Source organism: Balearica regulorum, chromosome 2, assembly GCF_011004875.1.
Source record: "Balearica regulorum gibbericeps isolate bBalReg1 chromosome 2, bBalReg1.pri, whole genome shotgun sequence".
In the NCBI taxonomy this organism is placed as follows: Eukaryota; Metazoa; Chordata; class Aves; order Gruiformes; family Gruidae; genus Balearica; species Balearica regulorum.
This window is the reverse complement of record NC_046185.1, coordinates 76,511,899-77,007,517: the sequence shown is the minus strand read 5'-3', so window position 1 is coordinate 77,007,517 and position 495,619 is coordinate 76,511,899. Positions and strand designations below refer to the sequence as shown.

The window sequence follows — 495,619 nt, the reverse complement described above, 5'->3', positions numbered from 1 at the left end:
AAAGGGAAAAAAAAAAAAAAAAAAAAAAAAAAAAAAAAAAAAAAAAGACCAAGGAAGTTTCCACTGCAGAAGCAAATAACTGTGCTGATCTAGTCAGTGTCATAAGCATTTACAGCCGTGCTGTTCAGTCTTTATTGCACTGCTACAAAAAGGCAATTAAGAAAGTGTCTGGAATCCCGGGGCACATGAATGTTCCTCTGGCATACGAACATTTAATTTGTAGTAGGTTAGAGAAAGGATTTTTTTGAAAGAATGGAGGAGGGAAAAAATGAATTATCTGGGGGGAAAAGTCTGGCAAGAAGATTTCTCTGTATTGGAAAATTTGGTATGTTGTTAGTGTGCCAGAGAATAAAAATAGCTGTTTAAATCAAAGAACCAAAATGACTGCTCCTCGGGAATCCTGAAGCAAAGTAAAAGGCAGACATCTAGTAGAGAGAACTAGCTTAGATACATGACCAGCTCATCAATGTTCTTCCTTAAAGCATGGATCATTTGGGAAAATTGACAGTAGAAATAATTCAGCCTTACTGGCAAATTTACTTCCCAGGATAATCTGGACAGAATGTCTGTCAATGAAATCCAAGATAAAGTTTTAATTGCATTTCATTCTGCAAAATGAATGCCACAAAACATGAGTCATCCTTGCAATGTCTTCCATCCCGCGCCTTATCTGGCTCCTATGTCTTTACTTCTCCTCTTTCTAAAGCTTTCCAGGAAAAGGTAAGCAGGGAGGGAAAGGTCAATCTGCAACACCGGATGTTATTTCTAGTGTAAAATGGAATGTATTTGGTATGGAGATTACTGAATGTCAGTAAATACAGATGGCATTATGGCATTTTAAAGTCTTGTTACAGGCAGAAGTCAAATTTGGAACTATCTTTTCACTAACTTGAATGTACAAGTATGATAGAAAATGGACATAAGTTGTTTCCAACAAAAAGTTCTGTGTTTTCGTAGCGTTGGCTTAGCCTTACAATGCTAGTATTGCATATATAGTGTTCTCAGCTGTCACTGTTTACCCATTTTAGTTCTTGTGACCTAGAAATGAAAGCTATCCTAATAAAGAAGGAAGCTTTATTTATTTGTTTGTTTGTTTATTTTCTGCTCCATCAGTGAGCTACTCCAAAGAAAAATCACCACAGTTCTGCATCAGGGAACACAACTTTTTCTTACTATAAACCTGTACTGTAATACTTTAGGCCCATTTCTGATTTTGTCTTAATCAAGAGCAAGTTAGGAATTTAGGGAAGTTACATCTGTGTAAGACTAACATAAATGAGGGAATGATCAGACACTGTTCCCTAGTTTTTCCTGATAAGGCCCCAAAGTAAAGGCCCCAAAATGTGAATGTAGCTGTCCAAATAAACTTAGTTTTATTTCTCCTAAGTGCCAGACGTTTGCAGATCGCACTGAATTTATGCAGAGAGCACCTCTATAAATCAGACTGCTTTTGTTTAGATTGCTAAATGAACACCATCCGCTTGGGATTCGGAAATGAGTGCTGCATATTCTGGCCTGAGACATTAATGGATTTGCCAACCTGATAGAAAAAATGGCAAAACTCTGGAGGAAGTTAAACTGCATGGAAAACTCTGATGTCAATGTGATTCACTCATTCTAAGTAATAATTGTAAGTTTTCTACATTTGCATTTAGCTGCGGTTTTGTTTGATAAATTTTGTGTTAAATCTGTGTTTCGGTGTAAGTCATATTTGTGATACCAAGAGAATAGCTTATTTTAAAATACTTCAATGAAAACACCGTGTAATTCTCAGTAAGACTGAAAACTTCTTAATTTTGCCTCTACTAGATGAATAAGTAACTGGTAGTGCCATTTCAAGTTGCTATGTGTGGCCACTTGAAGGACTAGATTCCTGTGGTAGGCATGAACCCTGTTTCACACCAGGAGACATTTCATGGTGAGGTGGTTTCCATCGTTACCAGGCAACAAAAGACCTCTCTGCTCCTTCAATGGCTGTGTTCGGTCTGTACCGTACTTGATAAATCTCTTTTCATGAAAGAATTCACTACTTTAACTGCTGTCTTGCCCTTTATGGTTTCTACGTACTGATCTTCTGGAGAATGACCTCTGGTTTTACTGTGGTTTGTTGGCTAGGACTTCAGAAACTTGGAGAAACAGGAGCAATTGGAGTCTTTTAAGTTTACCGCCACATAGGGATGATAGAAGAGAATGACCATGGTTTCCCATGGAGCTGAAAGGCAGGCAAGTGCCTTTAAAAAGTCTGCCTTGTCAGTTGAACCAGTTCACAAGATGGATCCCCAACAGTATCGAAGTCTGTTAAAGAAGATGTGCATGCCTGTTGTGAGAGGTCCTGAGTACAGACATGGCTTTGCCAGCTTTGAAGAGAAAAACAGTAATTCTTTCCTTAAATTCAATCCATTCACCCCTCCAGAAGGGTCAAATTACCCTTTATTTCCACACCAGGATGATGTGCCTTTAGTGGATCCCTGCTCAGGTTTTGTGAGTCCAGGAGCAGATGCTGTCCTGCAGCCCAATATTGGAAGAGCTATTGAATCCCTGGTAGACTACAGTGATGTAAACCTCACCAGCGCGTCCCCATCACAGGAAAGAGAGGCCAGACTGCTCACAGGAGTCAGATGATCCTCCTGGAGGAAACCAACCAGAACAGAAGATGGACCTCCAGGACTGTGTCAGCTGCTTCTGTCAGGGCACGACTCAGAGGTAAAGCAAACTACTATTTTTATTTCTTAATCACCAAAGAAGTTGGTGATGCTTAACAAATAAATACAACTAGTTCCTGAACTCCATCCCCCAAGGTCCTGAAAGAACAACCTTGTAAAATATATTTGTCCAGAATATTTCAATTGAATATAATAACCGCAGTAGAGTGTTTGTATGATTCACTGTCCCTGCTGTAGCAAAGAGGTACCAGTCAGCAAATTCTAATGAGCATTCTAATGCTAAAAAAAAAAATAAAATCTTTGAAGGTAAATAATGTTTTTAAAAAAATGTATTTAGGTAAATTGTGAAGTTAGTCACAATTACAATAGTCCTAATTAGCACCTGTTTTAAAGTAAACCAAAATAACAAATCACTTCAGAGTCAGGAAATCCCCTGGATATTTCTTCTAGTATTTCCTGACAAGTTGCAGTGCAGCACATTTAAAGACCTATTCCAGTGTCTAGTTGATCAGAGAACAGAAGTTCTTTAGGACTGCCATCACATGTTGGTCGAAGTACACATTACCCTCTTATTTTATGTCAATGTGTTACACATAAAGTTGGGTCTGATCATTTCGTATTGATTACAGCATCAAAATAGAAATTCACTGTTTTTAAAATGAAACAAAGTTGGGTTGGTGGTTAATATTCAGACTTTTCTGATGAAAATTCTGGAATGCAGAAATATCTACCCACGGCTTCTAAAAGCAGACATAATTAGCAGTAAGCAATATGGTTAAATTTTTATGAAGATTAGGCCAATTCCAATGATTTTCATAGTGAAATGCTCATTACAGCTAGAACAAAATTTTATGAGCACTCAGGCAAGTTGCTTATAGATGGGGGAGGCATTTCTTAGAACATGGTAAATAAATGTAAATAAGCTCCTTTTTCCATATTACTATGCAGAGATAACACTCTCACTTCACAGTTAGCTATACTTTATCTGTGTTATTGTCACCATAAAGTCTCTACGTGCTATAAATTCAGGCAGTGGTTTTGGTTCCTTGTTTCTGTCTTCGAACTTTGCATCTTAAATCACTTTAAGCTTACTGCAGTCATATAACAGAACTGAAAAGAGCCCAAGAAACCGCAAGAGATAAAAAAAATATACTCCATAATTTTCATTTTTTTCCTGGCTCATCCCATATAATTTTCACTCTTATTTCTTAGTTACTGTGTTCTCCATTCACATATGAAATTAGACCTCAGACATCAATCAGAACTGATCAGCTGTTTTTTTCTGCAAGCCTCTGGAAAAGTGATGGGGAAAGAAGATTTGAGATATGCAATTCTATCTGACCATTAATTTTTCCAATGCAGAGAAAAGCAAGCAGAGACAGAGACAGAGATACTCTGGCAGATAGAGACACACTTGAACACAGACAAAATCTGAAACTGAATGTCATCAAGTCAGTCACCCACATTACAGTCAAGAAAGTGGTCCGAAATGGAGAGTAGTTCCAGAAAGCAGACAGAAACTATCTAGTGGCTTTCTGGTGATTTTTCATTGGGTAAAGTTCACAATTAGAGAGAAATACTGACTCCACTGAAGCTGTAAGAAAAAGTCAAACTTAACTCAGGGGCAAATCTTGAAACAGATATAGTCCTGCATAAATTTCTTAAGGAAAGCTGTGCAAATGTTTTTCCAAATCTAGTATTCATTTACAAGTTTTCCTGTGATGCTGAGGTATTAACTATTAATGTGTAAATATAGATATAAAAAGTAGTTGAGTTTTAAGCCACTATTTTTAATGAGACTGCATAAACAAATTCTAGATTTCAGCTGTATGATTCAGAGAGCCAGCTACCAACCCCCAGGCACATGATGTAATGAAACTTGCTAATCCTTCTAAATATCAGTCCTGAGACATTCCACAGCTAAGTTGTTTTGGGAAGTTGTGCTGAAAGAGAGATCAGTCAGTCATTTTGCAAGCAAATTCTGCAGTCACTTTCTCCACTGTGTTGGGGATGAATGGAAAAAAAACAACAACAGAGGCAGAAGCAGCCTTTGAGACAGATGAGCTGAGGTATATAAAACAGCTGCGATAGACAGGAGGTTCTCTGTTGTGAGATGTAATGTTATGGCTTTGGCAGTCAACAGTGCTACTTTGAACTTCCCCAGGAGCCTTTTGCATCTACTGAGCAAAGCAAGTTTATTGAACAGTGAGGCTCTGAGATAGTAAAGCAAAGGTGACAAGCTGACAAAGAAGGTTGTTCTAAGACTGGAGAATCAGAGACTGCCAGAGAAGGGAGACAGCTGAAAAGCTATTCTTCGTGTATTCTCAGTCAGTATAGGGAAGGTGCTCAGTCCTAGAAGACAAGGTCTTTAGGAAGTTGACAGTGTTTGCCTGTAGAATCCCCTTCTCTCACTCACATGACAACAGAATGTCATAACCTTTTCTCTGTGGTCTCAAGTTTCTTTGCCGTGTTCTCAGTCTTTGACCGTGAAGGTATATTTGTAACTGGAAACCTGGTGATGAAACCCTCATACCCAGTTTGTCATCACTATACTATTTTGGCTTAACACAGAGATGGCCATAGAGATTGCAGAAGGAACCAGGGTATTTGACAGGTGCGATAAGGAGCAGAGATGACATCTTGCCACTACTGGAAGCTGACACATCTGTAGATATAGTTTTCTTCAAAAACAGGGAAATGGGAAAGACTATAGGGTTTACCTGTAGACTTGATAGTAACCCTTTTCTATAGGAAATAAGTAGTTAACTCATGCTGCTACTAGAGTGGCCATATTTGGATTTGTCCAAAAGCCCAACTAGTCCAGTATTCCATCCAAGTCTGTGGATAATTAACAAAGAATGTCATCATACTTCCTCTGTATATTTTCCTATAATGTAATGATTTGTGAACCAGGGATTCATGACCAGGAGATGGTGTTTTTGTAATCAGTAGACATAGATTCATAGATTTGTCTTCATGAATATATCAATTTGCTTTTTGAACCCATCACTTAACTTCCAACCCTCTATTTCCAGGTATTTGTGAATATTTAAAGCAACAAAATTCCAAGCCCAGATGGGTTACCTCCAGATCTCTCTACCAGTGACCTCCATCCACCTGGAAAATTGGTCATTTACCCCTTCCCTCCTTCTTTGATCTTCTAATCAATTATTTATCTGTCTGAAGAACTTATCTTTATTCCACTGTTACTTTAGGAGGGTCTGTTGAAGAATTTTATACAGAACTTGTTGAAATAATTGTGGTTGCATTATACTCATTTCCAATGGCCTTTGTATAGGAAGAGTTCCCTTCCCAGTGCTTCCTCTCCTGAAGCAAGAAGCATTTTCTCCAGAGTAATCATTAGTCTGGAGAAGTAATCATCCAGTAGTAATCCAGGATTAAGCAGTACATTGAGTGTGAAGCATATCAAAGTAGGATTCCAGCCTCTCCTACCTTTCAAATAATGATAGAAAATGACTGCAGGCAATGCTGGTGCAGTCCCAGTTTGTAACATAGGTACTCAGTGAGATGAAACCTTTTATCTGCCTGCAGAAAGAGAATGAAGAAAGGTAGGTTAGAGGCAACAAAATGTAAAGCAAAGAGCAAAAAAATGTGCAACTTGAAAAACATCAAATTAGCAACTCAAGGACAATCATAAATATGTACATAGCAGGAGGAATGAACAAGAGGAGTTGGAGACATGAGCACCCGTGCAGGGCTATGATGTTATTGGCATCATGGAGACATGGTGGGATAGCTCCTATGACTGGAGTGTTGGGATGGAAGGGTACAGGCTCTTTAGGAAGGACAGGCAGAGGAGACAAGGAGGGCGTGTCACCCTCTATGTCAATGACAAGCTGGAGTGCATGGAGCTCCACCTGGGGATGGATGAGGAGCTGACTGAGAGCTTATGGGTCAGGATTAAAAGGAGGGCAGGGACAGGGGACACTATAGCAGGGGTCTGCTACAGGCCACCTGACCAGGAAGACCGGGCAGATGAGGCCCTCTATAGACAGATAGGAGCAGCCTCCTGTTCACAAGCTCTGGTCCTCAAGGGAGACTTCAGCCACCCCAATATCTGTTGGAGGGACAACAGGGAATAAGCAGTCCAGGAGGTTCCTGGAATGCATCAATGATAACTTCCTTCTCCAAGTGATAGAGGAGCCAACAAGGGGACGTGCCATGCTGGACCTAGTTCTGAAGAAACAATATGGGGCTGGTGGGGAATGTGAAGCTCAAGGGCAGCCTTGGCTGCAGTGACCATGAAATGGTGGAGTTCAAGATCCTCAGGGCAGTGAGGAGGGCACATAGCAAGCTCACTACCCTGGACTTGAGGAGAGCTGACTGGCCTCTTCATGGGATAAAGCTCTGGAGGGAAGAGGGGCCCAAGAAAGCTGGTTAGTATTCAGGCTCAGGAGTGATGCATCCCAACAAGGAGTAAGTCAAGCAAGCACACCAGGAGGCCTGAGTGGATGAATCAGGAGCTCCTGGGCAAAGTCAAACACAAAAAGGAAGCCGACAGAGGCTGGAAGCAAGGGCAGGTAGCCTGGGAGGAATACAGGTAAATTGTCTGAGCAGCCAGGGATCAAGTTAGGAAAGCTAAAGCTCTGATAGAATTAAATCTGGCCAGGGACATCAAGGGCAACAAGAAAAGCAGGTATGTCAGTGATAAAAGGAAGACTAGGGAAAATGTGGGCCCCCTCTGGAAGGAAATGGGAGCCCTGGTTACCTGAGATATGGAGAAGGGTGAGGTACTGAATGAATTTTTGCCTCAGTCTTTACCAGCAAGTGCTGTAGCCACACAGCCTAAGTCACTGAAGGCAAAGGCAGGGACTGGGAGAATGAAGAACCGCCCACTGTAGGAGACAAACAGGTTTTAGACCATCTAAGGAACCTTAAGTTGCACAAGTCCATGGGGCCTGATGACATGCATCTGCAGGTCCTGAGGGAACTGGCAGATGAAGTTGCTAAGCCACTCTTCATCATATTTGAGAAGCTGTGGCAGTCCAGTGAAGTTCCCACTGAATGGAAAAGGGGAAACATAACCTCCATTTTTAAAAAGGGAAGAAAGGAATACCTGGGGAACTACAGGCCCAGGTCTACTGACTCTCCTCTGTGCCTGGCAAGATCATGGAGCAGATCCTCCTGGAAACTATGCTCAGGCACATGGAAAACAAGGAGATGACTGGTGACAGTCAACATGGCTTCATTAAGGGCAAATTGTACCTGACAAATCTAGCGGCATTCTACAACAGGGTTACAGCATTGGTAGATAAGGGAAGAGCAACTGACGTCATCTACCTGGACTTGTGCAAAGCATTTGACACTGTCCTGCATAACATCCTTGTCTCTCAGTTGGACAGACATGGATTTGATGGATGGACCACTCAGTGGATAAGGAATTGGCTGGGTGGTCGCACCCAAAGAGTTGCAGTCAACAGTTAAATGTCCAAGTAGAGACCAGTGACAAGTGGCATTCCTCAGGGGCTGGTATTGGGACCAGCACTGCTTAAGATCTTTGTTGGTGATATGGACAGTGGGATTGAGTGCACCCTCAGCAAGTTTGTCGATGACATCAAGCTGTGTAGAGCAGTTGACATGCTGGAGGGAAGGGATGCTGCCCACAAGGACCTTGACAGGCTTGAGAGATGGTCCCATGTGAACCGCATGAAGTTCAGCAAGGCCAAGTGCAAGGTCCTACACATGGTTCAGGGCAATCCCAAGCACAGCTACAGGCCAGGCAGAGAATGGATTGAGAGCAGCCCTGAGGAGAAGGACTTGGGGGTGTTGGTTGATGACAAGCTCAACATGAGCCGGCAGTGTGTGCTGGCAGCCCAGAAAGCCAACCGTGTCCTGGTCTGCATCAAAAGAAGCGTGACCAGCAGGTCAAGGGAGGTGATTCTGCCCCTCTACCTTGCTCTTGTGAGACCCCACCTGGAGTACTGCGTCCAGCTCTGGGGCCCCCAACGTAAGAAGGACATGGAGCTATTGGAGCAAGTCCAGAGGAGGACCATGAAGATGCCATTCTATTTGGCAGCAGCTCACTTGGTTATCAGCATGCGTGTACTTGCTCACCAGTCACTACATACATGACTCTACAGTAACTTCAGGATATGGCTTCTCAGTGGGTAAGCCTGATTTACGGGACCTGGTCAGGGAGGGTTCAGATTATTGGAATATGAAGTTGAGAGGACAAAGGAGAGAGAGAAATGTCTTTAGGAAGTCAGTCACATACTGCTGATGGAATATCTTGTTTATTGCTTTCAGGGTTGGCAAAGATTATGTAACTGCAGAAATGCAATATGCCATTACTAGTTGGAGTTGCATTAACAAGTTTTTATTATTACGTTTGCTAACTTGGATACTTTCCTTTATACAGTGAGTACTGTACATGACAACATGTGAAGTAGGCCAAACCATAACAATGAATGCTGTGATATTATTTATCACTTACTTTCATCTTCCATGTAATTTAATGTATTTTTGTGGAAGTTTGTAACTCAGAATAGTAACAGGTAACTGAAAATTGGTGCATCGATTTTTATGGGAAGTCATGAGTTGTTTTCATCCAGTTTAAAAAAGTAAATATTGCTGCATATTGATTAACACAATAGGAAGCCCTTTCTTTCAGACTGGATAACCTCAGTGAAAGTTGCTCCTGCTCTACCTGACCAAAACCATATTTTTGCATATTGTATGGATCCCAGTCTGAAGGCAAGTGTCTGTTGCTCTTCTTATAATGACAGAAAACATATGTAAATAATTTTGGTTTTAGTCTGCTTTCCATTTAACAGACTTTTGGCAGTGATTACAGTAGTATAGTGAAATCTGACTTTTTCATTTCTTCATCTAATTACATTGAAATAAGAGCTATATTTTGGGTAGCTTTATGTTAGCATGACCAGATTTTAATGGTGACCATCATTCCAATAATTTTAATTTTTTGTGTTGTTACAAAATTGTTACAGTGGGATAATCCCCTCTTTTGACTGTCTGGTTATGCTGTGTCCAATGCACCCTGGGATGTGGTTTACCCTCTTGACTGCCAGAGTACACTGCTGACTCATACTGCGCCTGCTGTCAGCCAGCACCCCCAGATCCTGTTCTGCAGGGCTGCTCTCCAGCCACTCCTCTCCCAGTTTATATTTGTGCATGACATTACTCCATCCTAAATGCAGAATCCAACATTTTGACTTGATAAATTTCATCCCATTAATCATTGCCAAATGTTCCAATCTATCTAGATCCCTCTGCAAGGCTTTTTGTCCCTCAAGAGAGTCAACAGCACCTCCCAGTTTGGTATCATCAGCAAACTTGCTAATGGTGCATTCAAGTCCTACATCAAGATCGTTGATAAATATATTGAACAGAACTGGCCCTAGAATTGAACCCTGAGGAACACAGTTTGTAGCAATGAACATCATACAAGTACACCAGGCATATGTGAGGGACTGCAAAGTGTGTTTGCTATGACATTTTATAAATAATATAACAAATGGAAATCTACATTCCTGAGGAATAGAGAGGCAAGGACATTCTGTTAGTTTTTAAACTTGTATTTACGATATTGAATTTTCCTTCCTGAGTAAGACTCCTTAGAAATAGATCCATTCTTGATCTCCAGTGCTGGCTGGTGAAGTATATGAAAATGCATGTTTCACATTCTGATGCAAAAGAAAATAAATTAGGAAAATGCAGATACATACAGTTCATTCTTTAAACAAGCAATCATAGTATCGTATATGTTGATGGCATTGCTTTCTGCCATGTATTTGATTTTATTTTAGGAATCAAGTGATCCTTCTGCAAGGTGGAGAGAAGAAAAATCAAGGGACTATTTCTACAAATCAAATACTCAAAAGTGAGACACCAGATTTTGCTTGTGCTTTGCTTCATGTTTTCATCTTCTTTTTATTGCTATGCACCTTTAGATAGCAGGACACATAAGACTACAAACAATTTTTTTATCACTTGGAACTTCTGGTGTTTTAACAGCATTTAGCATATGATTCGTCTTATGAACTTCAGTTATCTAAAAGCTTGCATCCAGTCTGTGCCTTTCATCTCCACTTCCTCTATAGGCAGTGAAGAGAAACTGGAGTTTCCAAAAGGGCATTCTGTACATCTGTCTTCAACGCCTGTGACAGGCATGATATGACTAGTGTCTAATCTCTATTTATGTCTTGTCTCACTTAACTGATTATTCAAATTCAGACAAAATAAAACCCATAATCACTGTAAGCTTATTGTAAGATAAACTACCTCTTTCAATTAAGTTTTAAAGAAGATAAGCCTGTGAAACTGTACCATAACTACTTGTTCCCAACAAGCAACATACAATTCCAAGCTTTCTATTTTCCTTTAAACTAGAAATATGCACCTTTGTTATTTTCTACATCCTTCTTTGTCACATAATTCCTTAATATCTAACTACCGATGTCATTCACTGATGGTTATATGGGAACTTTATTCTTTTCTTTTTTACTGTTGATCTAGAGCTTATGAAGAAGTAAGTTCCTTGGGATAATATATTACCTTCCAAAATCCAGCCTCCAGAATCAACAGTGGAAGTGTCGGCTGATCCTGTTTCCCAGTGTTTAACAAAAAGGAGATACAATCCTGAACCTGAAATAAGCCAAGTCAGTGAACAATTTCTTGCCACCTCGTTTTAGGTTTTGCTAATGAAATGTAGCCTAAATTTTGTGTAGGTCATACACATAAACCCACAGCAATGTTTTCAAATAAAAACAGTCCCAAGTGAACATTTAAGGTCATCAGCACACTCCAGTAATTGCCTCAAATGATTTCATACTTTTTCCCTCTCCCTCCCCTGTAAATTGCTACAGAAGAAGATATGCATACACAGTACCAAAAGAGAGGATAAGGATATTTATGAAAAATTGGGATAGGAATGATGCTGTAGCATAACAAATCTCACATTGTTACTTGTGATTATTAATTGTAGTTATTATTTTTACTAAACTAAAATTCAGTCCTGCAATTTGTTCTGATTGCTACGTAAGAATCTATTAAGCCAAATTAATTAGGTAATGTTGCCTTACAAGAAACATCTAATTATGATTTTAGGTTGTTGGAGGCTTCTGGGGCAGATTTCAGACAAGATCTTTTACCTCTCCACAGAGACCTGTTGTTTTCTAAGCTTAATTTTTTGGGAATATTGGGGTCCTCTGAACACTTCCTTTATGAAGTCTGTGCACAGTTAATTATTTCAGAAGACTAAATTCTGAAGCATTCTACAATTAGAGAAGTTAAAATATTCAATCAATAACTATATGGAAAGTATACTCTAAAATGCTTCTCCTGTGAGAAAGTTAAATATAAAAAGCAGAACAGACGAAATATGTAAAGTGAATGTCCTGACTGCATACATCTGATGTTCACATCGAGACATGACATTTATGAAAACACCACAATAATCATACACATGTACAAACTGAAGGTTTTATCTGCTCTCTGTAGAATCCAAAACAATCTTATAGTGGAGCATTTTAGATGAGCCCTGTAAAGGGTGACAGGAGCTTCAGAAGGGCTCAGATAAGAGCCAAGTAGAGAGGGGGATAGAAAGGTTGGTCAAACAACATAGGAAAGCTAGAATTGCCTCCTTTCCAGATCATGCACCAGCAGGTTTGCTCAGGCAAACTCAATGGACAGGTGTTCTACTGGGCACAGTCAGGGATACAATGGGAGAGACAGGTACCTCTGCAGGGTGGAAGGCAGCTAGAAAACACTATCATTACGGTTTCTTGAATGTTGCTCTTTCAAAGGAATATAGACATGGCCAGTGAGAGCAGCTTGGATGGACAGACCAAGAGAGAAATTCAGACCTGATGTTAAATTCTCCCGTGTTCTCAATAACTGAATGAGAGAAGTGTTACAAGTAGAGAAGCAGTTCATTTCTAAAGAAAACTTGCTTATACTATCCTAGGAAATTGACTGAAGTCCCAGTATCTGAGGATGAAGATTAAAATACAAGATTCTGCCTGCTGAACTGGGTCATTTAGCATATATGCCAATCTAATAATTTACCACAGTCTTTTACCAAATTCAAATGAGCATTGCATCATTCCAAGAGCAAAACTTTGACTTGTCACCACCTCTCTTTTGAGACCTCATAAATATTCTATCAGAATATTCTGTCTGGCGAAAAAAAGGTGATTGATCTATTTTGTCTTTAACAGTGTAAGCCGAAGCTCTCGAACCTGTCATACCCCTTTGTATACGTAAGTACAATGTCCCTGGTTTGTTTCTACTTTCTACATTTTTGATTAAGCCCAAGCAATCCATCTCTCATTTTCTGAAGCAAGACTTGTAGATGGCCTATGTTATCTAATCTTAAGGTGTTTTCTGGTGCCAAGGGAGAGTGTGCACTAAGTCTCCTCTGCTTGCAGGTGACTCCAGCCTTTTACCTGTAAACTAGAAAGCAGATGATGGTAAACTAGAAATCAGGATTCTTCTCTTTGTAAGAATATCCCAATCTGATCATGGGCATAGCCAAAAGGACATGAGATGACACATTTCTCTCCTATTTCCATTCTTCCCAAGCCTCCTCTCTGCACATATGTACTAGAGCGGTCATTTGTTATGTGCTGCAAGTTCAGCAGATGATTGTTTTCATCTTGGGACATGCCAAGCACACAGGGCAGTTCATCTCCATGTTTTTTCTTGTGGACAGTTTTAATAAATAACTAGAATTTTGGAGCATGCAGTATATGGTTCAGCTGCTTCCACCAGCTGTCTTATGAATAATGTACATATCTTTGATTTCCTTTCTATCCAAACAGTGGCTGTGTTGGTGCAGTAAATTTTGAAGACATTGACAATGCCGATGTAGACTTAATCCAACTTAACCATGTGCGAACTTCAAAGCCTCGCTACACAAGCACTGCACCGTATGTTTCTCTTATTAGCATAATTTTGATACTGCCTCTTGAATTCTTGTTACTCGGAAAAGAGGAAAAAACAATTAAAGATCTGGTCTTGGTCCAAAAGAATGAAAAAAATTGGGGGGAAATGCTGCTCCTTATTCTTTTTAATAACTTGAATGAGCTCTGTTAACACAGGAAGCACAGTGGGCTTTCAGATTCAAGGTTGAACTTGGAAGAGTCCTTTTTAATAACTGAGTCAGTAGTAAATGGCCTGCAGTGGTAACTGCCTACAGTGGTCAGAGTAAGTCTGTAGGGACCATACAGCCTAGATATACAAAATTAGTCAAGGAAACCTATACCAAATGAGCAGAGAGATGTCTACTGAGATGATGGTATAACAGATTTTATCCATCTATTTGTGTTATGGTGAGCTTAAATGCAACCTGTTTTGAATGAATTTGTCATAGAACATAAGGCCTGATTCTTTATTGTATCACATTAGTGTTATAGTTTCAGGGAAATTATGCTCCTAAAATAAACTACCCATCAAACAATGTCACATGCATTCCTACCCAACAGACCTGTTTGTTAACACTAAAAAATAGGAAGCGTTTAAAGTATGAAAGTATTGCCATGTTAAAAATGTGTGATTTTTAACTTTAGTCACTAGATGGCCTTTGAGTTTGCAAAAGTTCCATGAATGCTATTAGGAACATCTTATTTTTAGCTAGATCACGAACTTTGAAATTCAAAGGTTTTCACTTAAAGCCTTTCCTAAAGTTGTCTTTAGTAGCTTGAGCTGGTATTAAGCATTTCTGTGCAAAATTTTCAGAAAGTAAAATGGTAAAAGTAACGATTTAATGGTAGGAAGTTAGAATGATAAAAGAGGAGACTGTTCTGTTTACTTAATCAGATTTTCTCTTTGCATAGCCCTTTCATTTCTGTCCTTTCAGTGGTCTTGCACAGTCCACATTTGTGAGGAAGCAACAGAAGGGAAGCAGAGGGAGAGAAGCTGTAAAAATACTGCCCTCTGTTCTGAAGAAAAGGCGTAGTGCTGGGCCTTACATATGGCAGAGTATGTGCTAAACATTCCTAGTTGCTGGGAGCTTGTCTTGGAAGTAGCTGGAACTTCTGAGCTCCACCTTAGGTTCATTTCTCTGTCTTACTTCAGTTTCAGGGAGAATGCATATCCTTTTGCGATGCATCACATGCTGTCACACTCGTGGGGAATGGCGTATCATTCTTCATACAGCCTTACTCATTAAAGCAGTAGACTCACAGGCAAAATGAGGTGCTAAGCTTTTAAAATGGTCAAATTTGATCCATATTACTGCAACCAAACATAGTAATACCAAGCTTTTACATACATAATGCATCATTCTGATTGTTTTATCTCACCTCCTGCATCTGATTTTGCACAGCCTTCATCTAACTTTTAACTTCTGCTTGAATTAGAACATAAAATAGTATAAAATTATTATTGAGAAATGTGCTTTTCAAATACAGCACACATAGCATAGAACATAGTGCTGAACAGAGATTTCTGAGTTTATAGGGAAGTTAGCAGAGCTATTAACCCTTAGTTCTGCCATGTCATACTGCTGTTGCTGTAGAGCTTTGAAGAATAGAAGCTGATGTGTATACTGTGCTGCAAACAGACAGACATCCTGTCTGGAGCTCTTTGCAGTGTATGGTATCATGGTGGATTTATAAGTTTAAGCAGCAGGTTCTGTATTACCTTCTCTAGTATTCTCCATGTCATTTTCCTCTTTGTTAGTGAGTGAGGCTATGGCTTTTGTTGATTTCTGGCAACCAGGAAACCATGATCTCTGAGATCTAAAAGATTCTTACATCTCAAAGCTGTGAAAAACTCAATTCCACCTGAAAAATTCTATTAAGTTCTTCATAAAGTATATTTATTCTTTGTCTATGATTGTCAGGCATCAAGATTGCTATGATTTTAAGCAGAGGAAAGAAGGCAGTCAGAAAGAAGACATAAAAGTGATCCCAATAATATTTTTTTTTCACTTTGTGTGTTTGCCAGTAGTTCTGGAAAGATGTATAAAGGTATTAAGGCTGCTAGACTCCCACCAAAATCCTTGAGAAGTCAGATATAAGCTTTTGATTTAGAAGCCTAAATATGCTTTAAGTCTGTAAAATGTAAAAATCCCTTTGCAGATAGTCACTTTCACTCTCCATGGACTAGAACTTTCTGCCTCTAGCACTAGAGCAACAGCATCGGTGCTCAGGCATTACTCTGGAGTGAGACACTATTCTTCCCCAGACCATGCAAGAAAGTGAGTGCCATCCAAATTAGCAAAGCTGAAACTAGCTAAGAGTCATCTGTCATGTAATTTTGCAGAGACAAACAGGAAGAGTGGTGAACCTGGGCATGTTTTGTATGTTACCCTTGCACCCACCCTCTCTTCCTTTTGGCAGAACAGGAAACCATCTTCTGTTTTTCTTCTTTTTTCTTAAGGAATTAGAAAAAAGATAAAAGTCATAACTTATGCTGTAGTTGAGCCTAAAAGCTCCTAGTATAAGATCAGTGTTGTGAAAAGCTGCTGTGCTTATACCTAGCACTCTAGATAATACTCTGAAGTCCTTACTGTGCAATTTGGAAGTTTTACAGATGAGAATCCAGGTGCAGTGGGATTAAGTTGTTTTCCAAATCCCATTGGGAATCTGTAGCACAGTTAGGAATGTGCCTTTTTTTTTTTTTTTTAACCAAACTCTATTGAAGTCATGCTTTGCTGAAAGTTGGTTTTAGAAAATAATAAGTAGCGCAAAATGGTGGCCATAGTTCTTAAAAGTTAGTTTAAGACACAAGTGAAGACTTAGGAATCTAAATCACTTTTTATCCAATTTTTCTCTGTTGTTCAGACATGGAATAGCTGTGGGAGCCTTCACTACATGTAAAAAGCCATGTCATAAGTGTTGTGACTCATCTAAAAGTGATAAATTTATGAATCTGAACTTATTAATCAAAACTATGTTTGTGATCTGGTGGCAGTCTGGGATGAGAAGTGGGCATTTCCCAAAGGGAGCTGTGGAAGTGCTTTTCTCAGGTTAGACTCTTCATCTTCACACTTGACCAAAGGTCCTGAATGGTAATTCAGTTCCTCTCATTCTCTTCCAGGCTTTCATTAAAGCCTGTCTTGGGGGAAAGGAGACAAGTACATCATCTCTTGAGGTCTGTTCCAGCCCTGGAATGTAGCATCATTCTTAATATCCTTGGTTTGTGTATGCACGCCCAAATTTGCTTTAGGATGGACTTGTTCCTCTTTTTCATCCTTGGTTATGTTGCAATATATGCCTAAAAGCTGGAATCTTCTATCATTTTCTTCCCAAGGGCAACATACAAATCTTTAAAAAAAAAGGACCCAGTCAAAACATTAGGAAGTTGTTGTGAAAGAGCACTCTGAAAATCTCGTTCTAATGCCATCTTATTTCACTAACAGATCTCCAAGAATCTTTTATAAAACTTTTCATGATCTCATTTTACAGCTCAGTGCTCCATGGAATGGACATTGTCAGAGTACTGGAGTTGTAGGCTTGAAACTTGCCTTTTTAGGCCACTAAATAGCGAGGTTCCAGACTGAATGCTTTGATGGTTTTTTTTTTTCTATTTTCATTGTTTGATTTTTGTGTGATTTTGTTACACACAACAAGTGTCCAGTGGCTTAAATGACTTTTGTTATATTTTTAAATTTACCAATTTTTTTGTTCATAGTTGTTTTTTTTTTTCTTGTGGGTTCATTTTTCCTACTTTCTTTACTTGTCTACCTAGTTTAAACTCTCTTCTTATATTTGCTTTTTTTCTTTCAAACTCATGAAGTGTAAATTCCATTGGAATCAGTGAGTTGAAGGTATCTGCTTAAAAAGATTTCCTGAACAGGGATAGAATTAAGTATCTTTTCATATATTGTGCAGATCTGAGACCTCTCTGATTAGTTTGAGCAGACTTTGGAGCCTGAATTGATTATGTCTGTTTTCCTTGGTTATTTTTTCTTTGTTTCTTACTGAATCAATTATTAATTATTAGTTTATAATTTTTATTTATTTATTTGTGGAAGATAAATACTGCATTTGGGTTTACATGTCACATAACTAACCATATACTAGGCAGGGAAGCAACTGAGAGCTAAAGAGTATGCTTTGTGCAGGCAGCCAGGCTTTCAAAAATAGCTCAGCAACCACACATGAAAACAAGATTTCTGAAAGAGCTCACATTCTGAGTGCACGTTGATTGCTAAGCTCCTCTGAAATTCTGGCCACAAACACCACAATGAAACTTTAGGTGCTGAACACTTCTAAAAATCTAATCCGCTGTGTGTAACTGGGGTACATTAAGGGGCCTGGCTTCCATCCAGCTGCTGCCTTCCCCAGATGCCAAGGGACATCCCCATCAGCTGTCCTGCCTTCCCCACAAGCGAAGGGACGCCCACAACCTTGCGGAAGGCGGCCTGGCCCACTACCGCCCAGGCCCTTACTTCAGACCATCACCAGCATCAGCCCCACCGGCTGACCTGAGGGTGCACCACCACTAGCAGCTGCCCTGCGTGTGGGATTTGGCCTGCTGAGCACAAGGCACCGGCCCTCCCACCGTGTCGTCCCCTTCTCCTGTCCACGCCTCACCCATCAGCGAGGTCTTGACAGACTAGAGAACTGGGCAAAGAGGAACCATATGAAATTCGATACGGGCAAACGTAGGGTCCTGCACCTAGGGAAGAACAACCCCAGGCACCGGTACAGGTTAGGGGTTGACCTGCTGGGAAGCAGCACTGCAGAGAAGGACCTGGGAGTCCTGGTGGACAACAAGGTCTGCATGAGCCAGCAGTGTGCCCTCGTGGCCAAGAAGGCCAATGGTATCCTGGGGTGCATTAAGAAGAGCGTGGCCAGCAGGTCGAGGGAGGTTATCCTCCCCCTCTATTCTGCCCTGGTGAGGCCACATCTGGTGTTCTGTATCCAGTTCTGGGCTCCCCAGTTCAAGAAAGACAGGGAACTACTGGAGAGAGTCCAGTGGAGGGCCACAAAGACCATTACGGGACGGCGCATCTCTTGTGTGAGGAAAGGCTGAGAGAGCTGGGTCTGTTTAGCCTGGAGAAGAGAAGACTGAGAGGGGATCTCATCAACGCCTACAAATACCTGAAGAGTGGATGTCTAGAGGAAGGGGCCAGACTCTTCTCGATGGTGACCAGAGTGACAGGACAGGGGGCAATGGGCACAAACTGGAACACAGGAAGTTCCATCTCAACATGAGAAAAACCCTCTTTACTCTGAGGGTGACTGAGCACTGGAACAGGCTGCCCAGAGAGGTTGTGGAGTCTCTTTCTCTGGAGATATTCCAAACTTGCCTGGATGTGATCCTGTGCAACCTGCTCTAAGTGATCCTGCTCCAGCAGGGCGTTTGGACTAGACGATCTGCAGAGGTCCCTTCCAACCCCTGCCGCTCTCTGAATCTGTGAATTGGGAGACCGTGGGAGCCTGTGTCACGGGCCTTGCTGAAGTCAGAGTAAATGGCAGGCACTGCTCTCCCCTTGTCCCACTAGGACAGCCACCTCCTCAGAGCAAGGCTCACGTTGGTGCCAGCACAACTTGTCCTTGGTGAAGCTGTGCTGGGTGTTCCCAGATGTCACCTAGTCCGTCGTGTGCCTCCAACTGGCCTTCTGGCAGATGACTGAGAAGGGCAAGAGCTTCTTCCTGGAAGCCTGCCGGAAAGCTCTGGGAGAGCTCTTTCTCGGAATGGGTAGGCAAAAGCGGTGAGCAGCTTTGTCCTTCATACTAGTGAACAGAGCAAGGGTGCACCTCAGACTGAACCCACCCCCACCTACAGGTCCCAAGGACCTCCCTCAGCAGCCTCCGGCAGGCTCCTCGCGTCGCGCTGGCACGGCAACTCGATGGAAGCCAGGCCCTCTCCTCCCCTCTGCCTGGGGTTCTACGCAGAAGAGATGATGGCACCTCTCCACGCTCCAGGGGCAGGGCCGGGTGACGGCAAAGGAAAGAAGGGCTCACACCACACTTGGCAATCCACAACTGCTTTATGGGGTGCTGGCAGACCTTGCGCAGCCCGGCTGGGCCTCCCTTTCTCATGCCGCCGGCGGGACGTCCGGATGCTTTGGCCTCTCTCAGCCACTGTCGAGCACGGGGGGGCTGTGCCACTTGCAGGGCGCCAGGTCGGTGGGGGTCACTGGAATGACCTCCGACCTTCCTGGAATGTTGTTGCCACCGGGCACAAGATGAGGAGGGGGCTGGAGCCCAGGGCTCACGAGGGGAGGTGGAGGGCAGTCCCTGTGCCCAAGGGGCAGCCTTTCTCTGGGGCAAGCACGATGGCAGGTGGGAGCCAGCCCCTGGAAAGGGGTCCTCAGCCCTCACGACCCTCCTTCTTCACTCACATTTGGGCATCTTTCAGGCCACGGGGCCCCCACACCCAAAACGGCCATATTTGGCCGCACGCATCAGCCACGCTCACAATCGACATCACAGTGGCAGCCTGCTGCTCGGCACCTATAAAAAGAGGGGCCCCTGCAGCTGGCCCACAGTGTGCCGAGCTTCGAGGCCCTCAGATGCCAAGCATGCTTGGAAAGAAGAGGAGCCGGAGCAGCGAGGCGGATGGCTGCCCACCTCGCAGTGGGACGCCGCAGAGCCGCTTCCCGCAACCGCAGGGGAGCAATGCACCTCCCAGGAGGAGGAGGCGGAGGCAGCGGAGGAGGAGGAGGAGGAACAACCAAATCGCACCTCCTGCCACAAGCGCAATGGACCTCACTTCTCTGATCAAGGGCATGCAGGACATGGCTGTAGGCCCAGCAGGGAACGCCACCGGGCCCAAGCGTGTCTGCCTGCCAGGCAGCACCCGGAGCAGCGAGGCGGGCAGCTGCCCACCAGGGAACACTGTCCAGCCAAAGCGGGTCTGCCAGCCAGGGACCAGCCGGAGCAGCAAGGCAGGTGGCTGCCCACCGCGGAAGACCATCCAGACGAAGCGGGTCTGCCAGCCAGGGAGCAGCCGGAGCAGTGAGGCGGGTGCCTGCCCACCACGGAACGCTGTCAAGCGAAAGCAGGCCTGCCTGCCAGGGAGCAGCTGGGGCAGCGAGGCGGGTGGCTGCCCACCGCAGAACGCCACCCAGACCAAGCGGGTCTGCCTGCCAGGGAGCAGCCGGGGCAGCGAGGCAGGTGGCTGCCCACCTCTGCGCGGGACGGGACAGAGATGGTTCCCGCAACTGCCACACAGGAAGGTGCCTCCCAGGAGCCTGAAGATGGCGCAGCAGCGGAGGAGGAACATCACCGCTCGTGCCAGGAGAGCCATCGACCGCGCTCGTGCCACCCGTGTCAGCCAGCGCACGGCTGCGGCCACGCAGGGCGGCAGCCTGGAGCGCTGGCGTGCCTACCTGCTGAGGCATATTTTGGGGACCGGGCGTGACAACCCACCAAAAGGCAAGGTGGAGCCCATGGAGGTGGATCCACCTCAATAACATCCATGGCAGTGGGTCCACCTGCCTCGGGTCACCTGGCAGTACCCCAACCATCCAGGCTCCTTTGCGTCAGACCGTGCCAACAGCGTCGCAGGAGCACCCGGGCAGATCCCTACCGGCGGCTCAGCCTCCACACCTTCATGGCTGGACAATAAACGACAACAAAAGATTAAAACCCCTTTTGTCCTCTCTTATTTGGCACTGCATCTGCACTCCTGTGTCCCCTCCCGGCCTCTGTCTTGGAGTAGGAGGCTCTTTCGGGAAACTTTCCTCTTCCGCGCCCACCTTGGTGCTTTGGCGGTGCCGTACATGCTGGGGTTTTTAGGCTGTAACAGCAAAAACTTGATACTAGTGTTTGAAATGGAGTAAAATCATCATCACAACGGCATGGAACCCTAGGAATTTCTTGTTCCCAAATTATCGGTCTCGCTTCTGTGCCAGGTAAAATTACAGAGGCCATTCCAGGAGTTACTGACAAACACTTGAGAGACAATGCAGTCATTGGTCATAGCCGACACGGGTTCACAAGGGGAAAGTCCTGTTTAACTGAAGACAAACTCTACAGACATCCCGCAGGCTCACCTGCAACATCTCCCACCAAGAAACAGTTCTTTTGTTGACTGTCAAGGGTTGTGTGGGCCCTTCTTTTCCCACCCACCCCCCCCCCACCACCCCTCCGGAAGAGGTGCCATCTCTCCTGCACCAAGCCCCAAGGGGGAAGAGAGGAGAGGGCCTGGCTTCCATCGAGCTGCTGCCTTCCCCAGATGCCAAGGGACATCCCCATCAGCTGTCCTGCCTTCCCCACATGCGAAGGGACGCCCACAACCTTGCGGAAGGCGGCCTGGCCCACTACCGCCCAGGCCCTTACTTCAGACCATCACCAGCATCAGCCCCACCGCTGACCTGAGGGTGCACCACCACTAGCAGCTGCCCTGCGCGTGGGATTTGGCCTGCTGAGCACAAGGCACCGGCCCTCCCACCGTGTCGTCCCCTTCTCCTGTCCACGCCTCACCCATCAGCGAGGTCTTGACAGACTAGAGAACTGGGCAAAGAGGAACCATATGAAATTCGATACGGGCAAACGTAGGGTCCTGCACCTAGGGAAGAACAACCCCAGGCACCGGTACAGGTTAGGGGTTGACCTGCTGGGAAGCAGCACTGCAGAGAAGGACCTGGGAGTCCTGGTGGACAACAAGGTCTGCATGAGCCAGCAGTGTGCCCTCGTGGCCAAGAAGGCCAATGGTATCCTGGGGTGCATTAAGAAGAGCGTGGCCAGCAGGTCGAGGGAGGTTATCCTCCCCCTCTATTCTGCCCTGGTGAGGCCACATCTGGTGTTCTGTATCCAGTTCTGGGCTCCCCAGTTCAAGAAAGACAGGGAACTACTGGAGAGAGTCCAGTGGAGGGCCACAAAGACCATTACGGGACGGCGCATCTCTTGTGTGAGGAAAGGCTGAGAGAGCTGGGTCTGTTTAGCCTGGAGAAGAGAAGACTGAGAGGGGATCTCATCAACGCCTACAAATACCTGAAGAGTGGATGTCTAGAGGAAGGGGCCAGACTCTTCTCGATGGTGACCAGAGTGACAGGACAGGGGGCAATGGGCACAAACTGGAACACAGGAAGTTCCATCTCAACATGAGAAAAACCCTCTTTACTCTGAGGGTGACTGAGCACTGGAACAGGCTGCCCAGAGAGGTTGTGGAGTCTCTTTCTCTGGAGATATTCCAAACTTGCCTGGATGTGATCCTGTGCAACCTGCTCTAAGTGATCCTGCTCCAGCAGGGCGTTTGGACTAGACGATCTGCAGAGGTCCCTTCCAACCCCTGCCGCTCTCTGAATCTGTGAATTGGGAGACCGTGGGAGCCTGTGTCACGGGCCTTGCTGAAGTCAGAGTAAATGGCAGGCACTGCTCTCCCCTTGTCCCACTAGGACAGCCACCTCCTCAGAGCAAGGCTCACGTTGGTGCCAGCACAACTTGTCCTTGGTGAAGCTGTGCTGGGTGTTCCCAGATGTCACCTAGTCCGTCGTGTGCCTCCAACTGGCCTTCTGGCAGATGTCTGAGAAGGGCAAGAGCTTCTTCCTGGAAGCCTGCCGGAAAGCTCTGGGAGAGCTCTTTCTCGGAATGGGTAGGCAAAAGCGGTGAGCAGCTTTGTCCTTCATACTAGTGAACAGAGCAAGGGTGCACCTCAGACTGAACCCACCCCCACCTACAGGTCCCAAGGACCTCCCTCAGCAGCCTCCGGCAGGCTCCTCACGTCGCGCTGGCACGGCAACTCGATGGAAGCCAGGCCCTCTCCTCCCCTCTGCCTGGGGTTCTACGCAGAAGAGATGATGGCACCTCTCCACGCTCCAGGGGCAGGGCCGGGTGACGGCAAAGGAAAGAAGGGCTCACACCACACTTGGCAATCCACAACTGCTTTATGGGGTGCTGGCAGACCTTGCGCAGCCCGGCTGGGCCTCCCTTTCTCATGCCGCCGGCGGGACGTCCGGATGCTTTGGCCTCTCTCAGCCACTGTCGAGCACGGGGGGGCTGTGCCACTTGCAGGGCGCCAGGTCGGTGGGGGTCACTGGAATGACCTCCGACCTTCCTGGAATGTTGTTGCCACCGGGCACAAGATGAGGAGGGGGCTGGAGCCCAGGGCTCACGAGGGGAGGTGGAGGGCAGTCCCTGTGCCCAAGGGGCAGCCTTTCTCTGGGGCAAGCACGATGGCAGGTGGGAGCCAGCCCCTGGAAAGGGGTCCTCAGCCCTCACGACCCTCCTTCTTCACTCACATTTGGGCATCTTTCAGGCCACGGGGCCCCCACACCCAAAACGGCCATATTTGGCCGCACGCATCAGCCACGCTCACAATCGACATCACAGTGGCAGCCTGCTGCTCGGCACCTATAAAAAGAGGGGCCCCTGCAGCTGGCCCACAGTGTGCCGAGCTTCGAGGCCCTCAGATGCCAAGCATGCTTGGAAAGAAGAGGAGCCGGAGCAGCGAGGCGGATGGCTGCCCACCTCGCAGTGGGACGCCGCAGAGCCGCTTCCCGCAACCGCAGGGGAGCAATGCACCTCCCAGGAGGAGGAGGCGGAGGCAGCGGAGGAGGAGGAGGAGGAACAACCAAATCGCACCTCCTGCCACAAGCGCAATGGACCTCACTTCTCTGATCAAGGGCATGCAGGACATGGCTGTAGGCCCAGCAGGGAACGCCACCGGGCCCAAGCGTGTCTGCCTGCCAGGCAGCACCCGGAGCAGCGAGGCGGGCAGCTGCCCACCAGGGAACACTGTCCAGCCAAAGCGGGTCTGCCAGCCAGGGACCAGCCGGAGCAGCAAGGCAGGTGGCTGCCCACCGCGGAAGACCATCCAGACGAAGCGGGTCTGCCAGCCAGGGAGCAGCCGGAGCAGTGAGGCGGGTGCCTGCCCACCACGGAACGCTGTCAAGCGAAAGCAGGCCTGCCTGCCAGGGAGCAGCTGGGGCAGCGAGGCGGGTGGCTGCCCACCGCAGAACGCCACCCAGACCAAGCGGGTCTGCCTGCCAGGGAGCAGCCGGGGCAGCGAGGCAGGTGGCTGCCCACCTCTGCGCGGGACGGGACAGAGATGGTTCCCGCAACTGCCACACAGGAAGGTGCCTCCCAGGAGCCTGAAGATGGCGCAGCAGCGGAGGAGGAACATCACCGCTCGTGCCAGGAGAGCCATCGACCGCGCTCGTGCCACCCGTGTCAGCCAGCACACGGCTGCGGCCACGCAGGGCGGCAGCCTGGAGCGCTGGCGTGCCTACCTGCTGAGGCATATTTTGGGGACCGGGCGTGACAACCCACCAAAAGGCAAGGTGGAGCCCATGGAGGTGGATCCACCTCAATAACATCCATGGCAGTGGGTCCACCTGCCTCGGGTCACCTGGCAGTACCCCAACCATCCAGGCTCCTTTGCGTCAGACCGTGCCAACAGCGTCGCAGGAGCACCCGGGCAGATCCCTACCGGCGGCTCAGCCTCCGCACCTTCATGGCTGGACAATAAACGACAACAAAAGATTAAAACCCCTTTTGTCCTCTCTTATTTGGCACTGCATCTGCACTCCTGTGTCCCCTCCCGGCCTCTGTCTTGGAGTAGGAGGCTCTTTCGGGAAACTTTCCTCTTCCGCGCCCACCTTGGTGCTTTGGCGGTGCCGTACATGCCGGGGTTTTTAGGCTGTAACAGCAAAAACTTGATACTAGTGTTTGAAATGGAGTAAAATCATCATCACAACGGCATGGAACCCTAGGAATTTCTTGTTCCCAAATTATCGGTCTCGCTTCTGTGCCAGGTAAAATTACAGAGGCCATTCCAGGAGTTACTGACAAACACTTGAGAGACAATGCAGTCATTGGTCATAGCCGACACGGGTTCACAAGGGGAAAGTCCTGTTTAACTGAAGACAAACTCTACAGACATCCCGCAGGCTCACCTGCAACATCTCCCACCAAGAAACAGTTCTTTTGTTGACTGTCAAGGGTTGTGTGGGCCCTTCTTTTCCCACCCACCCCCCCCCCACCACCCCTCCGGAAGAGGTGCCATCTCTCCTGCACCAAGCCCCAAGGGGGAAGAGAGGAGAGGGCCTGGCTTCCATCCAGCTGCTGCCTTCCCCAGATGCCAAGGGACATCCCCATCAGCTGTCCTGCCTTCCCCACATGCGAAGGGACGCCCACAACCTTGCGGAAGGCGGCCTGGCCCACTACCGCCCAGGCCCTTACTTCAGACCATCACCAGCATCAGCCCCACCGGCTGACCTGAGGGTGCACCACCACTAGCAGCTGCCCTGCGCGTGGGATTTGGCCTGCTGAGCACAAGGCACCGGCCCTCCCACCGTGTCGTCCCCTTCTCCTGTCCACGCCTCACCCATCAGCGAGGTCTTGACAGACTAGAGAACTGGGCAAAGAGGAACCATATGAAATTCGATACGGGCAAACGTAGGGTCCTGCACCTAGGGAAGAACAACCCCAGGCACCGGTACAGGTTAGGGGTTGACCTGCTGGGAAGCAGCACTGCAGAGAAGGACCTGGGAGTCCTGGTGGACAACAAGGTCTGCATGAGCCAGCAGTGTGCCCTCGTGGCCAAGAAGGCCAATGGTATCCTGGGGTGCATTAAGAAGAGCGTGGCCAGCAGGTCGAGGGAGGTTATCCTCCCCCTCTATTCTGCCCTGGTGAGGCCACATCTGGTGTTCTGTATCCAGTTCTGGGCTCCCCAGTTCAAGAAAGACAGGGAACTACTGGAGAGAGTCCAGTGGAGGGCCACAAAGACCATTACGGGACGGCGCATCTCTTGTGTGAGGAAAGGCTGAGAGAGCTGGGTCTGTTTAGCCTGGAGAAGAGAAGACTGAGAGGGGATCTCATCAACGCCTACAAATACCTGAAGAGTGGATGTCTAGAGGAAGGGGCCAGACTCTTCTCGATGGTGACCAGAGTGACAGGACAGGGGGCAATGGGCACAAACTGGAACACAGGAAGTTCCATCTCAACATGAGAAAAACCCTCTTTACTCTGAGGGTGACTGAGCACTGGAACAGGCTGCCCAGAGAGGTTGTAGAGTCTCTTTCTCTGGAGATACTCAAAATCCTGTGCAACCTGCTCTAGGTGATCCTGCTCTAGCAGCGGTGTTGTACTAGATGATCCTCAGAGGTCCCTTCCAATTCCTACCATTCTATGATTCTGTGGACTGCTGCTCCATCCAAATTTATATCAAGTAAAAGGAGGATGGTCCAAATTCTGAGGAAACTGTACTTTCAGCTCCCCTGGGCTACACAGGGGAAGGAAACTTCGCAGCACAGCTACAGTGACTTCCAGGAAGGCTTAGACTGCTAAATTCTCTGGGCATTTTTGAGAAGCTCCATCTTATTATTAAGTGAAAATAAGTAATGACCCAATTCATTCTTTTTTGTTATTAACAACTACTTTGAAAAAAATCTCTTTCTTATTCAGAAGTGCATTTTGAACCTAATAATTTTGAAAACCATACAGAAACCAATTTTACTGCATCATATGGATTCCCATCATAATCATCTGCTGTTCTCTTTTTCTTAAACATCTTTATAGGTATGTAATTTTGTATAATTCTCCTCCACCCCTACTCACCAGCTTTTTCCTTTGTTGACTTCTTCCCCAGTCAGCTGCTGAAACAAGGTTATGCTCTGTGTGGTATTTTAGCTCTGCAGGTGTTTTAAGGTTCAATGGAAAAAAAGCCTCCCACGCTGGTGATGGGGATTTCCTCTGTGGCATTCATGGGCCGGGCTTTGGTAAAAGCTCAGTCTGACAGACACAAATAACTGTCTTCCTTGGCATTGTTAGAATTCCCTTACACCCTCACTGAGTTAGTAGTATGTAGTGTACTAATAGTGTAGCACACTTAGTGCATTCCAGCAACAGTTCATACCAACCTAGCGTTATATCTGCTTTGTGCTTTTCTCTTTTGTGTGTCTTTTCTATTATAGCACAGCAACTTCCTGATTTCTCACTGTGGTACTTACTGTAACCTACCTCTTAAAATTTGACAAAAGGAGTTAGGACAGAGATTATGTTTTCTTGTTCCACATTAAAAGCCTCTGCCTCCAGAATTAAGTAAAAATCTGGCAGTCATTAATATTTTAAAACTTGCTACTCATAATTCATCAGCTCTGATAACACTCAGTAGAGGGCAGTGCTTACACAATACATATGCATTCTAACAAAGTGTTACTTACTTAGCAGCATTTTTGAAGCTTCAACAAATGCATTGCTATAACACTGGTAAAGTAGATTATGGTACTCATTTTTGACAGATGGAAAACTGAGGAGGCTGAAGTGACTTGTCCAAGGCTGCAGAGGTTGTCTGTGTCAGACAGAGGACAGGATCTGACCAAAATCCATTTCTGGAAGCAGTTGATTGAAATGGGAACTTAATACATACAGTTTCTAGGAAGACAAAGTCCTAAGTGTTTCAGGTCCTGCAGTTCTTGCACAAAGCTATTCTCTGAAACTACCCTTTATTCTTGGTTTCTCAAGCACATTGGGCAAAATGCAACTATCACATCAGTATATCTGTAGTGACTTCAGTCATATTTCTTCAGTGTAGTCAGCTTCTAACTGACTGTGTGCATGCATCCCTTATCATTTCAAATTACCAGAGAAACCTCACAGGCCACAATTAGCTGGGGACAGGACCCTCTGCTGCCTTGCACCTTGCATAGTTATTTTCATGGGCTGCCTAAGCTTTCCCACAATGTAGCTTTTCTTCAGAAACTGACAGCTTGTCCACCATGTATGCATTTCTAGTGATTTTCCAGTTTGAGTCATTTGGGGGGTTTGCTGAAATAGCCTACTTTGACATTTTCCAAATGAGATTTTATTGCTGCCTTGAAATGCTTTCTTGTTTCTGAAAAATATTACCCCCTACTAAAAAGGGGGGAAGATTTGAAAAAGTTGAAAGCAGAATAAAACTGTTTGAAATTGTAGAAACAAAATGTTCCAGTTTAACATGATGCAGAGTATTTCTGAGGAATTACCTTTTCGATGTTTTGAACCTTTTAGAAACTCCAAATCCATTTGTAAATACCCATTCCCTATCCTGCTTTGATGGCTAGGGAGAAGGGTATGAAACACAACCCAGAATGCTCTGTTCAAAAATCCTGTTGGTCCCTTTCTTCGCTCTGTATGGATCACCTTGTTTTGACTTCACAAGTTCTCTCAGGTACATTCTTTCCCAACACAAGAGGCTGTATGCATTGAGTTTCCTGACATAGGATCACATCTGAGGCATTTTTACTGCTGGTTATTCTGCTTGGCAAACAGGATCATGGAGTAAAAGAAAGGCCACAAATGTGTGACATGTCAGTCTTCCTGGAAGGGGATTTGAGGTGGAAGCCGGTTGCCAGTCTTAAGTACTGTGAGACCTGAGAGGCCTGTTTTATAATTGCAGTAACCAGAAGAGCTAGTTAATGACTTAATCTGGTGATTTAGTTCTATGAGATTTATACAACAGTGTTTTTAAGAAAGAGAAAGATGTTAGGAACATCTAGTGCAAGGTAAGAATCGACCAGATTGCTTTCACTAGACAGAATTTTTGCACAAAAAAACCTTTGATACCTCAGTCACTCAAGCTGAAGTGCTAGATCCAAGGTTTTCAAGAATTACAAATTATTTGGGGGAATCTTTATTTTGCTCCAATTAAAACAGCTGACATGGAATTAACACAGCAAACCTGGGCATCCAGTGCTCTGGAGACACCCTAGAGCATCACTTCCAGCTGCTGCTTCAGAACAGTATGGGTCTCCTGTGGATCCTGTGCTGTAGGGGGTTATCTCAGATACCTTAAGGCATCTCAAATAGCTCTAAATGCCGGTATGGGTTGCCAACCAAATTAAATCCATGCTGTTTTTCCTGAACACTACCAGGAAATAAAAATCTTCAGAGACATCCTGAGATGGACATATAGAACAGTGGCACATCGAAGCAGAGGCACTCAGAATCACTACATTCCACTTGAAAAATCTTAGAACTTGCACAGATTCAACTGTCAACACTGTATGTTTCTTACTGTTGGGACTAAGAACTGCTAGCATGATAACAAGGAAGTGTATGAACAAGAGAGATGTCATGGTTACAGAAAGAAAGCTTGATGACGACAGCATAACCACAGAGTTCTGTATGTTGCCCAGTGGTAGCCTGTAACTTAGTTGTTTTCTTTAGCAGCAACAATCTGGTTTAGCAGCTCATCAGAGAAAACACAGAAGAGCTAGACAGCATGATCCAAAAAAAAAAAAAAAACCAACAAAACAAACCACGCAAACACAAACGGGTATTTTTTAACCTCAGTTTCTCCTGCTTTATCATATACATAACCGCAGCAGATTTTTGCATCTTCTTTGCAGGTTCCCAGGAGAGCAGCTGCTTTACTGTAGTGTAAGCTTTCTTACTGTCCTGGTACATTTAGCTTCTCTCTGCCCATTGTTCTTCTCTTTCAGAGCTATGTCCTTCCCACATGTTATGAATATACCAACTTCTGTCAATCCTTTCTAACAGACAGTCTCAAACAAATCTTTATCTTGGGTCACATCTCAGGTTTGATTTTTGGGTCACGTTTAGCCATTTATGATGCTTTTCTCTTTTCTTCTAGTTTTGCAAGTTTTAAAGGTCAGAAGATTTTATCAATCAGTGCATAATGTATTCTAATATCTCTGCAGTTGTATAGTTATTATGTGAGTTAACTCCAAATAGGCTTATAAAATGCTGCAAGTTAATATGGGGCTTCTTGTTGTGATCTTCTCTGTGACACTCATACAATTTCAAGGAAGTCACTAGAATTTCTTTATTACATGTGAGAGATGTATCTTGGTATGTAGCACATCTCCAGGGTAATAAAACCCTGTTGACAGTCTGACTAATTCCTTCAAAGTGATATCACATTTTCAAGTTTAGCTGAATGCATGTGCTTATGCTCGCACTCACCAAATGTCCATTGTGTCCCTCAGTGTGATCCCTGTGTATGCAGATGAAATTTTCTACAGAGTTACCTAATCTGCATGTAACCTAACAATTTTCTACTTGGACATGAAAAAACAAATTTGTCTGCAAGACATTTTAACCAATTCTAAAAATATGTTCTACTGCTGTACTAGATTTTCAGGCCTACTTGTTACCCCTGCATGGCTGCTATCAAGACAGAGAGCAGATTTATTACTTGCTTAGCCAACTACTTGGCGATTCCCTGTAGGTAACAGCTTCCCGAGTGGTACAAAACTGCTATACTGATTCTACAAAGCCAAATTCCCTGGACAGTCATGCACTGGAGCATAGCCCAGGGAGTGTAGCAGTGTATGAATGTGTGGGTTAGTGCAAGGCTACTCCAAAATAAGACAAAAAACTAGATGGTCTTTCTGCTAACCGTGGGTACAAAGATTACAACATATACCGCCATGCTCCTGTGGCAAGTATAGTTCAACCACAGTCCTTTGTTATAACTGTGGTAGGTAGATACAGCATTTTCTCCTTACCTCTGCTATTCTGGTGAGCAATTTCAGAGCTAAGTTTCCCAGACACAAATCAAAGAATTTTCTGATAAACCACATTTCACAGGTATATCCAGTTTTGCATCCTGTACTGAACTTAGTTGTTGAGAAGTAGCTGATCAGCTGTACTGAAACTAATAGCTCGATGCACTTTATATTTAAAGGAACTGTTTATTTTTACCCAGAGTACAGGGGAACCAAAAAATACCTCAGAGATTAGAATCACAGAATCATAGAATGGTTTAAGTTGGAAGGGACATTGAACATCATCTAGTTCAAACCCCCCTGCCATGGGCAGGGACACCCTCCACTACACCAGGATGCCCAAAGCCTCATCCAACACTTCCAGGGATGGGGCATCCACGACTTATCTTGGCAACCTGTTCCAGTGTCTCACCACCCTCACAGTGAAGAAATTTTTCCTTATATCTAATCTAAATCTATCATCTTTTAGTTTAAAGCCATTACCCCTTGTCATATCACTACTTTCCCTTGTAAACAGTCCCTCTCCAGATTTCCTGTAGGCCCCTTCAGGTATTGGAAGGCTGCAGTAAGGTGTCCCTGGAGCCTTCTCTTCTCTAGGCTGAACAACTCCAACTCGCTCAGCCTGTCTTCATAGGAGAGGTGCTCCAGTCCTCTGATCAGCTTCGTGGCCCTCCTCTGGACTCGTTCCAACAGCTCCATGTCCTTCTCATGTTGAGAGCCCCAGAGCTGGATGCAGTACTCCACGTGGGGCCTCAGGAGAGCAGAGTAGAGGAGGAGAATCACCTCCCTTGACCTGCTTGTGACGCTTCTTTTGATGCAGCCCAGGACATGGTTGACTTTCTGGACTGTAAGCGCGCATTGCTGGCTTATGCTGAGTTTGTCATCAACCAACACCCCCAAGTCCTTCTCCTCAGGGCTGCTCTCAATCCATTCTCCGCCTGGCCTGTAGTTGTGCTTGGGATTGCCCCGACCCATATGTAGGACCTTGCACTTGGCCTTGCTGAACTTCATGTAGTTTGCACAGGCCCACCTCTAAAGCCTGTCAAGGTCCCTCTGGATGGCATCCCTTCCCTCCGGCGTATCTGCCACACCACCCAGCTTGGTGTCGTCGGCAAACTTGCTCAGAGTGCACTCGATCCCACTGTCCATGTCACCAAGAAAGATGTTAAGCAGTGCTGGTCCCAATACCAGCCCCTGAGGAACGCCACTTGTCACTGGTCTCCACTTGGACATTGAGCCATTGACTGCGACTCTTTGGGTATGACCACCCAGACAATTCTTTATCCACCAAGTGGGTCCATCCATCAAATCCATGCCTCTCCAATTTAGAGACAAGGATGTCGTGTGGGACAGTGTCCAATGCTTTGCACAAGTCCAGGTAGATGACGTGAGTTGCTTTTGCCTTATCCACCAATGCTGTAACCCTGTCATAGAATGCCGCTAGATTTGTCAGGCACGATTTGCCCTTAGTGAAGCCATATTGGCTGTCACCAATCACCTCTTTATTTTCCATGTACCTGAGCGTAATTTCCAGGAGGATTATTTTAAAAGAGGCAATGTTATCATTCATGAGATCTGAAGACCCATAAAGGACTAATGGAGGCAAGGTTTACAGTCCCAAGGATTTAGTTGATTCAGTAGATGAAACAGCTTGTCATTAGCTCTTTACCTCCATGTATATGGGCAGTCTGGATATACGTATAATTCAACCGTGTCTTATTTTGAGCTGTCAATACAGAACAGTAATGATGATACTCTCTGAAAAACTTTGTGCTGCAAAAAATTGGGATTTTACATTGTTTTATTTTTAATCTTCATGGATTATCTCTCTGAATTCATGTTAGTACCTTCTTTTTTCTTTTTCTTCAATTTTGTCCATCTCTGCTTCATCTTGCAGCAATTGCTATAAAATTTTCTTGTTTGCTACCTCAGAGAAGTAGAATTGTTTCCTCTGTCTCTTTAAGGAACTTTCTTTTTGAATTTCACATTAAAACTTAGCATCATAATTAATAAAAGGCTTTAGTTTTCCAAGATGTGGCACATACTGTCTCAGTCCACTGGTGTATTCAAGCAAGAATTTAAGTCAATGTCTCTAAGCGGTGTTAATAATATTACATATACATGTAAATACATTCTTAATAAATTCTAGGAGAAATTTAGAGAACTTTAGAGAAATTTAGAGAAATTTTGAGAATCATTTGGGAAATCATTTGTGGTTTAAGCCACAAGAAATCACACCTGTTGGCATAGCCTGCTACCTAAATTCCATGTTTGAAGCTGGAACCTAATTATGAGCTAAATCTGTATTACATTTTTAAAGAATATTTCCTTGCTTTTTGTGCTCTGTGTGAACCCCATGATCCCATTTTTCCTTTGAGATTAAATGTTGCTTGTAATCATGAATATCATACCGATATTCAATCTAAACAACAGGGGGAAAAATAAAAAAAATAAAAGGCACTAAAGAACTCATTTTTGCTATGTCTAACCAAAGATTTTGGGTCACATCATCAGCTAGATTGTGATAAAGTTGTTTCGCCGATCTTAAAGAAGCTATGCCAGTTCATACATTCTAAGGACTACTCATTATATTATGAAGACTTTTTACCCCATTCATTTTTGACAAACAATAGCTATTTTAGAACTGATCTGTTAGTCATATTTCAAGCCTATAGTCATTTAATTTACCCTTTCTCTAACCCCCACCCCCCTTTAACTTTTTCCTTCACTCCAAATATCCCTGGATACACTGGCAAGGTTCATTGGTCAGCAACCCACCCGGCAAATTCTAATCTTCCATCAACAACTCCATCAATAATTGCACGACTGCATGGGTAGGTATGAGGTATATTTCTCAGCTCGTTCAGAAAGATTACAGGGAAAATCCTAATTGTATTTATTTAGTTAAAGAACAATTAAATGTTAAGAATGTCATTCTGTTGGCTTAAAAATACAGAACTGCTGGGGTTGGATCCCACTGCATTATTGTCATGCTAACCTGAAATCCTTTTGAGGTTTCAGAATTCTTCTGGAATATTGTAAGGTATGTACTGGGAAGGTGCCTTAACACTGAGGTAAATCATGATTTCTAAATGTGGGTTACTTCTACACTGAATTGTTTTTTCTTTAGCTACAGTCGCTAAGTCATGGCTTAAGTGACTTTTTTTTTTGATTGATTGATCTGTGTGTGTTTTGAAAGAGGCTCATGAATGTCAAAGTTAAAAATTCCCAAAAGCAAACTGTGTGTTCCAAATTTTTGTTGGCAGACTTATGAAATGGGTATTTGCTATACAAAAATAGTTGTTAAAAAAGGGTGGGTTTACTTAGAAGGCAGTGAGAGGAAAAATCATGCCATGCCCCCACACCAATGAAGCCCAGGACCCTGCGACTATGAAATCATCATAGCCCCACATGGCTATTGTGGCTACCTCGTGAAGTGAATTAATAATCTTTATTCTCTCTTGCTCTTCCATACAAGGCTTGTTAAAACTATAGGCCAATATAAATATTTAGGTGTCTAACTCTTGTTGGTTACACTTCAGAACAGCTGAAAAACCCTTTTCCTTTTCTTAGTGCAAAGAGCTTCTTACATTGGCAAAGGACCAACCTGGCCTTTCACCCAGTAGCTTCAGAATAGCTTAATAACTATTTGTTACCCCTCTCTTCTTTATGATTATGTGCTTTAGATTTTGATTTCTTGTTATCCATAATGATCTAGGACATGGTGACACTATACCAAATTTCCACATTTTCCTGAGAAATTTATCTTCCATTAAACTGTTTAATTGTCCTTAGGATTCTGTTCACAACACATCACACTTCTTTTTCAGCACTGCCAATGAAAAGTATCCAAAAAAGGCTTGAGGAGCTTTAGGGAGCTGCCTGGCTTTTAAAGAATTCACCTTGTCAAGTGTTTCATCATTGTGCAAAAGGCACTGACTTACATTTCTGCTGCCCTCCATCCATTCACCTCTGGTCTTTTTCTTTTGTGGTTATACTTAGAAAATAAGCAGTCACCTGTAGTCACAGTTTGCTGTTGACAGGGAATGAAAAGACGCAAGAGAGTCCTGAGTCTCTATCGGCTAATAAAGCTGAACTTGGAGCAGCCTGATGCAAGACTAACTTGCTTGTAAACGTCACAGACAAATACAAAGGCAAATGCACCTTAGCAAAGATCATTGACAGACTTCAGACAGATACCAGATTTCAAGAGCAAAAAGGTGCCACCGTGATCTAAGAAAGGAAAACACATCTGATGATACTTGCTTTTACTTTCCACAGGTGTTACTGTGGGTGTAGTTCATAGTGGATGAATTTTCTTAGTTTTAGCGGATAGCAAGAACGATAGCAGAATTAACATTCTGTGCTAATGGTGACTTTCCAGAACCAGGATGGAATCCCCTGACATTTTTGAAGAAGGGTGTGTAGGAAACAGATAGCAAGGATAATCATACCCCGACATTGTAGACAAGGTTTTACCACCCTTTTTCTGAGCCGAGTGGTATGCTCCCCTGGGGGCAGAACCACTAGTTGCAAAATTGTAGGAATCTTGTTTTACTTTCTTTGGGGCTACTTGTGGAAGAAGTGTTCACTGACTCCTTAAGATGGCGGATCGTAGCCCTCTATGAAACCGCTATGTAAAACGATTAGGGATGCTGACAATCTCCCCCCAGCATTAGTTAGTGATGCCCATAAAAAAGAGATGTTTAACATTTGATTCCTTCCCTTTGTAAAATAAATTATAAAAGTGCTGCTGCTGATTTTAGTGGTCACAGGTCAAGCTAGACTGTAGTGGAGAGGTGAAGAGAAGAGAGGTTGTTCCTGGAATTTGGGGTCAAATTACCCCAGTTCACCGCCACATGCTTTTCACGTAGGACATGACCTCATTCTTACTGTTTTTAAAATGGTGACCCCTTTTATTCTCTCTGTGATCACTCTCAAGCCATGACTGTAGTAATTCCTCAGAAAGTAGCAAGCGATTGCATGTGGTGGATATTTTTATAGCTGCTTTATTTGACATGTCTACAATATACGGTCAGTCTCCTAAAGACAATTATGGGTATCAGAGGGAGTCGCTTGTCTACTGCTAACATGGTCTAATAAATGTTCCTGTCAAAAGTATCAGCAATATCAGATAGACCAGGCCGCATGCAGCCACTTCTGCACTGTATTTCTGTCACATGGAGCTTCCACAGTATGTGGGGCAAAATCCTTTATGCCTGTTTTAAGCATTCTGAACTCAACAGGATTGTACAGGATATAGAACAGAAGAAATATGGTTTCTTCATCAAATATGAATAGTATTTTTATATGTCAAGCTTTACTGATGTATTTTTATTGTATTTTTAATTCCAGGTAAGCCCAAGGTAAAGTCTGAAAATTAGATGTCAAAGTCCTTTAGTGTAATTAAACTTTGGCAGCATTGTTTAGCTTTTCAATAGGAAGAAATGTTTTGTGTTGTTTTGTGTTTTCTTTTGTGTTTAAATGAACTGTCCATTGCTACCCAGAAAACAAAAATCCATCTGCACCATGAGTTTTATGGAAATCTGTTTGCCTTACCATATTTAATATAAGATAGTGCTGGATTTAGTTTGATTTTAGAGAGATGGATTGTACCTTTTCTCAAGTTGCTTTGGAGATTTCAAAAGGGATCTTTACATCAGAAGAAAAAATTTTTTGTTTGGAGAGTGAGTGAACATAAGACTCTGTGGTCAATTCTGTGTCAGCTCTGCTTTTGCTTAGGTGTTTTGCAGCAGAGGGGCTACACCAACTTAGGTTGTAGGTATAAGATTATTCATAGTGCCTCTTCCTATAAAAGATTAGAATACCAGAAGTCTAGCATAAATTGTTCCCTCCCAGACAGTCCCTGGCATATTTTCTAATCCCCATCCCCATATTCTGTACCAGGAGGACTGGGCATCTAAAGCAGGCATGCCATGGTGCCAGCAAAGTGTTTTTTCTGGGCTTGAAAGCCAAACCTCCAGCATGCCCAGAGTTAGCCCTGCAGGCACCACAGGGCCTTATGTGCTGGAATGCATTCAGCACGTTCATGGCAGCTCTCCACAGTGTGCAGGTTAGTTGTGAAGCAGCTGTGTGTGTGTCCAAAAAAGGCTGAAGAGCAGCACGAGGCACAACATACCTTTCTTAGAGCTGCTGTAGGGATCTGTCTTTCAGCATGTTACATACATTCAGAAAGTAAGATTTAAAACTCTTAGGAAGATTTGCCACCATTGTTCTTAAGGGGGCTGATTTTAATACTATGGAATAGTGCAAATTATTAATATTCTCTGAGGCCAATGGGTATAACAGTTTATGAAGAATGCAGTGAGAGGGAAGAAGAGGGAATGTTTAGCAATATGCAATCACTTTTTGAAAGTCTTTTTTCTCTGTCTTTTTGTGACTGCAGATACATAGCAAAACATGGAAGCTTGTCTCAGTATAATCACCAGGGACCTTTTTCCCAAATGGTGACTCCAGTTAGTCCCCAGAATTCTTTCAACAAGAGAGAACGAGAAACTATTACAGTTTAGAAAGTGTCAATCCTTTTTACCTGCATAACTGAGAGCCTCAGTGTCTGACAGTGAGGAGGAAGGAAATGTGTGAAGATGTGTGGATACTTTAAATACGGAACAAAAATAAAATAACATAGAAGTGGGTGTTTGTGGTAGTCCTTATTACAATATTCTCATATTTATGACTTGCTAGCGTTGACAGTTAAAACCATATTAAAAACAAGAGGAGTCGTAAGTCAAAGGCTTGAAACTTGCTCTCTGTACTGGATTGCCTTGTTAAATAAGGTAGAAAATGATGCTGTAGCTGTTCCGTCCATTGGCATAAACATTTTGTGCATATATATAAACAAACATACACATGCAGACACACATATGTAAATGTATTATTAACTAAGAAATCATTACAGAGCAGCAGCCCTTCTCACGAGCTGTCCTAAGCGTGCCTTGTAAAGATGGTTAAATGTCACAGAGTGAGATTTTAATCTTTATGCTGACCCTGTGTGTAGTAGTGAATAAAAGGAGCCAGGTTATGTTCTCTGGTCTGGAGGCTAATTAAGACTGTGTGGCTTGCACCCATGCCTAAATTCTCTTATGCTTAAACTGAAAACAGTTAAATAGGGAAGATGGAGGGACAGTAATTAAGCCTTTATCTTGGCACTGTTTTATTTTCTGGTGTTGGTGGAGGCATCACAAGGAAGTTGCATCCCTGAGAAGGAGAAGACCAAATGAGAATTTATAGTTCAGGGAATTCTACCGTGCTCCAGGGGCCAAAATAGTCCAAATAGTTTATTCTAAGTTGGACAGCATGTCAGCTTGCTCAGAAGTTTCTGTCCTGAGGTCTCTGGTGAGTTGTGTTACCCAAATCATCTATATTGTTGCTCTGTTACCTCTCCTGCTTGCTTTTCTCCAGTAGGCTTTTGAAGTACATATATGTGTAACATGTTTGTAAGAAATAGCTTTCCCATATCCAGTTAAGGGCTTTCTGTGAAAGATTATAAAATGCACCGATGGCAAAAGGCCTTTTCAAGAGCAGACTGAAGTTTCATTGGAAATACTGAAAGGTATGGAACATAAACCACAGAACCAGGAGACAGCAAACCCACAGAAAGAACGAACATCCCTCAACAAAGGGGTTAGATCTGCAGCAACAATAATTGGAATTGAGCATCCAAATCCCTGGTGCTGCTGTGCAAATCTGAGTCATACAGGATATACAAGCCCCTAGGGAATGTGAGATGACAGCTAAGCAAGACAAGCACTGACACTAAGATATACCACTTCTCCTAATAAGACTGTAGAAGATTGCTTACCCTAAAATGGAGTAGAAATATTCCAGTTCTTGAAACGTCTGACCTAACACAGAAATTATAACACTTTTAGCTCTCTATATTTTTATAATGCACAAAACACTGATACCTGGTTTTTTAAAAGAGATACTCTCACCTAATCAGTTTCTCTGTATGTATTAATTTAGAAGTTACATGTACACATGCAAAATTAAAGCTTATGTACAGGTACAGAAGGATGCAAACTGCCTTTCCCTTTTGTGCTTGCCCATTTTGGAGCTGCACATGTGTACAAGTCAGTGAATATTTTAGATTAAAAGATAGTCTCTTTTGCAAATTTGGCTTATTATGTCCCATTGGATTATTATGTACCATATAAAAATATTTGCAAATTTGTTACTGGTTACAAAGGCTGTTTTTATATGCTTGAGAAGGATTCCAATTAAATCTTTCTGAGCCCCAACCCTGCAGTGCAGAGAGAGTGATCTGACTTTGGGTAAGAATGCAGGAACTGTCTTTGTGCAATGCAATGCAGCGTCACAGGCTATATCTTGAACAGAAACTTAAATTCCATTCAAACTAGCAGATGAAAACTGATTACATTTTAAACCAGCGGTGGCTGGGAACATTGACTGCAAAGACAGATGCCATCGCTTGAGTAAGTTCAGATTGGATGCCTTATGTATAAAAACATTTTACACATGGCATAATTAAAGCACAATAATCTAAGGGGATGGGAGCTATTATTAAAATGGGGGAGGTTCTCAGCTAGATAACTCAGCATAGTTTTCTCTGACTTTACAGATCAGTTAAGAACCAGAATCTCTACATCTAATGAGTGAGAGCTGTGTGTTAGAAATCCTCTGGATAAATCAAAACTGTAAAAAATATTGTAAGGATGAGTTACACTTCTCCATAGCCCTAGATCAAGCTGAGGAAATTTATTAAAAAAATAAACAGTGGGAAGGAAAGGTATTTTTAAAAGTCAGTTTCTAGTTACTTTCAATTTCTCTGAAAACTTGAACAAAGAGCAACATGCTCTTGGGCTTAAAGAGCAAATGGAAGGGAAATGCTTGTATCCAAACTATAAAGTCCCTCATTTCACTTAAAATAAACTAATTAAAACAACAAATTGTATGTTTAAAAACTGGTTTTCCCATTAAGAAGTTCTTATGATTTTAACACATCTATATTTTAATACTAAAATTATAAGATAGTATTCCTTGAAACCTCAAGGATGGAAAACTTTCATGTATTGAAAAAGAAGAAGTAAAAATTAAAAAATTTGCACGTGACACATTCAATACAAGGCCTATTCCTGTTTCTACTGGCTGCAGTAGCATTGCTTTTGGTAGTAAAGACAGAAAGGGACTTGCCATCATGTCAATCCTATAAATAGCAGCACTTGATTTAATCTGAACCCTTCTAGATTCATATGATTCATGGTATGGTGAACTGGTTATTGCTATTTTAAATTTTCTGACTCTTCCATGCTATCCTAAAGGGAAACAAAAAACCCCCTAAAATATCCTTTCACTTGATACTGTGGCATATGACACAAAGGATGTGAAAGAGGGTTGCTGTTAAAGAATCTCAGTTTTACCTCCAGTTGGAAACCAGTGAACAAATTCTTTAGTTCATGGGCCAACTTTTGCTTTCCATCTGTTAAACGCCTTGCTGAATCATAGGTGTTGTTAATCTATACACAGTGTTCATAAGGCAGTCAAATTTCAAGTCACTAAAAATCATTTTTGGACCTGTTCCTTTGAGTTATGGCATCAACACGTAGATGAACAGGAACAGAGTTGGCTTCCGGTGTGTAGTAAAACCACTAAAAAACAATGCTGCCGTGAGAGAAATGGTTTCCTGGGTAGAATTTAGTTGGTTTTCCTTCTATAGTCTTCTAAAGGCTTCTGAAAATCTAGTCTTCTAAAGCAGAGCATTTACACCATGCAAAAGTCACTACATTTGCAGCTTGTTTCATAGAATTTCTCTTGATAACCAGCAGGCTTTGAAAGTTAAGTGATTTGAAGTCATTTTGTGTAAAGTAGTTGTTAGCATAGTTAATATGATCACTTCAATGTACGCAGTAAATAAACATGTCTTAAACTATTCTATTTCTTTCTAAATATCTCCAAATAATATCTATATATTTTTGTATGCATAGCTACTAAACCCCTTCAAATACATTTTTGCATTGCATTGAATGGATTGATCATAAAGAAACATTTTGACATGGAAAAATAGGCTACAACAGAACAATTATCATAACTCTAGCTAAAGTTCATATTTTTTAAGACTAGATTCTTTTCCCTCTTGCTCCTTTCAGAAATATGCGTTTTAAAAAATTGGTTTCCTTTGGTTTGTTTATTATTTTATTCCTAATGCTTCTCATCTGCCGTCTAGTAAAGGTCATAGAAATATTAATGTACTTCCAAAGCAAGAGGACCAAAAAGCTTTGCTTTCAACATAGCTTAGAGTATGGGGATGCAAATTGCAAAAAATCAGTGGCCTGTATCTTCTCACAGAATTATTTAGTAATGAATATACCAAGTGAAAGAGAAATGTCTGTTGGGTAAACAATACACATAAACAACTTCATGGTAGGAAAATAATACGATATAAGAGACTGTGGCGATCCTAGCCTGAAATCTTGAAAATGACTGGAGAAAATAAGGTACTTACAGAGAAGACAGAAACCAAAAGCATATAATAACTGGAAACTTTGTTTTGTTTCACTGTAGATGGAAGCATTTTTTTATTTAATAAAATACAATTAAAAATTGAAAAACATCATGACCAAGTAGACAATTTATTTATTTTGAGAGATAAAGTATGATTTACTTGGAGAAGTTTGGCAGAGCAGAAGAGAAAACAAAGTTTAAGTGGGGTATTCCCTCCACTGGTGTCTAAAAGCTCCTTGTTTCAGGTCTCAGCATCTCTCAGCCACTGCTGTCTTTCCTCTCCCTCCAGATATGCAGGACTCAAGATCCTTGTCTCATGCTTTAGGACAGGGCCCTGTGTTTTCCCCTGTGTGCGGGAATACAAAGCAACCCTGCAAAGTGTGTATCGAGCCATCGCAGAGGAGATTGCTCCCAAAATACTGACCTATCTTGTGCTGAGGCAGGACAACTGCTTATCAGCTCATCCATGCTCCGTTTGTACTGGGAAAATATACTTGCTGACTTTGTGGTAAGGAGTGAGGACACCCTTTCCCTTGCAAATACTGTTGCATGACATTTCTTGATGGTAAGAAGACAAGACTGTGCCTTGTATCTCCTCTGAAAAACAGCAGTTCTGAAATCGGTCTGAGGAAATGTGTCTCGGTAGAGGCTGAGAAGGAAAACAGCCACCCAAATCATCCCTTCATTTACTAAATTTGATTTTCATTGCAAGTTTCTCAGAGAAATAGGAATCAGACATAAGTGTAGTTGTTTATGGGACCTGAGAAAGCCATTGCTGGTGCTGTGTGCTCATTGCTTAGTCTAGTAATGAGCGTATGTAGTATGTTTATGACATATATATATGTAGGCCCTAAAAGTCAAAGGTCTGTAGGCACCCACGTTCTACTTACTTGTGGTTTCATTTGCCTGTGTGTGCAAATTTGGTGCATCACTAACTCAGCAGCTGGGTAACACTACAGCACCGTAAGTGGTGTTCCTTTTACCATGGCTTATACTGCAGGCCTCTGACAGTGTCCTATCTCTGCTACCATTAAAAAGATAATAATCAGGTTTCATCTTTAGATAAAAAAGCATTGTATGGCTCCTTGTTGTCACTCTGCATGAAACAAGTCTGTATGTGTAAATGATACGTACGCTCATTATTTTAGGATTGTGCCGTGAATTTCTTCAGCATTCTCACAATTGGAATACAAAATTAAATTTCCAGGACTTCCTAATAAAGATCTAAACCACACAAGTAGCAGTATGAAGGAATTCAACGGAAATGTTCACATGAATAGGATTACATTTGTGCAGCTTCCCTCATCTTTGATGTGGCCCTTTGATTCAAGAAATTATCCCTATGTAACACAGTACTTACAGACAAAGCTGAGCACAAGCACATTGCCTGCTCTCAATTTTAGAACAGCACACACCTTGCTGAATCCTGTGGTGTAAACCTTCTCGTTTATATCAATGACCACTAAAAATCTGTAGGTCACTCACTTAACACCACTTAAACTAGTTAACTCTTTGTTACTGATAGGAAGTCTAACAAAATGCAAATATTGCAGTTTTTCAGTAAAGCAAAAGTATCTATTAAATCCGGACATTTCCTTCAACAAGAACATTTGAGTTTTCAGTGAGACCACTACTTAAAAAGAAAGAAATGCTTAGACTTTCTCTTTATAAACTGAACTAAGTTTCTTACAGGAGCTCTATGCTTTATGAAGAAAGAATGCCCATTGTATTCTGCACAGAGTAAAAGTAAAACTCTCAGCTGATAAAATTACTTTCAGCTTTCTATCATGTTCAGTTCACCAGTGACTGCCAATCAATTCAGGATGAAAAGCCTACCCAAGATCAGAAAGAAGTCCAGTCCAGTTAACCAGGCACAAACCGGAGAGTTCGGACTTTCCAACTTACCTACATCATGCTCTTGATTCTCTTTACCTTCACCGCCTCCACTCACACACACACTTCCAGTGTGGGGATAAGAGTGCCTTGCTTTGTAAAGAAGAAAGAAAATCAAAGAGGAAAAGGGATAGACAAAAACCGAAGTGCTCTTACTATTACTCTGTATTGAAATTAATGCGAGCTAATTTCTTTTCCTGCAGGCTCCACGTTGCTCTTGCTATTTCTCCCTTTGTCTAATTCCAGCCCTAACCTGAAGAGCTGTTAGTGTGAAATCTCACAGAACTTCCTAGGCTCATTTCCATATTTTTTTGCTGACAGCCTTGCATAGGACAATTAAATAATTTGGGCAAGCATTCACCCCAATCAAAATATTTTCCAGTTAATTAGCAGATCAGATATCAGTGAAAAAAAGCATATAATTGTATTAGCCACCATCAGTTTGACACAGTAAATATGCTAGTATGTACACATCTCAAATAATGATACAGTCAGCAGGCTGTAAATCAAACTAATTTACACTTAAAATAATTAGAGAATAAAGGAAAAATGACTGGAATGACTGAAGATTTCCTAGTAGGCAACCACATCACAAATGTAAATGATTAAAAAGAAAAGTCTTAATGACAGCCTTGATAAAGGTGCTTAAATGCAAGTTAACTCAAACTATTCATCTTATCAGTAAAGTGGACAAGCTCCAAGAAAAAAAAAAAAAGCCAAAGTATCCACTGACTTCAGTGCTATGTAAATCAGGCTGCAGCTTTCTATTGGCTAAGGATTAGGTGTGTGAAGGGCAATACGTGTCTAAAGCAGAAGTCAGGTGGCATTTAATTATTCAAATATCAAAAACTGTGATTAATTCTCCCCACAATATACATCAAGCTGCACAACTGCCAGCACATCCTGAAGTTGACCCTTTGGCCTTAAAGTTCCCTAGGTGCTGAGGCTGTGTTCACAATGGTGAATCAGAACATGTCAAGGGCCACTTGATGGCACTTGGGTCAAGGAACAGCCAATATCCATACTGTTAACGAGACTCCAAAACAAGGAAGCCACAGTAAGAAGAAATGGTAACTCCTGCCAATTTCCAAATTTATGTTTGAGATCGTTTTGGGTGGGTGGAGAAGAATGCTGTTCATCATGAACCAAAAATATGCCAGATGCCACACTAAAAATCTAATAGTGTAGCTGGTACACTTGTACAGCCAGGAACAGTCCCCAGTGGTGTTTAATTTGCTCACATAGACACAGCTGCAGAAATTTGTTTCAGAGCTTGCACAGAATTACCTGACACAGCGCATACCTAAGCCAGCTCAAGTTCCAGAAACCAACAACAATAAAGAAACAGTTTCCCCAAGCAGCCTGTCCCCTGGGATTTAGGACATGTCCTTGGGAAGAAGAGATATGGGTAGGATTCACAACTGCAATGGGAATAAGATGGCCATAAGCCTTGGAAAAGAATCATGGAGTCACAGAAAAATGTATTTTGGAGTGGAGCTCTGGAGGTCGTCTATATAAGCACACTCTTCAAAAGGAGGCCAACGGTGAAGGCAAAGCATGTTGCTCAGGGTCTTGCCCAGCTGGATTATGAAAAATCTCTGAGAATGGAGACTCCACAACCTCTCTGGGCAACACATTCCGCTGCTTCCCAACTCTTCCTGTGAGCATCTTTTCCACATATTGTCTTTGTTACAGTTTGTGACCATTACCTCACGTCACTTGGCATTGCACCTCATATGAACATCTGGCTCTGTCATTTCTGTAACCTTTCTTTGGTTAGTTGAAGACTGCAATTCCACCCTCCCACCTGACTCCTTTTCTTCAGGCTAAAATAACCCATTTCCCTAACCCTTAGATAAGTGCTCCAGCCCCACCATCTCTGTGGCCCTCCAATTTGTCAGTAGTAACCTGCCCTGTCTCCAGGCAGCTTATGGTTTGTCTGGCCTTGTTGAATCCGTTAAGCCAGGAGATTGATGAACTTCCATACCACATAAAGGAGATGTGAGAAAGAAGGAGGAAAGAAGGGAGAGTAGCTTCCTCAGGTTTTTTTTTAATTAGAAAGTCTCTTGCAGACTTTTTTATTTTGTTGTAAATGCTATACTCCTCAGTAAACATTAGGGGTTTGTATGTGTGTGCATGTCTGTGTATGTATACATATGTGGTGTGTGTTTACATGTATGGATACATATCATAGAATCATAGAATCACAGAATCACGGAATGGTTTGGGCTGGAAGGGACCTTAAACATCATCCAGCTCCAACCCCCCCTGCCATGGGCAGGGACACCCTCCACTAGACCAGGATGCCCAAAGCCCCATCCAACCTGGCCTTGAACACTTCCAGGGAAGTGGCATCCACAACTTCTCTGGGCAGCCTGTTCCAGTGCCTCACCACCCTCACAGTAAATAATTTCTTCCTTATATCTAATCTAAATCTACCATCCTTCAGCTTAAGGCCATTACCCCTTGTCCAGTCACTCCATGCCCTTATAAACAGTCCCTCACCATCTTTCCTGTAGGCCCCTTCAGGTACTGGAAGGCTGCTAGAAGGTCTCCCCAGAGCCTTCTCTTCTCCAGGCTGAACAACCCCAACTGTCTCAGCTTGTCTTTGTAGAAGAGATGCTCCAGCCCTCTAATCATCTTTGTGGCCCTCCTCTGGACTCACTCCAACAGCTTCATGTCCTTCTTATGTCGGGGAGACACACATATGTGTGTGTCTCCCACTGGGTGGGTTAAAGTGGCTACACACCAAATGTTTCAGACAGCCCAGCTGCAGGTTTTCACCTGCATCTGCAGCTCCTGCCCCTTTCCCACATTCCCTTTGTCTAAATTAGGGATGTGGTTTCCCCTAGGATGTGGGGAGACCTCAAAATTTGACCCTGCGCTACCTTTAGGGCACTTAGGGTCTTTTCCTGGTTTGGCCCAGAGTGACTACTCATTATAAGAGAATGTACTTACATAGTCATTTTTGCACTGCCCTGGGAGCAGTATGTTACCTTGCAACCCTAAACCCCCCTCCCTAGAGGCAGTTCTGTAGCACAATGCTATTTTTCAGCCCAGGACAGGGTATCAATTGACTTGCAACAACTAACCTGCTTCCATACACTGCTCGCTGGCAGCGTGCTATGAATTTCCTTTATATCAGCTGCACCTCTCTCTAATTTACCTTTCAAGTGGGCTAATGAAATGCAGTGCTCCAGTCCAGCCTATTAAAAAAAAAAAAAAAAAAAAAGGCAAAACACCACCCCAATTCTGGAGTACTGAATAGCAGAGAAGAATCATCTAATATGACAGAGACAGGCTCCCATCATATTTGTAAAACTTTCCCAGAAAGGAAATCCTGTCAACTTTCAAAAGTTCCTCATCTATCCAGACATTTCAGTTAGAGCTGTGTTTTTGTGTATAATAAATTGCTTCTAGTTGGCTGAAAATCATTTTTTAGCTCTTATCTCTGTGATCAGTTACCTCTGCTGTTCTTTAATGGCCTTCACCTCATTATGCAACTAGTCATTAAAAGCTTAGTATCCAGTACAATGGTAGCTTATGTAAAGTGATCTATGAGAGCTTTATATAGGCTTACCAGCCGCAGCCTTAATTTTACTCATTCGTCTTAATTTTTTGTAATCATTTTTTGTAAAGAGGGTATAATGTCAGGCATGCTTCCCTGCTACTGACAGATCCAATCTAGCAGATAATTACCATAAGGAAATTGATGCTTTAGTGTGCAGGGGAGAATTTAATTTACTCAGACATCCTACAGTACAATGCATTCCAAAAGATATGAGGATTTAAGTTTTTAAGAAATTAAATTTCACTATTTAACATGATTACTTATGTTGAACATCATTAACTAGCTTTTTTTTTAACTGTTTGATATAATTACAAGAACAGTTATTTGGTCTAAAATCCAAAGTCGTCTTTAAATAAGGGTTAAGGATCCATGAAGTACAAAAAAGAAGGTTGCATTCTTTCTCTCCCCCTGTCCAACACCAGCCTTCCAGCAACAGCATTAAAAAGTCTATAGAGATTAACTGAGCCAATGCATGAACTATAGAGCTTTTTCCAATGATGTTTTAATAGATCCTTTGTTATCAGCCTATACCACCTCAATTCCATCGGTCAGGAAGGCCTCTTTAGTCCTATTCACAAATACAAATTGCTTATAATGTTTCAAAAATGATAGAACCATGAAGGAGTTGCTGAGATCCCAATTAAGCAAGCTGATTAACTTATGTTTAATTTGGGACATTGGATTACTTCAAGAGAAAAACATGGGATTTAAATTTAGATTAATTCAACTAATCTCTATAAAAATGTTTATTCTCTATGACAAAGCATTCTTTCTAACCTACAGCATATATACCTTGCAAGCACAGAGCACAACCAGGAAGGCTCAAAAGGTTAGGTCTTTTAGAAAATAAAATTTTAAAATCCTGAAAAGCCTTCCTCTATGAAGTCCAAAAGCTTTACTTTGATCACTGAACTTCCTTATTAATAATACTTCACCCGGAGAATTAGAGCAACAGAATTTTGTAAGCCGGTTCTTTTTCGTTTGTTTGAATTTTTTGCTAAACGTTTTAAGACAACTTTTCCTTCTTTCCATTTGTCATGAGGTTGTACATTCAGAGAACAAAAACTGCAAAACTGTCAAGACTGTATGACAAGTATCTGCGAGTTGCAGGATCTATCAATAGAATTTGCATAGCATCTGCAGCTACCTCATCCTCGTAACTGTTGCACAGAGCTAATGCTGATTTAAAATATTCTCGTAGGATGTATTTTTCATTCTGCATTAAAGTGCCCTCTCTGAGGACAGGAAGCCCCTATCACATGACACTCAAGAAATGACTGGCTGACACCCCATTAGGAGCACAGTCGGGACACGGGGGGGTCTTTACTTTAGACTGGAACTGGAGAAAGCCCATGGGCTCCTGACCACCCATGGTCTGATAAGCATTTCTAGATGGTAAATAGGACTTCTGATCAGACAGTGTTTTCTCTTTTTTCTTAGTATTTAAATAAAATACATTAAAAACAAAGAAATTATTTCAGTAGGGATAGAATAAGGCCAACCGTTGGTGCCTCAGATAATCTACTCAAAAATAGCTTCTGTCTGTCTTTTCTTAAAACAGCTTTGTCAAAGGCACACTTCTCATATTTGCAGAAGAGAAACTAAAAAACTGTAAATAGAAGGGAATTATATGACTCAGTATTATTTCTAAAATAAAAGGTAAAGCTATGCCATTTTTAGTTACAGGCATAGATACATGATGTAAAATGGAAAGAGCATAATGTCAGCAATGACATCAGTGCTCACTTCGAAGCAGTTGTTTTTTAGAAGAACTGCACTTGTAAGAATGCCCCAAAATGCAGAAAAGGGCCAGTCAATAACAGCGGAATATGACGATGTGCTCTTACACAGTCTGAAGGGACTGTACGACACTGAAGTCAACATCTCTCCCAGGTCACGGCTTACCTGGGGGAGACAGCTAACAGGGATGAAGGAAGTGAGAGGGGGAGTCAGTGGCGATAGCAGACATTGCCTGCTGCGGCGCTCTGCTCAGGTTATTTCTCTTCCAAATGAGTCAATCCACTTACATTGGAAAATATGTTCTCTTCAGTTTTTAACCATGATCAAGTTTCTGCTAGCAAAATTCTTCCACAGAATTTCTTAGGAAATTAAAACAGACAGAAAAGCAATAGCTTAAAAGGAATTATTTCACTTTCTGAAGCTTGCCAAAAGTCCACCAGCTTACTTACATAAAAATCCCTTGCTCCGAGAAGAGATCCTGCCTGATACATATTTGCCTGAACACTGAGCTTGGCTTGTCTGTCTTTCAGAAAGGGGAGCCTTAGTAGCTGAGGAGATGAGCGGTTGGCAGAGGTACATTTATCATCTGTGCAAACACACCAAGGCTTCTCTCCCACAGGTGTTTGCAGTCTATAAGAAATCCCAGTCCTAAAACTTTCAAAATAAATAGAAGAAAAACTATGAAATTAAATTGGCCCCCAATCAGTATCCCTACTTGTACTTTCTGAATCATTTTCTACCTTAGACAGTCTGGACAGGAACTTGGCCTAGTGCGCGACATCCCAGCTGTGTCTTTGCTGGGCGCTGCATCGCCTGCTCTCAAATGTGATTCTCTATAGGCACCTTACAAATTTACATTTAAAGTATTTGTATGGAGCACAGTGCACACATATACATACTTATACACAATTTTACTATATGTATGTATAAACGTATCTATAAAAGTATACATAGTGTACAAAATATAGACTTATTCACTATATATGTATAAAAAAGTATATAAACATGCACTTCAGCTGTTTACTAAGGCATGCACAGATGCATGTTGCTCTCAAGTCTAACCCAGCAGCCTTCAAGCCTAGGAAATATTCTGCTCTTTTACAAGACTCTTTACAATGATTTTTTCTTTCATCTTACACCATCCCCAGAGCTGTGAAAAAGTGATGAGATTTTTTTATTCTGTTTTTGTTTGTGTTTTTTTTTTTAACACAGATCAGTGTGTTTTCTTTTTCCCTTATACTCAGAAGACAGTTTTACCTCACATTTCCAAAAAGTTGTAGCTTCACAGAGAGGCCAGGCGTGGAAATTTTTAACCTGAAGGGTGAAAGTTTGAGCGAGCGGTTTAGGTGGGTGACCGAGAAGAGTGGGTTAGAGTGGAAATTATTGCACAACATTAACAGTGACACGTAGGGGGATACCATGCCTGTAATAGACTGGTTTATTAATGAGAATATGTAACAGGGTATACTGTACCCTTTCAACATCTAACAAAACCCCTAATTTCCACTGAAGGATATTTAGAGACCATTTTTTAAAGCAGTCGGTGCCCTGTCTTCTTTCTTCCTTCTTTTTTTTTGGGGGGGGGGGGGCTAAAAAAGTGAGCTGTTTGATATCATGTTTTTTAGTCAGAGAAGGAAAGATGACATTCCCTACACCTACGTGGAGCCAGGACCAGACTCACAGGAATTTTCCTGGAAAAGCTGAGTCTGAGGCCTCTCTGCCTGAGGTCTTTGGGCTCCTGGTGTTCAGAAAACATCAGGACATCGTTCACAAAACAATCCAACAAAGTGAAAATCTGTGGCCCAGGATACGCTTTGGCTAGAGGCACGTGAGACAGAGCCTGTCACTGCACACTGCGGGCAGCCGGGGGCACGTCCAGAGGGAGTGCCATTTTGGGTGGAACGTGGATTTGAAAAGCAGATTTGGAAACTATGAGAAAGAGAGTTGCTTCTCACTCAGGGGAGAAGGCCAGACAGCTTCTCGTCTTGCTTCTTTATAAGCAGACAGTAAATACATTGGCTCTAGGATAAGCTTCCTCCCTTGGTAGAAATGACAGGCTTGCCTCTTGCCTTTCTGCTATGCCGCAGCCATACAACTCACCCTGCAGGGCCCTGGCTCCTGGGGAGGTATTGTGACAAGTGCGCAGCCACGACGATGGCATTTCACCACTGCCACCTCCAGGGCAGTACTACGAGTGGGGCACTGTGAGACTGCCTGGGCTCTCCGGCTGCCCTGTGGAGCAGCCATTTTGCACTAATTACAAATCCGGTGCTGATATTTACCTCTCGGGGGAATCCCTGTAAAATGATGTCAGGGCCTCAAGAGCACTAATGAGTCTCATCTGGGGCCTTCACCCACCCCTGTGCCCACAGGCCAGGGCTCCATTGCAGGCACCCAGCCTGCCTGCGCTGCTGCCCCACAGTGAGCTCAGGCCTGTGGGGCCTGGCCTCCCTCTGTACTAGGCCTCAGCAGGGCTGCCCCTCGGAGGTCTGTGCCCGGCTATGTCAGGCAGAGCCACCACCAGGACCTGGGTGGCCTCGTCCTCCACAGCTGTGCAAAGCCAAGGCACAGGTTGGGGGGCAGCAGGTGAGTCCCTGCTGGTCCTTGCTCAGGTGTGGAGGCACAGGAAAGCAGGGGGTGGGAGGCTTCATCCCAAGCAGTGCTGATCTTCAAGCTGTCCAAAGGTACATGCTTTATATTGTTTTTTTAAAGTATGGAGCTGTGAAAAGGTTGTTTAAAACTTAATATTAAGTTAGTCTTAAAAAACCGCCACAAAATTGCCCAATAACAGATTTTTCCTTAAGGCTTTCTTTGAGTTAAATCCATTTCAATTCTGATTTTCTTGTTATTAAATAAATAAGTTTGTGGCTTTTGAATTAATAATTGTTTTATTATAGCTGATGCTGTCTAATATAATAGAGGATGGGTTGGGTGGGGATTTTTTCAGCTGTTAACCCAGTGTTTTTTCTGGAGCCTTCCACATCAGTCGTGCCAGGGAAGCGCAGGGCAGCAACGCCATTTTCCGAAGAAGTGGCAGTCTCTGCCCCCATTCTACTAATACTTATGCATGTGCTTACCTTCATCACATTAGAAATTTGTTAATTGCAATAATGTTGCTCATTTCAGTAAATATGTACATAAGCAGGCCTAGCAAATGGCTAGATAATGCTGTTTTCTGACATTTTTACTTTGCTGGAGAGGAAGAGGTGAGGGAGAGGGGTAGCCCCAATGAGGCTGCAGGGTTGCCTGAGGGAAGAGAGCTTTCCCAAGTGCTGGGGAAGCTCGAGATTGGGACCTATTGCTTTTTTTCCTCCATGACGTTATCAGCACAGCCAGGCTGACAAGCCTTCCCATGCCATACGGTTGCTCTAGGAAAAACCCCCGGAGTGGAAAATTCAGATGTGCCCCACATTTGACATAGCCTTCATCTCTGAATCATAATTACTTGTCTGCAAATTCCCTGCTCAAGAAAGAAGCAGTAAGAGAAGATTGAGGTTTGAGGAAGGACAGGAAATGAGAACATTGACAGTGTGGGAAATATTGCAACTGAAGCGGCGAACCTTGACAACTTTGAGAAAAGGGAGATGCGGTTGGAAATTATAGTGACTGGAGGAAGAAGTGGAGATGAGGATAAAATGGCTGGTGACAGCAGGGGAATGCTAAAGAGAAGGGGTGTAGAGGTGCACATGAGTTAAGGGGCAGAGAACAAATATCTGTTTGTCAAAGAAAAGCAGCAAGTGCCTGGGTGTGTAAACAGGTAGGAAAAGATAGGTGTATGGGGGTTATTAGGTAAAAGTTTCTTTCTACTAAAGGCAAAGCCAAAATTCCCATGGCTTTATAAATAGATGGGTTTGAGTTTGGAGAAAAAATAAGAAGAGCTATGGAGAAACTTTGCTAATAATGAATTCATTGATAACCGTTGAGTGCAGAGTTGCGTAAATACTAACCTCCTGAAAATTCCACACACATTATCTAGAGACAACGCAACTGAAAAATTTAAGAGTCCCTCCCCAGCACTCCCCAAACCAAAACAGAAAAAAAACCCCCCACCAACAAACCAACCTCACTAAGCTGTCTGAAATGTCATGAAGCTGGACACAGGAATCAGTTTGGAGTTTTGTCTTGTTTTCGACTTTGGACATTAGCCTCAAGAGGTTGAGGAAAAAGAATATCATACATCTAGGAAGTGAAACTGGAAGAGACTCTGCTTCTGTCCCAGTAGCCACCATACTGTTCGGTATGAACATCTATAGTAACTTGTATGCTTACTGTTCTGAACTCTGCCAGCTGATATGAGCAGTGGGTAATTTGATTACTCCCTTGCTATTTTTAAGTACTGTTCTTCATGAATCAAAACAAAGGCTATTAGGCACTAAGTAGTCTTTTCCTCCAGGCATGCACTGTAGTTAGGAGCTGGAAGAAGAATTGTTCAGATAAACTGTATGACTAAGATTTGGATGTGAGGTAGACTTACATTGTTGTGGCCTAAAGCCTTACCTCTTCTTCTTCCAAAGACATGACTTTAAAATGATGATGATGATAAAAAAAGCCTCCTCAAGGGAGATCTGTCCTTATCTAGCATTCTTATGTCCAGTTAAATATTCTGATCTATTTGTGCTAGAACTTGATTTAATTGCAATGTGACCAACCAGCAGAAAGGCTGTTGCTGACTTCAGTGGGCTTGGAACAGGCCCGTTTGCTGGCAGGTAGATCAGGTACTTGAATCATGTCTGCACTGAAATCAGAGCCAAAGGTATAATATCACACTATGATACCAATTGATAAAGAAGACTGCCCAGCTAGTGTCTCACTAAAGTCACAGAATTCAGGCAGTGAAATCGCTGGAGAAGTCAGTCTGCTGCAAGCTGTGCAAGTAGGTGCTGTGGTTTGATATTGAGTGGGTGAAAAAGAATCAAACTAGTGGATTGGTAGCTAGGTGCTAGAGAGTGGACAGCTGCTTAGGATAGTTCTTCCATGGAAAACTCAGTTATTTTTTAATGTAAATCCATCTCTATAGCCAAATAAAGGAAAATATAAAAAAATGTACTAAAATTCTCCTTGCTTTCTATTTCTCCTACTACTTCCCTTTTATATGGGAATTCATTCACACTTACTTTCACTTTCTTCCTCTTCTACAAGCCATTTAATGTCCCAATGATCTGTTCTTAGATGTCTTATTTTCAAAGACATTTCCCGGAAGTGAAGAAATTAAAATGAATCATCATAGTCTTCAGTTTGCAGATACCAAAAAGCACATGGAAAGTTTTCTTGTGGGTACTCAAGGCAATAGTTTAGAGCTTGATAAGAAAGGACCTAGTAAATGAATGTTTAATCATTTTATATTTAGTAGCCATTGAGATTTCTCCCCAGCTTTGAGACAGAGGCTCCACATTGGGGAGACATCTTTTGACCCACTAATATTTCCTTAGTCCATTGAAAATGGAACATGGGATTAAGACAGCTTTGGACAGAAATTGATTTATGGTCTGATCTATGGTCTGATCAATAAGGGACTTTCACCAGAGAAGCAGGTTCAAGTCCTCACAGATGAAGAAAACTTCCACATTCTGAAAGAGTCTCGTAAGCATTTAGTTACAAGTAAAGTTGCTCACCTTCTGCAGAGATGCTTGGCTTAGATCCCTGATTCACAGCTAGGTAGTGTATTCTCAGGGCAGGGGGAGAGGTTTCTCTGTGTAGGAAAAATGCCTCGTGGTCTCCCAGCTGGGGCTGTAGCTGCACTCCCCTCCTTGGCAGTTTTTGCTTGCTCTGGACAGCTGCTGATCCTTGTGGGATCCCATGCTTGAGCACTTAACTTCTCTGCGTGTATTGTGTAGGGATTTTGTGTGCCCAAGTCAGAGCAGTAAGCTCTGCAAGGTGAATGTTTCAGCGCTTTTGTTCTGCAAATCTAGTATGTCCTAATGCTCCATCTAGGGTTAGAAGTGCTTTCTCATATCCGATAATTTTTAGAGAGATCCTGATTCCTTCCTGGGGGCTTTCAAACAAAAATTAGACTACAGATGTATGATAAATGTCCCAGATAGTGACTCATTCCAGTTAGGTACACAATGAGGAGCAGCATGCAGTTTTAAATATAAGTCATTATTATCTAGAAATGAATATTTTTAGTTTCAGGTTGACTAGCATAAGGGCATCTGTGTTTCATTCTAGAGCAAAAAGAATCAAAGGAATATAAAAGAACAAGAAAAAATTATTTAGCAATAACTTATTTGTGTTCATTTGACTATGAAAAAATTACATATTCATGCAAAGCACAAATGCCCACGGCCACCCAGCTTCACAGCTGACCAAAACTGGCAGGTCTTCCCATGAAGCTGTTTTGATAAGCACCTTGCCTTCACATGGGATGCAAGAAGGGACCATATGTGATTGAGCTGGTTTGCATCCCTCTGCACCAGAGTGCCAAAGAAAGCCTACAACTAAGCAGTTCCCTTCACATCAGATGAATCCTAGGTTGGAGTGGAGCCAGCAAAGTAGCTCTGTTGTGCTGTCTGTCCGGTGAAAAAGGGCCTGTGGCCAGAGAAGTGCTGTATAAAAAAGATTTCTTCCTACCAGCAAAATCAGTCAAGCCCAGAGCAAGTGGTACGGACTCTGTGCACTGCACTTGGGACATGCCGTGCGTGATCACAGGTCTAGCTCTGCCTTGATTCAGCCAAGCTCGAGTATACAATGCCACTGTAACCAGGTCAGCAAAACATCAATCAACGTGGACTGTACAGATCTGCCTGGAGTCCCAGGGGCAGCCAGAGCAAGCCTGCGCTGGAGGCTGTGCTGTTGTTGTAGCACTGCTAGGCTGAAGCTGTCTTGGTTAGGTCAGTCCATACTAGAGGGCTGTATCTCCATCTGCAAATACAACCATGCCCTGTGAGCTGTTAGAGGGGCTGACGAGCTCCCTCATACCAGCAGATCTGGCTCAATGTCAGTTGCTCCTCCCAGCCATACCCTAGCATGATCCCACCAAAGGCCAGAGCCTGCACGGCAAAATCTCAGGTGTGCTGGAAACATATTGCTGTGTTGGAATGAAGTGTACTCTTTGTGTTTTATTATCTTAATTTCCGTGTTGAAAAAATTAAAATTTTTGTTTTATCTCTGAGATTTGACTTTCTTCTTTGTCATTGTGTTTGTTCTTGGTAAATCATAGGAATAGAAGCTCTTGACGATGAACTTGTCCTTCCTAGTATTTAAATAAAAGTTTCTTCAAACTGCCTCTCTTTTTAAGATCAACTTGACATAAGTTCAGAGCTCATAGTGAACAGTGTAGTGTTTTCCCTCTGTATATATTGAACAGGAGAGAATGAGGAAAAGCATAGCTAAAAGGGTTGCTGGGACTTTTATCAGAACCCTGTTTAAATTTTAACAGTAGAAATCTTTCAAAATCCTGCTACGTACTGAGATTCTCACTACTTCCTCCTTTCAAACAGCCTCATATATTTCCAGAAAAATCTTTCCCACCTATTTTACACATACACTTCCTATTACAAACCAAAAAGAATGCGGCACAGATTTCTTCTTGATAAGTGTGTGGACAGGCAAGTTGCTTGGCCTCTCTTTTCAGGGAAATCTCTGCCTTTGTTTAAAAGCACATGTTCTCTGAGGAGATAGTAATTTACATTTTCAGGGTGCCATCTGCACTTTATCTTGTAATTCCAGGAAGGGATGAGGTACACTTAAATGTTTGTGTTAAACTTTCACAAAACTTTAACATACAAGAGTGTCATGCTGTTCTGTCAGTGAAAATTTGAGATTTTTCCACCTACAGAAACTGATTATACTGCTTTTTATCCTAGGAGTCTGTAATCAAGATTGATGGTTTTTTTCCTCTTGTAGATAAGTATTAATGTTAACCAGAAGTAGAACCAAGCAAAGAAATAGATTCATATCTTGGCACTCAGAGTACTTGATCTGAATCTAACAGATTCAAACCCTTTGTGGTCAAGCCTTTGTCCTTGGTTAGACTTACGTTTCATCCAGAGTTTCTTGGTGCTCTGTATTATGATAAAAGTGTGATAAGAACCTCTGCCTCTGATACTGACCTACCTCTGCAAAGCAGATGTTTAAAATAGTTACTGTCAAAGCACATGATTTGGGGAGGGGGGGGAAACAAAGAATGGAATCTTATCAGTTGAGAATTTGATTTCTTTTATTTAAAGAAGGCTTTGCCGTTGTTGAACCTATATATACATATATAAATGCAATTTCACAATGCTTCAGACAACAAATTCATTGGCTTTAATGCATTGAAAAAATGTGATTTAATTCAAAGGGTTTTTCAGTTTATGAAATGAAATCATATTTCCCTCTTCTGTGTGTTTTAATGTCCACCCTTTGCAGCACAGAAACAGTTTTTAATATTGTGATTTTCCTATCATTAGCTCTTTCACTCAAAAAAACTACTGTATGTGAGAACACTTACTGTAAAATAGAGGTTACCGAGCATCATCATATTCAAGAATTAGGCATGCCTATATAACAAATGTCTTTTAGTGATGTGATGATCATTACTGTTGCAGTGGAGGAAATTACTATATTCCTTACTCAAAACATTCCTACGAAGTCAAGCATGACTATCAAGTGTACATTTATTAGTGCAAAAGAAGCCTACAAAATGTAGGTGTTCCCCTTACATCAGCTTATATCCTGTTGACAACTCAAATGACACTAGGCTCATTTATTAGTTTCTAGTGGTTTAACTGACAACTTTTGGTCTCATAAAATGTACTATAAATACTATCTGTAGCACAGCTTTGCTGTTCAGTGGTACACCAAGTGTTCAGATGGTTGAGAATGCTGTTTCCCAATGGGAAATGTGGCGTTTGGCAATCGTTTATTCCAGTTTCCTTTGAGGATATAAAGGAAAGGTTTTACCAAAGTAACCCCTGAGTAAAAAACAAGCAACAAAATGATTAATACCAAAGCACTGGACTATGGAATGAATGCTGAAATGCAAACTTTATTATACCTTAAAAGTAGATAGAGTGATTGCATACTTCTACCTCTATAGGGAAATACATGTTTGTTCTTTCCACACACGAGGTTGGTGGGAAAATTGCATGGGATTGATTTCATGAGTTTGGAAATGAGCCCTGGTGTTGAGAATGACTTCACAGCCCCAACTCTGAACTCACTTGGCAGCGTGGATGTAGGAACCTCTTGCTCCCAGTGAAGTCAGTCCTGCCAGTGGTTTCAACACAAAGAGGGTTTGGCTCTGAAAGGACAAGTTGTGATATAATGAAGTCCCACCGTGGGGTGAAAAAACCTGGATTTGTTTTCATCTGGAACAGGGCAGCTTGAAGAGAGGAAGGAAAAAACAGCCTATGCACTTATTTCTCTTGGTTCCTCTAGATCTGCTCCTACCTTGTCAGGAAAAGCAAGAAAATGAAGACAGACTGTAAAGTGCAGGTTTAATGTACTTTAAATGTAAGATTAGCCAATGTCAGATTAACACATTTGCTGAACTTTTATCTCACTTTTCCAGTACCTAAGTTTACAATGTTCCTCATCTGAAGAGAGTTTATAGTTGATCTTTTTTTTCTTCTTAGCCTCCTTCTTAAGGACATGAGAGTTATGGGGCTGTGCTTTTACACTACCTTAGGTAGCAGGCAGACTGGTTGGTGACTTTCAGTTAAATTTGATGTGATGTAGGGATCACAAATATATTAAGTTCCTACCAGCCTTTCCAGAAAATTCATGTCTGTATAGAGAAAAGAGCCTGAACTGAGAGAAAGCAGAGAGAAGTTGGCCCCTGCCTAGCCTAATGACAGAGAGCAGGTGACCAGCCACTGTGTGCGCATCGCTGGGCTGCTGACACGCGTGTCACCTGGAGGCAGCCACCAAGCATACCATCTCCCTCTCGGCTAAGTGTGCAAGGGATGTGGGAAGAGAGCAGGGGGAGGGGAGAGTGCCAGAGAGGCACACAGGAAGGACAAGGCAGCATATGAGGGGCTGGGGGTTTTAGGTGCAGGGCATGTGAAGAATGGGGTATTTCATTTCGGAGGAAACAATGCTTCATACTTAAAGAACTTTTTTTTTTTTTTTTTTTTTTAATCTAAACTAAACATTCTGTTTCTTTTTCACAGTTTCACAGTTTCTTTTTTTACAAAACCTTTCCCTGCCCACAATCATTAACCAAGCCTGGGACAATATGGAGTTAGCAATTTGGGTGGGCTGTACATTTTCTTCAGGAAGATTTTAACCATCACTTAGAAAAATGAATTAAAACTCTCATGTGAAGGTACGGATGCAATGAACTGAAACAGTTAAATGCTGATCTCAGAATAAGACATGAGACCACAAAACCATTTTTTTCAGCCTCAGAATAATAGCCTCCCTGCTGAAACAAACAGAAAATGTGTTGCCTGTGCCGATAAGAGAACCTTAGAGTACCTTTGAAACTGTGATTCAGCACACTGAAGTTACTACTGTTTTACAAGAAGGTGCTGACTCATTTACTAATTGCATGTCAATGGCAAAACAAACAGTCACTCTTTTTGACACTCAGTCAAAAAGTGTCACTCTTTTTCTCCAGAAAATTTTAGACATTACTGTCAGTAGTGATCATGAGCAAAGAAGGGCCAGAAATGGCTTTTGGGGAGGCGGATGATTCTATGCTGTCCAAAGCTGACTGTCATGTGTCGGGAATTACAGACAAGTTTCAGTAACAAATCTGATCCCTGGTAACAAGAGAGGTACTTCTTGGGTTCTAGATGCTTGGTGTCTTGTAGCGTGATGAGGAAGGCCTTAATTTGAAGGGGATTGATCAAACTTTGAATGTTGTCCTGAGGAACCATTGGAAACAGAGAAGGCAGTCAGAGACAGGTTCAAAATTATTCTTTCTGCTGTTTCATGCTTTTTAAGGCAAACTGACAGTTTAGATCAATGACCAGCTTTTTCTTTTTTTTAGTTTTTTTCCTTCACAGCAGCAAAGAGATAATATCTGTCCCTGCGGAGATCTGAATTCAGTAAATGTCTATAACAATATATTTGTTAAGGCTTTATGTCAGGCGCTAATACTGTTCCATCAAAAACAACATGCTAACAGAGAATTATTTTTTTCAGATTTCCTAACAGTGGATGCACTAAAAATCAAGAAAATGCCAGTTAAGCAGTTGTTAGTATCTGGACAGTCAGTCTCAGTTGATGTAAAATTCAGAATTGTACTCTGATTTTATCCAGGACAAGTGATAATGCAATTCCAGCATATGGCATACTGCAAACCTCCAGTTACTTCCACACATGCCCAAATTAACTCCAGCTTCAGTAATGTGAGATGTCATATGGAAACATGGGCTTACCTGAAAGTTTTGGGCTCAGTGTTTAAATTTGAAGGCAGTGCTCCACCACCTGTGCTTTGCTTCCTGATTTCACACCTGTTCAGTAACTTTGAAGCCCTCCTGTGGCTTTCTTGTCTTTTACTAGAGAATTTAGTAGAATGGATGCCAGAGCAGCACTGTAGAGAGATGCTGGCTACACATTTCTGGGTTTGTAGAGTTGGTAAGGGCATGTCTCGAAACCGACATTGTGTCCGTGTAAGACATCTGCAATTCAGTTCATGTACAAGGATGTGGCCCTAACTAGCTCCAAAAATGCTTTGGGGAGAGATGAGCTTGCTTTTATAAATAACTCTTTTGGCTGAAATGCTTCAGGAATTTGAAAGTAGATACAGGTTAAACTGGTATTGATATAACCTTCTCAAATCTCTCAAGATGGGAATAGATGGTGAAAATGCCCCATGCTCCTTCTCCAAGAATTATATATTTACATCAAAACCACTTCTCTTTCTTGTAAATTAAACCAAGGCAGGGCAGGCATGGAAACCATGAGCAATGACCAATTTGCAAACGTCGCTCTTATTCTTCCTCTAGACCAACGTATGTACCTCACACCCAGGGAAACTGTCTCCTCAGCAGACCTGGGCAGTGGATTCAAAGTGCTTGCTCTGCATCTCTCAGAGTAGGACCCAAACTTGCATTTTCTGTATTCTAGCTGAGCAATGTATTTAATATGTGTAAAATGATCCTACTACTGCCACTTGTTCTTTTGTACAGGACTCACTGCACAAAGAGCTGGTGACCTAGAAGTAATATAAATCCCACCATGGCTTGGCAGGAGTGAAGTGCTTAGCTCCTCAGAGGAATTGGGACTCTAGCAGTTGTATGGTGTGCCTGGAGATCGGGGTTTTGCCTGGAAGAAACAAAAGTACCTGTAGGGTTAGGCACATGATGAGTGAAATGGATACCAGTAGCGCATACATGCTGCATTCATGTGACCTAGAGCCTCTTGTGAATCTAGCCCAAAGCTTTCCTACGTTGCCCTGCCAAAGTGCCTCAAGTCTAACCAATTAAGAGATGAGAAGCTAGGTCACTTTTTATGCTTTTTGCTTACGGTTCCCTGAAGGGTTAATTAGGATATAGCAATAATAGCTCCTTGGTCTATTTACAGAACTTTTCATCAATAGATCCCAACATTAGTTTTAGGGAAACTAAGGCAAAAAGCAGATATTTGCCTGAATTCACACATCTAGTGAGGCTTAACACTAAAGGCAGCTCTGCTTTGTGTATTGACTTTTCTTTCCATGTGCCCCCAAAGTCTGACTTTGGAACTCAGCACTTAAAATTTGCCTGTATCGCACATTCCTGAAGACTTGTACTAGCTAAAAATGAGAAATACCACAAAATATTGCAGGAAAAAAAATAATCTCCTTTTAAATTGGAAGGAACTTGGACAGCAAATTAATTGGAGCAGGATTTTAATCCAAAATACAAAAATGCATGCTTTCCCATGAGTATGTATGTGAAATGTAATTGTAGTTTAGAGAATCATAGAATCATAGTTTGGGTTGGAAGAAACCTTAAAGATCGTCTAGTTCCAACCCCCCTGCCATGAGCAGGGACAACCTCCACTGGACCAGGTTGCCCAAAGCCCCATCCAACCTGGCCTTGAACACTGCCAGGGAGGGGGCATAGTTGTATAATTGCATGGCATTACACAGCCACATGATACAGTATATAATCACCTAATCCACTACAGGAAATAAGGAGGGGACAGTCTCCATTTGAAGTATTTCACACTCAGGCATTTGGTAATGCAGACGTAGCAGTGCATGCACTTTCCTCTGCATTAGATTTTCATGGGGGCTATTAAGAGACAAGACAATGGGGAATCATAGCCCTCCTCCATGTGCTCAGGGGTCACAGAAACATTAATCTAGTATTAAATCTGTAGCATTGTGACTTAATTTTTTTTTTTTGGGGGGGGGGGGTTAAGGTTGATTTGGAGGTGCATCAATGTTCTCTTTCCATAATTTATTTTGAGAAAATTTATTAAGTACTGATATTCGAATCTGACCTGTAGCTAATTCCTCAGGTGTATGGCTATAATGAAGCTTATTGCATCATGCCCTTGGTCTTCTCTTTCTATGGCAAATTTACTTTTTTTTTTCTTCTTTGCCCATCATGTAGCATTTCAATATTGTTACTTTAAATACATGAGTCTGTTGTGATTCTTACGATGCTTTAAATTCTGCTAGTTGCCAGGAATTGCTCTGAACAGCAGCTAAAACCTGATTTTTTTTTGTCTGTGCCTTGAAAACAGTTACAATCCTGTGGCTTCTGCACATTGTTTTTATCGTATAAATACCTAAAGGTACAGTGTATTTTCTCCTCTAGTGATCTGCTACCTGGCCTTTTCATTCTGTCTTCCTATGAAAAGCTTCTGCTTCCACTTCCTCCTGAAGATGCTTCCACCTCATGTCCCTGGCACGTAGTTTCCCGCTATGCCTTGTAGCATTTGATCCAGCACAGGAGGCAATAAAGCTGCTGTAGGAACAGGAGAAGCTGCTGCCAGCTTCCCAGCTGTGGAGGATCCCTGTGGAGAGGGGGATTATTTGGGGAGAAACCACAAACACTCGGGGCTCCCTCTGTGCTGCATAAGCAGTACCAAACGATGTGGCTGGATTGAGAACCCAGCTGAATTTTATCTTTTTCAAGGAATGTCTGTTTGAAGAATAATGTGATGGTGATTCAGAATGTACATCACCCTATTGAGATGCTTTGGCTGATGTCTCACTGCTGAGTTTTGCTTTCCCTACTGTTTCATATGGTCTCTATGTGACACGTTTACACAGGCAAAAATGAGGTGTTTTTCACAAAGAGTTTCCAGAGCAAGGGTAATGGGGGGTTTTGTTTCCTGGAGATTATTTTATAGTTGATGTGACTCAACTCTGATAAGATCAGCTTATAAGAGGGTAGCTGAGCATGATTTCTAGTTGTGTATTTTTTGTTTGTTTGTTTGTTTGTTTGTTTGTTTAAAAGGTCTGGTTTTGACCTACAATGCTATTTTATGGCTTGCATTTGTTCCTAAAGAAGCCAGACTGCAATTGCAGTCAACAGGTGAAGGGTTAGATTTTACAGGATGAGTCTTCACAATCTGTATTGCCTTGTCTTTGTCACACAGCTCACTGAGTTGATGCTGCCAATGTGCTCATATACACACTGTATCTATGCTTCAGAGAAAGACTGTGTCTGAATGTCTCTGGCCTGCAGGCCACTGGATAGGTTTGTGTTTTCTACCTCAAGAAAAAGAGTTGTGTTCAGAGACAAGGGTGTAGTCTCAAGCTGCATAGGACTAGTAGCTTGGTACTCTCAAAATCCAGGCTAGGGCTCCTTCTTCCTCAGTGTTGCTTCACGTAAGGCTGTATGTATGAAGTAAGGGGGTTAAAGATCTGTGTGTAACACTGAGAGGAGGACTCAGACTGGGCAAAGATTCAGTGAAGTTAGTGCAGAACTCCGTCTATGTTTCAATAGGAGCACTTTCAGGCTGAGAGCACCATCAACACCAAATTTTGCCAGTAATGCTGCATTAGTTAAGGCTGAGAAACTAACCGCAGCGCTGCCACGTATATATGAGATGGGATGCTGTAAGCAACCACCACAATTCTTTTGCTGGCAATGTATGTGGTGTTTGAGGAAGGCAGTTTAGGAGTGCTAGCCTAAGGGCTCTGTCAGCAGAGACTGTTTGTAGTGCAGCCGGAGGATTTACAAAATGATCAAAATTATTTTTGAGAAAGTGGTTAAAAAAAGGAAATGTGGATTTCTGTTGCTGAAAGAAAATATTTATGTGCAAAATGTCCATTTCTGGTGAATATTTGGAGTGTGGAGTAGGTGGGAGAGAATGGCTGAAAAAGGAAAAACACAACATATGAAAAATTCCAAATTTTGAGATCTGTTATTGAAAAGTTTTTGGTTTATGGTGACATGGTTTGGGGTTTATTATTAGTTCCTTGGGAGGAAAACAGTTTTCCCAGTAAGGTCTATAGTTGAGTGGTACTGTCAGAATTGGTACTAGTTATATGATATGTATAGTAAATTATGTTTAAGATAAGGTCTAAAAAGCAACTTCAAATTTAGAGCAATATGTAGTTTTTGTATAACTACCTTTTCCCTTTGGAGATAATAAAACATTGCATTCATAATTAAAAGACCATTCAGAGATGCATAATGGTTCAAGTTTAAGAGTCGCTGAGTAGATGAGGGTATACTCTGAAGTGTTTATAGTAAAACTGTTGGCGCTTAGGAAGAGCAACGTTTTCTGAGGCAAGTCTGAATGTGTTCCCTACCCAGCAGAGTGCAATGCTCAATGTTCTCTTCTCCCACCTGCTGCCCACCCAGATTACATGGGAAATGTTTGTGCACCTTACTATATATAGTCAAGACTTTATTCTCTCCTGCAGAGGTCAGTGGGAGGTGCTGAAACTAAGATGGGGGAGAAAATGAGCTGTGTGGGAGTGAGCTGGTGCATCCTGAAGCTGGGAGGCACTGGGAAGAGATGGGTCAGCTTCGGCGATCGCATCCAGCAAACCTGTGGGAGTGTAAGGCAAAGAGATGGTGCAAAAATAAAAGTCGCTAATACTTGTGTGGAGGTGGAGTGGGGCGTTTGCTTTAAATGACAAGCTTGAGCTGTATGAATGAAGCTGCAGGGGAAAGGTGGAACTGAAACATGCAGGTTACAGGAAATTGTGAATGTGCTTGCAGCTCCCCTTTGTGAGCTGGCAGAGCATGTGCTGGGACAATCTCCATATGGGTTGTGCAGGAACGACATAGAAAGAGTCATATATTCCAGTAGCCATATGTAATAGGAAAGTTCCCATAGCTGAAAGATTTGTCATGACTGGCTTAATCTGTCATTTGTAATAGGCGTTATCATTATAATCTATATAGTTGACTAGACAATATTCCTCAGCTCTGAGAACTTTCCTCCCCTCAAGCTGAAATCTGGTAATGGAGAAAGGCACAAGTTTCAAGGGATTTTTTTTTTTTAAACAGATTTTTTTTCTTTGGGGTTTTCTTGGTTTTTTTTTAACAAAGCATTTTTTTTTTTAAATTGAAAGTTTTGACCTGCATTAATGATTAATTCTTACTTGCACTGAGATCTAGCATGAAGGGCTGAGTGCTTCACAAACAGGTGCAAAGAAGGAGTCCCTGATCTGAGCATCTCTCAGCCTTTGAGGCTCAGGGACAAATAGTGCATCTATCTTGGGGGAAAATGAGTGGGGTGTTAATATTGTTTTAAATAAGGAGTTTAAATTAATGGCATATTAAACAGTGAAACTGCAGGGGAAAGCTAACACAGCTTTGAGTGGGAACTGCAATTTATTCTCCCTGTAAATGATAAGTTTGATGGTTACCCATGACCACTGAACAAGGATTAAAGCAACTTCTACATAAGTTGGCATTTGCTTTTAAAAAATAAATTCTTTTTCTTAGGTAGATGAGATTACTTCTATGAGGAACAAATGTGCATCATCTTAATTTTGCAATGGGAAAATGCTTCTAGTCACAGAAGAAAAGCTAAGTGAGGAATTTGACACAGGTGTTCTTATGTGAAAAAACTCTTTGCTGGTTTCTCTTAGAATTCAAAGATCATCTGTGAGTTTATATATGAACCAGGCTCCACTGGGCTGGGTAGTACCCACTTCCAGCTCAAGGAATCTTAAGCAGCTTTAGGATGTCAAACAAGCAAAATTTATGTATCATTCATATTTCAGAAGAATACACGTGACTAGTATATTCATTGGGTGAATTTTTCATTCAAACTCAATGAATGAAAAAAGAGTTGGTGTATTGGACAAAACACTGTGGTTTGGAATTAGAAAAGAAAAAAGGAAAAATAGGGTGGGAAAGAGGAACTATTTTATTAGGCTGCAACTTGCATTCTTTATTTGGTATCTATTTCATTATCTCCTATTTCCTCACGATAGTGTAATGTCCTCTCTTTTCCTGTTACCCAAGCACTTTGCAGAACATGTGTTGCATGCCTATTGGCAATCATGGACAATTTGACATTCTCAGCTTCTTTTTACATGACTTGGCATCAGTTCTTTTTCAAAATACCCACTACCACCAACAGAATACATCTCCTCCTTCCCATTGCTGCATTAGACATTGAAGATAGACACTGTAGATGTTTCCTGCAACAAATATAAAGGGTACAGTCCATTCGTGTGCACTTGCACTGATCTATCGTTCTTGGCTGTTACCCTTTTGGAAGTCAGGGAGTACTCTTGGTGGTCCTGGCGGCATGGGACTGCCTGTGCCTTTCCAGGTGTTATGAGGAAGCAACCATGTTCCTACCTCTTCCCAGGGTGGGTTTTAAACAGCAGATTTAGACAAGATGTAAAGTCTCTGAAATCACTGTGGGTGTCTCACAGTGTTTCATGGGCAGTCTGGACAGGTTCTTTATGTGAGACCAAAACATGTGTTCCCTAGGTCATGTCAGGCATATTTCTACATGTAAACATAAAACTGAGCCAACATCTGTTCTTAAACCTGTTGAGATGAGTTCCTCTTCACCCTGGAGACCCAATTACCTCCCAACCACAGGTCCAGGTCCACCCCTGCCAGGCAGCAGACAGCTGCCTCCACAGACACAGATCTTGGAAATATCACCAGCTCTGAACTGCTCTGACTTTTCTCTCCCAGCTGGTCCTTGGTTGCGCTGTCTATCCTGGGCCCTCAGTGAGAGACAGAGATCATAGAATCATAGAATCATAGAATGGTTAGGGTTGGAAGGGACCTCAAAGATCATCTAGTTCCAACCCCCCTGCCATGGGCAGGGACATCCTCCACTAGAGCACGTTGCCCAAAGCCTCATCCAACCTGGCCTTGAACACTTCCAGGGATGGGGCCTCCACAACCTCTCTGGGCGACGTGTTCCAGTGCCTCATCAGCCTCACAGGAAAGAATTTCTTTCTAACATCTAATCTAAATCTGTCCTTCTTCAGCTTAAACCCATTACCCCTTGTCCTGTCACTACACTCCCTGATAAACAGTCCCTCACCATCTTTCCTGTAGGCCCCTTCAGGTACTGGAAAGCTGCAATTAGATCTCCCCGGAGCCGCCTTTTCTCCAGGCTGAACAACCCCAACTCTCTCGGCCTGTCCTCATAGGAGAGGTGCTCCAGCCCTCTGATCAGCTTCGTGGCCCTCCTCTGGACTCACTCCAACAGCTCCATGTCTCTCCTGTACTGGGGCCCCCAGAGCTGGACGCAGTACTCCAGGTGGGGTCTCACAAGAGCGGAGTAGAGGGGCAGGATCAAATCCCTTAACCTGCTGGTCACCCCTCTTTTGATGCGTTGTCGCAAGATAATACACCCACTCTCCTTTTCCACACTGTTTCTTCACTGGGAAAGCATGCCCTGCTCAGAGCATCTGTCATCACTGCTGGCTTGGCTTGACTTGACCTTACCCCTGCATCATAGCATTTTTGTTTCAAATGTGGGTATTGTAGCTGTGTGAATCCACACCACAAGTACTCTTTACAACATTTCTCATACGTAATGACATGACTGAATCATCACTTCTGAGGTCAAAGACAGGACCACTGAAACTGTTACCTGAATGTGTCCCTTCCCTATCTTTTTTTCAGAATGTCACCAAGCAGATGCTTAGTATCTCATCCTCTCATCTCAATTTGTCATCTTCTTTGACGTAACAGGGAAGATACAAGTATCTTATCATCAGAAGCCATCAGTGACTTCTTTTCAATAATCAGTGGGTTTGGGTCAATGCAGGTCCATAGTCAACATCAATATTTTCTCACTGCTGAAAGTTTTCTGAGTTTGGTGACACATTTTCTTGTCAGGTTTGACAGTGTATTCTGCAGGGACTCCTGTGCAGGCCCCGAAGTGGTTAGATTTCCTTTGTTGCTTCCACTTCTGTCTTATGTCTGGGCATTTTTATTTCCTTTTTTCATTATTTGTTCCACAATGTATATACTGGATTGGGATTGTCATGCATGTGTTCTTTGCTGGTATCCATCTGACCTGCTACCAGGGCTTCTTTTCTTGTCTGCACTGAACTAGTAGCTATTAGGATTTGTTTTGCAACTTCTTGATCAGTAAAGATGAACTTGTTACCTGGAGTTTCTCTACAGTAAGGCTTGTCTCTTGTTTGCCTCTTCATTTTAAGAGGAGTCTTTCTGGTGTCACCAACGATGCTGAGTGGGGATCTGTGTGAATGCTAGCATCCTCAGGTATCTAACATAAGTATCTATAGTCTGCTTTTTTTACTTTGGTTTTCAGGTTAAAATAACAAACCCAAAATCCTGTATTTCTCAGATGTCTAATTCTGACAGTGGTCACTGTAGTGGTCAAAGACAGCTACCAGGATTTCCTGCTTTTCAGGCACCAATCCTGGCAGCATTCACTACAAAACTGCTATGGTGGTTATCTAATTAACAGCTAGTAAGCCCTGAGCTGCTGAAGACCATACTTCCTGTAAAAAATGTTTTAAAGAATTAATATGTGGCTATCAGATATTACTGTGCAGAGCAAGAAGCTGATGTACCCATAGTCAGAGAAAAATGATATTTTATCTGTAATGTATAGAGCATGTATTAATCAGCAGTGGTTCCTGAATTGCTAGTAGGCAATTTAAATACAATTTCATATGCAATATTCTACTAAATCCCCTAAATTCTCCCTCTTTTAAGCTACTTTCAGGGAGGAGCTGCAGATACACTTACTTGTGTAAGTCCATACTCTTATTTTGTTTATGTAGATATTAATACATACCTTCTCATTTATGTTTCTTATTAAAGGAAGCGATTAGATGTGAGAAACACTTTCATGAGAATGTGGATAATGACTTATGATCTTGACTTTTTCAAGCAGAATCCTAGGGAAAAAAACTTGTTATATTCCATAGATGATATCATATTACATATCAGTTAAACTAGCAAACTCCTCTTTAAAGTTCTTTACATGCATATGCTTTTTTATATTAAACACCATCTTGGATATAAAAGTTGTAAAGAAACAATTTTTTTGCCTTACAATTGTAGAGTTTTTAGGAATCCTCTTGCAATCTTGCCACACATGAAATCTGCAGCGTTTCAAGGCACATACCTTAGCAGAGGGAGATTAATGTCATGACGCTAAGGGTGATAGAAATGACCCTCTAAAAGTATGTCAAGCCCTTGCAGCCAGCATGGCTTTCATGAGTGAATCCTCCATTGGTTCCTAAAGCAGCAAGTGTGTGTGAGTTTGGGATGATCTGGTCTAAGAATAGAGACTGAAGAACAAGAAATTCCTATTCATCCGAGTTTTCTATCTCATCTGGAACATCTAGTGCTTCAGAGGGGGGGAAATACTATGGCTACAAGGGGGTGGAGGAGGAGGGCTCTAGCTGCCTACGCTTTTCCCCATAAAAGTACACCAGCCGAGTGCAATGATAGGAACGCAGGAGACCTGAATAAAAGAAACTCTCTTGTCCCTTTTGAACTGTGTAAGCATGGATCTTTGGCTAGAGCAGCTATTGTATTGAACAGTGAGCAGCTGCTGCTGATATGCAACTGAGAACTGAAGTCTATTTAGAGAAATAATTGCTTTAGTTTCCAAGATGCTCCTGGAAATAAGATCTAAATTTCTCATTATAGTCTTATCTGGCAAAATACAGTATGTTCTAAATAATAATTAAAATTCTTAAATTAAAAATTCTTAAAGAAAGCGAGTTAGTCTTCCAGGGTTGTAATGGAGAAAAAAGTAGGAACAAACAATCCTCTTGTAAAGGGAAGAACACTAATTGTGTCCTGTTCTCTCATCGGAGTGAGAAATGGAACACCTGCGCTCATCCTCTCTGGAGTAGTGCTTTGGACTATATTTTTCACCTGGAGTATTTTTCCTTCGAAAGAAAAAAGAAAAAGCCAAAACCAAAGAGAAAGAATCTGGATACTTTTATTTTTCCAGCCCATCTCACAGGATATGATGAAGAGAGCTTTATTGTCTAAATTTATTCCAGATTAACTAGTGCATTTGAGTAATTCTTTTTTACATTGACCCTTCCTAGATTGCTTTCAAGGGATAGTGCTTTTAAAATGCACCCAAAATTACAAGTAACTTTTAAAAGTGTAGGCAGCTAGCATATTTATTGCGTTTTGCTGTTAAGTGCCCTTGTACCTTTCTTATACTGATGATCTTCATGATACTTTTAAAGAATGGCAGAACTGACAGTGCACGTGGTGGAGGAACGCAGGTAAGTCCCTAAATACGCAAAAAATCGTTCATATAAATATTGGCTTAGAGTCACTTCCTAAATACTATCTAATACTGGGAATCAGGACATTGGTTAAGGGGTTGCTAATTCTGAGAATTCATCTCCTGCATTTTGTAGTTAAGAATTTCTTCCCTTTTTTTTCACTTCACAACAAAGATTGTAACACTTGCAATCTCCCTTTTAAGTGTGACAGCAGGACTAATAATCTTCTCTAAGGTAGTTCAGTTGAAAAACAAACTCTCCTTACAGGGCACCCAAGTTCTGAACCAAACATGTATTAAATCATTTGCATATCAAATAAAAATAAATGGATTCAAATTTTAGGGCTTCACCTCCTACCTTTTTGTTTTCTTTTTCCTTCCCTGCTCCTGCTAGCCCTGGTGGGTAGGAACTGAGAACTGCAGGATTAAATTATCAACAACAAAAGTCTTATTTCCAGAATTTTAATTTTGTTTGCACAGCTATCCTTTTAAAAGTATTTTTAAAAGAAAATCCTACAGTGACTTCCTGACAATCCTATCTTTCACTGAGTGTTCACCTGACTTTTGCCAGCACGGATCATTCACAGGTCTCATGGCTCTCAGCTGAAATGAAGCCTTGCAAATTAATTTTAAAAACACTGTTTTTGACAAGTGAGATAATAAATGTTTGGCCTTTATCTCTTAATCCACTGGTTTACACCATGCAAAGATGTGAGTATCAAGGGAGAGAGCCAACTGGGCTTCTGCCTCATGAAGCGTAATCGTTCCCTTTGCTGTTTATCACACAAGAGTAGCAAGAACCACTGTACCACCTTCCTCTATGCGGTGAGCCTCCTGATGTGCTACCAGATGAACACTGGTGCTGCCAGGGGCCTTTGGGGGCTCCTGTACCATAAAGGCTAACTGTGGAGCAAGTGTTAACATCTGCTGTTCAAATTCAAACATTGCTCTGAGATTCCTTTGAGTGTAAGGGGACTAATCCTGTAACCTTGTTTCAAATGAATCATATATTCTGAAGGCAAGAAAAATGCAGATAATCTCCACGTAGACTAGGTAAGGTAAATATATGCCTTACTAACGGCATTGGAAAAATAGCTTCCCACTACAATGCATCCTGTTCCTGTGGCACTGTGTTGAGAAAGGACAGTGACTATTCCTCTTTAGTAATACAGCATCATTGTTGAGTGTCAGTATAGCTGAAAGTCTCCTGTGCCTGAACAAGCTGAAAAGGAAAAATGTGCAGACAGTTGTGGGGCATTTGTCCTGAACAGGGAAAATCAAAGGAAAACAGGGTCTTAAACTAGTGAGAGGAAGGTAACCTACTGGCTCCCTGATCTCTGGTTAGGTTGAAAATATGTTCGCTTACCAGGCGTTAAACTGTTCTGTAATTTTTTATTATTCTCCACCCCGCCCCGTTTTGGAACTGTTGGACCATACTGCAGGGGTGCCTGCAGGAATGGTGAGATATGTCAGCTAACAGTGAAAAGGGTGGTGGTCAGCATCTTGTAGATTTGGGCCCTTCTACCGAGACTTTAATGATTGGACGCAGAGAGCAGGTGGAAACTACTTTCATCACAACCTGACTCAGGGTGCTGACTGCTTTGAGTGATGCTGACAGGGGGCAGAAAGCTATAAATCCACCCTGTGCCTCACAACCTTAGTAGCAAAATTGCATCAGTTTACCTGTGAGCTGAGAAAGTCTCAAGAGCAGTTAATGTATAAGCAAACTGATCTCTAATTACCCTAAGAACTACTTTCAGAGCATTTTTATGGTTACAAAAATGTAACAGCAGTATTACATAAGCAGAATAACAATAGTACATCTCTAAATGGTTGCAGACTGCCTCTTTTGACAGCTGTGGTAGAAAATGGATCACTGGATGGTCATGAAATGAATATTTTCCCTAATCAGAATGGAGAGCTTTATTACCCTTATAATTACTTGTTTAGCAGTCACTTATTAATTTTTTTTTTTAGTCCATGAGTAATAAAATAGGCCTGTTTATTAAATAACATTTTAATTAGGAATCATTTTTAACATGTGCCAAGCTCTTAATGTTTTCTCCTATGCAATTACTTAGATAAATGCTTGTATTTCTGATAACTCCATTGACACCATCAGCCAAACTAAGCCTTCCCTGATATACAGCTCATTTGAAATAACAGGTTCCAGATGCCCTAGCTTCCCCAAACAGCTAATTTTTAACATATTGCAATAGAATATTGCTTATTTTACTAAATAGCTTCTACATACACCTGCTAGATACAGTGTATTTACAGCTCATTTGAATTCAAATGTACTATTTTTGCTCAGCTAAATTTCTTATTGACTGCACTGGAAAGCTTGTATTTAAACATTTTTTTAGGAAATTTCTCATTTTCATTAAAACACACCTCAGAGGCAATGCTGACAAATTGTTTTGCAAATGTCTACGTATTATTTAGCCATGCATAAAACTTGTTTAAAACATTATGAATGTTGATGTAATGTCGAGTAAATATTTTAAGTGTTGATCTCAAAATGAAATAGTCATGATTGTTCTGATGAAATGAAAATGTCTGTCTTTTTTCTCTTTCACAAAAGCTGAACTTTTTTTTTTTTTTTTTTTTTTTTTTTGGCTTTTGCTCCTGTTCTTTGAATGAGGATCATCATCATCAGAGTTCCTGCTTGTTTACACACGAGATATTGGCACAGTTTCTTCTCTTGTCCTGAGACTGAAACTCTTGCTCAGGTCAAGCAGAGAAATGGCTGCCTTTTCACTAACATGGAACATGAGTAGATCAAACACCTTGTGCTTGTTTGTGCAAGTAAAGCCCTATTTGACCGGGTAGTACGCCTAATTTTGATATAGGTATTAGGCTAATGATATATGCATTCTGATAATAGCATGAGACCTACAGATTCCTTGCACAGTGCCAGCTGATTTTAATAAGCCTTTGCTGATTTATGCTCACCAACAATTTTGCTCTCTAAATACCTAGTTTCCACATGCTTATCTATTGCTTCCCTGGCTCTTCTGTACAGGTTTGAGGCTAAAACTGGCCACCAGAGATAGCAATACAAATTGTCTTATGAGACTCAGTTTCAAACACGGGCTTGTATTTCTGTCCTTTGTAATTTTTAGGAGTTTCAACCTTGTGTCCCAGAACTGTCTGGAATACTAGCCATTCAAAAGTCAATGCAATTTCACCAGGACAATTTAGCCACTGTGAGGCATCCCTATATAAGGGATGCTATGTGTTCCCTGCTTTTCCATTAAAACCTTTTCTTTGGGTTTATTCTAGTATATGATAGTTACCGTTGTCAGTAAACATTGGATGCATAAATCCTTGTTTATAAGTTTAAACCCAGTTTTGAAGGAAGATTGAAGTGGGCTAAGGGTTCAAGCTGACTGTAAAATGAGAAGCGGATTCTGTTCTGAAATGAACACTTCCATTCACACACAGGAAAAAAGGAAAGAAAAGAAGAACTTGTCCTTTCCTGTGGAAAATGTCAACAGTATTTTTCACCAGATGACATTATCAGAGATAAGAACATAAATCTGTGAAAGATGTACATTTAATTTTTTTTATTTATGGATTTTGGAGGGCTTTAAAGAGAGCAGTCAGCTCACATGTATACCTCAATATACAAATGAGGTATGCCACATGTATACCTCAAATTCTATACCTCAGTCACTATGAGAACAGGACTTAAAAAAAAAAAAAGTTAAAAAAAAAGGAGTAGTCCATGATCACTTCTCCAGGTAGCAAAGAGACTTTGGAGAACAAAGCTTCCCAAAAATGTAAGAACCAGGTGAATTTGACTGAGGACTGGTCTGTAGACCCAACTGATGGCTTGTCTGCACGTACAAAAATGGAGGGGTTTTCCCCTTATTCCTGCAGCTTGTTTCTTCTCTGCTTTTACTTGGTTTGAGTTCTAGCCAGTCTTGGGTGGTCAATCTCACCATCCCATATGACCTTACTCAAGCTGATTACAGCTGTTTACCGTACCTGGCAACAGAAGATCTGGACCCAGTAAAATTACCTTTGATTCTCCACAAAAGGATAATCCTTTGACTGGTGTCACTTACAAGTGAAGCCTTGATTATATTGATATTTCTGTGTAGTTTGTCCCAGTTTATCTCATGCTGAAGGACAGTGGAATTGAATGCACAGTTTTCTTGTGGTTGGAAATGGGATTTGAAATTCGTATCTGGATCCCGGGCCTTCTTTGGCCTCGTTGGAAATTCTCTCCAACACAAAGATGTCACAGTGTTGAATTAAAATGACAATTCAGAAGTTCCCTAGACTGCTGCCAGATAAGGCAAATATTATGTCTGTGTCGTGCTGCCTAATTCCCAGAAGTAAGGAAAACACCATCATGTTCTGGTATCATCAGGGATCTTTGGAGGTTTTCTAAGTTGTTTCAGAGGTTAATCAACCTTAGCTTTAGGGGAGAGCTGTAGTGTCACTTGAGTGCACAAGCCACAGAGGACTTGGGCAGTGTTGCTAAACTTCTCAGAACAGGATCCACCCAGGTCAGTGCATGAGAGGGAAGCACCTCAGCTCAGCTCTGCTCATGTTGACGAGCTTATGGTCCTTCTCTTAATCAGTCACATATATAACTCTAGTCTGCTGGGAAACAGAAGCTGGTACTTGATAGTCACAGCTCTGAAATCTCCTTTGGTATTTTAGTTTTACCCTTTGGTAGTTTAGTTTTACCCTACAATGTCTGCTTTTTTCTGACAAAACAGAGCAGAAGTTCCTCCTCTCACCCTGCTTCCTGCTCTCCCCACACAAAGTTTTATCTGATAGTCCTGATTACAGATATAGGAGACCTGGCTTCAGATTCCCCATCTGCCTGTAGGAAGGAGCCTATGTCTGCCATAAGAGAACATTGCCAGTTGATTGAACTGCTGAAGTATTGACCATTCGGGGTAATGCTGTCTCTGTCTTGCCTGTTAGATCCTAACAGCTTTATACAAGCTAGGTCCTGTAACTGAGTGCTCTTCATGACTTCACAGGAGTGACTGGGAGTTGCTGCATTTAAAAACCACCAGGGTGCACAAGTAAATCTGAGTTTGCTCAGGCAGAGATGTATATGTGGATGCACAATCTGTGTGCATGGTCTAACTGCTGGCTTGTGGGGTAAAAGCAGGGTGCTGACTTCACTGGGGAAACACAATCTGAGGGGCTGCCAGGTTAAGGTGGCAGATGAGTCTTGATTTGAGACTCTGGATTGTTCTACCAAGATACCTAAGCATATAACAGCAACATAAATGTCAGTTTAAGACCTTTTGTGCATCAGCTTCCTTGACAGTTGGATCTGAGGCTTGGACCCTGCCTGTGTCTGAGCTTCTTCCTCTCTGAAAAAGCCTTCTGATGTGAAGATTGCCTTATCATGACAACCTCAACTTGACTGAGTGTTTGGAAACGTTGTTTAGACAAGATAAGTTTCCTTTTTACAAGAAAAAAAAAAAAAAAATAGAAGAAAAATGAGGAACACTGGTACACTAAGGATTAATAGAAGCTTTTCTACTTAATCAGTTTTAAAGTCTAAGAGGCTGCTACCATGTCTAGCTGTTCTGGTTTCAAGGAGAGAGGCAAACAATGCTTGTCAAACTTGACTCCGAAAAGACACTAGCTTTTTCTATGGTGGTACCCCTCAGTTCCATTGCACTGGCTTGTCCTATTTTAAATCTGTAATGAAAGAAAAATTCTAAAGCTGGTAATCATGTGCCTTCCTTGTATAAAAACACATCTTGTTTTTATCATCAGTAACCTGTACTACACAAGAGCTCTGACACATACATTTCAGGATAGATTAGGAATTGCCTGCTGCATTTACATAACATTAAAATCACTGTCTAGATACACAAAATAAAATGAATACCTTCCTGATTCTCTAGTATGGGCTTGCATGAAAACGATTTTACCTTGCTTTTTTTTTTTTTTCATGAATGCAACAGCCCCTCTCTTTATTTAGTATGTTGGAAGAGAAGGATTTGATAGCTGAGTGAGGGGACACCTATGTAATTCATTTTTTCTGGCAGACTTGGGCAGCATGCTTACTTGCATTTAAAAACAAAAAATGGGGGAAAAAGTGTGGCAAAAAAGCGTAGGGAGTGTGTGACAGCCCAGCCCTATCTGAGTCCCCATCATTCCTTGCAGCTTGCCGGAAGCCAACCACTCGTCTTTACCAAACCGCAGGCTCATGTGGGTAATGATATGATTTCCTCTGTCTTGTGTTTTGTGTGTGTGTTCTTCAAGAAAAGTAACCCCCCAAAACAACTTTACACACCCAGTTAATCAAGACAGTACTGGCTTCTCTCATCCTACTGAAGTGATTCTTGCAGTGCTGGGACAAGCAGCTCAAGGCTTCATTTTCTGTCCCAACAGAGTGTTCACCATCATTCATGTTTTTCTTGATTGCTTTGGGCTTTATCCTTCATCTCATTACTAAATAGTGCCCTCACCAACTGAAAAAAGAAGGTGGAGTTCATAAAATTCTGGTTTCAGGTTTAGTATAAAATCTTTAGTATTTCACTTTCTTGGGAAAAATCATTTGATATTGCAAGAAAAAATGCAAAATCAAGACTTTTTTGTTGCATTTATTGTCACTGTTCTCTATTGAGGACCTTTAAAATGCTGTCTGTATGTCTATAAATGTTGGAAATAATAGATGTTTTACCAAGAGAAGTCAGGCTACACTAATGTTGGAGGTATCCATATACCATTTTCATATGATTGGAAATACCATACAGTTTATTCTTCAAACAGCCATCTTGTAGTCCACATAAAGCCTTTCCCACTACATTGTAACTATAAATTTCAGTGCTTCTATGACTATTAAAACCAGGCTGTTGGTTTCAACTTTAAGAAACAGTAATTCTGGTTCCCACAAGGCCATAGGTAAGAACTTTGAAACAGTGAAGGAAAGGGTAGAATCAGGAGCTGTTCTCAGAGAGGAGGAGCAAAGATTATTGTTTGAAAAATAATTTGCTGGATGGTGGAGGCAAGTTTCAGAGGCCCACTGAATGTCAGGGCTTACACTGGGATAGGCATTGAGAGATTATAGACCAGAAAGGACTTAAAACCGCCCCCAGATTCCTTCCTTTTTTAAGTGATAGAATGAAAAGCAGATGAAGGTATCTAGGAAAAGATTTAATTTGGTTAAAGGGGCAGGCAAGCATAATGATCTCTGTAGCCATAACTCTGAATGAACATGACTGCAGCTAGATGATATTTGTCATGATTAGAAGAAAGAATATTGCAGTAATCAAGATACAAGAGGGTGAGAACTTGGAGTTAGCTGTTATAACTATTGGATGTATAGCTGAGATCATTTTTAGAGATGTTCTGAAATAGTTTTCAAGTATTAGCAATAGTCTGAATGTGAAAAACATGAGAGAGTTCTGAGTTGAGGATGAGGTTTTTGGGTGACAGTCTGAGTCAAGAGGCAGGATGCTGATTTGGTGTACTATGATTCAGAAGGAGGTTGCAGTCAGAACTCGAGGGAGGGGACTGACACCTGTTTTGGTACTGTTGAATTTGAGCTTAGAGAAATATTCACAAAGACATGTTAGAGAAGGCTAAAACTTCAATTTGGATAGAAAATGACAGAAACCAGACAGAAAAGTCTGGTTGATAAGAATGTCAATAATCAACATGGAATTGTTAGCTGAAATTGTAATTGCAAAAACACATTGCATCCTCTTATTTTGGAGGGGGAGGAGGTGGAAAGAGGTGTAGGACAGAACCCAGAAGTCTTCCAGGAAAAATGGTTAAAGAACAAGAGAGAGTCTTCCAAAAAGTGTCATGGAGCTGGAAGGACAACCAAAATCAGCACTGTTTTTAAAGTCATCAAGAAAAGAAGTTTATGTGAAAGGATGTAGACCCAGGACAATAAGGAAAAGAATAAGCAAGATCTGGCTCTGAAAATTGGCTGGAAAGTGATCATTAGAGATTTTGACCAGAAACAGCTGGGGGCAGTGGGGAGAATATCACTGTATCCTTGCCCCATACTGATAACACTTCCACAAGGCATCTGGGTTTGGCCACTGTGTAAAACAGAATATTGGGTTAGATGGTCCTCTGGTCTGACCAAGTTCAACTGCTGTTAATTTTGATGGAGTAAAAGGTGCAGAAACTAGATTAGACACTCTAGGGTGGAAATGGAATACAGGAAATCTTATCGGTGCTTGCAGACATTACACTCAATGCATTCAGATATGAAGGGGAAATGTAGGAGGTAACTGGACAGGCAAGGGAAGTCACGGGTGGGAGAGACTGCTGCAGAATTGGCATGGGAACAGGGGAGATGGGTTATACAGAAAAGTAATGAAAGGAGTGAGAATGGGTGTGAGGGAGACTGAGTGATGATGAGGTGGATGGGGTTACTGGGGAAACTGGGAGAATTAAGGGAAAATAATTGCAAAATTCCTGTGCCTGTGGGAGTGGTGAAGGAAAGTTGCAGGACATTGAAGTAGTGCTATTGGGTGTGTGGAGATCATACTGGGCCAATTTGCAATTGTTACACCTTTGCCAAGTAAAGTGCAATGAAAATAATCTGTTAGTTTTCACCCTTTTTATTAAGAATAATGAAATCAATCATGCGATATAAGGAATGTTATGTACTTACAACTTGCAGTGGTTTGGTCAAACAGCCGTACACAGAGGGGACCCATTGCTGCAGTGGCCTCTGAACAGGTAAAGAAAGTGCGATTCCTTCAATGCTTTCCCACTGACCCTGGGGAATGCCGGATGGGTTCCTCTTCTTACGCCCCTGCAGCAGCAGCAGCAGGAGCAGCAGCAGCCAACTTTCCCTCCACTCAGTCTCTACCTCCCTGGTCAGTGGGAGACTGGGCGTGTAGTTTGCTTAGTCCTGCGCAATCTCACTCAGAGCTCAGAAATCCAGGATGTAAAAGGGATTGACAAGTGTTGGAAGGTGTGTATTATATTTAGCTATTCCACGGGAAAAAAAATATTTTGGGGGACTATTTTCCCCAAAATGGCCTAAGTGATTTAGGAAGCCTGTGCCACTGTACACGGGCCTTTAGACAGTCTGAAAATTCTGTCCTGGCAAAAATTTGCAACCTAATGGTAGACTAGTCCTAACGTAAGTACCCTAATTTACTGCATAGCAGTCAATCAAAACTATGTAAAATCCATTAAGATCTCAGCTCAGTTGGGGAATACAAATTTCAATGTAGTAGCATAAATGTATCAGGTGAACTGGAAGGTGTTTTCACCTGGTAGTACTGGAAATTGCAAATCAAGGTTTTCCCTCAAAAGCCAAACTCAGCAGACAACTTCTGAATTCGGTTATGTATTACTGCAGTGGGAGAGAAATGAGAACCCTAATTGCAGTTCTTTAGAGGGTAAAAGTAGTTTTTTATTATTTTACTTAGTTATGCATTTATTCATAAGATATATTACAAGGTGTGTATGTTCATGAATCTTTTCACTTCTCCTGCCTTAACGTAGTTAATGATCTTAAGTTACTTTATTTCTGTAAAGCATCTCTGTTCTTAAATTTTCAAAATATAGCAATGCTTCTGATATTTATTTCTTTTCCTAATCCTTCATGGAAAAAAAAAAAAAAAAGGAGCTGCCAGAATAACCGTAAAGAGTTTTTGTTTGGTTGGTTGGTTTTGTATATTTAAATAGTATTCTTAACTTTCTTTCCCTGTGCATTTTTTCCATGAAATATTACCATTTTCAGACTGAGATCTACTAGGCCAAATTCTCACTCAGTATAGATCAGACTAGCACTTTTGCAGCTGGCTAGTTTGCCTTACTGAAGTGTGGAATTTATTTATGTGATGGAGTTTGGGAGCGGCGAGTTTGAGAGGTTTTGGTTTTGTTACTAATAATAACCTGTAGCAGCAACCACAAGAACAACAAAGTGGCAGGAGAAGCTTTTGTAGGTAAAGGGTTTTCTGCATGTATTTAGAATAAAGAAGAAAAAAAGATGAAAATTCCCAGATTCTGAAAATGCTGAGGTTCTGAAATAATGGTCAAATTCTTATTTTCTTTTTTATTTCAAAGTCAGGCTATCAGTTGCAACTGAACAATAGTTAGATGCAGAGCTGAAGATATATAATCACAAAACAAGTCCCAGGATTCCCTGGGTGTTTGTAACAGTTGTTTAAACATACAGACAAAGAAATAGTCCAAGAAGTTAAAAATAACCAAAAAAGCAGAGAGATGTATGTGGAATATTGACTGCTTCAGGTGAGTTCAGCAAGCACCATTGTTCTCTGATTAGAAATCTGGGTCATATATGTGGATGTTTATTATATTAGCTCAGCAGATGTGAGTGATAGTATTTTCTGAACCTCATATACAGCATTCTACATATTCAGTCTGACTTTTTTTTAAAACCCTGAGCCCCACATGCTGTTGGAGGTAAGCAAGAAAAATGTTCTCATTTACTGTATACCCACTTTTATCCAATTATGAGCCAAACTTTTCCTCTATGTAAGAATAAGTACTTATTGATTTAAGAAGAAACAGGCGTATTGATCCAAAGGGAAAATACACTGTACATGTTGATCAATACTTACTTTGCAGGAAAAAACATCCTGATACTCACTTCAAGGCATCAATATATACATATTACTGCATGTTTGTGTCATTAAGGTAAAACTGGGCTAGATTTCCATCTAACAATATAAACTCTCTTAATGATTATTTTTCTAGTCAAATATTAGTCTCTAAAGAGAAGAAGGAGTTAGAGGACCAGAAAAAGAATAATTGTTCACATCCCTTGAGATAAATAATACTTTTCATTAAACTCAGCTGATGCCTATCAAGAGCCGCTAGACTGATTATATAAGCAATGAGAAGTTCTCCAAATTCCTCCTAAAAGTATTTACCTGTAGCAAGGTAAAATTGGAAATTTAAGCATACATTTCTGAAGATATTCAGGTGCCTAGCTTGGAATTAGTTTTGATGCCAGTGAACTTGTATGAAGAAGGAGCTGTTTCCTTTTAATTTCTAAAGACAGACTGCATCTGAGTTCCCATAATACCTTTAAAAATTCTGCACAATCCAGGCATTACTGGCTTCTCTCTTTCAGCCTCGCCACAGGCAGGGGTTTCTTCTTGCTGGAATTCATTTGACATAGAGCTAATCATAAATTATACAAAGATAAACTCATATAGTGTAATGGGGCAGTCGTGGTATGCATTTTTTTCTCTGACATTTCTTTTCTGTCCCATAATAGCTCTAACACTGGGTTAATCATTTTTATTTAAATGTTTTCTTTATGGCTAATTTCACCCTAATACCACCTGTCTCCATCTTGAGTCTCCTGAGACGCTCGCTGTGAAGGACACGCCCAGGGAAGGGGCAGGCATGGGACAAAGAGAAGCTGTGACAGCTACACAGTTAATATCTATTCTTGACATGGTCAACTTCATAAGAAAAATGTATAGTACATGTTGCTTCAGACCAGAATAAATACATGGCTCTCCCTTCAAAATACCATTATTGTCTCCTCCTCTAAAGAATATGCCTGAAAGCTGTGGGTCCTTTCTGCATGACTTTGCCCAGGTGGGGCCATTCCTAAGACTGCCCATAGCTGAAATTCATGTTTAAATTATCATCATCTCATGTTTCAGTTACCGCTCACCTTGTGTCTCACCCTTGTCAAAGACAAGCCTATCCTGTCCTGTCCTGTTCATGTCCATTCAAAATGCTGGAAACATCATTGCCTAGCACCTGGTTTGGGAGTTTGTATCTGCTCCCGGCTCCCCATCCTCAGTTTAGTCTAAGATTTTCTTTGCTTATCATACTTCTTCTGGGAAGCTCTTGTATCCCCAACCACTCTTCACAGCCTACTCATTCTCTTTTCAAATTGGCACTTTCTCTGGTTACTTGTGGGGATGGGAAGGATGTGTCTGTATGTACCATCCCAGCTACTTCATTTTCTCCCTTGAACCTTTTTATAGCTGTTATCCCTACAAAAATTGATAACAACTACAATGATGTTGCTCTTCAAGCCCCAGCCTATTGATTTGCCTAATAATATCTCACCATTTCCTTGCGTTCCCTGAGCTGTGTGTAGCTGTTGGTTATCCATTGTCTGATTAGATATAGGTCATGAATAGTTTGCACACTGAGACACATGATGGAGTCCTAGTCCCTGAGCGGCATCTGCTTGTTTTCAAGTAATGCAAATGATAAAAATAATCTGAAGTATGGCCTATGGTTGTAAAAGACTGCTAACCTGCCAAATGGGCATGCCTGCACTCAGATGAAGGGAAGAGGTACGATGTTCCCTACCTATGCTGTGCATCATTGGAGTAAGCAGCTCTACAGTGGGAGTCAGACAGCCGTACTAATATCTTCAGGCTAGCATCAGTGTAGCTATCATCTGCCTTCCAGCTCATTGGGGTTTTTATGGCAAGGCTTTGGTAGGGGAGGAAGCTGCAAGGGTGCCTTCTGTGAGCTGCCCCATGTCAGACAGAGCTAGTTCCAGGCAGCTCTATGATGGACCTGCTGCTAGCCAAAGCTGAGTCCATCAGCAATGCTGGTGGCATCTCTGTGATAACATATTCAGGAAGGGGTAGAAAATGCTGCTCAGCAGCTGTGAGCAAATGTGAGAGAAACAGCCCTGCAGACACCAAGATCAGTGAAAAGGAAAAGGAGGAGGTGCTCCAGGTGCCAGAGCAGAGATGCCCATGGAGAAGACCATGGTGAAGCAGGTTGTTCCCTGAAGCCCATGGAGGACCTCAGTGGAGCAGATATCCACCCTACAGTCCATGGAGGACCCTATGCCACAGCAGGTGGATATGCCCTGAAGGAAGCTGCACCTCGTGGAAAGCTCATGCTAGAGCAGGTTCCTGGCAGGAACTGCAGCCCGCGGAGAGGATTCCATGCTGGAGCAGGTTTTCTGGCAGGACCTGCCCATGGGGGATCCAAGCTGGAGCAATCCGTTCCTGAAAGACTGCAGCACATAGGAAGGATCCACGCTGGAGAAGTTCTTGAAGAACTGCAGCCCATGGGAAGGACCCACAATGGAGCAGTTCATGAAGGACTGTCTCCTGTGGGAGGGACCCCTCACTGGAGCAGGGAAAGAGTGCAAGGAGAAAGGAGCGACTGAGATAAAGTGTTATGAACTGACAACCCCCATTCCCCATTCCTCTGTGCTGCTTAGGGAGGAGGAGGTAGAAGACTCAGGAGTGAATCTGAGCCTGGGAAGAAGGGGGGTGGAGGGATGGTGGGGCGTTTTTTTGTTTTGTTTGTTTATTTATTTATTTATTTATTTATATCCTGTTCTGCTATTAATTGGCAATAGAGTAAATTCATTTCCCCAAGTTGAGTCTATTATTTTGTCTGTCATGGTAGGTGGTGAGTGATCTCTGTGTCCTTATCTTGACCCATAAGCTTTTCCATCATACTTTGTCCTCCTGTCCTGCTGAGGCGAGGGAGTGAGGGAGCAGCTTGGTGGGCAGCTGGCAACCAGCCAAGGTTAATCCACCACAAGCTCACAACTGGCTTGTCATCTGGCCAGCTCAAAGTGAAGGCCGAGAAGCTTGAGTCTGCCCTGTAGACATGTCCTTAGAATGAATTCCTTCATCACACGTCCAGAAATTTTCAAAATGTTTATGGTGTCCTCTGAATACCCTTGTGAAATAAAGAAGTGTTAACATTGCCATTTTCTCCAGAGAACTATGATACAAGGAGACTGAATGGTTCACCCAAAACTGTACAGCAAACACTCTCCAAGCCTCTTGCTTGTAAACTGCAGCACTAAGCTCCAGAGCTTGCTTTATTTCCCCCTTGGATTCCTTAACAGAACGTTTAACTGCTATTAAACAAAAAAAGTTTCCAACAAGTGATAGAGATCACAACGGCACTGTGACCACAACGGCACTCTGACCACATACCTGTCATCATTAACTATAAATAAGATAATCCAGAAAGGAGATGTACACTCTCAGCTATATTGAAATACTTTGGAATAGGAAGGCACAAAGATAAGGAATATGGTTTACTTAAAATGGGTTCGTTTCTCCATACTCAGGATATTTGGCACATGTGCGCAGCAAGTTTCAGAAGTTATAATTCATCACTAACTATATACCGTGTATTTATTGTAAAGCTGAATTGAATTCTTTTAATAGACATGTTCAGTAAAAGCAAATCTCTCACAGAATGAATACTAGATTCACTAGAATGTGGATATTCTTGCTGCTTTTCTGGAAACAACATTATATGATTCACATAATCAAATAAAACAATTGAATGTTGAACAACCATGCAATGCAAGTGTTCAGAGATCTTCACTGAATAATTATCAGTAATAAATTAGCTGCTCATTGCAGAGGTGTTGAACTAGATGACCTTTAAAGGTCCCTTCCAACCCAAACTATTCTATCATTCTATGAACTTGGAAAAATCAGTATTTGTTATTGAAGCTTTTGCAAGCAGAGATGTTGGGTCAATCCTTCAAGGATTAGCAGTACTATTAGTAGTTTACTCTTTCTGAAAATCAGGAGTATCATGCTTCTGAATCTTTCTAATCTAACTTCATTAGAGCTTTGTGATTTGAAAAAAATAGCCAAGAGACTTGTAAGAGATGGATTTAAAAGAAAATGAAAAAGCAAACCTCTATGACCAACACATTGGTTCATTAAAACAACTTTCCATTCTTTCCTGCTTCTTAGTAGAGAGCATTCAAATGGCACCAGCCTTGTTTCATTTCACCTTTGCCAGAAAATCAGACAGATATCTACTTTCAGGTTTTTTAATCTGTCCATATGAATTTTTAGAGAGTAATCATAAGAGTAGTTGAGGAAGAGGATGAACTATTCATTTGTCAGCCAATTATCATTCTGAATTTCTAATGTCTTCCTTATGTTATGAAGTCAACATTAAGGCCATACAAGAATGGACCTATATCTTTTTCCTATTTCCAGCTACCTTCTCAGGTAGGATTAATTTTGGCAGTAGTCTCTATTTCTGACTAGGCTCAGGGACATCTTCAGCTCTGCCTGGGTAGATTAGGTCCTAACCACTGTGATCTTCACCCTGTAGACAGACAGCCATAGCACCTCCATGATATATGTGCAAATAAAAAAATAATAATTTAAATTCTTTGAACCTCAGATGCAATGGATAGCACGAAGGAAGTGTGATAATCCGTCTTAGTTCAGGTTCTTTTGTATACATGGAAAAGTTTTACCCCTCTTTTCCAAAAGGAAAATTACTTGAGAAATTTTAACTGAAGTACAGCTTTAGCTATACTTAACGAATTCACAAGTTTGGAAGGGATCAGTAACGGGAGAACTAACATGTTAGGACATTTCTCTTTTTAAATTTATATGTAGATTTAGTGATCTCTGAAAAGCAAATCATTGCCTTTTTCTAATCACAGACTCTTGAGATCCTCCTGTCCAACCCCCCAGCTCAAGCAGGGTCAGCCAGAGCTAGTTGCCCAGGACCACGTTCAGCTGGGTTTTGAATATCTCTACAGATGGAGACTCCAGTGGGTAAACCAGTTCCAGTGTTTGAACACCCTCACAGTAAAAGAAGTGCTTTCTTGTGTTCAGGTGAAATCTTCTGTGCCTGTTGTCTCTTGTCCTATCAGTGAGGAACACTGAGGAGAGCCTGGCTCACTCATCATTCCCTCCCATCACATATTTAGACACATTGATAAGGTTCCTCTGAGCCTTCCCTTCTCCAGGCTGAACAGTCCCAGCTCTCCCAGATTTTCCTCAGAGGAGAGATGCTCCAGTCCCTTCGTCGTCTTTGTTGCTCTGTGCTGTATTCAGCGTATTTTCCCTCATGTCTGATCAAAGAGTTCTGGAAACCTTATGGATATTTATTAGTACAGAAATGATTGCAGTCCTGTTCTGAGGCATTTTAAGTAAGAGAAATATCAATTAATTTTAAATTTCTAACTGTCTAAAGCATTTCTATTATCACTTCTAATGTTGGAAATCTGGAGTAACTATTGGACTTCAGTAGCTGTCTCTAGATGTAACTGGAAGTTGAATTTTGTGTATTTTCTATGTAAAACTAGCTAACAGAAGAGAAACATAAACTAGACCTATCATTTAAAATAGCTGAAGTAGCAAAACTTTTTTTCTATAAGCCATAGGGGGCATTTCAGAACAGAGAGCCAGAATTTTGGTTTCAGTTACATTAGACTAAATCCTACATACCATGTTTTTATATGCAGAGTAATTGCTGGGCAGTCTTCGAAGCAAGAAGTGTGATTGCTGCAACTCTTTAGTTGTACCCTAGCTGAGGCTGCTATTGCTGACAGTAGCACCTTAGTCTTCTCTAGTCAGAACTTTCTTTTTGTAGAAGGAAATTGTGTCCTTCCCTTCTCCCCGACACACAGGTATTACTGTACGTAACCAAGTCCAAGACTGATTAGCCTGTAATGAAGAAAGTTCCATTTTGCGATAGGCTAGGCAATTCACATTGCCCGAGAAGACAGCAAATTCCTTGGAACAGCTTGTGGTAAAGTGACACCTACTAACTAGCACCTCTGTGCACTACCTAAATGTAACTAGTAATCATTACAGTGTGTCTGCCCTATGAAATGGAGTGGTGGTGTGGCTGGTTCCTGTCTCCACTGAACTTGTCCTGTAGGCAGACACACTGGCCAGTTGTTCTGCCAGCAGGTTCTTCAGGTTACCAGAGCCGTCTGAGCAAAAATGCCAGAGATCAGCTAGCAGAACAAGGAGATAACAGGCTGGATCATAGAAACATAGAATAATTTTGATTGGAAAAGATCTTTAAGATCATCAAGTCCAAAAAAGGCCTTTAAGATCATCAAGTCCAACCGTTAACCTAGCACTGCCAAGTCCACCACTAAACCGTGTCCCTAAGCACCACATCTACATGTCTCTTAAATACTTCCAGGGATGGTGACTCAACCACTTCCCTGGGCAGCATGTTCCAATGCTTGATAACCCTTTCCATGTGAGAGCTCCTGGATTTGACCTGGGTCCGTGACTATGAGCAGCAAGTTTTAGAAGGGACACTTTCAGGCAGTGATGTGATACAATGTGTGGCACTGATGATGTCTTTGGTAAGCCCCTTCCTAAGTGTTTTGTGCATGTGTGTTTGTGTGTGTGTGTGTACACCCATAACCAGAGTGTTTAATTCCACTAAAATCATAAATACATATAAACTCGAGATGTTCCTTGCTGAATGGCAAATGTCATTCAACTTCGTGGTTCCACTTCAGTCAGTCAGTCACTGTTCATACAATATGTACGTGGCCTTGATGTCAAAAAATGTCTGCAGTCATATTCAGCTTATTACCTTCCCTTACTGTAAAATATTCTTCTACCTTTAGGAAAAACAAACAAACAAACAAACAAAAACAAAAACAAACAAACAAACAAACAAAAAAAAAACCAAACAAAAAAACCCCACCACCCCACCAAAACCCCCTCTCTTTGCATTTACTATTCCTAAAATGGAAAGAAGTTAACAAAGACTCTGATAACAAACTGTTAATTTTTTTCTCCTTTCACCTACATACAGATTAAAATCTCACATATCTGATCAGCTGTCATCCACATTTCCTTGCTTTATTCCAACAATTATTTATCTTGTGTTTGTGAATGTGTCCATAAGGCACTAAGAGTTTCTCTGGCTCTAGATAAGAAGCTCACAAAGAAACAATTGAGAGGCTGAGGTATAGAAAACAACAAGGGTGGTGTTTCTAATTGTATGCAGATGACTCAGAAAAGGTAGTATGGTAGGAGTCAGTGGAAAATACGCAGATTGGAGAGAGCGAGGGACTTGCAGTTGAGTACAGGGAGGTTGGTCAGGGAAGAAAAGTTATGTGGGGAAAAAACCCTAGAGGCAATTGCCTGAAATGCTTGTATGTAAATGGGAAAATGAGAACGATGGGAGAGATCAAGTAAAGGACAGTGGGAAGCCAATGCAAGATAAGTTAGGAGAGAGGTGAATAATAAATATGTTGCAACAGTGGCTGAGGACTCAGTACAGCAATGCAAACAGGAAAATGGCATGAACAGATGATTGATGGAAAAGAAAGAAGATTTTGGTTGTGATATGTTGTATTTATATGTTAGTAGCACAGGTGTTATTTCCCACGATGTGTAAGGAGAGGAAACCATGGACCTTCGAGATGCTTTTGAGGTAAAAGCATTAGAGCTTTGCTAAAAGGTGACAGAGTTCTTTTCTGAAGTTAAAAAATCTGAGAATACAGTTTAATGGATCAAAAATGATGAACAAAGGAAGATCTATTAAATGTTAGACATTACATGGAATGGGAACAGCTATCTGTATTTCCTATGTGATATTCAAATAGCTGCTGATTAACTGTTTGCTGTGAGATCCATGACATTTTCTTAAGCACTTCTGACACTGCAAAATATGAAGAGACATCTGAGAGCAAAATAGGACTGTCGGGTGTTTCTTGAGGTGGGAGGACAAGGTACGATAAGGATTGTGAAACAAAGATGGCCACACTTAGTATTATAATAGAAATCATGATTTGGTGGAGATTTCTGGCTGTACAAAACAACATCTATTCCCCTTTTGTGCCTCTGGAAATTTACCACACTTCAGGTGATAAATCCTCGCCATCCTCATCTTTATCAGAAGTTCCATTTTCCAAACTGCACGAGAACTACTCACCCAACAAGTTCACAGTCCTGCAAGTAAACTTTCTGGACACTGCCCTGGCCATTCTCTGAAGAATTAGGACTACAACATAAATCTTGTGGTGGAAGGGCAAGAGCAGCACGTGCCTGCCACACTCCACCTGTTGTAGACAATATGCATGCTCTATGCTTAAAACTTTTTTGTTGATTCTCAGTTTGCAAAACTTTTCTGTTGTATTCGGTATTTAATGATCATCATCAGCCTGGAAATGGACTGGAGCAGCGTCAGTGGGGCACACTGTCTGTTTTCAGGATTCTGGTTGGTGAGACTGCTATAGGAAAGCAATAAATGGGAAAAGGTAACACACGGCAGTAGAAACATTGTAGCTCCTGCAATAACAATTGCTATTTGTATTTAAGAATGAATCTGAAAGAAATCATTCACTATGCAGCCTTATTAGATGCTTCCCACAATATACCTGATAGCAATGGAACAGTTTCTTTAGTAGATTTAGTCTGAGATAAGATTCAGCAGGCAATGAATTAGACAACTGTAAGTCCACTTAGGTTTTTTTTATACAATGTTCTACATTATATCCTTTACAACCTACTTTGGCCACAGTAATGTCAGTAGAAATACTGCAAGAAAAGGATTGTAGAATCTGGCTCCTCAGGCAAGTGCCTAAGTGTATATCTGAAGCTATACCTTAACAGATCTGCTGGAACTAGCTCTAGCCTTGGTAAGCATCACTGGGATGGTGGAGCTGTCCTCAGACTACCCACTGCTGCTATCCAAGCAAGAAACTTGCTGCACGTGAAAGCAGGCTGCCAGCAGCGAGCTCAGTGCTGCCGTGACTATACCGCTAGTAATTCTCAAGGGCGTCAGCCATAAAAGGATCTTCACAACGTCTTCTGGGTCCTGAGAGCTCCTATGAGCTGTTAACAAACTTCAGCGCAGCGACTTGCAGAAGACCCTGAACATCTCACAAGATTTAACTTCAGCAGGCTCAGCTCATGCACATCCAGCAACTTGATTCTGACCTTAAAACTCTTATCAAATGTTTAATGAGAAATCGTGGCTTGCACAGTGTGAAAGCTGTCTTTAAAACTACATGCCAAATCAGCTCCCACGGTAGGCTGGAGCACGCTTGGAGCTGCTGGCCTGTGGGCCCTGCGGCAGCTGGAGCACAGGAGAGCAGCAAACAGCTCCTGAAAGCACCAATCCTCGGTGGAGTGTCTGTCCTTTTACTTCAAAATATCCGGACACACGTATCTGTGGGAAGTTGCTGCATTCCCTTGAGTTCACCAGCTTCTGCTTTTCAAGAGGGTGGTTGGTGAAGCTCTCCCTGCCTGCATTTCCCAGTCTCACCGAGGCAGAGCTCTTTGGGATTTCCTGGAGAAAGGTACTAACTGCTAAGTGTATGGTGGTGCCTTTTGTGGATCTTTGTGTGCATCTTTCTTTTTCTTTCTTTCTTTCTTTCTTTCTTTCTTTCTTTCTTTCTTTCTTTCTTTCTTTCTTTCTTTCTTTCTTTCTCTCTTTCTTTCTAATGCGGGGATGTGATTCTACTGATCAAATGCTCTCATTTCCCTGTATGCAAACCTGCTGCAAACCTGCTGCAAGATGTGGGGGTATTCTGTAATAAATAGGAGGAGAATTTGGCTCTGGGTTTCAACCCTATCAGATCCATAAAGTCTGCTTATAAGTTGTACTAGAAGGAGAGTTCTGCATCCCTGTAAAGACACAGCGAGAAAAATAAAAAAAAAAAAAGTGAGAAGCGCTAGGTATACCTGGTTCATCTTGAGCATACCCAGATATTATCCCAGCCTGTGAAGCACACAGCAATCACCTCTGCAGAGGGAAGGAGTGCCTGAAATAAATCCTCAGGTACAGTCTTGCCATTTCTGTTCTAAAAGAAGCCCAGGTCAGCATTGGAGACCTCATTTTGTTGTACAGTATAAACTTTTAGTAAGTAGTAGACGGTTTCTGTTCGGAAGACCTTACATGTAAGGCAATGCTTACATTTCCAATGTTTACATGCTTGCTTAACTTTGCATCTCTGAATTGTGCCTTTTAAGTCAATTAAATTACTCACATACATAATGTTATGCCTAAATTTTTTTGTAATATGAGAGCCCAGGTAAAGATAGGATGTGAGAAAGGAAGTAGTATTATCCTCAACTTCAAGAATGCACTGAAGCACAGCAAAAATGAGATCCTGATCCTCCACAGAGTGTATATGCACTTAATTCTTAAGCATACAAGTAATTTCCGTCAGGTTCACTGTGCCCTCTGGACTGAAGAGTAAGGTCTGGATTTCAGCGATTGACTCTGCCACCGATTTTATGTAAGTTACTTAAGTTCTCATCCTGCGGCGTTAAATTCAAGTGCTTAAAAAGCGTGGGACACGTTTTGCATGGGATGCGAATGACCGGGCTGAGATAAAGGAGGACGCTCTGACCCCTTTAACCTCAGCTCCGAGGCGTTACAGGTGGATGCCCGCAACTGACGGCATGTGACATCCAGCCGTACCGCTGTGACTGGGTGCTGCCCGCCCTACTGGGAGACCTCAAAGCCCCAGCCCCGCATGAGCCCGGAGCCGGGAGCGCCCGGCGGGGCGGCGCGGAGCCCGGCCCCTCTCCCGCGCCTCCACCTCGGCGCAGCCTGCGGGGCGCCCGCTAAAACACCTCGCCAGGTAAAACCCCTCTGCGGGGGGGGGGGGCCGGCGGCCGCTCCGCCGCCCGCCCGGTGGCGGCACCCGCGGGGCGGGGGCGCCGGCGTGCGCGGGTGCGGAGCGGGGGCGGCCGCGCGGGGTGGAAGGCGGGCGAGAGCGGCGGGGGAGGGACCGGGCGCGGAGCCGCCGCCCGCGGGGCAGCACCGGCACATGGAGCGGCGCCGCGCCGCGCCGCCACAGCTGCCGCCCGCCCCGGCCCCCGCCCCGGCCCCGGCCCCGGTGTAGCAGGTACCGCGGGGCGGGGGGGGGGGGTCCCGGGCGGGTACCTGCCCCAGCCCCCGGGGGCGGGCGGGGGGTCAGCCCCGAGCGGCTGCGGCGCGGGGGTGAGGAGGGGCCGCGCGGAGCCGGCGCTGCCGGGGAGAAGTTGCCGGGAGCGTAAAGTGGGAGACTGCGGAGCCCAACAGGCAGGTCCTCCCATCCAACCCCATCCCACCTCATCCCTTTCTTCCCCTCCTCCCGTCCCACCCGCTTTTTCTTTTTCTTTTTTCTTTTTGCTTTTTCTTGCTTCTTCTTTTTTTTTTTTTTTTTTTTTTTTTTTTTTAAATTTGAAATATTGCGCCGTAGTTTGGGTGTAATCCAGGCGGTTTGGAGCGCTTCCTTAAAATTTCAGAGATGAGTGGCCGTAAGGAGCCGGCCGAGAAGGGGTGTTCGTTGATTCAAAGGGGAGGGAAGCGGCGGGGCGGTGGAAACGTTGTCCCCACGCCGGAGCGGGTGCGGACCGCTCTGTTTTCGGCTCCTCCAGTCAGCTACAGCACTTCGGTTCATTCAAAGCCCGAGTTCAAATTGCTTGCGCCTGTAATTTGCAGAGGGAAGGCAGGTATGGAGGTTGTAAAAGCCATTAGGAACTTGTAAAATTAGCAGCCCCTGCGCGCTTTGAGGGGAACGGCGTTAGAGAGAAGTTGCTGACTTCCGAATAGCGGTGCCACCAGAAGTTTTTCTTATTGCGGTACAGCCTGTCGCAGCTGGAGGTTTTCTTTCACCCTGCTCCGCAAAGTTACCCTCTTTGTGAAGGGACGGGTTTGCTCTGTAGTCGTTATTAAAGAAGATGCGCGTAGTTAGAAACTGTGTGTGTGAAGAAACGACTTCCCACTGCCGCAGTCGATTCTAAGGAAACTTTTAATTTTGTGCTTCAAGAAACCTGATTACTTCTTGGATTACTTTTCTACCTTGGTCTAGAAGGTATGGTAATGCTGCCAGATGTTGTGCAAAGCATTCTGCTTCCAAAATTGTTAAAAGTTAATAATACTGTGTCAGAAAAAAAATGTAGCTTATGATTGCAAATTATCTCAAAAAAGTGATGTTTTGTTGAATGCAAGAATTTTCAGACCAGTATGGCCACTGGCTTAAGCTATGTAAATTATTGTAGAGGAATATAATGTTGTTTCTTTTTTTCTTTTTCTCTTTTATTTCCTTCCTTTTTTTCTTTTTTTGTTTTTTTCCTTGCACTGAGTCTACTCACACGTATAAGTGCAAGTAGTGTTTTCAAAGGACTTTGTGTGGGGATCAAAAGCTAGAATGAGAGCTTCCTGACTAGGTATTTTTCTTTTCAATAGCTAGATGCTACCAAGGTTACATCCAAAGAAAACCCCAAATTAACTAAATGAGGTATCTAGTCCTGATTATATTTCATGTATTCACCTTAGCAACTCATTTGCTGGATTGTAATAGTCTAGTTTTAAAATTGGAAGCTGTAACGCATTGTAAGGGCCAAATCCTTTAAAAGACGCACTCTTTTAGCTTCAGTTGACTGCTCCCATCAGTTGTAACTCACATGCATAGTGGAGTACCATGTAGTATGACTCTCTGTTAAACTTTATAAATAATCATTGAAAGGTAAAGAAAAAGCATATTAATTTATTGCGTTTAGAAAGAAGTACTAAAATTCCTTCCAAATACTTGGAAAGACTTTATCTGAATCAACTAAGCAGGGACACATTCTGGGTGGCTTGCAGCACTGCTCTCTCGCCTTGCTAGTGGATTGCATAGTTTAAGGTGTTCAGAGACTTAATGAAATAGAAAAATTAAAGATGGCATGGCTTTCTTATATGCAAATGTAGTCACTTCTGAATTTTCCAAATTTTTGCCCTTAGGTAACTTTGTTTATTCTTCTCTTCTCTAATGAGGAAAATTGTAAGTCAAAAAAGTGAGAATGGATTTGCTCATGTTACCGTGAAAATGCCTAGAATTCTTCTTTATGGGTTAATATAACAATAGCATACAGTAGTTCATACTATGTCCCTTTTCCAAAAGGGGTCATCGCTCGCATGCAGAAGCTTCTTTCTAATATTGAAGTGCTCTGCTTTGATTTTTAACTCATAAATATTTGTTTTAAAACTGAATAAAAATACAGGATATAATGCTTAGACTGCCATATATTCCCCCCCGCCTCCCAAAGATACCTCAGTTCTCAGCAAAGCACTATCAAGTTTAGTTTGATGGTCATATGCCTTACTGCTTTATCAAAGCCTTTGAAACTGCTGCATATGCACATGAGAAACTAAGTGTAGACCAAGTGCAAGACCAAGAACTCTTAAAATGATAGCTGTCCTTCGCAGAACTGCGTGGGGGAAGTGTCCAAAATACTGCAGAGCTCTGCACTTTCCTAAGTTCATGTTTCTGTTATCCCAGACTTGCTTCCAACCTTAAAGATTTTCTCACAAATTTTAATATTGGTGACTATCTATGTGCTCCTTTTTGTTTGTTCTTTTTTTTTTTTTTTTGAGTAAAGCCTAAACTCAGAACTTGATACACTGCAAGTCAAAACACCCCATAAGAAATAGAAATCATATCCCCAATAATAAAGTAAATTTAAGATAAAAAGCCAAGGAGAAGGCAGGTTTATCCACTGAGTGAGAAGACCGACCAGACTGAAATCAATGGAAGTCCAATACTGGACATTCTCAAGAGCCAGGATTTCCAACCTAATGCACCAATACCTGCAAGAGTCCACTGCCTCCTGGGTACAGCTTCCAGGGGAAGCAACAGGAAAGCAGAGGCGTAATGTGGAATTCTACAGACTGTCCTAATTCAGTCAGGAAGGACTGGTGGATCCCAGTAATTAAACAGAGATCACTAATTTCTCTGGCCCAATGAAGCGATGGGCAGACAGGGCAGAAGACTCTTCGCTCTTTGCCCTTCATGCTCCCAGTAACTGGAGCAGGTTAGGTGCTGATGCTGTGTGTATCATTTACCCCAGCTGAGTATTTCTCAGGGTGGCTACCTAACTCCAAGTGAGCAAAGTGACTTGATGTATTTTTAGTAGGTCCCATGCTCAGGAGTTGGAGTAGAGAGAAAAGGTTGTCTTACACCTGTGACTTTCCACCTCGGCTCCCGGCTGCCAGTGCTCATCCCGGCAAAGGTCTGGTTGCGTGTTTTGTTACATAAGCATGAATGACATCTTTGTCATTTCTGTTAGATGCAGTGCACAATGCAAAAAATGCAATAGTCTCCATCTTGGCGTTATTGTAGCAGTTTTCCTTTCCCTTGTGGACCTTAATACCAAAAACCTAGTTTGCTTGCCACTTCCACTGCATAGCAATGCAGAAATGTAAGTGGAGAATCAATCCACAGAGTTTTACAACAATGCAAAACTTGTTTCTCATCATTAAAATCGGATAACTCCAAAAGGAAGCCAAAAACATTTCCAGACGTATTTTATTTGAATTTAGGTACTTTTTACACTAACGCCACAATCTTGCAGAAACAAGGAAATGGGTCCAGTCTGTATTTCAGCAACAGAAAACAAGGGCATAATGAATCGTATGCTGTTCTGGCAAATCATTTTTGGCAACTTTTTCTTAAAAAGTCCAGAGGATATCAAAAGTCATGGATCACAGCCTAATTGTGTGGCTCTTTGTCAGGAAAAGCTTCCACTGAGGACTTGTGGGATTTTTTTTTCCTGTTTTATGTGCAAAAAGAGTGGGTCCATAGTGAATTTTATTGTTTTTGAGTCAAGATTCACATATGTACTTGATTATATTTTGACCAGTCATTACTTTCTACTATTATTAAAAGTAATAGAATTAGACCAAAGAAAACATAATAAAGTAGTAAAATGTAGCGTAGCAATAAGGGGATCTTTGGAAAAAGTTGTCATCCTTGTGAGTGTAAGGTGGGATGTGCTGATGGCACTGTAGTGGGCTCCCCCGGAATTCCCCTCCCAAGCAACAAACCCCACTTTTCTAGGAAGTATAAAATCACACAGAAAGAAAGGTTTGGGAACAATTTTTTCTTCTCAGAATCCTTCCCTTAAAAAAAAAAAATAAGAAAGGGGAGGGGAGGAGGCTGCACTGCTGGACAAACGCCATTGGGTTAAGTGCAGTTGCTAGATACCTTCAGAAGGATACCGGGAATACATTACGTCAGTTGAGGAGTGGAAGGTAAGGGCTCTCATCAGTTTTCTTGGGACTATGATTCTTTGGGAAGCATTTTTAAGTGCTTGCAACTCAATGCAAGAGTCAAAAGAGGAAAGACCTATTCCTCACTGGTATTTTTTTCTGTAATCCAAAGATTGGGTTTTTTCCCCTGCTGGAGGGGAACAGCATTTAGAGATGAGTGTGAACTGCATCTGAGGCAAGATAGGCAGCCTCGGTCTTGTCAGCTTTATGGCAACTTATAAACAGGAGGCTATTTTAAATGCATTCCACTCATCCAAAGTAGCTGCAGGAGTTTTACCTATTTTATCTAGTGGCTATCCAGCAAAACCAACTGGCTTCTGCTGGGAAACTCCCTGCTTCCAAGGTCAACTGTGGTTTGTTGTCTATACATAAACATAACTACAACTTGGAGTCCACAAGAGTGTTGTTTGCTCCCTAAATTTAAATGGAATTTTGTTAGCCCCCAGGGGTATGTTGTGATGCGTCTTTATTAAAAGCCCTGCCTTACCCTTCTTATTTAAGACACACCTTCCTCCATGCTTTAAGTTAGTGAACGAGACAAGATTGCAGGGTTTCTTTTGCACTGAGCGGGTCACTACCAACGCAGTGTGGTGACTGCAAAAGTAGATTCTAGTCCTGAAAAGATACATGCATGTTCTTAGCTTTATTTGTACCATTGCAGATTCATGGGGATAGATAGGACAGTGCAGGTTTGGGACCTGCATGGCATGCTCATACTTCTTGTATAAATGCCTCAAAAGGCCATGCAGACTGCAGTTATTGAAGAGCAGTCACACTGAAATTGTCGTATTTTTTTTAAGCAATGGGAACTGTCTGCTTCTTTAGCTTATTTTGAAGTGTATTTCATGTGAAAGATTCACATTTCTTCTTCTGATCCCAGTTGCTCTAGCTTTCTCAGTAAAAGAGAAACTTGCTCTGTAAGACAGATCTGATTCCCCGCTGCATTGCTTCATTTTTCCGCTTGTGTCAACTCACTGAGAACAGTGGAGCAATTGCAATATAAAGCTGGAATTGTCCATAGTGGATCGGGTCCAAAATATTTCCAAAAGCAGAGTGAGTTAACTGAAATATTTAGTGTGGAGAAACTTGCTAATTCATTTCAAATATAGTAATTTTAGGAGTTATTTTTAGGTTTATTTGCAGGGGCGGGGGGGAGGAATCACACAGATATCTAATATGCTTATTCGGGCTGATAATGTCCTTTAATAATCCGTAGCAGCTTGAACAGTTTAAAGGGAAATTAGGAAGCAATTCTGTGATCATGAAGCAGAGTTACTGAAACCTCCTATAATTTGGACAAATAGACTACTGATATTTTGTTGGGGGTACTTGGCAATAGCAATTCTAGACATAAAGGGATCCTTTTCTGTTTTCTCTGTTGCATATGTAGATATGCTGTGTGCGGGCCATCCTATGCTTTTTAAATCATATATATATGTGTGTGTGTATATATATATATATGGATACAAGAAGTACAGTTTTGCATCTGCTGCTTGCCTTCTCTCAAGTGAGAGTCCTGGAAGAATATCGAAGAGCTCGGTTTGGCCACTTGAGACTGTGCTGTGTTCTTAGATTGAGTGCCTTAATTTACACACCTCACCTTTTTTTAGTCAGTTTATTTATATGATGGAAATGTGTGCATTTTCTTTGTCATGGTGAATTTATTCCACTTTTCTGCTTGATTTTTAGTGAAGAAAGGTGACAGAGTTTAATGAGTTAATAAAATGTGGCCTTAATTAGGAAAATTACCTTCATATTTTTCTCATATTGTGGAAACATTTTGTAATGACACTGGTTGCAATTCAAAAACTTGAAGGAAGAACCTTTTTCATATTTGCAATGATATCAAGTCCAGTAATTTGCATACAAAGTCAATGAAAGAATAGATTATTTTTTTATTATTATTATCTCCTTTAATGATGAATCTAGTTCAAACACAGTAGAATGCTAAGAAGAGTGCATATGGAAAACACATAAATGCATACAAGATGCACTTTTTATCATTTGTCAGTGCTTTGAAAAAGAATTCCAAAAGAACTGAGAATTATGTAGGATCTGTGAGACAACTTTTTTACGCCCTCACAATTGTTCACTAACACGGAAATTAATTTTACATGTGCCAGACATATAAATGTTTCACATCTGCACTGTTAGCAGAGTTCTTTTCTTAATCTTGTGTGTTGAATTACAGTGCTTCCTTCATTTTGCAGGCAGGAGCTCTCCATTGAAATTTGACTGTATGCTCATAATTGTATTGTCAATTCATGTAGTTAACCAGAATTTACACTAGGCAGGAATAGAGAAATGACTGAATAAACTAAACATCTCCTTAGACTTTGTTGAAAATGCTGAATGTGGAATTAATGTAGAGGGAGAGAAATTGATCCACTTAGTTTTAACCTTTTTTCTGTTTTAATGCAGTCCTTTAAAAGACCTGGAGGTTTTTTTTAAAAAAAAAAAACAAAAAAACCAAAAACCAAACCAAAAACCAGAAATGGAAGGACACTGAAGTGGTTATTATGACTCTCAGTTTTTAGTTTTCAGAAAGGACCACCCCTCATCTTTGTAGTTATTATTTACATTGAGCTGTGTGATGAGGCGGAAATTAAAAATAGAATTAAAATGGTTCTAAAGTAGAGTCATTCACAGAGATTGTGAAGTCTGGCATATTAAATTACAATAATAAAGCTAATTATCAGCTGCTTGCTGAGACATTGGACACTTTTAATTAAAAATAGTTTTTAGGATTCTAGCAATTTTCTTCAAGTATTTCCACTGGTTGTGCAATACATACTACCTTTTATTCGTATTTAACAGCCTTCCTGTTGTGTGTTCAGTCGTATGTAGCGCATTTGTATGCAAAGTTAAAAGTCTATTAAAAAAAAATAGGTCTTTTGTTTAAAAGGAAACTAAATGTTAAATACTTTACAGGAGTGTCTATTCATCTTGTCTCTTGGTTGTTGGTTCAAACTCATGGACTTCAGTGGATGCAAGAGGCTGGGTTCAGCTAGGTCAATACCCTCTGGTGCAATTAGACATTCAGCTGTGTTATCATTCTGCAAGTAGATGTAACTCCCAACTTAAAACCAAAAAGACTGATGACACATATATGATGATACATATCACTCCTAACCTGTTGTTAATGTGCAAATTCTCCTGTCAGGTACGTTAAGGGCTATAGGTGTTCAACTGTACTTCAGGCTGAAGCCTGGTTTTGCTCAATTTATTTATTAAACTCCTCTTTATACGTCGTGGGTGGCCGAATCTAGGACCCATTTTAGGAGCTTTGCTTCAATTCAAGTTGCAAAGTGGGTTGGGGTTTTATGTTTTTTTGGTTGTTGGTTTGGATTTTTAGTTTGCTGAAGCTGCAGCCTATGTGATGAGGAGCCAATGAGACATGTCAAAAACCACAGGAGGAGAACACAGAAGAGCACCCTGTTAGGGCCGGCTGCCCCAATGGCCTGAGCGAGTGGTCCCTTGGCCTGCTGAGGGGCTGCTTGCACAAGCGAGGGTTGCGAAATCAGCCCTTTCCCCGTGAGGGCTGTGGAAGCAAGGCTGGGGTTTGCCTCTGTGCCTTGTTGGTTTTATCACAGTTAACGCAGAGCTGCTACCGCTGAGGAAAGCGTGTTCCCCTCTCTTTTTATGTTTGCAAAAGCACCTGCAGAACACCAGGTCCCTTGTAGAAGGTTTCTTCCTCGCCCCCAGGCTTCGTGAGTGCTCATATTTTCTGCTTTGAGGTTTTGTGGAAAAGTGTACCTGCCCCCGCAGGGTGTACTCAAGACAGAAGTGTTCTTTCAGGGACCTTTCTGTCTGCACAGCAAGGCTGCACCTACAAATAGTCAGGAAACATGCAGCTGGACGTGGTGTACATTTGTGGACTCCTTGCAGCACCAGAGTTAGAGCTAGCTGTAGGTGGAAGGCCAGCTTTGAGTTTAGGTGTGCTGGTGGTCTAAGTCCAACATGGCTCCACAAATGTCACAATTTGTGATTTCATTTCCACACCATAAGTGAGGTCCCATAGTGCTGAGGGTGAAGCACATGTTGTCTCAGAGAAGTCAGTACATATGCGGCTTGGGAAACAAAGAAGAAAACAAAATAGCTAGTCTTTGGCATTGGATTAGGTCATTCCATTGAATTATATCAGTGGCCCAATCTTGTGATCTTTTAACATCCTAAGAGAGCAGGGTTTGTAGAAGGACTGACATGCTTACACGTTTGTTTGAATTGATCAAACGCTGTATAAATGCTAAGCCTTCATTTTCTTGACAAGGAGGTTTACTTTTGAATTTGCATTGTAAAACAGGAGATGAAATAATAAACCAAGACTTGCAAATAATTAATTTGCTGTATTCTGAAAGATCAGAAAATCTTGACCTTGCAATGACTTCCTCCTATTTACACCCGGAATCCTAAAAGGTCCCAAAATCCACTTCTGGTTGTAATTGAAACTAGGTGTAAATGGAGCAGTAACTCAGTGATTCACGGGGTGTATTTTGATACATACTTAAGACATAGCACAAGTTATATTGTAGAGAGAGTTGGAAGCAGGGAAATCAGTCACATTTAAATTTTCTTTGGGCTCAAGACCAAATCTAGACAAATGCTGAGTAACTTTACTCCAAAATTTTTGTGTGAGCATGGTCAGTTAGGTGCTTTCTTATTTAAAACAAAATCAACATAGCTTTTCAGGTTTTTTGTGTTTTGATTATTAATCAGCTTAAGATTGAAACATTCAATTCTTTTTCCAAAGCATTATGCTATCTTCATCTGTGAATCTGGTATTTGGAGTTTGAAGAGGAAAACGTACAGGTTAGAGTTCTGTGTCTGAAAAGACTTGAAGAAATAGTTTCACCTATTTTGAAAGGAGCTATTTGGATTCCTAAACAGAAGAAATATCTAATATCACCTAGGTGCTGATCCCTTTCCTGCTATAAATGAGAGCTACACACGTTCAGCATTTGAGAGCAAGATTGCTTCGGTCAGCTACCCACCCAGCTTTTGATTTCTAACTTCAGGCTCCTAAATTAGCTGCTAACCTAAATAGATGTGACTGCATTGAAGACAGTGAAGTCATAAACACTTCTTATGTTAGTGATAAATTCGATTCTGTAGATACAACTTACAATGAAAAATGGCAAAACAATTCTTTTTTCTTGCCAAAACAAACAGTTATTTAGAGTCTCATGTCATAAACAGTTCTAAAAAAAAAAAAAAAAAAAGTGGTATTTTAGATAAATCTTTGTAAAGATCTATTAATTTACAAATTGATATCAAGTAGATACTTTGGTGCAAATCCTAGTATCTGAACATAGGGCTCTCTTGCTTTCTGGGAAGTCAGTGACAATGTTTCTGTTGATTCTGGAGCAGAGGAGGAAAGGGGAGGAAAAACAGGGCATAGTTTCCTATTCATAGATTTACCATACCAAAGGCAAAGAGGTAAATTCTCCTCTTAGCATGTAAAATTTAGCCCAAGACATGTTATTCCCAAGTCCATTGTGAAAAACCTTTTAACGGTCACAGAGGCAAACCCAACACATTGCTGTCATTGCAGAATTGGGGGTGGGGGGTGTCCTGTCATGTATTCTTTGCTGATGCAGACCCTAAGCTGAACTGGGATTTCATTAGTATTTACCAGATACCACAGGACGCTATAGTGTTAGAGTACAATTTTCCCCTGGGAGGGATTCAAAACATCCTTTGGGATTTTTAAAAGTTCCTTTTTTTTTCTCTTTTATCAATTTCCATAGTGCTTGTGGATCTTAATCTACATCTAGGAACCATGCTTAATTGTTCTAAATAATCATTAGAGGAAAAAAATCTTTCCCTCATCACTTTTCCGCCAGCTCTATTTTCTCTCCATGCTTCATCCTTGGGAAATGGATCAGTTCTGATGAATATCCTAAAATCACCTAATTCAAGGATAAACCCTGAAGTCATCTCTTTGAGAATTGAGGGCATCTGTTTCAGGACAGGCAGTCATCCAACTTCACAGAAAGCAAGCCTAGGAGTATTCCACTAAAAAACCCCAAAAAACAAGCCCCCCCCCAAAAGAAAACCAAACTGTAGTCCAGTTCACGTCCATTTAAAAGAAGAAAAAAAAAAATCTGTACTCTAGTTTACCTCTCCGTTTAAGAATTGGGAAGTGTTTTCAAACTGAATTCTGCCTCGTGGCAGGAAGGAGTACAGCTGAGAAGTGTGCTGCTTAAGTTGCAGAAATGCTGAATGTAAGGCTTGTCATGCCAAAGGCAGGTAAATTCAGGAACACAAAAATAGAAGAAATTTCCTCCTTTGCCACCTCCTCCCCTTCTCACTCCCAGTCCTGTTGAAGCCCTAGCAATAGGGAGAAGGCAGGTGCAGTTGGAATAAAGTGCCTTTCACGAGTATGGCTCCCTTCTGGTGGGTATTTTCTTGGGATGTTTTCTTTGGTTGATTGGCGTTCACTGTACTCTGTGGAAAAATATGTAGTAATCAACTGATTAATATTAGCCAGGTGACCCTGGAAGGCAGTAATAGATGCACAGACATTTCTTTTTTTATTCCTTTGTGTTCAGTCATGCTTGCAGGAGAAATAAGGGACTATACCGAGCACTTGTACCATACCACCTGCCATAAATACACCATGTTTCCAGTAACTGAGCAGGCTACCATTATAGGGTTTTCCCTCCTGCAAGAGAAGCTGCATTTCCCACTGACTATTTCATTAAAAACGGACCTATTGAAAGCTCTTCAGTCCCATAGGAACTGATGCAAATTGTTGAGTGGTAGGTGGCTTTTTGCGTTTTGCATGGCTGTAGTCATTTCTGAGAATTATATATAGACATTAAACAAATTGCTTGTCTGGAATTAAAGTTTGAGAGCAGAATAAAGCGAGACAGAGCTTTATTGGATATTAAGCAGTGCTACGGTACATGTGCAACAGGCAGAATGCTCTGCAAGAATACCAAACTTTTTTTTTTGCAAACTGCATAGACCAGAGTCTGTTCCCCAACCTATCCCTCTGCAGTCCTGCAGTTTACAGGCTCTCTTTTTGCAAGTTGAGCATGGACCTGGTGAGGGAAGCCACCTTTTGCAAGGGCGGGGGGGGCGGTGTTGGGCAGCGGGGGTGGGCAGCAGTATATTGGATCTCAGATGTACTGAGGGCATTCAGAAGCAAGTAAGGAGATCATAAAACTTATGAAATTAATAAATATGACCATGGCTATTCGCTTTCCCACTGCAGCTTATTGGGTAGCAGTTTCAAGATTTTTTGGGGGGGAGGGGGAAAAAATTATCGAAGTTGGGCTAAAAAGGTTAGGATTAGGTTTGAATCCTTTCTGTAGGAACTCAAGCCACATCCTCCTCTACTTCCAACCCTCAAGAAAATGCATCTTCTTTAGTTCCAGGAAATGGGGTTGTTGAGGCAGGTATCTCGGCAGCAAAGACCCAGCTCCTCTGCTTGGCAGGATGTGAAGCCAGCCACACCAGCTAAAGATGTGACCTAGCATACCATGGCTGAACAAAGAGCTTGTAGGCTTTTTGTCCCATCCCCACCTGAAGCTACCTCAGCCGCCCACGCCATACTTCAAGGTGGGGACCAGGTTGTGCTGGTACTACCTGCTCCAGCAGCACATCTATTATCCAAGGGGCAACCAGCTGTCTGCAACCGGTGCTCGAGCCCTGGGGCCTGCAGGGTTCCCTTCCGACTGAAAACCTGAATTTTATTTCTACCCCACTAACCCTCCACACGCTTCTCCCTGGTGCTTGTGGTCACTGTTTGCTGGCTCCTCAGAAGATGGTGTGTCGCAAGCGGAGGGCAGGAGCTTCCCGGTATCGCTCACCACGCCGTGGAGCCAGCCATCTGTCAGCAAAACAGGAAGGCATGGGTTCCCTTTCCCTCCTGGGCTCGTTTCGCTATTTTCGGGAGCTGTACTTCTCCCCCGCGCAGCGTCGGGCTGGTCTAAAGGAAGGGCTCCCGGGCGAGCGAGGGGCCGAAGCCTGAAGCTGCTGCTCTGCCCATCTGCCGCGGCTGGAGGTGTATTCATTATTAATGGAGGTAGTGGCGGTTGCTGCTCAGATATGCAGCCCTGCCTGGGTAAATGAGACATTCTTCAGCAAATTGCTTCGTTTTTTGATTGCTGATTGTACGCGTGTCACCAAGCTGACTCAAGGTTCATCGATGCATGCTCAGTAAATTAGAAAGAACATAACTATGGATCAACCAAGAGAATGAATTCTGTGCCTACAATGACCCAGGGCCATTTAATTTTCTGCTTAATTTTGTTGCAGTCAGTTTGCATTTTGGGTTATTATGCAGTAGGAAATTAACAATAAATAACAAATTTGGTCCTCCTGTGCTTGTAATGATATTTTTATAAATCTTTGTAATGCTGTTTTTAAAAGGATCAAGGTCTGTGCCAGTCTGATACTCCAGCAAGTATGCAGGGAGGAAATAAAGAGAAAAATACATTATTCTTCCCAGATAATCTTATAGTTAAATAGCAAAGGGGTTTTTTTTTTTTTCTTTCCCCTTCTTTCTCCTTCTGTGTGTGTGTGGGGTTGGTGGTTTTTTTTTTTTTTCTTTTTATGTGTGTGTTATTTTGCATTAACTTAAGGCTCTTCCTCTCTTCTCAGATAACTTGAGGAAAATGGAAACAGATGAGGCTCAAGATATGTCCCAGGTTTCAGGTGAGGTCCTTAACGAATACTCCTACAAAGAAAATCCTAAATTTTTGCTCATCTTTCTAGCACAGTACAATGTTTTTCTTGTTGTCAATAAAATTGCTTTGGATGTTTTTTAAAACCAGAGAGGGAATTGAGATATAATTAATTATATCACTTGATATCAAGCCCAACAGTGCATGGATTTTTTAAAAGGAACTGGGTAAATAAAGAAGTCGAGGGAATATAGAAGCGTAGATGTAATTTTGCATTAAACCTGTGGTAGTGTATCCCTGAAGCATGGTCAGGTGCACATTTACACTCTTTCTTCTGGGGGCAAAATTCTGATTGTTACAAAATAAATATAGAACAAACAAGGTTCACCAGGTGGGAGGGGGCAAATACTAATTAAAAGCAAACAAACTGTATTTACCACATAGGGTTATTTGAGTTTTTCCAGAGCATTCAGTTTTACTTATAAACATTTTTAAAAAGAAAAAGACTCATTGACATGAGACTTCATGCTTGTAACTGTTTTTGTCCAACATGATAATATTTAAAAAAAAATAAATTAAACAGCAGAGAAGTTAGGTTTCTAAAATTTGCCCTGTAGTGACACGGATAGGATATTGCAGTCTTACTCCATGTTGATATTCCCATGGAGGGGTTTTATTCTTAACTTCCTTGCAAATTGGTTCCTTAAAAAATTGGCTTAGCAAGATAATACGTATTCATACCGTTGTGCCTCTGCAGTTGAAAACGAACAAGTTATTCTCTTTCCTAGTTTCCCTAATATGTTGGCAGCTGCAACGGTTAATGGCTTTCAGTTTTCACTTTTAGTGTTCAGCCTGGAGCACGACAGCCCGTCACCGAGGCCGCTCCCGGCAGGCACCTGGGTGTGCGGCTCTAGGGCACTGCCGGCTCAGGACATGGAGGCCAGCTATAGGAGACCATGAAGGTCTGGGTACAGTTTGTGTGGCTAGGTCACTGGGTTTTCCTGAAATATATGAACACAATTTTCTTTCTCTTCCCCCCCCCCCCGCTTCTAAAAATTGGAGGAGTTGAGGGGTTTTCTCAAAAATTGGAACTCAGAACTTTTAGTGTCAGCTGAAAGTTGAAAATCAAAGACATTTTCCATCTGAAAGAACAACAACAGAATAATTCTTCATGCCAACAGAAGATTTTCAGTTATGTTTAATATAGGGAAGTTACTCCTAGTGAGCCCTGTGGAGGCACTTGCGCTCTCCTCCTCAGGTAACAATTTTAAAATTGTAACTGGATATACTTACACATCAGTGTTTTGTTGCATGCTGAAAGAATTTGTAAATGAAATAAAACCTGTCCTATACATGCCACGCGTGGCCCTAGCAGAAAAAGCAGTGGGGTTTTACACCTTTACGCAGATAGAGCGCTGTGGACCTGCTCGGAGAAGTGAGAAGCGCCCTGATTCAAGCCCAGCTCCTCTGCCCGCTGCTACTTGCATGAGCTCCTGGGAGCAGGAGCACTGACCTCCTCTTCCTCTGCAGCAGCACAGGCTCCCCTGGATACTCACACCTAACCTTTGTGGTATTTTTCACCACGGCATTAATCTCCTACCTCTTACCAGGGCATTTGTTTTTTTCCCCCCCCCCCCCCCCCTCTTCTTTTGGCATGGGAAGGAGCAGTGTAGGAGATGCTACTTGATTGAAGGAATGGATTAGAAGGTCACACATTTTGCATTCCTTATGGACTGCCTCTCCCCTCGACAGGAAAGATATTCAAGAAACTTTGCCATTTTGAATGTTTGTGTGTATGTACATATATACATAATATAGGGTTATCTGTGTATATAATTTGTAGCTCCTAAAGTTGTCCAGGATTTGAACCACTGTAGTACTCTCTGGTGCCCTTAAGCTTTTCTAGCAAATCATGCTGATGAGAATAGTACTCTTCTGTGATGAGAGAGGTTTCTCTTACAGAAAAAGAAAAAAAAATCAGTGTAAGAGGAATTTTACCTCTGACAAGAGGTAGACCTACATAAACAGATTACAGAAAAAAAAAAAAATCTGCTTTGAACTCTTCCTGCTGTTCCTGTCACTGAGCATCTGGTACTTTCTGTGAGCAGAGGCTGAGTTGTATTGGGTTGTTAGCTGGATTTGTGAGCAACTAGCCAAAGAAAGAACTTGTGACTTTATTTTCATTTATGATCTGAGTTGTGTGTGAACTCAGCCTTCTGGAAACAGGAGTTTGTCAGATTAGGTTCCACAGATATTGGCTCTTCATAAGCTCTTACTAGACCTCAAAAGTTGAGGATCTGAAGGTACTGGGATGTTACCTGCTTCTTTCTCATAGGCTGGTGAATCCAGAAAGGAGTTTTCCTGCTCTCCTCCTCCTCCTGGGGTTCTGTGTGCTTCTAGGATGCTTCCTTGTATGATGAGGGAGCTCTACTGTATATTGGGAAGCAGTTAGATGATTGCACAGTTTCAGGAGTGTGAGATTGTCTTGTCAGCTGAAAAACACTTTTATTTATTTCTCCTACCCTGTGAGTAATCCTTGTCAGGTGCAGTTTACTCCCTGAGCCTCTGGAATTAGGTGACTTGGTTCACTAGCACACTTGGTTGTGTGCTTTAAAAAAATAAATTAAGAAATAAAATTAGTTCAGAGGGTTTCTTTGGGGGTTTTGTTTTGTTTTTTAACCCAGAAATAAAATAGGTCTTTAGAAACAGTATTCTCAGCTCAAAAGCAGTGCTTTGCAGCCATGTGCTTTATGCAGCTGTAGCTGACTCAGGTGTGGCAGGGGTGAGACAGGCCAAGAGAGTGCAAAAACTTAGTGTGAGCGAGCCAAACCCTGTGTGCGCACAGGCATTCCCGCTTCTGGGAATCCAGGCATGGCTAACTCCTAGAGGAACTGAAATACCGTGTGACTAGCGCAGAGTTCACACTTTTTATTTTTCTCCTGAAAGTGATATTTCATGAGGCAAGCAGTTGCAGTTCTGAAATGAGGAGAGAGCTGACATACATTTAACCAAACAGTATCCGGCACCCATACAAGAGAGTCAGAAAACATAGATAATATCTCACTTAACAAGCAGTATTTTTCCTGCCTTTTTTTTTTTTTTTTTTTTCTTTCTCAGTTCTAGGGCCTAACAGTTAAGGAAGGTGAAAAAACAGTACAAATGTTTCCACATCTAACGTAAAAAGATCCCCCTAGCACCGACCAGGCTGTGCCACTCTCTGCAAAAGCAGGAAGAAGAGTTTTGCATTTGATGTTATTGCTAGGTCCTGGGAAGGTGGAAATGAATCTATCTTGAGCTGGTATCTCATACCTGAGAGCCTGGCTGCTATCCCAGAGCATCACATCACCTTCTCATCACCAGAGATTTGAGGTTCCACTAGTGAAAAGGGAACTTGAATTGGGTTGTGATTCTCATCCAGAAAAATGTGTATGTTGCTTTTCTTGCATAACTTCTCCAGTGATTCCAGTGTTTCCATAGGAAACCACCCACAGGTATTAAATACACCCAACATTAGTTTCTGAAAGGATAGAGAATGAGATTTCTGTAAGAAATCCTGCCCTGGCTTTCTTTTTAACAGTCGTAGCTCCAGCAGGACCATCCTGAATTGCTCATTCAGCATGAATTGAATTGCTCTCAGAACTGAATGGAAATGTTAAAGCAACACCAGGCTATGGACTTTGGTAGGAATAAAGGATGGATAAAACCTTACTGGGCTGGGCACTTTTTTCCCTTTCTCTCTTTCCTCAAGTCTTTATTTCTAGGGTAGAGATGAGGAAACTCAAGCAGAGAGAAGTTGAGGGTCTTACCAGGCACAGTTGATAGGTTAGGCACCTCTCTGACACTTTTCATACAGAAATGACAGTGTTTGGAAATCTGAGACCATCTTTCAGAGCTTCAGGATGAATTGCGGGAAAGTATGATACAGCCTGCAATTGAAATTATCTCCATTTATGACTTAACCAAGGGCACAATGAATCAGTGGCAGTGCCAGAAACAGAACTTCAACTCTACAGCTCCCTTGTCTTTTTCGTTTTATAAGTCAGGCGGCTCTTTATATAAATGAAAATGAGAAAAAAAAAAGAAAAAAAAAAAGGGCATCTCCCACCCGAAGATTAGATTGCATTGTTTATGCTGCACTTCTTATTTTTAAACAAAAATATAAAATGGGAATGGAATAAATCTATGGTACTTTGCTCTGTTATATGACATTTTAATAATTTACCCCAGTACTTGCCACTAGGTGGTTTTTTTAGCTCCATCCTTTCAACCAGTTACTGTTCTGGACATGCCTGTTAGAAATTAAATGGGAAACTCTTCCCTCCGTTTCCCCAACCCCTTTCCATTTCTAAATTCATTGGCAAAAGGATGTTAGTGAGATTGCATATCTGTAAAATTACCATGCATTAGTGAACTTATCATGGTGTAACAATTTAGATGTAGTTAAGGCATGAAATATAAATATCATGCTCTAGAATCCAAGACACAGACCTCAACAAATATATCTATTTTAAATCCACTATTTTTACCCTGCCTTTTTGCATGCAGGGATTTCTCGATCATGTGTAACAGGAAGAAATCTAATGATATGAAATGAGTCATTAAAGCCAAGTTTACTAAGTTTTCTTAACTGCAGTCTCCTGCAAAGAGGGAAGCATGCCAGATCTCCGGTTTATGCCCCACCAAGTCTGTGAGGCTTGTCTGATTCATGCCACCTAGGCAAACGGCTATTAATTTAACAAGTAGAAGATTGATATCTGTTTAGTGAACCAAACAGTTCACCATGAACTGCAAAAGTACTGATCTACTAAAAGGTTTCTATTCCAAAAGACTGCTTTGACTTATCTTCAAAGCATCCTACTCAGCCTGCTTATAGTAGGATGCCTAATTACACACTAGGAAAGTTTTGATTTTGTTCACTGTTATCTCATAGGTCAGATGTTATGTATTTATATTAGTTTGTAGACAAAAAAGCCTTCAGGTTTTTAGGGTAAGTGTTCTTCTGAATCTAGACTAAGTCAAAGCATCAACTTCCATCGTTGTAACTGGGAGCACAATTTGAACCTTGGAAGATGCAGGTGGCCTTTAATTAGTGTTACTTTTTAACACATTTCCTTAACCTCCATGTAGTGTCAAGAGAGCTGATTCTGACCAGACCATCTCTTGCCCTCCAATTAAACTTCTGGGTTTTTGTTTTTGTTTTGTTGGGGGGGGGGGGGGAAGTGTTGAAAAAGCTGAAATATTTCAGCTGTGTCTCCTCACCCGTGCATCCTCTCTGTAAGCTCAGTTTAGCAGAATGGGACTTGCACTGGAAAGTTTCTGGCAGTTCTTTAAGTTCCTTACATCCCATGAAAATAGCACAGAAAACTACAGGAATAACTAAATAAGGAGCTAAACAGTGAATGGCAAAAACTGTTTTAATGAGCTTACTTCCTGCTTTTACTCTCTTCTGCTGTAAAATTCATAGTCCTTCTTTTCCATTTACGCAATCCACCTTCACTTTTGCACTCGCATCCAGGGGGTGTGATTTTGCCCATTTAAGAATACCCCGCAGACGCTGGACATGGGAGGGACCTTGTGAAATCACCTAGTCGGCCCCTCTGCCAGTGCAGGACTGTTCCTTCGCTACCCTCGAGTCCTCTGGCTGTGGTTTTTGATGGTTTTTAAATGGTTCACCTGATGCTGCTCCCACCACTTCTGCTCAGAGATTATTCCACAGTCTGATAGACGCATCATGAAGAAATGCAGTCACCCAGTCATTTTGTTTATTTAAATCTAGATGTGTTGGTTACCAACAACCCAAACCAGCTAATTAGGAAGATGACTTAAACCTACCTGTCATTTTTCCCCCCATCATGATCAGTATAGATCAGAAAGCACGATGCTTTGTTCCATCCAGGAGGTTGGGAGGAAATGGTTTTCTTCTTTCATGTCCAATCCATAACTGGCCTCACCAGACTGTTGTCACTTAAGTAAGCTATATTTGTTTTATTTTTTCCTTTTCTGATAAGAGATTTCAGAATTAGTTAATGTTGGCATGTTAATGAGGGAATTCTCATTAGAAAAAAACCCACTAATTTGCTAGGCCTTTGTGCCATGAAATTACTGCCCTTGCTGGGGTGCTGATTGCCACAGGATGTCTAATAGATTGCATCAGTGTAAATTGGTAACATCTCCAATTTGGAGACAAAGGTCTTATGTGAACATTACTGAGTTCAAATCCTGCTCTGGGCCTATTCTGTTCTTTGCTATTAATGCAAAGACCAGCCTTTTACTGATAGTTGATGAAACTAATCACTTAGATAATTCTTTTGGTAGTTGTTTCGAAGGCATGCTTTTGTTACAGATGTGTGAAATCATTTTAAAAGAAGCTCTGCGAGACAGGGATGGTACTGTGGGCAGGACACATACGCTGTGACTGAGAGCTAAACCAAGAAACCTCACCATTTCTGGAAGTGCAATACTTAGCAAGAGAGTTATTTTCCTTATTGTATTGCATTCAGCACTAAAACAATTCCATAATACTTATAACACACTAAAGCACCAGACTGTTTTCTTCTGCAAAACCTTGTGCACATGAGATAGTGAGGTTGGTTGTCTCTTTACAAATAAGAGACTATAAACCCCTTGAAGTCATCCTTTGACTGACCTCTGCTAATTGTACATGTTTTAGGAAGTCCCAGGAGCTACTGAATTACTTGTAGGCAGAAGGACCAGCCAAAGCTTGATCTGTGGGTATTAGTGAAGCTTGCTGAAGATGTAGTTGAATTTTTAGTTGGAGATAAAATTTTCTTTTTTGGGTAGTTCTGTTAGAGCCCCAGAATGCTTATGGGTTAGACTATTTTCGTTGAAGCAAATCCAGATGTGCTCTCAAGGAGCATTTGTGGAAGCAAGAAGAGTTTTTACAAAGATGACCATCTGATAACCTTTGTAATCTGTCAGTCTATGCTGGCGAACCTGGATCTTCTGAGCATAGCACCTGAGAAATATCCATGTGCATTGCAGATATCCAAAAGGATACACAGTTATTAGACTCCAGTAAATTTGGAAGAGACATTGGCCATGCATTCTTTTCACAATTATAATTCCCCTGTATTCAAAAGAAGCTTTCTCTGCAGGACAGCAGGTTTTGGTCCTAAGAATGTCATGCTTTAGTACTGTTTAGGGTTTTTTGTTAAGTTTTATTTGGTTTGTGGTTCCTCTTATGATATTATTTGAAAATGAGGCTACTCTGATGACTCACTGATGTTACTTTCTTCACTACTAGGAAAGGAAAGTCCTCCAATTAGTGATGTCCCTGATGATGCAGATGAACCTATGCCTGTACCGGAGGACCTTTCAACTAGTACTGGAGGACAACAGAGTGCTAAGAATGACAGAGTCTTGGGTAAGATGACTAGTCCACTCTGATAAGAAATATTAGTACATAATATGATATGCCAGTAATGTTAAGGTACTATATAGCAAGCTGGTACGTAAGCAGGTCCTGTGCCTTTTCATCTTGCTCAGCACAGGATTACAGAGGTGCTTACTGGGGTTTTTGTGCAACCTTCTCTTTGGGAAAGGCGTTTTGAAGGACAGCAAGCCTTCTCATTCACAGAGAAGTTATAAAGATCCTACTGTTTATCTTATTTCTAAAGCATGACTGATTGCATGAAATTCTCCACAGGAAAGATGGTTTTCAGTCTGTGTAGGAAATGGAATTAAATATGTGGTTCCAGGTCAAAATTACCTGGACTCAGATTTGATAAAAATTCAGTAAAGTCTCAGGTATTATTAATTTGAATGCTGTCTTGAATGTTATCTGCTATTCAGATTTCTCCAGAAATGCCATATTAGAACACACAGAGTGTTCGTATGTTTCAGATTCCAATATCTGATCTTCATTTACCCTTGTTTTTTTTAAACTGGGAGAACTTTAGGAAACACTTAAATTTTGTTCTTCTAGCTAAAAGTCCACAAGTGATAAAGTCTGTTGGATTAAAATAAATTATTGTCCAGAGACGATTTTGCAAAATGCTGATTCTCCTTAGGGATCCCAGACTCAACACCAAGGACTAGCAATGCTGCTGACTGCTGCATGCATCAGCTCACATGTAGTCCACTAAAAAGGACTAGATGATATTACTTGAGCATGATGCTTGTTTACTAGTAGGGGGAAAAAAAAAAAAAAAAGGACAATGACTGCCAGAGTGCTGTGATCAATATCCTATACAATAAAAATATTTCAGGAGAGGAGTGACTATCAAAATATGTGTGTTTATCCACAAATAAAAGTATTGCTCATCACTTTTACATTCCTATTTTAAGAATGAGGGTCAAGGTGGAAGATTGTTTACACAAAGATTGCAAGTGCCTTTGCATGTTTATTGTCTAAGGAAGTCCAATAAAGGTGGAAAGGGAGGCACAGAAGGCAAAATAAGCAAGTCAAGGTAATACAGCAGGATGGTGTCAGCATTAGGGACAGAACCTACTCCCAAACTTCAGCACTAGCTAGTAGAGAATGCAGCATCTTATGCATCTTCATGTTATTTAACACTTGATCCCCTCTTACCAAAAATGTGAGCGTAAAGTTCAGCTCCTACATGCATACTGACATACCTTACGAACAAATTCATTTTAAAAAATGTTTTTTAATAATATGGTCACTTCCCTAGTGCTTTGTTTCTCAGTCCAAAGGTCTTTAGCCAAAATCTTGCTTTTACAGCTTGTGTGTCACCTCAGTAAATTGAGTTAAGCCTCCTTTCTCCCACAGTAACTAAACCTTACAAAATATTTAAGCCTTGATTTAAAAAAAATAATAATTTTTAAAAAATCCCTTGTTCAAACCCAAATAAACACACACGATTTTTGATTGCATTTAATTTACTTCACCTCGCAAATATCATACAGAACCAGCAAAGATGAAATTTATATTTGCTGATGATGTAATGATTCTCCCAATAGTTCAATTGCATATCAATATAAACTTATATTAAAAGTTACTGTAATAAATGAAGGAGAAAATGTTTTCTTTGGTGTCCTAAATATGATCAGTTCCATCTGTTGTTCTCATTAGTTTTACTTTGTGCACTCAGCAATAAATTAGATTTTCCATGTCCTGACTTCAACATTTTTTCTACAGCCACTTTCTCTACCCATAACTCTTTGGTTTCGAAGGGTCACATCTTGTAGTGAGACATTTACCATAGTCAACAGAAACAAAGACAATTCACAGTACTCTCTTTCATGGATGATCTTAACTGTAGGTATCAACTCCTGCGTTTGCAATGTTTGTCTTTTCTGTAAACCTGCATACACTCTCACCTCTTCTCCTGCTACTTTTTCTAGCCCTAAAGTAACTTTTTGAAAGCAGTATACTGAAAAAACTAATTCTCCTTTTTTACAGAAAGGGTCTGAACACATGCTCCAAACATATCAGGAGCCGTATGATTGCTATGCACATTCTGGATCATTGTCAAAAGAAAATCTGTTAGAGATAAGCCAATGCCTTAGGAGTGGTGTTTGGCCTATACGATCCCATATATGTTTTAGGGATGAAGGGGACTGTCTTTCCAAGTAGGCAGCGGCACGGCAGTGTAGACAGTGCAGTGCTGTCATCTCTAAGTCCTAAGATCTGTTTCTCACCTCTATTTATCACCACACTTAGGTAGAAAAGGATGATCTGAAAACGTAGTTTGAAGAATGATAGATAGGTGGGAGAGAGTTGTAAAGACCCACTGATATTATATATTTCTTGTAGCTGGGAGACAGACTGTGGCCTATGATAACTGACAGGCGATGCACATGAGCACATATGACCAGGCAACAATTTTTCTCTCTGTGACTTTCCTAATGTCCCATCTGCTCCCTTTGTCAAACAGGAATCCCCTGTGCACTTTGCTGGTTTTCAACATATGATTTACAGTGCATTCCACTTAATCTCTAACGCCCTGAGAGATCAGCATGCACTGAGGAAGGGTAGTTTGAGTCAGACATTTATGGAAGAGGACCACTAGGCTCTGGAGGACTTTTTTGTACATGTAGTGTTATAGAGGTAACAACAGAAATTGCAGGGGTTTTTAATGAAAAAAATCTTACTAAAATTAGGTGAGAAATCTGTTTTTAATTTTAATCAGCCTGTGAGATAGAAATGTTCAAATGACCGTTTGCTTACTCAGATTTGTAGTAACGCTTCATGAAACCTTTAACCCTTGGAGTCAAAAGTTTAATTACCTTTTTCATCAATTTAGCATTTTAAAGGTCAAAGATTAGGGGAAATAAGCTATTTTTAGAAAAGAAAGATAGGCTCTAGCTCCTCTGCGTGTTTTCAAAAATCTCCTTTCTTGCTTCTTCCAACCGTAGACTGAGAATTGAACGTGGTGCTATAGATATGATAGAGAGAACCATTTGAAACATCTCTCCCGCTCTGAGAATGAAGGTCTAGTAGACTTCAGAAGTTAAAGTACTCAATTAACTAGCCAGATTTTATTGGGTGCCTTCAGATTTTGAGTGTCTCACTTAAAATGACTAGAGAGGGTGCAAATTTCATAAGGGAGGTGACAGAGGTTCACGAAATGTATGTTTTGACTTGTGACCCCCGACAGAAGCACCCAAGACATAGGTTGCTTCTGACCAATGCAAAAAATGATAAGCAGATGTGAAAAGGTCATTTGTGGAAGTAAAGTCATCAACAGTTTCTAGTGATAACGCCAAGCAGCACAGCAAAGCAGAAACATATTAAAAGTTGTGTTCTGGTCACTGCTATGTCTCTTCATTTCCTTGATGAGCTTGCTATATTTTTAATGTTGTAACTCTCAGAATGCCACCATGTGTTGAGCAGCTTTCTCCTGCAAACTTCATTTCTGCTGCTCTGTCCACTAGATCTTCTTCCTTCCTTGACCTCTTCTTCACCCCAAATTTCCTTCTCAGGCTGATCTGGCACCTATGACTTTTTTTTTATTTTTTTACTCTGTTCACCCACCTGCTCTACATTTAGGTTTTTCTAGAAAACACAGGGATCCTTTTCAGATAAGCAAAAAGCTAGATTTTCATAGCTCTTTAAGGCACTAGGGACTCTGTTTTTCTCTCTCTCCTAAATATCCTTTTGAAATTTGGATTTAAGTTATTTAGAAATATGCATCCCTCTGAAATTCCATTCCATTAAGAGTTAGTGCTTTGTAGCCTATTTTGGACAGGCAGCCCTATTTCCCATGCTAACCTACAACATAGGAGCTGATTTGAAATATCTTCTGCTGATTCTTACTGCCTCTATTCAAGTTTTAGGTTAAATGTTGCGTGCACCTTTTGTGGATAATCAGTACTGAACATCCTGTATGTGGTAGACGGTTGCAATTTTGGGCTGTTTCTGCCCTGGGACTGTATCCTAAATCAACCCACGTGTGGGAAGCTGTAGGTCAGACCCCACGTCATGCAGAAAAAGCCATTTGCTGCAGTGGTATCATTTGCCTAGAAAGGCAAGCAGTATCTTCTGTTATCCATCACTGCCCATACTGCACCTGGCCATCGATGGGTAAGAACCAAAAAGCCATCTCACAGCGTTCCTGGCCTCAGAAAGAGGCTGTGGGCTCACCATTTCTGCACAGGCAGCTGTCTGATGCTGAAGATGACCATTTGGATTTCCAACACAGAAGTCAAGGGTTTCTCACCGAAAAAGATTATCAGATGGACCTGGAATATATAATGCATACAGATATTCTTCTGTATATAAGAATATATTCTTCTTCTATATATATACATATATATGTATACAGAGAGGATGAGGTGGGCAGAATTAATCTCACAAAATTGGCTTGAAACTGTTGGAGAGCTGACAGAAGATGCCCAAAGTAACAAGTCAAAGTGATCCTAGACATCAATAGAAGACAGATGAGATTTATATGAAGCTAGAAACTTTCTATTTCTTTAAAATACAGGACACTAGTATGGGAGGAGACGTTAAAAGGAAAGAGCTTTTTGAAATTTTTCTCCTCCAGTGAGAACTGTCAAGTGACTGATGTTACCTCCCTCCCACAACCCAGCTATTGAAGCAGAAGCCTGCATAGCTGCAGAGCCTCGGTGCCTGGCATCACCGAGAACCTTCGCATCTTGGGGTCTTCCCTGCCGGCCACAGGCATTCAGAGGTGGTAACCTGCATGAGCAGCTAGTTACTGGTGCAGGCGAGTGTCCTCACTCTGAGCTGCTTCGGTGCTTTATTTCCTTAAAAGGAGCTCAGCCATTTGAGAACACGGACACAGGCATTGCTGAGGGGCCACCAGGCCAACCACAACAGCTTGCCATTACATCAATCTGCTGCAACTCACACATAGCTGGGTGGAGGCAGAGTGAAAATGTGGAAAGGCTGCAGATGGAGGGGAGAAGGGAGAAAAGCCAAAAGGGGAAGTGCCCCACCCCAGCTTGCAAAATCAGTCCTGTTGCTTGAGACAGGTCCAGCTCACAGCTGCCCCAGCACTTCTGTAGGGCAGGGAAAGGGGCTGAGGAAAAAGGCTGCCAGAGCTAAACATCTTTGCGTGCTCCTCCTGTAGGGGTTCAGTGGCTGTGAAGGCAGCGTGTTGTGCATGAGTAATGAATTGCACGTGTGGCATGTGTGCACGTGGAGACATAATCATTCAGAGAACTACAGTAACTTGGAGGGCTGTGCAATGTGTTTTACTTGCTCAGGTTTCAGATGGACACCTCTGTTGCTCAAAGGTATGAAAGTGTGTAGGAGCTGATGAGCCTTTGTAAATAATTGCTGATAATTGCTGTCTCACCTGATGTAGTCCTACTGGCTCTGAAAGCAGAGAGAAAATTTGTTTCAAGATACTTCGGAGGGCTTTAAGAATTGTCTTTAACCCTCCACAATGAAATGGCTTGAAAGTCCAACTGAGGAGGCTTCTCAAGGAATTGAAAAACTTGTAACTAAAATATTTTAGGAACTTTTAGAAATAGGGAAGTTGGGAATCTCCCCTCTTATTTGGTCCAAAGCCCCTATTTCTAGCCCCGAAGTCCCAGTCCCCAGTATGGACTGGTATTGCATGCTCTGAGCCCCTGCCAGTATGACTTACCTGCTTTTAAGGGTAACGTGGGAGATATTTTTATCAGGATTATTCTCATTTTGTATGCAAAACTCTCCTGGGAATTTGTATGGAAAAGGATGGGGGTGGTTTAGTGGGAGAAGACGTGACAAATTTCATGAATGACCTTATATATCCTGTATGGGATATATGGTATATACCAACCTTCAAAGGTATGTTTTACATGTGCATAGTGTGAAACAGCATGCTAGAGTGAGGTGCAGAAGGCCCAGGTATACAGGACCACTGGGAAGCTGTGGAATTATTCACACCGTCAGAGACAAGTTCTGCTCAATGTAATGACTTAGGACTTAGCAAAAATGTGCACGAATTTTCACAAGGCCAGTGGAAAACGACCCTCTTACTGAAGGCAAATTCCTTTATCGACTTTAAAAATGCTTGCTGCAAGTAATGGAGGGTGAACATTTTCAAAACGCCAATTTGCAAGTAGTTTCTCGAAGGGAGGGCGAGCCGGTCTGGAAAGGAGAGGTGCTGCAGTGCCAGCATAGGCTGTGCTCTATTAGCACAGTTACCTCAGCTTGTGCAAAGCTGGGGCAGAGCCACTGTGTAAGCAGGCATGTAAAAATTTGTGTTCTGATGCAATAAGAGTGTGTGATAAAATTAAATCCTTGAGAACAGAATTGATCCTAAAAGAGAATTGTACTTTTCCAGTGATTTTTATTTAGTTCTGCGAGGAGTTTTTCCAGTCCTGGCTCGTGTGGTAGAAGTATGGTTTCTGTTGCCACTGTGTGGCAACCTGACGTTGCAGTGGGTGGTGAAGCTATGGGGTTTTTCCCCTTATTTCTCCAAAGCTGCGTAGCTCGTGGAGCTGTGGCTAATTCAATGAGTGCCTGCTGGGTACTGCTGTGCTTTCAGAAAGGAGCATCAGTGCAAAAGCCAGGGAAAGCCCAGGAGCCGTGCAAGTTTTGTTTTTTCAGGGCTGGAAAGCGGCGAGCGTTGCTTCAACTGGAGAGATGCAGTGTGTTTAGCTGTGTGGCTTTTAGGTACGGATACTGAGCCTGCTGATCTAATCTGCAGTTAGAGGAAGTTGTCTTTATCTGAGCAGAAGAGATGGGCCTCAGAGATAAGCCCCATTCTAGCTCAGGAGTTAAAATTATCTAGCAGGATCTCAGCCGTGGCTGCAGCACGACACAGAAATACAGGGCTCTGGCTGGAAGGGGGGCATATTTTAAGCCGGGGAGGACCACGATAACTGCAGCTTGATAAACCTCAGGCTATTTTAAGGGAATGATTCTGCATCAAAAGGTTGGATGGACCTCCCAACACCAGCTGTCCCTCTAGTCTGTATTGTTTCTTGCTTGCTCTTTGTTGTAGGCTTGCTTTTTTCTCGTTCAACCCGAGTACTCTTCAGGATTGTACCCTGAGTAAAAAGCTTAACCTCTGGACTAAGGCTCAGTATAGGGACTGCCTGCCTCCACAGAGGCACCGTTTTGGAACAAGCTGCTGTTTTGATTTTGTTTAGCCTCTCCTCACGCTCCTGTAATTGCAACAGCCGCTGTGGTGCTCCCTGGGAGGAGACTGTTTCTGGCTGCAGAGGACCTGCAGTGATGCTCTCCCCTCAGGTGCGAGCTGCCCAGGTTTTGTCCCACAGCAAAATGTGCAAACACAGTGCCACTGTGGCTGCATCCTTGCATTACAGATTTGCAGGGAAGGATTTACAGCATGGCGGTGCCACCACAGGTTTCTCCAGCGCAGGTTTCTCCAGTGTAGAACAAGCCCTTTATGGTAAAGACCGGGGGATGGAAGGAGCTGTAGTCCTAAAGTCAGGAGCAAACACCACTTATTGCAGCAGGACAGAGATCTGCCCCCAAACCTTTCTCGCTGAGATCACTATGTGAGGTTTCTTGAAGCCCCAAAAGATGGTGTCTGTGGAAAAAGCTTTGCCCCACGTGCAGTAGGTAGGTATGCCACAGCAGCCAGTGCAGGTTCACACTCGGCGTGTCGTTTATGGTGAAAAAGTGTGACCACAACAAGCTGTTAACTTGTGACGGTGGTGCAGCCAGCACCTCAGGATTTCGGCCTCCAGAGACAGCTTGTGGGAAACTCCAGCCTACCTCAGCTAGCTGCCTCCCTGAACAAGCGAGCGAGCAGAGCAGCAGACCAAAAGCAGGTTAGACCTGCAGCCTGCAAGGTGAGATGCTTTCTGTGCCAGTGAGTGAACTCCGTGTTGTAAAGGTGCACGTGCAGGGAACGTAATCCCTAGTAAAGCAACCCATTTGGTGTGTGCTTCTCTTTCTTTGTTTTTTACACACTTTTAAGTTATGAATAGTGCCTAGTTCTTATACCCACTGCAGTTTAGGGACATGTTTCCCCGAAGCATTTAGGTGTCTTAGTTTATAGGCATAAGAAGAGATCCCAAGAAGGTTCCTAATCTATCATTCCACCATCAGCCGTAGCAACATCCCAGGCACCGAATGGGATTTTTGCAAGTGAATAACTCCTACTCCATTGATGTAAATAATATTTCAACCCTAACATGCCAAAATCCATACCTAAAAATGGGATTAAGAACCCCATTGAAGGTTGGCAAAGAACTAGTAAATGCAGAGCAAGCACAGAATTACTCTCAATTTCCAACCAAAACAGGGCTGATCCAAAAAGAAAAGTTAAGGTCCATGTTTTGCTCTTTGGTTTTCACCTTCCATTTCCCCCATTTCTCCTCCCCTAAAGACAGTCCAAAATTATCTCATTTGCGAAGTGTAATAAATACAGCAAAAGTGGAGAAATGTGACAGAACGAATTGACTTCCACTCTTCCAAGCCACATATCAGAGTTTAAAGACAAAACAAAACAAAACAAAAAAACAAACAAAAAACCAGAAGAGACTGAAGAGTAAGGAGAACTTTCACACAAGCCAGTTGTTGGTTTTGTTTTTTTTTTTTTTACCCTGGAAATGTTGCTTCTGAGGAAGTGGCTCTTACCAGAGTTTTCAGTAACTTCTAGATTATTTTATGGAACAACGTAAGAACTCGCCTGCTTCCTGACCCCTCCTTTAAAAAAAAAAATAAAAATTGAGAGCTTTAAAGGGAATTACTAATTCCTTCATAAAACAGACAGTATCTGCACATGATTTTGCCCTCCCTGCTGATTAAGTAACGTAACAGAAATGTTTAATGCAATGGAAAGGTGGGTTTTAACTAAAGTTGGCGACACTTTCAGCTTGTGTTGCAATTAATAGAAGAGGAAATATTCATTCTCCATATTTCATCATTTAAAAGCATCCTGTATTTGTAAGAAGCTGTGATCAGCCAACATCCCCGCTATGGATTTGAACTTCCCAAATCTTTGGTGGTTTTTGTGTTTTGGTTTTTGCCTAAGCTCAGAGCTTTGCATTCTGATTTTTAATGATGGCTTAGGGGTTTTTTTGGAGGGCGATCAGTCCCTTCACATTCACAGTACTGTGCACTTCAGTATTATATGGACTAAGCTACTGAGCCTGTTTTTTCCTGCTGTAAATACGTGTTGCAACGCTCGGAAGTGGTGGCAGTGGTTGGTGCTGAAGCGGGATGGTTTCATTAGCACCGACATGGTGACTGCCAGCTAGGGAACTCTGCAGCCCTTGTGCTGCATCTGGGTTTCAGAAATACTTTTCTGGATTTTTCCATATAAGAATTTATTTTCAGAGGAGAACAAAGCACACACATACAGAACTCACTATGAAATATTTGCCTTATTGCGGGGTGAACTGAGACCCACTGCTTGGTTTTTGTGCCCAGATTTGCAAAGGGAAAGAAACACCTATGTGACCGAGGGAAGTGTCGAATTGTCCGTGACCCATCCCTACCCCGACCCCCAGCTGGCTGTATGCACAATTCGGGCTGTGCACGTCTCTGTCTCTCCTGAGCAGAGCAGAGCACCCCTCCTGGATTCCCCAGGTTGAAGCCATGAGGGAAGAGGTGAGAACATCCCTTCTGCACTGACATGGCCCCTTCCTTTCCGAGTCAGGGTTTATCCTTTTTCCTCCCAGAATCCAAATCATTTTGTAAGCGGCATCTCCTGTCGCTGGACGCTGGAGGGGGAGGTGCGGAAGCCCTGACGGCCAGCGTGGTCACTGGGACTTCGTCTGCTGCAGGTGCAGACCTACAACAATTTATCTTGAAGTCAAATGGGAACTAGGCTTTTCTGGGGAGGAGTTGAGCTTCCTGCCCATTTGTCCACATAATGGCAAGTAGAAATAAAAATGAGAAATTATAATTGTGGTAGCAAAAGACTTCAGTGGCTTTGGAGCCCAACACATGTAAAAGACGAGGAAGGAATAATGGTAATGAGGCATTACCTCCGGTGTAGCAACACATTTGTTTAATCTTACCACCACATTGCTAGTAGATCCTAGTAAAATTGGTATCTTTTCATGGGCTTATTGTGGTGTTAAGTAAGTGGAATATTTTTTTCTCCTTGAAAAACAAACTAGAGAAGTCTGATATTGTTTATTCTGTAATTACACATTAATGAGTCTGTACTTTCACTATTCAATGTAACCATTGCTAATAAGCTCCTTCCGGTGTGCCATGAAAGCGATGGATTTATACAATGCATGATTTAGCCCTTGGGGTTAAGGAGACGATGCAAAAATATTTTTCATTTCTAAAACTTCTTCTAATTCATTTCTTCTCTTTAATACTCCCTTTGAAGTTTGAAATGGCAATATATTTTCCAGCCAACAGGAACCATTTATTCCATTTTCTCTCTTTTGCACATGCAAATGCACACACATACACACATGTATGTACAAGTGTGTGTCTGTCAGTACACATAAGGTTATATGCCTGCAAAGTCAAATGCCTCTGTGTGTATGTCTGTGTAAAAAAACCCTAAAAACCAGCACATGTATGCAGAAGAGCATTTATCTTGAAAGCTGAGCTTTTCATTCTTTTTAAGAGAGGAAAAAAAAAGACCTATCAAACATACACTCTGCAAAATAAACTCACGTCAAAAATATTTTTTTCAAACCTAAAAGAGGAAAAAGTTAGTTCCTGCTAATTTGTCTGTATCCCTATAAGAAACCTAAGCGTAAATTCCATTTGGGAAGTGGGCAGCAGCTGAGGAAGATGGGCTTGTACCCGTTGTGGCTTTTGCAGTCTGTGTCGAGCTGCCGGGCTGAGGTGGCTGTGAAGGCAGACGAGGTCATGGTACAGGAGGGACCACCAAGGAGTTCGTGAAGAAAGGGGGAGCTGGGGAAAGGAGAGAGAGAGACGCGTGCCCCCTCTCAATCCTTCCCGTGGAGTTCCCTGCCCGAGGTGATGCCTGGGAGAAGCTCTCCTGCCTGCCACTGCTGGCTCAGAGTGAAGGGGGACCTGGGCTCCCGGGATCCTCCCCTGCAGTTCATAAGTGCTGTTCCTTCCTACGTTCAGCTGGTTTATTTGCTTAATTTCTTACAGTATTAGTCAGGTAAGGTCTGTAATGGAGAGTGAGGGATATGACAATGAAATGTTTTTATCCAGAAGATTCATTTACAGTCCTATACCAAATTTAGGATGGCACAGTGAAGCTTTGGGGCACGTCTGGTCCTCACAGCAGAAGGATAGATGGCTGACTATTGAAATAATCTAATGGAAAATGCAGATATAATATCTTGTATCTCTCATTTGAGATACAGCTTTCCACTAAAAGCTGATGCATGCCTAACTCGATAACTTTCTTAGAGATGTTTCAGTAGCTGACTGAGCTAATGAATACAACAGCCTGATTAAAAGAACCACTGTAAGAGATGTAGTGATGAACCATTCTGCTCTCCCATCCCAGAAAGCAACAGTGATATTCCAGGAATCTCCTTATGCATGCCTCGGGGAGCTACAGCTGAGTGCAAAATATAACTCCTCACAACAGCCAGGCTTGTTGAGCAAAATGCAGTCACCGGCCTTCCTGTGTGAGGACTGGTTGTTTGCCGTGCAATGATGGGTTTTTTTCACCCCTTTTTTACCCTCAGTGAGACAGAGCACAAATAGTTATATTAGTTGCATACTTCCTGAGAACACAGTGATCCACGCGTTCTGGGCTGCGGGTTGTGTTTTTCACGTTCAGGCATAAGATGGGAGTTCATCAGATAGCAATGGGGAGCTCTAGCAAATAGCACATTTGCATCAGCAGAAACAAATTTCACAAGACTTGCTGGGAAGGTTTGCCACAGCATGCCACGGTCCTGCACTACTACGAGCTGCTGCACATTCATTCGATAAAAAAGATGACAACAGAAAATGAAACTTTTAACGTTCTCTTCTATGAACGCTTGAGAAGCACGTTACCCCGAAGGTGTGAGCCTGTGGCTCACATCAGCTTCGCTGGGACTCCGTGGTGCCTTTGAGGGAAAGGAATTTGAAGCTGTGGATGAGCCATGCTTCGTTTGGTGGCAAGGAGAGCTCTTGGCACTGCTCTGATGCAAGTGACAATCCTGATGTCTAACAGTTTCCAAGAGTCCAAAGGCCTGCCAGTAGGACACTGGGATCACTGGGATCTGGGTGCCTTATGTGCTCAGAGATATTCAGCCAGCATGATTTTGTCTTTTTGTGTTAGACAAGGCAGAAGCAACTTTCCTTGAGATGCTCTCCTCCAAATGAACAAAGCATCATTTTTCAGTCCCGTATTTTTGTCTCTGGTTGCTGACCAGTTTACCAGGTAAAGGTTAATTTTCTGAAGACCAAGTCTGCATGCTTGCTGCAGCCTCTGACAAACTTGCCTGGCCACGACCTGGTTCAGCCTGTATAACCCAATAGCCCAGACTGTATGTCCAGATCTATGAGATCCTAGACAGTGAAGTTAGCAGGATTTCATTTGCTTTCTTGACCTCACACTATCCTCCAACAGTGCAGCACAGCCACGGCACAGATATCAAAATCTGCCTTAGCTAATAAGAAATAGCAACTTCTGTAGAGCTGCTTTGCATTTTAATGGGGAAGATTTTTTACACTTTTCATTTGCCTCACTCTTAGTCCAGCCACACTGGGTGTTAGTATGAAATTTAGGTGCATTATGAATCCTGGATCAAATAGTACTGATGCACCCTTTCTGGCTTGGTAGCAACAAGGAGTTGCAACTTGGTAGTTCATGGAAAAGAAGGTGGTTTCCTAACGTGTAATAGCACATTAGGACACATATTTAGGTGTTTCTACACTTGTAATCCTTCACATTTGGTAAAAATGCAATGCAATGTCTGTGCCTTTGCAGTATTTGAAAAGCACTTTAAACGTAAACTGAGCAGATGCTTTAAAAAGTGACAGAAGGATTCCTCCAAGTATAAGGCACTTACAATATCTAGGACACGCGACTAGGAGCAGAGAGGAAGTTTGACAGAAACTTTGCCTGCTAGACACTTTCAAATATTCCATAAGTGCTGAGAGGGCAGGAAATGTCAATGCTGATGGCCTGAACAGATCATGAACCCCTATGGGAGGCCAAGTTCTGATCACTCTCTGAATGCCTGGCGCCAGTTTTCACAGCACAGATCTTGTTCTAGTTGCGTGTAATTGCGTGTCCTCTGTCCATATTAGCTCTTACCGTTTCTGTAAGACTGGGAAGGGGATTGAATTAAGCTTCAGGTGTTTCTACTGCAATTTCTCTCTAATTGTTTTGTTGGTTTTTATCTATGAATTTGTGTTGTGGCACAGGGTTCCTGGAAAAGGAACAGAGCTCTGTTGCTCTAGACACTGCACAAACACCAACAGCACGCCCCAAAGAGCTTACAATCTAATTAAGGCTATATATATACACATGATTGATTAACAATTCCTAGCCAAGGTAAGTGTGAGGTAGGGCACAATGAGATGTAATCAATTGTGCTGTGGAATCTAAATCATAAATAGTATTCTGGAGACCAGAGAGCAAATTTGTTTTTCTAATAGCTGCAGCAAAATAGTCTCGCGTGTTCTTCCAGGCTGCAGTGGGATTGGTTTGGTTCAAAGTACTCAGCTTTGTTTTAAACAATGTGTCTCTTTAGCTTGAAAAGCGAGATTGAAAAATATAAACCAGGTAAACATAAATAAATGAAGGATTTGGTGATGGCACACGAGGGAATAAAATAAATATTGGCAGCGAATGAATAAATAATTTTGGGAATCAGGAAATAATTAATTTCCTGACTTCTAACTAGTCTAGATCTTAGTACAGAGGAGCAATTCACTGTGTTGCCTGGACTTTTGGAAAAAGGGGAGGGCTGATTTCCAGCTCCATGCCTGATTTGTGCAGGCGGGAGTCCCGCAGGGGTCATGCCAGTGCAATGAGTGGAATCCCAGCCTGGTGCTGGCATGACGGAGCAGTGAGTGAGGCTGGTCCTGGGAGAGCGGGCAGCTAAGAGTCAAGTTGGGATATAAGCCCAAATTTCAGGGGGTCAAATCCATACTCTTGACCAGGCTTTTCTTTTTGCTGAGATGTTTCTGAAGATCTTTTGCATTACAAAAAAAAAAAAAAAAAAAAAAATTACTCTAGCAATTTGGTTTTGGAGTGAGATTTCACACCTCATAACTGAACATGTATGAGAAGTGCTACAAAGCTGAACTGGAGATGACACAGTTTTCAGTATTTAGTCATTTCCTACAAAAAAGTTACAGGCTGCGCTCCTCTCATGTTTCCTTTCTCAGACCACGGATAGCTTCTGCCATGCTGCCTGCAGTGTGGCGGGAAATTAAAAACTGGTTTGGTTTTTTTAAACAGCTTATGCTTTTTTTTTTTTTTCTTGAGGTAGTTGCCTTTGCGATTTTACATCTCTCTTGGAACAGAGTGGTAGCATGGGAAGAGGCCAGCTGAGGAAAAATATCATTCCTTTCCTGCTTCTGCATCATTAGTCTGAGAAAGAAAAAGCCTACTTTTTGACCTTGAGCAATTCCAGATAAGGGAGAGATGGCTGAGGGCTCCAGGCACTTGACATCCAGTACTTTATGGGTGTAACTGATGTTTATTAGGCTGGACAATAATTCTACCTTTGCATAATTCTGTAGGACACATCACAGATTATGGGTAGCATTTTCACAAATACTGAAGTGATGCAGCCTCTCAAGCTACAGCTGCTGCCTGCCCCATGGTCCCTAGTCACCTTCTGTGGGACACTTGCCACGAGGTTGACCAGTGCATGGCCAGATTTCAGCCTCATGTGTTTGTACACTTCAGAGGCATGTACCCAAATGCAGGAATCACTCTAGACAGCAACATAGCTTTTGAGTTTCCCCATTAAGAAAAAAAAAGTCTTATCCGCATCAAAAAAGAATCGAAAAATGTGCAGATAGGGAAGTAATGGCACATGATGGATTAAGTGTCTTTCCCATGGCCACACAGGAAGTCTGTGGCTGAGCTAGGAATTAAACCTAGATTTCCTCAGTCTACATCCAGTGCCCTGTCCCTCTTTGAGGCCATAAAATTTTGTTTGTTATCAAATTCTCTATAGGCTGAAGCAGAAAGCTACTGTTTGTGAGGAAGAGAATTATTAAAAAATAAGTACTATTCATAATTGGTGAGAAACTGAGAATAGCTCTGGACCAAGTCTTGCCCATTTCTATTGCTATTTAATGTTCTCTTTTTTCCAAGTTTACATCAGCATAAAAATCCCCTTTCAGTATTGCTCCTTAACCAAGCAAACTACTCATGCCTTTCCTTATGGTTAGGACTGCAGTAGAGGCCAGTCCTTAGTTGTTTCCAGCTGTCCTGGTTTAACAGTAAGTAGCATTATGACTGGATTGACAGGCAAATGACCATGTTGCTGCCTGTTTTGCCTGACATTTCTCATCCAAAATTAAATAGAAAAATTGCGTCCATTTGCTCAGGAGAACATCCATAGCAAAGTTCTCTCTTACAATACTCGTTTGACTTGACATAGCATTGTTTCTTGAACAGCCGAATGACTGGGTTTTGTCTTTGGAAATGCTGAACTGAATCAAGAGGGGCTCCACTGAAATTAAAACCAGACCAGAATTAGTAAAGCCAGAAGGTGGTGGGTCATGCCCCTCAAACCCAAAATATGCACCAGCCCTTCTCTGTAACAGGTAGAACATGACAAGCTAGGCAAAACCTTCACAATGGTCATAGTCCCTCTCACATACGTGTACGGGGGTTTTACACAGCTCGGTCACCCTGCCGTCCCTAGAAAAATAATGCAGTGTATAAACTATGGCGCTGTGAACTAGAGGTATTGGTGCTGTATCTGCAGGGAAGTGGAAGAGCAGAGCTGCAGGGTGGGACACGTGGTGCAGGTCTCCAACAGCTGTGATGTCTAAGGGGCTGCTGCCGTTCGCATGAGGGAGGACACTGCTGTCTCCTTCCTAGGCAGGTGAAGTCATCTCTCCTCTGTCCTGCACGTCTCAAAATACATTAACTTTAGCTGAAGAACTAAACACTGATCGAGTGGCCCAGAAGATATTTCCTAATTCACAGATAAATGGTAGGGAAAATAGCTGAGCCTGTTGATATTCTCTCTGCAAGAGTGTTTCAAAGTGAAGCCTCACTAATACCCATTTCTTATCACCTCGTGACAGCCTCCTTTGTGGGGGAATAGCCACAAATGGTTTTGAACAAGCTCTTCCAACAGGGTAGCTTTCATGCAGCGATGAACAAATAATTATACCACAGTACACCTTTGTGTAACACTCCTGTCTTCATTTACATGCGGGATTTCACCACTATCTTCCTGAGAAACTACCAAAGTCAGTTAGCCACCGGATAAGATAAAGACTGGAGCTTAACTCAAAATGGATGCATAACTATTAGAGTTGTGATATTTATAGGGGGTCATTTCTGAAGTTTTTACTTTCTACTCAGCCCTTTACAGACAAATTCTTGCTGAAAAGTCCCTGACAAATGGGAGAGTGTAAAAAGCTGGGTCCCGTTCTGTTCTTAAAGAGGTTCATGTTCTGGTTTGTATCTCTTTTGCCTGCAAATGGAGAAGAGAGAATTCTTCATGTCGATTTCAAACGCTTCCTGCTCCGGCCAAGTTTCGTTCTGAACGAGCGGGACAGAACGGTACATGATCTCAATGGAAGGACTTCCTAAGCTGTCTGCTCCATCCGCTGGCAGCCGAGCAGGATTGCCCAGTTAGGCAATCCCTATTCTGCTTTAGCCAATTTCCTTCTGTACTCTTCCATCACTCTGTCCTCCGTGGCTGCCTTCAGCAAATAAGACCATTGCCTAATCGAGCCTTCTCACCCTAAGGCTAGGCATTTTGAGGCCTTTTCTTCATGTTTGATTTCCCTCTTTTCTTTCTGAGAGCGATTTGAGGAGTGCCTCATCTTGGTTGATACGAAAATAAGGAGGAGGTGATGGTCAGTTCAGGTTTAGTGAAGTCCAGCTGCACGCAGAGCAGTACAGTTTGGTAACTGTCTTAAAGTAGGTGGGAAGGGGAATACAGGTCAAGTGGGCGAAAGTCTGAGAAGGAATAGTAATCTAGAAGATTGCTGCAGAGGCAGAAAAGGCTAAGCCTATATATTTTTTGATTGCTTTAAATTTTTTTCTGCTAAGCCACTAAGTACAATTCCTGGTCTGTGCTTCCCTTTCTGTCACTTCTCCATAATTCTTAGCATTTCAGTTGGGCTGCTGTCTCTCAGCTGCTTCCTCTTTTCCTGCTTTCCTATATTTCATTATTTGCCCTTCTTCCTCTTTGAGTACTTTTACAACAGAGTGAGGAGGATGTGGAAACCCAGTTACAGTATGACACACAAACTGCAGTGTCACAACTGCAGCTCTTGGTTTCACCTCTGGGAGTGTGCAGAAGCAGGTCAGGGTGGAGAGGCAGGAGTGGGGGGCCGAGGGAAAGAAGGGAGAGATTTATAAATAGGGAAGAGAAATGACAGGAAGTCACAAGGTTTCCAGCTTGGGAACTCGGGATAATGGCTGTCTACATAGTTTAAGATAATCCCAATCTGAATCATCACTGTGTCCTTAAATGCAAAGGAGAGATGGCAGTCTGTGCCAGTCTCAGGGTCTCCCACAATACTGCTGCCGCAGAGAAGATACAGCTCTGGCGTGTTGCTGAATTTGCCTGTAGAGACATAAGGGCTGAGCAGACGTCTAGGCCTGTGCTGTGCACAGCCCACAGCACTGCCCTTTCAACAACAAAAAAAGAAAAAAAAAAAACCCAAGAAAACCTAAAAAGGAAAAATCATTCTTAGTGCCCATATCTGTATGTGAAGTAGACCTTTAGAAGATGCCATCGATGAAAATAAGGAGGTGCTGTAGCTTTCTTGAGCTATCAGGCAGCTGGGAAAAGTCGCTCCCACAGCCTTTGCTCCAGCTACTTCCTAGGGCACCCATTAATTAGAGGTGGTTCTTTTGTCTTCGTCTTTCTCCTTTTCTCTTTTTTCTCTTTTCTTTTCTTTTCTTTTCTTTTATTTTCTTTTCTTTTCTTTTCTTTTCTTTTCTTTTCTTTTCTTTTCTTTTCTTTTCTTTTCTTTTCTTTTCTTTTCTTTTCTTTTCTTTTCTTTTTTCTTTTTTCTTTTCTTTTTTCTTTCTCTTTTCCATCTCTTGTCTTCTCTTTTTTTTTCTTTTGTTTAGGTTCTCCTAGAAGCCTTTCAACTTAGTTGATTTAAATTTGCATCATAGCAACTGGTGTAGGACTTGCTCCAAACTTCTAGGCCATGACAGATGCTAAGGAGATAAACAACTGTGGGTTGGGAGGAAATGGGTAATATGTCCAGACTGCTCTGTGTGTTTGTGGAAGGAGTTAGAGGAACAGTAGATAGAGGTTTCCTGTTAAGCCGGACAAGGGGGAAGCTGTGATGTTTCTCAGCTATGGCTGCGATTGGACTCAAGTTCAACAGCATTCTCAGTTTGGGTTTGCTGTTTCTCCACCCCCCCCATGAGAAGCTCAGGTTGTCTGAAAAATCTGAATGCCACTAAAAGTCAAGGAGACTTAAGCTCCCAAATCGTTTATGTACTTCAGAATTGCTCTCCACTGCTGCACAGTTGCTTGCAGTCTGTGGGATGCTGCAGTGGAACAAGGGTTTGATAGTCTCCCTCCGCTGCAGATTGGGAAGCAATGCCTGAACCGGCTCTAAGCTTTGAAACCAAAATATGCCAATACATGTCATTTTGTTAACTGCTTCTCCACTGATCAACTTACAGGCTATGACAAACAGAGTTTGTGAGGAGCTATCAAATGCCTGCCTGCATGTGCATGCTAAACGTAGGGTGGTCCTGATTTTCAGAGGTGACTGGATGGCCAGAATTCAGATATAGAGCTTGAGACAGTGGTCTGATTTTTCAGTGATCTGTTCTGGTAGTCTGATCCAGGCAGATCTATTTTCTGATAATCTAGTTTCATTAGTGTCTGAAGTTGGAGAGTCCCAAAACATTAGTTGCTTTTGTAAAAATCTTTTGTTGATGGACAAATATTAAAATAATTGGTAGTCATATTGAAATGAGTGGAAGAGTTTAGAGAAATTCAAGCAGTATTTGAATACTGGTTAAACCATTTTAGATTATTCTGTTCTATACCTCAGCCAGAAATGGAGGCCTTAATGGAAGACTTTCTGTATGTAGGTTTCTCCTGTTCATAATAGTCAGTTTTGGGCTATTTATAACAACTTAGTCTAGAGTGGTGCTATTGGAGACCATTTAATTCAACAACTATTATTTTGAAAGCCTTTTCCCTTGAAGCTCTGCCAGCTACATGTCAGCTTGGATGCTTTGTTTATCTATCCATGTTAAGAAAACGGTTGTGTTTTGATGTAAGATAGTGATACTCAGCATGGTGATTGTGACTGTTTGAAGATTGTGATCTTGACCGCGTTTCCAGTGAGTTTCAAATGTCAGATTACTCGTTCAAGAGAGCGGTAAAATAATTTTAAAACACCCTTTTACATTCACCAGCCTTAAGCATTGCTGAAGATCTGTTCAGGGTTTGAGGAAGCTGCACATGAGTGGATTGCCATATTGGCCTTTCTCCTCTGGAGGCATGATGATACCTGCACCAGAAACCCAACTACACCTCAGCTTGGAGTTCCCTTCTGCGGCATGGTTCCTTTCTGATTTTGGAGATACTCTTCAGGACAGAAATAGGGACTCCTAAATTCAATAGTTTTAAATCACAGTTGATGTGTGCTTGCAGAGCAGAGCTAGAAAGTTCAGCTAGGACGCTGTTCCTGATGTAGGATCTTTCACATATAGCAAATTTACATATAGCAAATGAACTTCTGTCATATTTTTCCCATCTTTCTGAGAAACTGGGAAGTTTTTAAAAATCTCTCCTTCTTTTTAAGTCAGCTGTTGAAGCAAGCTAGTGAAATGTAGGGTTTTCCTCTTACCGTTGTGTTCAAAGGCCAAGGAAACAGTATACAACTTCACAATTGTTGGATGCCTCACAGAACAGGCATCCAACGTCAGGCATGACTTCTCATAGCGCTAATACGGTTAAGGTTGCATTCTCTTCAGGGAAAGGAAGGAGGGCTTGTTTTTCCTGAGGTAAAAGCAAGGAGACAGCAGACATGAAAAATGGCTAAGGAAGTGAGGAAAGACAAGAAGTCTTTTAAAAATGTGGACTGCACTGAGTTTGCAGACTTTCAGAATGATCCAGATCTCTGGGAGTCTCCCAGCATTGTTTGGGGTTTCTCACCATTTTAGCACAGAGGATTAATTGCCTGAGGGGGACTCCAGGTTCCTGTAGCAAAGCGTTGGCTGCAATACATGGTGGGAAAGAATTAATTTTGCCCTGATATTTTTCTCCTCAGGAATTACCTCGTATGTCTGCATTCAGATAATTTCTGTAGGATTTGTGTAGAACAATTTATGCCTCTTCCCCAGAAGATGTAGATTAGGATTTCCTTTCACTGGACTGTTGAGCACGCTGTAATCAGGTAAACATCAGCTTACATTGCAAAACCTTCTGGCAAAATTTCTACAACCCAAAAAGAAAAAAATTCAATAGCTCGGATGGATACTTCTAGAAAAATAACTGAGCACTCAGGATTAACATGATCTAAAGTAGGCTACCTCAGGATTACCTTCTTTGCACAGTCCTGAGAGAGATCATCTACTTTATCACTCATAAAGCGATGACTACATTTGATCTGCTTTAGTCTGAAATAAAGTTTCAGTATCCCTTGGGGGTTTTTTCCCCTGTCCGGTGAGGGGGACACAGAAGACACTGTTCTGCAATTTTTTTATGAGGCAGCAAAATAAGAAAATTGTCATAAAGCATTCCCTCTCAAGTACTGAAATAGCAAGGTTCCTCTCCATTTCATCCTCTGACCTCTTCTCGAAAGAGGAGACTGACAGTACACAGCCCTGGCACAGCACCCATAGGCACCTCCCCAAACCTAAACACAGCTGCTTGGTCTGATTTTAGATCTACTGACCCTTTGACAGCTGGGGAACTATCAACACTTGCATAAAATAGCCCTCAAGACATCATCACAGTAGCTAAACAGTCCCTGGTAAAAGTCCCTGCATCCGTCTCGTTGGCAGCGAAGGCCCAGCACATTAAATGTTCACTTGGACTTGCAAGAGCCTGATCCGGAGCCAGGGCAGCTCTGTGCCATGCCGGGGACAAAATTAAAGACGTGTAAGCAGCTCACTGAGCTGGAGCATGAAAAGGGGAAGGTTTGCAAGGGCTAACTTTGCATTCAGGGCAAGGAAAATTTAGGTGCTCTGAAGCAATATACAAAACAGTTCATGTCCCTGCCTGTCCCTGTGCCTCCCCACGCTGGCTGCACAGCGAGCCCAGGAGCTGCGTCCTCTCCTTCCTACCGCAGATCGGAGGGCATTTCGTTGCTCCCAAGCGGTAGCTTGCTTCTGCGGGGTAACGACTGCCATCTTCAGCTGGTACAGGTGTGACTGATACCCGCTGTAAGTGTTCAGATTTCACAAGGTTTTCTCTTGGTCAGGCAGGTTTAAATTCCCCTGTCTAACTACAGTTCACACCATTTGTACGTATCTGATCACCTTAAATGTGTAGCTGTGCTTTACTCACTGTATTTCTGCATTTGTTAAGCCCTTTGCTTTGGCTAGGGATCCCCACAGTAACCGCTGGGTTTGCAGCAGGGTAAGGACATCTTCCAGCCATGACAGCATGGCTTCATGCAAGAACCTGCCTGTCTCTCCCATCTGTGAGGAGCTTCTTTGGTCTCCCCATTAAATCTCAGCGCAGTCGCTCCTCTTCTCCAAAACACTAATCTTTGCGGGTGCACGCTCTTTTCTCCCAGGCTGCCGCATGCGACTGCCATTAGCTACAATTTTGTTGCATTAGTTGAGGACAGGTTAACACCCATTAATTTCACCAAAGAGTGCTTTGTGGAAGGATTAGAGAGGGGGGATGCCTTATAAATGCTGTGCGAGGAAGAGCATAAGCCTCAACGTTTATGCCTATAGCATTTGTAGAGAACGCAGCTTCACAGGCGCCAGACTCGGCACGTAAGCACGTGCGTCCACACAGATATACCTGTGTGAGCCAGGGATGTTTTCATATATGGTAGTGTTTTTACCTCACTGTTGTGTATTGTTACTTGAGGTTACTTTGCTTTTTAAAAATTTCTTGCTAAATGCCCTTTTGCTACTTCCTCATCCTTTAATGCCTACATTAAAAAAAATCTTCTGGAAGCAGAAGAGACAAAGACACTGAGGATGAGAAGCTCTGTTCTTGCCATCATTTGTCAGCAAGCCTTTCCTTCCAGTCTGAAAATCTTCCCAGCTTACTTCTCAAAACAGAAAAGTGTCAGTAAAGTCTGTTACCAGCAAGCCTGCAGCAGTTCCCTTAGCTTCTCCATCATGCAGCCAGTAAAAGACGCAGAGCACTTTGTATAGAGGAAGCATGGGTTACACAGACATGTGGAACTTGAGAAATAGGTTTAGCATGGCTTTTCTTGATAATGCTCTTTCTCTCACCTTTAAAATTTAGTTTTACTGGTAATTCAGATGATGAACATCAAGGAGCCAGGTAGTTAACAGTCCTTTGAAAAAAACAATGTGAATCCAGTACAAAATGTACACAAGACAATATATATGAACTAGATCAACCCCTTGGCTCGGTTACAGATCGTTTCCTGCTGAAACACAAATTCAGAAAGATACTTGAAAAGCACCTAGCTTCCAGTGCGTGAGTAGATTTCAGGGGCATTACTTGAATCTGTCTTTAACCTGTCCATCTTTACTGGTGCATTAGAGGATTCCCACAGGTAACTAACAGGAGGTTACTGGGTGTCTGCACCACGGAGCAAAAGCCACTTTTTGTACTGAGAGAGGACACAACCTTTTTTCATTTTGTTCACTTGTTTGCATTCCCTACAGTTTGATCTCATTGCAGTCCCCCGGAAAAACCATGCTGATGTGTTTTGCAGTGCAGTGAGCGCAGCTCTGCGCCGCTGAAGCGGAGCCATGCGTGGGGCAGGCACGCTGGGCACCTCCCCGCGGGCAGCAGCCCGGCACTGGGAGGAAATGGCAGCGGCGGGTGATGGCATGGGTGGAGCTCCTCACACCGGTTGTCCCGTGGGAGATAGCTTATCTGGGGACGCCTGTGTTTCTGGAATAATATACATTTGATTGAAAGCCAAAATTAGAGTAGGGAAGAAATTGGCTGCCAAGGGCTGATTGGCGTTTGGAGTCAAAGGAGGGGCAGCACGGACCCCGCGGGGAGGATCTCCTTATCCGTCGGCACCAGTCTGCTCTACCTGCAGGTGTACCCAGAAGAGCTACTGCTCTGCTTTCTGTTATTTTTGTTTCCCTTTAAAAAGCCAGCTGAGAGCCTCTCATTAAGAGCCCTTCATTTTTTATCTGTTGCCCCCCCCTTCGCCACGTTGCAGCCTGTGGTAAAGACTTCAGCTCTCTCGAGCAAAACGATAAGGTGCCGGCACCACGTTGCTGAGCCTCAGACCTTCGCCTCCCGCGGTGCTAGTGGTCTCTCTGTCCTGTGACCTGGTGAATGCTGGGTCCTCTTTTAACAGAAGCCCGACATAACAGCTTGTGCAACGTGGGCTGCATACAGCCTCTTTTATTTATTGACGTGTTTCCTTTTGTTCGTAGCAATGAAGTCGCATTGTAGGCTCTAACTTTTTAGGCAATTCTGAGCTGCCTCTAACTGTCAGCATTTTACACAAGCAGACACCACAAATGCGTGATTAACTGGGCTATGCATGTAGAAAATGCATGATTAACTGGGCTATGCATGTGCTACGTGTAGAAAGGAGAGGGCAAACCAGTCATTTTTAAGAGCACTCGGATGCATCTGCTTTTTCTGTAGCTAAATACTAGTTAGTTTGAATCAGTGCCACCTATGTGGCACTATGTTGTGTTGCATCTTCTGAATTTTACTGAAGAAGGGCTGAGGCCATTGCATAACTAATCATGGGTGCTCTGCCCAGACCTTTTGTTGGCCTTTTCTACACCTACACGATTCTTCATGTCACTTCAGATACTCATAAAGGAAAGATACTATTAATGGAAACATAATGTAAGTTAAAGAACTGGTCTTTGTTGTTGTCAAGCCTAGCCAGTCAATACTGGCTCCTTAAATATTCTGCGGACAAACAACTTGCTTGGGTGCCTTACGTTTCTGAGAATGGCATCCTCCACCCGCAGTGCTCCTATGTGGTGACAACAGAGCTGATGCCATAGTACATTACCATGATGTAAAAAGAGAAGGGGGAAGGTTTGGATTTCAGGTCATAGCCAAGTGCTAGAATTTGGTGCACTGTAATAAAACAGAATAGCTGTTATGTCTTACATCAGAAATAACAGCTGGAATTGCTGGCAATATTATGTTTTCTGGTTTTTGCACCTATGTAAACAGGAAGAGATCCTGGCTGCTTTTGTTGACGCATGTTGGCATGCTGAGATGTTTTAATTTGGCCTGATAGGCCTTTTTCATCTTATTCTGTCTTTTTAGCAACATTTTCTATAATTCTTTAGAAAGTATGGTGTTAAAGGTTTTCTCCTCCTCACTGTAAGAGTGCTAATCCGCTGTTCAAATCATCTGGGTAGTGTGGCAGCTTCATGTCACCGCCACTTGAATAGTTTTGGTGCCTTCATGAACAACTCTTGTTGGACTTTAAAGCTACCATTTAAACATCAACTAACATCAACAAAATACTTCTGACTTGTCTTGGAATAACAAATGAGCCATTTAAATAAAAAATTACATGCACCCAAATTATTCGAAGCAACTTGAAGAGAGGTCTTTTTTTTTTGTAGCTGTTGGCTGCAAAGTACAAGCAAGTCATTACATAGACCAAAAATCATATTATCATGGTTATTTTCAAAGAAAGGCTAAAGGATAACTTTTTAAAGGCAGGTGTATGCCACAAGATGCAGTTAAGTACCTTCTGGGATAAAAGTACTAAAGATGCTCAAATCCATTAAAAATTAAAGGAAGTTAGGGAACTCTATTGTTAAAATGCCCCAGAAGCTTTAGTGTGATTTATCTTTCTCTGTTACTCTCTAAATTCCTTTGATAGCCAGGTCTTATGCTTTTTACTTCTTTAAAAATCCCACTGGAGAATATTATGAGTTGGGAGGTGAATGCCAGCTTCCAGATGGGATTTTGGCCCAGGTACTTAAGCCTGTGCTGGTGCCAAAGTCTCACAAAACTGGGAGGATTTTACATCTGGGAGGAAGTCCCATAGGTATAAGAGAAGGTAAATTGGCAATGGATTGAAAACAAATTACTAATTCTTCATATGCCTTTTTTTCCAGCTGCCTATTTCTCTGTCCTTTAAAACCCACCCTCCACATCCTCTTTCCTGGGAGGTCTGTTTGGTTTCTCCTTTCTCCCTGCTACCAGCTCCTGACTCTGCAGAACGCCTCCCTTCCCTCTCCACATTGCTCAACTCTTTCCAGGGAAGTGTGACTTTGTCTCCCCACCCTCCGTCCTGCCTTCCCAACTGTCCCAGCCTGAGTCTTATGCTGAGCCAGCTATACTGCTTTTCAGTGATAAATCATGTCGTCACCCCTTTCCCTTTTGACCTGTCAATTCTTTTTTTTCCTTTTTTTTTTTTTCCCCAAGACTTGCATAAACCACCTTTAACTGTAGAATACAGAACAGTCTTTGTAATATAAATTTCAAATGCTTTTCAGAAAATACTGAGTGAAGCTCCCAGTAAATATCAGAGAGCACAAGAGACCCACCCAGTGCCCGGCTTTTGGGTAATTTTTCCACGCTATGGGTAGATAACAAGTAAAGGGGGCAGAGCTATCAGTTCAGTGACACTGGTGCACTCCACACGCCTTGCACAAAAAAAGGGTTTGGATTAAACTCCTCTGAATTGCACTAATGTGTACAGAGTAAAATACAGAGCCTTTTAAGGTCATCTGCAACCAAACTGAAGTAAATTAATTAATGAGTACTGTCTTAATGGTGTTAGAAGAGCCAATGAGAAATTATTACCGTGAATTATTGTGAGGCTAATTAATGTCTGCATGTATGCGTACATAGATATGGATGTGCACAGAAATTAATTCTATAAAGACTATAGCAAGTATGTGTTTAAGAAACCTGTACAAAAGCTGTGTTCTTGATCAGTGGGTCTGAAAAGTCCAGTTCCCAGTATTTGTCACATCATCACTGCTCCAAGAGTGATTTTCCCCACTGTAGCAAGGGAGGGACAGGAACCTCACTCACAAAAGAAATAGAAAACACTGTTGATTTTTATTTTCTGTCTAAGTCTCCAGATAAAAAGTTGTATAGCCTGCCTTCCCATTTCTCATTCAGATTTAATAAAAATCCTTAGTATTTCTACTGGAGTGATTTCTCTCTCCTGTTTTTTCCTCTACATCTACATCTACAATTTCCCTAGTTTTCATTAGGAAAATAGATTTGCAAAAAGTGCTAAGTTTGAACATGAAGAGATTTTGTTTGTCAATTAGACCTATAAATTCTCCGTGAGGACCTGGAGGTGAGGTGGATGGCCTCACCGTCCACCAGCTATCACTGGCAAAGGGAGCCCCACACCTGAACCGAGCCCCTGCCGTGAGCTGCGCTGCCGAATGGACGCCGTGTGGGAGCATCCTGGATGCTCGACCCCGTCTGTGTGGGGACAGTCATTGAGCAGCACAGCAACACGGCAGTCCAGGGGCATAGCTGCAGAGAGCTTTAGAGAAGATTGACTAGATCAATATCCCTGTCACTGCTTATGTCAAGTGATGAACTCCATCATTACTTGTATCAGCGTGCCCCATGGCATGTTAATTTGCACTTGGCTACTCATGATAAGCAGGGTATAGTGTGTTTGTGCAGCTACTTTTGTGTGGATATATTATTAGGACAAGCCTTAGAAATACAAATATGCCAGTATACACAATAATACATATATATATAAAATTGAATTCCCTCTTCTTCCATTGCATAAGACCAGCAGGTGTGAGAAGAAAACAATGCAATTTCACTCTTTATAACCGCAGTGAATAGAAACAAGGACGTATAAAGAAGAGATCTCTCTCACACAAAGAGGGCATGTTGGCAAAAAAAAAGTCCTGAGAGGAAGCTTGCACTGTAGGGGCCCGCGGTTTGGCTGGGGGGGCAGGAGAAGGCTGGGTTAGGTGCTCTGCTCCCGTTGACCCTTTTGAGACACGTTAGCAGAAGTTCCTCGTGACTTCAGCAGGAGTTAACCTGCGAGCAAGGGGAATACCCAGGAGAGGTTATGCATTTAGAAAATATGATAAAACTTGTTGGATGCTTTGGAAGAAAAGGGCATTTTTGCAAATGCGAATTGTTCTGGGCAGGTCAGGATTCCCCTGCCAGCTGTCCTGCTGCCTGTTCCTGCTTCATCCTAAACTGCTTGTGTTGCTTCTGTGATGATAGTTCTGTCTTTCTCCTAGGTATTTCTCTTATAGCAATAATGCCATCTTCTTTTACATTTACTGCTAGCAGTACCACAAACCAGCATCCTGTTTGCCTTCTTTATTGCAGCTGCATACGGGGCAGAAGGCTTTAGGGACTTTCATGCAATAATTCCCAAATCTTTTTCCCGTAAGTATACTGCAAACTCAGCTCACTACAGAGCATTTCCATCTAGTTCCTACTTTTATAATTTTTGTTTGTGTCATTTCGCTTCTCAGTAATGTACATTTGTCTGCATATGCTACCAAAGAGCTTAAGTAGTCTGATCTTTTTGCTTTGTTCACATGTATTTTGTTTTAACTTAACATAAAGCCTATTTCAAAAGCCACCTTCTCCAAATCTCTGGCAGGCAAGGAGCTTGTAATTGTTATGTATAAATATATTTACATTCAAATTATTATTCTTATAATTAAGAGGAAAAAATTGGTGTGTGAATTATGGAAAAATTGTCATATGCACAAGCTAAATAGTGCTATTGCTTCCATTTGCTGTGGTGAAAACAGCAGTCCAGTAAATATGCAGAATAGTGTAGATCACTTCTGTTTAGCTAGTCATAACATCTTTGTAAATCACTGTTTGGTCATTGATTATATTTTTTGCATATCTCTAAATTATTCCCCTTTTTAGGGCATACATTTTAAAGAAAAAACTGCTATTTATGATGTGTGTTTATTCTGTCTTGCATATGATTTCTATTAAAAATGCAATATTGGAAAAATCATTAAAATGCCTAGATTGGTAGACTTTATAAAAGGTGTCCAGTCAGGCAGTGCTCAGAAATGTGAACACCTTTACACTCAATGCGTCTCCCAGTAGGATTTTGAGGCAGATGATACTCTTGTCAGTCACATCCGTGCAATCCTCCTGGGATGCCTGGGAGGTTGCAGGGTGTAGCAGAGAAGAGTTTGTCAAACCTTTCAATTTCAAATGAATGTCAAGGTCTTTCATCTCTTGAGGTAATTATTGCCCATAGCTTAATTATGTCATTGCTACACCATCACTTATGAATAAGCTACCATGAAACTACTGTTCCACAAAAGGACAAGTCCTGGTCTTTACTGTGTGAAACAGACCCTTGGTGTACTCAGCCAGCCACTAAAGTAAATGCTCTCCTTTTTGGGGTGGGCTGGGGTGAAGAAGAGGTTTTTCACTGAAAGGAAAGTAAGATTGGGGGCAATGAAATGGGCTTTTTCAGCCTAATGAAGAACTGTTTTTTCACCAAAATCATCAAATTAGAAAAGAGGTAAAATAACTGTAAAGATTTTTTATTCTATGCAAAAGTCATACAGTCCTGTGGAGAGAACAGGAATGAATACTGACATTAACTGATCTGAATCTTGGCCCTTTTTCATAACATTTCGGTTTCCCGTGTTCATATCAGATCAAATCTACCACTTTACGTGTTATCACATGTAGTGAGGCTATGCCCAATTTACACCTGAATTATTCTTCTAGGTGCAATCAGTTGTCACCTATGGGATTATAACACAAAGGACTTAGCCAATAAAGTCAAGACAGTTCTCTCACCCACCTTTGTTGATTTGACTGTTTTTTAATAATAGCTCACGGCTGTAGAGATCCTCTCCTCTTACTCAGTGATCCTAATCCTGCTGTCCTAAAAACACAATTATCACTCCTATAATTTCCTGTAATGCCAGTTCTTGCTCTTAAATTCTTTCTTCTATCCTTCCCCACTGTGGTTTCTTTATCAATGTTTGTACTCTTTGCTTTCCCATTGTCCTTGCTTACGCCATAGAACTGCAAACCAAGTATTTGGATTCAGTACAACCCTCAGGATCTTCCTGCCAAGTGGAGAATGTTGTATTTTCAGTTAATTTTCATCCATTGTCTTTGATGAGTTACTTTCACAATTGTTTTGGACAAATCCATGTGAAGTGGATTCATTTTAAGTTTCATTCCAATTAGCCTGAATTGTCAAAATGAATATTACAAACACAGAAAATCTCGGAGTGACCTAGGAATAGACTTGCAATGTTGTTTGAGTTCCCAGCTCCCTGGATGCTTCGTATTTGTCTTACTGATATTCACTGTTCATTGCTCCATGTGTTACAATTTTATTAGATTGCCCATGGAAATGTAGTCGTGTTTGTAGCTTTTGTTATTTAGGTATATTGTACATGCTGTTTAGAAGTTATCTCCTTTGATGTGATTGTTTCTCTGCCACCATATTTATTCTGTAACAAAACTGAGTGGCATCCTGTATTGTTTTTTTCAGCCGGTAATATTAAAATAGAGACTCAGAGTGATGAAGAGAATGGGCGTGCCTGTGAAATGAATGGGGAAGAATGTGCGGAGGATTTACGAATGCTTGATACCTCGGGAGAGAAAATGAATGGCTCACACAATGGCCCAGGCAGCAAGGCTATGTCAGGAGTTGGAGGCATTCGACTTCCTAACGGAAAGCTAAAATGTGATATCTGTGGGATAATTTGCATCGGTCCCAATGTGCTCATGGTTCACAAACGAAGCCACACTGGTAAGGCCTGCCATAGTTTTTCCTTTAGTTGACAAGAACTGGCCACATATTAGGAACTATTATTTTCTGTATCATGCACATGTTCCCTCTTGTAAGATAATGCAGCATCAGTGGGCATTTGGAACTCGGTTATTTTGTTACGCCATTTCGGACAGCACAGGAATTGAGATTTCCTCTTGATGGAAGTCCATCCACTGGGCTAGAAATTGTGCAGTTTGTTTGGTTTAAAGCTACATGAAAAATTCAGATTTTAAAAAAAAAAAAAAAGAAATCTAGTTTAATTTCTAAGAAATTTCTAAGAATTGCTGAAGAAAAAAATGTTTGTGGCTAACTCTGAAATCAACCCAGTTCTAATGTTTCCAACAATGCAACAAAGCTCATTATGGATCAGTGATTATGAAAGTGATTGGCAAAATAAATGTTAAGGGAACTGTACTGCCAGTCTTAGTAAAAAAAAGTAATTAGCAATTTTATGTCAAATGTTTCATGAAGTAAAACCAAGTATTGTCGCTGGTCAAATCTGGACCAAAGGGTTTCCTCTGGGACACTGAAAGAATTGCGTAAAGATGTTGTGCGCCATAGGGATGGCTTTTTATTATACAGTGCCATGAATCTTCTTGCCTCAATTTTCTAATTCTAAATAGTCTCAAAGAGTGCAAAAAATGAAGAGGCTGAAACAAATGAAGAAGTAAAGACCAGGGTGAGTCTCATCTAACCTGATATAAGTTGTCTAAAAATTAGGCTTCCAATCTAAACTCTAAGGTCATCCATAGTCAAAGGAGAAGAACTGAACTGTACTGTTGTGCTACATAAGTTACTTTGAAAATAAATAAATGAAGTATTTGGCATTTTTGCATGAATATTCAAATGAGAGGGAATTTTTAAATATTTTTAAGGTAAGAACGACCTGCCCGATGGTTAGATTTCACTGAAATAGTCAGGCTAGTGAACACATAGATAGTTTTTTCTTCCTCATCCCCCCAATCATGCTCAAATGATTTCCCCAAAATTACTAAGGAGTGAGATTAACAAAGTGTTTTCAGAGTTTAATGGAGGGGATCCATTAAAAGACCCCGAGTGTCATCCATCCCCGCGCAGTACTAGTGTCTGTCCTTGTAAGCGCGGCTGTTCGAGCCATGGAAGGATGTGATCTGTGAGCGTACCGTGGGTTAGCCACATTCAGAAGTGGTGATAGTTGGCACTACTGTTACATTGCCTACTTCGAAGTACTCTGCAGTTCAATATGATAAATCCCTCTGTCAGGGAAGAGCAGATAATTATCTTTATTGGAAAAGCCACAACTAGTTCTCAGAAGAGAGGCTGCAGCCTACTTCCTAGATATACTAAAGTGCTTGATGGTGGATTGTTTTCTTCTTTTTTTTTTTTTGGGGGGGGGGGGTAATTGAATGTTAATGTCCTTTAAAAGTTGATAAAATGTATATGGAAAATGACTTGGACATGAGGCCTTTTAAACAGACCCATTGGCTTGAAGGGGATGCTGAAGTAGTTGAAATAAAATGTTGCACCTTAAAATTCATTTAGAGGTAGACGTCTTTGTGCTTGTTTAAGGAGGCTGCTGTTTTACTAAAAGTACGCTCTTGCTGCTTTGGCAGAGTTGTTTTGGGTCAGAGGCGGTGTCTGCACCGTGGGGACACACCTGATTTTGGGTGGGCGATGAGCAGAGCTGCCTTTGCTTCTCGTGCGCTGGCTGGCACCCAGCGGGCCGAGCCCCCGGGGGATGAGCTGGGCTGCCTGCTACCTGCTCGCTGCTTCCCCCGCACAGACCTCTGCGCAAAGGCTGGCACTCCAAAACTTCTTCGCCCTTTGCAGAGCCCCCCTCTTGCCAACGGGACACTCCTTTTAGCCAGGGAACGTAGTTAAAACCTACAGTGGAATCACCCCATGAGCTGCATTTCACTCAGCAGGACCGCCTCTTCTTTGACGCTTAATAAAACTGAAGGGTGTGAAGTTGCACCCCGAGTCCTTCCATGGAAAGAAAGACTTTGCGTTCCCTCCTGCCTCGTCCGCAGCTCCTCTCCTGGGCAGCCTCTTTGGGAGAGCAGAGGCGGTTTCGTGGAGGCTGGCGAGGGAGTGGAGGCTCGGAGCTGGTAGTTTAAATAAAGGGGACGTCATGGGGAAACAGCAGTGACTGCTTTTCCTTTCAGCTGCACTGTGAAAATTAAAGTAGAAATGGGATATACGATTACAGACATTTAACTGACTACGCTGAAGCCCATTTCAATACATGCCCGGTGAAGGAATAAGACTCGCAAATGAATTACTTTGCTGCTAATTCATGTAAAACCTGCATATGCAGTGAGGTTTCCTTAAATAAATATTTGATAAGTGAACAAAACTCTAGCACACTAAAGTGCCAAAATAAAATGACTGCCTGACCTGATAAAAGGCATAATTACTTTTAATGAATACACCTGCCAAGTGCAGATATGCAGAGCAGCACCTGGTATTTCTGCCCCTCCTGTCTGCAAGCAGCTGTACAGCGCTGACAGCTTCCTCGCGCCTTACCTGTTGCTCCCATCTGCGGAGCAAATCCCACTCGCGGATGCCCAGATCTCTCTCCTCACTCTCGTGCCCCAAGGCTTTCAGTATGTTGGTTTTCTCCAGCTTGCTGTTGTCTTGTTTGGTGTTTAGGAAAAAGGACATCTAGAAAGGAGAAAGAAAACCCCTCCTGCTCCCTGGTGCTGAGACCTCAGGGTATAGATTCAGACTTCGCTTGCTCAGTGCGCGCATATATGTGCGCATGTGTGCAGGTGTATATATGTGCATATATATGCGTGTATGCGTAGGCATATCTATTCCCTCCTTGTATGTACACTCCTTTAACTTAAGACCCCAGTTAGTTCACTTATATCTTGGTAGTTGGGTCTGAATCTGTCAAATTTATTTAGAAAACTAATGCCCATTGAAGAATAAGCATTAAAAAAAAAAAAAAGAGAGAGAGAGAGAAGAAAGAGAGCTATGTACATCTATGAGTATTAGGTGATTTTTGTCATTATATTATTTAAGAAATGAGGATAAATATTCTTCACTGAATAAGTGGTCCAGGGCCTGTGCTCCCACTAAGGCTTGCAAATCACTGCAGCGGTGGTTGATTCAATTCAGGGTCCCATTGTGGTTTTTACTCCTGGGCCCATATTCATTCACAGCTACACACCGTACAGTGAAATCCACCCAGGATAGTCACGTGCTGTTCAGGACTGGCGAGAAAATAACACACAAAGCTGACTATTTAAACAAAGGATGCTTTATTTTATTGTTCTTTCCATCCTGTCCCTTCCCCATGTTTGGGGGATAGCGTCACACCCCGTAACCTTCCACCAGCGACCATCTCCATCCTATCAGGACTGAGAGCTTTGCTGGGCTCATCCCCACCCCAGTAGTTGCAGCATGGGTGACCAAGGGCTGGCCAAGATACACATAGTTGCAGGGTCTTTTGGTGGTGGTGTCGTTTCCCTTGTACAGCAACATGAGTGCAGGTTCCCTTACATTTGATCCCACTGTAAGTTTTGTGGAGATACTTGGTATGCAGTGGCCTTGTTTGAAGTGCCCCATCCGTCTGTCTTCTCCACCCAGTGCAAGATCTCACCCTGTAATTGTGAGAGCTGTAGGCTGGAGATACATTTCATTCTTACTTTGCTTTACATTTAATTCGTGGAGTACTTTGATGATCCTCGTTTTCTCCTCTTACGCTCCTCTGAGTAAAAATAACCAAAATGAATGCTAGAAAAGCTGTTTAGTAAGAATTAACCATTTCTTCTGAATTTGTGTCCCCCTTGACAAACTGACTTCTTCGTTACTGTTTCAGTCCATTTCTGAAAAATACCTTCCACGCAGAGTAACTGCCCCAAAGATTAAGAGGTAAAGCAGACAGACTCTTACCCGTTTTCTTTTTCCCCTGACAAGTCCTGTGCATGGCTTATGAAGTACATTGCAAAATCCTGTAAGGCTAATCCTGGCATTTTTGTGGGCCACCCCAGTTGAACCGGTTGCAGATATAGTTCAGATGAATACAGTTTCTTGATGGACAAAGAAAGTGAGCTCTTTTGGGACTATGCTGACCTGCTTGAAGATGTTTGACCAATAGAAATGTCTTGCTGTAAAGTAGATTAATTTTACAGTTTGCCGAATGCTAAAGCTGCCAGCCCTGATGGTAGATTTTGCAGATTTTTGGGTTGGGACTGTGCTGCTGTCTAATTGATTTTCAGCTGTTCTACAGCATTACCCCAAAATAAAAAAATATCATGCTGCACATACCATGCGCACGTATGGACATACAAGTTGGTCCTAGATGTGCAAAAATGGTACATAATGGTTAAGTATGAGAGAAGAAATAAATTGGGTTTATTTTTTCATATTTTAACTTCAGCACTGAAATTTTAAATTCAATATTATTGTTATATAAAGAATATCAAAACTAAGAACAGGTCATCTCTGGGCGGTTTCTAATATTGTGAATGTGTTATAATTGTTATAGCAAATTACATTTATGCCCAAGAGAAACAGAATTCAGGAAATGAGTTTCAAAGGCTGGTTTGACTTAGTCGAGGGCTATGGAGACACGGGCATGCAGGAGCGGTTCCCGTTGATGGACGGCTGTCATGTGTGAATTTTCCTTTACTCCTATCTGGTACAACTGGAAACATTTTTTATTTCCCACTGAAAAGGCCTCATCTCTCTTAAGACACAAAAAATAGCTAAGCGAATAAATGAGCATGTTGATTTTAAACAGCACTACAAAAGCAAACCACAGCCATATTAATTTTTGCAAAGGCTAGTTGATTCACTTCCTTGATAACGGGCACCAGTTTCGACAAATCAATGCTGGGTCTCTTCGAGTTTTATCCTGTGTCCATCCGAAGTGTAGACCGGCAGAGCCCGTTTGTGCAGCTCCTCTGTTCGCACCTTACCTAGGGAAGGGTTGGGACTTCGGCATGGAAGTACAGGGCTTCCTTTGCACTGTCTTAACTTACGTGATTTTTAGTCTCTGTCTTTCTCTCTCTTTCTCTGTCTCTTTCCTGATTTGGCTGCTTAGGGACAGACAGGTAATGGAGAAGAAATTGAAAGGGAAAATACAGGGAAAATGTAAATGAAAAGAAGTTATTATAACTGTTATAATGAAGTGCCTTTCATTTAAATATAAGAATGTAACGCTGAAATGAACTTGTGATCCTGAAATGCATTTTTAATGAGTTTCCTTTTTATTTTGCTGCTTCAGTGGCATATTTTAAAGACCCTTTGAAAAAAGCCACATTAAAAACCCCACCAAATGCCACAACATGCAAAATTGGATATTGGTTTATTCCAAAACTGCTGATCAGGAAGAGTGGCTCTTCAACACAAAATGTTGCAGTCACTTTATTTAAATGAGTTTGAATTTGCATTGTGATGTGCCATTCTGATTTAGAAAAAAAAAATTAGATTTTCAGATCAAATTGACCCAGCCAGTGAAGCATTAAGAAACTGGCAGGTTTAGTCTGAAAGCCTCATGTTATATCAAACCTGCAGCCGGTGGAAGTCACAGAGCAGCAGTGAGAAAACAACTTTCTCACTGAAATCTTTCTCCTGTTACCACATAGGATTTTTTGTTCTCACATATTTCCTCCTTCTCCCCATAGGAGAACGCCCTTTCCAGTGCAATCAGTGTGGAGCCTCCTTTACACAGAAGGGCAACCTTCTGCGCCACATAAAGTTGCACTCGGGTGAAAAGCCCTTCAAGTGTCACCTGTGTAACTACGCCTGCCGCCGCAGGGATGCCCTCACGGGACACCTGAGGACTCACTCGGGTAAGTGAAGGTGCGGGGCCGCCCGGGGCTGCTCGTCACAGCGCCTGTTGAGGAGATGGGGACATTTGTGGCCACCAAGCCTGAGAGGTCTTCTCACCCTGGGGAGGCGAGTCACCCCATGTTGGGGTTCACCCAGCTGGGAGCCGGCCGCCGTGTTTTAGCAGCAAAGAAACGACTAAACTCATCTCATGCTCATGATCCTTCACCAGAAGAACTGGGTTTTTTTCCCCCGTACTTCTTGACTGATTAAAAGTTTCTGTACTAGGGTTTCATCTTACAAGCCTCATGTGAGTAATCCATTTCATGGAACTATGAACGTGAATTAAAGCTGATGAATGTTTTAGGGTTTGGATGGCATTTATCCGCATATAGAGGTAATATAAGGTCTAAACACAGTAGGTTTTAAGTCACGAAGTCTCAGAAACCTCCGGTCTGGTAGTCATTCTCCACCTAAAGAGTGGATACCACCTACAGCATTTAGCAGCAGTTAGTTGTTGCACCTTGTTATTGCAAGTACTTTGAAAGAGATAGGGTGGGGGGGAGGGAGAGAGTGGGAGAGAGAAAGATAATAATCTTCAAAAAAACCAGGAGTCTGCGAGAGTTTTCAGTGTTTTGTCTCAACAGTAACATGGAGATCCGGATAAATATTTTTTAATAGCAGCGCTTTTCCATTACCACAAACCTCTCATTGTTTGACAGAAGGCATAGTCACATACCTTCTCTGAAGCAAAACCAATTTAGCACCTTTAAAGTGCCTTTAAAAGCAGAGTGTTGTCTCATGTAGTTTCCCAAACTAAGCTGGAAATGCATGTAGTTATTTGGATAGGAGACCTCCAAAACACATTGCTGGAACTGAGACTGGTAACTTTACTTGCGTAAGTTGGCTTTGGGACCAAGTTCTGGGTAGCAGAAGGGGAGCTCTCAAAGAGACAATTTTGTGTTGCACAAAACTTAAGGAAATTCTTCTCTAGCACATATATTTAATAATAAGATCCCTAGCGTTTGTCCCAGATGTCCAAAATAGCTTCTACTTCTCCTGTTCTGGCCCGATTCAGGAAAGCACATCTTTAAAAAACTATTTTGTCTCCCTCTCCCTTACTGTTACTGATTTTCATGGCTGCACAATTTTAAACATAATTTTTCATATATGCATGAAATTAGACCTAGACACTTTTGGCAAACTCTGAGGATTCTATAGCTAAAGCGACAATGAATAAACTGTAGATTGTGATTAGTTCCTGCAACTGGTAAACTGACGTCAATACATTATAAAACAAGTTGGATGTCTGAGTCTGATTTTCACCTGAGAATTTGTCAATAAAATTCAAAAGTTAAGCTGTGTAACCATGTAAAATTGTGAAATCACATATAAGGTGACATTCTTATCATGCTAAGACAGAAAATTCATGTCCAGAAGTCCATGAAACCGTGTTACTGCAAAATTCCTGGAAATAGCTACATCTCCATTGGTGTAATACAGAGAAACATTTGGCGTGCCATTTCTCTTGAATTTCCAGAAGCAGAAAACATGTGAAATCTAACATTGTCCTAGAGGGGTTGAGCTGGTTCTGGTTACATCAGAAGTGACATCCAGCCGTGGGCAGGTGTCTCCACCTACGCCACCAGCTGCCCTGTTGTCAGCCTCTGTGGGAGCTGGCACTAAGGCAGCTACGCTCAGGCCCTTGAAGGTGCGTCCGTTTATAATTTTTGTAGATGCTGGTTTTGAAAATTCAATGTCGCGGTCCTTATCTGACGTGAATCATCTGAACTCAGCTTGCAGCACCCATAGAAGTGGACTGTTGATGTAAAGATATACAACTAGTTTTCCATTAGTTTGTGGGGGCGTTTTAACTGACAAAATCTTTCTTCAGTTCACCACAGCATGGGCTTATTTTTGGGGTGGGCTTTTTTCCTGTTGTTCTTACCATTATTAATATGCTGTTGGGTACCTCACCTGAATCTCTCAATTAATTGTGTTTTCTCCAGTTGGCAAACCCCATAAGTGTGGATACTGTGGTCGCAGCTACAAGCAGCGCAGCTCTTTGGAAGAACATAAAGAACGCTGTCATAACTACCTGCAAACCATGAATATCTCAAGCAGCCTTTATTCAGGTAATAAACGTGTCCACCTGGGGATTAACACTGTCCTGTCACATACGCAGAAAAAGGAATGCAAAAGGAACATCTTTTGCATTGGGGACGCACACCCCCTCCCCTATATGTATGACATTGCATCTGGATTTATTTTATATTTGGCTGTTGTCTCATTTTGTTTAGCTCAAATAAAAAGCCAAAGTAAAACTCAGGCATGTAGCAAAACACTTGCAAGACCTGGAAAATTTCGGTTCATCATCTCAAGGCAGTACGACTATGTCATCTCACCACCTTTCCCTTTTGCTTGGAGTTCTGTATCTCAGTACTCTTGTGGAGGTATTCTTAATAAAGACTTAATATCAGTGTTCTAGGTAGGGCTGCAGAGTCTTCTGCATTGCACATCTCCTGGCCTTCCCAGGCACAGCTTCAGGGGCTTATTTGACCACTGGGACCAACTCATCTAACAAAGACGAACCATCTGTCTTTGATCTCACTCTTCCAAGCAAGAGCACATGAAGCCAGAGGTGTTTGATTTAGCCAGTTTGACTGAGACAGTCCAGAAAGGCTAATTTGTTGACACCCTTCTTCCCATCCTCCCCTTTAAAAGAAAACTGGGGGGGGAAGTGAGGGGCTGTTGTGCTTCCCATGAGAGACCCGTCTTATGATGACAGTAAAGTCCATTTCTTGGAGCATATAAAACCTCAAACTATGCCCAGAAATAGAGCAAGCAGATATTGGGGGTTGGCTTTTTTTGTTTGTTTGTTTGTTTGTTTTTAACAAAGATCCTAAAGATCTATATGGGATTGATTGCAGTAAATAGCCATACACAATCCTCTTACACGTGCAGTTTTAGGTAGAGAGTATAAGATCCAGCTTCTGTGGTGGAGTTTAAGCCCATCCAGTAAGTTACATTTCTTGCATACCTTTTTGATCCTGTCAGTATACGTTGTTTGGTTTGTCAAATGACAAAAATGGAAGGTTCTCTCTCACCTATTTGTAATGAAGCCTCATGTAATATTTTATATCTGGACAGAACCTGCATATGTTTTTACATGCTATCAAATCATGTAAAGTATATGCACATAATGATAGCAGTGAATACAGCTGAGATGCTTCTGGCAGACAGCATGTTAGAGCAGCGCACCTTCTAATTTTATTGAGGGGCTAGAGAATGTATAAATAGGAAAGCTCAACGTAATATACAGTAGGCAGCAATACCTATTCCTCAAAGAGGTGATAGGATTTAGAAGCAAATATTCTGTCTTGGGATTTGAATATTCAGTGTCTGGCACATGGATTTGAATGCCTGCACACAGAACGTGAAAATGTGCGGGAATGAGTAGCTGAACTACTACTAAAGTCTTAGTAAGCAAAAATGTCCAGATGAACCTCGCATAAGGAATCATAAACTTCAATAGGAAATAATACAGATGGACCTTTGTTTATAGCAAATCACGACAGGAGAGTTTACACTAGCTTAGGACTAAATATCTAATATCTTATTGGGATGGAAACGGGGGGAATTCAGGAATGCTTGGAAGAATTACTTCTTCCTTGCATATACTGAAAATATCATATAAATCCGTATTTGATATAATAGGAGTGCTTTTGCAAATTAGAAAAAAAATAAAGGAATAACTTCTGGGTTTAGACCTTGCATCCTGCCAAAAAAAATCACTCTTATCATAAAAAAAATTAGTACTCAGTTAATAAATAAATTCCTTACGCTTTTACAAATAAAACTTTTCTGCATTTTTCCTAGTTTTTTTTCATCTAAACCGCAAACATACCATTTTGCTGTGTTTACATTATTTATTTCCCTTATAAAGGGAATGAGAGAGTGTACTTCTTGGATTTTTTTTAGTGCATTCTACATTATATCTGGAAAGGCAAGTAGTTATACTATCACTGTTCTTATATTTCATGGTGTGATATGGAGCTATTAGAGTTGTAATTCAGACCTTTTTTTTTTTCCCCAGACTTAAAAAATTTGGTACAAAAATCTGCTAGGGCATCTAATTTGACATTCTGCTACAGTGGGATCATTTTTTACAGCATTTTTAAAATACTTTGTGCTGTATACATAGAAAAAAATTCAGTTGAAAGGACCTAAACTGATAACAACTTTCCATCAGCTTGTAAATCTAACAAATATACTTTGGAAAGTGCTTGAATAAAGGAAAGATCCAGCAAAGAGAGTAAGGAGGGGAACAAGAGATTGCATTTATATTTTAACTTTTGTCTGCTTTCTTTAAGAGAAGGAGATTCAGCATGACATTACAAACCTGCCAAATTGAATGGCAAAATTCTTATTTTAGAGGACTAGAATCTCATTGTCCCTGTGCAGTTCTTCTCCTAGAGATATTAATTGGGGTTTTGCATTTACATTGACTGGAAGTGTGCTGAAGTCTTACCAGGTCTATATAAAATAACAACAGAAATAGTTTATGAAGTTTAAAAAGGGTCAATTACAATTTTTTTCGCCACTTGTGGATTTTCATTTGGAAAGATAATTTTTTTATTTTTTTTTCAGTCCACAGACACCAAATTATAGAAAAATAGTTATCAGGTTGGTGGCAAATTTCAGGGGGTGTCCATTGCAAAGGCTGCAAATTAGTACATAGTTCAATTTGGCCAGTTTGGGAATGGGTTAATAGCAGTTTTAAAAGTTGCAATATTAAAAGTTTGCAAGTTGAATACATAACTTACCCTCTCTTGAAATGATTAGAAATTGAATGTTGTTATATCCTAAACAGATACTTCGTGATCATTTCAACTTTTAATTAAAAAATACATCTTTTGTTCCCCTGTTGAATGGGCTGCTTTGAGACATTCTCTGTAAATCTCTGCCTGAAGTGGTACCTGGAAGCCTTAGCCAGCACGAGATGCTAGTGTGTGCATCTTTGATGATTAGACACCGTCAATGCCCTTTACTATCCTGCATCTGCATGACCAAATTCCGCTCATATCTTGTGTTGGTCACAGTCTTTAGCATCTTGTGGGGCTGGGGCATAATTTCATGAGACTCCCTGTCACTGTCACAGTCACCGTCACCGTCACAGAGTTTGTGCTGCTGCAGCAGGGACTCAAGAACCAGAGGTATACTCCTCTGCTTGGTATTGCTCTTTCCAGTGATCCACCAAACCCTGATTTTGCATCTTTCAGGAACAATGAAACTTTCACAAACATCTTATGGCAGTGATATATTGCCAAAATAACATTGCATAGGAACAGTGTGTTCTCAAGAACTGAGAAACACCCAGGTACCAGAGTGATGGGTTCTGTGAACCAGTAAATCCAGTGATAAAACAAATTCTCAGCAGGCACAGAAGGCAAAATGTAGCAGAGCGGTGCACCTAATTGAAATAGCTTGTAGAATCAAAGTCTAAAAATCATCTTTTGCTTCTCCCTTTAGTAGCAACTCACAAGTTCAGGAAAAATATCGATATCCTAGTAACAGGTAAAAGTAAAATTAACCCCTTTCTCTCCTGTCTCTGACTCCTCTTGCTAAAAAAAGGAAAAAAACCCCAAACCATTTGCGCTGTGATCTCGTTGCATATCACCTCTCCTTTAGATGTTGGAAATCAGAAACACCTTTCCGTACATTTTTCACAGTCATTGTTTTGACAGTGTATTCTCGTACATCCCTTCTGTTTCTGCAGGGAAGTACAGAAGTGAAATGTAGTGAAAGAGAGTCTCCCTTTCCTAGAGCCTCACAGCTAAGATCCTTTCTAATTTTTCAGTGTCTCAGCAGTACCAGGAGGCTGGGAAGCATGTTTGAGTGTTGGAAATCAGCACTCCGCTATAGATGTGACTTTAGCAACTAAGGTTAAAAAGGTTTAAAGTCTAAAATTGCATCAAGGAAGTATAGCAATATTTACTAGGAGAAAAGGGGGGGAAGGGCTGGTGTAGCTTGCAAACGCATCTTCCACTGCCGGAGTTGAGAAGTTTGCCCGTTGTTCCTGCTCAAGAAGCAATGACCCTACAGGTGGTTCCCCTGGGACACGTGCAGAGGGACGGGTGGGGGTGGCAGCAGGAGGGTGAGAAGATGAACTTGTTTCATGTCCAGTATAATGTTAGGATATAACTGATTCACAGAAATGCAGAGTGGCTGTAGCACAAGGGCGGAATGATTACATCACGTACAAGCAGAGGCAGTTGCAATCTTATTTTTGTATCCTAAACGAGGGAAACATGAACATGTACATAGATTAATCAGTGTGAGGGACTTCACTACCAAGAGTCAGAATCGTCCTGTGTCTGCAGTGGTGAGCTCCTCCTTCCAGCTGGTTGGGAGCTAAAAGACATTAGCTGAGAAACAATAACCTGAAGACAATAGTTCCATTAAAATGGAACAAGTGTGCCTAACCCTTCTGATGTCATTTGATTTCAGTCATAAAAGAGGAAACTAACCAGAGTGAAATGGCTGAAGACCTGTGCAAGATAGGGTCAGAAAGATCCCTCGTGCTGGATAGACTAGCAAGTAACGTCGCCAAACGTAAGAGCTCTATGCCTCAGAAATTTGTTGGTAAGAGTTAAACGTTTGCTGTCTCCTAAAAAATAAAACAAAACAAACCTCAAAAAGCATCTCACAGGATTTTTACTTTTGCTTTATGATTTTACTTGTTTTACTAAATTAGCAATATCTATCTCTGTAGAAGCAGATACAGCAATGTGTTGGGGGAAAACAAACAAACAAAACCAAACTTCTCCAGCACATATTTCTGCATGTTTAATTTTCCACATCTGGAGATCGATTTTAAGTCTTTTTCCTGTCTTTTTCTAATGCTTACGAACCAGATCATTATAAGATCTGGGCAGGCTTTTGAAGTTGCCGTAACAAGCTGAAGATAGGAATAAAAGTTTCCTATTGGGAAAGCATTTGACCACACATTCAGGGTTACTTTATTAACTTCTTGGATGACATCTAGATCTGGGCAGACTGGTGTTTGTGGAAGCATTTGTGAAGAGTTGAGCATAGGCTGGATAATATTCTTCATCCCTTCATAAAGCCTGTATACATTTACAGCCCAAAATGGTCATGGAAATAAATAAACCTAGGTCTGAGAATAATACCTAAATGAAAAGATATTTGAGTACATTCTCAAAATGATGCAAAAACTTCATGCCCGTTTGTACCTAGCAGTTCTTGTCTTAACAATGAAAAAATTAGGCTACACCTATATTGTTCTGTTTGATAGGCCTGTACCAAGTAGTGGTTACATCAGTTTTGTAATACTGAGACCCACAGGCAATATTTTGTCAGCTATGTAGAGTTAGTCTTAAATGGATAAAAACATGGGAGATCGGAGGACAGCACATACTTGTATCATCTCATTAGATTCTTTTATAATTCTCTGCACATTAATTTATAATATTATTCTATAGGAAACAATCAGAAAAAATTGAAGTCTTTGAACAAAAACACACATTAAGAAGGTCTTCAGTCAAAAGTCAAGGCAAAAAAAGACCAGTTTGTGGGACAGAAATTTCAAATACACCTTCTTCAATGAGGACACAAACTGAAAGGATAGTTAGTATTTCTGAGACAAGGAAAGGGGAATCTCAGCTACGTCAGGAGGTGCAACAAAAGGTTTGAAATGAAAGTCCAAGATTGTCTTCGAGTCCAAAGGCAACAATTCCAGGAGGTGGTCAAGGATAAGAAATGCTTATGCTTATAAAAGGACAAAAGTTGTAGTAGAGGTAGTTACCAAAAAGTATATCAACTATGTGAGGCAAACCTGATTCATTTAGACACTCTAGTAACTGATTGCATTAGGCAAAATACTAATTCTGGGAAAGCTCCAGGAAGACCAGAAGTGTTAAAATTGAAAAGACATTAGCAAGTATCCTATATGTGATGTATTCGTGGGTGTGGACTAGCTTTTTTGTTCTCCTTTTCTCTCTTCACCCTGAGAAACAGTAAAGACAGCCACTTGAACTACGAGTTTTAGGAGGGCAGAGTTTCCTGTCAGTTAGTTATTCAGGGTGCGGTGTAGGAAGACAACCTACTGACAAACAGATATTTATGGAAATTTGTTAACCTTCAAACTTTTCTGACAATAAAATGCCCCCAAATTCTTTCCTTTCCCATCCTCACCTGCTGCTTCATGTAATAGGTGCATTCCTGATTAACACAAGGTTGGGCTGGCTGGTTAGGAGAGCTTTTGGGTAATAAAACATGTTTATTGCCTGTGGATTACCATGTCATCCCAATCCCCGTACTGAATTCCAGGGAGAAAGAGCAAATGACATCCTTCGCATAAGGGAAACACTGCCTGCTACTTCACTCGATTTTCTCAAGGCTAAATTCATTATCTTTCAAAAGCGAGATTGTTCACCAAACTAAGCCAGTTATCTGTAAAATTCTCTCTGTATTCCAAACTGGAATAGCTCCCAGACCCAAAAGCAGAACTGGGCCATCCAAACTAGAGAGTGAGAACTGCAGGTGAGGTTGACATGTATTTATCATGTTGAAACAATAGGCAGCAAAGAAAAGAGAGGGGTTAAAAACAAAAACAAAAACAACAAAAAAAAAGAAAAAAATGCCCACATGCCCTGAGTGCATTTTTACTATTTAGGTACCTACTGCAGAACCCTGAGCTTGAAGTGCATAAAACCATTAGGAGTTTAATTTACTTATGCTCTAATAGCCACAGAAATGAGCTATTATTTTTAATGAGTGCAAGTATTACCTGCATTGCCCAGATATAGAAATGATACCTGCCTACCTCAGGTTTGTGTCTGTTTCAGACACTTGGCTTGGAAACAAATTTTTCTTATGAGTACTCAGTCCAACTACCAACTAGTTATGCTAGATAAAGCAAATACTACCCAAGAAACAGCTATTAAAATCATGCCTTCTGGATGCCCAAAATTTTGTGTATAATGACAACCAGCCCCACTTTTCAGTGGTATACAGTGTCCATGGAATATAAACAGTTTTGACCTCTTTTTTTCCTCCTTGAGTCTCGGGTATACATTCATATTAGGAGAGTTTTTCTATATTTAATTCAAGAGCCTTTCACAGCACCTACTTTGAATCTTAAGCCTCAAACTCTGCCTGAAAACTATAGCAGCATTAGAAAGGGTAAATCTGGAAGAAAAAAAGAATGCACCCCAGTAGAGCGGTGCTCAAATTGGCAGAATAACAGGGAAAGGAAACAAGAAGAAGTAGAAGCTTGTGCAGTGCAGCCCGAAGGTGTCTGTACCCTCCATCCCTCATAGGAACTTACGCAATGCTCAGAGTGTTTCTTTCTCTGCTCGTGCGAAACCACGTCTTGTGGGAAACGTAGACAGCAGGACTTTCTGCGCTTCAGCTCTGTCACTGCAATAGTGTCACGCTGGAGGTTTTCTGGGCTCTTCGCTGACTTTGAATAGTCAATTTGAGTAGAAACTGGGCGGGAAATTGTTGATAAATTGATCTGCACATCTTCTGGTAAATTTTCCATGCTCCTATTAGCATTTCTTTTAGATTAATTAGGACTTTCCAAGGCCTACGAGTATATGTCATGTTGATCGGGAAATGGTGACAGCACCTCATAGAGATATTTGTGGCTTTCAATGAATTTCCCAAAATCTGCAGAGCTAGAAAATCCGTCACAAGTGTAAACAATGTGTTGCTGGTAGTCCTTAGGAACCTGTAGGAATTTTTCAGCCCTTTGCATTTGCACAAATTTATTAGGAGCCTGATGATTACGTTGATGGTTTACACTGTTTGAGAAGACTGTTCAGGTTCATAAAATAGTTTTAAATAGTTTCTCCCACTCCCAGCTTTTACCTTCTATGTTTTGCTTAATCCTATCTGTCCAGAAATTTTGAGAAATTGTAGTGAAACTCAGCGTGCAATTCTAGGGTAGCCAGCTAAGAGATACATTAGCGCAGTCTGATTTAAAAAAAAATTAAGTGTCCCGCACCCCACCGCCCCCTTACTTTTGGCATCTCAAATCAGAGTTGAAGTTACAGGTAACATGTAATCTTGCTCTGTATGGGGCTTTTTACCTCCTAGGAAAGATGTATTCCAACTACAAATGCACTGAAATTTTTTCCTTGGTCCTTGACTGCTCCTGTAGATGATAGCTTTTTGACACAAATTTTCTAGGAACATGAGTAGGTTCTGGTAATGTGTCTAACTTATGGCTTATTTAAAAAAACAAGGTGTGGGGGGAAGTGGCAATATGAAAAGTTAAGGTTTTGTTGATTTTTCTCCGAAATGACAAATGACCACATTTCTGATGTGGGTTATTTGTAAGAAACTGAAGGTCTAAGACTAAACCATGTGATTTCCAGTCTCAAATTGTAATGTTTTAGGGAAAAATATTGATAACGTGCTTCGTGCTCTGAAGCACGAAGGCCAGACTCACTGTAACTGTGCTGGTACGCTGTCTTCTCTAAAGACAAAGGCAAAGCCTCAGCTCACTGTAGGATGCAAATGAGGGAGTTCAGTTAGAATGGAGAAAGAGAAGATGAAGGGCTTGATCTGTAGCTCCCATGAGTCCCCATATAATTATTTCCAGAATCCGTTTTCATCCATTTGCTTGCCCAAAGACCTCAAGTTATTCTGCAGGTTAAAAAAACCCCACCAAACAACCATTTTTCTGACCAGCAATATTAGAGAACTGTGAATACCTCATGTGAATTTCAGAGGTGGATTTGATCAACTCTTTTCTCCCGTGTTGCTGTTCTATTGACCCATGATGTTCGGTTCCTTAAGTATGTAGAAATCAACCCTCTAACTCCTGGCTCTTCTTCACCGCAGGTGAGAAGTGTCTGCCCGATCTTCCATACGATGCCACCACCAACTATGAGAAGGAGAACGAGATAATGCAGACGCACGTTATAGACCAGGCCATTAATAACGCCATCAGTTACCTGGGGGCAGAGTCCTTACGTCCCCTTGTCCAGACACCTCCAGGTGGTTCTGAGGTGGTGCCCGTCATCAGCCCCATGTATCAGCTCCACAAACCTCTCGGGGACAATCAGGCTCGCTCCAACCACACAGCTCAGGACAGCGCAGTGGAAAACTTGTTGCTGCTTTCCAAAGCGAAATCTGTCTCCTCCGAACGGGATGCCTCTCCCAGCAACAGCTGCCAAGACTCAACAGATACAGAGAGCAATAACGAGGAGCGCAGTGGTTTAATTTACCTGACAAACCACATAGGTCCCCATGCAAGAAATGGCATCTCTATAAAAGAAGAAAGCAGGCAATACGACGTCCTGAGGGCAGGTACTGACAATTCGCAGGATGCTTTCAAAGTGATCAGCAGCAATGGGGAGCAAGTGAAAGTTTATAAGTGCGAACACTGTCGAGTCCTTTTCTTGGATCACGTGATGTATACGATCCATATGGGCTGCCACGGGTTCCGTGATCCTTTTGAATGCAACATGTGTGGCTACCATAGCCAGGACAGGTACGAATTCTCCTCCCACATAACTCGAGGGGAGCACCGCTTCCACATGAGTTAAAACTCCTCCAGCACCGATCTAGCCTCAAGAGCTGCGTTACTTGGAGCTGCACGAGCCACGAGAGCAACAAAGCACAAGTCAGCTGGACAGTAAAAGTAACAGGAGAATCAAACGTTCAGATATCTTCTCCCACAAGAAAAGATTTTCCTTTTGGTAGCATGCATTGTAACTCAGTTTTCTAAAATGAGTACTAAAGTTTTTACTGAAAATGTTTGATCACCAAAAACCTTTAGTAATATAAGTAGGAGCTTTTGTAGTCACATAGCTGAAAGCCCTTCCCTTAACTGATGCTTCTTGCAAACCTCCCTTGCCAACACTGTTAACCACGCGCAGGATGCACCACGCGGACGAGGACGCGACAGGCAGGAGTGGCCGAGCTTTCTCTCTTAACACCCTGAGCGTAGGGCTCTTACACCAGATGTATGGTTTTTGACTTCCTGGTATTAGTTGACTCTTTGGGGAAAATTCAACAACTCGACTAAAGATGGAGGGGCCCATCTCAGATGACTTCACAGACAGCTGGGGTGGGACGGGATCCCCCAGCCAGAGGGCCCTGAATTGCTTTGGCGGTACAAAGTAGAACGTTTCCATCTGCAAGGGTGCTGCTGGTACTGACATCACAGCATGCCTTGTTTGTGTCACTAGGCAGGCAAGCAGGTATGTGAAAGGTAGAAGAAACACCCTTGTAATATACTCTGTGAAGTATGAATTGCATTTAATGTATAGAAAAAGGGTATTGTTGGGTCTTCTTTGAATAAATGTTTTCTCTCCCTATCCAATAAAACCCCACTTTTTGTTAAGCAACCCCTCCTCTCGCTGCATAAACAAGTTACAATATATTTAATTTTTCTTTCTTTCTTTTTTTTTAAGTTTTAGTTATTTGGAAAAGTATGATGTGCAGTTGAGAAAAGCACTAGCTAGAAATATGTGTGGGGAAAGTCTCCTTATGCACATTTTTCATCTTTTTAGACTGCCTGGAAAATATCCAAATGTTCTTCTCTTATATAAAAAAAAAAAAAAAATCCCATTTTACCTGCATAGAAGATGTCCTCTTGTAGATTTTGTGGCTCTACTCATAAGTGTTGCACTTAATTATTTCTAAAGCACTGAGCTGAATTAAACCAGCCAGTCGAAATTTGTAGCCTTCTCTCTTTTTCCTGGCACTTGCTGTTTAATGAGGGACCAAGCCCCGCAAAGGTGCCGAGAACCCTAGCTTCCTATTCAACAAATCATTTCACCAAGTGCTTTAAGTTACTTTTACTTCAGTGGAACTAATCTTAAGGTTAAAAAAAAAAAAATAGTGTTTTGCTGAATGGAGATCAGGGACTGCAGCACTTTGCGGAGTGCAGTAAAATCCACCAAGAGCTTACTCCATGGCAGGTTCTGCGGCAGATACTGTAATTTCAGTTAGAATAAAAACTTCTATGATTGATAGATTTTAACCCTGAATACAAATGATAATAAAAAAATATATTTTTAAAAAATTTTCTTCTAAACTTCCTCTTCCAAATAGTTCATTCCTCTCCCTGAACACCCTTGTACTTTAAGATTAGGCAAAAAAGAAATTTTTGCAGCTGCATAAAAATCTGTCATCAGTGCTGTGATACTTCCTGGGCAACATTTGTAAAAAAAAAAAAAATCGTATTAACTTAATGTATAAATACTTCCACTCTGCATAATAAATGAGTATTCTCCAATAAACACGATCATGTAACTGACAAGACTGGCAGTCTTGTCATACAGTTACACGTTCTCCATTCGTAAGTGCACGCAAGCACATATATTTATTATAAAAGAAAATCAGTGGAACCATTAATGCTTGTTCCTAGGCCAATTTGGCCTGATATGTGTAGCTATATTTGATGTACATTTCCTATATATACATACTATTACAGGCACGCAGAGTTCCTTCTTCTGCTTTCACTTTTGCAGGTGTAAGTCAGGAGCAACAACGCCGAAGTCAGAGGAAAGATACGGATGAAATAATGAATTGCACATACATGCTTTTACAGTATCTCATGTCTTAGCTTTTCATGCCAGCCGTAAGAGGCTTACTTCACGTGGCACGTGGGCGCAGCGGTGTTTCTACGCTGGGAGTGCGGGCGCGCACGCCTGTTTAGCAGCTTTGTCACCAGGTCTGAGCTGCGTGTGCACGTCCGTAGGCTGGCGCGTGTACCCACCTCCGCGAGAGCAGATCAGCGGTACGTGCTAGGCAGGCTAGGACATACAGGATGGCCAATGACCCCCCAAAAGATGAGTCGTGTAAACTGTAAGGTGATCCCCTCTACGCCCGCATTGTAGCTCAGTTACCTTAGGAAAGGTTTTTGCTGGTTACCCCCAGCCCGAGGCACGGCCGGGGTGGGCACAAGGAGTCCTCCACCGCCGTCACCCCCCGCCTACGGTTTTGTCCTCAACGCCTGCTGCGCGCGTAGCTTCACGGCAGACTGTACGCGGCAACGAGGCGCTACCAAATATTTTGTATAGGAATGACCTGAAGAGGACCTTCAAGGGGGGGAGCTTACGGTGATGAGTTTCCTTTATTTATTTATTTTTAAATAAAGTTGAAATGGGTTCCCTTTTTCATAGCTGGTAGGGATGCAATTCAGCTGTTCTTACCCCTCTCCACTTTCGACTGATACCAACCAAGAAGGGACAAAGTAATTTCCCAGCCCTGCTGCAACGTCCTGTGTAAAGTCAGATGTTGGCTGTACAGAAACGTTCTGCCCTTATTGCTCTTATACCTCTTTCCTACTGCTCTTAGATTTAGGCCACTTATATACATCATGCCGTAATTTTTTTTTAACCCTTTATTTTAAGACACCCCAAGCTATAAAGGGGAGGGGGACAGAAGCTTGCTCAGGTGGTTTTGTTTCTTCGCTTTTACTAAAATCCAACACAAATAAAGCCACGTTCACTAACCAGGTACACAAGCACAGCTCCAGTGGAGTTTAAGGCTGTCTTGAACTTAGTTTTTAAATGTGATTTCTGATAGCTGGGTAGGTTCACTGCCTTTGCAACATCCCTGTGCACGCATGCACGTGGATGAGTTTCTGTGTCGCTTTTCTTGTCGACAACATGCACATGCCCTATCTGTGGTTTTGTGTATCGTTAATATTTTATATGCATACGTATGTGTATATAGATCTAACATGGTTCATATGACGTGATGATGCACCGTCAGTCACGGTGGGTTTGTTTCCTGGGTCTGGAGTTTTCTTATTTATACTATAAGAGAATATGTTGATGTTGTATATTAAACAGTATAGTAGTATAAGTAAGTATATTAAGACACGGTGTATCAGAGGGCATAGTCTAAAGGCAGGAGCAAGCAGCATTCTCTGTTCATGAAGGAGCTTTTTTAGGTTTGCTTTTTTTCAGTGGTTTTTTTTCTTTTTTGCACAAAATCATCTTCAATTTGTTTGGAAACAAGTGTTTCAGTAACTTTATTTATGAACATATGTAAGGATGGCATGAAAATAGGATGTTGTGTGTGTGTACATCAAAACAAACTGTGCCCTCAGAAAAATAGTTTAGTGTAATATGCCTTTTTCTCTGTTTTTTGGTTTGTTTTTTTTTTTTGCTATGGTGCAATACCCTGATATGGTTTAGCTGAACCCTAAAATGAGTATAATATGGTGAATGGCTTTAAGTTTATATCTGTTTTTAAAAAGAAAAAAATAGTCGCTTCCCAGCCCTTCTCCCAGACACCGCCTTTTCTTAATAGAAAAGTTGTATTTACACACTTTTTTCCCCTGTGATTTTATATTGTAACTTCATTTTTCTTTGAGAATATTGTATTTAAAAAACCCAAGCAAATTTCATAAAAATTGGAAATGTTATTAAATTATGTCTGCAAAGTGAGATGTATCTTTTAAGACAAGAGAACATGGTAAAAAAAAAAAACCCACAAAACCAAACCCAGAACATTTCTGTCACTCTCTGAGCGGGTGAAGAAATCATTCGGTACAGCCGGAGGCCCCGTGTGCGTGGGGTGCCCTGTGCGTGTGTGTGTGTGTGTGTGTGTGTATGGGCGTGGGGTGCTGACTGTGTACACGTGGGGTGCTGTGCGTGCGTGTGCGTGCGCGTGGGGTGCTGACCGTGTGCGCGCGTGGGCAACGTATGGCGAGAGTCGGGCAGGCGGCTCCGCGGGCAGCGAGGGAGCACCGAGCATCGTGCTGCCGCACCTGTCCCCCGCATCACGGTGAGTCCGTCCTTGCGACCCCTCTTCCGTGGCCAAAAAAAAGTCAGGCTGCGCCAGTCACCGTGCGCTCACCAGGTACGTGCAGCAGCCTTGCTAAGCCGGCTCCGGCTGAAGATCGAGTCCTAAACTGGCTGCGTCCCGTCCAGGGTGTCCCTGGCCCCAAAGCTCACGCAGCTCCTTTCAGCGGCTGCGTTTGAGAAGTTTGCTTCCCTTCCAGGCCTCTCCTCTCGCCCTTCCCTCCCACCAGCCAGCCGAAGTCATTACAGAACACAATTACTTCTGCATGTAGAGTCATGGTAATTCAAAATAAAACACTGAGAAATTATTTCTACTATTTGCCATAACAGAGGTGATTTCTCTGCGGGTGTCCCCGTCTCCTTCAGATTCCAGCACAGTAAATTTCACATCACATATTTAATGCAAACAAGAATCAGTGCTTTGCTTAGAAAAAGCACCATTTATAAAGTTTTAGAAATATTTCCATTTGTAAAACTGTATTATTATGAACAAAATGAGATTAAAAAAAAAAACCCCTCCAAACTCTAACAGTATTGCAATCAATTCTTTTACAGGTTCTCAAAATCTAGATTTTCCTTAAGTTCTTGTGATAGGTTTTCATCATAAACTGACTACTTTTCTAGAAGAAGGAACCCTTTAACGTCCTAATCCTTCTTTTCACCATCATACCTAGTTCTCAGTAATTGAAATTATCTACAAATTTCTGTTTCAGAGGGTGACTCTCCTGCAAAGTAAATATGGTCTGTTAAATAATAATAATAATCTTCATCATCATCATCATCAGCAGCAGCAGCAGCACAAAAATAGACCAATTGTAACATTGTTAATCAATGTTATTAAATCCTTGGACATAAGTAGAGACATCCACAGATATAAATGAAATTTTGTGTAGCTAAAAAATCTATTCTGGGTATCTATTACATTTCAAAGACTTTCTTTCAAATCCTCATATTTATATCTTTTTACTGCTCCCATAGTTTCATTAAATTACATCAGAAACTGCTGTAGGTGCCAAGATATGAACTGTTGTACTGACACAGACATACGACTACCGGGGGTATTTTCAGCCTCGAGTCTCCAAACAGGATTCCCAATAAGCAGCTAAACACCAAAACGGCGTTAAGATGCGCCCAGCAACCAACATTTCCTAGTCAGTTTTTAAAATCAAGAAATACACTAAGATATACAAGATTCTTTGAGTGGATACCAAAATGAGAACTCGGAGCCAGACCTGGAGTGCACAGATCTGATAATGTAACAATTTCCTGTATTTTTTTTGGGGGGGGAGCAACAGACGGGCAACACATGACGGGGGGATGGGATCAGGATCATTCAACATCTTATTTGGGGAAAAAGGGTTAGACCTGCCCCTGACTTTACCAATGGACTGAGGATACTGCACTGGTTTTGTCAGCTGGTGAGATGGTCAAAAATAAAGGAGAAGCTTTCACTGAAAGCGTCAAGTTTCAGCAGCAGCAGCAACAATTTAAAAGCTGAAAATGTTGCAACTGGAAAATCAAAATGTTTGATTTCTGAAAAAAACTTTTCCTGCCTGTGCTGTGGGTCAGAGCTGCAGGGCAGCCAGGGCATCACCATCATGAAACACAGCCTGCTGCTTATCTGGAAGGAAAATGATGCATGAGAACAAATTCTGGTCTGAATGCATCATGAAAGACAAAAAATCTCTCAGACCTGGCCTGTGGAAGGCAACAGAAGTCTTAACCTTAGTGGAAGGTCCATTATCCCAGTTTTCTGGTTTTAATTTTCGATGCATCTTTTTTTTTTTTTTTTTGGCTACACAGACTTTGAATTTTCAGGGCTGCTGAACATGCAATTCTCATGAAAGTCACTGGTCGCCGCAGACAGGCAGCATTTCTGAAATCCTGCTGTAATTGCCGGAAGATGGGTATTCAGAAAACAGGAGGGCCAAAAAATTTGTAGAGTTTCACTTAAAATGGGATAGAATGGAGTGAGAAATCCAGAGCTGGGCTTCAGACAGCAGGAGTTCATCACATTTAAACAAAAAAAAAAAGGACGCAGCGAGCATGGCCGAAACCCGGCTCCTGCTAAATTAACTGATCCCTGTTAACTGCAGCGAGACTTTTGCTGCATTTAGCATTGCAATTTTTTTTTAATTATTTTTTTTTTTCTTTGAAAAGGCTTTAAAGCCTGTCCCAGGACACGGAACAATTCCCGGTTTTATCTGTCCCAACCACACATATGAAACATGTGAGTGATAGAGGGCAGCTGGTGCTGTTGCTGCCGCCGGTGGCGGCTGCAAATCACACAAACCAACGCCTTCCTGTCCCTTGGGAGAGAAGTGAAGGTTCTGGTTTATAAGCAGTTAGAGAAGAAGAAGAAGAAGAAGAAAAAAAAAAAAAGAAAAGAAAAAAAAAAAAATCTACACCTTGCAGCAGACAGTGAGCCTGGGGCTGGCAGGGTGAGGAAGTTAATCAGCACCGAGCAGGCTGTTCGGGATGAGGCCAAACAGATGGCTCGTCTCTGAAACGGCAAAACGGGAAGCAGATGTGGCCACCGCTTCTCCCCATGCATAACTGGGAACCAGCCGGTTGGTGAGGAAATTTGCATAACAAGGATAATTTGGTATCAAAACTGTCCCTAGAAGTGATCTGAATGGATCTGGGCGCAGTTGACAGTTTTCACTTCTTGTTTCCCACTCAATGTTCAACCAGATTAAATTTTAATTTTGACCCTACTGTTTGCCGGAGGTTGCTCTCAGCTCTCTTCTAGGGAAACCTATAATGCAGGCAGGGGGGGACCCAGCGGGTCTCTGCTGAAGCTTTCGGGGCCGAAACCCTGATCTCAGTCAGTTAAAATTTTAGTGACTAATTTCAGCAGGCTTTGGTTTCCAAATTAAAGCCTATAAACTTCACACCATCTTATGCACAGCCATCAAAACCGAGCCTGAACTAATATCCTCTATTTGTGCGTACCGAAATTCATAGAGCCTGGACGCGGATACGCTACAAGCCTGAGCCAGAGCCCTTTGCAAGCCCCTTCCTACCCAGAGCAGAGCCAAGAGCCCCGGCGGAGCCCGGCATCTCTCCCTGCTGCCCTGGGGGAGCGGGGGGGTCTGGTCCCCCGACTGCAAAGCCTCACCCGCCTGTCGGAGCCTTTCTACCTGCCAGCGCTGCACCAAAACACTTTACCCAAAAAAAGAAAAAAAAAGGGAAAATAACATGAATATTGAGGGGGCAGTTTAACGCGTGGATATGATGTACTGCAAGTAGAGGAGGGGTTTCTTTTTTTTCTCTTCCTCCCTATTTTGTTTCAAAGGACGTAGCAATGTCTATTTGACTCCAGTTTTTACTTTACAGCGTTCCTGTTCTATTGAGAAGGACTAAATATACTGCAGCCTTCACACATGATAGAAATTAAAACAGAGACCCAAGGAGCTCTTAACATTCAGGGACGTTCAAATCTGGATTCAAACACTCCGGTTTTGTTTCACTGATAGTTGTAGAGTACAAAACAGTACCTTTATCATCTTAGGGACATTCCTGTGTGTAGCCATGGGAGAGAATAGAGGCTCATTCTCGACTGTGTTGGAGAAAAAGAAGAGGGAGTAAATACTTGCTGAAAACACATATTTGCGGGCACTAACAGAAGCATTGTTATATGAATTTTACTTTTTCTAGCACAGCACACATGTGATTTACCCCCCCACCTCAGAAGTCCTACTCTGAAACATTCACAAACTCACTATTTTTGCATTGCATCCAGTCACTTAGTTCTAGACTAGCTATATATATAGTATTTTATTTGCATAGTCTAGCAAACGCACATGGGAAATGCTCTTAACACACACATGTATGTAGGGGGTTTTTTGGACTCATTAAATATTGGTACAAATTAGAATGATTACTTCTGCTTTGGAAACATCTGTCTCGCTATCCCGCTGCAAATGTAAGCTGGCTGAGACACAAACCAGTTTTATAAGGTCTAACGCTGATATTACGATAGTACCCGACAGGAGAACGTCTACTGCAGTAACCGGAGTAAACCTGAATAAGTGAAAATAATGAGGCTGCTGAGGAACACGCAGCACGAACGGACCCTGCGGTTCCTGCACGTACGGCACGCTGCTTCTCCCCAGGTCACAACTGCGTTGCATTTGACTGACCTTTAGACAAAGATCGGATCCTGAGCAGCTGAAAGAGTAGAAATACACAAGGAGAAAAGCTGGGGGGGGGTTGGAAGACAATGAAATGCAAGTGTTAATAGAGTAAGAAGTCTAAAATTAAGGCTTCTCAACAAAATTCCAAATCCCAAACCAGGAGAAGGACACTAGAGGCGTCTGAGTTGTGTTAAATAGTTCTTGATAGCCGAATCATCATTTGGTCATTGGAGGTAGGGGCAAATGGACCAGAAGTGATAGGAAGACCAGAAGGGAAATGAAGGGTGGTAGAAGATTGGGTGGAAAAATTAACACGTCGAGTTCAGCAGTGAAAAAATTACTCTCTACCACAAGGGTTATTACCACAGAATTAAGAAAAACCAAAACCTGTGTGTTTCAGGGGAAAAAAAAATTCTTCTGCCATTCTTAACAGTTGCATGTGTTTTATACTATGGAAGAGTTGGCCTCTTCTCTTGATTATCCTTAAATGTAAAATCAGTTTGTGAAATAAAACTATTTTTTGTTTGGATTTTAGCAACTTCCCCCCTGCCTCCCCAAATCCAGACAGCCAGTGCAGGTGTTGTCACTGTACATTCATACTTCCTTTTTTTCTTCAATACCTGACAAAGCAGAGAATCACATAGTGTAAATCCTTTTTAACAATCCTTTTCATGTTGTCATTAATGTTAAAAAAAAAAAATTGTTTTTTTCTTAATATTCCAGTCTCTGGAGACACACAGTTCTAGAGAATATGCTTTTTTGTCTCAAATACAGGAGGTGTGTAGCTCTTGACTGGGGGGGGGGGGGCGGGGAGGAGACTACAATAAGTGGAATTCTCTTTAATTACTCTGAGCCAAAACCGAATATAATTTCATCCTATAATCTTTAAATTCATTCTATAGTTTCCAAAATCCAAGACACAATTTCTGAACAGCTAGTAAACAACAGCACTACTGTGAAACTATTACATCCTTTTCCCTTCCCTGAAAGGGAAATTGTAGCAGAAAAAAGTCTAAATTCCTTATGCAAGATCACGCAATGAGTTTTTGACAAAATCAGGATTGGTAGCCAGGTCTTCTACCACTTGCTTATTCTCCAGCCACAGGCTCGACTTCCTCTTCAGCGGGTAGTAAATTCAGGAATCCGTGTTTGCAAACCTTTGCACTAACTCCTAAGAGCTGTAAAAATGCTGCAAGTCTAAGAATTCAAGTCAGGCTTTAGATTACATCAAAGAGTGTGTGTGTGTATTTTATATATATATATATATGTACACTATATGTGTGTCTAATTAAAAAATATTTAATAATTTATATATTTTTAACCAACAGTTGCCAGTTTTCCTTCAACTTCTTAATATACATAATATTTTGGTCAAACATACAAAGATACATAATGCTTTCCACAATCAGTTGTTGAAGCTAGAGAGCTTTGGCCTTGCAAATGTCTTTAAATGATGCAGGAAAGGAAAAGAGCGTTGGGAAAGGGGCCTCTGCCTGATGCACGGCACTGCAGATCCTCTCTCAGTTTTCTTATGGACACACGATGAGCTGCTCAAATAACTGTTTTATGGTGACCAATCGATTTAACAAATTGGGATGCTTTTCTAAGCCTTAAATCACAATGCAAAATCACTATATTTTCCCCTCTCGACTATCTCAGGAAAAATTAAAAACAAAACAACCCCCCCCCCCCCCGCAACAGGACAATAGCCACGTGAAAATACTGTGCTCCAAAGAAAAAGAAACCTCTGATGGCTTTAGTTAGCAGGCTAATTTACAACAGAAAACAGAAAGCTCACTGGAAACTGCACAAATACCAAGGTGCAAAATAGAAACTTCAGATAAGCTGTGGAAAGAGGGTGGGATTTCCAGAAAATAGGGAAGGACTTGTTACACCCTCCTTGTCAAATTTTGCAGGATCACCACAGCTTCTCTGGAGAAACAGTACGTGCAGATGGGGAAAGCTGAGAGCTTTCCTTTTGGTTCTGCTTCTCCCAAATAAACCGCTTGCCTAATTTCCTTTGCAATCAGAGAAATACTCGACTCAAAACCCCATCCTTTCCACATCTTACTGTGCTGGCTACATTTGCCACCGAGCCTCTGTCACTTAGATAATTTTATTTTATGTATATATAATAATTATATCAAAGCCTGACTTCTTCTCAAGACCTAGGTTGCATCAAGCTCAAGCGGCCGGGGCAGCGAGAAGAGGGAGGCTGGCGCCATTCAGCATCTCTCGGCGGAGCCTCTCCAGAAGGTGTGCAGGGACGGAGGGACAAGTCCCTTCCCTGCCTCACGCCACGCCAGCACGGGAAGTTACAGAGCCCATCTTCCTCAGTGTTTCCTGAGGTCATCCTTGGAGCTTTTTCCTCCAGAGAAGCAGAATAAACACTTTGTCATAAGCGAGCTAGCAGGGTCTCGCTTTCTAAGCTCTCCCATCGCAACTGCCTCCTGACAACGCGTCACCCCGCGCCCTTCCCTGGGGACGTGCCCTGCTGAAGCCCCATCGGCTCCTCAAGGTCCGAGCTGCAGCTCGGGCACGGGACTGCGCAGGAGGAACGCAGGGAGCCCCCCAGCCCTGGCCCGTAGCCGTCAGGCAACCGTCTCAGGGGCGTTCACCCGCCGCCAGTCTTAGCCAGGCACCTCCAGGCACCCCATTTCCTCACGGGGGGATGTATTCAGCCCCACAGCGCAGCTTGGTGAGTTTGCTAGCCTGGAGCTAGAGAGGAAATACCTGGAAGAAACAAATGCACAGAGGTTTGGTGGCAGTGGAGAGGGGAATGTAAATCTACACGATGCAAAAAAAAATATTTTGGGGGCAGTAAAATACGAAAAATTATTTCTTCAGAAAATTGCACATTGCTCATTCTTGGCTTCTTTAGACTAAGCCTGCCCCTGCATCAGGAAAACACTGGGAGGAATGAAGGCAGATATAAAAAACACTGGCTTTTGCAGTTAGCTTTCTAAAAAGTTTTATGGATAAGGAAAAAAAAAAGAAGGAATAGTACAAATGCCATGTACAATCAGCATACAAAAAGTGGGCCTGGAAACAGCGCCTGCAAAGATGCATGTTTCAGAGAAGGGATTTATTTTTTTTTTTTAAAGTAGCCTCATATTAGTTTCAATTTTAACTATGTATCAGGAGAAAATAAAATAGGGATTTTGTATTGACTTATGGAAGTCTTGAAAAACTACATAACAAATTCCCAGACCCCACAGAGTACCTTAGCCCACTTCACACACAAAAATTAAGTGCAGGATCCAAGGTTGCCCCTTTCTCCATTGAACAGGCAGGACAGCTGTGTTACACGGTACAGCAGCAGCACCCCAGGCACCAACAGGAGACGCCTCCAGCAGTCACCCCGAGCAAGATTTCAGTAGCAGCATGTTCAGACCCATAGGAAAGAAGAAGAGAGAGATGTTATCACCATTTCCTCTCTCTTCCCTCAGACGACTGGTCTTTAAGGCGAACGCTCCCTTCAAAAAAAAAAAAGGGAATTGCAGCAGCGTACGGCTTTCCCCCCGACCACCCATGCCGCCGCGCTGTGCCGATGCCTTTCCAGGGATTTGCTGAGCGGCGCTACCGTGTTAAAGGCCGAATCTGTAGTCCAGTAATTTGTTGGTTCAACACAAGGCATGGCTGAAACAAGCCGCCTGACTCAAAGAGCGTACGCTTCCTGTTGTTGGCAGAAAGCGAGACTTTGCACTGTTCCCCCTTGCTTCCTTTAAAAACAGTGCCAGGAATTGATGTAAATTGGCTGCAGAGCATCTGACCCACAAAGCAGGGAAGTGAGAAACTGTAGGACTCGGGAAGATAGAGCAATATTAGCCACCTATATCTAAATATATATATGGTTTTTTAATGTACTTGATCAATGATCATGGATGGCATCAGCGATTTTCACTTGAAATGCGCTCGAGAGACTGAAGTCATCAGCAGCTCCGGAGAATTCTTTCTCCAGAGAAATCAGTCGAGTGGTCTCTTCAGTCACAAAAACTATCTACAATGCCCACCAGAAACGGGCATGCCTCACGCTGCCCACAGCACTCAGTCGAACATTAGCAGAGGGACTGCCCAGACCGTTAACTAATTCCCCAGCACGTAGGAGTTCTGTCTTCTGGGACTTCTGTCGACTGGGTCAGGAGAAGGTCCCTGCAGCGCTGGGGTGCCAGATGTTCCACCCTATTACAACAGCACTAATGATTTTTACTTGCAGGGCAACACGAAGAGAGCAACAAATGCCATTTGCTATCAACCAAAACTCAAATGAATTGAGACTGTTGAATTAATTGGACTCAGCTCCTGGTACCTACCTGTTACATACCTACAATTCAATGCATTTTCAGCCTGGGAGACTGCTCATATCTGCTCATTTACTCTGCTATTACAATTCCTAAGATCAAGGATCAGTTTCAACATAAATGCACTGTATCGGGATTTTCACCTCTTTTCCCAACCCCAGTGTAATATTACAGCCTGAGACACGAGGTAGAATTAATCTTTAAAAAGCCTATCTTTGTTAAATAGGGAGTTCTAGAGATGTCTGGCTGGTTCTCACAGCTCCCCCCCAAAAAACTTCTTCTTAAAAATCAAAGTCCACCCAACAAATCAACAATAATCCTTAATAAAATGCCAGCAACAAGTCATTAATACTGGATGATTTTAAGTGACAAAACAAGGAAACGTAACTTTGACTACCCTTGGACTTTCCTTAAGAAACTGGGTGGACTTCTTTGGGAAAAGATCTCCATCTGGTGGCAAGCTATGAAAAAGATCAAGTCAACGCTACAGAGGTGTTGCTTTCCTTGAAAAGACTGCTGTTACCAGAAATGGAGTGGATTTGCTGTGGGTAATTTTTTCTCCATAAATTCCTAAAGCTTAAATAGGATAGACTGAGCAAGGCATCTTTTAGTCTTGCTAAGTCTGTCCTAAATGAATGTCTAACAGAAGCATTTGAGCTCATCTGGCTCACGTATCCCGTCCTTCCTGCTGACAGCACTGTGGGCGAGCCATCCCCAGCCCGTGGATGATGAGAAGCAGCAGGACCATCGGCACCTGCAGCTGCAGGCAGATGCGTGCCGGATATTAGGACTCAACTACAGACAATGGCCATATCCCTCTACAGCGATATAAATAAGGGGGTACTCCTTTTCCATTGCTGTAAGGGCAATAACTCTTAAAAGACTTTTTTTTTTTTTTTTTTTAATGGGGACTATGTTGTACAGAAAAAAGGTAACCTCCCCTGGTATAAATTACCCCTAATCTGTGGTCACTAGTGAAGGGGGTCGTACTGTCGTAACTATTCGGGGAGTTGTACTACCATAACTATTTTTAAAAGCACATAAGAAATAGTTTTCATGAATGAAACTACAAGGAGCAGTCCCCAGCATGCTCAAGTTTGTCTCTTCTGAGACATCTACAGACAAAGAGTTAGCATATATTTTTAGCAGATGACAGCAAAAGTTTCTGAAAATTTGATCTTGAGTTCTCTTGCATTTCTTCGGTGCAAAACTTCTGGTTTTGGAATGACTTCTGATATCACAATGTTTTAATTATCACATTTAATTTTTTTCAGTCAACTGTAAGACTCACTGTCATATGACAGTAAGGCACCACATTAAAGCAGGGTGACACCTTTCAAATTTATTATTAAAAATCATTCAAAAAAATCACAAGGAATGTTCAGACAATAACAGACTAATCACAGAACCTGGGAACCAATTACCTATCATCTCCTCCCTTGCCACTACAAGTGTATTTTCTATTTTTTCCTTCTCTCCCGTTGTAGCTATACCAGCCCAGACTATCTGTGACCTTCTTGAAAGTGGAGTTTTTTTTCTTTTTTTCTAATTTTATGTCATGACTGCTGAATGTGTACTTTTATACAACCTAGATGGTCTTTAAAAGCAATGCATTAGCAGATCTGCTGTTTAGTTTCATATGTCCAGGTGTTTCCACTTCACAAAGCCCACTGAGAATTTCAGGATGCACTATTCCAGTTCCAAAACCAGGCAAACTAATCTGAAATGGGAATTTTCTGTTGACACAACTTAAGGAAAGCCTCAGCTCCTGGAAGTTTTTCTCATGTGGCTTTGGTGAAAAGCCTCAGAACAGCCCAGCTGTATTCCTAGCTTGGATGTTTGGTTATGCTGTGTACGCTGGCAGCCAAAGGAAAGCGCGCCATCTTCAGAAGTACGACAGAACACAAGATGCCACCCTACCCACAAAGTCTACAAACTAACTCAACTCAAGTATCTTACCTTCTGTCAGTCTCTTGTAAGTCTTGCATGATATTTTCTGAAGACAGAAATTATTAAATTATTGTAATAGCAATGAATAGTTAATTGTAAAATAATATTCCAAGTGCAGTTATAGACAAAGAGCAAGGCCGTATCAAGGAAGATTTCACATGGGTCTTCTCTGCAGCAGTGTCAATGTTTTCATTAGTGACTTAAGTGATGGAAGAGAGAGGCTCCAATGCATAACTTTGCTGTCAAAACCAAGATGGGAAACCACAGTAACTTCAGAACAACTTTGCTGAAGATGACCTGCAAACTGAAAAGAAAAAACAAGCATCCTATCCCAGTGAAAAGTTCACCTATCTTCCTCCCTGGCATCCACGTTCAGTCTTCTACTCTGCTCCAGTTTCATTCCTTACCACTGATGAGCACTGGCCACTTCGGGGTATCACAACGCAGGAGAGATATGAACCCACAGAAGTGATCAGAAGTCTAACCAACAGGACATTATTAAAAAGAGTGGAAGAGTGACATTTATTTAGTCTAGGTAGCATTGTCATGCCAAATGACAACAGAGCTCGACTGTTTTAAGTACCTGCTGCAAAAGGGATGATAAACATTTCCCCATGTCTGAGCAATAAGGACAGGATAAAGCACAAAATGTTTATAGCGACAGATGCAGCATTAGGGAAGAATTTTGACCATCTTTGATCTTGCTAAAGAAGAATCCAGGGAAGAAAGCCATTTTACTCATGGTTAACATCAAATATTTATCAGATTGTGTTTGCACAGCAGCATATACTGTATGCAGGAAGTCCTGAGTGTGATCATATCATCACTGGGATGGGTATGAATGTTCAATACTAAAAATGGTTTATGTCCAAAAAGAGACCAAGGTTTTTATAAGTACTGAACATTTTAAAGAACAAACTAGGCAAAACATGCACCAGGAATCACAAAAATTAATTCACCCTGCATTAAGTGAGAATTTGATGATTTCTTAAGAGTCCTTTCCAGACCCATAACTTTGTGATAAAGCCATTTTGGCTTCACACATTTGAGCTAAGATTATATGCAGGATTATATGCAGTTTCTGACCTAAGAGGACAAAAACAAGTACCAGAGATCGATTAGTACTGCAAATGCTTGTAGCCACAGCACCATACATGACTGGCTTTCTGTAGGCAAGATAAAGAATGGTAATAAAATATTAAAAAGTAGGGCTAAGAAATCTCGTCTTTGGGAACTTTATGTCAGTATCTTCACTAAGCACTGCAGTTAGGTGAATTGTTCTGCTGAAGGCATTTATGTTGGGTGTAGATGTGAAGGGGTTTTTTTTTTGGGGGGGGGGGGGGGGAACAGGGGAGGCCTCCATGGGAAGAGGCCAGGGGCTGTCCCATGCCACACACAGCTGGTTCCAATGGACCCATGGTGGAGCAGATATCCCATGGACAGCCCACACCAGAGCGTATGGATACTCCTGAAGAAACGTGGCCCATGGAGTGCCCACACCAGAGCAGAGGGAAAAGGTGAAGGGGAAGAAGCTGCAGCGAGAAAATGCTAGGTACCAACCATAACCTTCACCTCATTCTGCCCTGTGTCAGCAGGGTGGGAGAGCTGGGAGCAAAGTCGAGTCTGGGACAGCAAGGAGGAAAGGTGGGGTTTCAATGTTCGTCTTTTTTTGTTTCTTACAACCCCTATCTATTTTAATCAGGATTAAAACATTTTTCCCCAAGCTGAGCAGTTTTGCCTGCAATGGTAACTGGTGAGCGATCTCCCAGCCTTTATCTCCACCAACAATCTCTCTCATCCCGTTTTCTCCTCCCCGTCCCACTGAGGAGGGGGAGCGAGTGAAGGGTTGGGTGGGGAGCTGGTTGTTAGCCAAGGTTAACCCATGGGAGTATCTCTTTAGGTAAGAAAACTACTCACGAGCCTTCTTTCAAAACTCTACCAAGCCAGGGCTTTCATTTAAATTTCAAGGGAATGTGCGCTCATGAGTTTGAAGACAAGTCCAAGCACTGTTTGTATATCTACAGTTCAAAGCATCTTCTAGGTCTTAGTAAGTGCTCACCATGACCAAGCCCCCACTGCCATCAAAATAATAATTTTACTAGGAAAAGTGCTTTTTTGATTATTTGTTTGGTGGGGTTTTTTCCAATAATGTGTTGGCTTGGCTTGGGAGTAGTTCCACAGTTTCTATTAGAAAAACAGAAATTGCCTTATTTCAACGGGACAATCTTACTGTTGCTTTTAGAGGCCAGTCTGGGTTTCATCCACTTGCCATTAGCAGGTGATGATCATTGCTGCTTCATCAGCTTCTTACCTCCTTGTGTTGGCACAGTTTTCTATAAATGAAAATTCATCTGGTGATTTCATACTGCTCTGAGACAATTTTGCTAACTTAAATACAAGATGCACTGAGAAAATGAAGAGTCTGAATTGCCTTGATTATTAATAAGACCTCACCTTTCCAGGACTGCAATTATTTACCTTTATTTAACAGAAACTAAGAGATTGTGCACCAAATGTTACTGAACCACAAAACCAGAGGAAAGTCCCTGCATTTCTTCTTACAAGGTTCAGCCAGCCAAAAAGAATAAATAATGAAGTACATAGGTTTCTGCATACACTAAACAGATCCATTAAAGTAGATTTATCTGCACCATTTCCCTTAAATTACAATCATGCCCTACTTCTGTGCAATTTTCTGTATTTTGTGAAATTATGTGGCCAGCGATCTAATCTCTTGTTTGGCGGCAGCGTTATAGCAGGTTATGAAATACATATTGGGCTAATACTGGAAGTCCTGCTGACTTGGGAGTCCTGCAGCAAAGCCTGAGTATTGCTCGATGGCTGAAGAGACAGTCATATTACCTGCATCATCACTAAAAACCCCCAAACAAACCCAAAATACTTTACCTAATGTTGTCTTTCACTATGTGTTTTCTAAAACAAAAGCATGTTCATGTAATTAAACGTTAAGTAGGAGGAAGAATACTCCTTCCTGGTGCTGTAGTTCTACCTTTTATCTCGTTCACAAGTTCTACTTTGCAGAAGACAAACATAGCGGCACAGCATTTCTCTCCCCGTCCTTCTCATGTTAGGAGGCATTTTATTCTCCATCACCATGTGCATTCTCACCGGTCCTGTCAGTACAGCCATTTCCACTAAAACATGAATATTCAGCTACATAGATGAGCACAGATGCTCACAGAGCATACCAGAATAAATCCCAGCATAAATAAGGCAATTATTTAATCATACATAAGGGTTTTATTACCCTTGAGCAACCCTTAGGTTTTACTAAACAATTAAAATTCTCTGGGGTCTTCATTCACTTGCCTGAGGAAAGATTTTAAGGAACATGTTTTCATTAGGGTTGGAGAGATGTTTGGAGAGAGCAAAAATCTTACCTACTACATGTTTATAGCTCTCCAACACTAAACTTGTAAGAGCAGATTTAATCTCACAATCTTTACCCAAGTGGCACCACCAGTTTGGACCACATCACACATTTATTCTTACAAAATAATCTAATTACTTTCACTATTTCAAAAACTAAGATAAATTTATTGAATTTTTACATGTCTGAAAAAGAATTTCTAATACATACTATGCTTTACTAAAAATTTAGGTAAGACTAGAACTGACTTTTTCAATGGTTAAATCAGGATGAGCTCTAAGAAATCCCAAGTCTTCCAATTATTCTGAACTCAAGGTTCAGTATAGTCCCATAGCCCCTGTAGTTCCCAAATGGCTTTAAAAAAATGCTAGCTAAACAGCGTTTATCCATTTTTAGAAAAATCTAAGTATGGCTAGCTTTTAAGATCTGCATTTTCCCCAGTAGGAGAAAAAGTGCTTCAGAGAAATTGAAAATAAAGCACGGACACCACTGCAGCCAGCTCTGCCCCAAAGGAAAGCTCTCAATTTATTTTCCATTCAGGGGCAGCTCTGTCCAGCCTGGGTGAGGACAGGTTATGTCAACAAAAAGCTGTGCATTTCTTTCAGAGCTCAGGTAAGAACACCGAATACAAGCTAGCGAGGGATTTTAGCAGATTTTTTAAGGAGGAACCTAGTTGATGTTGGGACACAGGATTTCCCCTTCCTGGCCACTACGGTCCAATCGGGTGCACACTCGGACTGAGGCCTTTCCCATCTTAGTTTGATGGATGCAGCTGCTGCTGGTTCTGTTTGTGGGTCCAGCCAGGAGTGAGGCTGGCCCCTAACCCAAACGGCAGGCACACACAAACACACACAAACGAGAACACAGAGCGAGCAGTCCCTTTACACTGCAAGTGCACTCACATAAATCATACAACACAGCCCCATCTTGTCCCTCATCCCCAGCTGAACAGGATGGAAGTTCACCAGCGAGACAGGCAGGCCCTCGCATTCTCCAGCTTCACGAGAACACCGTGCTCATGGAGCCTTCAAACATCACCATGGGATTTCAGTTCATCTAAAACCCATGCCCAGACCTGAGCCCCCTTACCCTGCCGCTGGCTCACTCCTTGGCTCTCTCCAGGTGCTGGTTTCCTCCTACTTGCCAGTTAGTCCAGCTTGAAGTTCGCTAGTGAGTTGTGTTTGTGAAGCTTGCACATGCACTGGGATCTCTGCAGCACCCAGCCCTGAACACACTGGCAAGCCCATGGCTGGCCCTCAGATCCCACAGCCCCTGCGACCCACGCCCCCAGCGGCAGGAGCCCAGACGTCCTGATAACACACGGACACAGCACAGAAACCAAGGTCAAGCAGAAGATTGTCAGAAAAAGGATTTAATAAGAAGCTGTGATGTGGCGCAGGGCTGTCAGACAAGAGCACTGCTTACATGAGACCCTTCCCTTTTATCCACCCTCCTAATCTTTCCACAGCCACCCTGACTCCTTCCTTCCTCTGCACCTGCCTCTTCCCAAACAATGCGCCCCTAACTACTTTTCCCCATCAGTCCCAGTTTTGCTACATCCCTACCCAAAACTGGTATTTCAGATGACGTGACCTGGGTACCCTCAACCTAGCATGGCGTTACTGATACAGCACAGTGGGCCCCAATACTCCCTTCAAATATACGTGAGGTTTGACCATCTTCCCCTTAAACATCAGTGAAATTCATCCATCTTTCTCAGCAGCCATCTGTCATTTTTGTCAGCTTCTCACTCTGTTACTTGTGTTCAGCCATTTCTCCTATTATGACCAGCACCTTCTCACAGTCTTTTCAGCGGGCTAAACCTCAGGCCAGGGCCCAGACATCTGCATGCATAACATAAGATGATTTATTTCAAAGACAGAAACAAAAAGAACTGCAGACACCCTAAATTATCATGGGTTTAATATGTGACAGCACTAAAGAAATGTTTCAGTGAAACAGTTATGATGCAATTATCTACCGCAGCCAAATGTCTGGTTCCAGGTTTCATACAGCTCTAGGTCCTTCGAGGAGACGCTGGGCCGCACGGTTCTGAAGGCACTCTCAAAGTCCAGAAACGCGATAGGCCGTACTTGGTCTGGCATGATGGTTGCGATGTCGGTGGACTGAAGACTGCGGATAGGGCCCAGAGAAGCTTCTCGACAGAGCTGTGTCATGTCTGCCCCAGAAAATCCATTTGATTTCTTAACTATGAGCTCCATTTCCTCTTCATTTAGAGAGCAGTGCTCCTTTGACATTAGACGAGTAACAATCTGTCTCCTAGCTGAGGCTTCTGGAAGAGGAATGTACAGTCTCTTCACCAGTCTCCTCCGGGCAGCTTCATCGATTTCTTGGGGTCGATTTGTTGCTCCAACCACTAGAATACGATCTTCAGAGGAGGTTGTTGCCCCATCTAACTGGACCAGAAATTCAGTTTTTATTCTTCTCGATGACTCGTGCTCCCCATCTCCACGTTGAGACAACAGAGAATCGATTTCATCAATGAAAATCACTGCTGGCTGTTGACATCGTGCCACAGCGAACAGTGCACGGACCATCTTTTCTCCCTCACCTACCCACTTGGAAGTCAGAGAAGAGGCACTGATGCTAAAAAAAGTCGCTCCAGACTGGCATGCGATGCACTTGCCTATAAGAGTCTTGCCAGTCCCGGGGGGACCAAAGAGAAGAATTCCTCTAGGAGGACCACGTAACCCAGTGAAGATGTCTGGCCTCAGCATAGGCCAGACTACTATTTCTTTTATGGTAGCTTTAGCAAATTCAACTCCGGCAATGTCATCCCAGTTGACAGGAGGCCCATGGTCCATGATCTCGTGCATAATGAGTTCAACCATTTTTGGTTCTATATTTTTCAGTCGTTCATCCACAGGCAGCAATGGATCTGTTGGTCCTCTTGCATGAGGTTTACATGGTGCTCCTCCGTTTTCGTTTCCATCTTGCTTTGGAACTGGAGGAACAAACTTGCCAAATGGACCGCGCGATCTGCCTGCACCCAGTGATTTTTTTACACCTCCATGTGACGAGATTGGTGCACGCTGGGGTAGGTTTTGATATTTCTTTTGCTGATCCACCCACAGCTGTTCCTTTGCAGTTCTAAAACCAGGTACACTGCTCTCTTCATTTCTGTTTTTATTCCCTGAAAAACTACTGCTTTCTGTACTAATGGAAGCCTGGCACGGAGCAAGACTAGGAATCACTGTGCTGCCCTCATCAGCCAGACCATAAAACGCTTTTCTTTTTCCAGAACTCGCGGACCATGCAGGTGTAGCTGATTGATTGGAAAGAGACAAATTTTGTCCATCACGACAGTTACTCGACATTTGCAGAGAACTACTACTTGTCGCTTCTTTACTTCCAAATAGTGGAGTTGCCTGGAAACCTGTATGAACCTGTTCGTTTAAAGAGGCTGAAGAGGCAGGAAATATATCTGAAGTTTTGGTCACAGGAGGCACGCGGCATTGAAGAGACTTTGAAGATGAGGGATGCTCAATGAGATCTGGTCCCCGACTTGCACGTTTTGCTGAGCCAACGCAGAGCTCAGTCCCTCCGGCACTGCTGCAGATACTGAGTTTAGGAAGACCTGGAGCGGCAGAGGCACTGACCCCTTTATCAGCTAGTACACAGGCATCTGCTGGTGCCATCTGAGCGCTCTGGACATTTTTGCCAGCCTGCATCCTCTCTTGCACACACTTTAATTCAAATACATTATCTGTTGTCAAGGCAGATTGCCACTTGTCACTGTCATTTTGCTGACACTTTGCCAAAGTCAAAATGTTTTCAGCATAGTTATTCAAGCCGGTCTCTATGTTGTCAGAGTCAATAATTGCAGAGTATTTCTCCGCGTATTTTTTAAACAGGTTGGCAGCACAGACCTGAGAGATCTCAGAGTTTGCCCATGCATACTGAATACGAAGGATTTTGGCACGGTATTCATCTGCCTTCTGTCCGGGTGTGCAGGTGCCAGAGGTAATAGCAAAGTAACTTTTCTGCCAGTCACTCAGGTGCACGGTGCTGTGCGTGGGGGTTTCCATCACTGACGCTGAAACAAACATAAAATTCCTGCTGTTATAAAATGCATTTCTCAGCTATTTGCTTTGTCTGCTTTCCCCCTTTCCTAAATACAGATACATGAAAACATACATTATTTTCATTGAGATAAATAGTGTCGTAGAACTTGCAAGCTACTTAACCACTTCACCATTTCCAAAAAGCAACCAGCTTTGTGGTATAAAGCCATTTAGATTGAGGTTCTCTTTTCTTCCTTGTTGAAAGAAAGAAAACAAGAAGGAAAAAAAATAAATAAGAGAGACTTTGCTTCTAACCAGAGGTCTCCTGGGGAGGTAAGTAGACTGCAAAGAACAGTAACAGATGGTCAAACAAAAATTGGCCTTGTTAAATGAAATAACCACTCCTTTCACTCTTATTTGAGAGAATACGGCACAGTGCAGAGACGGACAGATTATACATCACTGTCAGAATGATGAAATTTATTACAGTGATGGTAATAAAAATGAAACAATGAAGCTAATAAGTAAAACTATATGCAAAGTCTGTGAAGGGAGGTAAAAGTGGAATGAATAAGCCTGAATTTAGTAAACTTTCAGATTATGAAAATATTTACAGATCCATAGCAAATGTTCAAAAGTATTTATTCCATTTAGAACATACTAAAATCTCCCCATTTTACATTTTAGAGAAACAAAGATCTTGTGTGTTTAAAGCGATCCTTGTTTCTCAGGCTTAGAAAGCAGAATTTAAATTCCTTCAGCGATTTTTTAGTTAAAGAAATAGGAAAGATGACATTTGGCTAGGAAGGAGCATTTTGCCAAGCTTGAAAAGATATGCTCACATTTATGATGTTTTTTCAGTTGGACTAGATGATTGCTATAGATCCAACTGAAATATTCAATTCTATTCCATTTTCAAATAAGTCTTTCTCTGCAATGTATCACGTGTAGAAGTATTTCTGATAATGTCAAGAATTCATGATTTCAGAAGAGACAAAGGCACAAGCGAAATTAGAGGAATCCACCACGGCCTCAACAGGGTCTGCAGAAAGCTCCCAATACACAGTAATACCAATCTTCTTATCTGTCCATAGAGGACACACATCTAATATATGACATAACCAAAATACATCAAATTCTAATTTCTCTTTTTTTTTTTTTTTAATTCAGTATGTACCGTGATGTTCCAGCCAGAGAATACTTAAACTAAAAACTGTTAAAGTGGAGGTCCATATATTCTGCACCCCTTCCAAGAGAGTACGAGTCAACTTGCAATCTTCTTCTGAATCAGCTACAGACTATGTATGCGTGCCGATCAATGTACAGGTGTAATGTACACACAAGACGGGGGAGACAGACCTGAAGGAATACAGGGTGTGGGAGGTCCTCTCTATTTACTTTCAAAAAGTCTTCCATCGGTGTAAGACAACAGAGAGCATAATACGATTATGGCAGGAGGGGTTACACACATCATGAACAGTAAGGAGATAAATTACTTTGGTTTGGATTTTTTTTTTACTTCGGCCCAACTTTGTAGAGCTGTTTAGAAAAGTGAAAACATCTTTTACCTGCAAATTCAGTGCCTTTACATGGAAGCCAATTTAAAAAAAAAAAAAAAAAAAACACAAAAATAAGATTTCCTCTGAAAAATTACTATCAACTTTTGCACTGTGAGAAATCTAACTTGCACCTACCAAATGAGGTGCAAATCCCCACCATAACCCATCCGCAGCTGAGTGATAGGTGAATAGGAGATGGAGGGGTGCAGCCTTTTATTTCATTTCTCTGAACAAACACTAAACAACATACTAATTGACTGTCGCTGTGCACATAACTTTTTTGTAACTGTTGAATCAAAAACATCTTATGAAACATAAAAGCTAAGCTCAGAAAAAGTTTAGTGGCAGGCATTTGCTCCCATGAAATATCTCCATAGATTTACATCATTCACAATATAAAATCTCAAGTTTGCTACCACTTCCTAAAGATTTAGTAGTCATCTTCACAGCACTGAGGGAAGGTCATACTAAGTGAACAGTGGTACCTAGTTTACAATTTCAGTTTGATTTTTCTTCTTAAGTATTTTCTAAAATCATATTCTCTCCCTATTCTTATACCCATTAGCTGTCCTCATAGTCTTACTATTTTTCCCCAAGACATAGCCAAATGCGTACGTGGACAGTCAGTCCTCCTTCAACAGCCAAAACTGTTCCTAGATGTTGTGGGCATCATACTTTAATGTAAGTGTCTAAAGTTGGGGGTTTATCAAAGCATCGACAATAATGAATTTCTGACATGCAAGTGTTCAGCATCAGCAAAGAGGGGTAAGTAACTACCTGACAAGCCACGTGGTGGATGTCATTACATTCACACCTGAATTTATCATAGAATCATAGAATGGTTTGGGTTGGAAGGGACCTCAAAGATCATCTAGTTCTACCCCCCCCTGCCACGGGCAGGGACACCCTCCACTAGACCAGGTTGCCCAAAGCCCCAGCCAACCTGGCCTTGAACACTGCCAGGGTGGGGGCAGCCACAGCTTCTCCGGGCAACCTGTTCCAGTGCCTCACCACTCTCACGGTAAAGAATTTCTTCCTTATATCTAATGTAAATCTACCCTCAAGGCCATTACCGCTTGTCCTATCATACATATATATATATGTATGATATGTGCATATATATATATCATTCAAAACACGGGGAGAGCTTACTTGCCTACAGGCAAGTAAACCAGAAGAGAAGCACGCTAGCTGCGCCGGCAAGGCTTAGCCCTCTCCGCTGCTGCGGAGCACAGACTGGCCGGTACCGTCCAGCCGGCAAGAAGCCAGGACGGGGCCTCTCAGCTCAGGAGCCCTCCCAGCCACAGCTTCAAGCAGATCAACCCCCCTCACCACACCAGGGGAGGGGAAGCCGAGACTAGAGCCCCGAGGCTTCCCCAGCGGCCTTCGTCCCTCCACACCAGGACGAAGGAACCCCCCCACCTCGGAACCGGCGGGGTTCGGGGGGGCCGCCCGTGCGGGTTCAGCCGCGCGAGAGCAGCGAGGGCCTCATCCCTGAGGGGAGGGGGGCGCCAACGGTCGCCAACCGCCTCCAACGGCCAGGCCCCTGCAGCGGAGGCCGGGAGAGAGAGGAGGGGCGAGGAGAGTGAGGCACCCGCGCGGGAGCTGGGGGCAGAGCGGGTCCCGCAGCGCGGCCGCGGCAGCCGCGCAACTCCCCCCCCCGCCCTTTGCTTCTCCCCCCTCACCACGCACGCACCACTCACAGCCGCTCCAGCCGCCCCAGCGGATCCCGCGCCCGCTCTGCCCTAGGCCCCGCCCGCTCCCGCCCACCAATCAGATAACAGCGCCCTGGGAGGCGCAGCCAATCAAAGATCGGAAGGGAGGGCCGAGTGGAAGTGGGGAAGTTTCGCTGCGTCGACGTCATCCGCTCGGGTTTACCAGAGCTCTGGGAGAGATGGAAAGTGAGAGGGCGGGCGGGCGAAGCCCGCACACGGGTATTCCTGCTTCCTATTGGCTGAGCCTGAGACGTACGCCCTCCAATGGACGCGGGATCCGCGCCTTGGGAGGCGGGCCGGCCGTGCCCCGGCCGCAGCGCGCGGCGTGGTGCGTTGCGTGTCACGGGCCCCGGGTGGCGGTAACCGTCATGGCGGCCCCGGGCTCTCGCCCCCGGGCTGGCAGTGAGCGCGCGGCGTTTTCCGTTACCGTTGCTTGCCCAGAAGGGTTCTTGATCTCTGGCGTGCCTGCACGCGCTTCGGATAAACTTGTGCGATAAAGGTTTGGTTCTTCAGCTGAGCGTTAGAGCAGCGGGGAAGGAAGAGGCCGGGGACTTTGGAATTTGTATGATGTCTGTCGCCTCTCCGGGCCGTTTTCGATAGCAGCAGCAGATGTGAACACGACGATGACCTGTTGCCGTGAGGCAGAGGAGGCGTGCCCTGCCGTTTCCGCACCTGTCGCACTCGATGGCTGACCGCCCACCAGCACACCCCCCGGGAGATGTGCCCAAACGCGGGCCCCGGCTCACCCGGGGAACGCTGTAGCTGAGGGGCTGCACCGGGACGGGCCCAACGCGGGCTGCGCCGGCCGGTTACGGCCAGTTCGCGTGTGCTGTCCGTCACCGACACCAGCGCCAGAGGCACGCGGTGCAGCTGCCGCCCTCGGTGGGGGTCCGCGTGGCAGCGATGGGCGGCAGCGATGGGCGCCCGACCTCCACGGCCGCCCGTTCCCTCTCCCACTGCGGCACAGGCCGCAAGGCCGGCACGGCCGCTGTGGCGGGGTCAGAAGCCAGCGCTGTCTGACATCCTCGGAAACCCCGGGTGCCGAACGGGCTTTTTTGGGAGGGCAGCTCTGCGGACGGCCTCAGCAGCAGTAGCTGGGCTCTCCGCGGAGGGACGAGGTGAATAGCGTCATTCCTTACAGGGCAAAACATGGTGGGCCCGGGTGGATTTACCCGATGAACTGAATCTGGTCGTGGAGTCCCTACCTGGATCACACCAACCCACGTTCAAATTAGCACACCAACCTAGATGCAAATTAGCACACTGTGCTGCAGTTACACCTCTGGTATTAACATAGTCACTTCTGTGTGGGTGAACATTTAATTTCCCATGAGAAACATTTCTTACAGTTACTGTCAAGTTTTTGTTATACATCAAGCTTGTTAATACCATTAGTGCAGACAGCATATTAAACTGTCTACGCGACTATGCAAGCTATCATCTAAGACCAAATTGGGCTAACATTCATAGTTTGTAACACTGCTGCCATCAAATTTCCCCCCCAAGGCGTGCCTGCCTGATTTTTCCCTTGGGCTGCGCGGGGACACGGAGTGAAGGAGCCCATGATGGCAAAAAGCTGAAGCGGGGCAGCTGGCTCCAGTGGCAGCTGCAGGAACTTTACGGAAGGGTCGGCATCGACCCCGGTTATGGCCGGGCGTTTTTCAGAGTCGTGTTGCTGAGGAGGAAACTTCCCGCAGAAACTCTCATTAGCAAAGTAATTTGTTCGAAGGACACATTGAGGAAAAAGTCACTGGTGGTGAAAAGCAGGGCACTGACACAACCTGAGTGGGTAAGTTGGACCCCTTACAACGCATCTGGCATGAATAAAATGGGAAAAGCTTGGTTATTAGCAAAGATGGACAATAGTCATAGTTTTGTTTCCGTTTATTAATGCTGCCACTTAAAACCTACATGTCTGTTTAATAGGCTTTGGATACAGATTTTAAAGGAACTCGACAGCTCACAGATTATAATGAAAAAGCACTAAACATCTGATTATTTTTCCATTTAGGTCATACAGACTTTACATACACTACATAGATATTATTATTTAATGTGCCCCCACCACCCTGGTCTTCAGGGTTCTCAGTTTTGTTTCTCATTTGTTCCTGTTTTTGAGCAATTCAAGTTTACGCATGTCTCAAGGTTTAGACTGCTGTTGTAAGGCAACTGCAATGTGAGTACTACTCATCAAATATGGTATCCTTACAGGAGACAACAGCAACAACAACAACAAGAACAAAACAGTGATCATGAACAGAATCTTGTATGTAAAGGCAAGATAAAATTAGAAAATGAATAATTATAATGCAGTTCAGAGTATAATATATTAGCAATACTTTCATAAATACGTATCTTTTCAATATTTCACCATTAAAATAAAATATATTTGTAATCTGTTATTAAAAATGTAAGTAGTGTACTAGCTCTCTACTAGTTTAAAAAAAAATGTGTATGGTTACTGAAAAGTTACTTTTCCCCCTCCTTCTCTAGTAGCCGCACTGTCTCCCTTGAGATGTGGATATTCTACTAAAGTACAATTCTGAGATTTTGTAATTATTTTTAACATCGAACAATATTAATCGGCACAGACTGTATTAGCTTTTGCACACAAGGCACGTTAAATCCAGGTTCACATAGTAACTATCCATAAATACAGTTATTTCTCACTTACAGGTATGTTGCAAAGCTACAGAACAGAAACAGCAGTTGTGTTCTTCTTTCAAAAATGTTCTTTTCAACACTTTTGTTCTTGAGTTGATTACATAGCCCAGATTTCATTTTCAGATCACCTAACATTAATACTCTACGAAGCAATTATCACATGGGGAAAAGACAGTATGAGAGTGAATACGAAGAAGGCCTTCACCAATTACATATTCAAATCATCCCAGAATTTCACAAATCTAGAACTGTGAACTTCAGATTTCTATATTGGGCTGGCCATGCAGAAATGTAATTCCATGGGTCTTGTCACTGCTGTTTATTAGAAGATTTACTTATGTCACTTCTTTAAAAACAAAGTAACTTTTACTGCATTTGTAATATTTTAAATTAACCCTTATCCTAAATTCTTTGCCAAAAGGAGTTTCAGTATCTGGACAACAGCATCTTCTAAAACTGATACCCTATATGCTGAAAAATGTTTAATTGAATGTCAGTTTTGGCAACATTTTCCCACAGATGTCTAGAGGGACCCAAGTCTAATTCTGGGCTGTTGGTAACATTTCATCTCTCCTGGGTCTGGACGTGCATCCTGCTCGTGTCCCTGTTCTACAGTAGTTTGAGGCTCGCACAGGCGTGCATCATCCACCTCTGCTCTGGTTTCCATGGAGAGGATTTCCACCAAAATCCTCTTATGTTCATTCTGGTGTTGCCTTACCTTAGGCATTTCTTTTCCAATACTTATTAGTCAGATTTTAATTTCAATTGTAGTCACATAAGCCCAAAACAACTCCATTTCATTTCTGTGGAGTTATCCTGGATTTACTCTATGATAGCTTTGATCAGAATCTAATATCTTTTTTTTTTTTTTTTTTTTTTTCCCCTGGACAGACCTGCTTATGTATTTCACATACAAAATACTGGTCTGTCTCATAGAGAAGGTGTAATTCTTCTCTGGCTCCTAGATTCGAGTGTTTTCATAATGTAAAAGCTGTAAAATTGTATCAGTGTGGACCATATTTGCTATGGATGAACATTGTTTCCCAAGTCGTGAGAACTGATTAACATTGTTTTAAAAAAACTAATAACAGAGAAAGGAAACAACTACCAGCATTTTCAGCTCTCCTCCATCTACCAATCTATTGCATTGTGCTACTACAGAAAAACCTGATTTCATATTGGTTCTGCTAAAGAGAATGATGCTATCAACATTTCTGATACTGTAGCTGAGAGTAGTGTCTTGAGGAATGGCTCAGTCACCTGCTTGAATATTAGTTGTTTTTGCCAGATTAATTTGTCATCCCTTGCTTCATCTGTTCTCTGTGCAATCAACTCCTGAAGGAAATAGTAATCAGCTTTTCCATCTGGGTGGATAACACAGCCTCTGGCTAGCCTTACAGAGGGGCAGTATGTCATTGCCTCCCCTAGTCACATAGCTCGACCTGCTGGAAATGCAGAGCTTGGTCAGTTTTTCCTAAGTGTCAAGATTCGCGTGCATCTTTTACGTACCACTTGCACACACATTAATACTGATCCTTCCCCAGTTTGCATCACAGAAGGAGGTGATTAGAAATCACCAGAAAAATCCACCTGGTCCATAGTCAGCTTCTTTAATCCCTTCTGGAAAGGCAGTGGGTAGGAGCAGACTGTGTGCCAAATTAACTGTCCCGGTGCGTGTCTCATGATCTACTTGCAACTTCCCAAATGTAGGAAGTGTACTTGCAAGGGATGGAGGAAGAAAGCTGAATAATTGTGCAAGTTGTTCAAGATGCTTTAGAAGTTAATATAAGCAGTAAAAGGAAGAAGTTATTATGAGCCATAAAAGGAAAATATTAAAACAAATGCAAATGTAGAAATTAATTTTCCAGATTCTTTTGGAGTAGCTATTTATTTTGTTCTTATTTACATAGAAAGACCTGAATGGAATTTATGTCTTCAAAATGGCAGAAATATCTTTAAAGTCAGATATTGTTTCGGACTTTCATTTTGCTTCTTTGCTGTACCTGCCTTCGACGGGATGACATCCCAATGGTTTATGTCAAGTACACATTACTTGACTTCCTCTGAAGGTTAATTGTTTTCCAACATTTTGATATTCCATGCATCACTGTTAATGGCAGAAAACCACTGATGGGGGCACCACAGCGTATTTTGGGGGTTTGTTCTCTTAATTTCTATTTTTATTGTAATTTGTTAGTTTGTTAGCTAATTTGAGAAACAAAGAGTAACATTTTTGCCATCACATTTCTTAGCACATTTTGTCAAAGATTTATTACACAATGAAGTAAGCGGAATGGTAGCCATAAAAAGAAATCACAACTCTATTTCACAGAACATAGCTTACAGATTATTTTCAAGTAATCTCTGCTTATAATAACTTGGTTAAAAATATAGAATACCAGGTAGCACATGGCTTTTGAGAAAATTCTTAAGAAGGAGCATTTAAGAGGCCCCATAATGAATGATCAAAATGAAAGCAAATAGCGAGCATAACCTATTTACTGAGATTTGGCAAAACAGCTGTTTTAAAAGCAAACCCTTTAGAAAAAAATATAGAACCTGCCATGAGGATGGTTAGTGTTCATTTAATGCTTACTCCCCCCAATCTGGCTACGTAATGAAGGAAGTCTTAAAGTCCTAACTTAATTTACCAAATTACTACAGCGAGCGTGTCATGACATGATACTGCCCCAAATCATGACAACACGTGTATGCCTGTTTAAATAGGACCTGAGCAGTGTTATAACCAGGTTACTGAACTTCCCCCAACTTGAACTCTTTCTGAAGTTATAGTAATATTAAATTAAGTGGTTATAACACCTTACAGATTCATCTGTGAAGAAAGGAGCGCTAGAGGTTAAGGGGGGCAGCGGAGAGAGCACTTTAACACTTCCATTTCCATTGCCTGGTTCAATAAATACTCTTGATTACAAACTGGTAAGAAATGACAGCTCGAGCCCCCATGGCTATGAGCCATGGCAAGGTGAAACTACAGTACAGAGAAGGAATGCCTAAGGTTACAACACAACTTGCTGGAAAGGATTTTGCTGCTGCAGCTGGGCTATATAACAACAGGGTTTGTATTTTTTTCCTTCATAATTTGACTTTCCCACCTGCCCCTAAAATAAAACTTGGCAACACAGAGAAAGCCAGTTAATTACCTCCTCCTCACTGCTACTTCACTGCTGTTACTGCCTGTGGTGGTTTTGCTCCCATGTTTTCAGAAGATCAGTTGCCAGCTGTGAGATGTGCTGCCAGGCAAACTCGATGTGGGTGGATTCCACTGTGCGGGAACAAATAGCAAAACGTAGCACAAACTTCTCTCGCAGGTGGCACGGGACCAGATGAATCTTCTTGGCCTCATTTATGCTTTTAAGAAGTGCCTTATTTAGTTCATTTGAGCCCTGAAATCATTGGAATTCAACGAATATGGTGATGAATTTCAGAAGCAAGTTTGGAATATGTAAATCCCATCAAGCAGCCAAGCCCACCAGTAACACGCAGCCACTTTCTCATCTCTCAGTGCTTTGCCATCAAAGAATTATAAAAAGATGACAGCACAAGAGATCATTTTTCAGCCACAAAGAGATTTATGGATTAACTAGGGTTTAGAAGCAGTGTTTGCACGGGGCATTAGCTGACTGCGTTTTTGTGACCTAAGGTTGTGAGCTATGTAGCTTCATATAAAAACATTCATTATTGCATCCATTTCATTACAGTTTTCTTATATCTAATCAAACAAATGTGGGAGGAAGTTTTGCAATGAGCTATCCTAACATATGTAAAACAAACCTTTCAGTCTTAAGCATGGCTGCTGTGAGAGAGTCTTTTGAATATGAGACGATGGAAATCTTACCCTTAATTAAGAAATAGCTACGGTAGTTTATCCCTGGCATAAGTAAGTTTCATACTATCAGTAGAAACCCTAAAAAAAGCATTTGTCTCAAGTTCTGTAGGAAGAATCCTACAGAGTGGGTTTTTTTGGGGGGATTTTAGCAATGTGGTAAACTGACCCTCCCACTGGAAGTAACCAGTGTTCTGCATTCTGGAAAACAAAGATATAAAGATCTTGCAGAAGGTCAGAGGGACTCTACATGCATGCAGTATTGAATTTTACCTCCTTCGAGTGTACTTCATTCTCCTTGTGCTCAAACAGCAAATGTGAGGCTTTCCCTTAGAGCAGCTGTATGCTCTTAATATCAAATCTCAAAAAAATAGGACTGCGTGGAGGAGTACTGGTTCTTTTGCAGGTTCAGCTAATGTTGAGTCAATGCTTTTCCTAGTTCATGTCTGTCAGCATTTGAGCAGTAAAAGATGTCATCAGATTTTTCAAAACACAGTAGTAACTCGCTTTAAATGGAAATGATGAAAGATGGGATCCCAAAATCTTGGGATTTAGCAACACAGGATGAGGTGGTAGCTGCATATCTTTGACAGTCTTTGTTACCTAAATTAAAGGAACCCGTCTGTCTAACTTTTATATCAGCAGGCCAAGAGATGGCTTCAGCTTTGCTGGGCAGTTTGCAGTAATAGCTTAGGATTTATCATGTTGATCTTGAGTGCTATAATTGTATTCTTTGGGGAAGTATGTTAGCTATTGTACAGCCTTTACTCTTTCTGTTACACTGCTGGTAACACAGAATTGCAAGACATGCTAAAAGCATCAGCTCTTTTACCGCAGTGTTCCCTTACTGAACACTGACTGTGGTAGAAGAGTCACAAATGGACAAATCCGTCTGTTCAGCAGCAGTTTTGTTCCTGTAGTGGCATAGGCCTTCTTGGAAACATCCCCATCAGAAAACATGTTCTCTCAAATCTGCGCAGTTGTGACTTGCCTGCTTAGCCTTTTCCACATAAAAACAAAGCATAAGGCAGACCCTGTTTCCCATTGGTGCGGAGGATAAATGTATTATTCTCATGTTTTCTGGATCATATTAGAGCTGAAACCAAGTCAAAACCTTGTTCTGACTTAGCACAAGTTGTTAGGGAATTTGGATGAGAGCCTGAAATTCATGGCTTAGCCTTAGTCTTCTAGGAGATATTTATGCAACTTGAACGCTCCTAAGAAAAGGACCAGCTTTGGTGTTTTGCAAGTCCATTGCACCCACTATGGGTCAATCACTGGTGCCAATGTTATACTGCTTTCTTATCAAAGGTAATCCTTCATTAAAATGATGATCCTTGACTCTAATATGAAATGCACAGCACTAACTTTTGGGCAGTACAAATGGTTATATGATGTTAAATTGATGCCCTTGGCAGGGGTGATGGGAGGGAGGAGAAAGATTTATGTATCTTTCTTCTGTTCTATTCTCACAGCTGCACCTAGGGGCTGCTGAGACACTCAGGTGTCACGTCAAATTGAAGTTAGTAGTGACTAATCCTCTCCCAGAGCTTTGAGAAGCCAGCAGCCAGCTCTGATTGACTCTGTCAGCTTCAATAAGACAGTATTCTCACCCCCTTGGAGAAATAACTAGCTTGACTTGTATTCATCTGCAGACATGACAAGAACGCCAAAATTTAACCCTATGGCATGATACATTTGATGAAATAGCTTTAATATGAAAGTCATAGATTATTAGTCCATCTGCTGAACAGTGTGAAAGGCAAAAAATTAAAAGTTATAGCTAAGCAAAAAAAAAAAGGGGGGGGGGAATTTCTTAAGAACAAAGGAAGGAAAAATATTTCATACATTTACAGCTGTGCAGCATTGCAGTTCAAGTCCCCTGTCCCTTAGTCCTACTGTAACTACATAAAAGTTACAAGTATCCTACTTCTAAGATGCATTTTAATACAAATTACAGAAATCGCAGGAAGATTTTTGAAAGAGTGATTTAAAAAGCAAATAAAGCTGCAAAAGTAAGTATGAAACTCTCTTCCTTTAAAAGCTCGTTAGTTTTGTTTTCTTTTTTTTGACAGGGAAGGCAAGGAATGAAAACACTGCTATTTCAACATTGGTTTTCAGCAGAATCACGCCTTTATTCTACAGTTTGTCCAAAAGTTTCTTAGCTAGGTGTCCACTATTTACATCCTATTGTAAAATTGTCTTTCCCTGTATATCTGATTTCTTCCTCTGGAGCATCAGGGACAGGAGATCAGATGTAAATGAACCACTGATCTGATCAAAAGTGACAATCCCTGTGTTGCTATGCTCTATTTCACCAGGACTGTGCTTTTAAAGTAAATGTAGAGCACTGACTCACAGCTGTCTCTGGATCTGCACAACTAGTGTTTTCTTGTTCCATGTGAGAGAGCAGACTACACCCAACATTGTGTTATTGAGCAATAAAAGCCGCAATAAAAGCCACAGCACCTATTCCTCAAAATCTTTTAAAAGTTCTTGTTAGGAAAAAAATTATATTCATGTTTCCATTTGCTGGAAAAACTCCACATTCTGTAATCTATCTGGTTAGATAGAATAGATGATAGCAACAGATCAATTTTTTTCTTTTATTTTCAACAAAATAAATTTTAAAAAAAAACCATTTTCCTATTCTAAAGGAATTCACCATTACCTTGTTGTTAAAGATTTGTTAGCTCCTTCAGCCAATTGCATCAAACTCGGGTAACTGGGGCAACTGAATGACTCAGAAAAGGATTTGTGAAAAGTAGTAATATCACACTACCCAGGAGGAGCCAGGATGTGCTTGTGAGCCTTCAGACAAGCTAAAAGCTGATTTAGGTATCATGTGAACTAGAAAGCACCAGTGCTGTTATTATTATTGCTTGGTGTTCAGATTCAGTGTCACAATCCAGCCCTTTACAGAGGCTTTAGTTGCAAGCTCCTCTATTAAATGAGTTCTTTACCTAAAACAAGACATTGATCCCCTTGCAATGTCTGATTAAACAAGAGAACCCTCCCAACTACTGCAGCTCTTATGCCCTGAGTGCAGAGTGAGTTTTCTAATTTCTGTCGGGCAAGGTCTCTATGTCAATGAACTTGGCACTTACAGAGATTTTGGGGAATGAAAGGCCAAGAGGGACAAAAGAGTCATGTTCAGCAAAAAAAAGGAGACCATGGCCAAGGGCAGTTGGGAAGCTGGCCTCCTGTCCAACCTGTTCTTGCTCCAATTTGCCCAGTCTGACTATAGGATTTTATAAATGAAAATGTATTCTTTAAAGAAAACAACCAAAAAAGTTTACTATTCTAATCTTCATCCATGATAGTATAAATATATATATAATTCTATAATAAATATACACACATATAAATTTAAATTGACAAGAAACATCTAATACACACACGCACACAGACACGTCATATATAAATGTGAAGGAAAATATATTAACACAGTCATCTTCATCAAAGCCCATCAAACATAGAGTGTAACAGTAATTGTATATGACCGGGTAGACTAAGACCGTTTGTTTACACTGACTATACATTTCCAAACCCTAATATGCTTGAATTTCTCTTAAGCATTTGATTAAGTTTTTAAAAAATTGTCTTAAGCTTCTTTCTTTAATCTGCTTTAATCTACACAAACTTAAAAAAATAATTAAGTATATTAACTACAAAAACTATATTCTATTGCAGGTTATTATATTGCTATAAAACATGACAGAAGAAATAGGAGGTCTTAGCTGTCTTTCTTACCTTCAGCCGAAAACAGACTAGTCCCAAGACTACCTCAGCACAGATCTCAAATCTTTCATCCTGAAGGACTAAATGTTCAAATTGATGCGACAGCCTGACATGCTGAGAAGAGAAAAATATTATCTGTGTTGTATAAATTTGATTCATCAAGAGAAAAGATGCACTAAATTGTTTCTATCCCTAATCTTTTTTCTCAGTTCCTTCTTCTGATATGTGAGAATATTCACATATTGCCATCTGTTTATGTTAACTTACATCCCATTGATGACTTTCAGAGACCATATTGAGCCATTGCTGTATTAGCCACTCAGTCTATCTTAGGCAGTACTGCTCTGTTTCTTAATGAAACATTTCAGCACAGTTTTATAACTGTCATGATACCAGATTAATAGTAAATAATTGTAATAATTTTTCTTTAGGATTTCTACCACTCTCAGTTTTGGTTGAGAATAGCTAAAGAGTTGAAAACTAATTGTGGGGAAAGGGGGAGATGCATAGATGTATAGAGAGAAAATGATCACAATTCCAGTGCAAAAAAAGCTGGAAAGATACACTTTTTAGAAGAGTTCATTTAATAGGAGAACACCTATGAAGAAGGGCAGAGCTTGCTCACTCTTCTGACCTGGGTGCTCAGATTCACTTGAAAAGAAGGGTGATGGCAGTGTAATCAAGAAAACGGATAGCAAACCTCAGCCAACCTCTTTAAAAGTTACTGGGGAAAAAAGAGTGATATTGGACACCAAGCCAGAGCAATTATTTTCAAGCGTAGGAAAGCAGTGCTCTTCCAAAATCAAACAAATAGGAAAAATACCAACAGGCATACTAACAACCAGCTGGGTAGTCTTAACATCAGTCAGTGATGCTTGCATACTCATATCACATTTTGCTTTCTCCCAAAGAGAAAATGAATTCAAAAGCACTTGGAAAAAAAGAACCCATATGCTCATCAGGTAACTGCAGTACCTTATCCAGTCCCCCTCGCACTGGCTATCACCAGTTTAGTGCTCACTGCCCCCCCCCCAAAAAAAAATGACAGCAGCAACCAGCTATTAGAATTACAGTTTGTCTTCATGCAGTAGTCAGTCGGCCCCAAAAATTATCAGCATCTAAAATGATGTTTAAAAGTTCCTTAGCTTTTATGTATTTATGATTACAAATATTTTAATAAAAATAAACGGCTAACTCCATGCCTTTTCCTTCCTTTGCACTTTGCCTTTTTGTAAGTTCAAGGACAGATATCAAACAAGAATGAAACATTTCACTTTGGGCCAGGGTTAGATGTGGAATGTTTCATCTCACAGGAACTTCGTCCAAAAGGGCAAGAAAAGGCAAAACAGAAATTACAGAAAAGAGAAGGGAAAAAAAAAAAAAGCACATTTTGCAATCTTAATCATAGCTTTCTGGTGTTTGTTTATTTCTTAAAATAGAAAAAACATTGTTTATATTGAATCAAAGCATTGATTCAAAGCCTTCATATTGGGCATTCTAGTACCTTATGCAACCAGCCAATCTTACTGTTGTTACCACTTCCTCTCTGCTGTTTGTTACATCCATTTATCGTCTCCCTCTAAAATTAGAATGAAAGCTCTTTGAGTCAGGAATGAGACCAATAAAATGCCCAATCCTCTCCAAGGCATTTGAATGTTCTGCTAATATAAACAGCATGAGTTTACAGCTATGAAAATTGACCAGAAGTATGTGTATATGTACAGGTACTTATATGCGTAAGGGAATGGAAAACATATGTGAAATATGCACACGTGTTGTAATGATCTTTTACTGTCTCCTCCTATCTTCATGTTCTATAGTCTTAACCAAACTGATGTCTTTTACACAGCTCCACAAAATTTCACACTGCATATACTAGGCTTTGGAAATCAAAGACATTAAAAAAAAATCATGTTTAATGAGATGAGAATTTCACAGCTGTTCAGCTGAATGTAATCACCAACTAAATGGATTTACCTGGGTAAGAATTGAATAAAACAAACATTTAAGATTTGGCTTACTGCAAGTAGTTTGTACAAGAAAACTCTAGACCCATGCTGTACATGGCATTTATGTCTATTTATGTCTATTTATTTGTGTCTCACTCTTTGCACTAAAGGATTTTTCAGGAATTTGAAAGAAATAAAATCAAGAGAAAATAGAGAATATTCAGTAAAACACAAATCAAAATTCTGGAAGTATTTTGTATTCATGTTTGGATGCAAGTACTTTTATCCATAGTGAGTCTTAACAAGGCGCAATAATTTGTAAAGCCACTGGGGGGCACCAAATGTTTTAGATTTTACTGACCTGGCAGGGGAGAAAGTGGAGATTTGACTGAGGTTTCACCTGTGTAGCTTTGCTTAACACAAGTACTCAAATCACTGCACCTTTGAACTTATTATCCTGAATTGCTTTTACAAAAATTGTGGCAACCAAACATAATTAAACCAAGTAAAGTTAAACAGTACTAAGTCTGAAAGTTCAAACTCTAAAACTGAATGGCTTTTAGATATGACACCAGCCTCTGTGAGTCCCAGAGCTGTACCCACAGTCTGGGTACAGGGCACGGCAATAACTCACAGGACAGCGCACATGGCTTTAGTGCTTTAACTTTTCAAGACAGGCAGGTAAACTGTGAAAACAAAGTCCTGTTTGGAGAACCACAGGCACTGAAACTAAGGATAGGAAAGAAGGAGAGGTAAAAAGTGACTGGCTGTTCTCAGTTTTCTGGTGAATGTGTACCTACCAAGCCTGACCTATGGATATTTTAACCCTCCAAATGCTTTTGATTTTGACATTTGTGTCATGCTGTGTCCCTAGCACCATTAACTTTAAGCTGACGTTCAAATATTATTTAACCTTTAAAATTATTTTATTTAATGCTGTTATATAATTTCACAAAAAAAGTGGATGTACACAAACCAACTGACATACTGTTTCTAGCAATACTGTTTTGACAACCCCTTTATCATGTGGGTTCCTAAAGCAGAATCACATGGACTGCATTAGTGGACTGAAAATTCTTGGTATGTAGGAATGGAATACCAGTCCTTCTCTTCACAGTGAAGTGTAGCAGATTGAAGAAAAGAAGTTTGCCAGGAAATTTTATGTATCGCTATCTATCTCAGGTAAATAACCATTGCTTTTCTGCAGTGAGAAGGGAAAAAAGAAAGGAATCTAATTCATTGGTTATTCAAGATTAAGGGAAATGTCTTACATAATCACTAATGGGAGCAGTAAACTTGTGTCCTGGTTTCAGCTGGGATAGAGTTGATTTTCTTCCTAGTAGCTGGTATAGTGCTGTGGTTTGGATTTAGGATGAGAATAATGTTGATAACACACTGATGTTTTCGTTGTTGCTGAGCAGTCAAGGACTTCTCAGCTTCTCACACTGCCCTGCCAACGAGGAGGCTGGGGGTGCACAAGAAGCTGGGAGGGGACACAGCCAGGACAGCTGACCCAAACTGGCCAAAGGGATATTCCATACCATATGACATCATGCTCTGTATATAAACTGGGGAGAGTTGGCTGGGGGGTGCCGTGGCTCAGGAGCTAGCTGGGCAGCAGTCAGCGGCTGGTGAACAATTGTGCTGTGCATCACTTGTTTTGTATATCTTTTATCATTATTATTATTATCATTATGATTGTCATTATTTTCCTTTTCTGTCCTATTAAACTGTTTTTATCTCAACCCATGAGTTTTACTTTTTTTCGATTCTCGCCCTCATCCCCCTGGGCTGGGGTAGTGAGCAAACAGCTGTGTGGTTGTTTTAGCTGCTGGCCGGGTTAAACCATGACAGTCCTTTTGGCACTCAATATGGGGCATGAAGCATTTGAGATAACAACAAATCTGACCAGAGCATGTTAAAACAAATTTGTTATAAGCATCCATTATTTTATTTTAATAGTTGCTGGTCACAATGTTGTATTATTTGTTCTCTGTTTGCCTAGCTTGCTGTATATATTCCCTACGGTGCTGTTTATCATCTCTGCAAGATGGATCAAGGTTACTGTTTTGTGGTACTGTGTAACACTGGGTTACAGTACGATAAAATTGCTGTTTGTGAGACTAATCTGTTGTTTGTACTCGGCATTGCTATCATCTCCATACATCAGGAGCCATCTCACGGGAACTTAATAATTACACTCTTTACCTTTTCTCCTCAGAGAGCCAATCTATGGGGCAGACAAGGGGGGACCCTTTCCCTCGCTCCTTCTCCTTTACCTTCCCCTTCTCCTCCAGGCCAGTTACAACAGCTTTTGAGAATTTTGAATATATTTGTGATGTTCAAACCACCATGTTCCTATTGCTATGTCTCCTGAATGTGTTTCAGGTCTTGTTTAGGATTAAAGAACTATTTAAGAATACCACCCAGAGATCTGCTCCAGGGCTGGATAGTCATGGGTGACATGGCAGGTGGGAGAGTATGGGCAGGTATCCAGAGAACTTCTCACCTCCAGTGGTTTGGAACTTCACTCCCGAACAACTACAGGACCCTGATAAAGTGGTAGAATATTTGACAGGAAAATGCTGTGGCTATTCCGAAGAGGCACAACTTACTGCACTGTGCTGGGCCCTGGCCAGCATCTACCAAACACTGCTCGACAGTAGGCAACACCCTCAGGTGGGAAAAAAGGAAAACAAACAAACAGGCACTGCAGCTTCTCCAACCCCTGTGACAGACACTGCAGCTGAACATGACAACCAACCCATGCTGGTATCAGTTGCCACTATACACAAGAAGTGAGTAACAAATACGATGAGCAGGACTAGAAGGGCCCTGCCTCCAGCCAGGTGGAGGAGAGGGAAAACCCGCTTTATTGGACTCCATGGTTCTGGCACATCAGACCCAGAGGAGTACAAGGCTCCAGTGGACACCGGCACACAGTGTACCCTAATGCCATCAAGGCATGAGGGGGCAGAACCCATCTGTATTTCTGGAGTGACAGGGGGATCCCAACAGCTAATTGTGAGCTTAACTGGGAATGACTGGGAAAAGCACCCCATTGTGACTGGCCCAGAGGCTCCATGCATCTTTGGCATAGACTGTCTCAGGAGAGGGTATTTCAAGGACCCAAAAGGGTACTGGTGGGCTTTTGGCATAGCTGCCTTGGAGACGGAGGAAATTAAACAGCTGCCTACCTTGCCTGGTCTGTCAGAGGACCCTTCTGTTGTGGGGTTGCTGAGGGTCGAAGAACAACAGGTGCTGATTGCTACCACAATGCTGCACTAATGGCAATATCACACCAACTGAGACTCCCTGGTTCCCATCCACAAGCTGATTCATTGACTGGAGAGCCAGGGAATGATCAGCAGAACCCACTCACCCTTTAACAGTCCCATATGGCCAGTGCGAAAGTCCAATGGCGAGTGGAGGCTGACAGTGGACTGTCGTGGCCTGAATGAAGTCACGCTGCCACTGAGTGCTGCCGTGCCGGATATGCTGGAACTTCAATATGAACTGGAGTCAAAGGCAGCCAAGCGGTACGCCACAATTGATATGGCAAATGCATTTTTCTCAATCCCTTTGGCAGCAGAGTGCAGGCCACAGTTTGCTTTCACTGGGAGGTGCGTCCACTACACCTGGAATCAACTGCCCCAGGGGTGGAAACACAGCCCCACCATTTGCCATGGGCTGATCCAGACTGCACTGGAATGGGGTGAAGCTCTGGAGCACCTGTAATACATTGACGGCATCATCGTATGGGGCAACACAGCAGCAGAAGTCTCTGAGAAAGGGATGAAAATAGTCCAGGTCCTTCTGAAAGCCAGTTCTGCTATAAAACAAAGCAAGGTCAAGGAACCTGCACAGGAGATCCAGTTTTTAGGAATAAAATGGCAAGATGGGCGTCGTCAGATCTTAATGGATGTGATCAACAAAATAACAGCTATGTCTCCACCAACTAACAAAAAGGAAACAGAAGCTTTCTTAGGTGTTGGGGGTTTCTGGAGGATGCATGTTTCAAACTACAGTCTCTCTATCAGGTGACCCAGAAAAAGAACGATTTCAAAGGGGGCCCTGAGCAACAACAAGCTTTTGAATAAATTAAACAGGAAATAGTTCATGCCGTAGCTCTTGGGCCAGTCTGGGCAGGGCCAAATGTAAGAAATGTGCTGTACACCGCAGCCGGGGAGAACAGCCCTACCTGGAGTGTCTGACAGAAAGCACCAGGGGATACTCAAGGTCGACCACTAGGGTTTTGGGGTCGGGGATACAGAGGACCTGAGGCCCGCTACACTCCAACGGAGAAAGAGATATTGGCAGCATATGAAGGGGTTCAAGCTACTTTTTTCAATTCTCTCCCCCATCCCACTGAGGATGGGGAGTGAGTGAATGGCTGTGTGGTTGTTTTAGCTGCCTGCTGGGTTAAGTCACAACAACTTGTGAGGCATTAAGATGTGCTCCCCATTTTTAAAAAATCTATATTTGTGTAAGTATATGTGCGAATACAAGTATAAATAAATATAAATATAAATATAAAGTATAAATATAAATACTCCTGCATTTAAACTGTACTTTTTGGGGGGGCAAAGCCTTCAAGAACTAAAATGGTTTTTGACTGAAGGGAGCTTTTCTGAAGCATCAGAGTACATTAATATGTATATGCAAATAAACATACCTGCCTAGCTTTGATCACTTCATACATTTCCTCCTATATATTTCACCTTTCTGCATGCCTTAGCTCACAACCCACTACACTCTGAAGGAAAATGCTGTCAAAAGAGTCTTCTCAACAGCCACTTGGACTGTGGCACTCCCCAGTTGAAATGCTATCTCTGGCATTGCTGTTCTGTACAGTTCCAGTTTCTTGTTCTCTGCTGTTAATTTTTAGTGGAATTCATTATCCTCAGCGAAGGAAGGATTTCTTCTGGTCCTATGGAGGATTGATCTGAATCCGAATATTTGTGGGGATCACATACAAAACCAGTAACTGCTAAATTTCTCAAGTTACTTCTGAGCTCTTTGTGAGGACTTAAACCAACAGAGGAATAATATAGGGTCAAGCAGTTTGCAAATGGGCCATTTAGAAATGGGCCATTTGGGTTTCACATTTATACTGACTCTGAGTGTTTGGAATCAGTCCAGAAGACTGTTATTGTTGTTGGTTTTTCCCTCTTTGTACATCTCCTCTGTGGCTTTGAGACTTACCTCCAAAAGTTGTGTTTTTCTCTCCCCACATCCTAGAGATTGTCCTCCCCTTTACCACTGCTTTAAAACCTATACTTTGCAATAGGTTAATATTATATGTTGTTTGGGAAAGAAATGTATAACTGGAAGGTTTGGAAAACAAAAGATGTTACTGTATCTAACTCCAAGTCACACATTCTCATCTCCCAGGAATATTTTAGTTCCTAAATGCCTTCCTCAGTCCAGGGAAATGCCAGGTTGCAGTAGTTATCTAGTCATTTTGATGCAGACCTTAAGGCTGCAAACATAACAAACATCTTTTTCTTAAAATATAGCAATAAAAGAGAAGGAAAAAAAAGAATAAAGAAAGAAAAAAAGAAAGAAAAAGAGACAAATAGTTTTGTGGCAGTTTACATCCAGAAAAAAAAAGAAAAGTTTTTGAAGAGATAGTTGCAGATATCTTTGGTCTTCCATATAGAAGCTTGCTAATCACACAGCAAATAGTGTGGCTTCTTAAGCAGTGTTTTTTCCCTCTATGTTATGTCAGAAGCTCATCACTTGAAAATCTCAAATCACTTTGTAAGTAACACCTGGCTGCACAAAAGAAGCCTAACCAGAAGTCTATAAACCCTGGATGAATCTTCCTACAGTTTTCTATGACTTAGGACCTAAAGTGTCTTTTTTTTTTTTTTTTCTTTTTTCTTTTTTCTAGGTGATCACAGCATCTATATTGGGATTTGTATAAACTCAGAAAGGAATTGAAGTCCTGGCTCCCAAATCTCCCAATAAAGCCCAGCCCTGCATCTGAACAGGCATGCCTTAGCTGCTGTTGTATAGCATGAACAGGAATGACATGCCCTACACACAGATATGTTGACGTATGAAAACTACATGGTGTACGACTGCATGCTGCATTCCAAATGCAGGCATCTCCTTCCCCAGGTTCCAGCCCAAGGGGCTGTTTCAAACCTCTGCTGTTCCGTGTGCCTGGCCCTTTCCCTGGGGCAACCCCTTAATAACACAACAGCAAGCACTTCTTCCCACTTCCCCAGCTCCAGCCACCCTGCTCTCCACTTGAAGGCTGCAATACCTGCTTCTGCCGCTGTTCCTATGTCTCTTCTCATTCCACTTATGTCCACCCTATGATCCACTGTAATAAATGCAGCTTCAGAAATAATTCTAGCAACTTCAAATACAGCTAGAAGTCCCAAGTACACAAGACACAGTACCAGCTATTCCCTTCAAGGACTGCCTTTGCCAGCAATGGGAATATAAAAGCTGTTCTTTCTTTGCAAGATGCTATGACGTCTTTAAAAGAAAGCAACTTTTCAAGGCCAAGCACTGGCACAAGCCATGTTAAAGTGAAGCCGACAAGTGAAGTTGAGTTCCAAATCACTTTTTGTTTGGAAACTTGTCTACAGGTTTGAAAATATAAACCAGTGTCGGGCTGGTTTACATACTTCATTACTACACTACAAAAAGAAAAGTCATCACATAAATCCAGAACCAAGGATAATTCCTGAGAAGAGAGGAAAATGTGCAAGATATGAAACACATTTAAAAATGTTATTTTGCGGCTACTGATAGAACATGCCTGCAAACTCGCAAGAGATATCTTAAATACTGCTAGAGGAGGGAGCAAATGAAATGCAATTATTTCTTGAAATGTAAGTTCAACAGAGAACTGCTGGAGATAGAATTGACTTTTTTTTTAAAGCTGCTTTGGAACACACTGAATTTAATCATCACTCATCTGGGGGGGGAATGGTGAGGAGAGACTAACTTAATGGTTCCAGTTTGACAGATGTATACAGTGACCCAAATTCTGCACTTAATTACCCCTCTTGGCCTTTCAAAGTTGCAAACATAAGGTCATAACTTATTTTTCTCTGCATACCAGGGAACAGTTTAGTACTTAACGAAACCTTAAACATACACACTCAATTCAACAAGCCCTTGGAAATCCAGCTGTCTGAATTACCTTTACAAGTAAGGGAACATATTGGAGTTTTACTTTGGAGTCAGTATCTTTAAGAAAAGATTGTTTTGCTTAGCCTTCCTGAACTATGTAATTGCAGAAAGTATTAAAAAATGGTCTTCAGGTATGATTATAGCAAGACAAACACTTTTTGGCTGGACAGTCAAGGAAATGTCTGGGAGAAAGAGACAACTTGTTGAATGTAAATACTGACCTGTGGAAATCAGCCTGATAAGAGGTCATGTCATTAATACCAGGTTTCCAACCCTCTATTTTCCCAGTGAGAGATTTAGCCCTACTTAAAAACTTGGCATCATATTATAATAATTGCAGTCTCCAGAAATTTAACCTGAGAGAAACCCACTAGAAAGTGAAATGGTATCCTAGTAAAGTGATAACAAACCTTGTTTCAATTTTTCATCAGAAAGGTATGTGTCAGATTGCCACAAGGATGACAAAACATCAGGCTTGCCACTGTTGTCTAAATTTATTTCTGAAAGCCTCATGAAGGATAAAAATCCCATTCAGATATCTGTATAGTCAGTTGAAAATTATAATGTGATCAAAATGAGAAGTAAAGTGGGTACCCTCCATCCCAGAACCTTTTCAAATCGGAAGAGACTTACTCATGCAGCAATTTTACAACAGCGGAAAAAGCCTTTCTTAGGAATTAATCTGTTTAGTACCACAACAGACAGGAATGTGTGTCTGCAGAGAGTTTGGTATACTAGACCAGACTCTTAGCTAATGGATGTTTTTGTAAATATTTAAAGCCAAGTCATGGATCTCCCCTCACTAGCAGTTTCCCTAAACTTCATAAAGATGAAAGGTATGCTTGAATTTGACTTTACTGCTACAGAGGAAGTATATATATAATTTAGACTGGCGCCAGGTGTGGGTTTTAGTGATAAAAACTCCCTTCTTTTTACATCAACAATAAACTTAGTACTTATTCATAACAATGTTAAACTGTAAATTGTACACATCCTTTTTTTTAAAAAAAAGGTGGATTTTAAACAGGAAACAAAGAAACAGCAGAGGTAGACAAGCCAAATAAGTTACGGTATCATAAATGCAGCCCAATGACCTTAATCATAATCTAAATTTGCTATCAATGCATGCACAGTAATAAAAAAAAGAAGTCATGAATAACATGTTTCCCCCCAATAAAACCATTAAAGTGCTCTGCCTTAAATTCAGAGGGAACTATGGCCCCACATTGCAGAAATTCCAAATTCCTAGACTTGTCTTCTCTAAAGATTAACACAAAACAGATGACAGTTTCGATCCTGCCATGATATGAAGTTGTGATACTACGTGGGGCAAACAAGCAGTACCCATATTGAACCCAGGTGCCCAGAACCTGTTGTCTGTGCTCTCTATTGTATATAGAAGTCATGTAGAGTAGATAGGTAGGAAGCTCATTTTCCCTTGCCGTCCCACCCCAGGTTACCCAAGAAAGCAAATTCTAGTCACCTTGCGGATGTGCTCCTGTAGTCCCGTGACCCCGTACATCCTCAGCACGAACCAGAGCTTCAGGGATCGGAACCTCCTTCCCAGGGGGATTTGCCAGTGCTGCAAGCCAGGAAGAGGGGAGGACACCCATGTTAGAAGTCTTCATTGCAGTGATACTGCAGAAATCGTGCATTCTGCAGTGATTTTGAAGCGTACTGCATTGCCACATTCTACAGGCAGTTGCTAGAGGTGGGTCAAATGATAACAGAAATGTCTATTTCTGGTTAATGCCCTGATGTAACATTTTCAAAGGAAAATTGGAAAAGGAAATTGGTGTCAGAATGGAAGGGTCACAAGGCAAATAAAATTTTCTTTGTCCATCCTGAATTCTCTTTGGAGGCTTTGGAAAAATAAGTATCTTAGAAGCTCATGTACGCTGGCTTGCTTACAGTGTGGGGCTAGCATCTGCAATGACAGGCCCATTTTCCATTTGAAAACAACAGGGTTTCTATTGGTTAAAGGTTAAGACACAAGTGCATTTAAAAAAAAAGTATTATTCACTATGTTAAGGAAAAGATATCTTTAGGACATGTCTTTCTACTGCCTAAATCTTGAGATATTACGCATGCAAGATGATTTATGCTTGTAAACATTTTTTTTTTAAAAAAAAAAGAGTTAAAAGTTTCAGCTTGAGGAATGTTAAAAATTTAGCAAGATAAGAAACATAAGGTTTTGAGGTTTATGATAGTAATAGAAAATAAAAGTCCTTGAAATATCAGTGCATACAAGTAATAGTATTAATTATTACATTGATGCTATACTTACCCGATAATCTGTTACAAGGCCTGGAAGTTAAAGAAAAAATGTTTACATTGTTTCATCACAACAGCCAAAACCTACAATCATTGTAATGCTATTGAAAAAGCTGTATCTTAGCTATCCTTTATGTGTGCTACAAACTTCAGCATCATCAGTGCTGTCAACAGGACCACCAAATACCTAGTAGGATACTTGACAGCATGCTAAACGAAGGTGCTCGTAGTAACCTAGCTTCATTCCTTACCTAGTCAGACTATACCACTAACAAATTAAACAGTTTTCAGGAGAAGGAACACAATTTTCCTTTCTGTTATACTTCAGATGCTCTGGAGATGATGGACAGTTTGCAGAATCCCCAAACTCACTTCATCACTTACTCTCTGCTTCTAACTGCCTTTTATATTCATTCATATATTTGTTGCTAATTCTTCAGCATGTCTAATAAATTACTCCAAAATTTGATCTCTTCCTGTTTGGAGAATAGTATTCTGTGGGTTTTTATGGCTTTTCATTTGATGTAGTGAAAGCCCCTTACAAACACAGATTGACCAAGCCGAAAAGCAGTCCAGGGAGGCAAGTAGAGGGCGTTATTAGTTATCTTTTATATGAGTGCACAGAGTCAAGATGCATCTACTTTTTCTTTGAATCAGGTAATTACACTGATTTCACAGTAAACTGTAACACAAAGCCAGATTATATTAGGAAAAACTTCTTCACCGAAAGGGCTGTCAAGCACTGGAACAGGCTGCCCAGGGAAGTGGTTGTGTCACCATCCCTGGAGGTATTTAAAAGACACGTAGATGTGGTGCTTAGGGACATGGTTTAGTGGTGGACTTGGCACTAAACCGTTAGGTTTACGGTTGGACTTGATCTTAAAGATCCAACCTAAACGGTTCTATGATTCTATGATTACTTGCAGTAAGTCAGTCGGTGACAAAAATAAAACTGACCTAAAATCTAAAGCACTTCTTTAGGAAAGTGTGCAAGCATCTGCTTAGCTTTCTTATTCTGCTTTATTATTCTGTAGTGGAGTATAAACTCCTTAGAAAAGTAGGTACTTAAATTCCAAGGAAAAGTGCTAAATGCTCCTGGAATTATGAACTGAAAGGTATTGTATAGAACTGTAGCTTCTGAATTTGATCAGTTCACATAATTTATGTAATTCTCAGCCTTTGTATTTTCTGAGGGTAAAAAGACTGTATTTCCTGTGTTAGCTCTCTTGCTAATGTTCTCTCATCTATGCAGCCAAAACATAAGAAAAAAACATGGTCCTTCCTCCCTGCAACATATAACCATTTGGTTCTTTAACCTGTTACTAGGTTATTTTCCAGATTAAAAAAAACCCAAACCAACAACAAAAAACCACAACAAAACAAAACAAACCCAAAACCCCACAACAACCAACAATCGTTAACCTGTTCTTGGACTTCATGAAATTAACATGGTTGTCTCAGGTTGATAATGAGGTAACTTGATAACATTTATGTTCTTCTGCCTCGTAGCAGCCATTTTTATTTGATAGCTGCAAGACTGGTAGCAAAGAGAGTAAAGCAACTGGTGATAGATAAATAATCCTACGCTCCTGTAAGGGGCTATGTCTAATGATCCACAACAACGCCTTTCACAAGCTGTGAAGCAGAATGCAATCAATGATTAGTCCTTGATTACAAGCCTTAGTCTTACATCTGTATTTAACCAGGAGGAATTGCATTGTGGGAGTATATGTGGTATTCACAACAGAGCAGAAAGCTGCATTCTTCTAACACTGCCGTTAGGATCTGACCTATATCCTGGGTTGCCAGGCAAGTTAGTGTAATCTTCCTGGTGTGATGATGCAAATCACATAAAATTATAATTAATGACAAAATAAAGACTTTCCCCTTAGGGTCACACATAATTGCCATATGGTTATTAAGAGTAATTGCTCACAGATTGATATATTTTTCCGCTCATTTAAATTCTTGAGTGAGAGATGAGCAAATTCAAAAACACTACTTTATTTGCCTTGTAAACCATGATGGGAATTCTCAGACCTGAGAAAGTAAGACCCTCCATTAGACAAGTCCTATTTCCAGGAGTGCTGACATCCCATAAAGCACACAGGGATCAATAGGAACTGTAACAGCCTAGCACCTTTGCAAATGTAACTGTTTTTATTGAAGACATAAACGTGGATTGGATTTAACAGTTTAACTAGAGGCATTTGCACTTGAAAAGTGTTGTTCTGCTATTTGGAAAATTGATATCAAATGGGAATAAAGCACAGAAAAAATTAGGATCGCTGGATTGCTAGTAATCGGCTGATCAATTTGGAATCATTATGTCCAGATCACATAATCTACTATCACAGCTTCTGAAGGCAAGATGAAGGCTGAACAATTTCTTATCCAACTGGGGAGATAAAGTTTTCAGGTCAACTAGATGGCCTCACTGAAAGCACCTAGTTTTAAGAAAGGTTTGATTTTCTTCTGATGTTATTTAACCTGGGGAAAACCTAAGGTTATTTTATCAGCACTGTCTGTTTTCACAAGGACGTATTTTCACTTTAGTTAAGGTTGTATTATTTCTCCTCAAGATAAGCATTTTTCATGTGTGTTAAGTAAAAGCTAGTGATGGAAGTATATTTGCTATAACTAGCATTTTTCATTAAAAAAGGCAAAAAAACAGTATGTATTTTTTCTTAGCAATTCTAGCCTTTGGAGGGTGAACTCTAGCTCCTGAGTTACTACATTTTCCTGTTTATAGCACTGTTCTATATTTGCATTGCTTGGAAAAGTAGAAAAGGAATAAAATACAAAATTTCTGCCAGTTCAGGATAAAGGCATGGGAATCCATTTTTCCTAGGATTTTTTAGTGAATGGTGGAATTCTGAATAGTATTAATTTAAATGTCAATGAGTTCATAGCCATAACAGAGAGAAAAGTACTCAGGATACAGTTCTGAACACAGATCACCACCAGCAATTCCAGGAAAAAACACAAGCTAGAGTAAATGGTAAGAACATCCACATGTGATTCAGCCTCTTGAGAAAGCAATGAGGGAACTTGCACCACATGTTGACACTGCACTGCTGTGACCTTGTTCACAATTAATCAGTTGTTAACCAAATGTGTAAAAACAGGCTTCAGGATGGCAAATGCTACTCTGCAGTTGCTAGGTATGTGCAAGGAGGAGCACTAATCCATTAAGGAACTTTGTACAGGGCCTGTGATTTGTAAGTTCTTTGTGAGCATTTTGTACAAGGCTGATAGATAGCCCGCACTTACCTCGTCCTCTCTAATCAATGTAAGAACACGAGAGCAAGAAGATAATGTCCCAGATAGCTCTCATTCAAAACAGCACAGATATCAGACACAGCTCACCTTTTCTTTGTGGTTTCAGCGGGTTTTTGCTCCTGACATGCGTATTTGGAAATTTGAATCAGAGCTTGAATGTATAGGTAAGAAAAAAGGTCACAGACTTTAGAAACCCTAAAACCAAATTTGATCTAGAAAGCATTCTGGGAAAAGATGTGTTGGGGAAGACAGGTTAAGGGACTTAATATACAGCACCCACTATGTTTATCTGACTACCAAAAGATCCTTAAGAATTTTCTCAACACTCCTACAAAGAGTCAGTGGTAAATCTGGAGCTGGGGAAATCCCAATGCAAAAATATAAATATAATGCTTTATAAAATGGCTTTATATCAATTGCTTTTTTATACCAACTAAAATCTCACTAAATATGTGTTTGCATTTTAATAAGCTTAACTCCTTGGGGCACTTTGAAAATGGATATAGGCTCCTAAAAAACTTAAGTGGTTTTAAGAATTTCAGGTTTCATTTTAAATCCTTTTCTCCATTAAATATCAGTGTGTAAACAAAATAATAATCTCATTTAATTATAAAATTACCAGACTCCTGATGGTGATGCTGCAGGTAAAGAGGTTCTAATTTAAAGGCACCTGTTAAATCTGATCTTTTTTTCACCCTGCATAAAAAAAAAAACAAAAACAAAAAAAGAAAGAAAATTGAGAAACTTAAGAATTAAAATTTAAGGGATTAAATTTCCACAAGAAGTGAAGGCAAATGGAATGTGTTTAAACTGGCGCATTTCCTGAGCACAGCCGGTGCCATTTTCAGTGCTTTTTCACAGCCATATCAGTACTGTACTTACAAGTAGTTAAGTGTAAGGCTCAGCAGGAACGGGCAGCATGACTGCACGACTGCATATTTAAAAACAGACAAGAAACAGACACAGAGGATCTTTTTATGGTGATAGACACTCACACCAGAATGTGAGACTAGTGAAGCAATGTTAATGTTTGCAGTCAACAGAAGTTGCCTTGAAATTACTGCAGTACAAAGCTGTGTGGGAAGAGCTGTGGCTTCCTAGACACCACGCACAGCCGCGCTGAGGCTCGGTGGATGCTGGCCGCTGTCTCTCCCTGCAGTGATGGCAGCAGCAGCCGCTGGTAGGGCGAGCCACCCCGTCCGGACTCAGGCTTCCCGCTTGTGCCACCCTGCCCTTAGCTGGATCCAATATGCAATTACTGGCAGACGTACTACACACAATGTAAAACTGAGAAGCATACTTTACTATTGCCAGCTAGTGGGTGGTGTAACTGGACTGAGGTTCAAAAGCCAATCTGTCCCTTTTAGAGAGAATAAGCTACATTTTACCAGTGGGTAATAACAAGATTTTGCTTGTTTATTCTTCACTCTATGTGTAAGATTGACTCACCTCTACAAACGATGGGGTTTACAGAGGCAGAAAAAGAAGAAACCAGAAATCAAAAAGGGAGAGACTGCTACATAATTATATTAGGCCTATAAATATTTCACAAAGCAAGCAATAATTATGTCAACATGGGGGCAATCTAACTAACAAAAGTCCAAAGCCTTTATGATTTTCTGTGCATCTGTTTTTTCTGGGTTTTAATGTTTTAATGTAAAATTCTAAGTAAAAATCTAATTTCAAATATGTTAGTGTGTATGTATCATGCGCAGGCCAGTACATGCTCCCAGTTTCATCCACATCTAGGCTATGCTCTAAAACATCTTATTCAAACAAAAAAAAAGCCCTTCTCTCACTTTAACAGTCAGGAGAGTACCAAGGTTAACAAAATACTTGCCTTCAGGTGTGGAAAGTATCTAGCTGAAGATATGTAAGCTTATGCACATGAAAAATAGTAAAAGAGATTCAGAATACTCTCAATAAAAACAATTAATAATCTATTTGTGTGTTGAAAATATCCTGCGGACAGAAGGAAGAAACTATTATCTGAAAGCAGGTATAATTAGGGTAGATATTGTGAACAAACCTTAAGTTGTTGTATTGTAGTTTATTTGATATGTTTGATTACTTTAATATATTTGTGTTTCAGTAGCTCATTCGATACGTAACTAACCCAAGTTACGAGGAATATCATTAGTTGCCTTGTGAGAGCTTCATTCCTTTTCCTGTAATATGCCGTGCTAAACAATGGAACACATAACTATTCTGCAGGAACACCTGGTCACTTAGAAGCTATAAAAATGCTGTCATCTTGCACTTGCTTAGTGATGTTACTGCTTTTTTTAAAAGATGGTGTCTGTTCCATCTGGGGACTTACGGGTCTTAATCTGGCAACCATGAAAAACTATCTAAAAGGATTACTAAAATAAGTCGAAAGCCTGGACATCAATGTATATGAACCAGTTGAGTTGCACCTTTATACACCACGTCTGTATTTCACCCTGTGTATTTAAACTTCTTTACAGTAAGTGCTTGTGTGGTCTGGTAATGGACAAATGTGATGTTCTTAACTTTCTTTGTAAATACCCCTGGTTGACTGAAGGATCATGAATATATATTTCAAAAATGATAAACTGGAATTCTTTTAAGGCTTGATGTTATGCTAACAGGCCTACTAAGATCTAGCTTGAGTGGCACAGATTCACATGTTAAGTACTCATAATACAAAATGCACAGCAAAAGTCCTGGTGAATAAAGTAGTGAAAATCTGTGGAAAGTAACTGACTTGGATTGCACATCTGCAGCTTTTAACAGCCTCACTCTATTCAGCCCATTTTAAATGAGAGATACAATAACCAAAAAGGTGACTTTATATCATAGACCAACAGGAAAATGTCACTTCCATCTACAGATAAGCATTACCTGTAAACACCTTCCTTCCAAATACTAAAACAATCTTCCCAACAAAAAGTTAACGCTTACACCCTGAAAAGAGTAATAGAAAAACAAAAATACCAAGACTTTGCAAGTTCATTTTCACTCTCTCTGAAAGAAGACACTTCTTCCTATTTTATAATATTCCAGAGAACCAATTAAACAAGTCAGGCAAAACTGACTGGTAGTTCCAAGGCAAAGTCTCTAAAGGTCCCTAACATTTGAATATGGAAAATACACCCCTCTTGGAGTGGCTATATTAAATTCCTTTTTATAGGAAATTGACTGCTCTTTTCCCTACGTCAAGAACTCTGAGAATATTTTACAAAAGGCTTATAATGAAATTGCCCTCAAATCCCAAATGACATCAGTGCTACATATTGCACTGAGTAGTTAAATAATTACATTACAGATCTAATGGCTAGATTATTTTAATCAACTTGCAGAGAAAAGAAATGGGAGTGTTTATTGGGGAGGAGCCCAGGTGATTTAAAAGCCTGTCCATCACTGGAACTCAGCTTAATTTGATTCTGAAATGGTGTTCACTGTTTATTGAACTCTTTCCATATTATTACAATATCATAGTTAATACTTCCCATGGATCTTAAGACGACTACGTATCCTTCACAGTTACTTTTTCTCACCAGGTTCCTTCATCCTTTATTATTACATTTCACCTTTTCAGGCAGCGTTACAGTTGATAAGAGAGGTGAATTTTGGACAGGGACCTTAGAAGTAGATGGATGATGGATTTGGCTTCAAGTCAAAGATTTTAACTTTAAATGTATACTTCATTCTTTATTAAGTGAATAACACCTATATAGAGATGCTTTGCTGAATTGAAGCCTGGATGGCTATAGTTGTGAAGCTTTTTCACTTTGAGTAAGGAGACATGTTGCAAGGTCTCTTGAGATTCCTTGTAATGGAACCTACCTACCTATGAAAACATGCATTTTATGCAATAGCTTATCTAAAAAAAGCTAAAATTGCCTGAGATGGGAACGTAAACTGACAGACAGTGTGACTGCATATACTTTGGTTTCCTGGAAAGCCAGATAAAACACTTTTAACATAGTTCCACAGGGTTTTCAGGGAAAGCAGAATTAATGAGAAATTAAACTGGTAGGGACTAGACTCTGGCCTCTAATTATTCTAGAAACTTTACAAAGAATGATGGTGTATTTTCTCATTTCTGAGTGGTTATTTTGTTAACAATGTCTTTGAATGATGAGAAAAAGATGGGAAAAACTAGCAAAGGAGTTCCATCATCTTCCTATTTCCCTATACAGAGGGAGACAGCTAGTTATGTGGTACTTATAAACTGGAGTGTTGGGTTAATCGCTGCCACTACTGATGAATCAGGATCAAAATGTAAGCCATTTATTCTAAGGGAAAGAAAAAAAACCATAATGACTTGGAATATTTGAAGTCCCTGTGAGCCAAAGGTTAACCAAAGGAAATGGAGTGATTACTGCCTCACATTTATTCATCTTTTGAATAAGGTGACCTTTTTCTGGATGATGTTTTAAAGTTGTCTTTTTAACCCTAAATTTTTCCTTCTTTTTTCATTTTTGCAAATTTTGTTCTATTATGACTGAAATTAATGTTTTCAGTTATTTTGATAAATAGTCTGAATAGCTGTTTTGCTAATAAGAATCATTAGTCATGATGCTGGTAGACACTAGGTTCTGGAAATTCCAGTTTGGGACACAATAGGTTCATCTATTATGGGACGGTATTATTACTGCTATCATACTTTGCTTTGTTTCAAAGTATGTCTACTTGGTTTCTACTTTGGCATCTTTTTATATTAAAAAAAGTCATCTGGGGAAATTGAAAATCAGTACAAAATTGCATAAATAGTCCTTTTTGAAAACAGTTGCTTTTGAACAGCCAAATCCCAAGCATTTTTAGAAAGCCTTTCAAAAGAATCAGGGCTCAAACAAAAAGAAATTTTATGGAAAAGAAGAAAAAAGCTATGTTTAGCCTGGTGTTCGTTGCATTAACATCCTTAAATGAAGTTTTTTCATTTATGTTTTAAACAGTCCCAAAGTGGTGCAAATATGAATCTGCAAACTTTTCAGGATTTCTCTCTCTGGAACATAGTGCAGAGCTCAGGCCTATTTCTAAATTTGACTTTTTTTGAAACTTGGATTAAATGAAAGAGTGAATTTTGTAAATAATTTACAAGAGTTAAAGCTATCCAGAACTCCTCATTTCAGTAGAGAAATGTAAATACCTGTCTACTGCTAGAAAGGCAGACTAATTTAACATGTGATTTTTGTCTCTTGTAATGTTTTCTTTTACTGTAATACTTACCACATAGCAGAGCAGTCAAAATTCACCAGGAGCCATTTGTGAGGATTAAAATTAAATGAATCTGCAAACTGAGAATGGATAAATAAAAAACAGAATTATGAAAGAGAAAAGGATCCATGTGTTCATGATACAACTTTGCCAAATTGTCTGAATACACCTAACTATGAGTGAATTCCTGAATTGCAGATAATGTGCATGCTGATGTCACCTTACTTAATAACTATTGTAGTTAAATCTTCATTTATTTTGGGGATGGAATTCAGGTTAGGTGTGCAGCTAGGCTATTGGTATTATCAACATTTTGAGCATTTGCTAACAATTATTTTTTTAGATACATATGTTATGGAAAGCATATATCTCAGTGTAAAGTTAAAAAAATCTGCATACTCAGGAACATCCACTGTGCTTCATATCCCAGTTTCCAATAACAATTCACTAAGCTTTCTATTTCCAAGAATATTAAACATATAAACACGAAATTCAAACATAGAGGCAAATGATATATTTAGTTCAGAATCTGCATATCACATTCATTCATAAAATTACAACTGGCCAGGAAATTACTTTTTTTTTTTTTACTGCCAGGGTATTTTCTTTTAGTAGAAGTCATTTTTTCATCTAAGTCAAAAGAAAAACCAACACAGAATAAGCATTCACAGCACGTGTTTATATAAAACATGTAACAGGCCCGTTTTACTTGACATATGTTTAGGCGTGGCGTCAGAGGAAACCCAGGTAGGTAAGATGGACATCATGTGGGAAAGGCTTCGCTTGTGTTTTGTGTGGTAACAAAGGCAGAAGCTATCAGCCTTAAAACAGAGGCGGGGGCCTGGCAGCACCAGGGGCTAACTACTCCATATAGCTCTTTTTGGTTCTCATTTGCTTCTCATAACCTTCCCTGTCACTTGTAAGCAATTAACAATTGCTCTCATAAGAGGAGATTGTCTCTCTCTGTCTATCTATCTATGCATCTATCTAGCTATCTCCCTGTACTATGTAAGGTAAGAAACGTATTCATGGTTGATAAATATTTACTCTTATGACAAATGCTGGCCCAGACAAGGTATGCTGTTTCATTTCCTTCAGGAACCAATAACAATAATTTAAAAAATATTCCCCCACAGGAAATTACAACAAGCTTCATTTGCTGATAAAAAAGAGACTGAAAGAAATGCTTTATTTGTTAGGGGGGTTTCCCTCCTCTTCTTCATTAGTCACTACCTATCAGTGCTGTGTTTAAACTTCTGGCTTTACCAAACAGTAATATTTTCTCCACTGACATGGAAGACAAGGACTTATCTCACTGTCTGAGGGGAGCAGCAGGAAATTGAAGTATTCTTATCTAAGCAACTGAATGCCAAGTAGCTGAGCGAGGCAGGGGAAAAGGAACAGGAGTGCTGTTGGAGGAATATTTCATTTAGCTCTCTTGGTTATTAAACCCTGTCTGTTTAAGATACAGCTACTGGTTGCATCCTATATGACTTTCAGGATGTAAGCTAAAACTCAGACATAATGAGCTTGTTAATTTGTTGAATGTCTTTTTTTTTTTTTTCTTCTTTGTTTGTGTAATGTAGAATTAGGGTGTTACAAACATGCTTTTTTGGATATTTGTAAAAAAAGTTCCTCTTTTCTATTTTGTAAGACACTTTGTTGATTCACTACTACTTCCTATTCTGAATGACAAAGTTTTAGTGTGGTAACTCACATACTCCCAGAATAAAACAGTAAAAATTATATAAACAAAAGTGATGTAATAGAATATACAGCGATTTGTAGTGCAAAGTGAAGTGTAGCGTACTCAGAGATTCTAGAAGAGCCACTAATGTTGGATGCATAAAAAATACACATATTCTATGGGAGAGCAAGGTTTTAGCGGCTGCTAGGGGAAGAAACACTTCATTCACCTCCACTCCATTTAAAAGATGCCTGAATTCAGGGCAGATGAATGCACTCCCAGCATAGGCTGCATCAATATGCATCCAGATATTTTCCTTCTTACCTAAAAAAAAAAAAAAAAAAGTAACTGAAGGGGAAATAAATTAAACATCAGATTAAAAAGCTCTATTAATTTGCATGAAACCAAGTGCCTGAGAGCTTTTTCTTTGATGTTATTATTTTTCCAATTTAAAATTAAATTAAGAGATTAAATGTTTCTACCATCTGGGTTTCCGTTAATACATAAAGATGTATACATAACATATTCTTCTTCCTCCCCACTTCTACTGGAACAGACTCCTTACATGTCTAGGTTTATCTTATTAATATTAAGCAGCATAAAATACTAAATAATTTTGATTTAAGAACCATTATAAAGTACACTTTTAAAAAATTTATCTGGAGATGTAGTTATTTCTATGGTAATAAAACTATCTACTTTTTAGCAAGAGGAGCTAGCGTTTTAGCTGTGCTTCCCACTTCTAACTCATGAATCACAAACACACATTTCTAAACAGTATTCTTTACATATTGATATATGTGCATGCTTATGAACTATGTGCAGCAAACTTTATTTCAAAGAATGAGACACTTGTGCAGGAGCAAGCATTGAAAGGTTAAGAAAGTGCTAGCTTTGATTAGTCACTGAATGGTTTCTGCAGAAATATTTTAGCATGAGCCTCATGTATTCTTTGTAATGTAGTATTCACGCTCTGCTATAGATCACTTGTATTAATGCACATGGTAACAATTCTGGTCTATGAGTTGATGACAGAAGCCCATGTAACATCTTTACATTGGTCACTACGTAGTTCTGATGGGTATTTCCACATACAGACGTATATCCATTCAGACCTGCAGTTGGGCACCAAGTTCATGCTGGAGTTTGCATTCTTGTGAACTACATTTTCTTCTTGCATAAATGGCTGGGAAAAGCTAATAAAATATTATTCGTAACATCCACGACTTTTAGGTTTATTTGAAAACATGTTCAAAGTTCAACTGATTATTTCTTTTTAAATATACTTAGTTTGAGATGCTGCCTTTATTTCATAGGACTACTGCTCATGTATATTAAGAAAATTCACCTGCACGCAGAGTGATTTGAGTAGTGTGTAATCCTTCTGCTGGTCTCTACGGCACAAGCAGGAAATCGCTGAGAGCAACTGGTGAAACACACATGATTGGTTGCTATACCTAAAAGTATCAGTGTCGCTATTTTATTAGGTCAAGTCTGTAGGAATAACCTGAATAGCAAAATAATCTCTAGCTGCTAAGCAGACTACTAGAAACCTTTCCAGAAAGGAGGAGTGGGAGAAACTGAGTGTCTGGGGCTTGTGCCGAAGGAGAGGAAACCTCACAGAGCAAGTCACCACCACATAAACACCAAATATTTTAGGCCCCACCTGAATAAATTAACAGAACATCAAATCTAGCTGTTTTTCCTATAAGGCTGCTTCCAATTGCTTATAGTTATATATTTCCTGTTCTAAATGTACGCTTGAATAGATATGATGCACTTCTGTTGCATTTTCATCAGCCAACAAGAGTGTGCTTTTGACCAAGCCTTGCTGCAGATCAAAGCTTGACGCAACAGACCGTAACACAGAAATGCTTATGAAGAGTCCATGACTTGGTCATTGTATTAAACACCCTGGTACTTATCCTGTTTTCTTGCAAGAGGAAGGAAATTGGGGAAGGGAGAGGAAGGATTAAGGAGCATGCATGTAGATTTTTGGTGCATATTTCCCAGCCTTTTCTAGTCTTTAGAACCAGACAGAAACAAAAAGCTTGGTGCAGAGGAGAATTAGAATTCAGCTTTTCTCTTATCTTCACCACTGCTCTAGATGCACTTGCAGGTAGAAGGGCTTAAAGAAACATGTTAAAATCTGAAGCACTTACAGTATTTTTTAACAGTGTTCCAAAATATGGCCCCTCCCAAAAAAAACCCCAAAAACCACCTTGAGGCAATGGCATCTGTACTCTTTAACAGTCTGAGAATGCAAGCTTGCTGCTTGACCTAATATTAGAAAGTAAACTGTAACTGAAGGTCTCATCTATAAGCAGCCCTATTGAATTTGGACACTGACACTGCGTAATGACCTGGAAATGACTTAGCACAGCTGAAACTGGTATCTGCAATTTTAGAAAGTAGCAGCAAAGACTTACAAATAGGACCCAGTTCTAACAGTTTGTCAAAGGAGCAGCAAGGTGTGGTTCCAAGTGTTGCACAGAACTGCAGAGCCAAAAAGACAAAGGCAAAAAAGAAAATTGAGTGTTACAGCAAAGAAAATTATCAAATGAAAAAAAACTGTCTGCAAAGGCAACAATAAACAGAGAGAATAGATGATATAGGGCAAAATAAATTTATTTTAGCCAATACCTATCCTTCAGTAGAACTTTTGAGAATCTAATTTTTTTTCCAAAGCTCCCGTAAGCGTCCTTTGAGACAGATGCATAAAATCAAATGTTAATATAAAATTGACTGGTAAGTAATGTAATATAGTCCCAGTATTATATTAATGCTATATTTTATATATCTTCTATGTGTTCCACATGCTTATCGTGGTCCAATACTAGCCTCACATACGCAATTATGATTAACTTATTTGCAGTTTATGGTATATAAGCAAGCTCTGAACTTTAGCAACTTAAAAGTGCTGGAATTCCTGTTGACAGAATGTATCATAAAATGTTAATGCCTGAATTAAAGAACCACAGTTCTGTAACAGAGAATTGTAACTGATTTGTGCTCAACGGATCTGCAGCCTGGGACCTGTTCGCTAGTAGCATATGTTCACTACTAGATTTGCAAGACTTTTTTCCAGAGAAACTTTTCCTCCCAAATTCATCCTAAAATGTTGGAATTATTCTTCCTTCATTCTCTTAATGTCTCGTTTAATGTATCCAGCTGCATGACCAGTGGGCCAAAAGCTGAAGGTTCACAGTAGAAAAATAACATAACTAGGTGATAATGAGCTATGGCAATTTACTGGGAATATGCACAACTACCAAGTGCATATAAGTGCTTCCAGTGGTTCCTTCTCTACATTGGACTTCTCTGGCTCTTCCAACATGCCAAGTAATATTTTCTATTTCTCGAGCGTCTGCTTAGTTTGTGCAATACAGTAGGTCGTCTGCTATACTAGAGAATGTCCTCATTAAGAGCAGCATGCGTTGTTGTCATTGCTGCCCTAGCTGTGGAGCCGTGGCAGGGTGGGGACAAGCTGCCCGTGCCCAGCTGAGAGGTGCAGCTGGTGGCTTGAGTGTGGGGGACGGGACGGGCTCTTGGCCTGTTCGGTTACAGTCATCGTGATGTGAGCAAGCACTTCTGTAGCAAAGGATTTTGCTCATCTTTACATTACCTGATGTGGCCTTATATGCTTACAGCTTTTACTCACTCTGTCTAGCACAAGAAGCTTTCTACTTCTGAGAAAAATAATTTCATGTTATTATGCCAGTAGCAGATTTTTTGCCAAAATCCTATAGTCTGTTTTAGCCTAATATCACCTCTCAATTGCCAAGCTTATGCTCTTTTCTGTTCTTCTAGCTTGGACATTTGCATGCTGTCTCTCCTGCTTTTCACTGATATCTTGTTAATTCTAGGAGTTCTCACTACCCAAAAGTTAAACGATGCCAGCTTTTTCAGGAGGGTCTTTTTTCCCTTCTTTTTTAAAAGGTGATACACATTTGCACTAAGTATTTGTGCTCTAATTAAACAGACTGCTTGATGGCTACCAATATTTTACCCTTTTATTTGTTCCCTTCAACTCTCATCCTCATCCATAACTTGTCACCCGCTTTCAAGCTAGAGATTTAATTGACTTTTTCACTTCTACCAGCTATTGAATATTGGAGACTGCTACAGTTCATCTACGTCACATCTTGAAGCAGGTCCTGTACACACTTCTGGACTAAGAGTTTGTTTTCCCTCTGGGGGTTCCCTAACTAGTCCTCCCAATAACTTATGAAGTTTTAACATGTTTATTTATATTTGCTTTTCACATTTCCCATCAAGCATTTTTTTCTTCTTTTCATTCTATGAGATAAAGTGGCAACAGCACACTAGAAAGGCCTGACGTCTTGGAAAAAATAATCTGATTATGAGACAAAGAGTTGGATAAAAGTGATGGGATTTTCATTTGCAAGTTCCAAGTTTTTTAGAGAATTCACGCAAAGTGAGAGATGGTTGTTTTACTATTTATTAAACTAGATTTTTCAAAATCTCTAGGAAATCCCACGCTAACATAAACATCCAGTAAAAAGGGTAGGTGGATATGTATTCAAAAAACCAGAAATTTTAAATGATACATCCCAAGAATATTGAGCTAATTCGATAATCTATTGCTAAAGAGGTAAAACTTCTCATTTAAATACACTTTTGAACATTTCTGCATCCATATTATACCGTATACATCAGAGATATTTTAAATTGTTGTAGGGAGCTGAATTTTTCTGTTTAATGGAAGGTACTCAGTACTTAATTCATATAAATTTATGTACACTCTTAGAGAAAGTCATATCCTGCTTTTAAATAGGGTAGACCTGATTAAATGTAGTCATATAAAACCCTGAAAACATTTTATCCCTGACAGCGCACATGTTCCCCCAGCTTCACAATTACAGCAATATTAATAACTATAATCATGTTTCATTGCACCTATAAAAAGTATTGGCTATGGGAAAAGTTATTATTAGAATAAGAAAGGAAAAATTCAGTATTTTTTCCATATCAAGCTAGTAAGAACCTGAGTTTGAAACAAGTACAGTTCTGAAAATTAGAAGCACATTGAATATATAGTTAATAACATTTTGCTGCTAACACATTTTTCCCTCAAAATAATCTAATCTTTATCTATACTGGGCCTTCCCATATTCCTGAGACACATAAGAAGAACAGAATAATTACAGTGCCTTGAGGTACGTTTATGACTTCTCTGGAAGTTTAATCATCCTTTGAGGGAGGTTGCTTTAAAAAGATCGCTGGATGTTTTTTTAAAAAGGAATAAGTTTGTTCCCTATATTTTACTAAGAGGGCATGCATGTAGGGAGTGAAAATATATTTATTGCATTATTGTCTACCTAAGATGTTCCCTCGATCAGGAGAAACCTGCATGTCATCTTTGGCTGAATTACAGATCTACAAATTGGGTCACAAGAAATGGAGGATATCGTGATAAAAATTCTACTTTTTCTATACACATATATAATAGGGGTTAACCCATTGGCTTGGAAAATACCCAAATAAAGAGTGCACTATAGACTTAGCTCTGCTTTTATACATGTATTTTATGATAACATGGTGTGGACTATCTGACAAGATTAGAGTGAAATTATCTTGGCTAGTCCAGCAGTTAAAGTAATGATGGAGATTTCACAACAGAAAGTTACACATTATTGTTATTAGCAGTTTACTGCAGTTAAAGTATTCTCCTTCTAATCAGGATAAGGAGTATGTTGCTTCAATTAGAGGTTGTATGAGTTCAAACATATGTTTAGTTGTTTAAATAATGGCTTATTCTGTAAAGTATACCTGTTTCTAAAAAAAAATAAAAAATTGTTGTCCTCTCTGCAGGTGTCTAAGCCTCAAAGCTACCTGTTTTCATTCTCAGAAACCACTTAAAGCAACAGCATCTGCTCTTGTCAGGACTCTCATTACCCTGCCTCAGTCTCAATGAATCTAACTCAATTTGTAACCTGTATAACACCGGCAAAATCACATTTGTGCAAAGGGTGGGGGACAGGCTGCATCACAGAAATGGGACTGATGGCTCAGTGTAGCCTGCAGGCCTTATCCTTTTCAGGCTGTGCACTTTAAATTGGACTCAGCCCTGGTTGTGAATACAAAGCAGCTAAAATGCTTGCATCAGTCATCTCATGTATTACTTTCCTGAAATCAAGAGCTATGTCAGGTAACATGCATGAACCTTTATGATGCCTGAGAGCAATGACTCTCAATCTTTCCAACTGGAAGACCTCCTACAGCTTTTGAAAAAGATGTGGACACATTTTGCACAGTTTCACCACAAAGCTTTTCATTTGTAATTAACTAAAATGAGGCAGAACTTTCAATGTTCTCTTATTATTTTTATTTTCTCCTTCTCAGTTTTTTGCCAGCTTGCACTCATGAGAATGTCTGTGGCTTGAAGAAAACTGCAACAGGTTACTAAACCACCATTCGGAATTTTATGAAAAAGCAATCTTTCAGAAACTGTGGGTTAAGAAACATCACCCTAGGCATCGGTACATTTCTCAAGAATACTTTTTGCAAACGGGAATCTGTGGTCTAAGTGTTAAACATCTATTGAAAAGACAGCTCCTCTGTCAGTCTAATTCCGATTTATTGTTTCCCGACTGAGTCCGGATACAAACAGCCTGCTTCTTAATATCCTGCAGATCATCATTTAGAAGAGTCATTTCAGCTAGAATCAGAGAGATTTCATGCTGAGCCTTTGTTCAGCAGCAAGGTGATCATGTTATAGCAGCTTTATACTGGATGAGGTTATTGAAGTATATTGTACTATATGTACGCCAGCTGCAATATATCAGTGTTGATTTATGAAAGACAGCATAAAGCTCACAGACCACTTACACACAAGACTTGAATGCAGTGGACCCTACATCTGAATCTAGCAGTGCTTAACCTAGTGGTCTGCACATTTGAGCACCCTGGTCAACATTCACCCAACATAGAAGCTTGTCTCAAGCTGGGAGCATAGGGCCCAACTGAGAAAGGCATTTACGCACGTGCTTAACCACTGGTTAGTGTTTATCATTAATGAAATGGACGTGACTTCAGCACATGCTTTAAAGCTCCCCCTTAACTGGTGGCCAGACGAAGGGCTGCATATCAGCCACACTTAGAAATTGCACCTTGGTAAATCATGGCAACTTTAGTGCCTCAACACCTGACATGGTTCAGTGCTTTGTTTGCAAAGTCTGCTTGCTTTACTATATGAAAATATCTCTGTTTCAATTTCTGCAAAAGTATTTTGAAAGAGACAAATTAACACAAGTCTGAACTTAGAAATAAAAAAAAGGAAATAAAAGTAGGGGTCTGGGTACACTAATTGGCAATAGCCTTTACTGAACAAAATAGTATACATAACGTATTACTAGTGCTAAAAGATAAAAGATATCGATGGTGGATGGTCTCATTTTAAAGACAATGCCCCTCCCCAAAAAAGGCTGACTGCCAAATCCTATGTACGTGAAAAGCAAACCTTTAATTACCAGATTGCTGTAATGAGACAACCTGTTTCACGTCAAGCAAAATGCACCCCTGATTCTCCACTCACCTCTATAAGCAAAGCGCTTCTATCGAGTTCAGTATAATGATTCCTCATTTATTCATTAAATATAGGAGGAGAATCATGCCTACAAGGCATTGTAATTTGCTTGTATTTTCTTTTTAAATCCCCCACTAAATTTTTATTTTTTTTTTTTTTTTTTTTCTGATAAGGGAGACTGCATCAGCTTGGATGTAACCAGGATCTCTTCATTAGGAATGATATCTCTGCTGTCTCTTCAGGCAGAATTTCTTCTGTTAAACTTTTTGCTTTGATGTTGAATCACTCCCCTTAGTGAAGGATCAGTGAATACAGGGAGACAAGGAATAAAGTGGAGTAAGGTGTTTCCTTGGCAATGCGCATATCTTTGTCACCAGAACAAAATAAAATAGCACCAAATTACTCAAGAACAAAATAAATGGAAAGGCTTTTGAAATCTGCAAGCCAGAAAAGGGAGCACTAACACAGTGCATGGACTGCTGCTCAGCATGACAGAGAATTAACACACCTTTTGAGTTAAGAGGCCAACCATAAGGATAATGAGATCTAGTTTAATCTAAGCTGACATGTTTTATGTATACAAATAAATGGAAGACCTGGCACAGGCCATATTAACTCAGGCAGAGCCTCTACTGTCTTTGAAAGCCTGTTTTGCACAGCTAAGCAAACAGAGGAAGAAAAACAACAGTTAATTCACCCTTTGTAAAGGTGTAACTGAATGCATAAACCAGAATTTTTTATTTCTTCTTGCCACACATAGAAAAATTAATAAGGAATGAATATTTATGAGGGGCAAGTTGCATTTTTTTTTTGTTAATGGACAAAAGATGAGGAAAAACACATTAAATTTGTAATTAGTGTGGACAGAGATGTGATATAGTGCTGTACTTGTAATTTTTTAAAATTAACAGTAAGATAAACAAGTAGAATCTTATATAAGATATTATGAGCTAGTACCACATAACAGAGAAATAAAACATTCCTTATGGCACATTTCTACTTCAATAGGTGCAGCCCACAGGAGAAAGTTCATTTAGGCAGCCTTATAGATGCTTTGTTTCTCAGTCATAGTCTTATTATATTGCAAAGCAATTGATGAGATGTGCTTGGTCATCCCAAGGACACTCGTTAGTTCTAGGCAGGCTAGAAATTAGCAGCATTCTGCACACATGGAAAAAACTTTTCCCCCTAGTCATCCTCATACTACATAAAAACAGACACTAAAGTTTAATAACAAGAAGAGTAAAAAGATTACATTTTCAAAAGAGCTTGGTGAAATTTAAGCTTCTTTGTCCTGTTTGGCACTTATCCATGATTATAAACAAGCTTAATCTGCTAATTCTTCTGAAAACAGCTAATAGAATTTTAAGTCACATATTAGCCCTTTTCAAAATGTTACCACATGAAAGAAAACAAAAAAAATCATCCTCAGACATGACTTTTCAGGGAAAAAAAGGGACATATTTTTGACTCTATTAAAAAAATTCCATTTTTAATGCTCTCGGTTTTCCTCCAATTTTTCTTCAGTGGAGGCCAACAAAAACATATTATTGGTAGCATATTATATCCCTTTACAGATCTATACAGATCATGGTCTATATCAAGTTTTGTAGAGGCATAATGCTTGGAAATGAGCAAAATTTTTTGATGGTGTACAAAACCACAGCAGAGGTTACTTACTCCATGAAAAAAAACAAATGGTAAACTCTTGCTTTAACTTGAAATAATAAGATGGTGTTCTGAACTGATAGGAGGAGTAGATCTGATGAATAAGCAAATATTCTTTTCAATGAGGTACTTATCATGTTAGAAACAAACTTTAGAACAGTATCCAATCTAACACTGTTTTGTGTCAAAAATTGGGGGATTATGAGCTTTATCTACTGAGATACGAACATTTGCTTTTGTTGGACTGCTGTGGAAGCAGGAATCTCTGGAAAGGAAAGTGGACAGATAACAAGAAATTATGTCAACTTTAAAATTCCACAGCCAGACTGCCTATAGCTCACCTGTTAGAGATAAGTCACATACTCACAAATACCTGTCTGACAACATCTGATCTTGCTGATATTTGGGGTACGTTATAGAGGTTGATTTCTTTGCTAAAGTAGTGAGGAGGAGAAACTATTTTTTCTTGAAAATACTTAAGTGTGAGATACAATCATTTAATTTATTGCCTTTAAACTTGTTTTATGTGTGAGCTAGAACTTGAAAAATAAAAGTATACTTTTGTGAAAGAGGCAGTTCAGAATTCAAATGTTAGGAGATTATAACATTGCAGGATTACATGCAACTACAAAATTCACCTGCATTTATTCAACTGTCTAATATAAGTTGAAGTCCTTTTAAAGCATCATTTTTGCTGAGAAGTGCAACCAGCTGCTCAAATGAGTTGCTTATACTGCACAGAAAGGTGTGTGAAGAACACTCACGGAACCTGTCCTAATATTCTAGCTAGGCTGCCTGTCAATCCCTCTGTTAGGGATGAGATCATCTACTCATGTCAAAAATAGCTTTTCAGAAGCAATAAATCTACTGATTAATTAAAATCCAGTACTCACAAAGAATGGGATAAGACCAGAAGCTTTGTCTTCATCCAAAACTTTCTTTAAGGCTGAACCACAAACACTAAATGTATCATCTGAAGAAACATTTTTAATCTTCACACCACCAATTAACGCAGCCCTTTCCACTGATGAATGAGCCTAGAAGTAAATGGGCAAGTTTTAAGACAGATATAGCTTTTATTGGAATGTAAGAAGTTCATTTGAATTTGAAAACAAAAAATAATTTCTTTCAAGTAAAGCAGTACTTGAGATCCTGTGACCGTTACTGGTATGTAACAGATATGTACCTCTCCCTCTTTCATATAGATAGACAGATGGACATAGCTACATACATATATATACATACACACACACAAATACACTAATAGAAACCCTGAAGTATTCTTGAAACCATTGCCATGGCATCATTCAGACAAGAGTTCAATTAACCTTAGTGAGAGCTTTAATTAACATGTTCACAATTAGGTTGGATTGATTAAGAGCTTCAGGATTTGGCTCCAAATCAACCAAAAGACATGCGGATAATCAGCTTGCCTGATAATGATTCAGTTGCTCACTAGCATATTTTTATGGCATACAGCTTTGCTGAACCCTAAAAAAATATACATCATGGTATAGTATAGACTGAGATATTTTCTTACAATTTTTTTAGATTACCTACTGAATAAATTGTGGTTCAATCGTTCATTCATTTTGGTAGGCAATTAAGGATCATTCCCAATATGATATTTTATGTATAACCCATTTTATTTGAATTCCTCTTAAATAATATTTTTAGAATATAAAGTACATCTCAGTAAATAAAAACAAAGATATCACTATGGAATTCTTATAAAATTCTGAAGTACAATACTATAACTCTATGACCAGTAAAAGGTATGTTTAGCCACAAAATACTCTCCTTTAGAGCATGACTAAAACAAAAAAAAGCTGTTTGACCTCCTATCTTCTACAATTTCATTAATCACCATTAATTTGGAAAAGAAAAAATCCTCACCTTTTCATGTTGTGACTATTCTCATTCATAATCTCCATCCTACCCTTGTTGGTTCTTGCTAGTGCCTACAAGAGCACTTGCTAATTCAATTCTAATTTAGCATATAATCATGGAAAAGATTAAACCAAAACGTAGGTTAAACAAGACCAGGTGAAGACAAAGTTTCTGCCTTTCAACTTCAGACATCCTTGGAATGATGCGTTTTGAAGGCAGACTGACTATTAACTTGTATCTCAGCAGTACCTCTTGTTCAAGTCCTTTGGCAAACTAATTAGGCACCAGCTTGAGAGTATATGGAAGTCTAGACTTGAAATATAACTAACTGCTTTTGATGTGAAAAAAAAATGTGTGTACCATAGCAATACTATACTTCATTCAAGTGTACAATGGAAAGAGGTATTTTATAACAGATTTATACAAGAATTGAAATAAATGAACTATAACAATACACTGAGGTTGTTAGCCAGTCAGAACCGCAGAATTCCTTCAAGTCTCCAAAATTGTAGTAAGGCTATCTCATAACTACAGCCATTCACAATCTTAAGGTTAAAACTGCCAAGATGCTTTTGCATTATAACAAATCTTTAGTGACTCGCTGCTGCATAGAATTCCTAGTCCTCAGCAAAGTAGTTGGGAATCTCCCACCATCCTTGAGGAGAGCAAGAAACCAAACAGAAATCAGTGAAATGAGTGGGCAGCTGCTTAAAGTAGCCAAAGAAACATGGCAAAAAAAAAAAAGTTGATGAAGAAATGGCCTGAGAAAATTTGAGAATATTGAAAAACTACCCTGACTCCGTCCTGGTCCCAAACAGTCAGGTTTTTACTGTCAGGCGTAGCTGGATGCTTCTCTTAGCTCCGAGGTCTTACATGATGTCCCTTGCAAGAGGAACCTCAGCCAGGTTAGCTGGCACTAAAACAGACAGGGATCCTTTTCTGTTGTCTCCAAATCCCCAAGTTGTTATTAGGGAAAGCTTTGTTGTCAGTATTCATTGACACAAAGCAAAATTATTTCAGTGGGATAAAGATTTTCCCCATATGCCAACAAATTAAAATGATCTCCCAAGATATACGAGATCTGAGTTCAGCTTTCTGCTCTGTGTCTCCTTACCGTCCAACTTTTCACCTCCCTCCTAATGCATCCTTCCAGTGTTGTGTTCTGTCAGTGCATGGTTTTCTCTCCCACAGAATGGTTTAGGCTTAGTTTCTTTTGTGGATTATTGCCTATGAGTCACACAGGTCTGCTCTTAATGCAGAAGGACCGGTGAGCTCTGGAACAATCTGCTTTGAAAGGTCAGCAATATCTTAAGGCAAATCCTTCTGCAAGCATAAGATCCTCTGACCTTCAGTAAGCAGGAAGGCCTGTCAGTCCTCATTTCAGGTCAGCTGCTTACATGTGACAAAAAATGAAAACAAGTAAAAGGCTTTGTGCATCACTGGGTCAGAGTTTGAGCTCTGGGACTGGCAGTCTGTGCAACACCAACCTTAGGGTCCCAGGCCAAAAAGGGACAAATATCCTTTGTGCCTTTTGAAAACAGTTATTCTTCCTCCTATTTTATTGTCCTGATTCTTCTCACCCTGCAAGTGTGGTCCCTCTTCCCACCAGCAAAGAGCAAGTGTACTTTTAACTTGTTCTCTAGTGCTTTTTACCATGCACATAGTAGTAAATCCAGGTAAGCCTGGCCATCTTGTTACGCAGAATCAGAGATTACTTTAAACAAAACACCAAGTTTCTTCTTTCTCATTGACATTTAGATAAGAAAATGTCACAGCTATTGAAAGAAACTGCTTGGCCCTTCAGTAGCATTAGTGTGTCAGAAAGGTAGGAGCAGCAGAACTCACAAGACTAAAATTTGCTTTCATTAACAGTAAAAGCCTCTCATGATCCTGGCCTGCTGAGAATTTAGCCTAACTCAGTCTGCGAAATACCACTCACAGTCAGAAATTGAGGATTATGTTTTCTGTTTTCTTAGAAGATTTCTTAGCTGGATTGATACATGGAGATCTTAGGAGGTTTTTTCTTTTAAAAACATGATAATGTTTTGGGCTTCTTCAAGTACTGTGACCAATTTTCTTTATATTCATGCACTAGGTTTGTCTGTGTGCACGTACCTGCACCCATGCATGCATACAGGGGGAGGATGTATGTGTGTTTGTTTGCACATGTGTATGTAGGAGGAAAATAATGTGCACACGTGGACACACAAGCCTAGATGTGACAAAAGATAGTCTAGACTTAACACAACTGAAATTACCGCCTTACTCCAGTATCTTTATTTAGTTCAGATGAGCTCTTTTTGTAAAGAAGCAATACTTATGTGACACTGACCACCAGATATTTGTTCTTTGTATAATGGTAGCACACATGAGATTCCACTCCATTTTTGATGTACAATAAGATTCAAACAAGCAAAACCAAATAGTCACCAATCCAAAGAGTTTATACTTAACTCACCTGCTTATTGAGATGGCTGAAATTGCTAAGTATAGGCCCCATGTTTCCATGTTTTCGACAGGTACTCACCTGATCAGAAGCATAGGCCACCAGCCTACCCATGATGTCTGCTTCTGTTAGCTCAGGCTTTTCTGACTGCACCCGTCTGATAGTTTTTGTTCTTGCAGCAAGCAGTGAAATCAGGGTGGCCTCGCTTGCACTCCCCTATGGGACAAATTGAAGGCAGGTTCAAAAGGAAGACATTCCAGAAGAAGAAAAGCAACGTTTTCTTCTGTAGGAATTTGCAAAGCTGTTAACAGAAACTGCATATGAGAAACTGTGCAATCTCATGGTTTTAAGAATATGTGTGACAGCAAGGGAGGAATCCTGTTTCATCTTGGTTTCCTCCTTCCTGACGCCTTTGTCTGCTCTCTTTAACCTCTACACTTGTGCAGTTTAGGCACCAGCCTTGCAATCAGTGCTAGAAAGCTGGAATCACAGATTTAAACGCATGTGAGAAGGCTCTCGAACCAGGCACCAATCGTTTGTTAACCAATAACTACAGCAGAGTAGCTATTGATTTCTGTTACTCTGGATTTCCGCACATTTAATTTCCATTAGAATCTGACTGTCAATTCTCATATCTATCAAACAACATGCATAATTATAATGCTTATTTAATATCTAGCATTACCCTGGGCAAGTCAATTATTGTGTCTAAAAGAGAAAAAACAAAAGCAAAAAAGCTATGATTCAATATAGCTAACTGCATTTCAAAGTATTAGTTATGTACATTTTCTTCATCAAAAACACACAGAGGAAAGGAACAGTCACACAGTATTTCTAAATTGCACTTTGACTCACAAAACATTAGTTTAAATTGTATCTTGGATACTCTATGACAACAGAGAAGGGATTTTTTTTGTATCAATCGATCTGTAAATTTCACAAAAGAATACAAGTACCTGCAAATTCTTTTTATGATTTTCTTTTAGAACAGGCAGATGAAACATGCTCTAAACTACTTTTTTAAACTGTAAGTAACAGTTTGTAAACACATGTTCATTCATTTCAATGGTTTTGGGTGTCCATACACAAGATCAAGTTTTTAGGTACTTTCAAAGTTGAACAACTGTTGTGTGAATCTTTCTCTGCCAAGCACATAACCATGCAATTAATACAGTTGCTTATATTAATAAATATGTCTCAGAAATATCCCCAGTGCCAACAAGCTAATTTTGGAGTGTTGTTTCTTATCCTGTACCAAAATTCTATCCTCCCTCTGTTGAAGACCTGTGTATACTTAGTAATTGCAACAAATGTTTAAGTATTTGGGAAGTCTTGTTTCTCCCCTGCAAATGGGCCTGATTCTACAGAGTTTGTACATGAGAATGATCCCAGTGAACTCAGACTTTCTCCTAATACTGAAGTTAGCTGAGTCATTCATGTGAGACAAAGCTGCCTTCTACGCATCAACATCTCTACAGTGAGTGAACTCAATCCAGCTGAAATTCAACAGCCTCATGAACAGAGTAAGCAGGAAAAAGGACAGTCCCTAAACATGTACTAAATATATTGCCATGACAAATATATTTTATCTGCCTTGCAGATGGTGTGGGATTTTAGGAATGTAGACCCCAGGGTCTGCATCAGAGCACAAAAATGAGCTGGAGACAGTTTTGTGCATTTCTCATAGCTGCTGCTGCTGCATACAGCATTATGGCAACTGAGACAAATATTACAGATACAGAATGGTATAGGAAAACAAATATCCCTCTTGGGTCAAGTAAGATAGAACTTCCATGTGGAGGCAAGTGGTGAAGGAAATTCTGTCCATTAATTAGAGAAAACATAATTTGGCAATCTCCCCATTTAATATTATTCTGCATATGGTCTGTAGTCAGATACTCAGAATACTCATCAGAATAGCTGAACACTGAGAAATCATGCCTGTTCATAGTTCTTAAAACTCATGATGCAAGAGCTTGTGCACACAATTATCTTCTTACACATAAAGAACTTTCAAGATCTGATTCATCTTATTTTATCTGTCTAAAAAGTTATATATCTGAGATAAAATAATTGTTCAGGGTCCCTTAGTATTCAGTGGAGAGAGGCAAGCATATCCAGAAAGCAATAATTCCATCTACTTTAGGCAAATATTCTGGACTGAGATAAATGGTTCCTCTAAAGGTACCGTCCTGTATGTTCAACTTTACGTGACAAAATGTGTGATGAATCTCACACAGTGTAAGTTGCCTGATAAGAAACTTCTGTCATCATGTCTTTGTTAGCAAAATTATTTCTGCCATACTCAATACAGTATTATCTAAGTAACAGTGAAAAAATACCTGTGCTTCCTGACAGTTCTGTGAGCTAGAATACAATAACTCATGTCCTGAGTGTCCAGATGTGAGGAATGTTTTACAGTCAAGAACATCTCCTATTTTCTGAGAAACTTTTTTTTCGCTATTTTGTTTTTACAAGCAGTAGATAACCTTCTAAAGAACCTTGCATAATGGGCATGTACTGTCCGACAACGTTGCCTGAAATACCCTTTCCAGCAATTCAGCAGATGAGAATACTTTTCATTTGTGCAAACCACTGCCACTTATTGTGATGCTCATACAGTTTTTTTCTGGTAAGTTGTATGTCCTCATAATGAAGTTGGGCAACATAAAGCCTGTGTGCAAGACCTAATTACATCTCACATTGGGCAAGTCACTGAAAATAACCTTTCTAAACCTGAGTTCTTCACAGTTAATGTTAGCTATAGCACCCTTGCATTTAATATGTGGGAAATAATACTAAAAGTATTACTTTTATTAAAATACATATTTAAGAGTGTCTTGGTTTCAACAGGGATAGAGTTAATTTTCTTTCTGACAGCTGGTGTCGTGCCGTGTTTTGGATTTAGGATGAGAATAATGTTGATAACACACTGATGTTTTAGTTGTTGCTGAGCAGTCAAGGACTTGTCAGCTTCTCATACTGGCCTGCCAACGAGAAGGTGGGAGGTGCCCAAGAAGCTGGGAGGGGACACGGCCAGGACAGCTGACCCAAACTGGCCAAAGGGATATTTCATACCATATGACGTGACGCTCCATATATAACTGGGAGGTTGGCCAAGGGGTGAGGCAGCTCGGGGTCTTGCTGAGCATCTGAGCATCGATGTCAGGTGGTGAGAAATTGTGCTGTTCATCACTTGTTTATTATGATTATTATTATTATTATCATCATCATCATAATCATCACCTTCCTTTTCTGTTCTATTAAACTGTCTATCTCAACCCACGAGTTTTATTTTTTTTTCATTTTCAGTTCTCTCCCCTATCCCACTGGGAGGCGGGGAGTAAGTGAATGGCTGTGTAGTTATTTTAGCTGCCGGCTGGGTTAAACCGTGGCAAAAGAGATACCTGACAATCTTTCAAATATATGTGGAGAAAATGGCCTTTCTTATCTTCTTTTTTTTTCATAATGATAAGGCCCTGTAAAACTGTTAGTGTCTTTCCAGAACATGTAAGGAATGCACATATTAAAGAAATGTGCACAAACGTGTAAAAGAAAATGACTATAGGAAATTCCGAAGGTTAAGGCATTAATTTGAGATCTGAAAATTTAAGCCACCACTATTCTGGAGACTGCCTGGCTGGGCAAGCAAATGTCTTAGGCTCAAGATTAGTCTCAGCCTTCTGAGGAGTGCCATAAGATGTCCTGGCATCCTGGCTGTTCATCCAGGCTGGTGCGTAGTCAATGCATACAACAGTTCTTGTATAAATTTCCTTACACAAAAACAAGGATGAACAGAAAAGGGCCTGTTGCCCAGCTGAATCTTGCCTCCTGATATAGAGCTGGGATATAGCCTAAAGGCACCTAATTCCAGCAACTTGGAAAAGCTTTTGGATGTCTCATGATAGGCATACGCTTTTTCACCTTGCATCAGTTTCCATCAGTCACCTCTTTTATACTGAAATTTACAGTGTTTGCAGAACCTGGTTTGTAAGGCTCCTCTATTCACTTCGCACCAAAGTCTTGTGCTAAATATTTCTGAGGGAAAAAATCCTTGGTTCTTGAACTACTTGGCTAACTGACAAGAAAGATAAATCAGCAGTGTTCTTTGTCTGGCCAAAGACAGGCTGAGTTTCATTTTGTTTCACTCTTAAAATACCTTTTTTTTTTTCCAGAGCAAGAAAACTCTTTAAAATTCAAAGTAGGTACACTTTTCAGCAGTTTATCTAGAATGAACAGCAGGATACAAGCTTCAGAAAGAAAGTTGCTTTCTCACTTATTTTTAAAAGCTGTTTTTTTCCTCCTCTTGAATGCTGTATTCTGCATTAAGTGAAGGATGATGATACCTTTCCTTTTACCGCAAGCAAACAAAGGTTGCCATGGCAAGCAGGCTCAAGAGGCGGAAGAAATATCAGCAAGAGCTGATGTTCATGTCCACCAGAGCTCTGAACTGAAATTTTCTTTCATCTTTTGCCATTTTCAAGTGTCGTCTTGTACACAACAAAGTGCTTCATATTGACATAGACTTTCAAATGTAATTAAGAGCCAATTTTCACAGGCTCAGTTTTACCCAATACCACAATAATTACTTGGTATTTACCAAGAGAATGACTGGCGCTTTCACACGTTCATGTTGTCTTTGCCTCATGCTCTCTTATTTGTATCATTATTGTTTCAAGAGCAAGACAAGAAGATCTGCAGCACAAATGACTTCATTGCAAGCAGGAACACAGAGCACTTTCGATTCTTGAAACTGACTGGTTTCTGATGAAAATTATGGGCAATCCAGCATTGTCAGCCTAGAAGGGCAATATTTCCTGCTGATAATCATCAGGCATAATTGCTTGCTTTCACTCATACAAAATAAATACTGTTGAGATGCATGACGAAAGCTTGATTTCTTGAGCATAACCCCCTCCCTAGTAATCGTAATGAAAAAGATCGTAACAGAGCAAGGAGATGAGTAGAGTCATTCTGGAAATACACTGGTGTAGGTGCAGCTCGATCTAGCAGAATCGTAGCAGTTGGGTTAAATGCATATTTGCCAGGGAAGATGTTGGGAAGAATTCATTAGAATATGCTGTAGGCATTTGTAGCTGAGATCAAAGAAAGAAGCCCCTACTTCTAGCATGTAATTCAGAGGTATTTTAGAAGCCTATCTTAGGATAAAATGGATTGTGCCTGGCCTCCAATGACCAGACTCCAGAGATTGTCAAAGAAGCACAGAACAGTTATATAAATTCAGTCTTTTTCATAGTAGAGATAGCTGTGACCGGAGTCTGTGTTTGCAGAAAGACCATGCACTAGTGGAGCGATGGCTGACAAACAATATAGCTTTATCATGCATGCAAGTTTGCCCATTGATGATATATTCATTATCATACAGATACTCTGTTCAGACATTATAGGCTTTCATTAAGCAGTCACTGTCAATGTTTGTGGGGTTTGTTCTATTTTGGATACTGCATTGTGGTCTGAAAACTGTATTATTTACTGATAGAACCATTTAGGTTCAAATTTTAAGCAGCTCAATTTTATTTTAATGGTATGATATTTCATTTTGTTATATAAGGAAAGCTTGTTAAAATAATTTCAACTTCTTTGACAAAGACTGATAGACTTTCTACTGCATTCTGTTATTTTTATTTATAGAAGATTCTCTCCTGTGTTCTTATCCTTTTCTTGATCTCTAGCACTTTTTTTCTGAAAAAAAGGAAGGCTATTCTGGAAACTGACTGAAGTAAAACAATTGAGTATGTCTAAGGTGGACCTCGTGCAAGCCTTTGTAACCACTTTTCATGATGCTGTACTGAAAATCCTCAGATATATTTCTATTTGAGAACTTTGTTTCTATTTTTGGCCATGAAACATTGCTGCACATTGTTGGTAAGTATGAGCTCACTTCACTTGATCAACAAATTAAAGTTTCCATCCTACACGATTTTTCAACATTATGATTTGAATTTTAAGCCCAAATTGTGCTGTTAGGTTGAACCGCTAACAATTCTTCACAGATTTATTTGGTCTGGCTGGAGTTAATTGTCGCTATAGCAGCCCTCACAGCGCTGTGCTGTGTATTGCCAGCCAGCAAGGTGTTGGTAACACACAGGTGTTTTGGCTATTAATGGGCAGGGCTGGCACAGCACCAGGGCTGTCTCTGTCCAACATTTCCTTCCCCCTCACCACTAGGCTGGGGGTGGGCAAGATCTTGGGAGAGGACACAGCCAGGACAGCTGACCCAGACGGACCAAAGAGATATTCCATACCATAATGATGTCTGCTCAGCAATAAAAGCTCAGAGAAAGGAGGAGGAAGGGGGGTATTTGTTATTTATGACCTTTGTCTTCCAGAGGCCTGCTTCCTGGGAAGAGGCTGGACATTGCCTGCTGATGGGAAGTAGAAAATAAGTCTTTTGGTTTTGGTTTTTTTCCTTTGCTTCCCTGCATGACCTTTGCTTTTGCTTTATTAAACTGCCTTTATGTTGACTCATGAGGTTTTTTCCATCTCCTTTTCTCCCTCCTGTCCTGCTGAGGTGGTGAGTGATAGAGCGGCTTGGTGGGCATCTGGTGTTCAGCCAAGGTCAACCCACCACAACAGAGAAGAGTGTTTCAGAATTCAACTGCTCTGAAAACAAAAGGATTACTTTCATGAATGATTCTACCCACCTGTGGGGTGAAATCTGAAAGGAACCCATGTAGCAGAAAAAATATTTCTTTCCTTTATTAGTGTTTTGGTATGAAAGTTTTACAAAATCATAAAGTCCTCAAACTCACCCAGTATTCTTTTTTCGTATCCCCTCTTACCTGAATGACTCCTCCACCTTGGCCATCCTTCCCAGCTAAAAACTCTGCAGGTAAATTAATCATCTTCCCTAGCCAATCCAGCATGACAGTCTCCAGCTCTGTGCAAGCAGGACTTGCGGCCTGTGTTGAAAAATAGAACAGAGGGAATAACATCACTAGACCATGAGGAGAAATAGGATCCACCAGAGCAAGAATAACTCTCTCTCTCTGTGTGTCTTTTGATTATAGAGGAAGAGACTGCTGACTAACTTCACCAGCTAAATTAGGGACCTGAAGATCATTTTGTGCATGTTGTTTCTAGTACTTACTAAAAAAATGTCAAACTAGGCCTCACGTAGAACCATGACTATCAAATGTCAAAGCTACCAACCTCATTTGAGAAGAACCAATCTCATATGAATGTGGAGTTTTTTTAACACAATTTTCCATTCATCCAGATGATAAAAGAAATAGCAACACCCGGTGATAGGCAACAGTGATATTACTTAATGAATTACCAGTGAGTTTGCACTGCTACCACTAACTTTAAATGATGGTGATTTTTCAAGGGGAAAACTTCTAACAGGAAATAGCCTTTTATTACGGGAGTCATTTAGAGTGCCTAAGTGAAAACACTTAATTGGTCAACGAAATTTACCTATAAAAATTGTCCTGTGACTTCACTGCTCTTAATCAATAATTTCGTTGAAGAATGTTACTGAAATGCTTAAAATCTTGGCAAGGTGAAGCACCATTACCACACAGGAGTACATACCCCAGTAAACTTACCCAAGAGAAGCCCACACATCCTATTCCACCACACAACATATCTGCAAGAAGAGCTGGGAAGGAAGAGGCTGCAGGGAAGTAGGCAAAAAAGTATGGACTGTGCCAGTGAGTCACCTGTATTTAGGGGAAAATGGTCACTTTTAATGAATGCAGGAAGCGGAAACAAATTGTCACAAAGTCAGAAAAGATTGGAGGTTGGGACCAGTCGACAATTCTCTGCTACCTGTCTGTAACACAGGATCCCCTTTTTTAGAAAAGCTTACCTTGGTTTTTCTCAATTTTTTATCTATCTATCTTTTACTCAAATTAGAAATAAATTCTTGCCCTCACCTCCCAACAGTTCCAAAATCAGAGTTCTCCAATTGTCTACCTAGAAGACAAGAATTGCATGGGCAGTGGCAGCGTGAGTTTTTGTGCAGGGCACTCTTCTTGAGCCTCTGCTTTCAGGGACTCTGGTAGTTTGTTCTTTCATCTCTGTCATGTGACTGACTTAGCAAGAGTGTCTTCAGTGCAGCAGAGGTTCACAGAACTCTCTTGCCCACTCTCTGGAGTTATTTGCTAACATTCAGGCACTGAATCTGGCCAAATAGCTCCTCACCACAAAATGAAACAATCTATTCCAGTATCCAACGACTGCTGTAGAAAATTAAACTATCATGTCCCTATAACAAGTGGGGATTTATGTACAGTTCCACTTTATATGTACTAATATGAGAGAACAACAAAACAACTGAACAAATTGTAGTCAATATTCTTGCAGCAGCAATATTTAGAACTATCTTATGCAATGTCTAAGCAATTTTTAAAGATCTGTGAGATACTTGATAGTGCTCCACAACTCCAATCTAATAAAATTTGAAAACAGGAAATGTACTGCCACACTGCAATGTTCAGTCAAAATAATGTGATATGATATGTTTGGCAAAAACAGCTTTCACATGCAAGATAAAAGGCAAATTTTAGGAAAAAGTTCTTCTAGAAGATTAGATGGAATATAAGCAAGAATTCAACAGAATGCGTGTAAGATCTTTCCTTGACTGGAAATCCAGAGGCTGCTGAGATATTGAAGCCTAGCCTTTTCTTATGCCGGTTCTTTTCTTCTTTTTTTTTTTTTTAATGCTGGAGTTCTGTTACTGCTGGAGGATGGTAAGAGCATCCTGAGAGCATCACTTGCTGAGCTCAGTGTTTCCTTGCTGTTTTGTTCCACATTCCTACCTCTAATAAATTTTACTTTTCACACTCCCCTCTCTCCCAGTCTGTGACAAGGTTTCTGGTTCTGGAGCTAACTCAGGGATCACTGTACCGCACTGTTCTGCATGCTGCAAATTTATTTCCTCTTTTCCTTTTATTTCCTCTTCTAACCTTCTTCACGTGAAGAACCAGCTCTACTTTAAGGGACATGCTTCATGCTAAGGGGAAACTGTCTTAAATCTTGTATACACAATGAATCAGATATCACTTCTTCTGCTGTAGTATAATATATATAGTATTTCAGATGACCCTATCTCTTTCATATGAAACCAGCTCATATCCACAACCTGGTATGCTCAAGATTTCACTTTTACTGGTCGCTAGGTCCAAACCTGCTCAAGTCAAGTATCCAAAGACAAGCCACTGTGAACAGTTTTAGCTGTATCTCTTATATCTGGTCAGGATCTCTTTCTTCAACAAAGTTTTAGAGCACTTGCAGCAAACACCTTCACAAACAGAAAAGAAATGGGATGGGACTTGGTTCTTCACAGGAAAACAATAAATAGATAAAAAAATACGCAATAAACAGCGGTCCCTGATAGGACCCACGTGCACAGGCTTTCACTGATGTCCATAATGAGCCAGGGCTACCACTGTTCATCTCCCCAGCTCTAATCCTCTGTGATCTATAAGACTTGTGACATTCATCTTGGGTTAATCAAGTTAAACTGCCTACTTGTTGGGAGCCATTTGTTTGATGAAACACAGCAGATTCCAGTTGCACTACTCACACAAAGAGAAAAAGCCAAAAGCCCTAGGGCAAATGCAGCTGTAGTTCTTCCTCCTGCCTCCCCTTCCCCCTTTGCTTGAAGCAGCTGTAAAATTCATTTCTTTTGCTATGTTGGAACAGACACAGTCAAATATTGCAGAGTGTGACATAATTGATGCTTGTTTTTTCAGTCTTCTGCTGATAAACAATGATACACAAGTGTCTTGGGTTCAGTAATTACCACTCTAATGCTTCTCAGAGACATTTTATTTCCCAGATTTCTTCTAAGGATGTCTTTTGTTCCTTGGCTTGCTTAGTCTAAGCAAGAGTCTTCCTTTACCACACCCTAAGGATAGGTACTTCAGCTGAAAGTTCATAGATTAATGGATCCAATGTGAGGAAAATTAGCATCTTCAGTACTGCTATTTGCAGTTACAACTAAACTTGATCATTTTTGGCTCTGAAAAAAGAGGAGATATACTTCAGGAGAACAGAGGAGGCTGATAAGAGAAATGTGACTCCCACTGATATTTCTACATGCAGACTCCTCCCACCTTGGCCTCCTGCTGTGGAAATCAGAGTTCAGCAGTTGTTCTCTCAGTCCCTGTGTTAATATTATGAACTTAGCACCATTATGGACATTATCATTTAGTGGACTGCCCTTTGAAGGTCTACATCCAATTTCACAAGAAGTCTCCATAATGAAGTTTTACCACTCATGAATGCTTGTTATCCTGTAGGGTAAAGACAGCAATAGATACTGCATTATTGCTTTACACAATTAATTGATCCTTGCTCCTCTGAAGGAACACTATTTTCACATTTTCATTCATCCAATAAGTAGCAAAAATCTGAACACAAGTAGCACAGTAAAGTTATCAACATTATGGGCAAAACAAGGTTTTATGACCTCTGTCATACTACTTATTTTCTCTGAGGAAGCCCAGTTTCTCATTTATGAAATGGAGATGTCATTCCCCAGTGAAATACTGGAAAAGTTCTATAGCTGAAAACCACTAGAACTAGCACATAATAACGAAGTGCTGAGAGGACAGCATTATAGGGGGAAGCTCTCATATCTTTTCTGGGAAATCAGAACAAGTGGGTGCCTCTCTGAGGCACCTGTATGCTATGGCATGACACGTGGGAAGCAAACAGAAGTTTGAAGGCCGTGTGCAGTTATAGGGCTGTCATCACATTGAGATGTGGTGGGATAGCTTGCATGACTGAAGTGCTGCAGTAGATGAGGACAGGCTCTTTATGAAGGACAGACCAGGAAGGTGAGGCAGGGGAATGGTCCTTTATGCAAGAGAGCAGCAGGAATGCGTGGGGCTCTGACTAGGGATGGACAATTAGCCAGTCAAGAGCTTATGAATAGGACTGGTGGAGATTTCAAGATGAGCAACATTCAGGTGGGTGTCTGCTACAGACCACCTGATCAGGAAGAAGTACATGAGTATAGCATTCAGACAGCTGGAAGAAACCTCATGTTCACAGGTCATAGTCCTCACAGGGGACTCCAACCAAGCTGATATCTGCTGGACATACAACACAGCAGGGCACAACCAGTCCAGGAGATTTCTGGAGTGCATTGATGATGATTTCCTAACACAGGTGATGGAGGAACTGATGAGGAGAGACACTGTGGGACCAGATACTAACAAACTTACTTATATTAGGAAAAATTTCTTCACTGAAAGGGTTATCAAGCATTAAGACACATAGATGTGGTGCTTAGGAACATGGTTTAGTGGTTGGACTTGGCAGTGCTAGGTTAATGGTTGGACTCGATGGTCATAAAGGTCTTTTCCAACCAAAACGATTCTATGATTCTATTCTATTCTAAACAAGAAAGAACTGGTCAGGGTTCTGAAAGCCAGAGGCAGTCTTGACTGCAGTCACTGTGAGATGGTGGAGTTCAGGATCACAAGAGCAGGAAGAAAGGCACAAAGCAGGACCATAACCTTAGGCTTCAAGAGAGTGGAATTTGGCCTATTATGGGACCTGCTTGGAAGAATCCCATAGGAGACAGACATAGAGAGAAGAGTGGTCCAGGAGAACTGGTTGATTTTCAAGGATCACGTCCTCCAAATTCAACAATGGTCCACCCCACATGTAAGAAGTCAAGCAAGAGTGGCAGGAAGCCTTCACAGATCAACAATTATCTCCTGAAAATACTCAAATGTAAAAAGGAAGCATATAAGAAAAGTAAGGAGGGTAAAGTGACCCAGGAGAGAAGGGCTATAAAGACACTGTCTGAGTATGTTGGGACAGATTTAGGAAAGCTAAAGCCATCTAGAGTTGAATCTGGTGAGGGATGTGAAGGGCAAGAAGAAAGACTTCTGCAGGTTCATCAGCATTGAAAGGAAAGTAAGGTAAATGTAGGCCTGCTGTCAAATGGGCTTGGGGACTTGATGACAAAGGACAGGGAAAAGGCTGAGGTGCTCAATGTCTTTTTCACCTCAGTCTTTACTGGTGAATTTCCCTTCAGGAATTCCAGGCTTCTGAGACATATGGGAAAGCCTTGAGGAAGGAAGATCTCACCTGGAGGAGGATCAGGTTAGGAAACATTTAAATTAACTGGACATACATGAGTCAATGGAGCCTAATGAGATGCACTCACAAATGCTGCAGGAGCTAGACAATGTCATTGAGATCCCTCTCAAATATCTTTGAAAGGTTATGGCAAATAGGGAATGTTCCTGAGGACTGGGAAAAAGGAAATGTCACTCTTATCTTCAAGAAGGGCTAGAAGGAGGATCTGGGAAATTACAGGCCTCACCTCATTCCCAGGGAAGATGACAGAACCTTGAAGCTATTTTCAAACATATTAAGGACAAGAAGGCAATTTGCGCTAGGCAGCAAAGATTTATGAAGGGGAAATCATGCCTAAGCAACCTGACAGCCTTCTATAAGATGTCTGGCTTGAGGGACAAGGGCAGAGCACAGGATATCACTAAGATTTTCAATACTGTCTCCCATAACATCCTTACTGACACAATGATGAAATATGGACTAGATAAATGGACAGTGAAGTGGAGTGAAAACTGGCTAAATTGCCAGACTCATAGGGTTGTGATTAGTGGCATAAAGTCCAGCTGGAGGCCAGCAGTGTACCCCAGGAATAAATACCATGGCCAGTATTGTTTAACATCTCCATTAATGACCTGGACAGAGGTTAATGGGACAGAGTGCACTCTCAGCAGTTTTGCAAATGATTTAAAATTGGGAGGAGTGTTTGATATACTGTATGGTCATGCTGCAATTCAAAGGGACCTCAACAGGCTGCAGAAATGAGCCAACAGGAATCTCATGAACTTCAACAGAGAAATACAAAGTCCTGTACCTGTGGAGGAATAACCCCCTGCACCAGTACAGGCCAGGGACTGACTGGCTGGAAGCAGCTCTGCAGAAATGGACCTGGGGGTCATGGTGTACAAGCTGAACATAAGCCAGCAATGTGCCCTTACAGCAAACAAGGCCAACAGCATCCTGGGCCACATTATGAAAACTGTTGCCAGCAGGTCAAAAGAGCTGATCCTTCCCTTCTACTCAGCACTAGTGAGGCCACACCTGGAATGCTGTGTCCAGTTCTGGGTTCTCCAGTACAAGAAAGACATGGACATATTGGAGTGATTGCAGTGAAGGGCTGTGGAGATGACTGATGGATTGGAGCATCTGTCATACAATGAGAGGCTGAGAGAACTGGGACTGTTCAGCCTGCAGAAAGCTCAGGGGGTATCTTGTGTACAAACACTTCACAGGAGGGTGTAAAGGAGTTTAAACTAGCTTCTTCTCAGTGGTATCCAGTGAAAAGACAGGAAGAAATGTGTAAAAATTGAAATACAGAAAATTCCACTTAAACATAAGAAAAAGCTTTTTTACTGTGAAGGTGGTCAAACTTTGGAACAGGACAACAGAGAGATTGTGAAGATATCATCCTTGGAGATATTCAACACCCAATTGGACATGGTTATGAGCAACCTGCTCTGACTCCGCTTTGAGCAGTGGAGGTGGACTAAATAATCTCTAGAGGTGCCATCCAACTTCTACTATACTATGACTGTGATGTGCTCATGTGAGTCTTCAGTATTTAGTATAAACAACACAGGCAGAATCAGAGTTACTATAAGAACTGGGATTTATGTACTTGTGCTCTTTGTGTCACAACACTAGAGGACAATTTTGGATAGAACATTTCTTCTTCAGAATGTATCACTTTGTAAAAGTAAATTTATTTGCAGGGCATGTAAATATCAAGAAAAAAATCAATTTAGCTAAGAGGAATCATGACATGTTGATGACTTAATTGAAATTGAGTGTCTTACTTTCTATTCTCAAATGATTCATCTCTAATTTTTTAATAGTATATTATTTTGTTGAATGTTCCCAAGTGTTTTCTGTTCTACTTCACAGATGAAAAAAATTGGTTAATGTTTTCCTCCAATGAGAACGGAAAGGTAATTGTATCTATGAGCAGCAATGAAAGTATTTGCATACGTTGGACATAATTATCTTATCTAATCTGCACCGATTTAATTCTATTGGATTTAAGACATCATCCACAAATCTTTGAGAAGAGTGGAGAGATTTCCGTTGACTTCAGTGGAGCTTTTGCCTGTGAAAGGACAGCAGGGTTGGCTCCAAGGGAAACAAGATAAGGCCAGATTGAATATCAAATATTTACATTGGTCAATGAAAAAGAATTGGTATTATAGTACACTGTCTAAACACATTTGCAGAGCAGTGGTTCCATGTCCAGTCACATAACAATCGTATCGCCTAGCTACATCCAGAGAAGCAACCCAAAGTGGTATTGCAAAGACCCAAAGGAGAGATTCCTCATTGACATTTACTAATAATCTTCAAGCTACTTACAAGCCTTAGGAGACAACCATATATTTAAAATTAAAAAGGTATACCATGAGTGGAAAAACAAGAAAGATTTAGAACTGGAAAATGCCAGATGCTTTGTTTTGCATTGTTTGTCCAACACTGATCTATCCAAGAACTAATATTTAAGTAGTAGCCATCTGCCTTAAAAGGTACTAGAAGAAGCTGACATTTAGGAGAGTAAGTCAACAGAACCAGTATTGGGGAGAATCTTTTCTAGTCAACTCTGTAATAAAAAGAAATCTCCTAAGAGAATTTTAACATTTAAAGATCAGCTGGAAGGAACACTTTAAGCACAGCAGAGTAATAAAAATCCCATTTTATAAAATATTTACTATGCTTTGCAAGTAGCAAAAATATCACATGAACTTGAAAGTTATGAAGCTTTGCCTTAGCCAGTTCAAGGGAGGAAAGGAGATTATTTCCAAAAGCAAGCCTTTTGTGAAGCAAAAGAATGATCTGATTATTTCTAGCAAGAACAGAAAACATTAGTTGTGTAACATGTTAGATGATTGTATTTAACTATGGATGTAAAGCAGACTCCTGCCTTCTAAAAGCTAATCAGTGTGGGTACTTATGTTCGTAAGATCTAGCTGCACAGACTTCAATTCACATTTTCCTTAAAGTCTTTGAAAACCTAAATGCAGTATTGAACATTACACTACAGATCCATTTTTCTTACCCCTGGCATAATGATCTTCTCAATGTCTTTAAAGACATCCTCAAAGCTCTCAGGATCTTGGGGTGCACAGTCTGGAATGAGGGGCCTTAGATATCCTGGTTCCACATCTGGGAAGACCTGTCTTTTATCTATCTTCTCCAGGTAATCTGCAATATAGTCCACCATCTCCTTCCCTCTCTTGCGGAACTCTGCAGCATCCATGGGTATCAGTGTTTAAGACTTATTATCAGAAAAATCCTAAAAAAAAAAAAAAAAAAAAAAGAAAGAAAGAAGTCACTTTTGAAAGAATATATTACTAGTTTTAAACCTGTTATTCAGATTATTTATAGGATGACTCATACGGCCTTTTTGAAAAGACCAGACGCTCTTTTATTTCTGCATAGTAGGCCAATGCCCACACACTGTTGCATTCTGCTCCACTCCAATATTAGCTGGACATTGTATAGAAGTAAATCACACTGTTAAATCTTTGATGTCTAGGTCATGATGTAGATTAGATTAATACAGATAGGCTGTGTCTTTAGCACATAAGAGCAGTAGAAGCACATCGATGAAGATTCAGAAATCGCAGATTTAATCTCTACTGGTTGCCACAAGGACATGTCACTGTCATGTAGTACATAATCAATTCTCTCCTGCCTTATAAAGAAGAGGTCTAAGGAAATAGCATGCTGTGCATCTCTATTATAATCTGTAATAACAAGCTGTAATGATCACAGTGATCACAGTGATCCACTGTGCTGCCCTGTCATTTTATCTACTTCTTGCCTCCTGTCTTGCCTCAAGATGTAGCTTCTTTACTCTTACTGTAAATGCACATGCTGTGCCATTTACAAAACCTTATTTCTTACCAAGGTTTCAATTAGAATTCACTTAGAGTAGATCTGTATTGTATTTTTCAAGAGGATACAAGGAAGGTCTGTCTGGGGCTGTCCCTGCTTCGAAGATGTTGGTCTGGAGGTCTAGGTGTGCTTTGAGCTAGGCAGAGGCTGTGTGAGCACACCCAGGGCAATGTATGGCTCGGCTAACATGAGCTGGAGTTTGCCTGCAAAGTGCTGTGCAAACTTAAATTCATATTGCTAGAGTGCCTGCTCCTGCCATCCTGGCCTGCCCAACTTTTGTACTGAATGTGGTTGTGCATTTTGTGTGCTCAGTGAATACAAGGTTGAGACCACAGTACCTAAAAAGCGTCCAAGAGTCTTTATGCACTCAGATCGAGTGAATGACACTGTTCTTTGGGATCTAGTAAGAAAATTGGCAAGTAAAACAAGGATACTCACTGCTGGTGTAAAGAATTACTATGCTTAGTTTGCATACCTTCAAATCTTCACTTCATATGGAAATAATTATATTAAGCACCATGCAAATATTATGTAATTAAGAGGCAATTTCTTAGATATCAGTTATTTGTGCTAAGGATTCATATCTGAGGACATAATTTTGAGAAAAGAGAGACCCTTCTGGGCTTTATTATATTTGAATTAGTACTGTCACATTACAAAAGAAAGACATCATTGATAAACATCGTCCTGGAGACATCTCTGCTGCTACAAATAGAGGATCTGGGATTTGTGTGGAGCAGCTGCTGCTGCTATTTAAGAAAGCAGGGTGCTGCTGTAGGTTATGAACCACTTGGGAAAGCAAGGATCTGCACAGTAGGGACTTCTAGCCCCCTAGAGACTAGCTGTTCTTGTTGCTATTTTGTTAGAGTTATATTACTCTCTTTAACCATCACACAAGTGTTCATTTGGCTCGCTCTTTGCCTTTCTGAAAGGGGAATTAGAACCTTTCTCAGATCTTGCTACTAAGTTGCCGGAAACACATTACCAGTAGTCATTACGGTCCTCAGAGGATTCTGGTGGGCAGTTTTGTGTGTCATCTCCCCTTTGAAAGACTGTATTTAAGCAAGCAGCTTTGTTTCCACTCCTTTACAATCAGGATGATTCCATTTCTTCAATACCCCCAAATCTTATGTGCATTTTCATTTAATGTATCTTTGATCATTTAATAAACTTTGATCTTTAATAAACTTTCTAAATAAGTCAGCATGAACTGCAGCAATCTATATGCATCTCTGTGGCAGCAATCTAATTACACCCCAAGGTTCAATTCTTTGGGCTAGATATTTTTGCCAGAAGATATCTAAACATTATACTGTTTCACTTCTTTTTCAAAGTATCTCTAACTTAACTTATGCTGTCATTATTTCTTTTATGCTACTTCACTCATAAGTTCATTGCTATAGCATGCTCTAAAGAACTTGCATGTGGTAATCTGTTATTTTTTTCTCTAGTTTCAGAGATGAAAGCTGTGAAGATAGGAATTTAACCCATGACTTCTAAATTAGTGAGAGTTGTCTGAGACTGAACTGACTCAGAATTTGAGGATTTGGTGTTTCTAGCATTACTGTTTGTCACCACTGACTTACTTACAATTATTCCTATGGACTTTTACACACAGATCAGTTCAGCTGAGGATCTCATTCAGTGTCTGTGGATCCAATGAACTGTCAGTATGATGTCAGAACAGGTAAGAGTATCACTATACTACTCTTTAGCCTTACTTTGTATCAATCAAATATAGGGCACCATTTAATATAGAAGCTTCTGTGGATTACTTGGTCTTTTCCCAAAATATAAATCAAATGGCATAAATTAAATAGCATCGTGTGTAAGCTCAAAACAGCTCACAGACAAAAATAAATTTACTTTATCATATTACCACAACATACATACTATGTTGTATGGCTTGTGACCATTTTTCTACCACCTAGGTTTTTTTGGATCTGAAATTTCTTTCTATTCCGAGTAATATTTGCATCATCTTGTTCTTATGTAGTATGCTGATATAATTTATTGTCATTTTTATTATTAGCAGTTTGGACAAAGTTCTTTTTGGATATCAGGATAAGCAAATAAAATTCAGATCTAAACATCAGATACACATTCTGCGGTTTCAGCCTATGACCATAGAACTGAAATTTATCACCTCATTTTGACAAAATACACACTTTAGATAATCAGATTTTACTTGTTGCTTGCTAACTATTGTTCTTCCTAAAACCTGGAGGTCTGCTGGCTCATCCTAACATTGTTTTGCCTGCACTACTTCTGCATAAATCACTGTCATAATAGCATTCTCAAAATTCAGGATAAAGAATTAAATTACAGGGGAAATCCACTGTTTTGCATGTGAGAAGTAATTGAACCAGGAAGCTTAAGCATAAAGAATGGTAGGGTGAACCATCCATCCCAAATTTGCCATACTTGCTGCAGTGTTATAAATTGATATAAACTAGTATCTAGTTAACCTCTAATGAACTTTGAGTTCAATTTGATCCAGTGAAATACATTAATCTGCTTCAACCTGAAGCAAAGTATTTCATTCTTTTTTCCCCAAAGAAAATACTGAGAAATTAAAATCTATCTAAACATCTATGTATTTTTATGTATCCATGCATCTTCTCTCCTAAAAGTCCTTGCCTGAAATTTTCTTATAATCTACTGTAATACCCATATCTCACCGGGAACTGTGAAGGCATACTCCTTGCAGGAACACAGTGGTCATTTAAATTTTCCTTTTCACCTCCTATTTTGTATCATCTGTTCTGTGAGTGACAAGACCCACTTACACTCTCATCCCTATTTTTATTCTCTTCCTCAACCATTTATTATTAATCTCACTTCATCTACTTGAAAGTATTACTTGCTATGGAAGCCACATCCAGGAGACTGAATATCTGACAATTGTAATGCTTACCAGTTAGTACTATAAAAATGCAAATTACTTTATGTCTCTACCAGTACAGAATATTTCTCTCTTCTACCTCTCACATGCATGTACAACCCATGTACAATGCAACAACACAATGCATAGAGAGACACCTTCCCTCTATGCCAGTATTTTTTAAAAATATAGAAGGTGATTGTCTAAGAAGCAAAATATCTCAGACAACTCATCCCTTAGGATCTAGAATGAAAACACTGTTTGAGACCATCCATATTTTCTGAAGGGCTGAGCGTTACAATCTGTGTGTACTTGAAATATCCACTTGAGTCAAAGAGACTTAAACTGCAAAATAATACAGGCTGAGTTTCCGAAACTAAATGGAAATTTCAGAGAAACTGAGCCTCTCTCCAAAGTATTTAATAGTGGTCTATTTTCTTGAAGGCCCACAAAGAGCGATAAAGGCTCCAGAGATCCCACACCTCCCGGGATGAATTTCAGCATATTTGATATCTGCCAGCTGAACTCCAAGTGAGGAGAGCACACTTTCTCAGGAGGCACCATGCCTAGTTATCAGCTTCTACCACTTTGTAAGCACAGTCTGTATTCAAATTCATTAACAGCTTCACTACATTATGTCTGAGCGCTTTTATTCCCAGCAAGAATCAATGGATATTGTCACTACTGCACACTTCTTCAGATCAAGTTCTACTTACTGGGGAAGATGATTGAGTTTTGCTCTTAACTTCAGGTAAAAACAAGAACAATCATGTTAAACCTTAAAAGTTATGAATGTATCTATTGTTATTATTAATATATATTTATAATTATTATCAATAATAATCATATATAAGCTCTTTGCTCTTTAATTTTGCTGGAATTTGTCACAAGTATGCTACACAATCTAAAGTTGACATCCTTCACTGCTTTGTTTAAACTACTCCTTCCACCTCAACGCACTGAAATTAGAACACGGCAACATTTTCTTTTAGTGAAGTTACCAAAAACTGTTGTTAATCTTTAGATTGTAGACTCAATATAATGTTAATTTGATAACCATTTTCTATGAAACTAAACCATACAAATGAGCAGTTTGCATACAATTAGGTATTAAATACATTTATAGATATATTATTATGTAGATAACATTCAGCTTATTCAATATTTCTCTTTAAAAGTATTATTTATAATTTTAGAATCTGTTTTTTGCATTAATTAAATATAAAGGTAAAAGATATCTAAATACTACCATGAAATTTATGAGGAATAAAAAGAGAAAAAAGAGGAAAAAAGGATGAAAGAGGAAAAAGATGCAAAAGAGAACAAATGAGGTGAGCGGTATAGTTGACATATTATAATTTTATGAGTGCCTGTTCTCCAGTTCATCAAAGTAAAATAAAAAACAGCTAACATAATAAAATCTTTTAGCAGCTCCTGTTATTAAATACAGAAAGGAAGAATGCATAGATGCATTAATAGCACCTTAAATGATAGCTGCATTGGCTCAAAAAAAGTAATAACTGTATATCTTTCCAGTAGATGAGACAAGTGCACTTTCTATTCTGCCACTGATTGTTGCAGAATATAATGTAATTTAAAGGCTTGTGGTGCTACAGTGACACCATTGAAGCCATGAGGACTTTCTGCTATTTAAACCAACAAGGTGAAGGTTTTTGCAGCTGTTGCTACTGTTAAGCTAAACTCCTACTATTGCAACAGGAGTACTGCCTCAATAAGGATGTCAGGATTAATTTTATTTCAGCATGAGTAAAAAGGAACTGGATCTGCTTTGTATTTCTACCTTTGCACAAGCCAAGTGTTAGGTATATATATGTTACAGGCCCTACATTTCATTTAAAAATTTCATTTTCCAGTTAGAAGTTGCTGATTTTATTCATTGCTGTCACTGGCACAGGGTCTGCAACTTAGTGATTTTCCCTTCCGAGGTCTTGTAGTGATGGGAAAGGGTTATTTCTGGGGAAAACCTTGCCCTTAAAAGATAATGCTTTGAATTTATCTTGAAAATTTTATCATTCAAAATATTTGGCAGAGAATTTCTCAAGGTCTGCTTGGTTGCTCAGAACTGTTGCACTTGGAAAGACAAGATATAAACTTTTGGAAACATAGGATTCTGCATAAACATACAGAAACAGTTATAGTTGACATACATCATCCATAAAACCAAGCAAACACAATATGAGAGGTGCACACCACATTGTGCAAACTTAGGTTAAAAATAAATGCTTTTTGAGCATCCTGGATTGTCCCTAAAATAACACAGGGTGGCTGTCTGTTAGCCGAGATCCCACTCTATAGTAACCAATTGTTGCATTAATCCAAACATACCTACTTGAATTCAATAACCACAAAGCTTTAAGGACAAAGAATGTTACTTACAGTGAGTTGGTAAGGTTTTCCCTTCTCCTCTCTCTTTCTCACTGTCTTTCTTTGCTCCTCTGTGACAGCTATAAAGCGCAGAGGATGCAGTTGCCAGCATATATAGGCAGAGTATCCACATCCCCTCAGCCTATCACAGCCAACTGCTTTGCATTGAACATGCAGCAGCAGCATCTCCCCCTCCTCCCACACCTCCTCCAAAATATACTTAGCAAAAAAAAGCTACCCGAAAGGCAGAATGATCTGACTGAGAAACAGCCATTGCCTATGTTAACTGTGAAGTGGGGTGTGTTTCCTTCCACGAACTCCATTAACAAGTCTGACCGTGAGCGTCTGATCACATGCTCTCGGTCTGTGATACACACGCCGGGACATTTCCTCTGTGGCTGTTGCTGTAAAAGCAAGTGCTTTGAACTACTTCTGTGAAACATTATTTTCAGGAAAGAAACACAGATACAGTTTAAATACCACTCAAGTGACTGCAAGCTCTGAACAGGTTTACGTGTGAGATGAATATCCTCAGATATGCTGTATCTAACTTTTTCCAGTTTCTCTCTTTCATCATATGCACACTTAAAAGCAATAGTAAATGTTCAAGATTTGTTTCCCTATTCTAAAAGAAAAGTTTTATGGGAAGTTCTCTTTCCTACATGAATCCAGGTAACTGCCTGTCATTTTTATTTAGTTCAAGTTTGTTTTAAAAAATACTATCAGGATTTCATAGTCCTGAACAGTTTATAGCTAGGTACTAGCAGGAGATCTGGGACAGCTGCTGCTCCCAGACTGGTCTCTAGTGCATGGAAGTCTTACAGCCAACCTTTTTGTGAAGGAGGGAAAAGTTCTGGTTGTCATATATTTTAAAACTGTCATGGCTGTGTTTGCTGTTATAATGATATGAAGTCAATTATAACTCTGCTACAATTCTGAAATAGCCTATTAAAAATAAAAGCAAGACCTAAAATCCACAGATAGGCTTGAGGGCTTCATTGCGCTTGTTGTGCTAGATGTTACTCTGTGATCTGACTTGCACTTTCCACTCTTGGGTTGTGCCTGCTGTAATGATCAGTCCATAACCTTGAAAGCACTAAGAAATCCCAGGGTCGGTTGCAGCTGGCTCTCAGTTGTTTTCCACCGCAAACCATCTCCTGAGTGCCCATGGTTACAGCTTGGACAAATTGGGACCCCATAAGAAAAAAAGTGGTTTGGAGGTTTTTCCTATTTTTTCTTTCTCCCTGAATTCGACTGAAAATGTTAAAAATTCAAAATATGTTTTAAGGGTGTAAGATATGCAGAAACTGAAGATGTCTCCAGTAAACATAAAGATAACTCAAATCTAACTTCAATGTTTCATCCAAATGGCTTGCAAAAGGTAAATAACTTTCAAAGGAAATTAAAAATGGAAACTAAAATTAAGATTGGAGTATCAAAATGCTAGTTTAATCAGAGTGTTGAAATACCATCTCAAAGTCATCTGATGTGTTTTTTTTTACTTTTCTGCTGTACCTGTAACTTACCTTAAAAGTTGCTGTGACCACCAACAATTGTATTTTCTATTAAAATCATATTTTTTTAATTCCTCAGGAAGAGAAAGGGAATAGAGTGTGAGAGGTATAATAGCCAAGGTGGAAAAAGGGAATTAAATGTCCTTCTAAAAAGCATATCCTGTGTCTTACTATAATTCTATTAATTCTTCTGGCTTGTACTGCGTTTCCTAATTCTTCTCATCAACAAATCTTTGCTTGACAGAATCTTTCTGTGGTGGACAAAAGCAAGATCGTAAAGTTTTCTGTAACAGGTGCTGACTAAGTCAGACCTGCTGTTCCAGACCCTACAGTGTGCTGGTGCTTTCACAGAGAATAACTGCTCTTACTACTAAAACACAATCAATATAGATCTCTCCTTTACTGCCAAACTGTTCCAAATTTCAAGATACCAGTGTGTGAGAAATAGCAGATGATCCTAAAAAGTTTAAAGGCCAGGCCTTGTTGGTAAGCAACCAACAGATCTTATTATTCACAGATAACATGAGACAGGCTTCAACATGATTTTGCACATGGAGGTATGTCACCCTGATGATGATATATAATGGTTCTGTGCCCAATTTATTAACCATTGTTGAACTCTTTGGTTTGCAAACAAGGTAGGAGAGATAACGTGTTTGAACAGGAGGCTCCAGCACAGCACTGGAGAACGATGCAATGTGTTATCAGTTATTTTGCAGCCCCATTGCCAGACCGTGTGCACAGACATGGATCCGTTAAACAGTTTGTACCCACTTTCCAATAGTTTTCAGCTCTTCCATCATTATATAATGCAGATTAGAAATTAAAAGGAAGTTTTCCAAGCCTTTAGTCAAGTTAAGATTAGATGGCTTTACTCCCAACTTTATTTTTCCTTCACCTGAACAGCATCTCATGCCAGCCTCCCGGTATGGCTCTAGTTGCTAAATTGGGTCAAGATGTGTTTGTGCTGTAGTTCACTGCGCCTAACATTATTTGAGCAAACCTGTTCTAAGGTACAATATGAAGGGCTTTAAATTGTCTCAGATATCATCAATATCTTTGATATTGAGAATATTTCTTGAAACAATTAATTAGGAATCATACTAGCACAATGTTTGTGCCTGTTTTCAACGTTTGGTGTCAAGGGAACAGTCAGTGTTGCCTAAGCATAAGAAAAACCACTGGTTTGTTGCCTAGAATTTGGTTTACTCCTTATCCATAGTTTAGGGATGCTATTTGGAAGTTACAGGCCTTTTTTCCTGCTTTGCTCGCTGTTGCTCCTTCAGAAAGAAACTCTAGTAGAACCCTGTCTTTGTCTGTCTTTTTTCTCCTCAATATATTCTTCCATGAATGTAATAATATCAGTAATGGAAAAGAAAATTATCTAGAAAAAGGAAAATGAAAGAAAAAACTCTAAGAATCACTCAGATATACTGGAATGAAAAGTCCTTATATGTTCCATAAACAAGCTCCAAATCTGCATGAGCCATAAAGATGAGACAAGACAGAAGAGAATATTTTAGCAGAAATGTGCAACTAACAATTTTCTGGGTAAAACAGAGGATGCATTTCCTCTAGAAGAGAGTAACAATTAAATGAAGCCTTCAGACACAAATAGATGGATTGCTTGCATCATACGAGGATAAAAACTAAGTCTCCTGCAGAACATAAGTAGACTTTGTAACAGATTAGCCAGGAGATGAATCTCAGACAGAACTGACAAACTGGGAAAGTATCTGTCTTATCTTTCATGAATATTTTATACATGACTTGTTTTCCCTGTTCAGTTCCGTATTGCTGTCTGTGTGAACATGTGAAGGTAAACCAAAGAAGGAGAAAAAGGAACTGCTAACGAAGTGAACATGGACACAGACTCAAACACACTGCTTCGCTTTGGAGGAGTTAACATACCACTTGCGGGTTGGAGGCAGCCTAAGCACTTTACTCTTATGGAAGCAAGCCTACAGAAAAGAGAGAGGTTGTGATGAACTGGAAAAGTGTCAATAGAAAAACTGACAGGCTGTGAAGAGTCACAGAGACAGTGAGAGCAGGTTGCAATCACAGTAGGCAGGCTCTTCCAATACAGAGATAGGAATAGCTTCTGCTGTGAGCTAAGATGTGCTTACCTAGCGGTGCTGGCACTGCTGGGGCACTCATCCAGCATTATATTGCTCACAGAAAGAATTTGGTCAAACATTGACCACTGTGAGCCTCAGAGAAGCTGTGGCTCATAGATGAACTGCTATCAGGGCTTAAATGTACTATTAAGACCTCATGTCAGAAAAGCAAATTATAGCAGTTTATAAATGGACTAGTCCACTGTGTGGGTGAAAAGACAGACCTAGGTGAGGCATGAGGAACAAGATGGCTTGAGATACAGAGGGAACATTATGCAGTGCTTGTTCTTATGTAAGTGATTTGTTTTGATCATTGTTTACAAAGATCTCAAAGATCACATAACGCTTGGTCCAGAAGACATTTTGTCACTGGCTGTGATTAATGCATTGTCATAAGGACCATGCATTACCATGCACTGCTTGCAATAAGCTTGGAAGACCATTTGTGTCCAATATAAGCCTTGAGTCATTCTTTATGGGATGAGAACAACATTGGAGTGTCCTCAGTAAGACCATGTTGGTGCTCACTTGTCTGACATTACAGCAAGTACTATGGCAAGGGATCACACTGGTGTTTCTTGCCCTTCCTCCCTGACAGCTTTGTTGCAAAGGTGTCTTTGACTCCCTTTCAATCCGTGCTAATGTGATTTTTATCATAGTTACTGCTACTATGAAGAAAATTAACTCTATACCAGCCAAAACCAGCACACTCTCTCAGAGATGGCAGTGATATATATATGTACACACTTCAACCGCTCGAGCACAATGTGTGGTTTTTGCTTAGGAAGATGCATTTACACTAAGATGAGAGGCTTTCCATTGAAGCCATATGACCAGTATGCCCCGCTCCTGACTGCTGATAATATGGTTAGCATAACCAACGCTATTTCTAACAAATGGCCACATATCACCTCCTCTCTTCCCCTTTTTGACACTGTGGTTGTCACCAACATGTGACAACCTCTGTTATGGAACCACCAGATCCGCTGTCAGCATTGTGACAAGACTATTTGCCCACCGAGTATTGTGGCCAGGATGTGGTGACATCTGTTACGGAACAGGGAAGTGTAACAGCACATGAGATATTGTCTATAAAATCAAGCAGCTGCAAGTCTTGCTGCTGGACAGCAAAACCTGTGATCCCCCAGTGGTCTGGGACACATCCACCACTGTCTTCTTCCTCTGAAGACTGAAGGAGTGACTCATGTTCTTTTGGATAAAGTCTCAGTCCAGATTATGATTATTGTGTCATGCACTGATTATTAAGAATTTGACCCAATCTGCAGAGGGTCCAGTTGACCAAAAGTCCAGATAGCTAAAGGCTCTAGATAGTAAGAAAGCTACACAGTTTAGGAGAAATTTTCCTTAACTGAAAGTATGATAACTAATAAAAACTTTGTGCAACAATAAGCTACACTAAATGCTAGAAATTGTAGATAACAATAAGCTATGCTGGTAATTAAATATTTTATATAATAATAAAGCTCTAATTGTAACTACAACCCTGTGGCCAGTCCTCATTCTACCAAGGATCCCTAAAAGAACCTGCCTGTCCCTGTAGCATTGGGTGACAGAGCCACCAAGTGTTCACAGGCTCCATCCTGCCAACTGTGTTAGAAGGGAAAATCATCTCCAGCTAGGAGGTAAAACAGCCAGCCAGGAAAGATAACAGCTTAAGCTGCTGCAGGTAGCTTCACAACAGCGCAGCCAGCTGTATCCCCACTCAGAACTGCCTGCCATCCGTTCTCCTTATGATACTGTTCACTTCCACACCTCAGATAGATAATCACAGCTTCCACATTATCGTTAGGAGAGACAGGTTCTCATTGAGACAGGATTTATATGTGACTGAAGGAGATGATAGGCAGTTAAATAAGAACGATAGTCCTGTGCATTCATTACCTTTGTGCTCAGAGACCTTAGTTCAAGTTTTTGTTTCCAAGTACAGATGCAAGTCTTTGCCATACACTGTACAATTCTGGGTAAGTCCTCAGGGGAAGCTTCCATAAAATATTTCACTAGGAAGGGTTGTTCTCTTCCAGATTATTTTTCTGTGTTACCAAATTTGGCTCCAACTCCATTTGGAATCCAAATGGCCTAAATCTAGGCCAGGTTTAAAGAGCCAGCACCTCCCCACCCATAGTCTGGCAGTTTGTTTCTGGTCAGAGGCACAGATTTTGAACTTCTCTGTGCTGAGGTCAAATGCTGCCAGTCTAGAAGCAACCTGCCTTTACAGCACTCTAACATTCTGCATAGGTCTCTGAAAGACAGTTTAGGAAACTCTTGGGAGTTTTGAGATTTCCTTCCCCCCCCCAACTCTCTAAAAATCTCTCTCTTTTATTTAGGAGCAATCTTGATTTACATAGTCTTAAGGGACATCTCTTCTAGCTCTACCACCAGGCTAACTTTTGTCAGCATGAAGTGGTTCAGAAATGTAATTTTTCACTCTTCTTCAGTGTTCAGACAGGAAAGAATAGATAGAAAGTATGCTGAGGGAAGGAGAATCACTACCATGGTTTATGTTACATACATTGCAACATATAATGGAGCAAAATGCCTTACCTGCCTATAGCTTCCACTGAATTCTAGGGGATAATATTTTCAGTTTCCCTTTATCAACGAGACACCAGTCTAAACCTATTCCTTTTGCCCACTGAAGAAACAATTAAAAAAACCCTGCTCTGTGTCTACTTTCTCTGACTTATGAATGATTTACAAGCAGTCAATATTTTACATTGGTCGCTAATTCTGTTTCTTAATATGTGTGTTTGACATGTAAAATCACACTAACCTTTCATCAAAATTATGATTTATTTACGGTATCTTACACAATAATAACCTCCTATACCCCAGGTCAGTAGTCTACTTGTTGTGTAACTGCAGTCTTCAAGAAAAATAATTAGAGTAATTATTCTACTACATTAAAAAATCAAGCTTAGCTCAAGATGCTTCAACTGCAAGTGCAATGCACATCAAGCATATTCCAAGCCTGCAACATTGCTAAGCTAAAGGAAACAACTCAATGCAATGTTAAACAAGGGATGAATTACATGACCTCCCTACGGAGGAAGACATTTCCTATTCACAGAAAAAAAACCATGAGAAATAGTGTTGTATATTCAATGGGTACTTACAAAAAATGGTTAGTTTCTACCAGTCCCGGGATAGCAAGCTGTCACAAAAAGCCTGACAGTATTTCTGGATCCTCAAGACAATACACTTCTTTTCAGCTCTTCAGCTTACAGCTCTGCTGGCTGCTATTGCTGCTACCCAGGAAGACAAGCTGTAAAACTGTGATGGCAAGGTGACCAGAAGCATCCTCAACTAGCATGTAGAAGACAACTGGGGAATAAGGGATCCAGAACATGTGTTAAGACTCAAAACATTCGCTATGGCTCTGCCTGTTGAATTTGGAACAGAGATAGGAGGAGCTGTGGGTTTTCTTACAATGAAGCTATATTCACATCCTCATCAGGCATCTAAGTGTAATTATTTTTTTCCCAGAAAAATGGGCTGAATATTGGGATTGAACTGGGAGCACAGAGGCACTGTGCAGTGAAGCAGAGAATAACGTACAAATTACAACAGAGGACACAACTTTGTGTGCTCACAGCTCAGCTACACTCCATCATCTAGTCCTACCCATTTCATATGTATATGTATGTTCATCCTGTTAAATACCTATTGACCATGCCATTTATATTCATACTATCTCCTATTTGGTTGAACAGATAACCTTCCTGAAGCTTTTCGAATAAATGAATGGTGCTTCTAGGTCTACATTTGTTCTGTTTTCCTTCCGGTTTCCTTTTACAGATACTTTTCTTGAGCAAAAGGATGTTTTATGCTGCTTTGGATACAACAAATTTTGATGCATCATCTTAGTAATTTCACTACTTATCAGAGGCTTCTGTTGTTAAAGTAACTACCAGTAGTCTGTAGGAACTGTATTTTTTTCCAGAAAAACCAATCCTCTTCTGAAAACAACTGCTGGATTCATTTCTAACATGGAGTAGTGCTGAGCAGTAGAAACTGCAAAAAGATGACAAATAAATACCTGGTGGCAAGGTCAGCTATATTAGATGTGATACTCTTTGTAATGTAATACTGTTGTAATAACATGATGTAACAACATTCAAAGCTTCAGAATAACAATCATCACCCTTCTTCACACAAATTTTTGCATTTTATGTACCAAACATATGTACACTAAGAATAAATACTTAAAAGCAATGTGCAGCAAATAGCCTCCATCACAAGTTCTTTTTAAGAATGAGGTTGTGGAGGCTACCCTTCATGCTAGGAAGAAGCAAGACAAACAGGTGTGTGAATATTCCTTTCCTAGTGAATCAGCACAAACAAGCCAATAGGTCTGCCACAGAACCTGCAGAATATCGAGATTATTTTAAGTTTCAAAAACAGTGAAACATCAGAGTTAGGGATGATTTTCCAAATAAAAAGGTAACTAAAATGTGTTTTTTAACAGCCATTTTCAACAGCAGGATAAATAAGAACAAGTGAGAAAGAAGGTGCTAACAGACAGTACTTACTGATCTGTATTTTTTTTTTTTTAATTTTGTAAGATTAATAACAGTGGCTTCCCTTCCACCTTTAATACCTAAATCCTTCTGCTGGCTATGAAATTTTGCCCAAATGTATGGATCCTTAAAATGACTACTCATAAAGGGATATTACGTCAAAGAAAAAGTTGTAAAAGTTGTAGGAACAAAGACTGAGATTTTTTCTTTTTTTTTTTTTTTTAAACCTTTTAACCTTGGAAGAAAACGTGTGAGGAAGCCACAGTAGTAGGAAATGAGTAGTTCACCACTCAATCTTAAAGTCATTTAAGGACTGGTATGCAGTTAAGTAATTACTAGGGTGAACAGAACAACATTGAACATGGTAACAAATTACTATAATAGTAAAAAAAAAAAAGGTTTTTTTTAAAAAAGGATTAAATGGGAAAAAAATATGTTTGTATCTCAGATTCTTGGATAGTGCTAGATAGAAACTCACCCAAAGCCAGGAGCGTACTCATTAGGGTGTACAGTAGAAATATGCATCAATAACCTTGAAAAAGAGGAGGTAGAGGTAGGTGTAAGAGCAACCCAGGGTATGGATTCACACGAAAGTTGTGTGCTGTGGGCAGATATTCTTGAGATCAGTCTTATAAAAAGCGAAGTTGCTGATGCAGCTACAGAGAATACTTACACTTGCATATAATAATACTAATGCATTGTTTTTGTGCCTGTGTGATTTATCTTTCATTAGCACAAAACACATTTGTAAGGCTCTGGGTTTTATTTTTTGAGTTTAAACTTTGCATCATAATAAATGTTATTTTCAGTAGCCTAGCACAATAAGGCACCTATCCTGGCAGGTGTGGCAGGCCCCAGAACTCTGGTCCTGAAATATTCAGGAATCAACACCTATGTACCTGGTCTCCAGGTATCTAAGACAACGGTACAATATGGGCCCATTTAAAAGCTGGCAAGGCAGGCACATGAGGGGATGAGTTGTTGTGCCAAAAAAAAATTTCTGGCATGTGTAAAGCAACAGAAAACAGGAGAGAGAGCGTGAGGCACCTGTCATGTTAGCAACCAGCAAATAAAGGACTTCTGAGAGCCTGGAAACATCTTTTAACAGGAGCTTAACATATACCAGCATGTGTTTACATACCCATCTGAGCAAAGACTGTACAGTATTATCCTCAACAAACATGACAAGGAAGGTATCACTAAATAATTAAATAAGTTCTAGGACATGATAAAAAGGAGGATTCTAGGGACAGATGCCAACATTAAATAAAAATTTCCTTGGAGGAAAAAAGAATACTGAAGAAAAAAGATTATGCCAGAAGAAAAATGATCAAAATGTTAAAAAACAGAAAGAAAGGAAAAACATGGGAGTATGTGTAATGTGTGCATCCAGTTAGAGCCGGCTGTTTTTTCTGCTGGCTCAGGCCACATGGCCAGTGGGGAAACCACTCAGGACTGCGTGAGGCCCCTGCTGCTAGCTGGTGACTGCCAGGGATCCCTGTAATTGCACTCTGGTTGGGGTGTGAAATGTTTTCTGTGTGAGCATCCACATTCCTTAAAGCTATGCTTATGCTGTTATTGTTTACAAAGCTTTCCAAATGCTTTCTGTTACTTAATTGGTGAGTTTGAATTAATCAGTGGAACTGGTTCATTAAGGTGAATGAATACAAAAAAATTTATTTTATTTCAGAACTTATATGTCTAGGTAATGATAATTCTGTATCTACATTTGTTATGAAGTTTGACTGTATAGCCCATTTTATCATTGGTCCTTAATGCTAAATAGCATACAGAGATTTCCAAGCTATTTCTTTACAATCAAATTTTTCCTCTGCATCTACGTTGTAACATTAAATTTTGTTTACACATTATTTTGGAAACTTACTGATATGAGGGTTTTTTCCCCACACATTTAGATCATCAGTAGGATGTTTTTAATTATTAACCTTTTAATATTTAATATTAAAGACATTGTTAACAACTTCCTTTTTTCTACCTTTCATGACGGATGTTTCAAAAAGATGTTTTATAGCCATCATTTCTTTCTTTCCAAAGATTCATTCTTTTGTTCCCTGGGTGTTTCGACTTCCTGTGCAAATTCTGTAAAATTAGCCGGTCTTTTATGCTTAGGCAGAAAATGTTATCATCTTACGGAACATCATGAATAGGTGTCAATAGCCGTAAGCAAATGATACACAAAATATTCCTCTTTCTCTCCCACAACTTCTCTTAGATATTAGTTTATCTTTTATTACAGTGCAGACTCACTCATCATTCCCCTCTCAGACCTGTCATTAGCCATCACTACAGCGAGTATTTCCTCTGGTCCATTCTTTCTATGTCCCATCTCAATCACAGTTTCTGCTGATGAGGTCTGGTAGACTCTACCTCAGCTGCCTAAAATACATGAAAGCTGCATTACCTGGGGGCTTTTGTATTTGTTAGTAGGCATGTGAAAGCTTGCAGTGAAAGGACATCATCCCACCATCCCATCCCCCTCCCCCTTTTTTTTTTTTCCTATTAAAAATGCAGCCACATGAACTGGGGAGGAGAGCTAGGAATGTCATATGTTGAATAGTCAGTGCAGAGTCTCAGGAAGCTCAATAACATTAATTCTGAAGTAACATAGCATACAGAGGGAGGGTGGAATTAAGCCTCCAAAAATCTTAAGGTCCAAACTAATGGACTTAGTCCAAGCAACCTTGGTGGCACTGTTGAATGAAAACCTGTTTAATAAGTAGCATGATCAAGAATAGCAAGAAGTTTGGATCCAATAAGAACAAGTTGGTGAATTATAGGAAAAATATTCTAGTGACTTTTGATCAATTGTTGGAACAGTTCTGGAATATTCAATATTCTCTCAGATTTTCACTTTCAAAAAGACTTCACTGCCCTCCTGGAGTTTAAGAGAAGATTCTCTTCAAAGGCACTTACCCCCTCCTCTAGGGAAGATTCAAATGAATGGGCCTGGTTAGTTTTGGAAACAGAACATGAGGAAAGCCAAGGAAAGGATAAGGCAAAGAAAGAGTAAAGGGAGAAGATAAAGAACTTCTTTATGTTTTTCAAATTTCAAAAGCCCAAGAGGGACTACTCAGTGAAATTAAAAGATAGCAGATTAAAAACAGACAGAAGGAAATGCTTTTTCACATGATGTGTGGTTAAAACTGCTGAAAATATAATTATCACAGGAAGCACTGCAGTCAAGAACTCAGCAAGATTCTGATGGGTTTGCAGATGTATGAGGATATCAAACATATCAAGAGCAATTTAAAACTGCTGGAAGGCACATGTATTTCTTCAGGGAAAACTGTCCAAGCATTTTAAAACTGCACAAAGAAATGTGCTAATCAATCAGACTGAGATGGAAAGAAAAAGGTCTCTGCAAGATAATGCACCCACAGGAAGCCATTAAAGAAATGTCACCTCCTCCTAAATCCTTTGGATTCATTCTCTCTCCCTCCCTTTAAAGGAACAGCACAGAAAGGGGCAATTTGAGCCTCACTGAAAGACCAGCTCCTTTATGGTTCTGTCTGAGATGAAAAGGTCTCTGCCAGGCATCTCCCCAGCATGCTGACATTTCAGCAGGCTCCAGCCTGTCCAGTGTATCTGGAAATGTATATTCACCTTGAAATTCGTATACTTAATTCGTATACTAGTAGCTGGATTGTTTCTAATTTTCTGAGTTCAGTTTGTTTTTAAAAGCAGAAAAGCAGAAATCACCATATGTAGTATTTCTGTAATTTGCCATCTCGCTTTTTTACACGACTAAGTAGTCATAGTAATGGTGCTTGCTTCCTGGTACTTCATGTTAACTGTACCTGCACTGTCATGTGTCAGAGAAAAGAAAATCTAAAGACTGTGATTTTTTTTCATCTAAATGAAACAGTTTGTCAACAGCACAACTGAATGCAAAGGAGGGCAAAACATAAGGAGGTGTTATAAGCAAATTAACAGTAGTATTACTCTGACACTGAATTTATAGCCTTCCTAAACAACATACTCCAGTGTTGTGTTTGGGTTTTTTGTTTTGTTTTGTTTTTCCTAGGATTTCATTTCCATTGATCTTAGCCTGTTACTTTGCATTCTGTCCACCAAGCTGGAAGAGATTATTCCTTTCCTCTTTGTAGTATCTTTCTACGCATTTTAAGATGCTACTGTATCCCTTGAACTCCAAATTACATGACAGTATTGCTAACACCAGTGCTTGACGTTACCCTAGCAATCAGACAGTAGATGGTACTTGGTATATAAGAAAAAGAATTTTCTGAAGCATAAGGAATGTCACAAACCCAAGTTTGGCAAGACTGGCTTGAAACTCTGAAATGCTAATAATAACCGTCACTTTGGGTTATACGTATTCCATGCAGAGTTACTGCTATTACGGCTTCAATTGCTTCCAGTACTAAGATCAGAAGAGCCCCGTGTCCTCACTCCTTATACCCCTTTCAGTGACTGAAACCTTTCCACCTTACCTTTGTTCAAGCCACTTTAAAACCTTCCTAACCTCTCTGCTTCATACCCAGTCTTGTAAAGTGTCGTGGGTTGACCCTGGCTACGGGCCAGGTGCCCACCAGAGCCGCTCTATCACTCCCCTCCTTCTCTAGACAGGGGAGAAAAAGTACAACAAAAAACTTATGGGTCGAGATAAGGACAGGGAGAGATCACTCACTAATTATCCTCACGAGCAAAACAGAGTAGAGAAATGAGAAATAAAATTAAATCTTAAAACACCTCCCCCCACCCCTCCCATCTTCCCGGGCTCAACTTCACTCCCAGCTTCAACCTCCGCCCCCTTCAGCTGCACAGGGGGACGGGGAGTGGGGGTTACGGTCAGTTCATCACATGTTGTCTCTGCCGCTTCTTCATCCTCAGGGGGGAGGACTCCTTTCATCGTTCCCCTGCTCCAACATGGAGTCCCTCTCACGGGCAACAGTCCTTCACGAATTGCTCCAGGGTGGGTCTCTCCCACGGGGTGCAGACCTTCAGGACCAGACTGCTCCAGCGTGGGTCCCCCACGGGGTCACAAGTCCTGCCAGCAAACCTGCTCCAGTGTGGGCTCCTCTCTCCACGGGGCCACAGGTCCTGCCAGGAGCTTGCTCCAGCGTGGGCTTCCCACGGGGTCACAGCCTCCTTCAGGTGCCTCCACCTGCTCTGGTGTGGGGTCCTCCATGGGCTGCAGGTGGAATCTCTACACCCCCTCATCCTTCCTCCATGGGCTGCAGGGGGACAGCCTGCTTCACCATGGTCTTCACCACGGGCTGCAGGGGGATCTCTGCTCCAGCGCCTGGAGCACCTCCTGCCCCTCCTTCTGCACTGACCTTGGTGTCTGCAGAGTTTCTTACATCTTCTCGCTCCTCTTTCCGGCTGCAAAAGCTCTCTCTAACTGTTTTTTTTTTTCCTTCTTAACTATGTTATCACAGAGGCGCTGATGGGCTCGGCCTTGGCCAGGGGCGGTTCCATCTTGGAGCCGGCTGGCATTGGCTCTGTCAGACACAGGGGAAGCTTCTAGCAGCTTCTCACAGAAGCCACCCCTGTAGCCCACCCCCCCCGCTACCAAAACCTTGCCATACAAACCCAACACATAAACATAGGGTGTATGTAGCAGACTAGGAGATACATCCTCTATAGAGACTGTTTCATAGGTTACACAGTGCTGGAATCACATCTTTGCCTTCGGTTCACCCCATGTTCCTACATCCAGACTTACAGCTTATTTACTGATGGAGAATCAATGGAAAAAAAATATCATGTGCTGCCATTAATCCTCACATCAGTCATCATCTTCTTAGAGAGAGAATCTCTCTAATTGTCTGCCTTTGAAACTGCAAGGAATAAAATCAGTAATAAAGTAATACATTTGACATAGTACAAGAATAACAACATTCAACTATATTTGACTGCCTATAAACCATCCAATTCCTCTGAAAACATACAACCAGGAAGTGGAAAACTAAAATCTATTACACCTTCACAAAACTCAGCAAACTTTCCCAGAATTTTAAAAACAAATGTTCCTTTCAAAAGCAAGAGGGAGAAAATGGTATAGTGTTATTTAATAGTAAACTGTAAGAGCAAATTTTTTTGTGTACAATGCTCTTGCCAGCTGTCTGACAAAGAAACTAATACTAAAATCCCAATTTACCTTTCAGGTAATGACTATTTACCATAATATCTCTTCTCCTGTTTATTTGCTTGTTTGTGAATAGATGGAGATACAATCTGCACAGGATCAAGAAAGAAGGTGAAAAAAGTACAACAAAACAGCTGTTGCATTCAAAACATTTTCTACAGGAAAGAGATTTTTGCCGAGAGATAAAACGCATAACCAGCATTTGTTAGATGGGAGGGTCATTGAAGGAACACTGGAGACCTGTGACCATGCAGAGGCAACGGACTTAGTTCAGCTGAAGAACAGGATTGTGATTAGGACATGCTGGAAGTAAGCTGAATTTGTTGTACAGGTTGGACTAATTTTTCTTGACTTACAAATGATGGTATTACGAAGTACTGTTGGCCATATATTTTTGCTGATTATGCAATACATTATCTGTGATCAAAAAATAATTATTATTTCTCATGCCTCAGAAGAATGAAGCAGCCACTTTTTGACGTATAATGGAAGGAACAGGGTAAGAAACATGTACTAAAGGGAAAGACTGAAGCAAGAGGGAAATTTCCCAGGGACGTGTATCAATTGACCATCCAAAGAAACTCTCTGACAACTTTAAACAAACTTTAGCTATTTTCTTTCCATTACACTGTAACAACTCACCATCTCAAATGCCATTACCCATCCCCTCACCTACTTGTCTTGGCTCTGCACACTTCCCGTGAAACAGAAGCCAGCTGTCTGGCAAAGGGGGAAGGCAAAATACATCTCAAGTTTTCTGCACTTTCACAAGATTAATTTGCCAGCTTGCAGCCACCTTTGAAAACTCTCCTGTTCCGTCTCCTTACTCCCAAACATGAGGTTTCAGCAACCTCTTTGTTAACAGACCTTTTCTATTACCTTCTAAACAGATAAAAAGATGAAACTTCCACCTATCCCAGTCCTGCTATTTCACTCTACTAACTTCACAGTATGGGACAGATAGGAGAGATGACAGTCTCTGTTTTACCAGGGAAGCAACAGCTTTACCCCATTATGTGTGCAGAAAGGACATGGCCGCATAATTAAAAATCCACAGTCCACCCCCTTGATCTCAGTAAAACCCCTATTCTTGCAACAGACATTCCAGTTTCCTCACTTTGCTTTTAGTCTTCGTTACTGGTGGGGGGATGCACACTTTGAATGTCAGACTTCCAGGATGTGCTTCCCTCATGTGTCATTCTCCTGAGGAAACCTTTCAGCAGGCATCACAGCTATATTAGAAACTTGTTTTTCATCACACTTTCATTAGGGTATCTATTCTTTCTTTTCCTTTTATTTACCATGGATGTAAATTATGTAACATAAATGGTAAATGATAAAATTGTCATTTTATTCCCCTTTCTTTTTCCAACTGTATCTCTATGAACAGCCATTCCAATTTCATCATCTCCTTGCTCTCTGACCCCTACTAGTGTTGAAATAATTTTTGCTGTTCTACATTTAACCACACATATAATTTTAATGTCAATGTATGGGGATCACTCCAGTTCATGTGCCACAAACAGGACCTTTACAGGCGGACAAGCCCAATGTGATGCATTTACAATGAAACCAAGCTCCAGGAACAGGAAAACTGAATTTTCAAATGTATAAGAACCTTTTTTCTGACCAAATTTGAAAAGGTTAATAAAATTCCCTTGTCAGCAGGGATTCAGCTCCTAGATTGCCCACTATGCCATCATTCAGAGGTATTGCCTTACCTCCAGACTGCTTCACTTTACCAGTGCCCTCAAGTCAATTTTTAGAAGCCGTTAAGAAGAGATTCTCTTAAAAATGTTTTGAATTGCAAAGTTTTGATTTTAAAATACTTCATGAACTCTTGACTATTTTTAAAAAAATTGGCTTAAGCACATGTCAATTAAAATAGAATTACATTTAGCATATTATGCTGCATTTCTAAATGCTCACTAGCTTAATACTAACAAATTATGCTAACTTTTCAGATCAGATTATTTGGTGAAAGTACAGAGGTAACTTCACTTTCAGACATTCATGAGTTTATCCTCACCTGTTTGGAGATTTCACTCCTTTTCCAGGTAGTTTGGAAACAGGTATTTTCTGTAGTTCCCTTATACTCTCCTGCCCTGTGAAGAAGAAGTCGTGAGAAGCAGCTAAGGAATTTTAATCTCAAGAAAATTGTAGGTCTTTTCCAGTAACTATCTGGTCTTCATTGCTACTGCGCTTGTCCTGTACTTTTTTGTTAATCATTAACTATGTGTAGCATTAGCTTTATCAGTTATTCTTTATCAACAAGGGAAAAAAAGGAAACTTGTGAATTCATTCAGTGGCAGTTCACAGGCATTAGGATGGGAAGGACATGGGACTTTTCACTGACTCACAGAGCCTAAGGTGAAAATACACTGGGTGTCAGCAAGACGTGGAATAGAGAGAATCAACAACCCCAGTAGATAATGCCTCTGCCGAATTGAAGCCAGGGAATTATGTTGATAAAAATATCTACACACCTGAGATGTCTGGCAGTTCACCCTAGAAAACAAGTGGGACAATTAAGGGCACACCAAAGCCAGACCCCACAGGAGCCTGGCTGTCAGTGGCTCCCATGTCCTGGCCAGCTGTGCCGGCCACCCCTGGCACTGCCGAAGGGCGAAATCCTCATGCTCACAAACCGGAGGCATGCTCCCCTTCACAGGGGTCAGGATGTGATGGGAGGGGATAGGCACCCTGCTGCCTTTGAGGTCAGCCTTGCCCCCAATGGTGCTGCCAGCCATTAGTCAGTGCCACCATTTGCAGCTAGTGCCCCACAGGAGGCTGGCGAACCTGGCCTTCACTTAGAGCTGTTTTACTGCTCTTTCACAGGAGACAAGGATCGAGGTGCTGCCCTGCTTGGTTGCTGCCATAAAACAAAGCACACCAAAGAAAGAAAGAGAAAGAAATAACCTCGTATATTTAACACAGGACTGTGAGATCCCACCCACTCGGGCTCCATCGTGGGGGCCCATCCGTGGCCACCCTCTGCTGGCCTGGTCTGGCCTGGCCTGGCTGATGGAGGTGGTGGAGGAGGAGAGTTAGGGGGGACGGGGGACGGGGACCCTCCCTGCCTGCAGCTCTCCAGCATGCAAAACCTGGCTTCCTTCAGCTCTGGAATGAGGCAAAGTCCAGGCTGAATTTCAGCTAGCCTGCACTGATGTATCATAGAATCATAGAATCGTTTTGGTTGGAAAAGACCTTTAAGATCATCAAGTCCAATCGCAAACCTAACATTGCCAAGACCACCACTAAATCATGTCCCTAAGCACCACAGCTACATGTCTTTTAAACATCTCCAGGGATGGTGACTCAACCACTTAGCTGGGCAGCCTGTTCCAGTGCTTGATAACCCTTTTGGTGAAGAAATTTTTTCCTAATATCCAGTCTAAACCTCCCCTGATGCAACTTGAGGCCATTTCCTCTTGTCCTATGGCTTGTTACTTGGGAGAAGAGACCAACACTCACCTGGCTACAACCTCCTTTCAGGTAGTTACAGAGAGCGATAAGGTCTCCCCTCAGCCTTCTTCTGGCTAAACAACCCCGGTTCCCTCAGCTGCTCCTCATAAGACTTGTGCTCTAGACCCTTCACCAGCTTTGTTGCCCTTCTCTGGACACGCTCCAGCACCTCAATGTCCTTCTTGTAGTGAGGAGCCCAAAACTGAACACAGTACTCACTCAAGGTGCAGCCTCACCAGTGCCGAGTACAGGGGGACAATCACATCCCTAGTCCTGCTGGCCACACTATTTCTGATACAAGCCAGGATGCTGTTGGCCACCTTGGCCATCTGGGCACACTGCTGGCTCATATTCAGCTGGCTGTTGACCAACACTCCCAGGTCCTTTTATGCTGGGCAGCTTTCCAGCCACTCTTCCCTAAGCCTATAGCATTGCATGGGGTTGTTGTGACCCAAGTGCAGGACCCAGCACTTAGACTTGTTGAATCTCATACAATTGGCCTTGGACCATTGATCCAGACTGTCCAGATCCCTTTGTAGAACCTTCCTACCCTCAAGCAGATCAATACTCCTACACAACCTGGTGTCATCTGCAAAGTTACTGAGGGTGCACTCAATCCCCTCATCCAGATCAAGATATTGAAGAGAACTGGCCCCAGTACTGACCCTGGGGAGCATCGCTTGTGACCGGCCACCAGCTGGATTTAACTCCATTCACCACAACTCCTTGGGCCCAGCCATCCAGCCACTTTTTTACCCAGCAAAGTGTATGCCCATCCCAGCCATGAGAAGCCAGTTTTTCCAGGGGAATGCTGTGGGAAATGGTGTCAAAGGCTTTACTGAAGTCCAGGTAGACAACATCCTCAGCCTTTCCCTCATCCACTAAGTGGGTCACCTTGTCATAGAAGGAGATGAGGCTGGTCAAGCAGGACCTGCCTTTCATAAACCCATGCTGACTGGGCCTGATCACCTGGTTTTCCTGTACATGCCATGTGATGGCACTCAGGATGATCTGCTCCATACCCTTCCTCAGCGCCGAGGTCAGACTGACAGGTCTGTAGTTTCCCGGATCCTCCTTCAGGCCCTTCTTGCTGATGGGTGTCGCATTTGCTAACCTTCAGTCAGCTGGAACCTCCCCAGCTAGCCAGTACTGCTGATAAATGATGGAAAGTGGCTTGGTGAGCACTTCTGCCAGCTCCCTCAGTACTCTCATGTGGATCTCATCCTGCCCCATAGACGTGTGTGTCTAAGTGGTGTAGCAGGTCATTAACCATTTCCCCTTGGATTATGGGGGCTTCATTCTGCTCCCCATTCCAGTTCAGGGGACTGGGTACCTGGACAACAACTGGTCTTACTACTAAAGACTGAGGCAAAGAAGGCTTTAAGTACCTCAGCCTTTTCCTCATCTTTTTGTCACTGTGCTTCCACCTGCATCCAATAAAGGATGGAGATTGTCCTTAGCCCTCCTTTTCTTGTTAATATATCTATTGAAACATTTTTTAAATTTTATTTTATAGAAACAGATAGATACATGTCAGACATAGCTATCTACCTACCTACCTATTTATTTACTTCTTTTTCCTCTTGGAAGACCGATTTTTTTTTTATCCTGACTCACTCCAGGATTTAAACGGGCCAGAAACAGATACCAGGACTTAGCAAAATAGGATTTCATCATCACAAGCTCCATTTTGTTGGAGGATGTCCTTCCTCTAGAGGGGTTCAGAGCCCCTCACAGGGCAGCAGCTGCCTCAGGGCCTGGGTGAGCCGCTCGCTGGGGCCCACGGTGCCCAGCCGCCCTTTGATGTGTGCTGCTGGGAGGCCATTAGAGAACTGGCTCTGGAACGTAACCGGGGTGAGCACCAGCATGTGCTGTTTCCCTTCTCTCCCTGCCTGAGCCGCGGTGGATGGCCGGGGAAAGCCTCACAGGCCATTCTGGGCCCCCTCGGGCCTGGCCTGCCCGCCCCGGCACAGCCCTCTGTCTCCTGCTGCACCACACATTTCAGGGAGGAAAAACGCCAGGCTTCAGCCGTTGTGTGCCCCTTTCTGTTCCTCAGCTCCTACACAGCGGGAGGAAAAGCCCGGAGATACCCATTTGTGTGCAACTTTTAGGATACCTGCTCCTGACTTGCAAATGAGCAGTATCTATTCCCAGCGTAGTGCTCATTTTAGAAGACAAGGCATAAGCTCGGCTCACTCCTTGTCATTTATCACCCTGTTTTGGGGCCGAATGAAGGCAGACACTACCCTTGTACAGCTTCAGGGCCCCGATGGGCTCTGCTCTGCTGTAGCAGATGAACCAGGCAGCCCCGCACCCCCAGCAAACCCTCCCGGCAGCAGGTTGAGGCAGGGGACAGCTGTTACAGACCCTGGCGGCATCGCCTTCTGGGGTGGTAGGGAGAAAATTCAATGCTTACATGCCTGTTTCTCGAAGGGCAGCCTTAATTCAGTCAAAGGGAGCCTGCAGTTGATTGTAGCACGTGCTCTCTTGGTCTTTCCTCAGCTATTAGTGCTACTTCCCATTGTTTCCGTGTGAGCTGGCCCTCATGTGGACACATGTAGTGGATCAGATCAAAAATCTCTCCAGCCAAACACCTTATCTAATACTTAGTAGTGGACACGTAGGGAAGAAAGAGTACAAATATGGACTATCAAGTAATTCTTCCCCTAAGGACTGCTCCTGGCACTTGGTGACGTGGCCCATGGGCTTCTGCAGCAAAAGATGGTATTATTGTAGTTAACGTCCATCCACTGAGTTTTCTCCATCATGATGTTTAAGCCCTTCTGCCACATGCTACGTTTTGTGGTGGAGAACACTAGGTCTTACATGAGCAGTCTACAAAGAAGTATTTCTGGTTTTCCTGAACTGGGCCCCTACACATTTCAGGTGATGCTCTGCTACTTCTGTATTGAAAGAGAGAGTAATTAAATGTTTTGTATTCTGCTCAGCTGCCTAGGTTTTTCTGTAAGTAAAAGTCTGTTATACTACCCTCCTCAGTCTTTGCTTTCTAGTCAGCTAGACTATATTTGATTTTTCCTCTGACCATCCTGTTTGCTCTTCCTTGTATCTCTTCCATTTCTACTGCATCGTAATCCTCCCTTCCTGCTCCTGTCCTAGGAGTTCCTGCTCCCTTATCCTTTTGAGGACAGCAGATTCTAGGATTTTGTTTGTGAAGATGTGCATACAAGCAAGAGGATGCAGTGCCTTCTCAGGTACGCTCTTAAGTGCTCCATTTTCTAGAGCAGGTCAAATGCTTGTTCCAGCATTTGACTGTAAATATTTTGAGGCAAACTTTTTAAGCCTTCAGTGATTTTCATCCTTGTTTAGTCAGCTGTTTTCACAAACCGCATAGTCTTTTTGGGACAATAAAATTGTACATTTTCAGTACTGAACTTAGCCATTTGCTTTAACCATTCTCATCATTGTTGGCAGAACCATACTTTTACCCTCCTTTTCTCTTGATGGAAGTTGGACAGACTGTTTTGGAGAATGGGCAGGTTGCAGAGAACATCAGTTCCATGGCTATTTCTCTGCTTGAGAACCCAAAATGCCAATCCTCACACCTCTGGAGAATGTGTTTCAAAGGGCAAATGAAACACAAGTCTTTACGTAGAAGTGTCTTCACAAGTCTGAAGGAAGAGGAAGGGAAACTCACTCTAAGGGACTGGGGACCAGCACTCGAGCATCACACTACTGTCTTCACTGTGTTTCTAGTCACACCCAAACCATCACTTGGACAGTACTGCCCAGGAGTAATTATCTTCTCCACTCCATTTCCCGTCCCTCCCAGTCCAGCTCTTCTGAGCTCTTTTCTTAAAAGAGTTACACCTCTGACTGCAGCTGAGCTGAGCTTCAGAGCCCATAAACCCAGGCTGTACTTTGACTCAGAGCTGGCAGCTCTGTTTATAATTTCAACTTCCTGCTCCCCAGTTGTGGCACCAGAATCTTGCAGCCAACAGATGGAAAACACCTGATTATAGCAAAGCATACACAAACCTGGGTAACCAACAAGTGTCGTAAGACCCTGTTAATCACAGCTCAGAACCAATCTTTCTTGCTATAACATCTGCTAGTATCTGTGCAAAATGATGAGCAATTAGAGCAGAATGTCTTCGGGCTAAGAGTTTGCAATGTGAGTGTTACACAAACTAATTTATTTTGAAGTCTCAGATGTGACTAATCACAGTATCTAATGAAAATCATATAGCTCTTGGACATAGTTGCGGTTATATTAGGTTTTTGAATACTAATTAAATTGTGCTCCAAGTTAAGGAAGGAAGACGTAAGATTTAGGATGCAGAAGCAACCCAAATTAAGGCAACGTGGATATTTCAAAGGAAGATCTTTCTTTTCTCCATCTGCTGATATTGTTACTGAAGTTTCCAAGATGTTAGACAAACAATGCAGGAGACACAAAGCAATATACAAGCTGGACATTAACAAACCAGATTAAAGTATCACTAAATCAGCAATAACAAACCCAAAGTCATCTAAAGTTCAACTTACTTAAAGGGAAATGGCTCATCTGGTGATGTTTTTCTCATCTGGTTTTGCGGGTACAGGCTGAAGCAGCGATTTGGGGCTAAAATAAAGTTCATTTTAGGGTTCTGTGTATCAAGATAAAAGTGCTGCAGCCACATGCTGTAAAACACTAGTCTGATACAAATTTGCTCATAGGTTCAAATGCATTTAAGCTGTTTTGCCGGGTGAACTTCATGCTAGAAAGCTTCTTGTGGGATCAAATGTCTGATTATGTCTGTTGTCCTGCAACTAATGTAAAAGCAGCATAAACCATCTATCAGGTAATTAATTCAAATCTGTACTATATACCCTTTTTTGACCCAGGCTGCTTTTGTACTGGTGACGTTCTGACAGCACACATACCTGCTGTTAACATCTGGGGCCAGATTTCAGAGGTATCATTTTGCACCTGCCACAGCTGTGGGCAGTTTGGACCAACACGTAGACAATACTGCCCTGCCACTGGGCAGGCTTACCAACAACTCTTTACCATGCTGCCTTTTCTTCCATGCCATCTTCTTGTCTGTTCCAAACATAATATATACAATAAAGTAAGGTGGGGTTTTGAGGTTGATTTTTTTTTGTTTGCTTTTTACAGGTTTGTTTATAATTATAGTCCTTGACTTTTAATGATTACAGAAGGGACCAGTTTCAAAGTTAGCACAGCTTCCTTTAGCTAAGGAAGAAATAGGCATCTTTAAACCTTTTGTAAGCAAGCAGTCCCCTTTGTTCAACTTGGTGAAAGAGGAAGTTGCTGCATGCAGGATAGTGAACTATAAGCACTTTAAGTTTAACATACATCTCCAGATAGAAAAAGTTTTGGGACTATTAAACCCCAAAATAAGTACTCTGCCTTTATGTGCTGATGAATGAATTTCATAATGCTAACATATAACTCATGCCCCAATGCAATACAAACTCACGTGAAGATGTAACATACAGAAGGCAGAGTGTGACTAAGGCTTGAAGTGGAATGCATTTGATGGCTTCTATGGATTAGCAAGGCAGAAACAGGAAAGGATTGTGTCCAAAAAAAAGGTGAAACATTTCCAACCTTCTATTATTCCATCTACCAGAAGAACCACCTATCTTCCTGCCCCCCTCCGCCCAATGGCTTTTTTAAGCAAAAACATACTTTGTGCAGATGCACTTTTCCACCCAAATGCTGATGGACCACTCAAATACAAGCATTACTGGGGTAAATAATTGTTTTCTGAAAGTACTATTAAAATGTTTTCTGATCCAACAGCTATCAGGCCAATAAAGTGCTTTATGCAGAGTGTACATTTTTGGCGAGTTATAGCTTTGTTTTATGACCCAAAAGATGCTCATGGTGTATTTCCTGATTTGATTCTAGCATCCTTCCCAAATGAATATTGTAAATATCATAGTAGAATATCCACAATAATTTTCCTCAAACAAAAGGGGTGAAAAAGTTCTTTTTGTAAATAAAGGACAGTCTGTCCTCATAGGAACCATAAGACAGAACAGCCAGAATAAAGATATCTTGGGTATTCTGTTTTCCTGTTAACTCTTCTTAAAGGCTGTTTAATATAACCCACCCTAAATAACCCAGAATTAAGGCAAGAGATACATGGTGTAGAGATATATCCAAAAGAAGACATTCATTCCAATATAAAATGAATAGCATTGTATTAACGTTTATTTCTAATTACAAGAAACAGAATATCAGTCCCTTATTTGTACAAAAATACCTGAAAGATTACAATTAGGTTCACAAGCCAAAAAGCTATTTACAGTATGAAGCAAAGCATATTGAATAAAGGTTTTGTCTCTTAAGTTAATACCTTTTGCATTCCCTGAAACTTTAAACTTTATTCCATTTTACAGTCACTAAATCTTGCATTGTGACAATATAATTTAGGATAAGCAAGTCTTGCCACTGGAAAGGTGCATTGATTGGTCAAACTGTCAGGTATTTAGTGCAGAAAAGATAAGACAAAACATCTAAACTGAGGCACGTGTTTCTTCAAGATTAATTAACAAATAAAAAGTTTTTTGTACTTTAACACCTATCGTAACATAACTTAACTAGTAACCTCATTACCAAAATGGTTTGGCATTTTCCTTCTCAACATATTCAAGATTGCTACATGAAGTATTTATTTAGAAAATAAAATCACAGGCAAAAAGATAAAAATTCAACAGGCTCCAAAACAACCCTGAGCATCCCCTTTACATTCATGTCATTTAAATACAAAAATAAGAGTCAAATGTCCTTCAGTCCTTGGTATTCTGAGCTGGCAGCCAGCTGAATCTGTTGGAAAACTAAGGTGATATTGACTGTTTTCCACCAGAAAGAAGACAAAGCAGTGATCTGCTTAAGTAAGATTGTTGCCACTTTGAAGGTGGTCACTTTCTCAAAACAGCTCACTTTAGCTGGGAAAAGTACAAAAGACTAAGTCAACCATCTACATACAAAAATCATGATTCATAGTCAAACTTTTATTCTCAATTTAAATAAGATGCAAGGTTTTTTTTATAAATATGAAACACTGCAAATACTATCCGCCTACTGGGAAAAATGCATGGTTGTCACTAAGCTATGTAAACAGAAAAACTTAAAACTACAGCATAAATGGTCTTATTAAACTGGTAATGTAGTCAATACAAGTATCGTTTTTCTCCTAATAGGGGCCAAATAGAAGCATGCAAAGTGAAGTCAGACTTAAGTTAGCTGAATTTCAAGGTTTTAAAATACATTGTCTAGAAAGCAGGAACACTCATTTCACTATGTACAATTGAAAAAAAAAAAAAAGGCTTCTACTGAAAACAAAATCAAGTTTCTTCATTTTTAATATCTAGACATTAAATGGAAAAAAAAAATACTAAATGTGTTCTGTAAACTAAAATACAGTGTTTCTATACCATTGACATAGTTATAAGCTGATATGGACGACTCAGGCAGGTTATGGTTTGTCTTAAGCTATTCTCAACACTACATGAAGACCTAAAGGTGTAGGATTGGTTTTCCTTCTTTACCCTTTCCGATGGCTAGGATTTCAAACCCAGTGGCAAATATTAGTAAGGATGAACTAGCCTGCGTAAATCATTTACCATCTCAAGAATGCTCCGTTCTGCACTACGCTCTGCAAGTTCCCAGGGTGGAATACTTCTCACTGTGGCACGAAGCACTGGGAAGTTAATCCAGAAACAGTTCCTGCACCAACTGCCTTGCTGAAAGAATGGTATTTGCAATCGGAGGATCAAGGTGGGACTCATCTGACTTTAATACTGATTTATCATCAGAAAGAGTTATTGTGTAAACATTAAATAACTGATTTAAACATTAACAATAAAGTAGTTCTGATGACAAACCAGCACCGGAGCAGGATACACGCTTGTCTGCCAGAGTTACTGGTGTGCTTTAGCGTGCATGACGCAGAGATGACCAGTTACCTCGGCGGATGATATTGGCCGCAGCTAGTTCACAATCAAATGTGCTTCCATTCCCAGTCTGTTCTTTCTCACCATGGAAACTTTCATGGCCCTACAGACAGCAGAAGGGGGTACAGTTCTTTTCATGCCCTATTCCCCAGGAGAGCTTTGTGTCACTGTAGCTTTACTATATAGAAAGAGCTCTTTGAAACAGTCTGAAAATTCAAGGAGCTATAAAGCTAAAAACACTGGTTTTTTTTTTTTTTTTTTTTTTTTTTTATTATTATTTTGTCATACTAAGACTACCTGCAGAATAATCTTCTCACAAAAAATGGTGGTTTCAAATACAAGTGTAGTCATTCAGTCCTATTCTATTCAGTAACAGTAAGTTTCCTCAGGAAAACAGTCAAAAGGCTGTAAAAAACAAACCACCACTCCAATAATAAAAATTTGTGCATAGAATCTAATACAGTCTTTGCATGACTGGATGCCACTAATATGCCATCAACATACTACAGCCATAATGCTACAAGTCAACAGTTTTAAGAGTACGTATATGGTGGTATGTTCTTTTAGAATTGTATCCTCATTGCTTCTTCAAAGACATCTGCAGATCATCGAACCTCAGGTCTCCAGAGAAGTTTTGAGACACACGCGCGCACACACACACACACTTCTTGATTTTCTTCTAGATCCTTTTAGGCTGAAGCATTCCATACATTTTAGGGTGCAGATTAATACCCAACTCCTGCATGAATTTTAAAAGCCACATCAGCTCCTAATATAGGCTGCATACAATATCCGAAACAAAGTAGGAGTGCAAAAAAAGTGATCAATACAAAAAGTAAACACACTAGTCTTAATTGTCAAGATTATTCCAGGGCAAGAGTTCTTTTCAAAGATTTCTCTTCACACTTGTTCCTGTTAAGTGGCCCAGCCAAGATAGTTTCCAGTTTTGTTTCAAATTTACTCATGGTTTTACATACCCTCCCCCCATTTTTGGGATGCTGGGACACTCAGCAGCAATCACTCTTAGGTGTTAGACAAACCAGCAATCTTGGTCTGTTGGCACCTGTCGAATCCATCCCTTTCAGAGTCCCAAGGTGCATAATATTTTTATTTATTTTTACCAACTTACAAATCTGCCAATTCCCCAGTGTCAACGTTCTCTTACAATTACTCTTCTAGCAAATCCAGTCTTCAGTGAGAGTCAGATTTGAGGTCATAAGGCCACTCGGATGCAGTGGTGTTTGAGTTTGCAGGGCAAGACTCCTTTGTTTAGTTGATAGAATTCAACAAGCTGGATTAGATCACTGAATTTGGTGTTCCCATCATCCAGGCTGAAAAATATCTGTCCATCATCTTCACACTGGGGAAAGAAAATGTCCTTTTCAAGTTAGACTGCATATGAAGAGATGCAAGCATGGCAAAACATGAAGAGTACAAGTATGTGATACAAGATCAAAGAACCTACTACCCAGAGATCTTAATGAAACCACGTACAGCACTAGAAATGAACCCAATTTGAACATTAACCCAACTTGAAATGTTTTGTTTATGGAAGCGAAAGCTCGTGGGCACAGTAATTGAAAGTTGTAGAGACAGCATTGGTCTTCATTACATAAAACAAAAATACCCCTAAAATATTTGTTAGCTGTTTGTAAAATTGGCAGGCAAAGCAAGTGAAGAGGGTTTGGACCAATAAAGAGGTCTACATGATCTTAAACTTCTGATGCTCTTTCTGATCAAGATAAAAATCAAATAGGTTCTTGACATCTCAGTATAACATTATTTTAAGCTCAACGTTATTGGATAACCTCCAGAACAAAACTTTTCCAAGTTTCCATAAATTATTCTACGTTTGCCTAAGCGATAGGGAGACAACTGCTGCTATTGTTGCTGTCAATCACAGAGAACAATTTCTATGCATTACTTCTATACCTAAATGACTTACACTAGTTTTCCAGGCAATGTTAATAAAGAATTTTAATCAGCCATTTGACAATTCTAAAGAATACTTGCTAATATACTTGTTAATGGAAACATCCCTGTTAATTACATCAGTAATTAGTAAGAGGTCTCTTCAGATGTTGGCAAAGCTTTATGAATTATTTTTTTTTTGTGATCAGTATCAAAAATAATCTACTCACCGGCAAAATTTGAAAATGCTTTATTTTTTGATGATGGCACAGCGTAAGTACAAATGCCTTTGGATTGCTTTGGCTGTCCCGGAGAAGAAATAGTCTAGGAGAGAACATTTTTAAGTACACATTGACTACCACAATTCATTTCTTCATAAATAATCAGAACTATTAAGTCATTTTGTGCTATTGCCTAACTCTTCTTTAGTTGCATTAACAGGCAATTTGCTTTCAATTTTTACACCATGGCTATGCAACACTAATAGATGAAGAAACAAGAAGCGAAAGATATATGCAGTAGTTCTTTCCCTATGAATGAATGTATGAGGCTTTTTTTTAAAAGGTCTCTCTAACGGAGCTTTCCATTACTGTTATGTACTCTCATGAAGAAAATGTTCTCATTTAACTCCAAAGCAAATCTGTATTTCTGTAGATTGGAAAGTAATACACGAGAATCTGTTCCCACTCTCCAGTATCTTGCATCAGTTTACAGAAATCCGGTGTTAGCAAAATTATGTTTAAATGGCTGCGATTGCACAGAAACAGCTCAATACTTTCTTAAAATGACTTATCAGTTAGGTAGCATCCACATTATCAAAATGGGGCAAACACACACTGATTTTTTCCTTTAAAACAGTCACAGGATTTTCCCTCAGTATCACTGGAAAAGAAGATACGTTAGGAGTATGGCTAGCAACATCACACACTATGTAATTGTCACTTTTAAGTTGACCCACAAAACTGAAGTCCTAACTCAAATGGTTAAATACATACTTAGAAGAGGAGAAAAAAAATCTAGTAAAAAAAATGTTTCCTCCCCTTGGCATTTATGAACTAAGGAAGGAGAACCTCTCCATGCCACAGGAAACAAGAATATACCTTTGGCATAAGGCTCACAGTGCTAATCACTAGTGGATTTGTGAGATGGCCAAGCACAGTACCAGGGCAGGCTTCAAGCCCTCTTAATTGCTAACCACTAAGCCAGGAACACACTTTTCCAAGGCTGAGTTGCAAGAACTGCTTGTAGTCTTACGAACCCAAAAGAACTTACTCCAGCTCCTCAGAACCAATTGAGAAATGTCAATACCACAAAAACGCACCATCATAACCAGGGTCAGTCCCATACTCAGAGACAGGCATGTCTTGCCACCACCGGAAACCATGCATGGTATTTGAGCATTCCTTTCTAGTCCTAGCAAAACCAGATGTGTGGAAAAGGGACCAAAGACTTAACACATTAGAATCCATCTCGGGCAGAAAGATCTTCCCTGCCCTGTTCATGCAGGTATGTCTGTGTTATCTTTCACCTAGCCGTTTCAGACAATGCACGGTATCATAAGCTGGTGGCACAAAGCAAAGATCAGCATAACTGATCCTACAAGTGTTTATTACCCAACCTCTGGCAAGCAACAGGCTGTTCACACAAACAGCGACTATAACAACAGATGCATCCTCAACAATAGCTTCCAGAAACAGTCACTTGATAGCAGTATCAGCTGCATACATACATTGCTGAACATCTTACATGAGCCATCAGAAGACTGTTAACCTTCTACCTTCTTTTGTTCAACAGCACACAGAGCAGGAAAACACAGACAAGGCTTTTCTGTCCTGAAAACCATGATCCTTAGATCTCAGAGCACATAGGTAACATGGTTCTTTTGCCACTGCTGACTGACCTTGCTATAGCCACATTAATCAATCTTCACCTTCCACAGTGAGTAAGCTAGCTAGGCACAAATTTAACACCGCCTCAAAGGCATTAACACATTTATGAAAACCCCAAGAAGGGTGGGCCACTAAATTCCTAAGGCAACAAATCAAAATAAGCCCAAGACTGTAAAGAAGATCTGTAGTGTGAGAGAACCAGAAACCGAGCAAGTCAGTGGTGCTCCTTTGCTTTCTCAGCCTCTCTTCTCTGTTTGACCTGCTAAGCTAAAACCCAATAGCCTTAGCCCAGCAAAAAATCCCTAAACAATAAAAAACACTGTTTGATGAATATGTATATGCACTAGCAATTTCTATTTCTCTAATGTATTTCTTCTTCACAAAGATTAGTGATGCTCCTCAATCTGAAAATGACAAAGAAAGGTTTGAATTTGACTGTCTCCTGAGAAGCCAACACGGAAGTTTCTATCTTTAATTAACACAGACAGCAGTGAGATTAGTGAACTGAAGGCAACCATGCTCTTCCAACCCTACAAATAAAGGACTGCTGAAAGCAGTTTAAGCAACTTCCCTTAAATAACCATAACTACAAATAAATAAGGGAAACACGAGATGCTTAGAACATACTTAAATCTCAACTACAGACATTTTAGAGAGCGCTGGAACAGGTACTTTCATTTCTTTGCTCTAGAACAGAAGTAAATAGTGAGAAATCATCATTAACTGCTCTGATTCATGTAAAAGAGCACAAATGGCTGACTATACATTTGCAGGCAAATGGCTAGGTACAGTTTTGCCTGAAAAATATATCCTCAATGCAGATTACAGGGATCGATTATTTTCAAATTCTAACATTCTCTAAAACTTGATTGCCTCTGTTGGAAAAAATAAAAAAGTATTCTTAATATTCTATTTTTCAAATTAAGAATTAGAACTCACTCCTATAAACACATACTCTGACTTTTTGAAATCCAGGCAGGTTATAATGGGACTACTCAAGAATCAGGTTACTCAGAAATGCTCACAAACCTGTAAACCCTTACAGCAGAAGTTGTGCTCTTGTCTATAACGCTTACCATCAGATCATAAATACTAAGCAACGGGAATACCTACCCATCTACAAGCCCTTGTTGCTTAATAATCCTGTGAGATTCTTCTCTAGAGATTCTGCCGTGAAACCAGTGCTGTGTCCTGTGAATAACTGGAGGTGAGAGGGAAAAGAGGAAAAGAGAGGATGGTTAAAAACAGTAACATGTGCAACAGTTTTTTCCACACATTAATTATTTAAACATTTTAAAAGTGGGTATAGTTTTGTTACAGAATATAAAATATCTTTCATCGATCTATGTAAAATATGAATCAATATGAAAAAAAATGCACCAGCTGATGCATCTACTTAATATACCAAGTTGATAGGCATTATCTCTATGTAATTTCAGATTTGCAGATGTACGATTAGGTTAACGAGAGAAATCTCTTATAATGTTGCCTTTTCATAGCTTCTTGAAAATGTTGGGACTAAACAATTTTCAGAATACAATGTATAAACTAACGAGCTAGAACCAAGTCCCTCTCAAAGAACGAAAAGCGCTTTAGGTTGTGCTTTCAAGGGTGGACTTACCCCAAATATTTTTATGTTTATTGTTTTATTGTTTTTCAAATGGTATATTTAAATTCTGGTCAACAGAGTAGAAACACAGAATAGAAACAGTACAGCTGTGTTTCCTCTAAGAACTCCAGGATATTAATACGCAAGTTCCTATTATTTTAATAAACTTACAACCTCAAAGAGATGTTCAGGACTCACATTACAGGCATCTGTATTTTACATTATTCAGTTATTATGGAATAAATGCTGTTTTGAAGACTCTCATTTTTACTCTTTAAAGATTAACACATCACTCATTGACTTTCCTTGTCTACAACGAAGAATTGACTTCTGGATTGTTTTAAATTGAAACATTTATGGAAACATTTATTCTCTATTCTACAAAATCTGTGTTTCAAAAGATTAATATTGAAGAAAAGCTTGAGCGCACCTTCAAAGGAAAACAAGTTCCTTCTACTACGTCTGTATGGGTAAGCATATTAAGGACACAGAAGCTACTGATAAACATAGACATTGTATTTGACATCGAGGCATTAATATTACACGACTGCTCTCTTTCTCTGTATGAAATATAACTTTTATTTACTCACAGAGGCCTCTGATACTATGCTTACAAACCAACAGAATTTACCTGTACTCAGTGTGGAAGGATGGAGTGGACTTTGGCTACCCAAGATGTTCATTCTTGTGCTACGTTTCTATAGAGAAAATGAATTACTGTTAAATCCACACTAAAGCCTCAACAGAAGAGAATTAGTGCACATGCAATACAGATTTAATTTACAGGAAACTGGGGGCTGGGCAAGTTTAATGCAAGGATGAGGAAAAGAAATGCAACTTTGAAGGGGGCTAATCTACAAGCAGCAGCAGCTCATTTCAGTTGGCTCAAAACACAAGCCAGATGTTAATGATGAAAGCTCAGTATCTAAAAAAAAAAAGGAAAAAAAAAAAGACAGAAAAAAGAAAAGTCTGATATGTTTCTCCTCAGGCAAAACACCAGGCACTCAGTAAATCAAGCAGTATTTCCCTCCCATACATAAAGCACCGGCTAGTGCTTCAGTAATGACTCCTGTTCCCTAAGAGACGAGCATGTGGGAAAACTTGTACTGCGGCTGTCTGTCCACAAGACACTATAAACAAGTTACATCAGTTTTCATTGCAAGAGGTCCTGCCTCTTGTATATTCTGCAATTAAACTTACTGGGAGCAAGCCATTAGTCAGAGCCCCAGCCTCTTCCATGTGGGGAAGCATTTAATTTGACATATTCCTCCTCAGAGACTGGTTTTGCAAACTGGCAGTAAAGTTCTGGTGGGTCTGCTTTCCCCCTCAACTTTCCTCTGGACACTAGGGGGACAGAGAAGCAGTGGTAGAAGGTTGTTGTGAATGTGACAGTTTTGCTAAAGATGGATATTGACTTTCAGATCTGCATGCTTGCAGTGTGATTGCTTCAGGTCGGAGCTAAGCTATACTGTGACCAGCACTGCACTAACATCATAGCACACTCTGTGTTTTGGCTCTCAACAGACACTTACTAATGACAAAAATAGAAAAGAAGAGAAGATAGCTACCCTCCAAGCATGTCCTTCTTCCAAGGCAGCACTCTGTGCTTCAGCAGGATTTTCAATAACTCTTCCTATTTGCCCCGAAAAATCCATTGCTACTAGTGAGTTTTCAGATACACTTCTCTGAAAAGGAATTTTCACTTGTTTCAAAAAACAGGGAAAGAAAAAACCGGCTTGAGAGTTTCATTTCAAAATGTTTTGGTTTCACAAGACTGTCCAAAGTTACCCTTCAACAGCACAGAAAATACCTCTCTTTTTTTTTTTTTCACCTTCCAAAAGGTTTGCAGACAGAAAAATAGATGGCTTTTCTTTTTAGGCCGTAAGGGAGGGAGAGGATTCAAAGGCTGAGAATAAAATCTGTATTGCTCAAGTTGCCCGCTTGCCCTATTACTATACTCCAGTCATTTTCAGGGCCAGTTGGGATCCAAATATAGGATCTTCACTTTTAAATAGCTAACAGTCAGCTCTTGGCCCAACATATTTTAGGAAATTTACGTGTTAGTTTTGCCAGACCTAAGCTGGCTTCTGCAGAGACAGCCAGATGTCTCTGTACTGTACATCTCAAAGTGCCTGACGTATCCAAGATTTTTTTTTTCAATCATGTGGATCATGTAAGCCTAAGATAATGGAGAGCCAACCACGTAAACTGTATTCATGTGAAACGCGAACTTTACATTGATTTGCTACACAATGCTGAATTTACATTTCTTAGAATAAAATTTTCCACTTTTAAAATGCAAAAGCAAATGTACCTTTTCCAACATCTTACATTAAATGAGGTGAAGTTCATTACTTACTACTGGAGTGGAAAAGTGTGGAAGCATGGCTTTTCTTTGCTGGGGAATTCTGTAATTCTGATACAGTAGCATTCCATACTGCCAACAGAAATGCAAGAACATTATTATTCAAATATATACACTAGGAAAAAAACCTGCAGTGATTTCATAATACCACTAACACTGGAGCAAGGTGCCACCAGTTTATTATTTTCATGATCTGAAGCTGTCCCAAAGCAATTTGCATTGAGTAATAGTGATTGGCAGATGGCAACTGAGCAGTAAATACGCACAACAAGCTTTATTTAAAAGACAGCACTTTTACAAGCATGAGTGAAATACACAGGTAATTTCTGCCACTCTCAGCTAACACCATGTTTTCCTTTTCACTACAGGTCAGAACACACATACTAACTCCCCCTCTTTTTACCCTCTAGTAATGTGAACTTAAAAAAAAAATTCTGCATAAGACATTCAAACTCAGTTTTCATAATGATAAAAAATAAGAATCTTTCTGATTCACTAGTTCTTTTAATAAATTTCAGGACAAAATAACACTTTTGCTACTTTTCCTTATAAAAATAAGGTGATTGAATTCCAGTCATGCTCCTCGTTGAACATGAGAAATTTTAGCAACACTAGTAGCTAGGATGCTAAGAAAACACCTACTCAGTGCCTTCCCTAGAGGCACAGTGCTGAAGTATAACATCACCACTTACTGAATGTTCTAATTGAAATGGTATATATAATTTTGTAAACAGGGTGATATAGGACTATGGAAAGTTAAATCAGTAGGTAAATAAAAAGGACGGTCATGGCCGCAGCCTCGGGGCACAGCCTTATTTTTCCCTGACTATACACCTTTAATGATCTTTCAGTGTTCCTTGAAAACAAACCCCCTTTTTTTCCCCCTAGTGTTAACTGCCTAAGGGTGAATGTTATATGCCAGTATAGAGAAATTACTGCCATACAGTACTGCTGCTGCCACAGGTCGCGCTGCAAAGAAAGATTCCTCTGAACAGTCACAGTAAGATGCACATCTACGTATTTGATAAGAATAGCTAATTCTGTACACTGAAGGTTTTTCCTTGCAATTCAGGAACATTAGTACCTTGACCAGTGTAACTAATTTCTTCAGAACAAGCGGTATCTTCAAGGCACAATTCACTACAATTATCTGATCCTCTGTTTGAGTACTTTCTCCAAAATGCAACATTCTGCATAAATAGGGAAAGTAAAGGACAGCTGAGAAGAAGCGCTTGGAATTGCCTGGGGACTAAAACTCTTACCATAATTGTTAGTGTGCATTAAACACAAGTCAAATCAAGTTAAGTAACTGGACGGGGGATTATGATAGCCAACAGAGGTATCAGCTCCACAGAAATCAAATACGCATCTTGTAACTGGGATTGCTTCTGGCATCCCTGCCTGTACTACGTCTAGTGCACCTGCTTTTGTAACAACTTAAAATAGGAATTTTGGTACTGCAACACAGAATCTCTTACAATTAATAAATGAGATAATATTTGGAGAGCGTTCAAAGAAATGTGCTCTGGTTTGGAAGGTGACCACTTAATGTAGATGGAGAACAGGCACTGCGTTTTTATGCCCGCCGACCTAGGAGTCTGATTTGCTTTCCCTACGCTTACAGGGTTTTGCATGATGGACAGTCTGCATGGGGAGAGGAACAGGTAATTGTAACAAACATTTGTCATGTCTTGAGGACAATCAAAAGAAACTTTTTTAGAAAGGGAGGGGAGGAATAATCAATGCTCATGCAGCAATGGGAGTCTCTGTGGCTTCTAGTCAATGCCACGTTTGGACTGGGAAGTGATAAAACCTCATACTCTTTCTGATGCACCCACTCCCTTTCAGCTCCTTGGATGTACACTGCAGGAATGCATCTTCTTCAGCAGGTGGGTGTGAAACGCTGGCGAGGAAAAGGGCATTTTGGCAGAGGGGGGTGTGAAGGCTTTGCTGATGTAGGCTGCTACTCAGACAGGACTCTGTTCATTCAGGACAGAGAGACCAAGTGCTCGCAGTGCCCCTGGGTTACACGTCCCATTTTAGGCAGAGCCTGGCATGCAGCAGCCACCAGCCAGATGCTGGTGTGCTGACCTCTGTGGTCAGAGGGAACAGCCATGCCCTCATTTCTGAATCTGAAATTATCTGTTTGCTAGAGAAAGCGCCAAATTTGACTGAGCTCAAGGTTCTCCATCCTATTTGGGTGGACATCCTATTTGGGTATCTAGTTATCAAGTACCGGAGTACCACTTTGTGCATGTTTCTTTTTTTTATCACATTTTGTATGTTACACTTTGACACAGAGTATTAGAGAGTAGGATAACTGTGTGAAAGAGAGGTGGGATTTTCATGGGTAAAACATTATCTGTACATATTTATTACATTTTTTATATATGTGTATATTCCCTTTAACATGAGGGAGGATGCAATAAGGTACAGAGAAGAACACAGTAGTTTTCAAGGCAGCATCTTCAGGGAAAGATTTAAAACCAACCCAAAACTTCTGCCCATTTCCCTATGAAGAACTTCCTAGTTCTCTGCTTCACAGAGTGCAAAATAGTCAACTTTTTCCTCAGTTCCTTCCATGCTGATTTTGTTTCAAAAAAACCTGTGAAGCCTCCTACCATATTATCAAGAAATCTTGTTGTTCTCAGATATGAATAACTTTCACCCAGAGATAGCGTTGCTTATTTTTGTTACTTTTTTTAATAGAATCTTCAGAAAACCGAAAAAATTGCAAAGGCTCTAGATAGCACTCTGTTCTAGTTAAGATAACCACTTGCCATTATCAAAACATTTTCTTTAGCTTTATGGTAACTTGCAAATACCTTGTTGAGCAGGTTTTTTTATTCATTCACATATCATAAATTTGTCTCCAAAATTAAAATTATACTTGATTCATATGTGGAAGGAATTGAGCTCAGTCGTGTGCTTAAAAGCTTAGGAGGGACAGGTCTACCTGGCATCTTGCTCTTAGCTGTATCATTTTGGAGGCAGACGATGTTTAAGAACATCTAGGTATTTTCTCATGGACAAAATGATGAATGCAACTTAACTAGAGATGTAGCGGTATTCACATAGAAGAGATTAGGTACCTTGAGAAGTCGAAAGGCAGTCATCCAGCACGTCCTGCTTTGTTCATCTTCAGCACACAACAACCTCAGCTCCTTAGTTTCATTTCTCACTCTGTTGGGCTATTAAGTGTGAGAGGGAAGTCAGACACATTCAGGAGAAAACCAACAACACGAACAAGGTTCTCAGACCATGCTAGAACCAGAACCAAGGTGTTTGGGTTGTTTTGGGTTTTTTTAGAACTGTTTTATAAGCCCCTATTTCAAGATGAAGAACCAAAGTTTCTGTAACTGAAGGTTACTGAAAGTCTGCTTCCACCAGTTCAGGGTCTGTCTCACAGCTGGTGTCTACTCTCTGAGGCAAACCCATGTTATCCAGCTCTGGAACGGCTGCTAGAAAGGCAAGTGCTTCACTGCTGTCAATAAAACCAGCCCCCAGCCTTATTTTCTTCTCAGAAAATTACATGAAGCTTTGAAATACTTTTCAAACCTATTCATCACCACAACAGTTTCAAAAATCCTCAAAGGCAACTGCTTATTCTGACTTCCATTTTCCAAGACAATCTTGTTCTTTAAATAAATGCAAACCTTTAATGGTACAATCACACCCAACCAGATTGTGATCCTTTGTTGCTATATAGTTTTGGTGCTCACTGTCCAGAGAAACTTCCCTATTCAATTAGAGTACTTGGGAAAAAAAAAATTAATCTCTGAGGTGAACCAAGGCCACCTCACAGGCACACCATGCTTCAGCACTGAGTTGATCTTGCACAGAAATTTCCCAAGCCAAAGGAGCACCAGATAAAGTGTTAGAAGTGTCACATAAAACGATGTCAAGATTCACGGGATATGCCTGCCAAATGAAAGACGTTAAAGATCAAGTCCCCATGACAGAAATTCTTGCAGAATTTTACATACAGATCCCATTCAGTTGGGGACTGGGGGAACTCTGAGCCACCAACACCGTCTTGAACTTTGGAAGAACTTAATGAGAAGAATTACCTTTATACAAAATCCATACTCCGCAGGTGCATTGTACAACTTCTTGCCTGCTATCAACGAGAAGATATTGCTGTCTTCTAGGTCAGCCAACAACTGCAAATGTCTTGGCTCCTGGGGAAAAAACGTGTTTTATCATAGGTAAGTGTAAGATTTTGGAAGATTCTTGCTGCAAGCTTTGCAGTCTCTCAAGACCAACCTCCAACAGAGGGCAGCGTACGAACACTGTGCTCCTCTCCCAGGCAGCCTGCAGTGGACACAGCAGGGCACCTTTTAAACATCAGCCTACTATACAGCAGAAGGTGCTTTACATGAGAAGCTGACAAAATACTTATTCAAATGCATCACATTAAAAATGGCATAGCCTATTACATTGCTCCTGAGAAATCTGAAAGTTAGGCAACATAAAATATTGTTTAAGGTATCATTTAAACTACATTCATGAACCATGTGCTTGGAGAACATGATTTCTCTTGTAGCATGACTTCAGTAGGGGTGATTACGTTGTCTGGCTAGTTTGGTTTTATTATATAACAATGCTATAGAGCTATTTTCATGCATTGAGAGCCCAGGGCTTGATTGTCATTTGATCATGGCTTGCCTATCCTTTTCTATGCGATAAAAAAAAGGGAACACTCTGTGCAGATATTTAAAAACCAGCAAAAAATACCCACTGTAAAAGCAGAAAATGCTTTCACATTCTAGTACTGTGCAACTTCATTTTTAATCTTACCTTTGAAGTTCCTTTTGTAGAACAATAAAGTCCTGATCTCCTCAAACACACATACAATTTCTTCCACGATTTCCTACCCAGCTCTTTGACATGCAAGAAACCTTGAATTTCAGGGCAGCTACTGGAATTTAAAAAGTTCTGTTGGAGAGGAAAATGTAAATGAGGATTGTGTCCTATAGATGGATCATAAAATTGTCACTGTGTTTGCAGAACAGAGAAGCAAATGGCAAATTATTTTGCTGACTTGGGGCACAGTTTCACATTATGCTTAAACTGACCTAGATGTTTAAACTGTTTTACAACCAAAATAGATATTCCTGTTCCCCCCGTTACATCTACCTAGCTAACTCCTCCTGCCACTGACATTTTCCTGTGCTCTGTGTCAACACGTAAATCTCCAAAAGCTAACCATTTCTCTGTATCCTCAATCTTCTTGCACTTGGCCTAAAGGGACTCAAAGTAAGCTTATTAAGTCTTAAAATAATACCTTGTCACAACAATTCTGACAACTAGTCTAACTTGGAAACATTGGCCAAAATCTGCAACTTTATCTCAAAGTTTTAGAATGGCAACAGCCTATTTCAGGATTTCCCACATTAAAGTCTTATATAGCAGATGCACCCGTCCCAAGACAAGAGGAATGACAGACAACAGAATATTTAACGCATAATGAAATGTAGAGCAGTCAAATAAGTGTCAGCAATTACATTAGACTTCAAGATCCATAAGTATTAAAGTTCTTGACATAATTAGAGGGACCACATATGGAATCATTTGATTTGCAATACATCAAAGGAAGGAAGAATTAACTATGGTTAGCAAATTGACGGATTGCTCCCTGATTACAATGGGCCAGATTTTTAAATGACAGAGAGCTTGCTCAGTAAGTTAAATGCCAAACTAATAAATTCAATAGTAGGAAGAAAAATGCATAAACCTGGTTGGTCTAGATGCCTTTGCAAGTCTTGAAAGTTGTGTTTTGGTGTTATTTGGTGGATAATGCCCACAGGAAATAAAATAAAAAAATCAGTGCCCTGTGTCTGAATTCTTAGCTGCATTAAAACCTAATTTTTTTTTCCAGTCCTCCTCCCCATCTCATCTAACAGAATGGAAAAGAACAGTCAATTTTCTTGCTATTTGTACTACGAATCCACTTCTCAACTGTGTAAGAGAAAGACCAAAAGGAGAATATATTCTCTCTGTCCAGCTAGATAAACCAAAAGTAAACTAAGCAGCAAGCTTTTTTGCATATCTGAGCCATGCTGGGAAAACAGATCCCACTGTTTTTAATGCTGTTGTTAAGACCTAAAATACTAGCTCTTAATGCAGTATATGATATCGTGAGATGATACTTAATATTCTTCCCTATTTTGTGTGCAATTAAAAACAGTGCATTTGCTCAATATTTGAGGTGGCCTCGGATGCAACATGCTTAATGACTACTAGACTGCAGGTAGTTTACCTTCAACAAATTACAACTGTCATTCAAATTATGAAATCTTATGAGTGGTTTTTTAAAAGCAAAAGGGTATTTAATAGGAATGCTTTAAGGAAGAATGGTTTTTATGGTAAAACAACATACCAACAAGAATGTACCCACCCTCTTTCCCCCAGCCTCTCATGCTGTTAACCCCCGTGACTTATGCTTCTCCAGGATTGTACCTAACTGAGCCTTCCCAGGAGCAAACTCTTGTATCTCACAAGGTTGTGAGGTTTTCCTTTCCCTACTGCTTGAATTACCCTATGTTTGAAACTTTTCCATCTTCAAGAACATCTTGCTCTTTTAGGGAGCCCCGCTGCTCATGCTGACAAGCAAACTCAATTCTCTACTTACACTGCAGGAAAAAGGGTCCAAAGTGTGAACCCACCCATCTCTGTTCCTACCAGTCGGTGGCAAAGCCTGTTCCCACTAGTTTTGGTTCCCAATTGCAACCTCCTTGCATGTGACTCATTTTTAATTCCAGAAATTGGTTTGATTTTTGTTTCGTTTCCCAGCTGAAAGTGGATGCTAACGTTTTAAATTCTTCGCAGTGAACCTGGAGCCAGTATTTAATGGTTTCTGAAGTGGTTATGGGACAAAATGAGTGCACTGGTTCAAAAGTCAGTGGAAACATGTTGTATTTAAACAGTCGCTGCATATTTGCTAACATGCAAAATGACAGAAATCAAGCTAAGATGAGTTATTTGTATGTATACTTTCTTCAGATATTTGTGCCTTCTGCTTTATAATTTGCCTGTTATTCGTGGTACTGTCTTCCACACATCACTGTCTTATATTCTTAATATAGTACTCTTTTAATGAACTGTTTTAATTTGGCCTCATGAGTTGAATGTCCCCCACTTGGGAAAGCAACTAAAGTGAAAAAGATTTAGACTACAGGGTTTAGATCGGAGTGCTTAAATTGAGAGGTTTCAATGAATGAGTTACCGGTCAGAGAGGTAGCTCACCCTTCAGCACCATCCCTGGAGGCCAACCAACTGTGCCACCATCACAGTTCCTTCATGAGCAAGCAAGAAACTGTACAGCGACATCAAAACTTCAGTATAAACTCAGTGCACGCGCCACTGCCATGCAGATTACACAACTCTACTAACTCATATGCATAAGGTACACACCTCTGTGATTTAACTCGGGGAGCTTTAAATGGGATTACTTTGCAAATACTACATACAATTTTCTGTAACTACTTGCACTTAACTTCTTATGGAATTATTTTTCTATATAAACAAGCAGCTAGTTGGCTGAACCATAGGGAAGCTGGTCCTTATTGTTAATTCTCACCAGGCACAAACATGGGACATAAAAAGCAAAAGCAAAACCTCTCACCATCTCAAGCCCATCTTCTAATGCACTCGCTTATTTTTACACTTTCTCCTGTGCTATGATGTGGAGTATAGAAGAGTACTTCTGTGTTGCTTTTTATATGGTGTATTTGTTTTTCTGGAAAGGTATCTGCTGAGACTGTTTTAGGAGCAACACTAGGTGGCCAAACCAGGTACCCACAGAGCAAGTTGAATATTAATGGAACACATATGTATGAACATAACTATGAATACTTTGCGCATGTAACTTACACATCAATGCCACCAGGTAAGATCTTTGTCAGACATTTTCCAACACTAGTACCATATGCTAACTCACTACACTGGTCTTTCTCCGACCAGCTATTTCCAGACCTTTGAATTCTCCCTTCCTTCCTCTCAATCTCTCCCCTCCAGCTCCAAAACTTTCTTTGTCCATATGGATAACTTACAGTACCTGCAAAAGTTGTGACTGTGGGATACTGCCATTTGTTTGCTGGCACCAGGCAACCATTTGCTCTGGAAAGAAGTTCTAGACACAAAAAGAGAAGACAATTGGAAGTCACATCATATTTGAACATTTTTACATAGAACAAGTGGAATTTTCTTCCAGTCATTAATTTTTTGAAACTATAACTCTTAAATCAATTTGGAGATCCCCTGACACAGAAAGTCATACTAGGGCTTTCAAGTGCAATTCTTCTCTTCCTTCTGCTCACCAAACACTCATGCAGACAGAATGTGGACTTTTAAAATACCTGATATGCAGTATTTCCTAAGTGCATTTTCCCATCACTTCCTTTTCTACTGAGGGCTTTCGGGGATCTCTAACAGCCCCTACTTTCTAGGAAAGGACAGGATGAATGGACCTGCAGGTTGGCTACTCAGTGACTCCTTGCTTATTGCACATTCTGCCACCAAATTCCTGGGCTTCTGTTCCCATGCAGAAAGGCTGTTCAGCAAACAAACTCTCTGTAACTTCACTTGCCATGTGGAAGACGTAGAGCAGGAGGAATAACAAGTTTTCTCTAGTCTCACAGAGGTAAGCTGGATGCAAATGCAGTAAAAGAAGTCTCAGGTGGGGATGCAGCAGGATCTCCAGTATGTACCCCTTCACCTTTGACAGCACTCTCTTTCCATCCAAAATACAGTTCTTTAGTGCTGTATCTGCTTGACCCTAAAACCTGCTCAGTCCCTCAGAAGGCTCCACACGAATTGCCATTCGCAGACCTTAATTATGAGAAAGAGCTCATGTGTGACTGTTGATGCTTTCATTTGGTTGTTAAACAGACAGGTTATGGTCAGGGCTTGAAACCCTTCAATCTGCCAAGAGAAAAGCCCTTTGCAAAATCTACCCCTATATGTTTGTATTTCAGGGCAACATAACAGAGCACTGTGTTTTTTCTTGTAAGGACAGGTCAGCACGCAGTCCATGAAATGAAATATTAAAAACTGAACGAGGACACCTGCGCAGTAATTAGCCTCTGTGTCACGTGCCTACTTTACGTGCTAGGTTTGAATAATCTCAAAGCAGACTTCTACCTCCTTTCCCCCATCCTGCGATCACAGAAGCAAATATTGTTTGACACACAAATAGGTGCTTCTACAGAGCTTTTTGATTTCAGGCATGTGGTACAATATCTCATTCATACTGAATCTTTGCATGACAAAGGTCAGACAGTTTTCTGAGTGCTAAATCGATGACTTGACTAGATTTATTCCTCTAGTTCCCCTTTTCATTTGCCATGTCTTAAAAAGCCTATATAATTCGGTACACTGAATTTACTATACACAGCAATTACATGAAGTCATTCTTGGAGTTTTTAAACATTATTTGAAGCATGAAGACATGCAGAAATGCCTGAAATAAAACAATGACTGATTATAACAAGATGAATCACAACAAAAACGTTTCCAATTTAGAACATGTGTCACTCTTCAGGCAATACGAATTTCAGTCTTTAGGGTATGAAGAGAAGGGCTGAAGAGGAATCACCCTTCTGCCAGGTAAGCTGCACAATGAATTATGAAAACTAACATTTACCAGCCTCTCTTGAGTAGAAACAGCGCCATATGGCAACAGCTAATGCAACGGATAGGGAGCCTTCACATTCTTACACCAAAAGAATGATTTATTCTCTGATTGCAGGAGCCTGGGACTGAATGCCAAGCATTCTGGGTTTTACTCCCATGCTCTGTTATTAATTAAAGTATACCACATGAAACCAATGTGCTAGCTCCTGTGATACCAAGATTTCTGTACAACACTCAGATGTTCATAGGTTATCAGATGGGAAGATCAACAGAAGTGAAAAATTACAAACACTTCATGTGCAGAAACGTTTCACACAGTAAGTCAAGGCGCAGCCTCTGAAACAAGCACTAGCAGATGACAAATGTACATGCAAGCACACGTGCAAGGACGCAGCAACTGTGCATTAGCGTCTATGAGGAAAGGAATGAATTCATCATCTGCAGTAATTTCAGCAATGACTTCTCATGTGACCTCATGTATCTTTTTTCTTCTGGCACCACAAACACCCGACTGACCCAAAATCTGTTCTCACCTAAACCACCTCTGGATTATCCTTCTTCAGCTATCTAGATGGGTCGCATCAGCTGACAGTGGTTCATATCAAGAGCCCGTTCCAACTTAATTGTTTAGATAAAAAGTGAACAATCATCCCCAAATAAGCAGTTACACTGCAAAACCATTTAAAATTACGACATTCAAATGATCTTACAAATCCAGGAATAAGCATAGCTATGACACACAATACTTTTCAAGCATAGATACATCATGAGGACATAAAGACAGTGAGTTATTATGATCAGTAAAGAAGGCAGAGCACATTAGTAAAGCACAGCCATAGGTGAGACACTGTTCAACATATGTAACGATAAACTGGAAATTCCTTGTATGTAGTAAGCGTTTTATGGAGTACCCAGAGGGTACTGTTTGGTTGTTGTTTTTTTTTTTTTTAAATTATTACTGTCAGATATTAAAAGGTTTGGATATGCACACTATGCAATCAATTTGCTTCAAATCAACTAACTTTGAAAATAATGAGTAAATTGCACTTCTGACTGTTTTTCTTAAACCAACAAAGATTTCCCTGTCTTGGTCACTCTCCAACATAACAATAGCCATTTTGAAACAAGTATATTTGGTTACTTGAAAACACTTGAGGTTTTTAGGCTAGGAGAAGAGTACAAGGAATTTAAACATTGGTTAAAATTTCTTTGGAAAGAATTCTGTTTGTTGGTTGCTTTTATTTTTAATAGATGTTTAAGACATAACAGCGCCCAACAATGTAATTGCAATCCATCCCTCTGTGCTGTAAACAACTAAGTAATGAGACTCACCATGGGATTTTTGAAAAATTCATATTTTGCGTAATTCTTCCTGAACAAAAATTTACTTTCACTTCCCATTGTGGACTCGACTTGAACTATGAGCTCATGATCTTCCAAGCACCTCTCTGTGGAAAAAGAACGCGATGTTAACACAACCAGCAGAAGCAGCAGGATCAACTTCCAATGAACAGGAGTAAAACAACCCAGTATAATTCTGTTACCTTTTAAGAAGTTAACAAAACATATTACAGCTTTCAAACCACGCTGCTATGAGGCACTTAAGGAACTAGGGCGTAAGTATTACAAAGTTAAACGTTACATGGTAGTGTTCTTCAAAGATCTCCAACATCATGGCTTTATAAGCACAGACTTTTGAGAAAGGAAAGAACATAAGATTTTTTGTGTGCAGTAGCTTAAATAATACACATGAACCTCTTCTTTTGGTGCTGGCTATATACTGTGAAACTGGCAAGGTGGACAGATTTAAGGGGAAAAAAGTTGCAGAAAGGCTACCATTTGGTCTTGAGCTATCACAGAAATACAGCGGCCTATTTGATCACACTCTATAAAACCAGTTCATTTCAAGGTGAACTTCAGGCCTTTATTGTAGATGCTAGACAATAGGGTTTATTATGAAAGAGGTCACAGGATCTACTTTACAGGAATACTGACAGAGACAAATGTTTTGTACACATGACAGGGCAATTTTCTGCTCTAGATTTGGTTAGAAGGTAACTCCCCATAACCACCACTTCTCTGGTCAAAAGAATGGCACAGCAAAGCATGAACAGATAGCTTAACAAATCCAATTCACTGAAAGCAGTAACTTGAAAGAAGGCAACTGGGCTGAGTGTGCACTACTTAATGAACTCACTATCTTGGCAAATCTTCACAAGTTTCCGAGAAAACATTTAGGTATTTTTCAAAAGTCTTAATAGTCAGTACTTTCATCCCTTATAGAATAGGAAATAAAAATGAGGTCCAACAAAAAGTAACTTTCACAAAGCTCTATCCAAAAATGCATGTGACTTGCTGGCCAAAGAAGTTTGGAGAGTCTTTTCCCCACTTCATGTTCCTGCGTCCTCGCATTCCCACAGTCAGAAATGCCAGGCTGCCACCCAAGTTCTCTTGGGTTGTTTTCAGGATAGAAAGCAAGCAGTCAGTGGTATCTCAAAAAGTAGCAAGCTCTTGAATGTCACTTCAATTATTCAACTTAGCAGATTAATGTAAGTTCTTTGATTGAAAATTTAACCTAACTCTGAATGATGTCATTGTCTTTTTCACCTGCATTTAGACTGTCAGTCATCACCAGCTCACTGATGACTTCAGCATTTACCGTGCATTTGCAATGTCCAGCCTCCCTACAGATTGTGTTTCAAGGTGTTAACATTGAAGATTTCCCATACTGGCCTGCTCTCAAATAAAGAGCTGCTGCTTAGTACATTAGCCATAACACCACACGACAATACTGCTGTCGGTAGCAGTTAATTAAGGATATTTTGCACCACTTGAGCATTCATCACCTAAATTTCCACATTATCTAGGGCCTTCACAGGTGAAGTTTCAGCTATTGCTGCTGATCTATTGCTACTGTCATGGTTTTAGGGAACTGGTTAAAGTCAAATGTCCTCCACACTGTGATGAGGATGGTGGCCCTATAAGCATGGAGGGCCTTTCAGTTTTTTAAACTATGCTTCCTCCAAAAAACATTTAATTATATTGGTATGAATCTTCATCACAGTACGATCCCTGAAAGACCATGTGTCCTGCTACTGCCTGCTTCTGTCATCACACAAAGTTGCAGTCTTCGCTTTCCTAAGGGCAGGGACAAACCACATCCTGTTCATTCTGTCCTGAGGAAATGCAGTATAGAATCATGGAATGGTTTGGGTTGGAAGGGACCTCAAAGACCATCTAGTTCCAACCCCCCTGCCATGGGCAGGGACACCCTCCACTAGACCAGGTTGCCCAAAGCCCCATCCAACCTGGCCTTGAACACTTCCAGGGATGGGGCAGCCACAACTTCTCTGGGCAACCTGTGCCAGTGCCTCATTACCCTCAGAGTAACATTTGTCAATTAGTTTTGTATTTTGATAGTTAGTTTGTGTAAATACACCCAGTGACTGTTTCATAGATTGCTCTAGGCAATACCTAGACGATTTTATTTATTAAATCAAGACCCTTTTGAGATTCTGTGGTGATATTCCCACTGATGTAATATTTACATTTTCATTTTGATGGTGAAAGCCATCTTGAAGAAAAGGTGCAGCATTTCATAGCATGTGCATGTAAAAAGGAAGTAAGTCCTGATCAGTTTGCTACTGCTTCATGTAAGTTTTACACTTGGGAAGTCCTTGGTAATTTGCACTTGGTTAGTACAAATGGGATGAACTGCCACTTGACACACCAGCAACTCAACCTCAGCCCTGCTTTGAGCTTCCTGCTGCAAAACTAGAAGCACAGATGTCAGTCTATTAAGTTCAATAGGTCGGTCTGTCTTCAAGCAGCATTGCTGCTGAAGTGACCAGAAATGTCTCCTTGTAAGTTTAGCTGATAGGCTCAACTCAGTCTCCTCTACACACTGCCTAAAAGAATAGGACAGACTCTTTTTTTTTTTCTTCTTCAAAATGACCCTAAAATTCTACAGAACTGTAGAAGTGATACAAGATGGGAAAAGGAGCTGGATTCCACTGTGAACAACTCGCAGGCATGGCCCAAAATTCCCACTTAGAGGAACACTACAAATGACAGGGGGACCAAAGCGTGAAATAGCCCACCCTGTTTTCATACTTTAGCAAGCACTGTGTCTAACTGTTCCACTTTTAATTTGTTCAGATTAAGGCAAATAGAATTTAATGCACATATAAACAAAAAAAAAATATCTCTGTACATAACTATGCAGCAATTCTTTCCTCTAACCCTACATGTATTTCAGAGCCCTACTACTTTTCTGCTTCAACTATATTAAATAAGATGTACAGTCAATTCTCGAGCTGGAAAAATGAGATTTGTAGGCAGGGATTCTTTCAGCGTCCAGACCCACACTATCATGACAGTGTCTGTCTTCATCATTATTATTTCTGTTAATGTCTGATACAGATATCTGAGTCCCTGTCCCAAACTGATGATAGTTAAGCATGGAGTAGCACATAGGGAGAATACCACATTTTATGGACAGGTTAGGTGTATTCCTAGTTGCAAATGAAATAATGGGACCAATTCAAGTTTCACAGACTGATTAAATCTTGACCACAAAGCATTTTAGATACTCGTGGTACAATGCAGCAGGAACCATTTCCGCATGTCAAATCTAAGCAAGTCTGATGGTAAATTGTCACACATTGCCTCCAGTGAGAACACAAATACTTTGTGCAGTCCAGTAGTAGTTTGAAGTGTGTTTGCCAACACACGTGTTATTTGGAATACACTTGACTATGCGTGCAAAGCAAGCAGTCAGGTGAAGCTTCTTTAAAAACTGAGACCCGGAAAATCATCACAACGGTAAGTATGCAGCTAGCTTTGAAAATTTGTTCTTGTCCTCAGTCTGCCCAACTGCAAAAAGATGAACTGGTTCTGCAAACTGAGCTCTTTTGGAATGTAATACTAGGCAAGACTAGGGAAAAAAAAAAAAGGAAGATAGTGAACTTAATGAAGGAACTCGCCTCTATTGGTGGGCTTCAAAATCAGCTATAGCATTAAGTCAGCAAGGATGTCTTGAGTAAGAAATAAAGTCTTCTGGAAACAGAATTCTCACTGCTCTTAAGCCATATTGCTTTCCACACTGCTATGTAGCTATTTGCCATTGCTAATATAATTAGCAATCTTATTTCTAGAGGGAAAAATATGGAACATCAGACACCTGATAATAACTTCACCTAAGGTGCAGATTACTGCCTTGATCTGACAGTCTCTGAAACACAGGGAAGCATTTAAGCTACTGAGAAGCTACAAAATAAGCAGCCGTATGACAAAAAATTCAAACTGGAACCAAAACTGGGTGGATGCATGAAAGCTGGTATTTAAAGTTTATTGACTATGTCACAGTGCGTATATAACTTTGGCCCCCAAATACAAGAAATTGGATGTTGTTGTCTCCCGTTAAATGAACTCTTTCCTTCCCTTTTCTGCCACGTCCATGAAATCCATATCATTACACCTTTTTTGATGCTCTCAATACTTTTTTCTTTGTCTGTTTGCTTTTACACCCTCAAAGGCTGAGTTACTTTTCACGCAGATCTGCTGCATGGCCCACGGAGGACAGCCCTGGACCAGTCCCTGCCGAACAAAGTTTGGTGGCTGCTGGAGCCCCAACCTGCGCACCCCATTTCTCTGTGACAGCCGGGGCCCCGCTTTGTGCTTCACTGTGAAACAGAGGTCCAAGGCAGGCAGGTCCCCACGTATATAAATGCAGCCCGATAAGTATCTTGCTCTTTTCCCATCATTGTTAATTACCAAGTTATTTGTGTGTAAACAGAAGCTTTTGATTTCCTAATCAGCCTCCTGCCCGATTCATTCAGAGATGTCACACACCAGAGTTTGACAGCACAATTAGTCACCATGGAAGCTATTGTGATGTCACAAACACTGAATTGTGGCATCATTGAATGAATCTGGCAGGAGAAGGATGTTGGTTACAAAGGAGAAGGCTTCTGTTTACACAATACCTTGGTAATCAGCAATGATGGGAAAGAGAATATAGAAAAAGAGAGCCTGGTAGTTTAATGAGCATTGATAAAACTGAAAATTTGTAAAGGTTGTTAGAAACGCGTATGTGGCGTATTAAGCTACTGAGATAAAGATTCTGTAATTTATACCTTAATTCTTCACCTCGTCCTATGTCCTCAGAACTGAAAGTGTATCACAGACATACACAGATATTTCAGATTTTTCTATATTAGGAGAGATACCCGATAAAACCATTAAATAATCCGGACATCCTATGATTTTTTTTTTTTGAGTGCTATTCTGTAAAGCAGTGAATTTATCTCTGTTTAACAGTACCGGTTTAGGGCATAACATCTCCAGCAAATTGTTTGCTCTTTTTTTTTATTGGTAAGGGTTCTGAATTACATTTTCAGACATGAAAAACCTCTGTTAGCTACAGATAGCATTCAGAATCCCAGCGCTGGTGATCACAGCCTATGATTTGTCTTCCTCTATTTTCTAGAAAAAATTCCCCGTGAAGTATATCACCTAATACTCCAAACACTAGACTTTTCTAAAGTGTTGTTGTATGCTATGTAGAATTACAGATAGAGTGTCTGAGCGACATGCAGTTGCAAGCTGCACGGCAGAACCCTGCAACTAATCAGTGCCACAAAATAACAGGAAAAGCAAGACTGAATAACATGAGATCCTTTCAGGTACTGTAATTAAACCAATTCACAGTGTTATTTAATTCCCCACAGTTCTTCCTCTGCTGCCTTCTTGAAACTGTAACCATGACACCTTAATTTCAATCAGGTGGAGGAGCTGCTGCCTGGAGAGCAGATGCCACTGCTGGTCCAGAAATTGCCCAAGGATTTGCGGGTGGTGCCACCATTTTTCCCTGCCTGAAGTCAAGTTTAGCCAACCCCCTCCCCCACCTCAGCATGTCTAGCTTTCATAAGCATTACTGTAGGTATGCAAAGCTGAGTCTGTTCACCCAGGTCTCCCAGCTGGTGATGAGCTGAGCTGTTTCACAGGACCGGTACTCTAAGGATCAAGCTTAATTTGCCTAAGCTGTTTATTTGCAATAGCTTCAGACACAGCAAGGTAGCAACAGAGCGCTAGCGTGAAGATTAGACAATTATTTTTCTTTTTTATAATAAAAAAACAGAGGATGGGAAATAAGAGAAGGACTTAAAATGGCTTAAACGCTTAACATCAAATTGTAATACACAAAAAGCATGTATGTGACTTCAGCTAATGTACAAATAAAAGCAGTGGAAAGAAAATGGTCTGGCTGGAAGCACATTAATACGAATTACACATATTTTATGTTCCCAAGTAACCATGCCACCCCTTTGACCGTTCCCTACCTAATCCTAGGTGAGGGTGATGCTCCACTAGAGTCCAGCTGTTATCATCCACACAATGACTTTTGTAAACGAGCAGCTGACAGAGGTCCCTGGCTGTCATGTCTGCTAGAATCTCGACCACTTTGCTTGTTCCATCTTCACTAAAGACTTTTACATCCTGCAACATAAAGGGTACACTTACAGATCAACAGCTCTGAACATAGGCAAACCACACAGCTACTGTAGAAAAGCATCCTCTTGGTGTGAGGGTTCCAAGCAGCTTGGCAGCCAGGACAAATGACATGGATGATTCACTTTACAACACTTTCTCTTGATGCCCCCTTGCCCTATTTCCCCTCCCCCCCTCCCCAACACCTCCCTGCACTAGACAAAGATTCAGCAGGGTTAATATGACCACATACACAGAAAAAGTGAAAGAGCAGGTTCCGTATAAAGCTGTGTAAGGTAAGCAAACGTGAAACAATATTGAGAGAGTACTTGGGCAACAGTGGGCGAGAGAAATTACATCCAGTCAAACGTGCACAATTTTCTTTGCGATCCCAGCGGAGGCCTCCGAACATTTACAGAGGAGCAGGCCAAGACCCTGAAGATTAAAAATGGCTCTCTTGTTCCCCACTAACTTTTGACTGTTTCACTTGGGGAAGTCCCACTTGCAGTTCGCTGGTGGATCAATTAGCTAGCACAGTCCACACATTTCTCTCCCTGCCTCGACTTCTCTTTTGATCCCAGCTTGAAAGTAGTTCGAAACTGAATGCGCACACACTGCACATCCTAAGTATTAATGGAGATGAGAGAACAAGTCAGGAACCTTCTCCCCACCTCCTGAATTATACAGATGCTTTCCTCTTTGCATTGTTCTGCTCGAGCGAGAGACACTTGCCGCAAAATTATTTCTCCGGGCGAATGTGCAGGTCACAGATTTAAATCAACTCTGCGTTTAAAATGCTCCGCATCCTAGCGAGAGAAGGCAAATCTAACAAAAACCTGGAGGGTAATTTGATATGGAAAATCTTACCTCAACGGCACGTAAAAGGCAGCAGTCGGAAGAACAAGATGGCATTTTAAATAGAGATTGCCTCTTGAGAGAGAGTTTGTTCTCTACCTCCGCCGACCCTTTGTAGCCTACGGCTGGGCGCCCGGGGTGCCGGCGGTGTCAGCGGACGGCGGTACCGTACCTGTCACGTAGCCCCTGCTATGGGGACTGTTTCTGGGGAGGGAAACAACTCTGCCAGAGCTCCACTCAAAGGGTTACACGCAATCTTTGCGGTAGTGAATCAAACCACACTGTGTAGACCAATCCTAGCCCTCCCTCCGACTGATGTAATCATTTCCCACACACTATCAGACTTCCAAATTATTCCCGCCCCCCCTACCCCCCCAAAAAAAAGAAATTACAAAGGAAATTTGTTTTTATGAGCACCCATGGGCGTTTGAGACCCCTCCGGCAGCCCCGAAGTTCAAAGGCGGGGGGGGACCCGAAACCCCGGCGGCGGAGGCACGCGTGCTGCCCGAGCGCCGGCGCCGAGCCTGCCCGCAGCCCGGCCTGGCAGCGGCTGATGTCATCTGCCTGCAACTTAAGCACTTGAACTTCTCCTCCCGCCGCTCCCCGCCGGGCTGGGCCGGCCCCGGCTCCGGGACGCGCTGCCCCCCGGGCTGGGTGCTGCGGGCCGGGGGCGAGGGGGCGGCGGCAGCGCCGCACGGCCAGCGGCCGCCTCCTCCCTCCCGCTCCCCCGGCTACGTACAAATTCAAGCCCAGTGAGGGAGGAGTTAAAGCCTCATCTAGCCCAAGTGACTCAAACCCGCGCGTTCAGGAAACGGCTTCATCTGACAGCAGGGATGAGCCAGCTCTTTGAGAAGTAGGCTCTGGGAGAGAGGAGAGAGGAGAGAGGAGAGAGGAGAGAGGAGAGAGGAGAGAGGAGAGAGGAGAGAGGAGAGAGGAGAGAGGAGAGAGGAGAGAGGAGAGAGGAGAGAGGATCCCGGTTGCTGTAGCTCTGGGGAAGGTATGCGTGCTGTACAATGTTACAGCTGCACTCCCACTCCTGCCAACACTTAACCAAGTCAGAGGCATCCTCACACGCACAGAAATTGGGGGGGGGGGGGGGGGGGGGGGGGAAGGGAGGGTGTGTGCCTCCGGTTTTTGTCCTGCGGGCAAGTCTCTTTTCTGTAATTAGCACCCATTTTACAGTAAAGCAGCGCAGCGTGCGTGTGGAGCGGGGAGAGGGACACGCGTGAACACCCGCGGTACCGGCAGCAAGGGCATCGGTTTGCAACAGGCGAGCGTGGTGCTCACATTCCCTCTCTGGACGTGCAAGCACACCGACAAGCCAATACTTAACAAGAGAGAAAGTTGCTGTTGTATTTAGTTTTAGTAGGGAATGGGGAGGGACTAATACCCACTTGATTTATTTATTTTTTTAAAACTACTTTTTATCACAGTAGATTGGAAAGGAGTGACACAACCGAAAAGGTGGTGGTGAAAGAATTCCTTTCTGCTTTCGGCTTGCTCGGTGCGCATGACTCCACTTTCTGTATTGAAACTAAACTATTTTGGATGGATTTCCTGCCTCAGGAACCAGCCTGGTGACATCATTCATTCATTCATTCATTAGTCGCTGAGAAGCACAGCCCTGTGCTCTCTGCCTCAGCCTTCACAGGGGAGCCCGTACCGGCGATACACTGGAGGAATTGCCACTTTTGCAACACCTGAAGCACAAAACCCCCTTTTCCTTCCCTGCTGGGAAGGAGGCAGCGATATAGGACAGGCTGCACCTGCTCCACGTCACTGCCAAGTCCAAGAAGAGAGGGAAAGCTGTTCTGCCGAAGGTGCCTCTCGAGCCCTCGCAGGTGGAAAAAAGCGCTGTAAGACAACCACCACACTCTTCCCTGCTCCCAAGCACAGAAATACTTATTGGAGTATGGCCACTGGAAGGCGGCTACAGCTGTCCCTTATGCTCATTCATGCCGTGCTCCCTCGGTATGAAGTGAAGAGGTGTCACGGGTACGTGTCCCACCCTCCCCCTCCTTGCCCACAGCTTGAGCCGATGCTGGCTATCCAGAAGTACAACAGCATCTCAAAGCAGGTACAGGGCGCACAACGTTGGGCTGTTCTCTGGTGTGCGACTGTCGTATTGCCACGCGAGCCAGGCCCTGCAGGCAGCACCCCGTTATTCCCGCACCACAGGGACTACCGGAGCTGCGTTACGAACGCAGGTACGTAACGAACGGTCATCAGTGGGGGTTTTTAACGATGCCTTTAAAGCACAGGGACGAGCATTCAGTGGGTGGACGTTGTGAATGCAGAAACAAGCAAGTTAACTTCACTGACTATTAATAGTGCTGTGTTTGCTATCAAGGGCAGCGCAAGGCCGTGTATCACCACTGACATCACGGATATAAAAGACCGCATCAGGAGGGGATGTAATGACCTGAGCTGAACCCTGCCCTGGAGGACGGGAGAGAGACGGAGGTGAGACGAAACCCCATGCCTCTGCAAAGGCAAGAGTGCAACAGTCCCTAAGAGGCTTATGCAAAAAAGGTAAAGGGATTTTATGCCCCCACACAACGCTGCAGGGCATGACGTATAACCACAAATATGAAACCAGCTCGACAACAAAGCTTCAGCTCAAACTTTCTGACAGTTTCCATGACAAAAGAGGCAGGTAACAATATTCCTGTATCACAGAGGCAAAAAAGTCAATTGGTCAAATCTAACCCCCTCACATTTCCTCTCTTTTCTTTTTTCTTCAAGGAAGCATCTCCTACTTTAAGATGTTAAGGGCTCCCTATTCAAACTTCTTCCACCAGAAACAGTTTCACTTGCAAAACTGAGTTGGGGCTTATCATCTACACAGAAAAATGAAGTAGAATTCATTCTGAATAAAATACTCTAATAATGAAAGCACTTATCCTGAAGAGGGGTTCAGAAAGTTAGTCTGACACTTTTGCCCTGCATCACTCCGAGAAATGCAGTGAAATGCAACAGCAGACTGCCTGCAACAGTGATTTACAAAAGGCCCTAATTACGTCAGCAGCACAAGGCACCTTCTATTCAAAATTAAGGTTAAGAATGCTAAGCCAACCAGAGCACTATATTGGCTGAACATTCAGTGCTTTACAGTGCAAAGGAGCAGATAACAGACTGCACCATTGTTCTGGGAAGAATTCTTCCCCCAAGCTTTCTTTTTTTTTTTTTCCTTTCTGAAAGACAGAAAGACTTAAAAATTAAAAATTTAAAAGAACATTAATATTCATCACTTCAGTGGTTTCATATAATGGGTCACGCATCTTGAGTACCCTCATGGCTATTTCATCTTCCAGCTTCAGTTCCTCAGCCTCACTGCAGTATTTTGTGTGCATCAAATAATGCAAACATTATTAGGGATGAGGACAAAAAAAGCCCCAGTCGTGTCATGGTCACATTACTACTTCTCTACTTTTCTATTTGTGTATTTTTTTCTTTTTTTTTTTCTGCAGAAGAAAACCTATGACTATATACAATTATAAAAAAAATCACGCTTTTAAATGATGTTATGCTGAAAATCTTCAGCATCATACAGATCCAAATTTGCATTCTACAATCTGAAATTAATCACAGTGTAATTTATATCAGTGCCAACCAACATTTGTTATCCTGGATTATGACTCCAAACTAAGTATAAGGAGAGAGTGCCAGTTATCAGAAAGCCCTCTGACTGAAATTAATAGATAAAAGGTTTCAGTACACTAGTTCTTCAAGAGTTTCCCTTTATAAGAGATGAAGATCAGAGACATCATAGAAAGCCATTAAAATACACTGAAGAGTCATTACCAAGAGCTGCACAAACTGAAAATCAGTCCGGCAAGGTTTGACTTTCATCCCCCAACTTCACTCAGCAAGATTGTTCAGACATGAGAACCATACCATCAGTGAGGTAAATAGAAAATTGAATTGAAATGCATGTACCTCGTGCAACCAGGAGGAGTGATTTATTGCAGAAGGCACCTATGTACTAGGCAGGTACTTGATGTTTTTACTGGAACTCTGTTTTGATGAGATCATTTTTCTGAAAGCTTTCTATACTCAAAGCTCATGGGCTTGTAAGAGCAGAGTCAGTCACTGGAGGAATGGGGAAGCTTTCAATTAGGTTCAGTCAACTCAAAGCTGCTGAAGACTCAAGCTCTGCATGCAGGTTACCCTTGAACTGCTATTTGCCTAGTTGAAGAGGTAACAAAAAAGGAAGGATTTGCTTCCTGAAGTTGCAAACCTTTGATAAAGAAAAGCCTCTAAGCATGCTCTGTGCACACCTGACAGGCAAGCAACTCAGTCAACCACATCTACATGCTGGAGTACCAGCCAGTCCCCCCTTACTTGCCCAGCAGCATTAAGACAGCTTTGTAAGACATGGGAATTTCAAGTGCTGCAATGAAATAAATATACAGGTCAACCCTATGGTTCTTTTTGCCTCTTTTGTTGCACAGCTCATGCAGGCAAAAAGCCCTTCAGACAAACAGCAACACATTGCAGATAGGATCACTTATATACAAGGCATCAGACAGTACTTCCTTATATAAGAAAAACAACTGTGAGTTATTTGATGATTGCTTTTTTCCCCCTACATATAAACATAAAACCCTAGGAAATGCTGAGGTTAAGGTTCTCATAGCAACATTAACTCTCTCCTCTGGCATATACTATATTTAGGTGCACATTTACAAGCCTATGAACAATACAGGAGAACAATTGTTGTAAGATCAAAATCTTAAGTCTTTGACTTTCATATTCAGAACAGAAATCTTAAATAAAAAAAATAAAAGACTTAAGTTGACCATGTTACAAAACCCTGGTTCTGTCCTTCTTTGCTGGGCTATCGAATTTTAAACCCCTTTCCGAGAGTCAGAGGAGTAAGTTGACTTGGAGGGGAATCACAGTATCATCATATGTTCAGCAGTCAAACACCAATAATAAGTAAAAAAATCCATGAGGGTCATACCAGTGAGACAGGTTTTAGGAATCCCAGTGGGGTGGGCAGAGAAGGGCAGGGCAGGATTAGCGCCCTGTTCAAGTCAGCATCTATATTTGGAGGGTTAGCGCTTCCGAACCCATCACGAATGACTGCCCAGGCCCACGTTCACCCCAGGTAATTTTAGAGAGTTAAATTCCTTCTGAAGCTAAGGGACAGAGATGGGGTAACTTAAGATCTAAAGCACATGACAAAGGCATTTGTGTCTCTCTGCTAGCTGCAGAGGGAATCTAAGCTCCTGACTCTGGACTTCAGCTGGATGCCTTAAGCTATATTGGCTGAATTCAGGCCATGGTGACTAATCAAGCAAACATGTCTCTCTGCACTATTGGCATAATTACGCACTGCAATTGTTGACATTTGAGCTTAAAAAAATAAGCAAAGTGTGTGATGTTGCATATACACAAAGCACATTTAAAGGAACATGTACAACGAGTACATTTGGGGTACTATTAAAGTTTAAAACCCAAATATTGTGAAACAAGCCCAAGCTTTTCCTCCTCTCATTCAAAATTATGTGTGAAAATGGCTATTTGTTATGGAGACACTGGATGAAGTCTACACTTGTTATGTGTTTCTATCTTCTCAAAACTTAAAGTACTAATGCCCTCTGTTTAGGCTTAGGCTTGTATAGGAACTCCATGGAAGCTTCTTCAAAAATCTTAGCTGCTTGCATACAAAGGCGTGAACCGTGCAATGCGCTTTTAAGGAAAGACCATACAGAGCACATCTTCAAGACATAAGCACTGCCTGCATGAACAGAAGATTTATTCCAACATGTGCTCACATAGTTGGAGGCTGAAGGTTTGGAAACTGTAAGTTGCTACCCTATAATTTCCATATTTTACAAATAAATAGCAGAACGCAGTTTTAAGTGACACATGCCTACATGCAGACAACACACCAATTTTGTGACAGTATCCCCAAAAGCTGTTTCAGTCTTTCCCACTTTGGTTTAATGCTCACATGTTCAGATAAATCATTTGACCTGTTTGACATTTTCACGTCTTCCCACTCGATTCCTCATGTGCCTCTCATTTTTAGGTAAAAGAAAGGAGAAAAGACTAATTTTCAATCCTTTTACAAGTAACAATAGGCCTTTATGAATGTTGCTGAAGCTTCTGGGTATTTGCAGGATGCCGGAAGGCAGAAAGCTTGGGAAGAAGGAGTTTGGATAGGCTTGGACACAGCACCAGTCCACACCAGTGGGAAGGCAGCCCAGCAACAGCTAGCTCACCCAGTCCTGAGTCTGGGGGGTCCACACTCTTCCTGTGGTCACAGCACTGACAGATGACATTTTCGTCTCCGCCTGCATCCTCCCCCACCCAGCGTTTGCCATTAGTTTTGATTATAAGTCTGTAAATGAGCCCCCTGCTCTCCACATAGCTCCTCCCAACAGCAATTGCTTTTCATGCAGAAATCCTTTCTAGTTTCTAGATCCTTTATGTAAGGGGGGGAAAAAAAAAAAAAGATAGTTACAGGCACTGTTACACTCCTTTGATTATGTAGTGAAAGACATTAAGTGGTGTTGCTGGCATTAACCTTTATCTTTCATATATTTTATTGTGCAATTTATCCCTAGATAGTTTGCAATCTTCCTCAGCTGTGCTTACAGAATACATTATTTATTGTCTGAATTTGCTCCAAGAGAAAGGTTTAGTAGAAAAGTTCTCGCAAACACAATTTAAGTCACTAACAATTCTAGAAAGGGTAATACAAAGAAAAACCATAATAATTTCTTCATTAAAATTCTTAAGTAACCAAGCTAGTTACTGAGTATTTTAAATTGTTTTGCCATTATAAATTACCCTGTAGAAAAGGAATTATTACCACATCTTCCTTGCTGCACAGGCTTTCAACCACAAGAACCACATTAATTTGAAGCTTGGCAGACAGCGCAACAAGGCTCCAGGGAGCAGCTTCCCATAGGATTTAGAAAAACGGTGCAGGTCCCGAAGACTTGGATGTCTCCTTCTTTCCCAGTAGGACACTGTGACAACTGCAGCTGAGGCACTTGCCATCTGAGTGCCCCAGCCACCCTACAAGCCAGAAAGCCATTTCAGCATAGGGTCTGGCAATGTGCAATTGGCTTCTCACTCTGATTTATTCCAAGTACAACTTTGACATGGGTAGGCCACAAAATGCCCCTTCCCTTGCATGCTTTTCTGAAGGGAAAGGAGAAGAGAGGTTACAGAGCAGAACACAGGAACACCATTAAGGGTTGTAAATATAGTTAGACTAGGCTTCAGCCCTCTATTTGCATGCAATGGTCCAGCCGCATATTAATAGGAAAGGGATCAAGGACCACTTTCAAAGATGTCTTCAATCATCAATTTCCAAAAATATGTGCATTTTTAATACATGGGAGAACCTCTGGGGCAATGACTGGCTCTTATCTGATACAATGGGACCTTGGGATTTTGACTGTGGTTGATATAATAACAGAAAGAAAATAAAACAACAACAACAGCCCAACAATCATGGATAATGCCAACTAAGATATATTTGGAATGTCCAGACATGACAAAACAAACATATTATTTTAAGAACCAGTAGTTATGACATTTGTCTTGAACAACTGCAATCCAATTTACCTAGTGTGGTAGCAAAGGAATCTAAGCAAGCATAAGATGCAGAGCTGGACAGAAATTACAAACTTAGAATGCAATATAGAGGAAGACAAAGATAGACCCTCTCTCTTCCCACTCCTGTTTCTTCCTCCCTCCCCCAAAAAAAGTAATTAGAAGGAGTGAAAAAGCCAAGGATTTAAGGACTTGTGAGTTTGTTCCCTGGTGCTTGCAAGTGCAGAGTTCCTAAGGTTTTCTCTGCAGCCCTGAAGGGTAAAATAAATTTAAAAAATGAATGAAAACAAGTTCTCAGCTGAAGTCCCAGCTCCTAGATCTGGCGAGTCTTCCCAAAATTGACAACAGCAGGACAAAAAGAGTTTTCGTGACACATACAGAGGTGCACTAGATTAAAAAAAAAAAAAAATCAATTATCTGTCTCTCCAAGAGTCCCTTTATTCCCCTCCACATCCCAATGAACCAACACTGACATCCCAGACCAGTTACATGAAAGCTGCCAGTAGAGAGGGGGAGGCTGGAAACCAAAACAAAAAATGAAACTTCTAAAGAAAAAACTTTATGAATTTAATACATGTAGCTTGATCAAAGAAGAATCAAGTATATTTATCACATGGAGACACAATACAGGGCTACAACCAACCAAAGTGTGAAAATATGAACATAAGAGCAACTTAGGGCAGTGAAACAGGTAATGGAAGCTAATGGAAAAAAAAAGGCAAAACATGGAAGAAAGACTCCTCATGAAGACTGGCTGTAACCTCCAGGCACTCAAGGAATGATGACCATTTAACGACGGGGACCTGACGTATAAATACACTCTGGAACTCACAGTCTAACGGCCTCTGTGTGCTGAAAATCCCAAAAGCTCAAGCTTACCTTGGAAATACAAATTTCCCGCACTCCAACAGCGTCAGTTGCAACCCACAATAGGTTTTCCCAATAGAGCTGAGTTCATACCGCTCTGACAATAAAAAAGGGGTGCTTTATAAAGAGCGGGTGACAGGCTTAACTACAGCAGCATGGCAAAGCATCCCTAATGCCTGGCCGTCAGCTGCCTCCTCGCTGTACAGTATTCAGCAATATTGCTTAACTTCCCGTCTCCTGAGCTACCGGCTCTGGAAGCCGGCGATTTCAAGCATCGAGTATCGGCTAATTGTTGCTGCCTGCAACGTTCAGGATGTTTTATGGGTCAGTTTGTCACACGCACACAATAAATGCTTTTAACAGAGCTGCTTGCATTGGGAGAGTATTTCTGTGCAACTGTGTAAGCATTGATTGTGTGGCCAGAATTAACCCCCTGCAGGAAAAGTTATGTCAATGGGAGAGGAGGGCTCACATTATTGTCTCCCCAAGACATGTATAAGTCTCATTTTTAGCAACTGTTTTAATGGGAAACTGCTCCATAAAACGGCTCTGCTGTTTAATTTTTGGTAAATTTAGATATCAGAGAAAAACAATGTTTTTTCCCCAAATTCAAGAATCATATATCAAAAGTTTCCAGGGCTGATGCAAAATCTGGGGTTATGTTACCATGACTAAGCTGGATATTCTCTCTTGAATGCAGCTAGCCCCATGCAAATCTCACTTCCTTCCAACCTGCTATGAATTACTCATTTTCAGTGGAAAAAAAAAAAAGGAGAAAAATATTGGCGAAAACCCAAACACAACCGTATGAGATTTCTTAGCACACAGCGTCTAACCACCCCGCCCCAAAACACCTAGAGTAGAGATCCAAGTTACCAAGAAATTGTTCACATCTCTCACTGCTCTGCTTCACTGCTGCACCCATCCATCCATGCATGCTACAGCAGGACCAACGCACAAGTTTTAATTCCACAGCAAGTGCCTCTCACTTATCTGTTCTGAATTCCCTCTCCAGGGCTTGCTCCAGACCATTTTGCATACCCCTTCCTTCTAGTAGGGGCACCACAAACACAAAAAAACCCACACAACCCAACCCTTTGCTTAGCTTACAGGGACAAATTCCCTGCTGCCATGGTTACCACTCCAACTTCTCTTGTAGAACTAGAAATAATAAAAAAAAAAACCCAAAACAAAACAAAAAACAACTTCCCTGAGAACAGACGGCTATATAACGTTAGCTCTCCCTCCCCTCACTCATCATTGTTAGCCACTAAATCAGCTACATCTGGTATATTTAATTTGGACTAAATAAAATGTCACTAATTAAAACGACGTCGAACAAGCAATACACGACATTATAGAAACTGAGAGCTTAGTATCTGAACACAGCCTGTTAAGAACTGAAAGCATTTAACTAGTTTTTACCAAAAGCTGAGAAACAAAGGCAACTAAATGGTCCTCTATACAATCTTACTGACAACAAGGTCCTCCAGAGGCTCTCCCCCATCATCTAGGTGTACCGAGGTTTCCATGCACTAATTCCTGGAGGAGCAGTGCCTCAAAAGCGAAGTAGTTAGCTCATTATAGATGGTATTATTCGGCTGGAAGTCTGCAGCCTTCATTCTAACTTCTAAAAAGAAGGTTACTTTGCTAAAGCTCCAATGAATAAGGCGTTCAGCAGACATGCACACAAGTTGCTGTAAAGGACCCATTGCCACGTAGCTGTCTCTGAACAGTAACGGCCTCTCCTCTCCTCTCTCATGTTTTCCACACCGTTTTCAGCAGCCTAATTTGAAGTACCACACACCGCTCCTTTCCTCTCTTGCAACTCCCCTCCTTAGCCCATCCCTGAAGACTGACAAGTCAGCCCTCTGCATCTCTCATTGCAGGTCACACCACGGAGACGTGAGCGCTGCTTTGTACTGCTGACCAACACAGCTAACTGTTCGAAAGCCGCTCCTCTGACCTTGACATCGATACACCATCCCCCAGTGACTCTTACCACACTCTGGATGAGGCTTTCACCTTTGTGGGTACATCGTTATCAGTATTCCACTGCCACTTATCAAACAGATTTCAGTGCTAAGCTTCACTGAATCATATAAATCTCATTTCACAGCCCTTAAATGTTTTCCATCACCTTTTTTGCCAACTAGTAATCTTTCATTCTAAAGCTGTACTATCCCTTATGACTAGTTGAATAAGCATTTGAGTGATTTCATTTTTAGTGCCTCCAAGGCTGAGGATTTCCCATGAGAAGAGATCATCTTCTAAGTGCTCTCTGGTCCAGGTTCTTGGCATTCATAAATCAGACTACTCGCTTGTCTCTGTTCTTGCTGATGTATGAAGCAGAACAGATATTTAGGTATACTTCGTTTGCCTTTGCTTAATTTCAGTACTTTTGATGGTCAAATAAGATTCAAACATTCAACACAGTAACCCCTTCATAAAGTAAGTTTTAACAGAATTCTTATAAGATGTTTAAGTGGATGGTATTGATAATGCTGGCACACACTAGGCAAGTAAAAAACCACTCTTAGAAACTCAGTAGGTACAAACGAATTGACAGCAAGTTTTATCCTCATAATTCCAAACTTAGCATTAAAGATGTAACACAGAGATGACATATTTCAAAATCATCATGCCTTCCACCTTTTTTTTTTTTCTCCTCATTATAAAAGTTTAAGAACAATCACAGGATCATAGAAGGGTTGAGGTTGGAAGGGACTCTGGAGGTCATCTGATCCACCCCTGTTGCTCAAGCAGGGCCACCTAGAGCCTGTTGCCCAGGACCACATTCCGATGCCTTTTGAGTATCTGCAAGGACAGAGATTTCACAACCTCTCTGGGCAACTCTGCCACCCTCACAGTGAAAAAGTGTTTCCTGATGGTCAGAGGGAACCTCCTGTGTTTCAGTTTGTGCCCATTGCCTCTGGTCCTGTCAATGGGCACCTCTGAAAAGAGCCTGGCTCCCTCTTCTTTGCACCCTTTCTTCTCCAGGCTGAACACTCCCAGCTCTCTCAACCTTTCCTCATACGAGCGATGCTCCAATCCCTTAATCATTTCTGTGGCCCTTTGTTGGATGCTCTCTAATACGTCCATGTCTCTCTTGTACTGGGGAGCCCCGAACTGGACCCAGCACTCCAGCTGTGGCCTCACCAGTGCTGAATAAAGGGGAAGGATCACCTCACTCGACCTCCTGGCAATACTTTGCCTAAGGTAGCCCAGGATATCATCAGCCGCCTTCGTGGCAAAAGGCACATTGCTGGCTCACGTTCAACTTGGTGTCCACCAGGACCCCCAGGTCTTTTTCTGCCAAGCTGCTTTCCAGCTGGGCGGCCCCCAGCACGTACTGGTGCCAGGGCTTGCTCCTCCCCAAGTGCAGGACTTTGCACTTGTCCTTGTTGAACTTCAGGAGGTTTCTGGCAGCCTGTTTCTCATGCCTCTAATCTCTTCTACAAATAGTGCACAGTTACATAAATACCATGATATTAACTAAAGGCATAAAAAAAAAAATCTAGTGAAGTTTGATCATACTTTAGGAACCCTAAATGCGTCTTTTCCTAGGATCTTTCGTCAGTATTTTCCCAAGCCATGCTACAGTGGTTCAAAGTTCCCTTTAAGTGTTTCTGAAAACACTTAAATTCCGTTTGTCAAAGGCTGATGAACTGTATAAGCCTAAATATGTGATAGTGTGCTGAAACCAATGTCACAATAAAAAAATGCTTCCTGATATAGAACTAAATAAGATAATGCTAGAGATCTGATGTCAAAGCTTGCATGAAAGAAAATGCTGCTTCTTCATTCAGCCTCTGCTTCAGATTATTTTACATGGAAGTCACTGCTGCTCTGAAGCTGTCAAGGCACAGTCAGCTTCCAATTAAGCCATCTTATGTTTGAAGTTGACTGGAAGCAAAGCTTTCTTGTCCCTGTAGGCATCCCCCTAAAAGTAGGTAATCTAAGATAACTTCCAAATGTATTTATTCTGTGTTGTCCACCCAATTAAACATCTTGCACAAATGCAATCAACAAGCATTCTCTCTAATTGAAAAGTTTATGCAACAATTTTCATGATACTCCCATTAAACATTTAAAATAATCAGCTGTATTAGAAAGACATTTATATTCAAATAGCTCACATGCCTAGTTTCTTTGTTTAGCCTAGGCAAACAGATATGAAAAAGATCCCCAGAGGAAAAGACCAAATATTGAGCGAATCTTTTCTTTAAGTCCACAGACACTCCCTAGAAACCAATTCTGTATGGCATTAAATGGGAAATCTTTTAACAGTGGCCTTACTACTGTAGCTGACTGTGGAAAAATCAACCATTTGCAGTAAGACTCAAAGTCAACGACAAGGGAGTTGACTCTGTATTTTTATTTATTATGGATAAAATGTAACAGTCATTATCTTCAAGCGTGCTCCCTTCTTCCCCCTTTCCCCTCTCCCTAAATTACTGGCAATAAGTTAAAGAAATCCACCATGCAAAGACACTAGTAACTACATTTCCATCCTGGCACGAATGCCAACTTTTTTTAAAGGATTTTGATGGTTGTGTATTTACATCATGGATCATCTTTAAGAATTATGCTGAGAAAAATCTAGGTCACTGAAACCTTCTTAAACTGAACCACAGAGAAACTGAAAGAGAATGTAAAGGCACTGATATCAAGCTTATTTTGCGTTTTCACAAGCTTTTTTTTTTTTTTTTTTCCCAGATTGACTGGCAGAAGGTAGATCAACCTTTGAACATCTTTCTCATTCTGAAGTTTCTGTTTCCATGAGTGAGTTAATTCCATTCCCATTCAAAATAAGACATTGTAAAAAATGTTGTGCATTTGGCAAACGGACCCAGCTATATAAGAACAACTTTAAGAAGGCTAGGCTTAAAGGGCAAAAGTACAACTTAGATAAACATATAACAGAAGATAAGTAAACATCTCAGTTTAGGATCCTGGGCAACATAATAATTTAATAGTCCCTTCTAGACAAAATTTTACTCTATAAATATATATGAATGTAAACAGTGCTGTTCCTCCGCCCCAACACTAGCTTGGTTTTGGTATGAATCTGAATACTAAAATCTGCTGCCTTTAGCCTATATGCTTATTGCAGTCTTCCATTTATCTAAACTAATAACATATATTCAAATTTCATCCTATAGATTTTGAATTACACCACCTACTTTTTCTGTTCAATCATCATGCAGAATTTCCTAGGTTAATAGTTGTACATGTCAAAACTATTTTATTTTGAAGTTAAGTGTCCATTAAAACCTTACTGTATTAATAATTATGATTGATAATAATTAATAATTAACCACTAATAATTATTACTGCATTTCTAACTGTGTCCAACACAAATCTGCTGACTTCGGCAAATACCACTCTTTATCACTCTTATTAATTCATGTAGAGACAATGCTACATAAGGGAAAAACTTTATTGCCTTTTCCAGCTTCAGAAGGTTATGTCTTTGGATGGTGGTTTAGCATAACCACCATAAGGCTTCCTATTGGAGAAAAATCTATCTTGCCTTTTGTACAATGTAGAAAAGTGTCACAACATTTGCTTCTTCCATAACTCCCCCCATCTTGTTGCACAAGATCACACATGGCAAAAGTAAAAATTTTTGGCTAGCTGCAGGGCATTAACAAAAAATACTCTGTACTGAAACTATTTTCAGTTCAACTGTTGCTCATACACCCTTCAACATAACAGACACTGATCAGACTTGACGTGTAACTTGTAAGAAATAAGTGGGTTGGTGAATTTGTTGCCAGAGTTCTGCAGGTTCTTTCAGTGCACCCAGCTGTACAGAAAACAACCCAAGTTTGCTTGGCTCAAATCAGCTGAGGCTTTGCCAACCTATACATTCTATAAATTTCACTTTTTAAACCGTAACAAAATAGCTAGTGCATGAACTTACTCAAGCTATACCACAAAAACTGTGTTTAAAGAGTAAGTGAAAAGGTTCCTTCTCCTTCTGTGGACAGTGTCATGTTAAACCTAACAGCCTAATTTTCTCTGTAAAGACCGTAATTTACCAAGTAGCTTCATTCTGCGGTTCAACATGGAAACCACCTTGAGATGACAAACTCAGCTTTTCTGTCTAAAGCATCACAGAGGCATCCTAATGACTTTGATTGTCCATTGCAAAGATAATTAATTTGGGCTACTAACCCTCCCTCCTTCATCACAAACCAACTTAACATTTGTTGCATTTGGTTTTCTACTCAAAACAAAGGCTGAGAGTACCTTTCCCTAGCACAAAATCAGCAGAAAAATCAGAAGTCATTTACTTTCTGGGATGCTGGTTCAATTCCACAACCTTCTACATTAGGAACTCCTGCTACTGCTCTCCCCTACGGGCTTACTGGCTCTCAAAGAAGAGATGTTCCGCCCTTTCTTCTCACAGATTCCCATTTGTTCCTCAAAAAAACCCCAAAATTCACAAGAATTGGCATCACTATTATGTATCAAGTACTGATGGCTGACAGTGGATTGAGAGCAGCCCTGAGGAGGACTTGGGGGTGTTGGCTGATGAAAAGCTCAACATGAGCCATCAGTGTGCACTTGCAGCCCAGAAAGCCAACCGTGTCCTGGGCTGCATCAAAAGAAGCGTGACCAGCAGGTCGAGGAAGGTGATTCTCCCCCTCTAGTCCGCTCTCATGAGACCCCACCTGGAGTACTGCGTCCAGCTCTGGGGGCCCCAGTACAGGAGAGACATGGAGCTGTTGAAGCGAGTCCAGAAGAGGGCCACAAAGGTGATCAGAGGGCTGGAGCACCTCTCCTATGAGGACAGGCTGAGAGAGTTGGGGTTGTTCAGCCTGGAGAAGGCTCCGGGGAGATCTTCCAGCACTTGAAGGGGGCCTACAAGAAAGCTGGAGAGGGACCGTTTACAAGGGCATGCAGTGACAGGGCAAGGGGTAATGGCTTTAAACTAAAAGATGATAGATTTAGATTAGATAGTAGGAAGAAATTCTTCACTGTGAGGGTGGTGAGGCACTGGAACAGGTTGCCCAGAGAGGTTGTGGCTGCCCCATCCCTGGAAGTGTTGAAGGCCAGACTGGATGGGGCTTTGGGCAACCTGGTCTAGTGGAGGGTGTCCCTGCCCATGGCAGGGGGGGTGGAACTAGATGGTCTTTAAGGTCCCAACCCAAACCTTTCTATGATGCTAAGTATCTGCTTATGAAAGTTTGTGCTACTTCCCCAAATCTTATATATGTACATCTATTAAAAATTGCTACCTCAGATGTCTGAACACTGCATACTGAAGCTAAAACACTAAGGAGACGTGTGGAAGAGCATTGACTTTGATTTGCACAACAAGAATGTGGTTAGAAACTGATTATTTTTCACAGGCCCTTAACAGATGACAGGAAAAAAAAAGAATCAGCCCTTCAGCTGCCAGCATCTCTCCAGATAAACACACTCTGCTGCTTCTGCCGGGGAATAACTGATGAGGAGGTTGGCCATTCAGGCAAATGGTCAACAAAAATTTCCCACTTGGAAATGAGGCCACATTTGGTCCTAATAAAACACTTCTGTATCTTAGGGGAAGGAAAGGATATTCTCCATCACACATCACTGCCTAGTTTAAGGTTAATTGTATTGCACACAAACTACACAGAGGTGATAGTTGTCATTTCAGCTGTTATAAGCCACCTCAATCTAAGCACATCTAGTCTTCACTAATGATTCAAGTTTCCACTGTAGCTAATGTAAAGGGAAAGAGGGCACTTCAGGGCAATTTATCATCTTCTATAGCTTCGCTACCCTAAAGTGACATGAACTCAAAAGGTACTCTAACTCACCACTGACCAGAGATACCCGACAAGTAACCCAAATGAGAGATTTAATTTTTATGTAGCCATAGTTCACAGAAATAATTCCCACCCAAATGCTGTTTAAAGGTGATCATATGTCTTGACATTCAAAAACCGCCATAAGTTGTTGCCTAACATTACGTTCCCTGGTCTCTTTATTATTACATGTAAAAAAGTATTACCTAGGATTTGTTCAGTAGTGGTATTTGTTAGAAAGTTTTGTTTCAGTTTTGCTGTGGAATAAACTTAAAGGCAAACAGATATAATTACGTAAAGAAATAGTTGTCCTCACATGGAGCAATGTATCTTTGAGTGAGGAGTGGAGCACATGCAAAGGTCCCTTGGTCAGATGTGAGACTAATCAAGCAAAATAGGGAATGCGGCACCTTCCCAAAATAGCACTTGCTGTTATTAAGTCGTTTTTAACATGAAGCATGCAGCTACCTGAAGAGGTGTTTGAGGAGGATGACAGTAAAAGATCAGGACTATCATGTCTATCTCAAATGAACCTGACAGCTGATAACCTGAGGCTGATTAAAACCAACTCTGTCTCAGAGCTTGTGTGACTCGTACATTGAGCGCGAGCCAACCGCTGATATGAACATTCACGATACCAAGTCAGACACAAAAAGATTATCTTCAGCAATAAATCCCAGTATCCTCCTTCAAAGCTAAGAGATTTTCATCTCCACTTCTTGCAAGCTGAGATTTGAGAAAGGGCTGCCTATAGCCAGGAAAAACAACTATGCTGGATATATTCATTAGTCTATACGCTGCTTTCCAGTGGCAAAAAAAAAAAATGCCATGGCATGGCAAATAATATGAAAAGCATGGCCATTCCTACTGCTTGTCTGTTGTAGGTAAAGAACTGCAAGTTCACTTGCATTAAATGTGCTCATTTTATAGTTCAATGTGCAATCAACACAGGTACTTAATTCCAGATAGTAGTAGTTCAACTGCAGCATACAAACTTAACTTTCAACAATGTTATGCAAAGTCAAATATGTCCTTCCCGAAATATTTATTATTATGGTTGTAGTGGAAAAGGACAATCACTCGGGATAAAAAAGAAATACTCTTCAACAACCTTTCAAAAGATCTGCTAAGTCACTGCAGCAACACTGGCCTTGTGAAAGTTTTACACCAACAGAAGTGGCTTTGTACACAAATAATGGAAGAAATCCTTTCATATCAAGGTCAGAGTTCTGCATTGACACGAAAGTCTAAGCCAAGCAATCTGAGCTACCACCAGCTCAGACATTAAATACTTTCTCTTCAAATATTTCTAATGTATTTCTTGAACTCAGTGAGCCCTTACTGGTTTGAAATTCCATTTAAACATCGTCATACAATTCAAAAGAAAAAAAAATTAGTTTCTACTTCCCTACATTTATAGATTTTTTAAAAAGAGTAATGAAGCAGTCTAAAAACCCCAACTAATTCCTCTACACTCCATCATACTCAGATATTGCCTTTAAGTTGCATCTCCAGATACTTTCCAGATGCATGTTCAGAAAAGACATAATTGTAGTAGAGATGAAATTAATTACGTAGAAAGCAGAGGTTGCTGCAAACTCATAAAGGAATGCAGTCACTGTGAATATGTCTGGCACTGTGAACATTTTATTATATTATTTTTGCTGGAATTTTATTAGGGTCTCCCCTTCCTTAATAGCTGCTATTTGAATGTAGGGCCATTAGCACTTGTAAGGCTCTGGCTTAGGGGAAAAACAAGCCATTTGCACGCACCTAACCCTCAACCATTTTGCTAGACAAGAATCAGTTCACCACCAGTTTTTACAGCTGTGTGTTAGAGAAGGCTTGAGAAAGAGGCAAAGAGGAGAAATTGATGTGAGCAGGTTTACAGTACTGTAAAATTTATCTCATCATCTTCAGAACTACCAGATTATTTATTTATTTAAGGGATAAAAGTAACATTTAGAAAGCTTTCTATAAAGTTCATTCAGCTCTTTCACTTTAATGGTTATACATCAACACAGCAGAGTCTTTCAACTCAGACCCGTCTGGACATCCGTTCGATGGATGAACTGCTACCGACACTCAAAGCCAGCATCTGTTGCACAAGCAATTTCCCTACCCGTTGAAAGACTCCATCACGCCCTCACCCTGTCTCACTTCTTGCAGAATTTCTGCTGTACTTTAAATCTTAAAGGTTTCTCCTAGACAAAAAGTGAATTCTGGAGATTGCCCAAGTGCTATTCCATGCACATAAGAGAGGGCACGCAGTAATAAAACCTTACAGACAGAGCAGCTAGCACAACCTTGGGCAGAGTACTAAGTTAATTTCTTGTTAGCCAGACCAGCTTCAAATTCCTCTGCATTGCTTGAAGTGTTGCAATTAAGTACAGCTCTATGCTATGCTTAATTAGCCTGTAAGCAAATGCTCATTTGTAACTTGCATGCAGTGTAATGCAGAACTAAATGTTCACTGAGAGCAAAGGGAAATTACACTGAAGGTACATTTGCACAAATATAGCTGGCTGCCTCCTGGTTTTCCCTTCTTATGAATATCCAGGAAAATATTAAGAAATGTGTCAGACTGTATAAATGGTTAGAAATACACATTCTCTATCCCTGGAGCTGAATGTGGTGCTCTCCTGCCCCCTCAGCTGGCAAGCACTCCACTCCCCCTGGAATGATAGCCTCTCTCTGCAGACGATGAAAGATTTGGATTACCTTTTTCATGTGCGCAGACAAAAAAAACCAAACACCACCACCACCCCAAAAAACCAACCAAAACCCCAATGGACTAGGATGCAAATCACAATGGATAAGTATGCTCAAAGATAAACAAAAAGCATAAACAAAACTTTCACCAAAACAGCATTTAAAATGTTGACTGGATCCATATTCAGGAGTAAAACCCAGCTTTGGTGCCTCTCGTGAAGCAGACAAAAGAGAAAATTAACAGTAGGTTCTCAAATATACTTGGGACCTTTTAAATGCTACAAGTGGAATGACATTAGCTTCAAGCATAGCAAGGACATTTTTCAGCCAGACATTATTTGGGTCTGCCTATCAGAGGACGCTCATTCGACAAGGCTGTAACACAAGAGGCAAGGCTCAGCCTCACTTGGACGAGCTTTATAAAGCTTTGCCAAGCTAGATAGTTTGTGAAAGGAAAAAAGTTCAAAGGTTAGCAGTGAAAAAAATCCATAGAACAAATCAGCGTAACACAGGAAAATACTGTATTATGAAAATATCATATACGAGGTTTTATTTCTATGATTAGATGTTGATATTCCTGTAACATTAGCTTTTGATTTTTTGTCTAATGAAGAGGATCTTAATATATTTATGTCTACTTCTTTTCATACTGCTCCATAACTCAATTACAAGGTGTGTTGACAGTATTGCAAGCAATCTTTTCATCTTCTCATATATATATTCATATATACATATACACACACATACACACTTGAAACACTTAAAAACAACACTAGTCTGGAGTTTAAGATAACTCAGTAAAGAATGTTCTTAACCTGAAGCATGACAGTTATTTTTCAATGCCAGAACTGTGTACCTGATACTGTCTGTTTAGCATGGACTCAGTCTATAGTTTGTTCTACATAACTGAGTACTTGGGGAATGGGAATTGCTGCAAACATCTGTAATGCTATTTATAAGGTCTGGAAGTACTGTGGTTGGCTTGCTTTCAGTGGATTTTAGTAAGCAATAGGGAAAAGAAATGTGACCAGCAACAGGATGACAAGCAAGTTACTTCAGAGTAATTAGCTGCTCTTAACAGTTTGCAGGCAAGGACAAGCTCAAAAATGACTCGGAGAAGCCTGAGGGCAAATTGTCTGTAACATCAAATCCTGGTGTTTTACTATCAGCATGCTGCTATTTAACTTAGAATATTCTTTTCTGTAATGTTTTGCACCTCATTTGTTAATTTTATTTTTTTTTAAGCAATGTTTTTTTCCTTAGGGATAGCTTGTTCCTACTCACATTACCTATTCTGGCAAGGAAAGTGGGGAAATGTGATTTTTAAAGGTGAACCCAAAAGGCGAGAGGAAGAACACGTGCAAGGTCATCATAATGGTGAGACAGCCAACCTTCCCCCGTGGCTGCCGGGCACAGACGTTTCCTCACGCTCCAGCCCTGGGCAGCTGCTGCGAGCCTGATGCCTCCTGCAAGTGGGAGGCACAAGTGGGGATGACGTTCCTAGAGGTCTGGATGACGTTAGGTGTGTGTGGGGTAAAGTAGTCTCCACTGAGAATGGGTATAGTCCATATCTGAATATCCACAAAAAGCAGAGCAGTTCCTCACTCTGGCCAGACAAGAGATCTGAGCAGATAAAAGGGATGGCTGGAAAGAAGTGGGTGCTTTCAAGTGGCACCTCTTTGGTGAGAAACAAAAGCAGCTTTGAAAGGTCTCTCCCACTTTCGCCCCTTTCGCCCATAAAAAACTGCAGAACAGTTTTTGTTTTGCTGTTAATGAAATTTCACTGGCAGTAAGTCTGCTGAGACAACATTGCTTTATCCATGTTCCCCAGAAACATCCCATGCTCAACATGGGTTTCGCATCCAAACTCCTAGCTGATAATCTATTTTGCTTCCGAGTGCTATTCATTGCCCCCTCGGCAACAGGAGAAAAACCAAATGCTTACGCTTCATGTCATAATGAAGGTATTTTCAACTCTGTTGCTTCCTGAAATGCAGCAGAAGACACTGGCTCCCGTAACCCTGACATGATAGCAGCAGGGTCTACCTATCGCTGGAGAGAACAAGCCATCCTAATGCCAGTGGAGGAACACGACACGTAGCTTTTATGAATCAGTGATGGCTCGCCTTTTAACAAGTCCAGATTAAAATTGCTTTTACGTAAATTTTGTAAATGATGTTCAGATTACAGCCAGGCTGAAGCAAGAGATTGACGGTACTTACATTAATTAAACAAAATCACTTTTTTGTACAGTAATTCTGCACTCCTATTAGAGGAAAGAATAATACAATAAGAGTTTGATAGCAATAAGAAGACTATAAATCAAGAGAACAGAGAATCGAAACATCCCATAATGATTTAATTAACTCAGCAGTATTTTTCTAATGAAAAAATGTTATTAAATTCCAACTAACATCCCCTCTGTTTAGGCAGTGGAACAAAACCGTATCTGCAAGCTCTGGAGCAATGCATAAACATCCCATTACCACACCAATGAACTCGCAAGTTCATTCTTTCCCTGTGCGTCCGCACAGAAACACCGCCTAAGCAAAGACAGATGTTTCAAACAAACTTCCACTTTAACGTGGGCACAGTTCACTGTCCAGGTAATTAGAGCAAGCCCCAAAAAGCCTTATTCCTGCTGTGAATGAACAGCATTACTCCTGATACTTAAGCAACCACTGTGCTGATGGTTTGGAAATGAACAAACTGAACACTGGCTTTGCCTTCCATCCCTAGAAGTAGATGCCAGCAAGCAAGCAAAAAGTTGGGTGTCTTCCCAGTCCCACACTACATATGTCCAGAGGACCCACCGGGGGATCACCTGCAGCTCAGCTGTAGGTACCAGCGCAGCTCTGCGAGGGCTGCCTCAGCTCACCTCAAAGGACCTCGTGGTCAACTCACCTATCCATCGCCGGCAACAATACAGTGCCGCAAGGTCGCGTAGGATACACAGCAGAGGCTCTAACCTATGAGTCGGTGCTTTCTTGCATCTGTCCTACTGGGTAACAGAGGTCCAAAAAGATTTCTATCCAAAATATCTCAAGTTGACCTGAACTCACACCTCGAGTCCAGACAGCACAGATGCCAAGGAGAGTTGAGGCTCAGTGTAGTTATTCCCACCATGTTGAGCGACTCCTTAAAGGCTATCAGTATGAAGTTATGACATCTCTGATTCATCTCAACCATTCACTTAACAGTATAATTAAAATCACTCAATATAGTTCTGTGGGTTTTTTTTCAATTCCCTACTGCACTGATGTTTACACCCAAACCCACTCCTGCCTGCCTCACTAGGCACAGAATTAGAATTTCTCTCATGTTAACATTTTTGCATTTTTCCCCGCACTCTCAGCCTGATAGCTTCTCAATTCTGTCAATTCCCAATCAAAGCATAGAACAGCTAAGTTATATTCTCACTGGGCCATTAATAAAATATATAGCAATAGTAACGATGTGCAACAAAAATGTGCAAGGGCATGCGTAACTAAAATGCACGCACAGAAACCTAGTGTGAACATGCTAACGCACAGCTACTGGCAGCATATACTACAGACTGCTCAGTGTTTACACAAGCCAGTCCTAAAGCTTAATTGCAATGGAGTTACTACTGTAAAAGAGCTTTTTAAACCAACCGCAAGCGTTACTGTGTGGCTGAACACGCGGTGGGGCTACCAGCACACGTGCCGCAGGGCAGGTTTGGGTCGGGCTGGTCCCGTCCCGCAGAGTGTGCCAGACCACCCTCGGCCGGGCAACGCGTCCCCTGGCGCACTGCCGCTGGTCCTGACCACGCAGCCCTCCTCCCAGCATGCTCCCGCTGCCGGAGCATCGCTTACGGGTAGGGAGCCAAAATGCTCCTGGGAGCGGGGCCAGGTTTGCGTCATTAAAAACAAAAAATCCCAACAAATAACATAGTTTTGGGTTTGAGTGTGAGATGCCCTTAATACTTCCAGTAATTCACGTTGGGACTGTAACTACCGTTCTGGCACTTTCCGAAAGGAAGAAAGAAGAGGCTCGTTTCTTCCTACCGCCGAGCTTCTTGCTGTGAGAGGCGCGAGGAAGGAGAAACAGCAGCTTTGACTCCGTGCGGATCCCGGTGGTCCCCGGCAGACCGACCGCAGACCCACCGACCGCCCAGCACCGAGAGCGCTGAGGACTGCCTGTCTTCAGCTTCATCCAGCAGACTCGTTAGTCTTCAGTTACTCATTACTCTCTTCTTCAGTAAAGAGCAAATGAGACTTTCACAACCACGCGAGCTCACCCCCTTGATTTCTTCAGGAGCAACGGGACAACATGTTCGCATGACACAAGGGACAAGATGACAAATAACGCAACGTCTTTTCTACACCGTCCATCAAATTTAGCTCATTTAGTTCAGGAAAGTGTTATTTCTTCAAATGAGAGAAGAGCACCCAGGGAAGTTCAAGGCCTGTTTTCATACAGTGAGATCACAGTCCCTCAGCAGAGACCTGTCCTTCCCAATTTTTCCCCTAACAAACTGGAACTTTCTTAAAAAAAGACATCCGAGTTAAACATGCCACAGACCAATCTATGTGCTATTTATTTATTGAGCTTATGAACCTTGTTTCAAAAAAAGATTTGAGAGGAAACACCCCTGAAACCCCATATTTTAAAGCTGGGCCAAAGCGAGTGCCTGGACTTGGACCTAAGTATTTGTCCAGGTTAATCCAGGATTTGGCGCGTTCAGAGAAAATAAAATCCTGTTGACTCAACCTGATGTTAGTATTTATTTTCAAAATGTCTTGTTGCTAAATGTTATTCAACTGCAGGATTAAATACAAAATTTGCTATCACACGTGCAAAATCTAACTTAGTACATAAAGTTTTAATTACACAAAAGTTCATATTTTTTACAGCTTCTCTTTCAGAGCTCAACAGCTCTTTCAGAGCTGTTCAATAGAACAGCTCATAGCTGTTCTATTCAAGGGCCAATATAAGAGTTTTAAGGGAAGAAAAATTAAAAAAATGTGCATCATAACATGTAATTAAAACAATTAAAACTAAGAAGTGTGTTTACAGGAGTTCCCTTGAAGGGTAACTAAATCTGGATAAAAAAAGAATAGCATTAATTCATACCCATTTGTGAATTTAATTTGCTAGAAAAGAGTAAATAATTTTGGTACATCAAATTTGGAAGTTTGCCTGGGCTGTATAGAGGGGGGGATGTGAGAAATTTGCCCTATTTTTACAGTTGAAAGCTTCATTGACTCACACAAGATACTTTAGCCTAATATCCTGTGGCATTGCAGTGACCTACATGTAATTATTGCATGCTTTTTCCAAAATATTTGTACACAACCCGAAATTATAACCTAAGTTACCAACCAGTTCTTAGTTTATACCAGCAACACAAAGATGGACTTCAATTAGCGGTAACCTAGCTGTCTGATGTTTTTAGCAATCTTTTGGACAAATGTTTCATCTTGGCTTGGTATAATTTTCTGGTTTCCATTTTTCTTAGACAAACATATTTATCCTGTTAAGTAAATGATGTTTTAAAAACTTTTCAGCTGTCCCTTCTCCCAGCCCGCAATCACTGTCCCCCTTAGACATGGGGTGATCTGTTTGTAGGTGTGCATGCATTTTACGAACAAACATGTGGGGAAAAGTGAGAGGAAAAAAAACTATCAAATGGTCTTCCAATGACCCCACGGCGTTGCCCAGAAAACATCCTTCCTGTTCCCGCCTTTACCTGCCCTTCCCAGCACAGAAAGTGGGAGCACTTAAATGCTCAGAGGTCTGCTGAAGTTTACCCCAGCTCGTGGTCGGGCTCCGAGGCGAGAGGCAGGCGGGTTGTACTGAGAGGACAGAGGCGCACACGATGAAGAAGGAAACGCCTGGCCACGCACTGATCAGGTAGTTCCTCTCCCATCAGCCTCCTCCTGCCCGAGCTCATGGACAACGCTGCTCTCGACTCAAGAACTTAAGAGCTTTTTGGCAGCTACTGCTTGAAGGGTCATACTTTCTCCAAACACAAGACATCTGCGGTGTCTCTCTCACCACACCAGTAGCTGAAGTAGCTACTAACGCAATAGCATAGCCAGTTGGTACTTTTTGCCCAAGTACTCACCAGCTGGTTGACCACATTAATAAAACTTCAGTGGTGCAAATTTTTACAGAATCACGTGCCGTTCACTATCAACAGGTCGACATCTAACACTTCTCACCATAAAACTTAGCTCAAAATGGGCTGTTTCCACCTGCAGAACTGTAACAAAGGATGATAGTGCTGAACTCCCAAGGAGCACATCTCTGTTTCTCTTAACCTCTACCGACAGATGTGTTTCACCACACAATCATTTTAGCCTAGACCCCACCACTGCGGAGGTTGCTCAGTGCAAGGTAACCTTTGAAACATAACCTAAAGGTTCACAGTTATTTGTCTTCAAAGTCTATTACTCCTAAATTACATGTCAGTTACTCAACCTGCCTAAAAGTATCTACAAATCTTTTAATTTAGGATTTTTCTAAACTAGAAGAGATTATCCAGAGTCAAATAAAAAAAAACAACAACAAAACAACCCACAATCTGCAATGATTTCAATTATGCCTAACATTCCAGTTTTGCCTCCCAGACTGACCTATTGATGCTCCCATTAAATGACCATCCCATTTGTCTACAAGTTTTTAGTTTTGTGCTAGTACAGAAGACCCATTATTTCTCACTGTTCTCCGTCTTCTGGGGAGCAGCTCCGGTACGCTCCTGCAGCCATCAGCTTTAAAAGCAGTATTCAGCGCCTTATTCCTGCTGTGGTGAAATTGGTACCATTACCCAACAGATGTCAGAAGATATATTAAAAAAAATAAAATTACTCCCATTACCTGCACTTTTTTGCATGAGATAAAAAATACTTCATCATCAGAAAACAAAAAAAAATTGACTGCAAAAAAATAAGAAAGGTTTACTCCAGCTATTTTTCATTGCTTTACTGCTTTTATGTTTCTTTGCTGAGCCAAGAGAAAGCATGAAACAAATGCAGAGCAATGCATAACCAATAGTGCGATCTGCTTGTTTAAAAAAGCAGTGGAAACTGCATGAAAAAATTAAGGAAAAGGATCAGAAGCATCTTAACAAGAAACATATGTCTCAAGTTCCAGCTACACAAATAAAATTTTGCATATGAGAAAAGACTTCTATTTTTTCTGCTGCAAATATAATTCAAGCTTTATGACCTGAAAGCTCCTTTCCTCACTCTTTCAGTCACACGTGCATCCTTCTCCTATAAGGAACAATATACCAAGAAAAAGTTTTGATTTAGTAAAACTTGAACAGAGCTGGCATTTCTTTATGCCCAAGGCTTGGCAATATGACATGAAACTCTTCTGTGTTTAATATGACCAGATCTTTAAATTCCTCTTGCATAACCACTACTAGGTTCTACCATTGCAGACTTGTATTTTAAAATTATTAAAAAATAAGACCGAGTTGTTCCATGAGGAACAATACTAATGACACTTCATTTCTTATTAAGTCCTATCAGACATCCCAGATTACCAGCGACCCCCCCCCCCACTGTTTCACATGCTAAGCAAAGAAAATATTCACTCCTTTCTGAAATCCCTCTCAGGTCCCCAAGGTCCGAGCTGACCAAAGGCAACATTTCCCCCATGCCACACGTGTGCCATGACGTCCTGTGTGATCAGAGCTGCAGCGCTGCTGGCTGGAACTGCTGTTTGCCTATTTACCCACAAATGCTCGAGAGGCACGAAGCGAATTACTTTTCACTAACACCTCATATATCCCATGTAATCAGAATGCCTCATTCCAATCTCCAATTTTAATCCTTGTTTATAATCTGCAAGCAGAGAACCTGAAATTGAGCATCATTATGTTTAACTTTGTTTTGCATTTAATGTTGTGTTTATATTTTTTTTAAAACACAGCTCATTTTCACTAACTGCCAGCCATTAAAAATGCGCTGTTGCAGTCCTTTAACTAAGTTCATCACTTATTTTGTTAACCAGTAGTTTAGATTGTATTTATCCAAGCAAAAGCATATCCTAAAATAATTTACTCAAATTCCCAAACTTTACATTTTTTTTAATGGGATGAAATTGGAAAGATGTATAACATTTCTTAAGTTACTCATGTTTTACTCATGATCTTTAGCAGACTCCATTGAAGGGAACTAGAACTGGATTAAACACAACCAACATCCTATGAGGAGGCTGAACAGACAGATTATTTTGTTATCCAACTATACTCGATGTTTAAAATTGAGGTATTAAAAATAAAGTTTCTTTCCTTCATGAAGAAACTGAACCTACACTTTTTTTCCTACTTTTGTCCATCAATACTTTACAACTAGAGGGTTTTTTTTTTCCCAGTTCTGTTTCTCTATTCCTTCCTTACAGAATAATTCATTAGAGAGCAAAAGAACACTTTCCTGTCCTTCCCTCGCCCTGAGCCAGTGTTTCTCATCTGCCTCCAATCAGTTGATAAACTGAAATGAACAGTATAGCTGCATCTACAGAAGAAGCCACTATTGTTCAACAGGCCTTAACTCCTCACCTCATATCTTAAAATGTTTTACCACTATAATGGATTGTCTTTGATTAAAAACTTCATCAGCAAGCATATCTACGTGATATAAATATTGATTTAATTTTAGGCTTTCAAAAGGCTTGTCAAAATTTTCAATTTTAAAATCAGGTAGATTTTTTTTTTAAAGTATAAAGTAAAACTTAAGAAGAAAATCTACTTTTATTCTGTCTTTATAGCCATCTTCTTACACACATTAAAAGATTGTTTAGTTTTATATTTATGTGCTGTTAAACCACTAGTTTCTAAATTCCATCGAAAACTGACACACAGATCACGTAGGGTCCTTAAGGCTCTCCAGAGTGATCTTCAGGGTGGCTTGGCTAGTTTTAGTAAAATATAAAGCTAAAAGGCAAAGAATCCCTGAGGATTCCCTGGGGAATATGTGGAAAGGTAAACGCAGGTTCATCAGCAACTTCAGTTTGTCTCAGAAAGCCAGCTGTGCTGCCGCCCTGATGGGAAGAGCCAGGAGGCAGAACTGTCCCTTGTTTTGTCTCCCCGGAGCCCGATGAGCACTGCCTTGGCAAAACAGCCCCTCTGCAACACCCAGGCCTCTGATGAGGTTCTACTAAATTCCCAATAGCATGACAACATTTTTTCCTAGGGCATTATTTTGTTATCTGCCCATCCTGTATGTGTAAGAAACACAGTAAAACCAAGATGCGCTGTGTCTTTCAAGAAAGCAGACAGCTGCTTATGGCGATGTAAAGCAATACAGAAGATGGGAGGGCATACATTAGAGTCTGCTGCTTGTAGCTGAACTGTCTACGCAAACCCTTTATCAGTCAGAGCAGATGTAGGAGCTACTGACAAACTAACTGAGCAGTGATACAGATCACCATCATATTTTTGGGTACTCAAGCACAGAACTGTTCTAAACCAAAGGTCAGTAAGAGCAACCCGTCTTTTCATCCCCATGCAAGTCAGCAGTTTACAAAATAAAGGTTTTAGAGCCCAGCTTTAGTCTTTAAACGTGCTCAAGGACTGACACCAGAACAAGATGGTTGTTTCTCAGAGAGTGGAGTAGGACAGAGAAGAAAAACTGTTTGCAGTGTCACTGAGGTTATCACTCTGGACCACTGGGTCTGCCAAGACCCAGAGAGCAGCTCAACCAGCATTCCACGGGACAGTGCTCTCCTTAAGTCCCATTACATGGACCTGTGCCCACTTACATGCTTATTTTGCTTTTTAAGCAGCTTCATGAAACTCAGCAAAATAAAGCAGCACCATGTCATTAAAGAAGCTGTTCAGTATCTTTGTGGCACCTAGAATTTGAAGTATAACATGCACAGATCCTCTTCCAACTCTAAGCTAATTACCCTGACTTCTGAATTAGTAAGTCATCACCTTAAATAAAATCTGAAAGATGTTAGCCATTACTGCTTCATTCACAACATGCACGTATCTGAAAGAGGCTTACTTAATTTTTACACTTCATTCTCACAAACCTTTTAAAAAAGGTCTGAAGCCTGTTTGAAGACGCTCTCTCGGCCAGTGCTGCCCTACTCACAGACAAAGCCTACAACTGTTTCCACTTATCTTGAAACTTTCTTTCTGCCTTCAAAATGAAATAGTCCACTGCTGATTTGAATGCAAATGGATGACCCAAAGCTTCGTCCCATACTCACATGCTTACTAGCAGGTTGACTCTGAGGTAAAGATCCAGGGGCCAGCACTGGAGAGCTTGCGGGGCTACAAAGTTCCGGGAAGGGATTTGGGATGGCCGGCAAAGACGATGTTCTGAATTGCTGTTCTTCTTCTTGAAGACGCCTATAAACACAGAAGCACTAAGCATTAAGAGGAGCAAACTGGCATCACTAGATCCGGATCGCCCACCCCACCATTTACGACAATGATACTAAAAGGCATCAATCCCACACTTTTTCTAAGCAACTACTATACAGTTACAGCAACTGCAAGCACAAAGTAGGTAATTGCATGTGAAAAGTGACCAGTCAGGCATCTATGCTTGTTTTGTTGCTTATAACTTGATTACTTGGGTGAGTAACTGAGGTAACTGTCCACATAAAATAATCTGTACTAGCTGTTTTAAGCAGTAGCTTACTAGTTTAGGCTCTATGTGCCCAACTGTCAGTTAAGCTCTTCCAAACCAACATAAAAGAGGAGAACACAATGGCAGTCACTTGGAGCCAAACTCTATGTGGATCTGCAAACAATGGTGTACTCCTGTAAAGTTTCTAAGCTGAGACTGAAACCAATATTGTCATCTCATTACAATACCAGATTCCATCTCCAAGCAACTCCACGTTTCCTGGAGAAATTGAAATGCAAAGACTCAGCCTGAGCAATAAACTGCAATTACACCCTCCCACCTTATGCTAGTTGCACGGTTACTGTTCAGACAATTTTGCATCTCCTGAGATATGCCTCACCAGTCTACACAGGACCAACAGAGTTTCAAGTTCCAGTTTATAATACACCCACTCCAACCAAAGGAAAACTAAAGCCTACCAGTTGCCACAGAAAAGCCTGAAAAGATGTAAAACCTGTTCATGACCGCACAGATTGCTTTAGGTTTCCCTGCTGCTAGGGCATCACCATTGAAGATGTACTCCGTGACCCTGCAGCAGGCTGGCCTGCAACGCCTTTGCAGAACGCACCATCTAGTGGCAATCGTGGAAGTTTCCAGAGACAATCAACTAATTCCTGGATTTGAAATGCAAATCATTAAAAACTCAATTTGCTCTCCTTTTTTTCCCCCCGCCTTCAGCAAGCAGAGCTTTCTTAACAGAGCTGCCTGGGAGAAAGCTGCTGGGTTTGCCTCTGGCAGCGTGTCCCACTTGGGCACGCTCCCTGTCTCTGCCTGTACCAGAACCCGGGGGCTGATAAAATAACTACCGGGAAATCTGCTCCGCATGTAACTCTATCCTGCAATTTAGTTGCCTTGGTGTTCCACGAATGAGACTTACAGATTTAGGGTTTTGCTATAAATAGCAGGTTCCAACCATAACTATGAGCCATACAAACGACTACTTGACCCGCTTGACGTTTTTTGTGCTACCTGTGTGTGCCATTCCCTACAGCATAGGGTGAAGGACGGTGTAAGATTTCTTCAGCCCAGCAGACCTGTCATATCAGCAGTTGTTGAATAGTGCTCTCTATTGCCAGTTTTTGACTGACCTCCATTATAAGAAGTGGAACCACAGATTTGACACAATTAGAAAGGTGTTAAATGAGAATTTACTATGCTGCGCTCTGTCTATACTGCAGGAGTGCATCACTTACTTCATGACTGATACATAAAACTGTGCTCTTAAGAGAATTATCACCATTCTGTTCTGGCTGCAGAAAAGACACAGCCACCCCCTGCTCTCAGAAAGGCGTCTAGATAACCCTGAATAAAAGTTTCGCCATTATTTTCTTTAATGATAAACACATGATGTTCTTCTGCGTATGGAAGTACAGAGTTCAGAAAGGCAGAGTGTTCTCAAAAAAGAGTTGCTAAGTTTTGAAATGCCAAAAATAGTTTAAATGAAATGTTTTGATTGAGATATTTACAAAACATTGACAGTTATAGTACTCTAGAGAGTGCATTTTCTAGTACAGCCCTATTCAAGGTTAAATATGAAATACTAGTAAAAACAATTGCATCATTAGCCAACTTGGTTGCATTGCAGTTACTGCATACTACCCATTCATATAGAAAAGCTGCCTGAATTAAGAATAACATTCCTATAAGAAATACATTGGCGTAAAGAATTAGGAGTAACTCTTTCCACATCTAGGATTTTTCTTTTATTATTATTGTTGTTGTTGTTATTACTTCTCACTTCATTGTTAACTAAAAGTTAAGGAAAACTCCAAATCTCTCTGATTCAGGCAATTTACCTACTCATAATGACAGGAGCTCCTTTCTTCCTGCTGCCTAAAAAGAAGATTTTAAAAACCTCGGCATCACCTACAGAGTCTCCCATCACCACCAATAATATTCAACCTGAAGCTTGAATTCAAGCCCCCATCCTGACAACATGGAGACAACTTAAACACCTTTTTTTTGTAATGACTCACATAATGCACGCAAGTGAAGGGCTGAAAGTGCTCTAGGAAGAACAGTTAAATCACTATGATGTGCTCCTTTTTTTGTTTGTCTTGGACCATTCAGGAAACATCCCCAAAGAGAAGCATTTTTTTGTATATCAAAACAAGCTGAATGGACCCTCATCTATCTACGTGATCTGTTATGTTTTATAAAACCAAGAAGCTGTCAGTAGGTGCCATACCTGAGAACAGTTTTTAAGAGTTTGGAAATAAATCCAAATACGGACACCATTTCTGCAAATTGGTACCAATGATACACTTCTACGCGTCTGCTACTACAGGTACATCAAACATTGATTTAAAAAAAGGGTAAAAATGGGACATTTTTGCATTTTACAAAATACATAGTAAATTTATGTCCTTCACCTACCTGGTACATCTTTTCTCCTATGCAAAAGTCCAGTCTAACACTACTAGGCACCTACTGAAGTTGCTCTCCTATTTTAAAGTGTGGTTCTTCAGAAGCTAGATCGAGACGACTTTAACAAAAAGGAGGCAAGTCCCTTGTTCCTACCTGACTGCCATAATGCGCACTGGCTGAGACCGCTGCACCTTCTGCCTTGGAGACATGGGCTGCAGGGCGCCAGATCCTGAGGACGGCAACTGGCTGCGGTTGAGTTGACCATTTTGAAGGAGCGGAGTGGTTTCTGACTGCATACTGCATGTAGAGTATAAACTTTCAAATGAGGAATTCATGTCATTTACCAAAGCTTCTAGGTCCACGTCGTCATCTGAAAGACAAAATACAGGCAGCATAACACACCTGGAAGTCCCAGATAAAACCAGTCTGGAAAGACCAAAGACTAATTTTCAGTAAAGTTATCACATAATTTTAGAGTCAAATTTTTACCATGCAAATTTTATTGCAGAAAACATTTATTTATTTTAGAGCAGAAAAACACAGCTAATAATAGCCAGTGATGGACATTTATTTTGTCTTCCTTGGTGAAAAGGTACTGACACAGAATGAAACCACAATGTGGTGGGATTTTTAGTAATGCCAATGCTAATGTGAAGCACCACTTCACTTACTGATGAACTGACATACATTTGAAAAATATATCGTTTACAAATACCTGAGTTCAGCTTGTCAATGTATCAAGTTCAGATTGTCAAACAGTATGATAAACAGTTTGCAATATCCAATAATTTAGAAGAGAAAAAACAAGATAGTGTTGCAGAAGTCAATAGGTGAAGACACACTCCTTTGCTGTACATGTTGGAAAGCCATCATTACAGTTTGTTAAAAATCCCGTCTGTATTTCTGTGTATTTTTGTGATACAGTATTTTGAAGGGCTACACAAGCTTTTAACTGTCACTCCAAGGACTTTAGAAAAAGATCTGTATCCTTGTTCTTCAGTATGATAGACACCCCTGTCTGAAAAAGCTCAAAGTAAATCAACCAGGGACGTTGCACCCTAAAAGTGCACCAATCTTTCTATACACACCCCCTTACCTCACAGTAAATAAGTAACCTGTGCTCATTCGTTCCTCCTTAATGATCATAATTACTCTGCAAGACAACAAAACTCTGCGAGCCCTTTGCACTAACCACTCTCTGAACTCCTATTTCAGAGTATTGTAATTACTCCCTAGCCACAAGTTACGTCACTCCCTGTCAGGAGTTCAGCGGGCTGACGAACACACACATCGGTATCTGCTTCTGGTTACTATGCAGCCACTGCCAGAACAGCTACTTCAGACCAAACACAACTTTGTGCATCCAAAAATGCACCCTTATTTTCCAGCTGTATCAATTGGCCTGGTAAAATATACGATTGCTGCCTGCAAAAATCATCTCTCGCAAAACTCTTCATGACAAGGATGGAAAGTAGAGCCAAGCAATGGAGCTAGCAAACATTTACACACCACCGTGCAGCTAAAACATGCTTTTCCTACTAAATGTTTTCTGATACACGTTCTTCTGCCATGTTTTCTAAGTAAATGAACCACCAGGAGTAGTTATTCAGCTTGTGACCAAATACAGTACTTTCTTTGAGATATCGTAAATTATTTTGTACCAATATCACCTTTCTTGAGGATGTAATCTGAAACACCACTGCTCAATTTCTGTCCACCTCTCAATTTCTGTCCACCAACAACAGGCCTCAATAACCATAACAAGATCTGAACACAGCATTTACATGGAAATTGTTTTGGACGCTGACAACCAACTGTACCCTGGGCTGTATCAAAAGCAGTGTGATCAGCAGGTCAAGGGAGGTGATCCTGCCCCTCTACTCCACTCTTGTGAGACCCCACCTGGAGTACTGCATCCAGCTCTGGGGGCCCCAACATAATAAGGACATGGAGCTGTTGGAGCGAGTCCAGAGGAGGGCCACAGAGATGATCAGAGGGCTGGAGCACCTCTCCTATGAAGACAGGCTGGGAGAGTTGGGGCTGTTCAGCCTGGAGAAGAGAAGGCTCTGGGGAGACCTTCTAGCAGCCTTCCAGTCCCTGAAAGGGCCTACAGGAAAGTGGGAGAAGGACTGTTTACAAGGGCATGGAGCGATAGGACAAGGGGTAATGGCTTTAAACTAAAAGACAATAGATTTAGATTAGACATAAGGAAAAATTTCTTCACTGTGAGAGTGGTGAGACGCTGGAACAGGTTGCTGAGATAAGTTGTGGATGCCCCCTCCCTGGAAGTGTTGAAGGCCAGATTGGATGGGGCTTTGGGCAATCTGGTCTAGTGGAGGGTGTCCCTGCCCATGGTATGGAACTGGATGATCTTTAAGGTCCCTTCCAAACCAAACCATTCTGTGATTCTATGACTACAGTTCTCAGTGTTGGATGAGCCAAAGATCTGCTCAGAATTAAATACGTGCTGGTCACATACCTATGAGCTCTATTTAATGACTTGAAATACTATGTTCCTCACTGAAAATCAGTAGGCCCTTTACTAAAGTAAAGGCCACTTAGTCTTCACTGAAAACATACTCACAGGGTTTTTAGGTTTGAAAATGTGTTTAAAAAAAAAAACCACCACCAAAACCCCCCCATCAACCCACAAACAGGTTTCTTCCTTTCATTTCTTTATGGTTAATTCCCTCAGTTTCTGTATTTAACAGCTGCTACCCTACTACTAAGACTAGCTTTCACCAGGCTACACCATCTTCTCTGTCAGCTAGTCCATGCATTTTCAACAATCTAGACTTTGCTTTGCTTGGACAAAGTCTACAATAATTTTCCTGCTATTTTTAGGGATCTCGAGACAGAGTTGCAATTTAAATTTCATTCCATCCTCCAGATTCTTATCCTATTTGGAGAGGACATATTGAAAACACCTCTTGCGCAATCATGAGGGAACCACAGGAGTAGGAGGTAAAGAGGGAGAGGCTGAACTACAAGGCTTTTGATTTTTATCATTCATCTAAAGTACCAGAAGACCGAGCTGTAGGGTGTCAGATGGCTGTCAAGTAAAAGCTTAGGGGTTGGATGAAGGAGACATAAAAGACAGACCTTGGCCATAGAGTCAGGGAGTAAATTACAGCAACCGACAGCAATTTTTTAGCAGAGTGAGAAGCAGAAAGGGAAGAAAGTCAAGGTGTACATTCTGTAGAAGTCCGTACAGCTTGGTCCCCAAGAGTGCTAATTTATTAACAACTTAGACAAAGCTATTAGTGTGCAAGATGATTAAATTTTCAGATGATTGTAACATGGGAGGAATGATTAAGAGTCAGCTCAAGCTATCCCTGAATAATCAAATAGGCACAAAGGTGTAATACGAAGTCTAATATGCATTAAATGAGGCACTTCATGCAAAATATTAAACAAACCAAGTACATAGTTTAAAGCATTGAATTACCATTAGCAGGCTTTTGAGCATATCAATTACACACCTAAATTCAATTTCCAACGGGACAGGCACTGACGAGGTGCATATAGAGTTTTCCTAATAATATGTTGTACTGAAGTCCAGAATCTGGTTTCAGTCTTCTGTCAGCTCCTTTTCTTCACGGGTGCAGCGCTGCTAATAATAGCCCTCAGTCCTGCCATAAAACTTTCGCAGGATTGCAGATCCTTAAGCTTTTTGAAGACAAAGCCTGCAATCTTGAATTTCATACAGTTTCATCTCTATACAATAGCATTTACTACTAAATACCATTATGTTCTGGAGAGATTTCAGCATGTTGTAATAGGAAACCTCACTGCTGTAGCCTACCTTGGAAGTGCCAGCAGATGTCTCAGCCTGCCAAGTAATCCAGTACGTTACTTGTGATGGTTCTCTACAGAGCCTAACTAAATAAAAATCAAGTCAGTCATCCATGGGATTTCTACGCCACTCTAACCATTTGCAGGTATACTATTCAGAATGAAATTTCATATGCAGTGAAATCCTTCAAAGTATTTTTCTCTATCAATCAGAGAGATCTAGTCTCTATCAAGATCATCCTACATGGGAAAAAAACCCAAACAAAACCCCAACAACAACAACAAAAAACCCCCACAAAAACAAAAGCTGTCAAACTGATTTTGAGGAGGCTTGATAGTTAACAGCAAAATTTGCAAGTCACTGGGCTTTGAGCCGCTATGGCATCACACCAGTCCTCTGAGTATCTGCACGCAATTTTTGAGACTGACTTACAAGAATCACCTTTGTAGGTTATAGCAGGCAGAGTTGCAGGTAGCTGAGGAGCCTTCAGCTCTCTAGTTATCTTGCAGACATATACTTCCAGGGATACTAAAGATTATTTTCCTTAATGTGCATTGAATTCTGCTGTAAGATCAAGACATATGAAAGTGGATATTCAAGGTCTGTTTTTTTTTCTCTCTCAACTGAGCTGCACAGAGGCTAGCTTATCACTTCCATGCATTAACACACAAGCAGCCTTTTGCTTTTGAAAGTCATTTTTAAAGGAAAACACTGGCAAAATCTAGCTCTGACATATTTGTGGTGGTAGATGGGGTACTGGCAGTTTTGTAGACTTCTTATACCTTAAGAAAATATGTGGTATGTCTGCAAGCAATGTTCTTTCCCAAACTAGAACCAAAGTGCACACACTGGCAGCTATTTGAACTTCATTTTGCTTCTTCACCCACAATTTGTTACACTTTGGCTTTGTTCACAAACCAGCTCCACTGGATGTTGCAAACAGTATTTTTGGTAAAGTAAATCGTGATTTCAATTACAAGAAAAAATTTAAAAGTTCAATTCAAGGAAAGAAGAAAGCTTTGTTATAAAAACTCTACTGAGCTAGTGAGCTAGGCTATCACGTTCCATAAAGACGAAAGCACTTTGAATACCATTAGAATGTTTTTGAGCATACCATAGGAGGGATGATAATCCCTAAATCAGGCCTGAGCAAACTTTAATCTGTGCTTAACCATGTCCCACTTGTCCTTCTCTATCCCTTAGATCCTAATTTATTTACTTATTTTGGTTGTTGTTGGCCTTGATTTGTCAAGCTCAGCTAACAGGACTAAATAGGATCCCACTTATTCTGAAGCTGAAATGAGCCCTGCTCAGCTTCATCTGTGCCAGCCTCCCAAAACAAGCAGGTATTTCCACAGCTGTCAAGGGGCTCACTGCACTGCAGAAATTCTGTTTACTGGAGAAAAAAAAAAAAAGCAAAAAAAAAAAGCTGAACATGGAAAGGATCCTGGCTTTGGACTACAGAACAGGTTGCATTTCATGTCTCTAAATGGCAGCCCAGCAAACGCCCTTCCCTTTTACACATGGCCTGCAGTTCATAGGGAATACTATGAAAAAACATTACAGGACTTAAGTGAGCTGTGATTTAAGAGGCTTTTAAAACCTGTACACATACATACATAAATAATTTCCTTCTTTGCTCATTTCAGAATGTAGTTGTCCAGCATTATTCCTCATACCAGTTCAGAGGGAAGACTGATGCGAGTGCTACTAGGAAATCAGCAGATTTATAAAAATGCTGTACCACTTTTCTGTTGCCATGGAATTAAGTCTGATACTATATGAAGCCTAACAGCATGTATATAAACAAGTGTTTGATATTACGGTAAGGCAGCTGTTGATTGATCACCTATACCTATTTGACAGCTTAACTCAGGCAATCAGTTCCCCAAAATGTGAGTTTCAGTGTAGCACGTTCAAGATCCTGCTTGACAAAGCAAAGAAGCTAAGACACAACTAATGTGACATTTCATTCAGGTTTAGCTCAGTAGAGGATGATATCAAAGTGGTTAGCAGGCCCTCCTGCACACATTCATTAACCCTCAAGGAGACAGTGGCAGAAAAGGAACACAGAATTGCATATACCCTACCACCCCGCACTGATGATCCAGCGAAACACTATGTAAACTATGGGTAATACAGGGAAAATACATTTACATTAAAATGATCAGAAGGACCTAACCAGAATTTAAAAGGGAAAAAAAAAGACATTTAAAACATTATGGTATCCACCTCAACATCCTGTTTCTAATCTCCTAAAACCACATATAAGTCATTCTGATTCATATTGGTGATGCAAGTATGTTTTGCAAGGTTTTTCATATTGTGGAAATCTCATGTTTTATGATCAGAAATAGCCACCCAGAGTAAGGGTTACTGGAGAGAGATGTGCATACAAACTCCTCTTACAAGATAACCTCTTTTTAAGGGGATCCTTTGCACAAGAGCACTACAGCATGTCCCTCCAGTGCCACATCCAAATGCTGTTTTGATAGGATTTTTCAGAAACTCCAACCACTAAAACTTTCTGAAAAATCTACCACTGCTGACAACACACAGATCTAACGATGCACAGAAAAATCCACTCTAGATAACGCTCATATTCCTCTGTCCCCTTCTCCCTCTGAACTTGTAACTACATGTGCTATGTTTACGCAAATCTCTCAGCTCCCCCTGTAACCTGTTTCAGCTTCTGCTAAATGCCACAGGCACCAGTTGCCTATTTGAACTTGCTTTTCTTGTACACTGAGTAACTACAGCCCCCCTACACAGTAGCATGCATTTAGGACTTGGCAGCTACTACACCTCCGAGAGATGCATGCAACAGAAGGTGGACAATACCAAGCAGATTTCTTACAATATCCTTTAAAAACCCCACAGTGACCTCTACAGCGATGCTGCAGCTGAACGACACTCTCCAGCTCCCAATACCAGCTCCAATTCTATGCAATCTCTCCCCTCCTACATTGTTAAAAACCACTACAGACAGTAGCTTTGCACAAGAAACAAGAAGAAAATAACAAAAAACATTTGCAAACCTTATGTGTTCACACTGTTCTCCAGGTCCACTGCTAGACCCAATTATAAAAGCATCAAAAGATTGCCTTTGTTGACTATTAGAAGGCTGGAAGGGTTTTGTTCTTTTAAAGTGAAGACAGAAGACACAAACCCAACTTTGTCTCCTAGAGATATCGCCAAGTCCAGACTGGTCATAGTCTGAATTAGAAATGATAAGCCCGAATCCCAAAACTCCAGCATTTCATGCACCTTGTGAGTCCTCTTATGGGACTTTACTTTCTAACGTTCATCAGCTTAAGTGTAATCCTCTACGTTGTACTGTAACTATGGTTGCTGGCCTACAAAATGTCACATCAGTGCACGAGCAGCTTCCAAAATGCTAAATATACCATGCTGTGGAAAGAAGGGCAAGAAGCAGAGATGCTGGTCGGTAAAAGAGCATGAAATTGATAGGCATCTACGCTCTTTGGAGTGCACTGAAACACCATGCAGAGAAGTCAACAGGGAACTTGTAACTGCTCCAGTATTCTCAGAGTAGGTTTTAAATCCCACATGCATCATTTCCCATTTCTGCCAACAACGCTGGGAAGGCTAACACCAAATCTATGTACATTAATTACAGGTGCTGGACAGAATTCACTTTATTAACACCTCTTTACTAAAGGTTCATGGTTGAACTCCACAAAGAGTCTTCAAACACACCTTATAAATTTCTTAAAATAGAAGACACAAACTAAACGTAACAAAATTAATGTTGCTAGGTAACAGATATAGGAATAAGCTACATATGAAAGGTGTTGGTCAAAAAAAAAAAATCAAAGCATTAACAACAGAAGCAACTACCTATAGGTGCCCTACAGCAGGAAGGAATGAAGTTGTAACCCTTGGGCTAGTCTTTATCACATAAAACAAATTTCAGGAATTCTGATGGAAAAAAATGGAGGGCTAAAAAAAAATGAAAAATTCAGCTCTTGCCTGGTTCACACACCTAACAACTGGACATCATAAACATGATGAAAGCTCAGTATTTGGGCGGGGCAGAGATGGATAACGAGGCATTAGTTTGTTTAATTCCAGAGACAAACTAAAGCACAGCACATCTCTGACAAAGATTTTAACTGTTTTGCCCTTTGATGAGGCCGCAGTTATTCACAGACAACATTCAGAAGCACCTCCCAGCATGCATATTCCCATTTCTAACACAAGAACCATAAAGAGTCACATTGGCCCTTTTGTGGAGTGGATGGACGTTGGTCACCTCGATAGATGACTGCTGGCCGTGGGTACCACCACCACCGCTGAGCTCTCACTCCATTCTAAGGCACAGCTGTTGAAGCACTAATGACATTGCTATGAAAGAGGGGTTTGAAACTTAAGGAAAACATCTAAAATGTCTAGAATGCTGATTAGGCATATATATATATATATATGAATGAGATTTATTACAATTATAAGTGATAAGATATGTAAGTTATGGCCAGTTCCCTTTCCAGATCCCCACACCCCACTTAGAGAACATAAGAGTTGGGATTCAATCTTCCCAATATTCATTTTCTAGCAGGAAATTTCCAACTTAAAAAAAAAAAAGTAGGAAAAAAATATACATTCCTAAAAGAAGCATCAGGTCAAAGTCTGAACCTAAACAGGACAGCAGCTGATCCCGTGTGACCGCACAGAGACTGGGACTGCCCGGCTCCTTTTGGGTGAGCACCCCACACACCCTTGTCCAGCCATCGCCGCTGGCGGAGCTCCTGATAACAGCAATTACCAGCAACTGCCAGCCTTTCAAATCCCTCTTTGCAGGCCACTGTTTGCAGAACCAATGCTGTATAGTAAATACTGAGTAAACAGATCACTTAAAGCAAAATCCGAGGCTAAGTAGACCTCTGGGAAATCGTCATTCCTGGGATGATTACAAAATCCAGTCAGAAGATTCGTTTTCAAGAAAACTGGCAACATCTGCAGCTTTTGTCTATGAACATTAGATTCAGTGGTTTCTGTACAATTTTCTCATGTCACCTACTTCTGGTTTCTTCTGGTTCATTAGTTTAAGAAAAAGACTGAGACTGACCTTAAAAGGAAAGCATTTGTTTGGGTGCAATTAAAAAAACCCCACAAAACAAAACCCAGAAAAAACAAAAAAAACAAACCAAAAAAACAGCCTCAGTTACACAGAGGATAGAAAATAACATTAGTTGAGCAGAGAAGCAGCACCACAGTGGGCAGAATGGGGTATCCTTTCCAAGGCCAAACCTGGGGTCAGAGGAGACTAATCCTCAAAAAACCCTTGAGGATGGAGCGGTTGGTTGCATTGGTGAAGGACTTGACACACCACAGGGTGAGCAGGTCAGGCTTATTTTCCTGACCCAAAAGGACATAAGGACAGACGGAAACCTTAAGCTTATGTCACAATTGTGCAAATTATAGTCATGCACCTATAGGCTTAATGTGGCCCTTTCTTCACTTACAAAAAAAAAAAAAAAAGGGGGGGAAAAAAAAAAGAGAGTCAGCATGAGCAAATGCATGAGATACAGACAGACCGACCCACCCACCCAGGGATTCCCTATTCAAGTCTTATCTTCCTGGTAAGGTTAATTGGATGCCTCAATTTTGGTGCATCACCTCTGCTGCATAACCAGGAAGGAAAGCTCTGGCAATACATCCCAAAATGATGACTACAGAAAGACTGTCACACATCCTTCAAGAGGACATGTTCAGGGTAACACCTGGGCAGCAGAATGGCTCCTAGCCTGTGCATCCCACACAAAACCAAACAGAAAATCCACTTAAAATTTCCAGGTAAGGGGGAAAACTGTGTTAACCTACTGAGCCAATAAGATACTTCCAAGTCAGAACTCAGGAATCACAATGTTAGATGGCAATGGATAGATGAATTGAAATACTGTCCGCTGGCCACATGGTAAATGCTTGGCAGACGGCATCTTATATTAGACAGTCATATCTATGCGTCAGTGGCCTTAAGAGGATATCCTGTGAGAGCTGCAATTCGACACAGCCAAGGTCAGGTTTAGTTGCATATTTATTAAGATTACATATTTTTACACTGAGGAAACTGAATGAAAAGCTTTAAAATACTGTGTGTTTTCCTTATGTTTACATAAATGAAAATTATTATTTTTCAAAATTTAGTCTACCATTTCATATATACACATTTCTACTCATAATGCTTCTCTAACGTTTTACTTAGAGATCTTTGACTTATTGCCCCATCAGAGAAAAATATAAAAAATAAGACAGCAAATCAAATATACACAAATAAGCAACACTAATAGACAAGTCAGAGTTGAAAAAGGAATTAAAAATTCAGACAGATGAGAAGAGCTACCACGTGTCTCACCAGTCTAAAGCTATTAAAGGCACAGTTAAAAACACAGTCGAAGCAAGTATTGCTTTCCTTTAGGAAATCTGTGTTCTCCTTGATTAAATACCGCAATACCCAGCCGAATAATCCCAGTTGAACAACCCTTACAAACCGATGTAAGTACCACCGCACCGTTTAGTCCCTCCCGTCCTGCCAGGAAAGCCCAAGCCTTATCCCTGCTCCGGGAAACGTCGTGCGTAACCTCCCAGCGTGCTGCTGTGCACCGCCAGCCAAAGCCCCAAACGCCCTGCCTGCTCCGGCACTGGGGGCTGCTCGCCCAGAGCATCGGCGAACTCCCTGCCTGGCAGCCAGCAAACCCCAAAGCCTTCTTGCATCCAGGGTTTCATTTCAAAGCCACTCCGAGACAACTTAAATAAAGCTCTCAAGTAAAAAGTGGTTGGATTAACCCGAAAAATCCATTAGCGTTTCTCTTCAGGAAACGATGGGTCCTCAGAGCTGATGCTGAACATTATTATTATTATTATTAAATTAGGCTTGTACATCATCACCTGATACCCAGGCTAACCTTTAATCCTACTAACTTTAAACCATGAGTTTTAAAATTTACTTTGAACAGGTTTATTGCTCGCTTAGAAAGCATATTTAAGAGGATGTAATACAAGTTCCAAAAGTTGCACATGGCAATTAATGAATCAGCTATTCCTCCGAGTTTAATTAAAGATTGCATTTTCAGCACATAATAGTTACCTAGCTGTGACCCATGTACTTACAAAGCAGAGAACAGGAATATTTCATATTTAAGGTACTTCTAGTCAGAGTTTAGTTAACAGAACCAGAGTCATGAAAAAGTAAAATGCTTTAACATCAGGGTAATTTTGATTTCTTTTACCAGTTGCTTCAATAGTTTAACATTAACTCCAACTGTCATTATGGTAAATAATCTACACGAGACTAAACTGAGGAAGAACTGTTTGCAACTGCAACACCGCATCAGAAGAGCCCCCCCCACACGAGCCCCCAACTTGGGACTTTCGAACCTGGCACCCGACAAATAACAATGAGCTCGCTTGCCTACCTCACCTCCGCGTCATTGATGAAGGCGGCTGCCATCAGACGTCCTCTTACAGCCTTGGCAGCACCCTGATACCAGCTTTCGCTACGTTTCTTTACCCTACTAAGGGAACAACGTTTTGGGGCATGCATTTAATTTCATTCACACACAGATACTTTGTCCTTGAGTCGGCTGTCTGTTTTAGGCTCTCTTTTCACACAAGCCTAGCTGTTGTGTCAGAAAATCAAGTAGTCCTTTTGGGTGCAGAAGAAGGAGCTCTGTCCTGGCCCTGCCAGCAAAGGGTGGATAATTTGTGAGGAATTACTGCTGTAACGAAGCGCGAACCTCCGCTGCGTGAGAAGGGAGCACCACAGTCGTGCCGCACGGATCCCCAGATGGCAGAGCATATTGCTGCAGTCGCATCCCAAATGGTGGTGTGGAGCCACTGCTGAAGGCGTTTGCACCCCACGTCGCCGATGCGAAAACCAGTCATTTATAACAGCTCTGCAATGCTTCCCTCCGCTGTGACTATGTTGACCCCAAGAGCTCTTGTTAGCCAAAGCTTTTTTTTTTAAAAAAAAAACCCAACAAACAAGAACAGCAAAAAAAAAAAAAAAAAAACAAACTGAAAAGCCAAACCCTGGAATAAAAAAAAAAGCCAAATCTTTGCAGTCAATCACCCGAAACCAGCAATGATACGAAAAGTAATCTGAATTTCTCATTCAAATCTTCAATGAAGAGCAATGACATCAGCCTAAATTTAACTACATTTCTATTTTTCTCAGGCCTAGATAAGTTTCTTCTAGACTCACCAAATTGAGTTTCATTTTTTTAATCAGCTACTCGAAATGCAGTCCTTCACCATTTAACATCCCACGGGCAAGCTACACAAGTTAAAATAAGTTAGGATACGGTTCATCCAAAAGCAAAAGCCGCAGGTGCGCTACGCAAAGATTCATCGTGGCTTGACGCAAGTCAAAACCAACCGTCCAATTCTGCCTGTTTCCCTTACGGACCCGCACGCCTGATTTTACCAGATGTGTGCAATCCCGGTTCGGGTACTCAGGGTACCCTGTGATTTTGGGAAGCCAGCCTGCTGGTCTTCTCTGCCTGGTCGGTCTTCACCGTGCTGTAGGTAGGGATCCTAAGCTCCCACCTGGACTCGCCTCCTTGCACGCCCACAAAACAATGCTGGAAGCAGGACACAGACGTTTTCCCCCAAGGGTACGCTCTTAACAGACCATCGCCTCTTACGAGGTGGCCTCCATTCCCCGCGCGACAAGGATGTCCTCAGTACACTCAAACTAGCTTGCACGGCCCCGACGTCCTGCGCTGAGCCTTCTGAAATCACCCCCACCAGTCTTCTTAGGAAAGACACCCCAAAAACCTGCAGGCACAGGTTCAGTGTTTGCAAGAGGTTAGACAACCCGCTCACCTTGCTCCGTTTCACGTCTGAAATACAGCCCAGAAAAGCAGAGAAGACTGGTTCCGCTGCCAAAAAGCACGCCCACGTATTTATAGACCTAGAAAGCCTTAGACCTAGAAAGAGGCAACGGGGGAACAGGACAGAGCTTAAGGTAGGCCAAAAGTGTTGCTGTAAAGCTTTAACAGTTTGAAGGACTTCTCCTGATGGCTTTTTAACAATGTCAGCGACTCCAGGTTAGCTGCTGCGGCAGTAATACCCACTGGCGTCCCAGCAGCAAGCTCTCACGGCTGCAGTGACCTGACTGAATGATTCTTCAGTGATGCTACAGGAGGTGACCTCTATTTGGACTTCAGTATATTCCAGATTCACCCTCCAATGCATATTTTTTTCTGTCTAGTCCCTAAAACTCGTCATCATCTTCTGAAGAACATTAATGATTTTTCTTGATGATAGAAGCTAATTAACTGTGGTCGCTGGGCACATCGTCCACTTGTCTTTGAGTTGCAGAACTCGTAGTTTAGAAACCTGTCATCTGCAGCACTTCAGATTTCAGAGAGACTTGGAATATTTTACTGTGCCTGAGCTTTCCAGGATTTTTCAACCACTTGAGGACAAACCACAAAAACATATACAAAAAGAGCAGTTCTCTTCTGCTGTTGAATAGCAGCAAATGCATAACTGCATTGCAAAGATAAACAAAAAAATTAGCAGCCTCCACGAAGCCTTTTTTTATATGTAAACTTAAAAACATACAAGCTTATAAAAATTGACAAACGCATGTATACGTAAAGTTGCAAGCAATGTATACCAATTAGAAGCACTAAGAAGATACACAGCTAGTTTAAGACATGTTCTTGCGCAGTTACAAATCCACTCAGACAGTGGTGCTGTAACATACCGGAACATTGCACTGCTTCTGACCTCACGTTGTACATGTCACAAATTGCCCACAATCTTGCTTTGGACAGAAAGACTTAAATATTGTTACTGCAATCCTAATACCATTAATGAAATTACATACTAATTGCTTTGGTCAGTAGCACCTTATATACTTTAATTACTTAAGCAGCTGCTTGCTGTTAAAAACTCCAAATTTAGCTACATCTCATGCTATATTTTGATTTTTTTTTGTTGTTGTTAGCTGGTTTGCCCCATATAAGTCTGGGTTTTTTCAGCTGAAAATACAACTAGCTTGACAGAATCTTGTCCTTTTTAATAGGCACAAAGAGACTTAAATAAATTAACAAACTCAGACTGATCTTCCCCTTGAAGCTTCTTTGCTTAAAGAGAAGTGCTGCAACCTTCTTCATCCTCAATGCAAGAATGTCAGCTGCTTTGAAATTATGCATTTCTAAAGTATCCTCACATGACACCGCTTGCCACACTGAAGTGCTGTTGTGAACAACTTGCAGCACAGTGTTTACATAAAGGCAGGAATAAATACTGTACTCCTTATCAGTTGGGTAAGTTCAAAGACAGCGATGACTGAGGTTTATTGTTACAATGTTGCACTGTGGTGAAAAAATTTTACTGCAGAACTGACACCAAATTACATCAGAGTTGCTTTTCTACAGATTTTGCTTATTTTATTGAGCTATAAAATTTCATCTTCCCCCCTCTATTATGTGAGCTTAACACAAGCCCCAAGCTTAGTATATCTGCTTTATAGACAATGAAAGAAATCAGAGTTACAGAAGTGTACCATTCCAGTTCATTCTGGGGCAGTCTTAACACTGCAAGATTTTTTTTCAAAGCCATAGGCACCATAAATAATGCAACACTACAATATTATCTTTTGCTATTTTACTCCTCTTTAAAAAATTCAAGAGAATTTTCTTTGGCATGAAAACATATTTTCATTGATGTTCCCCAATCTTTTCTTAGATGAACCTGAGGACCATCTGAAACAAGCACAGACTTTGTTTCCTTATTTGACAAGTACACAACTTAAAACACAAGCCACAGCAGCTGCAGCATAAAATCACAATGTACAGTTACCTAAAAATACTTTAAAGTTTTAGTAGTAAAAAATAAATGAAGGTTCTTTGTTTTCTGATGTGATTATGCACCTATACATTCTTAACTCTACCCAGAAAATGGGTAACACCCCAACATACGGTTTGAAAACAGGAAAGACCTGCACAAAATGCTTCTGCGCTACCTAAAGCGCTAGAACCCACCTCAAAGTTTCCTCGATCCGCAACAGTCCTCCAGAGAGGACATCCCACACGGGCTTCCTTTCAACTTCCAGTGAACTGATTTTGAGAGTCATCCTGCATCAGCTCAAGAGCCACGCTTTTTGTGCTTGATTCAAATACATTTCAGATTCTTACCGTCTTCTTCTTTCACCACAGTGGGTACCAATTCATCGAGAGCCACTTATGCTCTTTTCTACCACATTAACCTCTATAGCGTCCACTCTGTCAACACCACCCCTCAATTCCGCCCTCATTAGCTAGTCAGTCTGTTGGCCCCTCCAGAACTGAGGATGCACTAGAAGACTCTCTCTTCCCACATGCTCTCAAAATGCATCTTGAAGTAATCTAGATGCCTGTATGAGACATGTCAAGTATTTTGACCGATGCTTTTCAGGCAGGCATTCATTAACGTGCTAAAAGCACTCACATTGCTTCTATCAGGTCAGTGAATAAAGTGAGGTATGCTAAACACCAGCATTTTTCCACTACAACTGAATCTACATACAAGGACCCTTTACAAGTATAAAATACCATAAAGGGATCACAAACCTATACCGGTAATATATATCCATAAAAGTTTTGGGGATAGATTAACCCTTAAGTTTCTTCCAAGCCTTTTTAACCCATGGCACTAAAAATCCCTCTTCAACCTCACAGATTTGAAACCAACTTAACAGTACAAAAGCAGGGCTTCTCTACCCCTTCTGTGTCGGATTTGCTGGCGGGAGGCTGAGCCTTCCTCTGTGTTCGTACAGCACAAACATCAAAAGGACTAAGTTCAGGCTGGAGCGGAGACACACGCAACATTCAGTGTTAACCCCCTGAATTCACTGCCCTCGCCATGTACAGGTCTGCACGGTTGCCTGAATTACAAGGAAAGGTTGCTCACAACCAGTTCAGTAGAAATTACTCCACAGTCCAACTGTTTTTCCTGTTAAAATATCTGTATTTCTAGCCCAGTAAAAGTGTCTAAGAATGCTTTTACTGCTGCATTTCATTTCACTTGTCAAACCAGAATAAACTTCCTTCGGAGAAAGTGTTTTCTTGCTATTACAAGTACATTAGGAAGTGTGCCAGCACAGCTGTACCACCAAACCCCTGGGAGACACCAGACCCTGGGGAATGTAAATGCTCTGAGAACAGCCTACTTGAAAGGACATCTTTTTTCAGGGCAAAGTCATCAGCGCCGTGATCACCAAGTCCTCTTGCTCAAACACCCTCACTGTAAGAAAGGAGGCATTCACCAAGCCGTGCCTTCGACAAATTTCTCCCCGATAGTCTCAATTTGCCTTGGAGCCAACAATCTGCCAGATTCATCTCTAAACTTGCTCTTCAGAAAGAGATCTCTCTGTTTTGTGTTTCAGCAGCCTAACACAGCAGGAGACATGTATCCTGGCACAAACAGCTCGGCACTACTGTCGTACAGAGGGAGGGTTGAGAGGGTTTTTTTGTTTTGCTTTGGTTGGTTGGTTTTTTTTAAACAGAAGGTTTATAGAGATACACAATGGTAGAAAGATATTACCACAAACATAAATACTGTATTAGTAGACATCTCGGCTCCTACAGTAATGAAAATGAATTACATCTCTCTCAATAGTTTCAGTTCAGCTACATACTAAAACCATCTTAAACTCCATGGCTTTTCACCATGCTTTATGCCTCAAGTGGTTTTCCCTTATCTCCTTATCCCACGTTTAATGCCAATTTTTTTTTTTTCTTTTTAGTAAATGTTCCAAGGTCAACTTGCAAGGCTGGTCACTGTTCCCAACTTTGATTTCAACCCCCATACACACAAAGAGAAAGCTTCAACTACCCTTCAGCTTAATTCACTGACCCTCTCCTGACTGAGTTAAGAATTATGTATCTTCAATCAAAGCACATTTATAGTACTTTGAAGCTACATTATCTTTCATCTTTGCCATGTGATATGCTGCATACAAACAAGTCAATCTACAGAAAGGCTACTCACCATGTCAAAGTAACAGTCTATGGTTTACGCTATACATTAGGATACAGTCTCACGTATGTTCACCTTTCAGTCTTGATTTCATCTCTTCAGAACTGGCTCTCAACATAACATTTTGATCAAAGTGGGACTTCATCTTCAAAAATAGCATGCACACTACGAAGCAGATCTCAATCACATACTTGACAGAAGTTTTGCAATAGCAATATCCTCATTTTGCTGATGGGGAGAATGTAGGTGGACATCTACAGCGATTTGTTTCATCCCATGTTAACAGCTAATTTGTTGAACAAGTGCTTCTACCCCGCTCCACCGAGGCACAGTGGCCAACCCCAGCAAGTACATCACAACTCCTGCTTGGGGGGTCGTGGAGTGGAGAGCCCATTGCTGCTTCCACAGGCTCATGTGAAGAATCGTACACTTAGCAGCGTCCTGCAACGATTTCTGTGGTCCAGTTTCATCGAAACCTCGGGTGAGTCCAATAACTCTGAGCAGCTTATAGCTGCCTGAGGTACAGAAGGGAGTCAGGTCTGCTGCTGCCATCATTAACTGCTATAGTTTGCCATCGCTCATTTGCATATAAGCATAAGAGTCTCTGTGCAACACTGTAGTGCAGGCTTTGGTGGTTTGTTACTCCCCACAACTTCCAAAGTGAGTGAAAAAGGAACCGTCCCCCCCAAACAAAGACCCTGCTATCAATAAAGTAGGCAGCCGGCCCATGGTCACTCGTTGCCTTCAAATCGCCGCCTTTCAGTGAGCACTGGCTGTGGGTACAGGCAGCAGGCTCTGCAGAGATGCAGGGCTTACAGAAAGAACCAGCACGTTGCTGTAATCAAACCCTGTACCGTTTTACACTACTCTTGCCACCTTAAGTCTGACTTCAGTCATGAACCTTTAATCATTTCTTAAAGATAGAAAATCATGTTAAGACTTAAATAAACACAACTTTGCCACTAAGAAAGTCTACTTTTACGTTCACCACAGAAATTTATTAGCCAGGTATTTTTAGCAACATCCATTTTTTCAGATCTACCACAGTATATATTCTTCTTGACACAACTAAGTTAAGCTATACTTGCTGATAAAGACCATGAGCACATTCCAGTGCAACTTGTTTGTCTCAACTAAAGGAAATACGTTCCCATACTGGAAAAATTTGAAGTCCAGAGTCCTCAACTTCCCAGTCATCTGGCAGAATCAATCTCTTTTATAAACAGATTAGAAAAGGCATTTCTAAGAAAGATGATGTTTAAGCTCTAACTTGAATTGGGCATTTTCCTCTCAGCTGTAAGATGTGTTACATCTTTATGTGACAATCCCAGTTTTCTAGTATGTAAGCTCCTGAAAATTGTTCTAATATGCAGAAAAGGATACTAAAACCTTAAACTAATTCTATACTTGTCCAGTCTGCTTAACTTAAATTTGCTGTAATAGTGTCAGCCAACTTTTAAAATCCGTTCATTTTCTAAGCACAAAGCCAACTTTCGTTTAGCATTTATAATTCTTCCTCTGATTCAGAAAAGCCAACAACTGAAAAGGGAGGGCACCAAGATGTTGAATTGTAAGGAATCCTAAAGCAGCAGAAGCCTTTGCTGGGAGAACTGCTGTATTAAAAATATGCCCCATTTCACTCTTGCAAATGAGTCTTACCTCACTCTCATTCTGTTTCTTACCCCACAAATGTTACAGATTTAGGCATTACTTGGTTATTCTATTTATTTTTTAGAAGGAGCGAAGTGAATTTCTGTATTCACTCCTAAGATGATAAAAGCCCTGCTTAGAGGATGGAGCTCATTAAAAGGTAAATTAACTTACTATTTTGCTCCACCTGAAACACTGGAAAGAAGAGACAGTAACCAAAGATTAGGACTCTCTTATCATTAAGACAAACAATGGAAGGAAACCAAGAGCTGTACTGCCTGTTCTCCACCCTCTCACTACTTTGACAGAGACCAAAAATACAACCTTGAACATCAGGGGGAAACAAAAACCTAAAAATTGAATACACATCTCAGAATCATTTGCAGACAAGAGGGCTGCATTGTGTCAGCTATTAGAAATTATCTGCCACCACAAGAGAGATCAAAGGCAGGACACAAATCAGTTCAGTGTGCTTTAAACGAGGGTGGGAGCAACTCAGGGCTCTATCTGCTGGAGGAGTTAAATGGATTTCATTCAGGAGGAGATAGATACACATATATAGCCCCAGAATTGCTAAATGTACTGGTGAACTAAGGCTGTTAAAAGGTTTCTTGTGAAGCTCAAGTCCAGCCAATCTCAAGAATTCAGGGAGCAGTTTCTGGCATTACAACTGCCTCCACTTTGCCACACCGCTGCTACTACAGTCTTGGAAACAAGTTTCATGGGAAAGGGGGTCTGTTTTCCCCTGTTGCTTTCAGAAAGCAGAGATGTACAGTAATGCCGTGCTCTTGATACAGATTTTGCCAAAGGAGATTTAAAAAAAAAAAAAAAATAGCCCCCCATCATCAAGTCACAGTAATTCCAAACATTACATGCATTGCAGATAAATGGTAATCAATTTCTCATCTATTTATAGGTGACACTCTTAAATGTCCGGGCTAAGCAGAATAGCTTTATTTCAGACTTGAAGACAACAGTCATGAAACCAGATTAGCACCCTAGAGCCTTCCATGTAATCAGATACTGAAAGGCAGTTCTCTCTCCATTAAAGCTGACCTTGCATAGTGACAGTGTACTTTTATCTCAAAAATTAGAGATACTTACACTTCCGAAAATATTCTTTTAAGTAGTATTTCATAACTGGCACTATAGCTGCAGTGAGTACGGATTGTTTCCATCTCTAAATACACCCTTCCTCTTTACCTGTCAAACTGCCTTTGAAATTTAGGATTTGATTTTGGTTAAGGTGTCAGAATTTGAATTTAATATTCTGATGCTGCAGAGACACTGTTTTTACTGAACAACTGCCATTGTTACAGCATGATTAAAAACTAGGCTACATAATAAATCAACTTTCCTAGCTGGAAAGGTCATTAGTACTGAGACTATTTAAGTGCCCTCTGCCATGTTTTGACATTTGGCTATAACACCTTCACTGAAAGGTTCAAAAGCTTCTTACATAAAGCCAAATACACTTAAAACATGGCCCCTAACAAGGAAGAATGTGCAGATACCAAGGATGTCCAGGAAGACGGTGGGGTGGCACTGGCAAGAATTCAATGCAGCCACGTTAAAAATGTCACCCAGAAATTATCAAAAGAGCCTTTGCTCATAGTATTAATTTCCATCCTTCCACTCTCCTGACATCTCAACAGTACAAATTTAGATTACAAAATAAAACATAAAGGCAATAAAGTTATTCCAGAAAACAGATGACCTCATCCCAAGATCTTACAGTTAACCTGTATTGATTAAATTAGAAGAGGGCATTTCAGATCACTAAGCTCAATTATGAGCCATTAACTCAAATGGAATAAATAAGCCACCTAGGAGGCAGAGGACAATGTGAGACCAGAAGTCTCCCCATACCTGTTGGGCAATAAATAAATGAAATACACACCCAAAAAGAGGTGAAATTTATCACACTTAGCTGCTTTATCGATCTGCTTACAGAAAGGATGGGGATAATGCCAGTTACTAAGTAAACACATTTACAGAGGAGAGAGCACACTACCCACAGAATTTTAGGGGTTTTTTTCTCACAAAACACATGAAATAAGCACTTAAGAAACGAGCTCAGCTCAGGTACCTGGGAGAAGCACCTCGTCATGAGTACATATTGAGACACTAGTTTCCCTCTAGTATCTAAATTTCCCCAAGCACATCTCTTCCAACAGAAGTGCTGGACTCAAAGCCTCATCAAGCCCCAGAAATGAAAAGCCCGGACAACGTCATCTCCACAAAGGCCTCGCCGGTTGCTTTCCTCCAGCAGGCCTCTCACAGGTGCTGTTCCTCCCAAGCAGCCACCGGCGAGGCTGTTGCATCAGGCTGCCGGCAGACAGGCGCTCGGCAAGCGGCCAGCCGCCCCGACACGACTGGAGTGGCTGCACCAGCACAGAAAGTATTTGTTCCGCCGATGACATCACCTCGCTGAGCTGATATACCTCTGGGGAAGCGTGCCAACAGTAAACAAATGCATGATGTGAATGTTTGCCTCCTGCTAACAGAGCAGACTCTTGTAACAGACTCATACGTTTATGCAACTACTTCACGGCACCCCCGCCCCTCCCTGACTGCCCCCCAAGATGTGCCATTTCGCTCAGCCCCTTCTTGTGTGATAGCTGCCACACAGAAAGTTTTCCACAAGATGCCCAAGAGTACACACCCCCAGACAGTAAGAGAGGAAATCCGTACACTACCCCTTGCATTACCTAGCCAAAGGATGCAAAATGACGACTGCTCCAAGTTAGTCTTAGCTCTGCTTCAGTGGTAGCAGGAAATGCGCATCCCTTAGTATTAAGGACAAAAGTGAATTAAAAAGGACATTTTATTTACACAATTTATTTCAGTGTCTCCCTTTCCCTGTTTGATTTGTGGTGAGTTTCTTAGAGTCATCGCTTTAGGCTTATACTAGTACTAAGCTAACTTGTTCTCCAATAGGTAACACATAAGGGGTGAGGGAGGTAAATGCCCTCTTGCTCCGAGAAGCATCTGGAAAGAAGGAAGAGAATCACCCCTCCCAGGTGCCCAATTTACACCTTCCCCTCCCAAAGCCTTAGCCAAGAATTTAACAATAACAAGAAACAAACTTCTAATCACCCTAAATTCACACCTTGAGTATCTACTCCTCCCCTGCCCCATGATAACTGGAGATACAAATCTTGAAAGAGAAGGTGGAAGAACTCCATCCCCCTATCTTCAGTATGAGGAAAAAAAACCCCAAACCAACACTTTCTCAGACGTCATACACCCAGGTATGGTGCGTCAGGAACTATGTAGAGCAGGGAACCCAACTCCCCAGCCCAGCTCCACCCGCTCTCCCAGTGCAACCACTCTGTCCCAGCAACCATCTCCCCTCCAAAGTGACGAGAAGTTCATTACAAACCTGGTAATTAACTTCACCATTCTTCCATAGGCCACAGAAGAAAATAGGCTTAAAATTTACTTTGACAGTCAGGTAAATAGGGAAGATTAATTTTTAAATTCATAATACTTCCTGCTCTAGGCTTACTTTAAAATTCTCAATTTTTTTCTACACCTCCACTTGTAAAACTTCCAACGAATAAAGGCCCCAAGGCAAACCATGTCACACTCTATACCACCGAGACAGAGGGCTCCTTCCCAGCACTGAATCCTACCTTGTCAGAGAAATTTACCTAAAGGACACACTGAAACCAGAGAGATTACAGACAGGCTTCAAATCCCATGCTTGCCAACTATGAGATATTTGAGCTTTTTTTATTCCTATCAGGTGGCTTCAGAGGAACACATTTAATTTTAAATATGTCCAAGACTGAAGACTGGCAAAGCTTATACTAAAAAGTTGATATATGAAAAATGAAATGAAAAATAAAATAAAAAATACAATAAAAATAAAAGAAAATTCATCAGTCACCTGCAAATGTGTTTCCCTAAGCATGCAACATTTCAAACCATTTTTGGTGTGTTTCTTCGCAGTTCACTGATTTCACTCAGTCTTCATTAGCAGCCTTATTATATACAGTGTCTTCTTACTAACCTCAATCAGTTGGTCTATTCTGTCTTCCTGTAGCTTGCTGCAGATCTCTGAAATTATCTGTAGTAAACACCAACCTACTTTGCCTACTCTTTTCATTTTTATTTTTTTAACTTTCTTTCAGAGTTCTGTCAGCCCAAGGGTTTGGGAACTAATATAATGAGGGAAGTTAAACTTCTACACAGCTATTATGGGTGCTCTCTTAGTAACTGTGAACAAGATTCATCACCAAATATAATGGAAGCCTCCTCCAAAACAAGACAAATGGTACTGCAATGAGCTAGGCAGGAAGCAGGGGCCGCTCTCTGCGTAAAGGTAGTCAGTGTAAATCTTTTTGGCACTAATAGTATTTTCTTTTTTTCTAAGGCTGGACAATGATAACAACATTTATATGAAGCATTGGAATTCATGAATGTCTAGCAGCTTTTGGTATTGTCTCTGCAACACAAACAAGACTATCTGTTTTTTGCTCTACATTTTCAATTCAGTACCAGCTGAATTCTGCAAAAACATGGGTACATGTTACACCATATAACTGATACACCAAATAACTGACTCATCCCAGTGGGATCCCACAACTGAAGCACATCAGAAGCAGCACCGGCAGTTGCTAAACACGCTCCTCCTCAGCTACAGAACAAATAACAAAATCACCTCAACCTCATGTGCCTATCTTGAGGCAGATACAAAAGAGAAGATACTAAAAGCAAGTAGTAATAACAGCAATGGCGGAGGAAGAGGGCTACTTAAGATTACTTCTCTGGGCTAAAGCTTAAGCATCATAATACTTCATCTAAGCCCATACTCACTCAAAAGTCCACACATATTTACATGGGCTTGCATATTTTGGACCCAGGCAGTGTGTTAGAATGATAGTTTCCACCATCGCTGACTTTTATCATCTCTATAAAAGTTAATGTATCAGTTATTAGCCAGCAAGGTACAGCAGCAGATCTACCTCAAGAGCAGGCTGCAGTGCAATGCAAGTTGGCAGCTGTTCTGGATCCCTCCAGGTTCAATGGGAGCAAGTCATCTGCACATATGGGCAGGAACACCAGAGCAACCTAATGCCAACTGATTTGCAATCACAGCATCTTCATCGTCTCACTGTGCAGGCAAGATTTCCTACCATGGCCAACCAAGAAGGACCAAAGGATGAGCTGGCTGTTGACAAAGGACAGCTGTTGCCTCAAACAACTCCTATCACTGTTTTCTTTCTGCTGCTGAAGCCACCCGGCTGTGGAGCCAGAGGTACCACAATATTCAGCTCAGCTCTGTCTGTGAACTGCTGTGATAAAAAGCATCAAGTCCAACAAGAGCCGGGAGCACCCCAGGAGAGGAAGGCCGCGTGAGAATGTGTTAATAAAAGGCAGATAAATCTTTCACCACAGACCCATGGCAAAACACATTTGTATAGACACCGACAATCATCCCACAAGTACATACAGAAAGTGCCAGAATTGCATGTCTAATATTTCCACTAAAAGTCAAGGTGACAGAATGCATCTTATTTATGCCTGGCTTCAAAATCCTGAGTAAGAAGTAGCTACACAACCTCAAAAAGTACAGGTCAAGTACCAATAAAAGGTACTGCCCATAAACTTCATGGCTGGGACTGGAGTTGGCACTATTTGCTGCTTGCTAGAAAAACAAACAGAAAAATGAGCTCAGAAACACGCCTCAACAAAGAAAAACCCAGAAGTACAGAGCAAGATGAGAAACAGTGGTGCCACAGCTGGCAGGTCAAACCCCTCTGAAGTCCGAGAGTAAACAAGTTCAGTTGGGCTTGCGGTTTTCTGTAGCATGCTGCATTTTGCTATCATACTTCATATGGCAAGGCTGCTCCTAGGCAGCACGTGGAAATCCATAGGACAGCCTTGTCTTGCTACCGAGACACAGTCAAGGTTAACTTTGGTGGCACCGCACAGCGGTGCGCTCAGCCAAGAGGAACGGAGGCTGCACTGCCAAGGTGCTTGGGGAGAGAGGAGAACCAGCAGCATCCTCTACAAAATATTAAACATTTGTGAGTGCTGAATGTTTTGCAAAGTGAGATGTAGCTGAGGAAGCTACAGTTTCCTTCGTCTCCACATTCCACTGCTGAAGGGAAAAAATTTAGAAAAACAACAACAAGCCCATCCCAAGCGCTCTCTCACGTCCTCTTTCTCTAGGTGTTTTTAAAGATGGTAAATAATCGTTTTGATTGTTTCTTCACCTCCTTTCTTAACTTCAGAAAATGCCACATAGTTTAGATCTGTTTTTCTTCTACAAGCCTAAAGGCTTTACTACAGCTTCTGGAAGGACTGCTCATGAAATACTTGACTTGCCATTTATTAAATGTCAAATCCTGGCTGGCTGTTGTTAACTTTCTGTACCTTTCAGTAGGTAGCTAAAGCATATCTGTTCCTTTACCTCAGTGGATATTAGTATTGTTCAGCTGGATGAAGCTTATTCTTTCCTACTGCATTTAATTTATGAAGTAGCTTTTGGGGAACAAAAGTAAGAAATCCTAGTTCCTGCTCTCTGTGTTTAGTACCTTTATGAAATTTGCCCAACTAGTAGAATCACTGACAAGTGAATACTAAATAATGGCTTAGATATAAAAATACTTACTCTTAAAGTAAGCGAGTTTATCGGCGCACCTATGGATAAGCAGTTACTGAACTATTTCTAGGAAAAAATACTATTCCATCTGCAGTCAACTTTTTACATCCGTTTCATATGAAACGTGCCTATTTTAAAGGCTCCTCACTTTACAAAAAGTATTCTCTGCTTCCCAATCTTTACAAGACATTCTTTTAAACTAAAAAGCTGAACAGTTATAAAGCATCTGCTTGTGTAAAAAGAGTGATTCAGCAGGAAACACGTACTTGAAATACCCTTCACAAGAAAGAGCTTATTCACGCAGGGACAGTTGGCAGGGATATCTTGGTCTCCACTTGAATGCTCTTTTTCCAGCTTGTGTTGAAGGGATTCAGATGCCTGGGAGGAAGCTAATCACCATTTTTATAGGCCGTGGAAAGCAGGGTCTGGTTCAGAATTGCAAGTGCTTGTACCAAAGCTCTCCCAGTGAAAAGCAAAGGGCTATAAGTTAATGTTCAACAGAAACTGGCAGATCTGCTGCACTCGCTGAGCAACGTGGTCAGGTATGAATTGGAAACGTACACATAAAATAACGTGGTAAGTACGGTTGCTCAGAGTTCAGCTGCAACGTTTAAGGCACAGCATGCTAAAGGGAAAAAGGCAGGAAGCACCTAACATGAAATATTTTAGCCAATTCTAATCCTTCCACAATTTCTGCTTCACATTAAGTATACATTAAACCAGCTTTGTTGCAAGCCTATCCATTTTCCTTAAAAGTCTTGCAAAACACAGAACAAAAGCTTTAGATCTGCTAGTCAGTATAAGCTGAAGTCAGCAAGCAATGTTGTATATAACTGGAGGCAGAATTTGCCATAGTCTGTTACAAATATCTTTATAATCAGCATAATCAAGACATACCACCAAACAGATTAATTTATTAAAGGCAAGCAGTGGTCCTGCAAGTTACTTCTGGATACAGGTTTACTCTGAAGTTTTTCATGAAAGTCAAGGCCAGCAAAGCTTTCACAGAAAGTAATGAATAACACAGTTTAGCGTAAGGGTAAAAAACAAAGCAAAGAGCTGCCACAGAACTTAAAAACACACTTTATGTTAATAATCTAGTCTTCCTATTTATTGACTAATATGACTGCATCAGAGCTAGTTCAGACTATGTCACAACTCTCTCTGAAGCTATGTTTTATTTTTGTATGTACTATTCATTAATCAGTTGCTGGAATATGTGGCAGTTCTTAAAATACTTGTATTTTCAAGTTATTGGACAAGAATGTGTATTTCATGTCCAATGAAAGAGTGTAGACTCTCACGCTTGGACAGAACAAAACACACAAGACGTGACATAACATCATGCTTACGGCCACTTCCACTTCCATAAAAAAAAAAAAAACAAAGCAGCAGGTCTCGTGCCTAGAAGGCACAAGGCTTCCCTCCAACACTGCAAAAAGACGAAGATGCTACAGCCCATCGCAGCATTAGAGGCCACCTCAGGGCATTCAGGTTTCAGTTCTTAATCCTCATCGCTTAGGTTAACAGCGATTCATGGTCACAGGGTAGGCAAGATTAATAGTGTGCTAAATACCTACTTCAGCAACAAAATCAGGAAGGTTTTAGAAATACTGGAGTTGGTTGCTGTCAGTCAGCTGATGTAGAAAAAAAACCATCCCAAACAATTTGTGAGTGCAAAAGTGATCTTCAGGAAGTACTAGGAAAAACGTTAACTAGGTCTTGCTTTAGAAACAAGCATTAAACTGCCAGTACATTCTATGCAAAACACTCTTGAAAGAGAGCTGTTTTGTAAATTTGGACCAGTTTGCACGCAGACATTTGTCTCGAAGTGGCTGAGGCAGAGCCACACATCAGGTTACACTGTACGGATCCTTCTGCAGTACTACAATGTTGATAGAGGAAAAGAAGGATCTGAAAAGGAAGTAGAAAAATGGCAGGCTGCAAAGCTGGCAGTTTGCCATCAGAATGCAGTATTACCTATCTCTTCAATAAACGTTCAGACTTCATAAGCAGCAGCCGCACATACTTTAACGCATGATCTTAGACCATACAGGGTATGTTCCCCCCCAAAAAAAATCCCTTGATTAAAGGGCGGATATTTACAAATAGCTTCAGAAGAAGTCACCGATATAGATCTGCCCCAGGATTTGCGTATCCCAAGGTAAGTAGAAGTAATGTAACAGTACCATTCTAATACGAATGAAAAATGGAATTTATAAATTCTGTGCTGTATGCAGGCAAGCACACACAACACACTGCCTGTGCTACTAGAAGTTTTAGATTGGACAACGTGGCAACCTGTTACCTTTTATTTTCAATTGAAAGCAAAGCTTTAAAACACTGGAAGACTTGGGGTGCTGGGAGCGGAGTAAATTAATATATAAACCTCAATACATTCTGGGACTTGTTTGTGAAACTTAAGTAGTCTTGGTGATCTACAAGTCATGAAATTCCAGTCTTGCTGCCCTCGGCAAATGAAAGAAGCTGGATTTTTAAAGGAAAAGTTAAGCATGCCATATTTGGCAAATATTTTAAGTACTGTGTTTGTGATCTTTTTTTTTCATAGCCTTGTGCTGACTGCAATACTATTAGCTGTTGCACTGAAGAAACAACATTTGATGATGACCTTCAAGTACTTGGTTCCAAATTAAGCCATCAGGAACCCTGAGGGTAAGGAGGTTCGCTGGTTAAGGCAGTGCACTCTATTATTAATTATTTCAAAGCCAAAAAAATAAAGCTGAGCTAAGAAGTCCCTGCTATAATAGTAACTGTCTTTTTTTAGGTATCTGAATAGACAGAAATTGGCAAAGAAAGACTTTTAAGATTTATTTTAACTTTTTACGTATGGCCCTGCTGAATTACAGAAACTAAACTACTGCACCAGCATTACAACACCTAGTTCAGGACTTAATTTTCCTTGAATGAGTTGATTTCTGTCATGCGAAGCAAGTAAACATACTTTCTTCTTCTTCTCCTACTACAAAAGTTGAGCCCTTCTTGTGGTAGTCAAAAGATTTTTTTTTTTAAACGCAACTTTAACATTACAAATGTTGAATTCGATTTCAGTACTTCCCTCCTCCCCCCTCCTAAAACCAGGAGAATATCCCTGCTACCCGGGCTAGCGATTGCAGTTTGGGCTACAAGACTTGAGATGCACCACAAGTTGTCATCTTCAGCTATAGCTCAAAGGACAGTTATGACAAGAAACAATTTCTTCGGCTCTCCTCATCCAACCATCCAGAACTTTTTTCTTCTTTTCTTTTTCTTTTTCTTTTTTTTTTCTTTTTTTTTTTTTTTTTTTTTTTAAATTAGAAGGAGAAATGGCAACCAGGAGGCAAAATCTTCTCAGCATTCCTCCGAGGAGCCTGGATTCCCAACCACCGTTCCTTACCTTGGTGATTCAGGGAGATGCGGTTAGATGGTTCTTGGAAACCCGGTTCCACCAGGTCCCGCCGACCATGAGCCGAAGTCTGATCTACATTGTCCTAAAAACAGAAAAGCAAAAATCTTATCAAAACTAAGCATTCCGTACTCCCTGTAAGCTACATCGCACAGAGCCAAACCACTGATACAAAAGAAAAAAAAAATCCCTGCCATACCTCTGAACAGAGAAACCAATGTCAGAGAAAAAGATGGGGGGGATTGCAGGGGGACACTAGGCTGTCACATTAATTCATGTGGCATGAATTCAGAATCAATGACAATGCTGTTAGCTCATCGGTACATCAGTTTGCATTTCAAACTGGGAAACAGTGATGTAAACGCACTTCCTAGTTTAATAAAAGTTTCTTCTTGCATCAAATTATGCGGAGGCTTGGGGCTTTGTTTTCTTTAATTCCAAGTCTGTGGCTTAGGGGTTTGTAACTAATTAACTGGACTGAAACAGATTCAGTAGTGAACTACTAAACCTCAAGAGGAATCAGAAGTTCAGTTTAGATAAACATCCATGGCTCTGCATGCCAACCTGGTTTGGGTTGTGTTTTGGGTTTTTGTTTTGTTTTTTTTCCATACTAGAACTCTCACAAGATCAGGTTTCAAGAAGTTTTAACACAGACTGAATTTGGCTAAGGCTAAAATACTACAGTTTCTCACGGATCTTGCCAAAGACGACAACTAGGAGAAAGGAGGAAAACTGAAATATAAACACACACACATAAAAAAAAAAAGCAAGATAAATCGCATTGCGTTTTAGAAGTACAAGAAGGAAATTTAGAGCAGGTACACAGTTTTACAAAGTTGGCATACCTTTGCATTTAGCAGTTAAGGGTGGGTATGGAAAAACAGAAGCAAGTGCATAAAGTTGACTGCGTTGATATATCACCGACCATAAACTGCTACACTGATATACGTGAGTGTATATATGTTCCTGCTGTGCTAAAGTGTGGGATAAATACACAATGGCATGCTCTGCGTTTATGTAAAAACTTAAGAACCACCTTCACGTCAAATGACACTGTAATTATGGCAGAGCAGTAACATGTACACAGTGAGCAGCAATTCAACTACGTGCAACTGAGCTCTCAGCCCAACATTTCTAGTTTACAGAATATAAGCTACTGCTCAAAAACATAATGGATATAGTGTTTGGGGATAAGAACTGTATATAGTTATACAGGATGTGAAATAAATTATACTATCTCTTCTTCAGAGAGACTGTCTCAAACAGCAAATACTTGAGCTTTGATTCAAGTACTCAAGCACCGCTCTTGAGTGCCTTCACCATCAGGGATCAATTCAGGAACCCACAGGCGTTTATAAGACAAGAACTGCCAACAGTGGTATGACTAAGGGAGGTTTTTATAAGCAAACAATATATGATAAGATACATAAGGCATCCATCTATCTATGCCAGATACAACTGGGACTACTCAGACATCTCCCTCCGAATTGGCTATCTCCTCTTACAGCTCTTTACATCCTTGCCACTGATTTTCGCAACACTGGCTGTTGTTTCATGAGCCACATCTAGCTAATCTCATAAGTTTTTGTAGTTGCTTCTTAGGAATAAAAAAAAAAAAAAAAAAAAAAGAAATTACCTCCTGTCAGTATGACTGTATTTGTTCTTACTTTCTTGAAACAAGGCAATATTTGTTAGCTTTTTCACTGGAGCTAACGGAACATCTATTAGAAACAAGCAACTCATGAGCTCCTGTCTCTATCAAATCCCTTGCAACCGCAGGGTATCACATCCTAACATTATTGCTGGTTTTGGAGCACTAGTCATTTTCACTGGATGTATCTCATTTTCTCAGGGACACCACACAGCCAGCAGTGACCTGGCCCACAATACCTCAATTTTAAATTTCAGGCAGGAAATTTAGGGCTTGCAGCACAAGAAGGCAACTGCAGAAAGCACATACAATTAAGAGTCTGTTCCCCAGAAAGTTTAGCACAATTCTTTCAAAGGCTCTGAGGATAACAGGGGGGAGGAGATGCTTATCTAGAAAAAGGTTCAGTCAAAATTTAAAGCTGAAGCTGATTGCTCTCAATACAAAGGCTGAGGTGAGCATCACAGGCATGGAAAACAGAAGAACATCCTTCCTCCTAGCACAGAGCTTCTCTTTGTGCATTTCCCTCCATGCAATTCAACATCACGTATTTTTATTGGGCAGCTAAAACCCCACAGATGCAGTTTAGCAGCACCAGTTCCACTTCCTGAGAACAAGTCCAGATATCCAATGCATGGATGCAGTTGCATATTGCCTCTTGGCTGGGAAGCGCAAAAGGGCATCCCAACAGAAATGAAAGGTGGAACAGGAAAACTAGGTATAAGCTATTTGTTACACACTTAAATGTTTTCAGTTGTCCCAACACAAGTCCCTACTGGAAGGCAAGATTCATGCAGTACTATGTAGTAACAGAGGTGAGGTGGGGCAGAGATGCATCTTTTTACCTTTGGGTTTCCCACAGCAGTAGCACAAACACTTAACTGAGAAGACCTTATTTCAGGTTTACAAATGGCTGCAAGCCCATAACTCCAATTAAAACAGATTTTAAAATTTTTTTTAAACTAGCAATTGCCAATAATTTTCAGGAATAGGATACACCCTCTCTGGAACCTTACAGCTGTACCAGAAGATGCTGAGAACCACAGGCCTGATTCCTAAAGCTTAAGCCAAAGCAAGATATATCAAAGTTTTGAGAAGTAAAGGCTTCAATGACTAACGATTGCCCGTGCTGCCTTTACAGAGCTGACACCCCTGCCTGTTTCGTTAGGTGCAAACCCCTGCCCAGAGTTCTCCCACAGTTTGAGCAAAGCAGGGAGCCAAAGGTTTCCTCCGGGCACAGAGGGCCAGCAAAACCCAGGTGCTAAAGTAAAGCGACAGACGTGCATAAACAAAGCCACACCTGTTAAAGCAATGCAGGCAACAGAGAAGAAAAGGTAAGGGCGGTGCGATTTAAAGAGCTCAGGGTAGTTTCACATGACCCTCCAGAATCTGTTTGTCTCTGTTGTGCGCAGACAAACAGTGGCACTTGGCCAGCTGCAGCAGAGATCAGACAGACACTGGAACAAGGTTAAAAGAAGAAAGCGGGGGAGGAAAAAAAAAGTTACATAAATTGCTCTGTGCCAGTGGCCTCCTTGTCAGGCTCCCGCTCGGAGCCGTGGCCGAGGCCCTCAGCAAGGTGGGCACCTGCTTTGGTCCATCACCATCCCCCCCCGCTGAAACCGGGCTCCTGGTAAGTCATGTGTTTGCTCCATGTTTTAATCCCCAGCTCTCCCTCCTCTTCCAATAAATGCTCTCAATATGAAATTAAAGCGTGTTACTTAACTTACTGTACCATCCAGCTATTGTAGTATTTTTAGAAGCTAGCTGAGCATTAGCCCTCGCTGACTTGTTTGTATGTACCATTTTCTCTGTCAGTCAGCGTCTGCAACCAAGGATGATTTAATTGAGTGACTAGCAAGAGTGCTAGAAGGATCTGAAGCAGGGTTTATTTTTCAGAGAGTCCTTTAAAGCATTAGCATTTCATATAGCCAAACACACCGTCATTACAGATTAGATTTCAGTGTCCTTTTGCAAACCTACATTGCACGACGCAAAATGCAACATGCTTGCATCGCAGCAAGAGCCAAAGTCCACTCACAGTGTTATCTCTACGTATCAGTAACCAGGACAATCTGGATTTATTTTTCAAACTATAACCAAGCCTTTCAAGTTGCACTCAAACTATGACATACAATGGTTGCTGCTGTTTGTGCTAGCATGATAAGCGTTTCAGTTATCAAAGAAAACATTAAATCTGGTGTTTTAATCAGAGAGCCATATACAGCTCTGCTGTCTGCACACATGCTCTTTAATTGCTTCTTCAGCTCCAAGCGCTACTGTTCCCACCTGCAGTTTAGCTCAGAAGATATTTATCAGTACAAGACTGCATTAATAGGCTGACCAGCGTGTTGCTACTACTCTATTGCTGCTTCTCTCATCAGCAAAGGTTATCCAGTCAGTCATTTAGGATAATCTTACAGGTAAATAGGGCTTACAGAAGGGAGGAAGCAGATCTGAAAGTGCAAATAATAAAGTATCATCTATACTTCCTTTCTATCCTTTCTCCGCATAGAAAGGGACCTGACATTAGCAGAGACAGAGTAGCTTTCTCCAGAGGTCTGGAAATCCCCTTTTCCTGAAGGCTTCAGCTTTTTCTAACTTCAGCAGTCACTGCAAGTTTACGAGATGAAGGAAGGCTACAAGTGGCAGCACAGCTTCTCGGAACCTCCCGGGAGCACGGCCAGACCGAGGACGTCCAGACCACCAAGATGACAGTCCCTGGTTTTGGATTTACTGTAGCTGTCTGCAAACCCACACAGCCATGCCCCTGAACAAAAGGTTCAATTGAGCAAGAGTCACGCGTACTCATGCCAGCAGTCCCACAGCGACAAATTAAGATCATGACATACTTCTGATGTTTGTACACCGTCCAGCATAACAGAAAGTCAAGTCAGACGTGCTGACGGGTCCCTCTGCGGTTCAGAAGACTATCAAGGCAGATACGCCTCGGTTTGCACAGAGGCACTCCTGCCGCACCAGGAGCTCGCAGCCTACCTGGCCGTGCTACTTTATCACACTGAGGTGGATGTCTTGAAACTAGTCAAGCATAAAGAGAAAATTAGCCAGGTCATTACTTGAGCCACCTTGGCTTTACTCTGTTCAAGCAACTTGTGTACAGCAAAATGAAGTGCCTTCTGCTAGCATGGACTAGGAAACTATTGCGAAGTGTTCAAGTATAAGTGGCTTCCAAAAAAAGCCATTATTAACATTCACTGCAGAGGTGTCTACCAGGGGCTGTGAAAGAGTGGACACAGCTCCAGGCTCCTGAAGCAGGAAGGGGATACTTTGAGAAATTACACTCTCTCTTTGTATCGGCAACTTGTTGCTCTTGGACAAAGGATATGGAGGTAGACAAACATTTCTTTATCTGACCCAGTACTGCCATTGTTAACATGCTTCTGGAGTTTCCTTAAGCAATAAACAGATTAGGCAGCATTTCTTCTGAGGACCACTTCATATGATTTTTCACTTCCCAAACAGAAGACTATTTGCATTTATGTAAAGTAACTTTCTGCATTGTTTTCTAAACTATGCATCATTTTTATGCCATGATTTTGCAGCTTTGGTTTACTTAAAGCATCAAATTTCCAAGGAAGAGAATAGAATCAACTATGATAAGTGCCGACTAGCCAGCTATTCATCTAAGTGAACTTTCCTATAGCTTACTGGTTACCTGCAGACATCCACAGAGTTTCTGTTCTGTCACTCAATTTTACTCCCAGCCCCATGAAGGCAAACACATAGGCTATTTCAGGAGGAAATCCACCTGACAGATCCAGAGCAATGTGCAAGCTCTAATCCAAACTCCACAGTCTAGATCAATTAGTAATGCATCTGACGGTCCTTTCTTAAAAGATTTAAGTCACTGGGCTTCTTAGTGGCTAAATACAGCAGCACAGTCCCCTACCAGATAGCTGTTTGGTACAACGTATTTTCAGCCTGCTGACACCCCAGAGCTTGAGGAAATTTGTCACAACTACAGCTGTGACAGAAGAGCAAGGCTCTTGGATTTGTCCAAAGTCACTGCTTTGCAAATGATTTCAAGTTTACTCAAACACAGTTCATGATTTTTACTGTCTTCTGCCAGGGGTCCAATCACTGGGCCAGTGCTTAACATGTCATAGACATAAAGAAAAAACAGGCTTTGCACACCAGGCAAAAAACTTTAAAGTGCATTCTCAGACAACCCACATATTACATAATTAGAGATCTGTAACTAGGTTTCCTGCCTCTTAACTATAGTCATTTGACTAGGTAAGAGCCCAAGCGAAGGCTCAGTAAGTCAACAGAGTAACCGTGAACCTAGAATTTTAGCATTCCCATTGCTAAGAGAGCTTGTACAAACAAGGGCTTAAAATAAAGCCACTTAGCTTTGTCAGAAGTCGGGCTCTCTCCTGAAGTAGCAAAGCCACTACTGCAAGAACCCTCCTGATTTTACAATACTGCCTGTCAAGACCGAGAGCGATAACCCTAGAGACCAGGAACAAACAAGCCCTGTTTGGGATTACGGGAGTAGTAAAGGCAGCAGCACATTCCTCCCGACACACCACAGCACGTCCGATCCTCGGTGCCACAAGTCACCAAAAACACGCGATAACCTGGCAGGGCACACAGATCCATTGCTACCCACACAGTCGTACAACCCTCAGCAGACTTACCAGCCCACCACACAACATATACAATAGCTACGAGAAACACAATGCACCAGGAATTAGCGAAGAAAGAAGGAAAATGAGACTGACAGACAAGACAGACCTGCGTCCGTGGTCTATGTCTCTGCAGCGGCAGGGAATTTGTTAAATGAATCACAGGAATTATATTACATCCCATGATACAGGGGAAGGCAGAAAGGCTTGCCAGTCTGACCCTTGGAGGAACTTCTCCTCCCGACCCCCGTCTGGGTTTCAGTAACCCACTGACCAGAAGTCCTTCAATTCAGCAAAAAAAATTGGGGGGTTGGACCCTGTTGTCAACACTGAAACCCCATAGTGGGCATGCCCCAAGTCAGTGAGGTGTTTCTTCTCCTACATTAAGGGAAAAAAAAAGCTTTCTTACATGCATAGACTGATATAGTTTATACAACATACTGCTATAGCTGAGCCTGAAAGTTGTTTTTCTGAAGGTGTTTTAGATTTATTTTAAGGACTATTACTAGTTATGTGACTTGTCATTACCTGCATTGTAACTGCTATCAGGGAAGTATTAGTTTCACATCAAAAACTACTGCTATATACTAGCCAGCTTCTTTCTTTTTTTTTTTTTTTTTCTCCTCCTCTTCAAAAAAGTGGCTCTTCTACCCCCCACCCCAGAAATAAATAAATAAATACATAAATACATAAATTTAATCTGGCAAGAGCTGGACCATGATTAGCAACCTCCAACAGTATCTAGTAGCAGCAGTTTATTCATAAAAGGTTTTTCTCCAGCAAGGCAGGAGAGAGCATACCATCTTAGCTGACAGCTTCAGCAATGCACTTCTACAGCACGCATACACGCCAGCATTGCGGATTCAGCTTCTCTAGGCTGGTCTTTGCAAAACAGGCATTAGCAGGGGTTTCAACACTACTGCACCCAGAATTGGCAAGAAACTACATCAAATTAAGTTTCTCTCACTAGATGCAGCCCTCTCTTAGTATAAATTAACCGTTTCTGCAAGAATTTAGCTGTCTCCTAGTACTCTGCACAGAGAAAACAGATAGTATATTCCACAGTGCGCACTTTCTGGACCAGACTGCCATTTATTATGGTAGAAGAAAATTCAATGCATTAGATTGCTGTCTTTTAATCAGCTAGCAAGGAGGCAATCCAACTGACAGGCTTAGAAATGCTGAAAGCTTTGTTCTATTCTAATGAGACTAAAACCACCGTAGCTGTTAGAGACAGTTTACATAGTTTACAGCTAAAATAAAGTCTTTAACAACAGAAAAAAACCAAATGCACAAGGTTCTCAGTGAAAGCAATCACTTCTTAGAGCTGTCTTCAGCTAGAAAACACTTACAAAAATGAAACAGTTACTTTCCGATAAAATTTCTTTTGCTTCTTTCTTCAAACATAAACTAGGTTCCTTTTTCATTTCTAACAAAACACCACTGAATAAATTAAGTTTATATAAGGAAATTCTTCACAGTAGAAAATTACACGCTTATATGGAAATTCTGCTTCTCCTGCTGGTGCCCATAGATCCTGATAATGTACCTTTAACTTGTACTTAATTGTAAGCTAGCCTTACCTCCAAAGTAAGTCACTCTCACTGGCATGGGCCTGCACTGACAAAGCTACCAAAACCCTACTCTACTGCATGTTCCCAAGCTCTTTGGTTTTGGTCAATACTGACTCCACCAAAAAAAGTCTCTGAAAAATTTGTTTTCTGTGAAAGAGAATTTTCTTTACCAATAGGAATTAAACAGAAAAGTTGAGTTTTGTTACCCTGAGAAAGCATAAAGTAACCTAAAGTAATATATCATATTCCTCTTCTTTTTAAAGAGGCTTTTAAGAGAATGATGCAAAATCTCACTGATCAAAGTACTTATACTGAATAGACTACACTACTTGAGTTAAAAGCACACCAGGGATCTAATGAACTGAGCTATCAATACATGTTAACTACTATACTGGATGGTGCTCATGCAATGTAAGGGAGTAATGCATCCCATAACGATGTGTTGTTGCTCATAAAACCTTTAAGCGTATTCACGAATCCTTAGCAGGGTTGCTCTCATGTTTTGTCCAAGTTTCTGAAGTACATGGTCAGACTATATTCCTTCCCCATCAGAAATATGAAAAGAAATACAGTGAGAATATTTGTACCCAGGTGTTATGGAACGTTTCAGCATGTCACACACCTGCTAACACACCTGTCCATTCTAAGGAAATGTATTCAAAATTATTCTCTTTTAGCTTGCATTAAAAAATTTATTTTTTTTTTAAATAAAATCTTCACTATGTTCTTTCCGGGGAAGTTGTAACACAGAAGGAAGGTACAGGATATTTGATCCTTTTCAACCCACTGCCCTCCCTGTGCTCAGACCTGTGAAATACAGGTAGCTCGTCTGTTCTACTTGGCATCAAACCTACTAGAGCTCCGGTTTATAGCAGCGCTGCTGGCCAGCTGCTTCCAAGAACACCGGCGTTGGGAGTCAGGTTTTGACAGCACCCTTGCACCGAGTGGACGGGAGACGTTCTGTGAACCGCCTCGGACAGTCTGTCCCAGCGCAGGCTAAAGATGCCCTGCATTAACCTTGGAAGGCTCAATGCTTCAAAGGATGACCTGGTGGACTCCAGCACTGCCAGCAACACATTTGTGTGTCTCAAGCCAGGGGAAGGAGAGAAGGGAAGATGGTACCTAGGTTGCAGGAACCACTGTTTCCGTACAAGTGCATTCTCTTTAAGAAACAGACATTCAAATCTCTATGCTTTGGGAAGCAGCAACCACAGCCAGATAACATAAATTACATTTAAGTGTATGCACCATTATACTTAGGCAGCCCTGAAAACTCAAGACTGATGAAACTCTAACAAAGGAATGAAAGTAGCATGAAACACAGAGCAAAGGAATTTACCCCATCTGAATGTGGGTCTATTCTCTTAAAGGCAATAGTGCTATTCTCTTTGTTTCTGGATGGCTCAGGTTCAACACCAAGGTTTGAACAGGCCGATGGGTGAAGATGATTCTTCACAGCCCTCCACAGAGCTGATAAAATGATAAACCTCCCACGGGGCAAGAGCCACTGTGCTCACACAGACCATTAAAATTCACTGGATGCCAGTGAGCAAAGTAACTCTCAGATTGCTAATGAAATTGTTTCAGGTCTTCAAACTGGAAGTCTGATGAATTTCAAGTGTCATGTAGAACAACTTCACACAAGACTACTTTGCCATCCTTACTTGCTTCAACTATCAGCAATATGGACCTTATCTCTCTACTTTCTAGCCAATTTGCTCTATTGCTGCAATTTAGGGTGTGCTTGAAACCCCTCCCCTCCTTCCCTGAAGAGTCTAGAATAGCTGTCCCATTCTGATCAAACCTATGATCCTAATTATATTGACCACACACCTTTCTGCTTAGATAAAGAACCATTTACCTGTTTCAAGGTGCAACCTGCCCCAGAACTAATTGCCCACCTCAGACAAGGACATCTGTAATTCAGGTGAGTTTCTTTCAATTAGATACAGAACTCTTTACACATCTCTAGAACAGCAAGCCTTACCAAAAGACAATATTTAAGAATCTCAAATATGGGGTAAAGATTTATACACCTCAGTTGACAGGTCTATAACCTACTAAAAAAAAACAACCCACAAACCCCACAAAAACCACACACACAGAAATCACAGACACATCTCTCAAACACAACGATCGTGCCTTTTCATGATTAACACCCCAGCATCAGAGCTTGTATTGGAACAGACCATTGTGGTGTTTCCCCCAACCAAATGGCTCAAGGGTTCCACTCTCTGAGCAAATCACTAATGTAATTTATGCAAAGAAATGATGGAATGTAAGAAATAATCTACATTATATGAATACTGAAAAAAAATAATCAGTTCTTTTGTACTGCTTACATTGTAGTAATAGATTACTTTGCAAGCCCTCAGAAAAAAAACCTCCAAGTATTACCAATAAAACAAGATGTCTGTATTTCTTTAATAATGCTTGAATCTCATTTATCTTTCACAGTTTTAAGAAAGTCACATCATCACACCTTTCACACTGATACGCAAAACAGTTTTCTAAAAAAAAAAATCCTCAACAATGATGCTCTATCAGACTTCATAAAGTCACCGCCCCCAAGTGTTGGCAATAGTTGGCCAGTATTTCTAATACAAACTATGCTGTAGCACTGCCTATGTACAAATTGTCAGTTCACAACAGTTGTAAAGAAAACAAAATAAAAATTAAGCTAAGACTAACAACCAGGGCCATTGTGGATATTTCATTGTGGCCAGTCTCTCATCACCATTTCTCAAAATAAAAGAAGCTTGCAGTATTTTCCTACATTTTCAGAATCCTTATCAGAATACAAAAAAGAAGTAACTAGTTTGACTATAGTAAAATCCAAGCAGCTCAAGAGGTACTTTCTAGCCTGAGAACTTCTTCCAGTGCTCTGGATACTTTACCTATCTCCGTCTGATTTTCAAAAATCTAGGTACATAATGGAACGTGCTTAATTGCTACACCTGTTCGAGTATTAATACATATATATGTTTATATCTATCTATCTCGATGTAGCGGCTGCTATGTCTTCCCCTGCTTGAGGAAAGTGAGCTAAATGCAGGTATCTCTACCAGTTATCTTGCATCAATAAGATGGCTTTATCAGAAAATCTTTATTGACTAAACATTCTCTAAAGGAAGAAATTTGCAAAAGCTCAGCAATTTGCATTTAAATAGTAACAGATTACATGTAAAGTCACAAGCTGTCCCAGGAAAACCCAATACAAAGTGTAAATCTTTAGTTTTTGCACAAACTGCCACTTGGGGAAAAAAACCTGCTTGCTTTTAGCAAGCATGTCAATCACCTCTTCATGCTTGGAAGGTTTTGGTTTTGTTTTATAACTAGTTGTTCACAGCATAAGTGTGTCACGTGATCACTTATTTTGTACAGCTTCTGCCCACTTTTTGATAACGTCTACTGGACACATCGACAAAGTTACCCACGGCACGTCAGAACATACACTGCAACGCTTCAACGTGGTTAACGGCAGCAGTTGCTTTAATTCTACACAAATCCTCTGAATACTGGGCTACCTTAAGGCCTCAACAGATCAAAGAGTTTTTGTAACTGCCTGTATGCTACTGGAGGAAGGTCTGGTGTGCCAAAAATTGCCCAAGTAGCACGTGAAACAAAATAAGCAAACCACTCCAAACAAGACCTGCCCAGGTACAGGGTGTCCAACCAGGGGGAGATTTCAGCAGAGACCGCAAAGCCTGTCAGCAAGAAGTGCAAGAAATCCCGCAGTTATAATACAGCCATGTGTGCAACATCTGATCAAGCTGGCTTTAGCAATGCTGAAACACTACAGCTACTAACTAGGAGAATGTTTCTGAAAATGGATTTCTACTGTTCACTCCGAGGAAGATAGGAAGCAATCAGATAAGCTGCTGTTCAATCAGTATCAAAGTGGCTTTAAAACATCTTTCTTTCTCTTCTTTTCTCTTCCCTGAAACCACTGCTGAAGATGGGGGGGGGGGGGGGGGAATAAATAAATGTGACTTTTTACTTTGCAGCTCAAGGGGCTAAGCAGCTTGCACATGAGCGGCTACCACACTTCAGCTGAGATGGTGATTAACTTCAGGGTTCAGGGTGGTAACTTTTATGGCACAATCAGTATTTATTATAGTGCTTCCTCTAGTTTTGAGCTATTCTTTCTAACCCAAAAATGCAGATCTATGGAATAAAGGTAGTGGAAGATTCCTGCTGAGATTAAAGTCAAACCAGAGATCAAAAAAAGGAATCATAGGATGAGGAAGAAAAGAAAAAACCTTTGAACTAGGCTTCAGAAGCAAGCTGTGGGCGAGAGGAAGAAGCCACCTTCTGGATACAGTTGAACTGAAGACCATTACAAAACAAGAAAATTAACTGTGGCAAATTACCTGGGGGTTCATAAGAACACCACCACAATACTGACAGCATGTGTGTAAACTTGCATCCTAATAACGCATGTTATTGTGTCAATATCCCTGTTCCAGAAGATGGTAGTGGGACAGTCAATGAGAAGTTTCTGGTCTTGTGGGTTTGGGTTTATTTTAATCTTCAGGACAAGTCATGCTCTAAAAGATATGCTGTCAGAAAACTATTTTTCCAACCTGCTCTCATCCAGCATAGCAGTTATGGTTTGCAACTAAACCATCCAGCCAATTCATGTTCAACAGCCAGCAGTTTGTCATAATTTTGAGGACATAAAGGAGGCCAGAAAAAACAAGATCGCAAAAGATGCCTTTTTCAGAATGTCTTTAGCACACTTGGTTAACCATTTGCTCATGTCAGAAATACATATATATATTTCATGCAGAAATTTCATCAGCACATATAGGAAGGCATTCTTCCTATCAAATTTAAAGCATAGCGCCTTATACTCCTGTATGGCCAGAAGTAGGAAATGGGCACTCTGAAGTCTTAATTCACATTCACCTTAGAGAACGGGCTCTACAGAGCCTCCAGCTACAGAAGGCTTAAGGTGACTACTTCAAATGTTGAGGTTAACATTTGGTTTGAAAAATTCTGAGTCTGTCATGAATTTAAAGAGGAAAAAAAATTCACATAAATTGAGTGTGCATGTGTGGGTGGGTAAACATGCTGTAAGTTGCTTTAATAAATGGGTATCTGCTACATTCAAGAGACTAACTGAAGTGATCTAACAAGTTCAAGTAATACATGAAACACTGAAGAACGCATATGTAACGTATGATCCGATCCTAGAGTTACCTTCTGCAGAAATCTTTCCAATAGGTCATGAGAAGTGGTCATGGCAGTGTGACCATGGACACCACTCCTGGGGTTCCTGCTTCCCTGATAGTCAAGGAAGGATGAGCCCAAGAGAGGGGGTCTGGAAGAAGAAGGATATGCAGACGGGAAGCAGGATAAAAGCACACAGAAGGACTGTGCAAGACCAAAGGGCTTCACTCATCTAGGTGGCAGGAGACCCAGAGCCCATAGAGGAAAGAAAGCCCATGGAATTGGACTAGCCACAAGTGCAGCCACTGCCTCCTGACATCATCATCGGCAAGACGTCCTCCAGAAAGAGGCAGTGATCTCCTTCCAGGAGGGCCAACATGTCTTCTTCCAAGCTCCCTACACACTGCTCTCTGTGAACCTGCACACAATCACTCAAGGAAATCCTGGACAGCTCTGGTCCCTGCAGAGGGGTGGAGGAGATAGAAAACCCACAGACAGGAAAGGGAGATGTTAGCCTTGCCAGGCTAGGCACAGTCTCTTTACAATCAATAAAATGTGCATTTCAAGACTCGTGTCAGCCCTTACTTCCTGACCTGCACTGCCTTTTCATGCTCCAGGGGTGGGGGGCAGCACCTCTTCTGCAACGGGCCCCCAGTGGAGAGGAAAGGGGAACATCTGGCCAGGACTCCTAGTGCCTCATGCCCATCCCCATCAAATGACTTAGAGCCAGGGGCACTCATGACCAAGGGATATACGCAGCAGTCAGACCGGAGGGTGAAAGCTCACAAGCCACTTAGCGAGGGAGAGCTTCCCCACGCTGCCCCAAGGATGGTTCTGGGGAGATATGGCTGGCAGTAGGTCCTCAGAGAAGGCAGCATGGGAGACAGCCCGCTTGGATGTAAACCTTGGGAAAGACAGTAAGCACCACAGAAGGCCGAAGGGTGCCATGACAAGAGACTGAGTACCAACGGCTTGGCTGGGAAGCCACAAAGGACAGCAGTGGGACACTGGGCTGCTGGCTAGCACCCCTAGGTTCTCCTTTGCTTCTGTCACACTGGCTAGTCCTGTGTTTTTAACTCTCAATGCTTGCTTCCAAAAGAGGCACTCGTCATCCTGCAGAAGATGAAAGCTCAGAGTACCTGTCTTGCCTAGGCCAAACAAATTCATTTTGCAGCCAGGTGCATGGGATGGGAGAAACTGGAGACGAATCAGCTAAATCACATTTCTGACCCACTCACAAACAAACAGTGCAGTTCCAGCTTGCAGCCAGCACCGGACACTACAAAAATTTCTGGTGTGGGTTAAGGACAGCTTCACATCACAAGTGATTTAGCGTGCCAACCAGGGAGCACTCTTCTGACCAACAAGCTAGCAAAGCCCACTTATGGACAAAGGAAAGAGCCAGTTAGGAAAGCAGAGGCTGATGGCAGCCTGATGCCATACTGAGATGAAGGTAACAAGAGTAAGCAAAAGGGAGCAAGACTACTAGCAGAATTACAGTCCTGGACCACAGGAAAGAAGATTTTTTTACTTGCTCAAGGATCTGATTGACAGGTTCCCATGCAAGACTGCTCTGAAGGACCAAGTGGCCCAGGACAACAAGCTCATCTCCCAGGACAGCCTCCTTAAAGCTCAATGGTCCATCCTGGCATGCAGAAAGTCACAGGGGAATGGCAGAAAGCCAGAGCGAATGGACAGGCAACTCCTGCCTCAGATCAAATGCTGAAATGCAAAGAAGGTCAAAGCAGGAAGAGGTTATGCAGAAAGAATGTGGAGATACTGCCCAAGCAGAAAAGCCAAAGCAAGCAAAGAATGCCAAGAAAAAAAACAAGGAATGCTTCTACAAGTAAGCAAGGGCAAAGGGATGGCTAGTATTGGTCTAGTTAGTGCTCAGTTGTGCACAGGACCCAGCAGCTAAGGACACAAAAGATCAATGATTTCTTTGCCTCAGTTTTTCCTAGTAAAGTTCATCCTCACATCTCCCACTTCTTTGAGCATAGTGTCAGCATCTGGGATACTGAACCATTACTCACAGCAACAGAAGGTTATGCATCACACAAGCAAAGGAAGGTTTGCATCACGCAAGCTAACTGGACCAAGTCCCTGGGACCAGATGGGATGCTAAGGAAGGTGGCCAATACCACTGCAAGGCTATGCCCTCCTATCTTTAAAAAAAAGTCATCGATCAGAGGAGGATCTTGATGACCGCAGAGGCATAAAAAAATCACGTTCATTTTCAATATGGGCAAGGATGAGGATACGAGGAACCAGAAGCTGTCCAGCTTGCCCAGTTTCTAGCAAGATTACGGAGCAAGTCCTCCTGGAAGTCATTACCGGGCACACAAAGGCCAAAAAAAGCAATTGGTAAATTTATGCTGGCTGTTCCAAAGAACAAGTCATACCTCACATTTCAGCTCATAATTTTATACTCTTTATATTAAGGGTCTTACCTCTCAAGAAACCGAAACACTTAGAGAGATCAAGGGTCATTGTGCTGCCTTTTGATTTCCTCATACTGTTGCACATGCTAGGTTCTTCAAATATATAGTTAAAATTTCACAATATTGGACAATCTTATGGGATTTTAGAGTATCTAATTATTTTCATTAGAAAAGCAGGCACCTCATTGGTACTCCCTACAGCTCAAAGCAATCTGCCTCAGATACAGCTGACAACTGTAGAAAAGTTAACTGCTAACTTTAGAAGGCCCTACTGCAGCAGCATAAAATTAATCAAAAATACTTCTTTGCCTCCACTGAAGTATCAGTTTTACAAAAACTCACGTGAGCTGGAATAATGGTCTGTCACTCTCCTACACTAATAGCTTCAAGAACTTCTTCAAGAAAGGTGCCAACACCACTTTGTCAGAAACCCCCTCCTGAACTGTGCAGAAGTATTCAGTATTCCGGGGAACTTGCCAGCATGACAGTATTTACTGTATGACTAATATGCATTAATGAAGCACAAATGGACAACTATTTACTTGTGCTAATAACTAAAGCGCTTTATTAGAGCTAAGGCCTCTAGCATGAAGGATTGCCAGGTTCCCCCACTTGCCAAAATTATGTCAAAAAATGGAGCCAGTGTGTAAGACATCAAGAGCTACAGCCAGTGTGTAGTAGAGTCTTAAGTCATTGTTTAACATTCAGCTTGCAAGGGACAAGTATGCTCCAAAACCACTGGCTGTTTCCGAGGGCTTGTCTTTTCATTGTAGAGGCTAGAATTTCAAATATGCACACTCGTCTTACCAGTACGCAAGCCAAAGCTATCTTAAAATAGCAGTAAAGCCTGAGAGCTTTGCTGGGCATTTGTGTTTTACCTCGGGTTGCTTGTTGTTCTTTCAAAACCAGAAAGAAAAACACAGTATCTTAATGCCTCGGATTAAAATATCAATACTATCTAGCATAAAAGGCCATTAATACCAATAATCTGGCCCCTTCTACATGAAGGATTCCTAAAAGCTGATCAATTTGGTAAAATTCCATCCTGAAAAAGCAAAGCCAATCCTTCAAGAACAAAGTCCTTGTTCTGTGCCACACTCTCCATTCCACATCTCCATGAAGGGAACGTACGTGTGATGCTAGGCATGAAAGATACACCCAAAAAGTGGCAGAGTTTTGTGGGAACCTAGGGAGAAGTTTTGAAAGAGCATTTCAGACTGCATTATATTAGAAATTGAAAGAAAAATTCTTAGAGGATGCAAAAGAAGCAGGTGAGGATCTTTTCCAGTCACAGCTAGTGCTAGGCGGACTTGATATATCCATCCCTAGCTTTACAAAGTAAAAGGCATATCCACCACCGAAGCCATGGTGGGTTTAGGCTATCCATTCTTGTTTGAATCTGCAGCTTCAGTTCAGGACTCAGCTGCAGTATTGCAGCTAGATGGTCTGCAAGTGTAGAAACAAAATGATCCCTGCCATGAGATATCACATTAACAATAGAAGTCTAGAAACTCTACCCATAGTTTCTTTTTAGAAACAGAAAGATCAACTCTCAGAGTTGATCACACTTAAACAACTTCATGCACAACCACAGGATTTTGGTTGTGGGGTGGTTGTTTGTGGGTTTTTTCACCTTCTTTAACTTAAGAAAAGAAGAAATCGTAAGTGCTTATGACATACTGTCCTCCCTTGATCAAACAGTCTTCCTTTAGACTCTGTAAAGCCAGAAAATCTACTGGGTATAACTTTTAGCAAGGTCTGTATCTAGATATATTTCTTGGAAATACTTAAGTATAAGACAACATTATATCTCCGGCCTTTTCCAAGGATAGAAAAGGCCTGTCTGAGCCAACTGGCATGGACAGCAACACTAAGAATTATCCGAGCCGCAGCACTTTCTTGAAAAGTGACAGCTCCAAATGCACAGCAATCTTATCTTCCTCTTAAAAAACAAAATAATTTTCTCCGGTGGTTATTTACTCGTATGCAGAGCACAAAACATCTGTAGGAGGAGGGTTCATTAAAAACACCCCCCCTCCCAAACTATCACTAACATAATTCCAGTTGACTATAAGAAAGCAATTAAAATAATACTTCCATTCTCTTATATTTCAGCTTTCTATTCTTTTACATTTACACAAACATTTGAAGTATGAAGCTGTCTTTGGACCGGTGCATCAACTTCTCTCTTCTGTTAAGTGAGAGTTGTTACTAACATGGAAACACTTATACTGGTAGTTCTCCAAAATAACCAGTTGGTAAACAGTTTGTTGAAATATTTACTCATTTGGAAATGATCCCATTCATGAGGAAAAAGATATACAGGATTCAGTTTGGTGCTACAGTCTGCTAAACTGATTGTTACCATTACTTCCGAATACATTACTTCAGAATAGTCTGGTGAAGTTTTGTGAGAAAACACTAGAAAATGGCCTGGTTTTATCAACACATCCGTTTTTATAGTCTCAAAGTGGCATCTTAAATGCTGCACACAAGTCAGAACCTGAAGAGATCCGTTGCTTTTGATGTTCACAGGATCCCTGAATGATTGAGGTTGGAGGGGACCTCTGGAGGTCATCTGGTCCACTAGCTGCTCAAGCAGGGCCAGCAGTTGCCTGGGACAGTGTCCAGACAGCTTTGGAGTATCTCCAAGAAGGAAGATTGCACCACCTCTCTGGGCAACCTGTGCCAGTGCTCGGTCACCCTCACGGTGAAAGAGTGTTGCCCAATGTTCAGAAGGAACCTCCTGTGTTTCAGTTTGTGCCCATTGCCTCTGGCCCTGTCACTGGGCACCACTGACTAGTCTGGCTCTGTCCTCTTTGCACCCTCCCTTCAGATATTTATATGCATTCATAAGATCCCCCCTCAGCCTTAAGTAAAAAAAAGTAGCAAACTGCAGATTTAAACATTATGAAAACTGAAGCTGTATCAATGGACAAATTTAAGAGATTGCTTGTATATAATGACATAAGATTCAATGGTACGTTCAGTCTACTGTTCCAGCATGAGCATGAAACCATTAACAGGAAGATGCAAAATTAAGCTTCTTTACTTGTAATTTCCTCACTTGATTTACAACATCTACCTTTCTTCCTCCTCACTGTTACTAGTAATGTAAGTAGTAAACGATATGACGGACCATTAGAGTCCTTTGAGTCTTTTTTTTTTTTTGGTGGGTGGAAAAATCTTATATAATTGAAAAATGTAGACCTAGGTACTTGAAATTTCTTGCTCGCATTCACCTTCAAAAAAGACTTCACGTTTTGCCAACCAACTTCTGTGTAAATTAATTAGAATACAAAAGTAGAAGTGCAAACAGTTAAGTACAGACTTTTGATGGGAATTGTAGAAAGGTAAACTGGTACAGCAAAAAAAGTAATTGATGGGTATTTCTTTTAAGAGGGGAAACTAATCAACTGTATGAAAGCTTAGTGTAAGATACAAATTTCTTTGACATTCTTTTGCTTCATATACAATATTCTCATGACATGTGATCGTGAGGGCAAGTGTACTTGCAATGGCCTCTTTAGGAGGTAAGCACCACACTTCAACGTGAGTGAAAGCAATTGCTTTTGGGACAATTTTTTAAACAGATTTTTTTCCAAGAAAAATAGAGGCTAGAAATCCAGCTCCAGTTGCTCTTCAACAAGAACTACCAAGCAGCATCAACTCTATCTGTAAAAAACATTTGCAGTCTGCACTCAGGGAGACAGATTTCATAACTTCGTATTAGAGGCAACATGTCTTGTAAAAACATTCACTAATGTTCTCACTGCTTTGTACTTTATGTCTCTGCAGTCCATCAACCCTCTACACCACATGCATGTAAACTGTTAAAACATGAGCACCGTCAACAAAGTATCTGTTGACTGACACCATATTTCACAAATCTGATGACTTTCTGCATTGGCAGTAGCAACATTTCAGCTTCATTTCTTCATACAATATGTAGAAGAATGATGCAATAATGCCTCTGGTGGTTTTTTCACTCAGCTATGCCCAAGGACTTTGAAAGCCAGCTTGGGCACTCTGGTCCTTCCATATTGCCCTGTTAACATGAAAAACCCAAACTCTGGGCCAAATTCTATACAAGCAGCGTCCTTGTACATTTAAGCCTAATGAGAATAAAGCAAGCCGCTGCTTATTTTGAATCTTAAAAATTGTGTATTGGGTTTGCGTGCCAAGGTTTTGGTAGTGGGGAGGCTACACAGGTGGCTTCTGTGAGAAGCTGCTAGAAGCTTCCCCCATGTCCAACAGAGCCAATGCCAGCCGGCTCCAAGACAGACCCATCAGTGGCCAAGGCCGAGCCCATCAGCAACAGTGGTAGTGCCTCTGGGGTAACAGAGTTAAGGGGAAGATAAAACCTACAGTGGAACAACAGCAGCCAGGATAAAGGAGTGAGAATATGCGAGATGAACAACTCTGCAGACACCAAGGTCAGTGAAGGAGAAGAAGGAGGTGCTCCAGGTGCCAGAGCAGAGATTCCTCTGCAGCAACCCATGGAGAAGACCACAATGAGGCAGGCTGGCCCCCCACAGCCCATGGAGGTCCACGGTGGAGCAGACATCCACCTGCAGCCTGTGGAGGACCCCACGCCAGAGCAGGTGGATGCCTGAAGGAGGCTGTGACCCTCTCAGAAGCCCACACTGGAGCTGGCTCCTGGCAGGACCTGTGGCCCCATAGAGAGAGAAGCCCATGCTGGAGCAGGTTTGCTGGCAGGATTTGTGACCCCGTGGGGGACCCATGCTGGAGCAGTCTGTTCCTGAAGGTCTGCACCCCGTGGAAGGGACCCAGGCTGGAGCCGTTCATGAAGAACTGCTGCCCGTGGGAAGGACCCACGTTGGAGAAGTTCCTGGAAGACTGTCTCCCGTGAGAGGGACCCCACACTGGAGCAGAGGAAGAGTGTGAGGAGTCCTCCCCCTGAGGAGGAAGAAGCAGCAGAGACAACGTGTGATGAACTGACCGCAACCCCCATTCCCCATACCCCTGTGCTCCTTGGAGATGAGGAGGTAGAGAATTCAGGAATAAAGTTGAGCCTAGGAAGAAGGGAGGAGTTTTATATCTCATTATCCTACTCTGATTTTAATTGGTAATAAATTAATTTCCCCAAACTGAGTCTGTTTTGCCCATGACAGTAATTGGTGAGTGATCTCTCCCTGCTCTCATCTCGACCCGTGAGCTTTTTGTTATATTTTCTCTCCCTTGTCCAGCTGAGGAGGGGAGTGATAGAGTGGCTTTGGTGGGCACCTGGCCCCTAGCCAGGGTCAACCCACCACATATCAGAAGAAAGATCTCTATGGTCTCGACAAACAACTGTCGATAGCTAAGTGAAAAAAGATTTTCGAACAGCGTCAGGCAGACAATGAGGGCCAAAACGTTGGTCTTGACAGACCTTCCCATGTAGGTTTTCAGTCCAACTGGACAAATTTTGCAACTGATTTTTTTTCATGTTATGTTTTTTAGAACGTAAGACATTTTATTCAGCATGACAGTAGCACGTATACCTATTAACACTCAGTATCAGACTGTTCAGTTCCAAAGTGGCAGACATAAGACTAAGTCACATAGAAGGCTTTTGGATTTCATAGAGATGAGGATTATGGCATCCACCAAGGTAACTCTGAATTAGAGATATAAGCATCATCATTTTTATTTTTTTTCCCCCTGCTAAAACAGAAACGCTCTAACTATCCAAAGCAAACAACCCCTGAAAAGGTAAAAAGCAAATCTCCTGAAAAACCACACTCACTGAGAGGAGGCAACCTACAAAAACAAGTATAACCTCAATATGCCATGGACTTGGATCAGACAACCTCCAAAGGTGTCTTCTAACTTATTATAACATTTTATGGAAAACAAAGATCAAAGCTGCCATACTAAAACCTGGAGAACCTGTACCTAGCTCTTCCTCCAGCTGAGGGCAAAGAAATGTGACTGTTGTAGTAATGGCAGTACATCATCTTCACATCCACAAATCTGACATCATTAAAGGAGACTTTTATTACAGTAGCTAGCCTCGAACTTATTAATTCTCTTACGTATTTACTTCTCTACTCTTGAAGTGCACAGAGCTTCTCAAGTGTGATGTGCAATATTCTGTTCTCTTATCTGGTCAAGAGGGTTATTAGCAATCCTGAAATTCACAGCTCTGTACACATAGGAGAAAGCAATTTCCCTTTTCTCCCTATTTTGTGACCCAGTGCTTGTATTGCATTTTATGCCAAGTTAGAGGATGAGTATGATGTGAACAAGTCCTTTCTCTAACAAGAATTCAGCTCTCTGAAAACAAACTCTATCAATAATTAATAAAGTCATGCCTGCATCTTGGTTATAAGAAAATAAACGGAAGGTAAAAAATAGAGGATAAACAGAACATTCCTGCATGTCCACAATTTCATCTTCAGAAACTGAGGGGAAAAAAACATCCATCCGTTATTTAAGTCATTGAGACTTGTACAATTCATGCATCAAAGGGTTAAAGAACTAAATCTTCCCCAAGAGTTCAAGTCACTGCACATAAATACTGTTGTGACTACAGATTGCAAAAGAACGGAAACACAGTAAATCATCCCATTTTTTCTGAGAAATTCTGGGACTATGTTCTGAATTTCCAGGAACAGAAGACAAACACTGCCAATTCTCACTGCTGGATTTTTATTGAAGAGTTCGAGAATTTGGAAAGGGCTCCTGAAAGCCACTAAAAGGTAGTATTGATTTTTTTCCACAAAGCTAGAGATTGTTTCTAGGACAATGCACTCAGTGTGACTGGTTTATGTGCTAACTCCCAAGAAAATTAAAAAAAAAATAAAAGGCTCTAAAACACGACCCAAAAGCTTCTGAAAGCAGCAAACATTGCAAACAAAGAGCCCAGTAAGAAAGTCAGATCTGTACCTTGCTCGTCTCCCCAAAAACCAGAAAAGGAAGGGTAGAGGGTAGTTGGCAACAAGACATCCTAAAGGATATTCTGTAGTGCATATTCACTTATCCAGGTTCTCATTTCTCTTGCTGTCTGCTTTGAACATAATCCCAAACTCCAACACGTCAATTTATTCTAAAGACTGAAGTTTTAAGGTCCCAACCTTGGGGACTCTGGAGGAATGCTCTCCGTAGCCTTCCATTCACATTAAGTCAGAAAATGTACTGAAAAAAATAGAATACTTCTTCATGATCTAATCTAGAGCATATTTAGTTTAACCTTCTTTCAGCCCTTTACTAACACAATACTGGCACTGTAGCCGAATTTGAAAGACAAGTTGATGAAAGCTTCTAAGTCAGATTTAGTAGGGGTGGAAAAACAGATGTTCAGGGTTTTTTTAATGCGAACTTCACTTCTGACAGAAGGCACAGTAGTTGTGAATGGGCTTCCAAAGCTAGTCTTTAACTATCCTAAGTGCTTGTAACTGGCTTAACACACAGTAAGCTATGACCAAAAATAATTAACAGGGAGTCACTTTCTAACCACCTTAAGTCATCCGTGTTGCTTTGACACTTCTAGTCTGTTGACTGTCCTAGATTAAATCAGATTATCTACAGGGTTTGTAAGAGCAAGGGGAAGCACCAAGGAAAATTCACATTCTTACTGCTTATGAACCACTAAAGACACTATTTTCATGAGGAAATTTGACATCCAGTAAAGAATCTGCAGCTCAAAAATGACTGCCTACAATGTGAAGTTTGTCTTACATAGCTCTCCTCTCCCTCAGCTTTGCATCATGACTCAGGTGATGCTCTAAAAGAATTTGAAGCATAATTTCACAGCGCTTCAAAATCACAAAGTCCAGGCACATCTATTCACATATTCCTTTAAAAACACAGATTCAAGTATAGTGACAGATTTTCAGGACACCTGATTTGTCAAAGTCCATTCTATTTTTATAGTTGCAAAATCAGTTATAAAGGAACTGTTATGTTTTTCCTGTAATCAGGAAAAGCGTTAATGTACATTCAACTGACAACTCAGCATATACTAACATTAGTCTTTTAACTAATTTGAAGTTTCCTGTTGGGGAAAAAAATTGTAAGTTGGCACATTATGAAACAGATGTCTAAATCCTAGAGAGATTTGTTGGGGATTGGTGGTGGTGGGTTTGTTTGGTTTTTTGCTTTTCTTTCAAATGAGGAGCATGACTGTAGTAATCACTACTAGTAATGTTTCTCTTGGGAGAAAGAGAAAAACATTTCAATGTCACATGATACTCTGTTTAATTATTTGTGTATCTGCAGGGCCCAAAATCATAATTGAATCCTTAGCGTGGCAAGCACACTATGAAAGCAAGAGGAAAAAGGGCAAAAAAACAGGTCATGCCCAAAATAACGAATTTGCAGTTCCAAAAAAAAAAAAAAAATACAAAGCATGCATTATGCCAACCACGACTGCCTAGGGAAGAAGAGAAAAAAAAGGAAAAAAGAGAACTTCTAAGTTCATTTTTGCCTAGCACCTTTGAATTGAGCTGAATTTTTTTTTGTAATATATTCTTTGTAATATGCCATATTGGCTGCTTAGATACAGCATAATGACTCAACAAACACAGGATCTAACCAAGTGTAAAAATCTCTGCCTTTGTTCCTACCAATATAGCATTCAGCAAACATTGATACTTTTTGGTACAAGGCATTTCACCGGTATCATAGCTTGCCCCCCTTTTTTAAAAAAAAAAAAAAAAAAAAGTGCCTTCTTCCAAGTATGAACTGGCTATTTTGAGGACAGATATCAGATCTTAATCAGTATACATTAGCGACCCAATGTTTTCAGCAGCAGGTCTTGAATAGAGGATGGTAGCAGAGGCTCTGTTCCCAAACATTAGCAAAACCCAGAGAATTGCCAGACAGCTATTAGCAGTTTGATGAAAAGTTTGAATGCACAGTCAATCACTGGCACACAGCAATATGATGCTACAAGCTGACAGGAACATGCAGGTTTATAACTTACTATCCGATAAGGAAGATGCAAAAGGAGTCTGGGCAGCCAGCTAAAGCCATTTGTTTCTTCAAATTTTCTTCAAATTACATCTACTGCTTCACAGGACCTGCAGAGTACAAACAAACTGTCAGAAACCATACTGAAGACATATAATCAACTTATTATTGAAAACAGTTGGAGGGGGAAGACCGAGAAGAGCAAGATGAGGTGACGAGGATTTGCATCAACTCAGAGTAGCAAATCTGCACATTTGCTGTCTGTAGCCTAGAAAACACGTTCAACTTGATAATTCATTCAAAAGCCCAATATAACTATTCTCAGGCTAGATGGCTCCTCCTTTACTTCCACGGTCCAGGTAAGAAAGCAAGCCTCTCTTCGCACTTAGACTCTAACCATTTGAAGATTGGCTCTTGCCAACTGAGGCTATGTTTTCAATTGTGGAAAGAAAACACTGAAATCTGGGAGTTAATTAAGATGACAACCACTTATAGAATCATTTAAGTTGGAAAAGATCCGTAAGATCAAGATCATTATGCAGCATTAGCCTTCAAAACCTAGTTACACAATTTCTTCTTCCCTTAAACCCTTCCCACCTGCCTTTTCTCTCATGCAATATATCAAACAGGGCGTCCCATGCAAATCTGCATTCAGGTCTTGCATTTCCTCCTCTGAGTATCAGCAGCAACTTTGCAAGGAAAGTAATGTTTAAGCATCGCTTCCGTGATCAGATTGAGCTTGAAAAGAAATCTACTGCAAACATATTTAGAGGTGCATATGGCTAAAGAACCATAAATACAAAAGAAAAGGCAGTATTAAGCCAATGTCAAGAAAGTGATTTTAGCTGCTGCCTCATAACAAAGGAAACAAAAAAAACTTAAAAGCATATAAACATATAAAGCACTATTTACTGGTCCTAGCATTTCTCCCAACCAGTGACATTCATTGGAGACATCCCTGCAGTATAAGACAAGTGATGTCACTTCCAAGCAGATGAAAAAAGGGTGACTGGGGGAGAGAGAGTGGACTGCAAAGCAGAGCCAGAACTTTTACTCCTACCACAAGCAAGCTCCTGTCTTGTTTATTGTTAATTATCAATTATGTATTCAAAACAAAAGTCTTAGTTTTAAATAGGCTACCCACTGCTCTCAGTAGGCATGAACTGTCACCAAACCAAAGCTCCCAGTAAGATTTATGGGACAGTTAAGTCACAGACAAGGGTAAAAGAACTCTTGGAAAAACCGCTCCTGGAGGAGTTACAGCTTATGGTCCACGTAAACCATGCACTCATTGAGGAAGCTTTATTTTATCTAGTTCCAGGCCAAGTTTGGCTGAGGTATGGTAGCCGCCTCCTCTATCAGAAAGGCAGGCAAACTCCTGGGGGTTTCTTTCCAGGAAAGAGTTACTGGGCTTCTGCGGTTTTCCTGAGGTAGCAACTTTCTAGGATCAATTCATACAACCAGTTACCTTGGGAGGAAACTAGTTTTGGCAACAGCAAGTTTGAATATCTATTTAACCCAACATGCATAAATCAAGTTGTTTATTCTAGATACCTTTTTTCCATAGCATTTACTTAAATTTAAAACCAAAATCTTACAGGATTCACATGGCAGGGAAGAGACCACCTCAAATATCTAACTCTGTAGGCATAATACCCAACTTGTACGGTTGTTAGTCTTTAGACATATAAAGAGTGGTCTACAGCCATCTAACTCCCACTGCAGACCTAAAAGTTTGCAGTTAGTTTTTAAGATGGATCTGCAGATTTCATTTTCAGGGCAAGATTTGCCTCATTTGCCCAGTTTGTTCTGAGAGAATTAAGCACAGATTAATGGAAACCTCTTTTATCCTGGCTGATGTATGCAAAATTTAAAAAAAAAAACAAAAAACAAACAGAAAAGAGAAGCTTTTCACTTTGGGGACTACAGTTTTCTGTAAGTACATCTAAAGTGAAATTAGGCAAGCCACTGGAATAGATGTTCTGAACTTGGTACAATGAATCAAGAACAAAGAGAACTGTATATTATTAGCCTGTAAAGCTACTCAGATTAAAGAAAGTTTAGGTAAAGGGATAAGGGAAAAGCATTCAGCCTTACATTGCAACAGTTTTATGTTTATTATCACTTCAGTATTGAGAGAACAAGAAAAGGCAGGACTGCTGTAAATTTAACTGTAGGTTATTTAGGACTATCAAAATACTGGTCTTTCTCTCAATGTTTCAGCAAAAGGCACTGATTCACTTATAGCAAGATAGATTAAATATGTTCCTAAACAATACCAGACCAATTTGTCTACTCTGGGGCGTGCTGCAGTTTATGCCACAGCCCCATTACGCCAATGGAAGATCATCAATTACCTCGAACAATAGTTGGAGTCAAGACTGCATAATTTATCAAGACCCATTTGCTTCACTGCTACATTCTTGAGTATTCATTTGTTAACACCGCAGAAACAGAGGAAAGCAATAATCTCTAGATGATATCATTCCTGGTCAGTCACACATTAACACTGATTTAAGATTGCATCTCTTTTGTCTGTCTAAAAGCAGTTTATCAAAGTAGTCCTACCCTAGGAATACAAAAAGCCTTTGCTCACCTTTAAGGTCTAAGGCCCTGTTGTACCACATCAATGAGCAATAAATTTTATAGGGACAGAACTCTATACTAATTCATATGTTCAGCAGATAAAAAATTAGGATTTAAAGAGAAAATATAAATCAACTTTTTCGTTGCTGTTGTGTTTAAACATGATTTTTAGCATGTCAGTTCTCTTCAGAGACCATAACTGCATACAGACTTACATGTTCTTTCCATACAAGTTAAACAGCACAAATCACAAAGAGATATTTAAGTGCCAAGTTACTGCCCTTTTCCTAAAACGCCTCAGATGGGGGAGGGAAACTCCAAAGGATTGTAAATAGAAAACAAGCTATGCAGTCAATCACTGTTACAAAACTCGGGACATTCAGTGGTGAGAACAACTGTCATGCAGCACGGAGCCAGACAGCCTGCGCACATTCAAAACCAAGCGACTTCATGTGCTTTTATCGGCTTCAGAGGTCTTGCTTGGACAGGGTCCCTGAAAAGGGGTCAGTCACGATAAACCAAGTTTCAAAGGTCGTAAGATTTGGGTTTGGTATGATATTCTCTAGCCTAAAGAATAGTCTATTGTTAGACATAGCTTTTGACATCTCAGTCTCTCAAAAGCATTAAAGCACCATCTAAACAAAATTTGATATTCATCCCGCATGGAAGACATCGCAGGTACGCACCCTGGAGATTAATGCTGCTCTGAATGAGTTGTTTCTAGTCAAAATCAAATTACTCACCTATCCAGCAGATTAAGTTATCTATTAACTGCAAATTAAGCCTGTCACCAGGTATGCTTTTTGGATTTATCACTTGCTCTCTGCATGTTCCCAGCAGAGGAAACGGTATGTCACCCAGCGCTCTGGAAGCACACGCAGCCCACGCACCTACAGATACTGCGGTAGGAAGATGGCAGGGGTATGGTCACTCTGCCAATTTGGGAAGTTTTCCAGGTTCTACATGTGCCATCTGTCAAAGTCTTTAAATTCGGGGCGGGGGGGGGGGGGGGGAAGAAGGGGGGAAGGAATATTTTAACCTGACAGTGGTGTAAGACGAGCTCCAGAGCTCTTGAAAACTGTGGTTATGCTCTTTTATGAAAGGTAACTTAACAATTTTGTTGAATACTATTCCCTTCAAGTCCTAAGTATTTAATTATATTTCTTCTGTAATGTTCTGCTTTCTGTAACTGAACTACTATGGAAGAGATAGGGGAGAAAAAACACCTTCAATATAGCCATAAATTTTGACCTACCTGAAGACCTTTCTCCAAGACCTCAGGTTTAACAACCAGGTTAAAAATCTTTCCCTCTCTTTTACACCTCTCTCACTCTCTCAGACCTTCAGTGTCACCACTTCATTTCTCCCCACACTATAGCATGAGGCTTAGCAGACCAAACCTGGATTTTTATAAGAAATTAGAACAAAGTCTTAAAACAGCCATGTTCACACAATATTCTCTTCTAAGTCACCTTCAGAACTGTCTAGGTCAATTCTACTGGACTTATAATTTAACATCTTGAAAAGGCAGAGGGAAAAAAAAGACCCTGTCTTGTTGGTCCACACAAAGACCAATCTGCAAGATCTTGACTGTCCGCTCAGCTGGCTCCAGGCTTCCCACTACTTCACAGCATCTAGGAAAGCGTTTTGCTTTTTTCTGCAGATATATACATACACATATATATATCACTGAAGCATGGCTTCAAGATAAGGTAGTTAAACGGATACATCTATTAATCCTCTGCACCAACACAGGGCATGAGGACACATACTTTCTTACTAGTCTACTCCTATTGCCATAGTTACAACAGAAATAAGATTTGGATATCTGAAGCATGAGGCATGCCAGTGAATTTTCTGTAGTTGAAAGACCTGACAGCTAACAGTGTCCCCAGCTGCATTTAAAACACAGGACCCAGATGGGTTTTTCCATGCAAGGACAAGACCCACACAACTTCTCACAAGAAGCCAGCCTGACCAGCCTGGGCTGGAAAGAAAAGTGCCGCTGGCTGGAGCAAGGAGATGAGATCCTAAAGCACCCTTGGCAGCACGTGCGTTTGCCACCAGATTTCATCATAGCTTTAGCAATCAGTACATATAAGGATTTCTAGAGCAGTTTCCCCTCTTTTGGTGGTGGCTTCAGGTAGAGACTGTGTGAGTTTACGAGACTGAGGATGCCTTCCGCCTCCACGGTGATCACTTGGTCAGCAGGACTCAAAGGTTCATTAGTGCAGGCTGCCAAACAAGTACAACCAAAAGACCCTGACTTCAAACCAACACTGGCAGCTTCCTGCACAAGGAACAACACAGCACTGCTCTGTTTGGCACTCGGAGGACTCGATTCATCATCTCAAACCTTTTATTGCACACTTCCCCATTTTACTCACTCTGAACACATGCATGCTTCTCTCCCCAGCTCTGGATGTCCCTCCCTACACCCAAAGTCTCCAGTTTTCCCATGTTGAAAACTAATACTTGGGGCAACTTCCCTCCAGACAAGGTCTTTTGCCTTCAGAACAGCTCCCCAAACGCTCCAGAACACCATCACTCTCCAACTGCAAAAGACTGAATGACATGTCAGTAGACCATCAGGATGTCAACGATCAGTAGCAACAGGTAGTATTTGCAGATATCCCACAGTTTCTTCCCATGTGCCTTGCGCGAGTTGGTACGCGCACGCACATTTTGTTACACACACATACCCAAAAGGCATTTGCAAGTCTATGATACAGAGCAACCGCCTAACTAGAGTAATACTTTGAACAACTTTGAAAACAAAGCATTGTTCTAGTTAAAATTTCAAGTGAGTGTTGCGCACTAAAATGAAAAGCACTGTTCAAAATATAAATCATCAATCAAAAGCACTTCAGTTACGTCCAAACACTCCCACGATTCCATACTAAAAAATCTGGTCTTATAAAAAAAGGGAATATAATTCACTTTGCCATTCTTAATTGCAAAGCTGTTAGTCTAAATATTACACCTTGTAAAGGAAGCCATTTGCCATTGTAATTTTGCCAGAAAGTGAAGAATCTTGGCAACAGCAATTCAGGCTTTTGAAAGCCAAAACAGATACATACTTCAGAAGAAGCACAGAAGAGCTGATGCCATCCCACTTCAAGTCTTGCCAAATAAAATTAAATAAAATATATGCAGTTCAGCATTTTTTGGTCTCCTAAAGCTGCCTAAAATTCTGAAAAGGCTCCTCAAGACTCACAGCCTGTGAATTCATGTTCACCTCCTGACAGGGCAGCTTCATTGACAGCAAGGATAAAAAGTCCTGGGAGAAAAATAGTTACTTTGCACCTAGCCCATTTAAGTAAAGATTTTCCCCTTTGTCCCTGCAGGAAGTATTCCAGTTTAAAAACCAAACCTATGATGAGCTTTGGAAATATTTATGAAACTCTGCAGTTTTCCTATCTCCCTTGATCACTGAAAATCCTCTTCTGCCTCCTAATAGCTAAATCCATAGCTTTGAAGCAGGAACTCTGACAACCAAACAGACTGTACTCGAGTCTAAACGAAATGTTAATTAGATAGAAACTGAAATAGAGAACTATGTAGTAGATGATCCCATCAGCAAGCCATATGCAGAAGTAGGGCTGGTCCATAGATGCATGACTGGGACAAGAGATGCATAGCGAGGCAGTCCAAGGACAACTTCAGCTGAACATGCCGGGGCTAATGGTCTCTAATTCTGTATATACATTTCCTCACTACATTCTTCATTTCCAGAGAACTAAATAAAATCCTGTGTTGTCACTTTCTTGCCTTTTTTTTTTTTCCCCTCCACAATCTAGTCACATTTCTCATAACACAGAATCCAAAGTTTTGTAATTTTGGGAAGCAGTCTAAATAATTATTTCCTTCTGTTATTTTAGGCTTTTATTATCCAACCTGAAGACTTAAAGTGAAGTTATACAGCAGTTAAGATGATTTAATAGCTCGTTACTGCCAAGAACAGGACAGACATCCCACTCTCTTCATCAGCCCTTGCTCTGCTTTCTTCCTTCACTTCCTCCCAGCAACTTCATGCCACTCCGTCCTTCTCCCCCTTTTGTGCCATCTATGGTCCTTAACGAGTTCAGCTTGTGTTAATTAACTCATTTGTTTTGCTGGGTTAGTTTTCCGCTAAGGAAGCAAGTGCAATAAACTTAGATCTGACAAGCAGCTCAGCTGGCACAACGCGACTGGCAGGAGAGCGCGAGCAAGAGGGGAAGGGAGCAGGATCTCCCCTTTCCAGTGGCAGCAAACTATTACATTGGCTGAGGCAACCTGTGAACTTTCATTTTCTTTGTTTACTGCCATTAGGAGCTGGCAAACCTTTCCTACTGCATGTCCATGAGAATTGCTGCCTTCCAGGCATCTCACAGAAGATAAACATTTAGGTACGTCTCCAAACAAAACATAAAGTCGCATTTTATGGAAGGCACTTACTTTCGCCTTATGATACTAACTTACCTAAAGTCTGCTTTTGTTGCATACTTAGCAAAACATTGCTTTTTGCATCCGACACGCCAATAACCCTTTATGCTTTCAACCTGCCCCTGGTGTGAATGGTCCTTCCTCCCGCACAAGGGTGGGGGATTTGAAAGCCAGTGGCTCTAGACCCCCAACCCAGAGATTAAACAACACAGAAAACATTTTTTCTACTAACTCCTATACGAATAGAGCAAGTTCATCAGCCTCTGTACAATGCACTTTTGTTGAAAAGAGTCAGATCGTTACAGATTCGGGTTGAAAACGCAGCTTAACCTACACGCCTATCTTTAAGCATTACACTGGCAAGGTTTACTCGACTCACTCAACTTCCCTTTACTAAGGTGACAAAGCAGGGGGGAATGCTCCCCACAGCTGTAACTTTTACAGCCCCAACAACAAAAGTTAGGAGAGCAAATAGTTGGAACATATATACACAGGTGTGACAGAGGGACTCTCAAATTCACAGAGTAGCCATCTACAGCACCTATACCCTGTTCCCTCATTTATCTGCAACACTCCATTTTGGAGGAGAATCTTCCAGAGCATGCAGAAGCCTTTCCTCCTCTTCTGACTGATGCAAAAAGCAAAGCTATACATAAAAAAAAGAAACAAAGAACAAAAGGCAATCCTTTTATCATATGACTCACCGATTAGTTTTTCAAGCGTTTTAAGTTTGTTTCATCCAAATGATCCATTCATCAATCATTACAGTTATTCACAACCTGTTTTTCTTTGCTTGGATGCTTTTTACAAGGAAGTTTCCTTCTCAATAAGATCTATGCAGGGGGCTCGCTACAGCTTCTCATCAAAGCTGCTAGTTTTTGTAACACAGTGCTGGCTACAGAACTGACTATAAGGCTGACCTCAAAACTAAAAGCCACACTCACACACTGAAAACTATAGGCAGATATCTATCAATACCATCCACAGGCCCCTCTTGTCTTTCAAAGTTGCCAGGTAGATTAAAATACTTTTCCTGGATTTAAAAAAAAAACCACACCACATTATTGTGGAGCAAGGATGTTAGACAGGTTTTTCATTTTGATGATTTACCGGGTTTAATACCGAGAGTTAACACAGTAAGCGTACATGTGTCACTTGCTGTTCTCTCAGTACAAGACATTTTTTTTTGAAGAGTTATTAACTAGGATTATCAAAAGCTTTTATTTGGACAGCAAGGTTCATGTTTTTAAAGCAAATCAATTGACAGAGGCTTTTACAGTTATCTATAATTTATGTTAGTGAATAAGCACTAGTTTATTTATATTGTCTAATACCATATTAATGGTTGAAGCTGGAAGGCAAGTTTAGACATTTCAATTCAAACAGCAGGCTACTCGCTAAGATGGTATCTTTTTGAGATACCAGAAGAGGTATACTTAAGTGCACAGGTTATTCTCAATATGCCTCTTGTTCGCACGGTTAGAACACTCAAAAGAAAGCCCTTCTGCTTAGCCTCTTACAAAATTACATGCTGTGAGTAGAGACACATTCCCCAGTATCAACAGTACGTTAATTCACCCTTCAAAGAATTTTGTGGTGACGTATTCCCAAATTCGGTTTATTCTAAAGAATTCAACTGTTCAAAGACACCACAAATCAGCTGAAATGTAGCAAAGGAGTAAATAATAGTAGTAAGCAGTAAAAATAAACAAGCAAACCCATTTTACCTCTCACGCACAGCTGGGTAGGAGTTACCACAGTATAGCTGGTAAGCGATAACTCATTCAAGCCATGAGTAACTCAACCATGTAAGCGAGCCCTGGACTACATCAACCCCAAGCAAGCAGATGACGGTCAATTCTGCTTCTACTTGCAAAGAGTACAAGGAGGCAACTCCAACAAATACTGTGTTGCTCTCGAGACAAACAGAAAATCTCATCTATTCAACAGGGATATAGTACAGAAACACAAAGGATAACCCAAAGAAACAAGACATACACCCTTGATTGACTGGAACATACAAATTGTGCCAGTCCAGCCTGAAGTACACAATTTGGAGGCTGCACTCATTCACTCCTGTGCAATGAAGCACCAGCAGTGATGGAATACGGTCAAAAAACTACTTGCAGTTTTAAGGTACCGATGTCATAGATACCTCGTGTATTTTAGCACTGCCTTACTGACAAATCACAACAACCTCTTCTTAGAGCAAAGAGACCACTTTGTAATCTCAGATGCATTTGCTGGTATTATGCAACATGCAAGCTCCAAATCCACGGGTGGCTTACAGTCAGGCAGCAGGCAATCAATCAGTGCCGCAGCAGCGCCTAACTGACTGTTAGGACACAACTAAAATGTTACTGGTGCTCTATTCTTCAATACAGATTGGAAATTTCTAATAAAAAATAAATAAACAAACAGAGATATAAAATGCAAAAGTCCTTCTTAATCCCTCATGCTTTTCAGCCTTTGAAAAACAGTTTCAAGCTGACATCTCAAAAGCAAGTATGTTGACCTACTTGCAAATACACCACCCTGGGACAAACAGGGCATAGCTCTTCCAACTAAGTGTAAACAAAACAGAAAATAAACTTACGGAATAGGTTAATATTTTGTAGAAGGGTTAATGTGTTAATGTTCAACAGAAAGCTGAAGCCTGGCCAGCTGATCACATGTTCCATGTGCATTAGTGTACATTTATTTATTGCTATTAACTTGCACCTGCAGAGAGAGGAAGAAAGAGAATATTCCTCCCTTTGATCCTGAAGGTCAGAAGGTGACCAAAATCCCAGCTTAATGAAGACTCTGGTGAGGTTGCAAGTGACACAGCTTCCATCAACCCTTTCAAAACACAGTGCTGGAAAGCACAGGAAAGAAAACTGAAGTAATACCACCCAGGCTTCATAAACTATGTCAACTTAATTAGAATGGTATTTTGGCAGCACCCAAAGATTACATATCGAAGGCTGGGTAGCAGGCCAAATACTTGACTAGAATATTTTGCCAAGCCACCTACATTAAGAGCTACTTCCCTGTTCTTTCAGGGTGCCATAAAGGAAACCTGCTGTTTCAGGTCTTATAAGACTAACAGAGGCATGAAACAGTGAACGTCACCAGCACTGAAGGTTAACTAGATACGCGTTAAATGTGAGCACGAAGAGCCACTGAAGGGGAACATTTGTCCTCAAAGGCTGTAAGCTCCAGATGTAGCTAAAGTGCCTTCCATAATTTCTAACCCTACATACTGATGGATTTTAACCCACACAACACCTGTACTCCAAGGCTGGAACGCACAGACGGGTCCCATCTGCATTCTCCCACCCCCAAGGTTGTCCGGCTGTTACTGGCAGCAGTAGAAAGGAGGGAGAAGACAGCACAGAAGTGTCCCCATACACAACATCATTTTATAGTCCTGCAGTACATTGCCCACAGAAACAAATCAACACCCAGGCTATGTCCAGAGCTGACCACGATTCTATTATAGGAGATGAAGAAAGTCACATACCCGATGTGGTATGTGGCACAGGGGAAATGTACGCCCTGCACTGTCACATCAGAGAAGAAAAACAGGCACTCTTTACATGCAGTTCATCTCACTCCAAGGTAGCTACTTAGAAGAGGTCAGAGGAAGCCAGGGTTTGGACTAGATGATCTCAAAGAGGTCCCTTCCAACCTACACAATTCAGAGAAGCCACACCACTGCAGTGCCTGGTTCTCCCCATTGACTACAAAGGGAGTTTAGAAGAGTGGCTCAGATGTGGGCATCTACCATCTAGACACTCAAAACCAGCCAGAAAAATCTCTCCCCAGCATACAGCACTGTAAATTCACACACTCAGTGTCCCCAAAAAAGACTGACAGTCATGCCAGACCAGTTCCACCGCATCCCGACTCTTAGTCTCTGTTCTGCAGAACTCAATACTGACAAAGTTGCTTTTCCCAGCAACTTCTAGGGCTTAATTTCACTCTGTGTGTGTGTACATATACATACATTACACACATGCATTTATGTGTATGTGAACTCAGTAAGTAGATGAAGAGCTTCTTTAGCAGCAGTACAAAATGCAAAAGATAATTCCTTCAGCTGACATGGCAGAATTCAGTGTTGTGACTGCTCCACCTCACAAAAAATAAAAATGAAAAAAAAAAAAAGTAGCTCAGTTCTCTTTCCTGAATTTCCTTTGCTGTTTGAGGCAGAGATTCTGTTCATGCTTTGCTCTTCAAAAAGTCTCTCCCCCCTCCCAAAATACACTGCAGTGTAATAAAACAAAAGATTTATCAAAGTAGCAGCAGATAAGCTCTCTTGCAAAAGCCTCTCTGAATATCACAAATTTGAAATTTCCAATTGCTACTCTTAATTGATGAAATAATAATTCAAGAGAGTTTCTTTTTTTTCCTTTTTATTTGATCTATAAAGGCATTCATTCATCATTAATACAATCAATTTGACAGATGCATCAGAAAAGTCTCAATTTTCATTTCAGCCTCGCTAATTAGCAGTACTACTTTATTAAAACCCAGTTCTGCATGAAGACATGGCTTCATGCAACTGCCTGCTATAGACAAATACTTAGCACAGGCTTTCATGGTACTTTCTGTCATTGGAAGAGGGTGAGTATTTCCTTCACCTAAGGCTCTGATGCTTACAGATCTCAGAGACATCCTTAGCTTGCAATATCCCCACACTAACACTTCAAATACGCAGCAGTACCACAGAATTTGCCACCAACGTCTCATACTCTTTCCTCTTTATAGCATTGCTGGTCTTAGGTAAATTATACTACAGCTTGGAAGCCATTACATGTTTATTTTCTGCAACATCTTTGCCTACACATCTTTTTAGTCCAGTAACTCATATAAGTCAATAGCCTAAATAAAATAAGCAGCAAAAATTTCACAAGGACTGTCTCATTTAACTACATGAGAACCTCTTCATCATACAAAACAAAAAAAGCTTCCCTCAAGATCACAGGTCAGAAGCAGAAGTTCATTGAAGCTGGATGCCTCTCAAGAACCAGTTTTGAGAAGGCTACTTCACAGGGAAAGACGTTCTCTTCTCCATGGCACGGGAAGATAGCTGAGGTTCCCAGAGATGGTCCCACTTGTAGACCTTCCCAGTGTTGCCTCCTAAACTAGAGGCATACCCTCATACTCTGCTCCTGCTGAAGCGCCAAGGCATGTTGCCCAACACAGCACTCTGGTCAGTCTCAGTAGGACTACTCAGAACGGTGAAGCAAGCGGCAGGAATAACATGGATATAATTTTTCCCATGACTGCAAGAAATGGGAAAAATGACTGCAGTCTGCACTGGCCAGAAAAGATCTTGCAGCTAGAGTAAAGAAACACAGCATAGTAGAAGACTACTACCAATAGATGAGGAAAGAGAAATACTGAGCAAACCAAGGAACAATACACCTGAATTTCTTTCATGGTCTGAGGGATAGAAAGGCATGTCTGGTTTTTACCAGACTTTGATGATAGATCCCCAACAGTCTTTTGATACAGATCTGTCTAGCAGGTTAAGCCTTTTAAGGTTTAATGCCTCATGAGATATGTTTTGAAACACCCCCCCCCCAAAAAAAAAAAAAGGCAAGCAGCCCTGTAAAGAGCAGAATCACTCCAGTTTTGCACTAAGTCAGAACACAAACTGTTCTCCCTCTAGAGACCGTGTGTACTAAGAAGGACTAGGGTCCAGCTCTCAGCACTTGAGCAGCACTGGAGTTTTCATTCTCTGGATGGAAGGTATACCACATCTGCACTGCAAATGATCAGCAAAGTTAAGAAATTGCCCTGTATGGTCAGACAAAAGGAAGTAAATACATGATTCCTACTTACTGGAAACCTCCTGGTATCCAGTGACAGGATGCGTGGGCATGGTTCAAAGCTGCGTCCAGGAGGTTCAGACTAGATATTACGAAACATTTCTTTACTGAGAGGTGGTCAAACACTGGAACGGGTTTCCTGGAGAGGTGGTCCATGCCCCAGGCCTGTCAGGGTTTAAGAGGCATTTGGAGAGTGCCCTGAGTAACATGCTTTAACCTTTGGCCAGCCATGAATTGGTCAGGCAGTGGGATTCTATGATCATTGTAGGTCTTCCAAGTGAAGTATCATTCACAGAAGGATATTCCTTTATACCAAAATGGCTTCACCTGAATGAACGCTCCTAAAGTGAAGTTCAGGACATTCTCTTTAATTCGTAAATTTTTCCTGATCTATTAGCAAGAGGTTCACATGCATTATGAGTCTGTTATTTCCAGTGCTGCCTTAACGCCTGCTTCTAGAACAGCCCATCTCGGAACACACTTGGGCACGCTCTTACCATCAAATTTAAGGAGCTTATGGGAAAACACAACAGTCAGTGGAGACACAAGAAATTAACCCTAACAACCCTATCCTGTCTCAAAGCAAGAGTAAAACCAGTCAGAGTCAATGGCAATTTAGGAAAACTGGTGTTATTTGACCTTGAAACGGACCGGGAAGTTCAGGGGGTCAGCTGCCACGCCTGAGGCGAGAGGCCGAAAACATCCCATGGCCGCCTCGGGAGCCACTGGACCACGACTGCCACAGCAAGGTTCCCAGCACCCCAAATTTTATACAGGATTCCCACTTCTCACGCTGCAACCTCCGTTTCAGCACGTAGCTCTTGGCCAAACCACTACTTGCACCGACCGCTGGTCATTCGCATTGGTTGGTAAGAGACCGGTTAACAGTATGAATTTCACAAGCCTGCAATTACAAAACAGATATGAGCAAGTACTCTGCTGGCAATTAGAGCTCCAGCTTTATTTTATTTATTCAAGTATAAAAGCAGATGTTGCAGTTATTCGAAGGTTTTCACAACCTTAATTGTTGACCTTAATTGTTGTTAATCTCTCCCATGAAGTGGAGACAGACAGACGCCACCCGTATTTTGTGAGGAAGATAGTGTCCTGCGGGGTATGAGTAATAAAAGACAGTGCTGTCTGCCTTCTCCCTCCCTGTGTGAAATGCATGGGTATTGGGATTGGCCGGCAGCATGGAAGAAAAGGAACGAACGAATGACTCAGCTGTTTTATTTATTTTTTTGGAGGATACATCTACTACAGGACTGCGCTGTGACACCAAGATTTCTTTCCCCTCCCCAGGAGCGGGTGAAGCTTCCAAGTGCCAGCTCAGGAAACGCCGTATTTAGACTTCACGACGCCTGAAACAGCTGATACACAAAGCACCCTGTCCACCTCATTGAGCATCGCTCAGGCTGAAGCATTAAGAAGTGTTGAGTGTCACGGGGCAATATTAGATTTCATAAACAAGTTCTCAGACTGGATAAGAAAGCAGCATTTCATGATGTTCTAGGAACATTGCAAAAGATACACAAGAGCTTCCCAGGTCTTTTCCTCTGCTAGTGGGAAGCTTGCCTGAGACTTCTTGCTCAGGCATGGAAATTTTGTATTCATTCTTTTGCTGCAGAACTCAGACACTAAGTTTTCTAACCAAGAAGTACATTCCTCTGACTTTGTTCTGCCAAGTGTACTGGAAGACGTTAACTTGGTGTCCCAGTAACTTGAGAACAGGCAACGCAGAGGAGGGACACTGAAGTTCAGAAATGAAACACAGGATGTACTGATGCTGCAACAGGCACTCCCTATAACCTAAGGCAAAAGCCTCAGAAGTCAAGATAGTGAAGATCAGTTTCATGTTTACAGTTACCTCCAAACAAATGCCCAGAGTGAACTTGGACTTAAGGCTGAACCCAAAGACCAGACTGCTATCGGTTCTAATGCAAAATACAGTAAATCAAGTTCTTCCTCTCTGTTACCCCAAAACTCAACCTTAGCTGCAAACACATTCAAAGTTTCTTGACAGAAAGAAAACATGAGGAACTAAAACAAAAATGGTCCTTAAGAGATGTTATGTTTGTTCATAAAAAACCCCAAACAATGTCAACCTCCAAAAGTTCACTAGACACCATATTTACACACATATATATACACACACTAAGCAACTGCTGACAGACAACATTTTAAGAGCAGCATAAAAATACTGTAAAAAGTTGCTAGAATGGAAAGAATTCAGCCAAGATTTCTGAAGGAAAACATCAAACTGCCAAGCTGTTAATTGCCATATACACCCTGTCACACTTCAATGGATTTGGACATAGCATGAAAAAATGGTACATCAGATCAGTTTTCAGAAGCAAGTCCAAGGTAAATTCAGGGAACTGAAAAATCAGGAAGTGACTTCTTTACTGAAAGAACTAGTTAGAACTAGGTAACATGGACATGGATAATAAATAAGATGGCATGAGGAAGAGTCAGCACAGGTTTTGCAGAAGTTATGACTCAAATCCACCCAAGGTTTATGATACTGTATGGACAAAGACACATTTGGACATTATCCCTAACTAGGGACTCTTAAAAGGACCTGAGCTGCTGTAGTTTGCAGGAGTGGTTCCCCCTTTAATTCTTATCCTTCAACTGGGTGTTAAAGTTAGGAAGACACAAGAGTGGTTTTTTTTGCCCATATAAGGTGTTTTAAGAACAACTGTAATGGCCATTCTTTTCAATATATCTGTGACCTCTCTGAAAAGAGTCAAACAGTGAGGTGGCACAAAATTTGCTGACAGTATGATGTGTTCAGTCATCGGAGCTGAAGCTTCATGCAGAGCTCAGTAGAACGATCTCATGATCCCGAGCAAATGGGCAACCAAAAGGGCAATGCTGATTTAATTTCCACAAACTCAAGCCAACATGCAAGAAAAAATAACCCTGCCTGTGTCTACTGCTGAAGTTCCAGGAGTCTGAGTATCATCGTAGGAAAAAAAAAAAAAAAGAGGCAGATGATACCTCACAAGGAAATACAGTATTAGCAATTAAGGAACTGATACAAGCAAAGCAGAATCATGACAAGTCATTAAACTCAGGTAACACCCACTTCTTGAAAACTCTGAGCTGTTACAGCATTAAAAGGGTAAAACAGAAGAACTAGAGTGCAGAGAAGAGAAATTCCCAAACTAACGGCCCTGGATCTTTCAGCACGGAGAAGACAGACACCTGAGGGAGACGAGGACAGGCATCTAGTCAGTTATGGAGAACATGCATAAAGTGCCCAGAGAATGACTAAGTGCTCTCAAAAGAAAGAGATAAGCAAGAGATCTGAAGTGGATCGGAAACATGAAAATAATTTCCATGGGGTCATTAGACCCATTGATGTGTTAAAATTATAATTTAGCCTAAGCACTAGAGAAAGCTCATCAAGGAATAATGGCTATAGCAATGGAGATGCACAGCCCAGAGAACTGCAATGCAGCTCACCGTGAAGCAGAAGGGACTAAAAGCAGAGGGAAGCTCTTTGCAGACCTTCTACCTAAGCAACTGCTACCGACAGCACAGACACACACAAAACTGTCCTTGACTAACCCAAGGTCTGATCCAGTATGTCTACACTCATCAAGAGGAACAGTCAGAACAATGCTCACTCTTAGGCAGATTATTGCCCTTTTTCCACAAAGGAGCCCTCTACCAACTCCATTTTCAAACAGATGGAAAGGATTGTGAGGTGACCCAGCAGGCCCAGGTTCTGGCAGAAGGCAGGTTTCTGAGCCACCAGCTCTGCATTCAAGACATCGCTGCGCCCAGCTGCCGGCCCCAAGTCCCTCTGCTCCAGGTCACGTCCTCTGCCAGAGACAGCAGGACAGAGAGCTACTTGCCCTCAGCTAGGCTCATTAGCATAGCCCTTTCCTATTAATTAAGTTCACAATTCAAATTAACATCATTAATTACTTTTTAAAAAAAATTAACATTCCTGGCTGTGGACTGCGGGTGCTAGACATTAACCTAACGGGGATGGTGAACAAGAGCTGGCGGGACAGTCACATCACAGAGGTCCAGAAGCACAACCTCAGCACCACCACGCTGCATCCTCCAGAAAACACTGCACCAATTTAACAGATCTGCACCTCTAACGATGTGGCACAGACCTCAAAACTACAGTTGCTAGGCATCCTCCATGTTACATTTACTTTTAACAGCAAGTCCCACAGGCTGCTGCGGTATGCAGAAGGTAGAATACATGTCGCTTGTGAGTTGACAAGCACGTGCGTAAATGCTGGCTTTCTACAACACAAATCATCAACCACTTTGCCAGAGTGCCTCTCCCACTATTTCCATGGGAATTCACTACATCCAGGATGTGATACATTTCAGCACCGAATATGAAAGGTGTCATTTCCATAACGGGCATTTAAGAAGTCTCTTCCTTTGCATTTCAGGCCAGGACAAGAACAAATCAAAATCTAAGACTTTAAAGAACATGAAGTTTCCTGCACAAATCTGATTTAAGTCCTCCCAAAATCACAACATAAGCCCAACACCATACTGAAAGCTGTTAAGAGACCACAAACTGAGCAAGGCCTTGAACGCCTCTTATCAGCTGCTTATTTTTGAATAAAATGAAAAGCTACTTTCAAAATAGCATAAGAGTCACAAACACCAAAAAGATTCTGGCTTTTTCATGTTCTCAAAATAGCATGCTAGAAAAGAAGTCTACAAAAAATAGAAGTTTTAGGTGTATTTAGCTTTCATCTCAAGCATCCAATAGGCACAAACCTATCCAATGCAGCATTTGCTTAAGGCTCCATGAGCGTTCCCTCATCCACAACCCCATCCTGATGAGCAGCAGAGAATCGGGACCAAATGCAGCCGATCACTTGAAAGCCCTCCGAGACCAGACGATTCAGGCGCTGGAGCACACTCGTTCCTTCCCCACTACCTCACATGCCCTGTGCAGAGAAATTCAGATTCCTCTAACTCACTACACTGACATCCAAGTGATCTAATAAAAGGTGGCAGCAAGCAGCATCACCAAAAATAAAACCATCAGAGAAACTACTGAAGTGTAAAGTAACGCTTTGTTTCAGATGCTTAAACATGCAAGTTATTGTCACTGTACTTCTCGACATAGGAAAGCAAGCAGCAGCAGCACATTTCAGGAACTGTACTCCCTTCTCCTCCTTCCCCAGCATGCAAACCAGGGGAAAAGCGACCATTTTCAAACCAGCCCCTCCACTCCTTGGCTGCCCAGATTCACCCTCGCTGCCCTTCCACAGGGCAGGGTGAAGTTTGCTCACTGCGACGCGGAGGGCATCGCGTGGCAATTCTTGCCTACCGCTCCCTGCCTTCTAGGAATCTCCCAAGCCACCCCTGAAAGATTAGAAGCTGTAATGCTATTAAACATTGCAATATCAAAATCTGAACTAAAGCACACAAAGTCTGCCTTAAGAGGAAGATTTTTATTTTTTTTTTTAAAACCTCTGGAAAAGTGTCTGAGGAACACAGTGAGGAAGCAGCGTCAAAACTGGCAACTCTGCAAGCAAAACAGCCGAGTTTACTTGCACATTGCAGCCTGCCTGCTACTTCAGATTACTGATTGCAGAGCAAGAAGTTATTCTCTCCCTAATTGGGTCCCAGTCTAAAATAGTCCTGTTATTTTTAGTATAGTACTTAAGTATCTGAACTGTGCCCTGTACTGCCAAAGCTGGCATGCGTCCCTGGCCATACCAGGAATTCCGATATTAAACAAGAGCACACACGCCACATATCCAGGCTGACTTTTGTTCTTCTGCGTTGTCTTTAGTGGGTGACTTTAAAGACTTTTAAACACCACCAGCCAGTCAAAAAATGGCACAGGCTTATACGTTAATTCTGCATTTAAAGCTTCTCTACCAGCTACTGTGTGACAGGAGAATCAACCCAGCAAGGAAATAGCAGAGGGCTGCGATACCACTGATTAGTTAGAGTCCCTGCCAAGAGCAAACGGACTGTAAGGTACAAATAGAGGATCAGAGTGGGATTATTCCACCTCCATGTTGCTTGTTATGAGTCCGTACAAGTTCTGGGGCACTGGAGGAGAGGAGAAATCCAAAATGCATCCCATAGCCCATCCCTCTTCCGTCCCCTTCCACACTGCATGTACGCTATGGATAAATTTAAACTAGTTGAGGAACAAAAGGCCTGTGTTAAATATGTTTACGCACACAGAAGGAGGATTATGTAAGCTCTGTCTAACAAACAGTATGCTGCTTCTGCAGAAGAAATGAGAGATGATCAAAGCAAGACTTGTGCATGTTTCCAAGTCAGTCTTCCCACCTTCCATCAAAGGGGTGACAACCATCCTGCGGCATGCTAATCCTGGAGCATAGAGAGCAGAACAAAATCTGAAATAGCCGCAGGCTGCTCCAACAAAGTCTACCTGCCTCCGTAAACTTACTGCTGCTTACTTTGCGCTTTCATCATGAGCTCGTTCTGTTAGACCAGGAAGACTAAGCTCCCATGAGGGATCTACTCTGCTCTTTTATCAAGTACTTTGCAGAAAGGAAGTCAACTCTATGAAAGAGCTTTCAAGACAAGATCCTAACCTGAAAGACGACTGACAGCCAACAAAAATTTGTTAGACTCTTACCACTAGACCATCTGTTCTTGAAACTGTATGTTCCTTTTCAGAAGGGTTCTTATTTTGTGAACAGTATTAGCATTGTTCACTGTCTCCTCTCTGTAAACATCCCCTTATCCAACATGCTTCTAGATCTGGTGGTAACACAGGACCAAGCCGCTAGTTTATCATATCTAGCCAATTTTGGTTCATCAGTGTATTTCAGTACTTTCTATTTTAAACTCTTCTAGTCTCAGACAGCAGCAGAAGCACCATATGTAAAACCTTACATGGCTTCTGAATTATGGCTGAGCTGATCAGGGGCACCAACTAAATGATGTTCTCAACCCCAAATCTGACAAAACCATCTGAAGTGAAGATTCAGCCTTTTGGCATTTGCCCATTAACCTTTTCAATGGGTTGATTCCGGATGAAAGAACTTCCCCTTGTATCTGAAGAGAGCTTTCTGCCACTGACTGTTCTCTCTCATCTCCAGTTTTTAATTGGCTTCCAGCTAATCCTCGGACCCAAGATGTTTAAGTTTTGCTGATGCCCATACATGACCAAAAGCAAGCAACAGTTAGTTCGTTTCCCTTGCTAGCTAAAGAGGTCAAGCAAAGTCCATTCATCTGCACTTCACTAAGAGAGCAATAGCCTGAAGACAATTATTGCAATACCAAAATAAGTGAAGGTGAAGCAAGAGACATCAAAAACTCATTCTATAATTCCACAGCGATACAATAATGATTAAGGGAAAGGTCGGTCCACTCATCACTTTCTCAAGAAAGCTACAGGTAACAAGACCAAACAAAAAACCCCCCTAATACTAGTGATAACAGGACAGAGGAGAGAAAAAAATGGAAAAAAAAAAAATCACAGATCAGACACTACTTAGAGGAATCAACTTTCTCTCAAATTAGCTGGTTGTCATGAACATGTTGAACAGTTTGTTTTTTTCTTAAAGCTTCAAATCATTAGCAGTTATTTTTGAGAGTTCATAGAAGACTGACAAGGTAACAGAGGCTGGAGAATGGCAGAAAGTGATATCCTAAGACAGTGGGAGGGGAAAGGAGTGGAAAGAAAAACCTGAAGAATGGTAGTTGTTGCTTATTTGCATGTGGATTGCAATTAAATCTATCTGCTAGCACCAAGAAGAAAATAAGAGATTGAACCCAACAAAAACTGTTTGTCCATGGATAAGCCAGGTCAAACCAACTCACTTCCTACTATGGCAGTAGTAGATCAAGCAGTAGATCTACTACTACTGCCTTGATCTTACTAGCCTTAAGATCAAGAAGCACTGCATCTTGACATTAGCAAAAACATGCTAAAGATTCAAACCGCATTCTCATGAAAAGTTAAGAGAACGTTGTCATAGTTATCAATGCAGTCACCTTATGGCAGATTTGAAAGTGACTAGATAACTGCACTGACTTACCATTTGCTCAGCATTGAAAAAAAGGAAAGTCTCACAAAACAGCCTGACGTGCTGAATAACCTCTGCAGAGATCTGCCCTGGTCCCACACTATTCTAATACTAATGATCTAGATAATGAAGGAGAAAATGGCAGTCACTAAACTTGGGGAAGCTGCTAACTTAAAGCTGCCAGCTTGCTGGAAGACTGAATTCAAAGCAAGTTTTAGAAACTGGAAAATTATTTGTTGAGAAAGCAGCAAATACCACATAGGAACGTATAGAGGAACATATGTGAGAATCGTGAAGCAACAGTTCTGTTCTTCTCGTGGCTGATAAAGCTTCCAGCACGACGCTGTATCCAGTCTTCAGCAAATTTCAGAAAAGATCAACTGGAAAGAATCCAAGCAAAAGCAATAGGAACATCACAGAAGTAGAAAAACATGACATCTGGGAGGAAAAAAGAAAAAACAGAATGAACTTGAGCTCAGCCAAAAGAAGAGAAAGTAAGGGTCATGATATCTTTCAAATACATGAAAGCCTGCTGCAAAGAAAGAGGGAAATGTCTGTTCTCCATGCCCACAACTTTCCAAAGGAGAAACAAAAAAGTTTAAAAAGCAACAAAGAAGAATTAAGAAAACATTACTGGATGGAATGGCAGGGAGGGTGTGGTGTGAAGGCACTGGGGAAAGAGGAAAGAAAAACACCAAGTCAAAATTTCTAAAAGGAAAAAACCCAATGAGTCAAGAGACAGACTGTCTGGGGAGTACGCAGAGTTTCCCCATGACTGTCACCAAACTGCCGCCAAAAAGCAGGTGTTGCAACTATACTCCAGCTTTTCATTGACTAGTTGACCTCTCTAAAGTCTCCTCTCCAAATCTAAGACTGTGCTGTAAGAAAAATATGCTTGACACAGATGCGTTGTCTCCTCTCTCTCTTATAAGGACATTACCCAAAACGAGAATACCAATGAGCTGTACGCCAGCTGTAACCTTCAGAGCCAAAATGTCTTAAAAGAAAAAAGAAAAAAACCCAACAAAAAAACACCCACAAAAAACCCAACCCACTGCAAACCTTAAGTGTTAGAATATCTTTTTTTAAAAAGTTTAACCCATGTACTTGCCTCTGTTGATACAAGGATCCACTACGTCCTAAACACTACAAACAAACCAGAACCTGACAACAGGGGCACGTGGCCAACACCCTGTGGAGAGCAGTGCTGGGAATTTTGCTCTCGAGTCTCGCTCCGGAGGACAAAATAGCAGAAATACCACTTTGACTCTAATGACTTGAATATTTTCTATATGCTTAGCCACAATCTACAACCTGCAGATCAAAATCTTAAGGTTTCACTGTCTGTCAAGTTTTTGAAGGGTACCAAGAGTGGAGAAATTTCTTCTTCCAGAAGAGCATCAACTACACATTGTTACCCGAGCACAATTAACTGAAGCCAGTACTGCAAGGTGCAACCCTATCATTCTGCAGCTTGGCATTAACACTTACTCAGTAGCAAGTGTCTCTGGAGGTTTGGGGAGAAAAACCCAAAACCTCAATCCCTTCAATTTTTTTTTTTAGCTCATGAACTGTGAGCACTGAGCGGTATTCACCCAGCATATTCCAAACTGTGTTTGCATTTGTTCTCACTATGTAAAACCTCTGGGAGTATTCACAGGAAACAAACTCTGATTAGAAATAACTGCAAGCGCTGTCATCTTATTCAGCCAGTTTTCTCCCCCAGTTCCCCTCCCCACACACCACAATTTGGTCTCCACTACTGGCATCAATGGAAGCAGCTGAGGACGTGCATTTCACAAATCTCCCAAATCTACTACTCCTGGATACAAGATTTATTTTAGTCTTTAACCACGCGACAGGAGGATATTTAAGCATGCCACAGAGGCTTAAGAGTGGCTTTGGAATTACATTTGCTTTGTATCATACAGTGTCAAAAAGACAGTGATTTGCCGTCTTTTCTTGAGTATCCCAGAGTAAGATGCTGATTCAGGGAGAAATATTTTAAGGCTAGTTTGCGCAGTTTTCCTTAAATCTGACTAGATCTAACGTCTTCCTGTTTTAAGAAATAGGCATTATATGTAAATATCACAGCAACAGCAACGAGGATCTGAGACTTAAGATCAGGTTCCTATGCATGGGAGTGACCCGCTGTGGATTTAGGGGATTAGCACTAGTGCCCTTCCCTCGCTATCAGGAACAACTGCCCGCTCCCCGCTTTGTATCTTTACAACTGCGGATACTGAGATCTTGGAGCACAAGGCTGACAGTCCACAAAGGCAAAGCACTAGTCACTCTTATAGGGTGACAGAGCTGGGGGGGGCAGGGGTGGGAACTAAAAAAAAAAAAGTAGTAAAAAAACCCAATAAGTGTAGACATTTTAAGTTAAGACAGTTGAAGAGGCATTGCCATTTCACGGAGTTCAGACATGCCACCGTTTGCATTCAGAGCAGAAGCATTTTTGCTCAGGCACCTCACCGTGTGGTAAACCCTGGAATTCCCGGCTGCCCGAACAGCCACCAGACCACAGGACATGGCAAATAAACATCTACTCAAAAGTGACACTTGTGGTTTAGACCAGGACTGAAGTCAGGCCAAGTTTTAGACATGAATTAGCTACCTGTATCACAAGCAGGATGTTTACCATGCATTGTGGTATAAATACTCTGTTCCCTCCCAATTTTTTTTTCCTTCTTCCTAACAATTCCTCCATGTTTGAAGAGGTAATCATCATCTCGGAGAATTTAATTTCCATGAGCTGGCATGTGGAAGTGAACGCAGAGCAATACAGCCATCATGCGAGCAAAGCACAGCCCCCAAAAACAGCGAGCTTTTCCCATACAGACATCCAACTGCAGCTCCAAGAGAGATCATATCAATCATTTTCAGAGCCGGGATTTAACCATGCTGTGACCTAAGACTCTCTCAAACCCATCCCATCATATTCACTTGCGGGGGGGAGGAGGAAAATCCTGCTTTGCCTTCTGTCTCCTCCACGCTAGAAATACCTACATGACTATGGAAATCAATTTGATTCCTTCTCCTCACGCACTCCTAAGAACTGGGTGCATGGAGGGGGGTGGGAAATCAAGTCAATGAGAAAGTTGAGAGTTGTGTCAGTACTGCCCTTCTTTGTGCCTTCTCTCTTCTAGGCTCTCACCATGTCTCCCAAACTCTCTCCTTTAAAGTGGCTTTCCCTCTCCCCAACCCTTCCGCCACTTCAAAACAAACACACAAGAGCAGAGAGGTCACTTAGAAAATGTCAATCAAATCCTCAAAAGCAGACTGGAATGGTTTCTATTCTTTCCTTCCCAGTAAGCATCGTAATAAAAAGCCAAAACACATTTTTAGTTCTTGTTCATGTACATCCAAAATTCAGAGTAAATTTACATTCTTAATTAAATTTCATTTCTTTAGTCAGTATTCAGTTTTTCCTACCTAAGAATGAGATGGCTCAATCCTTTCTTGCAGGATGCAAAAGGGCAGGGAGACTTCACAGTGCTCCCTGGTGGAAGATGACATTGCAATTCAAAGCTTTATAGGTTAGGTCAGTTTTAGGATATAGCTACTCTGGGCTGCTTTGCTTTGGTTTATACAAATCCTGTTATTTCTTCATTGACCAGACAAATCTTTAGAGAGATTACAGCCATGCTGCAAAATCATCTTCACTGATAAAAAAAAACCATTTGCAATCCAGGCTGCACTAAGGCAACAAGGTTGTAAACAGACTCTTCTAATAAAAGTGGCAGAAAGTTATTAAGAGTCATTTAAGCTAGCTAGAGTATTTGGTTAATTTTAAACTGCTAATGGATTTCCAAGGCAGCATCTTGGGTGAAAGTCGCTTTTGATAAAATGTTTTCAGTCCACTGGTGTTCTCACTCACTGTGGCCACAGTGTCGGGCACCATGAGTTACCCCATTACAGAAGCATTTTTAAAGGGATCCCAGAAGACCATAGGAAGACATAACCTGAAGCTCTATCCTCAAAGCCCCTCAGCTCCGCAGATGGCCGCAGCCCTGCAAAGCTTCCACGCTACCTCCGAGCCCAACGGCCCCCGCAGCCCAGCTTGAAACCGGCTCCCATTGCACGCTCTGACACGAACCGGCCCTGTGCACGTCATGTTGCTGAAAGGCTTCACTGTAAGGTCCCAAGGGTCCCGATGCAGTGTTCCATGCGTGTGGGATGTGGCATGGAAACCCCAGGTGTTCCTAAGGAACTGCCCTGCTCAGGTGCCATAAGGGGCTGTATAATAAAGTAAATATATTCAGAGTACATACTCCGCTTACTAAATCAGTAAGTTTCAATTGAAACCATGCTGACAATGCCCTAATCCTGACCTGCAGAAGGACATTTGTCACCCTGACCATGAGAAGCAATACATTCTTCCTTTCACCTTTTGCCTCTTCTTCCCACGCCACGTAAATAGTTAGCTTTATCTATGGATCAATTGTAAGGCCTCCACCACAGTCCAGCATACCACTGCACTATGTCAGTGCTCAAAGATCTTTCATGAGCAAGTCTACAATATCTGTAAGACATTCCAGAAACTCTGTACCATAGACACAGTCTCTACCATGAAAACCTGCTTTAATTCACCACAGCCCATTAACACAGTGCAAAGCACAAATGGCAAACTGGTCTTACTGCAATACTGTCTCCCCCTTGGCACACTTGTTCAAGATGCTTCCTCTTCTACTTTACAATACTCACCACCAACTCCAGCTCCCTGTATTTAGTCATCGCTGGGGACTTCTGGCAGTTGTGACACCCCCAAGATGCACACACCCCACCCAACCCCGAGAAAGAAATGGGGTATTTGGGTAGCAGGGAGGGGAGACAACGTGGCCACAGGACTGCTGGAAGCAGATGATGATACTGTTGAAGAAGGAGCTGCAGGGAGGCAGCCCTGGCCTCAGGACAGGAGGGAGAGCAGAGAAAGTAATTTTGGGAAAAACTGCTCTTTCTGCATAGCGAGCCAGGATTTAGAGGAGTTACAAGCTCCTCACACAAAGCACACGCTTCCTTGCTTGGCCTCACAGCACTACAACTGCAGAATTAGAGGATGCTGGCAGGAAGAGGTGAACTAAGACCAGTTACTGGATGAAAGCATCATTGCTCACAGAGCGCAATGATTTACGGCTCAACCATAGGTTTAGGCAAAAATTCACTCTGACCACACAGCTTGAACATAGATCTGTACTCAAAACATTGACTTTAGACAAGCCGCAGTTGCGCACGGGAAGAAAGCTTCAGTCCCCGGGCACTTTAAATAAATAAAGAAGAAGCTGTCCCACAGATGCTCCTCTGGCTGGATGAGTCTTCTCTGAGTCACTGCCAAAGTCAGTACAGATATGACATGGCTGAAGTCAAGCATACAAGTTGGCCAGATACCCTGCAAAGAGGAAGAAACTTGGCATTTGTATGCAACCGTGTTAGTGTGCCCATAAAATTACTTCTCATTCATTACTTCCTTCATCTCAATAGCCCCAAAACCTAATACAGCTATGCAAAGCAATTGAAGCATTATGAGTATTATTTGTTATAAAATCTGAACTTTGTTCAGCAGCTGGTATAGAGTGCTTGAAGTAGAACACAGGGGATGGGGAGAACATTTAACATGTGTTTTGTCACCCTCCAAATGACTTTGCAAAAAACAGAAACTGTTTTTAAACGGAGGCAGACCCCTGTAATGAACGCTCAGAAAAGATCTCTTCCTCAGTCCATTCAGAGTTCACATGTAATGGAGTTGGTACCCAGCCAGAAAGACTGAGCTAGTCAATTAGCTCAAACATTTTTATGTTAAAATTATGCAAAAAGCCAAACAGAAATGTTTCTGAACAGAAATGCCAGTCACTGCTGTGCAATCCAGAACACAAAACCCCAAACTCTGGGTCTTCCCAAACTCTGCTTGGTAAAACAAAGGAAAGCTGTGACATGTCACCTTGCCCCCAAAATGATTCCACATTTATCACAGACAAGAACAATAACCAAAATTACTACAGAACTTACTTTGGTTTTCAGCTTGCAAGGTGGTTTGGGTTTTTTTCAGGCTAAAGCATACTAGCTTTAGCAAGGCTGAGCAATTCGCAGCTCTGTCCAAGGCAGCCCCTCATGAGTCACAAGAGCTTATGGGTGAGATCTGCCCAATAGCCACCTCTAGTGCCTTGATTTGACTTTGGATATAAACCCCTCCCGGTCAGAGCAGAGCGCCTGAACCAACTCACAGGCAGCTCTGAGACTGGGAACAGCTGAGACGTTCCAGGAAAACACATTTCAGCCGGTAACTGGCCTGAAACAAGTATGCTTTACCACAACGTTTCAGGGCAAGTCAATCAAATCTCCAGTGCTCCTCACAACACTGTCATAAGTATGAACAGCTATTATGCTTGATATTTCTCATAATATGAATAATGATGGATTTATTACCAGTTACTTCCTCAGTTGCTCTGGTTTATGACGATCATATAATAAAATACAGCTACACATACCTTACATAATCTTCTGAAACTGTGAAGGTGCTATTTTTATCTTCTTTTAGTGTACAAGAGCAATAGTAACATTTTTGTTATGACCAAGTTGCTCAATAAAACACCCCACCTAGCACTGACACATTTCCTATTCATTTTAAGAAAACAACCCAACATCACATGTCCATTTTCTTAAAAAAAAAAAATTAAAACCCACATGAATAAAGATACCACTCAGATTCACATTTCAGGGCAGCATACAGATCAGACACAAGGTTAACATCAGTTCTTTTCCCTAAGCTCACACATTGTAGAAAACTCCCTTCAACAGGTAAACCCTGCAAATACAGACGGGCTCTGCAAAGCCAAGACGGGCTCTGCTTGTTTGCTTGTGTGACTCCGTAACATTTGATGGAATTCACAAAGAAAAATCCTGTGTTGGGTCTTCAAAAAAAAAATCAGTTGGTTTCCCTGGCCAAGCTGACTCAGCAGTTTGCTGCTACTGAAAGGAGAGGGAACTCATTTGTCTCTTTCCCATTTCTTTCCCTTCCTTTACGTGGAAGGGCACCTCACCTCAGCTGCCCCACATGCTTCCAAGAGTTGATTCCACACTCTCTAATCCAGCAGAAAACGAATTTCAGGAAAAAAAAAAAAGTGTACACGAGACACCTTTCTACTCAGTCATGAACATTTATAGTGAACAGCCATGATGGCCCAAGGAAAGAGACCCAAACGCTCTGACAAAAATGACATCATCTTTTGGTAGCAGTGGGCTCTTAGTATGGCCCACATCTTTTTAGAAATTAAGACCTGCTTCTCTTCCAGGGGAAAAGTTTCTTTACCTATTCACATCGCAGATTTTTCTCAACAGAAATTTGTATTTCAGCACACTAAGAACAGAAAAAGTGACTTGTATCACTGATGGCTACGCTGATGGCTAGCCCTGAAGCGCTACCAAGAGCTGCCAAATTGACCTAATAGGCTACTTCACATATCTACAGAAATGTCACCCTAGCTCATCTGAACTTTAAATGAGACAGACATGGGGAACAAACCTTATAAGGAAGAGTTGGACATGAAGGGCCCCAGAAGTTCTCAGAGCCAAATACAAGAAAGACTAAAAGTCAGGCTGTTACAACACAGGAGTCTTTCATTCACTTGCTTTTCAAAGTTGCCCATTTTCCAAACACCCATGAGACCTTCTCCCACTGCTGGGAAGAGGAGTTGAACAACTAAACCAGGATACGTTTACCAAAATTAGCTAAGGGTAAGACTAGCACAGCATCTTGCAATGCCATTCTCCTACCAAAGACTATCAGCAGTACTGTTTTCTAAAGGACACTGGGGGACAGCAGCGCGAGGAAAGTTACTGGACCACAACTCAACCAAGTGTTGCAAATGCCATCACACACCTGAACTCATCCTGTCATACACAGCATCAGCTGCAAGATTCTTTGCAATGCTCCCCTGACTTTCCATATGTTAACAATGTAATCCACCTTTGCTAGCAAAGAACTCCAGAGATTTTTCCTTTTACCATCAGCTCTAGAACAAAAAATGCATGCTGAATGCAAAACAAGCTTGAGCACGCATAAGAGATGCCAGCAACCCAAACAGTGTTTGCTCTGCCCTCCTACAGCTTGTGTTTTAGCCCCCTTCTTCAATTCTCCTGAAGCCTTTTAGAAAAAAAAGTCCCCAATGCCTCTTCTGAAACCTTTCACATGTTAAAAGTCATGACTCTGTGTAATGTTATAATAGCCTACCAGTAAAGAACATCAAAAGCTATTAGTTCTTGAAAATCATGTATAATCTGTGACATTCTATTTTGATCATTTCTAGAGCATAATAATGGGATATTATGATTGCTTTACGCTTAGAGGGCCTTCATTAAGAACCATCATTTAAAAACAAAAACTAAAGCTAGGTGCCCAGCAGCCAGGGAAGAAAAAACAAAAAAAAGGAAACTTTCAACCTCAACTTTTTAGTCTTCAGGATTCCTAGAATGAAACATTTAATCACAGTAGAAAACAAAAGAGAGACTTAAAAGTTGGTGAGCTCTTTCCTAAAGTGTTAAAAATGCATGCATTTCTGTGTCTAGATTACAGATGCTGATGGCAAATCTGACTCTAACGTAAGATTTAGCAGCAAGTAGCACTTTGTCCTCACAATTGTGCTGCACTGATACTTTTCTCTTGGAAATTGTTTTGTTTACTACACTCCTTGCTGTGACCAAGTACAGTAACTGGAACATCACAGTTAGAGCTGGACAGGGAAAACAAAAGCAATCTGACCCACTGAGAAAGCGTCTGCCAGCACTCGAGCCATTGTTCTGCAGAATATCAAGGCTTGAATTCTGACATAATCCCCTGACATCTCGGGTGATGTCAGCACGAGCAGCTATTAGAATGAAGAATGATCACCCACAAGACATTAATTTGGGAAGAATCAATGGCCTTGTAAAACATATTTCTCCCTTAACATTCTCCTAAATGGACTTTAATACCTTTGAGCCAGAAGGGAAAGCAAGCCTTTTAAGAAAGGCTTGGCACTAGACAAAAATATGACAAGCTTCTGAATTTTTAGCTTTTCCAGCTCCTTGAAGTTTAATTCCACACTTGTGCTTTGATATAATAAAAGCTCCTCATTCCTTTCCAAGGATGCTCAGAGCTTTAACAGTACACTAAGCAAGACCAACCTACAGATTTTACCTTCCCCCAGTCCTACTCACCCCCTCTCCAAATTCCCATTTAAGAAGAGAGAACATCCTCCTATCTGAATTTGTACCTAGTAGTTTGGCAAAGATGAACATCATGGGGAAAAGGAAAGAAGAAGGGGGGGGGGGGGGGAGGAACACAAGGAAAAAAAGAAAAATCACTTCCCTATTTTTATTTCAGCTCTTGAAAGCCTCTGGTCTGATCCTTTCCAATATATAACTATCCTGTCCTACCATCTTCCATTAAAATCAAGACCAGGAAAATTTTCTATTTCCTTTTCTAAAGGATCTAAATACCTGCTGCTAGTGAGTTTTGAAATCTAAAGCACTCCAAAAACATATGAACCATGCAGAAACAGAAAGCCTAGTTGCAACTCCCTGACCATGAGTACGTTTAAATGTCAAACCATTTTGTAACAGGAGCATCTGCCCTGAAAGAGATTTGGGTGACACTTCTAGGATTCCTTTCCTCATGGTTTCAAAACTAAAAGCAGCACCTGAAGGTAACCTAGAAATAAAGCTAACTGAAGGGAAAAAAGAGCTTCTGAAAACTTAGTTTGTGCTGTGAACCAACAACATGAGTTAGGACAGAGCAGCAGCCACTTGATCAAGTCATCAGAAAGGCAGAATTTAGATCCCAGGCATTGAAAGAAGTTTCCAAGTGTTCATCAAGTGCTAATCTCCACCATGAAAAGAGTCTACAGACTTACAGATTCTCTCTGCTTATTGATTTTCTCACCAGGGATGCATAATGGAAGAATGATACTGGTGTCATGGAGTATTATCCATCCTTACTTATGCATAGCCTTCAGCAACCACAGGCTCAGCTTCACAGCAGCCGCTCTGTTTCTCCTATGTCTCTGTTGACACAAATTCTGCAGCAGTAAGCACGAAGGGAGTGTAGAGACCATGCTCTGAAGTTTACTTTGTGAACAAATGTAGAAATCCCCACCACTGCTCAGCAGGAGAGTTCCTTCCCACTGGGATATAGGTTTATTCCAATGGGATGGCATGGCATGTCCTCTGCAGTTTGCCTGCCAGGAAAGTAATTTCCTATTTTTGTCCTTTTGAGAACTAGTAGAAGCTGTCATTGATGGAGGCTAGGAAGAATCAGAGGCTGGTTTGCTAGTGGTTTAACCAAACATGTGTTTACAATTACCCCATTCATCATGACCTGCCTGTGTAAAACTGTCTTTTTGGAATTTGCCCATGTTCCTTGGGTTTGGCCTCCAAAAAGAGCTGAAACAGACTTGCTAAGAAATACATTGTTTGAATAGTACTGCTGGAGAAACAGGACTGTCCAATAGTTAATACTATAATCATTAATGGAACCGTTGGGCATTAAGATCAACATAGCTGCTCAACTTGTTGCTGTTGGCCTAAGGATGACAACTTAGCAGCAGGAGGGTAAGATAATGGAAAAACCTCTTGCAGTCTTCCCCTGGAGTCCAACAAAAGAGTACAACAGAAACAGGACACCACATTTATTTCTCTTTCTTTACAGTATCTGCCCACAAGAAGAGAATGCGGAGATGGTCACAGTGTTCCCAGCTAACTTGTCCAGGGCACTCATCACGTCTGCACCCAAGGACCATGACTATCACCACAGTCCCAAAGCTCTTTTAAGAAATACACTGCACCGTATAATTAAGACTTGCAACTCCCCTCTCCCCGATACTTACTTCGGGAAGGAATAAGTAGAGTCTGTCCTACCTTCATGTGGTAAAGAGGAAATTTCTCACTGCTGATCCTTTCTCCAAGAAGAGGTCAAACTATTCTAGTAAACAAGACTTATCCCATCATACCTGAAACAGCATAATCTCAAAGTCAGCAGTCTTCAAAGCTGCAAGAGCTCCAAGACAGACATGTTTCACCTCTCTCAGTATCAATGAGATAATCTAGACGCATGGCATGAAAGTCTATGACAGATCTAGTCTAGCAATCTACAAGCTTCATACAACCTGTAATTTTACTTTTTATAAAGAGAACTACACATTTTCCTCTACCATTTTCCTCTCTCCAAAGTTATCATTTGATACCCAAAGATATAAAGACTTACAAAAAATGACATCAAAGGTTTCCGAAAGGCTTTGGGAAGGAAAAGATCCCTCACACTAACTTACAGTATTAGTCACATGCTGTACTATCCATGCTGCTGGAGAAGGTCTCCTACTCTGAAAAGATCACTCACTTAGAACAACCAATCTTCACGATGGCCAGCTTTTGCTGTAGCCATTCAGGAGTGGCAACCTACATCACCCCATGGGTTAACTAATTGGGATGCAATTAGCAGGTTTCATTAAAAACTCTCTTGGCTTGTAAATGAGCATTAATGTTGGGTTTTGAAGAACCCCCATGATTCATCCTGTCTATATTTTTGTTCAATCCACACTTGAGTCTCTGGTCCTTTCCACTATGGGTAGTTTGCCTGCAAAAACTCAAGCAGCCACATAGCCATCGCCACCTTCTCCTAACAGAGAATGACTCACCCAGGGCTCAAAATGTCACACTTTCATGAATGTCTTCCAACACTCATGACGTTTTCAAGTTCATTCACAACACTGGCTCTTCACCATTAAACAGAAATCACTGGTCTCTTCTGTTACAGAGTCCATGAAAGACAGAACTGTTCACAAGGTCACTACTCTAAAGCAGGGCTTGAACTTGGCAATGCCTTCAGTCCTGACAGCTGTGGACATTTGCCCTGCGTGAACTGATCCATCTGCAACCTACGAAAGACCCTAGGAAAGCAAAGAGGTAGATGAGTTTTCAGGCAATGGATGCACATCAATGTGAATATCTCTTAGAATGAGAGTTTCACGATAACTTGGCACTGATAGTGACCAGCTTCATGAATCCTTCAATCTTCAGTGCTCCTATGCACATCAAAAGTCCAAAAGCTGCTAGAAACCACAAACACTACCACTTTCAGATGAAAGTACCTGTATGAAAAAAAAGTAGTGCCTGTGTCTCTCTCACATCAAGTATCTGCTGAAGAGACAGTACCCAGGGGAATAAAGCATGCCGGCAAAGGGATTGCAGAGTATATCCAACCAGATCTCAAAGTCAGGCTATTCTGTTTCATCACTGAAGAGATTAACAGTTTGTTTGTAGACAGTATGCCTCACACTGACCAACAATTTTCTTTTATGCTGTACTCATAGTGGAATCTGGCTTCCTTGTATAGTCCTCTCCACATCAACAACACAACAGAGGAGCCATACCGAGCTAATGGGAAACCTGCTGTCCAAAAAGATCATCCAATTCAACAGATGGCATGGGAATACGAAAGACCTGGCACAGGACTAGCTCAGAAGTGCACAGCTCAACAAGTATAAAGAAAAGTCAACGAGGTGACATCTGTTTACTTGATAAGATTAGATTTCATAACAACCACTGGTTTGGGAGAAAAAGTGATGGGAAACACGACTACTTTGCCACATCCAAGTTTAGGTTGCAAAATGCTCTCCTGACCAGTAGGCAGTGCAAGGATAGCAAACCTGTAAATAAAATTCAACGCTTATAAAAGGATTCCTTGGCAACCTCCTAATTCCTAAAAAAACTGTGGAGTTTCACCTTTTAGGAAAAGGATCTCCCTTCCTAAATTTCCCTAGGTGAAGAGTTGCAACTGGTATATATTGGATATGCCCAGGAGCAGGTCCAGTTTCCAAGAAAAACAATCCTAACTTCTTAACCTGCTTTCCTACAGAAGGAGGCTTATGCAACTACACTGTAGCCAAGCCATTTGGCAAATTTCGTGCAAGCCTGACAGAGGCAGAGGTCTCAAGAGTTATCTTCCTTGTTTGTGTCAACAGCGGGCCAGGTGGGCACATGCAAGAAAAGCTGCACTGGGAACCAGCATCAATATCCTTGCAGTTGGAACAAACCCAAACAAAACCAGGGTTCTTTAGTCTTAGTTTGGACAGAGATGCTGGCTTAAAATGAAGAAAAGCATTTCCCCTCAACCCCACTAATAAAGTTCACATAGAGGTTTAGCCAGCATAAACTGGTAAGGTTTTTGCGCCACAGTGTTTGCTGTAAACAGTGAGATTTTTACCTGAGCAGATACTTAAGTGCATCCTAAAAATGCATACCACTGGTCATCAAAAGGCACCTCCTTCATCTCTTCCCTCTCCCCAGCTTCCAGGTCTCTGAAGAAGCACCAAGTACACTTCCCCCCTCACACACTTCCCGAGCTTAGCTAGTCTAAAAAGTTTTGCCTAGAAATCTGGCCTCATTTAGCATCATCACCATAAACCTCCATAACCGCATGTACGAGGGCATGGCAGAAGGGAAGAAAGGAGCGACAGCACGGTCCCGCCCGGCGTGACACTGCCTGGGAGCCCCCTGGCCAGCCCACTGCCACCGCTACCCGCACCCAGGGAAGCTGCCGGTGCCTCACAGTCTAGAGGGACATCTGTTAGTTCGGTGCTGTCAGAAAACAAACTCCCAGCGCAACACTCCCATGCTGCTGGCAGAAGTGGCGCATGACCCAGCTATGCCTCTCCTCTGCCAGCTGGGAACTCCCCGTCTTGGAAGGATCCCTTCGCCAGAGAGATCCAAATACTTTTCGCCCATTTACACCCCAAGCGCGGCTGAGAACACAACCAAGGATTTCTAAAAAACCTTTGTGACAATTCTTGCTGAAGTCATTTAAGCGCTCACAAGACAGACGGCTGCAAATATTTGTTTTATTCACAGAACTCATGGTATATGCTTAAGCAGAACTCAAATGCAGAGATTCATTTTGCACTTAGGCAGTGCTTTTGGACTACATAATAAAAAACACAGGAATACACTGCTCAAGTCCAGGTGTGGCTGTATCTGAGGACGTAAGCCAACTCACACAGTGGTAAGGGAGGGGATATTTTGATTAACAAAACCAGGGAAAACCATGGAAGTACCACAAGATCTTTAACAGGGCAAACAAGACCTACTTTAAGAACAAATAAAGTCCAAGTGAAGAAAATAAATCAGAGCGTAACATGGTAAAATGATCACTGGAGGCAAGCGTCAGGGTCTGCTGCTCCATCAGTTTACCGTTTGCAATAAGGCTACTAAACATTGCTCTTCAGGCTTTGTTGTTTGCTCTATGTTGTGCTGAATTTTAAAGAGTTCTGCCTTGCAGAAAGAAAACCCCAACAGCCTTGATATTAGCATATAACTGTACGAAGATATGGCTCTGGAACAGCTCTCCCTCTTCTGCTCCACTGTGAGGTAAGCCCTCCAGAACGACCAGCGCTGCATGGCAAGAGCATCCTACTGAGCCCCTGCACCCTTCCCCAGCCCCAAAACAATCACAAAGCACAGCCAGAGCTGCCATTTAAACTTTCAAGCATATTTCCTTTTTCCATGCAGGTTTTCTAATCTCTATGCATTTGCGGTGGGTTTTTTTTTTAACCTGTCCTCATAACTCACTCCTTTTAATCCTAGGATTACCCTTGTTGCCCTTCTCCGTACCTTTTCTAGAGCTTTAAGTACAACTAGTCTCTAGACACAGGAATAGATCCAGTTGGAGTGTTAACGCATCATCGCTACATGTCCTACAAAGTCTTTGTTAAAATGAGTAATTGCTCAGCACCTTTATGAGGCAACACAATTTCAACTGTCCCTCAGAAATATAATTTGAGGTGGTAGCTACCCACGTCCCTCCTATCCCCCTCTCACTTCCCCCTCCAACCCTGAATTCATTCTTCTTTAGTGAAGGGAAAAGCAAACCACGTTCTTAGGGACTGTTTTAGAAAACCTGATCAATGCTGTTTTGACATACCAGCAACACATGTTCCCGTTTCAACAAATGGGAACATTTCAGGCAGACCACCACTTCAGATGGAGTGGGGCTCCGGGCTGCTGAATCAGCACTTTCCATCCTGCTGGCAATACAGAGTTATGCGACGCTTCAAAGGAAAACGGGGGGAAGGGGGGGTGGCTCTTAAGCAACAGAAGCGGGCAAGAGGATTTTGCAGTTCATCTGCCAAACCAATTAACTGCAAACTGTTCTTATAAAGATGCCACAGTTTGAGTGCAGTACCACAGTTACACAATGAGAGAACCATGCGTGCGCGGCTCTTCCCGACGGGGAGCAAAGGCAGGAGAAACCGAGTACTCCCCCGATTTCGGGTCTCCTGGGCTAGCGAGGGGCTCTCCGGCACGGTCGGGGGAGGAGGAGGAGGCGGCGCGCAGGGCTGCTCTCCCGCACACGGCTCCTCTCCCGCACACGGCTCCTCTCCCGCACACGGCTCCTCTCCCGCACACGGCTTCCCGGCTGCCGCCGCAGATCCGCACAGCGGATGAGCAGGAAGGTGGCAGCACTCCGGGGTGGCATTTCTGCAAACTGCCCATCCGCCAGCCCTCCCGCAAACACGAAACGGCGAGGGGGGGAGACACTGGGGGGGGGGGGGGGGGGGGGGGACGGGGACGGGGGACGGACGGGGGACTTTCGGCAGCACCGCCAGCAGTTGGCGGGGCAGGTCTTCACCCACTTCCAGCGCAGAGCGACGGGAAAGCCCGGCTCCCGGCACCGCTGGGGAGAAGCACGGGGCAGGCGAGCACACGAAACGCAGCAAGAAAGCCCCGAGCCGGGGGAAAGGGCCGCTCCCCCGAGCCCGAGCAGCCGCCGGCCGCCCGGTCCCAGGGGCTCCCTGCCGGGCGGCGGGAGGTGTGCGGGGGGCGCTCCCCGCGGGCACGGGGGACTCGCCGGCGGCCCCAGGAAAAGGAAGTTTGCTTTCCTCCTCCTCCTCCCACCGGCCTCCAGCACCGAGGAGCCGGCAAGCCCCTACACACACTCCGGCCTCCCCTCGGTGTGGCTCCCTAAGGGCAGCCGCCGCCCCCCGCCCTGCGCGCCCCGCACCGCCCCCCAGTCCCTTACCTGCTGGGCGGCCGGCCGGCCGGCACCCTCCCTGCCTGGCGCCGCGCACCCGCCAAGTTTCGGGCGGGCGCAGGGGGTCGGGGGAAGGGTCGTGCGCGGCGGCGGGGACGGGAGCGCGGGTGGGGATGGGGGGGGTCCTCCGGGCGGCGGGGTGGAGGGGGCACGGGCGGGGAAGAACAAGCTTTGGGAGCCACGCGCTTCAAAACCAACAAAAAATTAAAATAAAAAAATAAAATTAAAAAATGCAATTAAAAAAGCGAACAAAAAAAAAGGGGGAGGCAAAACACACCCAACGCGCAGGGAGACGTTCGCGCCTCCGCAAGGCGACCCCGAGCTGCGGGAGGGATCTGCGGAAAAAACTTCTGCCTGCCCGCCCGCGGCGCCGCCGCTGCTGCTGCTGCTGCTGCCGGTGCTAACGGCGCCCCGCCGCCACCGCGCTCTCGCCCCGCGCCCAGCTGACTCCCGGCAGCGCCCCGCCCCGCCCCGCTCCCGCCCCCGCCGCACGCAGCCGCAGCCCCGGCCCGCGCCCCGCCGCCGCCGCCGCCCCGCCGAAGGCAGGGGGCGGCCGGGAGCCCCGGCGGTGGCTGGCGGCTGGGCTGCGGCGCCCCTCCCGGGGAGAGGGGCACCGAGGGCGGCAGGTTAGGAGGCTGTTAGAGGGCTTCCTGCCCCCTAACAAATGCTCACCCACAGGTAGCGGCGGCACGTGCTTTTGTTGGGGGGGGGGAGCAGGACTTTTTTTTTTTTCTTTAAAATAAAGCCAGCAGAGCAGCCAGGGGCATCTCCAAACACGAGACATTCGTACGCGGATTTTTTCATTAACCTCATCTGCCCACCCTGTTCTCCCATTTCCCCCCTCCCAGCAATTAGCCAGGGCGGGAAGGTGCCCAGCTCTCCTCCCTGCGCTCCCGGTGGCAGCGAGCAGGCGCTCGGCGTGCACCGGCGGTAAGGTGGACTATTCAGAGAGCTCTTCTGTATTGCAAAACGCCCTTATCTGCCTGGATCCTCACGCTGCCACCAGCACTCCTACAGACGGCTGCTTCTAACTTCTGCGCAGTGGGACCTTTGGTATTTCACTCTGGATCACCAGAGCTCTACTGTAGCTCCAAGCAATCCTGTTTGCAAGTAGCTTGCAAATAACTTGGACTGGGAAAAAGCTCTTTTAGGAGAAGTGAAGCTGCATGCTTCCCTAAGAGCTACTGTTTTAAAGCTCATAGACTTCAACGCAAGCCGCTGGGCTCTGGGAGGAGAGGAATATTCTGTTTGCCAGATACAAAAACACATCTCGTAAGAAGTGGTCAGCACTATAAAAGGAAATCAAGTCCAAGGAGAAGCGGGAGAAGTCTCTGGGCTTTTCCTCCTGAGACAGATGCGTGTACGCTAATGGCAGCGTTGCGGCTGAGCATCCACGCTGAACGTATTTTGAAATGTAACGTGATACCTTCCTCGCTCTTGCTCTTTCTTCCTCCGTGGCTCTTCTTTACTGTATTTAAAGGAATGTTTTTGTTATCAGCCCGCCCTCTAGTCCCCGCGTTTCCAGCCCTGCTCTGATCTCACTCTGTTCTCACCACTTGCTCTCCCCGTTTGACTCCTCAAATAATCTCTCCGGTTTCCTCGTGTGTGTCACCTCAGCCTCTCAGAGGCACGTGCCACTCTGCTGCCCGCTCGCTCCTCACCCTCCTCACGCCGACAGCCTCTCCCCGGGACCGCGTTTCCCTCGGCCTTCGCCCCTTGATGCAGTGCTCGGCGTTGCTCTTCAGCCTGTCAGCACCGCTAGCGCCCATCCTGTCCTGTCCCAGCCCAGCCTGGCCCTGTGGGAGCTTGTTCCATGTGCCCCCAGTTCACCCCGCTCTTGCCACTGCTGGGCCGGTCTGCCCTGCCTTTCTGCGAGACTTCATTCACCCCGACGGTGCATTTTGGGGGTCCAGCCTCAGAGTGCCGGTACCTCACCGGAGCTGAAGGTACCTCCTCTGTGCTGCTAGCAGAAGGCTCCTGTCCAGGTTTCTGTCTAGTGAAAAGGTGAGGGTAGGTGGTATCAGATTTCTGCTTCAGATTACTCCGGAGGTGAGGAGCTACCTCCTACCTGCCGGATCCCAGGACCAGCATGGCTGGCAATACAGCCCCACGTGCTTACATAAGAAACTTTCTGTACATATAGATCATAGAACGAATGAACAGCCCAGGTTGGGAGGGACTTCCAAAAATCATCTGGTCCAACCTTCCATGGGAAAGGGAGCCTAGATGAGGTTATCTGGCACCCTGTTCAATCACATCTTGAAAACCTCCAGCAATGGGGACTCCACCACATTCCTGGGGATGTTATTCCAGTGGATGATTGTTCTCACTGTAAAAAATTTATTTCTTATATCAAGATGAAACTTCTCCCAGTGTAATTTGTACCCATTCCCCCTTGTCTGCTCCCTGTGTCTCCTTATGAAGAAAGACCCTCCTTCCTCTTTGTAGCCACACATACACTTGTACAATTTGAGCAGGGTTTGTGCAGTAGATGTCCGGTTCTTGCCTCTTTTGCAGAAACCGCTACTGTGGGCTTCAACACATGCCTCTTCTACATACTGTTTAATGCTATTTGCCCCAGCACATTCTTTAGCTGCACAATGAAATGGTTATACTTTGTAATCTGTAGTATTTCCACCCTAGAATATCAATTTACAGCCCGGCATTACAGGATGTCCTCAAAAAGCGAGAAGTGAAAGGAGAGAAGTTATGTAACTGGGCCGGTGCTGCAGAGCCAGCCAGCCATCGGCAGGATTGCACTGCAGGGATTCCCACCTTCCAAAATGTCCCCCTTCTGCCCCAAAAGTCCTCATCCCTCAACCTCAAAGGCACTTTGCCCATTTAACCTTAAAACCGGAGACCACCCTTACGACCGCGATGCACTGCATCCGAGGCTGAAGGGAAACTGGAGGGATAAAGCCCAGGTATTTTTGAACCATCGCGCAGGCAGCTACCTGGCTGTCTTCCAGCATGCTCTTTCTTTAAGTATGCTCACTGTTTCTCTATATAAGACTGCTGATCCATCAGTTAATCATATTGAGTAAGTACCTAAAATTAACTTTTAAATTATTAATGCATGAGAACATATCCGTTTGCCATGTACATTATTTTAAAGGATTACAGTGTGTACACTGAGTGCCATTAATGTTACATTTTGAAGACAGTAAATTGACTTGTATGGAAATCAGAAGAGTTGATGGATTCCTCTACAAATGCCTTTGACAATGATAAAATGTTCAATTGGATTATTATTAAGCAAATTTCTTTCTAATACATACAGAAATAAGAGACTGCCCAAGGTTTAAGAGTATCATATTTTTCATTTTGTGGTAGGTTAAAAAGAAGTAGATACACATGAGTATTGAAAATACTCCTCTGACAAATAAAAACACTAGGAAAGATATGTTTAGTTTCCTAGACTACAGCTGTGTCATTCAAGACAAAACTGTACTGTCATATAATTGTTTATCCAAAATAGCACCATTAAAACTGGTAAATGTAGCAGTAGTGATGCATCCTTTCAGTGGTAGTGAAGGACATATTTATGATAGCCATCTTCTTTTCCCTTAACTAACGAATCTCTGAAAAAACCCTACACTATGCCATATCATGAAAATAACAGCCTAAAATGCCAATATTTTTTTCTAAGAAAAAAACATTTGTCGTTTTCTGCAAGAAAAGCCGCAAGAAATAATGATGCCAATAACATTCTGTGACTGCGTAAACAGTATTCCTGCTCAAGGACAGTCCAAAAAGTAAAAAGGCAAAGATCAGCGCAGAAGCCTCGGTGTCTTCAGGAGGTCTGTGCACCCTGAGGCAATTGCGCTCAGGGCAAGTTTGTCCCAACTCCCTGTTTTCTTCTTTTTTTGCAGTGGTTAAGGTACAGGTTAAAGACCAATTCCAGTGACCTCTGATGGAAAAACTGATGAGACCCCCTCATCCATGCTTGGGGGCATCGAGGGCGCTGGGGGAGATGAGGACGGGGCGCGCCATCCCGTCCTAGCTGGAGAGGGTCTTGCTACCGAGCTCAGAGCCTGCGGTACGACTGGGCTCAGGATGTCATTTTATTCTTCAATTTACTACTCTCAAAATATCAGGAAAGTCCAGGAAATGCCCTCCTTGCTGTTTTCACTCCTCAGAAAACTTACATTAACAGAAGTTTCTCATGTGTTAACGCTTCAGAAACAGGTCCAAACTACAAGCAGAATATAGGCATTCTCTGTCTATTTAGCGCTGCATTTAAGACTCGGGACCTAATAATAAATGACAGTTAGAGTTCAAGTACAGTGGACTTGGTTTGCTTTCCACTGAGACTTGAACTCTGCAGGGTGACTTTCCTTTTTGGAACTTATCCAAAGGACACTAAGCTCTATAATTCAGTTAGCTCCAAAAGAGAAAAAGGTCATTTTAAAGTTTTATTGAATTGACTAATGAAAACTGTCTGGTAGATATGATGTTTTCTTTAGAAACATTCTTAGATTTCATATATATTCTGAGAACGGGCATAATTTTCTTTTCTATTACGTTGATTTAGGAAATGAAAATCCAATAGCAGAAGATCTGAAGAGGAGAGATCAGAATCTGGCCACTGCTTTCATTCTCAAAGGCACTTTCATGAAATCATTATGTGAAAGTCGGCATTGAGCATCATCTTAACTAGTATGAATGCACTGATAAAAGACTTCAGCGATCAAAAAAGGGTCAACATGGTCATTATTACCTAGTAGGTATATAGGCAAAAATGCTGACCAACCTTTGAAATGCTAATGAGTTTCTTTTGTCATGGACAAGGCTTTTCACCTTAAATAGACAGGAAGTCTTCTAACACATTGGAATTTTAATAAGGCTTAATCTGGAACAAAACCAACTTAAAATTAATATTTCTGTTGCTTTTCCTATAGAATAGGCAAATATTTTTAAAAGCTATCGAGAAAAATATAAAAAGTCTTTTAAATGTTAAAATAGAGGGGGGGAACATTCTCCTTCCTTTCCATCTACATCCTTCTTTTCCATTATACTTATTTTATCACTGTGTGGTGGAGATGGAAAGCTGAAAAGGAAAAGAAAGCGCTAAGGAAGAGACTAAACATGTTTGTAAAAACATTCACTAAATATAGCTGTATGAGCTAAAGGATACAGATTGTATTTCAATGATGTTCACCAAAAGACTGACATTTTCAAAACTTTACATGTTTTCCCCAGTATTTGCTCGATTCTGTTTTTTACCTGACCCAGCAGAAACTCTATCAAATACATTAATTTTAGAAGTGTAGGTAGTTATCTTTTGCCCAGCTGTTACTGAGAGGATTTCTTAGCATTAGCTGAGTATAGAAAAGACTTTTTCTATAGTCGGTCTCTAAAAGAGTAGCGACAGAAAATGAAGAGCTATGGCATGACCATAACTGAATAAACTCACTGTGTTCATAGACTACATTGTGGAGATCTACTTTTTGTTGCTAGGTAAGTTATATCTCTATTTACAGCTTTTTCAAAAGGCTGAATAGTCAGGGACATTTTGTAATTTGAGATGGAGTCCTAAGCTCCAGTGAGAGAGATGTGCTCTTTCTGGGCTGTACAAAATAGAGCAGTTACACAAGGTGGTAGAGAGGAGAAGGGAATTTTAAGAGATACCGATCATCCAAACAGAAACGGCATTAAAAACACAAATACATTCAGCCCACCCTTCTACAAAACCACATCTGCTCCCAGTGATAGCTCCACAATTAACACATTGACTGATTCAACATTAATAACTGTAAATTGCTGTATTCTCTCAGTTCCAATAAAGTGATAAAGAAAATGGGTACTTTTGGACATTAAAGATGTTAAGTGAAATGACATGTTAAGTGTTTTGCTTTTTCCGAATCAAAGTCAGCTGCTTTCCAGATGCATAATAAGTTTTCAACTAGGATGCCAGATAACAGTAGATGGGAAGAAAAATTCAAAATTATACTGCAATAAAAGGAGATTCAGTTCAAGATATACTATATATTCTCATTTTTGACATGAGAAATCGGGATTTATTCAAAACATGTAGTGCTCATTCACAGCTTTGCCACAGAGGAGGAGAGAACGCAACGAGAACTGTGACTCAGAATGAAATCCAGCCGCACTACAGTCAGTGGCAAAACTCTGAGGGAGCTTAGCGTGACCGTGATTTCATCTCGAGTCTTTTCTTGGTTCTGGGTGGGGGGAGGGGGCTAAAGTAAGAATGAAGACAAAAAGAAAATCTTCAATGCCATGACTTGCGCTGCATGCTGAAGCTTTTAGGAGCGTATTTTCACCACTGCTGTAGCAGGACCATCAAATTAATGCCATCTGAAAACCAGAAACATTTCAGCGATGTAAACAAGGAGGGATTGCGTAGAAGTAGATTTTACCAAGCTAAAGAGAAGAGACACAGCAATCCAGCTGTGCTGGACCCAAACCAGATCTTCCCTCGGTTTGTGCACTGAGCTGTGTGCAGATCCCAGCATCCTCTGAATTAAAATGCGCCTCTGTACAGCTCAGCCTTGCAAGGTGTCAGCGTGCCTTTTGTTGCCTTGTCGGGTAGGGGTGCAGCGCTGAGGCACGCGTTAGGCGGGTTCTCCCTGTGCCCTGTGGACACCGCCACTCACTACAGCAGCCAGTTCACGTATCACTCCACTCTCCAGTGCAGGCTTTCCTGCTGCAGGAATTACCAAAAAAAAATCCCCAAACCAAAACAAATGTACACCGCATTATCATATAAATTAATCCCATGTCATAAACTTGTAATCTCTTACAACTCTCCTTAGCCAATAAGGCAAACTTTTCTCACAAATCATCTGACAGGAGGAGATTCTCCTGCTCCATCCATAGCGAACAGTGGGTAGGCTGCTTACACAAAGGATTGAGAACTTTCATTAAAACACAAGTGGTGTCTGCAGTAAATTTAAAATTATGTTTTCTACAAGTCTTGCCTATGGATTTGACTATAAGAGAGGAGTAAGAAGTCATTCTCCTGTTTAAATGATTCTCTTCTGTATGGAAAAAATATTTAATCGGCCAAGGAGAGAGTGCAAGAACGACCCCGAGGCTTAGCAGTTAGCACACCCTCTAGGACAGAAGAGACCTGAGTTTCAATCTCCAATTTAAGAAAGGTTTACTACGTCCTGTTTTAACTGTTTGTACTTCTGCGCTTTTCAGTTAATGATTTAATGCAAAGCTATTTTAAAAGGACAGACTGAAAGAGCCTTATGCCAGCATATCACCCAGCCTGGTGAGATGGTCAATTTCTTTGGAAGAGTATCTCACTTCAAGCGAAGAAGAGATTTTAAACTATGTTTTCTCCACATAGTATTATGGCTCATCTAATCTAATCGTAAGAAGAAAAAGGCTAGATCCATCATCTTTTCCCAATGTCTGTACTAGGCTGAATCTGGTAGGTGTGCTCAGAGAATGCCTCAGTCAGCAGAGGCCACATTCCTAACTTGCAAATCCTGATGGGACTTGCACTTCAGATTGTCTGGCCAGAAATAGGCATTTACTGTATCTCAATTACAGAGAAAAACTTGGAGGACAAATTGTTCCTTGTGATATGCATCCTTTGTTAAGAGGGCAATCTTTCAAAACAGAAAGGACTGCAGTTGCTATCCTGACAAAACGCAGATCTCCTCTCAAACTATGAAGGCTGTTCTTTGTCAAAGGACACCCCTTCCTTGATTGTCAGATGTATGCAAATAGTCTGCATATATTCTTAGTGTGATTTCTAACATCCTTGAGAAGTAAATTTTGGGGGACTGTTCATTTGGCTATCAAAGAACGTAATTAAAGTTGTTAAGGTGAAGTTGCCCCTAATCATTTTCTTCTGATGCTTTATCAGATGCGAAGTAGAAAACCAAAGCCATGGTACAAACTAGTAGCCCAGGCGTTCATCTTCAGCAGCACTGTAGGTCCAAGAAGGATGACAGGCAAAGTCTGAGGGAGCCTCGCAGGAGCTACTGTAGCAGCTGAGAGGAGATCTACTTGTGCTCCTCATGAAGTTCTCACCACCTATAGCTGAAAGTTTGGGGCAGGCAAACTTGTCACCAATAGCCCAAGATTTAGCTATGATTTATTTTATTTTTCTAAACTTAGTAGTCTAAAGGTGCACTTCTACCTAATACCATAAGCCATTTGGACCTCAAAAAGATAAATGAAAGTTAACGGAAAATATTTTTTGCAGAAAAGATTTTCTGGGCTGCCCTGGTTTTTGGCTGGGCTAAAGTTAATTTTCACAAGAAGCTGGGAGGGGACACAGCCAGGACAGCTGACTCAAACTAGCCAAAGGGGTATTCCATACCATATGATGTCATGCTCAGTGTATAGAGGGGGCCGGCCGGGGAGGAGGTGTCACTGCTCAAGGACGGGCTGGCCACCAGGCTTCAGACTGGTGAGCAAATTGCATTGTGTATCACCTGCTTTGTATATTCTTTTATTAGTAGTGGTGGTGGTGTTTTCCTCTTCCTTTGCTGTCCTAGTAAACTGTCCTTATCCCAACCCAAAAGTTTTACCTTTGTCTTCCCATTCTCCTCCCCATCCCACCACAGGGAGGGGGGGCAGTGAGCAAGCGGCCGCCTGGTGCTCAGCTGCCTGCTGGGGCTGGACCACGACAGGGATGATTACACCCACCAGGCAAGACCAGTTCTTTCTCCTTGGCCAAGCACCTTTCTAACATACCCTGTGAAGATGCAGAGGTGCTGCTGGATGGCTAAAGGCCTCGGCAGGGCTGGGCTCCAGCCAGGAGGCTCCCTTGAAGCAGGAACGTGGCTCCCCGGTGGGCGCGTGCCCACCTCAAGGGCATGGGTTCTGTCCCACGCAGCCCTTGTTCTAAGATGACAGATGACATTTCTGGTCTTACATTGATCGCTTTGTAGGTTCTCCTTCCTTCCCCCAAAGATATGGTGATCCTCTTACACTGGTTATTGTTTGGGAAGCATTTGAACTGACCTTTATTTCACCCACGCCTCAGGGATGAGATCATTTAGAAAATGCCATATAAAAAAAAAAAATTCTTCATTCTGTGAACCACAATGGGGTGACGATACAGCAAGGATATTTACAGCAAATCAATGAATCTGTCTCATTACTATCCTCTAACTTAGAGGATTGGCTTCTACAGTGGGAGGCAGACTACTGGTAGATTGTTCCTCTCTCTTTTAAGACCTTGAGCTACATATGTCATATTGTGAAAATGTGATAGAAAATTGATTCTAAAAAATTGCCTTCAGATTACTCACCAGGAAGCAATTGGAGTCAAGCCAGGAGCAGATGGCAACTCAAAAGGCAATCCTCTTCCTCCTCGAGAAGTACTATTACTTTGTACTTCAGTAGCAGTATTGATCTAAGAAACCTGCTGCCTTTTACGAGCAGTAGCGAATGTAATTCTATAGTGCCCTGGTAGCACAGTGAGTAGGATTTCTCTGGCTTAGCACATGGGGGAACTGATGCATGTGGAAGTTAGGTTTACACCATTCCCATGCCCACAGTTTTCTGAGAGATCCCCATTCTCCATCTGAAGAAAAATCAGCATCTCTAAAATCCCAGCATTCTGCCACAAGCTCGGCACCCAAACTTCAAGCATGTGAAAATCAGGGATGCTAATTAGAGGCAAAGCCATTGGAAAAAAGAGACTTCCCCAAGTCACAGGAGAAAGTACGTAGCAGGACCAGGACCCAGCGCTGCTCAGTCCTGGGTTGTACTGTGTAGGCTCACCCTGTAAGCCCACGGGGAGTAGCCAGCTACTCCTGAAACTACTTGTCAACACAAAGCATCTCTTGGACAAGTTAAACACTTATTTAAAGTGGAACTGAAATTCTGAAAGTGAACACCAGCTAGGCATTATACCCTGCAGCACAGCTGGATACAGGGAACCTGCTGAGATGGTGAAACTCTCCACAAACAGGCATTCAGTATGCTTCCCTAGTCAGGGCCAAGCAAACTCTTTGGTAATGAAAGAGACATTTTTACAATGGAAAAAGCAGGAAGATTTTCCTACTTCATACACTGATACAGTAACCAGTACGGTCATGATATTGAAATGTGAAGAATTTCAGCCCAAATGTTAGGGGATGGTATAAATAAGTTAATTTGAGAGTGGGAGAGAGCTTGCATACTTCTCAGATCTTATTCTATGTGTAGTGAGGTCAAAAGCAAAACCCTCAAGCATGAACAACGTTGGGCACACAGCAAACAATTCTGCTGTAAATTACAGTGCATATCCGCAACAGCAGATCTTAAAAGGGTATTAACTCTCTATAGAAGTGGAGCTAGAAAGACAGGTATCAGCCAAACATTATTTTCAGGTGTATGTTGCCTGAAATACGTGGCATGGTTTGCAAAGCTCACAATACCACTTGGGTAGATTTGGGAACTTTGCCATGATTTGAAATGGGAATTCAGCTCACAAAGATTTTATTTCGTGCTTTGTAGAAGGGTGATTTCTGAGGGATTTTTGAAAGTTGACTCTTTTTAGAATGATCTTCACCATGTAGGTTAGCAAAGGAGAAAAAGAAAGCTGAACCAATGGCAAACCACATAGGAGACAAAAAATACAAGTTTCTGAAGAGGCAAATCCCTTTTTTCAACTAGCAGTTCAGAAAGTTAGTATGAAAAGAACAAATATACTTTAAAAAAAAAGTTGTTTGCTTTATAGAATTTCATTAATGTATTAATCTGAATGTATTTCAATGCTGACACTCATACCCTGACAGGCTACTTTTCAAGAAAGCAGGCTGTATTATATACTAGGATACAATTCTCATCCCAATGAGGTCGAAGTGCAAGTTCAAGTCAGACTTGATTTCTTTGTTTCTAAACTCTGCAACACATATTATATAGTTAAAAGTCACTAATTATTTTAATTGCTTACATACTAATATTTTAATTGTTCTTTATTTCTAGGAAACTGAAGTGAGTATGTTGAGGTCCTAGGATTTTTTGTCTGCTTAAAACCTTCCCACACATTGAGGCGATGAGGTAGAGCACCTTTCTATTGTCATGTATGGACTGACCAAGTGTTAAGAAACACCAATATGTAGAGGTATTTCTTCAGGACAGTAAAACACTACCTAATTGTAAGTCTGCAGAAAACAAGCAGCAACTGACCCTAAAATGCTAGTACTGAACCTTGTGGTCAGATAGCCCTGGTATTTGCAGTCAAAGGATCCTTTAATTCAGATGCATAGAGCACTGGCTGAGGACCATGGCCCTCGCCATAAGAAAGTGCAGACATCTAGTATCACATGATAATCATACACGGGTATATAATTTCAGCATCATGTCATGTGCATTCCTGCTGCATAACCAAGAATGAATATCTTTGGGAAACACCAATACCTGTATCATATGTTAAGACAGAGACATGCAAAGGGCATGCAAGAAAGGGAACAAGAGGGAGCCGGCTGTGCCCTGGATATACTGGTAAAAACACTTGATGTGGCCAACACGCTACAGGATGTGCATCCATGCTCTAGGGACTGATTAGAAGCACAACATTTCTGAGTCACACCATGTCACGGCAAAGCAAGGATCACATTTAAAGATGAGGCTGCTGGTGCAGAACGGAGCTGATGCGGAACTGGAAGGCACAGTGAGACCCATGCTTTGACAGATATAAGACTTTGTTCATTTAACAGATAGCATTCACATAGTCAGACACCCTTCCAGACTTTATTATTTGCTACATCAGCATATTCAGTGTTACTTACACAAAGGAAGTAAGTAAATTGTTTTCCATGACCAGCAAAAACCCGAGTCTCCCTTTGTCCTTGAAAAACAGAGAAGCCAGTAGAGAGTAGCCCAACATCCTAAGTCGCATTATTTGTATTACAACAGTTCCCAGGAACTCTGACTGCACGACAGAAAGTCATTGTACTGGTCAAACAGTGGAAAACATTTCATTAGCTGATAGAGCTATTAGCTGATCTCCATCTTATTAGGTGCACCCCATCATTGAATACCCCATAATTGAACCTGACTTCAAATACAATCACAAGAAGTCAAGCTGCTCTCACTTTCTTTAACAGAAGGGTTTAGCAACATTGCCACACTGCTGCAAATTCACAATGCAAACACTAGATTCTGCATTAAATAGAGCTTTGAATGTACAATGGCGCTGGCATAGGTGTATCTGTGCAATCTGCCCCTGCAGTATATGAGTCCTCCAGAGCACTCATAACAACAAAACTGGCTGGGACAACTTGGGTAATCAGGCCACTAAACCTCTAATTGCAGGCAGTCAAGGCAGGCAGAAACTCTGAATACTTGAGGACCCCTATCATCTAATTCACTCTTAAGAAATGCTCCTACTTGGCGTACAATCCCTTTCATGAGCTTATCAAGCTGAATGGTAAAGAAATTTAAGTTACTTCTCTCCCCTCAATTCCTCCCAATTAGAAAACTGTATCAGAATTGCACTCCTCAGGTAGTCTGCAGCCATCTTCTAATTTCCAGCCAAAACATATTCACAACCAACCTTATTTCCTTCCTGCCACCATTTGTCTGTCTGGTCTATTTACGACTCAGTCCTTATTTATGACTCACCAGTGTGAAAGATAAGATTTGTGGCTTAGCGAGTGGCCTAATTGCCCAAGCAATGATTATATTAGAAATGCTCAAAAGGAAACATGTGAGCACCCTTCTTGAAGTCCAATTAAGGAAATATGTTTACATCTAAACAACTCTAAATAAAAATTTTAAAATCAATTTGACCTGGAGTTTCCTCGATAAATATTTATGCTATGTTTGAAAATTACTGCAGCAATTTTCTCCCCGATCCTCTTGTTCAACATGTGTATGAGGAAAAAGGCAAGGCAGTGTCTATTATACCATTACGCTACCTTTCTTTGTTTCATTAGCCTCCAGCTGTGGGAGTGACCAGCTTTCATGATGTCCATGCTAGACTGTTTCAGATGAGCTTGGTGGAGCCGAGGGTATGTGGGCAACTTGGCAGAACAACTGGAACAAATGGCAGAAGTTATCTTTGCTTGCCCGTCCAAGGGAGTATGTTCTGGCTTTGGTTTGTCAGCTCTGCTCCATAAAGGTCTGGCTGGAATTTCAGCTGCTTCTGGATGTTGGGGTAACAGCAGTGGACAACAGCATTTTTTCAAAATGTTCTTAGATCCCAGTCCTGCAACACACTAATCATTCTGGGATTGAAGGCTTTGCAAGAGCAAAATTAAAAGGTCATAGCCTGTCTGGAGAAGGACATTTTAGTAGCAGTTATGAATTTTATTATTCTTGCAGGACAAGCTAGAGGCTTTAGCGGCAGATGAGTTCTCCATTGTCTTCAGCACCATAAAAAGTCAGAACAAATGGCCAGTTCTTGTCCCAGAGATGCTTACATTTTGTGGAGAAATAGATAACATTTTCTTGGAAGATGCTGTCTTGTTTTGTGGCAGTCTATCAAATCCCAGTTTCAGCTTTGCTATCCACCATCTAGTTGATAAATGTTATTTCAGGCTTGATCCTCAGCTGGCACTAATCAAACATCATGCTACATAAGTCAGGTGAGCTGTGCTGATTTACGCTTGCTGCATCACTTCAGTGAAGACAATGAAGTTACGCCAACTGACATCAGCACGGGATCTGGCCCTCAGACGCTGTCAATGCCATTTAGTGCCACTCTTCTGTTTCCGCTTCTTCCTCAGTGCAGAGAGATTATTCTGGCTGACTGCAACCAGGAGCCAAGCGCGACTCGGCTCTCCTTCCTGCATCCAGCCTCCTCCCCAGCTCATTAACTCCCGGAGGAGTGGGGGGGTGTGGGAGGAGAGAAGATCCGGCCCTTTAGAGGTGGTTCCATTTATAAATATTGACTTTAATGTTAATTTCATCTAGTTGCTTGTAAAAGTCTTTTAGGCTGAAGCAGAAGGCACACTGCAGATGGCAAGGATATTTTTCACAGTTTTTATGGTGGATAACAATATACTTGACATTTTGCTCATTAAATGTGAGCCCTGGTATGTGAGTAAACATGCTAGGCATCTGCGCTCTAAAATTACCAGTGTGAAAAGCAACAACTCAAATGTTTCAGTCAATAAATGTACAGCACAGAAGCAACATTCAGCAACTTTCTGAATGCTGTGTGCAAGGCGCGGACTGAGTTTGCAGTATTACATGGAACACTCTAGAACCAACAAGGAAGAAATAACATATTGCTTTACAGTCCGTACTTTGCAGGGAGGATTACATCCAAAAATCTCTAAAGTCAATGTAAACACATGGTAGACCGTACCCATCAATTTGTGTTTCTAGAGAAAATAACATGTGCATAGTCAAGCTGCAAAACTACGTCAGAAAGAAAGGAAGGTCTCCAGGATGAGCTGAAAAGATGGAAGAGATGGTCTATGGAGGGAAAGGCAGTTTGCCATTGGGAAGAACAGTAGACCAGGACAAGAAGGGGCAGGAGGACAGGTATGTGGTGCAGTGTGAGCAGTTGTGATGAGCGAGCAACCAGCAGGAGGTCAGAATGGATGGCACAGCGCTGGTTCTTTTCCTTTCTACCACAGGAAGTTTTCTGCTCCCCATCTTCAGGTTTTGACACATTCGCAAAGAAATTAAAAAGAGAAAAGGTGAAAACTCAGATGGAAAGAAAAGCTGGAAGGGTAAGATAGGATCTTAAGCTAGTATATGCTTTTTTACTTGTCTTTTAAACAATCTGGAGAGATTACCTTGAGATTGCTGCAATTCTGAGCAGCAGTGAAATAAAACACAACTAGAAGGGGGAAAAAAAAAAATTAGCTTTGAATATCTTGTGATGTTCACAAATCCAAGCTCTTCCAGAAACCAATATCATGCAGGCAAAGACAGCAAGTTCAGATTTAAAAAAATAACAGATATCTAGATTGAAGTAAGAGGAAGACTGGTGTCTCATAGTTTTATTCGTGAATTTACTATGTGTTTTGGCACATTTCTTCCTGAGAAGACAACCAATTTGTTACTTAATTCTGTATGATGGGAATGGGTGTGAAGAAAGTGAGACTCACCATATGAAACAGTGATTTATTTAAAAAACACCAAGAGAATTAAGATAATGCTAATTTCTTTCTTATCCTCCATCTCTCACAGCAGTATTGGCCTATACAACATCATTTTTTATTTCCCAATACGCATAGATGTCCTCTCCTTTTTCTCATTCCTTTCTCACTCCTTCATTTTCCCTCATGTCTCCCAATTATGTCTACCTTCATCTCAGTGTAAAATTCCTATTTTCTTTGACAGTTACTGTTCAAGTCATATACCTTTTCTCCCTCTCCCTCAAAATAAAACTGCTCTTTCATATACCACATCATGATTTTAGAGGCACTTATAAAATGAAAAGATTTGGAAATCAAGCTGAAATTTGCACTTGACTATACTACTCTTGACCATAGTAGAGGGTTCTGCCAACTGACGTGGTGGATATACTCCTGTTAATATAAGTGGAAATGAGATCAGATCCATAATTAACCAAACTGAAAGAGATTGGAGGGATTTTACTCAAAAAAAGGGTAAATATTCAAAATCTTTGCACCTTTAGAGCCATCTAGTCATTCAGTCTAAGAATCCTCATGCCCAAACCACATTCATGCTTCTTTTCCCCGTAAATTTACAGAGTGAGGAGAGCTTGAATGAAAACAAAACCAACCAAACAAATCCTGGATTTGTTACAGAGTAGTTTAAACAAGTGGCAGTCTCACACATCACAGTTGGCAAGATCCAAAGTATTACTGAAACCCCAGAATGGGGCAAGTTAATTTGCATAGTAAACTGCACATCAGGAGATCTTCCTGATCTTTGAGAGCTTGTCCCTAAAACATCTTAATCTCTTTCCTCTTAATTAATTCTCTCTCAGAGGTAGGCCCCAACTCTTTCATATACACTATCAAAGCTGACAGGGATAACTAGCACACTGTAGTTATGAAGTGTCCAGAAATTACTGTGACAGCTAAGTATATAATTTATACTGAAGAAATCAAATGTGTAGCCGTATCAGTCTGACCAGATTATTTAATATCAGTTCTGATGGAGCAATGGTCACCAGACCAGGTTAACCAGCTGTATGTATGTCTACGTTGAGGTGTACAAAGTCCTAGAACCTGACATCACCTTAAACGGGGTGTGTGACAATCAGCTAGTAATAAACAGAAAAAAGGATGAAGGGAGCAAATGTGTAGTTAAATTAAACAGACCTCAACACTGAACTGACACCAACTAAATAGATACATTAATTTAGTCATACGTTTTTCCTATGAAGCTGTTGTTTCTTTGTGCAGTGTTGTGAATTTGCGAGGCTGTACCTTGATAATGTCTGAAGATCCCATTGAAATCAGTCATATAAAATCCATTGAAAGAAAACAGTTTTCCTTCCTTGTCCACATTAGCTTCAGGAACCATCAGATAGAACCCAAAAACCTGGAGCAACATCTCGTACATCGGGTATCACACAACTTTTGCCACTTCAAACACGCTGAGTTGGCATTAGTATGGCTCCTGGTTTGTGTTATGTAGCCAGAACCAAGGAGCTGAAGCAAGAGAATTTGAAGAGTGGAAGAAATACATCATTGGTCCCCTGTTTGTAAATACGCTACTTCTGCTGAGCAATCCCTGCACCTGGAGTAGCTCTGGAAGGCAGGAGGTGTTACGGCCACTCGCTGAGGGAGTGTTTGATGTGAGGAAGGGTGGCAAGATCTAGAGTTTGCGTATGCTGTCCCATTTTCCTACAAATGCTCATAATCAGTTTGTTGTGATTAATGATCTGTTCCACTGTTAAATGCTACCAGGCCATAAATCCTCATTCAGCAGGGAATTAATAAGTTCACATGTTCAATATTAATATATTCCTTAGCTGACACCAGGGCATTCAGAGCATGAGACATTTATTCCAGACAGATAGCAGTGAGATATTTCCAATTATTCCTAACAAGTAGACTTGACATTATGACATAGATTCTATAATTTAGAACAAACCGTGAACAGTAAGCTGTGGTGTATGCTCTGCATTTGTTAAAAAGAAATCCTAGATACTTGTAAGGCAGAACTGGAGATGGTTTGCTAACTATCAAAAAAACGCAGACACATTACTAGCGTGGCCTTTAAATGGTAAATATTACTCACATGCCTAAGATCCTGAGAAACCTGAACGGCACCATTTCAATATCGTGGTGTGGTGTGCTGTGACATAACAGCTAACCCAAATAAAGCAACTCCTTTGGTGATAAAGCATTTCTAACTGAGAGCCCAGACTCTTGCTCAAGTTGCCACGTTTAACATATCGCCAAATATCAGTCAATACGGGATTAATATTTACCAGCCTACAACAAACCTGAGGTACTGCAGCAGCTTGAAACGCCTCCACAAGACAATGGACACATGTTCTGGGTTGGGATTTCTGGGGTCTGTTGTAATAATGTTGGAAGAGAGATAACGTGCAATCAGAAGTAAACAGTGTGATCATTCAGGGATCAGCATCCATTCCTGAGCATGGAATACCAGCACCACCCTTCTCAATTGCTAATGGGAAAATGTCATCTTTGGAGTTTTGCCCCACAAAACACATTAAGTGCTGGTTTTCAAAATGCCTTCTTTTTCTCACCTGTGATGCTTTTCCATGGCTGCAGTCAGGTGAGGAGTATCAGCCCAGAGGAAGTAAACAAGGAATGATTGAAGTATCTCTCTAGGACTAGGGGCATATCCATCTTACCATTGAATTGTGTATGTATAAGGACTCTCTTGTACTATATATGCATCAATTAGATGCATTTTCATAGAGACGTACAGTTAGTATTTATCATGGGCATTCATTTTCCTCTACCTGGAAGGAAAATGCTCTCAGAGTTTCTGGACAGAGTATCTGGAATTGCCAATTCCACGGCAGCATTTGGTCTTGTTAGGAAGCTGGTCTATCCTGCTATTTTCAGAGTCCCTGAAGAGAACAGTGCTGCAGGTCTTGTGGCACATAGCACCTGACCGACTGGGCCTTTGAACATAGCAGTGGTGGTACTGGGGGAGACCAAGGCCCACCAGCCCTGTGTCCTACCTGTGAGGGTGGCCAGTACATAAATGCGTATGGGAGAGCACAGCAGCAGGGCAAACACAAAGTGGTATTTCCTTCAGTAGTTCCCTGTTCTCCAGGTTTTGTGCCTCAGGCATTCCCTGCATCAGAGTTATTTTCTTTTAATTTAATGTATTTGCCATCACTTTTTGAACCCATGCAATTTTTTTGGTCTTCGTGAAATTCTGTGATTATTCTGTTGCATGACGTAGTATCTCTGTCTATTTTAAACCTGTTGCCTGCTATTCTTTTTTGATATCCTTGGGTTATTATATCAGAAAAGGAATCAGGCACCATTCCCTTTTCACCTGTCCTCTGTCCCGTTAGTCACCTCTTTGAAAGAAAGTGGCCTTTGTGGGGTGAGTTCTGAGATGTTAGCTCTGCTGCATCCCTCTCGTTCAGGTCTTCCTGCACAGCCTGAAACATTTTGCACCAGGCTGCCCGTGGTGAGAGAAGTCTCTTATCTACCTCCACTTTTTCCTTGCAGCTACTTCTTAATTTCACATGCTGGGAGAAGATAATCTTTCTAACCAGATGGAGCCAGAGCAGGTATCATTGGAAAAGAGAAGAGGACAGGAGGGAAGAAGAGAGCAAATTTCAGAAAGCATGCCAGAAACGGGAAAATTGTAGCACAGACTCCCTCTTAGCGAATTTCTGTATGGCAAAGGGAGGATGAAGGAAATGCAGCAGCTCCTTAATCCAGACCCACAGCTGTGGAAGGACGCATTGCAAATGCATCAGAGTTTATCAACTCCTGACACGGACTTTCTCTGCTGATGGGCAGGTACATAAAGAAGGAGTGTGGAATAGGCATCCAGGGAAAATGCTGTGAGATCTGTGCCCTGCAGGGAAACACAGGACATCTGGGGATGAAAACAGGGACAAGCGCATCCACATGGATTTTCCGTGAGGTCTGCGCTGTGCAAGGACCTATGAATTAAAGAAGGATGTGGGTCTGAATGAATTTGCTCTCTTTATGGAAGTTACCATCACTCAGAGCAGAAAGGAGCCTTTCACTGCAGGACCTGCTAGGTCTACACTAACCTACTTCCATGCCAAAGCAAACATTATTCCCCCAGGCCCCTCCGCTGTACGTGAGGAGTACAGTTTCAAACCTCCCCTGCTCCAACCACTTTAGGCACCAAATGCGAGGCTGCAGGCCAGCTGCTCAGCTGGTTCAGGCTGGCTCCGCTCCTCCAAAAATCCGTGGAGCTCCACTGCCGCAATGTAATTGGGGTTTTGGCCCAATATCCAGCCTTCAGCTCTTTAAGAAGGCAAGTTGTGGATCTGTTTACCCGTTACAGACATCCCTTTTTTTCCCCCCTTCCGTTCTCCCCCCTTTCTCTCTCCCCGCTGCAGCCATGTCCCCCTTGTCCCCTCAGCTACCAGAGCTCACATAGAGACCGTTATTAGTTACACTTTACAGGGGGTGGAAAGCACTAAATCATGAGTTAGGAAAATAAAGCTCTCACCCTGCAGCAATCAGCAGCAAGCAATACTTCAACACCGAAACACAGCATGTGCAACAGTGCATTTTAACTGGATTCCAGGGCACAGAAATATTTGCAGCTCTCGATCCTAAATTATGCTCGCATACAATATCTCGGATTTTCGTATTATTCAAACATAAAACTGTCACTATGTACATTTGGGGCTTAAATTATGTAGAGATGATATTGCATAGAATTTGTTTCGCATCTCTGTGGAAACCTGGCAGCTAACCCACTGCCGAAGTCCAAAGGGGCAGTGACAATTTAGGGAAAAGCTGAGAAACAATCCAAGAAAACAAGCTACATATGCTTCGTTATCTAATTGCTTTTTTAATATTGGAGGGAAAAAATCATGGAAGGAAGCATGATTAAATAAAAACTGACCTTGAGTAATTTGAACGGTAGACCAAGCAGCAGCATAGGATATTTTCACAGGAATTGACCTTCACCCCGATTAGGTTCCTGTTTGGGCTAGAGCTAACTCACGTACAGGATTGCATAAGCTACCTGTAAGTGGTAGTACTTCAGCCTGGGGGAAAACAACTGGTTGTCGCTCCTGTGCAGCTAGGGAGCAGGCAAAGTCAGGCAGGTGTGGTGGCCTGGGCTTTTGGTGAGCAGGGAAAGGGCTGCAGAAGCTTAGGACTCGACCGTGCCTTCTCCTCCCGTGCTAGCTGCAGAGGTGTGTGTGCACCTGGACGTGCAGCCGCAATGTCTCCTTAGCCCACTTGGGTTGGAAGGAGCGGTGCTGGGGTAGAAAGTAGGCAAGAGGTGATGGGGGCAGGCAGCCAGAAGAAGACATGAGCTCAAACACCTCTCCCTTGGCATAAAGGACAGCTAGGTCACAATGACTTGTGACCCCCAAATGTGACCCCGCCTCACCTCCACGAGCAGCACAGCTACTCTCCTGCACATGGCAGAACCCGATCGGTGAAGATGTTCTCAAGCCATCCAGGGGACAAGCTTGCTGTCTGTGCCTGGGAGCTGTGTGCCACACCACGTGGCTTTCACTTCTATATTTTATCTGAGCTGGCATATCATGCCCAGTGTGAAATTTGGTGGGAAATGACTCTGCATGAAGGGTCTTGTGTTTTGCTTTTTGGGGTATGTGTGTGTCTTAAACTCCGGGAAGGGGAAAGAATTAAATCGTTCCTCAAAATTAAAAAAGAAACAGGAATTTCATTACGAATGGACTTTGATAAAGTAAGAAAAAAGCAAATGAGACAAATAGTGTATAAACACCTCTCAACAACATTTCCTCCAGAGCAATAGAAAATTTTGTTAGCTGATGTTAATTTTCATGCTTCTGTGGGAGAAGTGAAAAAGGCATGCTGAAAGTGATATTTTTGAGACGCCACTAATAAAAACGCAGCATAAAAGTAGCACCTTAATTCTGTGTTCCTGCTGGAGAACATACTTTTTCAGCTCAGGTTTTTCCTGTCTCTGCACTTTGTGCACACAGCTATCACCAAATCCCCACTCTGACTTTCTGAGGCTAGCCTTATCAAGACCATTTCCCAAACTATGCTTCATACAACCAAGTTGCGCTAGCAGAGATCCAGCTTCTTTTTCTTGCCCTCACTTTTGATTTTGGCTAGACCCTACCACAGATAAGCAACTGTCTTGCTGGCATCCTCGTGAGTCATGAAGGGACAGGATACCCAACAAGCCAGATGCTGCAACCTGCCTGGAAGCTCTGTACCTGCAGGTTTGGGACATCCTCTGACTGGGGTGCCCATTAATCTTTACTGGAAGAGGTTGTGTGAAATGGAAGCCCATCTCGGGCAACTCTTTTCCTATACCTCCTCCTATGCATTTGGGAAAAGCCATTTAAACAGAGCACTGCCTGCCAGCAATTGTCCATGTCTTATGTGGTGCTTATCTCAGTCATTTCCTATTTTTGCACGTGTTGTGTCTGGAAAAGGATAGGCAGGAAAGCATGCCCTGGGCAGCTAGAGTAAAGCACAAGGTAGCTGGTGCTAATGGATGCCTCCAAAATGCAGGCAGAGTATTTTAAGCATGCCACTGCTGAGCCTGCTTTGTACACTCTGTATAACTAGTTCTCTCCGAGGGTGACTGCAGGCGTTTCTCCTATTATCGGCCGCCCGTACTTCTGCGTTCAGCCATAGCCTCCTCAGATGCCACCTTTCTGAAGAACTTCTCTTCCTCTTCCCACTGACTTCCCACCCTCCCAAGCATTCCTGCTTAGCACGTCCTTGCTCCCTACAATTTCTATTTTGAGAGTGGAAGGCTCCCTGCTCACCACCCCCCTCTCCCAACTTGAAGCTGGGGCTTTGAGGGGACAGGAGGGTACCTGAGCTTCCCTCCGTCTCTGCTGCACCCTTGCAGAACCAGCGCTGGGCCCGGCAGACCCCTGGTACTAACCCGCACCTTCTTCCTGGTGTAAAACCCTATTCTGATTGCAGAACAAGAGCGTTTCCACGTCTGCTGCTCTGCGCTTCCCTTGCTTCTCCCCAGAACGAGTGTAACTGTGGGGGAGGGAGGCACAGAAAAAGCACTCCCTTCCACACGGAGGATTTGCAGGCACTTCGTGCTTTTGTTATATAAAATTTTAAGAGTGGATTTGCAAATATTCCGCACTGATGTCACATCTGCAAAGGTGGAAAGGCTCTGAAAGAAGAGCCTAGGGCCAAACATATATCAGGGTAAGAGAGGAAGGGGCAAGGAAAATGTGTAAATCTATTAAACATCCTGTATTATCTTCCTTTGATATTTGTATGTAGAGCACATATATTTGTGAAGTGTAAAACCCCAGTAAAGGAATGGCCTCAGAAAGATGTCTCCAGATGCATATTTATTTTTTTTAAAGACAGTACATAGCTATAAAACTCTCCAGCCAATTTTTTATTATTATTTTGTTAGCCTGCCTGTGCATTTCTTTGCAAAACGAGCTAATAAAGCTAAGAAAACTGATGACACTGGTGCTTGGATAGCTATCAGAGGAAAAGAATAAAGTATTAGTGTAGGGAGAGAACTGAAACATTTCCAGAACTCCATTAACAGAATGAGAAGTGGTTTCAGAGAAGATGAGCTTCTATATTAGGAAAGCTTTACTTATTTCCTCTGAGATTCTGCCAGTCCCATGGGAGAAAGAAAAGGCAGTGGTGGGGGTAGGAGAAGAAGAGCAGCAGAGAGGCAGGGATTGAGAGGATGCTGTGGAGAAAAATACTTTGCCACTCTTTATGCAGGATAAAAAGGGGATCCTGTCTGAGCATGAGAAGAGCTTTCTTTAAGTAGCACCTGCCACACCGTTCTCCTGCAGCCTCCCAGGATTGGGACCAGATGGGAGACAACGTTTTTCGTCCCTCGAGTCAGCAGTGCAGCCTGAGCGCGGAGGGATTACACCACCCACCTACGCACACCCACACCGCGGTGCAAGCACGGCAGCGGGGATGTGAAGCTGCAAAGAAAGCACTCACGCACGCACACACCTCTCTCCGAGCGGGGGGACGGGCAGGATAGCAAAGCAGTAAGAAGTTAATGGAGAGGTGTCCTCTTAATGACTGAGCCATAGCAGCAAGAACTGCTAGAAGCTAAAGTGACAGCAGCAATTAAAGACAAGAACAGCCAACATCTGTTGATAAGATGTGCTGTTGCAAGTGAGATGTGTTTACAATAGCTGGAAGAGATTAGAAGAAAAATTCTACTCCTCCCCACTTACTCACTACGTTTGACAGCTCTCTTGATATTTTAAGTTTCTGTGTCTTTGCTCTTTAGTTAGTCAGTTCTCCTTGTTTGTGCAAGTCCTGTTCATGACAGTGTGTAAAAGAAAACAAAATTTAGAAAGACAGGCAAATATGGTTGTAACCCCTTTCCCAAAAAAACTGGATGGGGAATATTTCTAGTTCACTCTTGGAAGAAAAAAGGGAATTTAATTTCTAGTTGATGTCTTTTACGTGAGAAAGAGGACTTATGGCAAAGAAAAACATCATACAAAAATGCTAGAACCATGGGGGGAGAGGTGGAAACTGTTTACTATAGTAATAGAGAGATCATAATTTGCTGTACAATCAAAGCGTGACACCACAATTAACACCTGTGCAACACTGGCCCCTGTGAGCTCTCTCCTGTCTCATTCACTGCTTTCCTCTGTCCTGGTTACCCATGCCGATCAATGCGTTCATCAGACATGGATTAATTTATGGCAACCTGGTTTTCTGGGATTTTATGCCTCATTTACATGGATGTAAGCCATCAGGCAAGCTACAATAGTAGCTTTGCAATCAAGTCATCAGAGGCACAGGGCAGGGGCGGGAAAGAAGGGAGATGCAATCAAAATATGGTATGAAGTGTAGCAGCTCAGCATACAAAAAGCCTCCCCTTGTGCTGCAAAACAACACAGCTTCCTGTAAACCCAGAACAGAGAATCCCTCTGTGGTCACCACGAGGAGGGACTGGACATCCAGTGGGGAGCTCCTACAGCAGTTGGAACAGCAGGACCCAAGGGTGAAACTGCTGTTGCCCAAGGTCCCAGGTTTCCAATTAAGCATTTTCCACCCAGTCCCTACAATACCTCAGCTGAATACTTGTAATGGTCCTGGGTTTGAGCTACCTGTTTCCACCTCCCAACAATAAGAGTATTAATTAATTAGCCCTCCCCCCTGCCTAGGAGCAAGAACAAAGAGAAACGAGGGACAATGCTGTGGAGGAATGCAAATACAATAATAAAAGAATCAGCACAAGGAAGGCGGCATTTGATATGTGGATTAAAGTCTGTCCTTGTTAAAGACAATGAGAAGTGTACTGCTATATAGGTGTAGAGGAACCCATCAGAGTAAAGGCAGACCTACACATCAGACAGAGCTGTACAAGGGAAATTCTGAGGTTTTGCTCAAATGGCTGCTTGAACACAGTGCACATTTTTCAGTCCTGCTTTGGTACAGATGGATTTGACATCTTCTGGAAAGAATCCATGTATCTTCCTCAATTATGCAACTCCTGGGTCACATGAAGCTCTGGTCTGATACGGTCTCTGTGTTGCTCATCACTATATATCTTCATAATTTCTGAAATTCTTTACAGATGTCAACAACTCTAATGTCTTCCAGCCATCAGTGAGTTGCCCCAGAATGAGAGGCTTCATTCTCCACCCAAATCTGGAGCTGGACAGCATGGCTTTATACATGTGAGATGGAAGAGTCCCAGCTTTCCCAGGCTAGCTCACAGTTCAGTGGCAGACTACCCGAAAAAGCCAGGCAGAGGAAATGGAAAACAGTTTCTTCCTTGTGTGGTGATTAGTTCTTAGACCCTGCATCCCGTACTACAGACTTTACATATTTGTATTGTGTTGTGGTTAAGTCCTCAAACAACCGTGGTAGTTAGTCATCTAGATTCTGTAGCAATTTTTAGGAACTTCCCACTAAAGGTCTTTAGATGGAAGGGCATTCCCTCAAAAGCCTCTTCCATTTGTATGTATCTGTTGGAAAACTCTCCCTAACCTCCCTTATTAAATTTTATGTAAAAGAACAGACTTTGTTCCTTCTTGTCTCTATAGGAGTTAGAAGGGCAAGCAAACTGCAGCTCTTTTCGCACATTGGATAGGAGAGAGCAGGTCCACGATATTCTGGTTCCAAATAGACATAATCATAGAGGCTTTCTTTCAACAGCTATTTATTTTTATCCCCAACTCACAATTAACTAAAAGGACTCCCTGTACAAAAAAGGTGGTCCAGCAGAGACAATAGCCATAGCTAGGAGCATGTCCTCCCTTATGTTACTAAAAGGCAGTTCAAAGCTATCCAAGCGGAAGAGAAAATCTCCAGAATAGGAGATTCAAGATCATACTAAAACTCTCAACATAAAACCTTACCAGTCCCCCTAGACAGCTAAAGGAAAGTCCTTTTTCTTTATTCCTCATAGCATACATTTATATCAGATAATACCTCTCCACTGGATCATATGATTTTGGCAGTAAGATAACCAATGGTAAATGCAAAGCACTGGAAGGAAAATTCAGGCAAAACCAAACAGGTGAGTTTCTCAGTTTTTCATTTACCATTACACAGCTGAACACTACATATGCTTAAAAGAAACTTCAGTATTCAGCTCAAATAGCAAGTCCCTACGCTTCTTGTATCTTTGTGCTTTTTAAAGTTGCTCACCCTACTTTAATGAAAGTGCATAAGGAATTTTCCTCCACTTTCAGTGGAAGCAAGGCCAAACTCCCTGTAATTTACAGAAACGAATCTAGGCTCCCTCACGCTCAAGTACAATTTCTGAGCAGATAGCTGACCTCATTTCCCTAGGCAGTTTTCCGACAGACAGGGAGAAACGTACCCATACATTCCTCAAGCTTCTTTTCATTAGCGTGTCTAGCAGTTTAATATTACATGGTGCAGGGAGTTCACTGGGAACGAAAGTGCAACCAACATGCTCTGTCCTATCACGTAAACCAGGTTATAATGAATCACACATTTACAACCTAGTAAAACCCTCACACTGTCTGTTTTATTTTAAAGCTTGGTTTTGAGGCATATATGATTCGCATTGTCCTTTAGGAGGAGTAAAAATTGATTGCTATTTTTATTAGCCTTGCAAAGCTGCTCTGACACCAGGTTCCTGGACAGGCATGGGCTCTGAGCAGCACTCAGCACGGCTGGGAGGCAGTGATACAAAAATAACTTCAAAGTCTATTTTCCTTCCAGCTTGGGGCCGTTCCACACAGGTCTTTGCAGTAATACTGTGGTGACCTACACTGGCAATTATCAGCTCCAATGGACGGTGGATTTCAGGTTTGAAGATATTGTCAGGACACAGGCAAAATGTGGGGTGCCCCAAATATATGGTGCATGTAAAGTGAGCTAAAACATCACCATGCATAGTTACCTCATTGCTCTCCAGCCTTCTTGTAAGAAATCAGTCAGGCCTACATTTTGATCAAGGCGCAATACGTGCGTCTGTTGTGACGTGTGCAAAAGTGCATGTGAAGTTGCCTGAAAGAACTAACAAGACAAAATATCCCACTGATTTGCAATGGAAGTATTTTTACACTGCTTTCCACACAGATTGGATACATATGTGGGGGAGAAGAGGTGGAATGATAGAAAGACAAGCCAAAAGAAAAGTAGATCAGCTTGTGACCTGTGATCTGAAAGACTGAAACATTTTTATTTCAGGAACATAAAATGGTCACAAGTAGACTTCTTTGGTTACTCAAACCACAAGGCGCTGTATTAAATATACTTAGAGCTTCTTCAGTATGATTTCTTAGTTGTTTTTCTTGAAGGTCGTTTTGAATTTCAGGAGACAAACCATTTTTCAAAATAGGGATGGTAAAATACTCAGGGAAAATGAGCAGGTTTTGAAATAATTCACTTAAGAAGGAGCATTTAAATTTAACATTTTTCTTTCTGAATATGTTGCTTACAACAGGCATACAGCTCATGGAGGTGAGGTGATTTTGAGTACCAAACCATCTCCATTGAATTCAACTGAATTAGACATCCTGCTGGCTGGATTCCTGTGCTTAGACATTTACTGGGTTGGGCTGTTGCCTAGGGAATTGGCCTCATTAGCAAACTATATGATATATAACTGTGACTATGAAGTAATTTATACAAACCATGACTGGCTATTCTTCTACATCGCAGAACAAAAGAAATCCCACTTGTGCCAATTCTTATTTAATTTTGGTGTTAGAATATTGGATGGGCAACAAGGAAAGGATGTGTTACATCAGTTACAACCATACCAATGATAAGGAATTGTTAAATATTCCATATTTCACGGAGGAAAGCACTTCAGTCTGAAATAGGAGGATTATATGAGAGAATGTCTCAGATAGCACATACTTCATTTTATTCAGTGAAAGTGCCTCTAAGCAGATCAGGACATCTAAATAAAAGCATTAGTTATGCCAACAGAAGTAAGATATGTGTGTATATATGTGTGTGTGTGTGTACATGGTTTTATATACACACACATATATATATCAATCATATTTTTTTAATTTAGCATTAATTTAAAATGCCTAGAGACATTCATTTTCATTTCTTTTGAAAAAACCAAAACAAAGCACAAACTTTCATCTGAGTCCAAGACTGGAAACTGTACAACAATCCAATTTCTATCCAAGTCAGAACCTGGATGGTGGTGTTTTTTGCAGAGCTTTTATACTTGCATATATGCAATGTTTTATATAAACACATAATTTTCAAAAGAATCTATTTAAACTAGGTTGAACTAAATCACTCATAAACCAAATGACATTTTTAAAATCAATGTAAGAACAACTTTGTTGTGTAGGCAAGCCCTTAAGAAGTGTCAAATGTGGGAAGCAGAGCTTGTAGATGTATTTATCTGATAGTGTTAGCAGAGAGGTCTTCAACACTGCTAATAGTTTAGAGCAGTAATTTGTCAGCACATCTAACTTTTGGAAGGGGTAAGTCTCTACTCGAAGTTAGTGATCCTCTGACTTGCCACCTGTCATGGTTTAACCCCAGCCAGCAACAAAAGCCCCACACAGCCGCTCGCTTACTCCCCCCCTCCAGCAGGATGGGGGGAAGAGAATTGGATGGGTAAAAGTGAGAAAACTCGTGGGTTGACATAAGAACAGTTTAATAATTGAAATAAAATAAAATTTTAAAAAATAATAAAATGTAATGAAAAGGAAAGTAACAAAGAGAGAGAAAGACAAGCGATGCAAATGAAAACAATTCCTCACCTCCAACCGACTGATGCCCAGCCAGTGCCTGAGCCGTGGCACCCCCTGGCCAACTCCCCCCAGCTTATATGCTGAGCATGACGACATATGGTATGGAATATCCCTTTGGCCAGATGGGGTCAGCTGTCCCAGCTGTGTCCCCTCCCAACTCCTTGTGCACCCCCAGCCTCCTCGGTGGCAGGGTGGGGTGAGAAGCAGCAAAGGCCTTGGCTCTGTGTGAGCACTGCTCAGCAGTAACAAAAACATCCCTGTGTTATCAACACTGTTTTCAGCACAAATCCAAAACAGACCCCCATACCAGCTACTGTGAAGAAAATGAACTCTACGCTAGCCAAAACCAGCACACCACCAGACAGAAAAATCAGGCTTTATCCATTTTTAAACTTAAGATTCCCTTAGCTTAATATGTAGGCATAGATAAACAAGCATAACTATCACATACTTACCTCACTACCTGGCCTTTATATCCACCAAAAATGTATGTACCTGCTGCCTCAAAGAGCACAACAGTGTCATATAAAACTACAATTACTGAGTGCCAGACCCATTGCCAGCTGCCACATGAGAAAGCTGGTTAATGAAAACAGTACTAATACATAAATATTATGTAAATGCATCTATAGCATAAATATCACAATACTGACAGCAGGCCTGCAAATGAACATGGAGAGACTTCTGTGTCAACATTATAAAATAAGATCACTGAATGAAAGACCGCCATATATATGCTTCGTTTTGCCGGCTGTGCTACAGCATGTGCTTCTGGGGTCACATAGCTCATGTACAATATTCTGGGACTTTTGGGAAGCGGCTCACATGTAGCCTGGTATATGCACACTGCATGGGCAGACATAACTGTTAGGGAAATGTACACATGTATATAATCATGATTCTTCCCGTGGTCATTCAGGGCTGAGCTGTCAGAGGAGTTTTTGATGCAACAGGTGCAGAGATAAAGGACTTTCTCTTGTCGGACATCTGCTCGATGGGATTGCCAGTTGGTGGATTTCTGTCCTCCATGCACAATCATGTTGTGGCCAACTGAGGGGTGGACTTCTCCCAGCATTTACTCTCTGCTGTGTCCAAAATCCTTCAGCTTTACTCTTTTTGATATTTAGCAAGACCTGCCTTCCTCTGGATGCCCACCGTATGTGGCAGAAATGCTTTTCTCCTCCCCAGATAGGAACTTACTGATTCAACTTTTCTTTCCCATATTGTTTCATCAGTCATCTTCTGCTGGAGGAAAGCCAGGCACAATACCAAGGCCTTTCCTTTGGGCGAAGAGATCTTCAGGGAAAGCAGCACTTGGAAAGCCTGCAGCAGGAGCAAGCTGCGATGCGGATTTTGTGCCCGATTCATAATTCCACCCATAAGATCCTGAGATAAACTAATCTTCCTAGAGAAAGATAGGCTGTCAGTGAGAATATTTGAATTCCATGTATTAAAAAAGGAGAAAGTCCATGACACATGGACTAAACAGATTAAAGGTGTGGGAAGCTTTGCAGGGGAGATAAGCTGATGAGCAGTAGCTTTATAAAGTAAGAAGGAAGCTAGAAGCAGGAAAAGATCTAAATGGAGTGGCACTAATATAAAATAAAGATCTGGTTTAAGGGTTGAATGGGCTGTGGAATCCTGACCTTAAAAATTGCCCTATTTTGGGACTTAGGCTTTTGATTTGTATAATTCACATCATTAACATATATTGAACTAAAAAATCCTAAATTATACGGCTGTTTATCATTATAGGATTATACAAGTGAATTTGCATTATGATGTGAATAAAACTAATGTCACTAATAACAATGTTAGCACTTCATTATCTCATTTCATCTTGTTTAACATGAAGAGAAGCAAGAAGGCTCTGAGTCTCTGGTTAGTTCCTTGTGCACTTTCTAACCACCTTCTAGATGCATCTTCTGCATATGGGAACTGATTGCCCTGCACTTCTCTGCTTCTTTCCATATAACTGTCACCTGTAACAGGCCCGCTTGGAAGAAAAAGAACTAAAAAAACCCAAAACCCAGAAGCACAGTACTTGGACTGCCCTCTTGCTTTTTTTCCACCCTTCCAGTCAGGCATGATTTTAACAGGTTCTATCTTGAGAAGTACTAAATCCAGAAACCAGTATTTTATGCCATCTGGAAGCTTGATATCCTTGTTTTTCAAATGGCTTACAAAAATACATCTAATTCTAAATACTCACAAATTATGGGCTGCTAAAATCCAATTTGGAGCAGAATAAAAACTAATTGAACAAGGTAAATAGAAAAGCTAATCTATTGCAATGCACCGCATGACTGGGGGAATCAACACAAAAGGGATGTCTGAGACCTGCAGATGGACTGGAAGAGAGAAGATGTTTTCCAGACAGAAACGCAACATGAAAATGTAGAAATGCTTGTGTAGCACCTGGAAAGAGTAAGAAGAGCTGGGCAGGGTGTGAGACTCAGGGTGTTTTGCAGCAGCACTTGGGAGCCAGCACTAGTGTCGAGCAGAGTGGGGGAGCCAGCAAAGATGCTCAAGTGGGGAGATGGTGGCATTTTTATTGCAAAATGCTGGACAGATTTAAATAGGAGAAGAGGTGAGAGCCATGGAGACTGAAAAGAGTGGCTTGGTAATAGCACCAGAGGAAGAAAAGCAGACAGATGAAGCAGGCTTTCGGCCAACCTCCTCTCCATCCCACCCAGGAGAGCAGCAAGTGCAGGGGCTGCAAGGATGCCCTGCTGCTGCTCTGCAGCCAAAGGCAGGGAGTCCTTTGCCTTGGCTGCTAGGAAAGACTCCGGTACAAAAAACAGCTTGTCAAGCTTGGCACTGGGTTTAAACCTGCAGTGAATACTTATCTTTAGAGTGTGTGTATGTAAATGTGTAGATATATACGCATACGCACGCTTTTTGTTCTCTTTCTTTTCAGAGTTGCAGTAAAAATAATCAACGGCATTGCCAGCTATCTCTGAGCTTACTGCCTTCCAAAGATATGCACCGGTGGTTCCACGGCACATCCACAACAAGTACGGAGGGTGAAAGAAAGGCAAAAAAATATGCACTATAGAAATAAATAAAAATAAAATTCAAATAAAGGAAAGACCCATCTTCTCTACCCTGTTATTCTTGGGTATAATATAAATTCAAACTTCTGTTCCTGCATAAAAATATTTGCAATACAACTTTTGTAAAATAAATGAAAATGAGGGCTAGTAATGGTTACATAATGAACAACAGCAATACAAAATTCTGGCTGCAATTGTGAGGAGTCTTCAAAAACTTGGTGAGAGAAGGGAATTTCCCCCGTCTTAGGGAGTCACTGTGGAAGCGTAGGAGATTTAGGTTGAGAACATCTCTCGGTATTGCAACCAGTTTCAACTTTCAGCTATCCTAATCCAAAGTGAGCTGTATGCAGCCCTTTTGCAAAGTTTGAATCTGCTGTACTAATTAAGTATTTTCAAAGAATTACATTAGACACACGCAGATTGAGGGAAAGGACCCTGACTTCTATGAATGGGCTAATCCTGCTCCCTGCAAAGGAAAGGGATTTTTCCCGCTGTTTCACCTGGAAGGAGAAATCTCCACCCTTACAGCTGCAGGAGACTTTCCAAACCTGACCAAATATTATTTTAAAAAATGAGTCATTGATCCGTAAATGCATCCCCAGATGTTCATATTGAATTTGCAGTATTCGGCATGCTGAGCTTAATTGTCCATTCAAATCACCCTAACTGAGGAGTGCTCTGCTTAAGGGAGTCACCATATGCCAATATAAAACCTGTGTTAAGTGACTGGAGAATCAAGCCTACGCTGTTTTACTTTACATCGCTGTGCATTGTTCTAATCTGAGGGAGAAATAATTGCAAACGTTTTAACTGTGAAAGAATAAGGAGTCATAAAACCTTCAATCATATTTTAATATGCAGTCACACTCTACTTTCATAAATAGGAATTGGAATAATTATAAAGACATCATTTTTAATTGTCACTCATCATTCAGTTGACTCCTTAAGTAGAACACACATTTAATTAATGCCTTTGATTTTAGCGTCAATTACCACATTAGATATTCTCCCATATTCATTCCATCTGCTGCAAGTAAATACATTACCACTGCACAGTTATACACCCAGATAGGAACCAGATCACAAATTTTCCTGCCTCCTCATGACCTATTGTACAGCAAGTGGAAAAATTTGCAAAACATAGGCACAAAAAATAAGTTTTGGCTTGAAATTAGAGATATTTTCGTATAAGCATAAGGAATTTGCTCAACTCACAGGTATTGGGTTATCTAAGAATGATATGTTGTGCTTAACGAAGATGCAGAGCATGTTTAGGCTCTGAGATGCCAGTCTAAACATCTCTGGATTACCCAGCACACAGGGTATAGGACATCGTTTTGTTATTATTTCATCATTTCAAGTCCTTTTTCAGCGCTCTCATATTTTTGACAGACAGCTTGATTTAAATACATCAGGTGATTTAGATTTGACCATTTTCTTCAGTGAATTGAACCAATGATGAATTACACTCACTCTTAAATAGTTAGACAGATCAGTATCCCTATGTCATTTGCTATAAGGCAAAGTCTTCCCAGTGATTCTCGTTGCCCTTTTCTGACCTTTCCTAACTTTTCGGTGCCCTTTTTCTAGTGTAAATCCTCAGACTTTCAGCCACAGTCTTTGTATTGCCTCAGGCAGCCACAGGAATATCTCTTCCCTGCTCCAGCTCGGCGTCCCCCAGCTCGCTCATCCACCTAAAGGACTCTGTTAACGGCACTAGAGACGCGGTCGGGTTAGCTGTGTGCCACTACTCCCACTCTTTGTTCGGGTCACTGCGCTTCTGAATACTGCCTCCACACGATCTGCCTCCTTTATTCTTGAGATATATGGGAGCAATGCCTTGGCAGTGGGAGCAGGCACTACCAGCTATCCTGCCTTACCCGGTGAGGTGCCTGACGCAGGGTCAAGGCTAAGGCAGCCCCCAGTCTGTGAGCCAGCACGCACGCACCACACATCAACACCACAGGCAATGGTCATTACGCTGCTACAGGGAAATGCTTACAGTAGCTCAAATGGGGAGAAAAAATAAGGCAAAGGGAAGGAGAATACATAGGTGACCCCAATTTGGTCTGGTCCAAGAGAGAGGCAAGGGGAAGACAGAAATATTCCAGGTGGAGGAGGATGGTCTGAACATGCTGATATCACTCAACAAAACTTGCTCCCCAAGGAGCCTTTCAATACGGGACACTGAGCATTGACTCCTTGCACTGGGTCCCTGTTTCATGAAAAAAGAGCAGTTTTACCAACCGGTGTCTCTGTGGCAGAGCTTGGAGGACTTTCACTTCCAATTCCTACTTTCTCACACCCCACCAAGAGCACGGCACTGGCCTCCCAGTATCACCAGCACAGACCAGGGACTACCCAAGGTGTTCAGCTCCCAGAATTTGCTTGAAGCTAGTCTGCTGGACGGCTTGTAGGGGCTACCACAGCATTTTCTGGGCCACTTACTGGTGTCCTGAAGTTTTTCAAGTATCCGTAGGCTTTAGGTGCAACAGTTGGTACATCCTGGGAACACTTCTGCAAGGAGCAGGTAATGATGGGCTTTACCCTCATGATTACAGGGTGTAAGTAGGGAAAGGAATGTGAGCCCCAACGGCTCCCCCAAGGTGCCAGAGGCACACTGGCAATTACCTCCCTAAACACAACACCACATACTTGTACTTAACTTCTCCTCTCAGATGCAGTTATTTCCTCTGTCAAAGAATTTGGAGGAGTGAAAATCCCACACTTATCCATGGTCATCTGCTCAAGTGGCATCCCCAAACTGATAATCTCTATTATGACTTCCCCAGCATCTGCCCATTGGGTGGAATGACCTGAAAATCAGGAAGAACAATGTGCCCCAGGATCCCAATCAGTGCTGGCGCTCCTAATTGCTGCCCTGCACAATGGGCTGCTGTGTTACCCCTGCTAGGGACTACCCTGGGAACACTGTTGTCTTCTGAGTCGTCATCTCGGTCTTTTAAAGATATCTTAAATAACTAAATAGTATGACTTAAGCATTTGCTCAATCACCTGGCAATTTCCTACATCAAGACAGACTGTACATGTTGCAGATATAATGTCTAGTTCTTTAAAACAGGGCTGTAACTTCATCAGTCATATAATTTTAAACTAATAGGACAGGTCTGGACACTAATTTTAAAAATGGATGTCCAAAACGTTAAAAATAAATACCTATCAAGGTGATATTTTATAATAATGATGCACTTAGAAGTTTTTTATAGGGTTAAAAGAATATTACAGGCTTGGCATGATGGTCCTATAAATGAACATGCTGTGTAGAATAAGTACTTTAGGAGAGAATGTTGAAAATGGTAATGAACCATGGGTATGAGCAACATATTGACTTGACAAACTTTGTAATAATTGATTAAGCATTAATTGAACTAATGTAATAAACCTTTATAAATAACAAGTTCAGCTTTATTTGAAAACACAATTTACTTTAGAAGAGTTTTATGAGCAACTGAATACCATGGACCACAATTTAAGATGAACAGGTGTGAAAATGAATGTCTCTCTTAAGGAATTCTGAAAGACCAGTCCTCCTGAATATTTAGTTTCACCATTTTATGTTGACTTGTTTAAGTACCAAAACCCATTCACTGAGGTTCAAGACACTGTTTCCCAAACTGCTGTATATCTAATAGGCACAAATCTCAGATTTTGGAAGCAATTTGATCACATTTCACATCCAATCCAAGCAAGGCTTTTGACCTAACCCACCTTCACTGTGTTTAACATTTTCTATTCAGTAACAGTGAAAAATATCCATTTCTTTCAGACTTTCCATATCGTTCATCAAAAATCTAAGCAACGCCCCCAACCCTGAAACACAAGAATTTACAATAGAGCTCAAATGCAGAGGTGCCAGCTTTGGTCATCCGTCCCTTAGCAGCTGAAATGATGTTTTGCTGTTCCTATGGAATCAGTTCTTTTGGTTACTGAATGAACCAGGGTCTTATGTTCTTAGTACATATAAGTGACAAACTGTTGTGGTTTAACCCAGCAGGCAGCTAAAACAACAACACAGCAACTCACTCATTCTCCCCACCGCCAGTGGCGTGCCCCCAGCCAACTCTCCCCAGTTTATATACAGAGCATGATGTCATATGGTATGGAATATCCCTTCGGCCAGTTTGGGTCAGCTGTCCTGGCCGTGTCCCCTCCCAGCTTCTTGGGCACCCCCAACCTACTCATTAGCAGGGCAGTATGAGAAGCTGAAAAGTCCTTGACTTGGTGTAAACATTGCCTAGCAACAACCAAAATATCATTGTCTTATCAAAATTATTCTCATACTAAAACCACAGCACTATACCTGCTACTGGGAAGAAAAATAACTGTATCCCAGCTGAAAGCAGGACACAAACATAAAGCTCTTGTGGGAGATAGGGGACAGAAGAGCATTAAGTAGGAAGCATCCACTGAGTATTATGCCAAGCTACTACCGGCTCTTGGAGAGATGAGAGAAGGAGCTGCTGCAGGAGGAGGAAAGCTGATCCTTAGGGCTAATGTTCCATTTTAGTAGTCACTGGCTGCACCCACCAAAAGTTCACTATTGGGACAGACTGGCATCTAACGTTTCTTCATTTAATTATTTCTAACTTGTTAAAAAGAGAGCAAGACCCCTAAACAGAGGGTCTGAACTACAGGTACAGACAAAGGTGATGTTTCCCTAATGCACTCGTGTGAGTTTGAGAGAGGACTTGTTCTGATGTTTGCTTTTTCTTTTCCCACATCCATCATTGCCTTTTCCTCCCAAATTGTGCCTGCATTGTGATCAAGCTCTGTGTTCTCATCTAACTCCTTCTTCTAGCAATTCCTGCAACGGGCAAGGCAGAAATAGCACAGGGACAAAAGACAGAGTCAGGAAGCAGGAGATGCTACCCAAAAGCCAGGAGTTGGGCATTTCTCCGCTGTTTCTGAGACTCATTATTCTTTCTGTCCACTACATTTATTGCCATGGTGTTTAGGAATTTCAGCCCTGGGTTCCAATAATGAGCTGTTTCTGTGAAGTGCTGTGTTAAGGCAGAACAAAGAGATGGTCCTTCCTTTAAGATCTTACCATGGATGACAGCAGATGGTGATGAGCAGACAGAGGGGGAGTACAGGAAAACAACAAGACAACTGTGAAACTAATTAGGATTGTAAAACTCTGGACAAGTCTGGTCACAATAGAAATATTAGTGGGTTTGGAGGGTACATTATTTCAACTTCAGAATCGATGAAGCAGCAATCCGAATAAATCTACAGGCAATGTTTTATATGACCTTGTTTTTGAAAAGGGAAAACCTAATAGAAAATGCCTCAGATCAGTATGGATGCAAACAAAATAGGAAATCTCTGTATAAAATCAAAACTTGTCTTTCCCTTTTTTTGTTAGCCTTGCATTATTGCAAATGGGTCAAAATGCAACTCTATTTTATTTTGTACTTAAGGACAGTTAACTATGCTTTTCATGTGTTCTACTGTCCTTCAAGGGCCAAATGAATGTCCTGATTTTTCTTTTTTTCTTTTGTGGTAACATGGGGGTTTTTTTTGTAGGGGCACTGCTCATACATGATACCAATTTTTGCCACTCCCAGGAGAGTATGTGCTTCTGAAAATCAGCAGTGTCCCTCTGTTAATGATGCTTAATTTTAAAAAAGAACTAGACACTGCTGTCTTTCAGTTTAGAAATTACAAACTCTGCTTCTCCTCCCTGCACTGTTTTTTTTCTCCCTGAGACATCCACATGCTGTTATCGTCTCCGCATTAGTCACATCTCAGAGATGGCAGAATCAGCTGAGAATTTACAAATTGCCTTTATAACTTTGGTTGTTTGGGCTTCAGATTCCTCCCTGGTTCTCCTATGTTCCGTCTTCTGCTTGTGCCATCCATCACTCGTGCTCCTTGCTGTTATCTTTGACAGAGCGCTGTTCATTAGAAATATCCCTTCCTACGGCTTTCTTTGCATTCCTAACTTGCTTCCAGTTATTAGTCTATATAAAGTAATGTGGTGCTTCTCTCTGATTTATCTCAGTAGGCCTTGGAACCACGCTAATCGCCAAGTTATGACTGTCTGTGTATCAGGCGGAGGAATGTGTGGGTAGCATTCATCTCTGTGAGGAGGGAGACCAAGAACCAGCCATAAGGATATCATTAATGTTGTGTCTTAGGTTAAAATATTAGCATGTCTCTTTAGTGCACTGAAAAACGTGCCGGAAGATTTTACCTAATATTCTAGGCTTAAACAACAAAAAAACCCCACAACCCAAGCTCCAGCTTCATTCTACAGTCCTCAAGGCAGCCACTGACATACCAAAACAGCCGTGAAATGAAAGTGTGTTTCTAATGTAAAACATTCACAGAGCATGCCATGACAAGTGTGTTTCCTTGCAGATGCATTCAAAATGGTGTCCCAGCCACGGTGAGCAGAAGTCTGGGTAATACAGATGTAAAAGTGCAAGTGAAAACCTGCCCAGGGAAAGCCACCTTCTCTGCACCCAGGAGAGCAGGAAGGGGAACAAGAGGGAGGCAGTAACCTTCCTGCCTGTCTACCTGATGGCTTATGTCTTCACAGCCCTTTGCAAAGCCAGTCAGCACTAGTTAACTATTTTTTTATTTTATTTTATTTTATTTTATTTTATTTTATTTTATTTTATTTTATTTTATTTTATTTTATTTTATTTTATTTTATTTTATTTTATTTCATTTCATTTCATTTCAGTTTAGTTTGGTTTTTCTTTTAGTTCTGACTACCAGGTAACTTTCTGTAGATTAAAAGAGCAATCGGGGCGGGGGGGGGGGGGGGAAGTGGAACACCATTAAATGTGTGTTACAAGTTTTGCCAGTTATATCCATATATGCAGTAGTACACTACACAGAAAATAGCGCGTTATATGGATTTCAGTAAATGCTGAAAAATATCTACAATATATAGAGAGCATAAATATAAAAATATATATAACATATAGAACACATATAGAACACACATATACGCATGTATGCCTGTGCAAATGTTTTTATTCGTGTGTGTTTTTGTGTTTATGTGTATAAAATATTACAGACTGGATGGAGGGGATTTATCTCACCCAACTTTGGCCACCCATAGGTTAGATGCCTAATCCAAAATGATTGTCTAAGTTGCCTCTGTAGTCAACAAGGACCTTAGGATGGTATGACCGCCCCTACAGCCCAGACAAGACTAGATTCCTTACTTTCAGGCAGCTTGGTTCATGTGAAATTAGTACTGTCTTATACATAAAACTAAAATGTATAAAATGGACTGTTCCAGAGGAATTCATACATTAATATACCTTCTCGTATGGAGCCCTGAAATTTTTACAGAGGATCAGCTGTGCTGATCAATATTGCACTGGGCACATCCTCACAAAAATTAGTGAAGCTGTAAATGGAGTGAGGTGCTGCCTGGCACTCGCAACGTTCACACAGAGTAAGGCTCCATAGTGAAGTTTTGTGTACATGCTGTAACCTACACAACATACATTGTGACCCCGCCACCCTCCAGTTCTGTTGAATACCTTTGTGCACAAGCAGGTTACTAGCCAGCATGAGAAGGTCTGGCAGAATAGTCTTCAGGCGTCACTGGTTTACAGCAAAGACAGAAGCAGCTTGCTGAAGTGAAGGCACACCTGAGAAGGCGTTTGTGTTATGGTTTGTCATTGCTGTAGAAAGAGAAGATGCTCAGGGGAGTGAGCCAGCGGCATTCCATTGGACCCAAATATCATCTCTTTGGTGGGGTGAATCAGTCAGGTGCTCATGAATCCTCAATTATACCACCTTCAGGTTCTTGAGAAGCCACGCTGCATTTCTTTCAAAACGGACTGAAGACAAATTAGACAGTGAAACAGTGAAACTCTGCATGAGTGGTGTTCCTCAGGGGTCGGTACTGGGACCGGCACCGTGCAACATCTTTGTTGGCGACAGAGACAGTGGGATCGAGTGCACCCTCAGCAAGTTTGCCAATGACACCAAGCTGTGTGGTGTGGTCGACACGCTGGAGGGAAGGGATGCCATCCAGAGGGACCTTGACAGGCTGGAGAGGTGGGCCCGTGTGAACCGCATGAAGTTCAGCAAGGCCAAGAGCAAGGTCCTGCACGTGGGTCAGCGTAATCCCAAGCACAACTATAGGCTGTGTGAGGAATGGATTGAAAGCAGCCCCGAGGAGAAGGACTTGGGGGTATTGACTGATGAGAAACTCAACATGAGCTGGCAGTGTGCGCTTGCAGCTCAGAAAGCCAACCTTGTCCTGGGCTGCATCAAAAGAAGAGTGACCAGCAGGTCGAGGGAGGTGATCCTGCCCCTCTACTCCGCTCTTGTGAGACCCTACCTGGAGTACTGCGTCCAGCTCTGGGGACCCCAGTACAGCAGAGACATGGAGCTGTTGGAGCGAGTCCAGAGGAGGGCCACGAAGCTGATCGGAGGGCTGGAGCACCTCTCCTATGAGGACAGGCTGAGAGAGTTGGGGTTGTTCAGCCTGGAGAAAAGGCGGCTCCAGGAAGATCTAATTGCAACCTTCCAGTACCCTGAAGGGGCCTACAGGAAAGATGGTGAGGGACTGTTTATCAGGGAGTGTAGTGACAGGACAGGGGGTAATGGGTTTAAGCTGAAGGAAGGTAGATTTAGATTAGATGTTAGAAATTCTTTACTGTGAGAGTGGTGAGGCACTGGAACAGGTTGCCCAGAGAGGTTGTGGAGGTCCCCTCCCTGGAAGTGGTCAAGGCCAGGCTGGAAGAGGCTTTGGGCAATGTGGTCTAGTGGAGGGTGTCCCTGCCTGTAGCAGGGGGGTTGGAACTAGCTGATCTTGAGGTCCCTTCCAACCCAAACCATTCTGTGATTCTGTGATTCTATGATACTGTTTGTCCTGCTATTTTCTCCGGTGCTCTCAGTTTTCTGATGAACGACTCAGTGTGAGCTAGCGTTGCATTGACCTGTTCAGTATTTCTGAAAGTGTGCCTCCTGCTCTTGCCTTGGTTGGCTTCAGCAGGAGCGAAGTAGACATTTTATGATGAATGAGCATATACCAACAGCTTTTCTCCCACCTGCCTGTAGAAATGTATTATTATGCAGTCAAAGAAGAGCTGCACAAATGTTCTCCACAACAGAACTTAGAGGAAATTAATGGGAACATCAACTTGCATTACCTTTTAAATTACCTTTGGGCACACCAAGAAGGGTAGTAAATACAGCACCGTGTGCGATTGCCTTCCTTTTACACGGATATTTTTCACATATATTTACAACAATCAGTTGCAAATTTTCAGTAAACAGTATTGAGTATTGCTGTGGAATACTTCCCCAATATTTTTGGTAAATTATTTTCTGGCCTTGAAGGACCCAAACAGGGAATGTTTTTGAGCGATGACTAAAAGGAAGTACTGCGCTCCTAATTTTTTCTCCAAGGGAGGTGGATTTTCCCCTACCTTTTTACAAGATACTGTTTTTATGGGCAATTACTTGCCTTAGTGCTGCATATAACACTATTGTATACAAAGCATTACTGTCTGACCTCCTTGTTAATTATGCTAAGCGGTACAGCTGCTTTCCACTAACTGATGAAATAAAACATAATAGCTTGCTTGCCCAAGGACATTGCCTCTCTGAGTCAAAAAAAGGCAGAAACAACATTTGACCTTTAATCTAGTCTAAAGTTTAGATACATGCCAGGGGTTGCTGGAGATAGGACTTGCACATGTGCTCCGATGCTGCTGACTCCAGTGTTGGCGTGGCTCGCCGCACAGCAGTAACCGGGGCTGGAGATCCAACCCTTCTCTCTCCTTTACCGAACCGTAAAGTAAGTGCATGTGATGTAAGGAAGCAAAAATATGGTTCGAGCATTAATGACAGCTCCCGTTAAGGTTTATAAGCTGCGCCGTGCCTAATGCTGCTTCCCAGGCACTTGAGGAATGCACAGGGGGAGCATACATTTATAGGTGATACCCAAAGGAAGAGAGTTTCACCATAGCCTGAAAAAAGCATTTTTTGGAGAATGGCTACATAAAGCTAAAAAAGAGACCTCTGTTGATGCCATCTGTGCTGCCCATTAATCAGACAACTATTCTCTTTTAATTAGGGACTAGCCCTGGTACTCCTCGTTATATCAGTAGCACCACAGACACGGATACAGAGAACTCTTTATGTTCTTAATTACCACTTCGGCCTCTACTATCCAGTGATTTTAGAGGGAGTTAGTTTTCCACAGGGATGTTAAGTGATTTCAAACCTTTGTGGCCCTTCTCCCTACTCTTCAAGTAGACTTCAGTAAAATAAAATACTTCTCCGTAGCAGTAAGCTCAGAACTGGACATTACAGCTACAAGGACACATTACAAATCAGTGGGAGGATTTGCTTTCTGTGTTTACATATGAGGAACCTGAGACACGGAGGAACTGTGTTACCCAAATTCATAGTGACTGGAAACTGAGTGCCACAAGTTCTGCTTTTTGGTCTCTGAAAATATGCGGCTGAAGAACATGCCTACCTCTGGTGGGAAATGGGGATAAGTCTTTCTTTCCCTCATAATGTAACAAAAAAAAAAAAAAAAAAAAAAAAGAAGAAATCCTTGTGGTCATCATGATTACCTGGGAGTATCCCATCACCTAGAAACCACTGCTCTGTTATTTTGGGGCTTTACTTTGTCATTGTGTTGTCAGAGGTCTCCCAGCGGACTGGGGGAAAGACCTTTCCCGGGTCCATTTTCCAGATGCCTCTCAGACGAAGAGGACGATGTTCCTTCTTGGCCCCCTGCCACTCCTTAGCTGGGCTGCAGCAAGCCGTGTTTATAGTTCACATGACTGAAGATAATCCCAACAATACATGCAGTATGAGGAGAGTACAGCTGGACTGCTGGGAAAATAAAACATCGGAGGATGAAAAAGCAGAGAAGGTGGGGGTTTGGGATCTCTGAGCTTTTTCCCTTTCAGCCAGGGTAATCAACACAGTCATAAATTAAAAATTTATTCCAAGACAACACGTAAGTTGCTCAGAAGTCATCATCATCACAGGGCTCTTGTTCACAGAGTCCGTACATAGTTGGAGGGGAAAAAGCAAGTCTGCAAAGGGAATTGTTATTTTTATCAGTAGTTAGTCATTATTTGTGGTCTTTCCAGATAAGAAGGCAGAACATATTACAGTACTTATCACCGACATTATCTGCCATTAGACACAACTGAACTGGATTATTCTTTCTATTTTTTTAATTTGTTTACATTTTTCAGGCGCAGAGCAGTTACACAGAACTCAGCTCCATATTCTCCTTTTTTTTTTCTTCCTAACTATGTATAAATAACTTACGAAGCAACAACTTTTTCAGAAATTAAAGAAGTTCATTTCTGACACGTGTGTGAGGCCTTTGTGGCATTAAGTGTGACACTAATCTTGTGTGGAAAGAAAATCCTTTATATTTGTCTATTCAAGTATAATACAACATTGATACATACTCTTCATTAATCCAGAATTCAGCTTTATGATCTGAAACACTGTAGTATCCATTAATACCGAGTTTTAATGACAGAATATAAATTCTGCAAGGTACGGAATGTACTTGATGGATTCTTGTTCTTTAAGGCCAAGTTCAATAAATAGTGTATAAATAAGATATATTGGAAGAAAAGTTACTAAGATCATTGAAGCCAGCATTGCACAAATTTCTGTGACATTCTTTTTCTCTGGACTGTACACCAGTCATGAAATCTTTCCTACTTTTGTCTGTAAATGTCATTTGTTGCAAAAATTTTCTAGCTAGTTCGAGTGAGTAGCATGTCTGCCCATAGTTTCTTTGCAAGTTCTTTGCTCTGATTATTTACTGGCTTTATCATGCTGAGTTATACTGCATAATTGTAGCACCTGGACTAGATGACTGGAAAAGTTTAATAGGATAACGTTCAAGAGCAATTAGCCAAAAGAAAAAAAAAAAAAAAAAAAAAAGAAGACAAAAAACCTCCAGCAAACCAATCACCTCTTACAAATTTAGATCAGATAAATTCAGATAAATATTTTAAAGGAACAAATACTATGAACCTACAAGCAGCTCAGGTAGCAAAAGCTGCTACCCTACAAGCAGCTGTAAGGTTATTTATTCACAGACACATTTATAAATCTTCTCCTCATCATTCAGCCAGCTCCTGGGATAGTCCTAAACAGTGTTTCTCAGGCACCTATAATTGTAAAAATCTCTTGAATGTCTGCGCTGGAACTGACTCTGACAAGCTCCTGACCAGCTTCAAACACCAAGCTTTGTTAACTTCCCCCCTCCCCAAACCTCTGCAAAACACGTCCTTCCTTAACAGTGGAATTCCCTCTTTCCCTTCAATTCCCACACAGTGTTTAGTCTGGGACTATACCCAGGCATAAACTCTAGCAAGGCAAGTAATAGAGACTAGACAGTTACATCGTTCTTCTCATATTCCTTCCCTTTAAGGACTGTTATGACGTATGGAAAACCCACTGCAGGCAGCTTTTGTCTTTTCAGAATTTGCTCACCACAATTTTTCTTTCCCCTTCAAGGTCTGTATGGTAGATGCATAGTGACAGGAGCCTGACTTTATTACAGACTAATTCACCTGGAAACTAGTGCTAATATTAAATAAAGACTTCTCTGAATTATTTCTAAAACTGGTTCTTTTTTGTTGTTGTTGTTGTTTTTTTTTTCTAGGAAATAGCATATAGAAAGTGTGTGAAGGTACTGTCTAGGTAAGATTTTATTGCCAATTTTTTGGGATAATTTGTCATTTATTACCTGGCTTACGAACTTACACATTTCAATTAAAGGGACCATTTCCCAGCTCAATTTTTCCCATATTCCAGGTGATTTGGATTCCAGTGGAGTGAGCACACGAAGGGCAACTTAAACTGGCCCAGGACATTTCTCCCTACTCTAGTCTGAAAGCTTTGCTTTCTGGAATTGTCTAAGAAACATGAAGAATCCCCAAAACGGAGTCTTCAGTGGTTTTCTGTCTTTTGTGTCTATGGCATTAATTACTGATTTGGGTCCACAAAATTAGCATAAACCATTCATTTCCTTGGGTGTTTTAAATAAATTACTGTATAAAGGACTAAAACTGGGTGAAAAGGCTTTTGAGCATAAAGTGGCTGTGCCTAGGCAAGAGCCTGTGAGCTAGAAATGCACAGGAGTTGTGACGGGGACCGAATTTGACCTTTTTTTCGTTCCAGGAAAATCTTATTCATCTGCAATACCAAAAATATTGCCCATGCCTCTTTTGTTTCAGCAAGGCTGGGAAACAGAATTAAAGTAGTGGTAGGACAAAAACTATTCTTGCAGATTTCCCAGCTCAGCTAAACCCTGGACCGACTGGAAAGCTCCCAGGAAAGCCTGGAGCCTCCCAGCCCAATTTGGAGACTTCTGGAGCCTTATCCACAAGGAACAGGGATGTTGAGGGTCAGGCTCGGAAAGCGGCAGGAATAGCCTTTGGCGCGGTATTTCTGTACTGCCGCTTCCTGCCCGGGCTGAAGCGAGGAAGCGTAAAGTACGTGGCTTTTTTAAGCACGGTTCTCAGAGCCCCAGTTTGGTGTACTCTGCCGCTAAAGGTCAGGAGCCAGGCAGCAGAGCTAATGAGATTTGCGTGGGATATAAGTCGCCAGTAGACGTGGCGTGCTGTCCCTTATATAGCACGCAGCGTTAAGTGGATAAAAGAGGGTGCCGGGGAGCGGGCGTCAGGGTGCCGGGCCTATTTCTGCACCGCTTTTCTTGCGGCTGATGCAACAGGCTCCAGGGACCATCTGTACCTTGGTTTCCTCTGCTACAGAAGCATGCTGCAAAAGCCTTTTGCAGTCCTAGACAAATTCTTTGATATCTACTGCTAAAGAAGGTACTTCAGAAGCAATAAGCATTATCATTTCTATAGTGCAGCACTGAAAGATGAAGGAGCACTCAGTACTGTTACCTGTGCCAAAAGGATGCAGTGGAGTCTAAATCACATCACATTTCGTATAAAATTCATGTTTTCATACTTTCTTTCTGTTTATTGACATCCACACTACACTGTAATAAGATTTACCCAGAGCATTACGATAATAATAAAACTATTAGAGTTCATTTCTATGGTGCTGCTGTTAATATTTAATGGACAATGAGACAGGTGTCCCATTTTGTGAGGCCGTAATACGTTTCTTGACTGAATAAACTATGAATGCTAAAGGGCTGAATAGTTTTGCCCTTACATGGGAACGTGATTATTGCTAAGGGAAATAGGATGTCTATTGTATTCTCCAGTGTTGTCCCAGTTTAGGAAAGAACAAAATCTCCCAAGCCGCCTGCCAATCCAGCTTGCTGTGTTCAGCTCCCAGCTTCTGCGTCTCAGAAACTATCCCATGAGACTTCAGCTGCTTAGCAGAGAAGGAAAGAGCGGCTACCAGATGTAGAGCAAGAATGACATGGTGCTATTTACTCTTGTCCTCTTCAAAATTTATCTTTCCTAAAACTACAGCAGGGAGAACAAAACAAAGTGCCGTGCTTTAGTTTTGTTCAGTTCGAAGGAGACTGCTGGACTGCAGGGTCAGAGCATCAGCTGCATCTGACACAAGTCAGTAGAGCTCCAGTGCTGGGACGTGACGGGTAAGAGTTTGCCTAATTGCATGGTAGACTCAGAGCCTCCTGAAATGAAGCCAAGATGAGCATCTGTGCTAGAAATTCAACCCCATGATCAGGGTCTTCTTTGTTCTGCCTCTTGCAGAGTGTGAGCTTTTATTTTAGGTTTCAACTAAAAGGCTTCTGCGCTTGTTCTAGGATGTCGCAGGTGGTCTAAGAGGAAATGTATAATCTTTGGACATTTTGGAGTTGAACATCTATGACCTACAAATGCAAAGAAACTCAATGACCCGTGTTGTCCTGTGTACTCATATCTATATCTGTCACAACTATAAAAAAGAAAGCCATAATAATTTGTGGTGAAATAATCCTATGTCACATGTGAACACAAGACTCACAGTACGTCCTCCTGCTTTGTGCAGTCTTATGTTTCAGCCTGGACGCTATGTCATGCACGGGCAATGTTACCCTCTTGTTTCTGTGTCTCTGTTATCCACAGGTGCTAAGAAGTTTCAGTGAATAAGTCCCTCATGGAGGAACCTCCTTACAAGCCCTGTTTGTGAAGTCAGTGGGAGCCTCAAGAAGCTGTGCATCCTCCAAGCAAACTCAGAGGTGCAAGAGGCCAGCTTTTTTTTTTTTTTGTGGTCAGCCTTTCGTTCACCAAATTGGTTCCTATCTACCTGTTACAATACTGGTCATGATGAGTCCAAGACTCTTAACCTTCCAGAGAAAAACCAAATGAGTAGTCAAACCTCAGCAAGCTCACCTGGTCCCATCTACAACTGGGCCTGAAGAAAGAGACGAACTAGGTCTGATGGGGTCTGGAGGGGCAACGTGGCTGAGCACCAAACGGTCCTTTTATTAGGGGATAGTAAAACAGTAGCAGCTCTGCCACAATTTTCCTTCTTGGTGTAAATATCTTATTATTTTGAAGGACATTTGTGGGTGGTCTCGGGAGGAAAGGAGGCAGCCAGGTCTCAGCACCTCAGTGGGTGGCTGTTGTGCACGCAAAGGGGTGTCTGAGTCTGTACGGCCAGAGCCCATCTGGGGCTGCAGGGGAGAGGTGTCGTGCACTGGTGGGGGTATGGCAAGGGTGGGAGACTGGCAGGTAAGACGGAAAGTGGATTGAGTAAATGAAAACAGGGATGAAATCAGATCCTCTGCAGAGTGCCAGCCCCTGGGGCTTTTGCTTTATGCCTTTCCCTAAATATTATTAAGAATCACAATTCTACCATTTGCTTGAATGTATGCAGTGACTGTGTATAATTATTTCAGGTTTTCTAGTAGGCAAACTGAGGTACAGAAAGGGTGAACTCCAGGTTATTGACAATACCAAGCACAGGACAAGGTGCCATAGTCTTTGAGCAGCATTGAACTGAACAGTTCCTTTACAGCACACAGTGCTAACATAGTCAGGTAAATAGGCAGATGCTGCTGTTAATTTGAATCGCTCCATTTTTCCCGATCTACACTTGATTTCCAAATGTATAAATAAATCTACACATCACATCTCAAGTGACACAGTCCTTTGGTACATATAATACTAGGATGTGGGGCTTCCCATTTAAAAGTATTTTAAAGTTTACTTTTGCATTTGAAAGTCATGTTTTAAACAGACTATGGATTTAAGCATATGCAGTGAAATTGAATTCTTCTCTCAGGATCCTTGGTTATGCTTAATGGTTCCTATGCCATTTGGAAACGGAGATTGTGTTTATTTTCTCAGGAAGTTTTTACTGGCTGCCAGTTGTACAGTCTAGGTGTGCGTGTGGGAAAGAAGCAGCACTTTATGTGGTTAAACAACGGGAAAAGTCAGACACCAGGGCAGGTGTGGAAGGGGGCACATCATTGAACACGGCCTTTAGATTTCAGGCAGTTCATAAACTGACTAGTCATCTCTTCGATGATCTTGATCCAGCACACTTCGACCATGTCTTTTTTTCTGAGCAGCAAGTTACTGCCTGTGTCAGCAATTCACAACCTGCCCTGTTATTTTCTTTTCTTTATAGAGAGACAGTTTCCCATGGTCTTGTCTGTGTAACTCATCCCCAGCTCTGAAAGGTGAACACTGAGCGTAGAGAAACTATTACTTAATTCATCTCACAACTGGGAGGAGGGAAGCCGCTGTGTGATGTCTTCTCTTAAATTCTCTGACCTCATTTCTTTTCTGTTTCCTCTCCGAATAGAGTTATCTTCCACCCAAAATGAAAATTACAAAGAATAACCACAAACCTTCAGCTCCAAGAATCACAGTAATAAAGATAGGAGAATGTACTCTGAGCGGCTTCAGTTTATAATTAAACCATTTGTCTTTTACAAAAGGTGTCTAGGCTATTCTTGCAGGATATATTATTTTCTTATAAGCTGTATTTTATGCAGATTTCCTTTCTGTTGGAGAACCAGGTATTCAAACACAGTCAATCCCAGCAAATCATCTTCTTTAACTATCATTTTTATCTGATGCATTTGGGACTATGGCAGACTGCAGTGTTCTTTCAGCTAGTGCTTAAGATCATCACTACATGCAAATGTTCCTCATAAATAGCCGCAGGATCTGCCTCTGCGAGGTGCTGAGCAGCTTCAGCCCTTACCAGTATAAAATGGGAGTCTGGCAATCATCCCACCTCCTGGGATCCAAGGACAGAAAGCACTGAATACTAGGCTGTGGGCATGAATTCTTTTTCCTGCAGTTGAAATGTTCTTCAAGACACAAGGCAGTTCCTATCACATTCATAGTTTGAACTGTGTCCATTTGAAATCACTACTCACCACTTTTTCATTTTTCCTAGGTTCCAATGGCTTGGCAATCGAACTCACTAGACCATCCACCACGTTAGAGGTGATGGGACACTCCAGCGGGCATTTTACATTACCTGGCACTTTGCCTGGCTGCAGCAGGGTGCCATTCTCACACTCTTCTCTCAGGTCTCATAAGGAATAAGACATTATCACACAAACCTTGTCAGCCAACCTGACCCCATGGGTCAGAGCCTCCAGGTGGTGTAATTCAGCGTGGCCCCATCAAAGCCACCTGGAGAAGACACAGGCAATGGTTTGGAGATAGCTCAATGCATCAGTGCTTTCTGCTCTCCAAAACCATTTTATTCTGTCCACCTCAACTCTTGCTCTGTCTTAACTTGTATCTATTGTCTCCCTGGCTTCTCAGCTCACAAGTTATGAAAAACATTTTGCCGTGTTCTCTTCCCTTCTATAGCCTGCATTTCCTAATCGTCCAAGTGCCTCGCATTCTCCACAGCTGGCCTCTAAGACAGTTGCAGCTCCGGGTGCAGGGCTGGGTATATCGGCTATGGTCATGATTTATTTTTGGGATGCAGGAGTATGCCCACATCTCAGCAGCTGTGAATGCTGGCATGTGCTGGGGACAGGAAAGGTTTACATTGCCTGGATTCCAGGGGACTGATTTAGAGCGACTCGTTTTGAGGCAGTTGGCCAGATAAAACCCATGCCGACTCCCTCTGGAAAGCTACCATCTAAAACCAATATGGTCTCATCTTCAGCTTTTGGGCAGTGCCCTCAAGAAAACTAGCCTTTTCTTTGTGTCCTCTTTCTGTTGCACCCCCAGTCCCTGGTGGGCAGAGGACCAGGGGCACAGATTGGGGTTGTGTGTTTATTGGTCTTTTCAAGGCGGAGGACTCCCGTAGTGATGCCATTGGTGTCAGGCCCCCTTCTCCTACCAGCACGTGGGGAATCAGAGCCGTACAGCTCAGCAGCCTCATGTGTTGATGGAGATGTGATTTGTAGTTTGTTTTCCTTAGGGTCAGCATCCCCAGACCACAGTGAGACAGCAGATGATTAATTTCTGGTACTTTTTGGAACGATGAACAGCCCCTAAAGCATTTTGCCCTAACCCAAACAAGATATGATGCAATGATTAGGGGAACAATTAAAACTCTGATGATTTTATTTAATGACATTTTATTTAATGACAGTAGTAATGACAGCAACAGCAGGAGAGTTTGCCCACTCTGAGCATGCATTTCTTAGTGACATAATACTTTTTAAGCTTTAAAGTGCCCTTGTGGTTGTGATAAATGAAACAATTCAATAAATTAAACATTGTTTGGACAGAGACAGAGCTGGTGAGTGCCAGCTGATACTTGGTTCACATAAGAATAAAGCAGCAGCGATCCCAAAGCTTTGCTTCATGCAAAGCTCTGCTTGTGATAAGCCTTGTTCAGGGTGTATCGTGAGGTACTGTAACCTGTTTAAGCTGCCTTGCAGGAATTCTCTCCATCTCATCTGCCTCTGATTTGCTGCATGACAAATGCTATCATCTCCCCTGCACAGCTGGTAATAGAGACGTGTCCCGAGATTGCAGCTCATGAAAAATCTGGGTGGGACAGAATATATTTTAGAAATGCCTGATGCAAGTAAATTGCTGAAGCAACTTCTTTTTGCATAATGGTTTAATTAACGACCATCATGTTACTGTGTTTTATATGATTCACCATGCTTATTGGAAGACTCCCTCTCTGAGGCAGGGACCGTCCCTTCCCCTCACGGTTTACAAAGGTTTTTCCTCACTGGTGTAAGGACCAGAGAAGATCCCTTGCCTTGCTCCTGAGCAGGCAAACTCCTGCACTCCAGCATGCAAGAACCAGCCATGAGGTGAATTACAACCAAAATCACCTTTGTCCAGTTCTGGAGCCCATCAGCAAGAGACTGAGGGTGCCTGGAGACATCAGATAGACAGAATGGAAGGTAACCCCATGTAGCGCGGCTGTCCACCATGGAGACTTTGGGCAAAAGGCGCACAGTCAGCTTGCTATTATTGAGTGAAATTTCTGGAAACCAGTGGGATCCTTAACATTTTTTAAAGCTGTTTGTGTCTTGAGCTTTCAAGCTGTGAGGGACTTGGACCATGCCTCTATCTAGACTGTAAATAATTTGTGGTGAGAGCTGTTTTTATCACTGTGCTTCAAACAACACTCAGCATAGTGCTGGAACCAATTATATAAATAAATTATATAATATTTCTTTGGGTAACTTAAATACCATGCTGAGCAGTCAGTAGTTGAAAGCTAAAAGATGCCAAAGCCAAATTTGAAAATAGAAGGAAATAAAACATTAGATAATTCAGTCATATTTATTATAGTTTTTCATTTTCTGTAGCAGGCTGGTAATATAGAAAGATATTTGTATTAAAATATCATTGGTCTACAGAACAGATGTTTTTATATTACTCTATTGCATTTAATAACGTATTATATGACATGCTGTAGTCATAACACATTGTTTAAAAACTTCTGCAGATACAACATTTACTTTTGATTAAACAAGTGTGCTGGGAGTTCAGTGTATCCCAGTGTAATTAAATGTTATTATTCCGCTGTTTTGGAGCAGTTAATTGAATTGCACAATGGGCTACTTTAAGAATATATGAAGAATATCTTCCCTTTTTTCTAAAACTTCAGGTAAATAAATTCACTCTTAAACAGTTTAGTGCTGAATATCCCATACTGCTGAAGTTCAAAACAAATCATATTTCCCTATTTAAGCATAGCTTCTTGATAGTAGCAAAGCGCTAGTTCTCAATATACAGATTACAAAGCGAGGACCGACATGAGCAAAGTCTTTGAACATGTAGCAGATATGTTGTGCTGGAGACCCCACTAGTATAAACAGATTTAAATCCATGGAGCTAGAGAAATGCAAGGTCAGTCTCTTTAATCCTTTTTTATTCAAGGATTCTCTCTTGAGCATAAAAGAGAGGTAAGGTGCTTTGTAATATAAGGCTGCATGTACAAAAAAAAAAAAAAAAGAAAAAAGAAAAAAGAAAAGAGAGTAACAGCAAGATCAGCTGGTTTCAAAGGAAATTATGCCAGTGGGAGAGAGTGGGAGAAAAGCAAACATGAAATTATCATGGGTAAAGAAGGGAAGGCAATAGCTCCACAAAAGGTCATCAGTGGCTGGGAAAGGCATCGCTTCTTTCTTACCATTGATTTTCAAACACACTGATGAAGATGTCTCTGTATAGAAGAGATTACAGAAGTCAGTCTCTGCTACATTTTGGCAGGATAATGATTTTTGATGCACATTCTGTATACTTTGAATCTTGACATCCAGAAGGCATTTGACTAAGTGGAGTGGCAGGTAATCGCCAAGATTGTGCCTGAGGGAGATGAAGGAGAAATCGTGACCTCTGGGCAGAGCACTGCTTTAAGGTTATTAGGAACTGGCACGTGAGCACAGCCCTCTGCATCGTGCCCATGGTAAAAGGGAAGCTGCCTCTATTGAGGTTACCAGGTCAAGGTGTCATTGACGTGGATAACTTGATCATCAGCTTCTTAGCACAAAGTTTGAACTTTAATATGTATTACTTGGCTGCATATCATATAACTTCAGTGTATCTGTGTGCCACAGTGTCTTTATCTAAATTATTAACTTTAGAACATGAGTGATTGCTAAAAAAAGGTGCAGGAAAGATCAAAACAGTGCCCTAATTAAGCAGCATCCCCTCAAACAGATTTACAACTTCAAGGTGACTCCTGAGTCCATGCTCCTCAGCCCCACAGTGGGCTGGTTTCCCAAAGCTTAGAGGAGAGCAGTTGCAAGACAGTGATCTGCTACGGGCCCGATTCCTGGAAGAGGTTAAGAGAGGAAATTGTCACTTGCAAAAGCTGGCATGCAGAGAGCCTGACCCCAAAGTGTAACCGGGCTCTCCAGAGAAGGGGCTGCTTGAGTTATGCCAACTCAAAGGGTGAGTGGAATGCCAGGCGAAGGTCCCACAGCATATAAAGGGCAAGCGTCATGCTCAGCTGGCATGAAGGTATAGCCTGGAGATGGAAGTAAGGAGATCATCAGATTGTAATCGAGAAAGAAGTGAAGGGACCTGCCTAATTCTTGGAAAGGGTGCCCTTAGGGAGCTGGGAGACGTCTCAGGAGAGGCGAGATGGGTGACAGATGGGGTCAGGGAAATGTGAACTGCATCTGCAGCTCATTCGAGGAACATAAGGTCACGTTTATAGTATTTGCTGATGAATGGTGAGGTTTTACTGCACATCCCGGGCAGTCTACCCTGTGCTGTTAGAAATTGTAAAGCAATTCAATACGCGATAAGGGTGTAACTTGATACTCATCAAGCCTGATATCTCTGTTTCTGCAAAGAGTCACACCCTTCTGCTGAGACAAACTGTTGAATAATAAAAGCCTTTGGACTTGGCATTCCACGAAACATTAAATCAAGGTTAAATGTCAGTTCTTCAGTCCAAACAGTTGGGGCTGGTTGAGGTGAGGCAGTGGGTCACTGCAAGGGGGTAGGGCATGCCTCACAGAGCCAACTGTTTCTTCCCTATTTGTTGAACCAACTTCAAGGATTTTCAGGCAGACTGAAAGCTAAAAACTCCTGCTTGGGTAGGAACTTCTTCTCTCGCCTGTTTTATTTACCTCACTCAAAAACCTTGAATTGCACTTTAAAATAGTTGACAACGTGTAACCTTAGGAAACCACATTCATAGTGTTCGAACATATTTTGGGGCTTTGCTAATATGATATTAAAGTGTATGAGACACACTGGCTACCATTTGGTGTGAAGGAAACAACAGATGCCAGGTAAAATAAGAATCCAGTGCTGCCAGTTGCAGGGCCTGGAGGAAATACCAGAGATGTCGATGGAGTAGAGGACGGTGATAATTCTAGGCTATGTCTACACAGCTTGTCAAGCACAAATGGGGAAAGTCTGGTGCACCCCCTGACCCCACGCTCTGCATTTGTGCCACTGACTCTACAATATTTCTCAGTCAGCCTGTTGGGACGAACATTGCATAAGAAACTCTGAGCTATAAATTGTGTTTGCTTCTAGGTGAAGCAACATCAGGAGCCATGTAAGGAGGATTGCTTAGGCATGATTTGCAGCCACCAGGACAGATGGGATAGATGGTAGTTGCCAAGGCAGTAAAATTTCATCTGTCCTGTCTGCATGATAGTCACAAAACATCTTCCTCACACCTTCCCTCACGCACCTGCCTGCACGCACACCCATTCTCCCTTAGAGCCTTGCCTGAGCACAAATGTCAGAGGGTTGTTGGTGAATGTGGACTGCAGTGTGCACCTGGACCACTCTAGACAGACAGTATTAGACCCTTGGTATTCAGAGAACATCTCCAGAGGATTCTTTCTAGTGAGGCTTTGCATGGAGAAATTGAACCTCAGGTCAGATTTGTCCCCTGGTCCTGGTAGGAAGCAAGTTCCAGTGATGTCCTCCACCAGCAGGAGAGCATACACAAGAAAGCTATACACGTTTTCCCCCGTGTCTAGGATTTCCTAGTGGATGGCACCTTATAGATAGTTGTCTGACTGCTGAGCTTTTACACCTCTGATGCATTTTAGTTTTTGGCCTTTCCTCTTTACTTTTCCACTTTTCTTGCAGAGGAGGGCTTTTACTTCTCCTTCCCCAGGGTTTTCTCACTGTCCCTTCTGTGAATTCTTAATTTCAAAGGTGTTCTTTGAACACCTTTTGTCCCCTCCTGTACCTAAGTGGAGTTTAAATGTACTCAGATGAAGGTCCTTACTATTTCTCAAGAGGACAAGGAAAGACAAACTCCTGAAGTCTTAAATGTGAGATACATGTGAATACAAAAATTATGGGTGAACCATTTCAGATGCTGGAACAGGAAGGCTGTTCACAACTCCTGCTTTACGGAAAAAATAGCCAGAACCGGGGTAGCTATAGCAACCTGCGTATCACCACGTTTGAGGGAAGTCTAGTCCTCATAATGGATAATCTGATCAAGCAAACAAAGCAGATACCTAAGTAAATCTAATAAAGTTATTAAAATTAATTTAAGATTAATATAATGATATAAAAATCCTTTGCACAGCATGCGACAATTTTAACTCTTCAGCCTCAGCAGTCAGGCTTATCACATCACCAAACTGCGTCAGAAACAAACTGTTTCTTAGAAACCAACTTCAATTGTCAATCTGATGCTTTATACATTCATGTACACACACACACGCACCCACATTCCATCGGCATATCATATCTGCTACCTACATGCGTGGTGCTCGTGCATGCGTACGTATTCCATAAGACCTTTTAAGTCACACACCTCCTTACTCTCCATCATAATATCGGTGGTGAAATCCTCGCAGGCCATGCTGGTGCAGAATTCGTGTCCTTCCTCTCAAGAAGCAAAGACCCTTGGAGCCTTTGCTTGGCCTGCCAGCAGCACGGGGCTTCGAGAGCAGCCTGAATCCAGGGATGAAGAGGCAGTGCGTGCTCAGGTTGGAGCTCCCTCTTTACAATATCCATCGTTTTCCCATCAAACTCACAATGTCCCCTGCTCCCAGAGCCGGGGACACGCTTCCCAGCAAGCGGAGGATAAGTGGTTCCTTTTGTCTGAAAAGTAGTGAATGACTCCTAAAAGCACAAATTTACATTTTATGATTTTGGCCCTTTTTCCGCACTGTTTCTCATTCTTGGAACTCCTTCCCTCTTTTATGATCCAAGCAGACGCCCATTTTCATTTAAATCATTCCTTGAAACACACTTTCTCTGCAAAGCCTCCGGCTACAGATGACTGGATATGGCAGAAACAGTGTTTGAATTCAGAACAAGGGTTTTGTTTGAGCAAATTGTTTGGGGAATAGCCACTTTTTATACCACACCTGATATGCAACAGAGTATTAGCATGCAAACAAGGATTTATTATTCACTAGTCATTATTTCATTATTCTTCTGTTTAAAAGAGATCCAGTCATCTAATCACAGCACCAGGGGAATAGAAACGTATCACGTCATTCAGTGTATCAATTACAGGCCTTAAATGAGGATGAGCAAATAGTCATTGTGAGAGGTTTGCCAGTTTACCCATTCTCTACGGGGGAACGAGGTTCTTTCTGCAAACAAACAAACAAGCATTTTTGGGTAATCTGTTTGCAATCAATAGGTTTTTTTCCAACAAAACTCTGTCATGGAGAAAAACTCATTTGAAAACAGGAAAAAAAAAAGTATTTAATTCTATCATTTTAAACTATTCCTTTTATTTGATTTGTGGATGATGTTTTGCCTCTGTGTTTTCTAAGTTAGTTTGCAGCTCCATATGGAAAGGATTTCTTTTCACAGCAATTGTCGATGCTACAATATTCCTAATAACTTTCAGCCAATGGTGAAAAGTCACATTTTCCTGAGCTGTGGTGAAAAGCAGTGGCAGAGGAGGGAAGAGGCTCCAGGAAGCGTTTGGGACCGAATCTCCTCACCCTCTACACACACCTTCTCCCGTGTGCCCATGCACATCCACACAGGTATGCACTCATGCACACATGCAGGTGTAGGCACGCGTGCACACCACTTGTCTGCGTGCTTCACCAACACCACCAAAAGCTGAGGATCTCGGAAGAGGACGAGCGGGCCAGGGGAACGACTGGCACAAGCCTCTTTGGTCCTGCGTGGGTTTCCTTGTACAGAAAAGCAGCAGTGGATTTATGTGCTACACACAGCAGGCCAGATAATATTGACGTGGGAGGAATGCCCAGTTGTCTGTGTGGGCGCAGAGTCTCATCCCCGAGTACCATAAATTCCTCCTGTGATCCGCCGAAATTGTGTCAATTCAATCCAAGACATCATTAACCTCCATAATCGTCTTGTCCCTTTGGTCTCAAGGCTCTATTATTTTTCATCTACTTTCTCACTATCTGGAGGCCCAGAAAAAAGACTGGATCATGCTGACTTAACTGCTCTGTCAAGGACTCGGTGGATGGGAACAGCGTCCTTCCCTGAGAAGAGCCCAGCTGAATAAAGTCAGCAGAACCATTTGACACCGAATAATCGGGTAAACACTGATAAGTGCCCTGTGGTGAGACAGAAACATTATGTAAAACAAACCAAAGCCTCTTGCTAAACATTTGTGTTCACAGGTAAATACTACGTGGCCACATGGTGTCCATTCATGAGGTGGCACTGGGAGGTCACCGTGCTGAGCGCGGCCGTTCCCCTTTGCGTCCCCTTCCCACCGAGACCTCAGGAGCCAGCTGCCGATTTTGGCCAGGGCTGCGCTAGGAGAGTGCTGTACTGCATTGGCCCGAATTGCAAAAAGTCATTAAAAGATCGTGACTATCCCACCTTTCCACACAGTAAATATGCATCTGTGTGTATGTGTTTGTGTATGAAAAATAAGGCAGGTATGAAAAATACCACGTAAAAAACCTGAAAATCATGTCCTCAGTACAGAGTTAAGATGCAGGCTGCCTTTAATGTAAGTACATCTTTTCTAGTTTCTTTGCTGTCTGAATCTAAACCCACCAGGTTGTTCACTTTTTCCCCTCTGAGGAGATGAACGTGGCCACCAGTTTTGCTTGTGCAGCATGAGCGATGTATGTATGTGCTCTATTGAGCATTGCCTTATTAGCACATCCTGCAAAGTGATAACCAGTGGTGTAAAATCCTTGCCTAACATTTATAAACACTTCCTCAGAAGAAACGCCAGGCACTCCAATGCATTTAATTTTAGGAAAGCAGCTGGTCCAAAACAGTGGAGACTGTATTATTAGTCTCTCTCTCTCTGGGGCAGGACTGATCATGCTTTCCCATGGAGAGAAGGGGCAGATGCAGTTTAGGAGCAGCTTTGGTGTCACGCAGAGGTCTGGTTTTCACCATACCAACAATTTGGCTGCCCAGTGAAGGGGAGACGACCAAGTTTGGCTTCAGCCGGCTATGGCGGCAAGCTGAGCTTTAGGAAAGGGTTAGAGATACTTAGGCGAGTAAATGATGTGTTTCAGGGGCTGCTGGGGGAAAGACAGAAAAGTAACGCAATTGCCACTCCAACAGAACCTTTTCTTCAAAATAAGATGAAGGCAGTAATGAATTATTATAGAAAAATCCTGTTAATAAGAAGGACTGCGGTCTATGTGTGCCGAAAGGCTAAAATACCCATAGAGATGCCCTGCTGAGATGAGTGGCACCAGGATATTCACTGGTCCAGTCTGACCCATTACACAGACAGGCCCAAGCTAGTGAAGCTCTGACCCAAGCACACATTCCTCATCCGAAGGGCAGCTGGGTGGTGCCACCTGAGCCCCCCCTTAATTACGGAGTATGGAAAGCATATGGAAAACCTCAGGATGGGGATACAGCACAAAACGTCTTTGTAGAGCGCCTGTGCCAGTAACATTGCCCTGCATCCTGCTAGGAAGCAAGCCAGGGAGCAATGCTTCAGCGAGAGGAGCTCTGAAAGCCTTGATTCAATTTGTACCCAGCTCAGCTCCACGACTGTCTCTTAGCTGCTTCAAATTACTTTCTTTTTGGCAGTGCAGAAATTAAATGTTAACTCAGAGAACTGTATTAATGTCTATTAGCAAGGAGCTGGAATCTAAATAGCTCGAACCTGAGCTTTCCGGTGGGTCGACTGAAGCAACATGCATTTATCCAATATATAAATCAGTTTGTCTGGCAGCACAGCCAAAAGTAAGTGCCACAAAAATACAATAGTCTAAGCAAAGTATTTATCTTGAAATTGTTTTATGACTTACTTAAAAAAGCCTAAAACAAATAAACAAACAAAATTATGACAAAAACTACAAGCTGACCTGGGAAGGTAAAAAATACTAAAGTAATTAAAAAAATATTATTTTAAGTTTTTTCCCCACATTACAGATTACAACAGCATACTACAGGTTTTCAGCTGCTACTGAGTGTTTCTGTAAGGGAAACACCCTCTTAAATAGTTCTTATCTAAGAGAAGAAGCTGAATTTCTTCACTACAATACACTGTGCACAGAAAACGCCTGCTTGCCATCTAAACCCATTTCTCTTGTTGAGGCAGTGGCTAACACCACACGCTCAAGGGATAAAAAGGGCAAGAAGTGCTAAAACGAGCAATTACTAAGGAACCTGCCCCTAGCAAAAGTTGCCTTCTAATCACTGGGCAATTTGTTGTTATTTATGATCTATTTATGATGGTGATTTATATCCCTTGTAATTCATTATTTTACTCGGTGCAACACTTGGTGTTTGTATTATTCATGACCTTTTTTAAATCTTATTTCTTTGCTGACCTCAATAATAGCAGCTGGGGCAGTAAGTTCCACAAGTTAATTATTGGTTGTGTATAAAACACCTTCCTTAAAAGAACTGTATTTTACCTACATTTGCCTCCTAATTTGCTTGAGTCTCTCCCGTTCCTGCAATCTGAGTATGGCTACTTCCTCTATAAGGTTCATTATTCTGCTTTCAATACATCTTCCAAAATCATTGCTCGCTTGTTTCCTGTGTCAGCTGCTAGCCTGTGCATCTCCGTGTGTGCAAACAGAGTCTTGGTGTGACCAGTTGTAATACAAATACTTTCCCCATCAGCCTTCCTCTGGCAGGTTTTTACCAAAGGTCATCAGGTTGCAGAATTGCTATGTCCTAGCAAGGTGAACTGCCAGGGTGTTGGTAAACAGCAACAAAAAAATCAGGAACTCTTCCTAAATTCTCTTCCTAATTAGGAAGTGAGCCCCTGAGCAGGGCTTTGGATCAGCCACGCTTGCACTGTCTGCCAGAGCTGTCACGATAGGGAAATATATTGTCCCCGAACAGATCCTGCCTGACAGTATGGACTGAAAATAGTGCTTCGCTGGGGCCTGCCTCTCTCCCATGGCCCTCGCTGGAGCCTCTTCCCTCCCACCGCTTCCCCCCTGCTCTCCCACTGCCCCCTCGGGATGGGGGGTCCCGTCTGCTTCCCCCCAAGGCACCACTGCCAGGGACAGAGGGCTGGTGCCGCGCAGATCCAGCGCCAAAACTGCCGGTCCCTCCCTATCCCCTCCCTGCGTTCCCCCAGGGGAGGAAGGGGCCCTCGCTCAGGGCTGGGGTGCAACTGGTGACTTCCCAGTCCCCTCCCAGCCCAGCATCACTCCGCTCTTCCTCAGCTCACATGGGGCTTTTAATTTCTCACTTCACTGTCTTGAGGGGGTGAAAAACCTTCTGCCTACTTCATTTAGTCCCTGTGCCTGACCGAGGCCTCTCCCGCACGGCTTGCCCAGCCCCTGCCCACGCCTCCAACTTCCTTCTGATGCAGAAATGCCTCATCCACCCCAGAGCATCTCCCCGCTCTTCGTGAACTTTAAGAAGGAGCAGTAGAGCAGAGCTGGGATTAAAACCAAGCAGATATGAATGCCGCAGAGCACTGTGTTTCTTGTGTGGTGACTTTTTCCATCGCTGCTTGCAAACTGGGCGATCCCACCGTGAGGAGTAAGTTTGGGCAGATGCTCCGTGCAAGGGAACTCCGATGCAACCACTATTCCTCATCCCTAAGCACAGGCTACACCCAGCACCGAGGCCCACCCAAATTGCTTTAGCAAAGGAGTGCTGCAAAGAGTTCAGACTTATGGTCACTTGGTTACCGAAGATGCGAGAAGTGCCAGTGAAAGATGATGGGGATAAGATTTCCCAACTGCCGTTGTGCTCCCCATGCTTCTCTGTTGAAAGTCAATAAAGAGAAAGGGGTCCCCATCCCCATCCCATCACACCGTGTGCCTTCCTGCAGTTACTACTGTCTCTGCTTCAGAAGCAGCTATTAAACAACCCGAGTATATATATGTGACTGTACACAGTAAATCAAATATCCATTTGGGCTAGACATGTCTGGTCTTCTAATTAGCTTGAAGTATTTCATGTTGGTAGCTCAGGATCTTATAATGAGCTTTGCATTGTGGGTTTGTTTTTTTTTCTTTTTCTGTTCTCAGCCCATCATTGCCTGGGTATAGTGATATCATTGCAAACGCAGCTTTCATTTTTGAACCAATTGTTCTGAGTCATCCTGATTGCACTGAAAGGACTCCAAAACTAGAAAAGAAACAGAGAACCTAAAATACATGTTTTTAAAATAGCAGAAGTTTAAATTAAGCTCATCATTAATTTAGGAGAGTAACCCAATGTACTTTTTAGTTACTTGGGCTGGTAAGATGAAATGTACCTCTCAATCTCATTTCAGAAGCTTAAGTATTTTCCGGATGTGATCGAATTATGCAAGAAATGCCAGTATTCATCCAGAGCCACTGGAAACCCTGCTCCAGCAATCCTGGAGAAGTTGGAGCACGCTGGTGAGAGGTGACCCAGCTGGCAGGGCAGCTGCGGGCAGGACTAGTGACATGGGTGGACTCGAGGACAGACCCCTGCCACAGGCACCGAGGCTCGTATGGAGGGGGGAGGACAGCGAGCTGAGGGTGGCTGTGCAGGGGCATGGCACGTGTGTTTGCATTTGTGTGTGGCAGGGGTTGTGGATTTGCAAGGGACCTTGTCCCTGAGTGCTGGAGGTAACACAGAGGGAAGCATTTTTCCTTGAGTATTGGGGGAAGGAAAGTGGCAAAAGCCCCCTTCGTTGCAGCTAAGTGCCACGGAGTCCAGGAAAAAGCCAGGAGGTTTTACCCCTGCATGGGGCAGGGATCTCTGCCAGCTTGGCTGGCAGGAATGGACCAATGCAAGTTGTTAGAGCAGGAGCAGGCACAGGCTGCTGAGATGGGAAAGGTAGGAGGGTGGAGGACATAGTCTGAAGGAGGTAGGACAATGAGTTAATATGCCCTAGACTAAACAGTGGCACTGGTACAAGAAGTGATGTGGTATCTGGAGGCAGGATGGAGGGACAGGAGAAGAGGCATGTGGTTATCCAGACCTTCCCTCATAGGGTCACTTCTCCTAGGAAAAATCTGTACTGAAGATTGGTGGCAGGTTGCGGAAAGCCCCTTCTGGACCCTGCAGTCTCTCCAGAGCCATGGGACTGACAAGGCATCCCACAGTGCTGATCCAGGCTGGAAAGTGCACAGCAAGCCATGGCTGCACTGCCTTCGGCCAGCTTATAGCTTACTGGAACAAACACCTGACAGTCATTTTGGGTGCACCTGAGCTACTGTGGAGGTGGGCACTAAGGCACCCGGAGTAGGGGAGCAGCCTGTGCTGATCAGTGAGGTAAAACAGATGACATCCTTCCAAGCACAGTAGTTGCAGAACCCAGGGAGATGCTGGTGGGAGACCTGTGTCGTAGCACACATCTGGGCATGCTGGGCCTCCCACCAGCAGTGCTGGCATCCAGGATGTCACAGGCAGCAACCAGCTGAGGATGGCTTAGAACATGTAAGGCCACAGAGGTTTTAATTGATGATTATGTCCAGAATGGTTTGGTTGATACCATGGCTTGGTATCACAGACGTTGAGTGATCTGGTGGGGTAAAAGTGCTCATCCACTTCTGGCTCAGGATGTGATTCCTCCCCAGACCTGACCAAGGTCCTTACGGGAACATTCATGGCTCTGCCTCTTCCTCGAACTCTCTTGAGAAATAACCCAGCTCTCTCTGCATTTCTGAACTACAGCTAGCCATAGAGCCAACAGCACATCACCATAAGAGGAGCCAGCAAGGCGGCTACAGGCACTGGGGCTTTGCAGGAGGCAGTGTCCTCATGCAGAGCTGCTTCATGGAGTGATGGGCTGCTCCACTGTGCAGACAAGTTGGGTGAGAGAGCAAGCTGTCAGGGCTTTGCTGGTGTGATGCAAGAGCTTGTGGAATAACCCCACCATGCTCCAAGAAATCCCGTGCTGTAACTAGCGTGGCCACAGATGGGGCACACTGCAGGTCTGTTAAAAAGCCTTTCAGACATGAGTTATAAAGAAGTGTAAAGAAGGGTAGTTAGAAAAAAGCCAGGAAATCTCTGGTACTACAGTGCTGCAGGGAAACAGCAAGTTTGGGGGTATCACAGTTCTCCTGATACAATTCCATGTTCAGTGTTAGAAGGAAAGGACCCTAGCCATCACACCGCTCCCTCCACCTAGAAAGAGCTCATGCTTTAGCTTAGCCAGTATCATATGTATAATCGATGAAATATATTAAGGAGAGAAGTTCAGGCCGTTGCTTTCAGGCCAGGACGGGAAGGCTACAGGTGCTGACTCAGCAGGGGCTGCCTTTACTCTAGAAGAAGAGGATTTGTCTGCACCCAGCAATTAAGATGTCATCTCTTTTTGATACAGCAATCACCTCTGCAAACGCTCTACAGAGCAATTTTCCTCTACAAATGGACTTCAATCCTATTAATGCAACTGTGAGAAGTTTTTCCAATATGCAGTACAAGACAGAGCCTGTATAGCACGGTGGGTGACAGCACCGAGCCTCTTCCTGTCTAAGAAAATACCCAGAAATCTAAAAGAAATGCTGTACAATGTGAGCAAGACTGACCTTTCTCCAGACAGCAGCAACAAATTATCAAGCTGGAAAAAAAAAAGGAAAAGCAGTCCTTCTAAGAAGAAAAGTGAGCTCTGGAAACCAAGTAAATTAATGTCCTTTAATGTCTGTAGCCAAGCTTCATATAACTTGGAGCAGTAAGGAAAAAAAGAAACGAAAAAATCAAACCACCTTTAATTCCTATGAGGAGGTCACAGAGTTTATCGGATCCAAAGGCTTACAGCCTGGTGCGGGGGCTACAAAAAATCAGCAGGGAACATTCCCTCAAAAAATGATACATCTTTTACCCTTCTGTCAGGATTTTGCTTCTTTAATCAGAGAAGACCACTTATTATATTCCGTATACTTAGAAAAGAAAGAAATGAGATTGTGCCTTTTGTTAACTCCTTCAAGGCCTTAAAGAGAACCATAACAAAAATCCAGTCTACCTGCCTGATCGCTTCTCTCATCTCATGAAAGATAGGAAATATGTTTATGTATTTTCTTTAAACTTCAGCTCAGAAATTCAGGTTTTCTCTCTTTCCTTTTTCTTCCAGCTCAGACTTTCAGGCTTGCTTCTTGCTGGCTTACTTGATGTGAGCACTGAGGACTTGGGGAAAGCCAACCACCTGTGCCCTGTAGCAGGAGAACCTGTGGAGTACCGCTACCAGTAGCAAAGCGATCATGCAGGTGAACCCAAATGTGCCCAGCTCTTTGCGTATACACATTGAACTCCCAGCAGTTGAGAGAGAAGCTTGCTTAAAAAAAATATGTGAGCTTGCCTCTTCAGCAAATGGTAGAGAAAGCTCCTAATCCACTTCATTAGTCACCTCAGCAGGCATGAACAAGGCTATCATAAAACTACCTTACTGGTTAAAAAAAACCAAGCAAACTTCTTAGGACTTCTTCATGCAGTTTTAGAACAATAACGGAGGAAAAAAACGTGTCTTGAGCAGAAGTTTCTATCACAGAGACATCAAAGCTTTTAAGCCTGGACTATTGTAACACCAAGATGATCCTAAAAAATTGCTCCCAAACAACCGCTTGTTAAGCAGGCAGGTACTTACCTGTAAGGCTGAGCAGACTACAGAGCCCATTTCTACCACAATAGCTACCAGCTACTCTGCTGCGCAAATACGCTCTTCAGCGACACGGCTGCAAGTGAGCTCGGATCTCGGCGCAAGGGAGAAGACACCCCTTCGGTGCTGCTGCAGCAGCTGCCTGCCGTAGGCATAAGGTCTGAACCTGCAGAGGAGAGGCAGGGCCACACCTGGGAGCTCACTGTGGTTGAAGATGAAGTCGATGAATGTCAATGTTTAGCCCTTTTTTTCAACTAGCAAGTGTTGCAGCATTTCTCCAACATTCCCAAAGGGTAGAAGAAATATAAACTGCCCATGAGCACATGTTGAATTGGCTTAAACAAGGGAAGGAAGGGCTGAAACAGCCTTTCAGCTGCTATTAAGGCTCTAAACCTTAGTGCTAGAAAAGTGATGATCTGTGAATGGGATAACAGTAAGTGTGGCCTGCAGCAGCAGAGAAAAGATCCTTTCTAGCTCTACATCTCCATGCAAAATTTTGCTTTATGAAGCTCACAAGCTATTGACAAACACATAGGCAAGACCTGGCAAAAGGACATGGCAGCTCATGAACCATCCATATACAGCTGGAGCAAAATGCGAGCTGTGTCACTGACAAACTTTTGTCTAGGATCCGAGGGTGAGATTTACACTCTCGGGGGAGCTGCTTCGCGAGGCAAACCAGTCATGGTGGGGTTTTAATTAATCACCCTGTGATGGGGGTAGGAGAGAAGGGAAGCCCCTGCTGCCAAAAGCATTTGTGGCCGTTCTTTCACTAACCCCCAGCTACTAGGGACTTAGATGAGCACCTACTGGTGCTTAGATGAGACCAAGTATGAGTAGGTCCTTGCTGTGCCCCTCTGACTGTCTTCTGTCAGATGACCCCTTAGGACCATAATTACTCCAGAAATGAGCCCAGATCCCAGCTGGCTCTAGGACTGCATGTGTAAAATGAGAGTAAAGCCATCATCAGTGAATTCACTCACTGAGGGACAGCAAGAACGGCACTAAGGCCACCCCAAAAGGTCCCACCACACTCCAGGAGGCACACTGCACGGAGCTGCTTTTGAAAGGCAAGTCCCTGCCCTTGCTCTGTCAGTGGCTCCTCCTTCCCTCCTGAGCCTGAGAAAATGTTTGCCTGAGCATTAGAAAAATTCCTTTAGGAAGCCTGAGCCATCCAGGCAGCTGGAAAGACCTGCCGCCTCCAAGAGGAAGAAAACCAGGCTCATTCGATTGTTTTCCAGGAAGAGCCAGGGTTATCCTGGCAGCTGACCTGGTTGCTTGCCAGGAAGAGCCAGGGAAGCTGGGGAGGGAGTTTCTAAGGAAAACCTCAGTCTTCAGCTTAAAATGTGTGGTGCAAGACCCAGGGACGAAGTTGGGCTGGGAGTCAAGATCTGAGGACAAGAAAATATTTATTGATGCTTCAGCAGTATTCACAGAGGAGAGAGGGGAGCCGCAGGCTCTCACTGGTGGAGGGGGAGCCTGGAAGGGGTGAGGCACAGGGGAGCAACACATGCTGTTTTAGACATCGCTAATGCTTCTGCATGAGCCTGGGGGCTCTGGGGGTAGCAGGGTTTCAGCTGATACGGGGCTGGCTGCACCTTCTGGAGATTTTCAAATAAGGCTTTAATAGGTCTGTCTTTCTTATCAGCGCCTCTAAGAGCTCAGGATTCAGATAAGCACGGAAGAGGGTGCATATTTAAATACATGTAGGGAGAACTCCTTTTTTTTTTTTCATCCACCACTTACAGATTTCCTTTTTAACCTCCTTCAGGAGTTATGACTCCTGCTTGTGTGTGTGCGTGAGTGTGTAACATCTTCCCCATTCCATCTGGGCTGTGATTAATTTAGATATAAGGCATTCAATATAACTCATTCTATGTATTGATTTCAAGTTTTAGATACGTCATGTACAAAGGGTTGTTCAGGAACATGTCTGTCAGCCTATCGTCTTTCAGCAGCTTGGAGAAGAAAGAAGAAGCAGTAGGAAAGAATATATGGTGTTTTTAATAGTCATAATTCTTCACTTTGTCCTCTGTGGACATTTTTTTCTTAAGCCTGCTAGTTTATCTTGAACCCATGGACTTGAAAAAACATATCATTAAAGGATTTTTGTTTCTATTTTGCTTTCAGCAATAAAAAGATAATTGGAGGGGGAAACAACCTATTCCTCTCATGAATAATCTTCAGCGTGGGCCAGTGACTGCTCTGTGGTCAGCGGTCTGTTGACCACCATGGTCTGGATGTGCTGGCTGTGAGGAGACATGAGATTCTGAAAAATCTCTGACCTCTTCCCCAGCAGTGACGCCATGAGCTCCATCCCAGCTGCCAAGGTCTGCTCTTGCCTCCAGCACCACAGCTGGAAATGGGGCTGCCTGAGACCAAGTATGAGCAGGTCCTTGCTGTGCACCGAGATGGTGCGAGCGAAGCACATCGTGCCACAGCTCAGTGCTGTGCCAGCGGGTGCCCAGAGTAGCTTGATGTGGTGAAAGGTACAAGAAACCTGCCCAAAAGACCACAACTAGCCCAAACTGGACTATTACTGAACGTGCTTACTTGGGTTAAAGTTGTCTTACGTTTGCAGTCGGTAGTCCTCCACCACCGCCTAGTTAGTTCCCCTTAGATGTCTTCTATTTCTGATCTCCTCTCTGCTTCCTGAAAGTTCCTGTAAAGGGCATCACAGATGAGGGACACCAGCTTTGGGCATCACAGAAGACTTAACCAGCTGGGCAAAATTTACTGTGGGTATAACTAGGGGGCAAGGTATGACACTTCTGCTAGTGTTACCCATTCTATATGCTTTCATCATGCACTTCTGCAGCTATTCCATACCTAAGCTGTCACTGCTGAGAGCGGTCCTGGTATTGCCCAGGTTAATTGTGGTCCAAGGTAACATTTTTATCCATTTTTAATCTCATACAAGACCATATGGGCTTTGGAAACCTTTTCTGTAAACTAGCTTTAGAGTTCAGTTGTCTGGGCCTATCTGGATTTATAGGTGACCTTTTTTTTGGCTAAATGGTTATATAAAGATGACATGAGAATATATTGTACTTTGCCTGCCAAACTTTTTTCTCATTCTTTTTTGGAAGCTGCTTGTGATTGAGGTCTTGCTCCTGCTTGTGCTAAAGCTAATAAGAGTTGTAGCATTTACTTAGATACTCCTGTGCCCAATGCATTTATACGAGCACTTGCTGAGATCTTCTGGCAGGAAAGACAACTTACCACCTTTAATCAACAAAGTGCTTCACAAACATTGCCCACAACACCTTTATGAGTCAGCAACCCACCATAAATACCTGTAGTTTCACATCCAGGGAAGCTTGAATAGATGGGTTAAATTAATTGCCGCCTTATTATAATAGTGCTCTGTTAGGAGGATCACCGCTGCTGCCCAAGACTTGGACCTCTGCAGTGCTTAACAAATAAAGAGCAGTTCAGATACCTCCTCGATCTCTGACAGATTTCTTTTTCTTTTGAAGCAGATGGGACGGGGCAGGCCAGCAGAGGGGATATCCTGTACTAACAAAGGACTGGAGACCGGGGTATGCAAGAATGAAGTGACTTGCCCAGGGTCACAGAGGAAGTCTGTGAGGAGGCAAACACGTAACCCAGGCTTGCCGGGTCTCAGGACCATCCTCTGCTCCAAAGAGTCAATCACCACCAGAAACCGCTCAGAAACTGGGGGGTTTTAGCTCCCGGCCACATACTGAGACGATTGTGAAATTTTGTAGGGTGATCGCTCCAGTTTCCCAAAAACTGCATTTTGGAAGTTGGGCTGCTACCCTTTCAGCAAAATGCATCGAAACCCGGGAAAGGCCCTCAGAGGAGCTGAGGGCTCATTACTGCGGGACACTGTACCACAGGGGAGGTGCACCTCACCGTGGTCTGAAACCACCGATTTACAGCTCCCTCACAAATCTCCGGCAAGTCTTTACCCTCTATGGGTAACCTATTTTCTCTTCAACATGAACCAGTTACATTTGCTCTGCTGATAAAGTCTTTATCTTTCTTTCTTCCTTTCACCACATTGGCCACCCTGACCTTGCAAAATGAGATGAAATACCACACAGGGACCTAATGATTTAAATATGAGACTGCACATTTCATCTTGAAATTCAGATGATCTTATTAAAGTGTGGAGGGAAAGCAGACAGAAGTACAGCCTTTTGTGTTTGGTCGAGTACATGTATTATTTATGATGTAGAATGAATGACTGATTGCCTTGAATTTTGATATGCGAGGCAAATGAAGAAATGTTACCTGCTTATATGCAATGCTACAGGAAAGTGGTTTCTTCAAGCCTCTGATGTGGGAAAAGCTGGATTACGGCACATTTCATATGTTTAAGCTGCAGCTGAAAGGTAAATAGCCAGAGCTGATTTAACAAGGACCTACAGTCACCTGTGGGGCAAATTCCATTATATTTAACAGTACAGTAGCAGACCCATATTCGCCCGGTATTTGCTGATTAAAACTTCATGTTACAGCAATGTGGTTACTGGCAGAGCAGTGACCTTCACCCCTGCAACTCAGCTTCAAGGGCCACAGAGCTCTGCAGCTGAATAATGGACTCATGTCTGCAGAAGACTTCAGTCATAAAAATCAAGCCACTGCTCTGACTTTGTGATTTTCTCATAATGGCCATAAGGACAGCAGGTGAATTAATCTCCTTTTCACACTGCCAAAACGACCTCTGAATAATTAAAGGCAAAGAGAGGAAAACTGTGAATTTGTACATGGTAGGAAAGGATTTGGGTCACCAACTTGCATACTCTATCAAAAATACCATAAGTAATCATACTGCCAGCAGGTATTTAAAAATAATTTCCAGCTCATTCTTCAAGTTACCTTTCTTAGCACATAAACAGAGAGGCTGAGTCCATTTTTTGGTGCAACTAGAGGCTGGGAGACAATGTCCTTCCCTTCCCTCACCTCCCACAGGGGCAGGAGCTCGACTGTTTTCCAACAGTGCTATGTACAGTTCACTCATTTTCCTCTTACAGATACTGACCTGCTGAGTGTTGTCTGTCTTCCTTGTATGTTTATGTAGAGCATATAAAAAAGGACAGAGCACCCACACAGATTGACTCGCACATATGTACTTCTAGTGACACGAGTTTAAATTTAACTTGGGTTTGCAAGGCATTTTAAGGTGAAAAGCTTCGCATAACTGCTGTCTACTCTTAAAAGTCGTATTTCTCCTTTTTTCGCTTAGCATATACTGTCTGTAAGCAATGACAACTGGATAGGCTATTCTCTCACAGGATAATGGCTTTCTGCTCCTACGTTGTGCTGAGACAAATTGGGAGATACCCATGTGTGAGCAAGAGAAGGATGCTCATTGCCAAAGCAGAGAGACATTCAGTGATACCCTTCTGCTACCAAAGTTTTACTCTTCTTCTGTAAAATGAACTTGGGTGGACATTGTAAGAATAACTCTTCCTGTTGTAACATGTCACAAAAAATTGACTCTCATTTTATCTGTCTGCTGCCTCTAGACAGCAGCAAAACCATTGCCAGTCAATGCTACATACATGGACTATTTTACTGGCCAACAAAAGTAAATTAAAGCACCCCTCCTTCTCTAGATTTTGATAGCCTGATCCAGTGGAATAACTAATACCTGAATAATCTCATTGACTTTCTGCAGCTTTTTGGCACTGCGAGGCACTGGTCACCAAGAGGGCTTTTCTACACAGAAGGTGTACCACTGCGAAGGCTTGGCTACACACAAAATTGTAACTGTCCTGGTATAGTAAAAATGGTATCATTTCCCTAGGGCAGAAACAGCTATACCAGTATAAAGATGCTTATTTATGCTGAAATTTCTATTTCCATACAAGAAGGTGTATAAGCTGTCGTGGTATAAAGCATCTTTGTGCGAGTACAACAGTGTCCCCCAACTAGTGGTTATATTGGTTTATCTATTTCAGTAAAAAATATCGCACCTCTAATGGAAATAGTTGTACCAGTACAAAACCTATGAGTGGATCAGGCCTGAGCAAAAACTTTAGACAGGTTCCTTTTTTTTCCCCTCAACACTGTAAAAAAATCTTAATAAGTAATCTGGCTGGATTTTTTTTTTTTTTTTTGAGCACTGGGTTGGACTACCTTTCAGTGCTGACTGGCAAATGTGGGTCGAATATTCAGTAGTCCGACAGGCAGGGAGGCTTCCCGGCACGATGAGAGCGCTCGGAGGGAGTATTGTACTTTAATCCTCCTTATTCTGGTTCTTTTCCTTTTTAAGCAGCAATTAATACCCTGTGTGGAGATACTAGGGTGGTCGGGGGCCGAGCGAGGAGTGGTGCTCGGCAGGGCTGGCCGAGCTCTGTCCTGACACAACGTCCCTTCTCCCGGACCCGCTGCCTTTGGGGCCGGTTTGAGTTTCCCTGCCTGGCCCCGCAGCACAGCTGGGGGGGCGAGGCGGGAGAGGATGGAGCTGACAGTCGTACCCACACCCCGTGGACGGACAAAGGAGCTTCAGAAATCGGGCGGACCAAACCACACGGCAGAAGCTGTTCCCTTAAAACCAGAAAAAAATGCAACCCTCATCATGCTGGAGACTGGTCTCATGATTTTGCGGGTCTGACTCATGATTTTTCATCTCCGATAATTCTGCCTCACACACTTAAAAATAAAATCTCTCCTAGGCACAGGTCAGGCAGAGCTGGGATGTATTTCTTACAAACCCAGGTTTACGCTTTCCATTTGGCATTTCCCTGGCAGAATCCTCTGCTGGACTGGTTTGCTGCTGTGGAGAATAACGTCAGCTGCTCTTGGGAGAAACCTCCACTGAAAATTAACCCATTTTTTTCTAATATCACCTTGGATTATTGGTGGCAATTTACTGTCCTGGGCATATGAGGCAAATGTGCATTTTTCCCGTTTTTGGTAAGAGTGGAAAACTTTCTTTTGGTTAAAGGAAAAGGTACATGAAGGAACCTGGTTGAAATTAGGTTTGGAATCTCATTCACATTGCACTCTCAGTAATGTAACATGAGATCAGCATCCCGAGGAAAACAAGAAATCCTCACCTTTTGTTCCCAGTTTTGGGAACATGCAGCACGTTATTACCCGGGGTTGGGCTCTGTGTGGTCTGTCAGCGCCAGGAAAAACACTCTGGAAGTGAGGTACTGCATCTTGCCGGAGACCACACAAACCTAAGAACAGCGCTTCTGATTCAATGCAAGAAAAAAAAAAAAAAAAGAAGAAAAAAAGAAAAAAAAGGAAAAAAAAATGAAAAAAAGGAAAAAAAGGAAAAAAGGAAAAAAGAAAAAAAAGGAAAAAAAAGAAAAAAAGAAAAAAAAAGAGGCGGGAGTACAGGCTGTCCCCAAGCCCT

At 41.6% G+C, this 495,619-nt stretch overlaps 5 protein-coding genes and 1 long non-coding RNA gene across 25 annotated transcripts; 2 read left to right on the top strand and 4 right to left on the bottom strand.

Moving 5' to 3' along the window:
- Positions 1-2,190: 2,190 nt before the first annotated feature.
- On the top strand, positions 2,191-37,992 carry SPMIP7 (sperm microtubule inner protein 7). The gene is given in 11 exon segments (XM_075747113.1): positions 2,191-2,554; positions 2,557-2,703; positions 9,295-9,377; positions 10,451-10,524; positions 11,160-11,175; positions 11,177-11,302; positions 11,751-11,811; positions 12,856-12,904; positions 13,466-13,569; positions 33,722-33,833; positions 37,406-37,992. Coding segments are annotated over 11 exon segments (1,260 nt in total). The 3' UTR covers positions 37,530-37,992.
- Positions 37,993-89,759: 51,767 nt separating this feature from the next.
- On the top strand, positions 89,760-160,056 carry IKZF1 (IKAROS family zinc finger 1). 15 transcript variants are annotated; one of them, XM_075744756.1, is made up of 8 exons: positions 89,760-90,224; positions 104,561-104,614; positions 111,848-111,967; positions 141,629-141,889; positions 147,526-147,693; positions 149,680-149,805; positions 154,181-154,315; positions 158,546-160,056. In XM_075744756.1, the coding sequence occupies exons 2-8, from the start codon at positions 104,575-104,577 to the stop codon at positions 159,250-159,252; spliced, it is 1,557 nt and encodes a 518-aa protein (XP_075600871.1). In that variant the 5' UTR covers positions 89,760-90,224; positions 104,561-104,574; the 3' UTR covers positions 159,253-160,056. The 15 variants fall into 15 exon arrangements, with proteins under 15 accessions (XP_075600871.1, XP_075600876.1, XP_075600870.1 ...); XM_075744755.1 differs by lacking the exon at positions 89,760-90,224 and adding an exon at positions 91,398-91,514; XM_075744757.1 differs by lacking the exon at positions 89,760-90,224 and adding an exon at positions 91,652-91,781.
- A 10,182-nt stretch (positions 160,057-170,238) lies between these two features.
- Positions 170,239-176,156, bottom strand: LOC142600746 (uncharacterized). Its single transcript, XR_012834308.1, has 3 exons — positions 176,091-176,156; positions 173,870-174,164; positions 170,239-170,342 (listed from the first exon to the last, which is right to left on the bottom strand). It is a non-coding gene; the product is annotated as an uncharacterized LOC142600746 (long non-coding RNA).
- A 3,001-nt stretch (positions 176,157-179,157) lies between these two features.
- FIGNL1 (fidgetin like 1) lies at positions 179,158-184,590 on the bottom strand. 2 transcript variants are annotated; one of them, XM_075744743.1, is made up of 2 exons: positions 184,532-184,590; positions 179,158-181,308 (listed from the first exon to the last, which is right to left on the bottom strand). In XM_075744743.1, the coding sequence occupies exon 2, from the start codon at positions 181,298-181,300 to the stop codon at positions 179,225-179,227; it is 2,076 nt and encodes a 691-aa protein (XP_075600858.1). In that variant the 5' UTR covers positions 181,301-181,308; positions 184,532-184,590; the 3' UTR covers positions 179,158-179,224. The 2 variants fall into 2 exon arrangements, with proteins under 2 accessions (XP_075600858.1, XP_075600859.1); XM_075744744.1 differs by lacking the exon at positions 184,532-184,590 and adding an exon at positions 184,258-184,382.
- Positions 184,591-188,071: 3,481 nt separating this feature from the next.
- DDC (dopa decarboxylase) lies at positions 188,072-251,184 on the bottom strand. Its single transcript, XM_075744742.1, has 14 exons — positions 251,113-251,184; positions 244,990-245,226; positions 237,455-237,568; positions 236,687-236,806; positions 229,965-230,099; positions 226,441-226,584; positions 218,760-218,826; positions 216,560-216,654; positions 214,656-214,723; positions 210,079-210,155; positions 206,191-206,210; positions 205,387-205,485; positions 194,812-194,913; positions 188,072-190,618 (listed from the first exon to the last, which is right to left on the bottom strand). Exons 2-14 carry the CDS (start codon positions 245,188-245,190, stop codon positions 190,403-190,405), a joined length of 1,458 nt encoding a protein of 485 aa, XP_075600857.1. The 5' UTR covers positions 245,191-245,226; positions 251,113-251,184; the 3' UTR covers positions 188,072-190,402.
- A 23,837-nt stretch (positions 251,185-275,021) lies between these two features.
- Positions 275,022-424,711, bottom strand: GRB10 (growth factor receptor bound protein 10). 5 transcript variants are annotated; one of them, XM_075744747.1, is made up of 18 exons: positions 424,246-424,710; positions 387,366-387,462; positions 362,944-363,037; positions 334,648-334,864; positions 331,703-331,844; positions 301,547-301,703; positions 295,536-295,651; positions 292,627-292,701; positions 289,368-289,505; positions 288,638-288,748; positions 287,660-287,758; positions 284,562-284,639; positions 283,771-283,887; positions 282,834-282,900; positions 281,707-281,794; positions 278,935-279,028; positions 277,959-278,153; positions 275,022-277,532 (listed from the first exon to the last, which is right to left on the bottom strand). In XM_075744747.1, exons 4-17 carry the CDS (start codon positions 334,827-334,829, stop codon positions 278,007-278,009), a joined length of 1,611 nt encoding a protein of 536 aa, XP_075600862.1. In that variant the 5' UTR covers positions 334,830-334,864; positions 362,944-363,037; positions 387,366-387,462; positions 424,246-424,710; the 3' UTR covers positions 275,022-277,532; positions 277,959-278,006. The 5 variants fall into 5 exon arrangements, with proteins under 5 accessions (XP_075600862.1, XP_075600860.1, XP_075600861.1 ...); XM_075744745.1 differs by having other exon boundaries at positions 275,022-278,153; positions 424,246-424,709; XM_075744746.1 differs by having other exon boundaries at positions 275,022-278,153; positions 424,535-424,709.
- Positions 424,712-495,619: the final 70,908 nt, after the last annotated feature.

Bases quoted from the DNA above. Each gene is read 5' to 3' on its own strand.
- GRB10 (XM_075744747.1), bottom strand. From the start codon at position 334,829: ATGAATTCCTCATTTGAAAGTTTATACTCTACATGCAGTATGCAGTCA. The intron at 331,845-334,647 runs GTAGGAACAAGG...CTGTGTTTATAG, and splicing joins GTGCGCATTATGGCAGTCAG to GCGTCTTCAAGAAGAAGAAC. The intron at 287,759-288,637 runs GTAATTCTTCTC...CACACTTAATAG, and splicing joins AGTATGGATTTTGTATAAAG to CCCAACAGAGTGAGAAATGA.
- DDC (XM_075744742.1), bottom strand. From the start codon at position 245,190: ATGGATGCTGCAGAGTTCCGCAAGAGAGGGAAGGAGATGGTGGACTAT. The intron at 226,585-229,964 runs GTGAGTACCTGT...ATTTACTTCTAG, and splicing joins TGGCCTATGCTTCTGATCAG to GCTCATTCATCAGTGGAAAG. The intron at 206,211-210,078 runs GTAATTTTATAA...TTTAACTTCCAG, and splicing joins GCATCACCATCAGGAGTCTG to GCCTTGTAACAGATTATCGG.
- IKZF1 (XM_075744753.1), top strand. The intron at 111,968-141,628 runs GTAAGATGACTA...TGTTTTTTTCAG, and splicing joins TAAGAATGACAGAGTCTTGG to CCGGTAATATTAAAATAGAG. The intron at 141,890-147,525 runs GTAAGGCCTGCC...TTCTCCCCATAG, and splicing joins TCACAAACGAAGCCACACTG to GAGAACGCCCTTTCCAGTGC.
- FIGNL1 (XM_075744743.1), bottom strand. From the start codon at position 181,300: ATGGAAACCCCCACGCACAGCACCGTGCACCTGAGTGACTGGCAGAAA.